Source organism: Phodopus roborovskii, unplaced genomic scaffold, assembly GCF_943737965.1.
Source record: "Phodopus roborovskii unplaced genomic scaffold, PHOROB, whole genome shotgun sequence".
Lineage (NCBI taxonomy): Eukaryota > Metazoa > Chordata > Mammalia > Rodentia > Cricetidae > Phodopus > Phodopus roborovskii.
The window spans coordinates 4,399,436-4,973,042 of NW_026126413.1; the positions used below are offsets into that span (position 1 = coordinate 4,399,436).

Consider the following 573,607-nt stretch of genomic DNA (forward strand, 5'->3'; position numbering starts at 1 on the left):
AAAGTACCTTTTCCAGACAGTTCCAGCATGCTTGGGGTGGGTGAGGGCTCTTCCTGAGTAGTTTTCTGCATGTGACATCCCAAGGACCTAATGAGGTCTCGTGAGAAGGACGCCCCTTAATTAAGTGATCTCATTGGGGAAACAGGTGAGCAAAATCAGTGAGTTACTGCTGGGCAAGTCTAATAGACATGCACAGATTTTCTTCATCAGTACAGATAGTGATCTTGGAGAAGAAGAAATAGCAGTGAACATATGCCAAAACACCATGCTTTGGGTTTGCCCAGGGTCACCACCCACAATCTCCTATCTGATTCACTTTATTTCTAGATCCATGTCACATTTATGCACTGTTGACTTTTACTATCATTATGCATTTGTAATCATAATAAGACGGAACCACATCTTCCTAAATGAAACACAGAAGTATTTGCTTAGTGCATACTACATGTGCATTGTTTCTACTTGCATTGTCCCCATGAACCTTTCAACCCTGAGTCATTAAGTTGTCAGGTATTGGAGGGGCCACTCATACTCCAAATCTGGGTTCTCACATTCCAATGAAGTGCCTAGCCCCATCCCCTCTGTTCTGTATGGTCTAGAGAATGAGCTACAATACCCATGGTTTAGGTTTTGAATTTATTAAATATACAAGTCAAAGTAGAATAAATAGTAAGAGATTAGACAGACAGACAGATAGATAGATGATAAATACATATATAGATAGATACATAGATAGATAGATGATAAATACATAGATAGATAGATGATAAATACATAGATAGATGATAAATACATAGATAGATAGATAGATAGATAGATAGATAGATAGATAGATAGATGATAAATACATAGATAGATAGATAGATGATAAATACATATATAGATACATAGATAGATAGATGATAAATACATAGATAGATAGATAGATAGATAGATAGATAGATAGATGATAAATACATATATAGATAGATACATAGATAGATGATAAATACATAGATAGATACATAGATGGATAGATGATAAATAGATACATAGATAGATAGATAGACAGACAGACAGACAGACAGCACAAATTAGGCAGTCAAGACCTCCAGTGGAAACTAGGGAAACTGAGGCAGTCAGTCAGCTGGAGTTCCCGCCTGAGCTTTCTTCCAGGGATGAGGTTTCCATGGCTAAACATCCCTTGACTTCTCTTCCCCTGCAGACACTTTAATAGCAATCTCTGTTGGCAATGGCTCAGCTTCTAGCTATTGTAAAGGACACAGTGTTTTCACTTGACTTGTTTTGCATTCCCTGTCACAGAGATTTGTTTATTGTGGGGGTCACCCCTAGACGAAAGAGGTGCTTTGGACGATGCTTTAAGAAAACATGCTTGGGCCTGAAGTGGAGACAGATGTTTGAGTGGCACAGGGGGTGGGGATGAACACAACCCCACTTCCAGAATTAGTTCCACAGTGGATTCGAACAGTCCCTGATGGTTTGCCAGCACAGTGTATATTACACCCTCGTGTCAGCTTTGAATGTGCCCCTTATTTTGTCATGTTTTTGAATCTTTAGATTGTGGCTTTTGCCTACATGACCCTACTTTCGTTATGCCTCTACTTCCTTTCCTCCACCTACAATCCTTTCTTCTTAAACTTGCTTCTCTATCCTTCCCCTTCCAATTGCTTTCCCCTTCACAATGGGTCCTCTACATCCCCATGATAGATAACATCAGACTCTCCATACCATCTGCCATTCCTGATTCTACTTAGAGAGACCAAGTGTCAGTGGGTAAGGAGCATGGCTGGTGTAGAGCTTTAGGGCAGAAAGATTAGTCAAGACCAAGACTATGATAGATCCAGCACATTGGATTCCAGTGAAAGCAGCTAACAGTTAGACAAAACTTAAGTCTAGTTAACCAGAAACTGCTAACTTGGGGAACTTTTGACTTAAGTCACAGTTTTTTTTTTTTTTTTTGCTTCTGAAAACACCTTCTAAAAACTTTCTTCTGTTGTCCTCTCAGGAGAGACTCAAGTCCCTCACAGTTTTTGAATTGGTACCTGCTCAAGAAAATTCATTACAACTTTAATATGCCTAAGCTTAACTTTAACAGCTAGAAACTGAACCCTAATTTGTAACTTAGTGTCATTTCCTTCAGATATTTCCCTGTTGTGGCCCTTGGCCAAGATCACACAGCTCCCGCTCACTTTCCCTCTCTAATGAGTCTTCTCAGAACATCCCACACTGGTCTCCCTCAAGCTTTTCAACCTTGTATACCAAATGTAAGCTCTCTCCAGGCACAACCTTGGATCATGTTTCACACCCCACACTGCAAAAGGCCAGGGACTCCATCAGTGCCATTTGGCTACATGCACAAATGTATGTGTTCTAGGTTTCTTCGTAGGTCCTAGCACACATATTCTCCATCCCTACCTACATTATCTGGTAGTTCTCTCTACCTGAATGCTTCACCTTAACCCGCGCCCTTCCCCCCCCCATGTTCTCCCAGCTTATTCCATCTGCCTTTCAAAGATAAGCTCAAGCCCTTTGTGACAGAATATTCTCTAAGCAACAAACCTTCCATGGAGCTTTCTAATCCTCATCTTCTGCAGGAGCCGATATCTATATAACCTAGTTTAGGATTTGACTATGTGCCATCTTTGACTCGTTTTCTCATCATTGGAGCATTGTGAATCAGTGCCAATTCTTATATTAAGATGCTTCACATTTAACTGGAGGTCTGGATACCACAATGTTACACCCTCAAACTCTCTCAGTAGCCTGCAGAATGGGTGCTGCACACATCCACTCTAGTTCATTTATGCCTTTTTTGGCTTTTTCAAGCTTCAGAAGCCAGAATATTCCATTACCACACTTCCCTGCCATCTGGGAGCCAGAGCAAGCATGCATGCCACAACTGAGAAACTGACACAAGCTCACCAACAGTTCACATTTTCTCCTTAGCCATCTGTCTCTTAAGCACATACCTTATGACCTGTCTAATCTGAATTTTATGTTTCCCACATTTTGTATTTTTCACTCAATCTGATGAACCCCCCCCATTTCCCTTCTATTCCTGTCATCACAATCCAACTGTGTAATCAGAAGGCTGTGTTCCTTTGATTGGGTCACAAACATATTACAAAGTTAAAATGTAGGGAAATTAAGGCCATAGGATGCTTAATCTTCATTGTCAGCCTGACTCTAAAGTCACCTAGAAAGTGGGGCTCAGTGCATCTGTGAGGGCATTACCAAGGAGGCTGGATCAAGTGGGAAGATCTAGCTGGGGTAGTGTCGTGCCATGAACCGTATTAAGGGAGAAAGCGGGCCAAGCACCTGCAACCTATCTGTGTGCCTTCCTGACTGCACACTGTGAGCCATGCTCCTGCCCCATGCCTGCCCCACCACGTGCCCTGCATCCTCAAACTGTCGGCCAAAAGAAACCTTTCCTTCCTTAAGTTGCTTTTACCAGACATTTTAACAGAACAATGGGATAAATGACTAATGTGAGACGACTTCTGTTTGGATGCCCGAGGTTATGCTGATATTCCCTGGGTAAATGAAAGGCGTGCATGACTGACACACCACCAAGATAAAATGAGGTAAAATGGATTGGTTGGAATTCATTCCCAGACAAATGTAATTTCTAGTTTTTGAAAGAGTTTGGAGTACGGAAATTCAAAGGGGTGTTCTTTTAAGAGACTGTTAAACCCTACTATCAGACTCAACGTCTGAAGATGGGCCGTGTTGAGGAGTGCTCTACTCGTGCCAACTAAATACACACGAGCATCCTTACTCTGCCAGTGGGGTCATTGCTCAGGTTAATGCTTTAGGTTTCAATATTATTTTCCCAATAATCATATACTTGCAAAACATCCTGGTCCAATTAAATTCTGTGTGGTGGGTAATCTTGGTTGTTAATTTGGCTGGACCTAGAATCAATTAAGAGACATGCCCCTGGGCAGTATGTGGGGGTATTCCCAGGAATGATTAACTAAAAGAGAAAGCCCAATCTTAGAGATGGTGGCATCTTCTGCCAGCAGCCTAGAGATAAGAGGTCCTAGGAAAAAGCAAAGCTCTTTGCTGTCTGTCTCTGAGCTCTGCAGATAAGTTCATCAGTCCTGCTGCTGCTGATGATGATGATGATGATGATACCATCATTTATTGACACTGGAACCAGCTTATGCAGCCTACCAATGGGAAATATAGATCAGCTGCTCAGTAAAGATCCTCTAGGCCTTATGTGGCAGGTTGGAGTTGTATAAATCTCAGACATTAAACAGTCACTATCTCCTCAGCCTCTCCTACATGAAGCTAGCCCAGAACAACAAAAGTTATGAAAGAAAGGAGGTCTTTTAATGGAGATCTTAAAAACTGAAGCTACCCTCAGTTGTAGTCCTTGGTTAGCATGCATGAAGCACTAGGTTCAATTTTCAACACACACAACAACTAACTATTCTATGTGATACACTAAGAGCAGACATGTGTCACTATACCTGTTTCAAAATCCACAGGCTGTACAATATCAAAACTGAATGCTCATGCTATAACATAAACTACAGGCATTGAGAGAGCATGCTGTGTCATTGTTGAGTTCACCAGCATAGCAAATGTACCTATCTGGTGTGGGATGTTACAATGAAGTGTAACATGCATGAGTGGATACAGTAATATATTGGAAATCTCTGCATCATTCTTGCAACTTTGATATGAATTTACGCTGTTCCCAAAAGGTCTATAAAAGAACATCCATTCTAAAAGTTGAAATGTAATATACCCATTTGTGTACACACATATACACCTGTCCTATAAAAAAAATGTGTTCGTTGGATGGATGTCAGAAGTACTCATGCACCTTGATTGTGTATCATACTCGCTTTGACATCATAGCATTTAAATTTAAAAAAAAAAAAAAGGAAAGAAAAAGAAATAATAGAGTACCAGTAAAGAAGCCAAGAAAATCACTAGAAGACTCTCATGTCATTCCTGATAACTGTGGAAAAACTTGACCAGAAATTCAGCCAGAGAGCTGTCAGGTTTAAACTTAAATACATCCTGAAGATTTGCTAGCTAGAAAAGATGAGTTGTAAGAATTGAAGCCTATTCATCCTTTTCCAATCTTCAGCCATAACTGCGCCTTAGGAAAGAGTGCTTTCTTTCATTTTCTGCCTTTGATCCATATGGACCCAGACTCAAAGTCTGTCAACAACCTCCTCCACACAACTGGCAAGTGAAACCCTCTGTCGATAAACAGCTCACAGGCCTGTCTACGCATCAGAGCGCCTTCTTTCTTCTTTCTCAGATTTTCCACGTGCATGAAGGACATGGCTCCATCTTGGGCATTTCCAATACATTGCTTCAATGGCCTCAAAAAACAGCTGCACAAAAACCTAGCTAGAGATGCTTCTCTGTGTTGAATAAACTTTTTTTGTTTGTTTTTTTAATTCCATGCTGGCTCTCTGGAGTTCCCAGTGGTCTCATTTTTTTTTTACATCATCTATCCAATCTAAAGTGACCTTGCTTGGTGGTTACACTGATAAATATATAATGGCTGAGCTAAACCTTCCCTGGTTTATCATTCATGATGAATTAATTATTAATTTTCAAGACAATGCTCTTCCTGGGGGCCCATTACTTACTCTTTCAACTCCAGATTGTCAAGAGCTAACAGGTGCATTATCTTTGGAATTATAACCAATGAGAGGGAGAAAGGGGGTTAGCTAGTAAACCAAGAGCAAAGAAACCTGCTATTCATAGAAAAGAGTCAGAGGTCATCGCTTACAAAAGGCCACTAGAGACTCTGTAGGGAAAAACAAAGAGAAAGAAATGTAGATAGCCTATAACCCATTGCATAATACATCTATCCCAAGCTCATTTGCTTTCTAGTAAAATGTCTTTGCCCAGAAAATTAGAGTCATAATTTCTATCTTACTACAGTGAGGAGTCTTGGGATTGAGCAGCATTTATTTGTCATAGAAGTTATCTTATGTACAATTGACATGAAAATGGAATGGAGGCTCAGATGAGGGGGACTCAGGGAATGGGAGGGAAAAGGAAAAAGGAAAATTAGCAACAGTAATATTCATTGGAAATTCCATAATGAAACCTAATACTGTGTTTGTTAACTACACTATTTTCTTTCTAGTTATATACTTAACTCATTTATTTGGGACAGGAGCATGGGTGCCACAGCATGCATGTGATCAGGGGACAATGTTGGCAGTCAGTTTTCTCCTTCCACCATGTAAGTACCAGGGATTGAATCCAGAATGTCAGCCTTGACGGCAAGCACTTCTGCCTACTTATACATACTGGCCCTATTTTTGTTTTGGTTTTTAGAAATCATCTGTGTTTTTTTGTTTTGTTTTGTTTTTATTTTATTTTATATAACAAAGTCCAATTAAATGAAAACAAACATTTATACACAATATTTGGGAATTTGGGCGTCGTTCTTTCCAAACTACTTCCTGCTGGCAAGGGGCGCTGTCTTGGGGGATTCGAAGAAGATTCAGATATCCTGGCTGTAGTCTGTAGGGCTGTTTTGTCCAGCTGTTTTGAATGTAGGATCAGCTTGTACTCTGTTTCAGGTGGTCTGGTGTGATCAAACCACATTAGTCTGGAAGGAATCCACATCTTTAGAAATCATCTTTGTTTATGACCTTTTATGCCTGACAAAGCCCAAAGGAAAGGCCATGATGTGTCTTAAGTGTCTGTGAGTTAAGGAATACCTGTGAGTTAAGGAATCTGCCCCAAGATATCACTCTAGTGAGATGGTTACACCTTTGAAAAGCACCACATTTGGATGTGAAGAATTGGTTCCCAGCTAGTAGAACCATTATGGAGAGGTGATTGGATGATAAGCCAGAAGTTAATTATTTAATCTGAAGAGTGATTGCCTGGGGATGGGGGTTATACATGCATATTTGAAACTTTCCTTAATAAAATATTTAACCAAGAGCTGGGGATGTCGCTCTATGGTACAGTATTCATAGAAAATGTACAAAGTCCTGGGTTTGATCCCTAACACTGAAAACTACAAAGAGTTTGACCTACCCACCCACCCCCATTCCAGTCAAATACAGCATTTTAAATGATAGATTCTGAAACATGTCTTCCTAAGAGTATTGTAGCTCTGCATCTATTCTGAATGTTTTCTCTATATCATACTCAGGCTCCACCTTCCTCTCCCCATGTAGGTTATTCAATTCACAGACTCATTACTTACCAATGATTTTTTTTTGTTTGTTTTCTTTTGCTTGAAACCATAGTTGTTTTGACTAGTATGGTGTCAATTATTATATCTATATATTTCAAAATCATACATTTTGAACGAGGCTTAAGAAAAGCCAGCTCTACAAAGAATCATCAAGCTACAATTCATACTGCCAAGGAAGCTACGATACAAGGAGGACCCTAAATAGATTCATACAAGGTCCCCCACAGAAGGGGAAAGGGAAAAGATTTCCTGAGCTTATTGGGAGCTGGTGGGGGGAGTGAGTGGAGAGGGAGTTAGGAGAAAGAGAAGAGAAGAAGAGGAGAGAAGAGGAAAACATGAGGAACCAGAAAGAGTTCGGGAACGAATAGACGAAAGCAAGAAAAGAGATACATTAATAGAGGGAGCCATTATAGGTTTCAAGAGAAAACTGACTCTAGAGAAATATCCAGAGATCTACAAGGATGACCCCAACTAACAATCTAAACAATAGCAGAGAGGCTACCTTAAATGTCCTCCCCTGATAATGAGATTGATAACCACCTTATATGCCATCCTAGAGCCCTCATCTAGTAGCTGATGGAAACAGAAGCATACACCCACAAGTAAACACTGAGCCAAAATCCTGGAACCCAGTTGCAAACAGGGAGGAGTGATGAGCAAAAGGGTCAAGACCAGGCTCCAGAAACCCACAGAGACAGTTGACCTAAACAAGGAGGAGCTCATGAACCTCAGATAGATAGCCAGGAAACCAGCATAAGATTGACCCAGATCCTCTGAACATGAGTCTCAGTTAGAAGGCCTGGGTGGTCTATGGGACCTCTGACAGTGGAACCAGGATGTATCCCTGGTGCACAAAAGGACTTCGGGAACACATTCCCCATGGAGGGATACTCCCTTAACCTACAGACAGGAGAGAGGGCCTTGGCCCTACTCCAAATGACTTGACAGATTTTGATGATTTGATGATCCTTCAGAAGGCCTCACCCTCCCATGGAGTGGGTAGAGAATGGGATGGGAGAGAGCATCGGGGGAGGGGGATGGGGGGATGGGAGGGAGAAGGCACTGGGATGGATATGTAAAATAAGAAAAAATAATAATAGTAAAGTTTAAAAAACAAAAAAGGAAAGGAAAAGCCAGCTCTAAAGGAAACAGTTGTCAGCTGATGAGTTTTCTGAAAAGATAATTTAGGGGTTGGTCTTCTGTAACTCCTATGGAGTAGATGCAGGTGGTACCCTTCCAGTTCCCTTTCAGCAGCCAGAGCACCATTCCCTAGCTGCCGAGAGTTAACAGGGGTAGAGTGTGTTGGTAAGTGTTTAATAGCCAGATCCCTATGGGGTTGTAAGGTGTCAAATGTGTGTAGCTTTTGTTGACTTTCATGATGCAAACACCATCTTTCACAATGGCCAACTGCTCACAACCAGAATGAGGTTGCTGAATGGGGAGCTGGGAAGTCCTGTGAAGTTGTTGAGCACACCACTGACACCATAGAGCTCACAGCTGTTGCCTTCTCTGAACAGATTCCCCTCCTAGAGTGTCACCTCTGAGATTTCAGCCACAGGCAATTACCATCAATGATTAACTGATGCAGATGTACAAAATCCTGGCTCTCTTGTCTATGGGTTAGTTAGTCCTGTGGTGCCAATCAGAATCACATGAGGCACATCACACTCCCTGAGACACACTATTGCTCTTAAATCTAAAAGTCTGCATTTTAAAACTAAGTTCCACCATGTTTCTGTTAACCTAAGCCATTTGTCCAGAATCCTTGAGTACAGTTGATATCCCACGCTGCTAGATTACTTGGTCCTAACTGTAGGTGAGGGTGTATCTACTGAAACCCTGAATGCTGGGCTTCCACCATTCTTTGCTGAGGCAGACATCCAGAGGCTGTCTCTGCAGCATCAAAGTTCATAGCAAAGCTGCTCAAAACAGTGTATCACTAGGACCCAGGCCTTGCTCAAACCAGGAAAAGAGAGAGGGCGAAAGGGGTGGAGTCGAACAGAAAAGATGTGTGAGAGTGAGAGGGCAGGAAGGGAGTGAGGCTCCCATCCACTGGCGGACTTGGAGTGATCTTCAAGAGTTCGTTCTACATCGTTTTACAGGTATAACAAACAACTGGGCTTCGGGGCTCTTTGATGACTATTGGAAAAACAACCAACACTGAAACTAAGCTCTTTGTGTCTTACATTCCCAGGCCAGCTACTTCTCTGCATGGCAGCTGCCTGTTTAACTTCTTAAGACCACACTGGTACCAGTACAGGAGCAGAAAGTCTCTCGTCTGTGGCCACTCTTGAGGACTTTTCTGCCAGTGCCCCAGCACTGGGTGGTGGTGGTTTTGTTTAGCAGGGAACCTTCAGACTCTGTGTTCCCACGTGTGTACTGGAAACCGTCTCTTCATCTAAGAAGAGGCCAAAGACAAGAATAATTTTGTACTTTCCAGCTGTTGTCCTTTGATCACTGATGGTCCAAGAATGCCCTCTGGTGACTTCCTGCTGTGTGTTCAAGCAGACACACATCTTCTGGAGACAGAGAGTGGCTGTGGGAAAAGGAGGGATGGGCTCGACCCCTGGAAGTGGTTTTCTCTCCCAAGAAATGTACTGTGGGTGTTCTGTCAGCAAACTAGTGGGATGTCACCAGGAAGTCGGATAAAAGCTTAATACATTGTTAAGACCCAGTTGCATTTGTACATTTTGTTCTCTAATGATGTCTATAATTATTTTTAATTACACAATTATTTCAATACTAACTCAATTCATATTATATTAATACAAGGCAAAGAAACAATAACAAATTGGTAGGCATAAAAATCTCTAACACAATTTTAACTTGGGCATGTCCTTCTGTGGTTTTCTGCATAATCTGACCACCATTTCAAAGAACATTAACAAAAGCATATTCATGGGTGCTCAGAATGGATCTTTGCAAGACTGATGCGTTTTTAGTTTTGGAGGCATGAATTTAAGGCAGAAAGGAAAAAAAGTGCCATTTGTGTCCCTGAGAAACCTGGAAGGAATGTAGTTTAGAAAGAGAGCAAAGGAATTGAAGGTTTTCTGGGGCTATGGCGTAAAAATACTTATCCCTTCTAATCCTTACACTGATCAAAAATGTTAAATGTAAGATTTGAAATGGACAGCATCAGCCCTCATGCGTGTCAAGACTAGCAATACAACAACACTCATCTATTTTCTACCTAGGTGGCAGGGAATAGGAGAATTTCACTTGTGTTATTTAATGTGAATTGTCACAACTACTCCTGAGGAAAGAAGTTGTTATTTTCCACACATCTCAAATGAGAATCTTTAGGAGGTCCATTCATGAGTTCATCTAGCTCAGATACTTACTTTTGGAGTCCAACCTCAGTCAGACTGAAACAATAGGCTTTCCCAACCAGCTTCTCTGTTCCCTCCTTGGATTCATCAACTGAAATCTCATTCCGTTCCCTAATGCTTCCCTTGGTTAAGGAACTGTTATCCCATGATTTGTGTCCTTTGGCACAAATTTTGTCTGTGAGAGTGATACAGAAATTGTTTCATTGTTCCATTTAACATCTTTTAAATGTCTGGAACCAGGTATCTGAGAACAGTCTCCTCTCCTAGTCTCCTTTGCTGTCCAAACAGTCCTTTGTTCGTTGTATGATTTGTTTTTCAGGCTTTTATTTACCCAGGTTCAGGCCAGCTGTGTGAATGCCACATCTGGTGCTGTGTAGCCATCTAGATGCAGGCTGCCTGCAGCAGAGCACGGGGGGACCACTGCCTTCTTGCTGTACAAACTGACTGGGGTTCAAAGGCAGCTGAAGGCCTTGATCCTACCACAGCTGGACCCTATCACCCTGACCACCCTTTCAGAACTCACAATCCATGACAACCCTGTCATTTTCACTCACAAAGTGTGACCATTGGCCAGGCTACAAATGAAACCGTTTATGGCCTGATTTCTTAGATTTTTTTTTTTTTCTTTCCTGTGTTGAGATTGTCCAAACCTCAGGTCAAGCTATAAAAAAGTGAAGGCCACAAACAGAGCCCATGGCTTCTCTCTTTGGTGTCCTTTGCCTGTCTGTGTCCTGCCGTCCTCCCTCAATTCCCGTATCTTCATCTTCCCATGGGGACGTCATAAGACACAATCACATTTCTTCCTGAGATCCAGACATGGTTTGTCTGTGGCATTTCCCCTCCCTACCAAGCTTCCCACTCTATCAAGAAAGGAAATAAAGTTGGTTGTGCATATCTTGTTTTTAAGCAAACCCACATTTAGTGACTCTACAGTGATATGTCCCAAAAGGAACAATTGGGTGTTCATTTCAAAAAGAAAAAAGAAAAAGAAAGTTTCTTTAAAACCCAATTTTGAGCAGATGAGAGAAGTGACATTGTAGCTGTATTTATTACACTTTTACAAATCAGCTGAAAACATACATTTTCAGGATTGTGCCACACAGCTGGCAGTGCTGTGGTGCCTCTGCAATGAAAATTTAAGTTTTATGCTTAAAATTCAAGCAACAAAAACCATACAAATTTTCCATTCCCTCACTGGCCATCCTCTGAAAGCCCTAAATATTTCTACATTTCTCCTTGGGTCAGGCCAAAACAGATATTCATCTTCACAAATGACCAGAATAAAATAGTAAAAAAGAAGATAATCCAAGTGACATTGAGGACCACAAAACCAGGCTTAGTTAAACACTCATACCTTTGAGCTGCAGTTCATTCTTCCTTATAACAAGCCCGATAGCTACTGTCTCACCTAACCAATGGTAGGCCCTAAATAAAACCACTGAATTAATCAATATGATTGTGTGTGTTTGTGTGTGTGTGTGTGTGTGTGTGTGTGTGTGTGTGTGTTTGATGGGCATCTGTCCCATGCCAACTTAGTGACTACTGCATTTGGTGGACATGTGTACCCATGCTAGATGATTGCTTTGTTCTTAAGACATTTGCACACTCACCACATAAAGGTAGTGATGACAGCCCCAACAGTTCCCTTAAAACGCTTTTCAAGTCCTGTTAGTTTCCCTCATGCCTAGACATTAATTAAAGCAAATTTTTGGCAAGAATTTAGGAGAGTCAGCCTGAAGAACTGTTAATATATTATACTTTAAAAATTATAGGGACTGAAGAGATGGCTTAGAGGATAAAAGCACTGGCTGCTCTTCCAGAGGTCCTGAATTCAATTCCCAGCAACCACACCATGACTCACAATCATCTACAATAAGATCTAGTGCCCTCTTCTGGCAGGCATGCATATGTATATTCTTTGGTCGGGCAATTTGTGGTGGCACACACCTTTAGCACACCTTTAATCCCAGCACTTGGGAGGCAGAGGCAGGCAGATCGCTGTGAGTTCAAAGCCAGCCTGGTCTACAGAGTGAATTCAAGGACAGGCTCCAAAGCTATACAGAGAAAACTCATCTCAAAAAAAAAAAAAAAATTGTAGTGATTATTAGGCAAACCAATACTCTGATATGGTTCTATTTTGTGCAAGCTTGAAATATTGTGATAGAAACAATAACTTCTTTTCATGCTCAAAAGTTGACATAATATAAATGTATTAAGTTTATGTTATTTTCAAGGAACTGGTAGGCCAAGTGAATGGTAAGCTGGGTTTGGGCAAGCCTTGAATTATGTAGTACTTGGAACATGTCCTTTTCACAAGTGCCACCAACCTCATGTATTACTAAGAGACAACAGGAAGTTTACATCTAACTGGCTGAAGCGTTGGAAGCCAAATGGACTGTCTAAAGGGAAATTCCTGATACCAATAAGAATCTGAAAATTACACTAAGAAGTCCATGCCAAAATTGCATCCACATGCCCTAGCATTCTGGGTTGGTGACAGCCAAGACAAAACAGGCTCCTTTGAGCTCAGACAGTGAGTAACTCACCTCTATTTCCAAACTTTCTAGTCCCACGTCAGGGGTCCTTGAAGTTCATGTACAATCGGAAGCCACAGTGCTCACAGAAGCCATACCATTTAAGGATCAGCAATGCTAACAGATAACCAAATGACTGAAAAGTGACCAAGGCCTCTGTGCCCTGCAAGTGATGGCCGAAAGTGTTCACAGCCAGTTCTACCCAGACAGGGCCACAAGTGTTCATATTCAGAGACAGGAAGCGCGGCCGCACATTCTCCTCTCGTCATGAACATGAAGAAACTGTCTCTAAAGCAAAGATTGTTGGTAACAAAAGGGTAGCAGACCAAGAAGCCTTTTGCAAGTACCTACGAATCTGGAGTCACCCAACTGTTGCCTATTTTCTGGAGGTTCAAGCCTTCCAGTGGCCTTCCTAATAGCAAAAGCTTCAGCCAATCGCTTCCGTGCCTGGATCCACCTTGTAAGACACACTAAGTCCTCCCTGTAATGAGTACCTGCCAGCCCCTCTCACTCATCTGGAGTGATGTTTCCAATCAAGCCAGACAATCGCTTTGCTCTGGCTCCTGACTCTACCTCAGAGGCCAGGCCTTGAAGAATGAAACTTCAGCGGGTTGCTGACATTTCTTTTGTCACATAAGCATCTCTTGACAAACGATATTGTCTACAAATTTGTCAGGACGTTCTGTGGCCATCAGTCACTTGTGTCCCTTTGTCTTCCTGTGAATACACACCTGTGTTTCCTCTTACTCCCATCCTAAAACAAACCATAAAGCCGAAATTCTCAAAACAAGGTTCAGTGAGAGCCCTACAGCTCGTGGCATGTGAGTACTCACTTGTGGCCGTAGTCCATGCTTACTAGGGCAACTAAAATCTATAGAACAAAGTGCTGCCTCAGAGACACGAACATTGTGGTTGCCTAGAAGAACACATTGAAATTTGCTTTGCTATTGTCTGGCTGACTTCCGCCTACATTCTTACAAAGCCCTCAGAAGATGCAGATTTTAGCTAAAACAAAGCTATAATCCATGGGTCCCATGACTTCAGTGGTCAAATATTATGAATGAGAAGAGCCTTGATGCAAAAAAGTATGGAGTCATAGACAATTTTGCCTTTCAAATGCTATACTAAACAAACTAAGTACAAAGAAGACCAGATTCATGACATAGGCTTCCAGTTTTCATCAGGCTAGAATGAAGAAAGAGAAAGAAAGGAGAGGGTAGTGGGAAGGAAGAAAGGTCTTTTGGTTTATAGCAGGATTCAGGGACCTCAGCTTCAGATGAAGGAAGAAGACTTATTGCACCCTAGGCCTTGGTAATAAACCAAGAACCGTACAGAAGCAAATGTATGTTGTTACCGCTACCCTATATATACTCTGTGAGCCCTGAAGTCCTTCCAGCAACTGGGACTGCCACCTGCTTATAGGATCCCTAGACAGCCAGGGATATAATTACTCCAGTTCAACAAAGGTTGCAACCTTTCCCAGGAAGTCTAAGAGGACCTCTGATAAGACTGAAGTCTGGTCTCTAACAATTATCTGAATTGTTCCAGTAATAAAAACATGAGTCAGAAATTGAGATGAAGACCTGATAAATCCAAGGAACTTCAGAGAGTTGGTTGTTTGTATCTCACTCCACGCCACCCTGCCCCCTGCCCAGCCACCACCAGGCATCAGCCACTAGCCCTGGAAATCCCCTCTTCTCTGTTCCTGTCCTCTCTAGCAGACCTTTTAAGTCCTCCAAGAATCTATGGCTAATCCGGTCCCCCAGTGCCCAACTTCGTCCTTTGATTCTAGGACTACATTGGCAGAGTGGAATGGCTATAGGAACAATTCTCCAGAAACATGGGTCTAAATAGCCTGGGGGCTTCGGGTTGTGCTGGACCATCTTCTGACTAAATGAACAGCAGGAAACAGCCCCAGAGCCCACTGTTGCAGCTTCTTTCTTTTGACTCTTGAATGAGAAAGAACTGGAAGTTGTGAGAGAGCTCACAGATCTCTCCCCAAGATTTCTCAGTCACTACACTCATTACCTGACAGGAAGTAACTGGCAGAGACAGCAAGAAAGAGAACACAAGTGTCTCTTCCCTCCTGACCGTGCCTCTTCCATGCGTAGACATAATCATCTACGATGAAATCTCAGCCTCTTCCAAGTGCTCTGCCTGCAAGCTTGGTTTATAAGAAAAGTTTAAGCAACACCAATTCAATACAAAGCAGAATTTCACATCCCACTTGGTTGCCACAGGTCTAACTCACCTTTTCCATTTTTCCCAATGCATGAAATTAATGATGACAATTCAATGTTGACTCAAAGCAGAAGGGGGGGGGTGGGGAACTAGCCTCAGAAACAGGCCATCTTTATTGGTTGGGGTAACAGTGGCTGTCTAAGCCACAAGGAAAAGGGATCTGCCTACAAATGGAGATGGAATCATCTAATAGGAAAAACAACCAATCTGTTCAGTGAGGAAAGGCTTAGGCTGCCTACAGCAAACCACAGGCCTCACTTCTCAGACTTTCGATCATATCTAGAAAAATTGCTTAAGTCTTTTGCATTCTGTTCCAAACCTTACTGCTCCATGAGACTCAATCTCTGCCCAACTTGTACCACAAATATGGGCAATGGGTCCTAAACTTACACAAATATCAAAGTTACTAGGAAGGAGCATCTAGAATACTCCATTGTCTGATTCTTTTAATTTTACAAACCCTTGGGTCTCTCAGATCCTTCGTGAGGTATGCAGGTTATGTATTTGGAGCCTTTTTTTTTTTTATCTTAAGGAAGGAAGAGTTTATTTTGCTAACTGTACAGACATAAAGTCTTGAGACAACTGGTCACATTACGTATGTGGTCAGGAAGAGAGAAAGATGGATGCTAGCACTCAGTTCCCTGTCTCTTTTTGATTCAGTCTTGAGCCCCATCGCATGGAGCAGTGTCAACCACAGTGGGGAATCCCACCTCAATTAATCCAGTCTAGAAGCTCCCCCACAGACATGCTCTTAGGCAATTCTTGGTGATGGTAATAAGCATCACAAGTATTTGTCAAGTCTCTGTCTCACTGTATACTAGTTTAGACTTGGTCATCTGTTCTCTGAGGGAAACGGAAGGCAGGAAGGTCTTGCCTTGTTCCCCTCTTCATTTTCCAAGCATCTTACAGAGTCTGGCTGAGAGTGGACACTCTGAACTCTAACAGATACTCTGTGGCCGCCTATAGTGAGACCTAGCACCATTCTAAATCAGAAAATGCAGAGCACACAAAACACAGGGAAACCGTGGAACCAGGCAGGAAGAGAAGCACTTTTGTTACCGGATGTTCACAAGTCAGAAACCGGGAGAGGTGAAGACTATGGAACTCAGAACCTCTGTGGGGTCCACATGGCCACGCCTGTGCCACTCCTCTACTCAGGAGATAAGTGGCATTACCAGGCTGCTGACAGCAAATGTCCCTCTCTCCCAAACCTCGGAATCACGAAGATCTGTTCTTATTCTTTGGAACCTCGTAGAAATGGTCTCTCAAGGGCAGAAAGCTGCTGTGAGCAAAGAAGAAAGTCTATCTTCATTTGTCTCCTAGGCCAGTGTTCTGTCCTCTATGAAGCTGAAAATTCCAGATATTTGGGCTGAAAATTCTGGATACTGGGGAAGTGAATATAGACTGAGTCATGAGCAAACAGAAAAGAGAAGGCAAGGCCGATCCAAGAGGGAGAGTGACTTGGCCATGGCCACAATGCCTCAGAACTGAAAAATCAGACCTGAGTTCCTCCGAGTCAGGCTGTGGCTGGAGAGGTGAGCTGGAGACTCAGCATGGAGGAGGAACATACCTGCCTCTCCACGTACTACCCAGAGCCCCTTCCTTTCTTCCACAGTATCATCCTCAGCTACACTCACCTCTGCACAACCCACCCCCTTCCCATCCCTGTAACTTTCCTGCAAGCTGAAGGAAAGAGCCTGCTTACTCAGAACAGCTCCAGCCAACTGACTGAAGATAAGACAAGCACCTTGGCAGGGAGACTTGAGTATAAAATTGCAAACAGCTTTTGAAGTTGCAGATTCACAATACTCTAAGCCAAAGAAGAGGGGCTTGCCTCTTCGGCCCCTTGTCTAAGTCAACACTCCAAAGGGTTGAATTGGGTCCAGCCAGCCTTCGATGTGATGTCATAGGCCTTCCTGCCACACACATGCATTTACAGCCTGCCACCAGAGCAAAACCCCCATGAGGTTTGTCACCACCTGATGCAGGGGACATATTTCTGCTGAAATCAAAGCCAAGGGGTATGGTTTAATGTCCCTTCATGTGCTCAGATATGTCATGCCTGACCTGAATATGCTCTTACTTCCACAAAAAAATCAAGCACTCTTCAGATTATATGACATCTGGACACAGGGCTGGCCTGTGACCCTGACCAAGTAACTTAATCCCTCAATTTTTCCACCTGCAAAATGGGACTGAAACAATAGCACTGCAATGTGTCATTGTTTACAATGCCTAGGGCTTTGTAAAAAATATTCAAAACAGATTAAATATTAAAGTAAGCGAGCCATGGGAAGAATCCAGTACAATGACAGAAACAAAGTCAGCAATAGATGCTAATTGTCACTGTTTATTTTGAAAACATAAAATAGTCAAAATAAGTACTCAAGAACTCTTAAATTTGGATGGCATCTCAAAAGATTCCCCCACTGTATTTTAGATTCCATGTAAATAAGTGCAGACATCCCTGATGTTATGGTGTCATGTTTAATGACATAAATGTCAGGCATAGAAATGGATAGTTAGCAAGAATCAGTAACATTCATTTTTAATTGTCATCTTAAAGTAGCAGCAGGATTATACATATTTTAGCCTGCATTCAGTATGCACACATATCTGAGCCTGTTTGTGGTATGCATGTGTATCTTATCCTGTATATAATTTAGATGATAGATAGATAGATGCCTATATGTAATATGCATATGTATTTTAGCCTATATGTAGTGTGTGTGTGTGTGTGTGTGTGTGTGTGTGTGTGTGTGTGTGTGTGTGTGTTTGCATCTTAGCCTGCATGAGGTATATATTTCTATATTTTCCAAAATTCTACCAAAAACTTGATTAGTTTCATAGTTAGAAAAAGTTAAACAAAATACAAATAGACTGAAGTGCCAGCTGGCTTACAAAGCACAAGTGAAGCTATCTAAAGGAAAGGGGGATGGAAGCGTAGTAAGCATGGCAAGATTGCATCATGACTTCCTCTACTGGCACAATTAGACATTTCTTTTGGAAGCTTCCAGAGACCCAGGTTTCAAAATCTAAATGGAAATGGGCCACAGATATTTCTTAAAGATTACCAGCAGTACTTCCAGCCCAGAAAAAGGCAAAACCAAAGATTCTTTTACATGTAGAGGCCACCACCTGTGATTGCTGTTCTGTGTGTGCTCAAACTTCGCTACATAAGGCTGTTTGAGATTGGCCTGGTGAATATGCAAAGGCAGACAGACAGACTAAATCACACATACACACACACACACACACTACACACATGCACTGATGCACACACACACTACACATGCACACACATACACAACACACACACACACACACACACACACACTACTGTTTTATTTCCACTGCTTTGCTTCAAGTTCTCCTTGGAGGAATTTGGGATTTCAGCCTTTGTTTTCCCTCCATTAACATAGTCATGATCCCAACCAGGGTTTCCCTTCAAGAGGGTAAAATGTTAGAAAGTTGCTGATGGCCTATACACGTGAAAATTCTGAAAGCTGGTATTACAAGACTCATCTTTGAAGCAGTCATGTAAGGAAGATCCGGGATTACAGTGCAGCTAATCTGTTCTCAGGGTCTGTGAGCACAGGAACCAGCTGGGTCACTTGGCAGCAGACAAAAGCTTAAGGGACCTCAAAAGCTGACTATTACTTAGTGGTAAATTCAGGGCCTCTCAGAGGCTAAGTGAGTTTCTGAACCAATTACATGTTTGAAAACCTCTACCATATTAAAAATGGAATCCATTCCAGAATGCTGCTACACAAGTTACATGTTTACATTTAGCAAATGAATGCTTTTGACCCAGGAGTGATTTCTAAAACAACATGCATGCATTGTTTTGGAGATAGCATCAGACATCAGGCTTTAAAGCCCTTCAATAAAAAATCCAACACAAGCAGCCCTCTGTGGCCATGAACTGAATAAGGACATTAAGAAGAAGACTCCTGAGGGGCTGGTCTATGTCACAACATCATCTATGGCCTGTGGCTGTATGGGAAGATTGGGAGAGGCCAGGAAGAGTGACCTCAAATTGAAGCCTCCCCAAGATCCCATGTGGCTCTTGAGCCACTCTCTTTGGACAAGACCTTTGGAACTGAAAGAAGTCTAACAGAAATCGCATCTCAACTCTTAATTGAGCTGCCAATGGATGTAAATCACTCCTTTCTACGCCTGTTTATTTTCTTCACTTATAGCAAATGGACTGCCTCTACCCAAGTAGAGAAATGAAAGTTTGAAGATGCTAGTGGATATTCTAACGCCCATGTTTCCAAAGCCCCTTCAGAGTGGGCAGATGATAGAAATAGATTTCAAGAGAAAGTTATATTGTTGGTATCAGGTCCCCTGGAACACAGAAAAACAAAGAAAAGGCCACAAAGATTTCTAAATCATGCTAATAATGAAAGCGAGGCAGGACAATTATACAATGACCTGACTTGAGGACTCTCGTGGCAGCCAAAATTATGTTAATATGGCAGTGGTCAATCTCAGGCTTTTGCTCCTCCATAATCTGATCCTGCAATGCCTGATACACACCAAGAATTTGGTTAATGTCAACTAACTACATCTGTGAACTGAAAGTTGTCAGGGAAAAAAACCCAGCACCTGTGTGAGAAACCCTCTTTTGAATTGTTGGCCAGGGTTCTCCAAGAGACTCCCAAAGCATTATATAGGCTATTGCTGCTGTCCCTGGTTGCCCTCCCCAAGACCCAGAGATGGAAAGCAAGTCCCTATTGCTGAAGACACCATACACTTCGAACACAGGCTCCAGAGGACCTGAGTCAGATGTAACCTGGAAGCCTCCATCCTGACAACTTCTGGCACCATGAAAGCTTCCAAAAGAAGGGAACAACCATATATAATTCTATAAACCACAACAACAGTCAGCATGACATAATAAGCCTAAGGGTGAAATACCACACACACCTTGGTAGTAGCCAAGAATTCTCTAATTGGACTTAAGGTCCAGGCAAGAAGAGGAAAACCATACCTGGTTCTGAAAACCTAGCCAACTACCCAGGGTTAGTGAAGTCATTGGATCTTGGAGGAGAACCTATAGCCACCATTTTACTAAGCCGGCATAATGCCTAACCACATTCTAAACATCCATTCTACGGTCCACAGGTTAAGTGTAAGTCTCAGTCTTCACCAAAGAAATTTCTCTTTGCACAGATAGAAATTATTACATAAAACTACAACCAACCAAGATGCAGAACTGTAAAGCCCACTTCTGATGGGTACATCTACAACACAATGCCTACGCCTAAGGCCTTGGGATCATTGTAGAAGAGAGGGCAGTAAGAACCACAATTTGGTGGAGACTGTGTCACCTAGAAATGCCACAGAAGCTACATCTGTGACATCTCAACAACATGGCTACCTAAACATGACCTGAACAAGAATGACACCAATAGACATGCTACTATGGAAAGAAGAAAGGTCAAGAGGCCTCCGTCCTAGACAAAGAGCTACAGAAAGTTAAGGAATAATGAAAACAAGAGAAATAGTCTTCCCCAGGGAAGAGCACACCAACTAGTTATCCAACATCAGGTAGTCAGCCCTGAAAACATACACACACACTTAGACACCATTATACAAACTAAGGAAGTTGTACAAAGTTGGTTATAAATTTAGAAATAGATTTAGAAATAGAGACTAAACACACACACACACCAATTATAGTAAATGAGGTCATAAATTTGAAAGGGGATTACACAGGAGGGATTGGAGAGAGGATAACGTCTCAAAAAATTATGAAATTCTTATAAGAAAAGAAAATTGTTAGAGTTTGGGCTCAACACTCCTTTCAGCTCATTTTTAAGTCTTCCTGTGACTCCAACTCTCTCCTAATAGTTTATTTTCCCTCAAACTGTCTAAATAACATCAGCACACCTGCTAGGATTACTTCTCAATCTATGGCACATTGCTTCCTATTCTTTCACTTTGGGGCTCAGAGGTTCAAAACCGTTTTTCCCCCCATGAAGAATATCAGAGCAAAGAAAGTAGAGTTACAAATCCACTTAAGAGAGAACAAACAGACTTCTCCAAGGAAAACAGAGGATCTGGCATCAGGAGAAGAACATGCCCACTAAACAGTAAGAAGCCAAATGGATTAGTCATTATAAATACAGATGTGCTCTTGAGCAAAACACAATAAAAAGTTGAAGTTAACCCTTGAAACAAAAGAACTTACTGCAAATGCTGCTTGGGTCTGAATGAAAAGAAGTCCATAGTACACTGACACCAGTGTGCTAATGAACACTGTCATCAGCAGAAGAGTTGGTGACAACATTCTACCCACCTTTGTGCTTAGAAGGCCAAGTTAATTCTCCCTGCCCTGATAGACACCCACTCCATATCTTAGCAGTTCTCTTGATTGTCTCGTGAGTTGTCAGGAAATGAGGAAATGCTGAGAGAGAGCCACACTCCTCACGAGGCTGTAGACACCTAGTGTGTCCATACTTACCATGCACACCTGACCTCAGAAGTTCCAAGATGTCTTCTGTGAAAACATGCAGAGCAGCTTTGATGGCCTGCCTTGACAAGGATGAGTGTTCACTGCTGTAGACTGGGCTAAAAAGCAGACCGTGGCCACGTCGTTTCTTGTATGTTCTACCCTAGCGCCCCAGACCCATGGTTTTCAAATCATTAGGTACAATTTTTATAGCATATGAAGAACAGTAGGTGAGTGAGCAGGGAGCATTTCCCCTGACAGTAGTAGGCTGTTGTATTCAGACTAACAGAGAAAAAGCGCTTCAATTTTCCTTTGTTTGGTCATCTAGCATTCACACGCTACTTTAACGTGAGATCCGAGCCTATTTCCCATTCAGCTTTGGATCCATAGAGCCTTCAGGGAATGTACAAAGAGGGAGAATTATAATGAATGTTTGAATAATGGATAAGTTCAGGAAAAATAAATGCATGTCAGGAAATAACAGAGAATTATTGAGATAAAAATGAAATGTAATCAAGGCAAAATTTTCCCACAGCTAATCACCTGGACATTAAGGAGGGGTCTCCATTGTTTTCCAGACTTCATCGGTGACTCACTACAAATTAACTATGAATATTTGAAATAATGGATTGTTGAAATGTGCAAAATATCAACATTAAATAACACTATCAAAAATGTCAGTCCCACCCAAAATCCATGCACACTAAATACTCCAGAGGTGACAGTGCCTGTGTCCCAGCAAAGTCTGGAAGCTGTTGTCAGGAAACGGAGAGTTTAAGGACACTCAGGGCAGGGTTGTTTTTGCTGGGCTTCAAAGCTGGCTCAAATACCCATAGTACTTCCTAAGTGCAAGATGAGGGATACCTGGGTCAGACCTCCAAAATGAAGCAAAACAGATGTTTTTGTCTTCATGCCTCCTCCTGTTTCCTACTAACCCAAGGAAATGATTTATATTAGGGTAGAAGTGACTATGTAAGCCAAGCCTTCTGAGACAGGCCTGTAATTACAGCTACTCAGCAGACCGAGGCAGGAGGACTGAAAACTCACAAGGCCTACCTGGGCTAGAGTCAGCTCAAAGCCATCCTGAACAATGTATTGAGACCCTGGCTCAAAATAAAATATTTGAAAAGGGGCTGGGAATGTAGTTCAATGGTGGACTGCTTTCCCACCAGGTATGAGGTCCTAGATTTAACCACCTCTCTCTCTCTCTCTCTCTCTCTCTCTCTCTCTCTCTCTCTCTCTCTCTCTCACACACACACACACACACACACACACACACACACACTAAAAGAATGTCTTCCATAATTTTTTTTCTTTTTTAGTAGAAGCAATGTTAGTATTCTACAAAATAGTGAGATTCCTTCCTCTTCCTCCTCCCTGCTCCCCCCACTCCCCCCCCCTTCCCCTAGGTAAATGTGTCTGTGTGGAAGCATGCTCTCAAATGTGAATGATGTATATGTCTCAGGACAACCTTGGGTGTCAGCATCTGACTTCCACCTTGGTTGTGACGGGTCGCTTTGATGCTCACCACTGTGGATGCCAAGATAGCTGGAGCCAGCACCACTACCCTACCCCAAGTCTCCAGGCATTCTTTCGTCTACACCTCCCATGTTGCCATAGGAGTACTGGCTAACAGATGGGTGCATCTGTACCCAATTTTACATGGATTCTGGGAATCCTGACTTGGGTCCTCACGTTTACGCAGCAAGCTCTGAACCCACTGGAGCCAGTTCGTTAGCCCAACAACGGGGCATGCATCTTGGAAAAATTAGGAAGCCAGCTTCACAGTGAGTAGGTAACGGTCTGCTGAGATAGCTATACCCATGTTTTGATCTTCGAAACTTAAGGCTCGGGCCTTGACTCTGCCGTGACTATGGGGCTGGTCATATTTGAAAAATAAGCATTTCCTGCCTGCATGGTTGTCTAGCTGCCTCCAGACACTGATCAGCGGTTCTCTAGCGACCTCTAGTGGTCTAATGGGCAACATATTTTGTCAACAGAAAGGGAAATGAGGGGACAGAGAAGGTGAAACCCTAAGGAACAGTTAAAATTTTCACTGAGGGAAGGTGTAACTCACACCCTTCTCCATATAGTCCGTGTGCCCCCCTTTCTTGCCTTTATCCCTCTCTCTTGTTTGCCTTCAGCGCCCTCTCCCAGGACAGTATTTCTTAGAGGAATTAAGACAGGCTGTTTCCCGTGTTATATTTTAAGAGCTATGTTTTAGTTATTGTTAAAGTTTGGTTTTTTGTAGGTTTGGGTTTTTTTATTCTTCCAAGTTTTTGTTTGGGCTTGGGTTTGGTTTTTGTGGTGGCAGTGGGGGGGGGGGGTTGCTGTGAAGCCCCGGAAGCAGAAAGAGCCAGGCATTTAATAGATATTTAAAAGGACAGTCAACAAAGACAAAGAGTCTCAAACTTGGCATGAACTTCGGAGATGACCCTTCCCAGCAAATAAAACTCATCGCACAGCTCTGCACTGTGGACAATGGAAGACTGTTTGAACCTGGAACCTTACCTAGTATATTACTGAATTACAATTTTTATTTTCCTCTCCACCGTGCCTTTACACCGCTTCTGAATATATGTCATATATTTAAGTAGATGCTCACCAACGTGTACTAAAAAGACATTTTTCCAAAATAATAAATAACTCTGCTTGGTATTGAACACATCATTATCTCAGTAGAAGGTAGAACCCTTATATTCATCTTCATATGTGAAATGCATACATCAAAATGTCGCTGTCCCTAGGAAACAGAGCAACTGCTGTGTCCTCCCTCCCTCCTTTCCTCCTTCTCTCCTTCCCTCTTTCCCTCCTTTTCTCCCTCCCTCCCTTCTTTTCTTCCTCCCTCCTTCCTTCCCTCCCTCTCTCCCTCTTTTCCTTCCTTCCCTCCTTGGTTGGTTGCTTTGAGACAGCTCTGTGTAACAGCCCTGACTGTCCTGGAACTGTCTGTGTAGACCAGGCAGACCTTGAACTTACACAGATTCATTTGCTTCTGGCTCCTGAGTGCTGGGATTAAAGGTATGCACAACCATGCCTTGCCAGCAATGGCTGTGTTCATTAAAAATAGTAATGTACTTTTAAAATGTGAGAAAATCAGAATATACCAACAGAAACAGGGACGGAATTCAAGGACAACACCATAAATTTTACACACATTCCCATTTTGCCTCAAAGTCCCATTCCAAGACTAAGATAGTGTCTCTCTGACCCACCAAAATCATCCCTTACTGCAGCTCTGAGATGAAGCCCTTTCTTCCTTCTGGTGACTGACTGTAAGATTAGATCAGGCTAATGGCCGAAGTAAGTAAGCCCAGAAAGAAGGATCCACTTCATCTGTGTCCACACTTGAGTAGCTTCCTTTCATCTGTAGGAGCATAGGATTTCCCAGAAGCCCTGCCAAAGGAAGGTCTGGGCCACAAAACAAACAGGTACATACTGGTGCAAGGCTGATCACTGTCATGGTTTGTGGCATCAGAGAGCTTTTCAAACAAATGTTTAAGGGAATCGGGGAGGAGGAAGCTTTTCCTTTTATTCCTTTGGTTGCTTTCTCGGTTGTCCTAACCTGGAAGGTGCAGAAACTGGTGTGAAACAGTTGGTATTAGTCTACTGAATAGTCACCATCAAATACTCTGGCCTTAGCATGAGTTAGTTTTCTGTCTCACATCTTCAGTCCATTTCAGGATGAGATTTGTTATAAAAATCAGTCACTTGTTGCTCTCTGGAATACGGCATGAAAATTTTCATGCCAAGTTTATTAAAGTTTAGTTTTGTGTTTCTTCATTTTCCAAAATCAAAAGTGGATCTGTGTGAGCAAAAAAAAAAAAAAAAAAAAAAAAAAAAAAAGTGACATTATTTGAATAGCTGGTACCATACCATAATACCCTTAGGAAAGACCTCTCTCTCTCTCTCTCTCTCTCTCTCTCTCTCTCTCTCTCTCTCTCTCTCTTCCTCCCTCCTTCCCCTCCTCCTTCTCTTCTCTCTCCTCTCTCTGTACTATCTATTGTAGTAGATGGTAACACAGTGTTTATGTTAGGATGATTAGGAATAAAAGCTATAAAGCCATAATTCTCAACCTTCCTAATGCTTTCATACAGTTCCTCCTGTTGTGGTGACCCCCACACACACATACACCATAAAATTATTTTCATTACTACTTCATAACTGTAATTTTGCTTCTGTTATAAAATATAATGTAAATACTTTTAGAGGCAGACTTTGCTGAGGGGGTCATGAGCCACAGGTTGAGAACCACTGTAGGACAGTTAAGCTGCTCTGACGTGTTCTGTGGGTGGGATAGGGACGACTTTAGTGTCACTTCAGAGGGACAGGCAAGAACAAGATGAATAGCCAATGAATCCTGCAGTGTAAGGGATGGAAACCTGTAAACCACATAGCCAGAGAGGACGACTTCCCTTGCTGAGCTGAATTTTAAAAAGAGGATCAAAAAAAAAGAAAAAAAAGGAAAAAGAAAGGAACTAGTACACAAATGATAACTGAATATTCACAAATGTTGGTCTCTGTGGTGAGACTTTAACTTCCCACTATCTGTCCTGTGTGGGATTGTCTGACAAAGCCTCCTGCCTGAGCCCTCGGGGCTTTCACAGAAACTATTGTTCCTGGCCATTCAAAGCCTTGTCAGGCCCTTCCAACCCAGCCCAAGCCAATTGCTAAAGTCTTTATAAATGCATAAAAGAAATAAAGTACTTTGGTAACTTAGTAAATTCAACAAATTGGTTATTTAATAATTGTTTTTGGGAAACTGGACCAATTGTGCTAGAAGAGTGGAACCCTTCCAGGTTGGGGGAAGTCACCCTTTGTCTGCTTTCCTCCCCCCCCCCCGCCCCACCCCCACTCCCACCCCCGCAAGTAGAGCCCAGGCTGAAACTCAAGGAGTTTCCCTCTTTCCCCAGGAGAGGATGGTGGAGTAGACATAGTCTTGGGGACATAATTGCTGAGAGAAGCTCATATCCACAGGTCTCCTAAACAAAAATTCAGAGAAAGTGACTAACTAGAGTTACCAACAGGAAGAAACTTCCGTATATGGGAAAAGTTGCTCTCAGAGTTCAGAGCCAGGCACAGACCAGTGGTGATAACTCCTCAACCTGGAGGTTTGGCGGCGTTCAGACATCTTTTCAGCACAGAGGCTCTCTGCTCTTCAGGGAGACACCCTCTACTCAGCCACTGGTTGGAAGACCACACTGCTCCCCTGAAGGATGATCTTCAAACATAGTCCACCGCCAAGCTTATAAGCAGAACCTCCATGTATGGGGTTACCACGGTTGGACTACCCAGAGAGGGGATCAGCCAGGTAAAGTGATGCATGGGCAGCGTTGCTGATGAAGAAGAGGAGAGGCCCTTCAGGGCCCGTGTACAGTCATCTCCCTTCTTTACTAGGGAAGACGGAAGAAAGCTACATCAAAAATAGATTTTGTTGCACTGAACTCTATCTGGAAGGATAAATATCTCATGAAACCATGAGAAAGCACACAGTTCTCCTGGCACCTCCCCAGCCTGTGACCAGACAATACTCTGCATCCTGACAGACAGACACATAAATAAATGCATGGCAGCCAAGAACATTAGTGTTAATGCTGGGGAAGAGGCAGTCAGGTAGCCAGGAGCATTAGTGTTAATGCTCAGGAAAAGGTTAAGTAGGTGTATATCTCCTCATCAGTTCATCCTCAGGTCCCAAGATCCAACCTAGCACTAAGCTATGAGGGAGTCTCAACCGGTATCCTTCCAAATGGGAGGCAACAGGATGATCAGTGTCCCTAACATTAAGCCTGGCATCCATTGTACGGAAACTGAGCAGTGAACAATGACTTTGAGACTTGTCTCCTTCAGAGTGGTAGAGTGAATGACACTCTACCAGCTCTGTTCTCAGGTCTAAAACGGACCCACACAATCTCTTGGTCTTTTTAATCAAAGCTGTAGCAGAGGTGATACTGGACAATTGGACAAATAATGGAGCAAAGGACAGAAGATCAGTACATGGCTAGCTCTCCCAGCAGTACTTGGAGGAGCCCTACTTAAAACTAGTAATAGCTTTAATCTGTTTGATTCCGGCTGACACATGGAGTGCAGGACCACATGTTCATACTATGACGGATCTCAGGACACCATCCGCACCTGTGTGTGCACGTCTCAGAAACCACAAAATCAATACACCAAAGAGCCAAGCTGAATCTTCTGGGAGAGGTCGATTCAGCCCACAGTTTCTCTTGCTTGATGTATTGCTCTAAACGTAAGAAGAGTCCTGACATTCCTGACACTGAATGGGTTGGGGGCAGCCTAACAGAGGTCAGCAGAAAAGACCCTCAGCCCTGCAGTGAGCCCCACAGTCCTTTGAAACAGCTTGTTCAACTGTCTCTCCAGACCTTAGCTCATGCATGCCACTTCCTGGGCTTAGATGAGAACAAGGCGAGAAAACAGAAATAGTTCATATTTCATCCTCCAGTCACTAGGCTACAAAAGCCCTCAGTCTCCAGCTTCCTCCTGGAGTTCACAGAGCGTAGCAGCCCTGAGATGGGCATGAATTGCCACTCTGTGGTCCCTGGCGAGTCTACACTGTGGTGTGCCGTGACTGTTCACACTGTCCCCTTGTTGCATAGGCAGCCCCAGAATAGAGTGCTTCTGTCCTGATGGCACATTTAGTTTCAAATCAAAGTCACAGAAACTGAAAATGACCCCTTCTCTGGGAACTAAGAGGTTGTGTTTGGGGGGAAATCTGGCTCTCCACTGGCCTTGCCTCTCTACACTTGAGGAGACCCTTAAATATCTTCAGTCAACCATGACAGGGACCCCCTCTGCAAAGTCCCACGTGTCCTTATCACCAACCTCCAAATTCCCCAGTCCCTGCTCCCCTGTCACATCCAGGAGCGACACCCAGGAGCCATACCAAAATGTGTCATGGAAAGGAGTGTTTCTAGCATACTGGGTTCCAGAAGCCCCTTCTACTCTGCTTGAAACACCAAACACAGGGCCTGAGACGTCAAAACCAAGATGGTAACACAGAGGGAGCTGCCATGCAACCCAGATGTCCAACTCTGTATGAACGGCCAAGCAACAGGAAGAGCAGGAGTGTGGGAGGGAAAATGGATGACAACTGGACTCTAATCTAAGCACCCTTCTCTTGGCCAGATTGCATCAGGTGAAGCCAGAGCTAAGCAGCCAGGCTTCCTCGGTAGAAGGCCAGTTCCTGTGAGGCCGGCAAATCAACCAATGTGTCCACTGGTCATTGCTGATGCCCTCTGATGCCCTCTCTAAGTGACAAGATGGGAGCAAAGCACCAGGTTTACAGAGAGGAGCATCTGCTGGTGCAGGTGCAGCACGTTGAGACACAAGGTGCTAGGATACGGGGATCACTACTAAGCCAGCTGCCTCGGCTTAATTCCACACCCCACCACCACCTGGTGGATGGAGTGGATGGGGTCTGGGGCAGGTTCTTTACATCATCATTCTCTCAATTCCAAAATAAGACAACAGGACCAACTTTATAATAATTATGAGAATTAAATAAGCCAGAGTATGTAAAGAGCTAACATAAATGTCAACTACTAATGGAAAAATGGGGTGTGTGTGTGTGTGTGTGTGTGTTGTTTTGTTTTGGTATTTCATCTTATTTTCTTTCTTTTTAGAATATCCTCTTGTTTTGATTTTCTTTCTTTCTTTCTTTCTTTTTTTTTTTTTTTTTTTTTTTTTTTTTTCTTGTTTTGGGAAGATTTTTGAGAGAGAAAGAACATGACATCGGGTGGGTAGACAGGTAGGACCTGGGAAGAGTTGGGGGAGGAGAAAACAGTTTTAAAACTCAAATACAAAGCAAAAAATATTTACTATAACAGGCATAAATCTTTGTTCTCAAAGCTAGATGGGTAAGAGGATCCACATTTTTCATTTTCTTGAAACTAACTGGAGTGAACAGGAAACAGCCAAGGCATGCAATCTTGGGAGGAAGACCACACCAACTTGTTTGATTCTTACATGACCTGCAGGGAGGTCCTCCACAGTCACAGAGCTAATAAGGACAAAGACAAATTAAGGAGGTTGGTTAAGGTAGTCTTGACAATGAATAGATGAGGGTCTTGGGAAAAAATGGAGAATGTTTCTTCCTCAGTATTAGGTATACCATTAACTGAAAAGAAGACATTCAGATCCACACTGACAACAAATAGGTCTGCTTCAGTCACTTTTGTGCTGGTGTAACCAAAATACCCAGCAGAAATAACATGCAGAGATAACTTTTGACTCTCCTTCCTTCACAGTGGAGAATCCTGACAGCCAGAACCTGTTAGAAGTCTTGTTCCCATAGCATCATATGGAGAGGACAGGCTGACTAGGACCAGAGCAGTTGATATCTTCAAAGACTTGTTCCTAGTGTCTTAGTTCCACCAACCAGGACTTTCTCTCCTAATGGTTCCCACGCCTTCAAATAGCACCACAATCTGAGGATGAAGTATTTAAAAATGAGGGACATTTTGGATTTGAATGTAAGAGTTACCCTTAAATTGTAGATTTCTGAGACGTATCCAAGTAGCTGGGCAGTCGTAGTTCATGCCTTTAATCCCAGCATTTGGTAAGTAGAAGCAGGCAAATCTCTGAATTCATAGGCTGGCCTGGTCCATAAGGCAATTTCCAGAACAGCCAGAGCTACACAAAGAAACTTGGTCTTGAAAGAAAAAAAAAACCAACAATAACAACAAAAGAAATGTTTTATCTTGTTTCTGTGTATGCAATAACATATATACACACATGTGGTATTTTCATGCATACTAAATTAGCTACTGTAATCTTACACACACACACACACACTTGCATGCATGCATGTACACATGCCCATGCAACTTGTGCATGCAAGAACATCATAAAAATGAAATTATCAAAACAATTCCAAACTTCATAGTGAAGCTGAAGTGAGAAGGTACGAGAAGGATATTTGGCTCTATTTCTGTACTCTGTTATTTGTTTAGTCAACATTTCTTATGAAAATAAAAGAACCTATTTTTAGAGTAAAAGAATAGAAATTAACAAACAAATATATAAAGAACAACAGCAACAAAAAGATGGCCATTTGGCCCGTTAAACCAATGTACATCTCCCTTTTTTCTATGTAGCTTTTGCTCAATGAGGGGTGGTACACAGCTGGCAACTTACTACTGCACCCAAACATCCAACCCTGTGCTCACTGGAACTTCAGATGCACAGTAGACACTATTAGAAACTTGGAGGAGCACACACACACAAAAGAATAGTCTACCTTTGTATGTGACTGCCACATCCAAACATCTCTTTGAGGTGAAGATTTATGTGTCCCTGACAAAAGACAGACTCCAATGATACAAAACATGCTGAAGTCATGAATAAGTCATTTGAATTCCTTGGAAACAGGGCCAATGCTTTTGGCTCTATATCACAGAATTAGTTCTATGCCTAAAAATGCAATGTATGGTGACAGAATAAAACAACCTCCTACTATGGAAATGCAATTACTGAATTGCTAATAAATGTGAGCATCATGCTTGAGTGAGAGAGATGAACAGGCCCTTGCTATGACTAAAATGCACTTCCTTCTATAAACACGTGAATTCCCAAAGGTCACATTGTATAATTTTTAGCAATATCTAAATTGCTTATTTAAATATATCTCATTTTAATAATTTTTAAATGCCAATGCTCACTAGGTAGAGAATAATAGCTCATTATGTCAATAAATTACTTCATTTCCAAAAGTGACACTTTCATTTTTCATATAAAACAAGCACATTCCAAATGAAGATATGTGGTCTTTTGTAGATTTCTTACTGTTAAGTTAAAAGGATTATGTGAAACCTTCATTCAAAACTGTGTTTAGTTTGGTATTTTAGCCTTTTAAGGGTGTAAAAGAAAGAGCCTAGTCATATTTATCATTATTATTATAACTGTGTATTTGTGTACATGTCCATACACATGCATGTGCCAAGGCATGTACTCAAAGTCACAGGACAACTTTCACGGGTCATTATCTATTCCCTCCATATGGATCCTAAGGATTAAGCTTGGGTCATAAGCTTGGTGACAAGCACCTTTGCCTGATGAGCCAACTTTTGGCCCATAATCACTTTTTTTGTTGATAAAAATAAAGAGAACAAGTTTTCAATACCATGTTTTAATGTCTTTAACACAATCAGGAATATTTCTATATAAGAAGTACAACTTGGGTTCATCTTAACCTGAACTTCCAGTGGGTGATGTAAGGTGTAGGGTTTTTCTGCCCGCCGCCTGGTCTGGTCCCGCCGCCGCACCAGCCCCAATTAACATACCGAGACTCTGTATTAGATACAATTCTGTTGGCCAGTTACTTGTTTCTTATCAGCTAGCTCTGTCTTAAGTATTAACCCATTTCTGTTAATCTAATATTTCCACGTGGTCTTCTTACTGGGGAAAGGGGCCAGCGTCTCGTCTCCCCAGTCTCTCCATCTTCCCTCCTCCTTACTACTTCCTATTTCCTCCTTGTCCCCTAGTCCCTCCTCTCTTCTTTCCTATTGGCCAACAGTGCTTTATTCATTAACCAGTATGAGAACATATATACATAATGGCATCTCCCATCAGGGTGGTTAAATTACCATTTAATGAACCTAAGATTAACATTTAAATGAACCTAACCAGTAACCTCGAATCACTATATAATGTTTTCATTACTGTGACCAAAATACATGAAAGAAACAGTTTGAGAAGTCTACTGTAAGGGGCTTTAAAGACAGTGAGCCCCTTTATCCATACTTTTTATTAGACCAGGCACTGTTGTAGGCACTAGAGGCATGCCAAGAAACCTAAGAGACATATTCCACCTCTAGCCGTCAACAATGTTTAATAAACAGCACATGCTCAATAAGCACTCCATTGATGCAAATTTATTACCTGTTTCCTCACTAACAGGAAGATTTAGGATTCTTTGTGAGCAGAAAGGGAAAAGAGAAATGGAAAGGGAAAGGGATCATAAGAAGTACCAAACAAAAACAAGGAGGCAAAATGCTAAAAGAAGTTTGTTTAGGGGCTGGAGAGATAGCTCAGCCATTAAAGGCTAGGCTCACAACCAAAAATATAAGTTCGTTTAGAAGACAGGTACAGTATCCTGAGATCAGACCCAGCCCTAACTCAGGTAACAGAAGTTGTTATTGAAGTAAAAAGACAGGGATGGATGATTCTAGTGAGACAGAATACTACTACTGCAAGCAGCTGTGCAGTCTCTATTAACTAACAGACCACTGGACTATTAGACCATTTCAGATTGTTGAACTTAGGGACTATTGGTGAATCCTACAGCATAGTAACTCCCAGCCTGGGAAGAATACAGATGTAATTCTCCTTCTCTGGGTATTCATGCCCTTTAATATGTTTGCCCCAAATCCTTCCCATGAGACCATGTTCCTTCTTTTTGTTACCATAGGCCAGATGACTATAGAATATTCCTGGGTTTGCAGCACACAATGCCTTCAGTGAGTTGAGAGGTAAATGAAAAGGGAAAAAAAAAAAAAACATCCTGTGCCCCCGCCAAGTTAGAGAACAGGCCCAAAGGCCCTGATCAATTGGGGCCAGATGTGGAAATCACCCTGTATCATATTGTCCTCTTCCAAAGCTCTGTTGCCCGGAGGCATTTTGAAACAGAGACAGGTAAATATGAATTTGCTAAAGAACTTTTCCCAGAGAAGGAGGCAAAGGGGTTGAGAGTCAAGGAGAAAACCTGTATTTTCTACCGTTGAGGATTAGGGCTGCCCTTGGCAAGGAACGGAGAACTGCTTGGAAAAAGTCAAAAGACTTGTCAGACATCAAAAGCTCAGAACAATGCTTTAGTGATTTAAGTGTAAATGAATCTTTGACACATATGGATTAAATTTCCCTTTCAGGGCACACAGTAGAGCACTGAAGAAAATGTTTCTGACAAGTCCCATGCTCAGCTTACCAAATGACTACAGACTGTGTGATGGATGGTCTGTGAGGTCCAACTACGTGCCATCCCAGCGGACGTGTGCATCTCAAGCTCATCAAGCTCAGTCATCAGAGGACCTCAGAGTGGGCAAAACAGACACAAAAGCATTGACCACATGGAGTCCTTGTCTATGCCCTCTTTGTCCTCATCTTCTTCCAGGACTTGAAGCAGGGGAATTCTGACTAACATCACAAGTATTGCCTACACAAACTGAGAACTCAACATTTGCCAAATCTGAGATTTAAAAAAAAAAAAAAATGACTCGAATGTAATAAAATATTAAGTCATCTCTAAGGAGTCATAAATTATAAGCAACTGACAGGTATTGTCCCTAATCAGAGAGACTGGGTTCTATCTAGGTTTCTGCCTTTCTAAAGGTGTTGATGGTCAGTGAAGGTGGGAAGGAGTTGAAGCTTGTTATCATGCTTCCTTCATGTCATACAAAGCTTGTTGTGATGAGCACAAATACTGTACTCCCTGAAGCACACATAAAACAGTGATGATACCAGACAGCTCCCATGCCAGAGGAAGCTGGATAGACTTCATTGAAAGTACAAGCATGCTTGTCTTTGCCGCAGCTGGCTGTGCTAATGACATTTCTGCTCAAGAAAGTCCCAGGGACAATACCTTGGAAATCTGCAGAACACTGCCCGCATCTGTATCTGCTGGGGAAGGGCTGGCAGAATAATCTACTAACTTGGAATTGTTTTTGAAGATTTCACATATCCTCCCAGCTCCCAAATGGGGAACTTTGTCCGCAAGGTCATCTGAGGGTGTCATCACAGGTGTTTGTGTTTATCAGAAGTCGATTGGCAAACACATTCATGTTTTCATGAAATTTTTACTTAAATTCCACCTTCATAGTGACATGAATAAAAATGGGAAGAATTAATAGGAATAAAGCAAGTATGTAGAAACTATGAGAATTTTAAAGAAAACTCTTTTTATTATATTGGCAAGATTGCATGAGTTCTTGTCTATCTGAAATAAGTCAAATACTAAGAACCTAATGGGACAAAAAAGCAAGTATTGGACTTTGACTCATGAGACCTGTGAGTCCTCCTTTTGATTCAGTGAATCCTAACAGGGTCTACTTGGTGAAGGAAAGGTCACTATTGTGAAACCGATAAGGGTCACGCTGGAACAAATCTTAGACTATATTATTGAAAATGTTGATGTATATTAACTGCTTTCACATAAATTTCAAAGTCATAACTTTGGGTTAGGCATGTAGTTCAATGTATAGACCATATGTTTTACATGTGCAACAGCCTTGGTTCTACCACCAGCACCATCTAATAAAATCTACAGCTTTGGATATCATAAGTTATGAATTCGAAGAGGGTCTACAAGAAATACCTGGGTCCTGAAGACATCAAACAAAATCATTCTGGACAAAAATAATTAAGTTATATGTCTTGTGTGAATCTATAGTAATTTTCATTAGAAAAGATAGTCAAGAGAGTAAGAAACTAACATTTCCCTTAGAAAAATAGCAATAATACTGACATATTTGGGGCTAGAGAAATAGTTCAGTGGTTAAGAGCACTGGCTGCTCTTCCAGAGATCCTGAGTTCAATTCCCGGCAACCACATAGTGGCTCACAACCATCTTTAATGAGATCTGGCGTTTTCTTCTGGCCTTCAGGCATACATGCAGACAGAACATTATATACAAAATAAATGAAATTTTTAAGAGAGATAATATTTAAAAAAAAGAAAAAAGACTGATACACCAAACCTGGGTGTGGGTGTGTGACTAAACCCATTAGCCAGAACTTAATAAGGTCAAGGGTACAAATTAGCATTTGTAGACTATTGAGGAATGAGAACATGTACAGAACTGTTATTCTTTAGACTGAAAATCTGTGACAAATCTTCAACTACATGTAAAATTTTGCAAGTATGATTTTAAAAAGAAAAAGTCAGGAATCATTGTATAGTAGAGTGTGCTGTCTCGTCGTCAGATGAGGCAGGTTTTTCTTTTTTTCCATATCCCAGAAAAAAAGTTATTGTACTTATCGCTAATATTTAGCCATCCTACCCTTAAAAACATCTGTGATAATTTATTTGTCCAAAATAGGACAAAGAAAGGGGAAATAAAAGGAAGGATGAAGGAGGGAAAGGAGGAAGAGCGAGAAGAACTATTAGCAGCACCCTAGGCCTGGCACACTTGAGGAAGTCTAAGACTGGACTGGTTAGACGGCTTCACGACATGGCCTAGAAATTCAGAAAAATGAAAATGCTGAGTACAGATCCATAAACAGTGAATAAGAATGATTTATTTTAGGAAATAGTCATTCCTGTGAAATGAGCTGGAAGGGTTTTTGGTGGGAGAAAGGGAGGGGAGCGATCCCAAGTAATTAATTTTGAATTTATTTATTTTACAGTTTCCATACTAAATTTCAAACAAATTTTAAGCTGCCCACACCATTCCCAAACTATTTTATTTCAGGTTGCATCATTTGGTGAGTTTAATCAGTTCCATAAAGAAAGCAACAAATGATGGCCAGCAGATCACATGAACTTCAAAAACTTGGGAACCATTAGAGAGGAGCTTGCTTGCTCACAGTACACTGCAAGCTGAGGGACATGGAACCCTGTCTGGACTGTCATCACAGCCTTCCTTCCGGGAAGAAGGGAAATGGCTCATGCGGAAGCTGAATCAAAAGGGATGGGTACTCACTGATCAGCCACACTGCATAGGAAATAGCACCCACAGACTTTTCCCCAGAATAGGACTTACCAAATTCTAGTAAAGACACATGGAAAGATTTCTTTCTGGGCATTAACTTAAATCTCTTTTTCAATTTTTATTTTTAGACACCAAATCCTGTGGTTAGCATTGCAGAAGTGTTTCTGGAGGATGGCCATGTTGCCGAAGATTTTTAATGGATACCAAAGAAGGAAAAACATTCTAACTTGGAAAGAATAATTTAGGCCAGAGTAGACAGCACCAGGCAGTCTAAATGCAAACCATGTATGTTAAATGGTGGAACAATAGAGATATTGCTTCAGAAGAAAGAATAACACCATATTCTCCTTACTGTAGAGTCACGTGAGAACGATTATTGAAATGACCCTTCTAAGTCCTGAGGAAAGTTGGGATGTTCGTCTGAAGTACTGTACTGTAAATTGAGACCCCATCATAGCCTCAAAGACTTTTTTTTCTTTGCTAAATTAAAACGGAAGAACATCTGAGGAGACTGAGGCTTGAACACTTAGTCACGTGCACAAAGACACTGCGGAGCAATGGAAGCAAGGATAGTAGCTCCATCCAGAGCTGTCCTTTACCAACCCTGAACTGGAGTGGGCGCTCATCTGTGCCTCCGTCGTTAATGAAAATGGGATTACGATTCTGCTATGTCAAGGTCTTCAGGTGGAGAAAGCAAGCACAGTATAGCAACTTAGGGACAAATTTTATAAATTGGACCTCTTAAGAAAGCATGGATGAGGGCAAGGTTGGGGGAACATGCTTGAATAGTAGGACAAAGGGGGCTCAAAAGTATGAGGCTTGAGTGAGATAGGGGATGTAAAATAACTAAAACATACTTTGTTCAAAACCTGCCGATTATATCCATATACATACATACATACATACATACATACATACATACATACATACATACGAGGGGATTGTTGTGATCCTAGCCTTTAATGGTTGTGCCATCTCTCCAGCCCTACATCCTTACTTTCAAAATTAAGAAATAATTTTAAAATTAATTATATAATAAAATTAATTATGAATAATAATTAATTGTAATTAAAGAAAGCATATCAATTCTGGCTAAAGGAGAGAGACTGAACTTTACCCTTCCAAAATATTTTAGCAGAACAAGTAACAGAGATATCAGAGTCTATTAATTAGCATCTAACACGTGCAAGATGCTAGTGGGAATTTTCCATTTAGTCCCTGGGCACAATTTTTGTCAGTGTTTTAGGATTCCCCAAGCTTCTGACAGAAAGCCCTTCAGCAGCATATCAAAGGCACTTTCCAGTCTGCTCCAGCATCCGGCAAAGCTGAGTGCACTTAGATTCTCTCAGTCTGGGACTCTCTCAGGTTCCATCCTCTGTGGTCTCACTTGGACAAAGCCCTCAAAACAAGTTCTGCTTATCTGACTCCAGCGGGGTGTTGAGTTTCTCATGTGCAAGCTCTAGAAATAAGACACTATTCTTAGCAGGGTTTATTTGTGGAATACTTAGCGGTGGCTGCCTAGCTGTTCCAGGAATGACACCAATGTGGGAGGGAATCAGGTTGGCACATCCATTATACAAATGTCTGCTCTGGTTAGGTCAGGGGCATATAAATTGTAGCCTCAGTGCAAATGTTTTAATTACCTTGTGGGCAAATAGAGATCCATGCATGCCTATTCCTCGCTGTAATTCACCCCTGACTCTGCTTACCAGTAAACAATGAGGAATGTATCTGTTCATCCTGAGTGCAACCACCACACTATTTGGCTGAATGCATTCATTCCATCTTTCACTGATGAAACATGAAACATTAGATTCAAGAAACATCCCTGGACATCTCCCAAATTCTCCATACCAGCTCTCATCATTCTTGGCACCCAATGCAGGTATCAGTGCATGCCCTTATCCAGTGTCATGGAAGGCTCACGGAGCTAAAAGCTCTCAGAAAGTAAGTCAGAGTGAGAGACATTCAAAAGGAAAAATGAAGACTTCAGCTAGCATCTGAAGGCGGGTGATATACAGCCACCTGCTCACGGGGATGTATAGGGTGCACTCTGGGGCATGGCCACAATGATCACATGAAAACAATGATCACAGCCACTTCTCGACTTTCACTATCTTCACAGTCCAAGTCCACTCTCCAGTTTCCTCTGCCCTCTATAAAACTCCCTTATAAATAAATTTTCTACCATTGAGTCATTTCACCTAGATGAGATACAGGTTATACATACAAAAATCTTAGGGAAATGTCTGCTATATTGTAATCTCTATGTAATTGTTACATACAAAACTTAAGAATTTAGTTCATCAAATTTTAAACATTTACTCTGTCTGTGTGTGTGTGTGTGTGTATGTGTGTGTGTGTGTGTGTGCAGGCACGCATGCGTATGTGTGTGCACATGTGTGTGTAAACCACACAAATGTGAATACCCACAGGGTTCAGAAGAAGATGTTGGGTGCCTGGAACAGGTGCTACAATGGTTGTGAGTCAGCTGACATGGATGTTGAGAACTGAACTCCGGTCCTCTGGAAGAGCAGTACACACACTTTACTGCTGAGTCACTTCTCCAGACTTCATCGTGTCAAGTTTTAAAGTAAACTGACATGATTATGCACCATTTAGAGCAATCAAAATGCCCTCTAATTCTATCAGAGCTCCGAGAAGAAAGTAGTTGTGGTGGTTTACCTTGAGTGGCAACTTGATGGCATTTAGAGTAGTGTGGAAATAAATCTCTGGACATGTCTGTGAGGGAGTTTCTTTTTTTTTTTTTTTTTTTTTTTTTTTCCTTTATTTATTTATTTATTTATTTTTATTTAATTTTATATAACAAAGTCCAATTAAATGAAAACAAACATTTATACACAACATTTGGGAATTTGGGCGTCGCTCTTTCCAAACTACTTCCTGCTGGTAAGGGGCGCTGTCTTGGGGGATTCGAAGAAGATTCAGATATCCTAGCTGCAGTCTGCAGGGCCGCCTTGTCCAGCCGTTTGGAATGTAGGATCAGCCTGTACTCTGTTTCAGGCGGTCTGGCGTGATCAAACCACATTAGTCTGGAAGGAATCCACATCTTTTCATTTTCTGTGGAAACAAAAATAGAAATACTTTTCCCCAGTAACTTGTTCTTCAACTTAAATTTTGGAGTCAAAGCGTTTTGTTTTTTTTTTTTTTTTTTTTTTAATTTATTATTTTACATGGCGATTCCAGTTCCCTCTCCCTCCCTCCCTCCCTCCCCTCCAGCCCTCCCTCCCTTCTTCCCTCCCTTTTGCCCTCTCTGCCCTCTCCCATGCACTCTAAACACCCTCCCCTCCCAACCCCCCACCACAATACCATATGTAGGGGAATGCCATTCAGTTGGGGTCATGTAGATCTGACAGGTCCTATGAAGTAGGGACTAGGGCTTCTCTCCTATCTCTAGAATAAGGCAGTTATCCCTCCATGGGGGATATGTTTGCAAAGTCCTTTTGTGCATCAGGGATACATCCTGGCTCCTGTGAGGGAGTTTCTAAACGAAGTTAAATGAAAGGGGAAGAGCCACTCTAAATATGGGTACCTCCACTCCTGGGGTCAGGGTCCTGTACTGAGAGAATGGGCTGCACACCAGCGCTCTGCTTCCTGACTGCTGATGGATATAACAAGTAGCCTCATGCTCCGGTAGCCATGCCTTCTCAGACACGAGGGACAGCATCTTCAAGCTGTGAGACAAATCAGACTCCTTCTTCCTCAAATGGCTTTCATATGATATCTTGCGCAATGATGAGAAACACAACATGGTAATCATGTAACTGAACACTACTTTGTAACTGACTTATTCTATAAAATAGCTGGAGATATATTTAAAAGAATTGAATCTTTTAAGTGTTGTTGTTCAATATATGTACTGTAATATGTACCAGCATGAAAGAGACATGCATAAGCATTATGCACCCTTTGTGTAACCTGGAAGAGCTCAATGTTAAAGAGAACAGCCCAGACTTTTATAGTACGTGCCAACCATGGTGGAAAGGCAGCCTTGGTGTAATCCATCATAGCCTCAGATCTGACAGATTGGTGTGTCAGAGTCCAATGTTCTTTACTTACTCCTGCCAAAGATAGGAAGAGGACCACAGAACCTAAGTACAATCCAGACTCTATCCTAGATGCACTGAGCACTGGGAATGTTACCTGTTGCATGGTCCAAAGCAATTCACGTCTTTAAGGTCATTTCAATCCACATCTTGAACATCATTTCTCTTTCTCCTTGTCAGCATTCTTACCTAAAATATAATATCCATACACAGAAGAACATACACATATATGCACATGCAGCAGACACATAAACACACACACACACAAAAACAGAATAAAACATGTAAGTAGTAGAGCTTATGATCTTTTTTTTTTTATTACGTTTAATTTTTCTAGTTGTTTCTTTCAAACTTTTTTCATTTTCCCTACTTGAGTTGCTTGTCCATGAAAAAGAAAGGTCTAACACCATGGACCTCTTACCCAGGTTTCAGATGCACATTGTTGCCTTCTTTCAGGAAAAGTTTCCCTGAGCTTTAAAACCTCATCAATGCCTGAATAGTTAGCTGAATATCTCCCTGTGATGGGCAGAACCATTGATTCCAGAAGGTGGTTTCCACCTATGGGTGAGAAAAACTGTCTGGTCCAGCAGGCACATCGTTAATTAGATGTTTACATCACATATTCAACTGTAAAAAGAAAGCTGCACTGAGATCCACTCAAGCAGTCTATCATAACCCCTTTATTCCCTATAAACCTGCTGTACGTCTTCACATCCAAAGATGCCTGTGGTCATGATTTTCATCCATTCCACTGAGCCACACCCAAGAAGTTCTAAACTTGCAAAGAGCTAAGCACAGGCAGGCATTCACTCAGAAAAGACCTCCCTGTATTTGTTGACCTGAAAGCACAGATTTTTTTTCTCATTCCAGAAATAGGAGACACATTTTTTTAAATGACAAAAAAAAAAAAAAAAAAAAAATAGAAAGACTATACTACTCAGAGGTACTTTCCTGGGATGTTTCTTGTTTCCTTTCCAGGCTGGTATTGACTTTCTGCCAATAATTGAAAGCCAAGGCAATGAAAACTTTGATTTGCCTTGGCATAATACTCATCTCCACAAGATGCTCCCACATGCTTCCTCCTCCAACAGAGATAGGCTCCTTTCCCCAGTACATTGAGTTCTCTTCAGGAACAGCCCTACATGGCCCCTATCTTCCTCTCCATTTTCCAGGTTCAGAAACATGAGGAAGAAACAGGAAGTAGTCACTCTTATCACCCCACCCCACCAGAAACTTAGATCTGTAAATATCAGAATTCCGAAGTTCACTAAAGGTCTTCTGGAAGACTCTGAGCAAGGCCTGAAGTTCTCACTGATGTGTCTTGGATTGTGCCAGAATTACTGGGACATAGGAGACACTCCATGTCATGCTGTTGAAAAGCAAACAAATAAATGGGTAAAACACAGGGTGACTGAGTTAGATAATCCTTATTCCAAATTTTGATTTTTAAGGATGTTAAATGTTATATATGTGGCATTAACAATTGACATTTCATAACTGTTTTAGTCTTTCTGCAGTAAGCAATATAAACTTTATTTTAACCATTTTGATTGACAAGGTAAGATACTAATGGGATGAAATATAACACTTCAATGTAACATACAGTATATAATGTTTAGGAAAAGGTAACTATCATCATATCAAACATTTATCATTTCTTTGTTTGGGGAATACCCAAAGCCTTCTTTATTATCTATGTTGAAATATATAGTCATTGATAACAATTGTTTTTCTATTGAGCTAGAACATCAGCAGTCAATGCCAGCTGCACTCATTAACCACCCCTCTTGTCTCCTCTCTATCCCTTCTTGCCTCCTCTCTATCCCCTCTTGTCTCCTCTCTATCCCCTCTGTCTCCACTCTATTCCCTCTTGTCCCCTCTCCATCTTTGTTCTTTCTCCCCGACACAAACTTGAGTAATATTGATCCTATTATCTGCTTCTTTGGCAGTAACTTCTCAACATTGACATGTAAGTAAAACTGCGATAACTTTCCCAATTTCTCATAGTTCTGATATCACCATTTTAGTATTCCTATGCTCCAAAACATGCTGAGGTTAAATCATCTCTACCCGAAAGTTACCAAAAGGCTATAGAAATCTATATGAACACATGACACAAGCCTGGTATCAAGAGTAATTATTAACATTTAATTTTCAAATATATATGACTACTAATAAAATTTTGTAATTTAATGTAATTGTGTATTATAACTTGCAAGGTATTGTGGTACTCAGGTATTTGTTAACCCTTGACTACCTAATCAATATTAACTTGAAGTTAATATGAAAATGTCAAGCTATAGACAAAATACTATTTGGTCAATGTTCACACACCGGTAATTTATTGAGTTAGCTATAACAGTAAATTATCCTTCGGTTATGACAGAGGAAATTAAATTTTTTTATATATACCAGTGAGATACATATTTCTCTTTCAAATTTACATTTAATTTTCACTAATACTTAAAAAAAGTAGAGAACCTCTGTAATCATTTAGGTATTTCAAAAGAGAAAAATATATTTTGCTCATTACTCTAGATACTTCATATAAAACTAGGAATGAGAGCCCAGGAATGCTGCTGTACCCTGCAGCAGCCAGGAGGGAGATGCAGAAGGATTATTACAAGTGAGGCTAGCCTGGTCTACACAGTGAGTTCCAGGAAAACCACAAGTATATAGCAAGGGCCTGTGTCAAAGAGAGGGAGTGGGGGGGGGCTGGCTCATTTCACATGATCTGGAAAGTAACCCATTCTCTACTAACAAATCTGATCTTTATGTCAAACCATTCATCTTTATTCCATAAGAAAACCTGGTTTTAGTGTGACTCACTAGTCAACTACATATTGCAGTCTACATTTTACATTTATTATAAAATGGGTTGATTTTAGCATGTTATTAATTCAAAGCAAATGAGGAAATAAGATGAACATGTTGATGTAGAAAGAGGAAGGAAATTATGTCCCTTATTCATCTAAACATTAAACTATAAACCTACATCTTTAACCTGCTCATAACAAAAACTCTATTCCATTTCTCACTAACCTTCACATGTATCTTTTAGACTCAACATCTGCCTGGAAGGTAAGGCTTGCCTCATTCCATTCCCAACTAGGTACCAATTGCCAGAAACTCCTTAATTTATTTGAGATTTTTTTTTTATATTTGTTTTCCTGTTTTTTGTTTTTGAGTGAAAGAGAATCAGACATTGTATATTAATCTGCCTACTTAAAAATTAAAAGACTTTGAATATTTTTTAAAAAATCTTGGATTTTCAAAACAAATAAATACAATTTAGGAAAATCCTTTATGAGAAAAGATTGGGTGTGTCTGCATTCTCCCGACTGCTGGCTGCAATCAATTAAGAAGCTGAGTGGGTAAAACTTATTGGGGGATAGAACGAGAAGGAAAAGTATTTTTGCTGACAAATTTTCTATGAGAGAAGACAAGGGGTCGTGATATCTTCTGAAAAACTAAAGACAGCAGCCTTGCTGGCAATCGGCTCTCTGTTCTCCTTTGGTTTGCTTGTCCCTGGTTTGTCCCTGTGACAAACATAACTGCCAGAAGGTACCACTACTCCTATTCCTCCCTGTTCTCATGGGAACCAGGGTTTCCATTTGGTCATGAATCTGGCTTCCTGTGGGAAATGGGGGTGACACCCTGTGATCCTTGAGACAGTTGTCCCAAAGCAATGAGCATTCTGAACAGATGAAACACAGAGAGAGAAAGGGTCTTCGAGAACATGATGCCCTCAGTTCTGGGTTGTAGACCTTGTGTCTCAGGGCATCTATGTTGGAAAAACACATCATCTTTGCTTCAGTGGACAGCTCACGGAGCCTACACAGCAAGCTTCCCAAGAAGTTCTGAGGAGCAGGAAACAGAATCAGAGCTTTATTTGTTTTCCCTTTTGATGGGAAAACAATCTCCTGACTGTCTGGGATAACCCTCCTACTACAAAGGGAACCATCTGGGCCTAATTACAATATCCAGCCTCATTTAAAACCATCATTTCATTTGGTATTTTCAGTTTCCCTAATTTATGTTAAATATGATTCCCCCAACTCTACCATAATCCTACATAGGATGGGATGGATGGATGGATGGATGGGAACACATACATACATACATGCATATCACACAAACATATATGTAATCTCCAGAGGTTTTGCAGAACTGTATCAAGCTCACTGCTGTCAATGGCAAAAAGTTATAAAAATCCTCTAGAATTATTTTAAGCTAGACGTCTTCCTCTGAGTCTTGTTCAACAGAGAACAGTAATTCATCCAGAATAAATTAAGGACTTACATCATTGGAAGAACACATATGGACACCACAACTGAAATGTATACTGGCCTTGTATGTGAGCTGCTAGCATTTAGGCAACACTACAGATCCAGAATAAATGAGGCTCTGAGTCTTCACTCACTCTGTAACAAGTCCCTGTGGGAGTTATGAGGACATAGGGACCAGCTCATCCTTCCAAGGGCTTAGAAATTCACCCACACAAAATGTGTCCTCACTTTTGTAGGCTCGTGGCTAGAGGTAAGTAGATCAATGGTTGCTGTATCTGGAATCATCCCCTCCTAGAATAGATTAAATAGGCTACAGAATTCCTGAAGACCCTTCTACTGCTGTTACCATTCAGTAACTAGCAACTGAGCAGGGAAAGGAGCTAATGTGACTTTGGTGCTGACACTTAAATTGTGAAGAAAAGATGCCTACTTAAAAAAATAAGTAAGACTTACATCCTGTTTTAGTACAAAGTACTTTGCTCTGCTCACAAATAGTCAGCATGTTGAAAAAAAAAAATCTAAGGAACATGAGATTTTCAGGTAAGTCTTTTGAGTCTGTTTTTTTTTGGGGGGGGGGTTCTTTGTTTGTTTGTTTGTTTTTCTTCTGCCCACTTTCATATCCCAAAGTCTGCTGAGAAAGACAAGGGAGAAATAATTTAACTGCTTGTGGCAAAAGGTTTAGCAAAGGTCAAAGTTCAGCTTAATTTCTAAGTATAAAGCTTAAAGACTATCTGTACAGACTCCATCTGTTTTGCATTATCACAGATATCAGGAGTTAACTGTAACTTTGTTTCTGTTTGATTTCCCATAGAGACAAAACCACATCTTTAATGCCATCACATGTGCATTTTAGCATTTAAGTAAATATTTTTTCTGATGCATTTACAGGAGACACACACAGAGAGGGGGAGAGAGAGAGAGGGAGAGAGAGAGAGAGAGACAGAGACAGAGACAGAGACAGAGACAGAGAGAAGGAGGGAGCCTTGACTAAGGTTCAGTTACTTCTCTAAGAATCAATAATATCTCAAATGTGGTGCAATGTAAAAACTACTAAACCCATTCTGTAAAAACCCTTAGGTTAGAATTTGAATTACTAGAAAAAGAAAGAAATGCAAATTGTTTATTGTTTTCACATGTACAGTGAATTTAAAAAAAAAAAAATGTGCTGCTCTCCAAAGCCATATGAGGCAGACTTTCTTTTCATCAGGAGTGGTTTTCTTGTAGTGCCAAGAGCTAAAAAGATGTTTTTAATAACCAAAGTTGGCTTCTTATACAGTCTGTCTGGATCTAGCCTAAAAGAGGGATGCAGTTCCTTGTGTAGGAATTAGAAGGTAATGGAGATAATATTAAGATTACACACAAAAATACAAAGGTTGCTCAAAGATGATGCCAAAGGTATTACCTTTGATTTGTGGTTGACAGGACTCATTCACAGTGTCACAGGTTGTCTACAGGATCCTTGTAAAGGTGACCATGTACTTTGGCAAGGGGAGGGGAATGTATGTAGAAGTGAATGGGATGGTAGAATGGTAAAAACATGCCTCCTGATCCTAAGAAAGTCACCATGGACAATATAAGATCCTCAGAGGACACAGAGCAATGTTCTAAGTAACCAAGCTGGTCCTGAAAGGCTCTCCCGTGCACATTGCATTACAATGGCTTTTGGCTTGTTTGTTTTTTCAGTTTCTGTTTTGTTTGCTTTGTTTACTGGGTTGGCTGTGTGTGTGGTTAATGAGATATCAAATCAAGCATGCTGTTACAGGCCTGTAATCCCAGCTACTGAGGAAGCCAAGTTCAAGTCTTGGGCTAATTTACAAGATCTTATCTCCAAGTTAAAGAGAGAGATGGAAGGAGGAAGGAAGGAAGGAAGGAAGGACATATGAGGACATTGAGAAAATTAAAGAATGTAGCATTTTTCAGGAAGTTAAACACCTACAGAGAGCTGGTCCTTTATTATAAAATTACACTTTTCTTATTTCTCAAGTTGAAATACTCCTTAGCATATTTGGCTGAACCATCTGAAATTTCCAATATTCAACTACTTATGACTAACCAAAAAAAGCAATTTCTACCCAGATGATGGTATACACCTATATTGCCAGCACTTGGGAAATAGAGGCAAGAGAATCCAAAGAATCCAACCTCCTCAGCAACATTTAAAATTCAAGGCCAACCCAGGCTACTTGTCTCAAAAAACCCAGCCATGTCCTAGGGTTAAACTTAACTTTAGGTGATGATTATTAAATGATGATAGTTTTGTTTGGCTTTTATTTTTTTAATTACATTATATGGCAAAATAAAGAACTGGCTTGTATAAAACAGCAATTAAAATTTTTAGTTCATAAAACCCAGAAAAAAATAGATAAAACTAGAGATTACCACTAGAAAGAGTTTTTGGTCTTTGTTTTGTTTTGTTTCCCAGAGAGCTTCTTCACAACCAGCCTTCCAACTTGTAACTTCTCTGAATTTTTTTAAAGAAACAAATCATGCTGGTAGAAGAATGCTGTGGATCCTGGGAGCTTGGATACTTCTACCTAAGGAGAAGCTGGACTTCCTGAATTTCTGAGCTCTAGAGCAACATAAAGGCAAAACCAAGTCATGAACTGTCATGAAATCGTTTTTCCAGTTCCTTGCCCAGCCCTCCATCTGAAGGTGAAAGGAGCTACACCTAATTTTCTTGCAGTGCAAAGTATACAAGTCGACCCCTAACTGAACTGCTGCGGTCAGATCCCCTGGTTACTGTTAGAACACAGCTTCCAAATTCAGCAGGTGGGAAGCTCCTGCTAGCAGTAGACATTAAGGACAATTCAATTTCCTGGGCCAAGACCAAGGTTGGGAGGGGGACTGAAAGAATTGAAACCAGCACTGCACGCTGAGCAGACAGTTACCATTGTACTAGACCTCTCACCCCTACATGGATAATTTTACTGAATTTGCCATCCACATGAACACCTAACAAGACCACTGTGGACAGATCTGATTCTCCTTGTTAAGAATTCAGATCGGCAGCAATGTGAGCAACCATGGAAAGGCTACCATAAATGCCCTTCCCGGATAGTGAGATCAACAACTAACTTATCCATAGAACCCTCATCTAATACCTGTTGGAAACAGAAGCAAACACCCATAACTAAACACTGAGTCGAACTAGAATCCAGATGCAGAGAGAGAGGACAAGACCAGGTTGCAGAAACACATAGAGACAGCTGACCTGAACAAGGAGGAGCTAACGGGCCCCAGACTGATAGCTGGGAAGCCACATGGGAATGACTCAGATCCCCTGTACATGGGTCTCAGCTAAAAGGACTGAACAGTCTAAGGGACCTCAGACAGTGGAACCAGGATGTATTCCTGGTGCACAAAAGGACCATGCGGACATATCCCCCATGGAGGGATACTGCCCTAACCTAGAGATAGGAGAGAAGTCCTAGTCCCTACTTCAAATGACTTGACAGATCTACATGACCCCACCTGGATGGCATTGCCCTACATGTGGAATTGGGGTGGGGGGATGGGAGGGGAAGGTGGTCAGGGTGCATGTGAGAGGGCAGAGGAGGTAAAAGGGAGGGAGGGAGGGAGAAGAAACTGGGATTGACATGTAAAAAAAGAAAGAAAGAAAGGAAAGAAGAAAGAAAGAAAGAAAGAAAGAAAGAAAGAAAGAAAAAAGAATTCAGATCGGGAGAAAACTAGTTATAATGTCATGTGAAAGCTTTGGCTCACACTGCCATTTTGAAATGGGTGTAATAAATCTCTGTGTAAGCAGAGAGTTAAAGAGAAAAAAATTGAAGAAAACTACAAGAGATCCAATTGGCAGGGACAAAGCAAGAGATACATAATAGCTGCCTTGGCTGCAGCCTGTACTCCAGTCACACCAGCACTCACTTGGGAGCACCTAGCCTGGTCCGGGGACCTATGAGGTAGACTTGAGACTAATTTCCCTCTACTTATGTGAGTTTGAGGTCAGGGTCTAAGCTTGTTAAAGAAAAGACTCTTTCATCTGAATTATAAGTGACACAGATTGAAGAAGCAACTTGAGTACATACCCAGAGTTCACTAAAGTTGTGAACAGCCTCACTCTCCAGCTCTCCCCATATAGCTCTTGTCTTCCATATGGCTCATTCTCTGCACTGTCTTTCCTTATGTGGCAGATGTCATAATTCAAGCGTGGATGTAACTCCTCATGTACATGTACCTCTAATCTTTATGGGGAATCGATAAGCTTTTGTTGTATGAGCAATCATTCTAAGACACAGCAAATACAAACACCAATGGTTAAGCTTGATAGTCTACAGGTGGGAAATTAGATTGGCTTCTGCTGGGCAGTTCTTTGGGCTCTGCCAGGCTCATTTAGACATTCCTGGTCAGTTTCAAGGTCGGTTGGACTCTAGCTAACAAGGCTGCCTTCAATGGCTCTTCTTGTAGCAGGTTGACCTGTCCTTCGATATCCAGTCCATACCTGAGCAGGATTCCAGAAATCAAATGCATATATAGGAAAGAACTGGCCTGGCCAGTAGTTTCTACTGCTTCTATTAGGCAAAATGCATCATAAAATAATCCCAGAATTAAATGAAAATATGTATATTCTACTTCTTGAGGGGAAAACCAACATAGTTAATTCACAAGATGTATAGGTTCAAATAGAACAGTATTCTTGGCCATTGTTTCAAATATGGCCTCCCAGCTCTAGGAAGGGCTAAATTAACAACAGAGATACGGAAAGGGTGGCTTGGCTGTCTCAGATCCAAGAACCAGGGAGAGGTCTGCCATTTCGCTTATGGCTTCTCTCAATCCAGATTCATGAAACACAGAGGATCAAGTACTGGGCATGGGCCCACCAGCTGTAACTGTGGTCTGGAATGGAAAAGCCAGAAAAACAGAGGTAGCCAGTCCTAACAGGAGGAGGCCCCATCCATTCATATTAACACAACCGCTCAGAGAACATGTCAGAAGAGGGGCCAGAAAAATTGTAAGAGCCAGAAAATTAAGACATCTCCTGTGACATAGTCTCTTCTGAAATAAAAGACATGAAGTGGGGAGATGGAGATGGAGTGGATATTGGAGAAGTGGGGTATGAATATGATCAAGATACGTTAGATGAAATTCTCAATTAATAAAATATTATATTACTTTAAAAATAAAAACTAAAAGCATGTCTTTGTGTGTTACTTCAACCAGAAGTTCCTGGCTGCAGTGATTAGACTGTGGTGTGTAAGTTCTTCTCCAGTAGCACTTGCTCTTGCAATGTCTTCAGAAGCTCTCGCTCCAACTTCACACTTCCGGCCTCAGTTTCCCAGGACCTGAAACACAGTCAAAAGACACCACGGATGAAACAGGAGACCACTTCTGACTAGTGGTACACCACAAGCCCTTAGAAAAACAACATCAAACCAAACTCAAGAGGCAGAGGATGACAAGAAGTGATAACAGTCAGGGCAGAAATTAATGAGATAGGAAAAAGAGTAAAACAACATATAGAGTGGATTTAAGAAGTTGGGTCTTTGAAAATAGAGATTGGCAAACTCCTAAACAAATTAAATGAAATAAAGAGAGAAGACCCAAATTAATAAAATTAGACATGAAAAGAGGAGGATTACAACAGAGTCAAATGAAATCCAGAAAATCATTAGGGAATACTTTGAAAACTTAAACAAAGGAACAGCAAAAACCTATGAAATCTAGATGAAATGGATAAATTCCTCCTTGTCATATACAAACTACCAAAATTAAATCAAGGGAATTTAAATAGCTTAAATAGATCCATAAAAGTCAACAAGATTGAAGCAGTAAAGTTTTAAAATTCCCCAACAAAGAAACCTCTAGAACTGGACAAATTCAGTGTGGGATTCTAAAATTCCTATTCAGTAGGCTGCTGTTTGGTCCTATTGATGGTGTCCTTTGCCTTACCAAAGTTCTCAGTTTCATGAGGTCCCGTTTTTAATTGTTGATCTTAGTGCCTGCACTATTGGTGTTCTGTTCAGAATGGCTCCTCCTGTGCCAATGAGTTCAAGGCTATTCCCCACTTTCTCTTCTATCAGGTTCAGTGTATCTGGCTTTACACTGAGGTATTTGATCCATTTGGAGTTGAGGATCCATTTGGATTCTTTCCCACGACATTTTTGACCAGCACCATTTGTTGAAGACTCTGTCTTTTTACCCGGTGTATATTTTTTTGCTTCTTTATAAAAACTTGGGTGTGTGTAGGTATATAGATTTATGTCTCGGTTGTCCATTTGATTCCACTGGTCCACTTGCTTTTGTGTAAATACCATGCCTTTATTATTATTATTATTATTACTTTAGTTCTAGAGGACAACTTGAAATCAGGGATGGTGAGACCTCCAGCAGTTTTTTAATTATTTTTACTCATGATTGTTTCAGGTATCCTGATTTGTTTGTTTCCATATGAAGCTGAAAATTGTCCTTTCAAGGTCTGTGTAGAATTCTTTTGGAATTTTGATGAGGATTGCATTGAAATTATAGATTGCTTTTGGTAAGGATGGCCACTTTAATCCTATAGATACATATTAATCCTATGGATACATGAGCATGGGAGACCTTTCCATCCTCTGATATCTTCTTTAATTTCATTCTTCAGTGTCTTAAACTTTTCATCATACAAGTCTTTCACCTGCTTGGTTAGCATTACCACAAGGTATTTTATATTGTTTAAGCCTACTGTGAAAGGTGTTGTTCCCTGATTTCTTTCTTGGTCCGTTTGTCGTTTGTATGTGGGAAGGCTACTGATTTTGTGAGCTAATTTTGTAATCAGCTACTTACTGAAACTTTACCAGCTGTAGGAGTTTCACAATGGAATTTTTAGGGTCACTCATGTACACTATCATATCATCCACAAATAAGGATACTTAACTTATTCCTTTTCCTTTGATCTCTATCAGTTGTCTTACGGTTTTAGCAAAGACTTCAAATACTATACTGAATAAGTATAGAGAAAGTGGCTATCTTGTCTTGTTCCTGGTTTTAGTGGAATTTCTTTGAATTTATCTGCATTTAAATTGATGTTGGCTATGGGCTTGATATTAACTGCCTTTGTGATGTTGAGGTGACCCTTGGATCCCTAATCTCTCCAGGATCATATTTGCTGATTTACAAATGTTGAATCATCCCTGCATATCTAAGATGAAGCCTACTTGATTATGATTGATGATCTTTCTCATGTGTTCTTGGATTCGGTTTGCAAGTATTTTATTGAGAAATTTCCCATCAAGATTCATAGGGGAAATCGTTCTGTAATTCTGTTTCTTTATGGGGCTTAATGTGGTTTGAATATCAGGAAGACTGTAGTCTCATAAAATTAGTCAGTCAATGTTCTTTATGATTCTATATTGTGGAATAGTTTGAGAAGTATAATTAGCATTAACTCTTCTTTGAAAGTCTTGTAGAATTTCGCCCTGGGCTGTTTCTGTTTTGTTTATTTGTTTATTTTGTTTGTGGGTTAGAAGACTTTTAATTACTGGTTCTAATTTCATGAGCAGTTATAGGACTATTTAATTTGCTTATCTAATATTGATTTAATTTTGGTAAGTGCTGTGTATCAATGAAATCATCCATATCTTTTAGATTTTCCAATTTGATGAAGTACATGTTTTTAAAGTATGTTCTAATGTTTCTCTGAATTTCCTCCTCATCTATTGTTATTCACCATTTTCTTCTATAATTTTGTTAATTTGGATATGTCTCTCTGTGTCTTTTAGGTAATTTGGAAAAGGGTTATCAAGCTTATTGATTTTCTCAAAGAACCAAGTCTTTATTTCACTGATTCTTTTTGTTTGTTTGTTTCTAGTACATTGATTTCATCTCTGAGTTTATTTCTTGCCATCTGCTCCTTTTGGGTGTGGTTTCCTTGTTTTTGTTTTAGAGCTTCCAGGTGTGCTATTAAATTACTAAAAAATCTCCAATTTTTTTCTTTATGTGGGCACTTAGTACTCTAAGATTTTCTTAGAACTGTCTTCATTCTGTCTGCTAAGTTTGAGTATGTTATGTATTCATATTTCTTAAATTCTAGAAAATCTTTGGTATCTTACTTATTTATGTCTTGACCCATTTTTTCATTCAGTGGTTAACTGTTTAGTTTTCATGAGTTTATAAGATTTCTGTCTTTATTGATATCCAGCTATAATCTGCTGTGGTCTTATAGGATGCAGGGAGTTGTTACAATTTTCTTGTATCTGTTGAGACTTGCTTTGTGACTGAGTATGTGGTCAGTTTTGAAAAAAGTTCCATGAGGTGCTGAGAAAAAGGTTTGTTCTTTTGTGATTAGATGAAATGTTCTGTAAATAGCTGTTAGCACCAGTATTTCTCTGCATAGTTTTTGTTAATATTGGTGAGAATGATATATTAAAGTCAACCACTATCTGTAAGGGTCAATATGTGATTTAAGCTATAGTAATATTTCTTTTATAAATTTAGATACCCTTGTATTTGAAGCATAGAATTACATACATCAGAATTACAATGTCCTCTTGGAGTTTTCCTTTGATATAGTAACCTTCCTTATTTCTTCTGATTAGTTTTGGTTTGATTTTTTTTTTTTTTGTCAGATATTAAAAATAGGTATACCAGCTTGTTTCTTAGGTCTATTTGCTTGGACTATCTTTTTTCCAGCCTTTTAACCCTGAGGTTATGTTTATCCTTAATGTTAAAGTATGTTTCTTGGATGCAGCAGGAGGATGGATCCTGTGTTCCCATCCATTTTTTTACTCTGAATTATCAATGAACAGTGATTCCTACTATTTTGTTCCTATGGGGGAGTATCACTATTTATTTTGACTTAATGGTCTGGGATTATTTATTTCTTAGGTTTCCTTGGGTATGGTTACCCTGATCAGGCTGAAGTTTTTCTTCTAGAGCCTTCTGTAGGACTGTATTTATACACAGATACTGCTTAAATTTATCATGGAATGTCTTTTTTTCTCCATCTATTGTAATTAAAATAGTTTTGTCTGGAAAGTAGTCTAAGCTGGCATCTATGATAGCTTAGAGTCTGTAGCACATCTGCCCAGGACCTTCTGGCTTTCACAGTCTCCACTGAGAAATCACTGCTATTCTAATGTGTCTGTCTTTATATATTACTTGATCTGTTTCCCTTGCAGCTTTTATTATTTTTTTCCTTTGTTCTATATGTTTAGTGATTTGATTATTATGTGCTGTGCCTTTGACCTGAGTTTCTCCTATCTATTCCTGTTATTCTTAGATTAAGCCTTGTCATAGTGTCCTAGATTTCCTAGATGTTTTGTGTCTGGAGGTTTTTTAGATTTAACATTTTCTTTGACTGAAGTATCCATTTCTTCTGTTGTATCTTCAGTACCTAAGATTCTCTCCTTCATTTCTTGTAGTCTGCTGGTGAGGCTTGCCTCTGAGGTTCCTGTTCGAGTTCCTAAATTTTCATTTCTATAGTTCCTTCAGTTTGGGTTTTGTTTATTGATTCTGTTTTCACTTTTAGGTCTTGACCTGCTTTGTTCATTTCTTTCCACTGTCTGTTGTTTCATAGATTTCTTTAAAGGATTTATTCATTTTCTCTTTAAGGACTTCTATCATATTCATAAAGGCTATTTCAAGGTCCTAGCTTGTGCTACAACTATGTTGCATTTCTCAGGGCCTACTGTGGTTGAATTGCTGGGCTCTCCTGGTGATATATTACCCCGCCTATTATTGGTTGTGCTTTCATACTGATGTCTAGGCATCTGAGTTTGGAATGATTGTGATTCTAGGTACTGATATCTGGTTTTATCTTTTGGGGAGGGTATTTTGTTCTTTGATATCTATCTATCTATTTATTTATTTTTGCCTTTTCTGGTTATCTTAGGAGGATGTAGTGGCTGAGGTGACTAGGTAATTCTTTTGGGATGCTAATAGGTGTGATCCCTGGGGGGGGGGGGTTTGGGAGGGTTCCATTTTGTATGTGTGGTCTGAATGTAATTGGACCCCATAAGCTCATTAGGGGTAGCACTATTAGGAGGTATGGATTAGTTGGAGTGGGTGTAGCCTTGTTGGAGGAAAGGTGTCACTGTGGAGGCAGACTTTGAGACTCCTATGCTCAAGATATGCCTTCTGTCTCAGACCACTTCCTGTTGCCTGCTGGTCAGGATGTAGGACTCTCAGCTCCTTTTCCAGCACCATGTGTGCCTGCAACACCATCACAGTGCACCATGATGCCAATGGACTAACCCTCTGAAAATGTAAGCTATCCCAATGAAATGTTTTTCCTTTATAAGAGTTGGCGTGGTCATGATGTCTCTTTACAGCCATAGAAACACTAACTAAGACAAGGTGTTTTTAGGTATTGGGAGTGGACAGTTAGGAATTGGGAATGGACTGGGAGAGGGGGTGCTGAATACATCCATGGGACGAAGGAAAGCAGGTTGCTCCATCAGGATCTGCTTGGGAAATGGGGCAGAGAGTGAGGAGAGGTCACAATGGTTAGTCAGCTGCGGAGCTGCAGATGAGACTGGAGGACTAGATTTGGAGGCGAGAAGGGAGTGTGAAGATCTGAAGTGCATCTCCCTTCTTCCCTGGCTAGTTTGGCTGCTGAGTTCCCAGAGAATGTCTGCTGGAATATAGGGCTGGGGCAGGGGTGCGTTGGGGGAAGAAAAGTTAAAGTCGAAGAGTTGTATGATCTGCTAAAACTGTGGAGGATAAAGGTAAGTATGCATATGGTGGTCTCCTAAGAGCTGGGGGTAAGACTAGGGGGTGGGATTTGGGGTAGAGGAGGGAGAGATGAAGATCTGCAGTTAGCCTAGCTCTTCATTTAAATGTTCTAGCTCATTTTCCTGCATACATCTAAAGAGCAGCCTAACACACAAGAGATCTGCAATACCTAAGCTGATGATATACCTCAGTTTACCTAGCACCATCCATGTCTTCTGTCATGGAACTTCAATGGCATTCCTTTTCACTGTCCAAAGCATCCTGGTTTGAGCAATAAACTGTCTATTTTTCATGTACTTATAATCAATAAAAAGCTACCTGTATCACCAGTGAATACTCAAGGCAAAACATGAAAATCCAACTGTCATAGATTAACTGCATGGTCTGTGTGCCCCATTTTCAAATGTTAACAGGAAGTCGTCTGTTGGTTTCAAACAGACTAGAGCAGATAGAGCATCTCTTTTCTGCAGTTCCCTCTGTTTATCAGCGACATGAATAGGGAATCTCAGCTGCAGACTACCAAATCTACTCCAGATATCCAAACAAAGAGAACTTTATATCTTCCAGACTGTGACAGTCTTAGGACCCAACCTACGTTCAGCTAGTAATGATGCAGCCAAAAGAAATGCTTAGCAGACTGTCTTGTCAGGGATGCTCAGGGCTCATCATCCACCGCTCACCATTTAATGTGGAAGTGGAGAGCGGACCTATGACCACAGCTTCCCAAGTGCCACTCCTTTGTGTGCACTCTGAGTTTGGTATGGAGATAGTCTTAGTAAGCCTAGGTCATGGGCACAATCTGGGGAGGAAAATGCAATGTAGGCTCCGTCACAAGGAAAGCACATTACTGCTTTGGAGAGATGGGGAATGAAGCAATCTTCGGCGTTCATATATTCTAAGGGCTGGAAGGGATCACAGAAGAATCCATGACGAGGAAAGGGGAGTAAGAGCATGGTGGTGGCTCCAGACTTTCCACTGAGCAAGAGTTTAGGGAGCACTCACTCCCAGTGGGTGGGGATGAGGGACTGCAGCAGTATTTGCACAGCATGCTCACTGTGTGTCCTCTGTTGCTTGTTTCAGTGATGCACATGGCAGGCTACAGAAGTCTGCAGGACATGAATGAGGCCAGTCTGGGCTCACAGCCAGACAGAAAGGGCATGAATGTCACCCCTAACACACAGCTGAGGCCCTGCTGTTTGTGAATGACAAAGCCCTTGCCTGGGCAGCTTAAGAGTGCAAGGCCCTGCCACAGACTGACTGCAGCTTTCCAGAAGCAGCTCTAGAAAAGAGAGAAAAGGAAGACTGCTTTTTTTACAATGAAACTACAATGTAATCCCTGGGGGTGGGGGGAGGATGGATGTAAATTGTTACAAAACACTTAAAAATCTAAACGTCTCCTGCCGCCTCTCTCTCTCCCCTCCCCTAGCTGTTTTCTCGGGGTTTCTATTGCTGTGGTGAAACACCATGACCAGCCCAACATGGGGAGGGAGAAAAGGGGTTTATTTGGCTTAGGGTTCTACATCACTGTTCATCGCTAAAGGAAGTCAGGACAGAGCCTAGAGGCAGGAGCTGATGCAGAGGCCAGGGAAGGGTGTTGCTTACTGGCTTGCTCCTCATGGCTTACTCAGTCAGCTTTCTTACAGAACCCAGGACCACCAGTTTAGGAATGGCACCGCCCACTATGGGCTGGGCCCTCCCCCCCATCAATCATGAATTAAGGAAAGGTTTACCCACTTGCCTACAGCTCAGTCTTATGGAAGCATTTTCTCAGTTGAGATTCCGCCTCTCGTTGACTACAGCTTGTGTATAGTCGATATAAAACTAGCCAACAGGCTGCCGTTTTCTCTTTGCCATGCTCGGGTATCTGTCCTGCTTATCAGACCCTGTGGGGTCTGATAGTTTATCACTACCCCAGGTCTACCTAGCAAAACCAATAGATGCTAAAAACCAACTCATCACCAAGGTATCGCCTTTTTTTTTTTTTTTTTTTTTTTTTTCCTTTCTTTTCTTTTTCCTTTTTTTTAAATCAAACAATTCACAAGTCAGACAGCATGGAAGAAAACAATGTCTTACAGACCCAGCAGTGGCCCTGGTGAGGAAACAGAAACTTGTGCTGCTAAATATAGATTTTGCAGATCTGTTGGCTCCTCAGTTCGTAGCATTCAGCTCCTTGGCTCCCCAGCAGCTCCTTCTCCTCCCCTGTATCTAGCTCTCTCAGAGGTGGGAATCGGGCAGGAGAGTTGATGAACTCATAGTGGCGGTCCAGATAGCGCAGGTAGATGAGCATGTGCAGGGCATAGGCCAGAACCAGCAACAATATCAGAGACGTGGCCAGGCCAATGAGAACAGCAGCTGAGAAGGCAGAGCCACAGTCTCGGGCCTGGGCAAATTGTGCCCCCTTGATGGAGAAGCCTTGGATCTGTCCAGAGAAAGAGAAGAGCAGAAGTGACCTATGCCTTCTAAGAGTCTCTTCTCAGTGTGCTGATGGTTCTGGGCCCCAGTGAACCAAATTTCACATGTTGTGGTTAGTTTTAATTGTCAACCCCGGAATCTGGAACCACCTAAGAGTGTCAGTGAGGAAATGTGTATATCAGACTCCCAGTGGGCACGGCTGTGGGGGAGGGTAGTCTTAATTATGTAAATTGGTGTGTTAAGACCCAGTCCCTTTGGATGGCACCTTTCCCTAGGTTTCGGTCCCAGACTGTGTAAACGTGAAGTGAGCTGATCGGCACTCATGCAGTTATGCTCTGACTTCCTCATGTTTCTGCTACGGTGACTTCCTGCAGTGATGGGCTGGAAGCTGGAGCTGTGAGCCAAAAGAAGTATTTTCCCTCAAAGTGGCTTTTGTTGGGTACTTTGCCAAGCAATGGGAAGCGCTAGGGCACACACCACCAAATTGTAGAATAATGTAAGCACCTGATCTGATAATTATGATTCTGTGTCCTGGGACAGTGAAATTTTGCTGAGGGCTCACAGTGTAGCGCAGCTGGCCCCAAACTCATTGCATTCCTCCTGCTTCGGCCTCATGTGTTCTGGCATCACAGACAGGAAGGAGCTGCCATCCCTGGCTGAAACTTGATTTTCAAAGCAAAAGCAACCAAACATTCTGAGACGGGTAAGCTGTAGCGACTATGTCTCCTGCAACTCTAGTCTCTGAAATAAAACTTCTTGTAATCCAGTTCTTAGGACTATTTGAGTTCGTGTACAATCACACTCTGCTTTGTCTCTAGATCAAGCATGCTGTGGGTCTGAAAAGTTCAGCCTTTGATACCACAGACAGGAAGAAGCTAGACAGCATCTCTTGGGGAGAACATGAGTCCTAATACGGCAAAAACACAAACAGAAACACACATATACCAGATACTCCTTACCCAATTTAACATTCAGGACAGCCTCTGAGCAAGGGACTATACTATAACCTAAGAGACTGGGGCTCAGCAAAGTTCAGCGACTAACCTGGAGACACAGCAGAAAATGTGTGATGATAAAACTTACACCTGTGAAACCTGACTTCGTACATGGACTCAGTGTACAACTCCAGAGCTTCTGTGTCTTCTCTCTCTGCTCCTCATGTCCCCACCATAGAAGGCTTTGCATGGGCTATAGGCAAACGCCATGACATTTTACATAAGGGACTTGAGCATACATGGATTTGGTATCCATGGGAGAAATTAGGGTCAGCTGAGAGACAAATGTTTCTCCTGTAAGAAAGCCCAGCAAACCTGCAGTGTTAAAGTGGTCTTCTGTGGCCTGACCTTGCGTTCTTGCCTCTCTTTACATTCTAGGTGCTTCCACCAGGTGAGGACACACATTTCTGTGGGAGACTAATTCCATGTGTACACATCACATAGCCCAGGAGAAAACTGTGCTCCTCACAGCAAGCTCTCTGGAGTCTCTGGGACCTGTGAATGTATGCTGGAATGTCTCTGCCTTATGCTCCTGCTCCAAAGCTTGGAGTCAAAATGACCTTGCCTCATCCAGCCAGCAGAGAGGTTAATCCTGTGGGTTTGTAAGCCAATCTCACTGGTGGCTTCTGAGTCCTGTCTGGTTCTCCTCTCCCCCTTTCCTTCCACCCAAAATCCCCACCCCTGGTCTTTGTCCATGTGTTTTGTTGTGTTATTTTTGTCACAATATATACATGTGTTGTCTTAACCATTAACATATGCTGGCATAAGTGGCATTGTTATTCCATGCCTGGAATGGTCCTGTTCCACACACATGAGGCCACACATGTATCTTCTACGTTGTTGAAAATAGGTTAGAAATTGGCAAGGGTAAGTAACTTAACAGTGGATCACAGGAAAGGTTTTCCAATCAGGTTTGCCTCCCTCCAAAATGCATGTTCTTCCCTTTCCCTTGACCTTTTCCGACACTATACCTGCCCCCAGCAGAGAGGAATATACATGAATATTATACCCACGTGCAGATGGAAAAAGCAGGAATGCACCCTTCTAAGGGGCACACAATGCCATGCCTGCTACCTCAGTGAGTAAGCACTGGCCAAAGATAAACAGATGGAGGGACTTGATAAAAACATCCCTCAGCCTGAGGGGATCCTGGGATGTGGGGGTGAAAAAGTGCCTGTCACATTCCCATGCCTTTCTCCCAAGGTTTTCAAGATCTCCGGGCTATTTTTGACTGGTTGATGATTCCATTCCCATGCTAACTGTCAACGCTGTCTTTCACACTGCAGATGTACTTCTTATCTGCCCTGATAAGATCACTGCTTCACTCTCAGAAGGGAATAAAGTAATTACCCTGCAGTGCCTCTGCCCAGACAGCCTCTGGGCCCAGGAAGTGTCAGTCACCAGGCTTCAGCCACACCTGCACCACGGTTTAGATAAGTACCTGGTGAGTGGGTAAACAGGAAAGTAAAAATCTGAGTTCCTGGAGGACTCACGTGGAAGAACTTCACCATCCTGCTCCATCTCATACCTCAGAAGACCGAACAAACCAATGCTACCTTAAAGGCTCTTCCTTCAAACATCTCGTTTTGGGTGACTTCAACACTGAGTTTCTTTGGCATCGAATATGCAGGCGTGTCAAGTGTATGCTTTAGCTTATTACCTGGAAATCAATAAACGTGACCTCCCACAGACTCGACACATCATCAGAGCTGCTAAGCAACAGTAGGGCATCATTCCTCCGCAGGCTGCTGACTCGTTGGCAGCTGTAGGAGTAACTTGACAGAGCATATACACCAGTTGCATTAAAAGTTGCTTGCACTGAGTTGTTGCAGATGATCTCGACTCGGTGTAAACTAAACCAGCTCTGGCTGGACAGCTTGTTGTAATTGGTTAGGGTGAACCTGAAAAGGATTGTACATTACTGTTAGCCCCAGCTCTTACTAACGCCGGCAGAGCGTCATCTGTGAACAGTACAATGGCGCCCTCTTTTGTCAGGCTGTGGACTCGAACTGGGGAGAGGCTTCCCTTTGGCGCCAAACAAGAGCCTGTTGTTAGTAATTGCCAACAGGAAAAGAACAACATGAAAATCCTACAAAGGGGGGTGGGGGGGGGAGATGCGGTGTTTTTCCTTTTCTAAGAATCAAAGTGTATGTTTATCATTGCAACAAATTCGATAAAAACGTAGGTGTACATTAACATAGACTTAAATTGTCATAAAATAATAGTAATAGCTTTCTTCTGTGCCAGCCACACTTGTCACTCTTGTGTATTTACTTAAGCCGCACTATGAGACAGACAATATTGTTACCCTGGTGTCACCTATGAGGAACAAAATACCTCGCCTAATTTCTCTAGAATGTCCTGTTTAGTTGTCTTCAGATGTAACTGAGACCAGCACTGTCACTGCTAACAGCTCTGAGGTAGAACATTCTCCAATCAGTGAAAATATATATGGATACAGTTTATGATAATTGTCTTTTACTTTTAAAAAATGAGCTGTTACATAGAACAAAAGTCAAGAATGATGGGTTCAAAACATCAGTATAATTGCAAATATGGGATGGATTATCAGTTACTTTTATTTTCTTATCCTTTTTGTTGTTGTTGTTGGTTGGTTGGTTGGTTTTTTGAGATAGGGTTTCTCTATGTAGCCTTAGCTGTCCTGGAACTTGATCTGTAGACTAGGCTGGTCCCAAACTCATGATATCTACCTGCCTCTGCCTCCAAATGCTGGGATTAAAGGTATTTGCCACCGCTGCCTGACTTACTTTCATATTCTTATGGCTTAATGGTTCTGATTTTTCTATTTCATGGGTTTTCTTTATCTTATTTTGTGCCTCTGTAGCAGCAGACCCTGAGACAAAGAGATGGATGCAAGGATTTGGTCATTCAGGTATATAGAAACATATATATGGACAAAGGAACAATGGTAGAAGACGAGGCTGTTAATGGGGAGAACGTTAAGTGTATTTTCACAGTGGACAAAGACCACATGGGGAATCCTGGGTGTCAAGGCAAAAAAAAGACACTTCTGAGCAGCCTCACTTAGGGTAGAGGAGGCTGAAGTCCTTACACTCTTCCATGACAAGCATGGAAGACATTGTCCATGTTAGATGTCTGAGGTAACTCAGAAATTCACCATGACCATGGATACACTTAAAAGAAGAGCCTTTTTATTTACATACTGGCAGACAATGTGGGGCCAGGAATACCCCTGAGACCCACCTCAATATGCAGACCTAGCCATGTCAGCTCAAGGCTCATAAAGACAAAACCCACGAGATTGAATGCAGTCTGCCTCTGGGTCAACAGGGTCTACTTTTAACATATATATCTTTCAGTGTCTTAGGCATCTTTTTAAGCAGAGTGTAAGCACGTTTGATTACAAAAGCAGAAATAGCAGTTAGTTTTATGACCTACTATCTTGCTAGAAGAGAATATTTTACAAGATCAGTCAAATTTAATAGTCTCCAACATCTGGGAGAAAGGGGCAGTGGGCTGCTAGAGAACAGTCTGTACAAAGTAGGGCTTATGTGTTAGAGGCATTTTTTAAATTTTTGCTTCTCAAGCATAGTAAGTCTAAACTTTAAGCCATCACAACTAGAGTTTCTATTTCTGTGATAAAAAGCACCATGATCTATATCACCTTGAGGAGGTAACTTCCCAGGTAACCTCCATCACAGAGGTAAATCAAGGTAAGAACTCAACAAAGTGGGAACCTGGTGACAGGAGCTGATGCAGAGGTCATGGAGAAGTGGCGTCCACTGGCTCACCCTCCATGGTTGACAGCCTTTCTTAGTGAACCCAGGACCACCTGCTTAGAAGTGGCACCATCTACAATGGGCCGGGCCCTCCCACATCAATCACTAAGAAGTATGAAAATGCCTTATAGTCTTGCACACAGGCCAGTCTTGTGGAGAAAGTATTTTCTCTACTGTAACTCCCTCTGCTCAACAAAAAGTAGCCATCACAAACTTCTTTGGCCAAAAAGGCAATTACGGAGAGAGAATGGGTAGCTGAGCAAGCTGAGTTCTACTACTCTCAAAAGGTAAGAGCCAAGTAGATGTGGTGTATGGACATGCATATCACTTATCTCTGTCCTAAGTGATGATGGTGGTCATGATTTACAGAAATATTTTCCAGTTTTTCAGGTTTTGAATAAAAAAGTTATGTGTGGACTTCTGAGAGAAAGGTGGAGTGTGTAGTCATTCTCCAGCCTCAGAACCCTTCATTGAGGACTCATAAATATTTCCACATAACCAGAGAGTCCTACAGAGCACACAGTGCAGGAGACAAAAGTATTCATCTCCACTAAAAAGTTCATCCTATAGGAAGGAAAGCTCTGGTGTGTGTGTGTGTGTGTGTGTGTGTGTGTGTGTGTGTGTGTGTGTGTGTGTTCATGAATAGGCCTGAGGACAACCTCAGGTATTGTTCATCAGGCACTGCTGACCTTTTTGTTTGTTTGTTTTGTTTTGTTTTGTTTTGAGACAGGATCTCTCACTGGCTTATATAGTCACTTATCCCCACCTTTCCAGCAATAACCATACCCAGCTTTTTATAACATGGTTTGGGGGATCATACTTAGGTCCTTCTGCCTTCATTGACTGAGCCATCTCCCCAGCCCATGCACTGAATTTTTGAAGGAAAAAAAAAGTATGCCTTCAAATTTCTTTATCACCAACGATTGAGAAAATTATTGATATATTTTTATGGGAAGAAAAACAACTTGAAACCATCTTACAATGTAGCATTGGTTGGTCTGGAACTCACTGTGTTTACTCAAGCTGATAGAAATCTGCCTGTCCCTGCCTTCAGGGTGATGAGTTTAAAGGGATATGGTACCCAACACAAGAAGAAAACTGTTTATCTTCTCATTTGTTGAGTGTTGACTGCTAAGATAAATCAATATTAGTAGGTGCAGCCTTCTATCACAAGCAGAGAAAAATGGAGGCCTATATTGACTGTCTGCTGGGGAATTATGACAGCAAAGATTTCTTCACTGTGGTCAAATCCTGTGATTCTTATAAGAAGCTATAATGAAAGCCAGACCTGAAGTCTGTTGGGCTTTACTCAGTATTAGTGTGTGTTCTGGGTTCTCAGTTCATGTACTCTGAAACCCTCACTGAAGAGAAGTGAGGAGTAGAGGTGTTTGGATAGTGGTTATAATAATGACTGAAGGAGGAGGAGGAAGAGGGAGGGAAGGGAAGGGAAGGAAGGAAGGAAGGAAGGAAGGAAGGAAGGAAGGAAGGAAGGAAGGAAAAGAAAGCATCTGCACCAGATCCTCTTACCCATCACCACTAAATTCTCAGAGTACTAAGCTATGTATGAACTTTGATTTATAGAAAACACACCTACAGAATCCCAATAGACATGGCCACTGCCCTCTCAGTGTACTTAGATATAGACCTAATGTGTCACAGGAAGGATACATGCTTGACCCTTGGTGTTCACAGGGGGATTGAATAAATTAAGTAGAGCATATTATTTCTAACATGCTAAAACTATAACACTACCTACCTAATGGGAAATGTCATTTTGTAAATATGTTTCTCTTATTGGTTAATGAATAAAGCACTATTGGCAAATAAGAAGGCAAGATAGGTAGGAGTAGGAGACGAGGGGGATTCTGGGAGATGTAGGAGAGGAGAGTCAAAATGTAGGACCAAGAGGAGAAAAAGGTCTGGACCCTTTTTCTGGTAAGCCTAGACCACATGGAAACACTTAGATTAATAGAAATGGGTTAATATTTAAGACAGAGCTAGCCAATAAGAAATGCTAGTAACTGGCCAACAGCTTTATATCTAATACAGTGTATCTGTGTGTTATTTGGGGCTGACTCAGCTCTGGAACAAGGCTGGCAGGAAAACTGCTTGTAACACTTACCTTATGTCAATATCCTTGGGATTTTCAGCATCACCAAACCTTAAGGACAACCTAAGAAAATGGAAACAACACAGTTGATCAAAAGAGGAATAGAATAGCTCAGGCTACAAGATAGCTCAGCTGGTGTGGGCACCTGCCTCCAGGCCCGATGACAATAGTTCTGAGATCAATGTCTGGAGCCCATATAGTGGAAGGACAGAATCAATTCCTGCAAGTTGTCCTCTAACCTCCATACAGATACCATGGTTTGAGCACACTGGCACACCTGCACACAAGTGAACACACACACAGAGAGAGAGAGAGAACATACTATATGGCTACATTTACATAAAATTCTAAGAAACACAAATTAATCTTGAATGATAGGAACTAGACCAATTGTTACCTGGAGATGTGGTAGTGATCCAAGCAATGGATTACAAAGGGCAACAAGTATATTTTAGACATGATGAAAGTGGTTGTGATCTTTGTTGTGGTGACAGCATTATGTTTTCATATATATGAAAACTGACCACAAGATACACTTTGAATTTGTGCAGGTTATTATTCTTCATTCATATTTCCAAGTAGGTTTAGAAATATAAGACTGATGAGCTAAGTGTTTATAACGGGAAAGTAAAAGAAATTTGAGTGTACAAAGAATGCTGCTGTTATATCAATAAGATGTTTAGAAGTCAGAACACCTTAATATGCCTTAAGACACCAAAGAGAGAAAAAGCAAATAGTAGTGAGGATGAAAAACAGCATGCCATTGATTTCCTCAGCTTGACCTACTTCCAAGAAACAGAAAGACCAGTGGCTGCACTGAACTCTATAATACTGTTTATGAGGAAGGGATGTGATGATCACAAGATAAATAATATAACCAAGAGTGATAAAGGAAATATTTGTATTTCCTAACAGAATCAACTTGGACCTGCCTGTTTGCAAACACTTTCAAAAGGTGGTGTAGAAATTGTGGGAGTGACCAATCAATAACCGGTCCAGCTTGAGACCCATTCCATGAGAGGGAGCTCACGTCAAACACTGCCTGGAGAGCCAGGATCCAGAGACTGGATAGCCCAGAGACCTAGAATAGAACCAAATACAACTGGCAAAAAAAAAAAAAAAAAAAAAAAAAAAAGTCAACGAAATGATTACTGATATTCTTCTATACTTATAGATGGAGGAGGTGGCTAGTCTCACTGCAACTCAGATTAGCTAATATCCATTGGAGGCCCTTCCTTTTGTGAAGCGCAACGGAGGAGGAGGAGATGGAGTTGGGGGATGGGAGCTGGGAGGAGGGAGGAAGGAGGAGGATTTGCAGGCTGGATGTAAAAACAAAATAAACAAACAACACACTTTCAAAGCTTCTTTACTAAGTAAAGCTTCGGGAGATCCCTACCCTAATTGTATTTTGACTGTCTGCTACAAATGACTAAATAAACCACTTTAAGGAACAAAATATACCAGGTGTGGTGGTGCCCACTTTCAGTCTTAGCACTTGGGGGCCAGAGGCAGGGAGACCTCTGAGTTCAAAGACAGCCAGGGTTATAGAGTGAAAGAAACACTGTCTGGAAAAAAAACAAAAGGAAAGAAGAAAAAAAGAAAGAGGGATGCAGTGGGGAAGGGGCTGGAGGGGAGGGAGGAGAGGAGGGAAGAGAGAAGGGGAGGGAGGAGGGAAGAAAGATCCCTTGAGTTCCCCGGATGGACCACACTAGCTTCCTCACATAGACGCTTGCTCTGAAGGCCATCTTAAGCCTTCCGCCATCTCCTGGTGAGGTGACTGACCAGCTCCTAGAAGCGACCCATCAGGTCTTTTCCCCAGCAGACTCGGTTTGGCAGAAGCTTGAAACCACCCTATGCTCTGGAGCAAGGAACTTGAGGCCAGATTTCAGCAAAGCTAACTCACTGTTTGTTCAGCGAAGACCTTGTAAGTGTTGGGTGACATACAACAACAGGAACACAAAAATGGATACAACCGAGAGCAAGAGTGAGGAAAGGAACGCAGCGGGTGTCCGGTTCTTACACATTTAAAAACAGACCCTGAATTCTTTGGGCTGTAAATGCCCAACCTCAAAATGCTCACAGACCCGGGGACTGTGTTCTATTAGCAGGGCTTTCCCTGTTTAAAAAGACTTCCATAGCAAATCTGTCTGTCAAATATGTCTCTCCCTGAACGTTTTGTCTCCAAAAGCTGAAATATGGCCATCTTTTTTCAATCTGGGCTTTTGACCTTACATGGCTGTGTCTCCGCCTGGGTTTGCTCTTGGAGCAGCTCCGATTCGGTCAGACACAAGGGTTCCCTCACAAGCACCTCAAAATCACCTCATTGTCCTACGGAATTCAGAAGGGTCAGTATCAGGGGTTCTTAGCAGCTGGAACTAAACCCCTCACTTCCTGAGAAGAACATTTCCCCCACCCCGCCCAGGCCTGCTCTCTGGATGGGGGTTCTCCCAGGCTGCCTGCATCTCACCTGAGCAGGACTGCAGGAGTCAGGGGTTGCAGGAGTCAGCCTGTGCTCGCACCTGAGTATATTTCTAGGGAGATGAGTGGGAGAATAAAATATCGGTGCCTGCCCAATGTCTCATGTGTGCACTGTAAAAACCAGAAACTGGATGGGGAGAGCACTTGGTTCTCTCCCAGAGAACTGGGGTTCAGAAACCAGCAAGCACGTCAGGTGGCTAACAACAGCTTCAGGGCATCCAGCACCCTCCTGTTACCTCTGCAAGCACTAGAACACACATGTGCATATACACAGACATAATCACACAAACAAGAAGTAAGCTAATCTTAAAAATGACTTAAAAACAGAGAAAAAGCAGACAGCACCCCCTCCGGGCCTCTCCAGCAGCAGCGTTAGACAGCACTGTGTTCCATTGCACTTGTTGGAATTAAGAAGAAAAGGGTACCACTTTGAACAGCACTTGACAAGTCCTCTGGACCCTATACTTACATTTCCTCATCTGCTTTCATAATCCTGTGAGATAAGGCCAAGAGGAAGGTGCTAACATGTCCCCTTCAAAAACACTTTGGAACCCCAGTGGGACTCTTGTAGGTTTCCTAGCCTCACTCAGCCTGAGTGCCTTACGAAATATAGGGCCACCAGACGTGGAGCCCTCCCAGCCCTGGCCTGGGGTAAAGGCACAAAGGCTGTCAGCTACAATGGATAGCTGCCACCATTTCCATCTTATAGGTGACAACCCCCTGGGTCCTAAAGGTACACAGCTCTCTGGCAGAACTGGGGCCCGCAAGACAAGTTTTTGGTTTTCTCCACGCATAGTTTCCACTGATGACTAAATTCTCCACAGCCCTGTAAAAAGCTGCGCCGCCCCGGTTCTTCCCACAACCCCCTAATGTCAGGCTGAATGGAACCCGCAGCCAGCCCTGGCCAAGCAAGCTCACCCCAGGCAATCAGCATCTCTCCATGCAACTGACCACAAATCAAGAGCCCTGTGGGGAATTAATTAGAGCCTGGGAAAAGAAGTCCTCAGCAGTGTGGGCATCCCTCCCACAGTCCTTGATAGCTGCGCTGAAACAACAAAAACAAATGTGGATGGATTCTTAACAATTCCCTAAATCTTGTAATTATTACAATTCCTTAAGACCCTATTAGAAGACATTCTGCAGCACAAGTCATGGAGAATGCATAATATCCCTTTTACAGATAAATCAATGTATCCATTTTCACCCATCATCAAAAACTTTAAACAAGAAACAGAGTTCAAGAATAAACTGGCAGTTCCAGTTAAACCATTTATACTGGAAAAGGAATGCACACAGGAGTGCATGCATAATATGTTACCGTTCATACAAAATATCCTCACAGGCCAGAACAAAAGCAAAGGGTCTTCCAAAAGCACCCATTGTACCAACAAATATTGAACAGGGGGGTTGTAGAGCACAAAGGGAACACTTCCAGTTTCCTCTCCCTAGGCAAGTAACGGGGGGAAAAAAGTTTTCAAGTTTTCAGATGCCCGAAAAGCAAAGAAAGGCTTTCAAAGTGATCTGTTCTCACTGGGGACATTTACTTAATCTGCTCCTCCCAAACCAAAACTAATCATTCTGTTCACACTCAAATGCCCAAAAGATTGGCTGAAATTTGACCAAATGTCGTCTTAAACACAAACTGTAATAGATCAAGTTCTAGAATTGGAGAATCTCTCATCAAGACCAAACACACCACCTAGAGGCAAAGATTGGTCCTTAGTAACCCACAAAGGCATGTATGCCCTGCTGTGTGACCTAAGTTCTTTCATGGTAAGTTCAGGTACTTTGACTGTTAACATTTGAGACCAAGCCTGAAGAGAGCTTAACTTTTATCCCTTCTTTCTTCCTTTCTTCTACCTCCAAGCAATACAGGCCCCTGACAGGGTTCTTTGTGGCTTACCATCATCAGAGAATAAGAGCAAATTGCAGGACACATCACACACCTCCATTGCAAGATACAGAGAAAAGCAAGAACCTTCCTACTGTCGGGCCAGCTTACAAAGCATGAGAGAGTGTCCTCCTGGCTACTCAGGTGGTAGAGGTTTAATTGGTCTAATCCAGCTGTGAACCCTGCAACCAAAAGGCCAACCTACTAGGCAAGATGTGCCTACCTGTGTAATACTGACATGACTACTGCGACTGTAACTAGCCGCCCTTGGATGTGGGGTGGGGACATGGGAGGAGGTACCCCATGTCTGGTATTGTAAGCCTAGCCAACAATCCAGAACTAGGGATATCATTAAGTCCAATGTGAAATGTAGCACTATTGTTTAACTAAATCGATATAGTATCAAACTTCCTTCTAAATATCTATGCGTATATTTGTAGACAAAACTTTCCCTCCTTCTTCCCTCCCTCTCTTTTCTTGCTTCCTCCCTTTCTAGAAAGAATTGGAATTTCTCATTTTCAAAACCCACAGAAGAAAAAACTAATTAACCACTCTCCACTAAACCTCAGTGGCCAAAATTGGTCTTGCTGGTTAAAAAATAATAAAGAGCATGTCCTAAGGTTTTTATTGCAACTCTTATAAAGGACAAACATCTAATAGAGGGGGCTACATTTCCAGAGGATTAGTCCATTATCATCCCAGTGCAGCATGGCGGTATGCAGGCAGACCCATTGCTGGAGAAGAAGTTGAGAGTCCTATATCTTGACTTGCAGGCAACAGGCAGGAAGCAGTTTGAACACTAGGTGTTGCTTGAGCATATATAAGACCTCAAAGCCCACCCCACAATGGCACACTTCCTCTAACAAGGCCATACCTACTCCAACAAAGCCACACCTCCTAATAGTACCACTCCCTATGAACTTAATGGGGGCCGATTATGTTCAAACCACCACAGAAAGTGACTCAAAATTGGGTGGTTAGATGCAAGAGTGGGTAGAAGGAGTGGATCTGGGACGAGTTGGGGGTGAATACGATCAAAACAAGAACTAATAAAGTTTTCGAGTTAATTTGTGACTCGTTCTTTAATTTGGAAGACAAAGGCAAACATCCAGTGTGCCACAATGAATGTATGCAGTACCTCTAAGGCTTCTTCAGCCCGAAAGATTGACTTACGTGGCACTTTCCTCAGTACAGTTTGAGTTGCCAGTGTCCACTGTTGTGTTTTGTCCAGGTGCTTCATCTGTGAGGTCCAGCCAGGTCTGATTCTTGAATTTAACTGTGATTCTTTTAGTCCAGAAGAGGATGCAGGGGACTCCATCCCTGGAGAACTTAACAGGGTTGTGATGACTGAAATCACTCCAATGGGTTTTGCTCAGATTGTAGTTGAAAGTCTAATTAGTCAAATAAAAGAAATTTAAGAGATAAAAATGTGTGTCCTTAAAATAAGGACTCCCTATAGATAAGGTCAACTCGTATCCTGTAATAATGTATACATGTTATTAGATATTTACTTAAAGCACAACACAAAGAGTGGCTCAATTATTCCAGTGTAAATGCAAACGAAAGAAAAACTGGTCAGGAGAGAGCAGTGAGTAATAAACGATGCACTGCTGCAGTTTCCTGTGGGGAAACCATAAAATGGAATAATGTGACGAAAATATGAGAGTGCAAGTAAAATTAAGAACTGTATGTTTTTCTCGACTTCCGAGAGTTCAAGTGAGATTCTGTTAATAATTAATGTAACTATTGTGTATGTATTCATAGTAGCTCTGAAAGCATTGAAAAGTGAGTATGCAATTTAGGTTAAAGGTTAATGTCCCAACAGCCATACCTGTGTGACCGGTTTTGTGAAATTCTGGACTGGCTTCACCTCTCCACTATTCTCTTGACCTGTCAAGTGAATGATGATGTGAGTATCAAGGCTTGATGCTACCAGTTTGTTAACACAATTGAATGATGCTAAGGAGCCAATCTCTGATCTGTATCCTATTTGGACTTATCATTTACAATGTCCTAGTTTAAAGGATTTTTCCAGGAGGGACTCTGGTTCAAACTACACCAGTGAGGTTAATGCACCCCCAGAGAAGGCCTTTCTTTATCCCTGCCCCCAGGAAACACAAGGGCAAGTCCAAGCCTTACCACTCCGAATAATCACTTCTTTACTTGAAGATGCTTGAGAACTGCAATTAGAAATAGAGTTTGAAATATAGAGCGAACATCTATAGTGGTACTTCACACAAAGTTCTGAGAAGCCATCTCAGCTGTATCCATCTTACTCAGGGGCACACTTTGGCCACTCAGAATTCAGTATTTTTATGTGATGAACTTCTGATTTAAATATAACACATCCTCTCCAAACAAAACATAGAAAAATACAGAAATTACTGAAATCTATTTCTTTTTCTGAATCAGTTCCAATCCTTACTGGATATCAGAGAGACACAACTTGCATGGCTAGCAGTGAGCTATCCACCAAGCTATAACCAATAGCAAAAACATAATGATATGTAATAAATTATTTTACAATGAAATTTTATATCACACTTTGTTGTTACTATATTATAGCCAAAATATTCAATATTTGTTATTTTGAAAAAAGAAAAATTCAGGCAGGCAGTAGCTCACACCTTTATCCCAGCATTTGGGAAGCAGAAGCAGGTGATCTCTCTGAGGTCAAGACCAGCCTGGTCTACAGAGTGAGTTCCAGGACAGCCAGGACTCACAATCTTGAAAAACAAGCAAGCAAACAAACCAAAGACAAATTCAATTGCCAAAAAGGAATTTCTGAAAACTATGAAAATATAAATTACTAGCTATAGCCTTCTACTCTTTATATATACTCATATACATACATATACCACATAATTTACTTTTTATAAAGCTTAAAAATATATTTTGAGAGCACATTATTTTTCAGCCTGCAATTTTTAGATTTCAGCATCTATCACAAATTTACCTATTTTTTTTTTTTGACAAAATTTTGAGTTTCACGCACTATTACATCATAAAAATGTATCATGGTGTCTTCAGCCATGTTACTAGTCTCACATATTTATGTTGTGGTTTAAACATCCTCCAAAGGGCCAGGCAGTGCTGGCACATGGCTTTGATCCCAGTACTCAAGAGGCAGAGGCAGGAGGATCTCTGAATTTGAGGTCAACCTGGTCTACAGAGTGAGTTCCAGAACAGAAACCCTGTCTCAACAAGAGGAGGAAGGAAGAAAAAGGAGGGGGAAGAGGAGGAGGAGGAGGAAAGAAGGAAGAAAAGAAAAAAGAGAAGGGGAGATGCATAAGACTTCTAGCAGTGAGAGTGGGGATGTCTCTGTCTGACTCCTTGCTCCCAAGATGCACTCCATCTCACCATGCCATCAGCCATGGACCCTCACCAGAACTGAGCCAACTCAGGTTCCATGCCCTTGAATTTCCACAACTGTAAAATAAAGAAGCCTATTTTTGTTTTCAAGATAGCATATGTAATGAAAAGTTCACTAATTGCAATTGTTCCCAGGGTTCTGACATTCTAGGACAGCAGTTTTCAACCTATGGGTCATGACCCCTTTGGGCATCACATATCAGATGTTTACATTACAATTCATAACAGTAGCAAAATTACAGTTATAAAGTAACAATGAAAATAATTTTATGGTTGGGGGTCACTGCAACATGAGGAACTGTATTAAAGGGACACAGCATTAAGAAGGTTGAGAATTACTGTCCTCAGACATTACAGTGGATTGCTCTTTAACACAAACTCCTAAATTAAAATTGTTAAGTTGGGAAGTAGAGAAATATTTTGTCCTATATTCCAAGCATAAAAACATGCAAACCAGGGGATTGGAGAGTGTATTACTATTCCAGAGGACCTAAGTTCTCTTCCCATGTCAACTGACTCCAAATTGCCTGGAACTATAAATCCAGAGGAATCTGATGTCTCTGGCCTCCTCAGGTACTAACACATAGGTGGCTTGCACTCACAAACATACACACATAATTTAAAAATAAAATAAATCTTTTTATTTTTTCAAGACAGGGTTTCTCTGTGTAGCCCTGGCCATCCTGGAACTTACTTATGTAGACCAGGCTGACCTTAAAAAGCTTGCATGCCTCTGCCCCCAAGTGCTGGAATTAAAGGTATGCGCCTTTAATTAATTAATTAAAGGTATGTGCCTGGCAATACATCCTTTTTTAATGCAAGCCAAAACATAAAGTCCTCCCCAGGTACCCAACCCACCATTCAGCCTTAGTAATTAAGTTAAGCCAGTCTTACTTCACATATAATTAAATAGAACTGATTACATATTAAATACAATATTCTACATTATCTTGTGAAAATTTCTACAGATGAAAAATTTTGGAAATGCCTGCTAGTTGCTCCTCACACATATATGCAACAATTTGCTCATTTTTATCAACTATATTCAAGTGTAAATCCTGTACAGAAAACTGTGCCCATGTAATGTAGTCAATACTATATGTTTGGCATATGTTTGGACATAGCCATAGTATTATAGCTTCAGTAGACTTAAAGAATATTAATGCCACTCATCAAACATCTCCACAGTGTTCCCTTCACCTTTAACCCTTCACTCTTCATCCCAAGCAAGTACACTGACTTCCTTTCATTTTGTATGAGTTTGCATTTTATAGAATTGTAAATTAATAGTCATATAACATTTATCCTTTAGTACTTGGTTTTTTTAATCTTAACACAATGGCTTGAATTTATGTACACTACTGTATCAGTGCTTAATTCTAGTCCATTGCTAAGAAATACCTAACTGTATAGATATAACACATTTTGTCTATGCACATTTACAGGTGTGTGCTGTGTTTATAGCTTGGGAGTTTACAAGCCAAGATTTAAGAACTTTCATGTATACCAGCTAGTGTGGAGTATGTTTATCCCCCCAGTTCTGAGGCATGAACCTAGGGCTTCCTTTGTGTCAAGCATGTGTTCTACCACTTAGCCACACAACAGAAACATATCTGTTTGTAAGAAGTTCCTTATGAATAAAGTTGAAAAGATTCAGCCAATCTCATCTTGGCGCACTTGGGAGCACTACGAAATCTAATTTCCTGAACATACAAGTAATGTATGTCTTATGCAAAACATCTCTACCTACCTAAACTCCACATCCTCCCGTGTGAGGTAAAACATCACTGAGAACATAACAGAAGGACTAACAAGCAGAAAACATTCCCTGGAGACACAGAGCTTTCTAATACACATGAACAGAATTTTAAATCTTTCTTCAGCTCGAATGGTATTCAAAACTGTATATCGTCACAGCAACTTATATATCCAATTTTTTAACTCTCTTCATTAACAAAAACATAGAAAGTAGATTTTACCTAGGAAAGATAAATGTATCAAGTCAATTGGGAATATTTAGCTAATAGAAGGTATTAACTAGATGTTTTTTAAATAAAAGTATATTAATTAATAAATAAACTGCTTGGTTTGAGGCCTTGGTCTATTAATTACATATTTTCATGTGTTCATTAATGAAGGGCTTATAGTAAACAAAGAAGATTTCGGTTGTTTTAATGCATCTCTGGTCTAACAATACAATAACGTCATTTTTATTTTAAAAAAAAAACAAAAAAGCACTGCAATGCAGACAAGCCTTGCATACAACCCTAAGCCTGACCAAGTGAGATTTTGTGTCACTCCATAGTATCTGGATGACAGGGAAAACTAACACCTGCCCACATCTGTCTTGTGTGAATAGGTTGAAAAACACTGATGTGAGAAAATTAAGCCTTGCTTGTTCTCATAGCACAGGCCTGCAATGTCTATGGAGTCTGAGGCAGAAGAATCAAAAGCTCAGGGTCTTCTGACTCTGCAGAGAGTGTTCAAAACCAGCTTGGGCAACTTAGTGAGACCCTTTCATAAAATCATTATATTTTTAAGTAGCTAGACATCATAATGAAACCTGGAACGTACCATTACCATAATCTAACAAAAATAGTTTTAAGTGGCTAAGAACCTGGGGAGACAATTCATTCATAAGTATGCAGAGTTCAGTTCCTAGACCCCATGGAACATGGGGCCAGGAACTTGTAATCTTAGCACTTTGTAGCAGAAACAAAAGGCTCCCTGGGGCTGAGTGGCTAGCCAGCCCAACTGAATCAGCAAGTTCTAGATCTCCGAAGAGACCCTGCTGCAAAAATAAAGGTGGAAACAGAGGCAGACCTCTGTGAGTTCAAAGTCAGACTGACCATCAGCGGGAATTCCAAACTAGGCAGGGCTGTATAGTGAGGCCCTGTCTCAAACAAACAAAAGAATAAATCCAATTTAGGATTCAAAAGAGAAGAACTTTGTTTACAGGATTTTTTCCTTTGTGAGTGTGTTTACGTATGTGCACGAAGTGTATGCGCATGCGCATATATATATATATATATATATATATATATATATATATATATATATGTGTGTGTGTGTGTGTGTGCATAGAGGCCAGAGGAGATTGCTGGGTATCTTCCTTTCTGCCTTACTCCCTAGAGACCGGGGTCTCTCACTGAACCTGGAGCTCACTGCTTTCCTTCCTTTCCCTGCTCACAGCGGGGCTGGGGTGACAGGTGTTCATGGCCAAGTCTGGCTTTTCTACCTAGGTGCTGAGGTCCAAACTCAGGTCTTTGCTGCTGCAAACATGCTCTCAGCCACGGAGCCACTTGAAGCCCCAGCACTCCCGACTCTGCTCTTTAAACTTAGGAAATGTGCGACATTCTGAAACTGCTGTCATCTCTCTTAGGAATCGCCCTACAGTGTTCAAAGATATTTTTACATTCAGATCCATGACTTGAAAGAGCAATTACAAAATAGGAATCGTTGGTCCCTTTATAGTGAATTAGCACGCATTATTAGATTAGAGTGGTCATCTATGTGATTTAACTTATTTGATTTTTAAAAATTTTTAATTATCATACATAATTGTCTCTCATTGACCACCCTTTTCTTCTCTGTACCCTTCTCCTCTTCCTTCCCCAGTAGTCCCCTTCCATTGTAAAGACGCTTGTATGCAATGACTTCATTTTTTTATTCCTCCCCAGTCCTCCCTTAAGCCTCTTTTTGTCCCTTTCATGATCCCTTTCCTAGGTTCATGACCTACAGTTGTCCCCTCCCTCCGTGCATATATAAAAGCAAAATCTAGGAGCCACCTAAGAGAGAGAGCATGCTATGTTTCTGACTCTAAGGCAGGGGTGTTTCACTTCATATTTCAGTTCTACCCATTTTTCTTGCAAATGTCATAGCTTCTTTTTTCCATGGGGTTAAATAAAATTTTATTGTATCTATATAGCACATTTTCCTTGTTCACTCGCTTGTTGGTAGTGTCTAGTTCTGTAGCTATTGTGGAGGGTGCAGCTGTTTGCACAATTTCTAAGATCTAAGCTTCTAAAGCTAAAATTATGTTTATTTTGGCCTTAATAAAGGCAGCATCTGAATTTTTAAATTTTTGACACCATTTTTTTTTCCAATGTAATACAAAAGCCACTCATTTCCATATAAACTCCGTAGAGAAATATTAAGTCTTATAGGCTGGGATACAGCTCAGTGGTAGAGCACTTGCTCAGCATTCATGAGGCCCTAAATTTAATCGCTGCATAGCACAAAAGCACGGGATTCCATAGTATTACAAAGCCAGGTGTGGCAGTGAATGCCTATAACCCCAGAACTTGGAGGATCAGAAGTTCAAGATGCAAGGTCAGCCTGGGCTACAGGGGGCCTGTCCCAAACAAAACATGATTAACATTTAGCCACTTGAGACATTTAAGCCATGCACTATTTAAAAACAAACTTGAAAGGAAGCACTCATTGGTTTAGGGGGAGAAAAGAAGGAAACATTTTGAATGCCTATTCTTAAAGCTGTTATTAGCTGCTGACTTAGGAGTTCTCCAAGACGCTTTGCAGGCTCACCCTGCTTGCTGCTGTGCTCGCGTTCCCACCAATTTCCCTGATGCATTTGGTGAGATGGCACATCGTGAATAATTGGGAAACAATATATATTAGCTGTAGCTGAGATTCTAAATATACTTTCTAAGAGAGAAGTCTGTGTATTCCTTTGTAAGATATGGAAAGAAAACAGACAAGGAAACAAAAATGATGCTCGTTAATTGTTAATATGTGTCATGAACAATCACCACCTTTAGCCAACCAATGTGTCGTAACGTCTTTTCTTTGGGATCTCAGGTTATACATTCCTAAGGTCTCCATTCACATAATTATGACCGGAGAGACTGTGGACTTGGCCCCTATTTATAAACATAGAAGCAGCCGGAGCCAGGGCTGGTCTGAGAGTCAGTTAAGGAGTGGTATATTTTGTCCAAGTACAGTGTTGGTAGTGTTTTAAACAATAATCCTTGCCTCTTACAGTAAAAGTATAATATAATAAATATTGTAGTTAGCTGTATGATCTAACCTAGCTTTTACATTGTTGAGCCCTAAACAAATGCAGATACGTAACTGTATCAAGAAATGACAAAAACATCTAATTTCACACTTGCACTGAGGTTCACAAACACATTGCAGTAAAGGATGGGCTATTACTCACCCTACATTCTTCCAGGCAAGTATCTGGTCCAAAGTGGCTGAAAACAACATGCACAAAAACAGAAGTGAAAAACTAAATAAGAGTTTTCTTCCCATCAAGAAACGTACGTCTCTTCAAGCCAAGCACATCTGTTAATTCATAGAGCAAACAGAGCAGAGGCTGAACTGTTCATGCCAAGTGACTGACAGCACCTCCAACCAATAAAAAGACAGCTTTTTCCAGGATGTACTATGGGGGAGCAAGGAGGGTGAGACCTGGCAATGCTCAGTCTAGAGCACAGAGCTAACCCAGCATTTAGCCTTTCAGGTATTCATTGCATTTAAAAATTATTAGGCAGCGCTTTGTAGGGAAAATACATACCCAGTAAACCCTTTATTGCAAGTTGCACTGGTGTATTACTGTCATACACCTACCTCTGCATAAGCTTCTCACACCACTTCTCAGGAAATGATTACCTTCTCTCTCAAATCTATGAACTATACATTTTCCTGTACATTTTAAGTGAATTGGTCGGGAAAAAAAAAATCTCTAGAACTTACCTGTATTTGCAGATATGCTCTAGGTCACAGTTCTCTGTTAAAAGTAAACTTTCCATCAATGGAGAGGACTTGAGAGGGATGCTGATGACCCGCTGGCTCTGCATCAGGAGCTGCTGAAGGCATGCCCGGTGGGATGGCTCCCAGAGCGTCTGTTGTAACAGCCAGGCAAGCTCTCACATCTGTGCTGGTTTTCTGCATAACAGGGACAGAAGGGCATGAGTGCTTGAAGAATTGCTGCAGAGGGGAACGGAGCGGGGACCAGCACAGGACAATGATGCGTGCTGGAAGATGGCAGAATAAAATCCAGGATTTTCTGCATGAAAAGGAGTCTGGGGAACAGGAAATGAAATGAAATGATAGACAAAAGCCTCTTGCCTTGGATAAAGAGTGGCTGTATTACTCCCCCAAGGCCACAAAACAAAATCCAGAAAGATTTTGCATTTAAAACACAGGTAGTAAAATTTCATAACACTGAAAGTCTTCTGAAATGGAGCACGGCATTTTTGTCACTTCAGGGTCTTGATACTTTTAAAAATTATTGTTTTGTATGTATCCATGTTTTCCTGCATATATGTCTGTGCACTGCATGTGTGCAATGCCCCCCCCAGAGGCCAGAAGAGGGCCTCGTATTCCCTGAAACTGGAGTGATTTAGTTACAGATGCTCCTTAGCTGCCATGTGGGTGCTGGGAATCCAACATGGGGCCCCCGGAAGAGCAGCCAGCGCTATTAAACACGGAACCATCTCTCCAGCCTGAGAAGGGCTGGTTTAAGTGAAACTTCAGGGCAGTAATGGCCTCGAGGGAAGCTGAGAACTTGTTTGATGACATTCTTGTCTTCTTTGTGTGTTGTCCTCCTCCTCCTCACATGCCACCAGGCATCCCTTCAGAGAACAACAAAAGGACATGAAGCACACTGACCGGGTGGGCCAATACATTGGCAAATGTGATAATAATGTAATAATAAACTGGGGAGCTGGTGCACATCTGTTGGCCAGCACTTGGGAGCTGGAATCGAGCCGATCAAAAGTTGGACAGAGCGGTGGTGGTGCACACCTTTAATTCCAGCACTTGGGAGCAGAGGCAGGAGAATCTCTGTGAGTTCAAGGTCTGCCTGGTTTACAGAGTGAGTTCCAGGACAACAAGAGTTACACTGAGAAACTCCATTTAAAAAAAAAACAAAAGTTTCATTCTTGGCTATACAGTCAGTTCAAGGCCAAGCTGGCAAACATGAGTAATAGAATGATAAGTTGAGCACAGCTTTCTGTGTCCTGATTCATTTCTACTACTTCTCACACATGCTTTTCTGCCTTCTCCTTCACTTCCCTACTTCCAGGGCAGGAGCCTGGCGTGGTAGGTAGCACACGCCTTTAATTCCAGTACTGGGAAGGTAGAGGTGGGGGATCTCTTTAAGTTTGAGGCCAGCCTGGTCTACAAAGCTAGTTCCAGGACAACCAAGGCTACGTGGAGAAACCTTGTCTCTGGAGGGGGAGGGAGTGGGGAGAATCAAGTTGAGCTCGGCCCCTCCTCTTCCTTATAAGGGACCACTTCCACACACAGAAACTACACCTTAAGGCCATAACCTCAAGTGTATTGGAGGAAAGAGATGCCACCACAACTCTCCACCCTCCCCCCTTTTATCTACTTGATCTTTTTCCTGATTCTGTGGAATTTCAAGTATTAAAACGGGTTTGAGAGCAGGAATTTAGTCTTCTGACAGATAAGCTATATAATATCCAGTTAAATTTGAATCCCAGAAAAAAACAAGTAATTGTCATATGTGTGCCCCATGCAATATTAAAGACATAGTACACTGGGCTGGAGAAAGGGGCCAGTTGGGTACATGCTTGCTGTGCAAGCATGAGATCCAAGTTAGATTTGGAGAACCTGTGTCTAAAAGCTGGGCTCAGAGGCTCACATCTCTATCTTGGTTCTGGGGAGGCATGAGGAAGCTTGCTGCCCTTCCTAACCTACTCTTCAAGTCCCAAGCCAGTGAGAAACCCTATCTCCAAAATCCAGATAGACATCACCCTGAGGAATAGGAGTTGATCTTTGACCTGTGTGTGGGTGCCCCCCCCACACCACACATATGCACACAAAGATGCAGTATCTATAAAAGTCATGATTATTAGAAAACTACATTTTATCGAGTAGCCTACATATGTAACAGTTAAATCTGGCAAGCTTAGCCCCAGGGAGTTCTCTGCTACTTAACCTTTGTGACATGTTTGTACATGTCGCAAGGATTTTTCTGGAATTTGAGTTCTGTAGGTCTAGGTGGTGTGAGGAATCTTTGCTCCTATATTTGACACAGATGCTGCTGGCTCAAGAACTGTCCTTCAATTAGCAAGACTCTAGAACAGCCATTGTTAGGTAAGAGCAGCATGTAGCTTAAACTTTCTAGTAGCCACATTCAAGGAGTAAAAATAAATGTGAAATTAACTTTAATGATAATTAACTTGATATACCTAAAATACCAATGTTCTTAATTTTAAGAATTTTTAATGAAACTTCTGACATTCTTTACTGCCCAGACTCTGTAAGCTGGTGTGAAATGTACATATTTCCAACTCATCAGATTCCAGGTGTTCAGTAACTATGCTTCATATGTAGCCATCATATTGGTGACCGAGAACATCTCCAACAGCCAGAACAGTTCCCTGAAGTCTTCTACAGTATCAATGACACCGTCTGTTCCTCAGAACCCAAGTGGAGAGGAAGTGTAATCCCAAGACCATCTCCTGTTGTGATGAGACTAGTTGTATGAATGCAGAGAAGCTATTGTAAGAATCATTCATAGAACTATGCTTGGGCATCATGCAAGCCTATACACTCAAAATTGTTAGTTTCAAATCAAGTATTATAGGTCTTGATGATCCTAAAATTTTACCATATCACTCTTTTTGTTGTGAGCATGTCTTCCTACTTGGATAGGAATATTAAGAGCAGAATAATTAATACCTAGTGGGTTTCACACATTTTAAAATAGAAGTCACACTTAAGATGTGATTGTCTGAGAATAGCTTATCTTGTGACTTTGCAGGAGAAAAACAGTAGAAAAATGTTAACTGGATATTTTAACAGACTGAACACACTGGGGAATGAATGGCCTCTCAGACTGCTTGGGAGTCTTTGTCGAGATTGTGGAAAGCCTGAGATTTTACCCACTTGCAGCTGACAAATTAATCTTCCCATTTTAGGGACAGTGGCAGACAACACAGCTCCCAGGTAAGACAAAGACTTCATGACTCACCACCAGCAGCTCCATGAACGTCACTATTCCTGTGTCAGTGACCTAGCAGGATAGACCTGGGGCCTAGGACCTAGTGGAGGAGGTGGGCCACTGGAGATGTGTCATCAAAGTCCCCCTCCCCCCACCTCTCTCTCTCTCTCTTTCACGCATGGCACGCGCGCGCGCGCACACACGCACGCACACGCACACACCATACAGCTCTTTCACTCTCTCTCTTCCACACTGCCATTTGTCCCACTGCTATGGAGGTCTGCTCACCAGAGGCCTGTGACAGCACAGCCAGTCAGCCATGCCCAGAGCTTCTGAGCCCACAAGAAAGCTTTCCTGCTTCTTGTACTTGGGTGTTGTCAGGTGATGAGAGCCTGACTAACCAAGGAGATCCGATCATTCAGTGTCTAGGAAACCCCCTGCCTTTAATTCTAGGGGGAAAACTCCCCTATTTCCAAGGTTACCAAGTAACCTGCCATTGTCTTCAAGAGGAGATGCGTTTTCATGTTTCAAAGCTATTCACTATGAAAACAGAAGGGGAAAAAATCCTCAGAACAAAGAAAAGCACATGGCTCACAACACACGCAGAAAACTTGGAAGCATACAGAAAAATTCCCCTCAGCAGTGTCCAGGAGGAGTAGGAAGTTGAACAGCTTTGCTCAATTTTATATCTTGTTATATATTACTAAATTAATGTTACCTGGTGTAGTGAGATATCTACCCTGCCCACACCTGTTGCACTGATCACGCAAGTGTGACCTGGGGGGGACTAGGTCTGGGGTCCAGGACTCCAGCTCTCTATCTCACCTCTTACTTCCTGGTTGGAGACAGAGAAGATCCAGAGGCATCCTTGGGATGGGAACCTGCAGCAGTCATCTGCTTCTGGTGTAAATGACTTCTTCCCGAATAAACATCCATCAGCCTATCATTTCCCAGATCCTTATTTACCATGCTTTGACCTGGAATTCTGAATATCAAAAAATTCTTCTTTCATATGCATATATAACCATATAGAACTATGTTCGCACAAGAAAACACACACACACACCTACCTTAATCTAGGAAGCCTATATTGAGAGACATCTGTATTATCCAATGCTATCAGATTGTTTTAAAAAGTCCACCAGCCCAAATGGTAAGTTAATGATAACGGTCTTTGCACAGTGACTCAAAATCCAAATCTATCTACTGACTACAAAGCCTAGAATAGACCCCTGCTGCTCCATTTTCAGGGTCAGCTACTTCCCCTGACCATGGTGCAGGCACAGATTGTTCTCAGCTGCTTAACACCATAATGGGTCACATGAGCTTCCTCTGTGGGGGAACTCAGCTTTCCTTGTAACCAAACATCACAACTTTTTCTGAAATATTTACTTATTTATGTGGCTTCTTCCTCATGGTGATATTTTAGGATATAACAAATAAAGCCTGTCTGAAAACCAGAGTGCAAAGCTAGCCACACTAGCTAACCATAGAGGCCAGACAGTGGTGGCATACACCTTTAATCCCAGGACTCATGAGACAGAGTAGGCAGATCTCTGTGAGTTCAAGGCCACCCTGAGCTACACAAAACTGACTCAGTCTAAAAGAGAAACAGAGCTCACACAAAGGATGATCTCAGCACTTGGCATCCCATGCCTTTAATCCCTGTACTAGAAAGGAATATAAATAATGTGGGAGGAGACAGCAGTCTCATTGCAGTCTGAGGATTCGTGAAGACAATATTGCCCATTTTGGTCTGGAGTAAAGGTAAGAGCTTGTGACTGGCTGTTTTGCTTCTATAATCTTCAGCATTAACTCCAATATCTGTCTCTGGCTTTTTATTATTCATGCTACACCTCACTAGAAAGCTTGTCCAGCCAAAGCAGTGACTTTGAGTAATTAACAAATGCATACTTAGAATTCTAGTGGATACTCAAGAAAATTATTGAATGAATGAATGAACAAACCCATCAATAATCACACATAATGAATCCCCACTTCTTGCCATATGGTTATGACTTCTAGGGCCTGAATTTTAGATCACATTAACTAGAAAATGAATTACTTCAAACATTCCATAGAATTTACTTAACTAAAAATAGAATTGACAAAGGAAAACTACACATACCTATGAAAATATCATTATGAAATCTATTATTTTATATGCTAAAAAAAAATAAGTGAAGTAAGAAACAAACCCAAGTTGCTTTTGTTCCCCAGCAAACTGCTGTAATGTGTGTGTCTTGCTCCTGGTATGCAGGGGGTGTGTGCAGGATGTGTAATTCTACATCAAGTTCAGGACCTAACTGCAGCCAAGTTTCCTAGCAATTTCCATCAAATCAACTTGTGATTTGATTGGAATCAGAATAGTAAATGAGACAGTTACAAGTGCTTCTAATTTAAATGTTAATGCTTCTTACTGTAGGTTTCTTTCCACTTCATGAGACGTGGCTCCTGTCTAAGATTAGTGGCACATATCATTGCTCAAGTTCAACTGAGACGGGAGGCCTCTTCCCGCATACATTTGTCCATCCAGCACTGACACTGTACCGGTACATTTCTTTACCAGAAATGTAAGGGGAAGAAAATCAAATCAATCAATCAATCAAACAAACAATCTTGGCCAGGTACTACACAAAAATGTAAACATATGATGCCTGAGGCAAAGACCTCAGCCAGCAGCAGCCTTCTTGAATGTCCACTTCCACCCAGGTAAGGGTTGATGAAAGAGGGGAGGAAGCACGCCGGGTATTAATAGAGACCAGAGATGTTGATAAGGGTGTCTGCTGTTTGCAGCATGCAAAGAGCCTTTATTGAAAAGCTTCACTGAAGAGTTGGTGGAGACATGAGGTAGACAGGAAAGCTTGAGGCTGGGGGTAGATTATGACCTGGGGCCTAGAAAGTAAAAGGCCTTTAATAGTATTAGATAACAGTGTTTGATGTCATTTGATTGTTTGTTTGTTTGTTTTATAAATGCTTGCAGGGTCCCCAACTCAACAGAGACAGAAACCACACTGGAATCACCAAAATGAAGCTGACTATGAGGATTGGGCTGTGCAACGCTGCCATTTACTTATGGCTTGGCACCAGGAGCAAGAGTGTGGTGGCCTGTTTGGTCAGACCTTAACGAGCACATTTCATTCCAGAGAGAAGTTCGCACTTGCTTATCAAATCCAAGATATTATTTTATTTGTGTGTAGGGTGGGTCAAGAGTTGAGACAGGGTCTCCTCTCATATAGCAAAGGCTGCCCAGAAACCTACCATGTAGCTGGGGCTGGCTTTGAACTCCCCATCCTCATGCCCCCACCTCCCCAGTCCTGGATTGTCTGTACGTGTCTAAGATCTTATTTTCATAATACTTAGCATAAATTTGAAGAGTTTAGCATAAAGCCTTGGAGTAAATGGTAAAATTCATGTGCATATGTGTGTATTGCTCATTTCATATGACGTGACAGCCCACCTTACTAGGGACGGATAATCAGTGACTTCTGAGACCAATAGAAGCACAAAGCAATTTTTTTTTTCATGCATTGGTGTTTTACCTGCATGTATATCTGTGTGAGGGTGTCGGATCCCCTGGAACTAGAGTTACAGACAATTCTAAACTGCCATGTGGGAATTGAACCCCAGTCCTCTGGAAGAGCATCCAGTGCTCTTAACCACTGAGCTGTCTCTCCAGACTTGTAATCATTTTCAAATTTAACTTTATATTAATTTGTGGATTTTACATTAACATCATGATCTCACGTATCTCCCTGTCCCTTCCTATCTGCCCTCTACACTTGCAACTATAACCTTCCGCTCCCCCAGGATGATAAAATTTAAAATAAAAGGAAAGAAAAATCTCATTGTGAAAGCAGCGGCGTGACACAGGGAGTCACAGAGTCCTTTAGTCCACGTATTGTTACTTGCAAGTGTTCATTGCATTCACTCGTTGGTATGCTTTGAGGTCTCTAGTTCTTGCTACATCATCAATACTGTGCCCTCATACTGTTGTTGCCCTGTGTCATGGAGATCCTGTGACTTTGGGTCTGCAGGACCAGCCCCTTCACATGCTCCAGCAGATCATAGTTGGGGTGGATGATGATAGGGTGAACCACCCCATAGCTCTCTCTGGTTCTGGGTCTGAGCGGTTGCTGGGTTGGCCAGCCCAACAGTTCTCCATCTTCTACACCAGGGTGAGCTCTCCTGTACTATGCTGGCTAGCTCGTGCTATGCAGTAAGCAGCAAGGGGCAGGTCTGATTCTCCTGCTCTCATGTCCTCCGGGTCAGCTTGCTCACACCTACACGATCAGGACCAGCTCTACTGTGTTGCCTAGTGGAGGTGTAGGGGCCACATTGCCTAGTACTATAGCTAGTGAGAGGCAGGACCAGCTCTCTCATTCTAGTGACCTTAGGGACAGCTCTCCCCACCAACCACAGGCCTCGAGGGACATGGGAGGGGGGAGGCCTCTGTCCCTTACCCACACCACCATATGGTAGATAGGGCAGGGCTCTATCTCTCACACTCACTGTTTTCAAGGTCAGCACATTCACACCTCCAACAATGGGGTCATCTCTACTGTGGTGCCCAGGAAAGGTGCAGGGCTCACTCTCTCAAGTCCTGCATCAGATGAGAGGCAGGGTCAGTTCCCTCATCCACCCACCGAAGGTAGCAAGGGACAGGGACGTGGGGGGCAGGGAGAGTGCATCCTTTCCTTTCCCTCACATCAGGACCAGCACTCCGGAGTACTGTAGGCAGCAGGGGGCAAGGGGGGAGGGGCCAAGGGGTAAGGAGGTTAAGGGGAGGGGCATCTCTCCCCTGCCTGCCCACTCCTCGTGACAGATGGGAAGTGGGACTAGCTCTCCCACACTTAGCCCTCAGGGTCGGCTCACCTGCACCATCACCTGCAGGGGCATCGCTGCTGAGTCATCTGGGTGAGGTGCAGGGCCTGCTTTCCCCAGTGCTGCAGCCAGTGAGATGCTAGGTCAGTTCTCCAGTTCTCCTGACCCCAGGGTCCAGTCTCCCACCTGTCACAGGCGGCAGGGTTGAGGTGAGGACATCTCCCCCTTGTTCATACCACCACGTGGCAGATTGGGGCAGAGTCAGAGCTCCAGCGCTCACACAGCTTGCTTCATCCCTGTCAACAGGGTCGGCTCTACTCTGCTACCTAGGGTCAATGCAGGGCAGGAGCCAAGGACATCAACACAGACTCAGCTGCAGCAGGGCCACAGGTGCAGTCATGGCCTTCGAAACTCAGGCTTGAACAGCACCATGGCTTGCCACCCACCTCAGCCCATTCCTCACTGCCTTCACCTCTTCAGACCTGCCTCTTTCCACAGGACATGAACCATTCTCTCTCTCTCTCTTCCATACCCACCATATATTTGCACACCATAATCAGGCGCTAGGTGGGCCTGTGTTTTTCTTCCAGCCCAGGGCAGAGGGCCCCAGACCAGCACATGGATCTGTCTCCCGCTCCGTCTTGCCAGTGCTGTCTGTGCAGGTTCCGGTCTTCTCTTCGGGGCCACAGTACGCAGCTTCCAACATTTACCCAAATATGTGGCCTGGCCGGGTGATGCTGCTGAGAGAGCTTAACCACGCCTGCAGGCTCATGGGTGAATTCTTCCTGCCCCAAATCTAGGGATCTTGGGCTGAACTGTGCTGTTCCTCCACAGCCCAACAGACCTTTTAAATCGACCTGCAACTTTTTAATTAACAGAAAAAATTGTCATTTTGTGTGACCGTAAAAACCTAGAGCCATTCATTCATTCATTCATTCATTCATTCATCCGTTTCCGTTCTTTTCCCTCTTTTCTTTCTTTTAAGAAATTTGTTTTACATGAAATCTTTTAACCAATGAACTCTCACTAATATCAGATGACCAAATTTTTGCATATCTACTTTGATAGCTTTGTATTTCTATGTTGTGACCACATTTTATTTTTCACACAATTCTGAAATGTTCCTGTAAGTTTCCATCTCACTGTGGAATCCAAGGGCTAGAAGAATCTCTCTCAGCCCCTCCCACGCCTGGGAGTCAGGTGGTTCCCTGCTGAATTCACCGACAGCCCTGGACAGATCTGCTTCATCTGTCCCTGTTACAGCTTTACCTCTCCAGGGGAAAACATTCGAAAACTTAATATTCCACAGCGGGAAGGGAAATTACCTTGCCTATAAAGGTCCCTGCTGAAATTGAAGCCTAGTTTCCTTTGTTTGGTTCTTGGCCAAGCTAGAGAACACCTGGGGGTAAATTTTAATGTGCATATTAAAATGAGAGTTCCCTCCTGGGAATCTCACAAAGGGCATCAAAGAACAGCCTTGCCATCCCCCCCTGGGTCCTACAGAGGCTTAATTATAACAGGCTTTTTACAGATCGGGCCTGAATATTAGATTGCATGGCAATGCAGACTTATTTTCTTTAGCTTCTCCTTGGAATAGTCAGAATGATCGCTGCATCAAATGGCAGCTCGAACGAAAGGATAAGAAATTCTATTCATTTTGTATAAAGAGAAAAATTACGTTTAATAATTTAATCAGGTAAAATGAAGCACTCAGCATTCATCAGCCGCCTTTACATGGATCGTGTAATCAGGGGCCTGCCCTTGCTGCTTCTGTATTCTCACTTAGAGCTGTTATTTTAACTTGTCACATCTCCATAGCAACTGCTACATTGCTTTTTATAGTTAAAGCACTGGCCGTTATTAAATGCTCTGATATTAGTTGTCAACTCTGTTAAAACCTTTGGCTCTTTTCCCCCAAAGCTAAAACTTCTCCCTGGTGTAGGATAATGGGTCGGCATCACCCTTGACATAAATCTCAACCATCTGATCTAATTTCTGAAAGCCAAATCTTTCTTCCTAGTTGGGGAAAGACAAACATCTGACAGAACTGAGATAAAAACGTTGCTCCCACCACCCCCCATGCTAAACTAGCTGAGGAAGAGGGCAAAGGGTAGGAGCTTTGAAGGCTGCCCCCCCCCCATCACTAAAAGGCTCAGTATGGAAGATCCTAAGACCCAGGCATGGCAGTCTGTGATGCCAACACCGGACTCTCAGCACGAAGAGAGGCCTGCTGGGAAAGAACTGAGGAAATGCTCGGGCATGGACAAACTGGGCCAGAAAAGGGAAAAGCCAAATATGTTCAAAGTATTCTCCCTAAGTTTGTCATTGGCGTTGGCGCTGCTGACCTGGATGGAGAGGCGGAAAGACAGCAAAAACCACACGTTTCAATAACTGAACTCCTCTCGGCTGGAAAACATCCAGGAACAAGGGAAGACCATTCTTTCCTGTCTCCCACATTGCTGGAACTCACCAGTTAACTCCTTTGTTTCCAGGTATCTCTTGGTATTTCCTCGCATCTCTAATAACCCAGAGATACTGGGCTGCAACCCTAATAAAAACACAACAGCTACACCCACTTAGTTGTAATTGCCCATGTATTTCACAGCTTAGCAACCTATTTTCCATCTAGATTTAAATCATGTTTACTTAACGCTCAGTAAGTCTTTTTAAAACCTATAATCTGTAATTCGAAAACAAGCATATTTTGTTCAAGTAAGCTGCTTCCTTAAACTCAGTTCCATCTTTGTAAAAACAAAACTAACAACAGCACCTGTCACACAGGTATTATTAAGTTAAAAAGAAGTACACAGTGACATTCTTAGTAACTTACACTAACATGGAAAAGCACTTGGATGCTGGTGGAGAGCATAGCACCAATGTAGGTTTGCCTGCTCTTCTCTTCATCCTATAGCCTGAATCTCAAGATCTTGCTCCATGTCCAAGGCGGCTTCCTGTGGTTCTCAGTCGACATTGTAACAGCCCCCCTCTTTCACCCAAGTTCCCCCCACTTCGCTCCCATAGCCATTTTTTCAGAACAGGCACAGAGATCCTTTAAAAATGTAGCTCAGATCTCATCACATGCTTACCTGGAACCCTCCCATGAGCTTTCAGCATAGACTCAGATCCACACTTCCGTCCCGGCCTGGTGATCATGACTGGGACCACTTACATCTTTAATTCCACTTCCTCTACTCCTGAGAGCTCACTGTCCCAGCGAGGGAGCCCTGCTTTCACACCAGGGAACCCTTTGAAACCCTTCTCTTCCAATGTCCATTCTTCAGGCTGTTCTCCCACTTTGCTTTTTGAGACAAGGTCTCATGAAGCCCAGGCTAGCCCTCAACTTCATATGCTGATGAGGCTGCGCTGCTTGAACTCTTCTATTGCCTTGCTTAGCTACAGTAATGCTAAATCATTGCCTCAGAACTCACACTGAATGCTAAATTGTGTTTTATTTGTAGTCTAAAGAAAAATAAACATACAAACAAAAGAATGATGCAGTAATTAAGCCTACTACTGAAAATATAGTATAACTAAACAACCAATTAACTAATACTATATTTGCTAAAGAAATTTAATTTCATAACATCTTACCACAATACATGTACACACACATATAAACTTATATACGTATATAAAATGTAACAATGGACAGAATTATCCCATCTAAATCTATGCCTCTAAAATATAATTTTGAGAACTCAGATAAATTGGGGGATAAAATCCTAGAAAAATGACTCAAGGGAAAAAAAAATCCAAATCAAATCTGTGACTACTTTTATACCAATTAAAGATATTTACACTATAGTTAATCATCTTCCCACAAGGAAAACACTAGACTAGATGACATTACAGGTTGATTTCTTAAACTTTTAAGAAATAAATCAGGCTGAGTGTGGTGGTGCATGTCCTTAGTCCCAGCACTCAAGAGGCAGAGGCAGGTGGATCTCTGAGTTCAAGGCCAGCCTGGGCAGTTACACAGAGAAACCCTATCTTGAAAGAAATCAATCAAGAGAAAAAGAAAGGAAGAAAGAAAGAAATCAGGGCTACAGAGACGGCACAGTGGGTAAGAACACTTGATGCTCTTTCAGAGGGCTGGAGATTAGTTGCCAGTATCCTCATGGGGGTGGTGGGAGCATACAATTACCTATAAGTCCAGTTCTGGGGACTCTGGTATCCTTGACTGACTCAACAGGTACCTGCCCTCATGTGCACAAACACACAGAAACACGCACATAAATTCAAACAACACAGCTCTTAAAATATCAACCAAATCCAAATTTTACCTGGACCCTTAAAGATGAAATAAGGGAATGCTCTCCCAGTGAAGTTAAAGGCTAGCTTTGCACTTTAAGCACCAGTCAGAACTGATGCATGGCTTTTCGAGACATTATGGAATACACTGCTTCTGTTTCTGGGATATGCCATTTATTTCTCCTGCCTCTTTTCTTTGCAGTATTTATTTTCTTATTTTGCATAAACATGTCTAAGTGTCAGTCTATCAGCAGTTATGCAACTGAGCACCAAGCCCCAGTTTATAACTCATCTTTTTACTTTTCAGATTTTTCAGTTCTGGGGATTGAACCCAGAATGCTGTGCATGTTATGGAAGTGCTCTACCACCGAGCTACCCACCTTTTCCCGATGTTTTTGATGGAGGTTCTTAATTTTAATATGATCAAATTCTTTTTCTTTACAAAAATATTTTCCTTTCCCAAGTTCAAATAGATATATATCAATTTTTGTTTTCATGTGAATTTTGTTGAGGTATTTAAGCCCTTAAGATATTTGGGGGTTTACTCTTTGTGTGAGCTCTCATTTTAAAGGGAATAAGGGACAGTTTATTCTGGAGCCATTCTGAATGACTGTGGTCCAGGAACACAATTTTTTTTACCCCAAATTCCATCCATGTTTCCATTCAGAAGCAGAAGCAATTTCATTAAGTTTTTTTTTTTTTTTTTTTTTTTTTTTTTACAATTTTACAGAACAAAAAGGTCGTAAATCAAGGCAAGTTTAAAACAGACTGGTGGGTACAGCAGAGTGATTGATACATCAAGATGGGGAAGCTTTTTTTATAGGCACAAGATGCTATTTGATGACTTGGAAACAAGTTTTTATCTATTAGTCACAGATGTTGGTTCCAACACAGAGGTGGACAAGGAAAGGTTGTTCAGAGGGCTGAAATGAGCTCAAGATAAGGTAACTTGCCTTTTGGACCTGCAACATTCCATTCTCCCCACAGTACTGAAATTTTAACCAGCCATTCACACATTCTTTCCAGTTTTCCTTCTCACTCAGGATCCAGTCCTCAGAAAAACTCCTTGGCTTTACCACAAACTAGTAAAACAATCCAGGGACTTCATCACCTCCATTGGGCGTCCAAGTCATCTCCTTTTACAATTACACTTTCTTAAATGATTCTAGGATTCCTCTGGTTTGGTCCCTCTCAGAAAACTACAAATCTTATCTAAGAATCCCCAGTTTAAAACGTTAAAGCAGAACTTGGTCACCGCAGCTTTCGGGCGCTTTCCTGCAGTAAAGTTCTGGGTCCAGTGTAACACTCAGGCCTCCAGAGCCACTCATCTCCCTGCTCTATTGCCAGAACACCACCCTTTCTGGAAGACTGTCTCCTATGCTAAATATGGGCTCCCGGTTCATTTGTAACCTACAGCGATGGGTCCTTAAAATATCCAATAAAGCCACCTCCTGCACTACTAAGTTGCATTTTCCTATAGCATTTCTCAGTATGTAAAAGCATTTTTTATTTTTATATATCCTCTCCCTTCAACCTAAAACATGAACTTTACATGAGCAGAAACCTTCATTCTCTTAACTGCCAAATCCTCAGTGCAAAGCTATTAAAACTTTTGTTGTTAAGTGACTCAACATCCCAGAAAGACCTTCTATTTACGTCACTTTCCAGGAGAAACTAGGGTTGTAAAGGTACTATAATTAAAAGAATAAGCCAGGATGCACGGCAGGCAAACGTTAGCTCACTCTTTAAAGCTAAAGTCTGGCTGGGCCTTTTCACCGCTGCATCATTCCCTCCCTAAAATGTACAGTTTACTATGCAGCACGTTGGTTGAGAGCCTCGGAAGCCTCTCTTCCTGAAAACAGTTCAGGACACCTTCACTCAGTGACCTCCCGGAGGTCTCGCTCCGCCTCTTCCGAACTGGGGCAGCCCATCACTGTGACCCTTCCCCCGGGGATAGGGTTGCCCCGGACGCCTGCGCAGTGACCATTTAGTGCAAAGATTTCTGGGATTGGTAGTCCATATTCCCTTATCCTAGTTATTTGCCTAAAAGGAAAATAACAACGTGAACTAGATCTCTTTGAATTTAATAAGCATTAAATAAAATCACAACGTGTCTCAGAAAAGTGGAATAACTGAGTCGTTTCCTAAGGAAATTCCTATATCAGCACAGGCGCCGCTCGGACGACCGCCCGGGGTCCTCGGCTGGGCGGGGCTTCGCGCAGTGGCCTGTGGGTCCTTCCTGCACCGCCTCTCTCTTTCTCTCGGGCCCGTGGCGCCGGCAAGATGGGTGAGCTGTGCGGGGTCGGCTTGAAGGTCCGCGGGAGGGACCTGGGGCTCGGGGCACAGTCCGTGGTAGGGCGGCATGGCGGGGAGCCGGGCTGCAGTGGGGCGGAGGCCGGTTGAAGAAGCTCCGTCCCGCGGGCACGTGGCCGGAGCTCTCATGCGGCCTACGGGCCGCCATGCTCGGTAGCCGCAGCCGCTCCGCAGCCTAGACTGAAATTTACATAGGCTGAAGGGTCGCGCCTGGGTGTGTTTGAGAATGCGAGGGTAGCTGACAAGAGCTACCGCCCGGCGTAAAGGGCCCATCCAGCCAAGGCTCCGGGGCTAAAGCGGCCTGGGCGGGTGTGCAAAGGACTCAGTGATGTTTTCTTTGCAGGCAAGTGCCGTGGTCTCCGTACTGCCAGGAAGCTCCGCAGCCACCGACGGGACCAGAAGTGGCATGACAAACAATACAAGAAAGCCCACTTGGGCACAGCCCTGAAGGCCAACCCTTTCGGAGGTGCCTCTCATGCAAAAGGGATTGTGCTGGAAAAAGTGTAAGTGAAAGACTGCTCCCTTAAAAAAAAAAAAAAAAAAAAAAAGAGAGAGAACGTAATTGAGAGCGAACTGAAGCCACGAAGGATTGTGAGGTCGCGTTGGTTTGGGTTTTTACGGAGAATGGACGGTACAGCTGATAGCATTAGTGCTCAGAGTTGGATGACCAAAGCTTTTAATTTCAGCCTTGTTACGGAAGGAGTGGGAGAGGAAAGACTCGATAGTAAAGCCCATAGCGAACGGTGTGAGAACTGTTAAAAACGTACCTGAACCAGCTGGTACGTTCGTAAGACTTGGTGTGCCTTTCTTAAGATGCAGCTAATGCATTGACTCTAGGTTGATTTTGTATTTTAAGCAGGGTTTCTCTGTACTGCTACCATGGCTGCCCTGAAACTTGCTGCTTAGAGCTCTGACTGCCTCTGCTGGTATTAAGTAGCCCAACCTTGAATGAAGTGCATTGACTTTGAAATGGTGGTTTTTTTTTTTGTGTGTGTGTAGTTTTGGCAGGTCAGTTAAATTGTAATCCCTTGTTTTCTCATTTTTGGAAAGTTTTGGAAGTTCTACTGTTTGGGATAAACTAGAGCTAAAGGAAAAATAATAGAAATCATGGGATCTGAGGGTTTTGAGACTGGATTGAGAGGGTGGGGGTCTGGAACCTTGTACACTCACATGTGCCATTGATATTTCAGAGGGGTTGAAGCCAAACAGCCAAATTCTGCTATCCGGAAGTGTGTCAGGGTGCAGCTCATCAAGAATGGCAAGAAGATCACAGCTTTCGTGCCCAATGATGGCTGCTTGAACTTCATTGAGGTGAGTGTCCTGGTTTAGCTTTATTTTTAAACTGGAAAGAGGGCGTTTCCTTTAATTAATCTGTATTTAATTACTACTGGATACTAAGGTGAACTTTATTTTATTTCAGGAAAACGATGAAGTTCTGGTTGCTGGGTTTGGTCGAAAAGGCCATGCTGTAGGTGACATTCCTGGAGTCCGCTTTAAGGTTGTTAAAGTAGCCAATGTGTCCCTTTTGGCCCTGTACAAAGGCAAGAAAGAGAGACCAAGATCCTAAATTTTGACAGTTGAAACACAGTAATAAATTTTCATATTCTGAAAATAGTTTGTGTCTTAATTACTGTCCGGAATCTCCAAAATATCTGCCTTCTACCTGTTTTAGGAGATGGTTGCTAAAACGTTTTGTGGTGTACTTGTGGGTTGTACTAAGACAGCATAGCATCCCTTACATTATTCTGTAATAAATGAGCAGTGTCTTCATGTATAGTATTCTTTGCAATGAATTTCTGTTGCTACTTGGCAGTTTTCAAGTTTAATAGAGTATCGTGGATGTCTTATGAGCAGTATTTGTAAAGATCCTAATTTTATGTGTTTACTAAGGATGTGACTTACATTGTGGGGGATTTGCTTAGCATGCAGTCTTGAGGGTCAGTCACCATATGGCTGTAATTCCAACACTTGGGAGGCTGAGGCAGGAGTGAGTGTGTGGGAGGGGTTGCAACCTCGAAAGCTGCAGGCCCAGAGCTTAGATCACCTGCTTTTTATTCAGGAAGTGGATTGGTGAAGGGAAATAACCCATGATAGCTTTGGTCTTGCTACTTAATTGTATTTTTTGCACTTAATTGGCTCAAACCATTCCTGCAAAGACTCACTGATGAGTACGTTGGTGGCCACAGGGTGTTCCATTGTTTGAGGTGAAGATTATAATTCCAATGATTATGTCTGTACTACATTACAGTAGACCAGGTGGGTTTCATACAACACTTCCTAGCGGGTGGGGTTATCCTTTAGCTTGAGATGTCCATGACCAACCCTGCTAAGGGAGGCCTGCATGTGGTGGCATAAGGTATGCATGTGTAGCTGCTGGTATGGCACTGGGGTGAAATGACCAACAGACTCCTGGGGCCAGGGAGAACTTTGTTCCCTCCTGTCTTTGTAAGGATCAGCTGAACTGTTTAGGGGTCCAGACACCCTCTGTAGCATCTTGTATACTTAATACATACGTTTCCAGGATTACCTTTTTACCAGCTGCACAGCGCCACAGTACAGTGACTACCAAGTTAACCTACAAGGTACCTCACATCCAGTGTGTGGAACTGATTTTGGTCCCTTTTTTTATCTGTGTGTGTCTTTTAGAGACCAAAGCTCTGTCCTTCATACTCAACATAAAGTTTGTGTCTCACCATGCTTTTCCTCAATGAGCAAGAAGGCTGGGCACAGTGGCTCACAACTTTAATCCCATCTGGGAGGCAGATTATGAGGACATCATGAATCAAGTGAAATCCTGTCATCAGAAAGTCTTGAGAAAGGAGTGAACAACGTTAGCTGCTCAATTTTTTAGAACTAGGAAAATAATCTAAAATGTATGGAGGAACTAGACTACCTTAAACAATGTTGCAGGTCAATAAAGGTGGAATGGTAACTAAAAAACAGACTATAGCTATAGTATCAAGACTGAAGATGAGTGGCAGAATTAGGTCCCAGTTTATAAATGGGGACAAAGTGGAACTCTAAAACCAAAACATCATTAAGCTATGCTGAGTTAGGGTTCTTAGACATTATTCCCAAAGCATGCTTTATAAAATAAGAATGTTGGTCATCTAGTTTTTAAACTTCAGCCTTTTGAAGATCCTTAGAAGGTAACAAATTTAAGTATTTTCAAATCACATACTCAACAAAGGACTTAGATCCAGTCTTAAAGCTCAGCCTCATGGGTGAAACTACTAGGTCTTCCATCTGCTGTTGGTTGGGGGAGATTGGCAGTTTTGTTAGGAAGTTAAACAGTACTAAATATCACATGTGAAAATACATGCCCATATTTTAAAGCCTGTGCATAAATTTATTTGTGATAGTCAAGAACTAGAAATCCATAGGAGAGGCAGCTAAGTTGTGGTATATCAAAAAATGGCATACTACTTAACCATAAAAACTTGGGACTAGAGAAATATCTCACTTAAAAAACATGTACTGCTTGGACCTGAAATCACACCCATCTCCAGCAGAACATAATTGTCAACTCCAGGTCAAGGATAATCAAACTTTTCTGGCCTCTACAGGCATTACACCGTGTACAAATCCACACATACATATAAATAAGATAATTCAATTGGTGCTATGTGCAGCAACTTTCCATGAATTTCAACAGTGCAAAAAGGCAATTTCAAAAGGCTACATCCTATATGTTATTTATTTTACCCTTGAAGATTACAGTATGGAGACAATATTGGCAGTCAACAGAGAAGAGATGGAGTAGAGCCCCATAAAAAGTTAACTCTTTCCCCCCAACACCATTCTGCCTGCATCTGCCTCTTGAGTGAGCACTGGAATTAAAGATGTCCTCTGCCATGCCTGGCCAAAAGGTTCCTTTGTAGTTTTATGCTGGGGTTAACACAACTCACTATGGTGGAGTCTCATACCCACTCACAAAAAGGGGTAGTGTGCCAAACTGTTCTCCCTTTTTTTTTTTAAACTTCGCAAATACTGGGGTTACAAGCTTGTGTGAGTGACCTGGTACCCAATCCCATTCCTAAATCAGGTACTTTATACTGTCTTGCTCAGGAACCATTGATCATATCTGGCCATGTCATCTCATAAACTGGAAATATATGGAACATAGGCAAGTCCTATCCCTTTAAAAATAATTTGCTCACGTAGTTGAACTACTGAGCTCGGAACAGTAGTTGGTCCTCTAATGACTTTGTTGCTGTAGAAAGTTGAGCCACTGCTTAGCAGTGGGTACCACTTTACAGGTAGAATTGCTACTTAGCCACTTCAGGCCTAGCTTCATGCTGGGTAGTTAGTCAGAGTTTCTGTTCTGTGTCTGAGGGAAAGTAAGGCATATATATGATGAGTAAAAATTTTGTGTTTATATAAAAACATTGAAATGTTCTGAAAATTTCTGTTAACATAGCACTTTAGATACCACTTTTTTCATTTTTAATAGAATTGCATGGTTCTAATTTACAAAGTATATATGTATATCTTTTTATTACATTTTTATTGAAAATATTTTTTATACAGTATAATCTCATTATAGTTTTCCCTCCCTCATATTCTCCCAGATCCTTCCTACCACCTCACTCAATTCCATGCTTGCTTTCTCTCTTTAGGAAACAGTCCAATTAAAAAAAATAAAAACCAGAATATAATAAAGAGACCAACAAAGAGACAAACAAAAAAACTCTAGAAACACACATGTAGAGACATACACATATCCACAAAACATAAAATCATAATAATCAACAGACAAGGTAGAAAATGCCCAGAAAAAGTATTAAGGCATTATGAAACCAAATCTCCCAAAATGCCAGAGTTTGTTTTGTGTTGGCCATCTACTGCTGGGCACAGAGCCTTCCTGAAGTGTGGTTGGTATATTCTGTGAAACTCCATTGGACAAAACTAATTTTCTTTTGCAAGCATTTGTCAATTGGAAGTGGAGTCTGACATAGGAATGGGCTAATGTTTACTTTTCCCCTTGGCACCCCTGGCTTGGACGTGTGCATGCGGCCACAGTCTCTGTAAGTTCCTATGTGTCAGTCTTGTTCTATCTGGAAGACACCGTATCCTTGGTGTGTGCCATCCCTCTGGCTCTTACAATCTTTCTCTGTCCTCTTTAGCAGTTCACTGGACCCTGAGGGGAGGGGTTTGATGAAGACATTGCACTTAGGACTGAGTGTTCCAAGTCTCTGCATTCCAGTTGTGGGTCTCTGTATTTATTCCCATATACTGCAGGAGGAATCTTCTCGTAATGGCTGAAAAAGACACTGATCTATGGGTATAGCAGAATATCATTACAAGTCATTTTATTGGTTCCTTTAGTAGAATAGTAGTATTGGGTTTTCCCCTAGGCCCACAGCTTATCAAGTTGTAGGTTTTTGAACACCCAGGCAGTATCAGGCATGAGTTCTATCCTGTGAAGTGAACTTTAATTTGTAGCAGATTGGTTGGTTCCCATAGGTTTTGGGCCTATCTTGCAGGCATGTCACCACTATAGATTGCAAGATTTGCAAGGTTGGTCTTTACCTTTTTTCACTGGTAGTATGCCGAGTACCATTCAATACCACAAACACTAGTCAGCAGGGATGAAGGCTTTAAGTAGGCACAGCTCCACATATCAGTGATATATGTGGGTATCTCTTCAGCAATAGTACCTTACCATCAATTGATGGAGCAACAAATAGCCTCGGCAATAGCCTGAGTAGTTTGGGGGGAGGGTTCCCATGAGGCCTCTTTGCCAACAACACAATTAGATGTAACCCATTTCCAGCACTGGTAATTTTATTTGGTTGCAAGAGAGGTCTAGTTGGGGCTTTCTCTTTCTAGTTAATTGGTGAATCCATTTAGATTTCTTTCATATATTATGTATTTTTAAGTGACAGGTTTCCATATGATCTTGAAAATGACCCTTAATGTTAGCTGTCCCTTCAAGTGTTCCCTCCCCCACTCTATTTAATCTTCCTATTCTAATCACACCCCCAACCCCCACATCTCCATAACTATATGCTTTATTTACACTATCTTAGGAGTTCCTTCCCTCCACTCTAGTCCCCTACTCTATACCCAACCTTTGTGGTTATAAAGATTATAGTATGCCCATAGAAGGCTTAAAAGCTAACAACCACATATAAGAGAATAGATACTATTCTTTGTGTCTAGGTTACCTCACTCAGGATTTTTTCTAGCTCCTTTTACTTGTGAATTTCATGATATTTTTAACAGCTGTGTAATTAATACTACATTGTGTACCACATTTTCATTATCCATTCATCCACTGATGGACATCTACTCTGTTTCTATTTCTGGCTAATATGAACAGAAAGAACAGAATTGGACATTGATGAGCCAGTGTCTCTGTAGTAGGATGTAGAGTCTTTTGGGTATATGCCTAAGAATGGGATAGCTGGATCTTCAGATAAATTGATTCTTATCTTTCTGAGGAACCACCACATGATTTCCATAATGACTACAAGTTTATATTCATATCAGCAATGGATAAGTGTTTCCTTAACCCACATCCTTACCAAACTGAGCTGTCATAAACAACTCTCTACAGAATGGGAAAAGATCTTCACCAACCCTACATCTAATAGAGGGCTGATCTCCAAAATACACAAAAACTTAAGAAACTAGAAATCAAACTACCAAATAATCAAATTAAAAAATGGGGTACAGATCTAAACAGAGAATTCTCAACAGAACCATCTCAAATGATGGAAAGACCCCTAAGGAAATGCTCAGCATCCTTAGGAGATGTAAATCAAAACTACTCTGAGATTCCATCTTACACAAATCAGAATGGCTAAAATAAAAAACACCAATGACAGCTTATGCTAGAGAAGATGTGGAAAAAGGGGAACACTCCTCCATTGCTGGTGGGAGTGCAAACTCGTATAGCCACTGTGGAAATAAGTATGGCAATTTCTCAGAAAATTAGGGATCAACCTACCTCAAGACCCTGCAATACCACTGTTGGGAATATACCCAAAGGAGGCACATTCACACAAGGACATTTGCTCAACTATGTTCATACCAACATTATTCGTAATAGCCAGATCTTGGAAACAACCTAGATGCCCCTCAATTGACGAATGAATAAAGAAAATGTAGTATATTTGCACAGTGGAGTACTACTCATCAGTAAAAAACAATGACATTCTAAAATTCACAGGCAAATAGAACTAGAAAAAAACATCCTGAGTGAGGTAACCTAAAACCAGAAAGACAAATATAGTATGTACTCACTCATAAGTGGATACCAGACATAAAGCAAAAGATACCCAGCCTACATTCCACAACCCCAGAGAAGCGTGAACCCTCTGCATCACAGATGGAAGCAGATGCAGAAATCCATAATTAACTACTGGGAGAAGCTCCTGGATTACAATCAAAATGAGGGAGGAATGATATTATGAACAAAAGAGTTAAGACCATGATGGGGAAACCCACAGAATCGGCTGACCCGAGCTAGTGAGAGATCATTGACTCAGGTCTGACAAATGGGGAGCCTGCATAAGACACAACTAGACTTTCTTACTATAGGTGACTGGTACATTATATGAGGCCATTGGCAGTGGGTCCAAGATCTAACTCTAATGCACAAACTGATTTAGTGGAGCCCATTCTATATGGAGAGATACCTTGCCCAGCCTAGACACAGGGGTGTGGAGAGTGGAGAGGTCCTGCCTCAATGAAATAATGGGACAGACTTAGTAGACTTCCTAGGGGAGGCCTTACCCTATCTGAGGAACAGATGGGAGGTGGGGGCAGGGAGTGGGGGGAGGCGGGAGGAAAGAAGGGAGAGGGAACTGGGATTGGAATGTAAGAAAATAAATTAATAAAACACACACACACACAACCCTAAACAACAACAACAAAGAGTGAGCTGTCATTTGTTTTATTGATTTTGGCCATTATAATTGGTTTAAGATGGTATCTCAAAGTAGTTTTGATTTCCATTTCCCTTATGGCTAAGGATGTTTCTCAGCCATTTGTGTTTCATCTTTTCAGAACTCTGTTTAGTTCTGTATCCCATTTTAAAATTGGGTTATTAATTGTTTTATATCCAGTTTTTTATATATATATATAAATGATATATATAATATATATAATATATATATAATATCATATATATATTATATATATATATGATATTAGCCCTAGCACTTGGGATGTGGAGAGAGGAAGTTAGAAGGTGGAGCAGACAGGCTCTCAGCCCTTTTGGCCTGGGGATTTGAACAGGCAGGAAGCAACTGGCAGCTGCTCCCAGTTCTCTGATCTTTATGTTTTTTCCTCTGATAATTGACTCCCAATTTTTTATTGATTAAGATTTATTTGATTAACATTTCAATCAGGTGTCTATAGGCATGTGGATTTATGTCTGGAAATTCAATTCCATTGATCAATTATGTCTGTTTTTTAATGCCAATACCATGTTGCTTTTATTACTCTGGCTTTGTAGTATGATTTGAGATTGAAGATGATATATCTCCACTATTTCTTTTATGCTTCAGGATTGTTTTTGCTGTCCTAGATGTTTTGTTTTTCCATCTGAAGTTGAGAGTTGTCGTGTTGGTATGTTGATGGGGATTGTATTGAATCTATAGATTGCTTTTGATAAGATGACCATTTTTACTATGTTAATCCTACCAATACTTGAACATGGGAGATCTTTCCATCTTCTGATAACTTCTTCAATTTCTTACTTTCAATGTCTCAAAGTTTTTATTTCTTTGTTGTTTGGATCTTCAGTAATACTGTTTGTCCCCTACAGGCTTATTCAAGGGCTTGGAAGTTGGTGGTGATGTTGAGGTGGGACCTCTTCATAGTCAGTGTTCTATTGCTGTGAAGAGACACCGTGACCATGGCAACTCTACTAAAAGAAAGAATTTCATTGGAACTGGCTTACATACAGTTCAGAGGTTTAGTCCATTTTTATCTTGCTAGGGAGGATGGCAACACTCAGGCAGAACACAGTGCTGAGGAGTGTAGTTCAGAGCTCTACATTCTGATCCATAGGCAGCAGGACAAGAGCCATTGGACCTGGCTTGGGCTTTTGAAACCTCAAAGCCCACTCCCCAGGGACACACTTCTTCAAACAGGACCACACCTCCTAATCCCTCCCAAGTAGTGTCCCTCCCCAATAACTAAGCATCCAAACATCTGAGCGAATGGAGGTCATTCTTAGTCAAAGCACCACACACCTAGTGGGAAGTAATTATGTCAGATGGCTCCGCCCTCATGAATGGATCAATGCCATCTAACAGGATTGGGTCAGGCAGGACTTTAAGGACTAAGTAAGTTCTCTTGAAAATATGCTGTTATAATTGGGCCCTATACTCCCCTAGATAGGCTCTCTCACCTGTATGTACTCCTATGTTGAGATGCCATCCACTGGGATGTCCTCACCAAGGCTAAACACGTGTACTGTGATACACCTCAGTCTCCAGAACTGTGACTATCTGAGAAGAGGAAATGCAATAGAGAAAGTCCCCTCCATGTTATTGGCCCTTAGGCAAGCATGTGGAAATTTTCTTGATTGATGACTGATGTAGAATGCCCAGCCCATTGTGGGTGGTGCCAGACTGGGCAGGTGGTCTCGGGTTGTATAAAAAACCAGGATGACTGAAGTAGTAAGCAGAACCCTTTGCATGATTTATACGTTAGCTCCTGCCTCCAAGTTCCTACCATGAGTTCCTGCCTTGATCTCCCTCAGGGATGGACTGTTACATGAACAAGCATAATGAAATAAACCCTTTCCTCCCCGTTACTCTCATCACAACAATAGAAAAGTGACTAACACACTGCAGTTTTAGGGGACCCAGCACATTCTTCTGGTTTCTGTGAGCATTGCACACATGGTGTACACACCTACATTCAGACAAAACACTCATACACATAATAATCTTCAGAAAAATAAAATGGAAATGTACTAAATTGCAATTCTGCTCACAGTTGAACAGAACTATACAATAGTTAGCTTCTTAACTACTTTTTAAAACTCTAAAGATGAATTAGAACATACTTTCAGAAACTATATGTGCACTTGCATGCACACATGTGCACGTACATACATACATACACACACACACACACACACACACACACAAAACTAATGATATCTGGATGGCCCTACATCCCTTAAAACCCATGCATAGGATAAAACCTAGATCAAGACTCCTGTCTGAGAATTGCACACACTATGGGTAGGAGGAAAAGGAGTGCAGTGCTAGGGAAATACATACCCATTGTGCAAATACAGAATGAACACGTCATCTAATATTATAAGACATAAGAGTCTAGAGTGGCGCCCAGGGAAAGATCAGGACATAAAATGTCCACTGTGCAAGCATAAGGACCTCAGTTAAGTCCCCAGAAGTAAGTTGGCTGCAATGGCACACAGCTGTAACCCCAGTGCTGTAAAGGGCTCTCTGGTCAGTCTGCCTAGCCTAATCAATGAGCTCCAGGTTCAGCGAGAGACCTTGTCTCAAACAATAACGTGAAAACTGAGTGAGCAAGGATGATATCTCTTTTATAAAACATGCCTCAGCAAATTACAGTGCTGTATTCAGTTGTGACTGAAGTGAAACACTGCCCCAAGTGTGGCAGACACACTACTGTCAACTCAGGTGAGTGCTAAACAAGGTGAGGACGTGTCATAACATTCGACACCTGAAAATGTGAAGGTTTGTGTAAGTGCTGTGTATCCTGCCCTTTAATCCCAAGTGTGGCCTTGAACTCACGACAGTCCTTCCGCCTCAGCCTCTCAAGTGCTTGGATTGTAGGTATTGATAGCCTCACCTTCATAGGTGAAAACACATCGAGGATGCCCTATTGGATCCTATTTATGGCTACTTTTAAAATGTTCTTGGCCTTTCAGCCTCTGACCACATTTCTCTTTATTTTTAAACCTACACCCCTTGGCTTGGTGATTACTTACGTAATTAAAATATCTAACAGATACTTATTGAGTGCTATGAGGTACCCTGCATGATGCAAAGCCTGGCAAATGGTAGTTACCAGATGATGAGCTGTGGTTCCCTGTTAACATGTCAGGCTGCCTTTGTTATCAGCTTTCTTTGTAACTAGTAATGGCTTTAGAACACATGATAACTTTGAAAGGAATCCGAAAAAGCACCACAGAGCTATGGGTTTATTATTACATAGACTAATTTGAACATAGAATACATGTGGGTTTTGGTTCATTTTTAATACTTTACAAAAGAATACTTGCACTGAAGGGCACTGGCAACAAGACCACTAGATGTCGCCACTGGCAACATAAAAGGTAAAGCAAGGGCTTATGGTCTCTTTTTAAACTACCAAACTGAAAAATAAAAAAGTAATAAAAACACCAATACACCCCATAAAATACTGAAGCATAAATTTGTGTGTTATCTTAACACCTGTAATCCAAGCATTCTGGAGGTTGAGGCAGGAGAATTACTGTGAGTTTGAGGCTACACATTGATTTCTAGGCCTTCTAGAGCTATAGGGCAAAACCCTGTATTAAAAACAACAAAACTCAAACCCACAGTGACAGCTTCAATCTAGCGTCCATGACAGTATCCAGGGCTGTGGGCACAAGAACAGTTAAATACTGCCTAAGTCTTGGTGGCCATCAGCTCACTGGACAGCAGTGACATGGACTTTGAGTGGAAGGAACTAATCTCTGCCTGCTCACTTTCAGATCTACATTTCCTCGGAGTTAGAAATCTATCTGTAGCACAAACCAGTGCATACCCACCCTACATCACCTGACACATGTATTACCTGAATAGATTTTACACATGTGTACAGAGACCACACATATACAGCCACAGTGCTTGAAGATAGCTCAGCCAGTGACAAAGCCATACAAACATGATAGTATACACTACTTAAGCTAGTGTGCAGCAGGCTGAACCATCTCCTGATGACACTCACCCTCGGATGAAGCACCTCATGATGCCTGTTTTCCAGAACAAATTCCACCACTGAGGCCAAATGACTGAAAGCAAAGTTTACAAGATAACAATACTTTCACTATGTGAAATACATATTTTCTTTCTAATGTGGTCTTTATTTTAAAAAGTAATAGCCAACAAACTGGTTTTACTGGATTAAATATACTTTCAGACAATTGACATACCAGAAAACAGAGGCTGGAAGAGGCCTGATGCCCAGGCTCAGGTGGCTCAGGATTCTGGAGAAAGTAGCAGGTTTTATTTAGAAGGCCCCAGGTAAGAACATGTCCTTGGTACTTGGCCAGACACTTGTCATCCTCCACTTTGTCAATGCAATGATGGAAAGCCTCTGTGAGAGAGTTGCATGTAGCAGCATAATTTGAAAAGTACTTTCTCTCTAAAATACTAACGTGACTATGTTAACATCTCAAATCCCTTCAGTCACTCTTTGTGGTTCTCAGGCCAAGTAGAAATTCTCAGTGTGAGGGTAACAAATGGCTCTTCCAGGCTGGTGCAGAGTCGGTAGGCAGCTTCATTTCTCGTCACCTCCTGGCAGGACAGAAGACATGCCTTTCATCAGTTGGCTCACATTTCTTGCTTCAAAGCCTTCCTTGAGACCTGCTTCCCACCCCTCGGCTAAAGCATGCATCCTATGGCCCCGAGTCTCCTTCCGTCTGTCTCCACTGGACTACAGCATTCTCCAGGTCATGTATCCTCAGGCACCTCAGTCATCTGAAGATGTAAGAGGAACTTGATACATGTAAGAATGTCAGGCAAGAAGGCTGAGATGGCTCAGGGTGAAGTGTTTACTGCTGCCTGACAGTGGTGGTAAACACCTGTAATTCCAGCACTCTGGAGGCAGAGGCAGGCAGATCTTTCAAGGTCAGCCTGGTTTACAGAGTTTCAGGACAGCTAGAACTACAAAGAGAAACCCTGACTCAAGGAAATGATAAAACAAAAGAGCATTTATTGCTCTTACAGAGGACCTCAAGTTTCATTTCCAGAATTCATAACAGTCAGCTCACAACTGTCACAGGGGATCCAATACCCTTTGGCTCCTGCAGGTACCTGCATACCTGCATACACATGTGCACACACACATGCACACACGTGCACATGCACTGATACACGAATACACACACACAAACATATACATATATACATATATATATATGTATATATATATATATATTTTTTTTTTTTTTACAAAGTTCCAGATGAGAGCTGCAGCGGTCAATTGCTTTGCTAGAATGTGCAAGGCCATGGGTCCTATCCCTAGACTGAAGGGGCATGCGCAGTTCAGGGGCCATTCCTGTATGATACAAGGGTGATAAATACCTCTAAGAATATTTTCATATTCTTGATTTAACCTTGTTGGAATATCACTGTGGATTAAGCAAAGGGTGTTTTACAAAGCAGAGTCCACATCCTGCTATCTCAGGAGCATACAGACAATGGACACTATCTGGGGAGAAAGATGAGAAACCCCATTTTGGTCTGATCATTACCCACTCTGCTTTTCCCACCGGCTGGAGAACTCCGTCTCTACTGCAGACTACAGCCTTCCCCAAAGGGCTTTTTTTTTTTTTTTTTTCTTTCTCTTTCTTTTTTTCTCCAGACAGAATCTCACCATGTAGTCCAAAATCAGACTGGCCTCAAATTCAGAAATGTGCCAGCCTCTGCCTCCTGAGTGCTAGAAGACGCCTATGTTTTAACTGGAAAAAAAAAAAAAGTTTTCATACAGTATATGTTAGGAACTAGCAGCCAGCTGACCCCCGCCCCAACGATGGGCGGGATGCTCATGGCCATGTCGTCCCTACGTCAGCTTTACCTGGCGGCCAGAGGACTCAGTTACGCATGCGCAAGCCTCTTTTAAAGCAAGCGCACCAAGTGCTTCTCTCTCTCTCTCTCTCTCTCTCTGTCTCCCTCTGCCTCTCTGCTTCTTTGCTCTCTCTTTGCTCTCTCTCTGTTCTCTCTCTCTCTCCTGCTTTCGGTTGGCCACCAGCTACCCCCTCTTTCTCTCCCCTCTCTCAATAAACTCCATGTGGGCGCTGAGTTTCGTGTTTGTGTTTCTTAGGCATTAGCTGCGCAGCAAAAGAACAACAGTATATTCTGATTGCTATTTCCTCTCTCTCAACTCTATGCCCTTTTTCTCAATATATTTGCCAACTTTATTCTATGATTTCACATTTAGAATCTGTTTTTGTTGAGTAATTCCTGGAATTAATGGCATGTGCCACCATGCCAGGCCCCAAAATACTGTCCTCACCTTCAATGACTTATGATCCACCATGAACAAGGGGAGGGGTTAAAGTGAAGGAGCAACTACAAAGCTCATGGTAAGTCAGGTCTTGTGGCATAGGCCTGTAGTCCCAGCTACTAGGGAGGCTGAAGCAAAATCAAGGGTTCAAGACCAAACTGGGCAACCCTGTCTCAAAATAAAGAGTAAAAAGAGGCTGAGAAGAACTTGCTTACCATGTACAAGGTCATAGGTTCAATCCCCAGTCCTGAAAGAACAATAAAAACAAACAAACAAACAAACAAACAAACCTACATGAGGCCTGAGCTGGGAGGTTAACATCTCAGACCTTGCTAGCAAAGAATATCTAGTATTTCCAGATAAGGACATTATTCAGACACAGACACACACGGTTAGTTTCTACCAAGGCTGCAGCCTCCTGCCACCAAAGCAGTTATGTCATCGCCAGTCACCAAGTGCCTTTGAGCTGTCAGTTATGCACTGTCTAAAAGTGCCACCCCCCTCTTTTTCTCTCTTTAAGACACAGTTTCTTTGTGTAACAGGCCTGGCTATCCTGGAACTCACTTTGTAGACCAGGCTGGCCACGAACGCTGTCAGTGCCCATAAAATATGGCTGCACACCATCTTGGCACCAGGACAGAGAGTTCAAACCTGTCCTAAGCAAGTCATAAGACCTAAAGTTCAAAGGTGTGGCTACAGGAGGATGTTTGGCTATCTTTTTCTATTAACAACAGACCGGAATCTGAGGTGTGACTACTTTTGACTCTCAAGGCTTGTTAGAAGTTGGAGCTAAGGTGTGGAAGAAAAGTCTGTTCCACATACATGATACCATGCTCCCCTTTTGGGTTAAGGTATATAAGAGCAGTGACTGATCTACCCTCCTGATTTTTATTCTTTATCGTCTATAGTTAGCTTTTTCCTCATCCACTCTCTCCCACTCAGGTGTGAACTTCTTCCCCTCATCTACACTCCCCCACTCAGGTATGAACTTGGGGCAGCTCGGCTGGTTCTGATTGCAGTCCCACAAAGACAGCTCCTGACAGAATGCAGAGATCTGTCTGTCTCTGCCTCCTGAGTGCTGGGATTAAAGGCCTGTGCACCACTGCCGGGCTAGTGCCCATCTCTTGCCTCTTACTCCTCTTCCATTTATCTCTTGGGAACAGGCTTGGGAAATGATTTGCTGAGAAATCTATGCTCATATTAGGGAGGGTGAAGGGAAAATTCCCTTGCAGAAACTGTGAAGATGTTAAGTGTAAACAGCAAAGTGCCCAGCAAGCATAACAAAAGCTCTCATGTTAGCAGGAATACGTGCAGCTCAGCACTTTGAATTCACTTGTAGCTTTTCTAGCAGTTTAGACGAACCCTTTTCTACTTCTACTCCTTCTGAGAGTTCAATTTTTATTGGGTAGATATGGACTGGGGTGCTCTGCAGATATGGACTGGGGTGCTCTGCAGGTGTGGACTGGGCTGCTCTGCAGGTGTGGACTGGGGTGCTCTGCAGGTGAGGACTGGTGCTCTGCACATGTGTTCTAGGGTGCTCTGCACATGTGGTCTGGGGTGCTCTGCAGACTTCCATGATTCCTCAGTGCAGATCCCACTCTCAACAAATCTATCCTGGCCACACATGCCTTCATATATGCATACATACATACATTTTTTTTTTTCCTGTTAGAAAACATCTAAAGTTGATCATAATGGAACAAGTTTGTTTTGACTCCTGCTTCTGGAGGCTGGAAAGTTCAAGGCTGGTCAGCTGCACTGGCTAAAACCTTATGCTGCTTTAACTCATCGAAGAAAGCAGGTAGATGCGTGGAAGAATAGAGGGATAAAGGGACAGACTATTGTCTTAGCTATTGTTCTATTGTTGTGAAGAGAATGTCTTAGGCCACATCTACTCCAACAAGGTTACCTATCCTAATCCTTTCAAATAATGCCACTCTCTATGAGCTTACGGGGGCAATTTTCATTCAAGCCACCACATTCCACTCCTCAGTCCCCATGGGCTTATAGGCATAGCATAATGCAAAAGGCTTTCGGTGCAACTTCAAAAGTCCCCAGAGTCTATCACAGTTTCACCAATGTTTAAAATTCCAAAGTTCAAAGTCTCTTCTGAAACTCATGAGTTCATGACAATCTCTTAACTGTAATCCCCACACACAGGGTATACATTGTCATTTCAAAAGGGAGGGAAGGTGCATAATGAAGAAATACTGGACCAAAATAAGGCCAAAATACCAGCTGGACAAACTCCAAACTCTGCATCTCCGTGTCTGATGTCAAATCACTCTCCATATCTCCAACTCCTTTCAGCTGTGTTGATTGCAGCACACTTGTCTCTCTTGGGCTGGCTCCACTCCCTTGTTAGCATCCTCCTCAGCAAGTATTTCACAGCGCTGGCTCTTCAACATTTTGGGGTCTCTCAGGAAATCCAGGCTTCGGCTTCACAACTTCATGCAATGGCCTCTCTGGGCATCCATGCAGGGATGCCCCTGGCACTTGCTTAGCCTCAGTAGCTTTCCTTAGTCATAGAGGGAGGTTCCACAACCTCTTTCTTGTATCCTTGACTCTAAAACTAGAGTCACATGGCCAAAGATACCAAGTTCTGCTGCTTGTTTGGGCTGGAATATGGACCCCTCATTCAAATACATTTTCGCCAACTTCCTATTTTCCATGGTTTCCTTCATTCTCTAAGCTTCGCTGTCCTGGAACTCATGCAGACCAGGCTGGCCTTGAACTCCTAAGTGCTGGGATTAAAGGTTTGGGCCATCATACCATGCCCTAAGCTATTCTTCAATTCCCTTTTACAAGTTAGAAGCTTAGCTAGGTAGTGTCTTGAGGTCAAAATCCCCTTTAGCATCAGGTTTTTCTTTAATCTGTTTATCTCCTTGAGCACAAGACTTATGGGGGCTATGTTTTAACTTTTAATTACTGTGCTTAAGAGATCTAAAGAACAAAAAGCATCAATTCTACTTGTCCAAGGACAGATAAACTTGTAAGCCTCGCTTGCCAAAGGAAAGATAACTTTCTGGAATTTGGGGGCTGTTCATGTTTTCATGTTTCAAGACATGTTTTCACTTTTGTAAACAAACAGAATGTGTTTGATCACATGTAGGCAGGAAATACGTCAGAGTGTGTGCTTGCTTGTAATTGGATGAAGGCAGGAAGTACATAGCCTTGTGGGTTTTGTCTTTATAAGCACCCAAATGAACTTAATTTGCAGCCATTCTCTGGGAATCCTGGGTATAGGCCTGGCCAGTGTCCATCTTCTTGACCAGTATTTAGTAAAGTTTGATTCAAATTTGGCTTTAAATTGTGCTAGTGGTCTTATTCTTGCCTAGTGGGAATAATAGACTAAGTAAGCTCCATTACACTTCCTAGTGCCCCCTTTCTCTTCAAACTATACATTTTGAATTTTTCCTTGCTCAGTTTGCTCCTTTTCATCATAGATCTGCATAAGACTGGTTACTAATAACCACACAGCACAGTCAATACTAGGCTGTCTAAAAATCTCCTCTGCTAAAGCTGCTAATCCATAACTCTCTAGGAAGATTTTTGGGATAAAAGCAGAAAACAGTCATATTCTTCACCAAAATATCACAAGAATGATCTCTAGGCTACTTACTAATATTCTTCTCCTCTAAAACTGCTGAGTTGGGTTCCCACAGTTCAAATAACCCTCAGAACCACTCTCTTCAATGCTCCTCTTAGGATGTCCCATTAATTCCCCCCTTAAGTTGTCAAATCATTTTTCTGGTCACAGTAAGTCTGGTGCATATATGAATCACAGGCTGTAGCAACATGCACAGGGCTTGCACAGGTACAAGGCAGATAGGGTTCCAGCAATGTGAGGAGGAAATGGACCCAGGAACCCAACCTAACTATTAAGTTATCTACAACTGGTGCATACTGGCAAAGAGAAAACCATTTTTATCCAATGGAGTCAGTCTTATAAGCACATTAACCACATGTCATGGGTGGGCTCAATGCACAGTTGTAGTTGGCCAACACAAACAAACAAAAAAAGAACCCCAGTGGTATCTTTGTAGATTTTTTTTTTGGGGGGGGTCTCACTTTGCTTTGTTTGGGCATCTCTTTCTCTCTGCCTTAGTAGTCTTTTGCTTGTTTATTTTGGTTCTCATTTTTGTGGGTTTTGTGTGTGTGTTTCTTTTTCCCCCCCTATTTTATCTTGTTATAAAGAGGAAGAAAGAAGAACAAAGTTTGGTGGAAGGATCTGATCTGGGAGAAAATGAGGGAGGGTAAATTCATGATCAAAATATACTGTTTTGAAAAAAAATTTTTTCCCTTGTGTTTTTTGAGACAGGGCTTTGTTTTGTTTTTTGTTTTGTTTTTTTGTAGTCTTGACTATTCTGGGAACTCAGAGATCCACCTGCCTCTACCTCCTGAGTGCCAGGATTAAAGGCGTGTGCATTCTGAGAATATTTAGCTAATGCTCGTGAGGTAGCTCAGTGGGTAAAGGCACTGTGACCAAGCCCAATGACCTGAGTTTGATCCCTAGGAATCACATGGTGGAAGAAGAGAGCCCCTTCTTCTCACTTCCATGTGTGTTATGTGACAAGAACCCTGGCCTATGCTCACATGTAGACAAAACAAATAAAAGTTAAAAATACAAAGTGGATTAAGCTAAACTGTGATGCTCAGTAGGTTAGACTTATTAAACACATCTCCATCCTATGGTATTTTCAACTTAGAATGGGTTATGATGGAACCTAAACACCAGGAAGCAAGTCTGTATGCCTTGCAGGGTATTGACAAGGGCTTGCTGGCAAATAGTATATTAATCCAAAGCAGAGGTTTTCCAGGGAGTGTGGCTGCCAAAATCACCCCAGGCAAGCTCTTCCCTAAGGTGGCTCTACCATTTGGAGGGGTAAAGTGTTCTTAGGTGACTCTGCAGGACACACTTCACGGAAGAAACTATACCACATGTATTTTCCACTTAGTTTCATCTTCTAGAAAACAAAAAAGTAAAGTAAAGCAACCTGTAATTCCTCCAGAAAAGGCCCTTCTTAATGTCTTGCTGGCTATGAAACATATTATGAACTGAATTAATAGTGGATTATGTGGCAAGTGAACATTTAATACGTGTACATTAATGATTAAATGTAGTTCTCACAGCAGTGTTGTGAGGCAGCTTGTAATTCTCATATTGAAAAGAAAGAAAGTTGTAGGGCTAGGAAGGCTTCCACAAAAGCCTCCAGTAATGCAGCAGAGTGGTTGTGGCTCTCACAGGTAGAAAGAAAAATAATTGTGTTATTTTTATTTGCAATGCTTAAATGTTTCCTATAGCTATTTAAAAACTTTTAGTTATCATGCCATACTTTGCTTGTAAAACACATTAATATAATAAAACCATCAGCTATTCATTATTTTGTATCTATTTTTATGTATACACATGCATAAACACACACACACACACATTTTTGGGGAGTGCCAGAGAAATAATCCATTGCTTCTGAGTTTGACCGTGGGAGAATAATTTAAGATGGGTCATTTTCATAACATTAATTTTCAGAGACAAGTTTTTATGTGAGACCAAACACAAAACATATTTCTCCATCAATCTCCACAACAGAAAAGGGACCGTGCCTAGAGGAAAATGTGTGAGCCCAGTGTGAGCCCACTGCAACGTCACTGAATTAGACCCATTTTTGCTATGTATAGTGATCTGAATCTGTAACTTGTTTCTTCCATAAAACCACCATTCCATACAAGTTTGCAGAAATTTTCTTCCCAAGGAAAGAAATCTGCATCAAATCTTGGTGACATGAAATACTGCAGTCCCGTTTACAAAAACACCAAGGCTCCAGGTACAGTTTTGGTGTTCACCATGCTGCAGCTTCTGGGATCAGTGGGAGATCAGGAACAAGAACAAAACAAAGCAAAGAGAATAAAGGTAAGCAGTAAAGTCTTATTTCCAGAGTGTTCACCATAAAATAAAACCATCCACTCCTACAGTTGTGTGGGTACCCTTTATAGCAGGGTAATGCACCTCTAAAATAACTAGAACACTGATGAACTAGCCAGGGTCAATAAAGATGATGTAAACTGACTCCCAGATCCAAGGTGTAGCTAAGGGTAAGAGAGACACCATCATCTTTCTAATAATGAAGCATGGACCCAAGCTTTGCTCTTTACCTTGCTTGTCAACAAATCACTCATCCTGTGATGTTGCTTTAGCATAGCTCAGAGGTAGATTCAGACCAACAACTGGCCCCACGATGCTCAGCCATGATGTGATGTAGTTGACATTTCTAGGAAACAAGGGAAACACATGTAATATAAATTCTGTATCACAGTTTCTGATGGAGAACCAGAAAGTGGCCAAAAGGAAGAGAAATTAGGCCTTTCCCTAAGATATGGGCTTGCTTGGAATCCCAGAATCCCTATGCCAGCCACATGGTGTAAGTTTGGTTTGTGACCCTGAAGTATATTATGATCCTTCACTAACGTAGTTGAAGGGGAAGACAGAACTGGGGCCTCTGACTTCTCCTGATGGCCCAAGCTTTCATTTGAATTTAAGCAGTTATTGAGCTGGCTGAGTGCGGTAGGTAAAACAAGGGTGCTGAGGTAAAAATGTCTGTTTTCAAGTCCCAGTCCTACCTCAAACTAGCTGTGTGACTTCAACAGAGTCACCTGACTCCTCTGTGATTTAGCCTTCTTGTCTGAAAACTAAGAGAAACCGTGGTTGGTATTTAGTTCTGGGATGTAATAAAAGCCCAATGTGTTCACACATCTAAAACTCAGGATACTTAGCACACAGCCCAAATCAATGTGTTCACCATTACTATTAGAAAGAATATTTCTTATTATAGCCCAGCTTTTAGAGTTGTATGAAAAGATTTATACTTTTAAAGTCAGAGTAAAGTACACTGTGTCTTGAAGATGTTTCTTACCTATTGGTTTCCTGAGGATTCTTCAGCACAGCGGTCATGAATTCATTTGTCTTGCAGGGATGTAGAACAAAGAATGGTTGCCCAAGTATAGGATGCTCCTGTAACAATTCAAACTGTCACCGAACTACATTGAAAAGTTAAACAATTTGTTTTACTTCTTATTTTTAAAATGTGTATACCATTTCTCTTCCTCTCTCTGTGTGTGCACACATATGCACATGCGTGTTTGCACACAAGCATATGTGCACATGTACACATGTGATCTGAGGACAACTTGCAGGAATTGTTCCCTTCCTTTCACCATTGGGATCCTGGGCTTGACCTCTGGTCATCAGGCTTGGTTGCAAGTGCTTTCATCACTGTGGTGGTTTGAATGAGAATGGACCCCTTAGGCTTCTATATTGGAATGTTTATCCATAAGAGAGTGGCACTATTTGAGAAGGATTGTAAGGATTGGATTAGGAGGTATGGCCTTGTTGGAGGAGTGTGTTACAAAGAGTGGGATTTAAAGTTTCAAACCTGTGCAAGGCACAGGTTCTCTCTTGGCCCATGGGTCATGAAAGATTTTGTCTACTGCATGCATGCCACTATGCTCACCACCACGGTGATAATGAACTAAACCTCTGAAAATGTAAGCAATTAAACTGTTCTCAATTTAATGTTTTCCTCTGTAAGAGTTTCTGTGGTCATGGTGTATCTTCACAGCAATAGGACAATGACTAATACACCTACTAAACCATATCACCAGCTTCTGCTCTTTCAAGATAGACATCTATCTTAAATTCCATGTCACTGATTAACATTCAGGTCGACTTTCTACTTTGAAATACAGTTATAATCCAAACATGACAAAGGGTGTGGGAAGGAGCTATTCACTGATTTACTGTCAAACACAGTGGGGCCACACATGCCATTTACACACTATAAATTAGATAAATATCTGGTTCTTTCTTGGTTAGTGATGTTTCTCTTTGGCTTAATAATTACTCTTTATTTTTCTTCACTGATGTATAAGGATACCAGAAACTTGACAATCAGAACAAAGAATTTTTCTTACGTCTTTGTTAGTAGTTAAGGAAAAAAGTCATTTGCATATTTTAACTTAAATTTGGCTAATGTGCTTGTTGTTTTAGCATGCTATCTTCCTCCCAACATCAATGGGCATGTGCTGTGTGAGCACAGCAGGTGTGTGGCAGGGAATGGCCTGCATCCATTCTCTCTCCTCCTTTTACTGATCTTTATCTCTCAAATGTACAGGGCTGTTTCTATTACCCAACATCCCCTTTGATATAAGTCCACTTCCTCTATAGGGAAATGGCTGGTTATAAGTTGCAGATCATTCTGCTGTCAATTTATAGACGCAAACAATGGGGGAGTTCATAGAAGGGTTCTATACAGTTAGTAATTCATGCACAAGGTCCATCAACACAAAACAATTATGAATGATGAGTTATTTACATTCTTATTTGTCACTGTGATAGATATTATCAACCCAAGTAGCTATGGAGTCCATGCAGATGACTTTGAGGGATAATGCTGGCTAAATATATAAGGACCACAAGAGCTGGAGAGGGCTGCAATTCCAGGGTGTTTCCTACCCTGAGCCAGCTAAGTGGGTCATGTGAAAATGCAGGTCCCACCTGCCAGCTCTTCTATTTGTTAAAATGACCTACAAAATTAGATCATTTAAATGCTCTTAAATTTAAATGTTGACAGAATGTCTTTAAATATCAAGCAGGCTAAATGGAAGAGGCATGTAGCTGGAGCTAGGTTAGGGGCTGCCCATTAGTTCTTCTTGGCTGCTTCTCCTCTTCTCGGTCACCCTACATGGAAGCCAACCCAACAGCAGTTCCCGAGGAGTTTAATTTCTGCCTCTACCCTCAGCCTCAAGCACCTATGCATGACACTCCTCTTCCAGAGGACCCAAGTTTGATTCACAGTACCCATGTTAGGTGATTCACAACTGTCTGTAGCTCCAGCAGTAGGGGAGCTGATGCCTCTTCTGGCCTCTGAGGTACTCCCACATGTGTGTCAGATACACACAAATAAAGGAAAAAACAAAATGCATTGGTGCTGAAATTAGGGGATTTATGTGTGGTGGGGGTGTAACTATGATACGGACCTGGAATTTTTAGCACTATTTGGCCTCCCTAGCTGCCATTTTAGACATCTCTGTTCACTACATCATTTGTTTTCTAGTTTTCTTATTTTTTACCAGCTCCTTTCCCACCCACATTCCTGCCCATTACTGGGCCCGAGGGTCATAACTTAGGTGCACTGTGCCTCTGGCAAGTCTCCTGTGCAACTTGATTCATGATTCTTCATCTGTCTTAAGCTAATATTAATTAATTCAATATGTATTTATAAGAGAAATCACTTTTCATGTGTCTCCCAGGAATAGCTCTAGGTACACATTTGTAGACTAGCATATCTCTAGAGTAAGCAAAGTCTCTGGTGTCATAGAATTTGATTCAAAGGCAGGAGACAGCCAACAACACACAGAACACAGGCTCAATGATGCAGATAATAGCAGGTGTTCTGAAGGAAATCTAACAGGGCTATAGAGTCCTAGAGGGCTCTCATGGATGAAGCACCAGCCACCGTGCTGAGAACCTCTGGAAAGAGTCTGTACTCTTCACTCTGAGTTTCCTGAAGGACTTACTGACTCATGCAGAACAGTTCACTATACAGTCGAGGACTTGCCTCTTAGAGGAGTATGGTCTACATTTTACAAGACCTCAAAAGAACAATCCAGGATATTCATAGACACAGTTCAGCTGAGAGAACTGTTTTCCCAGAGAAGGCCAAGAAACAAGGGCACTACAGCTCTGTTGGCTGGCTGCTGTGTAGTAAAGACTTGGGCTCTTTGTTATCTTTGCTCACTCCATACAGAGAATGGGTAAGAGTGCATACAAGCTCTGTAGTGAAGAGTCCTGTTCTACCAAAGAGGAACTGTGAGTTTTAGGAGACCCTCAATCATTTTCTGTCTCCTTCCTTATTAGATAGAGTGATTGCAACTCTTCAATGACATAACATCAGAAATGTGCACAGAAGAATGCTTGACAGAAACTTCATGCTTAGTTATTGTTATGAGCAGTTTTTTTGCCAGCCTGGTCCCACAGCCGTGTCAGCCCCAAAATAACACAGAGAGACACTATTAATTATAAAGCTGTTGGCTAATGGCTAGAGCTTATTGGCTAGCTCTGTCTTAGCTATTAACTCATTTCTATCAATCTAAGTGTTTCCGCGTGGTGTTACCGGGGAGTGAGAGACCCCCGACCTCTTATTCCTCTCACAGACTACTCTTGACTTCTCTTTATTAACCTCCCCCAGAATCCTCCTTGTGTCCTAGTCCCACCTATCTTGCCTTCCTATTTGCCAACAGTGCTTTATTAATTAACCAATAAGACAGCATATTACAGAATGACATCTCCCATCAAGTTATTAATTAATTCATAGCTAAATAGACCAGAATATAACATTCAGACTGTGGTCTTACAGTGATGGCAAAGATTTAATACTAGTACTGGTTTTACTGAAGGTTTTTTTTCTGTATGAGACCCTGGATTCAATATTCTAATCACACACACACACACATGCATGAATGCACAAGAACACTCTTGTAGATTTGCAGCATTAAAGAAATCACTGATTAGTATCTTACGATTTAGGAATACTTGACAACTGATTACAACTACAAAAAAGAAATGTCTGAGTTAATGAAAGATTTAGATATATAGGATAACAAGGATTATCAATATATTGCTTTTCAAATTATATTTTCATTTATTTAGTATGTAAGTTGGTAAGTATGCATAGGTCAGAGGACAAGTTGTAGGAGTGCCTATATCCTCCTACCATGAGGGCCTTGGGGAGTGAACTCATGTTGTTAGGGATTTTTACCCACTGATAATCTTACCAGCCCTTGTTTTGTTTTTTTGAGACCAGATCTTAATATATAGTTATGTCTGGCCTAGAAATTACTATGCAGTCCAGGCTGGCCTCCAATTCGTGGAAATCAATTTGCCTTAGACCACTGAGTGATGGATTATAGACGTGAGCCACCACACTCAGTTAAACTGAAAACTTAGGCATTAAAAAAAGTTTTAGTAATTGCTCTGGTTTCCTTTGAAGGGCAATCCTGGGATGGAGGCAGTCGCAGGAGGGCAAGAAGGTTCTGCAGGCATCTCTGGCTGATGGAATGCCACAAACGCAGGGGAGAGACAAGGGCTGCCAGGAGATGAAAGCCAAGATTGGCTTGAACAGGATCTGAAGTCTGAGTGTGTTTCACCCACTTGCTAGCCAGTAGCAAGAGGGAAGCTCCATGGGCTCGATGCATTTGAACACAATCTCTATCAACCTATAAACTCTACAGACACAGCTGGGCCACAATGAAGAAGATAGGTGAATATTCTTTAAATGAAAATAAAAACCCAGACATAGGGGCAGACCCATGGGTATAATTTCACTCTTTTTAGAGACTGAGGCAGAAAGATCATGAGGCTGCCCACCAGCCTGAGGAGCACGATGAGACTTCATCTCAAACAAACAATAACCAAAATAGCAATAATGAAAACAACAGACAAATGAGAGGCTACACTTACAGGGAAGACACGTTCAGAAGATGAAGCCCAAGAAAGTTTCTAAGACAAATAGAAGCGACAGGAACAGAAGCAAAAAGAGCCCTCAGAGGAAGCCATTAGAATCCAGGGTTGCTGGAATATCCTGCCCAAAGTGTTCAGTTTTCAAAGAAATTTATGGCATACATAAAACACATAGGGCGATGTATTTAAAAGCAAAAATGGACTCTGAGTGGGCAAAAATGTTGAATTTACCAAGAACTCACACCAAAGATTTAAAATATGTTTACAGAACTAAAAGGCCAATGATGCCAATTCTTCAAATTGAGTGATGTCAGTACAGAAAAACAAACCTCAGGAAGAAGCTGATGGAATTCCCCACTCACAGAAAAATGCCTGACACAGATCTTCCAGGTACGTTCACCAATGGATGTAAGACAACAGGAGAAAGAATCAGTGGATTTAAAGACACGTTAAAGGAAATATTCACTTTGAAAACAGGAGGTGGAAAACTATGGAGGAAATGACCCCTGGAAGATATTTCCTGTACCAACTATAGAAAGTTGATAGAGGCCCTTAAAAAGGAAATGAATAAATCCCTTAAAGAAAAACAAGCCAGGCATTGGTGGTGCATGCCTTTAATCCCAGCACTAGGGAGGCAGAGGCAGGTGGATCCTTATGAGTTTGAGGCCAGCCTGGTGTACAGAGCTAGTTCCTGGACAGGCTCCAAAGATACACAGAGAAACCCTGCCTCAAAAAACAAACAGACAAACAACAACAACAACAGAAAGAAAAAAAATAAGATAACACAAACCAACAGCTGAAGGGAATAACTAAAACTGTTTAATATCTGAAAGTGGAAATATAAGCAAAAACCCAAAACAAACTGAGGAAATTCTGGAAATGGAAAATTTAGAAATTTGAACAGGAACTACAGAAGCAAACTTCACCAAAAGAATACAAAGGTTATAAGAAAGAAGATATGACAGAATAAAGGGATACATCAGTCAAAGAAAATGTTAAATATAAACAACAACAACAACAATCCCCCCCAACCAAAAACCCTGACACAAAATATCCAGAAGATTCGAGACACTATGAAGAGACCAAACCTAAGAATAATAGAAACAGAGAAAGGAGAATAATCCCAGTTCAAAGGCCCAGAAAATTTCTTCAACAAAATCACAGAAGAAATGTCTTAACCTAAAGAAGGAGATGTCTATAAAGGTACAAGAAGCATACAGAACACTAAATAGAGTGGACTAGAAAATAAAATCCCCTCACCACATAGTAAAGCCAGGCATGGTGGTACATGCTTGTAATTCCAGTACTTTGGAGGCTGAGGTGGAGAATGTGGAAGTTCAAGGCCAGCTGGGCTACACAGTGACACCCTGTTTCAAAACACAGACTATGATTTAATTTATTTAATTTTATTTTATTCAATCAATTTACGTGACATAAAATTATATAAGACACAGTTATGGCACTGTAGAGTTGGGTCATGGTGTATATGGGTATGACAGCTGACAGCAGCATTACAAAGGAGACAGGAAGGAACGGTAGATGACCAAAAGTAGGATCAATGTGGGACCCAGCTTTGAATCATTAGGAAACCAATAGCGCTCACTCTGTATAGAAAAATGTTGGTTTGGTGTGATTTGAGTTCATATACTTCCTCATTTATTCATTTATCAAGCAATATTTCTTATATAATTTTCAATTTTTATGAAAAAGGATCTGTAATTCAAAAACATGACTACTAGCTGGGCAGTGGTTGTGTACGCCTTTAATCCCAGCACTTGGGAGACAGTGGAAGGTGGATCTCTGTGAGTTTGAGGCCAGCCTGCTCTAGAAAGTGAATTCAAGGACAGCAGAGCTATACAGAGAAACCCTGTTTTAACCCCCTTGCCCCCACCAAATATGGTTGCTTTCATGGAAATTTTCATTTTTGAGACTGGGTCTCATGTAACCCAGGCTGACCTCAAAGTATACACGTAGCTGAGAACAACTCTGGACTTTTGATCCTCCTGAATCTACTTTCAAGTGCTCGTATTATAGGCAAGGGCTACAATAGCTCACTGTCATTTCCTTCCCCTCCCTTCTTTCCCTGACACAAAGCCTCTCATGCAGTCCAGGCTGTTCTTGAACTCATTATACAGTAGAAGATGACCCTGATTCTCCTGTCTCTACCTCTCAAGTGCTGGGATCGCAGACATGAACACAGCATGTTCTTGGAGACCTCTTTTTGTGTGTGTGTTTTAAGAATTTAATTGTTTTAAATTTTAAATTAGAAATTAACCTTGTGTCTTTGTATGTGGATACATGCATGTGAGTGCATGTGCCTGCAGAGGCCAAGGGAATTGGACCCCTTGGAACTGGAATTAGAGGGTTGTGAGCCACTATGTGACCAAACCTGGTCCTCTGGGAAAGCAGGCAGTGCTCATAACCCCTGAGACATCTCTACAGCACTCATGGAGAAGGTGATGCCACAGAAGTCACAGAATTCAGTTACAGTGATCTCAGCCAAATATTTTCAGGTAAACAGGTCATCTATTAATGGTAGCCACGGGCAGTGAGTGACCTGGGCTAGGAGTTGTAGCAGCCACCTGCAGAGCAAAGGAAATTCTTACTATTTGTAGACACTAAAGTAGAGGTCTCTGAGCTTGGAGGGTAGGGGTCTCTGAGCATGGAGGGTAGAGGTCTCTGGACTTGGAGGGGTAAGGTCCCTGAGATTAGCAGATTAGTGATGATATTAGATAGGATATAAGACTACAATTCAGGAAGTTAATCCTATACTCTTACTCTCTCTTGGGGCTGCTACATGCTAGGAGCTTAGCAGTTCTGTGATATACTAGATGGGATCTAATGCATGGCTGATCCCCTCTACAGGGGCAGCCTCTGTGATCTAACATTAGTTTTTTGTGCATATATAAAATAACAAGAAAGAAAATAATATCATGGAACACTATTTAGAAGGAGGTAGTATCCAAGGAGTTTAGGGATGCTGACTTTGATTCAGGATACCTCTGGCTGAAATTGGGATATAGTGGTGTTAATGTCAAGCTTCCCTCTGTCTTCATCCCATACAGAGGGCCAAGGTGGTATCCGAGTCAGGGGCTGGTATTCCAGCTGGACTAGAAAGGAGTGGTTGTTTCTTCATCAGGAGTTTGAAGTTCCCAGAAAGTTTTGGGAGTAAGTGGAGTCAACTGGGCTACAAGTTGTCTCTGAGAGCTGCATCCTCTCTAGGATGGGAGGAGAACTCAGCTCATACCTGGTTTAGTGTGGGCTGTGCTATCATAGAGGTCCTATTAATCACCAGTGTTCAGCATCATTTTTTAAAAAGTTGCTTTTGAAAGGCATCTTATGTACTGTCTTTATTTTCTGTGTGCATATATTTTGCCTGTATGTATGTATATGCACTGTGTCTATAGCTAGTGCTGGATGCTGGGGCGGGCCAGAAGAGGGCGTCAGGTACCATGGAGCCTGAGCCTAGGACAGCCCTACCCTGATCCTCTACAAGAACAAGCACTCTTAACTGCAGAGCAACAGCTTCCGCTACAGCCCCAGGTTTTTTAAATATGGAAGATTTTTTTTCCCGGTTGGGTACAGGAATGTGACTGGCTGGATTTCAGGGGGTCAGGTCCTTTACTAATGCTGGCTACTCTCAAAGAGGGAAGCTGGAAGAGGAGATCCAATGGCAACCCCTCAATACTTCTGAGTCCCATACAGTCAGTTGATCCTACAAACCTAGAAATTTCTGTTCAGACCAAGGAGGAATCTTAGTTAGAGTTGTCATTGCTTCGATGAAACACCGTGACCAAAGCAAGCTGGGGAAGAAAGGGTTTATTCCAGGTAACTTAACTCTTGGAGGTAACAGTCCTTCACTGAGGGAAGTCAGAACAGGAACTCAAACAGGGATGAAACCTGGAGTCAGGAACTGACATAGGCCACGGAGGAGTGCGGCTTACTGGCTTGCTCTGTATGGCTTGCTCAGTGCTTTCTTATAGAACCCGGAACCACCAGCCCAGGGATGGCACCACCCACAGAAGGCTGGGAACTCCCTCATCAGTCACTAAGTAAGAAAATGTCCCACAGGGTTGCCTATGGCCTGACCTTGTGGAGGCATCTTCTTAATTGAGGTTCCTCTTCTCAGATGACTTCAGCTTGTGTCAAGCTGACATAAAACTAGCCAGCACATCAGGGGAGAAAGTTTCAAATGCTCTGATGTATGAGACCAGGGAAGACAATTAGTCGGGACAATAATTTTCAAAAGCTACTTCTCTGCAATGGCCCTTTCTTTTAAAACTGATTCCATCAGGAGATAATATCTGAACTTTCCACTTTCTCTGCAGATAACCAGATGTGGAGATGAAAGCAGTCCTTAGTTTACTTAGGAATTAAGTGTTGGAATCAAAGAAAAAAAAAACTAACTAACTAACTAAACTCCTACACCTGATTTGCTTAATACACTTTTTAATTTTTTTCAGACATGAAATAACATCAAACCTGGCAGGATCTTTCTAGTGGTATTCATTTTGGATCAGTCTGAGAGGTAAATCCGTGTGTAAGTGCTACCATCTGCTGTTAGTACCAGTGAACTAAGCAAATGTGCACACAGAAAAGCATCCGTGAGGAAGTACACAGCCAATGCTATGTTAGGCTTCACAACTCAATGAACCCTGGAACACGGGTCTACTACACGGTTTTCTGTGGAAACAGAAATGATGGGTCTGATTTCTATCTCTATAACTCCAGAGGAGTTACATAGGCACATTCTCTTATGAAATTTAATTTTGCAATGGTTAAATGTATCATAAAGTAAGTCTGATATGATTCCTGGGAATTGCTTTTAGAACTATTAGATGTGACTATCATAGGAGAATGATAATACTACACCTTCATCTTACATGTAATAAACATGACAAATCACTTGGTTCATTTCTTAATTCTCTCAGCTCGCTGGGAGGGCACAGATACAATTTCACATACTGAGCTTTCGTCTGTTTTCATACCCCAGACCGATCATTGCTTCCACTCTGAGCACATTCCTTAGACATGGAGAAAGGTTAGGCCGGGTGATGGCAGCACACGCCTTTAATCCTAGCATGTGGGAAGCAGAGACAGGCTGATATCTGTGAGTTCAGGGCTACTCTGGTCTACACAGCAAGTCCTAGGACAACCAGAGCAAATTGCAAGACCCTGTCTCAACAACAAAACAAAACAACAAAAAATGGAGAGAGGCATCTTCCTCATCCTCCCCTTGTGTAGGGGGAGAGTGAGCACCAGCAGTGGTGTGTGTATCCTCTGCCACAGCATCCCTCTGAGGAGGGCTTTGCTCTGGCCATATTGAGGCTTATACTTAATGCCATTCATGTAACGATGGCAAAGGCCCTTCACACCCCCAGACTCAGCTCATCACACTGCAGCTCATCCTGCATCCAACCAGACTCGATGTCTAGGATGGTCCCTTTCTCCATCTCTCAACTCTAGTTCACCCCTTCACATCTATTTACATCAAGATCATGTACATTCATAAACTTCTATGAGAAGTATACAGAGTTGAGGAAATAAAGAGGAAAAGGAATGACACCAGATTTGATCACCTGTAAACTTCCTTTCAGACCCTTCACACACATATGCTCACAGCTTCTGTTGCTTTTTGTTTAATGAGCATGTGCTCATGAGGAGCCTGCCCTGTGCCAGTCCCTGTCATAGGGATTTCAGGGATCCTCTCTAAGTATTGTTACCTTCTGTTTTACTATTTGCTTTACACTTTGTTTGACCTGAATCTTTAAAAATGTGTGTCTCGGTGTGTGTGTGTGTTGTATGCACATGCTCCTGCACATATGTAGACACTGGAGAAAGATGTCACGGGTCCAGCTCCACCACTTCCCATCTTAGTCCTTTTAAGACAGCACCTGTCACTGCACCTGGAGCTTGGCTGTGGCCAGCAAACCCTAGTGATCCTCCTGTCCCTGCTTGTCACAGCACAGAAATTACAGGTGTGTGTGGCTATGCCTAGTTGTCCGTGCGGGTTCTGGGGATTAGAACTCATGTTTTTGTGCTTGTACAGCAATCACCACTATCTGATGAGCTACCTCTACAGCTCCTACTCTTAATCTCTTAAATGTTCTACAGGTGCTGAGGAAAACACGAACAGAGAATATATAATCTTCATTTTCTGGGTACACATCAAGGTAGTTCATTTGTAACATCATTGCACGAATGGCGTTCAACAGGAGGCTCAGAGTGGCCAAAGCCAAGCCCTCCTTAGAGGGGTGTGCGACAAAGAGTACAGCATCACCACCCAGGCACCGCTGATGCTCGCTCTCCTCCTACACAAGGGGTGGGCGAGGAAGACTCCTCCCTCCCTTGTGCCTTATTTTCACAGATACGCGTTCAGGTCTCTGTCCTTGTTGCCGGTGACTACCAGTTTCTAAGAGGAACGGAAACTCTCCTATAAGTGTGAATTTTTCCATTTCTTCTTATAGTTTATAAGTTTTTGTTTCATACACCCCAAATCTGTGTTATTAAATGCATAGAAGTATACCTTCCTAGAGCATTGGGTTTTAATATGTTGTGATTATATTTACTCTGATTATACTGACAAGAAAGACTTTTATCTCATGTCAGTATAACCATACCGGCTTTTTAGTCATGTTACTGGAAAATAATTTGACTCACAGTCATTGTATATCTTTACTTAAGGTAAAAAAGAATATAGGTTAAAAACAATACAATGTGCTGTTAGTCTGGAGGGTCTGTTCACTTATATTTCTGTAATCAGATATAATTTGATTTCTTCCCTTTTATTATGGACTTTAAAACTTTTCCTATTTAAAAATTTTATTTAATTGTATTTATTAGTTTTTAAAGTTAGCATAAAAAGTAACAGTTTCATTGTGACATTTTCATTCTCTTTATTCTTCTCCCTCCTCCTCCCCGCACCCGCCCCATCCTCCTGTCCACTTCTTACTGGACACTTTCCTGTTCCCCAGTGTTCCCTCTGTCTCACAGCACAACCAACCTATGTATTTTTAGTCTCTTTATTTTGGCTCCTCCATCCCTTCCTTTGTTGATTTCTTCTGGATCTAATATAGGAGTAAAAATTTATTTGAGTTTTATTTTTAATTATGTATGTCTATGTGTATGTGCTCATGAGTGCAAATGTTTGTAGAGTCCAGAAGAGGGCGCTGGATCTCCTGACATAGGCACTAGGTTAGAACTCAGGTTCTCTGCAGGAGTTGTATGCAGTCTTAATCACTGAGCCATCTCTCCAGCCCCGGGGGGAGGGGGGAGGCTTTTCACATTATCCCTTTTCTTTTATTCAGGTTGAACATTACATGTATTTTTAATTTTAAAGCTATCCCCAAAATATTTAATTAACTATTTTTCTTAATAAAAATCTATAATTACTCAGTATCTTTCTCTTTCCCCAAGCAATTGAAGTATTGGAGGATGATTAGCTCCATCTGTTCTGCCTTATGTCCCATTTCCCTGTATTTCAGTTATATTTGCTGCTGTTCAATTCTATTGAGATTATTAGTATTTTATAAGTCCATGTTCCTTGAGAGTTATTCAGATTTTATCCTTTACTTTTTTTTTTTTGTGTGTGTGTGTGTGTGTGTTAACCGAGACAGGCTTTCTCTGTATTGCTTTGGAATTTGTCCTGAAACTAGCTCTGTAGACCAGGCTGGCCTTGAACTTACAGAGATCCACCTGCCTCTGCCTCCGGGGTGCTGGGATTAAAGGAGTGAACCACCAATGCCCAGCTTTTTTGTGTAAATCTTAACCTTCACTTTTGAACTTTTTTTTTCTTGAGACAGCATCTCATGTGGCCTATGGTGGCCTCAAACTTGCTACATCTTGGAGACTGACCTTTTCCTGACACCCCTGACTCTACCTCAGGAGATAATTTTATCCCTGAACTACATCTTTCAGGAGTATCTTTTAGTGAGGATGTGTAGGCAATAAACAGCTGCATCCTAGGACGCTCCATCTTGCCCTCACTTCTGAGAAACAAGTTGTAGGTGAAATAATTCTAGAGTACTGGTGCATCTACCAGGACTCGAGCTGTGGCACCTCATTTCTTCCAGTTTTTATAACTAAGCTAACTGTTGCCCCTCTTAAGGTCTCCTCTTGCTTCGGGGCATTTCACCATGGTGTGCCTGTTTCTTCACTTACAGTGCTTGGATTCACTGATCTCCTGAATAAAAAACGCAGGTCCTTTCAACACTGCTGATGAGTTCTTGGCATCAGCTCTTTTCCTTTGTTCTCCTAAAAATTCTATTTTATATGTTAGTTTTCTTCTATCCTTTGTATCTCTTGTTAACACATTTACCAGCTCATTTTTACTATGACACAAGCAATTCCTCAGATTCTTCTTCTAGTACATTAATATTCCCTTTAGCTAGATTTTTCTGCTTTTTCATCTAGAATGATGCCTATTTTGTAAACGTCCTGTTTAGTTATTCCCCAATTTTGCCTTATTATTGTTAATTATTGTGACATGGTTTCTCAGTGTAGCCCGGCTGCCCTAGGACTTATTGTGCAGATCAGGCTGGTTTTGAACTCCTAGAGACCATCTGAATCTGCCTTCCAAGTGCTGGGATTAAAGACATGTGCCATCGCATCCAGGGTTTTGCTTTGACAGTTTTAACGTAAGATCTCTGGCAAACTAGGCTGCTCTTAAATGTATTATTCAGCCAAGATGACTTAGAAATCCTATTCTTCCTGCTTCCACCTTCTAAGTGACGGCATTATAGGTGTGTGCCATCACACTCTTCGAAATCTACCCATTTTTGGTTGTTTTATTTCAAAAATATGTTTAATGTACTTCTATTTTGTGATGAATAATTTCAATATCTGAATTTGCGGATTTTGATACTAAAGTCTGTTGTCTTGGCTGGTATTCCCTCTTAGATTCTTGTCATGAATTCTGTATTTGTAATTGTTAGCTTGCAGTATGACTATATAACAGTAATTCTTTGGGGCCTATGATTAAATCTGTACCCCCCTGAAGAAGTTTCTACCTGCTTCTTAATGGTACTTAGGAGGATTCTAATTCCATGCCAATGTGAAGACCTGCTTTTAGAAATTTTCTGGACATCTCTCCCTCTTCATCTTTTTAAAAACATAGTAAGGCAGACAGAATGAAAAGGAAGAGGTGTCTTTTAACTACAGAGAATATGATGCATGAGGGCTTACTTGACAGGAAGGAGAACCTCTGCAGAATTAACACCTTGGCAGACTTATAAGGAGCGAGCCATGTAATTCTGTGTGCAAAGAGCTTTATTTATGACTGCTTAGATGCGTGGGATGTGATTTTAGAAAACTAAATCAATACTTAACATTCAGTTTGAAACTAACTGCTGTTTCCCAAACAAACTATTGTGCACACTGCTCTTCCTGCTTGAATATCTCTCTCTCTCTCTCTCTCTCTCTCTCTCTCTCTCTCTCTCTCTCTCTCTCTCTCTCTTTCTCATCTGTCTTCATACATGGGCACCTGTTTTCCTCCTATAGATCATAGCTGAAGCAGGGGCCTTCTACCCACGCTCCACCGACACCCTAGGCTACTGCTAATTCCACAGGGCTCCATGCAGGTGACTGGCTGCTTATAGATAAGTACCCCAAGTATCCTGCCTTTCTTAAGGGCACAGTGAGTACTCTGATTATGACATTCAATTTCAGCATCTAAGACACTGCCTTTGATATACTAGGTACTCAGTGGATATTTGTAGAACCAATGCCTAGATGTAGATAGTCTGTTGTGCAAAGCAAATTGTTCATTACATGTGCAGCCTGCTCCTTAAAGAGGGATATTTGTGTGGAGACATCAGTACACTCTATGGCACTGGAAGGTACAAGAAAGATTCTTCTTCTAGTACATTAATATTTCCTTTGACATGGAACTAGAGACAGCACCTACTACACATTTGTAGGAGAACATAACCATCTGTTCTGTCAACTAATTCTTCGAAGAAAAGGGTTTGAGGGCACAGGTAGGAATAACTTACCACATGTCATTTACTTTAAGACATGTCAGTTTTTCAGTATATTCTAAAATCTACTCCCCCAACTTCCCTTTGGAGAGAAGATCTCACTATGTAGCCAAAGTTGGTCTTGAACTCACTATGTAGCCCAGGCTTCAAAATTCTGATCCTTCATTCTCAGCCTTCTGGGCGCTGGGATTAAAGGTGTGCACTGCCATGCCTAGCTATTTACTTGTTTTGATATAAACAATTATATCTATTTTAATCACCAATAAAAACTAATGTATCAAGGGGACCTACAGTACAAGGATACAGAAAACACCACAATCGAGTTGACTATGATGCTGCTGACTAAAGATCTAAATCCAGTATACAGGGACTGAAGGAAAGGATGACCTGCATCTGATGGGGTGAGTGGGAGCACTGGAGATTTCACACACAACACTAGGATTAAGGTAGAAGGAGAGAAGGGTATGGCTGGGGAATAAAAACCCCAAAGATTGACTCCAAATTTACTGAATTAGTTAAGCAAGAGACATGCCAACTTCCATCTTCACACAACACCCAAAAGATTAATAAATTTAGAAGAAAAAAAAGTTTATTGTGTGTTTTTTTTGTTAATGTTACTGTTAAACAACTGAGGTAATCTTTTTATGATCCACGAATTCATTGATAATACTCAATACCCTCACAAGATGAAAGCATGAGGTACAAAACACAGACAATTTTATTGTACAGTTGGAAAAAAACAAGGAAGACCATTGTAGGAGGAAAGAATAGTTATCTGAGTCCACATTTCTGTCCTGTATAGGGCCAAAGAAAGACAACGAGGTAGTACTAAAAGACAAAAACATGAGAAAGAAGTGAAAGTCTTTTCTAGAATTTTCAGCTGGTTTCTTATTACTTCTGGAGTGGGCTGGGGAGTCAAGAGAGACACACTTTGGTCTTCTTTCACATAGACATCTTGTGGCCAGAAAAGTCCAATGATATTTAGGATGGTGGTTTTTTAAAAAACACCATGAAACAGTTTTTCAGAGTCATGTGTTGCACACACATCACCAGGATTCCTAGAATTTTTATTAAAATTTACAGACATCACAGTAGTAATTCTCACATACCACCTTTTCAACTAACAAACCTTCCTTTCATGGCCCCAGAGAGAGTCCAGAACATAATTCTTCCCTTCCTGCATAAATCTATAAAGGGCTCCAGGCCTGGGCTTCTGACAGCCCAACTCCAACTCATGGGTTAGAGAGCAGTAGACTTTGAACATATTTACAAAGTCTATGGGTTGTTGCTTTAAGCAACATGATTAATATGTGAGAACTCTGAGTCTCCAAACTTATTTAGTTATCAATTTGCTGTATATAATTTTAATCTCTCTGTATTTTGATATGCAAAGTGGAAATAGCACTGCTGATACTTCACAGGGTGGAGAGATGATAACCACCGAGACTTCCAAAGCCTGCTGGGGACGAGGTGTGTATGCAAATGTCTACTAATTAAACAGTCACGGCTGCACAACTGGGTCAGGCAGAGGAGAAGACAGAGCAAGCACCCCAGCATCGAGAAAAAACAAACATTCAACCCAAACAGCACTTGTTGCAATATTCCATAACCTAACACAGCATAGCAGCTTCCAGGTGATCTTCAAAGAATTCTCTGATAGAACGTAAACTTATTAGAGACAACAGCTAAAGACAAAAACAAGAAAGCCAGCCAGTTACTAATGAAGAACTTGTAAAAAGCTAATCAAAGCTCTCATCCAGAGAAAATGAGAAAATCTGAGTCGCAGAATGGTTTTGTATATTGATGAGATTTTTATATAGCGTCACAGAAAGAAAACTACAACATTTAGACGAAGCAAAAAGAAGCCGCGTCTGTGTCTGCACGTCTTATTAAGTTCCATACCAACGTTTTCACTAAATCTTCTGTTCTGGGGAAACACTCATGTTTTAAGATGTCTCTGAGCAGGGGCCAGCAGAGGAGGATCCTGAGGATTTCAGAGTGTCTGTCAATATCCGATGTGGGGAGGGCAGGTCAGAGGATCCTCCAGTCAGCCCACATGCACTCAGCCACAGAATGGGAAAGTGCAAAATGGATGGCACCATTATTTTCTTTTCCATGTTAAAGAAAAACATTTTTGGTAGTGGGGAGGATGGGCTACTGAAGGCTGGCAAGGAGAAGGCAAGTGAGGAGGACTGGAACATGTCTGTCCCAAATACACCACTTAAACCACTTAGCAGAGGGTCACTCTGCACTAAGACAAAGCAGTCCTTCTCCCACTGTTTAAAAACAACCCAAGATCTCTTTATAAAGACATTTTCTTTACCTTTTATTAAAATAATTTATTTAATTTTATGTGCATTGGTGTTCTGTCTTTATCCATGTCTGTGTGAGGGTGCCAGATCCCCTGGAACTAGAATTATAGATAGTTCTGTTCTACAATGTGGACGCTGGGAATTGAACCTGGGTCCTCTGGAAGAGCAGCCAGTGCTCTTAACTGCTGAGCCAGCCCTCACAACCACTGAAGTGGATTTGTAGAAACAGCCCTGACTAAAAGACACTCTTCTACCAGTTTCTCCTCATAGTTACTTACAATTTATTGCCCTGGAAAGGCAGTTCTGTCTTTTTTTTTTTTCCTTGTCACTTCTACAAGTTTACTCACCCTCATTAAAATAGCATTAATATTTTTGTGACTGGGTTACCTCATTCAGGATGGTTTCTTCTAGTTCCATCCATTTGCCTGCGAATTTCCAGATTCCATTTGTTTTTTTTTCACTGAGTAGTATTCCACTGTGTAAATGTACCACATCTTCTTTATCAATCCTGAGTGAGGTAACTCAGTCACAAAAAGAGGAACATGGTATGTACTCATTTATATATGGATTTTAGATAAAAAGCAAAGGATCACCAGCCTACAATTTACACTGCCAGAGAAACTAGGATACAAAGAGGGACCTAAGAGATTCATACAATGTCCCTCACAGAAGGGGAAAGGAACAAGATATCCTGAGCATATTGGGAGTTGGGGGAGGCAGTGAGTGGAGAGGGCATTAGGAGAAAGAGAAGGGGAGGAGAGGAGAACGTGTGGGACCAGGAAGATTGAGTTGGGGGACGAATAGAAGAGAGAGGAAAAAAAGAGATACCATTATAGAGGGAGCCATTAGAGGTTTGAAGAGAAAACTGACTCTAGAGAAATGTCCAGAGACCTACAAGAATGACCCCAAGTGACAATCTGAGCAACAGTGGAAAGGCTACCTTAAATGTCTTTCCCTGATAATGAGATTGATAACTAACTTATATGCAATCCTAGAACCTTCATGTAGTAGCTGTTGGCAAGAGAAGCAGACACCCACAGCTAAACACTGAGCTGAACTCCTGGAATCCAGTTGCAGAGAGGGAAGAGTGATAAGAAAAGACCAGGCTACAGAAACCCACAGAGACAGCTGATCTGAACAAGGGGGAGCTCATGGACCCCCCCCCCCCAAGACTGATAGCTGGGAAACCAGCATTGGACAGACTCAGACTGCCTGGGCATGGGTCTCAGAAGGCCTCAACAATCTAAGGGACCTCGGACAGTGGAATCAGGATGTATCCTTGGTACACGAAAGGACTTTGGAAACACATTCCCCATGGAGAGATACTTCCTTAGCCTAGAGGCAGGAGGAAGGGCCTAGTTCCTACTCCAAATGACTTGACAGATTTTGATGATCCCTTCTGGAAGGCCTCACCCTCCCTGTGGAGTGGGTGGGGAATGGGATGGGAGTGGAATGTTGGGGGGGGATAGGAGGGAGGGAGAGGGAGCTGGGGTGGATATGCAAGAATATTAAAATATATTTAAAGAAAAAAGTAAAATAACATTCATAAGCTCTCAGCTCTCAAGGACTCTATAGGTCTTTTTACGAAGGCCTCTCTGTACATGTAGAGACTAAACAACCAATATCACATAAATTAAATTTTTCCTGTTAGTCTGCCTTCTTGTTAACCTGTAGGCATCAGCTATGAGGAGAAAAGGATTTACCCCCTCCCTTTCAAATGTAAGAAAGCGAGCTGGGGCAGAGGCCCGGGCTTTTCTGGAGTTGTTCCCTATAATTGAAGTCGATAAACACACCTGGACTTCAGCCACAGAACAAGGGTGATGGAGGCCACAAAGGGTGACCTGGACCAGGGCTTGCCACATTGAGTTTGTGCTCAAACTCATTCATGCAGTGACAGAGGAGAGTGTGAAAAGAAGTTAATGGGAACACCAAGTTATACTTTAAATTTTATATAAGGTATCTTTAAGACAAATAGGAAGAACTATCCTAAGAATAAGTGAAAGTTGGAAGCATTTTCATTTTAAATTGAGGATAACAGTCTGCTAAGTTATTTAAAGTAAGAATGTGTTGATGGAGACAAATCCTTCGAATTTACCCTCACATATCAGAACAAAACTCAAGTCAGGTGCATAATTTAACAGGAAAGAAATACTTTCTAGAATTTGTTTGCATTTGTGGGATTGTCTTACGTAGCCCATGCTGGCCCCCAACTCTCTATAGTTGAGGATGACCTTGAATTCCTGATGCTCTGCGTTCATCTGCCAAGTGCTGGAACCACTGGCATTTTTTTTTTAAACTCAAGACTTTTTTTTTTTTTAAATTCAAATAACCAAATCACCTGAAAGTGAGTATATAAAAACAAACAAACAAACAATAACATTTACCAAAGCAACCTGCAAGTTACTTGTTCGTTTCCCAATTAGTCTTACCTAAAGGCATTAGCATTATATATTTTGTGTATTTCTAAAAACTACCTTAAAAGCCACATTTTAAACCTAAAGAAAATATTTTCAGGAATGAGAGAGGAGCATATGGCATGTGTTCAGGGAGCAGAAACAGGCTATAGGAATGGCATATTTTGTGAGAGGGAAGACAGAACAATCTCCAACGTAAGGCAGGGCCCAACCACCTCCAGGCCCCAAGGCAGCATCCTGCTCTTAAGCATAACAGGAAGTGCCTGATGAATGGCATATGCTTTTTACTGGCTACTGGCTAAAAAAAAAAAAAAAAAAAAAAAAAAAAAAAGATTATGGGTGAGTCAGAAAGGAGAATCATGGAAGGTTAGGGATACCATAGTAAATACAGCATGGATGTGATGTAGGTCTGAGATATAACTGACTAGAAACAGCAGATGTTGCTATTTGATACAAAAAGGAGGAAACCAAACCTATCCATCCATATATATCATCTAATTTAAAATTTCAGAATATTATAAACCATGTCCAGGTTTAGAACAAGAACTAGGCCTGGAAATATAGCTCACAGGTAGAGTACTGGGCTAACAGCAAAAGGCCTGGCTTCAATCCACAGCCTGAGAAAATAGTGTGTGTGTGTACAATATATATGTGTCTGTGTAAACACAATAAATGTGTGTAGACAAAATATATACATATATGGTGTGTGTATATTTACAATATATATGCATACACAATATATGTATGTGTAATATATATATATCTTAAATAGAAAAAAGCAGAGTTTAGGACTTCCAATGTGAAGTTCGCTGATCCTAAACCCAGAACTTCAGCATGAAATAACAAATAGGGGTGCACTCTTTCTATTTTTATCTTGTAGTAAAACAACTCTGAACCTGCACTTTTCAAGCTTCAGTCTCTACCTCCCCTTGCACTGTTTCAGAATGGTGGTAACAGTTGGTACAGGGAGCCCGAGATACATGCTAAAACAGTGACACCACTTTTGAGCTATGTATATCAGAGAATTTAGCAATGGATAACCAAAACATTCTAGATCTTTAAGAACAAATTCACATAAACATACTAATTTATTGATAACCAGATATTAATAGTTTAGCAACAATCACAAGGAAGATATTTATTAACAAAGTAAAATAAAATAGCAGCCTATTAGTATTATTCTTCTTTAGAATGGTGCCAAGTGGAATTTGAAAGCAACAGAAAAAATACTGATGAATCTTCAAGATCAGTCTTTACAGTATCACAATGGTTCTCTTTAGATACACACAATCAGGGTAAATTTCTAATAAGAGCTCCCTCTCAGAGCCCAGGCTCCTGGCATTATGCAGTTTCTTTTGCTTCTCACCTCACTGATAATAAGACACTCCCCCTTCTTCCCTAGAGCACTTTCCTGGGGATTTTGTTGAACTAAAATTAGTTTTTCTCTTTAGAAGCACTCTCAAAGACACTCCAAAAAGAAAATTACTGGAGATGTGTTAAACTCATGGCAGAATCGGTGTTAGCCCTTCTAAAAATGAAAACTGTTAGGTAAATATCTAACCTATAAGCATTTAGCTCAGTGAGATTATCTTCCCCATTTTCCTGAACTCTAACAATTAGAAGCAAGGGAGCAGACACAATGCTACCAGCTGAGGTGTGAACCTCAGAGACCAGGTTACAGAAGTGTCGGCAGGGAGAGGGTCTCAGTGTAGTGCTTTTTACACAACTGCATACTAGTATTTCCTTTATGTATCCATAAAGGAATATGGATACATAAGGACAAGGATCACAGCTTCCTTCCTTCCTTCCTTCCATTTTTTTCTCCCATTCTCCTTCCCTCCCTCCCTTAGTCCCTCCCTTCCATCCTCCCTCCCTCCTATTCTCCCTCCCTCTCTCCCATCTCTCCTCCCCTTCTCCCTCCCTCCCTCCCATCCTCCTACCCTCTCTCCCATCTTCCCTCCCTCCCATCCTCCCTCCCCCCCCCCCTTTTGAGACAGGGTCTTACTATGTAGAGAGGCTGGCCTCAAACTTGCAGTGGTCCTCTTGCCTAAGTGGGATTAAGGTACATGCCGTGGAACAATCCTTTTCTACAATTTGAATGTGTATTACTCTCACTGGTTAATAAAAAGCTGACAGGCCAGGAGCTGGGTAGGAAGTTAGGTATGAAAACCAAACTGAGAATGATGGGAAGGAGGGTGGAGTTAAAAGAGTTAAAAGAGTTGGCCAGCCGCCAAGCAAGCAGGATGTGAAAAAAAAAAAAAAAATGAGTTAACAAGCGATGAGCCACGTGGTGAAGCACAAATAGAAACATGGGCTAATTTAAGTGTAAGAGTTAGCTAGTAACGGCCTGAGCTATCATAAGTAACCTCTGAGTTGGTTACTTGAGACTGGGCAGTTGGGACAGGAAACATCTATTTACAGGTATACATCATGAGGCAACCAGACCGCAAGTTCAAGGCTGGCCTGAGCTACAAAGCAAAACTCTGTGTCAAAAAAACAAAACAAAAAACCTACCAAACAAACAAAAAACCAAACCAAACAATAACCATAATAACAATAATATAAAGATAATATAAAGATAAAATAGAGCCTCAGCTCATTTCACACTCACTTTCATTTTTTTCAGAATAACTCTTGTTGAATTTTAAGAACTGATTTTTCTAATTTTGCTCTAGCTGGATTTTCTAGACAAGAAAGCCTAGAAACCTGAGAGAGTTTGGGATCCTCAATGAAGCCTGAGGCCAGGAAAGATACAGGCTCTGTGTGAACGCATAAGATGGAGCCTGATTTAGAGGCTGAGCACTAAGCTCGCCATTCTTGTCTCCTTCCCAACAGTCGAGTTCCAGAAGCTTCAGACTTGGGCATCCTTCAGCACCCTCCTCCTTCCCCCTGGACACTGAATCCTCCTGCTCACGTCTCACTGATAACGTATATGTGTCTTTACCTATCTAGTCTGTAATAGCTGTGTATATACCCAACAAATATGTTTACACCAAATATGTCTTCCTACTTCTTAACACTATTTCACATTTATTTTCTATATTTTGAATTGTGTCTTTCCCTACATAATATTCCATCTTGTTAATAAAACAGAGTGCAAACATTATTCCATAATTAAACATTTGGGTAATTTCCCAGTTTTTTACCATATACATTGTACATATATATTCTTACTTATGGGATGTCTCCTTATATTAGGATTTATAAATAAGTTAAGACAGATTTATATTGCTTTTCTTCCAAAAAGATTAATTAACTTATGTGGCCACAGTACTGACTGCTTTCCAATCCCTGCCTATTTTAATGTAACGCTGTTTTTTTCTCTCCCCCTCCCCCACTTCGGGTTTTTGAGACTGGGTTTCTCTGGGTAACAGTCTTGGTTAACTTGGAACTCACTAAGGTAGAGAAGGCAGCCCTTTAACTCACAGAGACCCACCTGCTTCTGCTTCCTGGGTGCTGGGATTACAGGCATGAGCCACCACTCCCCACATAACACTGTCTTAATATTATAACTGAAATATTTTACAATAACATCACATAGACTCTTTTATAGGGTCCTAGGCACGTAGCTTAGGCTGTAGGCCACTCTTGCCTTGACCTCAGGACACAACCCAGAGACAATCAACATGTTGCAAAATGACATGGGGAGATGGGGAGAAGGGTTGGCACAGGGCTTGAGTACTTGAAAATATATAAAGTATGGTAGCTTTCCTAACTGGGTAGGGCAAGAGTCAGGGACTTTTCAAAAACAGTATATTTCAAGACTTTAGTTTCTAAGAACAGGCGTGCATTTTCTGATGTGAGTCCCTGACAAGCTGCTGGTCCAGTCTCAAAGGGCTACAGGACAGACTATAGAAATCAAATTAACTGAAGCTCATTTCCACCTAAGTTTCTGCACTGGCTGGTATAAATATGCCAAGGGTGTTAGCATACCTCTCAGAAAAACTCTGTTTATCCCGGTAAGGGCCTGAAAACAATATTAAGTGTGTAATACATGACATGGGACAGTTGGTGAGATGGTGCTAAAGGGGCTTTCCGTCAAGCATGGCCGCCGGAGTTTGATCCATAGGAACCACATGGTAGACGGAGGGAACTGACTCCCATCAGTTGTCCTCTGACTGCTGTACCCGCACACAAACAATAATAAAAACTGAAATGTAACAAAAATTTGAAAAGGGACATTGTCTAGATATCAATATAGAGAATTGCATATTTGCTATGCTGATAGGAAATTCACCCACTAACAAGGTGGCACCCAAACTTTCAACATGAAGCATAGTATGAAATAAAGATGAAAGCAAATTTGTGCATGCAAAACTCACATAAATGTAATTAGCAGCAAGCATACTTTAAGGCACACGTATTTTCTCTTATTTCATTTTCTAAGTAGAAAATAAGTAATTCCTAGGATGTTCCCCATAAAGGCCAAATTTACTCTTTCTATTTCTAGATCGTATGCCTCTGGGAGTCATGAGATCGAACTGTGAGAGCAACATTCAAGCCCCCAAGTTCTCCATTTCAGCCACAGGGCAGGGACAGCCACTCGGCCAGCCTGTCCTGCAGACAAAGTCAGGACCCTAGAAGGCAGGGGCCTTGCCAAGTGTTACCGCTCTACTTGGGAGCAAGCTGTTTTCAGAGGGGCTTTAGAGAAGAAGTCTAGGCAAACACAGTTTTATATTTCTCTGTGATTTTTTTCAGATAATGTTGAATTTGGTATCTGATTTAATTGTCAGTGAAATGTTCATTAGTACTAGTTGATTAAAACAAGAAATGTATTTAAAATTTAATAAACAAGAAACCATACAAATGAAAGTAATTTTGGAAATTACGGGCAAACAGCATTACACAGTATATATATTAGTACATACTTTTCATTAGCACATAAATGTTTTCTATGCAGCACACAGGTTTTCATATGTGTCTAAGTCAATAATCATTTCAATATCCTATTATCATCTACATCTTATAGATGTAGAATAAGGAGAAGAAAAATGAAATGACTCCTAGGGGACTCTGTCTCTACATCTGAGCCACTTACCTACATCCTCCGCTCCCTTATAATTAGAAATATAATTTAGGACATGGGTGCCATACATGAAGTCACCAAGTTCACTCTATCTGTTTTGTGCCCTGGTAAGGGGCAGGTGCAAGGTGTCTTCTGTGTACTGAAGGCTAATGGGGGAGGTGGTACTGAGTGAAGGCTAATGAGGGAGGTGGTGCTGAGTGAAGGCTAATGGGAAAAATCTTTGACCACAAGCATTTTCTCAGGCAGGTCTTCTGTGAGGGTGCATGAAAGCAGGAGATGTAGAAATCATTTCCCTTAAAAGTTTCATTCTTATATATCCAGTGAGAAGACAGTGTGAACACCAAGGGAACATCCCATTTTAAATGCCAATGGTCTACTCAATTTGTAATACGGTAAAAATTAGAGGAAGTTTTGTGAATCATTTTTAATGCTTTAGAAACAAATTTTAATTAAAATTTAAATTATTTTAACCCCTGAATTTTATCTTAAAATGGCAGTCAATGTCAATCTTGAAGGACTCAAATGCTAAAATGTAACAGGATGGCAATAATCATAACTATAATCTACATGGTTGGTTTATAATGATGATATGCAATGCATGAAAAGACAGCAGGTCAATAATAGAGCCATGCATAAAACGTTCCTCTCGAAGTCTTTATTTGCATTTCTATTACTGAGATCACTTCCTAATAATGAAGTTGCCACGAGAGAAACTCCATTACTAAGGAATCACTGTTACAGAAACAGCGTTATTAAAACACCGCTGTGTACAGGAACTTTTATTAGGATGATACAAGGTATATATCATTGTAATAAAGTTCCTATTATAACTTTAATTGCATAAAGCTGTGTTTGAGTATAGCAATGTGAGAGCTGCAGGACTTTTAATAAAGTATCAAAATAATGCTTTGGTAATGGGATTGCTTAGAATACTAATACTCCAGGGAAGACCAAGCTCACTAATGGATGGTGTTTATTTCACTGATTATACATGGTCTATCAAGAATTAAAATGAAAAAAAAATGGAGAGAGATGAGAAATGAACTCTGATGCAGTCTGCTAATAAATGCATTGAAACACACATGTTAGCTCTCCTTAATATAACAAATATAACAAATCAATATCTCCAAATCATTTGCTCATGGAAGACTGTAAACTGGAAATATGGACATCGATGACTATAATAATTAAAAAAGTTAATGCTCATATTTATGGCTGGATGGCAATCTGAACATTAACACCACAATGACAAAACCCACAAACATTCAGATACATTCTGGGAACTGTCTGTTACAAAAACTAGGGAAATGTGAGCTTTGAGAGATTAAACACACAGGCCCACACACCATGAACTGACTTTAATTGATCAATTCATTCTCTTTGACCAAGGAACAGAGCTTTACACATCTCGTGCACATTCACTCTCAGATGCTAATGAACAATGTCTACAATATTGTGACACTTCTGAATTATAGCTAGAGATCAGAACTGCACTTAGGTTCACAACAGGGAACTTTAGTATCTATCTAGTACATATTTGTTATTTTTGTTAATATTCTTTCAATTTCTCTAATAGAGTCAGTCTCGGTCTGTTCCTTCTGGAAACATTATAGCATTCACCACCAGAGATCGCCAGAGAGCCATCCACTACTCTATAGGCATGGAGACATATCTTCTGCTGTGGAAACAGGCAGAGAAGACACCAGGCTGCAACAGCCTGGCATAAGCTGTTGTGGTGGAGACAGCCACCCCATCTCTCCGAACAATAGAGAGGCCAGGGCCACTGGCTCTGAGACTGTTTGTGGCAGGTCTTAAGAAGCAACGGCTGGCTAATGTGACATCTGCTTGAAAAGCAAAGTGCTTTTCCTATAAGAAACATCTCTTTTCCACATGCCTTCTTGGTGCTGCTTTCCAGATGTGATGGTATACAAACATCTGGGGGGGGCAACTTAAAACCCAGGGCATTTCTTTTCCCTACTGATTCATGTGATCATAGACAAATGAGAGTGGAAGGTCCTCTAATAGTATGGCTATCAAACTTTGCATTAACCGAGGGGGCACTATGACAGTCAGCTGCTACGTTAGTTTTCAAGATTACAACATTCTTCTTCAATATGATCTAGCCAAACTACTTTGTACTTGCAATGAGGAAACCTATTTCTTGAATTCACAAGAATCTTTCACTTGGGGACTTTTTCATATTGAAAATGTCCAAGGCTTAATTATTGTGTCTGCTAACTACACATCTGCATATCTGTCATATGACCACACCCAAAAATTGAAGAAAAAAATTGAAATCATGTAATTCTGAAAAAAGTCTAATTTTTTTAGCATTCCTTTAATGCACACGAGGGAGGTGAGCATCCCTTCTGCCTAATGGAGAGTCCCAGGAAACACTGACTCCCACTGTGACAGGACCAGCACCTCCTGGGAAGTCCTGAGAGACTTAGTAAGCTCATGTTCAATGATGGACTGTTTCGGAAACTACTTTTACCTTATTGCACCCACTTCCTCATTTCTCCAAAAGGCGTGTCAGCACATCCCCTGTTGTTTTATCTTCGGCACAGTAGCTGCTATTTCAGCCAGCAATTGTGACTCCGCAGTTACCTGCCTGGTTCTCCAGCCCTCTGGCCGCTCAGGCCACAGCCTGGTGAGAATTCTGTTCCCTCAGGCACCGGCTCTGTGACTGTCACTAAAGGTAGCTTTAACTAAATCTCTATTATTCTATTTATAAATAGGACTTGAGTATCAAAGGCTGGGGTGAAAACCTGTGAGCTCAGAAAGGCTGAGTATTAACTAGCTAACCTTCTCTCCTTGCTGTCATCTCCCAAAAACTCTGTCCTCCTGCTTGTCCAAAATGGAAAACGCTGCGTCACTCAAACCCCTTCCTACGACTTCTGGTGCATCTCTGTCTCTCCCTATGCTCTATGCCTTACGGTGCTCTATGATTACTCGCTCTCAACTAGTTGCTAACTCAGCCACTTGACCCAAGGTTAATTTAATTTAATTAACACAAATGCTAACTTGGGGTTCACAGTGTGATCAAAAATCCCCCAACACTCCCTTAAAGCATAGCTTCCATCAAACACCCCCATTGTTTTTCACCTACTAGAAGACAACCAGTCCCAAAAAGGACTCTGGCAAGCATCTCCCCTCCAGCCTTCTCTGCTCCGGTCCCTTCATTTTTCCCCTTCACAACTCAACACAGAAGCTCAAATACTAACACAATGTCACTTGCTTGCTCAAAAATCATTACTTATTATCACAGCCAATCAGAGCCATGGGTCACAGGATACTGTCCGATTAATGTATGTGGGTTCTATGTGGGAAATTTTACACATACATGATAAAGTTTAAACTGCATAGCCCTCTATTTTTCCTGAAACTTGGTTCAGACCATTTTTCCAGCCTGTCTTTTAGAAAGAATGGAATGAAAGTTCCATCGAGTAGCTACCAAATGCCAAAGCATAATCTAAGTCCCAAATACCTTTGAGCAAACACAACAAAGGTTCTAGTGTTGCTCACATTCTCTTGACCTACGGTTGTTCTCCATCTAGTAATATCTGACCTGCTGCTGCTCATCTTCACAGGTATGCTGTCCCAGTTATGGAAGGCTGGCTTTGCACACACTATACATCACGAACATGGTTTACTCTCTGCAACCAGTATGGCCAGCATTTCCTTACTGTAGTGCTGGCCTCTCCACATGAAAAAATTCTGTCCATTTCAACCTCAAAAAAAAAGTCTCTTTTAACTAAAGGCAACTAATATCTTCCTGGAGAAGGGGAATTAGCCTCTCCCAGGGCTGACCCCCCTTATTGGTTATCCAGTGCAATATGGTAAGCCTTGATGTCATATATACACAGACAACAAGAATGAACAGTAAATTGTACTATTTGTATAATAATAATAATAATAATAATAATAATAATAATAATCAAAGAAAAGGAGGCTATCAACTGGAGAATGGGGGACACAGGATGGGTTCAAAGGAGGGTAGCTGGGCAGGACTGGAGGGAGGAAAGGAAGGAAAGGGAAGAAAGGAAGTGATGCATTCTAGTCCAATTACAAACACATTTATGGGCTAGAGAAATAGCTAGTGGTTAAGAGCTCTTCCAGAAGATGTGGTTTTGCTCCTAGCACCCACAAAGTGGCTTAAACTCCAGTTCCAGGAGATCCCATGCCCTCTTCTGGCCTCTGCCGGTACTGCACACATGTGGTATACAGACATACATACTGGCAAGGCACCCATACACATAAAATAAAAATTAAATCTTTAAAAAACACATTTTAAAACTACCCCTTTTTATAACCTCTGTCAATGGCCTGCGACTTTAACATATACTCTTTGCACTACCTGTACAAGGTTTGTTGTGGCATTATGAAACATTTAAGAATATTTATCTTAATATTCTAAACTACATGCATAAGTTTGGGTCTGTGTGTGGGAATACGTGTCTGAGTGCAGGTGTTCTTAGGGGCTAGAGCTGGAGTTACAGAAAGTTGTAAGCTGTCTAGCATGGGTGCTGGGACTTGAATTAGGGTCCTCTGCAAGAGCAGTATGTGCTCTTAGCCACTGAACCATCTCTCCAGCCCCATTATGTGCTACCATTATTAATAGTAACTCATTGTTATTGAGCAGTTCTTCTATGTCATCCATGTATTATTACCCATCTTTGGAGAAAGGAGTTCAGTCTATAGATTTCTGTTTCCTGAACAGTGACATCTCTCGTGGAGCCTTTTACGCCAACTCCATAAATCTCTATTTGTTAGTTATTGATGATTGACTGCAAGAAGTGATGGTACTAAGATGATGAAACTTATCTCTAACACTCAGGGGTGATCCATAGAAATTTCAGAGAATCTCTCTCTGCCTAGGGATTGATAATATGACCAAAGTGAGGCACAACTTAGCAGCAGCCTAACCACTGCTATTCATCATTCTGACTCTAAGCCACAAGTGTGCAGACACTGGCATGCAGACAGTATGTAATAAGATTATTTATATTCCAGCTAATAATTTGCTTTGGCCATCTGCATACAGTAGATATTGGATACATTCTTATCTGACCTAACCTTCATGCTTATAATGGAATTTGAATCTTTGAAGGCAACAAAGGGCATCTTAAACAAACAAAAAAACCAGATAGCAAATGATAATGGTGTATGAATGCAGCCTTGTTTGGTGCTATTAGTCACTGTAAATGTGTTTGCTATCTCTTGTCTGCATCTATAACTCTCACCATCACTTCTTTACAGAGTAAACAAATGCTGCTTATAAACCTCCCCAGACAGCCTGTCTTTGCAGGATTTTCTAACCCTCCAACTTGCTTAACAGACTTAAATGCCTTGTTAAAACCAAGTATATGTCATACAAATTACAACACTATTCTTAGGACTGTATCAGGGATGGTATGACTAAATTTCTTAAGCATGACACTTATTTTCTTTGAAACCTGAAAGAACAACATGGCCTGACTATTGTCCTGGCATGTACAGGTCTGTGTACACCTGTGTAACTGCATGGTCAATATGCCTCTCAGATCTCAAGAAATGTCTTCCACCAAAGAGCCCACATGGGCTCTTTACCTCAGTGGTAGATTTCTATAAAACTATAAATACTGCCAGATGGCACACAAAATGATGACCGTTTCACAGGATAAAAGCCACAGATCTCTATATAAATACAACACTATTGTTATTTAAGCTCCTCCACAAACCATATAATAGAGTTAATTTTAAATTTGGCAAATGGTTTAATGAATACGAGGTTTATTATCAACTTGAAGATCAGTAATATCAGTAACACTAATATGTGTTGCATGACTTCATACTATGTGCTAAGTCTTATTCAAAATAGTTGTACTCTTGATGCATTTTAAAGGTAAAGAAACTGAGGCACAGCAAGGCTCAGTAGTTTGCTCTTGCTCCAGGTTTGACAATTCACTTGTGAAATCTCATATTAGAGCCAGGCAATTTTTGCTTTATTTACTCTTTATTTTATGCATATGAATATTTTGCCTACATTTGTGTTAAGTAGTGCATGCAGTGCCTACAGAATCCATAAGAGGGCATCCTACCCTCTGGAACTGGACTCATAGTTGTGACCGTCATTGTGGATGTTTGGAACTGAACCCAGGTCCTCTGTAAGGGCAAGCTAATGCTCTTCTGACCCATCTCTCCAGAACCCAGTTTTGGCTTTAAATCAAATGTCCTTAATTCTCTTTTCATCAGTTCTATTCCTGGGAGGTGAAGGATCATTAATTATACCCTATCTCTCTATACGCTGTCAGACAATAGCAGGGCTTCAAATGTGTGTTAAGAACAGGAGTCTCATAGGAGAATATGAGAGTACCTATCTACAGGTAGGTGTCTAGAATTAAGAATTTTAAGTTTTTCTAGGTGGTGGCCTGGACTCAGACAGCCAAGACCCTGCTTCAAACAAACAAAAAAGAATTCTAAGTTTTCTTTCATATATGCAAGGAACCTTTGCTTCTACAATGTGTTGTGCTCCACATAAATCTAATTCTGCAGTCCAGGCTGTACTGGAACCCATGAAATTCAGTTTGGCCTCAGACTTACAGTGATTCTCCTGACTCAGCCTCCTGCATGCTGGGATTTCATTTTAAGCATGAGACAGCACAGCTAGCAACATGCTACTGTTTTATATGCTACTGGCAGTTTATCCTAAGGAAAAAGCAGCCAATTCAAGCACAAAGTCACAACCATTCAGTTGATATTTCTAAGGCACGGCTGAGAAGTTATGTCTTCCCAGATGACTTCTGTGTAGACTGTTTATGTCCCGCCTGGTCCCACAGCCATTTAGCCCCAAATAAACACACGGAGGCTTATTATTAATTAATGTCTTAATGGCTTAGACTTCTATTGGCTAGCTCCCTCTTAGTTATTAACCCATATCTGTTAAACTGTGTATTGCCACGAGACTGTGGCTTACCTGAAATGCTCTGGCATGTTACTCCTTTGATAGCTACGTGGCGTCTCCCTGGCAACTCCCCCCCCCCCCCCCCCCCCGTCTTCCTCTTCCTAAGCTTTCTCATCTGGTAGCCCCACCTATATAGTTCCTGCCTGGCTACTGGCCAATTAGCATTTATTCACCAACCAATAAGAGAAGCATATATACAGAACAACATTCCCCATCATTTCTGTCCTATGACAGAAAAATTCGATAATCAACACTACAGTTTGGCCTACTTCAGTCATTACCTTTAGTGCACCTCTATCTGTGGTGACATCTTGCTTGTACAAATAAGGCCTGTCTGATGGTCAGAGAATGAAGCTTGTCGCTAGCTAACTACAGAGGTCTGTAGGTGTGTAAAGACAGTCAGGCCGTGAGATGGCTGGGCGGAGAGAGGATATAAGAGTTCACACAGAGGAACTTTGGTAGAAGACAAAGTATCCTATAGCAACTTTTACAGGAAATGCAGATGTAGCAGAAGGGTCCAGAGGACAGATATGCTGGGAGACTCTGGTAGGTAGAGAGAATGTTCTAGACAGAGCTACAGAAGCAATGACGTGACGTTGTGTATCAACAGCATGGTGTGCATAGGGACCAAAAGAGAAAAGAACTCAAGCGGAAGAAGTCATGTATGGGGGAGGGGTTTTCCTCAACCTGTCCCATCCCAGATGTCTTTGCAATAGTCATGCGGTCCTCCAACCTGTTCCTTTGCAACTGCTTGTTTCCAGAACTGTATCCCTATTACAAGTCCTTCAAGGACTAAGGCCGTGTGTTAACTGTGCCATATCCTGGGTGCTAACTAGAACAGCTTTCTCACAGGAGGTGCTTACTTAGTGTTTGTGAATGAGAAAGGAAGGGAGGGAGAGAGGGAGGAAGGAAAGAAGGGATGAAGGGAAGGAGGGAGGGAGGGAAAGAGGGAAGGAGGGGATGGGAGGAGGGAGGGAGGGAGGAAGAAAGGAAGGAGGAAACTCCAGAAGTAATAAAATCTACAGATCACGCAGTTTGGTTAAAATTATTTTGTCTCAAGGCAATGTTCCCATGAAAGGGCAGCCTCATGTCTGGTCAGGTGGGTACGGGTTAATGGACATGAAGATGTTACCAGTCACTTGTAGTCCTTACTAGGATCATGCTAGGGAACTGAACTAAGACTGCTTGCTAACCTGACTCCCCCAGGAACATTTGCCTTCCAAAAGCTGGTTTGTGAACATCTATTCACTTTCTGCAAAGCCACATAAAGAGAGGGGGCTATTCAGGCTGCAGTACCACTAGATGACAAGACTGTCTGTGTAGGGTCTAGTAAACAATCGAAGCCTATAAAATTTTTACTACCAATATAGCTTTTCACTAAAAGGAGGGAAAAATCAGTGTAACCACCATTCTAGCATGCCAATTAATTCTCCATGTGAAAAGAAGTGCTAATCTCCATTTTAAAGCATCAATCATGGAAAATAAACTGAAATGTGACCAGATTTTAAAATGCTACTTGTTCTAAAATCAGATGTAAATGAAAGCTTCCAGGATTCTGTGAGAGGAGATTATACAGTGCTAGGAAGCCCCATTTAAACTCAATCTTCTAGGAAACTTTAAAATAATTTTTCCAGTTTGAAACTGTTCCCTAATACCACCCTTCATATGCTTTCCTTGTCCAAGAAGATTTGCTCCATAAAAAAAAAAAAAATCTCTCCCAATTTCTAAGCAAAGTATTACAGAATTTCCCAGAAGCATTAGAGATGGTTCCTTAGCAACTGTTGATATGTCTCAAAACAACCTGAAACAATCTTCTCTGAGACATGTAGTCTCTCCCTTCCTCTGCTAGCAGAATCCCACAATATGGCACAAAAGATCCGTGAAGCTAAAAATAGCCTCCGACACACATTTTTAAAGTTGACAGAGTCTTAATGATTTAAGTCTTCCATATTGCAGCTTCAGTTAGGTGTGCCTCAACAACAGTATATCAACGGGCTCTGTGCAGAGAGATTGTGGAATCTTTTTCTTTTTTAATCACACCATTAACACTCTTGACATTTTAGAAATAATGTTTATCGATTTTGGTGTTAGAACTCCTATAAATTAAGTGATGTAATGGACGGAATTATTGTGGTATTATAAAAAAATGTGTCATTCAGATTGTTAACTACATATGAGAAAAAAAAACCCACAGAGATTCTGAATTCATGTTAAAATAAAAAATAGCCCAGAAAAGGAGAGTAAATAGCAGGAAGCTGCCATATCCAATGATGATGGGTTTATTCCCACCATTCACTCCTGGCTACTGTGGTAAGCTCAACCAAATGTGCTTAATAAAAGCAATTAGCAATACTCTTTCTGTCAAAAAATACCTAAAGATGAAAATTAGATCTAAGAGTTCCAGATACATCACCCCAAATAAACGAGGCTAGATGACAAAGCATTGAGAATGGGCGTGACCACATACACAGAGCCTGCAGTGGGAAGAACCATGGGTCCTGAAGCAAAACCGACCCCCCACATCTATGGGGCTCTCTAAACTTCCACAAGATTTTCACCTCTACACTACCAGAGCTGGGTTAGAATCTACCCAGGTCAGCAACGGATGCTCAGGGGAGCAGAGGTAAAGTGGAAACAGTAATGTTAGCATATGAAAGATTCCTCTGTCTCTCTCTGCAGGTATTTATTAAGAATTTTTATTGTAACCTTTATCATGGGGCTGTTTTGAGGATGAAATGAGATAAATGCATTTGGACCACATTGCCTAGCAATGACCAGTATGTCCTTTGTGGGCATGTATGTATATGTGTATATAAATAATATTCCATAACACATCACAAAAGGTTTCTATGACTAATAGTAGTTTCTGACACACACATATATTGGATAAGAATGTATTTATACCTCATAGGCTACTGAGTAATAAATGCAGTATGGAGTCACAACAGGTGAATGACCTGCCTGCCAGCTGAACTGCCTGGTCCAAAGCCTAGATTCTGTTCCTAAACACCCTTTCCACAGCCCACACTAGTCCAGCTCATCACCCACCCTGCTGCTGGGCGCTACCCCCAACCCAATGGACTTCTGTCACTCAGCATGGGCCACACCAGTCAGACTCCAGCTGCTCAAGTGTAGGACACAACACTCATAAGAACAGGTGCAGGCCACACCTATCAGAAGAACAGGGACACCCCTAACCCCCTGCTGTACCAAAGGCCAAGCTAAATGTCAGATGGCCAGCTCCCAACTTGGACAGAGACTCCACACTAGACAAGAGACCTAGAAAACAAGGACAAGGACTAGAAAACAAAAGAGGAAAAGAAACCAAGGAACAAAACATCCATGCAACAAAGACAATCTCAGAAATTAGGGCATAGACCTAATCATCCCAAACCCAGATGCCTAAACACCAGTGTAAAAATGCAATCAACAGCAGCCACGGCAATATGGCACCATACAGATGCAGGAAACTACTCAAGGCATAAAAATCAAACTGAAGCAATAAAGAAAATACAAACTGATAGAATTCTGGAACTGGAAAATCTGGGTAAGTGAACAGGAACTACAGATGCAAGCATAGCCAACAGAATATAAGAGATAAGAGAGAGAATATCAGACATTGAAGATATGATAGAAGACACAGATTCATCAAAGAAAATGTTAAATCTAAAAAACTCCTAACATAAAACATCCAGGAAATCTGGGACACCATGAAAAGACCAAACCTAGAATAATAGGAATAGATGAAAGAGAAGAATCCCAGTTCAAAACCAGAAAATACATTTAATAAAATCATAGAAGAAAATTTTCCTAACCTAAAGAAGGACATGCCTATAGAGGTACAAGAAGCTATGGAACACCAAACAGACTGGGTCAGAAAAGAAAGTCCTTGCATCACATATTAACCAAAATATTAAACATACAGGACAAAGAAAAATATTAAAAGCTGCAAAGGAAAAAGGCCAAGTAACATACAGAGACAGAGCTATTAGAATTCCACTCAGCTTCTCAATGGAGACGGTAAAAGCCAGAAATTGCTGGATAGATGTCTTGCAGATTCTAAAAGACCACAGATGTCAGCCCAGACTACTATACTTAGTAAAAGCTTTAGTCACTGTAGATGAAGAAAACAAGATATTTCATTATGAAGTCAAATTTAAATAGTATCTATCCACAAATCCAACCCTACAGAAGGTACTATAAGGAAAACTTCAATCCAAGGAAGTTAACTACACCCATGAAAACAAAGACAATTGATAATCTCATGCCAGGAAAATCCAAAGAAGAAAACCATACCCCCTCCACACCACCACCACCACCAATAACAACAAAATAACAGGACTTAATAATTAGTGGTCATTAATATTTCTCAATATCAACAAACTCCACTGGCAAAAAAAAAAAAAAAAAAAAAAAAAGACACAAGACACAATCTAACAGAATAGATGAGGAAACAGAATCTGCCCTTTTGCTGCACATAAGAAACAAGCTGGTGTAGCTGTCCTAATATCTAACAAACTAGACTTCAAACCAAAATTAATCAAAAGAAATAGGGAAGGACATGTCATATTCATTAAAGGGAAAGCCCACCAGGATGATGCCTGAATTATTAATATCTATGTCCCAAATGCAAGGACACTCACCCCCACCCCTAAAACATTATTAAAGCTTAAATCACAATATAACCCCATGCATAAGTAGTGGAATATTTTAACACTCCACTCTTATCAATGGACAGATTGTCCATATAGAAACTAAACACAGAAATAATGGAACTAAGAGATGTTTTGAGTCAAATGGACCTATAGAATATTATACCCAAATACAAAAGGAGATATGTTCTTCTCAGCATCTCATGGAATCTTCTCCAAAATTGACCATATACTATTTGGTCAGAAAGCAAGTCTTAACAGATTCAAGAAAACTGAAATAACCTCCTGTATCCTATTAGACCACCATGCATTAAGTCTGGATTTCAACAACAAGAGAAACAACAGAAAGCCTACAAATTCATGGAAACTGAAATTAGCAATGGGTCAAGGAAGAAATAAAGAAAGAAATTAAAAACTTCTAGAATTCAATGAAAGTGAATGTATAACAAACACAAACTTAGGGGACACATGAAAACAGGCTAAGAGGCAAGTTCAGATCACTAAATATCTGCATAAATAAGTTAGAGAGATCTCAAACCAGCAACTTAATAGCACACCTGAAAGAACAAAAAGAAGCAGATACACCTAAGAGGAGCAGGAAATAATCAACCTGAGGGCTGAAATCAACAAAATAGAAACAAAGACAACAATACAAAGAATCAATGAAACAAAGAGTCACTTCTTTGAGAAAATCAACAAGACAGAGGAACCCTTGCCCACATTAACAAAAAGGCAGAGAGAGAATATCCAAACTAAGAAAATCAGAAACAAAAAAGGCTACACAACAACAGACATCAAGGAAATCAAAAGAACCTTTATGTTGTACTTCAAAAACCTGTACTTCACAGAATCAGAAAATCTTAGAGAAATGGATAATTTCCTCAATAGGTATCAGTTACCAAAGTTAAATCAAGATCATAAAAACAATTTAAATAGATCTGTAACCCCTAAGGAAATAGATGCAGTCATTAAAAGTCTCCCCAGTTGCCCCAAAAGTCCAGGGTCAGATGATTTTAGCACAGAATTCTACCAGACTTTAAAAGAAAAGAGCTAATACCAACACTCCTCAAATTATTCTACAAAAATAGAAACAGAAGCAATGCACAGCAAACCAATAGCCAACACCAAATGAAATGGAGAAACTTAAAGCAATTCCACCAAAATAAGAAACAAGACAAGGATTTCCACAGTCTCCATCTCTATGCAATATTGTATTTTTAAGTTTTAGCTAGAACAATAAGAAAACTTAAGGAGATCAATGGGACACCAACTGGAAGGGAAGAAGTATTGTTATTTGCCAATGATATGATGGCATACATAAGTGGACTTCAAAATTCTACCAGGGAATTCCTACAGCTGATAAATATCTTCAACAACAACAACAACAACAACAACAAATCACTAGCCCTCCTATATATAGAAATGACAAATGGGCTGAGAAGAAAGAATTTCCTTCATAATAGCTGCAAATAATATATATCTTGGGGTAATTTTAACCAAGTAAGTGAAAGACCTGTACAAGAACTTCAAGTCTTTGAAGAAAGAAACCAGAGAAAATATCAGAAGATGGAAAGATAGCTGGGTGGTGGTGGTCTACGCCTTTAATCCCAGCACTCAGGAGGCAGAGGCAAGTGGATGGATCTCTGTGAGTTCAAGGTCAGCCTGGTCTACAAAGTTACACAGAGAAACCCTGTTTCAAAAGTCCCTCCACCCCAAAAAAGGAAGAAGATGAAAAGATCTCCCATGCTCATGGGATTAACATAGTAAAAATGGCTATCTCACCAAAAGCAATCTACAGATTCAATGCAATCCCCATTAAAATACCAATATAATTCTTTACATATCTTAAAGAACAATACTGAATTTCATATGAAAAACAAAAGAAAAACAAACAAAAAACAAGATAGCTAAAACAATCCCGTACAATAAAAGAATTTCCAGAGGCATCACCATCCCTGGTTTCAAGCTGTACTACAGAGCTATAGGAATAAATATTGCATGATATTATCATAAAAACAGACAGGTCAGTTAATGAAATTTAATCAAAGACTCAGATGTAAATATACACACCTAAGGACACCTGATTTTTAACAAAGAAGCCAAAATCATTCAATGGGGAAAAAAAAGCATTTTCAACAAATAGTGTTAGCTAAATGGATGTCTGCATGTAGAACAATGCAAATAGATCCAACTCTGTCACTCTGCACAAAACTCAAGTCCAAGTGGATCAAAGACCTTAACAAAGAACTAGATACACCCAGTGCGATAGAAGAGAAAGTGGGGAATAGCCTTGGATGCATTGGCACAGGAGACAATTTCCTGAACAGAACACTAATTGTGCAGGCACTAAGACCAACAACTAACTAATGGGACCTCATGAAACTGAAAAGCTTCTGTAAGAGAAAGGACACTATCTAAAGGACAAAAGAGGAAAAAGATCATTCCACATCTTACAGAGGGTTATTATCCAAAATATATAGAGAACTCAAGAAACTAGATGCAAAGAAACCCCCAAATAATCCAATTAAAAATGGGGTACAATCTAAATAGAGAATTCTCAAGAGAGGAATCTCAAATGGCCACAAATCACTTTTAAAAATGTTCAACATCCTTAGCCATCAGGGAAATGAAAACGAAAAAGACTTTGAGATTCCATCTTAAAACTGTCAGAGAATCCAAGGTCAAAAACACAAGTAACTGCTGGAGAGGATGCAGAGTATTGCTGGTGGGAGTGTAAACGTGTACAGCCACTTTGGAAATCAATCAGCAGTTTCTCAGAAAATTGGGAATCAATCTATCTCAAGCCCTAGGTATACCACGCTTGGGCATATACCCAAAGGAGGAACTATCCTATCACAAGGGCACTTGCTCACCTGTGTTCATATCAACTTTATTCAGAATAACCAGAAACTAGAAACAACCTAGCTGATCCTCAACTGAAGAATGGATAAAGAAAATGTAGCACATTTATACAATGGAGTATTACTCAGCTGTTAGAAACAATACCATTACTTAATTTGCCAGCAAATGCATGGATCTAGAAGAGATCACCCTGACCCAGAAAGACAAATATGGTATGTACTCACTCCCTCATAAGTGGATGTTAGCTGTAATGTCAAAGATAACCATGCAGCTAAGTAAAAAAGATGGTTCAAGGGGAGATGCATGAATTTCCCTGTGAAGGGGAAACAGAATAGACATTTCCAGTGGATGTGGGGAGGGGTCTGGATGAGGTAGGGGAGATGGGAACAGGAGGGATTCTGTGGGAGGAGGATGGAGGGAGAGAGTGCTGGGAGAGACAACTAGGATTGATGCCATCTTTGGGATGAGCTAGAAACCTAATACAGTGGGAACTCCCAGGAGTCTATGAGTGTGACCCTAGCTAAGACTCCTAGCAATGGGGGATATGGAGTATGATGTAATAAAAACAGAAGAGTGGAGGCTGGAGAGATGGCTCAGCAGTTAAGAGCACTAGCTGCTGTTCCAGAGGTCCTGAGTTCAATTCCTAGCAACCACATGGTGACTCACAACCATCTATAGTGGAATTTGATGCCCTCTTCTGGCTTAAAGTTTATGTGCAGAAGGAGCACTCAAACAAATAAATGTTAAAAAACCCAGAAGTCAATTAATACACAAATCACCCAGTATTTGCTTATTTAGTAAGTGCATCACAAAAGTCATCTGTGATATCACCAACACCATCACTGTTGTTATTTCTTCTCCTTTGTCCTGAAGAACACTGAATCTCCAAGGAAGCTAAATGTCACTAATGTCACATAACTAGTATAGGCTGGACAGATACGAACATCTATCTAATTCTGAAGCTCAGAACTTTCTCAGTTTCACCATAGGTTTTAGCATTCATCCCAAGTGGCTAGACATTCTGTTTCTAAGAAATGTGTTCTAAGCAAAAAAGACACGCTCAAGTTGTTATCATCTTCATTCTTAGCAGCATACCTCAAGTAAGTCCAATGAAAACACATAATACCACTTTTATTGGAAAGGCATATCATAATAATCAATTGCTAGGTTAAGACATTAGAGAGGTTTCTTAGAGAAACACTGCCAGTCTGTCATTGATTTCTAGCTCCATCCATGTCCAATTAACACTCCTGAAGTAATGTAGGTTGTTAAGGTGAGTAACTTGACCATGTTGCTTTAAAACAGTAGTTAATATTCCTGTGGCTATAATGCATCATTTTTACCATCTATATATAAACACTGAAATCTATTCATTAAAGAACTCATCAAACAAGCTTGGATAGAAATTAGTAATTCATGCCTGTATCCTGGTTTGTACATGAAGAATGAAACTTTCTTGAAGATAAAAGTGCAGAAGATTTATTTTTAGACCAGGATATACTTAGTTAATAGTCTCAAGCCAGTGTGGCCCAGGGCCAGAACAAAACTCACTAATTTGAGTCTCTTTTTGTTGCCCTTCCTTTTGACTCTCCAGCAGACAAGGTAATGAGCACTGGGGACATATCTAGGATCTACAGAATATTTTTGCACTTTCTATTTTCTAAATCATCAAGCTGCTCTCCAGTTTTATAGAGCTGTTTTTCAATTGTTGAGGATCTTTTTGCAGAAAGGCAATTTGATTTCTATCCTTAGTGCTTCGACTTTATATTCTACCAACACTAAACATTGATTAAGTCTGCTGCAATACAGTCCCTTGTATTTGGATCTTAGAGTTCTCAGAAGGTAATTATTTATGACAGTCTATCTGGAAATATTTTTTAAAATACCACCAATACAGGTGCTATATTATCTGTGTTAGCATTTGTTTTTGTTTGTTTATTTCAAGACAAAATGAACTGCTGTTTCTTTCTCTTTTTTGATTTATCTCTTCTCTCTTGGTGTGTGTGTGTGTGTGTATGTGTGTGTGTGTGTGTGTGTGTGTGTGTGTGTGTGTGTACGCATACAATTGCACCAGAGGAGGCAAGAAGGAAGCATTGGATCCTTTGATGTTGTAGTTATGGGCATACTGTGAGCTGTCTATTGTAGGTGCTGGGAACTGAACTCAGGTTCTCCTCAGGAGCAGCAAATACTCTTAACATTCTTCTACTTCTAGCCCAGAATAGTTATTTCTTACCAAACATGACATTTAATGAAAGTTATTTTGTTTTGAGATAGTCTTGCTATACATCCCAGGCTGTCTTTGAACTTATGATTCCTTTGCCTCAGCCTCCTGAGTTCTAAAATTATAGACATGTGCCACTATACCTGACCTTAAGTCTCTCTCTGTCTCTCTGTCTCTCTCTCTGTCTCTCTCTCTCTCTCTCTCTCACACACACACACATTCATACTCAAATACTTTTGAGGCTAGCATCATTAGCAAAGCCTGGTAGGCAACTTTCCAAGCTAACTCAACAATCATCATCTTATACGTACTTCTCTGTGTAATTTGGTCTTGTTGTGTGTAAGTCAGTCAGGCTTCATGATCTGCTTTTACCAAATTGAATATGGCCAAGTGAAGAGATGCCATTTGTGTGACTCGGTGCAAGGCTTTTACCTAATCTTCTTGCTAGCACACTTTCTCTTTTGCTGACATTCTCCCTTGCTCTCTCTTGGCCCTGACAGAGTTAGCTACCATGTTCTGGGATGTCACATAGACAAACCACATGGAAAAGAACAAACGGAATCTCCTCTTTGACAGAGTAGGAGGAACTGAATTCCACCAAGAACCAAACAATCACATGATTGAGCCAGAAAATGGCTCTTCCCAGGCAGTTCTTAAGACTTCAGCCCAGTGAAAGGCCTGTAAGCAGAGGACACAGCCAGGCTCTGCCTGATTTACTGGTACACGGGAATTTCAAAAATAAGTACAAACTGCAGTCATCATTTATGTTACTTAGTAAATATTGAAGAATAGCATCTTATATGTCATGAACTTGAGGAGGTACTGAGAATGTGGTGTAAATGAACACACATGGTCCCCACCCTCTAGGGCCAGAAGACCCTTTTCTGCAGCTGCCTGATTACTTATGCTTCCCCTCAAGAGCCCAGGCAATGGTTGGCTGCCACATGACCAGAAAGTCCTCCTCTTTAGAGATCTGCTCTCCTCCAGAAGGCTTTGGGTAAACCGTAGACGAGTCTGACCAATTGTCACGTGCCACATGTATCGAGAGTCTCCTTATGTGCAAGAGGGTCCCTGGCAGGTGTAGACAGTGATGCTCTCACCCCTCTCACACTGAAGGTGAGAATGAATACTCGGTAATTTTTATATTAAAAACCACATCCCATTTGCCTAATCATAATGGTAATTATAATTGGAAACCTATTACAATTGTTGCAGCAACAATGCAACTGCAAGTCTTTTGTAAATTACTAGTCTTCATCTGCTTCCACTAAATTATTCCTATTAAATTTACAAACCTCACACACGTGGTTCATTATAATGACACATTTTCTGGTTTTAGTGTTACTGATAAGAAAGGTTCTGAATCGACATGCTTTCATCTACTGTGGTAATTTTTTTTTTTAGGGACAATTTTGTATTGCTGAAGATCAATTGCATTTCTGGAAGCATCTTGCCATCCATATGTAAATATTTGTGGACTATATCCCTCATATATGCAGATGATGAAATGTTAAAAGATGACAGTGAGGAAGCCATGGATATGAGTAGAGAACTCATTCTTCTATCTTCAGTCAATGAATAGCTCATAAAGTTACCCTGAAGTGTCAGCGAGGAAGAGTATCATGATTGATTGGTGAACTTGACGCTAAACAAACATGATCAGATTCGTCCAAAAGTCAACTTAAATGACGCCATCTTAGGCCCAAAAGAAAGAAGGGTCAACTCCAGCTGGAATAATTCCAAATTCTTTGTGTACAGCAGACAGATAACCAGCAGTGACCAGGGGGAGACTGCAGTGAGAGAGCACATGCTGGGCAGGAAACTCTGGAGTTTTCACGCCAGTGTTAGAAACCAGATTTAATGGACTGCATCTAAGACATAGGCCCAACCCCAGAAACCCTGCATTCTCCACTCTAGATAGCAGAATGACTGTTAGCTATCACTGCCAAGAACATGCTTGGGGTTTCCACAGCAGTCTGAGATCATTCCATTCTTGCTGTGCTTCCTGGCTAGCTAGACTACATTTTGCCATAAAGTGTCAAACAGTAATGACCCTCAAGGCTAATCAGCTGACATAAGATAAGGCCTTCCATTCACTTTGCAGGTACGCTTCCTGATCCCAGGCATACACTCAGCATTCTCTGGGTTCTGTTCAAGGGGCTGATACAAGATGGTGGACAGAGGCAGAATGTCACCTGCTTAGTTAGGAGCAGCAAAGGCAAGGGGGTATGGTGCCAGGGTCACAACAAGAAGCAACACTACTCCCTGCCTGGAAGATGACAACCGGTTCCAGTGTAAGAGCAAAGGTTGAAATAGAAACTGGAGATTTTGGACAAGGGCAACATCTTTCAGAAGCAAGGCTAAAAGTAGTATAAAGTCAAGAAATAAATATAAGAATTCAGGGTATACACAGAACTGTTCACAGTTAAGAAAAAATCAGAGACTGTGGGGGAGGGGAGACTGAGAAGCTGGGAGAATGCATGACCTCAGTTGTTGAAATGAGAAGCCTTGGACATTTGTGGGACATTAGGGGAGCTGGAAAGTACCATCGAGTCAACAAATAGGCTGTGCAGATAAACTTGTCTGTATCCTAGGGGAGCTTCTGTACTTAGGGCCTAACTTGAGAGTCAGGAGTTTACAAAAGAGCATCTAAAGGCAAAGAACTGGATAGAACCACCTGGGAAGCGTCCAAGGCTAAGTCCTGAGCTCACTCTAAGATGCCCAGGCCTGATACAGGATGAGCCTGATGTAGAGCACTGAGGTCAAAGGCAAGCTGCCCCTGGCAGTTTTGCTACAGAGTATAAACTAACTTTCAGTAAAGTTGCACTTTTTTTTTTTTTAACCCCAAGCAGAACAATACAAAACTGACCCTTCCAGGAGGAAGGCTCAGGGTAGAACACTTACTGAGTATTACCAAGGCCCTGGGTTCAATCCTCCAGTGCCAGAGAAAGACGGCATTGAGGACAGAGTGCTCCTTTCTCATGTACAATGTCTATTCAAACATTTGCTTTTGCCAATACAGTAGATAAAAATGGCATTTCAGTATGGTTTTATTTTGTACTGTTACATAAATTAGCTGGAGTATCTTAAAATGTTTAGGATAGTTGCTTATATTTATGAACTATGTGCTCATAACCTCTGAAAGGGAAGCTTCTCGAGACAACAGGCAAATAATGAAAGACCCTGTGTCAGTGAGACATGCTGTCACAATAAAAATCCATATCTCAATAGTGTTTAGCATTTCAGAGAAAACGAACAGGTTGGAAAGCTCCTTCAGCAACAGAAGCAATGAGAGAATTTCAGTTCCTGAATGGATGCTGCACAGAGATGAGGCGGTTCTCTTCTTAGTCCATCTGCTCTTACTCTGAGATGTGAGTGAGGCCTGGGTCATGGAAGAAGATGCCACGCATTTCCCATGGAGTTAAAGAGGTGAGTTTAAGAGGAAGGGGACATTTTGACTCAGCAGTTTTGTGTATCTTTGGGCTTTATGGTCACCAAACTGAGGGGAGCCTCAACAGTGAGGCTTTATCCCTAGATTGATAACTGTGAGGATATTGGAGTAATGCAAAGATATTAAGAAATTTGAGCTCTCTTTCTATTGCTTTCTGAGCAGGCAGGTCCCTGTCTCCCTGTCTCTATCCCTGTCTCTTCCTCAAGTCTCTCTTTCTTTCCCTTACTCCCTTACTTCCCCCCGATACACTTTCTACATTAAAAAAAAAAATAAGGAAATTTGAAAGAGAATGATACTGATCTGGAGCACGGGGATTGATGGTGAGTAGGGGAGGCGTGAAATGTCGAGATGCAGAAACCACAATGCTAAGAGGCAGGGAGGCTAACAGACTGAAGGATCCACTGAAGCTGGGGACGGGGGTCTCCTGGCATGAGACTAGACAGCTTCAAGTGGAGTTAGCTTGAAATGTAGTTTGAGATGGAAGAGGAAAGTGAAGGCTACAGGGGAAGTAGAATCTCCTTGAGAGAATAAGGGTCAATTGAAGGCAATGGCTGAAGAACTGCACAATAAGAAGAGAAGGCAGAAGGGAACAGAGGGAACCCCCCTCCTGCTGCCATGCTATAGGGAGAAGATTCTACTGAGCACAGTGAAAGCTGTAACTTGGAGCAGAGAACCTGGAAATTTGGTTAATGGGGAGAGAGGACAGGAAATTAAATGTGTAAGAATACAAGAACATAAGGCTGGGCAAGTGGAGTCACTTATGCCATGAACAGTGAATGATCTGGAACCTGCAAAGTATAGGTGAGAAATAATAAAAATCACAATACAAGATAGGAAGAGATGAGGCTGCTTCACTGTATGACTGTACAGTGATCCACAGACAGTTAATATTGCAAGTAGTTCCTCTTGGACACAAGAGTTTCAGTTCCCCTGTGCACTATGGAAAGAAGTCGGTTTAGTGTTTTACAAGTGGGATCTATTGTGCTGAAATTAAAACCCAGAAGTTTCTTCATGATGATAAGCCTCCTTATCGCTACAGGAGAAACTTTAAGTTCTAATTAAACTTCTAAATTAACCTAAATGAAGCTCATCTTCATTTAATAGACTCCTAGAATTTCAAATTACATAGGAACTTAGACATCACCTAGTTTGACTTAGCCCATACAAAGCAAAGAAAGAAAAAGAAAAAAGTAAGAAAGTAAGGGAGGGAGGGAAGGAGAGAGGGAGAGAGGAACAGAGAGATGGAGGGATGGAGGGACGAAGGAAGGATGGATGGATACACTAACCCTTCCTGACTCCAAGCCCTTCTACTCCCTCAGAGTCTCCCTTTTCTCTTGTCCTAATTAAAAGCAGACTATCAGGGTCATGTAGCAACTATGTGGAAAGGAGGTAGATTTTCTTAAGTCCCTTGCCTCAGTCTCCAAATGACCCAGTTCAATAGAGCTTCACATCTAGCTAGGCCTCTTCTAAGAAATATGAAAACAGAGTCAACATCCATCGGAAGGCACCAGAGAGTTAGAAAACAAGGAGGAGTTGTAGGTCTGAGAGTCAGGATGTGGAAGGCACCAGAGCGTTAGAAAACAAGGAGGAGTTGTAGGTCTGAGAGTCAGGATGTGGATGGCTGCTGACTCTGCAAGCTCAGGTCTGTCAAGGAGAAGAACCCTGCCAGCAAAGAGGGATTTGGGGTGTGGTTTGAAAGACTTACCCTCTACCACCATTGGGGGCATTGGGAACAGACTGGTCTTCATAGGAACAAAAACCCAGCTTCAAAACACATCAATCTTGGTTGGACTGATGTGATTAGAATTGCTAGTGCCCTTAAGCCAGCTGCACACCTGAAGGAGAAGAAAATCTTCTCTGGGTAGAAATAAGATATCGACTATCCATATAAAATAGTATATTCTTGATATTCGGTGCTAAATAAAAAGCAGCTGTTGCACATATGAAAAGATGTAACCAAACCCCAAAGAAATAAAAAACAAGATAAACAACACATATGGTACATATATTATTATGAGGCATGGAGTTCAACTTCTAAAAATATGCCCAAGAAAGCTTGAGAGTGTTAGTAAAGTAACTAGGTTTTTCTTTTCTTTTTCTTTCCTTTTTTTTTTTTTTTTTTTTTTTTTTTTAATTTTGGAGACAGTTTGAAACTCTAGGTCAAGCTGTGTATTTTAATGAACTGGAACGCAAAAGCTCTTGGCTTAGCCTCCTAAGTACTTGAATTACATGTGTGAGTGACCACGCCTGGCTGAAGTATTTTTAATTACCTAAATAGAGAACTGTGGTATATACCTGTCACTCAAGGATTCAGGTTGCTAAAGCAGGTAGATATCGAGCTTGAGTCCATCCTGGGCTACTGCAAGAGCTATCAACAACCAGCCACTGATCAGGGAGGCCTCTCCCTGCAGAACTATTGACTAATGATGGGCTGGGGTGTGTGTAATTATTTTCACTTGTGTAGCCACTGAGGAGTCCACCAGGCTCCAGTTGTTAGTGCCATGGCCATGATCACGCAAGCATCTCAGTTAAATTCATTAGGACATATACAAACACAGGCAGGCAGACAGGCAGACAGGCAGACAAGGCAGACAGTCATAAATGCGGGAAGTGACGATGGAGGGACAAATGGGAAAATGGAAGGGACTCAAGTGCAGAGGGGGTGGTCAACACAGGAGGAGCAGGAAGGTGAAGGGATAAATAACACCAAGGATGCTTGAAAACACTATAAGGAATCACATTATTTTATATTTTCCTAAAATACGCACACACCGTGTGTGTGTGTAAGAATCTATATAGTTTAAATGATGTTATACCATTGTGATAAAATGTTTACCCCCAAAATAATAGATAAACAAAAACACCGTACCAGGCATGAGAAAATTCATTTCAAGTTGTTGGTCAAGGGAGTTCAAGACATACCAAACCAATTCAGCAGGTCACATTCATATACATGCAATAATAATAAAGAATAATATGTTATTAATCTGAAAGACAGTGGGGGCCATAGGAGAGATTTGAGGGAGGGGAAAATGATGTAATTATATTTTAATTAAGCTTTAAAAAGAGTGGGAGTTTATATTAATCAGGATGCACTTTATACAAATATAAAATCTTCAAAGAACAAATTCTAAAACTCACAAAAATTCATAGAAAATAATAACAAGAAAGAATAATTACATGAAGAAAGAATATCCAGAATGAAGCACAGAGAAAGAAAAAGGGGAAGAGCATTCATTAAGAGACAGCTGACATATGGCAAAAAGGTACACACATCTATAATTGGAGTTATAGAGAGAAGCAATGTAGCAGAAGCCATATATCTGAAGGGAAAAGGGTCAAGTATTTTAAAGGGGGAAATAATCAAGCCACAGGTTTAAAGGAAACCATGTGTCTTAAAGAGGAGATAGAGATATATAAGATGAATATATTATGGTACATAGTCTATTATACTCCAGTTACAACAACAGAAATTGCTGTTCATAGTTGAGGAGGGCAAGCAGTCTAGGAGCAGCTCCAGAGCCATGGTGTCTGGTGGAGGCCAGCTTCTGGCTTAGAGATGGCACCTCAGTGTGCGCTCACCTGAGAGAAGAAAGCTGCTTCTGAGACCTTTGCCATGACACAAAACCCCACCATCAGTGCCTTTCCTCAGAACTAAATCACTAAATAAGCTGCTCTGCTTTCAGTCCCGTCACACTGGAGAATTCACGGTCCAGTATATGAGTTTGGGAGGGAACAAACCTGATTCTATGGTATCATGAAAGTGGAAGAATCGAATCTTCAGAGCAGCCATGACCACTCCAGACCCTAAGGGGAAGGTGCCCTTCAAAGAAGTCCTAACTATATTGAGAGCTGTATAGTAGCTTTTCTCTCAAAGAAATCAGTTTATTTTTATTAAATTTCTTCCCATGAAGAAAACTCCAAACCCAGATGGCTTCCCTGATTAATTCTCCCAAACAGTTAAAGAAGGAATAACACCAGCAAAACATAAAGCTCCTCCAAAAAGGGAAAAAAAGCTCCCTTCCCAAATCATTTTATGAAGGTAACATATGCTTGATATCCAAAAGTGACAAAGCTATTATAAGAAAGGAAAATTACAGGCCTATTTCTTTATGAATATGGATGAAAATGTCCTAAGCAAAATATTAACAAATGAAATCCAGCAATATATTAAACAGCCGTACACATTCATTCCTATGGAAAGCTTGCATTTCTTGGCTATACTGCGTATGATCACTAAGTTTGGATTTCTTTCCCTGAGAATAAAAAGCTGATTTAAAAGCTGAAGCCTGAAACATCAAAGCAAGTTACCATATTAAAGAAGTAAAAACTGGAAGTCACTTGATTATCTTAAAATGACTATATGATATTTGACTAAAAAATAAGCAACTTAAAAACACTAAGTAAATTCAGGAAAGGGAGAGTCTTTTTCAACTGATATGAAGGGGTCAGAAGTACATAGTGGAGAAAAGGCAGCCTCTCTAACAGATGGTTCTAGACAACCTGGATGTTTACTCTGGATCCCTCTCACCTTGCACAAAAAGCAACTCCAAATGAATCAGAAACCTGAATGTGAGGCTTGAATTTCAGAAACTGTTAAAGATAAAAACTAGGAAAATCACATGAAGATTAGGCATGAGCTAACATTTCCTGAATATGATTCCAGCTGCTTAAAAAAGAATGCCAAGGATCTACAAATGGGGCTTCATGAACTCAAACAGCTTCCATACAGCAAAATGAAATTGTTAACTGAGTGAAGAAATAGCTTGCATAATGGGCAAAAATCTGGTAAGGTTAATACCTAACATACACACACAACTAAAGAAGTCAAACACCCCAATCAATACATAGGCCAATGAAATGAACAGCTCTCAAAAGATAAAATGCAAATGGACAATAAACATGAAAAAATGTTCAACCTCTGGGCTGGCTGCTTTAATGTTAACTTGACACAAGCTAGAATCATTTGGGAAGACAGAACCTCAATTGAAAAAACGACTCTACCAGGCCCATAGGCATGCCTGTGGTGTATTTCCTTAATTGATAATTAATCATGGAGGGCCCAGCCCATTGGGGATGCTGCCACCCCTGGGCTGGTGGCCCTTGCTGCTCTAAGAAAGCAGGCTGAACAAGCCACGAAGGGCAGATCAGTAAGTGGCATTCCCTCTGCATCAGGTCCTGCCCAGGTTCCTTCCTTATTTGAATTCCTACCCTGACTTCAGTGATGTGCAACTATAAGCTGAGATAAACCTGTTTCTCTTCAAGTTGCATGTGGTCATGGTGTTTCATCACATCAATAGAAACCCTAACTATGACAACCTCACTAGCCATAGGGGAAATGCAAATCAAAACTACACTGAGATTACCTCTCACCTCACTGAGAATGTCAGTCATTAGGGAAACAGTAACAACTGCCCGTGAGGAAATGGACAGAAGATGCTGGTGAGGAAATGGATGGAAGACAAAACTTATTATACACCACTGGTGGGAAGGAAATTAATTCAGCCACAGTGGAAGTCAGTGTGGAGGGTCTTCAAAAGGGCAAAACGCGACCTACCATTTGGCCTGCCCGTACCTCTGTAGGATATTTACCAGGAGACTCAAAGTCAACATAAACAGAGATACTTGAATATCAATGTATATTGAAACAATATTTATTACAGTAAGTTATATAAGCACAGTAGGTGGCAACAACAGGGGAATGGATAAAGAAAATGTATGCAATGGACATTTTCGACTATAAAACAAAGTTAATGTCATTTGCAGGAAAACAGCTGCAATTGGAGATGGTCATATTAAGTGAATTAATCCAGTGTCAGAAAGACAAATATCACATATATTTTTATCTTTTGTGGTTCTTGGATTTTCTATAGATACATACAATCCTGTATGTGTACCAGACATTCAAGTACAAGTGAAACTACTTGGGGGAAGAAAGGAGACTAATGCAATGGGGGAGGGGAAAAGGGATGGGAGGAAGGGATGGAAGAGTATGCTCACTGAATGGCATCTACTTGTATGAAAAGCTATAAAAATATCCTTGAAAAAATTAATGTGAACACTACCCTTAAAATAATGAAAGTTCCCCTTCTGAAACTGAGGATGAGGCAAGAATGCCTGATATCACTTTCTTCAAACATGTGTTGTGTTCCTAAATAAAACAAGAAGCTAAGAAAATGCAATAAAATATATGGCAATAGATATGCAAAATACTATATAGTATGCAAAATACTATAATGTTAAGAGAAATAATTTAAAACATCACCAGAGGGGTATACCATATGCATAATTGGGAGATTCAATAAAGCAAAATTGCTTATTCACTGCAAGAACACAAATGACTCTGGTGTTGCTAACTGGATGGGCACAATTTAGTTTTGTTCTTACCTGCATCCTCTGAAGGTGAAGCTCACCCATCCCTGAGGTCCTTAACACAAGAATTTTCTGACATTTCCCCCACACTGCTTATGCTAGCCTTCCTTAGCGCTTCTCAGAGGCAAATAGTCTTCTGCATGATGCCGATGTGTGCTTTAGAGCAGCCTTTTTGGCTGTCTTCACTTTCCATTTTCCATATGCCTGAGTGACATCATCTATTCCTGTGGCTTCATTATGATTTATTGCTGATATGTAAAATGCCACATTTCTACTCCTGAACTGTCTCACTGGGTTTCAATGTATGGCTCTTACCCAAGGTATCCTGCATGTTCTCTAAGCTTAGCATCCTCATCCAAGCTCTTGCCTGTTGATAACATTATACATCAGCCAGTTTCCCCAACACTGTCGGCTCCATTACAGTGCCTTACAGTAAGTACCACCATGACTTGTCCCCACAAGCTGCTACCCCATCTGCACCATTTTCATACTCTGTTTGGGTTACTTGTCTCCCGGCTCCAGTTCTCCTTCATCCAATCTTGTACACACCATAGTAAGACTAAGCTGCAGTTATTCGTTTAAACAATTGCTTTTCATTAAATTTAGGACTCAAAAGCCTAATCCTGTCTGTGTTGCTAACATAGCAATTACTATAGTACCTGGTGGTAATCAATAAGGCTATAATGAAGTATTTATAAGAGGGATGGACAAATTGACATTCTTAACCTTATTTAATTTGGAAGTGATATGGAAATAGTCCTAAGGACATCATGCAGGCACCAAAATGTTTATGTTTAACTTGGTACTCCAGAGTTTAGTATAGCACTGGTCCATATCTGCTGAGCCAACAAGAAACAAAACTCAAACCTGAGATAGTGGCACTCCACACTCCCCAGTGTGACACCAGGGAAGCATCCTTGGGAGGAAGCAGTGTGGCTTCTCACACACAGAAGACACCTCATCTGCCAGTACACAGCTGTCACATCATTTGACCAGGGTACCCACTCTCTCCTCACAGTTCATTTTGTCTTCCATCATACTAGATTATTTCTGTCACTGCAATATCGGTCCTCTAAGAGCAGTCATTTACTGCTATTTTGTTCTATTCTGTTGTTGAACCTCCCAGGGATGTTCAATGAACATTGTCGAATTAAATTGTACCCAGGGCTGTTAAATGTTTATCTTGTATAATATTGTTAGATAATTTCCTCTCCACTTTAGAATTTAAAAAAGAGGGCATGAAAGTTTTATCATTTCCTTAACACATAACTGAAGTTATAGAAGGAATCCAGAGAGTATAGTACCAAAACCCCACAAATGACATGTAAGACAATTTGAAATGCATCAATATTACAATAAAAATAAACAGATTAATTAAACACTGTACACACAAAAACAAGAGGCTGAAATTAATACAGCAACATGAACATCTATAGAGGAAGGTGCATTTGTGCACATGCATGAGAGATAAGCAAGTAAGATTAAGTAAGCCTGTTGCAGCCTTCCTCTCCTTTTATTTAAAACAAAACAAGAAGAAAAAAAAACCCATATGATCATCTCATTAGACGCCGAAAAAGCCTTGACAAAACCTAACCGTGCTTCATGATGAAACTCCTGGAGACACTAGAGATACAAGTGACATACCTAAACATAATAAAGGCAATCTATAGCAAACCAATAGCCAACATCAAATGGGGAGATACTCAGAGAAATTCCACTAACATCAAGAACAAGACAAGGCTGTCCATTCTCTCTATACCTATTCAATATAGTAGATGAAGTCTTAGGTAGAGCAGTATGACAAGTGAAGGAGAACAACGAGATATATACTGGAAGGGGAAAGTCAAAGTATTGTTATTTGCAGATAATAGGATAGTATATACAAGTGACTCTAAAAATCCCACTGTGAAACTCCTATAGCAGAGAGACACTCTCAGTGAAGTGGCTGGATATGTTAACTCAAAAAAGAAAGAAAGAAAGGAAGGAAGGAAGAAAGAAAGAAAGAGAGAGACAGACAGACAGAGAGAGAGAGAGAGAGAGAGAGAGAGAGAGAGAAAGGGAGAGAGAAAGGAAGGAAGAAATCAGTAGCCCTTCTATATAGAAATGAAAAACGGTCTGAAAAAGATATCAAGGAAACCTTTAATAATTGCCTCAAATAATATAATCTAAAATATCCTGGGGTAACTAACTCTGGCCAAGCAAGTGAAAGACCTGTATGATAAAAACCTTTCTTTGAAGAAAGAAACTGAAGAAGCTATGAGGAGATAGACGGATCTCCTATGCTCATGGATTGGTAGGATTAATATAGTAAAATCAGCTACCCTAGCAAAAAGCAATCTACAGATTCCAGGAAGTTTCCATCAATTACAACACAGTCCTGAATGACAAAAGAATTGCTGTATCACCTTCCTTGATTTCGCATTGTACTGCAGAGCTGTAGCAATAAAAGCTGCATGGCATTGGTATAAAAAAGGCTTGTTGATCAATGGAGTCAAGGTTTATCATCCTGCACAAAACTCACGTATAAGTGTATCAAAGGCCTCAACACAAAACTAGATACACTGAACCTGATAGAAGAAAAAGAGGGACTAGCCTTGACTGCATTAGTGCAGGAGACAACTTCCTGAACTGAACAAACACAGTGCAGACACTAAGATCTATAATTAATAAAGGGGACCTCATGAAAATGAAAAGTTTCTGTAAGGCAAAAGACACTGTCAAAAGGACAAAGCAGCAGCCTACAGAATGGGAAAAAATTATTACCAACTCCACATCTGATAGAGGACTAATGTCCAAAATATACAAAGAACTCAAGAAACTAGATAGCAAAAACTCAAATAATTGAATTTAAAAAGGGATCTAAAGCTGAGCAGTGGCGGCATATGCCTTTAATCCCAGCATTCAGGATAGCCAGGGCTACCCAGAGAAACATTGTTGAGGTGGGGTGGCGGGTAGAATCTAAACAGAGAATTCTCAATAGAGGACTCTCAAATGGCTCAGAAAACTAAAATAAATGTTCAACACCCCTAGCCATCATAGAAATGCATATCAAAACCTTATACTTGACTTAAGGCCAATTCCAGAAGAACGGTCCCAAATAGAACACTGCTTAGGTAACAAAGAAGCAGACTAGATGGCCCAAAGGCTTAGGGTAAGACCAAACATGACTGGTATAAAAAAAGAAAAATCAGTAAAATGATTCCTAATGGAAACAACAACAACAACAACAACAACAACAATCAAAATAGGTAGCTAAGGGAGGCCTCTGAAAGTTGATCGCAGTAACAGATTGGGGCAAGTGTTTCCCTTGTTTTTCCTCCATTACCTTGGGCTTTGACCCAATGCCAGAACCATGGAACAACACAAGCAGCACAGACAACAAAAACATGGGCAAACCCTACTTCCAACCATTAAATTGGGAAGTGGTCTCCAAATTGAAGCAGGTGGAAAAGAAATGTAGATTGCACAGGATATGTTTGTCTCCTGATGTATTTACTTTAATATGTGCCCAACAGTTGGATGTCTAGACCATGTCACAGTTCTATTATATATATATAATATATATGTTATATATATATAATATATATAATATATATTCTTTCTCATTTTACATACCGATACCAGTTCCCTCTCCCTCCCTCCCATTCCCTCTGACCCCCCTTCCTGTTCCATTCTCTCCCCCCACTCCACAGGGAGGGTGATGCCTTCCAGGAGGGATCATAAAAATCTGTCAAGTCATTTGGAATAAGGTCTAGGCCCTCCCTCCTGCCTCTAGGCTAAGGAAGTATCCCTCCATGGGTAATGTGCTCCCAAAGTCCTTTCGTGAACCAGGGATACATCCTGGTTCCACTGTTAGAGTTCCCTTAGACTGCCCAGACCTTCCAACTGAGACCTATGTTCAGGGAGTCTGAGTCAGTACAATGCTGGTTTCCCAGCTATCAGTCTGGGGGTCCATGAGCGCCCTTATTCAGGTCAGCAGTTTCTGTGGGTTTCTCCAGCCTGGTCTTGACCCCCTTTCTTATCATTCCTCCTTCTCTGCAACTGGATTCCAGGAGTTTGGCTCAGTGTTTAGATATGGATGTCTGCTTCTGTTTTCAATAGCTACTACATGAAAGCCCTAGGATGGCTTATAAGGTAGTCATCAATCTCATTATCAGGGAAGGGCACTTAAGGTAGTCTCTCCACTGTTGGTCAGATTGTTAGTTGGGGTCATCCTTGTAGGTCTATTCGTTCCCTGACTCAACCTTCCTGATCCCTTATTTCTCCTCTCCTCCCCTTCTCTTTCTCCTAACTCCCTCTCAACTTACTGCCCCCCTCCACTCCCAATATGCTCAGGAGATCTTTTTCCTTTCCCCTTCTATAAAGGACCTTGTTATGAATCTCTTAGGTTCCTCCTTGTATCCTAGTTTCTTTGGCGGTGTGAATTATAGGCTGGTGATCCTTTGCTCTAGGTCTAAAATCCATATATGAGTGAGTACATACCATGTTCCTCTTTTTGTGACTGGATTACCTCACTCAGGATGGTTTCCTCAGGTTCCATCCATTTCCTGAGTGAGGTAACACAGTTCTATTTTTAACTTTTTTTAAAAAAAAAATCATGCATTTTTTTCCATAATGATATCACTAATTAAAAGCCCCAGACAGTAGATAAGTTTTCTTTTTCTTCACATCCTCACCATAAAGTATAATCTTTACTCATATTTCCTTTTTTAACTTTCGTTGATTTATTTAATGTCCACTGAACCTGTTTAATGCAGCTTGGGTAGCCATTCTCACCAGAGGTTACAGCATTGGTGGCAAAAGTGTCGATCTCACCCACACTGGAGTCTAAACTCAATGCTCCCATAGAAGCCGAGAGTGGAGTAGTGGTCACTAGAGAGATGGACAGATGAAGGGAGGTTTATCAATGGGTATTAATACAGTGAGATAGGTATGAGAATTTCTGACATCCTATTATGCAGAAAAAATGACTGCAGGGAATGATAATACATTGTACACCTGAAAAAGCTAAAAGATTGACTTTTCACCACAAAGTTATGATAAATGTAATTGAGTAAATAAAATGTTTAACCTGAATTATATATTACCTAACATGTACATGTATCAGACTATTACACTGCACTCTGCTATTATCTACACTCCGTAGTTCATATGTTGAACTAAATTTAAATTAAACAGCCTTATCGGGATTACTACACTGTCTGAAAGGGAGACACAAAGCTGGACAACATTAGTATGATAGTGAATTTAACACACAGCCAAATGATGGAGACATTTAGTCAGTCTAGTCTTAGTTAAAGGCTTAACAGAATACATCAATTCAACAGAACAGAGAATTTCAAAATAGGCCTAAATATAATCAATTGAGTGTTACCAAAGTTTTGAAGGAACTCAGAAAAGCAAGCAAAGTCTTCGCCATGAATGATGCTGGGCCACTGAACATTCACATGCAAAAACAAAGTGAAATAATGGAAAAAATTTCCATAAATTCAACTCCCAAGTAAATTAATTTTTGGCTTGTAGAAAGCACTGTTTAGAGAATAAAAATAAGCCACATACCGGAAGAAAGCAATCAGGCTATCAGACTATCATATATGTGAAAAGAACTTTCATAGAGAATGTATAAAGACTTGCACAGAAGAGGGAAAGATATTTGGAAAGCTGTTTTACCAATGAAAATAACGACAGCCAACCATCATATGAAAAGGCATTTCCTATCATCAGTCATTAAAGAAAAAGCACACAGTCTTAACTGCTGCACACCTACCAGTATGCACAAGGTTACTACACAAGTTCACAATACAAGGGCTCACCTAGCAGTGAGCAGAAGAGTTCAGATATTTGGGAAATATTCTCATATTTTCTCATAAACACCCTCTCACTCCTATGTATTTACTCAAGAAAAATGAAAGCTAACATAAGCAAAAACGCTGTCACACAATGTTCATGCTCGTTCTCGTCTGTGTTAGTTTTCGTTTGAGTCAGGGTCTCACTGTGTAGCCCTGGCAAATCTGTGGAACTCCTTATGTAGACCAGGCTGACCTTCAATTCACAGGGACTCATCTACCTCTAACTCCCAAGTGCTGGGATTAAAGGCATGTGACACCACACCAAGTCTCAGCCTAGGCTGAAACTTCAAATCTTCATGCCCCTTTCCCTCCCAGGTACTGTGACTATGGGTGTGTGTCACTATCTGGTTTAATCATTTTATTATTAATCAACACAGTCTGGGATTGGCTCTAAAGACCAATAGCTAACTATTGGGTAAACAAAACATTGTTCTACTTTATAAAATGGTATACAACAAATTATGAGCCACTGATGAACACAGCACAGTGAATTTCAAATGCAGTGCACTCACTGGAAAAAGACAAGACTCAAAAGCCTGCACGTTATATAAATTCATAGATGACATTCTGGAAAAGGAAAAATAAAAAGATAGAGAACAGAGGTTGAGCTGGAAAAAAGGTTAGTGAAGGCCAACTGTAACCTTGGGCAGAGGAGTGACAGCATTCTGTACCTTGGTTTTCCTGAGGTATAAAGTTTTATGTCTTTTTTTTTTGTTTGTTTGTTTGTTTTTTTGTTTTTTTTTGTTTTTTTGAAAACATACAAAAATATATACCATAAGGTAAAAATTGCCATGTAAAAATTTATCAGACAAATATAATTGAGAGCAAGACAGTCTAATTATATTAATAACCAGGTCAAACAATTTTTAGGTGATTTCTCCCAAGACATGGGCTCATTGGCAGAAACTAGTCCTTCATTCTGCCTCTTTATCGAGTCAATAAATGTGTCTTTCCATATACCTAAACACTCATATCCTAGTTACCAAGTCTTGAACTTTTTTTCTTAAAGAAAAAACTGAGAAATCTATCACAAACACATAAATTTTACTATAAAATGAACCAAGAATTAGTAAAGATTAATCTAGGAAAATGTTTACTTAACACTGGAAACTGTTTTGTGTAACTTGAATATTTTTGCCTTCGATCCTTTATTTTCTTTAACAATAAGGAAAGTCATTTCCCAGGATAATAAAAAATTCTAAAGATAAGAGAACCGCTGGAAGTCTCATCATCCCAGATTTCAAGATGTTCTACAGACCTATATTAATAAAAACTGTGTGGTATTGCTGTAAAAACATATACTCATCAATGGAATTGAATTGGAGCCCCAGATATAATTCTACGCACCTACAGACACCTGTTGAGGAGAAGGTCTCCCGAGGAAGGAGAAATAGAATGTATTGTTATTGAGAGTCAATAGGAAATTAGAATAGGAGGGCTAAAAAGGGAATGAAGAAAAAGTTAAAAATAGACATAGAGATGGATAACTAGTGACACTAAAGACCACTGGAAACCTGACATTATAGAAGCTCCTTAAAATAATACACATATGAAAGGAGTCACCAAATAATTGGAGACTCAATGCTAAATTAGACATCTTATGGCACCAAATAAACTTCAGTGCCAGGAATGGGTTGCATCTTGTTGAGTCACTGGCCAAAAAGTCCCCATGGAAACTCCTGAACATCAGAGGCTATTACTAAGGCTATTGGTTGATCTCCATAACCTGACAGCAAGACCCTGATGATAAACACAACACTTATTCATGCCATCAAAGATGGGGAGGTCCTGCTGGTGCCTAAGAGGAACCTTTGCCCTTACTGCAGGAGTCCATGGTACAGGAAGATACTCTTCCCACTAGCAGAGGAGAAAGGTAATCATCAGTATCACCTAGATAGAGATCTTGTGACGAATAACAGAACCCTCTTGCAAGATATACTGCTACCACAGTAGCACAAATATTATGGGAGTGACTGATTGATGGGAGATGTCATTCTGTATATGTTTCTTATACTGGTTAATGAATAAAGCACTGTTGGCCAATAGGAAAGCTAGATAGGCGGGACTAGGAGACAAGGAGGAAAGAGAAAGTAGTAAGGAGGAGCCAAGATGGAGAGCCTGGAGAGAACAGAACCGCCATTCCTCCGCTCTCGGTAAGACCACATGGAAATACATAGAAATGGGTTAATAATTAAGACAGAGCTAGCCGATAAAAATCTAGCACCTGGCCAATAACATTGTATCAAATACAGAGTCTGTGCATTATTTGGGGCTGGCATGAAGGGACAAACCAGGCGGCGGGAGGAAAAACCATACTCGTTACAACTGATCACTTTTTGGCAGGAATTAAGACCCACTCCATGAGATGGAATTCATATATGACACTACTAAAATGGCCAAGAACCTGAGAGTAGGTAGGTCAAGGAACTTGGGGAAAATCTAAAACTATTATTCTGCTAAATGAAGAAAGCAATAAAGTATCTCCTAATGACACACTGTTATGACCACAGATCAGTGCTTCAAAGAAGCTTCTTGTAGTACATGGAAATTACTTTAGAGACTCTCAATGGGACAATGGGAAGTTGGGACACTCAGCTCTAAACACTGTGTCTTCATCAAATCCTCCCCTCAAAGCTCAGGGATCTATACAGAATGGGACTTGTAAAGACCGTAAGAGCCAGGGATGACAGATGGATCCAAGGCAACAGTGTCTTTCAGATACAACTGGACTGATTCACAGATGAACTCATATAGGCTCTGACAGCATAAGATCAGCACAATTCAAGTCAGACTTGGTCCCAACGCTGAGAGGGAGAGATGGACAAGGGGGTCCACCCCTAACCAACTGATACCTTCTGGGAAAGGGGAAAAATCTGTTTTCTCCAATGGAGTGTCACTGGGTATACCACCCACTTGACAGAGTGGGCCTCATGTCCTGTCTAGGTACAGTTGTTCAACACAAAATGACCTCCATGTTTTGTTTTGCTTATTTAATGGATTAATTTGTGTGCCTGGGGAAAAACTAATACTAGCTAGAAGGAGCTAATTTTTCAGATTCTCTACTCTTACATATATTTTCCGAGACATCAAAAATAAGGCATGTTCAGTGGTACAGTTTTATATAGAGAAAACCAGGTAAAATCGATATAAATTCTATTATAGCTAATAAGTTCAACAAAATTTGTGGAATGCAAGAACAATTCACACATCAGCTATATTTATATGTACAACAATCTGAAAATGTGCTTAAGAAAGAAATTAAAAGAACTAAATATAAAAGACTTTCCATGTTCTTGAATCAGAAGATTCAATACTGGTAGGATGGCAATATTTCCAAACTGATCAGTGAAACCCCAATCTTAATTCCAACTACTTTTCTGGGCAGGAATTGAGAAGCTGGCCCCAAGGTTAGTACTGAAATGAAAGGAATATAAATGGCCTCCAGGAAAAATAATTCCTATTCCAAAGCAAGACTATAAGGACTTGGTAGTCAAGACTGGAGCCAGATGTGACGGTGAATACCTGTCACCTCAGCACTGGGAAGGTTGAGGGAAGTGGATCAGTTAAAAGTCAGCCTTAGCTATAGAGCAAGTTTGAGGACAGCCTGAGTTATATAAGACCCTGTCTCAAAAAAACAAACAAAACCAAACCCCCAAACCCGCAACCCTGATGTTCTTGTAAGACTGTCTCCACACACCAGCGGGCAGGAATGAGAGTTCAGATATAAAAATACATGTATACATTCAACTGGACTTGAGCATACCATTTCATTGGGAAAAGAGTTTAATAAAGAACAGCTCTGAGGCTCGGAGACATCTATGTGCAGAAAATGAGTCTGACCGCTTTCTGAAACCATGTATAACAATATGTGGGAACAGAACACAGGCCTCAATTCAAAAGTTAAAACCATAAAATTGTTGAGGACTATATAGTTACATGTCTGTGTCTTTATAGTAACAGTTTTGTAGATGTGAAACCTAAGGCATGAGAAACCAAAGGAAACAAAGATAGAATGGGCTTTCTCAGAGTTAATATTTGGAGCCAACTTCACTGCCAAGAAAATGAAAAAATAGTATGAAGAAGACGGGAAAATCTGAACATCTTATGGTACACCCCCCCCCCCCCACACACACACAGAGAGAGAGAGAGAGAGAGAGAGAGAGAGAGAGAGAGAGAGGATAAGCACATGAAAACATACTCAATACTGTTAGACACTGGTAAATGTGAACCTAAATTACATTTTAGATAGAACTTCATGTCCAACAGAATGTTAACAAGTAATTAAAAAATAATGACAACTACTGGCAATAATGGGGAAAAATGGAATGCCTATACATTTCTGGTAGAAATAAATGGTAAATCTTATGTAAAAAAAATTGTCAGCTCACACTCAAAATTAGGTAGAGTTGCCATGTGACCTAGAGATTCTACTGTTGGGTATATTATGAAAATACACTTACACACACACACACACACACACAAATTGTGTTCATACTAGCATTTTTTTTCAAAACAACACAAAGAGAAAACATCCCAAATATTCATGAACTGATGAACAGACAAAAATGTGGCATAACAGAATGTTATCCAGTCATCAAATGGAATAAACTACTTATAAACCCACAACTCAGATAAGCCAGATAAGACAAGCTACATGCAATTTGTGGCTTCATTTATATAAGATTCCAGAACAGCAAGGGTAAACTGGGACAGCTTAACTTGTGCTCTTGAAAGGGTGAGGAAAAAGTGGGTGGGGAGTGACTGCTCCTACAGGTCCCTTTAAGATGGTGAAAGTGTCCTAAAATTATACAGGAGTTGGTAATACAGCATTGTGAATAGACAGAAATCCATTGAAATATGCATTTTCAAATGGTAGCTTTTGTGGTATGCCAATTATAGCTCAATGAAAAAGTTATAACATTCCACAGGTTTTCCTGCCTGGATTTGTTTTTAATACACCACATGAGATTACACCTTACCTGAAATATGGCAAGAAGTATTCAATTTATAATGAGTGTGATATGAAAGCAAACTAGGATGTGTAAAAAGTTACAACTCAACTTTGCTAAGTCAGAGTTCAAAGGGAAACATTCAAATACTTAAAATGTTGGGGCTGTTGATCATTAGCCTTTGTTGGTAGTGTAAAAAAGGCACATGTGATAAACTGAATAAAATGTTTATAATGTACAAAACAATAGCATTGTGATTATTTTTTTATAAGATGGTCTTTGGAAAACCAAAAAAATATCATTCTACAGGACTCATTCTAATTGATTTTCTTTCTTAGCAGTTGTAATCATTTGACTATGAAAAGACAGAAATGAGAGATGATGGGAGGAAGGAGCTTTAGGTGAGATTTCATAAGCAACTCTCTGAGCAGAAACTCAGCTGTTGTGACTACCCTCTTGTGGAGGTTCCACATTAGCTGTATGAACAAATCTAAATTTGAAAAACCTCACATTGTGCTAGGGTGTGAGGAATGGGCCACCTCAAATTTTGATTAATAAAGACCATTTGAATAAGGTTATGGTGGAATAGGGGGTAAAGCCTGATAGAAAATGAGTACATTGAATAGAGGAAGTCACTGAGACATGCATTAATCTAACTGCTTTCATCAACAAATGATCTAAAAAGTAGATCTAGTATGCACCCCCATACTAGATGCACTTAGGGTATGTCACAACACGTCTCAATGGGAAGATACAGAGTTAGCGACAGACTTAATTGCAACTGCTAAAATCATGGCTGAAGGAGAAACTTGATGGCGACAGATTCTCACTGAGGTCTAGACGGATTCCCTCCACCTGCTGAAGCTTTAGGGCACTCCTGCTGTGATTTGTCATCCCAATCCTATAATAACTGTCAAATTGTTTAAAAGTGCAGATCTTTCTCGTCAGGTGGTGGGGGCGCACACCTTTAATCCAGAACTTGTGAAGCAGAGGCAGGCAGATCTCTGATTTCGAAGCCTGCCTGGTCTACAAAGTGAGTTTCAGGACACACAGAACTTAAGAAATTTTGATGTAAAAAGGTACAGGTTTTTGTTTATTTTTGTGTTTTTTTTAAGATCTTTTTTTGAATGAGATTGTAAAGCCCTTTACATTCACTCAGTAATACTACTCACATGGTAGGCTTTACTTCATACACTGTTAGTACTCTTGTGAATATTCTGTTGAAGGAAATTCCAAGTTCACAACTTTATTAGCCATTGCAGTGTTACATGTGTATAGAATGTAAATTACCATGTGCAGTGCATTTCATACTTATGGTTTTTGAGAATGGGCCAACCATGAGACTGAACATATGATAGGCATTGTGACACAAATATATGAGAGGAATCTTGTGGGGTAGTTTTTATAGTCTTTGCATGGAATTCTTTCCTAGTCTGCAGATGAGGAATAAAAGATGAAATAATGTGTCCTTAGGTACAGTGCTAGCATGTGGATGAATGCAAGTATTTCTGACTTTAAGGTTAACTTCCCAACACACTGGGCAAAGCTATGTATTATTAAAGTTTAGTTGAAAAATTAGAATATAGTTCATGCAGTTGAAGTTCTTACTGGGAGAGTTGAGAAACCAAGGTTAGTTCATTTTATAGGAACACTTTCCAGAGGCACACTATAGAAATAGACACCATGGCACCCATCACTTCTTCTCAAGTACAGAACTTGTAGCTCCTGCAGCCTTTGGTGTTATTTGCTATTTATCAACTTATATCACCATAGATGGAGGATGACTTACTTTCACTATGAACCAAAGATGGCTTTTTATCATTATGAATGGATGATGACTTACTATCACTATGGATCTAAGATGACTTACTATTACTATGGATGGAAGATGACTTAATATCACCATGGATAGAGAATTACTTATTATGGTTAGAGGATGATTTATTACCACCATGGATTGAGGATGACTTACTATCATCATGGATGGAGAATGATTTATTATCACTATGGTCACAGAAAATTCCAAGGATTTGAGGTTTAGAGAACTACTGATTTAGGGTTGCAAATTTTTGTATGTCAAAGATCCCAAAGTTTTCATCAGATTCTCAAGGCAATGTATGACTCCTCACTAGATTAGACCCACTTTAGTATACTATCTTTAATATGATGCCAGCTTCAGAGCAAGATGGATACTGTGTGAGGTAGTAAAATAGTAGTTGAGTACATAGTGTATGTACTAAACACAGGTGTCTGAGATCCAATTCTGGTTCCTCTCTTAGATACTTGACTCAGCACATTACTTTTGGGGTCTCAGTATTTTTTTATTTAAAAGTGTGGAGCCTATAAACAAAGAACTTAGAAAGTACTTCCTGAGTGGCAGTTGCTATTATTAGAATACTTTTACACAGGCAAATTCTACTTTTAGGAAGTTACATAATAGACAATGCTTTCACATTTATTTCCAATTCCATGGAGCTTTTTAGAAAAAGGAAGTACTTGGTTTCCTGTGAAAGAACCTGTCTTTAGGGTGATGGCCTGGTTCTGCTTACAGAATAAATTATATGGTGCCAATTACAGCCAGCATAAATGGCTCAAATATAGCTATACGAAAGCCATGCTGGGAACATGTTCTAAAGGAGCCAAAAAAAAAAAAATCTAAAGTATTCAAAATAATCTTTGTTTGGGAAGGAATACATTCGGATGTAGTCTTACTTGATCAAACAAGTAATAGGGCAGCAACCCTATTATCTAGAGGAGGTAGCTGGCAAACTAAAAACTCACAAAACCCTCATACTTCAAGGCCCTACTTATCCTATCCTGCTTAGGGAAGAACTTAAGCACATCTTTGCAGTTCTGCTCATACATTCACACAAATCCAATGAAGTGTAAAATGCTGGCAGTTACTCCTGCAGGCTACCCCTGGACAGAGGAAGAACATTTGGTTTTGGTAAGAATGAAAATCAGAGCTTTAAATGAGGCAGCATGTTAACTTCTCTAGTATCGAAAACGTTTGTGTCTACCACCTGAAAGAAAACTACATTTCATTCTTTGATGAGCAACATCATGGTTAGTTTGATTTTTAACTGTGTCCCAAATTCTTCTCGACATAAGACTGTAGTTCATTAACAAGAATAGTTATGACCAGTGTCAGTGAGCAGTTGCTCACATCGGTCCTGTAACATGTGGCTGGAGGCAGAATTTCTGAAATTGACTTTAAAAGTTAATCTGCATTGACTTGGCAATTCCATTCTACAATTATATTCAAAGAAATAATTGGACATTATGTAAGTTATACATATAAGAATATGCGTTCAAAAGCTTGGTAATAAAAACTGAAAAACACTCAATTTTCACACTACAAAATCTGTTAAAATAATTGAGAGCAGCTTAGAATTCTGCACAGTCATTAAAAGATATTTAAACATTGTGATGAAAAGTCAGTGATATAATTTTTTTAACAAGGGGAATAATATGACTAATTTGTGTGTATACTTATTGCTAATATGCCTGGGATTCCATGGTAGGTGAGGATGACCAAGGCAGGGGACAAACATGCCAGGCAGACAGAGTCTAAGTGAGAAGTTTTATTAGAAAGGGGAGGGAAGGAAAGAAAAAGAGGTAAACACACACACACACACACACACACACACACACACACACACACACACACAGAGAGAGAGAGAGGCAGAGAACAGAAGAGGGAGACAGGAAAAGTCCTGTCTGCCCCAGAGGAACAGCAGGGAAGCGAGCAAAAGTGGCTGGGGGGGTCTTTCCTTTAAAGGGTCCTTTGAGCCTGTGTGCAGACTAAGAACCCATGGAACCCTGGGTTGACCAGGGTACTGTCTGAGTGCATTCTGCCAGGTGACAGGGGCAGGCCAGCATAATGCCTGAATCCTTACATTTAAAACAGACAACACACCTTCCAGAAAGTTAACACTGTTAACTCAGAAAGCTTTGGAGTTGTAAATAATTTAATTTTCTCCCTTATAGTATCTTGTGCTTTATAGAAAATTATGTACATATGTATATTCACATATACATTCATACATTCATGCATATTCCTTTTTAAATCAGCAATAGCTCTTTGCTTTTCATCAATAAAACTATAGGAAAATTAAAATGCTTTTTGAAATAGTCAGACAAAGCAATGAAGTAAAATACACAGAGTGAGGGAGCAGAGGCAACCATGATTAACTATAAAACATGTACCTATTCTATAAGCATTCAAATTCCAAACATTTCCAAACCCTCAATGTACATTGGCAGGCTGGATCCAGACAGCGAGCTACTAATAAGGTCCTTCCTAGCAAAACTTACACTCTAGCACACACGACTCCAGGTTGGCTAGACTAGACAAAGGCTGAACAACATCCCCTCCCCATCTCCTCTAACAGGTTTAAGTGATGCTTGTAAAGGAGAATCCTGTTGAAATGATGCTCTACATAGGATTTAGTACAAGAAAAAATTAGTCTCTTCAGACACATATGTCTCGTTCCTTCCATTACAGAATAAAGCCACATACTGAACTGGCTTTCCTCCATATTTCTTGTTCTAGAAAGCACAGACACATCCCTAAGCCTGGGTTTTCTAATAAATCTGTTGTTTCTCCCATGAAGTTAGTCCTCATTCACTTGCTACATTGGTTATATGTATGCACTGTATATTAGAGGGAGTAGACATGCACATATGTATATTACTTGACAAGTTTTTAAAAATCAGATTGGACAGAAAGAAATACACCTGGACAAAGGCAACGAAAACACTAACACTAGCATACTATAAGACACTGGCAATAGCTTTCATAAACTTGATATACTTTGGTATTATCTTTCTTTATTCGCTAATTTTTAAAATAAGACATAGACTATATATATTAATATGGGAGAACGTAGCAACGGACAAGAACCAGAGAAGATGACAAGGAGAAAAAGCTGAAGAGAGTGAAAGTGGAATGAAAACTAAAGTTAAAGAAATGCATGACAGAGCGTGTGCGTATAGCAACTAGTCTATGCCAAGCACAATCAAATATGGGGTACAGCGTTGTAAACCAGCATGTGGGGGTTGCGACTAGAGGGTCAAATTCAAGGCCAGTACATAGTGAGTTTGAAGTCAGCTATAGAAGACACTGTTTCAAAAAAAAATGTGTCTTTGTTAGGTGGCTTCTAGTCCTAGCATCCAGCCTCAAGCACTGGCAGAGCCTGCATCTCTCTTTCCCTCTCCCTCCCAGGTCCTCCTTCCCCCTTGGGCACCTCTAGACATTACTTACCACCTATCCACCACTAACTCCTTCCTCAAATATTGGAAAGGAGAATATAAATATTCCTCAAACTTGAAGTTTTGGAACTAAGGTGTTTATTAAAAATTAAAAATTGATGGTAGGTAATTACCAAAATGAAATGTGCTAGGATGAGTAATATTAAAATGAATTATTAAATATTTTAAATGGTATTTTTATATTTATAAGCTGCTCCTTTTTTGGGAGTTAGAAATTCTAATGACATACTATTAAACTCCTTAAATAAGGCCTTTGGATAAATTCAAGGTATGTACTGGATCATAAGTTTATGATTAAAAAGCTAAGAGTTACTCTGCTCAACTAGACACATGTGAAACAGAATATTAATCAGCATCTTGTTTTTATTGTCCAGCATATCCGGGTTAATTATAAGAAATACAATCTTAAGCTACGAATTTTCAACTCATTAGAAGGACCTAAGCAAAACATCTGAGAAGTTGTGTCAGTAGGACTAAATTAAAAAGGAAATCTCTTCATTTAGAGCAATTTGAACGCTAGTGGTGAGTGGTCAAAGAATTCAGACAGTTCAAGCCGGATGGGAAAATAGTGTCACTCCAGCACCAGGGCAGCACTAACTTATGTGACAACTGAAGATATTTATAAAAGACAAATTAGCCAAAGACAATGAGGAATAAGTTCCACGTGTGCGAGTGCGTGCGTGCATGTGTGTGTACGTGCGTGTGTGCATGTGTGCATGTGTGCATGTGTACACCAGTGGAGCCCATAAGACAGAATTTGATCCCCTGAAGCTGGAACTACAGGTGGTTGTGAGAAGCCAGTGATGCTGGTTTGGGGAGCTGAACTTGGGTCCTCTGCAAAAGCAGCAGTGCTCTTCATCAACAAGCCATTACTCCATCTTCATATGCTTCTTTATGCAAGGAAAGTGAAGGGCACAAACCATATTCATAAAGACTTTACTAAAATGTGGTGGTTTTGGGCAAACAAGAAAATAATAGAATAATAAAATAATAGACTGAATAATAGTGGAGTTTTCTGGGTTGATAAAAAGATGAACGTGGAAAGTGATGGATTTTGATGATATAGAGTATTCATGGCCATCAACATTCAGTAACTATTAAAAGTTATAATGCACACACAGATTGACAATCTAAACACAATTACTAGTGGAGTCAGAGAGAAAAACAGCGCTGTCATAATTAAGATGTCAAAGTAAGTGAGCAGACAATGATCAGAGCATATTTCACCCCCTTATGACAAGAAAGTGACAGAATTACTGGGAACTGTTAAAATATTATGTCTACGGAAAAACCTCCTGAAAGATAGATGCAGAACTGCACCTTCATAAACGTGCTTACTGAATGACTTATTAGTGCCCAGAATACCTACAAACTCAGATACAACAAATTAGCAGCAAATTACAGACAAAACAACCACACCATAGCAGCAGTCCTTTAAATCAAACTCCACAGTGAAAGAAGCCAGCCATGGAGCTGGCAGCGGTTTGGAAGAAGCAGCAGCAACCCATAAAGCAACTTAATTTTTTTGTCATTTAAGAATTAAGCCACTTTCAGTTCAAGCAGATCCTACCAGGTGCACTAAATTGATGTCATTATGAGCCATCAGGAAACACCCATGGAGACCTAGAGAAGCACTGAGAGGTTTTGGTAAGCAGCTGTGTGTTTTAATTGATCTGTATTATTTAAAATAGGAAGAGTTAAAAGTCAGTTATCCGATGTTGTGTAAAAGAGATGTCTAGAGACTCTCTGGAGACTGAGTTCAGAAGAAAGCTGATCACGTAAGGCAGCTTTACTTGAGCACTTACAATTCTTACTAGAGGAAGCACAATTAAATCATCAGTTTATCAGCTATCATAAACCACCAGGCAACACATAAAGCTTCATTATTTAAGGCTCCTTAGCCAATGACTTCCTGCAGCTCTGAGACTCAAAAGGAATCTGTCCACTAAAGACACCCGAAGTATTTTTTGTTGTTGTTGGGTTTTATATATATGCCTTTTTAATATTTGAGAAACTTTATATGCTAAGAAAATGAAACTAACTGAAATTATCATAGTTTTGAATGTTTTAGGCAGGTTTAAGCTGTCAAAATGAAGTCATGGTATATTAGGTAAAAAACACTTGTTTTACAAGGCTTCTTGTATTTTGGACTGCCACAACCATTAAGTATTTACAGGGGATCTGGAGATCTGAACTCTGGTCCTCATGTTAGTGCAGCAAACACTTTAAGCAGAGCTATTTCCCTGGTTCCTTAACCTGGATCTGGCAAAGGACATGCAATGCAAGGATGAAAAACAATCAAATGTGTCTTTGTAATTCTAGGACAAGTTTTGTCTGGACTTGAACTCATCCCCTGCAGGCACATAGAACCAGGAAACAAAGTGCTTCAAAATTTAAACCATACAGTTTGGGTGCTAGAAATAATGTATTTAGAAGGAGATAAGATATAGGTTGAGGTTCATACACAATGCTCCTGTTCACTGCTAAGAAGCAAAGCAGAGAGTTGGAGAGAAGGAAATTTTGAAAAAGCCATTACACAGAAAAGATTTGTATGCATGCGTGTTCATCACTCAGGAGTCTGGATACACATGTGTATATAAAATGTGGCTTGGGAATTTGAAAACAGAAACAATATGTCTGTAGCACATTAGTTGCAGGGTTGGCAATCATAAAGAAACATACCTTCCATCCTATATTTATGTGTTAACAGCTATAGGTAGAACTGATAACAAGACTAAGACTAGACATGATAGGACCAACCAGCTACTGGACATATCTACAGCCCTATCGTGTATTCCTTAGCTAAGGCACAGGACCTAGGGGCCATCTACCCTTTAAAGGCCCATGAAAATGTTTATATTACTTGTAAAAATAAAAGAAAAACAACTTTTAGGTGAAGTTAAGTATTTTGTTACATTAGATGAATATAGGTCATCTCTATTACAACAGTTATAAAATTGTAAATTTAGTACTTTTGTGTGGAAAAAGGTGCTGCTATAAGTTTGAATATGACTTTAGTGTACACCCCGAACTTTATATACTGGAAATTTGGCCCTCTATGTAGTAGTTTTGAGGTAGCTGGGCCTACTAGAAAGATGGTTATGTTGTCAGAGGTTTTATCAGTTACTTTCTTTGTGGCTGTGAGGTGATAAAATCCCTAACAGAAACAATTCAAGTGGGGACTCTCCATAATGGTGACACAGGTATGGTTCATGGTATTGGGAGTAGTTAGTGTAGTGACCACAGGACACTGGTTAGCTCACTTGTGGTTAGCATAAGAAGAATAAGCGAAGATGGCTTTGAACCCTCAGACTTTACTTTTTGGCATGTGATCTCTAGCCAATGTATGAGGCCATCTCCTTTTCTGCTTTTTTTGCCTTGCTGTGAAGCAGCCAAAGACATCCTCATCAGAGGCCAACAGGTGGGGTTGCTCTATGGTGAACTGTCTGCATCCAAAATGGAAACCTAAATAAGCTTCCTTTGTATTTTTCAAAGGGAAGCGCCCACGTTCAGACATTTTACTTTGGTAGAAAAATGGACTCATGCCGACCCCATACATGCAAAGCTTTGATGAAAGGGAACAAGGGGAATGTGGGAAAAGAGTGAAGTAACCTACAGCAGACAGATCTTAAGGTCCATGCTGTTGACTAAGGCACAAGGGTTTACTATCAACTAAATGGGGAAAGAGAAGGGTGGGTCAAACCTAAACTTAATCTAGTTTACCCATGTTATTCAGTAAAAATTACTGAAATAACTTTTCCCAGAAGTAATCGACTATTTTTTATGTAATTTATTTTCTTATGTGTCCTAGACAATGTTCAAAGTGTGTGTGTGTGTGTATTGAGTTTTCACAAACTCTATAGATGCTAGTTTCATCTCTGTAGGAAAATTAAACTAAGACATAAGGTGCTTCATAATTTGCTGAAGGTTCTGCAACTGTAAGTACTGATATTCAGAGTCTAGCTCAACACACACACACACACACACACACACACACACACACACGGCTCTACCATTGGGCAAAGCAATCAGTCTTCCTTGGGAATAACTAATTTCAAATTTGGACAGGACATGTATAACATGAATGTGCAATCTCTCCTACCATTAAGCAAAACGACATTAAAAGTACATGAGTTGTATCAAAATTATTCAGAAGTTAAAGGGATGTTCACTAGTAATATAAGACAAAGTAAACATCAATAACAATAACCACTACCATGAATTAATACAAAACACTAATATTCATTAGTAGAAATTCAATAAAAAATTCTTCTCCCATTCCTGTGCTTCACCTGGCTCCATCTCTCTCTCTCTCCTTCTTCACATGAGGCCATTCTGTGCTTCCTTTCTCTCTCCTCTTGCTCCCTTCCCTTCCCCCAACTTTGCACATTAAAAAAAAATCTTGGTGTCTTCTAAGAGTTTTTCTTAGGTAACTAAGCTGGTGGGAGAAACTTTGTCATTACTGAAATAATCTGTTAAATAAAGAATGACAGAATTAAAACCATAATCTTTGCAACCCTTAGTGAGTTAATGATGTAGTCATCAGTAGATGCTAACATCACAAAAACAGCCACAGTCAGACATTATGGACTTTCTTATTGAGCATAATAAAAGGCACTTATATGGAGTATTCCTGTCCTGCCCAAATTAAGTGCAAATTAGATCACACCTTAATATCTAATTACCAGCTCACAAACATATAGGGGAGAACACCTATATGTGGTGTTAAACACCACAATGATGTAATCAGAAAAAATAATCCTGATTGCAAAAATTTTGCAGAACAAACCTGTTTCTTCAACAATAAAATTACCATGAAAAAAAGATGGAGTATGAAAATCTACACATATTTTACATCGATTCATAAAGTTGTAAGTGATGTTGACCATTATAATTCATAAATTTTATTTGGATCTTGATTAAAACCAACTCAAAAATTTATATACTGTTTGCTTGATTAATGATACTATACATTTTCCCCAATTTTAGTTATGATAGAATCACACATTTTTGAGAGCTTTTATTTTCTTTTAAAAAATTTCTATTATGAGAGAATTGTAGCATTGCATATAGCTGAAAGAGATGATATAAAGAAATCTTTTATAAGCTATGCTCAGTTCTCCCAATAGCAATATCCTGTATACTTGTAGTACCTCATTACAACTAAGGCGCTCATTAAGTGAAGATGGAAAAGCACAGTTCTTCATGCTACCTTTATCACCATAACACAGCCCACCCCAGGACCTGACAACCACAAACCTGTTGTCAGTTTATGATTCTGTGATTTCAACAGTATTGTATAACACGTAGAAGAATGGAAGGAGATTCTTATCTCTTGCCTTGAACAAAAATAAGCTCTAGATGGATAAAAGACTTTAACACAAAAACCAAAACTCTGATACAACTAGAAGATGGAGTATCCTACAAGACACAGACATAAATAAGAACTTTCTAAACAGAGCCTTGGTCACTTGGGAAAAACAGCTAACAATTGACAAATGGTACTTCATGAAATTAAAAAGCCAAGGCAACAGTCATTAAGTTAAGAATCAGGCCTCACCATGGGAGAAAATCTTTACCAGCTTCCAACAAAGGGAGGCATCCATAGGCATGGAGAATATATGAATTAAAAAAAAACATAAAAAATAACTTAATCAAAAAATAGGTTATAGATCTGAACAGTTTTCAGAGGAAATACAAATATTTCATAAACATTTTAAAAGAGTCAGTATCATTAGCCATCAGGGAAATGCAAATTGCAACTCCTGTGTCACCCTAGTCAGAACGAGTATCATCAAAGATTAAATGACAACAAATGCGGACAAAGACGTGGGGAAAGTGGAGCCTTCATTCATTGCTGGTTGGAATGTTATCTGGTACAGCCCATGAAGAAATAAATACCATAGTTCCTCAAGACTTTAGAAATACAATATTATCCAGATATACCACACTTGGGCATACACCTAGAGGACTCTGCATCCTACTATAGAGATACTTGCCATTAACAGTCATTGGTGAGCTCTTCACTTTCACTAGGAAAGAGTGTCAGCCTAGATATCCATTAACTGGCTTGTGGATAATGATGGTGTGGTATGTAAACAAAATGGAATTTTAGTTAGATGTGCCGAAAGATAAAATTTGCAAGTAAATGTATAGAACTAGAAAAAAGTTAAATTGAGTGGGATAACGCAGGCACAAATGCTACACGTTCTCCTCCTATATGGAACCTAACTTTGAATCTAATTTTGTATTCAACTTAGAGTATTGTGGAAGCCAGGAAACTAGAAAGAAGCCATGGGATGGGGGAGTGCCCGAGGGAAGTAGGATAGAACACAGTAATGAAGTAGACATGGGGAATACTGGGAATGGAAAGGTGTAAGGAGGGGAGGAGAATGGGGGGGAAGATGAGCGGGCAAAAGGGACAGTTAACCAAAATGCAAGGTGTTAAAAGTGTCATTTGGAAACCTACTATTTTATAACCCAATTAAAAATATAAAGGAAGGACACAGAGGCATCCTGCATGGCTCGATGATGCTGTTCCTAGAAGTTTTGAGCTATTACAACTCTATGCCAGGTGTGGGGGACTTCTGTGTACTTTTGGGCAGGCCCTATAGGGCCCCGAAACAATATAGCTCGGCTCTTCTTGTTGGCTGAGCTCCAGAACTAGATAAGAAGACTTACTGCTGAGGAAATCACAGCTTTGCTTGCAACGCTAGAGAGCAATCAGGCTGAAACTGAGCTGGAAATTTCCTCACTGCTGGCTGGCATTTGTACTGCCATGCAGACTGCTATGGGAAACAACTCATCCGTGGTCACATCCTGCTGTGACTCCAGTGCGTGACAGTACCAACTTTTAGGCAAGATACACCTACTGGTGTGATAGTGGCACGGCACTTATAAGGGTAACCAGCTGTTGTCTGTTTGAGCTTTAGGTATGCCCACTCCCATAAATGAACTCATCCATGGTACTATAAACCTGGGCAAAGACTGTGGATGAGGGCATAGTCCCTAGAGGGTAAGCTACTACTGTTGTATTGATAAATGGACATGATATCCAACTGCCTTCAAAAATATTATGTTTACTAATCTATAAATTAGTCTGTGGTCAGCCTTGGCCAAAGAAGCTTCTGTATGAAGTAGGCAACAGCTAGTGCGGAGACTCATAACTGACCAACGTGTGGAAAATGACTGAACAACTATATCAACCTCCAGGGTGCCAAGCGAATCTCACAGAGGAGGAGCAGAAAGAATCCAAGACCAAGAAAATGGGAAATGGTGGTGTGAAGGCTGACTTCTGCATACATTATGACTGTTGCATAAATTAACTCAGCCGCTGTGGTTACCTGCACAGGACCTGTACAATATTGCCATGGTCAAAATCCCACCATGGGTAGCAGAGTCTCCAAATGAGCTCTAGGCATATAATGGTTTGGAGGTGGGGTCATATTTCTCAATAGATTGCCCTTTTCTTAAGCAATCCTCCCCCCAAGACCCATCTCCAGGCAAGAAACCCTAATTAAATGCAGCGAGTTATATGTATGTATGTATGTATGTATGTATGTATGTAATGTATGTATGTACACACACACACAAACACACCATAGAATGAAGGGATTTGGTGGGAAGATGAAGGGGATAAAAGGATAATGGGGAGTGACTAATTTAAAAAAATGTGGTGTGTGTCTGTGTGTGTGTGTATAATTGTAAAATAATAAATAAACTTTGGAAAAAAATAAATGTAAAAGAGAAAAAGGTGTTATGAAAATAGAATCGTGCACTATGCAAACTTTGCAGGCTGTCCTTTTGCACTGGGATTGATTGTGTAGTGGTTCACTCGGGTTGGTGAGTGTGCCATTAGTTGAACCCCGTTGATTACTGACTAGCCTTGGAGGGCAAGAGCATCCCACAATCTGTTTAAACATTTACCACGGAAGGACACCGATTTTGTTTCCATTTGTGACTATTATAAATAAACACCACTGCTATAAATCCTTATGCAAAGGCTTCACTTTCAAAAATGTATACTCAAATATTTATGGATGAAAAAAATGATACCTAAGGCTTGTGTCTAGAAAATTCCAAAGTGGATGAGATACCAAAAAACTATGAACAAATAAAGCAGTCTGAGACCAGGGTATAGCCATGTGGTTAGAACATCTGATTATCACATGGAGAAACCTAGGTTTAGCCACTTGTGGCTAAATAAATAAATGAATATCTGTACTTTTAGATATGTTTGAAATGTCTTAAAATATAGGGTTTAAGGAAATAAGAAAGAACCTAACCTACTTATTTGACTATATTCATCTTTACACACAAACTCCTTTTAAGTAAAAATTGAAGATCTGCTTTTTTCCTTAAAATCTTGTGACGTTAGTCGATGCTGAGATCACAAGGCTTCTTTGTCCTAAAACACAGCCCTCACACCTTTAGTGATGGTCACTGTAACATTCACTTTAGCAATTTAGCCAGACCCTAGCTAGGTACCAGTTAACTTTCTTTAGGAAGTTTTTATTAGGCTGCGGAGTTGAAATAATAGCTAGTCTGTAAGGTTGGACAAAGGCAGGTGAGCAATCACCATAATCAGATGTATGAGATGCATGAGTGGCTTGTCTTCAAAAGAGAGGGTTCATGTCTGACATGAGCAAGCCCTTATCATCAAGACAAATGCTGAGAGAACAGAAGTGTGATTACTGAAGATGAAGAGGAACAAACTATATGAGCACAATCAGTCCTGAAAATGAAGTGAAATGCATTTCATATTATGCAAAGGCTGCTTTTGTTTTTAAGGCACTCTGGGGGACAGGATATTATTACAGTGTTCAGTCTGCAAGCTAATGATTCGTTAGTACAATTCTGCAAAACGGTGTCTACTACTTGGTGGCACCAATATTCTGTCAGCTTATCTCCTCTAGGGTTGTAACACACCCTTCCACTGTGTCCCATTGTGGTCACCTTGGTATTTGCCCCCACGCAGGAACTCTTATAAAAATGCAGATCTACTCTCCCAAAGATCTCAAGCAGAGGAAAAGGTAAATACTAACCTGTTAGCCGATCTGGGATTAAGAACCAAGATCTTCAAAGGAAATACATATAATGACTTTCAAAAGCCCAGTGGTGCCCATGGCTACAAATGAGTTTTTCTTGCTCAGTCTTGACTGCTTGGGCAGATACTTTGTTAAGTGGCTCCAAAGCTTAAATGAAGATTTTACAAGGAAGCTTATCAGGAGCAGTTATTTAAACTACCACAATCAAAATTTCAGTAAACGAAATCCCCTAAGTCCACCTAAATTTTATAGTTGGGCACACAAAATATCTACCATGTAAGCCCCATGTCAGAAACAATAATGTTTACGGATGTGTGACATGACAGAACTATGACAAATGGGGTAAGGGGTTCAAATGCCTGAACACTAAAATACATCAGACAATTCTTAAAAAGAATCTACAGACTGCTTCATTTGATTGTGTAAACATCCTAGATATTCCATTAATGGAAGAACTCTACTGGTGACACTGTGTTAGGAAACAAAAGAAAGTTCAGTTGAATTAAAAATTCTATTCCTATGCCATGAGCTCTAACAGAGATGTGTGCAATTAAAACACGAAAGTATACAGCATACCAGGAACTATGAATAGGTTGGTACTGAGATTAATAACAGAATCATCAATGAGGAAAAGGAAGAGGACAGGAAAAGAATCAGGAGCACAATTAAGGAGGACCAAAGCACAAAGGGGCTCAGAGAGACAACCAGAGAGCCTGCAGGGACTGATCCAGGCCCTCTGTGTGCATGTGACAGTTGTGCAGCTTGGTCTTCTTGTGGGACTCCTAACAGTGGGAACAGGGACTGTCTCTGACTCTTTTACTGGTTTTCGGGATCCCACTCCTCGTATTGGGTCGCCTCGCCCAGCCTTAATACATGCGGAGGTGCTTAGTCTTACTGCAACTTGACAGGCCATGTTCTGTTGCTGTTCACAGGAGGCCTGCCATTTTTTGAACAGAAATGGAGATGGGTGAGAGGATGTGGGGGACAGAACAGCGTGGGGGGGGGAGATCTGGGAAGGGGAGCAACTGCAGTCAGGATATAAAATAAATAGATAGATTTTCTAAAAAAAAAAAAAAAAAAGGAAGGAGCCAAGTACTTAAAGCTGGGGCAGCGGCACACACCTTTAACCCCAGCACTCACAGGCAGAAGATCTCTGTGAGTTTGAGGCCAGCCTGGTCAACACAGTGAGTTCCAGGCCTGCCAGGGCTACACAGTTTACTGAAATTTTGATGCTAAAATTAAAGCCATACACATTTTGCTTATGATGTTCCTACATCCTTGCCACCTTCCCTGGCTCTTCAAAACAAATATTTTCTGTCTGTCCTGTGCTTCACTCAATGTTTAACATTTCTGGCAGTGTGTGGTCACTGACAATATATTGAAAGTTCAAACAGCATTCACTTTGGCATACTCATAAATTAATACAAATCAGTTTCCATTAAACAAGATGGTCTTGCTCAAAGCCTATGTGGTTATTTTTAAGTTATTATTTGTGTGTGGGCACAGGTGCCCACACCATGGTATGCATGTGGTGACCAGCAGACAACTTTGTGGGGCTGGTTCTCTCCTTCCACCTTTCAGACTCAGATTGCCAGGCTTGTGCTGTACGCCCTTTACACACTGAGCCATCTCGACAGACTCTACACAACCATCTCTCTTATTTATGAAATTACTGTATTCATGGGAACCATACATCTACCCAGTCTACAGAACCTGGATTGCAGAGGGAACTGATATTGTTTGAGAGAAAGGAAATGTCCAAGCAGAAGGAAGAAGACATCAAAACCTACAAAGCGTTTCAAAGCAAGTGACATAAGATGGGCACAGAGAAATCAGTAGTCCACAGAGTGGAATAAAATAAGTTGGAAAGTAAGTGGGCATCAGGGCGTGGCAGCCGCTGAAGGCAGTAAGGCATTTAGATGGTCCCTGTGAGCACTTGGAGGGCACTTGCAAGGCTGATGGGAGTGAGATGAGTCAGCAGTTCTGAAAAAGGCATGACTAATGGAAAGGGGCGAAGAGGAAAAGAGCAGAGAGCTATGGATGCTTGACTTCATTCATGACAGAGGGAGGGGGCAGCACTTAGTCTGGGGGAAGAAACTGAAAAGGAAAGGGGTAATCTGAGGGTAGTGTGAAGGGAGCCTAGTGATAGTTTTGTCCATAGTTAAAAACCTAGAAAACAGTCACTTGCAGCCACTCAAAAGAACTACTTACATTGACAGGTACATAAACCGCCATAATTATGATCAAAGCCACGGGGGAGGGCGTCATAGTCTAATGACTGATAAAGCCATTTTTAAAGGAAGCTTTAATGCAGCTAAACAGAGACTTAGAGAAAATTTTCTACATACATAAAACTTATTTTAAAGATTATGATGTCTGCAAAGTAGGACTTTTGAATTTCTAAAATAATTAACTACTATTTTTAATAAGACAGAAATAATGACACGACTGGCAGACCTGTTTTCTATACTTTTGCAGATTTGCTTTTTATATCTCCTTTGTAAGTCTATTTTCATATTTTCCATATTGCAAACCTGTTGCTAACCAAGAGTTCACATTTTCTCTTCCAAATGCACCTACAAGTGAAACGGAGACGTAATTACAGGCAACAAAAGCAAAAGCACCTACTTCTCTGGGTCAGCCAGGCTATACAGTGAGATCTTGTAGCAAAAACGGTAAAATTACAGACATTGTTTGCATCTCCCTACACCCTCTGTCATCTTCTTTGACACTTAAAAGCAAACATTTTCCTCATCAAAGGTATACATTTCTGGGTATTCTGTCTCTCTGTGTGTAAAATGAGTGCGTGTATAGTTCATTGATTCAGAGACCTAGGATCTGCCTATCTCCATTGCAAATCTGGGGGTACACAATGCTGGGGGTCCAAATTCAAGTTTTCATGCTTGCTCAGCAGGTGCTTTACAAACCAAGCCATCTCTACAGAGCTTTCTTTCAAGCTAGACTGCTCTCTCCTCCTCATTTCTTCCTTCCCTCCCTCCCTCCCTCCCTCCCTCTTCCCTCCTTTCCTCCCTCCCTTTATTTTTGAGAGAAGTTCTCCCTAGGTAGTCATGGCTGTTCTCAAACTTACTGAGATCCCCTTGTCTCTGCCTCCTGGCTGCTGGAAGCCCCTATTTCTGAATATGTGTGCCAACCTAGATTTTATGTTCACATATAAAGCAAACTTTTGTTGAGCAACTAGTATACACTAAGTACTATGCTGGTTCCGGGCATACGATGAAGAGTAAAACATAAAAAACAAACACTGTCTGCTCAAAAGGGAGCTCACAACATTGTTTTAAAAAGGGAATCACCCAAATATATAATTCAAAATTATAATAAGCCCAATGGAAGAAAAGGACAGGATGTTATGAAAGCTTACAATAAGGAAAATAAACCAAGCCTGGGTCTGGGATGATGTTTTTAAAGAAACTGACTTTGAATTGACCTCTCTAAGGACATGAAGGATTGAAACAGGGAAAGAAGGGGGTAAGGAAACTAGATGAAGGCTGACCTGCTGGGTAATGGTGTCCCATGGTCCCTGCAGCAGGCGTGTCTTATAGCATTCGTGGACTCCTTCCCATATATCCTTCAGGGCTAAAGGTCTCCCATCTGTGGAAGTACATCATGAAAGGCTAGATTAGTGACCCATGAGACACGATGGTGCTTGCTGTTGCTCTAAAGTACCCTGAAAAATCTCTACAGGTGTACACACTCTTAGGCATGCGATTTCCATGTGAATTACTGTTTTCTTACTGAGGGAGGACTAAACATCAAAGCTTCTCTCCTTTGTATTCACACAACTACTAAGATATGTCTATTACCTTTAGGAATTTTACAAAATAAATAAAAGGTGAGCATGTTTCAGAGAGAAATGACAGATACAAACATAAGGGAAAGCTCAGGAGACATACTTTTTGATTCCCCGAATTCTGCTATGGATGCTGCTGGAGCCTTGATGATTCCTCTGGTCCTTGAAGAAACCACACCCCTACCTCTTTACTCTCGCGTTGATTAACAATAATGTTCCAATCATTCTCCTGGGTATCAAGAAGTAAAAGGAGGAAGGAAACATACTTTCCTGCAGTAGGTAGCTTACCATTTACTGGGAAAACCATGAAAAGTATATGCATATCTTAAAATACTAAACAGAAAGAGGCTACTGCCAAGGGAAACCTAGTTAGTGCTGGAGAGTGCAGAAGACAGAGGCACTTGCATATGGTGTCAGTGTCAGGAGCAGAAGGGATGACTGGAGTGGAGAACCCTGACAGGCTAGCATGAAGAGATTAGCAAGAAACTGCAGTGAGCAAAAATTCTCCTTTTAGTCACTTAGGAACTTTTAATCATCTCTCTATACTTGATGCCCATTCAGAGTACGCTATGGAGACCACCATGGTACTTACAATGCACACAGATGAGAGGGAAAGTAGGTGGCTAAGTTCAAACTTAGAAGAAGAAAGAGTTAGCCAAGGTTTTCGAGATGCACTGGTGGAAGGGTGTCAAGATGCTAGAATCTGTGTCACTCTGACCATTCACAGAATTAAGGTCCCAAACAGCAGGTGGGCCTTTTGCTTAGACAAATATCCTATTTTACCTGTCGAGGACACACCGTTTATTGAATTACTGGCCTCAAAGGAGTGCAACACAACTCTGGGAAATACTGTACTCAAAAAACTAAGTATCACTGTAGCAAGCAGACTCAGAGTCCAAGAAGAAATGTGGGGAAGGCAGCAGGCGTAGCACCTGGGCCATGTTTAACAGTGGGGTCGTGGGGTCAGCAGCTGCCTTCTGTGTGTATCTCAGTTACTTTACTTCGTAATTCCTTGTTGTCTGAGTCTCAGTTACTTTTCCTATACATGGTGTACCACAATCCTTTCAGGGTTTTGTGGACATGAGTGGCCCTTCGTGGGACTGTGTCAGGAACAGAGAAAATGCTCAGGAAGTACTTGGCACCTCCCAGCCCCTACTCTGCATTCAGTATTTCTCAAAGCTAACAGATCCATTTCTGAACTGCTATTTCTTAGACGGTCCCTGTGTTTCCGGACCATGCACACTGCCTTTGATGCAGTAATGTACTAAAGGCAAAAGCAGGGCATTTCTCATGTCTGACCTGAAAAGCTGAACTTTCCCTCAACCTTTATTTTCAATAAACAGCACTGGAATATTTTGATACATTTTCAATAACTATCTTCATCTTGGCATTTATCTGGCAGCAGGAGACCATTATCTTGTGATAAATAGTTTTATTTCATTGACATTTCCATGTCTGTAAAATGAACAAGATTTATTCATCCAATTAACATTTGAATGTCATGTTTAGCTACAAGTTGAAAACAAGCTGCCTTCAGTATCTGTGTTATATTGTTTTCTGAACACATTTACAGAGTAGGCCAAACTCCATTCTGAAGATAAGCACTACACATCTTCAAAACACGTGTGTGTGTTGAACCTGAAGAGGTAAATGAGACCCCAGGTACTGCAGTGTCAGAGAGCAGGTTCACCGATCAAATTACAAAAGATGACATGCTTTCAAATAATGGTTACATATCAAAACTAGAAGGGATTAGTAGTAGGATAGCAAAATGAGCTCTAGTAGCTTACTAATTTCAGAAATGAGGTGATAAACACCTTGATACAAATTTCCAGGATTATGTTGCCAGTTCACACTGTGATGGGATCAAAAGCCAGGATTGAAGACTCATAGTCCAGTGTTCTTGTTGAGCCATGCTTTCTCTGGGGACGGAGACACTGAAAATGCTTTATGTATATGTATTACAATTCTGAGTAAATAATACCTTCCTTATCACTAAACTTTTCAGCTCCATGGAGGAAGGCTGGATTTAATATCTGCTAGTAAATAATAATTTTAATTTTATCCCTTAAAATAGCTGGTAACCTAAGCATGATTTGCTTATTTCCTTGGTCAAGAGTCTCCTATTTGGCCGGAAGTGTTCATACAAGAACAGTAACGAGCAGCCTGCAACAGTATCAGGAAATATTACAGGATTTCCATCAACTTTTATACTAGAATTGAGGGCCAGTGCTTACATTTCGTACCCCATCAAATCTAGAGACTAGAAAAGAAAACGTCTTAAAACACAGGGTTAAAAAGGCTACAGTCAACTACGAAAGCAATCAGAAAGGTTAACGATAAGCTCAAAACAACAAAAAAGGTGCCCCTTTTATTTATATCAAAAATGCATGCTACCAAACAAGTAAGAATTTCTGTGGTTCTAGAGGCAGGAAGACTAAGAGGCAGGGGTATGGCTGACACCAGGGAAACAGTGTCCTCCACACAGCAGGGCTGGTGCACATATGAACTCACACAGCCTGGGGCACAATGCAGAGGTTGCACAGGCTCAAGCCAGACGGGTTCCCAGTGTGGGAGGGGGAAAAGGACATGCTTTCCCATCCAAACCAAGACTCTATCTCTAACTGATAACTGCTCACAAAGGGAAAATCAGTTTTCTCCCAATGTGTCACTGGATATATAAATCATACTTAAGGCCCCATCCCAGCAGTGACGACCACAAAATGGTGTTTCTGTGTTTTTGTTTGTTGTTTGGTCTCATGTTGCTTTTTGTGTTTTTAATGTTTTTTGCGTGTGTTTCTTATGATCGTTGGTGTTTTTATTTTTAAGTTTCCCTATTTGTTTTCTAAAGACACAGAGAGAAGGTGTGGAGCTGGATGAGTGGGGAGGTGGGGAGGATCCAGGAGGAGATGGGGGAGGAGAAACCATGACCAGAATATATTGTATAAATTGTCAATAAAAGCAAAGAAAGAAAATTCTATGGTTTTAACTTTTGCAGCTTTCTAGAAAAGGAAGCCTAAGTACTTGGTTGGTTGTGTCCAGACTCTTTCTGTGACATTCAATAGAAACAGTTATTAGTACCAGTATAATTCTCTACACACTTGACATCAATTTCATTCACAAACTACAGAATGGATGCAGCATTGGTACAGCATGTGGTTAGCATGTACAAGGTGCTGGGTTCTAATTGCCCACACTGATACATCACCATGTGTTTTCTTTATGATCACATAGTGAGGAAAAACTGGAAGCCCAACATCCTACATCTATCTATCTCATTATCAGCCATCAGTCTCATACTAAAAGTTATGGTCTGTCCCAACATTCAAATTTCTCTACCGTGTGTGCTTGCTTTGCCTTTGTACACCTCTTAGGGTTTAAGTTCAAACTTCCAACAATGGCTTTAGGTCCTCCTCCAAGCTCTAACGTGGGGTGTCAACTCCTATAAACTTCAAATCACATCTAATGCATTTCGTGTTGAGCCACACTCCAGTTTTCCTCTCCACACAGTGTGAAATCCAAATACACAGGCATTGCAGCCCCTTCCAACTGGTCGATCTGTACCACTGTCCTTCTTCCCTAGGAACCGGCTCCTAAGGAAGCCAGTGAATCCACTCACTACACCCGCAGGAACCAGTCAGCCCTTTGTCCTACTGGGCTCTTCCTGTAGAAACAGCACTCTCTGAAGTTAGCTCGCTTATACACTCCTCATCCCCTGCCTTTCCTTACTATGGATCTCTATGGATATGGATCTTTATCATGCTTACTCCTGCATGGACCTTGTCATCTGGACCAAGTTATCAATAAAGATTTCTTAGCTTTATAGTAGAGCTCAAAGTTTCTATATTTTTCATACTCAGAATAATCATTTCCCACACTAGTTAAATGCCATCTCTGTGACTTTATTGGTTATAGCATTTTGTACTCACAGTACCCTGTAATTTTCTTATTTACTTAAGTATCTGACTGCTGTTGGTCATTTAAAATATCACTAGCTTTGAAATGGTACCTGGTACAAAGTAGACACAAGAAAGCCATACCAATTTTTCTTCTTTTCAATTATTTTCTTTTGACAAATTTCCTAGAATGGAATTACCAAGTCAAAGTGAAAAATAACTTTTAATTCAACACAGAAGAACTAGTATCTCACCCTTCAATTTTCTCCTTAGGGTAATGAGGAAAGAAGTTAATTTTAGAAATAGATATTTATATTATTTGGCACCTACTATATGCCAAACCTTTGTGATATAGCAGCTAGAAAAATGATATTTTTTCGTGAGAGAGAGAGAGCAAGAGTGTGACAATAAATACTGAACATCATATAGGAAGCAATGTATACTGCAGCAGAAAGAAAGTGGATGCTGCAGAGGGCCAGCCGAGGGACCAGGGTCAGATTTAGACCTTTCTAGGAGGGTGACTTGTAGAGCAATGCTGCCTGCCTGTGAGCTACTGTGATGCCTGGCTGAAAGGAAGAGTGTTCTTGGGAGAAGGGAGGGTGATGCCATGGCAAAATTGAAGACAAGCAGTGTGAGGAAATTTCTTAGATCTTGTGCATCACAAAAAAACATAAACGACAGCTTTATCAAGACACAATTCACATACTCCAACTCTCCTGTTTAAAATGTATAATTCAATGGTAGTCTCAGAGTCTTGTAAGCATTACCTCAAATTTAGAATATATTTAGCACCTGAAAAAGAAACCATAAACTTATTAGCAGCAATTTCTCATGATCCCTCCATCTGTCTGATTCTAGAAAACCACTAATTCACTTTCTGTTGTTAAAATTTGCTTATTATGTACATGTACTTATATAATATGACCAGATGGGTCTTTCGTGAAATGTTTAAATTTTCCATGCTGTAATACACACTGACCCTTTCTTCTCTTTTATAGCTGAGTTATATTTCATTGATTATATGACATATTGTGCTCATCCATTTGTCATACGATGGACATTGGTATTTTTCTCACTTTCCAGCTGCTATGAATAATGATCCATATACGAGTTTTTATGTGACCATGTCTCCTTTTATCTGGAGCAAACTGGCCAGTGAGACTATAATTGATGAGTTCTGGGTTCAGCAAGAGACCCTACATCAGTATAGAAGGTGGAAAGTGATGAAGACAAGTCAAATCGACCTGTGGCATCTACACATGTGCACACATAAACATGCACACACACAGGCATGTGTATCCACACACATGAACATACATACCCACACACATGAACATTCACACACACAGGGAAGAAACAAACAAAAATTTTCTCTCTTGTGCTTTCTCTCTAAGTCTATGTGTCACTCTGTATGCATCTCTGTCTCTGCCTCTATCTCTCTCTGTGTGCATCTGCATGTATATCCTGGCTAGTTCTTAAGGGCCATGGCAAAGTCTCTTAGCTCCTCTGTGTTTGGCATCCTCTGCTAGATCACGACAGGCTTGATAGGACCAGAAAGATTAGAATTTAAGCATTTTAAACAAACATGCCAGGTATTAAATATTTAAAAGACCACTTCTCTTCAAAATAGCCACTCAGGGAGGCTAACTGAGTCAAGTAATGCTACAAGAGCTGTAGGAGTATTGTTCTTTGGAGCCAAATTCAGAGCCAGATAAAGAAAACAAATACTTTGTAGTCATAATTGTATTTTTTTATAATAATTTTCCACTTCAAAGCTGGACTCTGTGATTCTATTATTAACACCATTATTATCTTACTGTGTACTTGTTTATTTATTTTGTAAATGTGTTAATGTGTATAGTATCATGTGTATGTGAAGGTCAGAGGGCAACTTACTGAGTCAGCGCTCTCCCTTAATCATGTAGGTCCCAAGGATAAAACTCAGGTCCTCAGGTTCAACAGCAAGCACCTTAATCTGCTAAGGTATCTTAATAATTAGCAATTAGATCTTAAAATAGTGATGTTAAAGGTATTCCTATCTTATTTTCCATAGTGGGCTACAACTGATTTTGTTGATACAAACTAAATTCCCCTTCAATGGGTAGTCATCTGTGAATGTCTAAGCATGAGGAGCAAGGAAAAATCAAGTCTATACTTTGATTTTCCTCTGAAGTGCTACGAATCTCTCCAGTTTCTGCTCATCACTCGACTCCAAAAAGTACAGGTAGACATAATTTTATTTTTTGACAATTTGACCTAAGTACAACGTATGTTCTCTCCCCTAAGCCTTCAGGGTTATTCTTCCTAGCCATAGCTTATCTATTCATGATCAAAGGCATGTAAGTATTAGATTTGCTACCTTTTATTAAAAAAAAAAGACACAATCAGCAATCCTTCCAACCCTAGCATACACTATGGGTACTTGACATGTACTCAAATATGATAATGATCCTAATTATTTAAGAAATCTTATTGAACCACTGAACTAAGACAGCCAACTATGTAAGAATCTCATCATACAAACAAAACATGAGCATAAATAAGTCCTGAGCATTAAACATATTATTTTGTACCAATATGATCAGGTCAAGGCAGACCAGGCTGTCCAGAGTCTACCAGTATCCTGGTCCCATCTCCACCAATGAAAGGAGCCTGCCTTCTGGTGCCCTGCTCAGAACCTTCTGGGGATTGGGGATTGCAACCAGGGTAACCTGTCCAACTGGAGTAGCCCATTTGGAGTATGCCAGTGTCCTGGTCTCACCTCCAACCACGGGAGAAGTCCAGCCACCACCCACTGAAAGAGCAAAGCCATCTGAGTCCTGGACCTGCTTGTACCCACTGGAAGAGAACTTTGGTCCCATATCCACCAGGAGAGGAAGAGACCCCATCGGTATGCACTGGAAGAATGGATGGGTAGACAGTATAAGAACAAAGTCAACAGAAAGATCAATATGACATCACCAGAGTTGAGGGACTCCACACCAGCAAGACCTGAACTTCCCAACACAGATGAAGCAGAAGAGAATGACCTTAAAAACAACTTCATAAAGATGATAGACACCCTAAAAGAGAAATGAGAAAATCTTTTAAAGAAATGGAAGAAAAGACAAACCAAAAATTGCAAGAAACAATTCAAAGAGTGCAAGGTTTGAAAGCTGAAATAGAGACAAAACAAAATAAAACAAACAGACAAAAAACCCACAGTCTGAGAGAATGATGGAAATAGAAAAGCTGGGTAAACGTTTGGGAACTATAGACACAAGCTTAATTAACTGAATACAAGAGATGAAAGAGAATCTCAGGCATTGAAGATACACTAGGAGAAATAGATTCATTGACCAAAGAGAAGCTTAAGCCCAACAAACACCTAATACAAAATATCCAGGAAATATGGGAAAAGGTCAAACCTAAGAAAAATAGGTATAGAAGAAGGTAAAGAAACCCAACTCAAAGGTGCAGAAAATATATTCAAGAAAAATCATAGGAGAAAACCTTCCAAACTTAAAGAAAGACATGTCAATGAAAGGACAAGAAGCTTACAGAACAGCAAATAGAGTGGACCACAAAAGAAAGTCCCCTCACCACTTAATAATCAAAACAACAAACATACAGAATAAAGAAAGAATATTAAGAGCAGCAAAGGAAAAAGGCCAAGTAACATATAAAGGCAAACCTATCAGAATTATACCTGACTTTTCCATGGAAACTCTGAAGACCAGAAGGTCCTGGATAGATGTTCTACAAATACTAAGAGACCACAGATGCCACCCCAGACTCCAATACCCAGCAGAGCTTTCAATCACTATAGATGGAGAAACCAAGATGTTCCATGACAAAACCAGATTTAAACAATACATATCAACTAATACAACCCTGAAGAAAGTTCTGGAAGGAAAAATACAACCCAAGGAAGCTAAATACACCCACAAAAACATAGGCAATAATCCCACTTTACCAACAGCCAAAAGAAAAATGGGGGGAAATCCAAACACAATAGCACCACCACCAACAAATCGAAGCAAACAAGAATTAACAATCAATGGTCAGCCAGGCAGCCTTTGATCCCAGCACTCAGGAGGCAGAGGCAGGCAGATCTCTGTGAGTTCCAGGCCAGCTTAGTCTACAAAGCAAGTTCCAGGACAGGCTCCAAAACAATACAGAGAAACCCTGCTTCAAAAGACCAAAACAAAACAAAACAAAACAAAACAAAACAAAAGAAAAATACCAAAAAACAAAAAACAAACAAACAACAACAACAAAACAAAAACAAAAACAACCAATCAATGCTCTTTAATATCCCTCAATAGTAATGGTCTTAACTCACCTATAAAATGACACAGACTAACAAAATGGATACAAAGACAGAATCCATACTTCTACTCCATACAAGAAACACACCTCAACTTCAAAGACAGATGCTAACTCAGAGTAAAGGGTTGGGAAAAGATTTTCCAATCAAATGGATCCAAGAAACAAGCAGGTATAGCTATCCTGATATCTAATAAATTAAATTTCAAACTAAAATCAATCAAAAGAGATGAAGAAGGTCATTTCATATTCATCACAGGAAAATTCATCAGGACAAAGTCTCAATTCTGAATATCTATGCCCCAAATACTAAAGCACACACTTCATAAAAGAAACATTACTAAAACTCAAATCTCACATAAAACCTCACACACCTATAGTGGGAGACTTTAACACTCTATACTCTCACCATGAGACAGGACCACCAGGCAGAAACTTAACAAAGAAACAAGGGAAATAACAGAAGTTAAGACCCAATTGGGTTTAACAGAAATTTATAGAACATTCCATCCAAACACAAAAGAATATACATTCTTCTCAGCACCACATGAAACCTTCTCTAAAATTGACCACATACTTGGCAATATAGGAAACCTCAATAGATATAAAAGAATTGAAATAATCCACTTTATCTTATCAGACCACCATGTTTTAAAGTTAGAATTCAACAATTCAACAACACAAATTGCAGAAAACCTACAAACTTATGGGAATTGAACAATGTGCAACTGCAGCATTCCTGGGTCAAGGAAGAAATAAAGAAAGAAATTAAAGACTTCCCAGAACTCAATGAGAATGAAGACACAACATACCCAAACTTATAGGACACTTTGAAAGCAGTACTAAGAGGAAATTTCACAGCACTAAGTGCCCACATGAAGAAACTGGAGACACTAGAGAATTAACAGCACAACTGAAAGCTCTAGAACAAAAAGAAGCAAACTCACCCCAGAGGAGTAGATGCCAGGAAATATTTAAATTGAAGCTGAAACCAGGATAACAGTACAAAGAATTGGTGTAACAAAGAGTTGGTTTTTCAAGAAAATCAACAAAGTAGACACACCTTTATCCAAACTAACCAAAAGGCAAAGAGAGAACATGCAAATTAACAAAACCAGAAATGAAAAGGGGGACATAACAAAGGACACTGAGGAAATCCAGAGAATCTTCAGGTCATACTTTGAAAACCTGTACTCCACAAAATTTGAAAAATTTAAAGGAAATGGACAATTTTTCTGGATAGATATCACTTACCAAAATTAAATCAAGAACAGATAAGCAGTCTAAATAGATTTATAACCCCTAATGAAATAGATGCAGTCATCAAGTCTCCCAACCAAAAAAGCCCAGGGCCAGATGGTTTTAGTGTAGAATTCTACCAGAATTCAAAGAAGAGCTAATACCAACACTCCGCAAATTGTTCTACATAATAGAAGCAGAAGGGTTATTGCCAAACTTTTTTTTTTTTTTTTTTACAAGGCTACAATTACCTTGGTACCCAAGCCACACAAACATACAACTAGGAAAGGGAACTACAGACCAATATCCCTCATCAACATTGATGCAAAAACACTCAATAAAATACTGGCAAATCAAATCCAAGAACACATCAGAGAAATCATCCATCATGACCAAGTAGGCTTCATCCTGGAGATGAAGGCACGGTTCAACAAACAAAATTCCATCAGTGTAATTCACCATATAAGGAAACTGAAAAATAAAAACCCCATGATCATTTCATTAAATGCTGAAAAAGCCTTTGACAAAATCCTAGACACATAGGGGAGGGCCTAGGCCCTGCTCCAAATGATATGATGGCCTTTGACAATTCCCCATGGAGGGCTTCATCCTCCCTGGGGAGCAGAAAAGGGATGGGTTGGGGGTTGGCAGGGGGACAGGGGAGGAGGGGAGGGCGAGGGAACTGGGAATTACATGTAAAATAAGCTTGCTTCAAATTTAAATTAAAAATATTATCAAAAAAGAAGATATATTATAGCCTCATGGTGTGTCATTTGTTACCAAATATGAAATAGTAGCATCAGTTTTTATATTAGTAATCACACCAGTCATATCAAGGAAGAAGCTGAGGAAAATATCCCAAAACCTCAAATATTGAAATAAGAGCCAAACTAACTTCAGAAGGAATCTACAAACTAAACACAATAACAGAAGTCATTTATTTATTGAGTATCTACTAGTTGCTGTTGTTAGGTGGAGTGATGATACATATTTATCCTAAAGTAGTAGAAAAAGGACAGAAAGTGAAGTAAAATCTTTAGCAATCTCCAGTATCATCTAACATTTTTCACATAAAATCTCTCAATTGAATAATAACCCACATGCCAAGTAATCGATACATAACTCAAAATGTACAGCTTTCTAAAGTAAATTTCTCACTGCTATTAGTTTTTGTAAATCTAGTAATACCACGAGATGTTTCCCTAGCATTAACCAGCTCTAGTATAAGCCACACACTAAAGATTAAAAAAAGTAACTTCTAAAGTGATTAGAAAGAAAATAAATTAGGTACAGTATGTTTAAGAGAAATATCCTAGATGTGGTCATTAGAAATTAAAAGGAAACTAGAATGCATTTCTCATAATGAAATATGCAATTGTTCAATAGACGGGCCTTGCACAGAACTCTGATGGATATAAAAATTCATGTAATACTCCACAGGGAGGCAGGCCTGATGCTCCACCAAAGGAGAAAATTCATTTTCGCTTCAGTGAGAAAATTGCATTGTGCTATGAAATGAGTGTGACTGTTCATGTACATTCACATCAGCTATTTTGCTAGACGATTCTGTAATTTTCATTTCTTTCTATAAACATTTAATAGTTTGCATCTTCATTAATCTCATGAAATCTATGTAAAAATTCTGAAAACACAGGTCATGGCAATTTCATCTACGCATATCACCAATTAATTCACTTACTTCATATGTTTATTTGAGGGATCACAGTGTAAAATGAAAACAGGTACAGAGTTTGAGTTCACATACTTAGTAAGTCATCGAATCCCTGAAAGAAGCCAGTTTTACTACTGTGCATGAAGACTAGAAAAGTTTCTATCTTCCCATGGTGCTGTGAGGAGGGCACACAGCACAGCTGCCAGAACATAAACATACTCAGTGCCAAACCCAGTTTCATGAATTAACTAGAATCCTCAAAAATCTATGCAATAGGAATTGTTGTCTAAATTTCCTTTCATGTGACAAAATAAAGTACACAGACCCAGCACCTGCCCCAAGATCACAGTCAGTAAGCAATGGGAAGCAAGGCTCTTGACCTTGCATTTTGTGCTGCCATACTGTGTGCTTGTGCACAGGACTTCTCTGTAAGCTGTAACTGTGCTGCTGTCACACTGTGTGCTTGTGCACAGGGCTTCTCTTAAGCTGTAACTGTGCTGCCGCCACACTGTGTGTCTGTGTGCAGGACTTCGCTGTAAGCTGTAACTCTGCTGCTGTTGCTACTATTAGTGGTCTCCACTAATACTGACTAAACCCTGGGTAGCTAGAACTTTCCTGTTTCTCTTAGCAGACCTGCCTGGCCTCTCCCATCATAGCATCTACAAACCCCATGCCCTGCTAAGGCTTTCTTGATTACCCACGTCAAAGTCATCTGTCTTATCTTCCCCAGTACCTCCCCCATGCATATTTGGGTGTTAGCTTTTAACCCTTCTTGAGGTGCTGAACATAAGTTATTTCTTACAGTGGATTTCAGGCCTGACTTATTCTCTTTAGGCTTGTATTTCTCCTGAGGGTATCATCATTTCTGATTTCCCTTATTTATCTCTACATCCTAAAAACATCTTCATACTGCAATATGTTTAGTATTTCAAAGATAAGGATAGATGAAAACAAAGTTCTGCATTACTTCTAGAGAAATGGGCACGATTCTTACTAAAAACAAAGACAATAATCATAATCTAAAAATTAACAGAGTGTTTTGCATTTATATAAAACAACTTATGGGAATCCATACAACCAGATATAGTAGATGTTTGAATTCTCAGTATCCAAACATACTTCAAGTTTGGGAGAGAAATTATGGACCAAGTAGAAGGCCAATCTCTCCCCATCACTAAAGCCAAGGGCTTCACTGCAATCACTACTGAACTCCACTGTCTTTGCTTGGCTCTGTGAGTCATTTCCACATCTTAGTCTGATTTTCATGATCATGTTCCGTTATTTTCATCTCACTATTAAGGCATGCTTAAAATTCTTTAGTGACTGTCTATTCATAATTATCAAACCCAACTGTTAACAGATTTTTTATTTTTATATGTGTGTTTGCTCGCATACATATATATGCATATGTATATATATATATGCATATGTGTATGTATATACATTTGTATGCATGAATGTGTTCCTATCACAAGTGGGCCTGGTATCCACAGAGGCTAGGAGAGGGTGCTGGATTCCCTGGAACTGTGAGTCACCATGTAGGTGCTAGGAAAGCAAATTCAGGTTCTTTACTGGTATGCCATCTCTCCAGCCTAGCACACCCAATTTTTTAGATGTTAATTCGAATAGAAAAGTTCATGTAATATACTTTCTACATATGAGAAATTGTATGTATGTGACTGTCTATTTTCATGAGGCATATTCCCAACAGAACATTAAAAATAATTCTTGGTCTCAAACTATCTACATATGGTATTAAGAACTCACAGGCCAAGTGGTGCCTAATCTCTAATTTAAATACAATAAGGTATTGACCTTATGTGAAGACAACACAAGAACTTTTTGAGGAACTGCTGAGTAGAAAACTGTCTTAAGGGAAGCAACTGTGGCTCCATAGATAAATGACATACCGCTATCAACCAAGTGCTCTGGAGAACCATGACCTGGTAGGTACCTAAAATCACAGACCTACTGCTTCTGAAACAGAAGTCATCCACTTTCAATCCTGCCTAAAGGGCTCCAAGATTCTGACTCCGACTCCTACTCTGGTAGGACCACGTTTATCTAAAGCAGACACTCCTAAACCACATTGCTTTACACTGATATCCAAGCATGTCTTGCTCACTCTGTCCTCCGGGCTGGACATGCTCTCCTCAAAAGTCCTTGGACAAAGCAATGAATCCTTCCCTCTTTCAATTCCCTCCACTCACGTCTTTCTTGTTCCTCTAAGTCTCCTCTTGCATCTCCCCATGCTCTGAATTCTGAACAAAGCTCTTCTATCTTCACCTTGACAACATATGCACTTGAATTCCAAGTTTCATTATTTCTTATCTTAACCTTTTTCTTGCTTTGTTTTATCCTACCTTTGAGAGGGAATTGTTGCTTGGCTATTTCTTTCATTTCACTTCTCTAGGAGCATCTTTTAAGCCCATAACAACTGAACAAATCTTCCACATGAAGTATCTGGGGTGCATTTTAAATTCTATATCCTTTCTTTCAGGGCCAGTAATACAGACTTCAGTTGCTGGATGGGAGAAATGTTTCCTTCCCTATTCTACCTAATTAAGGAAATATGTCAAAACAGCTCCCAAAAAGAATGCATGTGTTAAACAAAGAATTAAATATTTGAAAATCAGAAGAACCACTTGGTCCTATTCACAATAAAGATTAAGAACAAAGGGAAAGAAAAAAGAGAAATGGAATAAATAAGTCAGAATTCGATCTAGAATAAATATAAAAATCTCTAGTTAAGACTTCAGGATGAACGCTTAAACCATGATTCTGGTGAAATCAAGGCCATCTGGCATAAATAGATTCTTTAAGTCACATTTCCAGGATTTGCCATTTTGCTACCAGACAAGTCCATCAAGGAAAAAAAAAATGAGACATAAAAAGTCCATGCCAAAACAAACAAACAAACAAACAAACAAACAACACACACACACACACACACACACACACAAAAACCAAAAGCCAAAACCCAAAACAAAAAAAGAGGAGGGGAGGAGGCTTTGCCATGGTGCAAATAACTCGGATACAGAGTGCTTAGTGCTCAAAAACACTGGGTAGGGCTAAGTAGGAGAGCAAACCATAGCACATACAAGGCCTTCAGCCAATGTCAGCAGCACAAAAGTGGGAAAGATAGAAAAAGGAAAATGCTCCACATATGCAGGCTAACGCTGGGGCTCTTTGGGGATGGACTCGTAAACACAAGGCATTACTCAAAACCAGACCGTTTATGTCTTAAATTTGCAGTCTCTCAAAGGAAAGGCCAGCAACCTCTTAAATAGTGGAGGGCAAATAATACTAACTTTGCCCTGCCATGTCAACAACAGTCAGAGAAACAGAACACAAAGAAGAACTCACTTCTCTTCAGTCCATGGTATCTCTTTGAGAACCAAGCTCCTGGGTTGGCATGGTGCTACTCACCCATATGCAAACTTTTGGGAAGCTGAGGCAGGAGGATTGTGAGTTTGAGGACAGCCTAGATACAGAGACCCCCCCCCCCGTCTCAATAGTAGTGTAGTAGCAGTAATAGTAGTAGTCATTGTAGTAGTAGAAGAGAAAGTAAAAAGGAGGAGGAACCATATTCCTATGGGCCTGATTAATATGAGAGGCATCTAGAAGTAAAATGTTATCTGAACTTGGCTATCTGCCTTCAAGAATCAAATAAAGAAACATGTTTACAGAGAAAGCACAGCTGCTCAGCTAGGCTGGATACCTGCTTTGGGTCCTTGGGATGTTGCACTTCTCTCAGTGGATTATTTCTATAGTCTATAAAGAACAAAGATGAAACTGTAAAAAGATGGATAAACGATTTGGACCCTAGGCCTCCTGAAGAGGACAGCATCACTTCCCCCCTATGGCCTGTCACAGCAGTAGAACAGTACTACAACCACAGTATTTTAGTCTTTTGGCTCTATTTAGAAATGCTTAGAGATTCTTGACTATTGATTCATCCAATGAGCATTTGTTGGTGCTTCCCTACAGTTGACATTGTGAGTAATTAAATTAGCAAGATAAGTGGTTTATGTGTGTGTCAAAATGTCATGTAAGTACCAGGCACAGATCCTAAGACAATGTTTCTCACTTGGTAAGTAATCAACATTAATGTCCTTTACTGCTCTTTACATGTTGAGGATCATCTAGTAGGGGCAAACAAACAGACACTTCATTATACTGCCGTTTGTGCGGTGATGAGATGATACAATGGGGTGTATGATACAGAACATGGGGGTAACGAGGAGTCTCAGGCAGCAGTTGACCTGACAGACACTGTATCACACAGAGAAATAAAAGGAACTCAGAGTACAGTGGATTTGCATTTCAAGAAACAAAAAAGATCTGGAAAAAAATCTCACCCTGTTGATAAAAGGGGCAACATTAGTTTCAATGGGAACTACCTTCTCCTCGCTTTGCTTTCGGGAAGAAAATTCAAAGTTAAGCAGAGAAATTGATTTTTACTAACAGACACAAAAGAAACTCTAACTTCTGTCACAAACAAGACAAATGAACTATTATTGCAACATCCAAAAAAAGAAAAAAAAAAAAAAAAAAAAAAAAAAAAGGAAAGAGAGAAAAGACAAGACCCTTGGGTAAGAAGTTTTACAATCATCCTGTTTCTAGGTCGAATTTTCTCAGAAGAGACAAAGAAAAACCCGGGAACACATTTCACACCATTAGAGTTTGTTAACACACAAACAGCCAGGCTAACATGATAGGAAAAGGATTGGACTGGGGGGAATAAATGGAAAATTATGACTCATGAGTAAAAAAAAAAAATGATACATTTTTGAATGCCCTGAGTTTAAGTAAGGTAAAAGCAAAAAATTAAAATTACAAGAATGATAAAGGAAAGAATCATTTTTCATTTTTTCTCCACAAGAAAACATTCCTACATGCTTCAGAAAAACAATTCATATTTTCATGTGTCTAAACAAATGCTAAATGAATTCCAGAATAAAAAGAACTATATAACTAATTCTATACAAGACAGAGTGAGAGGTAAGGGAAACTTTCCCACATAAAATAAACGACCTCTTTGGTTTTCTTCATAAGCCACGGATGGAGGGCATCTTAAAATTCTATAAATAGAATCAAGAATGCTACTTGTGTATGTATGTTTTAAGAACTGAAATCATCATGCAGAAAGGCATGCAGGCGGCACACTAATGTCATTACAATATAATTGGACTTGCAGGAACGATCATTGTGCTGTGCTGTGCTGTAAGGGGAGCTGTTGGCACGCTAGAGCACAGTGCTCATCCGCCAGCCTCAGCAAGACCCACTTCCAACGAGAAGCAGCCATGTTTCAACACCTCTCATCCCTGATGCTGACAAGTTAAAGGACTTGTTTTGGTGATTATCTGCTTACAATGAATACTGACTGCATCTGAGAAAGGTACTGTGGAACCAGAACAGCATCCTGTGGCCTCTGCCTGCAGCCACCACTTGGCCTTTGAATTCCGAAGGTGCTAGAAAGAGGGAGGACTGCAAACTAGAATCAAGAGGAAGGTATTCCCCACCACCTCCACCCCATGTAACAAATACAGGAGAAAACAGCAACAGACAAGAGGTCCTTTTTAACCTCTGGTCTCCATTCAAATATAATTACAAGAAGACGAGTGTTTTAAAGGTCAGTAATAATCATATAGACAAATCTGTCCCAAGGGTGTGAGTGAGACTTAGGGAACCATTAGTGTCCTCAAGTCCCAGGTTGAAAATTTATCCCAAATTGTCAGTTCTCAGGAACTGCACCTCAGATTAAAATCACCTCACCAGGGAGTCTCTAAGAATGTGTCCTTGTTCTAAATCCTAAGTGCTTGTTGAACTGCCAGCACTTCAAAACTAGAGACCATTGAACAATATAAGACAGCGAGCGATTAAAACCACCAAATTCACAGTCAAAGCAGCTTAAGCTACATTTTAATTAAAAATAAAATATTTTGGCTAAATTCAGATGTCTTAGCTACCCCAAAGTCTCCTCCAAATGCAAAGTGTGGCTGAAAAAGTCAAAGAAGGCACGGGGTAAGAGGTGGGCTGGGCAGGAGCTCTGAGTAGTCTCCAGGCCAGGAGCATCCTGAAGCCAACCTAGTTTAGCCAGTGCACATTCAGAAGTCCCCCTGAGCTGCAAGGCAAGGACACCATGCAGCTGCCACTGAATAAGCTTTATTAGCAGGGGCCTCTAAGGAGACAGGGCGTATTCACCTTCTTGGCAGGAGTGAAGTAACAGCACAGCAAGACAGCAAGGCTTCTGAGGTGTAGAGATGGCTAAAGGAAGTGCTGGCACTTTTAAACACACCTTAAGCTAACAAAAACATTTCTTGAGTGATCATAAGCTCTTGGCAAAGGAGCCTGGGTGCTTCTCAGTTAACAGCATGATTTGAGATGGAAAGAAAGTTTTACTGCAAAGTTAGAAGTAAATAAACATTGCAGCTTTTAGTTGTTCCTACTTGTTTAAAGTCAAGGAGGGCCGGGGGCTTAGTCAACTTCAGGCAAGAGGCCAAAAACCATGAAGATCAGATTTAAGGTGGGGATGATGTCATTCACAATGAAGTCTTGATTTTTCTTTCTGAAGCATGAGAAATGTTACTGGTAAAACTTTACCTCACCTACAGCTTTGTTTTTTTTTTTTTTTTTTTTTTAACTCTATTTTTTTTTTCTTTCAAGAATGATTTTCTAAGTATGTTTCCTGTCTTATATGCAAATTTTATGAATTTGCTTTCAGCTTTAGCCATGGTCTCACCTAAAAAGCTTGCCCTAAAGTAAAGAACGGGCACTTGGTAGCTGCAGGAGTATAAGACATGATACTCATATTTAATCACTTCAGATGGTGATGCAGACTCCATCGCTTCAGAATCATCCACAGGTAGCTCTAAATTCTCCTGAAAAAAAAAATGCAGAGATAAAGCCAAACTGTGTTTGTCAGTTTTAAAAAACAAGTACAATTGTGGGCAGGGAAAGATTTTTCTTCTTGCAAAATAACAGTTAAGTAAATACAAGGCTATGAGGAAAGAAAAAGGAGTCACCCACACTAAAACTTAACATTTGATTCCTAGGTAAACAGTACAACCAGAAAACATTAGCATTTAGTAAATCCAGATTGTTCTAGGGAAGCAAAGCAGCTCTGGGTAGAGATGGGGGTGGGGAGTGGGGAGCCGAGGTGGGGGGTAGGAGCTGGGGAAGAGACAGGGGCAGGGACAGGGGCAGGGGCAGTACAAGAACTACTACAGCAGCAACTCTGAAGTCTTCACTGTGATTTCAGCAACAAGATGGTGTCTATGCCAGCTTACCTTATTCTTTACCTGTGAGAGCTAATACCATCCTAACAATCGAGCCAAGGCTAGGAAATGCCCCTGAAGGTTCTATTGTACTTGCCCAAAGATGATTCATTGTGTGCTGAATGAACAATCCCCAGTTCCATTCTAAATAAGAAAGTTATTTTGCAAGGGTCTGAGTTTGTTAGGTGCATTTCAAGTCCCGAGTGATTCTGTTGTCTTCATTATTGTGAGTATTTTTGATAATGTTCAATAATACATGCTGATTTAGAGTAGAGCTGCTGGCACATATTGATAGGAAGTTAAACAAGGCTTTGTAAGCAGCTTTGTGAGAGTCATTCCACTTCTCAACTAATTGTTCTGTACTGGCTGCTCTCTCTCTCTCTCTCTCTCTCTCTCTCTCTCTCTCTCTCTCTCTCTCTCTCTCTCTCTCCCTCTTTCCCTCCTCCCCCTTCTCATGCACAGACATTTCTTAAGAACAGATCTTGACATGTAGAAGCAACTGATTGGATGGACATGTCGAATCAGGGTTTCTGGGTGCATCCATGTGCACGTATTTACTTGGGCTGAAGAATTTCTCTTTGAAATTAAACTAGTAGGAGGAATGAAGCAAGTGGGTTTGGCTCATTTCAGCTTCTCATTAAAACAGGAGTAACAAGGAACAGTCAGAAAGAACCAAAGAAGATATGGCAAACTTTGTCAATAGGAAATAAGGTTGCCTGTGGAAATAAGGAAGCGGGCACTGTTCTCCAGATCTCTGTCTCCCTTACTAATTCCCCACCCACAGTTAGCTGGCTGGAGAGACACCATAGTGGGCAAGTCACAATGGGAGTATTTATACAATAGTTTTAACTAAACACCTGTAAACATTGTCAGCTAAACACACTGAATTAAATAACCAGGGAGAAATCATTGAACTAAACATTCCAGATAACAATGAACACAATAACAAGAAAGATGGGTTTTTTTCTTGTTTATTTAATTTTAGCCATGAGCATCGAGATCTGTTACAATAAATTTTTAATCAATTTTTTTCTCGTTGGTCCATAACTGGGTTGAACAAATTTCTTTTGTTCAACATAATAAAAGCATTATAACTTATTTAGGGTTGTATCTTAAATGTCCCCATAAGGCCATGTATTAAAGGCTTGGTTGTCACCCATGGCCTACTTGGAGGTAGAAGCTTTAAAAGAGGTATACTTTCAGCCATGTTTGCTGGTGATGCAACTTGATACAGCTTTTTGCTGAGGACCTTTTGCCAGTATATCTTAAGTTTGCAAACATACCAACTCGTTGATACACTGGTTTCACTACTGGAAGTCTGCACCACAGAAAATCCAGAGTATTAAGGTCATAGGAGCAGGATATTCATTGCAGCTTAATTTAGTAGAAGAATATTACGTAATCAATCTAAAATATTTAGTAATAAAGAAATGTTGTTTTGTTTTGTTTTTTTACAATGCTGGCTATGACATAGTTCTGCAATGGCATAAAGCAGAGGCCTTAAGTTTGCAATGACATAGCAGAAGATGGCAAAAATCTGTATATGACCATAGTATATATAACATGGTTTAATGGAGAAGAGGTAGAGGGTGAAGAAGAGGTACATATGTGTGTACTAAAACATCTGGAAAAGCAAACCTTGCTTGTTTAAAATGCTTACAAATCTGAAGTGGTGAAGGGCTAAATGTGAGGACTCTCACTGTTTATGTATTTGTACAGTATAATGCTTTTTAAATTTTTAAATGACTACATGTATTAGTCAGCTTTCCAACAAGACAAAATAGCTGAGGAAAATAAACCTACAAAGAGGAAGAAGTTATTTGACTCCTACTTTCAGTCCACAGTTGTGTGGCTCTGCTGCCTTTGGGCTTGTGACAAGACAGAATGCTACGGCTGAGTCTTCCATGAGGCCCCCTCATCCACATATAATACTGAGTATTGGTTTCGTTTTGTCTACTTGATGAGTTTTTACATTTCAGTGTTGTTTTAATTTCTGTTTCTTGTGTCTTTCTAAAGGCAAATGTCTACTTGTATGTGATTGGTAATGTGTATTCTTCTGTGGAGTGTTTGCTATTTAGTTTGCATTTTCTTGTGAGATTAATAACTCTTTACATATTAGAAATAATAACTTATCAGAGATGAATATGTTTGTCTGCACCCTAGAAAAATTAACTTGCAAAAGAGTATGTGTGACACCTACATAGATGTATATTTTTACTCAGTTTTTTTGCAATTTATTGAACTTTTATTACAAAGTTTTTTTAATATTTATACAGTCAAACTTGCACATTTTCTGTTTGCAGCTTCTGAGTCCCATGCATTCAGTAGAAAGTCTCTCGCATAACCCAATTTTTCTCCAATAATCATAAATATAAATATATTAATCTTTTAGAAAGACAAAAGTTTTAAAATTAATATTTAGATCATTAATCTATCTAAATGTTCATTTTGCCTATATTCCCAGATGCTTTTGAGACAGGGACTGGCAATACAGCCCAGGCTAGACTCAAACTCATGATCTCATTGTCTCAGCTTCCTAAGAGGGAAGATGACAAGCTTGTGGCACTGTGACCAGCTTCTCAAATGTTCTTTAGTGCATCCTTTTCTCTTGGATTTGAAGTGCTTCTATGACTATAATTTAAAGGTGTGGAGGGTATATATATGTTTATAATCTTGAGTTACTTTTCATCTTAGACCACCACTGATGTGTGTGTGTGTGTGTGTGTTGCATGTACCCACAGGCACATGTGAACAAGTGAAGGACAAGTCTCCTCCTCTACTGCTCTCTTTCCTATTGCCTTGAGACAGAGTCTCTCACTAAACATGAGTTATCAGAGAATTCTGGTAAGTGCCTATATCTATCTCCCCCAAATGCTAAGATTATAGGGATCCACATGCCTGGCATTTCCTGTGTATTATAGGGTTTTTATTCATACACTTACACTTATAGAGTAAGCATTTGTGCCCACTTAGCCATGTCCCTGGCTCCATCGTTTTGGAATTCTTCAGACACATATTAAACCTAAGGAAATGGGTCTTTTTGTTTTCGAGACAGGGTTTCTCTGTAGTTTTAGAGCCTGTCCTGGAACTCACTCTGTAGACCAGGCTGTCCTGGAACTCACAGAGACCCGCCTGCCTCTGCCTCCTGAGTGCTTGGATTTAAAGGAATGTGGAACTTCTGTATAAAATTGTAGAAGCAGATTATCTGAGAAATAGCCTTACCAGAGAAGATAAGAGGAATGTGTTGGGGGGTAGACACAAGACATTTACAATTATGGTTCTCTGCAACAGTTATGAAGCTCAAGAAATAAGGGAAAAGGGACAAACAGGCTTAGTGGAGAGCCCACTAAAAGTCTCAAGCCAATCACTGTTCTCTCTGGCAGCTATAGCGTCTGTGACCACAAATACACATGAGAACATTTCAGAGCACACACACACACACACACACACACACACACACACACACACACACACGCGCGCGCGCGCGTTCAAGTAAAACAGGGCATTTGAGTAAGCTCAGTCTATTGTGTCAGTGTCAACATTCCAGTTGCCATAGTTCTTAGATTTACAAAAAACTGAGGAAATGCACATGGAGTCTTTGTGATGACTTCTTAACTACTGCTTGCAGGACGCAAAGGTGCTAGCCACACAGATGGCTGAGGAGTCATGCAAACAAATTAAGGATTTGTTTAAAATAATTAGAGTAATTAGTAGGTCGGAGTGCAGAGGAGCATGACAAGTCACAAAGCAGTGTGTTTAGGGCTTGCTTGATGGACCTAGTGTATTCATTTAACTGCTCTACCAACTCTTGTGAACACTTATATCCTCCAAATTAAAAGAGGGGGCAAGTTCTGACATCCTGTTACAGTAAACAGAATCATAATTAACAGTACAGGGAACTCTTACATCTTTCCATCTAGCCTAACACTCTCTGTTCATATGTACAAACAAGACTCAGAAATACAGCTGGCTTCCCGGGAGTCGGGGGCACAGGCTGGCACTGCAGTCACTACATTTTGTACTGTTGCAAAGCACTCATCCTCTGAATTGAAACTTGCCCTTCTGGAGGAAGGGGTTAAACTCCTAAGAATCAAAAGGCCCAGGAACCTCTCCAGAGTTACTGGATTCACAGAGCTCATCTCCAGGGTTATACAAGCAGCACCCTGGAGAAGAGGGGCCTCCTGGATGCATCCTCTGCATGCAGGGTAGGAAGCTCCAGGGATAAGGCATCTCTAAGAAGCCAGGGCAGAGCAGCTATTCAGTGACTCCATTGCCTTGTGTCACATAAGCTCCTGAAGGCAATCCCAAACACACGCTGGTTCACCACAATGGCTTGTGGGGAATCGTTGCTTGGCTCTCCTGTGTTGCTGAAGAGATGTCTGTTCCCTTCAGCTCAGAAGTCACTCAAGGGCCGTACTAAGCCACTTCTCAATTATTACTCCAATAAATTTTGGCTGATACTCAAAACATAATAACATTTTTAGTTTAATGTTTTGCTTCTTTTCACTATGGAGCATTTAAATATTTGGATTTACTCAATTTGATATTAAGAGTTATTAGGAAGAGAACTAACAATACATCTATTTTCCTTGAAATGTTACAAATTCATTAAACGAGAAGAAACCTATGTTCAGAAAATTACATTCACTCATGGAGCTAAAAGATTAAGTAGTTCACATTAATTATAGAAAACTTGATTTTATTGAATTCAATTAACAATAAGTTGACAGTGATCTCTCATTTAGTAAATCTGATATGAATTAAGCTTAACAACTAAATCCCATTAAGTAGGGATCATGCTGAAGCCACTTCATAGATATTTTACTGAAAGCAAATCCAAATAGAATGTTGAGCTTTGGAAATGAGATCTGTATCTGGGTGTATCCTCCAGGGAGAAGTAATTAAAGGGAGAAAAGGTAAACTCCTATCACAGTAATCTCCTCCTCCCAAGAGCAGGCGTAAGGATGAGCTCTGTGCACGGTGTCCCGAAAGGAAAAAAGGGTCAATTTGTTTATCTTCTGCCAGGTCATGGATTCAAACCTAATGTCAGTGGCTTAAAAAACACAGCCATGAGCCAAGAAGGGGCAGTGGCCCCATACTGGTTCCAAGGCCGTCATGTGCTGTGTTCATGCGTAGTCACATAGAGTATCTAATCACAACAGCAAGATACACTATGTAATAAACTATTTGCTAAGATTCCTGAACCAACAACCATGTGGTATTTTCAGAAGACTGATGAAGCCTTTTGACAGACCCAATGAAAAGGCAATTACTTAGTTAAAAAAAAAGTTATGATAATATTCGATCTTGTTTATAAAAATAGTCTGAGGGACTTGAAGTAACCAGCTCTTATTTTCTCCGTGGCTCATCATTTTACTGCAGGTGGTCTTTTAGCCATCCTAATTACCAGAGTGACTTTTTTTCATGACCTCTGAGGCTTCTGAGCTAGTGACTGTCACAAGAAATTTTGCAAATGATGTCATCTTCTTAGAAATGCACGTGTTGTGTCTGGCACATGGAGGGGCAGTGTTCCTTGCAAGGCAGGCAGCACTAAGCTGCAGTGGTCACAGATGGTCCACAGGGGGCGCCTTAGCCAGGGTTATCATCACAACTACCCATGTAAGAAGGGAAAGGGAGCTGTGATGCTTTGCTGGCCTTTTATATTAGCATCATCATGACCAATGTGGGTTCCTACTGAGAGGAAGATTCTCTCTCCAGTGCAAGATTAAATCCTTCTCTGAACTGTGTGCTGAAGCGGGAGACGGGAGGGAGGGGCCCAGAAACCTGGCAGAGCACATCTGGCAGTTTTCTGGATGTTTACAGCTATCCCAATGGTGTGGTTCTTGGTTCTTGTTTCCTTAAAGACCACACAGGAGACAGCAACCTTGTTAATGCCTGGAGCTGGGAAGCAAGCAAAAAGGCTGAGCACAGGGTACAACTGTGGAAGGAAGAGGCTGATATAAGAATCCACTCCAGAGAGTTCAGCTGGAGCAAGAAAAAATACTGCTTCACAGAACCGTGGATGTTAAAGGCAATTACCCCTTCCATCACAACAACAGTTACCTCTCCGAGAAACAAAAACAAAACAAAAGGAGCACTCATACAGCCCTTTAAGAGTGGATTTTTTTTTTTCCTTTTAGGATGTCTACATAGCTAAGTAAGAATTAGCAGGATGAGGAATTTGAAAATCAAAATCCTCATATAAATAATGACAAACGAAAGGAAGATGTAAGATTTTCAGGTATTTTACATTTCAAAAATCAGGTAGATGAGTTTCTTTGCAGTTGCCTTTTATATGCTACATAAGAAAGCAGCAATGGTAGGATTTAAATGACATAATAATGTGCATTATGTCATTTGCTCCTTTGCTCTAGGAAGACTGTCCACAGTCATCCAGCAACTAAGAACCCAAGCCAAGACAAAAACCTAAGGCTTTAGGCTCCAAGCCCAGGCCTCCTCCACTCTGCAAAAAACCATCATATGCCTGGGGAGGCTGGATGCTAACCAGATGTATTTCCGGGTTTTGTTTTCAAACTTTCAATTCAGTAGTTCTAGTCTGAGATTGAAGAAGTCACCTATTAGTGATGTTCCTGATGATGCTCATGGAGGGCTCCAGAAAGCCTTGCCTTGCACATGCAGAGGACCTTCTCTGGGATTCTATCTCTCTGAGCTACAGGGCTAGAAAGCTGGCAAAATCCAGTCACCAAGACTCAAAAGCATGCTTTCACGAACAGCTGGTGGCACTACTGCCTCATCTGCTCTCCTCTGAGAGGAAGCCTAATAGACCTCAAATGACTCAAATCCTCAGCTATTGCTCTCCCAGTTCACTGTCCCTATCCTTTATCTGATCCTATTCAAAGTCACCATAACTTCCCCCTTTCCTCACTTAGTTATTCTTTCATAATGGCCATTAGTGGCTTACCGTATTAGCTTTCGGTCAATTATTACATCAGATCTGTGACCGATAACCCTATACAACATGAATCGCCAATAGTGGAACTAGGAATGGCAAAGAGAAATAAATTTTATACCAGGCATAAACCCGCTAGCATGAGAGATTTGCCTCACGAGGCCATCTGTTTTAACTTAAGAACCAGAAAATGCTTTATTGTTATCTTGTGACATAGTCAATCCATTTCCATTACACTTATCTCTAAGGAAAAGTAAGAACTAAGAGTTATTGTTTATTATACAATGTCCTATCAACATATGAAGTTTATTGTCTTCAAATTTCCCTTCCTTATATTATGCAATCCTTTTACTTTTTTCTTAGCTCTAGTTTCATAGACCTGCAACCTTTTCCTTAAAGGGTCAGATAATAAGTAGTGCAGGCTTTTAGGCCATAGTAACTGTAACTGTATCATCAATCCATAAATAATGAACAAAGGGGTTGGAGAAATGGCTCAGTCTTTAAGTGTGCATACTTCTATTATAGAGGACACAAATTCAGTTCCAGTAGCCACATAAGCTCACAATCATCTGCTACTCCAACTCCCAGAAACCTAATGCCCTCTTCTGGATTCCACAGGCACCGGCATTCACAGGTGCACATGCTTGCACATGCGTGAGCATACACATACATACATACACACACACACACACACACACACACACACACACACTAGTGAAAACAAATCTTTAAAAATGGACATGCCAGTAATACTCTACAAACAAAAATAAGTAGTGGTCCACAGACATTCACTTGCCTACCTCTAAAAATACACCCTAAGATCTTTACTTAATTTTATTGTGCTTTTATAAGCAGAAACTAATTAAAGGCCTGAGCATATACTTGATGAACTACTTCTGCCCTTCTATTTTGTCTATCTTAGGACATTACACTAAATTTCCCAAGGGGAAAGGAAATGGTAAACCTTAAAAGGGTGATGATAATTAAATCCAATAGGCTAAAGTTTGGCTGGGGCTATTTTCTAAAGAAATATACCATTCCTTTAACTTAAGCAAGTAGGATTCCTTAAGTCATGATGAATCAACTGCAACTTTTTTCATATACAAATAAAATTATATTTTATTATATATAAATTATATATAATTTAAAAATGAGTAAGAGTGAAGATTATCAGGCTGTGACAAACCAAAAGGCAGGCACTGTGGTATTTCCATGAATCTTGAAGCAGGAGCCCTCTAACTAGCCACACAAGTAACACCACTTGTATTACTAAGAACACCCCTAAAGAGCCTTCAGAAAAGCCATTCATTTCATTCCTGAACTCAAAACTCCCTGGGTTATAGCAAGTAACCAGGGGTCTGTTTGCTTGCTGTTTTTGGTTTGGTTTGGTTTTGGTTTTATTTTGAGACAGGGTTTCTCTGTGTAACCTTGGTTGTCCTGGAACTCTATAGACCTCCACAGTAATTTGCAAGAGTGTCTACCATTTATTAGACACAATGCTTATGCTGTGGCAAAAATGTGATTTTTTTTTTGCTCTTAAATATTATTATTTTGTTATAAATGAAAGCAAAATAAAATTCTCACTTTCCTACTGGATCACCAGAAGACATCTAAAACCTCAGATAAAAACATCAAAATTTCAGTGCAAGTAAAAGGAGAAACAGGACATGGGTTTGAATGTGAGTTGCACTCTGGCTCTGCGCTGGTGGAATGAGGAGGTCAAAGTTTCAGTTTCCCCACTTGTTAAAATAAAAAACCCTTTACTCTTACAGTCCCCGTGGTGGATTGCATAAGAATGGCCCATTAGCTGCCTATGTTTAAAGGCTTAGAGAGTGGCACTATTTGAAGGATTAGTAGGTGTGGCCTTGTGGGAGGAAGTGTGTCACTGGAGGTGGGCTTTAAGGTTTCAAAAGCTCTGCCAGGCCCTGTGGCTGTCTTTCTGTTGCCTGCAGATCTGGAGATCCAGATGCAGAACTCTCAGCTCCTCCAGCACCACATCTGCTTTTATGCTGCTAAGCTTCCTGCCATAATGATGATGGACTTCTTCTCTGAACTGTAAACCAGCCCCGATTACAGGCTTTCCTTTATAAGAGTCGTCTTGGTCGTGGGGTCTCTTCATATCAATAGAACACTAAGATAATCCCTTTATTCAATGTACATTAAGTAGGGTAGTATAGAAAACTGCCTGGCACATAGAAAGTTAACTATTGACCCATTCATTCACCAAGAAATGTTACAGAGTATCTCTGTGTTCCAAGTCAAGGTCACAAAACAAATCAAGGTCACAAACATTCCCTTAAAGGGCCAGTAATAAAGACCAGGCTTTGTGTACTCTATCAAAATGCCCAAAACGTGAAAGCAGCTAGAAATATGAAAATTAGCAAGTGTGGCTTTGTTCCAACAAAACATTATTTATGGACACTAAGATTTAAGTTTCACTTAAATTTTAATGTGTCAAGAAATACTGTTTTGATTTTTAAACCATGTTTTTACAGCTTGTGGGCTATATAGAAATAGGCAGCATGAGACTGTGTCTCCAAGAAATGGCAAGGAAGCTTCACCCATGATAACACAAGTCCCAATTGATCACAATATGGGCAGACATGCTAACTTGCCAGGGGGAAATCTCAGGGACCCACCTCTTATAGAAGCACAGGCAGCTAATGCCAGCTACAAAGGAAAGTTAGTCTTCTCTAGTGATGAGCCCCCTAACTAATTATCTAATACAAGCAAGTCAGCACTGACATCATATACTTTCAAGCTAAACTAAGTGAACTCAGGAGGTTCTATTTATGTATTTATGTACACACATATTTGTAACAATGATAAGAACAGAAAAAGAGGCCATGAATTTGAGATGGTGTGAGAGGGAGTAACAGGGGAAGGGTTGGAGGGAAAAGAAGAAGAGGGAAATGAAGTAATTATATTTTAACTACAAAAATTTTTTTTAAAAATAGGCAGCAGACCAATGTTTGTCAGCCCCTAGCATCTGGAAATCAGAAAGGACAGGAACTATATTTCAACCTGAAGTGAAGACATACAAATAATGATCAATCACACAAATACTGTAAAATGATAATTACAACAGATGTGGTTTAGATAAAATGTTCATCGTCTTTGGAGTATATGTGATTTAACCTCTTCTATAAATTTGGTTTGTAAGATTAGCATATTTTCCCCCCAGGTCTTCCATGTATAAACTGAGCTTTCTATAGCAGCAAGCCTCTGCATATTTTAACGGCTCTGCTCCAGAGACCATGTTTATTTCAGTGAACTCACGACCTGTCCAGGCAGAATTTTAGCAACTCTTCTTGTGAAAATGCACCAAACTGTCATCACCGAGACTCCCTCTCCATCATCTGGAAGCATACAAACTTCCTAACTCTTGCTGCGCCCACCACGGCCTGTGGCTACACTCTGCTTTGCTCCAGTGTCTAGGTGGCAGCCGCAACAATGGTGTCTTTCTCTTCGTTACACAAACCTATGTATACCCCGGTAGAGGTATGCAAACAGGCAAGCCCAGACCACCATATGGTGGCAGTGGGACATGGCACACATGCAAACAGGTGTACCTGGGCTGCCAAGGGGGGAAGGCCTGGGGCATGGCTATGAGAACAGGCACGCCCTGGCTACCAGTTGGATGCCCCGAGACATGAAAAGCATGCCAGTAAGCCTACATAGTGTGCCACGTGGTGGTACTAGGACATGACAAGAGTGTGAACAGGTGTGCCCTCCTCTGTTTGTGCAAGGCTGGTCCTCATGCTCTGGGTGCTAGCCCAGTGACTGGCTAGCCCGTGATTGGCTCACACCACCTCTAGTGCAATACTCACACAGGGAGAAGTAAGTCATCGTTAGCAGTAAACTTAAGTCCACGTTTGAAATAAGTGAATTTCAAACTTGGGCTCTGCTCAGACTTTATTTCTATATTGTATCTTGTGTTGCTTACTGGGGTTTCTTTGCAGGAATCCTTTGAAGCCCGGAGTCTGAGAAATAACAGCTGCACTAACTGAACAAGGTTGAACAAGGGACTGCCCTGTTAAGTCCAGTGGACAGGAACACTGTGCTCATCTACAAACAGATGATCAATATTTAAGTATCAGTAATGCAAACGTAAGAGTAGTGATTGTGCTATATTCCCCACATCTCAGCGAACTGCTCTGCAAGCATGCTGGTCCCTCGGCTACTGTTCAGCAAAGTTACAGACAAAATTAACCTTTGGCCTTCTCTCCTTGATTTTCATTGCCTTGCTCTCCTCTTTCAGTCTTCTCATCTGATCTCCACAGTGAAGAGCCACACAAGGTTGCCCCTGTAAATGGCACAGCCTGGACACATTAATCCTCTCATGAATCTTCAAGAAATCCTGAAGAGAAAGTTTCTTGACCAGAGACCTCTTCATGTATCACCAACCAAATAGTCTGTGTAGCATAGACTGGTCTGTGAGGAGGTACGGTTGCCTTTCCTGGATCCCCTTGGACTAGGCCCTGTGGGTATCTGCCCATTACCCTGAGAAGAGGCAAGTTCTGGCAGTGACCTCACAAGAGGGTACATGGACATCACACGTGCCTTGCAACCTCTCTAAGATGACAGAACTTGTAGACTGAGTTTCTGTTCTGCCCGGTCCCATACCCGGTTAGCCCCAAATAGACACACTGACACTTATATTTATTATAAACTGTTTGGCTGATGGCTCGGGTTTCTTACTGGCTAGCTCTTTCTTAATTATTAACCCATTTCCATTAGTCTAAGTATTTCCACATGGTCTCATCTTACGGGGGAATGTTCCAGCACCTTACTCTTTCAGCAGCTACATAGTGTCTCCTTGTAGCCTTTCTCTATTTCCTCTCCCAGAATTCTCCTAGTCTGGCAACCCTGCCTATACTTCCTACCTGGCTTCTGGCCAGTGTTTTATTCATCAACCAATAAGAGAAACATATATACAGAAGGACATCCCCCATCAAGCACTTACTCCAGGAAGGAACTGCTTGTCTTCCAAGTGCCAGACTCCACATGTCCCTGTTATCAGGACACTACCACTTCTCTACTCAAATTGCCAATGATAAATCAACATTCACCAGAAGTTTCCAAAGAAGAAAATAAAAGAAATTTAAGTTGGTAATACTGAGTCAGTGTCTTTTTTCTGGTCCCTTATAATAACAAATAATTATCTGCATAGTAAGAAAAATGCTAATTTTATTAAAACACTATCAGATGAGGCTTTTAGACTAACTTCCAGCACTCTAAAATATTATACAAGTGATTTCATTTATCAGTTCTAACATCTTTGGGATCATTTGTATACACAGTTGCCATATTTAGAGAAAAAACCCAAATCCAAAACTGACTTGTTTTCTAAATGAATTGGGAAGTTGTCATTAAGAAGCATCTGCCACTTTACTGCATTCATGTAAAAGCATTCTCGTGCCTCTATAATGGACTATTGAGCAGCTGTGTTAAAGCACTACACCCACAGCAATGCATGTCATAAAAGAGATAAGGAGCCACAACACAATTAATGATTTCAGTTCCTCTATAAATTAATTTCAGTTTTAATAGGTGCAACTCATCTTTACACTCAACGTGACACAAGTCTGAAAAAAAAAAAAAAAAAAAAAAAAAAAAGAAGCCTGCAGATTAAATGCCCACCTTCCCATGTACATCTGTAGGGAATTTGTAGATTGATTTCTTTGTGCAATAAAGGTCACACCAAGAGAAGTTTCTTTTAATTTGAATATGAAGCAGATATCTTAAATTATTATAAGCTTAAAAAAAAGAAGAAGAAAGAAAAGAAAAAGAAACCTTAGTCAAGATGTTAAACCTACAGTGGCCTTGAGCATGGGAAGTAGGAATAGTCCCCAGGCAGCAGCAACAGGAAGGCCTACTGTGTCTATGAATGTTCACAGGAACACTGGGAAACCAGGAATGGGCCCCTGTTACTCAATACAGGGTCCTATTTTAACAGGAGAGAGGTTAAAACATGAAAAAGGTAGTTAACAACCACACCAAAGTTTGAAAAAAGACCTGAAGTTCCACATTGTGTGTGTGTGGTAGGGTCAGTGTCTTAGCATGGGTTACTCCAAGAAGCAGACCTTGAGACAAGGATTCGAATGCCAGTTACCTATTTGAAACTGATTTCAGGAACACTGGTAAGAGAAACAGGAAGGAAATGAAGTCTGCACAAGGTGTATGAATTAGGTGTTGAGCAAATGAGACTCATTCCTATGGGACCCTGTGAGAGGCACAAGGCTTTCCTGCCTGAGCTGCTGCAAGTTGGGGGGTGTATTTATCCATTATATTTCACTACTTCTGGGTGGTGAGTTACTTTGAGATGTTATTTCCTAGAATCACAGGACTATCTCACCCTGGAGCAGAGTTTCCTCTAGCTACACTAGAGTATTGTTGGGTGAAGTCCCATGCATACGCCACTGACTGGTATACACAGGAATAAAAGATATGAATGGGTCTAGAAACCACCATCAACAACAAACAGTGTAATAGTCGGACAGTAGTTCCCAAGCTCTTATACCAAACTGATATCTAAAGTGCTCTGAAAATTGTAGGAAATAGCCAACAACTGAGTTTGACTAAGACTGACCGGTGGCAAATTCCTAACTGAGATTTCTAGATTCATCTATTCTACTTTATATGAATAGAATTTCAGTAAAGAAATATTAATGTGTGAGCATGGGGTACAGCTACACCACCAGGAATGTGATGTAACACAGAATTTACCTCTATTTTATAAAATTGTATAATTTTATAAACTAAAGTTTATTATATTGCCTATTGAAGATTCTCCCAATTCTGGATCCATAACAGTCTATGAAGATTAGACATGTATTTTTTGATGTCTTCTTTCTCTCTGCTAAATTTGTCTAGAAAATAAATATTCCAGGAAGAATTACACTACCTCCCTATGGCAGCTACCACTTTAAGAAATCTGGCTGAAAAGAAAATGAGCTGATAGGAGAAGGGATAAAAATCTAAAACTGAACTATAGGAATATTTCCTCTGGCTGAGATGACAAGAGCCCTCTCCTCATCCCAGCCTATAACAGTGAACGACATTAACACCCTTGCATAAAGTATTAGAAATCTACACTTTCAAACTCCTCCAGGAGAGCATGAGTATTAATAAATATCTTACACATTAAAACTTGATCTCATTTAATTTCCATGTTAGCTTTTCCCACTCAGAGGCTTCAGAAACTCAAATCAATCATCTAAATTATTAGTAATGAACATCTGCTCATTCAATAAATGCTTGAGTATATAGTATATGCCTAGATTTTAATAAAAAAGAAACCATTAATATCACAATATTAAACCAGTTAACATCACAACTGTTCATTTCAGTATGGTGCCAGAATTATGACTATAACCCATAGATTCTGTGATAACAGTTATATGAACTTTGTACATGTTCAGGGAATCACAGATAAAGACCTCAATCTTAACTGAAAAGGATACTTGATGTCTCAGTTTAAAAGACAGCACTAAGCCTAAATAATGAGGTAGGAATGAGGTATAGGCTAATCTGTGCAGAAAGAGAGAGATCTGATATGTAAGATTCTGAGGACTGTGGACAACTTAACACATTACCCCATTTTTCTGAAACGTAGTGTTATATAAAAAAAAATCTGAAATAGGACAAAATTACTACCTTGATAACAAAAACATAGAAAAAGGTACAAAAACTATAAATCAATATTCTCCAGAAATATAGACACAAAACCCTTAATAAAATTCCAGCAAACCAAATCTAAAAATATATTATAATATTGAAACATGACTAAATAAAAATCATCACAAGAACACAAAGTTAGTTTAAATACTCAAAAGTTGATTAATTCACCAGAGTAATCAAATAAAAGATAAAATCCACAGAGATTTCCTTTAGATGCAGAAGAAGCATTTGAATATTGAATTTGTGATTCAAACCTCCCATCAACCTGGGAACAAAGCAGGCTGTCCTGTCCTAAGTAAACTGCACATTAAAAGTTCCACTAGGGGTTTGGGAGGGATGGCTAAGGGGGCAGAACCCTTGCTATGTAAACATGGGGATTTGAGATTAGACTTCCAGTGCTAACATAAACGCTAGGCATGGCTGCATGTGCATGCAATCCCAGAATTTGGAGTCAGAGACAGGCAGATCCAGAGAGCTCATTAGCTAGCGAGCATCAATAAAATGGGGAGCTTTAACTCTTGTGAGAGACCCTGCCCCCAGGGAATAGTGTGGTGAGTGATAGAAGACACTTGGTATCTTTTTTCTGGCCTCTGTAAGCAAGTGCATGGTCACATGCACCTCTGTATACATGTATAACTATGCACTCAATACACATACACACGCTCGCTCTCTCACGCGTGTGCGTGCGTGCACACACACACACTACCCACATTTTTTTTTAAAGAGAGAGAAAGAAAATTCTAAATACCCCTTTCTAGACTATCCAACATTGTCTGGGGGTGCTGCAGTGAGACAGGAGGGGAAGGGGAAATAAGGGCATGAGAAGGGACGTGAGAAGAAGGGAATGAGAAAGAGGAAGGACAGAAGGATAAAGAAGGGAGGGACAATGGAGGCAGGGAAGGTGCAAAGGAGGGAAGGAGCCTGGAAATGAAAAGGCAAAGCTCTTTCTCTAGGAGATACACTGCTTATGCAGAAATTATGTGATCTCCAGAGCAACTACTTAAGCACAATCATGTTGCAAGGTTGCACAATTCAGCGTTAACATACAAAAGTCTATTGTAGTCTTATGTGTAGGAGCACCCAAACTGACAGTTAATATTGGGTTTAGCAACAGATCCATCTGCATGGCTCTATGGCGCCATGCACAAAGCATTGCAAAGAGAACTCTTCTAGGGCCTTCATAAGCTGAGCACCAAATCGTGACCTTCCACCAGGAGACTCAGCATTGTTAGGATATAAATTCTCTGGAAATTGATCTGGAAGATTCAGTGCACTTCCAAATGAAGCGGAACAGAGGAGTGGGAGGCAATGCCCTTCACTATACACAAAATTGACAACATGGGCATAAGCCCAAAAGCAAAGATGAAATCATAAGTTTCCTGTAACAGAACATGGAGATGGATGTGAGGGTGTGGTTCAGTAGTAGAACTGTACCTATCATGTGCAAAGTCCTAGGTGATGAGGGATGTCCTTTTGCATATATGTTTCCCTTGTTGGTGGATGAACAAAAGACTGATTGGCCAGGAGGCAGGCAAGAAGGGTTTTTCCTGCCAGCCTAGACCCACCGTGGCGCCAGCCCCAATTAACACACAGAGACTCTGTATTAGATATAACACTGTTGGCCAGTTACTTGTTTCTCTGTCTTAAGTATTAACCCATTTCTATTAATCTAAGTATTTTCACATGGTCTCATCTTACTGGAGAGTGGGGCCGGTGTCTGCTCTCTCCAGTCTCTACATGTTGACTCCTCCTTACTACTTCCTCTTTCCTCCTTGTCTCCTAGTCCCACCTGTCTTGCTTTCCTATTGGCCAACAGTGCTTTATTCATTAACCAGTATGAGAAACATATTTACAGAATGACATCTCCCATCATATAGGTGGGGCTACCAGATCAGGAGATTTCTGGAGAGAGGAGGCAGAGAGTGAGCCACTGTAAAGACAACATGTAGCGTCCAAAGCAATAACAGGTCTGGCATTCTCCAGTAAGCCAAGACCACATGGAGATGCATAGTTTAATAGAAATGGGTTAATAATTAAGCCTTAGCCATCAGCCAAACAGTTTATAACTACTGTAAGCGTCAGTGTGTTTACTGGGGACTAAGCGGCTGTGGGACCAAGCAGAACAGAAACTCCATCTACACCTAAGTTTGGTCCCCAGCACCTTTTCATCCCCAACACAGGAAAAACTAACAACATAGGAGAAAATCTTTATGGTATTTGTATGAGCAAGGGTTTCGTAGGACACAAACATCATTACACTTCAAAATTATAATGGACTTTGTCAGAAGTAAAACTACAGGCAAATCATAAAATGGGAAAGTTCATAACATAATCTAAGAATATGTAATAATTCTTACACTTAAAGAGACAAAATGTCTATTTTCAAATATGCTAAAAATTTTGACATATGCTTCCCAAAGAAAACAAAAATGGCTAACAAACATATGATATCACAATGGGGTACCAGTAGGAAAAGCTAATTATTTACATAATAAGTTTTGACAAAGATATGCTGATGTCAATATGAAATGCTGTAACCATTTTGAAAATTGGAAATTTACAAAATTTAAACATAAATCTGAATTTGGCACAGTGTCCACTGCTAGATATTGCTCCAACATAATGAAAATATTGCCTGAGTAAGCTGCACACCAATATCTATAGCTCCGTTACTCACAACAGTCCCATGTGGAAAGTGGCAAATATTTGTTAGTGAAGGGTAAAGTATACTCCACCGCAATAAAACAGAATTTGTGATATGCAATATAATGTAAATGAATCTTGGGTTATGTTAAGTGAAAGAAGCCAGGTACAGAGAATGTATATTTTATTATCTCTTTCATATAAAATGCAATGCAGAATGGGGGGGAGAACAAATAATGGTAACAATGCTTGAAAAAAGCCATTTACATATTAATATATACATATGTATTAAATGAAGTTATGTCACTTGGGCTGATAATACGTCCTACATGAGCCACAGACTGACAAAGCAAAATCTCAACACAGGCACAAGAAACCTGCTTTTGAGTTGTTGGTCAGGGTAGTTGAAGAGACTCATAAAACAATACAGACTGTTTATGTATGATGTCCTTGGTTGCCTCTTAGGGGTTGAAGGCTAAGTCCCTATTGCAAAAACACCTCACACTTTGGACAAAGAACTAAGAACATTCAAGCTGGATGTGACCTGGAAGGGAGGAAAGAGAATGGGGAGAAATAGTGTACTCCTATTTTAATTAAAAGCAAAGAAAATGTAAATGCAAATTAATACTGAAACAGTTACCAAAATCACATCAGTTTCGCCAGGGGTCAGGATAGACTACAGAGACTCAGAGACTCTTTAAGGAGTGAGGTGTAGTTGGTGAGACTATATCAGGACTATGATGGTGCTGCAGTGTGGCAGTGTATAGAGTACCATAACATGGTCAACTGCCCACTCTAAGTAACAAGTCTATAGTAAATTAGCTATTTTCCCAGGAAGCTTATAAGAAAAAAAAATAACTTTCAAAGTATTAGGCTAGGACAGAATGCAGGATGTTACCAACAGCTCTAGGAGTGAATGGTATCTCTAATGACAAAAGGTGATGGCATGCACGAAATCCCATGCCTCACCCCTAGCTAAGGAACTACTGGCAACTGATAGATATTGGGAGAAGAAAAGTCAGTTTTCTGTAAGGTTGTAGTACATTCATCTACCTTTACTTGTTGGTTACTGTGTGCTCCCTAGCTAATATATAATTCTATTCTTTTTCTTCCAAGCATTTACAGTGATCTCCATTCAGGGTGGAGACTTTCTCTTGTGTACATTACATAGAGCAAGATGGTCTTGCCCTCAGTCCAGACAGCCATATACCCTTTTTAACTGTCTAATCAGAACAGTACACAGGTGTCCACAGAAGGAAAGACCAATTCTTCCCTCCATTATAAAGTGCTTGGCTGCTTTGGTTTTGAAATATCATTTCCCCTGGCACAGTTTATGTCAAGTTGACACAAGTCTAGACATAGTTGGGAAGAGGGAATCTTAATTGATAAAATGTCTCTAAGATTAGCCTGTCGGCATGTCTGTGGAGTACTGTCTTGATCAATGATTGATGTTGAGAGGGGAGGGCACTCACTGTGTGTGGCACACCTGGGCAGGTAGTCCTGAGTTGTGTAAGAAAGCAGCCGAGCAAGTCAGTTAGCAGCATCCTCCACGGCTTCTGCTTCAGATACTGCCTCCAGGCTTCTGCCTTGAGTTCCTGCCCTGACTCCTCTGGATGATGGACTACAAGCTATAGGACAAAATAAGCCCTTTCTTCCCAAAGTTGCTTTTGATCATAGTATTCTATCACAGCAATAGAAAGCCTAGCTAAGACACCTGCCTTGTCCTTGTGCTGCCCCCCTGGCCCTCACAGGACTGTTCCACATGGAGGGTTCTACATAAAGAGCCTTGATTCTATTTACCCCTTAAATCCTCTTGAGGTGACCTCCTACTTTCCATGTACCCACTGTTCACCTCAGGGTGATTGTCATGTTTCCTTCTGATTTACTCCCTTGGCTGGGCACGGGACTCTGCCACTCTGGACAATGGGGCTTGCTCCCCCTCACTGCTAGGATCTCACTTATCTGCTGGCTCTGACTTTCCTGTGAGGATGCTTTCACTCACTCTCAAGGCTCCAGGGAGCACCTCAGTACAGACACTTTTACCTGCCCCTCTCGGGCCCTGTGCCAGCTGGATGAGCTCACTCACCCTCATGCCTCTGGCTCTCCCTCCACAACTGCTTGCCCCACGAACAGACAGCTCAGCACTGACCCCTTGCTCGGTCCCTTGCCTGATGACTACATCTCACCAAAGAAGCTGGCCACTGTCATCTCGGCTCAGATTCAAACCACACTGCCTACCCCATCAAGCAAAGCAAGCTGTTTGTGCTCCCGCATTCCCTGTTTTAGAAATGGCATGTGCAGATGTCTAAGCTTCTTCCCAGACTTAACCCTTTTCTACCCCCAACATATTGCCAAATGAAATGATTCTACCCTGAGTGCTGCCAGTAATCTCTTCTCCCTTCCATAATGACTGTCGCTCTTCTAGTTCTTCCTGGAGCATTACTGTCTCTGTCCTGATGTACCAACTCACATCCCAATGACTGCCTAACCCTCTACACATTCCCCTAACATCCGGTGATACAATGTCAAGTCATTTTTTTTTTTTTTTCATTTTCAAGCCCAGCATTTGAGAATCTTTGCTAGCAGGAAACACTATAACCCATCCACTTATCCCTTGTTTTTATCTTTTGCCCTGACTCTGCATACTTTACAGTTTCCTGCTCTCTTATCACACACACACACACACACACACACACACACACACACACAGACCAGTCTAATCAGAAAGAGCCTCCCTCATCTACACCCAGACTGGGAAATCGCGCAGGTGCTCTGACAAGCATATGGACAGCTGCTCCACGGTAGCACAAATCTTATTGGGAAACATTATTCCACCGCATTTTCAACGCTTGAACGGAATCTGTCCACTTGACGAGTTTGAGAAAAGTCAGATATCTGATGATGAAATAGCTGAAGTCATTCAGGGTTTGTTCCATCCCTGCCACTGCCTAGCTGCAGTTTCCAGTTCTAATATTTATATTCCGGAATGTGTACAGTACCACAACATTCGCTAGATAGAAGGAGGATTATTCTACACGAAAATAAAAATAACCCATGTTTTATAATTTTTAAGGGAAATTTAAGTTTTTGAAAAGTAGACCAGAGGCTGGAATAGGTAAAAGGTTTGCCATTCAAGCGTGAATGAATGTTCAGATTCCCCCAAACCCACGTAAATGTCAGGCAGGTTTGGCAGCTGGTCTGCAATTTAGTTTTCTAGAGACCAACAGAAGGATCTGGGAGCAAGCTAGTTGGAAGCAATGAGATTTGGGTTCAAATTAGAGTCCCTGCCTCAATAAGCTGGGAAGGAAGTCTTCAAGGAAGATCCAAGGTCAACCTTGGGGTTCCACATGCACACACATACATACACACCATGTGCCATATGTGAACACTTACACACAAATACATTCATATCACACATGCCCCCGCACCCCCATAAAAGACTATACAGGTATTGTGATTCATGTCTGAAATTTCAGCAATCATGAGGCTAAGGCTGGACTGTTGCCATTTAAAAGCCAGTTTGGATTACAGAGCGAGATTCTGTCTCAAAAACTGAATAAGAAAAACATAGAATTGGCTCCTCAGTGACACATATGACTTGTGATGCGATATGAGGCAATGAAAAGATTTGTTCTTTAATTATTTTTTTTAGCCTTACTATGTTTCTCTGTGTAACTGCATCTTTTTGTCTTAGAATTTTGTATTATAAAATATATGAGAATGATCCCCAAGAGCCAGGCAGTGGTGGTGCACACCTTTGATCCAAGCACTTGGGAGGCAGAGGCAAGTGGATCTCTGTGAGTTTGAGGACAGCCTAGTCTACAGAGTGGATTACAGGATAACCAAGGCAACACAGAGAAACTGTCTCAAAAAACAAAAACAAAAACCCTAAGACAAGATATTGGGGTTTGGAGAGATGGTCTAGTAGTTAATAGCAGAGGACCCAAGTTGGGTTCCCAGCACCCCAGTCAGGTAATTCATAATTACTTGTAGCTTCAGTTCCAAAGGATCTGATGCCCTCTTCTGGCCTAGGTGGGCACCTGCACTCACATGCACATACCCCAACATAGACATACACATAGACAAATGATTCCTTAAAACTTAAAAGGAGAAAAGAAACAAGAAGAGGCTTATCCTAAGCAAAGGAAGAGATTTCTTAATCCAATGTATGAATTTTATGTACTTATTAATATTTTTGTCTAATGCAAGCCATATTTGTTGGCAACTCTGGGCATTTTGCCCAGTTTAGTTTAAATCTTTTCATCTGTTCAGTCTTTTCTGGGTATTGTAATTGATACTGTTAAATGATAGCTTAGCATTTCTTGTTTACGTTTTTGCCTCCTCTAAGCAGGGACTGTGACTGAGGCTAAAAGAAGGTGTTAGGCATAAAACATTTTCTACATGGTCCAAAGGTGTTTTAAGTAAAAGATGCATCAAAGCTTAACCTCAACAAGTAATTTATTAACCAGCTTATAGTAACTATTAGTAATAACTGTAATCAGACCAAGCACATTAAATCAAGAAACCATTTAAAGATGACAGACTTCAACAATAAAAAAAATTATTAACTTATATGCCAATCCACTTCCAATCATCTTTAGATGTCTTTCCATTCTGTTTCCACTAAACCAAGTCCCCCAAATTAAATAGCTATGTTACTGTGTTGATACTACTTTCTACAAATGTGACAACAATGTTTTAACTATCAAATATACTAAGTAGAAGACATGGACTATAAGAAGAATGCATTAAGAAGTAGCTATCTCATTTTTAGCTCAACTATTTCCTTTGGTTTTAACAGTAGTGTAATGCTGGACTAGGCTCCCCAAACTTCACCTCCAACTTTTAACTGTAAAAAAAGTAAACTCAATAAATAAAACAAAATTCTTTTTGTCAAAAGAACCTTCATTCTGTAAGGGTCCACTCAAGTCATGTTTAACTGTGATCAGACAAACTAGAAAATGTGTGATCCATCTTGTGTATCACCATCTCTATGGCTCCTACAGGCAGAATACTGGATGGAAGTTCTCTGTGATGACCTCATGATTCCCCATGACTCCCAGGTTATGATGCCTGTTACACACAATAAGGAACTAATTATAAAAGAACTGGCTCCATTATCGGATTATTGGGTGCTATCTGCTAAATAAAATCCTATCATTTCACTCATTTAACAGATATTTTGATTTTCTGATATCCATTTGGCCTCAAAAACCTCTTATCATCTCTTGTCTCTGTCCTACCTTTTGGCTGAGCTACAGTTGTTCTTCCTCCTTAGTCCTCTGCTCAGCCAAGGGAGAGAGAAACATCTGGGATACATGTGTGTATAATATTAGAAATGGCAGTAATGTTTAGAATAAGTGGTTGTTTTAATAGGAACAAAAGAAAGCATAAAGCAAGGACTCTTTCTTATCTACTCTGTGTCTGCCATAAAACACATCGGTATGCTATTAGACATTCTGCTTCATGAAGTCAGTTCCATCCTATTGTGGGTTAAGATTTGCCTAAATCAAAAGCCTGCTCCAAGACTGGTGGCAAGGCCTGCTATCCTAGATACCCAGAAGGCTATGGTGGGAGGATAGCAAGTTCAAGACCTTTTTGGACTACATCATAAGTCAAAGTCAATCTAGGCAACTTGGTAAGACCATGTCTGAAAACAAAAAGTAAAAAATAGGGGTAGGCACACATGTCATTCATATAGCCCTTGGTTGGAGCTTGCAAGGCCATAGGTTCAATCCCCATGACCATACATACATACAACCAAGCAACACCATCCAAACAAAAACCACAGAAGTGTTCTTCCTAGAATTTTGCCTTTCCTGGTTAGTTCTATATTTATTTTGTGAACTTTTTATCAACATAATCCCATAATTTCTGAAACCTCCCATTTCATTAGTGGCACCTGAACTAATCATGGCCTTGTGGAAGGCTTTTCTGGTCCCTGGCCATCATTCACCAATGGCTCCAGTTTGTCCATCCATTGGTCAGGAAGTTTCTCCTACACAAAACAGCTGGTGAGTTACCAGAAAGATGGATATTTAACATACAATTGCAGTGAATCCAACGTCTTTGGAAAAATTAGGTGATGTCTAAATCTTGTTAATAATCAATTTTTTTTAACTCCAACTTACTGATAAGTTAGGGGAAGCAAAGGACAGAATTGATGGGTGTCTATCTCAACAATGTGTCATACTCATAAGCATTGTCCTCCTACCACAAAATAATTCAAATGTTTCTATTTACAAAATGTGACTTTTGTTCTTAACTCTCTTTGCCTAGATAAATATTAAGTCTATTGTTAAAATAATTTGATCTTTGAAAGAAAATCATAATAATAAATTCAATCCCATGATATTTATTCTTTGTTTTAAAAAATTCATAAATAAAATTATAGTCTTCCATTCCAATATACACAGAAATGTTATAATAATACTCATATGTGTAAGTCATCATTTATAATAACTAGAAATTAACTTACCCTTTACTTTTCCTTAAAATGTTACCACACTTGGAAGGCAACTTTCAGGGGAGAAGGAATCATGAAATTTTAAAGAGAAAAAGAGTTTAGGATACATACTTCATCTAAAGAGAAGACATATTTCTTTTTAAACTTAGAACTCCTATTACAGTTCATATGAAGCAGCAATTTCAATGTTTTGTAAAATGAATCACACTTAAAAAGAGAGAGAGAGAGAAATTTCATTCAGAGACTACAGGGTTAAAGTAGTAGGATATCCTCACAGGTTAAATTAATTTGCCCATCAATTAGAGTGTTCAAATAAGAACTGAGCCAGGCCTATCATCACACTCACCCAGGATGCTAACCAGTGAACACATGGAGAATGAACAGACTCCACATCAGTGTATTGCCCAATCCGTATTAGAGAAGCATCTTCTTGCAGTAAATGGCAGTTAACACAAATATGCAAAGAATAAGAGACTTTGGTGCTCATCCTTAAATGATGCATCTATATCATATCAATCTCCTTAAGGCTCATGGATTTTTGAGGAAGATGTGGCAGAAAAACTGTAAGATACAGGGTGTTGAATAACGTAAGGAAACAGTGTTCTCTAGACAGGACAGGGCAAACACACATATGGCCTCAATGACTGTGACAGCATGCACAAGATGTGCATAAGCTCAAGCCAGACAAAAGTCCCAGAATAAAGGAGGGGTGATGGGCATGAAGATCCACCCCTAGTTGAGAAGTTATTGGCATCTGACAGTTGTTGGGAGGAGGATTAGTTTTCTTTTTGGTGATAGTGTATCGTTATCATTCCAGGTCAGGCCCTACTTCTAAGACTACTTGGATAACAGATTGGACTCAACAGGTTTAACTTTTAAGCATGAGAGGAAGAGGGAAAGGGGAGATGCTAGAAGGGATGAGAGGGGAAAAGAAGGGAAGGGGAGGGAAGGGGAGGAGAGAGAACAGCATGTTGAGTAAATAGGGAGGTAGGGGAGGATCTAGGAGGAGCTGGGGAAAGGGATAAATATGATCAAAATTGTGCTGACTACTTTTATGTCAACTGGATGCAAGCTAAAGTCATCAGAGAGGAGAGAGAATGCTTGAGAAAATGCTTCTTTAAGATTGGCTATAGGCAAGCTTATAGGCTATTTTCTTAATTACTGGTTGATAAGGGAGGGTCCAGCCCATTGTGGATGTTGCCATCCTGGACTGGTGGTCCTGCGTGCTATATGAAATTAGGCTGAGGAAGTCATGGGGAGTAAACCAGTGAACAGCACTCTTCCATGGCTCTGCATCAGTCCCTGCCTCCAGGCTCCTGCTCTGTTATTGTTTTGACTTCCTTTGATGATGAACTATGATGTTGAAGCATAAATCCAATAAACTCTACCCTTCCCAAGTTGCTTTGGTCATGGTGATTCATCACAGCAATAATAATCCTGACTAAGACAAAAATACAACACAATTCTCAAAGAATAAATAAAATCAGTATTTAAAAAAAAAAAAAAAAGGAGGAGGAGGACAAGGAGAAGATGAGGAGGAGGAGAAGAAGAATTGAGCATCTGTGGCTTCCCTAGAAGTTTTCTAGGGATTCAAATTTTTCACCTAATCCATGTTAAGACCAATTCTTCCTTGAATTCTCTACTCCTTTCCTTTTGATAGAAATATTACCCTGTACATTTTCTCCTATAGCTCTTGACATCATTAATTCCTGTGGTTTCAGCACCCATTTACATAGCAAGTTTGAATCCCCCCCCCCAAAAGATCACACCTCTGAAGTCTAGATAGATTCATTTAGATGCTCCATGGCATTTCTTTCCCCAGTTCTTTCATAACTTTATACATATATGTGATACACTTTGATCACATGCCTTCTCTCGCTGCCCTCACCCATTCCTATGGAACTCCCAAAGACCTTCTCCCCACCCACCTTCATGCTTTTAAATGACTATGGCTGCTTGCATGAGCATGGAGGGGGAGTTATTTAGCCGAATGACTTGTAAGTGGCTACATCACTGAGGAATATGGCTCCTCTTTCCCAGCAACCATTAACTGCTGATAGCTCCACAGGGAGGGGTGAGCCCCATCACTAATTCCTTCCCAGTCCATGTTAGAAGGTTTATGGGACTTGCACATGTAACTACCACTGCTATGAGTTCAGGGGTGTAGTGATGTCATGTCCAGAAGACATCATTCCACAGCATTCCTCTGGATTTTACATTCTTCCCCTCCCGCCTTCTACAATGTTCCCTAAACCTTTCAGGGAACCTATATCGTACTCTTCACTTCAATATATTCAAAATATAATCATTCACCTTTTCACTAAACCTTCTTATCTTCATATATTTCTTGTCTTAAAGGTTTTAAAATTCATTTAAAATTCATTTATTGACTATCAGTAGTGCCTGATAGTCACTTTGAGATGGAATAATTTTATTCAAACTTCCAGACTATTCCTAAAACCCAAGTTAATTCAAAATATATCTGAAATTGTATTGAAAGAACAGCATGAAAAACAATTATTGTTATTTTTGACTAATCTAAAAGCTAAATAATTATGCACAGTTAATTGTTATATATATATATATATATATATATATATATATATATATATATATGTTCCTCCTAAGTCACTGGAAATATCTCATATCTCTTCTCCTTTCTTACAAAGATGGAGTACAAGAACCAACTAGGAAAACAGGAAGTCGACTGGCATGAGTATGTTCCAGCACAGTTTCCTAGTCTGGGCCAAAACAGCTGATCTTTTATCAAGATATCTAAAAATGAGTCACTACAAATTTCTTATAACTTCTTCAAGCTAAACAATGCAAAAAGTTTCCTAGATTATCTCCCTCCTGCATCACAGTATCAAAAGAAATATAAAATCATATAAAGCAGGGCTGTCAGATCTTAACAAAAAAAAAAAGAAAACCACAGAGTGGTTATTAGATTTAACTATCGCTAGCTATTTTTGAAAATTTTGTATGACAAAATTCTACAAACAAAATTAAACGAAAATTGATCAAAGTATTTGTAACCCACAAAGTACTAGACTTTTAATAATATCATAAATCAATAAAAAAGTACAAGAATAAGCAAGGAAGGTATCAAACAAAACCACAAATGGCTATATGAATAGTTTTGCTTCACTGATAACCTAAGAAATATAAGTCAAAGCAGAAAGGTAATTGCTATCGAATGATCACAAGAGTTGAAGTGATAACTTCTAGACTTGCTTTGACAGACATCTGCTAGAGAAAACATGGCTACTGGTGACTCTGAGGGGAAGCCAGTGCTTTTGAAAGAGTACAAGATGGTGGAAGAAAATGTTCACCCAATGCAAACGCAAGCCCCACATACGATGTGAAACATGCCCCCAGTAACTGTGGTGAAGGGTTTGATTGAGGTGATGGGCATGAAAAACTAAAAACGAATTGACGCTTTACATAGCATTGCATTAAATGTATTGTGGTTTGCATTAAGCTATTTGAAAGCCCTACAGCCTGCCTGTCTTCATCTTCCCTGCTTTACTTCTTAGCACCGACTCATTAAGTATTCTTTATCTGATTCAAGGCAAATATGCTTCTGATCAAATATGCACTCACATGCTCTTTGGCAAACTACAAACCAAATTAGAAAAATCATAAATCTGGTACTAAATGTTCTGGAGGAATGGTATATGCTATACCTTCCTCATCAGAAAAGCACACATATGGGTTGCAATATGTCAACAAACTGCGTCTGTGACTTTTCTCACTCCTAGTTTTAAAAATCATAGAAAGATCAATAAAATGGGCTATATTACTATATTTGGATTAATAAAAAATCTAGCACATTACTTCTCAAATGGAAATCATTCAAACACGTTTTGAAAGGCATTCAAAATGTTCTTGGAATGTACATTTTAATGAATATATCTGCATAAAAGTTAAAAATAAATACATTAGATATCCCAAGGTTGATACCAACTTTAATATCACTAACTATACAATATGCTTCTCTAAATAGAATATGCAGTTAAACAGCCTATAAAATCATACTGTCACTTTGAATATGTACCTTGATTTAATAAAATATTCAGTTTTCAGATTTAAATGAACAAAGCAAAAATGATCAGTTATCACTAATCTCTAACCGTGTACACAAAGCGCAATTTCCTGCCATAGTTTTGTCATTTTATATTACAGTATTTTGTCATTTGAGATATGGCCTCACTATAAACCCCAGGCTGGCCTCAAACTCATGCTACTTCTATGCATGTCTCCAAAATGCTGGGATTATGGGTGTTTGCCTATAATCATTTTTTAAAGCTCTTAATAATTCCAGAATTCATATCCAATAAATCATTCAGCAGTAAAAATAATTCCTTTCAATTTATTGGAATAACAAATAATTTTAATAGTTGACAAGAAATGCTATTTATTAAATATTTATTTCAGAATCATTACATATGGCTTTGGACAAGGCACCATGAAGGACAAAAAGACTTATAAGATGAACAGAAAGATGCACAAGACATCTTCCTGAGATTTATGAAGAAAGGACACCTTGTAATAGAAAGAATGAGACATAAACATCCCCAAACCAATATCATTGATGGTCTGAAGAATTTCATAACTTGGTGGGATGTTAAAAGCTCATTTAACCTAATAGCTAAAATTTCTCATGAGAAATACCATGTTTAAAACTTAAAACCTCATTTCTTGGAAGTTCACTTTTAAACTTAGATAAAATGGAATTTTCCTTCTATTGAATTTCTCCACTTGTGAAATAACTCTCTCTGCCCCATATCCACAAGTCTTTGGTTGTGTTCATTTTATAATGAACACAACATATACTCTTACATATACAAGTATTACCTGTCATATGTCATATTTAACTTGTTGCAATTTCCCCTCCATAGGCTGTTGTGCAATACTGTGAAGATATATTTCTGTGATTGGTTTAATAAAGAGCTGAACAGCCAATAGATAGGCAAAAGGATTAGGCAGGACTTCCAGGCAGAGAGGAGGAAGTAGGAGATGAATCACGGTGCACAGGAGATGCCAAGGAGACACAGAACAAGTCAGACACACAGAATGGGAAAGTGGTGAAAAGCCATGTGGTAGAACGCAGATTGATAAAAAAAAAACAAAACAAAAACATGGGTTTATTTAAGTTATAAGACCTAGTTGAGACAAGCCTAAGCTAAAGGCCAAGCTTTCATAATTAATAATGTCCCTGTGTCATTATTTGGGAGCTGGCAGTTCTCATGAAAAAATATTGTGTAATAGTCATATTTTCTTATTTTTTTCTACCTTTTCTTTCCTTTTGACTCAAAAGCACATCATTTCTTTATGGTTTCTATTTTGGGGCCATTTGTTGAAGATTACAGTGTTTCCACTTGTTGTATGGCGTCTTTAAAATTTTTAATTATTTAGCCAAGTTAGGGTTATTTAGGGATATACTATGAAATAGGTTCAGTTTAGGTTGTTTTTCACATGCTAGTAATATTAAAGTTAAATATAGGGCAAGAAAATAAAAGTAAAATGAGAATGAAGAAAAAGTGAAATAACACACAAAATAGAATAACCATGCCAGCCTCACAATTTTCCGCAGCAGCTTTGAAGACCGGAGGAAAAGGGACCAGTACCCACAGAGCTCTAGAAGGGCCAGCATCCACAGAGCTCTAGAAGGGCCAGCATCCACACAGCTCTAGAAGGACCAGCATCCTTAGAGCTCTAGAAGGGATAGTGTGCACAAAGCTCTAGAAGGGTCAGCATCCACAGAGCTCTAGAAGGGCCAGCATCCACAGAGCTCTAGAAGGGCCAGCATCCTTAGAGCTCTAGAAGGGATAGTGTGCACAAAGCTCTAGAAGGGTCAGCATCCACAGAGCTCTAGAAGGGTCAGCATCCACAGAGCTCTGGAAGGGTCAGCATCCACAAAGCTCTAGAAGAGTCAGCATCCACAGAGCTCTAGAAGGGCCAGAATCCACAGAGCTCTAGAAGGGCCAGCATCCACACAGCTCTAGTTAGAGCTCTTAGAAGGGATAGTGTGCACAAAGCTCTAGAAGGATCAGCACCCACAGAGCTCCGGAAGGGCCAGCATCCACAAAGCTCTAGAAGGTCCAGTGTCCACAGAGCTCTAGAAGGAATCAGCACTCAAGAGCAGACAACTGTGTATGTCTGTAGTAAAACAACACAGAGCATTCTCAAAATAGTCACCTGCAAGACTTTTCTGGAAATTCCTGCCCAGTGATGAGGATAATTAAATTATGAATCAAAATAATTCAGAGATGAAAAATTCAAACTAAAATGGAACTTAGCTATAAAACCAAATGTAAATATAATCAGGTTTGAGAAAGTAACAATACTATTGTGACAAACAAAAGCAGATAATGGTGAGGAAAGACAAATGTGTGGAAGCATCTTTCAAAGATAATACAGTATTTGGCAGAGACATGAGGTTTTAGGTTGTGTTTCTAAAGTAAGGTTGTACTTGGTTATCTAGGATAACTACTAGTCAGTGATCTTTCAGCCTCAGGCTCCTGCATAATGGATTTTCAGGCATGTGCTACCATGCCCAGCTGAGCATAAACTGTAAAGCCATCATCTTAGTGTAGTATATTACAACTTCCATTCTCAAAGTGTGTGTGTGTGTGTGTGTGTGTGTGTGTGTGTGTGCGCGTGCGCGCGTGTGTGCATGTGTGTGTGTGTGTGTGTTTTGGTACATGTGTGCCATGGTGTATGTGGAGATCACAGGGTAATTTGCTTTCCTCCCACAATGTGGGTTTCAATGGTCACATTCATGCTATTAGGCCTCACAGCTGTGCTATCTAGGGGCATATCACGTTGACACAAGCTAGTGTCATTCTGGAAGAGGGGACCTCAGTTGAGGAGTGTTCCCAACAGACTGGCCTGTGAGCAAATCTGTGGTGCCTTTTTCTTGATTGAAGACTGATATGGAAGGACAAAGCTCATAGCAGCTGTACCACCCCTGGGCTGGTGGTCCTGGATACTACAAAAAAGACAGGCTGGGCAAGCCATGGGGAGGGAGCCAGTAAGTAGCTCCCTTCATGGACTCTGCTTACTTCAGTCCCTGCCTCCAGATTTGGACCTTTTTCAGAGATGGACTCTTACTGGGGAATGTGAGATTAACCCTTCCCCTCCCACAGCTGCTGTTGGCCACAGTGCTTTGTCACAGTAATAGAACCCTTAACTAAGGCAGCAGGCTCACACAACCATCTCACAAAACCTCTCTCTCTCCACTCAACTTCAAACAAAAAACCTTTCTAACTAAGGGAAGAGGAAGGGCATTAGCAGAAATGAGTGGAAGATAAAAGGATGGTGGTGGAGTTGACGGAAATACATTATGTGCATGTATAAAAATGTCATAGGAAAACCCAGTTTTATATAATTAATATATGATGATAAAACATTGTACACACACCTCCTCTTGTAGTACCAACAAGCACATATTTGAACGTTCCAGATTTCTTTTAAGTAACATTAAGTTTTTTTCAACTTTAAGTTCTATTTAAAATAGCAGGCATAGTATAAACACCAGACCAATAAGAAGGGAAGACAGACAGGTTGTGGTTTAAACATGCAATGTCCTCTGCAGGTTCATGTTTGAACACCTGCTCCCCAGACTGGGGTGTGCCTTGAGGTTTCTTAGCCACGCTCCACTTCCTCTCTATCCTCTGCTTCCTGATGTAGGAGCAATGTGCCCAGTGCCCCAGCTTCTTGAACTGCAAAGCAAAATCAAGCCTTCCTCCATTAACTTGCTTCTTGTCAGGTATTAAATGGCAGCAACTAGAAAAATAAGTTCCAAGAGTGAGAAATCTGAAGGGAAGGAAATGTGTAGTTATTGGTATTCTGCAATTCATATTTGTATTTGAGGGTGCCTTTCTAATTTCTTCTTTGAAATTCTCAGTGACTTCACACAGTGTTTCCCCCCACCACCACCACCAACCAAGGAGAAACTCAAAATAGAAAAAAAATAAATATAAGTAATCAAAGTTACAGACTGCTGTACATATCTACTGACAGTCACCTGGGTTCCAAAGTTACAGATCCCGTCTATCAGGCCCGCAGGTGTTTGTCCTCTGAGATCTCTGTCTTCTTCTAGACAAAGCTGCAAGTCTGCTCTGCACTTAGCACAGTGCTAGAGTTCTGCCAAAACTTAAAAGAAGTCTGAGCTCTAAAGCAAACAAGCCTGGTGGCTTCCTTTTAGTGGTCCCCACAGACATCTGGGTGTGCTGTTCCCTTCATTCACACTCTGGGTAGAGGCTTCAGTGCCCTGCACTCAGCAGTGATGGATGTTCTCACTGCTCTTTTTGGTCAGTGTCCTCCCAGTGTCCCTCTGCCTCCTTTCCTCAGCCTCCTGCATATAGACATCCCCAAAGTCTGCTTCTCACTTCAGTCACCAGGCTATACTTGGTCCCTGAATTATCTCAGCCATCCCAAGGCTCTAGCTCTGGCTTCTCTTAGGAGTGCCAAGCCTAAAATGTAAGTATGTGCTAGACATCTGTAGAAGATATCCTCCAACATCTCAGATTTGACATGCCAAAATAGAATCATCTTCCTTCTCCTGGCTTGTCAGTTACTTGGTAACCTGACCTGCTTATGTTTTCCTTTGTATTTCCTGTGGGGGCAATGACATCGTTCTACTTCCTAGTTACATAGTCTGCAAACCTGGGGATTGCCTTCACTCCCTCCTCTGCCTTGTATTCACATACTTATATATTCCCATAATGTGTCCAGTGGACACCCAGTCCCTCCTACCCATACTGAGTCATCTAATGCAAAATCAGCAAGCGCACTGAGAAAAATCATTAGATTTGACTCAAAGCCTTAGGACCTGAGTTCCAACTCTGCTCCAAATTTGCCATTGAATGTTTTACATCTTACCATACCCATGATGGAAAGGACTGATCTCCACTCTCTGTTATAAAGCAACCTCTCCCTCCCAAAGGCACTGTTGATAAAGATGGAGACAGATGGGCAAGATCCCTATCTAAGCAGATGTTGGCAAGTGCTGGGTGCTGAGGGGGAGAGAGTCAATTCCTTCAGGGATATAGGCCCTCAGAGGCTATCTATGTTCCAATCACAGTAGAAGGTGGCACACATGCACATACAGGCGGGACTCAGCATGTATTAAAAAAAAAAAAGCAGAGAGAGAAGTGGAGAGAGAGAGAAAGAGTATGGTGTGTGTGTGTGTGTGTGAGAGAGAGAGAGAGAGAGAGACAGACAGACAGAGAGAGAGACAGACAGAGAGAGAGAAAGAGAGAGAGAGAGAGAGAGAGAGAGAGAGAGAGAGAGAGAGAGAGAGAGAACAAATCAAACAAAGTCAGGGTGATGGGAGAAATCCAAGGGGAGAGTATGAGGATAGACTGGTCCAAATACATTATAAGCGTGTATGAATATTAAAAATTTTTTTTATCAAATAAACAAATCCCCATGTGTGCCCTGCCAGAATAAATGAAGAAGTCCTTAGCACTGGTTTCCATAGCCCTCATCATCTAATGTCACCTTACTCCTCAAACCATCGGACATCCTCAGGGCAACCCCTTTACCACCCAAGTTCTGGGGAGCTTCTGAGCCTACCAAATATACTCTGCATTTATGATGTTGCATTCAGCCTAGAATTCCCAATTTGGGAAACTTTTCTTTCAACATCCATTTCCAATGAACTTTCTTTATAATGGCGCTGATAACTCCTAATCAAGAATTGGACTATATTTTACCTTTATCATTCTGTCTTGCAAAAGATCATTACCTTTCTTCCTCTTTAACTAAATTAAAAATATTTTGGAGGACAGAGGTTGTGCGGTGTTCACCTTTGACTTTGTATTACATTAGCTGTCTTAAATATATTAATTGCATAAGTAAGGCCCCTTCAAGTCTCTTGATTTTAAAAAGTAACATATTAATAGTTAAATCTACACAATGAAAGTGTATAATCAATAGATGATTAGTTGCATACGTCTTTTTTGAATGAAGGGGAAAATGCAGTGCATTATTAAACTTTAAGTGAAACAAAAATGTTGTTTGGGGCTCCATCTGCTGGCTTGCAGCAGTAATTTACAAACAGTGAACAATAACAGCACAAAGGAATAAACCCAGATGCAGCTTTGCTGTAGCCTGAACCTTCTCCAGCAGACAGCCAGACTAGGGATTCACCAGTGATCTCATTTGGAAACCATCCCACCTTGAAGAAAAGATTTGTCTTTGAAAAGCATTTATAAAGAGAAAATACTGACCTCATGGTTTTAATGATAATTTCTCTTTATGTCTGTTCTTATTTTTTTTTAAACTAAGCCGTCACTTTTATGTGTAAACATTTTTTCTATTTTAACATGACTAGTTTGAGAAACAGAATAGAACAGGGTCTTTTTGCTTTCTAATTCATCCTTTTGTTTTACAAGACTGAGCAGGAACATAGGGAGTTAAACTCTTCTGTTTCTAAACAGAGTTATTCTGAGTACCCTGAAGGCATTTAGTCCAAAACAGGAAGCCACAGAGAGGAACACTTGGTTCCACTAATGTTATGCAGATCTTTTGGAACATATTTTCCTAAACACTTGCTGAAAGAGCCTTTTCTACAGAGTGTGTTATCACATGAAGCTGGAGAAAGGTCCCTGGTTTCCAAAGCATGCTGCCACATGAAGCAGGAGAAGGGTCCCTTGGTTACCACAGCACCAACTCTCAAACTGTTCTTTGTTACTCCTTTATTTCCTCCATTTCCTTTACTTTAAAACAGCTTTCTGCTTGTTCATAGAAAAAGAAATGAAACCAACTAGGGGTCAGGGAACGATTCTTCACACACTGCAATTATTCTGCATAACTGTATACAGAAGCTATGAGTAGCCTATGATGAGTTTTTTTTTTCTAAAGGTAACAGTAAGATTAACCCAAAACCAGCATAAGCATCACTGCTCCAAATCAATGTCCTATTTTAAAACAAATATCTGCTTTATATGTTTTTAACTCAGTTATAAAACCTCCCTTGCCTAGCATGACAAAGGAGATCTCACCCTTGTACCTGAAACAATGGAAAACCACAGGTGAGTAGGGAAAGCAGTGCATTCCTGTAGTTAAGAGGCTAAGAGGTGTGCAGGAAGGAGCTACCTCTGCTACCCAGCAAATCTCTTAACACGGTGCTGTGGCTGCTCTAACACTGCGTGTGAGTAGCAAGCTGCCACCTACCAATCCCACAGCTAACCAGGTGAGTTAGGTAGGCACACTTTAAGTTGCTGAGCTATAAGGTGGACACAGAGCCCACAGAAAGAATAAGCTTTCAAAGCCACAGACTTCATACAGGATTTCAAGGCCATTTTAAAAAACAGCCCTCTTCCTCACTCTCCTGCCTTGTATTCAGTTGTGTTTTAGAGAAAGCCAATGATCACTGAGCAATTATCCTTCTGTGCTGGAAATTAAGGCTTCATGTGCATTCTTGATTATCCATAAAGATGAAGTGCAGTAATATTAAAAGCACTAGTGTAGTCAGAAGAAGCTGTATAGGAGAAACAGCTTGTACACTTGGCTCTGCTTACAATTACATTAATAAGTTTACAAAAATGTTTACTCCATTCTTCATTTTAGGCACTAAGAATTTTGTTGCAACTGGATTTTTAAAAGTTCAAGTAGTCTTCTTAACCCATTCTGCATATACTGAAAATCATTGTTTCTTGAAAAAAATTTTGGATGAACAAGAACAAAGGTATAGCTACTATACTGGGGTGCTTCTATCATTTTTATACAAAGATCCCTGACATTTAACCTCTGCAGATCCCCAGGACAGAGGCTGGTTGATGAGTGGATGCCTTACTCTCTTAGGTGAGTGCTGAGGACCAATGGCAGCCAGGCACAGGGTAGATGGCAGACTCAGGTCAGAGTAGACTACAAAGGGATATTTTCTGATTCACTCTATCATCAGCCTTGAATTGCTGAGCCTCTATCTATTCTGAGCAAGGTTGTCCAATCCTTAGATTTAAATTTGGACTTCCAGCTAATGTATAATATGACCTCTAGGCATCCTCACCAAAATGCACAGTTACATACATGACTACAGAAAAAAAAATATCCTTACATCTCAGAAGATTTAACAGCAATTCCTTATTATACAATGATTCATTTCACTTTAAATTACCCAGTGCTTTAATCCAAAGGAGACAACAAGGTTCTGGAACTGTAAATTAGCTGGCAGTTAGACAATGCCTAAAAAGACATTTTGAAGTATGGAAACATATTCAGAAAATGATTTATTTTAATTTAGTATCATATAAACCCAATGATGAATGAGCATAGAAAACATAAGATGTAGTTTTTTATAAAATTATGCCTTGTTCATTCCTATGGTAAGCTAGCTAGCTGCACAATTAGCCAGGAACACTATGGGAAACTACCAATGAAGTTCCTTAGAGACTTTTGAGGCTCCAACTTTGTTGATATCATTACATGGAAATGAGCAGTAGTGTCAAACACTGACAATAGTAGGTTTTCATTACAATAGCTAGTTCAACATAAATGACCACAATAATACCATGGCTATTTCAAAGCACCTACAAAACCAATCAACACCAGCCATTCTGAATAAAAATATATCTAACTGGATATAATATTGTATTCAGATATTTTCCTCTAAATAATAGTTATTCTCTATGATTATTCAATATAATCTCCTATAGCTTCAACAAGAAAGTGATTTCACCCTCCCCTTAAGATAGCAGGTTTCCTAAGGTACAGACCCTTAGACTCCCCCTCTGAGACGTTAACTGAATACAGCAATGTGTTTGAGCTTGGAGTTGTACCTTCCTCTCTGTTTTTTTTTTTTTTGTTTGTTTGTTTTGTTTTTTCAGTTAATCCCAACCTAACAGCCAGTGTCACACACGATTTTACCGACTGTTCTGTTAGTAGGAGATTCACAGTAATTCAAAATCAGCCTTAAATAAAACTGTTTAATAGCATATAGAAAAACAGTTATACATGCACACTTACTTGCATATTGCTATTTTATAACTCATACATTTTGGTAAAACATTTAAATTGAAGGTTAATTTAAAAAACAAAAAGAAAAACAGAATAAACTAACATTTATATAAAATGTGGATGAGTTTTACAGGCAAAAAAAAACACAAGAGAGTATTTAGCATATGACATATTCATATAGGAAAAAGAGACAAAATCAATCTATGCATTAGAAGTCAATCAGTAATGACTACTAGAAAATATAAAGAGAAGACCTTGTGATTCCAAGGATGTTCTGATTCTTGGTACCCAGATCAAGACACGAGTGTCATCACTTTGTGAAGACTGTGCAGCTTTAACAAAAAGTTAAAGATGAAGACCATGCTAGGCAAACATATTTAATTACAATTTAGCATAGATTTCTGAAACCGTCTTGGGGGGAGACCTGAAGGCCCAGTGATAAGCTAGAGGAAGGGGAAAAGCTGAAAATAGGACTATTAACATGCCACAGATATGCATTAGACATTTGTTAAAACTCAGTGTGGAGCAGCTAACCAAAGTGGTCCATGGTATAAGAACGAGGTTCAATGTGGTCCTCATCAACAACTGTTTGTGTCTCCATTCTAGATGATGTGTTACTGTGCTTAAAGCTTCACAAATTATTTTACATTTACCAAGAATATGGAAATAGTTCAAAATTTTCTAGAATATAACTTCTCATAATTCTTACATGCTAGCAATTAATTTTTAATTTACCATTACAGTCCATGTGTAGAGGTCAGAGGACAACTCTGTGGAGTCAGCTCTCTCCATTTACCTTTCTATGGTGATGGAACTCAGGTCACGAGGTTTGTGTGTAACTGCTGATCCACCATACCAGACCAATTATTATTCTATTTCCACATTGTAGTCTGTCATTAAAGGAAGCAAGTATAGTAACTACAAGGCAAGAACCAATCGGTAGGAACTGATACAGAAGCCATGGAGGGGTGCTTGCTTATTGCCTTGCCCCTCATGGCTTGCTCAGTCTGCTTTCTTACAACAATCCAGGACCACCAATCCAGGAGTGGGTCCTACTACATCAGTCACCAATGAAGAAAATGCTCCACAGGCTTGCTTACAGCCTGATCCTATCAGAGCACTTTCTTAATTGAGGTTCCCTCTTCAACTTATGTCAAGCTGACACAGAACTATCCAGCACATGGTGCAAGGTACAATGATGCCCTAGAATCACAAGTCTCTAATGTGTGGAAGATCTCACAACTATGAATATGAATCCAAAGTACACACCGTGTACCAACATCTGAGTACTTTCCTAAAAATTATATAACTCAAATACAACAACAGAACAAAAGCAGCAATTAATTTTGGGCAATATATCTCATGCCATTGTCTACAAAGGTATCAGTCTTGTAACTTGAGTGAAAGAAATTTCCAATCAATGAAATAAAGTTTCCCTGTGACTAATTTACTCAATAACCAGCACAAGACACAGGGTTTTGTGTCTAAATATGCATATAACAAGTGGTATTTATTGGTTTTTAAATTCTACCAACTGGAACCATCCTGCCTCTGAGTTAGACATGCTATATACAATGTTACTTGCCTCTCAACATCACTGTCCTTTGTTTCTACTTGTCAGCATGTATCTACAAAGCCCTAGTTCACTGGCACCATCCATTAAATGAATATGCTGAGTACAACAAAAAAGGAGTAGTGTATGCTGAGTATTTGTTCTCAGGAACACTCATCATTATTGATTGCAGTAACAGAAATCTTATTTTACTGGAATCTCTTGTAAAAAAAAAAAAAAACAAATTTAAAACTCAGCATGGCTTCTAAACATGTATACTGAACAGCCTTGGAACAGACCAATGTAAGGATCGTGCAGTCAGGATCACCCTACTTGATTCCTTAGTACCCAATTTTTAGTTGCTTCTGAAGGTTCAATATTAACAATATCAGAATCTCAAAAGAAGTAGGTTCAATATTGAGTTGATAGGGCTACTAGGAAATTCTTGGTAAATTACATTTATTTATTATATGCATGTGTGTGTTTACAATGTGTGTTTGCATATGTGTGTGTGTGTGTGTGAGTGTGTGTGTGTGTGTGTGAATATATATACCACAGTACATGTGTGGAAGTCAGGGGTGTTTGTCATATCAGTCCTGGCCTGCCACCCACCCTGTCTGTGACAAGGTCTCTGTGTGGTTCTTCTGCTGTGACACCAGCCTAGCTGGCCCATAAGCTTCAGGGGTTCTCCCACCTCTACCTGTCACCTTGGAACAGGAGCAATGGGTTTAAATACACTTAACTTTATGTATCTAGCTTTTATGTGGGTTCTCCGGTGCTTTAGTTACTTAGTTACTTTTCTATTGCTATGAAGAGACACCATGACCAAGGAAATGAATGTTTATAGTTTCAGAGGGTGAATTCTTGATCATCATGTGGGAAGCTTGTCAGTAGACAGGCAGGTATGATGCTGGGGCAGTAGCTAAGAGATTATATCTTATCCACAAGTAGAAAGCATGAGGTGTGGCACCTGGGGCATGGGCTTCTGACACCACAAAGCCCACCACCAGTGACACACTCCCTCCAAGAAGGCCACACCCTCGAATCCTTCCCAAAACAGTTCCACCAACAGGGAACCAAGCATACAAGCATAGAAGCCTATTCTCATTCACTCCCCATGCAGCTGCAGCAGGGAATTTTATGCACTGAACATCTCCCCATCTTCCTGTACATATTTGGTAACCCATCCCCCTCCCTAACCTTGTATAACTTGACTCCATTCCACCTTGTAAGTTCAGATATGTTGCATGAATCTAAACTACTTGCTTCTCAACATCCATTGCCACCTTTCTTCCTTAAAATCCTGGGCAAAGTTTCTTAGTTAAAAAAAAATGGTGGTGGTGGTGGTGGTGGTGGTGTGTGTGTGTGTGTGTGTGTGTGTGTTTACAGCCTCTGCAGTAGCTAAGTGTGACCACAGACAAAATCATGGCCAAAAAAGATGCTATATGTGAAAGCAGAAACTCAGGGACAACATTTTAAATGGGAAAAGTGTGTCACTCCTTCACACCACCCATCTCCATGCTCTCTGGAATACACATGTGACTGCAGGAGCTTTGGAAACTTACTATGAGGTGATCTTGGGGATGAAAATAGGCATACAGAGACTATCAGAGTCAGAATCCTCAGTGACATCATGAAGCTGCTTCAGCATCCCAGGATCTCCAGACTTTGTTTACCAAAGAAAAACTCTTAGATGTGTGTCTCATTACTTTGCATCACATTCTGCCTATATGCTCTACCTGAAGCAGAACTTTAGCTCCTTTACCAGGAGTCACTGCCTTTCTACAGGGTCAAGCATTTTAGAATAGAGCCCAGTGCAATTCATCAGATGCTGTCTGGCCATTAGAGAACAGGGTAACTATCAGCTCCCCATCTCTTTCACTGCAAGATAGCCCTAGAATAGCTTCTCCAGCAGTCTTTAAAATGATAGCTTCACGCTGAGGTTACAGACAACCAAAACACTAAATCTTCCTAATCTCAGTGAAAGTGATGGTAAACCAAACTTCCCCCACTTTGTATGTACTCAGTCTGGTGTAGAACTTAAGACTTATCCCATTACATTCCCTAGTTGTTGTAGATTATTTATTATGCCATACAATGGAAATAAACTTTAAATTATGATAATGCGAGTGGGGGACTTTGGTGGATTTCATGGTGGGCAAGGTTGACTGATGCCAGGGACAAACATGGCAGGCAGACAGAGCTTAAGTGAGAGGTTTTATTAGAAAAGGGAGGAAAGAGAAAAGAGGTAAAGAGACACACAGACAGAGAGAGAGAGAACAGAAAAAAAGAGGCAGACAGAAAAATCCTTTCTGCCACAGGGGAACAGCAGGAAAGAGAGTTTAAGTGGGCAGGGTTCTTTCTTTTAAAGGGGTCCTTTGCAGCTGGGCTGGCCAGGGTACTGAGTGAGTGCATTCTGCCAGGTGCCAGGGGCAGGTCATCATAATTTCTGAATCATTACATCCTCTAAATAATTATCCATCCTAGCATACATACATCCTAGCTTACTTGGTAAGCAGGTGTCCTGTGTCACATTCAGTTTTCAAGGATTATGGTCAAGGCAAAAAAACTCTTGGTGATCACTGAAGGCATCTTTCCCAGCAGGCTGGGAGTACATTATCACTGTTCTGTGGATAGCAGTTCAAGCAGCTCAAGTTCCCAAAGGTCTGCTCCTTCTCCCAAGAACTCACAGTCAACAACAGGAACACAGAGGAGCAGTGGTTGAGTTTCAGAATTCTTCCTCCCCAACTAGTATGACTGGTGATACAAGCTGACACATGGTGGAGATGAGCAAACAGGTAGGAAAGCCATTCACATAAAATATTTAGATTAAAAAAGGGAAATCGCTGTCCCTTTAAAAAGAAAAAAATTCTATTAGTACACTGAGTACAGAGTCGGGGCTCCAGTGGTGATTGATTGACAATGCAATGTAAATTCCAAAGCCACCCCATTTGCATAGATATTGATTGCAGTGGGCTTCAAAAGACTGAGCATGCTGCTTTACAGATTGGAAATGAGTGTCTTTTACCTTAGCCTGTCACAAAAAAAAAAAAAAACAAAACAAAACTAAGACTGTAAATGTTAAATGCTATAAATATGCACATGTGAAAATGTATTTATTTATTTCTAATGATAATGTATTAAGTGTAATACTGTGTTAAATTAATATATGCAGAGTAAGATTTGACTTATGCTGATTGGATTATCTTGTTTATGATTATTGTTATTGACTTTCAGAATGCTATATAACTATTTTCTGAACAAAGGTGCAGTATATCACACACAGTTCAAAGCATTTGAATATTGACAAATTGTTACATTAATTTTATATAGTTCAGTCACTATAAAATAAGCATTCTTTGTATTTATAAATATCATCCCATTATAATATTATACAGAAATATTTAAATATATGCCTATTACTATATAAGGCTCTAAGTGAAATATAAATATACACAACCAATTGCAATGATTTATTAATTATTATGTAAATATAACATAAATTGTTACATTTGTACTTAACTGATACAATACTTATTAATTGGTTTAAAATTAATTTAACTAAATAAGTCTATCAAACACATTTATGTCAAGCATATTCATGTCATACATATACACATCAAACTTTAAATCAATTTGTTAACTTTTAAGACAGGGAATAAATTTTATACTTTATTTTCTTTTTGGATATCAAGATTTTTCCAATTAATACACTTAGCTTTAGCTGACATTTAGATTTTAATTATTTTTTCAATGAGTAATCTGAAAAATGCAAATGCTAATGACATTACAGTTTGAACCACTCTAATAACCCCCACCCCTTTCTTTGGTAAGGGAAAGTTTTCCAAATTAGGGTCTAGATTTTTGGCCATGGCCAGTGTCTAGTCACTAGTTAAATTTAAATTTGAGAAGTAATACTGTCTTATTACTCTTACAAGGTTCACTTTTCACATTTACTTTAATGCTACTAACTAGACTGCATGTTAAGAAGGAGCTGGAAGTACACTCATGAAACTTAGGTAAGGATGACATGCTAGGGGCCGCTTATTGTTCCTTAGGTACCATCTACCTTAGTTATTGAGCAGGTGTTTCTCACTGGCCTAGACCTGACAGTTAAGACAGGTTAGGTGGCCATATAGTCCCAGACATCTGCCCACCTCCACTGGGATTATAAACCTATACTACCATGCTTAGCTTTTGTATGTGTTATTTTTATATTTATGTACTGCATGTATGTATGTGTTTGTGGTGTGTGTGTGTGTGTGTGTGTGTGTGTGTGTGCATGCAGAGACCAGAAGTTGACATCAGGTATCTTCCTTTATAGCTCTCCACCTTGTTTTAGAGACATGGGCTCTTGTTGAAACTGGAGTTGACACACTCAATCAGACTAGCTAGATAGCAAGCTCCAGTGATCATCTTGTTTTCATAACCCTGGTGTTGGGGTTGCAGTGTATGCTACCATGCCTGCCATTTGACATGGGTTCCCACGGTTAAACTCAAGCCTTCACGTATATAGGACAAACATTTTACTCACTGAATTTCCTTTTCAGACCAATAACTTGTTCTTGAAGATGACTTCACATTGTTACTGTAAAACTTAATCAATTCTGAATCATCTGGAAGGAATTTTATTAGTCCCATTAGCTAATACATTTGTCTTTAATTCATACTAAATATGGAAGTATAGAAATGACGATTCCTTCATTTACAGTGACAGTCAAAACTACCAGCAAACAAAAAGAAAATTCTAAGGTCATTTAAAAATAAATTAGGACAAAATTGGTGGCACACACCTGTAATCCCAGCAAGTAGGAAATTGGGAACCAGAGGCAGGAGAATGCAAAGAGCTTGAAGGCAGCTTGGACAACATATCAAGACCCTGTTTCAAGGCAAACTAACACAATTAAGTTCACTGTTACCAGACAGCATGTTAGTAAGGTTAGCATACTAACCTTAAGGACAAATGTTTCACTCAAACTTATGATTTAAAACAATGTAACACCTTCAATGGACTAGAAAAATGTCACCACCTGGAAAGAACAACCATGGCAGCATGAAAACCTGGGCCTGGATCACTGTCCCAGTGGAAAGGAACAGTTCTGCCTTCCCTATGATGTCTTCAATGCTTGTCCTCTCAGCTGTGCTGTTGTAGATCTGCTTCAAGATGTCCATTCTCACCGTTTTGATCCTCCAGCCCCACACTCCAATTCCCTCCACAGCCCATTCCATGATGAACTGTGCTTCAGACACATTACTTGAGGATATGGTGAGTAACAGTCCATTTTACAAGACTGTTTTGACTTTATGAGTAAAATGAAGATTTTTTAAAATGCTGCTATAGTAGAAATATTATATATATATATATATATATGATTCTAGTATATCTGATTATTAAAACAGTCCATTTAATGGAAATTATATAACAGCAATAAGATGAAGAAATGATTCATCACTTGTAATTGGAGTTTGCCTTTATATATGGCTTCCTTGCTGCTGAGATGGACTTCCTTATACTACAGGAAGGTAAGCTTGTCTGGAGTTTCTCTGAGCAAGTATTCTGTAGCAATTTAAGATGTTGTGGACCTACTGATAATTTACACATAAATTATGCAACTGTGAAGTTTTCTTTCATTCTTTTTTTCTTTTTTCTTTTTTTTTTTTTTTAGAGGCCTGAAGTGACTTTGCTTTTATTTCCTTCATGTTAAGCCAATCATGAAATTTCACAGTGATTTCTAGGGTGGGGTAGAAGGAAAGCATATTCAGAACGATTGAGGCCACAGTCTGGTTAGCCTGAGAAGGTGCAAGCCGGGAGGCCTCACTGGGGAAGCTGGAGGAGCATTGACTGCCCTGCTGGCAGGTAGATGATGTTGTGAGAGCATGAGAGCTGGTAAGCAATGTCCTCAGCAGCTTCCACCTTAGGCAGCTCAATCAGGCCATCCCCTGTGGTGGCCAGGGAGTTGGCAATCAGCTCAGCTGCCTTGGAGTCACCCTCAGCAGAGATGATGGCTGCCTTCTTCTGCTGCTCAGCCTTTTCTACCACAAATCTGGTCCTCTCTGCTTTCTGTTGAGCCACCAGTTTGGCTTCCACTGCTTCTCTGAACTCCTTTCCAAAGGTCAGATGTGTCAGAGACACATCATCCAGGATGAGCACAAATTTCGCTGCTCTCTCTGTGAGGTTGTCGCTCACCTGCCTGGAGACCAGCTCTCGCTGGATGATCAATTCTCCAGCATCAAATCGAGCCACCACTGACTTGAGGATCTCTGTGGTGATGGATGGCAGCACCCACTCATCATAGTCCTCACTGATGCTGGTGTAGATGCGAGGAAGCTGGCTGGCCATCAGCCAGAAGAGGATGCGTAGTGTGATGTTGAAGTTCTGCAGTTCTTTGCTACCAGTGATGACTGGTATATTCCGTGGTCATGAGCGGCAGTCAAAGATAATAGGTTTCTGTACCCAAGGGATGAGAAAGTGAGTTCCTTCCCCTACCACAATGTCCTGTACTCAACGGAATCGGTCATCCACATTATATAAGGCAGAGTTCACCACGCCTCCTGCAGCCGCTAAAGTTAGGCCGAACTTTCCGATGGACTCAAACACTTCGGCAGCCATGATTCCTTCTGTTGTACCCACTCACACCTGCTTTCACGCTGACCTCCACATGAATTCCCCCTCAACTGTGAAGTTTTCTAAACAGTCTTCATGTTATTTATGGTAAATTAGATCTACAATACACATGCACACACCACATATGAACATATATGTGGTGTGTGCCCTAACACACAAGTACATTAACACACATGAACACATACACACTCAAACAAGCATGCTCACACACACCTGAACAGACATACATACACATACAAGTATACTCAGACACACACACATGCTTACATACAATACACACAAATATTTTCACACACATACATACACACACAAATATACACATGCATACATACAACATATACGCATGTACATGTGTGCATGCACACACTCATACACAAATGTATATGCATATTGTGTACACATACACAAGTACACACACACATACACATACAAAGTGTACTCATCACATATGTAAGGACACTCACAGACACACACACCTATGTACACACACATGCAGACACACACTGACACACATATACAAACATCAAGGAAGCTCAAGTTCCTTATAGAAGAAAATGGTACAGTACATGCATATAGTCATATTTATGTATACAACACTTTGATACTTTATTCCTTAACCATTATAACTCTGTGACCTATAATAATTGTGAAGGTTTGGCAAAAAAAATGGTGATTTTAAATTTTAATGCTAATATTTACACTGCTATCCATAATCACAGTGATACTACAACTTCTTTACATGCCATTCTTCAAGAAAAAAGTTCCGAATTTAACCAAAAAATTAAGGCTCACTAAAAATTCTGTTCTATAAAATATGTAACAAAAGATATTTCACTGCTAGGGTGAAGCGCTTGTCTGCAAGTCTGAAGCCTCAAGTTGGATCCCAAACACTTCAAAAAAAAAAAAACAACCAAAAAACTAACACTGTATTATATAAAACTGGTTGTAATTTTTCAGAGGACTTAGTCTTCCTAAATTAAAAGTAATCTATATTAAATTACATAAGACACCACTGAGTAGACTAAACATGGATGCATACACCCTTAATCCCAGCACTAGAGAGGTTGTCTGTCTGAGATCTCTCTGTGTTTGTAACACTGTAACATAGTGAGTTACAAACCAAACAGATACATAGTGAAACACAGTGAAACCCTGTCTCAAGGCAAGCAAGCAAAAACAAAAAATCCCCACTAAGTACAGCCAATTTGTCTTAACCTTAAGGTAACTCCAAAGATGTTTTTGTAGGTAATTTGGAGGTATAACTTTCAATTTCTTTTTAGACATCTTAAGAAAACTGAACATACTAATATATCATACTATTATGAGCCATTATAACATGTATACAAAAGACAGTTCTTAAAAGACATGATATTATTTGATCATTTGATTTTACAAACAAAAGACTAAGGTGACCACACCTAGTCTGAAAATACAAAAAGTTGCTAATTAAAGGCATTAGTTTATATAACCTGCAGAAAGTGTCTTACCACGAAATGCTAAACTATAGGTCATTAGTCCTCAGCAGGACTGTGGCCCCAACAGCAAACACACTTGAACCATTTCAGACAGATGGGCCCATTATAAACCTTCAAGACTTCAATACCAAAGCTGCCCTACTTAGCCAAGACCCCTTACTCCAACATCCGGAGCCTGACACGAGTGCTCATCAAGGAAGAACAGCAATAGAAGGCGAAGCCACAGGGCAAGAAGGCAGCAAGAGATATTGGCAGGCAGCCTGGGAAAGACTGAGGCATTGGCACAGCAAAAGGGAGGGGGTCCACTTTGAGCTAACTGGGGGTTTAAGGACTTCCGCAGGAAGTATATCTTCGAGGCGTATGGGAGCTAACTTTTAAGCTGTTCTACTAATAGCAAAAATTGGCTTAAATTGACATCTGCAGAAATTTTCAACCCAAATCATCTGACAAAATAGTCAAATCTTAGAAATAGATGTGTGAGTGCACCTGCTTTTCTCACCGCCGTGCATAAAAATATTTCAAACCCAGACATGCCATCCATCTGATGGCTGGTGTGCCGGCGGGCGTCTTCACTTCGGAGGTTAGTAATGTCTCTGACAAAAAAACAAAACAAAAACAAAAACAACAACAAAAAAAACCAAAAAAACAAAACAAAACAAAAAACAATAAAACCCACTCATTTCTAATCTATAATATTGGTGACAAGAAGCTCTATTTGATGCCCTGGATGGAAGCTGATAGACATCTCACCTCTGTGAAGCCTCTGGAGCTAGGAGCAAAGCCATAAAGGAACACGTTCATTTAAAAGCCTCAATATCATTAATATCCTGTAGTATTTATATTAAGCACACCTTGCTATAAGACAAGCATAGTTCTTTTTTCATCGGATCTAGCTTGTTGTAGGCATGGAGTGGTTAGAACAAGGGAAAGCCTGAGCGGTCCTAAACTTATGAAAACCCACACTTAAATCCAGGACTCTGAGCCAAAGACACAAAATCCTCAGTGAGTTTGACTGTGGGGTGGGGGGTGGTAGTGGTGGTGGGGGGCGGGGTGGTTCAAACAACTGAAGAAATAAGAAAAGGATGCCAAGAAAGTCAGCTGCGAATGGGGATATTACTAATAGTAAAAATCAAATGAAACAAAATTCTCAGTGATTTTTTTTTCATTAAAAGTGATATTTGAGGCAAAAAGGGGGGGTTGCTCAATTGAAACTGAAGATGTCAGCCTTCACACAGAGATCTTAGTACTGCATAATTATGATGCAATATTCAAGTACATCTTATATTTGGTAGGAACTACTCTGATTCCTTTACTTAAATGGGACATACGTATCACATACCCCCCCCCCCAAGCTTCAGGGATCTCCAAGAAAGGGGTAAGAAAGACTATAAGAGCTAGAGGTGGTGGGTAACATCAGTGAAATTGTCTTCTTCAGACACAACAGGACAGATACACACATGAACTCATGGTGATAGTGACAGCATGCCCAAGACCTGCACAAGCTCAAGGCAGACAAAATCTCAGCACAGAGGGGAGAGGATGGGTGTGGATTCTACCCACTAGCTGAGGAGCCAGGAGAGGGAGAGTCAGTTTTCATTAATGGTGTGACCCCGGGTGGTCTGACCACATGCCAGGGGCAGCCCCCACTCCCAAGACTAGCTGGGCAACACAAACTAGACTGTGTGGTGAGAAGGGGGGGGCAAAGAAGATGAGATGGGAGAAGGAAGAGGACTCAGGATGGGTGGGAAGGGATGGTAGAGTGAGGTGGGAATATGTGCAAAATATATTGCATGAAGTTTTCAGTCATAAAATCTTGTTTAAGACAGATTATAAAATAATGTACTCCTCTGAGTATTTACATACCATGTACACATAATAATTAGCGCATATAATTTGAAAACAATTACTTTAAACTTCTAAAGTCAATGATGTTTATAATCTTCCCATGATAAGTCTGCCCTCAAGGAAAAGAGCCAAGGCTCATTTGTAGGTTTAGCTTTTTATACCACTCAAGGCACAAATGATAAATCACTAAACCTTAGTTTCTGCATGTCTTATGGGACTTTTGTGAAAAAGTCTCCTTCCTATTATCATCCTCTGCAAAACACAGTAAGAACTGGCTCAGGATTGTGGAAAACACACCTATAATCACAGAACTCAGGAGGTGGAGGCAGGAAAATTACAAGTTCAAGGCCAGATTGAACTAGAATGCCCCTGGAAATAGCTTTCTTTTTCCCTTTACTTCATCATGTCTTTCTTTCATCTATTTGCTAACATTAAAAAGCTATTGTTCTTGTCCTCGGTGCCCTCCACCCAGATGCAGAAGGTTAGTCCTTATTGCTGAAGACATCATAACCTAAAAGCAAGTTGGGGAGGAAAGGGTTTATTTGGCTTACAATTCCACATCACTGTTCATCACTGAAGGAAATCAGGATAGGAACTCAAACAGGGCAAGATCCTGGAGGCTAATGCAGAGGTCATGGATGGGAACTGCTTACTGACTTGCTCAGTGTGCTTTCTTATAGAACCCAGGACCAGCACAGAGATGGCACCACACACAGTGGGCTGAGCCCTCCTACATGGATCATTAATTGAGAAAAAGCCTTACAGATGGATTTCATGAAGGTATTTCTTCAACTGAGGCTCCTTCCTCTCTGATGACTCTAGCTTGTGTCAAGTTGACACACAAAACCAGCCAGCACAACAGGAAAGCAACCAACAGTCTACACATCTATAGTGTCTATGAAACACATTAATGACCAGAATGGCATAATAGCCCTAAGTAGGTGCAATAGAGGCATGCATACTTTTGCAGTAATCAACAGCTCTCTAATTGAATTTAAGATATACTCAACAAGAGGGAAATCATGCCTGGTACTGAAACCTAGCTAACTACTCAGTTCTAGTAAAGTCATAGATAATGGAGGACAATCAATAGCCACTAGTTTACTAAGCTAGCATAATTCCTTATAACAATCTAAACGTTTTTCCTTATACCCACAGGTAAGTGTAGTCCTTACCCCTCATCAAGGAAACTTCTCTTTGCAACAAATGGAGAACATTTAAAAAAGCCCACAACCAACCAAAATTAGAGCAAAGTTGTGGTGCCCAGGCCCAATGGATACAACTACAAAACACTCCCACACACACGGCTCAAGTATCATTGCAGAAAAGGGGATTGAAAGATTGAAAAACCCAGAGGATCAGGGACTTTACTGTGAGATTACGTCTCCCAGAAATGTCAGAAGCTACAACCATGAAGTCTCACCAACACAACTGCCCAATTGTAAGCTGAACAAGAACACCAATGAACAAGTCAAAGAAGACAGAGGAAAGCCATAGGCCTCAACCCTACACTAAGGATCAGGGTTCTATGTGGAAGAAGGGCCAGAAAGACTGTAAGAGCTAAAAGAGGTGAATGATTGTAAGGAAACAGCCTCTTCTAGACACAACAGGACTGATATGCATATGAACTGAGAGACTGTGACAGCATGCACAAGACCTGCATCAGGATTTACAGGCAATCAAGAAATGCAGAGAGCAGGAGAATAATCCTCCCTGGGGAAGGGTATCCAAAACCAAGTGGTCAGTCCTGAAAATTCAAGTAGCATTATACAGACTGAGCAGATTGTATCTAAGAAAAAAACAGAAAAATCATGTGTGTGTGTGTGTGTGTGTGTGTGTGTGTGTGTGTGTGTGTGTGTATACAATGGCAATTAATAAAAAAAGAAGCCATGAATTTGAAAGAGAGCCACCAGGAGTACAAAAGAGTTCAGAGAGAGAAAAGGGAAGGGAGAATTGTTGTAATTACATTATAATCTCAAAAAGAAAAAGAAAGAAAAGACTACACATTCATATTATTTTGATATACTAAAAATATAAGAACAGCAACTAAAAAATTAGAAATATTTGTAATCCTGTCAGGAGAATATTACATATGTATTTATCCATGTGTTTATGTACATTTTATGTACATTTTCCCACATATACATACTAAGATATATCGTGCTTTTCTCCCCTATTTCCTTTAAGGCATCTTTCATGTTCATAAAAATCCATCTCATTACTGGTACTAGGAGAACAGTGATATTCTGAGTGTGTTTATAGACATAAACTTTACAACTGAAGAAATAAATTGCAAAATATTTGCAACAATAATTATACATTTTTGTTGTTGTTGTTTTGTTTTGTTTTTCGAGACAGGATTTCTCTGTATTGCTTTGGAGCCTGTCCTCTGAAGACCAGGCTAACCTCAAACTCACAGAAATCTGCTGGCCTCTGCCTCTCGATTGCTGGGATTAAAGGCATGCACCACCAAGGGCTGGCTAATTGTAAAATTTTTAAGTTAAAATTATTTTTTTACATATAAAAATAACTTTGCTGGTAAAATTATTTCCATGTTTTAAAATAAATAATTCTGTAAGTCATTGAGATTATTTGTTAAGAATCAATTTCTGGGTTAGAAAAACTATAACAATTCATCCTCATTAATATGTATAAATACTCATTGTGTCACACACAATAAAAAATGATAAATGAAAAAATGGTATTTCTAGATGATTTCAATTTGTACATTTTCCTTAGAACTCATTTTGTACATTTACTGGTTATTTTTATTTTATTTTATTTTACTTTATTTTTGTCTGGTGTGAGTTAACAAAAGCAAACAAATGAAAATACTCTTCCTAGTTTCTATTTAGATGTCCATTTTTAGCTGGCTTCTAAGATTTGCTTTATAAATTAGAGTTTTGAATTCCCAGGCTGGCAATCTGTCTTTCAACCTTGTTCATGCTGTCTTTTATAGTAGTATCATTTACATTTAATATGATAAAGGCACAAATATCTCATGCCATCTAAAATTATTACACTTGTAGTTATTTTAAGATTCAGTCAAGCAGTGACAAGGACAAGGTTTATTTTTCCATCTGAAATAACTAACATCCTGGGCAAAACATATGCGAAAAAATTTTTTAATAAAAAAATCAAAAAATAAACTATAATGACTCCTTAGATACAAAAAATAAATAAACCAGTCAAGACCTGAGATTGGTCATCCTACTGCCTACAGAGAGGCAAGCATAACCAAAGTCTTCCTGAGTTGAGGTGATACAACAGGAATCTCAGGAGGTCAAGATACTTAAGAGTTGGCTAGGAGTAACCAATCACATTTTGGCTGGATTTAAGGCTCACTTTAGAAGGTAGAATCCATGTCTGTTACTGATTAAAGTGGCCAAGGACTAGATAGGTTATGGGCCCTAGGGGAAAACCCAGGTCTAGTATTATCTAGCTGAGGATAACCTACTAGTATTATTCTGCTAAAGATACACAGCAATAGATGACTCCTAATGACAACCTATAGATCAATCAATGCATCGCTCAACCCTCATCAGAGAAGCTTCTTCCAGTGAATGGTAATTAACCCACAGACTCACAACTGAACCATGGGCAGAGAGTGAGAGACTTTGGAGCGCTGACCCTAAGTGAGGTCATCAAAACCTCCTGAAAGCCTATGTGGAAGAGAGGGCTGAAAGATTCTAAGAGTGGTGGGCCACTGCAAGGAAACAGCCTCTTTCAGACACACAGCAGTGATGCATACATGAGTGAAGAGTGTGTGATGCCTGTACAGCATGCGCAAGGCCTGCACAGACTCAAGCCAGACAAAATCCCACACTAAGAGGAGGAAGTTGACACAAAGTCACACCCCTAAAGAGAAAATTAGTCTTCTCCAATGGAGTGTCACTGGGTATATCAACCACACTCCAGGGCAGGCTCCAGGTTCCAGGATTGGTTATCTAACACAAAATGGATTCCATGCATTTTTTTCCTTGAACTTTTTATCTTGTTTTGGTAATTTGGGTTTTTTTGTTTGTTTTTTATTGTGGTTTGTTTGGTGTATGTAGAGGGGTGAGTTTTGGGTAAGGAGGATCTGTGAGGAGGGAGGGAAGAGAGGAAAGACTATGATTAAAATATATTACATGAAAAATTAAATAAAGTGTTAAATGGTAAGAAAGGTAAGGGGTGAGGAGTATGAGAACAGATGTTAAAAAAGAAGCATGTGTATGTATATATGAAAAAATTACAGTAAAGTCCATTAACTTATTTAACTGTTCTGTGTCAATGAAAACAAAGCCAAGAACAGTGGCATAGTTCTTTAATCCCAGTACTTAGGACAGAGAGGTAGGTTCTCAGTGAATTCAAGGGTAGACTGGTCCACATAGTCAATTCCAGGCCAATCATGGCTATAAAATGAGACTCTGTCTCAAAACATAATAAAATAAAATGATTTTGAAGCCCACAAAATTAAATTTTTAATTAATAATTTTAAAAGTTAAGTGGTCAAGAATCAGAAAAGCCATCTACACAAAACTAATACTAAAAAAAAAAAAAAAAAAGTCACTTAAGAAAAGATTAACCAGGTCAAGAAAAGAACCATCCAAAAAAAATTAAAGCTAAATAAAGCTGACACTTACACAGAGCTGAAAATAGTTCAGGCTCCCAGCAGCAATGCTTCATGGGACACTGGGTAAAGTTCCCGGAGGAGCTTTGCCACAGTGGTGGGGCAAATGACCCTGAGACCAGTAGCTGCTCTGACCCTTTATGTTGGTGGCCAGACTTAACAATCAAATGTTTTCCAGCTAATCCACACACTGAAGAACAAGCTTCAGGGGTGTTTGCAATGAGAAAATATCAAGCATTACCAAAATAAAATTCACCAGCATCCAGTATGTTATCACCAGGCATATAATGAAGCAAAAAATATCACCACACAGAGAGAAATATTATCGGTTAAAGCCAACCTTGAAACACACAAACAAATAAACCTGACTGTTGATAAATTTTAGGTGTCTTTCAAGGGAACAAGTGTTAAAGACTTGGTTATCAGCCTGTAGTTCTACTGGGAGATGGTAGATCCCCTAAGAGGTGAGGCCTACTGAGAGGAAGTTAGTGACTGGAGGTTGGCCCTTGATTGTACCCTCCCAATGTACCCAATGGATTGCAAGAGTATCTCGACTTAAAAGACATTGTTCTGTTACTATAAAAATTCTTCTGCCCTCCCTCCCTGCTTCCCTTCCTCTCCCCTCCCTCCCTCCCTCTGTCTATCTCTTTCCCATCTCTCTCTCTCTATCACTCCCTTCCTCATGAGATAACTAGGTTCCTCAAAGAAACATTCTTATTGTACTGAACTTCTTTCCCACCAGCTACTAGGCCAAGAAGGATGGAGGGCAGAGAGAGGCCAGGAAATCAAAGAAGATAGGGAGCTGCTGGCAGATGCCACATATTTTATTGACTCTATTCTGGGCAAGAGCATGTGCCCCTGGTCTCAAGGACATTTTATATAGAATCACACTAAAGTGAATTCTTGCCAGAACTAGTTACATAAGAGTTAGATAACAGTCACATGTATTGCTTACTCATAGCTCCCCAGATATCAGGAAGTGGCCTTTTAAACAGTCATTTTGGATAAGCAGATCAGGTGCCATGTTTTCTAAACCTTCAATTTGCCCTTAGGCCTTTATTCCCTATACTAGGCCTAGGTAATGCAGTCAAAAGACCCTGGAATGGAGGCTCTGGGACTAAGAGCCAAAACAAATCTTTCCCCTCAATTTACAAAAGCAGATTGTAACCAGATGTGCTGGTACATGCCTGTAATCACTCGTACACAGTAGGTAAAGGCAGTATGGAGCTCAGGGTCATCCTTGAACTTAGTGGTAGATTTGGCTCATTTAGATAGAGGGCTAAAGAAAAGCTGAACATGTTAAGAGGAGTCATTGGAGATAGACAGACAAGCAGACAGACAACAGATGATGATGATAGATAGCTACAGATAGATAGATGATAGATAGATAGATAGATAGATAGATAGATAGATAGATAGATAGATAGAGACAGACAGTCAGATGACTGTTTCAAACATCTAAGCGAACCTTCAAGAGATAAAAATACTGAAAAGGATTAAGGAAAAAATCAAACACTGAAGAAAAACTTAATGAACATGATGATATAACAATAGACACTATTTAAAAATGTAAGATGAGAAATCAAGCAAAGATGATAGGCAGAAGTCAATAAGCTCTCAGGCAACCTCAAGTTGTCCAATATGCTTCCAGTTGAAGTATCCAAATGAGAAGAATGGAGAGGATAAATGCTTTTAACAGTATAGCCTCACATGTTTAAGAAGCAAGCTCAATAAACTACAAGAACAATAACATTAATAAAACTACACCAAGACACATCCCAATTTTATTTCCAAGGTCAATGCTAAAGCTGTAACACATAACTGAGTTAGAAACAGTACTATTATGATGGCATGAGTGGAAACGAGATGACCTGCAAGCTCAGTCTATAAATTTAGATGTTGGATTTTGGATAGCTAAACAGAGATGCTGACAGAGATAATGGTTTCCAGGAAGGATGTGTTACCACCTTCATATCATTTGCAATGCAATGCTGCTAATAACAGTGGAATCTACTTACTCATTCCTTTATATCTAGACCATCATGAAACTTATTCTGACCAACGAAAGTATAAGTTTTAGAGCCTAGTCCATCCCCTAATCCCATCAGTTTCTACCTTCCATATCTTAGGAATGAGGTCTCACATAAAGAAGCTGGGAGTAGATGGTTAATAAATAGGCCCCTGGGAGGGAGAGGTCACAGCCTCTTAGGCTTCTCAGCTCTGGACAATCTATCAGATATAGTGAATTCAAGGGAGAACCATAAAGGCCTGCTTGAACTCTTGAAAAATAATAAATCATTCTTGTTTTAAATCATTATGTTTGGGGAAGGTTTGCTATTAATAGCTAACAGCAACATACTTTTTGATTATCAATATCATGATTAGAAAGTCTTTATTGTGTCATATTAAAAAATATAAACCAAATTTCCATTTAGCCCCTTTATACTTTAGTTCTATATGTTCAAGAGTTTGATTTGCCCTGGCATATGATAGGAATAAGACATCTAATCTTATTTTTCTCAATAGTTATTCTATTTCATTTCATAAATGGCTTGCTTTTCCAATACTTATAGTATATTTTCTTTTCATTTCACTTAATATATTTTGGTCATAGTCCCTTCCCCTTGTGCAATTGCTGACAGACCTTCCCCAATAACTTAATGAATCCATACGAATATTCAAAGTCACTTTTTTGAATCTATGAAACTAAATCAGTAATTCCTATTTTTAATTTTTAAGTTTACTTTTTATTTTTTATAATTTTTGTTTAAATTAGAGACAATTTTATTTTATATATCAATTCCAGTTCCCTCTCTCTCCCATCCTCCCATGCCCTCCACTGACCTCCCCACCCCATCCCCTATCCATTCCCCAGAGAGGGTGAGGCCTTCTATGAGGGATCATCAAAATCTATCATTTGGGGTAGAGCCTAGGCCCTCCCCTGTGTACTTAGGCTAAGGGAATATCCCTCCCTGGGAAATGGGTTCCAGAAGTCTGTTCATACACTAGGGATGCATCCTGGTTCCATTGTCAGAGGCCCCATAGACTACCCAGTCCTCCTAGCTGATACCCAAATTTAGAGGGTCTGGTTTGGTCCTATGTTGGTTCCCCAGCTGTAACACTGGAGTCCATAAGTTCCCATTTGCTCAGGTCAGCTGTCTTGTTTGTCACAACTCCCTCTCTGAAACTGGGTTCCAGGAGTTTGGCTCAGTGCTTGGCTGTGGATGTCTGTTTCTGCTTCCATCAGCTACTGGATGAAGGCTCTAGGATGGCATTTAAGGTAGTCATCAATCTCATTATAGGGGAAGGGCATTTAAGATAGCGTCTCCATTATTGCTTAGATTCCTAGTTGGGGTCATCCTTGGGGATCTCTGTACAATTCCCTAGTACCAGATTTCACTTTAAACCTATAACAGGAGGAATAGCTCAGCCATTAATGGCTAGGCTCACAACCATACTTTAAAATCCATGTTTTCATTTAAGTATGCATATGCACATTTTATTTTTAAATATTATTTTTCTACATTTCAAGAAGAAAATCAGAAACATGTGTCTTCTAACAGTTGACATGAAAACAGTCTTATTCAGAACGTGTTTTCCTATGGCATTCACTGTAATATAATTTACTGGGTCTAATTAATCTTGGTCTTGTGATGTGGTTGCTCCAGCTCCACAACTGTTATTAACCAGTGACCCCAAGTCAGTACTTACATTACCAGAAATGCTTCTTGAGACATCTTCACCACAGTGTACAGTTTTGACATAAAACTCAGCCCAGTTTCCCCTTTTGCAAAAATATGGGGAAAACATATCTCATTATAATCCAGCTGGAATTTGCCAACTGCAGGCTTCCTGGGAGCTTCTTGGTCCCACACTCTATAGGAAGACCTTTGGTGGGAATTACCATAATAGCAATTGGTTTTAACTTTACCCAAATCCACGGGTGAAAGAGACTTAATTCTTAAGCCATTAAGAAGAGAATTATTAGGCTGAGAACAACTCAGAGGCAGAGCATTTGCTGAACGGGATAAATCACAAACACAGTCCCCAGAAACAAAATAGCATCAGTATTAGTCTTCTTTATCAAGTGATAACACTTCTCTAGTTTTCTTTTAGTTTGTATCATAAATTGGTATACTTTGTAAAACACTCTTTCCTTATGACAAGTATGATCATGAAGATGAAAGGTTCCTGTCCTGCCTGGTCCCTCAACCCAAATAATTATAAACTGTTTGGCCAATGGCTCAGGCTTCTTATTGGTTAGCTCTCTCTTAATTATTAACACACTTCTATTAAACTATGCATTGCCATGAGGCTGTGGCTTACCCATTATGCTTCAGTATATTACTCCTTTGACAGTACATGCTATCCCTTCCATGACTTTCTCTGTGTGTTGTTTTTCCCAGCATTCCTAGTATGGAAGCCCCATCTACACTTCCTGCCTGGCTACTGGGCAATCAGCATTTATTCACCAAACAATAAGAGAAACATATATTAAGAGTATACACAAGGACATGCCCCATCATGATCATGTGATTTTCCTCACCCTGCTAATATGGTGAGTGACTCTGATTCATGTTTTAAAGGTGAACAAACCTTCATCCCTGGAATATATATGTAAGTCCTTTAAAACATTATTTTATCTAATTTTTTTTACTTGTATGGGTGTTTTTTCTGCATGTACACATGTACACCACATGCACACTTGGTACCCTCAGAGGTAAGAAAAGGGTGTTGGGTCCCCTAGCACTAAAGTTATGGGTTGTGAGCCACCATGTAAGTGCTAGGAATGCAACCTAAGCCATCTGCAAGAGCAGCAAATGATCTTAAACCCTGCACCATTTCCAGGCCAAGCCCCTTTTCTTATTGCTAAACTCTATTTCCTAGTGTACACTCAGACATTCCGTGGCTCTAGTCACAAGGCTACACAAGTTTATGGTTCTCTTTTGTTTACTGGCTCCTTTTGATTTTGTAATCAGTACAGTACTAGCTGCATAAAATGAACTAGAAAATGTTCCCATTTCCTCTAGTTTCTGAAAGGCTAGAGAGAATTTGTTCTTGTTTTCTCTTACATGTTTGGTAGGATTTTCACTTTCAGATGCTTCCCCTGTGTACATCTTTCCTACTATCTAGGCCACCCAGGCTTTCATTTGAGAAAAAAAAAAACAAACAAAAAAAAAAAAAAAAAAAAAAAAAACAGACAATAAACTCCACAAGTACATCTGAAAAGTTAAAGGCATTGTACTCATGTTAATCGTGCACTATTTACAATAGACAACTTACAGGCTCCTAAGTGCCTACTGATGGATAAAGAAAATTTCTCTCACACATACACGGGGGAGGGGGGTGAGATGTTATTCAGCCATAAAAAAAGGAAAAGGCATGTCATTGCAGGAAAATATACTGAACTGGAAATCATCATGTTAAGCAAAATAAGTCAGACTCAGACAAAGACCCCATGTTTTCTCTCATGTGGAATTCAGGTAGTAAAAAGAGTTATTACTGTTGAAGAAAAGGGAGCAACAGGAATGAGAGGGGACAAAAGAAAGTAGTGGGATGTGGATACGATCCAACTGTACTATGTACACTCATGGAAGTGTCATAACGAAACCCATTATTTTGTAAAATTAATAAACTATAACAAAGATTAAGAAAAAAAAGGCACAATTCTCCCAATTCTCAAAAATGTTAACAATGACCACAGCAGATGGGAATTTATCAGTTGGTTCCTGATTCTAAGGAAATAAACTCCTCAATAAGAAACACTGAGCATCCAGAGCTAGTCACAACTCATGTCCCCTGGAGACTTCTCATAACCCAAATTACCTCTCAAAGCCGCTCGCCACTTTGATAATGATTCTATCAGTAAACCTATTCTCCTCATGGCTTTTGTTTGCTTTGCTCTTGATACTTCATTTCCAAAGAAAATTATATGACTGAACATTTGCAATCCTTTTTAAGTAGAGTTCAAGTCTAGGTATTTGGAGTAGTGAATGCACATTGTGACAAACGCTGCTCTGATCACTCCTACATCCAATCGTGACCAAGACATTCCTTTTTTTTTTTTTTTTTTTTTTTTTTTTTTTTTTGGTGAATTCCAAGGCAAAGTCACAAGAAGCCCATTAGCTGCATTTTGGTCTCTTGAAATATGGATGAGGATGAACGCTACCAGCTAAGACATCAACTATCCTGAACCGAGGATGTGGGGGAAGCCTTAGATAGCCATGTGAAGAAGAGAGGACGAGATGGGGAGAGAGAAGGACATCCACACACAGAGAAAGAGGGAATGAGAAATGGAGGGAGGGGGACAGGGGAAGAAACCCCCGAGGTCCAGCCCCACCTAGTTCGGTGATCTCAATGGAAGTATCAATCACTCAAGTGAAAACAGCCATGTGGAACATGTAGCTAAGTTGAGGCTTACACTGATCCTGGCCACAGATTGTTGGTTAAAAATATTATATTTTGTGGTACTTTTGTTGCTGTTATTATATGGAGCAATATGTAAATAAAATGTATACTTAAAATGCAATCATTCTGCCACATATAAAGTATGACTAGAAGAAACATGTGCTTTTTATTTCAGTCATATTCCTAAAGCTATTATTTATTTCGTCTACTGTTGCTGTTTTTCATAGTGTTTATTTTGTTGAGTTTATTGCCATTTTAATTTTATTCCATTATTTTGTTACAAGCTATAATCACATTATTAGTAACAATAGCCAGAAAACATTTTTTCTTTGTAGAATCCACTCATTGTTTACTGAAACATGTGGTTTAAAAAAATCTTTTGGAAATAAGGATAATATCTTGATTATTTTTCTCTGTACTAATTAGTACATAGAACATATTCAGTAAATGTTGAGAAATGAATTGGTAAGTGATGGGAAATGAACATTTGGTGAGAAATTCAATCAAACAATTTTATGGAATCCACCACTGACCCATTTAGGAATTTTAAAACACAAGAAGAGTTTTTGTTTGACATCTATTGTTTGTCTATTTAATATTTTAAGCTTTTATTCTAATTCAATAGTACCCATTCTAGTCCTTCATTTCTCCACAATACATATTATAATTAACTAACAATCAATTCAAAAATTAAAACAAAGTAACTTGACATTTTAAATGCATTTTGAAGACCTAATAGGAAATAATTAGAAATAAATGTAATAGTTTTTTAATATAGCTTTTGAAAATGATATAAAATCCTTTCTAAAAGGCTGTTTGTACTATTTACTATTTTTGCAAGTGTTCATAGTTCCTGTTAGCTTAAGAGAGCAGCATCATGTTAAATGCAGTAAGCACTCACTGTTTACTGTTGTATATATACCACAGATAATTTTTCCTTGGTACTTAGTTGTATGTGTTTAGGTTTCAAACCCAGCTTCTAGGCACAGTTTGATGTCATTGCCTGGGAAGTAATAAAGACATCTCCATCACTAAAGCCAGTACTCCATGCACTCCCAGTGTGCCTTCTAACTCATAAAAGGAAGTGTGTTTTTAACCTCTTCGTTAGTTTTAATAAATAACACTAAGTATATTTTGAGAAAAGCTATAGGGAGACACATTATTTTATGTTTACTTAAAAAATATACATATACACACATATATGAAGTACAAGTGGATACATATACAAATATATGATTTAGATGAAACTATATCACTTGGAGTAATAATGATTCCTCACAAAGCCATAGACTATTTAACAAAAATTCCAGTGCTAGGAATGGGAAACCTCCCTTCAAGTTGTTGGTCATGGAAGTCCGAGAGACCCTTCAAAGTAATACAGGCTATTACTGTTACTGTTGACTTCCTAGAAATGGAAAAGACACACACACACACACACACATACACACGCACGCACGCACGCACGCACACACACACACACGAATGAAGAAAGCATGCACATACACACACATGAATACACACACAAATGACGAATGGACGCACACATGCAAAATACACACACATGAATGCATGCACACACACACCTACACTAACATGCACACACACACATGCATACATACGCATGCATAAACACACACACACACACACACACACACACACACACACACAGGACAGAGAACATGGAGCAATGAAGCTGGAAGAGACCTGGAACCCTCCATCCTGAGGACTATGCAAGCTGCCAATGGATGACCATTTGTCCCCCCAGCTCTGAAGCCAAAGCCAGCAGGACAGGCAGCTAGCCTGCACTTCCAGCCACCAAAGGCAGAGACAGGATCCCACAGCATATTGTTCTGCAAAACTAGATCTATCAGCAAGCTTTGGTTTTATTGAGCAACCTTACCTCAGGGGATCAGGGGGAAGAACAATTATGGGATGATAACAATATAAATCCCACATGCGCACACACATCATGCGATCACGCATACATGTACACACACCCTACACACACATAAACAGAAAAAAGCAAAGCTGAAACATTACTAATAATTAATAAAACTTTACCTTAGCCTCAATGTATTTATAGTATACTTTTAAAAGACAGATAATATACAATAAATACATTTAAAATAAATTAAGTCTTTTCAAAGACCCTCAATAAGGACTCAAAATGAAACTGCCCATGAAACAGGATGTCATGAAAGAAAAGAACAAGAAAGCATGCCCAGCCTGCTTAGGTACCTATTTACTGAGCCATTTCTGGTTCAAATGAGAAGTTATAAGAAAGCAGGTGTTCTGGTGTTGCTGAACTCCACCCCTCACATTCTCCCTCCTTAGCTGAATTTCAGACAACCTTGATTGTCATAAAGCCGTGTGGTCAAGAGGCCTAGAGATAGTCTACATCTTAGACTCAGTGGCTCACACAGCGCCCTAGTAGAAAAGAAAATTTACATTCTACCCACAGTTTATCAATGGACAAATCCACTAACACAATGCCCGTGTTAACCTACCACACCTAACCCAAAGGGTCACGGTGAGGGTCTTAGACAACCCAGAGCCACAGTGTTGAAAAGGCTTTCCTGGGCTTCAGTGTTGAAAAGGCTTTCCTGGGGTTCAATGCAGCAGTGTTGGTGCTAACAGCTGTGTGTGCCTCAGCCTTGGGTACCTTCTTATGAAGGAAATCATCAACTAACACCAAAGAGGTAAAACAATCGCTTTATCTCCTAAGATTGTTTTGATATTAAGTATATCTAAGCTCTTTCTCTGAGTATTAGAGTTTAAAAAAAAAAAATCAAAAGGAGGATAACTGTCACTCTAAACCATGCAATGGATAGTGGAGAGGCAGAAATGTACATGCTTCATATAAAGTAAGTCATAGAAGCTCAGTATTAAAGAAATCTCAACCAGCTGTGATGCTTGATGATGGTGGACGAAAAACGACTGCATTACACTTGCTTTAGCAACAAAATACTCCAATGTCCTGTCCAAAAGCCAGCACTGCAGACATCTCTGCTGCACTGTCATGAGTGACCGTGAAGGGAGCCAGCACTCACGAGCCAGAATCCTCTCTGTGGCACTTCATTCTGATTTGATTGGTGCTTTAGAATAAGCTGTATGATTTTCTTCACTGTGATTTGGTAAGATGTTTCTTTTTTTTTGCAGCTATCTGGAGTATTTTGTTGCCAAGTTTTCACAGGTTCTGACCTTTCACTCACGCCAGGCATGTAAGCAAAGCAGCCGCTCAACCCTGACAGTTATTAGGCAGCGAGGTCTTAGTGCACCAGGATTGTGGTATTTAGCAACAGTAAAGCACTGATTTTCTAAAGCAAGAGTAATGCAGTCGTTTTTCGTCCACCATCATCAAGCATCTCAGCTGGTTGAGATGTCTTTAATACTGAGCTTCTATGACTTGCTTTATATGAAGCATGTACATTTCTGCCTCTCCACTATCCATTGCATGGTTTAGAGTGACAGTTCCCCTCCTTTTGATCCATACTGAATGGGTTCACTCTCTGAGCTTTACCTTAACAGAAGCAGTTGAGATCTGAAAACAGACTTACTCTCAGTTCAGTGAAGAGTTTTTCATAGCTGTAAAAACACACTTATTTTAAAGTAGTGGATACTGCATTGCAATGAGCATCATACCTGAAAGCTACTGACTATTTCAACAGCACCAGCTTCCCCCATTTATTCACCTACTCTAAGTCTATATGAAGTTGTCACCTTTTAGCTGCCCTTTTCCATTGCTTTTCCTCTCTCACTGGGCTACATCCCATTTGCTAACTCTCAAAGGCTCTCAAAGTCCTACACCACTGGACTATGAATCGAGATCAGAGCTTAGCAATCTTAAAATAGAGACTTAGAATACACACACACACACACACACACACACGTGTGTATTTATGTATACATATGTAATCACAGATACATGCATGCACTTTTACTATCAGAGTGTACTTACAAGACAGAATTGAAAAGGAAAGGACTATTGAGTCCCGTGTCTCTAAAATATTACTTCACTATTGACTCCAGCTTAATTCATTATTCTATGAATGGTTTTTAGTTAATAATCTTAAAAGACAGGGTTTTTCTGGCTGTCTTGGGACTCATTCTGTAGAGCAGGCTGGCCTTGAACTCACAGAGATCTGCCTGCATCTGCCTACTGAGTGCTGGGATTAAAGGCATGTACCACCACTAAAAATCTTGCCTGTTTTCCAGCATAATATGTATCATTGACAGGGCCTGTGAAATGCTCAGCAGGTAAAAGAGCTGCTATTAAGCCTGAAAGACTGAGTTTGATCCCTTACCCTATGTAGTGGAAGGAGAGAACTAAGGCCAGACCTCAGCATGTGTTCACACACCTACACATACAAAAACACAACAAAAAATTAATGAATTAACGAGTAAAATTATTTTTTAAGATTTCTCACTGATAGCTCACCCCACATTTACTGAACTCTCTGGAAAGACCCAACTAGCCACACTAGCCTAGCATTCTGGTTCTGGGAATATTATTATCATCAGAGGCCTACAAAAGCATCACCAAAAGTGTTTTTTTTTTTCTCTCCTGATAACACTTAAATTATCAAGCAAGAAAATGTGCCACATAACAGTGATACATTCAGCACAGAGCACCAATGTGGACTTGTATGTTTTACAGAACTCCAGGTTTTTAGGATGAGAGGAATGTCTGGTCCTCTCTTTAAGCATACACACACTCACACATGCACAAACAGAGAGGGGGGGGGAGATCAAGTTAACTTGTTGAAAAAAATTAACATTTAAAATGTCATAATATTCTAAGTCATATTACATTACTCAATAGACTGTATAACTCAATACAAAAATGAAAGACTAACACAAAAACAGAAAATGTTTTGTTTCTAGCTCTCCTGAAAAGTCACTATATCCAAGCATTTCGTTCCTGGGACATCATTGGGCACAGGAATTCATGTTCAATAGGCACTCAAAAGTAACAGTGCAGAGAAATAAACGAAGTTATGAAAACTACAGGCACTAACTTCAATACATTAATGGACCACTATTTAGTATGCAGAAGTAATAGTTTTTTTTTTTAATTAAAGCAAAACCTGAGATCCTCGAACATATAGCTAGTCCATATAAAAAGAAAGTTTAGCTTCAAAAATAATTTCAGTAAAGAATTGCTATTTGGTCATCTAGTCGCTGATGGAAACAGAAGCAGACACCAACAGCTAAACATTGAGCTGAACTAGAATCCAGATGCAGAGAAGGAAGACAAGACCGGGGTATAGAAACCCACAGAGACAGCTGACCTGAACAAGGGGGAACTAATGGGCTCCCAGACTGATAGCTGGGAAACCAGCATTGGACCTACTCAGACCCCCCTGAACATGGGTCTCAGAAGGCCTGGGTAGTCTAAGGGACCTCAGACAGTGGAACTAGGATGTATCCCTGGTGCACGAAAGGACTTCTGGAACACATTCCCCATGGAGGGATACTCCCTTAACCTAGAGGCAGAAAGGAGAGCCTAGTCCCTACTACAAATGACAGATTTTGTTGACCTCTCCTGGAAGGCACCACCCTCCCTGTGGAGTGTGTATGGGGGGAATGGGATGGGAGGGTGGTCGGGAGGCCTAGGAGGGAGGGGAGAGGGAAGAAGTGAGGGAGGGAGAGAAGGAGGGAGGAACGGGACGGACAGACGGACGGAGAGGGAACTGGGATCGATATGTAAAATAAGAAAAAAATAAGTAAATTTAAAAAAGAATTACTATTTGGTTACTTTTCTTACTAAGTGACAAAGTATACATAAATATAAAATGATACTAAAAGTCAGTAGTGCTTATTAAAACAATTACAGATAAAAATTCTAAATTTCCTAAATATATTAAGCAGTATAGTATAAAATTTCCAAAATATAGACAATATATGCTACATAACTTTCTTAATAAGCTCAACAAAATTGAAAATACTTAACGTCATGATTTTACATGGCTATTAGATACTGATTCAGAATTCCTTTCATCTCTTTTGCCTGAATGTATCCAGACACAAAAAAAGCCCTAGCCTAACCTCTTTATGTGCTCCCAGCGAGCTCTTTCTATCTTGCCCTCATGATATTTTCCAACTGTCTGCCTTAAACAAAGAGTCCTTGCAGGCACAGGCTTGTTGCTAGCCAGTATTTAGCTCCCTCTTTCTGTAGCTAAGACAGAGCAACCATCTGCTTCACACAGCTTTTCATTCCTATGATAGCTTTCTGCTCTTTCCTCTTCCAACTTAGACACAGAAAGCAAGAGAGAAAACAAAGCATTGTAGGTCCACAAGAAGATGCAGAACCCACAGGAGAGTTTCCTCCCAATCAGGATAATGCTTCCTTAGCAACCAAGTATCTAAGGCCAATTAACCTCCCCTCTTTGTCAATATTCAATTTACATGGAAGCTCTTTTTGGTTATACCCTTCAATTTTACAATGAGCTTTCTGGCAGAGAAAAGGATGCTTCTGCCTTAAAGGAGCCAGACACCTTCTCCTGGATGCTTCAAGTACAATACAAATTTAAAAAGTGTTTGGTACGTTTCTAACATGCTGCAAGAGACTGGAAACAGAAAAGGCACTGGAATTAGGGCCACCATCAACATACGCCTGAGCTGAGACTGGAGCATTATTTCAAGGCAGTCAGTACTTGGGTACCAGGGAGAGTGAGCCTTGCATTAAGGGTGCCCTGTAGCTGTCACTGTTTGACACTTTTCCAGGCTAATTTATGTCCTTTCCACACAACCAAGAAAGCGTAAGTTACACCAAGTAACCATGACCTCAGCAGAATTCAAGAAAACACGAATGGAAGAGATGAGCAAAGAGCTCACCAAACCCAACGAATTTCCTTCCAGTAAAGAAATTTCAGGAATAAAAGTAGTAAGGAACTGTCATTTCAAAGTCAAAAACGATTTCAAAGATAGTAAAAATTTCACCAACTTACAAAAAGATAGTTTTATACACAAGTATGATGAAGAGTCTCTCCTTTCCCACATTTTTAGCTTGAGAACCAGGGATTGTATTTTCTAATTGCATAATTAAATTATTATACTATATTTCATTTAAGATAAAGAAAATATTATACAAAAAAAATTATACAAAAGGCAATAGCCACAATGGCACCGGTCTTTAACCCTGGACAATGAGGAGGTTGTGTAGTAAGTTTCTTTAAATTATATACTTAATATAATGTAGGATTTCAAATGTATATTGAAATGTGTCATGTATACTAAAATTCTTCAACTTTCAAGCATCATTAATAAGCAAAGGAACTGTTATTTTCAGGCAGTTCTTGTTACAGTTGTGATGTGGAATTTCAGAACCAGTTTGTTACTTGAGAGTTGCTGAACTTGCCATCCTCCAAAGTTCTATTCTACAAGTTGCTCTAAGGCTGCATTATGAGAACTGAACAAATGTTAATCCTTGGCTCCCATAATCCAACCTATAAGGTCTCGTTAGTAATTACGTTCTCCTCCAGCTCAGGTGTCTCATGATGGAGACAGGCAAAGAAACCAAATGTGATGGATAACTTGCAACAGTATGTGCATGGTTTCCATGAAACAATGACCCAAAAACCGGTTTCCACCTGAGTCTTGTGGGTATTTGAGACCCTGTTTTACAGAGAAGGGACTTGTAGTTTAAAAAGGTTCAGTAACATCTTCAAAGTCACACTGTGAAAAATCAGTAAAAGTAGGGATTTAAAACCAAATTTACCCAACTCCAAAGACATAGCACTTTAAACCATGCCACACCAACCTGTCACACAAATCCCCCGCCAATCTCATCACTCTTTTCTGTGACTCTCTTCCACAGACATTAGCAATCATTAAGGGTCAAAGGTTATAGTCTTCCAACATGACACGTGAGCCATCAATAGGTTCTGAAATCAATTGGTTGGCCTTGCCTAAAATTAAAATAATAATTGAGTAGAAGAGATTAACAGAGTAGTTCAGGAGTAAGATCTATTTCACAAATCTTGATTGAAGAGAGGTTTGTGTGTAATCCTAGGTCCTGATGTAGAATAAATTTTGTTAATGGTGTGGTATTACAGAAAAGCTTAGAAGCCACTGGTCTTAGAAGATACACACCCAGGACATGGGGAAATGTATGCAGGGACAGGGCTCAACCCTCTTCTTCTGAAGTAACTGCAGGAGATACAAGGGAGGGAGCTGCTTCTCAGCCTAGGCTGGAAGAGGATTGCCTGGAATCAGCATAGGAGGAAGCCCTGATTGTATAATTACATGCCTCCTTCACAGCAGCCCCGTCCATCAAGCACATAGTACGGTTTATTTTTTACAGCGCCAATTATGTAATTATCCATAACATTAAATCAGCTCCACCTGATTTGGTCTATCACGGATTTCCTGAAACATTCATTTGTTTATTACTTTCTAAAAGAACACTAAACTACTAGTCACATGTAAAAGTTCCACCGTGGAAGCTGGATAAAGTTCTAAAAGGATATGGTTTGGGTCTTGAGACCTGGTGATTAAAATTTTGTTTTAATATGCCTTGTCATTTTTACAAACAACAAAAATTCTCAGTTGCATGCTTACTTTGTTATTTATTATTTCACGAAGTGCCTGGTACAGAGCAGTAATCCTACAGGGGATGTTGTCATAAAGACTTAAAACTTCACTGCTCTTTAAAACATTCTTTCCAGTATGAAATTCATTCAGTATTATTTCCTGAGAATGTACTATGTGAGCTATGTGTCCTGAACTTATGGAATGGGTTGTTGTTGATAGGAATTATAACCCTAAACATATAGCTTCCACTCAAATGATTTCAAGCACCTAGGAGGGAAGTCATACCCCTAGCTGCTGGCCAACACTGGCACCATCCAGAAGACCACCCGATCCCTCTGAAAAGCAAGCAGTTAAGAAGATGACAAGAACCAGATTCAGGAGAAAGCGTGTGGATTACAGAACCATCTGGTTCTCCAGTCCAGAAACGTGTCTTGACAGTCATGTCCCATCCACCCATCAACTGAAACCCAGCATGTTTCTAACCAGTCAGAGAAATCACTCCTGACCTGGCTAATTCTTTCCCCACCAATCTCATCTCTCTAATAGCAAACCACTTGCACCATCCCTTGTGTTTACATCTCACTTTTCCTCAATGGGCTGTTCCTCTGGATCTCACTCTGTCCTACTTTTACAGGAATCCAGATTCAGTTATCTAACAACAGAGTAGCCACTTGGCTAATACTCCGTTACAGCAACCTACTACCCCTCAGTAGAAGAAATTCACACTAATCCTCCTAAAACCTCGGACTGCTTCTTAAATCAACCAAGATCAAACTCAATATCCTCATGCACCCCCACCCCCCCACACAATTGTTTTCCTTAGTTCAGAGTCCCTCTTGCCACCCACGCTACCACCATCTGTATGCACACCTCCCATAGACATTCCAAGAATTCGGGAAGAAGGAATATGGTTTGGAGAAACATTTTTGGAAATTGGTTCTCTTCAAGAAAGCCCAGCGTGCACTGCAGCCTGTGACCGTAGGGTCACTAGAGAGACCCAGGGTTGGATAATGGCTATACAAGACAAAGCAGACAAAAAGACAGACAGATTCACCCACAGCCAGACCCTGTTGCTAGAATCCCAGCACATGTTTCTTGGTCACACTGATTTGTGAGGCTGCTAGCTGTCAAAGGGCACAGCTATGGGTACTTCCATTGCGTTTACATAATTGCCCAAGATCTGAATTACTACCTCTATCATATTGATGATTCGACTTTGATTCTCATTTTTAGTCACATGTCTTCCCCCTCTAGATTACCTTGGTTCGTCTTTAATACGCCATAAAGACTATGAATTAAAGAAAACATTACAACTATTACCATAGCATAATGGTGGAAAGATGAATGAGAATTCATTTCTCCCACTGTGTTACAGACAAGAAGAGTTAACTTCATGAAGATAGCCTTGGTCAATATGGCCAGAAGTTATAATAGAGCCAAAGAAGATGAACATAGTATTGTTAAGTGAAGGATTACCAGTAACAAGGGAGGGCACTTCCATCTCTTATTTTTAATGTGAGGTAAAAGAAAGAGTTAAAGTTGGGATAATGACTTTTTAAAAAGAGGAAGGGTGGTATAGAGCACTTACAAAATCTGATAGTGAAGGAGCAAGATAGGCTTGTAGAGGAGGACTAATAGTAGAAATACTGTTTCAGCATAAAAGCTCAGGGCCAAGATTTGGACTTGGCTTCTGTGGGTACTGCTTAAAGGGCCCAGGTCATGGCAAACATATTACTTTCCTCACCTCATGACAAGAAACTCTGAAAGAAAATGCTGAGGGAGGGAGATTGTCCTCTCGCTCACAGTTCCATAGTGTGGCCGTGGAGTACAATTGGGGAGGTGCAGTGCTCAGGGACATGGCGACACACAGCAGAAGATCCTCAACACTGTCACAGAGTAGGAGGCAGAGAGGGACGGAAGCAGGCAGTAACCATGCAAAGCCTATGTTTACTATCTGTAGGTACCCAAAACTTCTAAACAGTGCCTCAGCTGAGACACAAACGCTGAAAACCTGAGTCCATGGAGGACATTCTACACTCAGCAGAGCATGACAATAAAAGGTGACTGGTGCCCACAGGTCACTGAGATCGAATATATAAAACACAGTCTGGAGAGGCATCCATTTAGTTGAAAACGAGGACTTTGTGAGCAAAGAGGTTTTTGGAATTTGAGATCAGTCTATTTCAGTAGTTTAACTTAGCGGAGAGGTATATCAGAACACAATATAAACAAACGTAAAGCATGACAGACAGGAACATGTTCCATAAGCAGTTATTGTATTATGCCCAGTTTGCGGAACCCCAAAAAATCCACCAAAGAGATGACTCGCTGAATGCAAGGACAAAAGTTTCTTTTATTTGCACGCTGCAGCCTGGATTCTTCCCACTCAGGGGCAGGCAGAATATGGCCTGCTGCTGAGGAAGGTTTTTAAAGGGAGAGTTCAAAAGACTGAAAGTATTCAGATTACAAAGCTTCCATGGTTACATAGGATGAAACAATAACTGTATGTTTCAGGTAGGGTGCAATTAAGCAGGATACTGCAGGGGAATAAGTTTGTTTATTATCTCCTAGGCCAGGGGGTCTTACAACCATGAGTTGGTGGTCATCTGATCTTCTTTAGGAAGAGAAAGGTTTACACAGCTGGGCTGTGGTATCTACTCTCCGGTTTCTAGTCACATACCCAGTTCTTTGTTTAGCCTTATCTGTCAGGCTGCCTTTGGGGAACTTAGAGAGTCCTGAAATTTTTTCTATTTCCTATAGGGGCTTTTATTAATTTCTCTCATTTCACTCCTTTCAATTGGGGAAGGACCCTCAGAAGAGTCGGCAGCCATTTTAACTCTTGTCCAAAGCACAAACTTTGGTTGTACAAATAAAGCCTGTCTGGGGGTCAGAGAATGGAGCTTGCCACTAGCTAACCACAGAGGTCTGGAGGTCTGCACAGACAGACAGGAAGTGAGGTAGCTGGGCAGAAACAGGATATAAGCAGGGAGAAACAGAAAACCACTCTCTTGCCCACTGAGACACTAAGGAGGTAAGGTGTGCTGTGGCTTGCTCCTTCTCTCTGATCTCTCAGCATTTTCCTCTACATCTGACTTCAGCTTTTTAATTATCTAGACCAATTAAGAACTCCATTTACAACAGTCACTTTCAGATTACCACTACTGGCTCACCTTCAGAACAGACTGTCAAGCAACTAGAACACCTTCTGACCCACTGGTCGCAAACACATTTCCAGGCATCACCCAGGAGTTCTTCAATACCACTGCCAGCCTGAAAGCTTCCTTCTCTTCTCTCTGCAGTCTGCTGCATAGCTACACAAACAAAATCACTATCTAGAAGCTACGTTAAGATCAACAGAACTAAAGGCACAGCTCCTCAATGCTTATCTCAAATACCTAGTGCTTTATTTAGTAAACCCTGACTTTAAAGAAACATTGCAGGAGCTGAGAACATTGTTAAATACCCTCTATCCCATCTATGCAATCCAAAATAATACTCTAGAGAATATATTTTAAAACCAACTTTTTCAATTTAACTAAGGATGACAATTAATTTAAAAGACAATGAATAAATTTTTAAATTGAAGTATTTTAGGTTCATATATAATTTCTTGTAAGAGAAAATCCCATTGTAATACATGCTAAGCAACGTATTTGTCTCCACACCCGATATTTCTACTGCCTTATAAACAAAATCAAAAAGGAAGCGATACTAAGTCATGGTTTCATTTTTATTTATTTTAGTTTGATAATAAAATCAAGATATCCTACTCAGAAATTCTACATGAAAGGCTCAAAAAATTTGAACCTTCCAACCCATTAAATGTCCTTTTAAAGGGCAGTATGGGAAACATGTCAAACTCACTAAATGAATGGACTGTATAGCTAGAGTAACTAAATTAAAACAATGTCCTAATAGCCTCCCTTAGAAGCAATTGGCTCCTGCATTAGACTGACTATAAACTACATGGTTATTTGTTGCTGGGAACCAAGTCCACGGCCTGGTGCGTGGCCGAGTGCATGCCTGGTGCATGTTAATCACATGTTCCACACTCAGCTATATCCCTTGTCCCCTTGTCAACTTTTTGTGCACAAAAATGAGCTTAGTATTCTTTTTAAGTATACACTTACTGCCAGAAATAACCAGCCCTTTCAACACTGGAATTACACACAAAGGAAACTTTTCTGATATACTTCACTTTAGAGTTAAACTACAATGGCAGGTGTCTTCACAAAGTTTTTTTTTTTTTTTTTCCCTAGCTTGATAAATAGAAAGATAATTAGTTTGCGTCTATGGATTTATTCAACATTCAACTTGATTTCTCTCAAAATATAAATCCTCTCCAAGTTTTGCCAAAGGGAACAGAATGCACAGAATTCTCAAGGTAAAAGTAGCCCTCAGAAGCTATTTAGGTTACAGACTCACTAACTCAATATCTTATCTGAATTTTTCCAAGTGGTACAACGAGGTACCAAGGGCCTAGACATGAAAGGACACAGAACGCTGAAAATGACTCTGCCCCTCTAAACCTACCTGCTTCACAGTACAGCCCTAAATTGCATTAAGACCTCTAAGGCAGATTTCATTAAACCGTTCAAATAGTTTTCCTCCCACACCTGCATATGTGTTTGATGATGAACTCTAGGAAGCATATACAAACACTTCTGCCACACACTAGCTAAAGAAACGGTCTGTTACCATCTATCACATCTCCTGGAATAATTCTAAACTGTGCTGCAATTCAAAATCCTAATCAGACATGACTGGCTTTCAGAATGTTCTATGCTTACCTCCTTGCAAATATCACATTGTGCTATGGCATGTGTTACATCTTAAGTGAATTAGAGGGGCTGGAGAGATGGCTCGGTGTCTAGTGGAGAGCACTTGCTGTCTGGCAAAGGACCCAGTGTCCACAAGAGAGTTCACAACTGTCTGCAACTGCAGTTCCACATGGTCAGACGCCCTCTTCTGACTTCTGAAGATCCCAGATGCACATGTAGTGCAAAGAGATGCATGCAGACACAAAACCCATACACAGAAAGTAACATTTAAAGGACAAAGCTAGGATTTACTTTGTCTTTGCTGTTTCACAATATATTAAGGACAATCACAAAGATTTCAGCTTCATTGATAGCTATTTCCTTTAGAAACAATTCACCTTCACCAAGTCTGGTGGTACACACCTGTGATCTCAGTTCTTAGTAGGCAGGACAGGACTACATGTTAAAGGATAGCTTGGACTACACAGTGAGTTCGAGGCCAGACTGGACTACACAGTGAGTTCGAGGCCAGACTGGACTACACAGTGAGACCTTATCTCAAAACACATAAGTAAGTAAGTAGCGAAAGAAAGGACAAATTTTAAAATCCATTCATCCAGAAACACTAGGTTTGTCAAATAAGTCAATAAATAACACAACTGCAATGCATGTTCCCATTCACTCATATCTGCAGACACTAAACATAAACTTTTTGATATTTCAATGCTGCTTCAATAATTACATTTTCAATTACTAGGGCTAATCATGCTTATTACTCATCATTTACATTTATCATCATACCCATACTTCAGTCTAAAAATAGCAATTGTTAACATTTACTGAGAACTGTGGCTTGTCATTTGATCCATTATAAGAAATAATAGTATCCTAACATATGAGTCTATTTTGGACATAGAAAACAGAACTCATCTGAGAAGCCACTTAATAAGGCCCCGCAGGCAGGTGGGCATATGTGAAGCCCAGCATCCTCAGATGTTCATCAGCCTCCAAGCATGTTCTTGACCACTGAGACAATCTCCTGGTACCAATTCTTAGATGCATGCTTCAGGGGATTTATGATAGGCTGTTTTTCTCGAAGGCCTCACTCTCTATAATATTCTACCTGTGCTGGTTCATCTTAGTTGGTGAACTATAAGACCCTAGGATAAAAATCTATTTTATTATTTTTTTCTTTTTCCAATAACAAACTATTGCTACTTTTACGACTCTATCATTTTCATAGTTTTAAAAAATGTAATCTGAAGTTGCAACCTGAGGCTCTAAAGTAACGAAGGTAGTAAATGAATAAATAAAATATGTTCAGTGCCCATCACCAATACTTCTGCAAAAGGAATGGAATTTCAGTAATCAAACTTCAGGAAAACTCCAAATACAATTATATAAAACGTACTGGCCAGTATCAAGTAAAAACCATGAGTATAGTATAGTAAACAAAGGGCAAAACATAAGCTGTCTTTATTTCTTGAAAATTATTCAAAACTTACCTAAAGAAGGAATTAAGAGACAAAATAAGGACTACAGAAGTCCAAGCAAAGATTTTTGAGAGAATTCCCTTGTAAGTGTCCATTAATAATTTCTCTCCTGATTACTATCAATGTTAATGCTCTGTGTTCATCTCACTATTTCCTCTTACTGAGTGGACCAATACTAGATGTAATAGAAATCCTACACCTTGATTCTCCAACTTTGTATTTTTCAGCCTTATTGAGACCAGCAAATTGATTTAGAATATCACAGAATATTTTCAAAGTTTTGCAGCTACTTTTCCAACAGCACAAACACATGAATTATAAAGATTAGTAATTGGATTATTTTATGACTTAAAAGTTACAATGAACTACAAGTTAACAATGTCTTTCATCAACAGATAATTATTTAATTGGAGTATAGAGAGGGTGTGGACAAGTTAATCAGAAATAATGATGTTTCTTCACAGAATCCTACTACTTTGTCGACTAATTAAAAATGTAATTTTTTGGAATAAATTTAAACATGGGTGTTCTGCATGGGTGAACAATTCTTCCCCCAGAAGTCCTGGGTTATTAAATGAAAATCTCAGTACCAGGTGTGGGATGCCTTTGTATGAGTTATTGGCCAGGCCTCAGAAGACCCCCCAAACAACCCAGGTCATTGTCATTACTTTTGTAATGCAATTACATTGCCATTACCATAACAACATAATAAGGCCTTATTGCTGAAGATACAGCACATTTGGTGGCAGTACATAGAGAAGTAAAGCCAGAGCTGGCATGAAAACTTCCCTGCCAGCAGTTCTCATAGAGCCAGAGGTGCTCTGCAGGACACTGAGGAAAACAAGTTATCAATGGTCTTACACAGCATTGGACCCTGCATTGCTACAATACTGACCAACAAGGCAAAATGTACCCACTGGTATAATAGTGGTGTGGCTACTATGGTAGTAACCAATCACTTTCTGATCGGATGTGAGACCTGCTCCAAAAGAGGGAACTCATAGCTGGCACTTTAAACCTGGCCAGAATTCCACAGCCAAGGAGGTCGCAGGCCCTAGCAGGGAACCTAGTGTTGCTTTGTCAACTAGATTTGTTGTGAAAATTGCCTCCTAAACATTTATGTTTCTACACACGGGGGAATGATGCTCTCAGCCCAGAGAAGCTTCTTTCTATAGGAGGCAGTAATTAGTGTGGAGACCCATAACTGATCCAAGTGTTAAGAACAACTGAGTACTGGACACTCATCCAAATAGGATATCTACATCAGTATGCTCAGGGAACATCATGAAAGAGGGAGCGGAAAGAATGTGAGAGCCAGAAGATGGGAAGGAATGTCATGAAACGCTGTTTCCTGGGTATGACGTGGCTGTTTCACTCCTGCACTGACTGCAGCTAAGGTCACCTGAACATGAGCTGCCCAAGTCAAGAGGACCAGTTAGCAACCCAGCAGACAGCACTGACCGGACTCAGTTGAATGAAAGAAGAGGGACAAAGCGATGGTTGAGGGTCATCAGAGAGGGGAGGTGGATAGGTGTAAGATGTATCACACACATAAATGTATGACACTGTCAAATGATGGATAAAAGATATTCTAACAGATAAACAAGTAAAATGTTTAGGAAAGAAAACTTACCTAGTTGGAATATACAGTTTTGAGTTCCCACTTCTACTTCTATCACCTCATTTATCTAAATGATTTTGATAAGATTTTTCAGTGCAAGTCTATATTTAAGCAGACAGTTGTTAGTCATTTTGTTTTCTATTGCCAAAGGATTATACCCCATTTTTACCATGAAAAGTCTTCGGTCCAATATGAAAATTGCTAGTTGATAATGGGAAGCACAAGCACCAATATGTATTTATGAATACAGTGTCACACAAAACATGCTATCTCCAGGAGCAAGATCTGATTATGTTAGTCCCTTAGAAAATCCTCTTCTCTACTTGGTGGATCATAAGTCAGGGCATGGGTCTGGTGGAAGGGCTACTGGTAAAGACGAGGTATTCCTTGCTATTTCACAATGTCAGAAATTCAGCAAGTGAATCACAGCTACGATTCCATAAATGTCTCACGTACACTGACCAACTTCCAGGAACTCCTGCTTCCCAATGCTAGCACAAAAGATACTTTGATGCATTCAACACATTTTGGATTATCATCTATTCCAACTATCATTTTAAATTGCAGTCAGAAAATTACAGCCAAAAAGGTAGAGATCATGACTTTCACAAAAGCCTTCACTTTCCATTATATTTCACATCAAATTTTTCTATTTATCTGTGTATGAGGGTGAGGGAAGAGAAAGCAGACATGCTATAGTGCATAAATGAAAGACAGAGAACATATTCTGGAGTCAATTCTTTCCTCCATGTCTGTCCCCTTCATTCCCTGTGCATCTCTCTCCACCCTCCTGACTCCCTCGTACTCTCTATTTTGGTTTTCCTTTTTTAAAAATAATCTTACATTCACCCCTTATCAACTGGTTGTTTGCTCTACCTCTAGACCTGTGGTTGATTTTATTTGAACCCGTTTATAATATTCAAGCAGGAAGCTCTTGGATTAAAGATGTGTGCTAGGGCTGAGCCACATCACAGCTAGAAGCAGGTTTCTCCAGCAAATAATGCAATCCTGGGATTCACAGTGTGATCCAATATCCTGCAACAGTTATAAACTGATCATCTAAGGAACATTTGCAGATTAAATATATAGGTTATTTGAACTTCATGAAATGCTTCCTCAAACCATTCTCATAAAACCCCACATCTCTGCCATCCTTTGAAAGTACAGTGATGGGGTGCCATGAGAGTGGGGTGCCATGCCCCCTCCCTTTGGTAGCATTTCTCTTCACTAGCACACTTCCAATGAGCTTCAGTCACTCACCATCTGCCTGGGCAGTTCAGCATGGCACTCCTGTTCCAAAGGCGGTTGTCTTGATTGCAGCTTCTGGTCTCCACTAAAGGAGATGGAGCTCCTGGTTTTGCATATTCATCAGTTTCACTGGGAGCAATGCTAGTTCTAGACAGATCTGTCTAGAACAGCTGTCAGAGTCTGAAACTAGTCTCACCCTCAGAAACAAAGGGAATGTACTCTCCCTTCTGCAAGAAAGCCTTCAGTTATCTGAAAACAACTACACACTGTTGGCTTTCTGGTTTACTGCCAAATTCCAAGACCACCCAATATTCTTTTTTAATTTTCTTTTGTAAGTTTTTTTTTTAATCTTTTATTCATTTTATATACCAAATCCAGTTCCACCTCCCTCCCCCATCCACTCCTCAGGGTTTAAGACTTTCCTTAGAAAGTCAACAAAGTCTGGTATACCAAGTTGAGGCAGAACCAAGCCCCTACCCCCCCCCAGTATCAAGGCTGAGCAAGGTATCCCACCATAGGGAATGGGATCCAAAATGCCAGTTAGGTCCTGGTTCCAATGTCAGCCTGCCCTCACCCCCCAACAGATCAAGTCACATAAGTGTTACCCACATTTAGAGAGTCTAGTTCACTCCCATGTAGGTTCCCCTGTGAATTCCACTAGCTCTGGTCAGCTGTCTCTGTGGTTTTCTCCACCATGATCTTGACACCCCCCCCCTTGTTCCTATGATCCTCCTCCCTCTCTTCAACTGAACTGGAGCTGATTGGCTGTCAATGCGTCTACTTCTTTCTGTTATTGGATATGGTTTCTATGATGTCAATTAGGGTAGTCATTAATCAGACTAAAGGGGAAGGTCTGTTCAGAAACCCTCTCCATTATTGCTAGGAGTCTTAGCTGGGGCCTTCCATGTGGATTCCCTGGAATTTCTCTAGCACCAGGTTTCTCCCTAACCCCATAATGCCTCCCTCTATCTAGCTATCTCTTTCATTGCTCTCCTCCTCTGCTCCTCCCCCAACTCGGTCTTCTTGATCCCTAATGTCCTCAAACACACCCATTGCTGCAGCACACTCCCTGTCAGGTGAACTCGATAATTTACCTCCTAATCTATTATTGATGAATGAATGCATTGTTTATACTCATTACCAATGTTTTTCAAGTGTAATAATGTAATACTTTACTTGATCTAGAGCACTGGTTCTCAAACATTTTGATCTCCATTTACAGCTTGAAAATTCATTGAGATGCCAAAAAGGTTTTGTTCAAACATTTATGGACACTTGCTATATTAAAAATTAAATTCCAAATGAAAATATTTACTTAATTTAAATATAATTAACATATTTCTATGAAAACACTTTCCAAAACAAAGAAAAGAATTAGTAAGGAAGGTAGTCTTGTTTCACATCTTAATTTCTTTAAGTGTCTAAGGTAGAAAGACAACTGAATTCTTCAATCCACTTTAAATTTTTTATTAATTACATTTGTTCTTCAGCAAGTTCACACCCATACATAATGCAGACTGACCAACCTCAGCTCCCACATTCACCCACTTCTCTACTATTCCTGTCTTCTTGCCCCCACTTCCTTACAAATCTCTCACACTCAAGTCTGTTTGTTGTGTTTTGATCCATTGATTTTTAACAGGGCCATCTATGTGACCATGGGTTTGGCTCTTGTACCTACTTCTGCATATAATATGTTGCACTATCACAGCTCAGGCAACCTCTGGAAAGCTGGAGGAAGCATGAGAGCAAACATCACAAGCAACATGTTCATGATATTATAAAAACAGTTTTGACTACATAGATCTCCATAAGGTCTCTGGAACCTGAGCATTCCTAAGGATATATACATATACATGCATGTATACATACATACATACGAGCCACCTATGCATTGGTCAATGTATCCAAAGTTCTAATCAGTTTTCTAGCATCTTTAATGTTCTTTTAATTTTCTTGAGCTTGAAGATAACTAAAACTACAATTTTCAGAAAACCTCCCCTTTTCATGTAAACACAAGTCTTACACATAGATTAGTAGCTCTAGGTATCCATAAATGGATGACAAAATCTGCTGATACTCAAGTGCTTCATATCCTTGCATACTTTTAAAATCATCTCTATATTGTTTATAATATCTAATATAGCACAAATGTTATACATATTGTTAATATACTGGTTATTTAGGGAATGGCAACAAGAAAATAATCTGTAAATGTTCAAGAGATGCAGTTTTCTTTTTCCAATATTTATGTTTCTGCAATGTGGAATTCACAGGTGCGGCAGGCAAACCATTTCCCCCTATATTCTATTTGGTTAGCTTCATGTCATTTCTTAATAGTGATGTTTTTGATGCCCTGCCTAGGTCTTCTCTCAGCTTGGTTCACTCAGGCGCTGTGACTGTTGGCTGATACCTCATAGTGGACCCCTTCTCTGGGCAATTACTCAGTAAACTGAAGCTACCAACCTGAGGATTTGGCTAATGAATGATGTGCTAATGCTTAGTACAGTACAAAAGGCCATCCCAGTGACACATGGTAGAACTTCTCTGATATCAATTGAAATAAAGGGCTGAGATCAGATAAAGTTTGTCTCTCTTTGTCTTCCATGACCTTTTCCTTGCTCTGCCCTGCTTTTCCTGATCTTCTTAAGACAAGAGAAATCTTTATCTTAAGTAATGTTTCAGGCAAACCCATCCTAAGATACTGCAAATTCTCAGGACCCATATCAGACCTACTAAATCAAAAATTGTAGGAATGGGCTCAGCAATTAATTCAAACAAACTGTTAGACAATAATTTGTTTTTAACAAGCCCCTCAGTGCTCCTGGTGTCTACTAAAATAGTATCCACTACTTTTACAGTATTCAGAGCATGAGTTCTGAAGTCAAACCGTAATCACAACCTTGCCTTTGTCCTTGAGGAAGCTTCTTAACCACTGTGTACTGTCTCCTTATGTGTACAATGATGGGAATAAAAGTGTCTGGGTCATAAGATAAAATGAAGTCATGTAGGCAAATCACTCAGAGCAGGACCAGCAGTTTGAAGTTAATTCCTGTCCTCCTTACGTACATTACTGGGTTTTCATCCACTTGGCTGACATCATGTTTAAATCCATCATTACTATCTTTTGTTACAGAGGTTTTGTGAAGATTATAAGATAATAGAGAACTAATACAGGAAATTGGCACATAATAGAAAACCAATAAATGGACACTGCAAGTATTTCTTCATGAGAATTAAAATCTTTTTTTTGAGAATTAAAATCTTAACACACAGACATTAATACTGACACAAATGTTTGTTTAAATGGAATTTGTTAAATTCACTGATAGAAATATTGATTGGGGCTAAACAAATAAAAGTACCAACACCACAGAAACTCTTCCTTCTGGCTTGAAATCTACCCATCAATATAGCTACAGCCCTTTGGCATGGTTATTCAGCTATCTACAGGCACAGTTAGCTCCTAACAGCGAAAAGTACAATTATTTTAGCCATTTGAATGGCATAGTTTTAGTGTTAACAGAGTGTATTTTGCCTAGGTATGTTTTTTCTAATGCCTCTGATCATGCCTCTGGGCTCTCCCACTCTGCACATAGACTGTAGGCATCTTTTGATAGTTGATGGTTGAAATGTTTTATACAGTTGTTTAAAGATCATTAATCATCATAATTTTCATGACTGATAGATCTGAAAGTATAGTTATAGCTAAATTTGGTAATTTTCACGAACTAAGATTATGCTCTTCCTTGAGTTGTTCTATCATGAGAATAATCAATCCTCATCATGAAATTTGTTTAAATACTGAAACTCAAAAATTGCTAAATATGAACAGCCCACTGCATTTTAAGAGAAACAATATATTCTCCATCTAATTACAATCCATCCTAAGTATATATTTAAATTGTCATAATATTTTCTACTCCGTCACAAATGTAAGCATGTTAAGATAAAATATTAATTCTGAGATATCTAAAAATGAAAAATAGCAAATTGTACATCATCATACCCATAATAATACCACTGAATAAGTAGAAATTGTGCGTGAATCTTGATGAAGAAAGAAAAAATTATACAAAAGAAGAATACAATACAGTCCAGTACCTATCAAGGGACAAAGTGTGACAGCGAACGCAATGTTCTCATAGCCGTTGAGATGACCTAGACACTGCGACTTCCTGACTAGAGTCATGTTCAGTTGCTTCTCAACAACTCTGTGAGATACTGATGGATAACTGTGGCTGAGGAAATGGTGTCTTCCCACGGGGGGGGGGGGGCTCTTCCCAACCTTTGAAAGCATGACAGCATAGAAAGGAATTGTTCCATGCTCACCCTTTTATTTTCCCATTCATTCATTGCCCCTTATTGTATGGCCAGGGGATATTTGTCAGGTTAACTAATAGCACTTTGTATACTGTATCCAAAAAAGAACAAATAGTTGAGGTACGAAAACAGGTTTACACAAGGTCACATTGCTAGAACATAACTAAAAAAATTAGAAAATACAACTTCTAAAAACAAGTGCTTCTTTCTACTTATGATCCACATTAGGCAATTTAATTTACTATGAGTTACCAAACAATTAAAAGCAAATCACCAGCATTGATTAGCAAGCAACAGACTGAGCAGAAGACTCCACTCCAACTCTGACAGCATACACTCCTAAAACCTTATGGAAGTCTCTCTTTGCAGACATTTACAACTTTCCTAAGTAAACTGGTTATCAGAAAAAAAAAATAGCACTATTCTACCAAAAGTAAAAGGCTTTTAAAATTCAATCAATTCAAAGTAACCCATCTTATTGCCCACCTTTTATCAACATACAGAAGTAAGTTGAATCTGGTAGGACCCAAAGTCAAAAGTCTAGAGTATAGATATTTATCATGTAACTCTATATGAATGGATTTATAGTCTACAGAAGCAGTCTGGCTCCAAAAACAGTGAATACAAGTTCATGTTTTAAAATTCAAATGCTTCCTGAAGTAACAGTATATAATTATGGTGTAGCCATCATATGGAATGCCATGCAACCACCAAAGAGAATGATGGACCCTGAATTTACTGACATGGAAATGCCCTGATATTCTTCCTTGGTACCAACCCATGTATAGGAAAAACCTTTAAAAAAATAGGTAATATTTTCCAAAAATTTAATAGGGGTTATCTACCTAAAAGTATATGAGAGTTCTTTCACTTTTATATATTTCCCTAATGTTCATTTTTCAGAATGGATATCTACAACATTTCTTAAAAATGAGAAACATATTGACAGGTGGTAATGGCTCACACCTTTAATCCCATCACTCAGGAGGCAGAGGCAAGTGGATTTCTAGGAGTTCAAGACCAGCCTGGTGTACAGAGGGAGTTTTAGAACAGCCATGGTTGTTATACAGAGAAACCCTGTCAAAAAAGAAAAAAGAAAAGGAAAGAAACATACTAAAGCTATTTACATTTTGTTTAAAAAGGAAACTGAAAACATCCAGAAAGAACTCAGCACTTAAATAACATTTAATTTTGTAAATTTGTCATCAATAAAATATCCTAAAGAATGAGACCCAGGTTCTACAAAGTTCCAAATGGCAAAAAAAAAAAAAAAAAAAAAAAAAAAAAAAAAGAGTCAAAGGCAGTCTGGACGGACTCAGAGACAGGTCTGTACAGGCTGAGATATCATCAGATAAAATTCAAGAGAAAAGACCTGCATTTTCAGGTCAAGGAAAAGTGTGACGGGTCACGAGAACTGAAAGGATTCATGGTGGACACCACAATTCCTGTTTTCATTGCTATAAAGAAAATAAACCCTCAGAAATGAAGTTCATACATCTACCACCAATAGTCCCAGGATCCAAGGGCTATTCATTTTTTTTAAATATATAAACATACATAAAACAGACTGAAAGTGTCTAATTGATACTTTGTGAAGACTGAAAAGGAGAGCATGGCACACTAAACTACTCACCTCTGTTGGAAGACATGTGTGTACACTGGCAGGTGTTCCCAGATGTGATGTTGTTGTCCCATTTTTTATTTGAAACTGTGTTTTGCACATGTAGCCATCAGAACAGTCCTGTGTTCCAACAACAAAGAATACATTTAAAATGCCAATTAATTTATGAATTCATCACTCGGAGAGCTACCATTTTACTTAAGTTCTAAGCCATGCAAACAGTAAGTAGCCACATTAAATAAGGTGACATGGATAAAAAGCCTAACCCAGTGTACACTGTTTCTCTTGATAAATGCGCATCTCACTCCCCTAACTTCCTGCTCATTAATGCCCCTCTTCAACTCTTTCCTTCTGCGAGCTCACAACACCAAGGTCAGACAGCAAAACTTCAGGATGGTGAACTCTAAGAAAATCGCTTAACCTCAACACAAAGTTTTATAAGCAAGGAAGAATGTCCACTGGGAGTCTTTAGGGTCGGGCCACAAGGCTGGAAGTGAGCGGGGGTGGGGGGGGCTCTGTTGTCTCTTCAAGAGAAGAGATATCACAGAGAGATAACTGTATAGTACCCTCCTGAGCTCTCTGGGGAACCTGTACTTCCCACTTCCTTAATGGTGGCTCCCATATTCCGTGCATTATAACCTGATTTTATCTTACACTGCACTATTCCCGTTAGCTCAGCGGTTCTAGTTCTGTCTTCATGAGTCAAAGTCCTTTTGTACAGAACTGCTCTTCAGAGAGCTCAAAACAACCACATCATTTTGACATATGGATTACAAGAAAGACTTCTCAACCCCCTGATGGTTTGTTTCTTCTTTTGAAAGCATTTTATTTCTGTGTGTAAAAGACTGGGGATACGTGTTTCTGTGGTGTGTGTGTGTGTGTGTGTGTGTGTGTGTGTGTGTGTCCATGGAGGCCAGAAGAGCAAGCTATGCTCCTTGGAGCTGGAGTTACTCGTGTTTGTGAGCTGCCTGATGCAGGTTGGGATCCAATCCCCAGTCCCCAAGATTGAGCAGCAAGTACTCTTAACCACTGAGCCATCTCTCCAGACCCACTAATTGTCTTCTTTCCTACTTTCTTGTGCTTGCTCTTAAATACAGCCCATGTACAGTGTTCACCTAACTATAATCAGTTCCATTTTAAGGCAAAACTTGCTTGACTTCCATAAACTTATATGGAAGAATATAATATCTCTCCATGCACATATATGTTTGCATTCCAAGGAATATTAACCGTTCTATAGTGTCAGCAGCATTCACATGTTAACAGAATTTAAGTAATAATAATTAAGGAAGGAACGGTTGCTTCTTCTTTTTTATAAGAAGAGGGACATTACCAGGTGGTAGTGGTGGTGCAGGCCTTTAATCCAGCACTCAGGAGGCAGAAGCAGGAGGATCTCTGTGAGTTTGAAGCCAGCCTGGTCTACAGAGCCAGTTCCTGGACAGCCAGAGCTACACAGACAAACCTTGTCTCAAAAAAGAAAAGAAGAAGAGGGACATTTGGAGACAGAAACAGACATACGTAGTTCTGAGAAAGCCACATTAAAATGGAGAGTTGATCAGTGCAACTACAAGCCAAGGAATGTCAAGGTCTGCTGCTAACTTAGGAAGCCATAGAGGTGACAGGTTCCTCTTTATATCGCCAGTAGAGGCAGCATGACCCAGCACCTTGATTTCAGCTCTCTAACCTCCAGAACAGAGAGAGAGTACACGGTTCTCCTGTTTCGTCTGTTCATCTGCTGTGGAGTACTTTATTATGGTACCTCTATCGGAAAAATGCAATCACCACAATTTTAAAGAGACTTAAGAAGCAGGGATATAGTGCAGTTTTAAGCCATTTGTCTAGCACACCCAGGCCTATGTGTGATCCCTAGAGCCCCAAAATAAGTTTAAAGTTTTAAACACATTACAGAAAGATAGATTTAGTGGCACTTTAAACATATCTTACAGTATGCTGGGCTGAGAGCCTGCCAGTCCTCACTTGGAAGCCTGCTGCTTACAATTCAACTCTGAATGGCTGGACCCAATTTATTCTGGTTAGCTAATGTCATGTCATAGGTTATTAAGTATGCTGAATATCGTACCTGACTGGAAAATCAACTACCAAATATTTATAATTATCACTTTTAGTTATTTAATTAATATTAAACATTAGAATAACTGTGGGAATTGTTTTAAATTCCATCTATATGTCATCCAACCTATACCATCAAAATCACTCTATTTGGACAACATAAGTTAAGGTAAGCAACCAAATTTAATATTTGCTCAAGTAGCAGATACATGGAATGACTAGGCAGGTCATCTTTATTACTATGCTTTTGGAATAGTAGCCAATTTTCTTCTAACTCATTGGGTAAAGGAACTCTTCTTTGGGGGTGGGGGTACCAAATCCAAACAGTAGCCATTATGTGATTAAGTAGACCCTGAGAGTGATGCCAACAATGGTTGAAGGGCACCCTGAAAAGACAGGCCAATGTAAAAGCCTGACACTGTCTAGAGCAGGACACAAAGCCTGACTCAATCTCCTGTTTGCAGTGACATCTTCTGTTCCAGTCACCACTCTTCCCCGCCCACTCCACATATTTACTATGCTTTAAACTTAACTTGAAGTATTATATCAACTATTATCAAACATCTGCTGGTTTTATTTCTCCCAGGAAATTATAATGAACTCAGGACCAGTTTCTCGGGGAAGCCAGTGTTCTAACTGCAGACTCCAGATGACAGTTCCACAGAAAATCCCCATCCACGTAGCCTGAGAAAATCCTGGATTATGTGAGAGCATGAGAGAACAAGGAAACTAACACACCTCACCCAGTTGAGCCATCTCTTTAGAGACAAGAAGATGAAGGGATGAAGCGCTTTCAAGAAACCTGTTTTTCAATTAATTAAGGGCAGAGCTAGAATTGGAAATCCAGTCACTGGACTTGAGCCATTTTTTTTTTTCCGAGTTCACAAAGCGCAATCAACCAGAGAACAAGACTTACCAGGCATAGACTAATGTATACACTCATGACTGACAAGCTCAAACCACCCATGAATGTTCTGGGGAAAAGCAGCATTAATTGTCACCTGAGCACAGGACATGAGAATCTGCAGCATGGCATCAGGCCCCTGAAGCTGTATTATCAAGGTTCTCTAGATAAGTGGGTACATATCTAGAGGCACTAGGACAGGTACAGAAAAAGCCTTTACTCAAAAGGGTTGCAAACTGATTGAATTAATGCTCAACCCTAGCTGCATCAGACTCCACCGCAGACTGAGTTCTAAATGCTGCTGAGGCTGGGGTCTTATTTTAGACCAATCAAGCCAGAACCCACATCCCAACAGCTTCTGGTTCAGTACCAGGGTTAGGAACCACTTGAGCACCTGACAGACTCAGAATATCAAGGAAGTAATTGATAGCTCCCTAAAGCAGCAACTCAAAAACTTGATGACACCCATAGCTTAGCCAGACCTTTCCAAACGCTGAAATCCACTACTGCTGCTGGCTGTGATGGTTTCACCAAGCTGAGACAGTAAGTGATCTCTGCTACCTTAGATCCTGCTTCCCAGGAACATGCTCGACCCTGACCTAGTCTTCTGAAGTCACCATTAATTGTCTAACCTCTGGCATAGCTGAGGATGCCCTTGAATTACATGGCTAGTGTGAGATCAGTCTGGGCTACAAGAGACCGCATTTCAAAAGAAAAAATAGGAAGGAAGGAGGGAGGAAGGGAAGGAAGGAGGGAGGGAGGGTGGGAGGGAAGGAGGGAGGGAGGGGAGGGAGGGGGAAAGAAAAAGAGAAAGAGAAAGAGAAAGAGAAAGAGAAAGAAAGGAAGAGTCAAAATCCAGAGGATTGAAGCAATCTATGCCAGAGGTCTGGAGATGGCTCAGTGGTTCAGAACATTTACTGATCTATCAGAAAACTGGAATTTGGATCCCAACACCCATGTCTTACCAATAATCGAAAGGGATCCAATACCTCTCTCTTTCTGGCCTCCAAGTATATGTACATATACTACATGAATACATATGAAATAAATAATAAAATATATGTTTAAAATAAAAAAGTAAATGTATGCTGTGTAGAATAAAAAGTCAAAGAACAAATATAAAAATGAAAAAAATTAGCTCTTGTCATAGAAAAAAAGCGCTAATTTCCTCAATCTATAAACAGCTTTAAATTCTTCAAAATGCAAATAGTTAGAACAAATCAACAAAAAAGACTAACAGCCCAAGAAACATGAGCAAAGGATGGTTGGGAATGTAGACAGAGAGATAGCCCACCAAAAAGGAAATACATGTGGGTAAGATGTTCCGAGTTACCTATAAGGAAAAAGCAACTTTAAAATAAGGTGATAACTTTTTTAAACTATTTGATTGGCAAAGATCAAAAAACTATGATGTGTAACATGCAGACAAAAATGTGGATGAAACAGATAGGGACTCCCCCACACATTGCCCGGGGCAGAAAATTTTAAATCGGTATTATATCCCTGAAAAGCAAGTTGGCAAAACCCACCAAAACTTAAAATATACTTCAGGGTATGGTGGTGAACAACTTTAAATGCCACACAAGAGGAAGAGCCAGGCAGATCTATGAAAGTTCTTGACCAGTCTAGTCTACAAAGCAAGTTCCAGGGCAGTCGGGGCTACATGGGGAGACCATCTCAAAAGTTAAAAATGAAAGAAAACAACATGTACACACACTGCGGTCAGAAATGCCACCTTCAGGGGTGTATATTACAGATACAATCACGTCTGTAGAAAGTGAAATTCATGCAATGGCACTCACTTAAGTTTTGTTTTAATGGCTTAAGATCTAAAAATACTTGAATAATCATCAATGAGAGTTGATAAAATAATAAATAAAACTCTAATAAAATTCTACACAACTACAAAAAACTTGGTAATACTATATAAGCATTGTTCATTATACAAGTTAGAGTCTTAGATTTTCTTCAAGCATTAATTAGATATGTTTATATGCTAAATGTGCCTCAAATATGCAGGTGGAAAGATGCCTAAAACCCTAGTCTTTGGTAATCTCTGAAGGTGTAAGTGACAAAGAGAGTATACAAAGAATATTACATTTTTAAAAAGTGTACCGATCTTTGTGCCTTTGTGTAAGTGATGCTTACTTCAAAGAACTGGCTGTCTTTCACACATCTGCTTCCAGGCCATCATGTTCCCGCTGTACAGACAAATGTTAAAACTTTTGGAGAGAAAATATCCTGTGGGTTCTATAGAATCCCAGAGAGACCAGTAAGCTTTATGGTGTAGTGTTGATGCATTTTGGACAGAGATCTAAGAATTTCCCAACAGAACATGTTTGGACTTGCTTTCCTACAAGCTGTCATAGGGCTATGCCACCCACCCAGAGAGCTAGGTTATGTCTGCTATAATCCAGTCACACAAATAATTATGAGGCTTCTCTTGCTGAACTTTAATAAGTTTTTACAAACTCACTCTCTCTCTCTCTCTCTCTCTCTCTCTCTCTCTCACTCACTCTTTCTCTCTCCCTCATGCCTTTATTTTTTAAAAAAAAGTTATCTAAAAACTCTCAGCCTTCCTTTGGAATAGGCGTGGCACTGTAATTGAATACAACCATCCAGAATGACTGGCTGTAGAAACATCCCAGTAAGGCCAAGGCAGGAAGACAACTCAAGTGTCCAGATCACTACTTGAACTGATGAACAAGGCCTTCAAGGTAGGCAGAGGTCTGGGGGGGGGGGGGACAAGTCAGACCTGGGACAAGTACTTGAAGGTGAGACTAAAATCACCAATCTGCTCAATCTGATCAATGGAAAAAGGAACAAGAAGAAAAATTCCCATTGAAAAGCAAGGCTAATCAGAAGCCATCATGGTCTACAGAGTGAGTCCCAGGACAGCCAGGACTACACAGACAAACCCTGTCTCAAAATAAACAAACAAACAAAACAAAACAGCAATGTAAAGTTAGTTAGGTCAGACACTATGTTACATCAATAGCTGTTCATTTTTAAAGCCCAAGATAGATGCCTGGAAAGTGCCCATTACAGATATGGAGATCCTTGAATGCCCACCTAACAGCCCTGGCTTCAATTTCTGGCTGTATAACACTTTTCAAATGCATGTATGGGTCTTGCCTTACTCTGATATCTCTGGAAATATTGAATACAGAGGTTGAGTTATTATAGCATAACCAGATCCAGTCAAAGTTATTCAATGGCTCATTTTGATAAAAACTCAAGAAATCAAAACTTTAAAAATGGAAGAAAACAGAAATATAATATATTTCATTTTTGAAGAAGACTGTGTATGTCTAGTGAAGGTCTGACATGTAACCTGGTCACAGAGTATTTTGAGGTTCATTAAACATGATTTGGTTGTTCTATCAGCGCAGAGGGTTGAAGGCACCCCCTCAGGTATTCGGTTCCCTCTGAGGAAGCTAGCCCTGCCCTTCTGTGAGAAGAATCACATCTGATGTACTTGGTTCAGCTTGTCCTCTGGCTCATCATCTGAACAATGTAAGTCCCACCTGTCCCTTAATCTATATGGGTTATCTTTTAGAATCTTTATTCCACTAATGTATTCACTAGCTAGAAATTAAAGGACAGTAAAACATTGTGACCACTGACCCTTAATTAGAGGTTGTCCAACTCACCATCCAGTTTAAGAACCCTTTTTTACATAGTGTGGAACAAAAAAAAAAAAAAATCTGTAGATTTTTGACCTGACATAGTTACATCTGCCCCAAGTTAACAGAGTCATAGATACTGAATAGAACCCAAATATCATAAAGCTTTATGATTTAAGCATAAACACATGAATGACTAGGAGAGAATAATAGAAGAAAAAGGGTTCAAGTAAGGGGAAAATCACATCTGCCATAGGAGTAATCAATAGTCTACTGCTCTAAATGGCTATTGCTTTAACTTCTAAGGGCAACCATAAGAATACCTGTTGTGGTGACTAGAGAGTTGGCTCAGTGGCTGAGTGCTGGCTGCTCCTGCAGAGGACCCAGTTCAGTTTCCAGCACCCACACAGTGGCTCACAACTGCCTATAACTCCAGTTCGATGGGGATCTGTTGGGCTCTTGCTTGAAGATGGCACACACAAATACACATAAGATAAAAATTTAGGGATAGCTTTGTGGATCGAATGTGAAATGTCCTGCACAGGCACATATATGTTTGGACACTCCCTCCTCAGCTGGCAGCACTGTTTTTTGGAAGGTTGTAGAGTCTAGGAAGTAGAGCTTGGCTGGGAGAAGTAAATCACTGGAGGCGAGCTCTGAGGATCACAGCCCAGTCTCACTACTTGTTAATGCTCTGCGTTCTCAGGGCTGATGCAAGGTGCTCGGCTGCCTCCTTCCCCTGTTGGTATGCCTTCCCTATCAAGATGGACCATATCCTCTCAAGTTGGAAGCCAGAAGAAACCCTTTCTCCTTGAATTAGCTTATGGTCAGGTATCTGGTCACAGCAAAGAGAAAAATAACTAAAATAATACTAAGGAATTAGTTATCATTAGGAGTTCCATTAGGCAATTAAATCCCCTGCACAGTGGAATACTATATAGTTGTTAGTAGTAGATAATTATGTATATACTCACAAAGAAAGACATCAAAGACTGGAGTATGACTCAGTAAAAAAATTCTTGTCTAGCATTCCTGAGGACCTGGGTTTAATCTTCAGCACCTCATCGCTCCAAAACCCCAAACCATGAATCAGGCCTGTAAATTCGTCGTGTGGTAGGCAAGGAAGAAGGTCCATGATTTTGAAGGAAGCCAGAGCTATACATTGAAACATACTACCTCAAAAATACTCAAATAAATAAATAGTCAATTGTGTGATGTTACAAGGAAGAAGTAAGTTACAGAACATTAATGCCACTTATTGACATATATGTGTTGGGCCAGAATTGGGTCAGAGAGGGAAAAAAGAAGATATTTTCACCTTAAATTATATATATTGGAATTTTTACAATAATTATATATAATTTTCCTAGTAATGTTAAATAAAATAAAGACCCAATCCAAGAAAGAAAAAGTAATAGTGTTCCATTTATAAACCGAGGACTTCAGCACCAGATGTATAAACTGAGCACATGACCATCCCAAAGTAAAGTTGAGGGAAAGGCTTGTACTATACATAGGAGGGAGATTTCAGCCACAGGCATCTGGAAGAGTCCAGAGCAGAGAAGAGAAGGTGGTAGAATGAACATGGCCAGTAGACTGGACTGGGCCATTAGATGGGCAAGGGGAGAGAGAGATTGAGAGAGGAAGACAAGGAAACCAGCAAAGAAGATCAAGAGAGAGGGCAACAGAGAGGAGGCCGAGAGAGGAGGACAAAAAGGAGAGGGATCAAGGGAGCACACAGCATAAATGGCAGGTTGCAAGGGAATGAGAAGATGGGGGAGGAGCTGCAGAAGCTTAGGGTAGAGGCAGGGAGAGAAGAGCTAAGGAGAGTCACAGGTACTTGTGATACTGAGGACTTGTGTTTTGCTATGCACCCAATGTGCAGCCATAGGTACCACAGATATCCACTTGATACCCCAGGGGGCTGCCATCGAGGTTAGGAGCTGGCAAAGCCCAGGCTGACTCGCATGCGTTCTGGGACCAATATGGTTCTGAGACAATAAAATACGCTACAAACAAAACTCATTTCTGGTTTTTTGTTTTGTTTATTTTCTTCCCTTTTTGAACTAATCCCTATAGGTGCTAAACTGTAGGGGGATCAGTACTGCCTGATTATAGCATCCTTCACGGTACTTCAGGACTATCCAATACAGCCCTGCTGTGACCCCCAGCATTGTTCTCCTTTATGCAAGCCCGTTTCTTGCAACAGTGCTACCCCCTTTCCTGGCAAGACTTTGGAACTACCAAGCCCATCTCCTTGTCACCTCCAATCCATCCCTGACTTTCTGAACAGGCAGGAGAGTCACACCTTTCCCAAACCCTTCAGAGGGAACACTGGCCCCCAGAGAAAGGGTGTGGAGGAAAACTAGCTCTTTGTAGGTGAAGAGGAAAACAGGAAGTTGCCCATGTAATCTAGCACCATTGTCTACGGAAGGCATGGATATGCTCACAAGCTTTTAAAGGAGGGTTATATCTTCGGTGACGCTAAAGCTCTCCTTGGACACAGCACTGAAAGTGACTTTAAACACACAGGATCCTGTTCTCACCTGTACTTCCAACTCTACAATGCTGAGCTTCATTATTAAGCATTTTCTTTCCCTTCTTCTTCCTCTTCTTCTTCCTTCCTTTCTTTTTTTTAATAATGTTTTGTTTTCAGATTTTCCAACTTGCCCATTTTGAGTTTTCAATTTCCAGTTCATAGATGTGGGACCTCCATGTGTGCCCTCATACTTTTTATTATATTAAGCAATTTGGTTTGGGTTCCCAGAGCATTCCTGCTTATTTGTGCCAGAGGAATGGCCAAGGGTGTTATAACCAACTGAGGGCCTGCTGGAGAAAACTAATTTTTTCTCTTTGCTCCTGCTTCCAATTTAAGTTCGTAAAGATTTTACCATATTTTGTCTGTTTACTCTCATTGAAATGTTCTCAAAGGTTTGGCTTTGCTTTTCCAATATCAGAAACTTGAAAGAGGAAAAACAAGCTCTGACTGTTCCTTTTTCTCTACATTTAAAGTTCCTCAGAATCTTATCCCTTCCATACACAAGTTATTTACCTTTTAGCTGCTGGTTGTCATGAGGACTTAACATTAGTTAATTTTATACTTTATTAAGTTGAAAGAAATGATAGTTCCAATAGTAGGAAAAAAAATCAGGTTGCCAAGGTGCTGTTCTGGTTGCAAAGCACTATCCATATAAAGCACTATGAACAATTTGCTCAGCTGCCCGGCTTTTAAGGGAACAAAAGGTAACTGAGCTTTGTCAGCTTAATTCTTCAGAGAAGGGCCTTGCTGTAAACGGAGGATAGAGAAGAGGAGGAAAGACTGTCCTCCCTGGACCTGAGCCATCAGAGGCATCAGCTCAGACTTAAAACAACAGATACATCTCTGCACAGTTCTGGAGGCTAGAAACCCAAAAGGAAGGCTGAGAACTATGCCTTGCTTTGTTCTGGATAGGCAGTTATAACCTAATTCCCGTGTGTGTGTGCGTGCGTGCGTGCGTGCGTGCGTGCATGCGTGCATGTGCATTCACGTGGAAGTCTCCCCGGGTATCTTATCTCTGCCCAAACATCCTTCTTCTTACAAGGACATGGGTCACAAGAGATTCAGAACCTGTCCTAATCCAGTATGAGCTTGTTTTAATTTTGATCACATCTACGAAGACTCTATTTTCCAGTAAAGGCACATATATAAGTCCCTGAACTTGGGTGGTGGTGGGAAGAACACACAGGAACAGCATTACCCAACCATGTAATGTGAGAGGCAGGCAGAATGGGAGACCATCACCCCCATACCCCCTGCCCCTAACATGGACAGCTTGCTCATATTAACAGCCCAAATTGCAATTGCCCAGCCTGATATTCAGGCCACAGTCTCGGGGATGTTGCTGGAAACCCAAATGACATTAGCCAAAAAGAGAGCAGAGGGTACCAGCAGCCATTAAAGAAGACTACACTCCAGTACAAGACTGCTTTTTCAACTGTGGAGCCTGGATAATGTGAGACTAAAGACTTTCCTGAGGCCGTTCTGCCAAAAAGAGCACTTAAGGCTCACTAACCGAAAGAGCAGCAGATGTGTGGCAAATTCAAATGGTCGTCAGAGAGGAGGAACAGGAAGGAGAGGCTGCTAGGAGCCACTGTCTTTTTTTTTTTTTTTTTTTTTTTTTTAATGTAACAAAAGTTTCTTGACATCTTCCCAGAATGAGTCACAGTCTCTGCCCTCCAAGTCATCTCCACTCCAAGCCTGTGCATGTCGAAAGCTCTTGTACTGAATTTCTTCTCTTTCTTATTAATCAGAGCTCAGAATCAATGTCTCCAGGAGACAACCTGGGGCAAGGGAGAAGGCAAGGCCTGGCCAATGGCATCAGAGAGGCAGCTGCCAGCTCCTTGCCCACCATAGGCCGTAGGCTTCAGCATCCTCCTGTAATGCCCATGTCTTTCATTCACCTCCTGTGCTACTCATACCCTCCTACCACTGGGCTCCACATACATGGGCTGTACACAGGCCAAGTCAACCAATGACTGTATATTTAATGTCTTTCCCTAAAATTCATATAAATGGAGGAACATGCTGGGATCATGTAAAATGCTCTTCTAAGTGCTCCTCCAGTCTATGAACCATGTTGAAATGAGACGCTAGATTTATCCTCCCACACTAAGTAACTAAAACTCTAGCCAAAAAAAAAAAAAAAAGGAATGAAGAATGTATTTTCAGACCTTGAATACAGAGTCCAGGGCAGTGATCTCTGGGAGACAATAATAAACAAGGGCACCCAACAAACATGGTGGCTCACAGAAAGTTTTTATGCCACAGTACTGGGGCAGCAAACCCAGAGTGTTAGAGCCACTGAGTCTGAAGAGCCAGAGTTCAGGAAACAGAGTGTACAGTGTGGCGACACAGGGCAGGTACTGAGAGATATCTGCAGACTGCCAGAGCACTGCATGTCTGACTGAGTAGGGCTCTGCACGTGCACGCAAGTAAACTACTTACTGGGGCCTGAGAACCAGAGCGAGATGAGGTTAAGCAACATAATCCCCAGAGCCCACACAGGGTCAGGAGTCTTTCATATGCCCAGCTGCCAGAGCAGAAAGGCGTCCCAACACGCACAGCAGTGAGCAACACCCTCAGCATACCGCAGTGGTGGTCCAAGTGAGACCCAGTCTGCAGGCTGGTTGAGACCTGCCCCACTATATCTTAAATACGGTCCCTGAAAGAATCAAACTGATTGGCAGGGAAAGGCCGAAACCAGGAAAAGGGCGAAGTCAGTCAATAGGCAGCGAGTTTTAGTCAGCCAGGGACAATAGCTGCTGCCTTAAGCAACATGACTGTAACTCCAGCCACACTGCAGACTTCGGCATGGCTAAAGGGGGATTGTGGATGTTCTCGCCATGCCAACAAGAACTGATAAGGATCTGAAGTGATGGATATGTTCACCGTCCCAATCCAACCATTACGCAGTACAGACATGGACTGTACCTTCCAAATACATGCACAAAACAAAACAGAAAGTTTCTAAAGGAAAATAAATGAACCAAACTCCAGGGAGCCTCACTGCATTTTTTAGGAAAAGGGAAAAATGCAGCATAAACAATGTCTGAGATCCAAGAAAAATAAAAAAAGTGACCAGGCATGCCCAGAAGACAGAAAACCGGACTGAAACAATGAGGAAAAACAATAGTCAACAAAAAGGAACAGAAATATGCAGCTGATGGGACTGAGGGCAGCGACATGAACCAGCCGTGAGCAGTATACCCAGGGGTTCCACAAAGTAGGAGGAAGGATGAGAATAAAGAGCGGAAAGGAAAACTGTACAAAATGGCCCAAAGGATGGAGGAGCTACCTGAGTGGACAAGAGCACTCACTAAGTCAGCATGAGACCTGAGTTTGTATCCAAGCCAAGAGAGTGGCTGCAGGTCCCTGGCCCCAGCACGGACAGGAACTAGCCCAGGAGGATCATCAGTGCCTCCGGAGTCCAGTCAAACTCCAAGCTCCTGGTTCAGTCTGAGGCCCTGTCTCCATGACTAAGGCAGAGAGTAGCCATGCACAATCACCTGTGCGCACACACACACACACACACACACACACACACACACACACACACGCATGCATGAAAATACACGTGCATAAAAGGAAAGCTTTTTTAAACCCAAGTTAAATTTCTAAAGATTAAAAAAGCTAAGTATCTAAACTAAAAACTATACTAGGGAAGCTCTACAGCTTATTTAAAACCCCACAAGAAAATCTTACTAAGCCTCAAGATGCAGCAACAGGGTCTAACAAGTGAGACCCAGAGGGAAATGCCAAACAAGTAAGGACCTATGAGCCACAGGACAGAGAACACACCTGTGTGGAGTCCTGATTATCATTTTGTATTCTGTCCAATTTTGAGCCATCTAAGAGTTTGGTGAGCCAATTAACCTAAGAGCAACAGAATTTCATTTTTGTATTTCTAATCACTATTAATAAAAAGAAATGTGTTTAACGTACCATGACTGCACCTAGTTTTGTATTTTTAACTCTTTTTTGGGGTCTTCTAAATACCCAGTTACTCTAAAATCTTTCAAGTTTGATAGACTGCCCAATGTTTAACCAAGAGGTTGAGTATCTGGCAAATACCTACAAAGCACTATTCCCTTGCATGTGACCTGAAGCCTCCTGTGTGTCCAGAAGCACTTGTTGCCTGACTACTACGTCTTGTGACCCAGCAAAGCCACGATGGTCTGATGCAAGAGATCTCTCCTTACCAGATAACATCTTGATAGGAAAGAGAAAATGGATACACAAATATATCACTTTAGGCAGAAGTAACAGTGGAAGCAATATAAAACATGAAACAAATCAGAGGACAATACATACAGGAAGTCTTACACACTACTGTACCACACTGATAAGGGCACTAGACTGAGCTAGAGATAACAGTGGCTGGGAAGGTGTGGGGAGAGCCAGTCCCAGACAGAGAGAAGACAATGCCTCCTGGACGAACTGACATGTGAGTAGTGGAAAACAAAATAAGGCAACACACAAGCAAAGTGGAAGGAATTCCAGGCAGAAAAGAGCTGGTGCAAAGGTCCTGTGGCCAGAAGAAGCCACACATGCAGAGGAGACCATGTACACATTTATTGGTCTTGACAAAGAGATTAGGTTATTCCCAGTTTATGCCAAGTGCTAATGATGAAATTATTCTGAAATCAAATCAATGGGTCACAAAACACCATTTCTTCTTCAACAAATAAACCTTTAGTGGAAAAAGTATACTTTAATTACATACAGACAAAACTCATTAAAGTGTGATATACTTTCTTCCAGTATGTTTTTAATGAGACTTGTTTAAATTAGTTGTTAATCACACTGTAAATACAACTGTGTAACCTACTTCTTTCATATAAGAATATTATACCACACAAATGTGCCCTATGTCACAAATACTAAACCAAGGAAGCTTGGCATTCCAGTGCACAGCAGGGTGATGACCGTTAGTAACAATATATTATATACTTGATATCTAAAAGAATATTATACCACACAAATGTGCCCTATGTCACAAATACTAAACCAAGGAAGCTTGGCATTCCAGTGCACAGCAGGGTGATGACCATTAGTAACAATATATTATATACTTGATATCTAAAAGAGGATCTGAACATTTATGCCACAGAGGAAGGCTAACTGTTTGAGGTACCAGTCTGGCAGCTACTCTGACCATTCATTGAGGAGCATCTTCACATACTGAAATGTCATGGTATATCCTGTAAGCATGTTCAATATGTCTCAACAGAAAACAGTGAAATGTCATCATGGGATTTCCTACACTGGTGGCTTTGCAACTATTGCAACTAACAGCTGTTTATGATTTCACATAGGTGGCTCTGGAAGTTTCACAAAGTGTATCCTTGTAAGTAAAGTGTTTCCCCCTTTTAATTTGAGGGAAAAATAGATTGTTTTAATGTTTCTGACACACTGCTAAGATCTTTTCAAACCCTCCCAACGCCAGCATCCATGGATATGAAGGCCTGTTCTGCTGCCCTGTGCTCTGATGATTTCTTTCATTCTGTTTTAAATGTCTAGTGTCTTACTCCTTGGGTGAAAAGCTGCATTTCAATGATGCTGTTACTTCTCATTTCTTGCAGCACTTAGCAGCTGTGTAAGCTCTTAACCTGCTGGAAAACTATGTGAAAAGACCCAAGCTCCATGTAAGACTCTCACTCACACTTTAACCATGTCCAGCCTAGCATCAGGCACATTAGTCACGCCATCTTGGGCCTTACAAACTCACCTAACAGCAGGCAAATGCTACCAAGTGAATTTAGGTAATACCAGAATCAGAAGAAATGGAGGAATTACAAACCCTGCCCTGGCTGAAGGTCTGACTGCCAAAATTAGAAACAACAAATCACTTGCTTGCTCTTTTACAGGGCTCATGTCAAGATGACTTGTTATACAGAAAGACGAGAGAGAGAGAGAGAGAGAGAGAGAGAGAGAGAGAGAGATAGAGAGAGAGACTCTTTCTGTATCTGGGGATCCAACCCAAGCTCTATAAGTGTTAGGCAGCCATCTTTCTGCTGAGCTGTAACCCCAGCCCCAGCAAGACATTCCTGGAACACAGACTGTATATTCTTTTCTAGGAACTGTCTGCTTACATGACACACTTATAATCATTTATCTATCGGGGCACCAATGCTTTCATAATACATTCCCGTTTCTCTAGAGATGCTAATCTTTATCTGTCAATATTTCTAACACAGATTTGCATTTTTATTTTCATTATACATTGATCAAAAATTTTTAAATGCGTTTAGCATTTCACTTCAAAGTTTAAGGAAATCTCTCCAAATATAGTGACTCACACCTGTAATCTGCCATGTGTTAGGCTGAGACATGAAGACTGCCATGAGTTTATAAGTTTGTAAGGGTACATGGTGAGTTCCTGGCCAGCCTGTATTACAGAATGATATCCACTTTAAAATAGAGAAAGAACTTGATTTTAAAAAAAGAATCTTCTAAAATGATATTTATTACTATGTTATCTATTTCATTACCAGGTTTCTTAACAGGTCCTTACAACACAGCTCTTACACAGAGAAAGCGTAGCTGGCTCAGCAAGCTCAGCAGCATATCCTAGGCCAGCCAGCATCACACAGGCCTGCGGGTCCCCTGCACGCTGCTGCATCTCCACTCACTCTATACGATTGTGCACAATCCCGCTCGGTGGGTGGGAAACACTGTGGGGCCACCTTGAACTGGTGAGTGAAGGAAAACCATAGACAAGTGCTTCCCTTTCGGCTCTTGGACAGACTGCTTTATCCCACAATTGTCCACAGATTGGGGACAGCAGGGAGCCAGGCACCCGGAGAAATCACATAGGACTTGTCTATAGTGGCCCTCCTTCTCTGTATCACTAACTCACTGTTGTGCAATTGCGCGTGAGAAACAGTTTTGCTCCCTGATATTACTCTTGAAAATGAATGCCTGCACACAAACCTCTATCCCGACCTTAAAAGCAACACAGGCTAAAACATTTCATATCCTGGAAATAAACCTGTTCAGGCGAAGATTGGCCTGGTTATCGCTTTGGTAGCCAAAAGAAATGTTTACCATATACATAAACACTAAAAAGTAAAGTTGAAAATTGCATTTATGAATGACAGAATAAAATGAATGAATTAATAAAGGTAAATAAGAAAAGTGAGTTAATCCAGAAACATGTAAGTGAATTACGTATCATCTGCAAGTGAGATCTACACAAAACCATGACGATGATTCCTTGACAGAAACCTTTGGAGCTTGGAGCTGCACACTTGCTAGACTAGTACTCTACAATCAAGCTACACCAAAGGCTCTAGATAAACTACTGATAAAACAACAAAGATAACAAATTTAAGGGGGAAATCCGTCATAATTACCTTGGCATATGTTAGAGAACAGTCCACAGAAATCAATCACCACTTGGGCCCAATGATTTTTTTAATGCTCTTAAGAAAATTAAAATTACATATTTTTAATTTGATAAAGAAAAACTAATAAAAATTACAATATGACTCAGTGGGTAAAGGTGCTTGCTGCTAAGGCAGAGAGCCTGAATTTGATCCCCAGAACACACATGTTGGAAGGATAGAATGGACTCTAGCAAACTGTACTCTGACTTCCACACATGTCACACACATACACAATTAATTAATCAAGTATATAATGAAATTTTTAAAATTCTAAAATAAGATATCTGAAGTTAGTTACTAAGTTAAAGATCAGTAAAACTCGTTCCATTAAAACAAAGAAAAATAAAAATATGTTCACTCTCACAACCAGAAGTTAACTTTGAACTTGAATACAATTATATGTCAAAATTAAATGAGATCCAAACATAAGGGGAAATTGATGATGATTTGATAATTTATGTAACTGCTCTAATAAGTTGACAAATTAGCAAGATACTGCTTCAGAGACTGGCTGGGACTAAATCAATATACTCAAATAACTTTTACAACAATAGCCAATTAAAGGTAAATACCTCATTCCCAATATGAACACATAGTCACCAGGAAAAAATTCTGTCATTTTATCAAGAAAACTTTACAACTTTAATATAAAGACATGAAAAATACCAAAGATTTTAATGAACTTAAAATGTTACCACAAGCACATACAATTAATTAATTAATGTAACTTAATTACTAAAAGTCTAAAGTTACCTGAAATAAGTTACATACCAGACTTTTATCAAAAAGAATACATGAGTGGCAGAATAATCACAGATGAAAATCAACTACAGAACATAAGTAAAATAAACTTCCTGGCACAGACTGGTTCAGCTAACACAGTTTAGAAATGAGCCTCTTTATGTACAAGAATTAGCATCTGGTCACAGAGAATGTGGGATCACACACAGAAGAACAGATGAACAAAGCAACCCACCTGAAGCCAATCTGGTGGCCACAAAGTAAACAAATAAGCTACAATATCATAGCACATGCCTTTCCACACCAAGTTCCCAGTGGACCAGTGTCCTACCTACAGCAAATAAGAGAATGACTGTTGAGAGCTGAGTACAAGAGCATGCTTTCTTTCATGGTCTAGAAGTTAAGGAGGAGGTCCCAAGCAAAACACCAGCTCAGAACCATAAAGTAAAAGAGTATCAGATTCATTAAAAATTTAAAACTTGTCTATGAAAAGAATACTATTTTCAAAGTTAAGAGAGAATGAGAGATGGGAAAATATTTTCAATAACCAGAAATATGAAATATTATAGCAATAATACATGCTGCTTCTATAAATCAATATTTATAAGATTCCTGACCCACAATAAAATAAAGTGCATAAATAAAACATTCCTAAAAGAAATACCCATGACCAATTAGTGTATAAAGATGTGCTCAACACCAGCAGTGAAAACAATGAATAATGCTATCTAAAAAGAATTTTAAAAACCAGTGATATCTAATCTTTTTGTTTTGCTTTGTTTTGTAGACTGGGTTTCTCTCTGTAGTCCTGGCTGTCCTGGAACTCACTCTACAGACCGGCTGGCTTCAAACTCACAGAGATCCACCTGCCTCTGCCTCCTGAGTGCTGGGATTAAAGGCGTGCGCCATCATGCCCCGCTGTTTGATATACAATTTTATAAGTCACATGAGGAAATAAGTGTGGTTGTGTATTTTGATAGGAATGTAAAGGGATACATTATGTTAGATGGAAACTTTCCATTATTGAGCACCTGCTTTATGCCTTCCCTGTGTTCACCACATGCAAGGAACACAAAGGTTGACAAAACAGACAAGAACACTTACCCTGGCAGAGCTTGCACGCAGAAGTCAGGATGCTGGACACAGGTAAGAAATAGCTACACATGAGTGCAAGTGGTGTTAAAAATAATACAAGCAGTAAGCCAAGGAAGGGAAAACTGCAAACAATTAAGCTGCAGGGGGCCGGTAGCTGACATAGGTGTGCAGGTGAGACCTCAGAGAAAAAATGACATTCGAGCAACGGCCTAAAGGACAGAAGGGAGTATCGTAAGGCTACCTGAAGAATGCGGGACGCTAGACACGCTCCAAGTTCTCCTTCAACCAAGATACTCAAGAGAGCCTGTTACATATAAAGGTATTAGAAAACATGTGCAAATCAAACACTCCTTGATAGTACACCTTAAAAAAACTTATTTAAAATAATTCTTTGGTAGACATTTATTATTTATTAAAGATGAAAGCAATTTTGCACAAGATGTGTGTGCTTGTTATAAAGAACTAACTTGGCTGAACAGCTGGAGGGATATATGGGAGGATTCTGGGGAGGGAAAGAGGAGAAGGAATGCTGCAATTATATCATAATCTCAAAAATAAAGTAGGTAATAAAGTGAAAGGGAAGGGAGTATTAGTTACTTTTTAAGGGGGCTGGTTTTGTTTTGAGACAGGGACTCTCTACAAAGCCCTGGCTGTCCTGGAACTCACTATGTAGACCAGGATAGCCTCGAAATCACAGAAATCCACCTGCCTCTGGCTCTCAAGTATGGTAGGCTGTGCCCTCCCACAGCCAGCACTCTTTCATCTAATTTTTATTTATTAGGGTGTCGTAAGGTGGCACCTATGTCGCAGTACACATGGGGAGGCCAAAGGCATTTAGATGGAACCGGTTCCCTCCCTTCACCTTGACATGGGTTTTAGAGGTCAAACTCAGGCCCCGGGCTTGCACAGGAAGTACTTTACCCACTGAACTATCTCCCCAGCCCCCGGCTGATTTTCTACAGCCACATAAGGAAAGGCTTATTCTGAATCACAGTTTGAGGGTATAGTGTGTTATGGTGAGAAAGACATGACAATCATAGCAGCTCTAGCTATGGAAACAAAAACATAAGACAGCTAGTCACAGCATATCAACATCCAAGAAGCAAAGAGATGGATGTTGGTGCTCGGCTGGCTTCCTTTTGTCCCTTTTCACTCAACCTAGGACAGGAGCCCATGGGGTAGTGCCCCAACCACCCACATTCACAGTGGGCCTTCTCTCCTCCACTAAGCTGCTCTGAAAACACCTTCAGAGACACACACTCAGGAGTATGTCTCCTAAGTAATTCTAAATCTACTCAAGTTGACAATGAAGGTTAGCCATCACAATAAAGGCCCATGTAAGCCTTGGAAGCAAATGTCAAAGCTTTGGATTTCACTAAATGCAAAGCCACTGGAAGACCTTCCAAAAATGTTATCTTGGTGAGCTCTAGCTACTGATTAGAGACCACATATCTACAACACATTAATTAGGAAGCTATTGTAATAATCAGGCAAAAAATAATGATAGAAGTCTGAATTTAAATGGTATGATGGAGGTAAAGAGAAATGACTAAACACAGTTATATTTTTATGATAGTTATTGGGTTGTATGAATGTTGAACATGCAAAATTCTAGAAATAGAGAAATGAAGAATTACTCCAGGTCTTGTCCTAAGCAACTGGGAACTAATGTTGACTGATATAAGAGCACATATGAGAAGAGCAGGCTGTAGTTAGTGGTCAGAAGAATAATTCAAATTCAAAATGTCTAATGTTGATTAGATTAATGTATACAAAATCTGAAGATCAGGGCTCACACACACACACACACAAATCTCTGTGTGTGAGAGAGAGACAGAGAGACACAGAAAGAATGTGTGGTATGCTTATGTGTATGTATGTGTGAATGTGTATGTACTGTGTGTGTGTGTGTGTGTATGTATATGTGTGTGTGTGTGTGTGTGTGATTCTACTGTTTACACCCAAGAGCTGGATGGGATTCCCTGTAGAGTCTAAATGCAGAAAAGAAGACGAAAGATTGGCAGGGTGGTGGTGGTGCCCGCCTTTAATCCCAGCACTCAGGAGGCAGAGGCAGGCAGATCTCTGCGACTTTGAGGCCAGCCTGATCTACAGACTGAGTTCCAGAATAGGCTCCAAAGATACACAGAGAAACCCTGTTATCAAAACAAACAAACAAACAGACCGACCAAAGAGTGAGGCAGGAGGCATCCCAGTGCTGTAGGTGACAAATGGGAGGAACCAGTCAGGAAGTCATCAGGTGGAAGGAAACCAAGGAATGAAATGTCCATCCATAGAGAAATGCTTAAATTATGTTTAATGTGGCAAGGGCATCAAATGTGATGATTTTAAAAGCTGGCAAAGAAAAGATGCTAATATAGAATGTCTTAGAAAATATTAAGCTATAAAAACTGCTTGAATAACTTCATAGATTGAGTGACTTAAACTATGCTGAAAGACATGTATACATGTATTAGCACCAGAGCAGAGAGCATGGTGTGGGAGAAGCCACCTCTCTGAAGCAGACTTCAGAAATGCAAATGTGGAGAGCTGCTGTATACAAGCTTCTTAGCTACACTTGGCTTCATGTCCCCTTTTCTCAAAGACAGATTCTGAAGAATACACAAGTCACCAGCAAAAAAAAAGAGAACAGTATGAAAACTATCCGGGACATAGCAATCCATTCAATAAACATTAGGCATCCATGTCTTGAGTGTTTGTTTGCAACCGTAACAATACTTGTAACACTGTTTACCTCTGCAAAGATTGGCCTTGGGGCCTAGTGGGCAGACTGCAGAAAGACCTAAAGTGACTTGAAATGTTTTCTATGCTATGTGGGGCTGACAGTGGAGCCCAGTGGCAGAGTTTTGTTCAGCATGCGTAAGGCCAGCAGTCAATCCCCAGAACGATGACAACAGAAAGACATTTTACTATTTTTTTTTTTCGAGTGACAGAGGTTAAAACCAGGCCTCATCCTTGATAAACAAGTGTTCTATCACTGAATCATATCCCAACTTATCATATACTATATCACTCCATTTTTTAATAATATACTAATGCAATTTTTAGATAAAAGATATGTGCTTCATTGTGAACTTTTAAAATTAAGGCATGAAAAAGAATAGAAAAATGTATGGACCTCAATAGCAATCCCTGGTCACTTTTCCATAATTATCTGTGACTCCATTATCACCAAAAAGACCAGAGAACTGGGGTAGTATGAAACAGGAAATATGCTTTCTAGCCATTTCTACAAAACAAAAAATATACCGGCAGACATATGGCAATAAAAACAGAAGAGCTGAACAAATAAAATAGAGAGAAGAGAATTAAATTGAGCCCAGATTTGTAGTCACTGATTCTGACCAATGAGGCAAATCAAAACCTCTGAGTGCTGCTTGTGAGAGGCAGGGTTTTCCACACTCCCAGTACTGTGAAAGCATGCATTACTAGTCAACTACACCTTGTATCAAGCCAATAGTTTTCTTCATCAGCCCTACGTATCTAAACGAACACAACTGTCTTCTCTCTCTTCTCTTCACAGACTTTTGGCTACATCCTCTGCTCCCCCTGCCTTGTACAGGCAGGCCCAGCCCTGCCCGAAGTGGGCAGAGACAGAATTCCAAGCAGCAGCATGCTGCATGAGCCCCAAAGCTTAGCCCACAATACAGCTAAGATTTTTTCCATCCCCTGATACCAACAGGTACAACGGGTGAAGCAATGTGCACCTATAACCCCAAGCTTCTGACGGACTAAATTCTGCTGGGGAAAGGAGAGACATCTGTGGGTCACACATGCTAGAAGATGTGTGAGCAGCCTCCATTTAGCCCTGCTGAACTCAGAAGCCTTCTATGCCTTCTTGTTCTACCTCTTTGTCTCCAACACAAACCCTTTCCCAGCTCCTCCCAGACCTTCCCAAGGTGGGGCTCACCATTCCATGTATGGCTCTGTCTCTAATTACTATTTACTGCATTTGCATGTGTGGTTTTTTTTTTTTCTCTCATTATAATGTCATTAGCATTCGAAGAAGCCCGGTTGCCAGGGCAACCAGGAGTGGTGAATGCACAGCACAGCCTTTAATGAAAACTTAATCCTCCTTCGTTTAATTCCCAGTGTGTTTTGGCTCACTCACTTTTGTGGTCAAAAGAATGGAAATCCTCTACAGTCCACCCCCCCTTTATTGGCTATGTGGTGTTTGTAGCCTCTGTGTGTTCTCCTAAATACACTAACATGCACCATCTTCCTAACCAACCTTGATGATGTCCCTCCCCACAGTAAATTCTCCTCAACAACACTGCTCCCTCAACCTAGTGCTTTAAATACCTGCAATCCACTCCATTTTCTACACAGTAAACAGGGTGGGGACCTTCAACTTTGGTGATTTTCAGAGGGCTACTCAGTTTCTGAAAGCATTCAGAACCTGCCTGGTCTAGGAGTGCTCTCACTCTGGCAAAGCACTGTGCTCATCAGAAAGCAGTCTTCCAAAGGCGCTTTGGATATGACCTTTCTAGCCCCCAAAGGGTCTGCTTATCAAAACCTTGTTCAATAATAACAAAGGCTTGTCAAGTGAGCAGATCAAGGATTAATGAAAACAAGTCATAACAGGCGAAATGACATAATACTTAGCACACGTAAACTTAGGCCTGAGAATCCTATTAGACAGACACTGGAGCCCCTTTTCAGGAAAACAGTGTTAAGCCACAAGAGCTCTATGCCATCGAGAAGGACAAAGTGTGCCAAGCTGCCACGCAGGGGCGTTTTAGAACATCACTGGTAGTTACTACACTCACTGGACAAGATGAGAGCAGCGAGGAAAGCAGTAGCCCAAAACACCTTAATGGAAACAACAATTTAACATGAATGAGCAGCTAGTGATCACCCCCAATGTCATTATTGGCTTGTTAGCATTCTTTTCAGCAGGAGAGAAGAGGGTCCCTCAGCAAACAAGCAGAAGGCCAATGGGAATTGAGCTGTGGCTTATGATCCAGCTGACTGGGAAGAGGGAGGCAGAGCCCTGAGGATGCCTTTGTCCAGTGAACATGTTTGATGATGGAACTAACCTTTGCCCTAACTAAGAGGTAGGCAGTCACTCCATGAAACCATCTACTCCAACTAAGGAACCCAACTTCTTAATTTTATTTAACTTAATTTCAATTACCATACACAAGTATAGCTATCATATTCTAAAGTGTGGCAACATGGATAACAGGCAACTCCAGAGTTAATGTGACAATGCTAGAAGATTAAACTATATTCTCCGGCTTTCCTACAAACAATAGAGGGAGACACAGAGATACCTGTACCACAGCTGTAGAGGAGACCCCGACTGCAGTAGCCACTGGAAGCCACACTGTCCCCCCAAGTCCTGGAGCAGAGCAATCCCCTATCTTAAGACTAGAGGTGAAAGTTCAGGAGACTGGTGGCTGGTCATTGCAGTTTTGAGGAACAGATCAGCAGAGGGGTCAGTACTCTAAGGCCAAACTTCCGACTTCAGGCCCTAGTCCCACTATAAACATGAGAGCTCAGTTTCTTCAACAAAATAACACTAGTAATGACTCTTATTACCTACCATTGTTGTGACAATGCACATTCACATGTTCAAAATACTTAGAACAGAGCCTGGAATATGGCAAGCACCAGTGGATGGGGATTTTCCAAATGGAAACATTCAAGAGCTCATTTATTTTGTCCAGTCTACAACAGTAAGTAAGAAATAGCTAGAGGGCTGGAGAGATGGCCCAACCGTTAAAGGATAGGCTCACAACCAGAAATAGCTAGAACAAAATTTCTCTTCCAGGCCTTTTAGGTCATCTACATCTTCCAGAGGCCATCTGAACAGCTCCTGACAGCCCCCATTAGGCTGGGTCATCACCCTCCAGACCCCGACCCCATTCCCTCTGACTATCCTCTATACCACTAATACACAAGACGGAGCAGAGTTCAACCCTATCGCACCTGTCCAGTTTGTAGTTTTATTTCCTTAAGCCTTATTTTCTTCCCACTCTTGGCTGTTTTCAACTTGTTTTAATCAATTCTTCAGTAAACATACAAGTTAATGGGTTTCATACTACATTTTCACTGCCAGTCCTGACCCTCACTCCATTCCCTAAAATCTCTTAGCTGAGAATCTGGGACTGACCATAGCTGGCATTCTTGGCTCATCTATCTAGATTACCATATGAGTCAGTTCATTACTTAACCCGTTTCACACACATAAAAATTCACATTTCAACAGTACAGTAGGGGTTCCTGGGAGGCATTTGGTAATATTTGTGTGCAATGTTTTGAAAAGCCTTATTTGTCCTGCTTTATACTGTACGAGTGTTGGCAGTGGCCTTCATTTCTTCCCCAGCCCCATGCAAGGAATCTAGAGAGAGGAATATTTATCACTCTCTCCACATGATGAAAAAGTCTTTCTCATCATTAACCAGAACTGGATAATTCTAATCTGAAGCCTACTTTAGCAGTGCCATCATCCAGCAAACCAAGCAGATCCTCCTCTACTTTCACTGACGAATGGAAATATAGAAAATGTTGTGATGACAGTGATGAATTAGGAATAAGAAAGCTGGGTGCAGTGGTGTGTGCCTGCAATCTTGGCATGTTAGGAAGGTGAGGCAGGAGAATCTTGGGATGACAGCCAGCCCAAACTACTTGAGAAAGCTCAATTAAAAACAAATGGTGAGGGGCTGGAGAGAAATCCCAGGGGTTAAGATCACCTGTTGCTCTTCCAAATCACTTGAGTTCAGTTCCCAGCACCCCCATTTGTGTAGCTCACATCTGACATGACCTGGAACCCTCTTCTGGCCTCCATACCCTCACACATGGCATACACAGACATATACACACCCTAAAAAATACAAAACTAAACCTTTTTCAAAAGTGAACATAACTGAATTCATTTACTCCAATCAACAACGTAATGTCTCCTCACGTACAAGACGTTGCTCTACTTGTCTTGATATTTGTTCCCAGAATTTTGGAGGCTGAGATTGGAGGATTGAGACCAGCCTGGGCTACATCTTGAGTCACTGTCTCAAAAAAAAAAAAAAAAAAAAAAAAAAAAAAAAGAGAGAGAGAGAGAGAAACAAATGTTTCTTCATTATTAAAACTGTGACATGTAAAAAACTATTTAAACCTAACATTTCTTTTTATTCCTTTTGTGTGTGTGCTGACATTTTCTGCTATTCATTTAGCTAATTTAATTACTTTTATAAGCCAAAATGCTCGTTTTTGAGTCTCCTAGTTTGTAAACTTTTAAAATAAAATTATTTATTTATTTAATATCCCTGTCACAGTTTCCCCTCTCTCCTCCCCTCCCAACCCTCAATCCACTCCTCCGTTTCTGTTTAGGAAAGGGCAGCCCTCCCAAGAGCATCAACCAAACACGGCATATGAAGCTGCAGTAAGACTAAGCTCCTCGCCATGTATTAAGGCTGGGCAAGCTGACCCAGTATGAGGAGCAGGGGCCCAAAAGCCAGTAACAGAGTCAGAGACAGTCCCTGTTCCCACTGTTCTGAGTCCCACAAGAAGACCAAGCTACACAACTGTAACATATATGCAGAGTGCCTAGATCATTCCCATGAAGACTCCCTGGTTCAGTCTCTGGGAGCCCCCTATGAGCCCAGTTGATTCTGTGAGTTTTCTTGTGGTGTCCTTGACCCCTCTGACTCCTAAAATCCTTTCTCTTCCTCTTCTGAAGGATTGCCCAAACTCCACCTAATGTTTGGCTGTGGGTCTCATCAGTTGTTTAATGAAGCCTCTCTGAAGACAACTGGTTTAGGTACCAACTTGGTCACTAGAGATGGCCAAATCAGGCTACATATCCACTATTGCTAGAAGCCTTAGCTGGGGTCATCCTTGAGGGCTCCTGGGAGATTCCCTTATACCAAGTTTTTACATGACCTCAAAATGCACCCCATTTCCAGTACTATGTTTCAGTTCCTCCCCCGCCACCCACCCCCAACCTGATTGCTCATGTTCCCATCCCCACAGCCCTCAGTCAATTCACACAATCTCTGGTATTTTCCCTTCCCAGGGAGATCCATGTGCCCCCCCCCCATGAAGCCTCATGACCTAGTCTCTCTGGGTCTGTGGACTGTAGCATAATTACCCTTTATTTTATAGCTAAAATCTACTTACATACTATGTTTGTGTTTCTGGGTCTTTGTTACCTCACTCAGAATGATTTTGTTGTTGTTGTTCCAGTCGTTTGCCTTCAAATTTACTGGTGTCCTTGTTTTTAACAGCTTAGTAATACCACATTTTCTTTATTCATTCCTTTTTTGAGGGACATATAGGTTGTTTCCAGGTTCCGGCTATTACAAATAAAGTTGTTATGAACATAGTTGAGCAAGTACAGACCTTGAAAGAAAAATATTCAACTTCATATGGAAAAACAAAAAACCCAGAATACTTAAAATAATCATGTATAATAAAACAACCTCTGGAGGTATCACCATCCCTCATTTCAAGCTCTACTACAGAGTTATAGTAACAAAAACAGCAAGCCATTAAAAACAGACAGGTAGATCAATGGATCAATTGAAGACCCAGACATAAATCCATACACCTATATGGACACCTGAATGTCAACAAAGAAGCCAAAATTATATAATGGGGAAAAAAATGTATCTTCAACAAATAGTGCTGATCCAACTGGATGTTGGCATGTAGAAGAATGCAAATAGACCCATAGCTATCCCTGCACAAAACTCAAGTCCAAGTGGATCAAAGACTTCAACATAAATTCGGATACACTGCACCTGAGAGAAGAGAAGGGGAAATAATCTCAAACATATTATTAGCACAGGAGACAACTTCCTGAACAGAGCACCAATAGCATAGGCACTAAGACTGACAATAAATGGGACCTCGTGAAACTGAAAAGTTTCTGTAGGGCAAAGGACACTGTCAATACAACAAAATGGCAGCCTATAGAATGGGAAAAGCCCTTTATTATCCCTACATCTGATTTCTAAAATATGTAAAGAACTTGGGGCTGGAGAGATGTCTCAGAGGTTAAGAGCACCAGTGGCTCTTTCAGAGGACCTGAGTTCTATTCCCAGCACCCACATGGCAGCTCACACCTGTCTGTAAATCTAGTTCCAGGGCATCTGGAATCATTACACCAATGCACATAAAATAAAGTTAAACAAAGTATCTGGAAAAAAAAAACTCAAGAAACTAGATATCAACAAATCAAATAATCCAATTAAAAATGAGATATAGATCTAACAGGAAATTCTCAACAGAAGAACCTCAAATGGTCAAGAAATACTTAAGGAGATGTTCACCATCCATAGCCATCAGTGAAATGCAAATCAAAATAACTCTGGGATTCCATTTTACACCTGTCAGAATGGCTAAGATAAAAAACACATAAGTGACAGTTCATGTTACAGAAGATGCAGAGCAAGGGGAACACTCCTCCATTGTTGGTGGGAGTGCAAACTTATACAGCCACTTTGGAAGTCAGTGTGGTGGTTTCTCAGAAAACTAGGAATCTATCTCATGACCCAGCTTTACCACTCTGGGGCATATACCCAAGGGATGCTCAATCAAAACACAAGGACACTTGTCCATAAACTTTTGAGAACGTTCCCTAACTATAACAAAGAACTAGAAGGCCACATTCAGACCTGTTCCTCTACACATGTGTGTTTGCCAAAGCGTCTTTGGATGTTTCTGGCATCTCCACTTGGATAAACGAGACCCTGGAATTCATGAACTATTGGATAGCCGCTTCTCTGTGAATAAAACACATATAGTGGGCTCTCCCTCAGTGTCCTCATGACTGGTGTAAAGCCATCATCACACCTTCCTGCAACTTCAGTTTCCTCATCAGAACAGAACTTCACACAGGTTTCCATACCTTACTTATTCCACAGCATGAGCTGACCACGTCAATATCTCATACACTATGATTTTTTGTACTTCTTTACAGAGTATTGGTACTCTCCCCAGCATTCCCTTAAGGAATCCTAGCTTATGCTGTAATCTAGAAGTTTCTAAGGTATGTGTCTATCAGAAGTGAAAAGCTGCTCCATATAATAATGATCCAAATTATGTTGCCTTTATGTTACCTGACATATTATTATTGGGTTTATTAACATTATTTGAGAGTGCATCCTTCGCAGTTTCCTTTACCACACTGGCCACTAACAATATCCATACGATGAAATTAGGATTTCTTTTGCTGTTCTGCTGTTATGGTAGTGGTAGTGGTATAGCCTTGGCTGTCCTGGACCTCACTCTGTAGACCAGGCTGGCCTCTAATTCAAAGATCCACCTGCCTCTGCCTTACAAGTGCTGGGATTAATATATATGCCACAGAGTCCAGCAAAATTAGGATTTCTATATTTGTTTGATATAGTTTGGGTTCAGCCTTTGGTGGCACAGCTTCACAATGTGATTATTTAGCCCAACATAGCTAGAACCAACCTTAAAAAGAAGGCTGTCTTGTTGTTTTGTTGTGTTTTTAGTGTCTTTTAGACTGCTGAGATGTTTCAATCCTTTCCTGATGAGTTTTAGTGGTGATGTGGCAAAGCAGTCTGCATTACACAGTGTCCCAGGTAACTCTTTACTGCCTGTGGCTGAAGGACAAACTTGCCATGAGTATAGCACTTGGGCTGGAGGTGACATCATCTTTCTAACTAGAAATTCTAAGACTTTAGTACCACATTCACATTTGTGAACTGATGGCTTTCTAGCTTTAATGAAAATTATCTATTAATATTGAAAAGTACAGAATACATGACAATTAACATTTTATTTTTTTTATTTTCAGATATGGCCTCACTATGCAACTCAAGCTTGTCTTGAACTCAGGATCTTCCTGCCTCAGCCTTTCACATACAGGAGTGAACTACCATACTCTGCTCAGGAAGTAAATAGATTCAAAATACAGAAAACTAATGGGAACAGTAGAGATTCCTCCCCAACCCTGTACAGAGGCTTGAACAGAAGCCTGACACACAGGCAAGTGTCCTATCCCTGGCCAGCCTTTTGTATCTACTTAAAATGGATTTATAGGAATAGGGATTATTTTGCATTCATTTCAATGCATTGAAAACAAATTTCAGAAAGATTCAAACACACATACAATAATAAACAAATAAATACATATATTTTAATTGGCGTCATAACAGAATCACTCTGCCACACTTTCCAGGTGGGAAAGGAGATTCTAATCAGGAAAGTCTAATAACAGGACAATGTTTGTGAGCAAGTAATAGAGAGCTTTTACATATGCTAAAATTAAAATTAAATAGAAGTTCGTTTTTTATTTCATTTTATATTATTTTGAGTCAGCATCTCATTAGATAGCCTAGAATGGCCTCTAATTCATGAGCCCGCTGTCTCAGCATATAATAATGTGAGTAGTACAAAGCTTTTGCTGTTTTATTGCTGCTGTTGTTAATTCTTGTTTTTAAGTTCAGAGTTACAATGAACTTGAATATGTACATACAGAGCCTACTTAATGATTAATAGGTGATACTTACATGGTACTCAGAGAAAGCTACAACCACAAACTCCACAACATGTGGAGCTGATACCAAAAGAAGCAGGGAAGAGCTGAAGTGGAACTCAATGGCGGAGTGAACACTTGCCACCCAGAGATGGTGACTTTGCTCTCTAGCGCCACAGAAAGAAGCTTTCACAAGAAGCAAGGACCCTTGCAAGTAGCCACCTTTAGATCAGCTGATCAGGGCATGGGAAGAGGTGACAGAGCTGCTTGATACATTGTACATGTTGATGTATATTTTCAAATTAACTTCTACATAAGTTTAACTGAAATGAAAGTGATGCAAAATACACTATCACTGGCTACTACTGTCTGCCTGTGAGCTCCCATTTAATTTAAATCATCATATTATTCTAAGCTGGACATTATTATTGCTACCTTACTACATTCTCGTGTGTGTGTGTGTGTGTGTGTGTGTGTGTGTGTGTGTGTGTGTGTGTACGTGCACATGTTATCAGGGTATATTTATGTGCAAGTCAGAGACCAATATGAAAGATTCAGTTCATTCCTAAATGGCATATGGGTCTTGAGGATAAAACTCAGGTTATCAGTCTTGGAGGCAGGCATCTTTGCATGCTGAGCCATCTCATCAGTGAGGCCTAGATAACGAAAATGATTTGCTTAGAGTTTCAGGGTCTTTATGTTTAGGACAGGATCAATATTAGAACCAAGTAACATCTTGGGTAAGGGTGTTTGCCATGTAAGCCCAGTAACTGAATTTGATCCCCAGAACCATGTAAAGGTAGAAGGAGAGAACAGATGTTATGGAGTTACTCTCCACACGAATGCCATGAAATTCAGGCTGACACACACTCATCATGTACACTCACGTAATATATAAAAATTTAAAAAACAACTTTAAGACCATCTAACACCTACCTTATAATAATTGGATATTCATCAACTGAGTTAGAGCTCAAGTTTAGTCAACCACATACCACTGTAATATAACCAATAAATGAAATAGAAATCCATTCTTCCTCAGGCCAGCAACTTGAGTTGCTATTTATCAACATCTCACTTGAAATGGAAAAAGCAACAATTAGGAAAATTCTTTCAGTGAGAATAACAAATATCAAGCAGGAATAAATTCATCCTATGGGGAGAACATTTAATATTTAACATAGTAAATTTTCTATTAGATTGGGAAGATTGGATTATACTAGCACATATGTTTGGATTCTTTTTCAGGTATACTTGTAGTACATGTAATGAAAGATTTACAATTAGGAATTTGACCAAGAAGAAATTATTTACTTTCAGGAATTTTCCAAGTTACTAACTTCCAGCAGTACTATCTTACTTGAAGTGTTAAATCTGATAAAAAAAAAAAAAAAAAAAAAAAAAAAAACCTTCATATACTAATTGCCTTAGCAGATGCTGTAGATATTTGTTGCAAAATGTCACTGAAAAGAAAGATTAAATATATTAGTTTAGTACACATGGTGATTTAAAGATTAGAATACATTAAATAAACTGTGTCAGAAATTATAAATAGACTAAAATGGGTAAAATTATCCTTACATCGCTAGACAAGTCTTCCCATTACTGTTACGTTAATGAGTTCTGCACAGAGGCTGAGTAGAAGGAAACCCTTTCATCAGATGCTGCACATATGTTTTCGCTGTTTGTTTTTCTTCAAAGTAAAACTTAATGAAACAGCTAATAAAACTCAATTTTCCTCCTGATTCCTGAAAGAAACAAGCCCTTGAAGTGCACTCGCTGTTTATTCTTTTACACTGGTTTTTGCTACTTTCAGCATGTAAATTTTCGGGTAATGGAAAACAGTCAAAGCTGTAAACCTTTCCTTCCCAGTCTTGTAAACCGTGTTTACTTCTTCTTTGTCAAGGAACCGTACAATGGAGACACACTTTTGCACACCTACTGAGAGCTCTGGTCTTGGGTCATCAAGTTCACCTCCTGCTGGCTTCACAAGGATGTAATGTCTGTGTATTTAAATGAATCTTCAGTGTGTAAATAACCAAGGTAAGAATAACAGCCTTAACTGGCCTTAAATATGAGATGTTTCCAAGAGAGGCATGTATGAGACTCCTGTAGACCTAATTACTCCCAAAACAAAACAAAAACTGCAAGTATAATAGGCTGGGGAGTAGTATATGCAAAAGCATCAACTTTCATGGCTTAGATCTGTCCATGGCAGATGCATGTGAATCCCAACCGACTCCTTCAATGGCCAAAACACACGAGCTCTAAGCCTTCCAGCTTCTTCCTGGAAAAGTTTTGACTCTGGTAACAAGGTGGATATACATAAGCAGGCTGGAATGAAAGGTTCTTCTATTTGGGGTAGGGGTGTGTGCCGGGGGGTGAGGATCAAAATTAAAAATCAGTGGCTAGAAACTGTTAAGCAATATGACATAGTAATTTTATGTCTGTCAAATCTAATAAAAATTGGGGCTTATATTTTCTGTTTTGGACATTTGAAATTCATTTTTTCTAGTAATTCATTTTTAGCTTTTTTTTTTTTTTTAAACCAAAGTATGTCTATGACAGATTGGAAATAAAAATCTTGATCTTTCATCACAGATGGTTTGAAAAGCTTTCAGTTGAGGATAAGATTTGCAAATGCTGTTTACCTCCTTTTGCCCCAAAATATAACATTAGGTATCAAGCTTCGGATAAAGACCACCATTTAGAACCCTTCCACAGACACCCTAAGAAAACAGCCTGAGGACACAGTTTGGACAATGGCACCTGCGATACAGACATTCTGTGCTTCCCGCTAAGGACAAGTCCACATGTCCTCCTATGTCCTCCTGTCCACAGGACGGAAGCTGGAGCTGACAAAAATCTACAAAAATTGCAAAGTCTAAACAGCATCTGTGTGAATGGAAGTTGGCAATTGTCAAAACAAAATTTTAAGTGGGTAGGATTTTGGGGAAGAAAGGGAAAAATAGAGAAGAGTGCATTATTTACTCTGTGCTACTTTTATGGGTAATGAAAGGTGGAAACTGGGGGTCACTATGCAACATTTTGTAGGCTTTGACACAGATCTGAGGTAGAAGGGGGAGCAGCACATCAAGGTCAGGTTTCATCTACTCCTCAGTTTTGCAGAGGAAATCTTGGTCCTCCTAAAAACCATGAGGCATGCATCCTTGGTACGATGTATTTTATTCATCGCAGACACCCAGACAAGCAATCAGAATATAAAGCTGAGATTAATGTATTTTATAACCTTGGGTCATAAAAATGTTCATAAGCCACGGAAACGGAGGTTTGGAGTTAGAAGGTCATATAATTCACCTTGTTCCAGACACTGCTTCTATTAAGACTGCTTATGATGCATTTTGTAGCTACTCTCTGGGTTTTGCCAGGAAGGTGGCGTCTGATGTAAGCTGTCCTTGGGGGCAATGTTAAAGAAACAGGTCTGCCAAGCCCTGGTTGAGCTAGGATGAGATCTGCCCAGATGAGTGTTGAAGAATATACTGATCATGGAAGGGATGAGCAATTGGTGGGGGCGGGGTTAGGGGAACTGGGGGTTAGACACAGCTTCCTAATTGCTGTATTTTACAGGAACATACTATAAGTACATTCAGGATACTAATGGCCAGAACTAGAGATACTGCTCAGCAGTTAAGAGCACTAGCTGCTCTTCTAGAGGACCTCAGTTAAATTTCCAGCATCCACATCAAAGTTCACAATCATCTGTAACTCCAGTCCTAGGGGATCTGGTGCCTTCTTCTGGCGTTGGGGGGCACCAGGCACACATATGTGTACAAACATACAAGCAGACAAACGCTCATATACACAATAAATTATTTAATGGGTCTGGAGAGATTGGCTCAGTAGTTAAGAGCATAAACTGTTCTTGCAAAGAACCAGGGTTCTGTTCCTGGCACCCACATCAGGTGACTAACAACAGTTTCTCACTCCAGCTCCAAGGGAGATCTGATCTCTTCGGCACCTACCCTCAGGGCCATATACCATACACATACGCATGCTCAATTTCAAAAAGAAAATTTTTAAAGGAAGATATTCACGGTCAAAAATCATTAGCAGTGTTTTATACAATCTTGCAGAAATTTAGAGTTGAGACATTCAATCGCTACTTCTTGCATAAACCCTCCAAATCCATTAATTATTTTAGAGCAAAAAGCTTTATGTGACATTTGTGTCCAGCCTTTAAGTCATCCCAATATGTCTAACTATAAACTTCTGATAAACTTTTCACCGTGAATTATTCTCTTTATTCCTATGTTATTCCCTGGCTGGCCTAGAGCATAACACAGGCTAGCCTCAAAATACAGCAGTCTTCCTCTGCATCTATGCTTCTAGTGCTGGGATTTAAGAAATGAAAGATTACTACACTCGAGTTCACTGGAAATACTGTTTCATTTTTATTTTATTTTTACTTTTGAGACAAGGTCTATTACATGTAGTCCAGGCTGACCTGAAACTCTTAATATTCCTGTCTCAACTTCCTGAGTGTTGGGATTATAGGTGTGTATCACTAGGTACAACTGATACTTTTTATTTTTAAAAAAAAAAAAACTATAATAAACCTAACACTAACATTATTTCAAGTATTTAAAAAATTTAAATTATGACAGGAAAAATTATGACAAAATTGGATTAAGCATATACTGTTCAGTGTATTAAGTACATTCACACTGTCTTGTAAATACACTGCCATCTTTCTCCATAATATGTTAATCTTCCCCAAGGAAATGCCACCCATGAACCAGCTACTTCCATTCCCTTCCTCCAGTCCCCAGAAACCATGTTACTTTCTATCTGAAGGAACTGAACTATCTTCTTAATTCATAGTAGTAAAAGCCATAAAATATTTGTGTCTGGGTTACTTTACCTAGCATAACATCTTTAAAGGGCATTACTGTTGTAAAAGAACATACTTCAGTCTTGAAAAATATTGTATTTACTATTAGTGCATGTGTACGATGTATACGTGGGCATTCCATAGTATGTGTGTGTAATCAGAGGACAACTTTCAGGAGTCAGTTCTCTCTTTCCATCACACAGGAGGGGACTGTAACACAATGACATTTGTCTGTCCAAACATAGAAAGGACACAGTACAAACACTAGATGGTAGGAATTTCTTACCTTCAATATAATCTCATGGGGGTCACCGTTATATACGGTGTCTGTGTTTGACAGACCAAAATGGTATATGGCACGTGATTACATAGATATGGCATTTGATTTACAGTAGGGTTACACCCTGATAAACTTATAATGAATTCAACACACTAAGATGACTGCATTTAATACACCTAGCTCATTAACCATCACAACTCAGCCCACACGCTTCCCCTTGTGACCTGTGGCTAAGTAGGAACTGTGGCTCTGCCACTACCCAGCAAGAAAGTATCAAATCATAGACTCAGCCTGGGAAAAGATCAAAAATTTAAAGTCAGAGGGCATTTCTATCAAATATATGTAGCTTCTTAACCACTGCAAAGCTGAAAAATGGTAACAAACCACTGTAATTCAGGGACCATCTGTATCTGTTTCCATATATACATTTTGTGATAAAGTTGAATTTATAAATTAGGAACAGCAAGAAATCAACAGAGCTAACCAATGATGAAATAGAACTATAGTGGTATAGATTATAGGATTGCAGCCTTGTTTCGTATGCACTAAACTCACCTTTGGTGATGAGAGGTGATTCTAAGCCTACATGATGAAATAAAGTGAAGGTAATGACACAGTACAGTATGAACCATTACTAGAAAAGAGCGGCTTCTAGCTACCGATTAAAAGTGAGTAACACCTGCAGCCTTGATAAAGCCAGACATAACTGCTTTACCTGTCACATAATTGAATGCAGAAGGGGGGGGGGGGAAGTCCATGAAAACCTTCAACACAGAAAAAAGGTTTCTGAATGTGCAATGACAAAACTTAATTTAAAGCACACTACTTAATGAGCCTGCAGCTTTTCCAGCTGTGTTAACCTGGGCTGCATCAAGCCCCTTCTCTGCAGACACCCTTCTGGACACAGTGTGTACACCTTGCATTGAACAGGGGAGCAGAGTGCAGTGCCACACCACACTGCCCGACCCCAACTGATTCAAGACTACAAGTGTGAATTGCAATGTTTTCACTGGACATGTCAAGTTTTCTGCTCTTCTAGAAAGTGTATAACTGTTTAGCAAAGACTTTCAGTATTTTCCCATCATTCCCTCAGAATGTATCAATTTAGTATATTTTGGGATAATATTTAAAACTCCTGTTTTAGTTGCTAACTTGAGTTTTATTTTCAGAAACTATGAAATTAATTTTAGGATGAGATTAGGAAAGAAGTTCCAATATTTCTGAAATGGCACTAAACATATACCTACCATTTTGTATGATGTATTTATAGAAAGTAAGAGTTCTCAGCACTGATGGTTATAAAACCAAAACACTAATCAACAACAAATCACTAAGGATGCCCTATATCCTACAGTATCATATGTTAGGCCAAGATTTAATTATTCATGTCAAAATAAACAAGTACCTCCATCTCATTGATGTAAGATGTGATTTAGCCTTGACTGAAATTGCTGAGTATGGTGGTGCACATCTTTAATTCCAGCTTGTGAGAAGCAGAGGCAGGTAGATCACTGTGAGTTCCATGCCAATCTGGTCCACATAGCAAGTTCCAGTCTAGCCAGGGTTATATAGTGAAACCATGTCTCAAAATAAATTGACAGATGATGACAGATGGATTGATGATCATCATCATGATAGATAGATAGATAGTAGACAGATATAGATTAAATACATAAATGGCAAAATTAAATATACATAATTACATACACACAAAATTTATACATATATACACATATATCATTATGACTTATTATCAGGAATGTTTGATTTGTATACCTATTTTATATAGCTATGTACTGAGTATCACATGAAAAAGAAGTCTTGGGTAAAATGGGTCAGATCAGCCAGAAGCCCTGTGCCAGACCAAGCAATAACTGCACCTAACAAGGTGGGTGAGGGTCCATCACACTGCTCACAATGGCTATACCCAGGAAGTGCTTTGTTTTGTTTTAGGAATGTTCCCATTTTTTTATTTTCAGACTGTACTTGACTATGGGTAACTGAGAAAGAGCTCTGCCCAGGTCTGAGTTAGGCCTCTCTATGGTAACTGGCTTACCTGGTCTAGGAGTTCCCACCTCCTGCGAGGATTCCTTAACCCATTTGCTAGTCTTTCTGAGTAAGACAAGAAGAAAACAAAAGCGGGCGTAGATCCTCTCTGAAGTGGCCGCGTTAAACACCCCAAACCGTACCACTTCTTCCCAGCCTTAGTTCCCACCCCTGCACTCAGTTCAGTTCACCTGTGTGAAAGACAGAGCACAGCTCGAGAAATCCCTAAGAGCACAAACTGCAGCAAACAGCGATGAAATAAATGACCCTTCCTCCCACAGCTGCTGGCACCCTGGTCTCCACAGAGGCTCTCTGACAATGGAACCGATTATGGAGTAGAGGCAAAAGGTTTTCATTAAGAAGACTGCACATCCTTGGGCTGAGACCTATGCTCATCCAAAAGGCAGGTTTGGAGACCCTGATGCTTCAAATACTGTCCCTTGAGATGTTTCTACAAGCGGGCTTCTGGCTCTGTTGGCTAGTAGAGCATTCACAGCAATCCAAATATAGAAAATTAGTTACTTCAGAAACTTTTGTCTCAGCTTAGAGCCTTGATTCACTTCTGGAAGAAGATAAAAAGGTCTCACTCAGAACACTATTACATGGTTATTTTTAAATCAAAAGTATGTATCATGTCCTATCATGCTACACACTATTGCAGAAACAGTCCATGCCTACAGAAATAGCAGTTTTATTAAAAAGACTGTCTTAAAGAGATTATTTGAATGATACTCATTAACTTTTTATGCTAATGTTAGAGTGTTTTCATTGATGATAATCCACCAGTTAAAAGATGAAAAGGAACATTGGCATTCTCTTAATTTCTTTAAAAAGTTCAAATAACATCCTTACCCGATAAAATTCTTCTTTAAAAAATTGTGAAAGTTCTATGATGGCAACCTACAACACAGACTAATGTCTTCAAGTAAAAGATATAATCATTCAAAAAGCAGGCATTCAATCAGTTGTTTCAACTAACACTTATTTACATGCCTTCTTTCTACACTGTGATATTCAGCTTATTTAGGGCATATGAACAAAGAATGCAAAACTCCAGACTGAACAAGGAAGGGGAGAACACAGGCAATAAACATAGGTAAAGTTCAGAACAGACTAGAAAGTGAATAGACTAAGAAAAAAAGAAAAGGCAGAAGAAAAGAGAAATCAGGAATGCCTAGGCATGAGGCTGCTACACAGATGGCAGGTGTTCAAAATGATGAATACTGTAGTAAGACAGCTTTATTAAAGTCACATGTGCTAAACACAGTGGCACACATCTCCCAGCACTCTAAAATTTAACACAGAAGAATTATTAAAATGGATCAACTTAAGCTATATAGCAACTTCTGGGCCACCATGGATCACACAGTGAGACCTTTTCTTTAAAAAAAAAAAAAAAAAAAAAAAAAAAGAGTCGGGGAGACATTTGAGCAACTAAATGAAAGGCCTGGGCATAATGGTCATGAGTGAAAGAAGAGTATTCTCTGGAGAAGCCTGTCAATTCAGAGCCCCAAGACAGGTATGTTTGTCTGGCATATTTGAGAAGCAGCAAGGAAGCCAACATGCCTGGAGAGGTCGCATGAGAAGGCACGAAAAGTAACTTGGAGAAATAAGAAAGGTAGGGGAGGGAACAGATCACAGAATGTATAGATCATCAGAAGAGTCTGGCTTTTAGCTTGAGTTGCTGTATTACTGAAAAAATGAAACAACATGACTTTTTAAAGAATTATGCTGTAGGAACACAAGAGTAGAAGCAGGCTGATCATTTTGAAGAAAATCCTAGCAAGCATTACTGAAAAAATGATACAACATGACTTTTTAAAGAATTATGCTGTAGGAACACAAGAGTAGAAGCAGGCTGATCATTATGAAGAAAATCCTAGCAAGCACTGACAGCTTACCCTAAGAAGGTAGGTGGACAAGTGATCCAAAAAAGGTAGGGGAGAGAGGATCCAAACAAGGTATGGGAGAGATGATGGGAAATGTCAGATGCTGAATATAACAGGGATTTCCTAATGGATTAGACTTGAGGACTGAGAGACATGAAGATATTAAGTATAACTACAGTAGCTCAAACAACAAGAAAGATGGTGTTGGCTCCAACTGAATGAAGTCTGGCTTTGGGTGACGACAGATGGTTGAATTAGTGGGAAGAGGGTGAAAACAGTTCGATCTTGGACATGTACACTTTGGTATCTAAGTAGAAACATCAAAACAGAAACATAAAGTATCAGGACAAAGGAGACTGTCCTCTCCGTACACTGAAGATCGGCTAAAACGATCTAACAATATATAGCTTAACAGGAGAAAAAGATAAACTAAAGTGCATGAAATGGCAAATCATAGCATATGTGCCCCATGCATGAGAGACACCACCCACCAAGCCTTCTGCAGGAGGCAAGAGGAACACAGCTTGGACACAGCATGATTGGGTTTAGTAACTATAGGAGAGATGAGAAGAATGTATAGCTTGCCTTACTAAGTAATTGCATCTCCCAGATATTTTTCTGGAGCTGGTTAGGCATCTCTGGGCTTCTCTGTCGATTCTCTTTCCTCCGCTGATTGATAACTTCTGGATAATAAGACTTCATAGCAATTGCATGCCTTTGGGGGAAAGAGTTTTCAGCTGAGCCCCTTCCTGAACTTCAGTATGAAAGAGTGGACAGCTGGATGCAGGGGTTGGAGGTAGAAAGGGAAGCTCTTCTCCTTCTGTCCCATACGCTGGGCTTTGAGTGCCGTTCTCCTCAGGTTATGAGACTGATGCGCTGCCCGATGCCCTGAGATGGCCACTGGAGTACTGTTTGCCGAGTCCTACCACAAAGACAAAGTTGGCCTACAAATCTGCAATTCAAGAAAGAAGTCTGGGTGGTAGTTGCATGTTTTGAGGTGACAGAATTTAAGTGACAAGATCTCTGGGGTAACGAGAGTAAGTCGAGGCCTGAACCTAGGCACTAATGTCATGAGACTGTGGACAGAAGAGAGACACAGGGAAGGAGACTGAAATGGGAATGAAGCACAATAGAGGAGGTGGACCAAGAGACGGAGGGCACCAAGAGAGGGGAAAGATGACCCAGCTTAAGTGCTGCAAAACGATCCAAGATTTTACAAATGAATTTGGCAGCCTAGAGGTCATGGTAGTACACACTAATGTTAACCTGGTGGCTCATTACACCAAAAAGGAGTCTCATTGCTTAATAAATTCTTATACACACGAATAAGCTTTTAAACATCAGTCAATGAACCACTCAGTTCAAACAATATACAATGAAATGAGATATGTGGATGGAGCTACAGAGGGAGGGGCAGCTTGGCTGACATATTTCTAGTTTGTATGCTTTTACTTTAATTAAGCAGATGCACAGAGTGTGCTCACTGTCCTGAGGACCAAGGATGTGGAAAGAAGGACACAGAAACAATATCACTGCTATCATGGGGCTGTGTGAGGAATTGGGCAAGAATATAATCACTGCAGCCAGGGATGTGGCAATTTATGGAAGACAGAATCTAAGCCAAAGCCAAGTAGTCGGGATGGTGGCCTTAAATTTAATCTCAGAAAATCCTGTAGTGGTTATGTGTAAAAGACTTATCCATACAAATCACAAAATGTGTTGGTCAACATGTGAAAACGTGCTCAATTAAACAGGGTTTAGGAAGACATGCAAATAGCAATCACCCTCAGGAGGCAGAACTTCAAAGTGTCTTCTCTAAGAAACAGGAATGAAAATAACAAGACAGGTACAACGTCTCAGGACAGAGAGCCACCAAGGCAGCTACTGTGTTAAGAAGCACTCCTCTACATCATGGAAAACTGTTGAAATTCATCTCTGGGGCTTTCTGATCTTTCCCAGGTGCTCAGCATCCTCAGGCAATGAGGTAGGGCAGTCCCACAGAAACTAGTCCCGGTTAAGACAAGCTACTCCATAGCAACACAGAGAGGGAAAGCCCAGAAATGAGAAGGAGCCCCAACACTCTGCCCACCTATACATACAAAGGAAAAACCAAGGAGGCTCAAGTTCTCCAGATACCCTGGGTAATGGGTGAAAGGTACTGTAACATGAAAAATAAAACTCAGAGGTAGATATTGGGGTTCGAGCTGAGGGTCAAATAAGCAAAGCACCCAAGCCAGTAGCTCTGACCTCTACCTAGCCTGAAGCAATCCTGCCCTCAACATGGCTGGAGACTAACTGCCACATGAGACCCTTTTCTTCTTCCGTATATACGTCCCTAATGCTGGAATGAAAGGTGTGGGACCCCAAGTGCTGACATCACCTTTGTGGGAGCTGTTTCTCTTGTAGACTGGATCAGTTTTGTGTAGCTCAGTGTGGCCTTGATCTAACAGAGATCTGTCTACCTCTGTCTCCTGAGTCCCGGGATTCAGGGTGTGTACCACTACTGCCTAGCTTCTATAGCTAACTAGTGTGGCTGGCTTTGAATTCGGGTCCTTCAGGCAAGCTTCATTCAATCATAACTAATACATCAACACAGGGGACACCTGCACAGTGTGGAGGGGGGGTGTTCCTCCTGAACCCCACACCAGGCACAAGCCACACCCAAACCCCTGTTTTCACAGAGAGTTCCTTTATTAAGCGGTGAAGAAAAATTAAAGTGGCTGCTTTCTGACTCAGGCAGAAAACAGCAGTGAATGACCTTGCAGGTGTCATTGTTAAGAGGAGAAGATGTGTTAGAATGAGCAAGGATGTGGTGGTAAAGGAGACAGGAGACCAGGGAAAGGGGGCAAGGGGTTTTGTTCCAGAGGGACAAACGGCTGCCTCTAGATAGAGAGACAAGCGTGGCACATGGGCACATGGTGGTTTATTAAGGTAAAAGGGGGAAACCCCGTGTTAGGATGAGGTGTTTAATTTAATGGGGTGTGTTATTTAGGTGAACCAAAGGGGGGCTTCTGATTGCTGGACGTTGATAGTCAGCCTCAGGAGGAGGAAGTGGCCAAATAAGGGAAAAGACCTTGGTGGCTGGCTTTAGGAATGTAATCTAACAGTATTTAGCAAGGCAGAAGGAATGAGGAAGGACAAGTTCCATCAGAGCCTCACGTTCCAAGAGACTAGTGTCCCTTCAAAGGGGAAGGGACAGAGGAAAAACAAGGCAGGGCAGTCTTGGAAGCTGCCTGGGCTCTGCATGTGCTCTCCAATCCACAGCAGACCCATGGGAAAGGTAGAAACCTTGCTGGACACAGTAGGGCCTGCCTGGGAGCCCAGCACTCACGGGATTGAAGCAGAACGAAAGCAAGTGTGGGATCAGTCTGGAGTGTGTAACGGATCCAAAACAGTAGGAAAGAAGCCTTAGCCTTACACATTTAAACCACAGATCCTCACTGGTAAGGCAATCCATATTACAAAACAAGATATCATGTCATTAGATATTCATTCATCTAACTACGCATGAGAACTTGTACTCATTCCTGTTCACACAACTGAGATTCGGTCACCTACCAAATACTGCGAAGTCTACGAACTGAGCTATCTTGGCAGCTGTTGGGTATCGGTTTCCTCCTAAAGTATTTCTTCGTGCAAGAAGCTCCATAAGCAGGAAAGTATACAGTTCAAAATAGCTTCAAGAAGTCCCTGAAACTGAGCAGATTCACTGTGCCCTTACCTCCCAGAGTAAGCAATAAAAGCTGAATAATGCCTCCCCCCAACCAGACAGAAGGAAGCTAGGCAGCAAAGAAGACTCTCGACTTCAGACATCTGAACCTGTAGGATACAGAAACCAGCTGAGCTGTCAGGTAGGGAGTTAGAACAACCGAGGCACCTGGAAATGTCACTCTCTAACCCGTTGAGCTGCCTAGAGGCTAGGCAGTGAGCTCCAGGTTTCCCAGCTTGTGTGTGCTGTCACCCATGCTGGCTATGGAGCTGTCTTTGGGTCATTTCTGTTCCTGTAAGCCCATCACCCATACTCCTGTTAAGTAACCCCAGCAAAACCCACAGGTACACAAACTTGGACTCTGGCAGTATCCGCACTTTGGTCTGTCATGGGATTCCTGCCTAGGGTGAATAGGCATGTGTGTTCAATCTCCTGAGGAAAAGTTCTGTCACACAATACTAGCCTCATGTGACTACTTATAAAGCAAAAATGTACCATCATACTGAAAGGAATATTATAGCGAATAATCTTATTTTAAATTCGTAAATTGACTTATGAAACTGCACGTGTATAGTTTTATATATATACATATATGTTCATACACACACACACACAGAGAGAGAGAGAGAGAGAGAGTAGGATAATCCTTCTGTACACTGTGAATATTTATTACTCTCACTGGTTAATGATAAAGCTAACTGGCCTATAACAAGGCAGTTTAAAGTTAGGTGGGACAATCAAACTTGAGGACTGGGATGAAGAAGGGTAGAGTTGAGAGAGATGCTAGAGGACAGGTAAAGCCATGAGCTATGCAGTAATACATAGATTAATAGAAATGGGTTAATTTAATTGCAAGAGCTACTTAGTAATAAAGCTCAGCATTTTGTAATTAATATAAGCTTCTGTGTGTTTATTTGGGTATGGGCAGTCAGGACAGGAAAACTCCACTTCCGTTTACATATACGTAATATTAAATCTTTTGCCTCTGTTTAATATTCCAGCTTGCTAAGACCACTACAAGACAACCTTCCTTGAAAACTTTTGCAATGCAGACTACAACCTCCCCAGTTAGCAAGGTCATCACTACAACTCATGCTCTTATTTGTTAAATTGGCATAATTACTACATTATTTAAATTTAAACATATAAACTTGCAAAGTATTATAGCTTTCATTTCTCATACTCTTGGTACTACTTTATAAAATGTTCTTAGAACGTATCTAATTCACAAGTGGTACAACCAGTACTTTGTACAATGATCACTAAAGACTTGTCTATGCTTAAGACACAAATTATATCACAATATCCAGTAAGCTATGAATACAAAATCAAACCATAGTGCACACATCCAAGTACATTGTTCTCCTAATCACCAAAGATAATTGTTTTTTTTTTTAATTTAGTACCAAGAGATATGTGTGCAATATACTTCATTGTTACCAGTGAGATTTTGAGCCAGAAATATTTCATCAACTAATAGTAAACGATTAAACAAATACATCTATGATCACAACCCCAGGAAATGATTATTAGTAAGAGGATATATAAATCCATAAAACAAACTACAAGAACAAAAATTAAGTCTTGCAAACGAACACATGCTTTTTGGGGTTTGGTGGTAGTGATGATGGTTTAGTTTGGTTTAGTCTTTGGAACAAGAATCCCTTGATGTAGCCAAGACTGCCCTCAAAGTTGTAGTCCTGTCTCAGTCCTCCAAAGTGCTGGGCTTGTCTCACCACAGCCCACACATGAATTTATCTGTTACTCATATAAATCAACATTGTTCTTAAGAATCACTCGGAGGTATCTTTCAGTAAACCTTAAAACTGTCACTAAATTTTAGTTTATCTTTGGATGCAGTATACCAGCTTGGGGGAACATAGCAAAACTTCAAAAGAAAACAGTGAATGGTCAGTCAAATTATGTAATAACTTAGTTGTTTACTCTATAATTTGACTGTATTTCTGATAGGTTGATCTATCAGCAAACTGGGTATATACATGGAAAATGTTTTTAAAGACTACTTGACTTTTAGTTCTGTGTATGCATGCACATGTGTCTATGTGGGGGTACATGCAAGTAGCTGCAAGTGCCCACAGATGTCAGAAGAGGGCGTCAGAGGCCCTAAAGTTTGAGTTAGAGGCAGCTGTGAGCCACCTGACCTCGGTGCTGGGAATCAAACTCTGATCCCATTGAAGAATACCAAACACTCTTAACACCTGAGGCGTTTCTTCAATCACGGGTAAAATATTCTTAATCCTCTTTAATAATGTACTCCATAAACAAAAAAGTTTGTAATCCCTTTACAAACAAAAACCATATATATTCAAGATGCCAGTATGCAAAAGAAATCCATATCAAAAGCTCTTTCTAGCTCTCTTCTTCATTAAATTCTAGATCAAAATTTACAGAAATAGTAGATTAACCTTAAACACATTACACAAAATGACAGAAGCCAGTTATTAAAAGAAAAATACTGTTTGATTCCACCAGGGAACGATATGCCTCTAACTATCAGATCCAGAGGGGCAGAAGTGAGATAGGGTTGAAAGGTGAACCTTGGGAGTCTTCTTACACAGCAACGCAAATGAACTCAACGCCACCAAACGGCGAGTCCAGGATGGTTAAAATAGTAAGCTTCGTGTCATATGTATCTTAGCACAGTTTTTAAATTAAGTAAATAAAAATGCATAAAAATAACATTTTTTTCCTTTGGAACTCAAGTGCTTTCATTTGTTTTAGTATATGATAATAAATAAATTTGCAGAGTTTACTTGGAAAAACCTATCATTTGAAGGCACGAAAGAAAAACAAAGCAAGCCAAAGTTAATTAAGTTGAGATATATTACGTCATTTTATATATACACAATGCTTTGAAACACCATGTTTCTGGCTGTGAGTTGATAATTGTGGGAGCCAGGTGATAGGTACCTAGAAATTCATTACACATTTCTCTCTAGTGTTGTATGCTGGAATTTTTTCACAATAAGACATTAAAAATAAAGATAGCTGTGCAAACAAATGAGGTATGAAACTCAGCAGGACAGAAAGAGTGATGTGCAGACCATGATGGGCTTTGTACTCAGATAGTATTGAAAGATAAAGTATGCAAATACTTTACGACCTACTTTAAAAATATGAACTTGAATATAGATAGCAAAATGGGGAAGGATTTGAAGAAAATCAGTATATATTACCCAGAGACAAAGACTCCTAAGGAAAACAAACTGTAAGCCAGTTTAAATTTATACTGTTAAGGGGGACCTCATGGATATATCAGACTGATAGCTGGGAAACCAGCACTGTATCGACTCAGACCCCCTGAACATGGGTCCCTGGTGCACGAAAGGACTTTGGGAGCACATTCCCCGTGGAGGGATACTCCCTTAGCCTAGAGACAGGAGGGAGAGCTAGTCCCTACTCCAAATGACTTGACAGATTTTGATGATACCTCCTGGAAGGCATCATCCTCCCTGTGGAGTAGGGGGGGGAGGGAGAGGGAACTGGGATTGATATGTTAAATAAGAAAAAATGATAAATATATGTAAAAAATTTAAATCCAAAAGAATTTATACTGTTAATGTTTTTTTAAATTTCTTAGTTTTTTTTTTTTTTTTTTTTGAAGGAGGAATATTTTTCCTTTTCGTTTTTGTTTGTTTTGTCAATTCATTCTCAGCTACACAATAAGTTTAAGGTCATCCTTGTGTTACATAAAATTCTGCCTCAAAAATGAAATAAAGAGTAATAGAAAAGTTAGGTAATAGTAACTGTCATAAAAATCTAACCTCAAGAAAGTAGATTTTGTTTTCAGTGTATGAAATGTCCTGTTTCCACACTACAGTGAGAAAAAGAAACTTTCAAATGTATGAGAAATTATTTTATCAACACTCTGTGAAAAGCAAATTTACAGAACTAAGATATTAAACTAAAGAACAAAACTGGAACCAGACAGATGAATCAGCATTAAATGCTTCTCACACAAACACAGGACCTCAGTTCTGCTCCTCAGAATCACACACAATGTTGGGAGCAGCAGCTGATGCCTAGAATCCTAGAGGCTCCCTGGGGCTCCAGACAAACTGAAGCAGGCAAACATAGCCAATAAACAACCTAGCAACTATGAGGTACTGGGCTTAGGCTGTGTGCACATACCTCTTCTAACAATGCACTTACCAACTAGGACTCTACTGTGTGTAAACCACACACACACACACACACACACACACACACACACTCCTCCAAACAATGCACCCATCAATCTGCTAGCAACCTAGGACCCCCATCTGCACTGAGCTGCACACGTACCCCACTGCAAACAATGCAAGAAATTTCTGTTCCCCAATAGGACCCATCAAACATAAACAGTTTCTAGTCAGCTATACCTCAGATATGCCGGGTACAGAGGTAGGGGATTGAACTGGCCTAGAGTAGGACTGAGTGCATGATCCATGACGAAAACAGTGCCCCCCAGTGAACTTTTAGAGAGAATCCTTTAGTACCATCTTATGCTCCTGCATTACTGGGCATGCACTGATCAAAATCAGGTGCATTACAATCGAAAGAGAGAACCACCCAAACTATCCTTTAGCAACCACACTTCTGCTGGACTCCACTAAAGGAACACCAAGAGTAACTGGAGCTCTGAGGACCCTCACTCACATTTCTTTCTTATCTATACTACCATGTTGCTTTAAATTAAGGTTTCTTGCTATTCTAGAATCTGTGTGAGCCTTTATTACAACTCTTTGAATGATGGGTCAAGAATTGGGAAACACCCAGCCCAGAATCTCCCCACCACTAATAAAATCAACAAATTTGGTAAGCTCCATGGCTAAGAGACTGGATCTCAAAAATATGATAAAGAATGATTAAAGAACACACTGACATCAACTCCTGGCACATAAAACACACATACATAAATGAACAAATGTACATATATGACAGGCACAGTTAACAAATGGAGAACTCTAGAAGGAGAGTGATGGGAGATGTCATTCTGTAAATATGTTTCTCATACTGGTTTAACGAATAAAGTACTGTTGGCCAATAGGAAAGCAAGATAGGTGGGACTAGGAAACAAGGAAGAAAGAGGAAGTAGGAAGGAGGAGTCAAGATGGAAAGTCTGGAGAGAGCAGGATGCCAGCCGGCTCTCCGGTAAGACCACAAGGAAATACATAGATTAACAGAAATGGGTTAATAATTAAGACAGGGCTAGCTGATAAGAAACAAGTAACTGGCCAACAGAATTATATCAAATACAGAGTCTCGGTGTGTTAATTGGGGCTGGCGCGGTGGCGGGACAAGACCAGCGGTGGGCGGAAAAACCTTACTCCTTACAGGAGAGTTCAAATGAGATGTTTAGGTTTTGTTTTTACACTGTGGAGGCCTTGTTCATGGTAGGCAGGAATGGTTTCCCTGAGCTACATCTCCAGCCTACTATGATATTTAACTTTCAAATACATTCTTAAGCGTTCACAAATGCACAAAATAGGGCTGAGATTCTTGGCACCTCTGTCCAGAGGATGCTAGAGAGTTTCTCATATAATTCAGGGTTTTATGAACTCTAGTAAGAACCCAGTATCTCTGAGTGAAGATACTTGTAGACATGTTTTAGGAGTCACCATAATAAACATGATTAACCACATGGTATTAAGAAGAAGAGTAATGGCTCACTTAGTGGCTTCTCTTGCTTTTCTTAATACACAACAGGACCTAGGTCCGAAAGGCCCAGGGTGAACAGTAAACATTCCTGTGAAGATAGAAGTAAACTGATGGGCAAAAAATAAGTGGAGAGTGACTTTAATTAAAGTTTATTGTCTTAATATTGTTAGTTCAAAACAGTTTACAAAGCCAGAGATAAATTAATTCATAATTGATTTTAAGTGTACAATGTCTAAACTTGGAGTATTCCTTCTGTCCCCAATTCCCCCCTCTTGTGTGTGTACAAGCATACACACACTAATATCTGTCCTCTCTGTCCATATGCAGTATCTTCCTCTATTGCTCTCCACCTGTGTTTGTGTGTTTGTTTTTTGTTTTTTTTTTTTTTTGTTTGTTTGTTTTTGTTTTTGAGACAGGGTCTCTCACTGTATGTGGAAATTCATTGAGAACTAGAACCCTTTCATGACACTTTATTTTCTAGTACTGACAAAAATTATTAGGGCTGTGATTGTACATGCCATTAATCCCAGCACTTGGGAGGCAAAGATAGGTGAATCTCTGTGAGTTCAAGGCCAGCCTGGTCTACAGAGCTAGTTCTAGGACAGCCAAGCTGTTACACAAAGAATCCCTGTCTCTAAAAACAAAAAGCCTTTTTTTTTTTTTTTTTTTCATTTTTGAAAATAGTCTTTTCTGTGTTTTCTGGGAATTTAAAGGAAGAACAGAGGGTAGTGAATGTTAGAGTGAACAGTGAAATTAGAGATTTAGTGGAGGAAGCTACAGCGTGAATACTCTCTTAAGTAGTTCCTCGTTATCCTGTGATAAAATAGCGTTCCAACTGAATACAAAAAATAAAATAAAATAATAATGTAGGAAATGGGACCCAACCAATGATATTTTGTTAAGGGTTAACTATGCTGGAAATGTGTCAAATGAGTTAGAGAGAGCTCATAGACAATTAAATGGATCTGGTGAAAAGCTACAGACCCTGGACCAGTGCAGGGGCACTTGCTTTTCACTGTGTTATAATTTTAAAATGTAGTGTTGCTGCTAAATAAAAAGCTCAAAAACTTGAGCTTCCCTTCTAATACTAAGAGAGGGAGAAGAGGGGGGTGGATGGGAGGGGCTTAGACTCATTCAGTCTCAGAACCATTAACACAAAAACCGGAGCTAAAGATAAAGAGCTGCTAATTACTTAACATGTTCCTACTCAACCATGAAACAATAGAAGAATATCACAAAGGATGCAGTAAAGTTAGTGGTTATAGGACTAACATATAAAAACTAGTGAGTCTTCAATATAACTCATAGAAAAGATAGCATGGATAAAAATTCAAAACTATAGTAAAATAAAACTCTAGTAAACAAACTATTAAATACCGAAGAATGAAATTAATTAATAAAAGGTACAAATAAAGTCAACTGTTCTGTACAGAGAGCCAGCAAGTGCCCCTCAGAGTTTAAAGGTTCTGCATCATCACTGTGATTCATGTCTGTAATCCCATTCAGGGGAACCAGGCAGGACTGCTGTGAATTCATGGCTGTGTGACTGGAAGCCAGGCAGCACCACCAAGCCAGATCCTGTGCCAGCGAGAGCCAGGCTGCACCACCAATCCAGACCCTGTGTGACCGGAAGCCAGGCTGCACCACCAAGCGAGGCCCTGGCTCAGACTAACAGACTGTTGAATCACCAGGAAGAGATCTGAAAACCAGTCAGAGCCTGGTTCGGGCAAATGACCTCAGAGAACCCATGGTTTCTTCCAGCCAACATTCTGAGCCCCAGTAAGGACCTGCATCTCCCTACTCAGTTCTAAATCATGGCTATCTGGCATAAGGCGTTTAGGTTTCTTACATGCACACTGGAACCACGATACAGAGAAGCGAAAGCCTGAGCTGCTCATGAATCTACCGGAATGTCCAGCAGGGAGAAAGGCCTCTAAAAAAGGCTGCAGGTGATGCTCATAAAGCTTTTAACAGAAAGCCACACCAATTGTATGTATGGAAATAAAAGAGTAAATAAAAGTTTACATTATTTTAGAATAGAATCAAAAGGACAAATATTCTGTAATGCTTTTGTGTCATTAAGCAATTCCCAAACACACAGTCCTTAATATTTCAGACTTGGGGGCTGGAAAGACGGCTCAGAGGTTAAGACTGCTTGCTCTCCGAGAGGTCCTGAGTTCAATTCCCAGCAACCACATTGTGGCTTACAACCATCTGTAATGATATCTGGTGCCGTCTTCTAGCCTCAGGAATAGATTCAGGCAGCACACTGCATATATAATAAATAAATAAATAAATAAATAAATAAATAAATAATAAATAAATAAATAAATCTTGAGGATAAATTTTGAAAAAAAAAATCTTGATTTCAGGATTACTATTACTCTCTAGACAAAACCAGTGTGGTGGCACAAGTCTGTGGTCCCAGTACTTGGGAGGCAGAAGAGAGGATGTGTCTGTCATCTCTGACAACATAGGAAGTTTCTCAAAATCAGGAGGGAGAAAGAACCAACATTTATAATGTAAACATGTGGTTTGAAACACCAGAGAAACATATGTTTACATACCAGTAATTGATATTGTAAGGGTCCTTATCTATAAATTAATGAAGGTCACCTAAGGACTTTTCTAGATGACATTTCATTAGCCAAATAATTATGAGTACATATAGTTAGAATAATAAAATGAATATCTGCTTTTCAATAATGCTTTTAATTTTATGCCTTTGGTTAAATCAACCCCACGTTTATATCTTACTATCGACTACTTAGGTTTTAGATAACAAAAATAAGCAGTCCTCTGCTGAAAATGAAAATAAGAAACCCCACTGTAGCCAAGTATGGTGACAAATGCCTGTGACCCATCAGTTGGAAGGCAGAGTGGAAGGGAGTTTGAAGGCAGCATGGGACACATAGAAAATACCAGGCTAGCTAGGATACATACTAAGACTCCATATCAAAACACAAAAACAAAGAAATGTTTGTCCCTGTTCTCACCTTGGCTGTTTTCCATTCCCAACCATCGCCTATCTGTTGTGAATGTTTGATGAATTCTGCACAATAATATTGGAAGCTTTTTTCTCCAAAGAACTCATCTTCCATGTTAAATGAGAACTGCAATAAAAAAGAAAATACTTTAGTGAGGACAGGACAATGGAAACCGTCCTCCAGGTCAGTCATGAGAGTTTTCTCTTCCCATATTCTTGCTCTGTCTTCCTTCATGATTTAGATAAGAAAACCCAAAAGCCTATACTTATAACAGAGTCTCTATCTATGGAGCCTTCTTTGTTGGATTCTTGTTTGGTTTTCCTTTGGAATTGCTGGGCATTTAACCCAGGGCCTCGTACATGGTAAACATATAACCTACAAATTAATGGATCATTTGACCAAACATTTTGGGATGTCTGTTTGTTTTTATAATGACAAGGGTGATGTGAATGTAATAAAAATCCTCACTGTTAATTTTACCTGATAATCCTCTCAGATATGTTCCTCAGAACAGAATGTGTCTGCTCCCTATCTCAGCTGAAGTGTTGCAGTGATACATGGAGGCCAGTTGCCCTTCACACTTTATTAGAAGGGTCAACCCTCCAGCAAGTGCTGTTGCAAAGCTTGAAATTGCTTTCCAAGGTATAAAGTTAATTAATTACTACTAGATCAAACTCACAAATGTGACATACCAAGAAATACATATTTGCTGTAGAAAGCTGTTGAAAACATAAAATATTGTTTACAGAAAGAATTTTAGCACATATGAAAAATTCCAGTGTATGTGGTTAAGGCTTCTCAATGAGAGAAGTTAGATGCAACAAAAACTCATTGTTATTAGCTAGGAGCATCAAGACTAACTATTGCTTAGTTTATCAATTTCTGTGCTAGACATGTCACATATCCATTAAATCCTCTCACAACCCAAAGGTGAGTCATCTCCATTCCCTAGATGAAAAATCAAAAGGTATCTGCTCACAAATATAAACAAAAAGGGATTCAGGGTCATGACCTGTAAATGCATGCCAATTCCCATCCCACTATGCAGACTATTCAAATTTAGCATTACCTATATAAGAATGTGTCTATTCACCCAATAATAAAAGGTGAATGCATATTAAATAGGCACTATGCATAGAGAAAAGTTAGAAATGGAAAAAGCAGACAGTTTGCCTTGTAAGAGCTCATGATCTAAGAAAGGGAGATAAACAACAAAAACAATTTCAGTAGGAATTGCCTTAACCAGCCTCCACTGACCACCATATGGATTCTGACACTGCCTGCAGCCTTGCAGTGAGCAGCACACCGAATCTGCAGCCTGCAGCAGCACACGGATTCTGCAGCCTTGCAGGTTCACACAGATTCTGCAGCCTGCAGCGGCACTCCAATTCTGCAGCATGCTGACCATAAGGCACTCTGCTCCTGAGATTAGTGTCTGTTCACAAATCATTTTCTCCTCTCATGAATATGGAGCTTAATTAAACAAACCAGTAAAATAAAAGAAGACAACTATAATTTCTGCAACTGCATATACTGTAAATGCCTCACTAAGAGCCAGATAAAAAGTATGCCTCTATATGAAAAGCACACTGCTACTGAGCAAGGTTAAGGGCAGTGTAACTGAAAATGTGCAAACCCATGATTCTATATTCAATCAGCTATTCGAGTGGCTTGAGCTCTTCCTTTCAAATCAAAATTAGAAGTTTAGATGGTGAATCCTAGGTTCCATTTAATCAAGAACAAACTATGATGTGAGTGTGGTGGCATACCTGTAATTTTGGTACCTGAGAGATGGAGGCAGGAGCATCAGGAGTTCAAAGCCATCCTCTTCATTGTAGAGGTCAAAACCAGCCTGGGCTATGTGAGAGTCTATCTTTAAAAAGGTGGGGGAGGAGCGTGGACAATAAATTTCAATCAAGTACCTACACTTAAAGGAAAATGAATTCTTTGGCAGTAGATTTGATTTTAACATACATTTTATATACAATATTTTTTTTTTCTGAAACAATCTTCCTATGTAATCCAGGCTGGTCTGAAACTCACTGTATAGATGAGTCTAGCCTGGAGCTCATGGCTATCCTCCTGCCTCTGTTTCCCAAGTGCTGTGATTACAGGCATATGCTACCGTGCCTGGCTCTTAGGGATAAATACACTCAGGAGGTTTATTTGTTTTGTTTGTTTATTTGTCTGTCTGTCTGTTTTTGAAACAGGGTTTCACTTTGTAACCCTGGGTAGCCTGAAACTTGCTATGCAGCTCAAGCTAGACTCAAACTTGCCTAAATAGGAGTCTCCTGCCTCTGCCTTCTAAATGCTAGGATAACAGGCAAACACACACTGCCCCTCAATCTGTTCATATTCTTAATATGGCTTCTGGGAGCATATGACACTTCCCACCCTAAATTTTATGTGTATGTAGCTGTCCGTATTTCTCCTGGGAATCATTTGTAATTTCCCACAGCTGTTTCTTTTCTTTTTTTTTTAACATGTCGATCCCAGTTCCCTCTCCCTCTCTTCCTCCCTCCCTCCCTCTTACCCTCTCCCCCCTCACATGCACCCTGACCACCCTCCCCTCCCATCCCCCCACCCCAATTCCACATATAGGGCAATGCCATCCAGGTGGAGTCATGTAAATCTGTCAAGTCATTTGAAGTAGGGACTAGGGCTTCTCTCCTGTCTCTAGGTTAAGGGAATATCCCTCCATGGGGGATTTGCCTTCAAGACCTTTTGTAAACCAGGAATACATCCTGGCTCCACTGTCTGAGGTCCCTTAGACTGCTCAGTCCTTCTGGCTGAGACCCATATTCAGGGGGCCTGAGTCAGTCCCATGCTGGATTCCCAGCTATCAGTCTGGGGGCCTGTTAGCTCCTCCTTGTTCAGGTCAGCTGTCTATGTGTTTCTGCAACCTGGTCTTGTCCTCTCCCTCTGCATCTGGATTCTAGTTCGACTCAGTGTTTAGTTATGGGTGTTTGCTTCTGTTTCCAACAGGTACTAGATGAGGGCTCCATGATGGTGGATAAGTTAGTGGTTGATCTCACTACCCTGGAAGGACATTTATGGTAGCCTTTCCACTGTTGCTCAAATTGTTAGTTGGTGGCAGTCTTGTAGGTCTCTAGACCTTTCTTTAGGTTCAGTTTTCTCTTCAAACAAATAATGGCTCCCTCTTGACTTTAAGCTCTACTACATAGCTACAGTTCTGAAAACAGCCTAGTATTGACACAAAAATAGACAGGTAGGCCAACACAATCGAATCGAAAACCCACAGCTGTTTCTAAGGTCCTATCAAATGTACTAGGGGACAAGTGAGGCTGACATAAACCTCTAGAAGTCCAACACTTAAGGTACTTGCAGAAGGTGCCTCAGAGAACCAGCAAAGGCCTAGAGAGTAAGGGACCCACATCTGGAGATTCTGAGAATGCCCAAGTCATGGAGCTAGGGACAAGGCTTTCTAGGAAACAGCATAACCAATGTCAGCCAAATATTAGGTAAAGCTTAAGGAACACTGAGGAAAAGGGGAAGGAAGGATTGTAGGAGGCAGAGGGATCAAGGGCATCACAAGAAAACCTACAGAATCACCTAAGCAGGGTTCATAGGGGCTCAGATACTGAACCAATAGCCAGAAAGCCTGAGCTAGGTCCTCAGCATCCATGTTATGGTTGCCTGGGTTGGTGTTCTTATGGGACTCCTAACAGTGAGAGCGGGGACTGTCTCTGTTTCTTTTGCCTGCTTTGGGACCCTTTTCCTCCTAGTGGGTTGCCCTCTCCAGCCTTAATTTTAGGGTTTGTGCTAGTCTTATTAGAATCTGTTATGCTGTGTTTGGTTGACATTCCTAGGATACCTGCCCTTTTCTGAAGGGAACAGGGCAGAAGTGGACCTCAGGGAAAGGGGTGGTGGGAAGAAGATACTGGGAGGAGTGGAGGAAGGCGAAACTGTGGTCAGGATGTAATTAGTATGTGAGAGAAGAATAAATTTATAAAAAGGGGTGAGATAACAAAAAAGGCTTAAGAAGGGCAGCGAAGGGGGGAAATGGGACTCATATCTGATGTCTCAGTGTGAACAGGGATCAGTATACTCAGAAGACTGGAGAGTGTAGAGTCTGATGGTCTCAGTGTGAACATGGAAACCATTCACAGCAGATTGTAGACTGCAGTATCTGATGACTTAGTGTGAACAAGGGATCCGTAGACACAGCAGACTGCAGGCAAATATAATTGGTACTCAGGAATTTTCAAACAGAGACTTGGATTCCCTCTCATAATGATATTAAAGGCACCTACCCCCACTGGACGGGAACAGTTGGTGCCATGGCTTACAAACTGAATGACACAATCCTCAAAGGAACAGGGATTTTCATATAATGTTGAAGAGGCAGTGACCTAAAATTGGTGTCAGGCAAGTGAGGCCATCAACAATCTCTGTGAGTCAAAGACCATTTTAAATGTCAGCTTTCTTTTAAAACTTAGTGGATGCACTGATCTGTGAAGATGTTACTATCACCTAGGATTTGTATATCAAAACTGCTTCACACTGCATCAGCTCCCCAAACCCAGCCTGGAACCCCACTTCACACAGTGGTAGAAACAGTTAGCCCAAGGTTGGTTGTTAAGTCCTTGACCTCAAAATACCTTTTCTTGAGGATGCAGAATGTGGTAAAGCACCCAAAGAGTTGGGAGTTGGGGAATTGTCTTTATTGTGAAAGATCAATGCAAAGTTCAGAAGGCAAGGAAGTGGGAAACTGGCTGGGGGGGGGGGTCCAAGGGGACATGCAGGAGTCACCATGAGCTATAAGGACTCTATTGGCAGGGAGGTATGTGGCATTCCTAGACTACACACAAAAGTATGGCTCAATGGTGCTAAAATTCAGGAAAAAGCACCTAAAAGGAAAAATGAACCAAGCAAAGGGTGGGGGCTGGGGGAGGGACAGGATATGCAAATGAGGGCTTTGGGGGTTGGGGGGTTTTGTTTTGTTTTTTGAGGCTAGGTCTTGATATGTAGCCCTGGCTGGCTTGGTACTTACTATATAGCCCAACCTGGCCTCAGACTCATGACCCTCCTTCCTCCATGTTGTGAATGCTGGGATTGCAGCCAAACCCATCTAAAGAATCCTGTGTAGAGGTATGAGAGGAAGGTGAGAACTGGTACCCATGGCCGGCAAACCTCTCAGCCTGAGGGCTCAAAGGGAAGGAGGAGTGAACCTCTTTTGTTGTCAGTGGAGAAAGCGATCTTGTCATGACTGGATGAAATCAGCTAAAAGGCTCTTGGTAATCCAAGAGATTCAGAGATGCCTCATGGAGTGAAGATGGGGGGTGGAACACACCAGGAGGGCGAATTCTGAGGCAGCAAAGGGGAGGGCTGAATATGATTCCAAGCTCTGCCTTTAGGTGGCAGCGAATTTCAACAGAGATTCCCTGGAGGAAGAACTCCATTAGAAGAGTGGTAGGTTCTGTTTAGCACGGGTTTGACAGAAGTGTTTGTTGATCCACAAACAACAAGTCTAGCACATATTCTGAGATGAGTCCATCTCAGAAGGGAAGAACTCCTGGCTGGAGAGAAAGGGCCTACATCAGCATCATCCAGATGACAAGAGTCTAGCTCATCGCTTACAGGAAGGATACAGAACTAGAGGGCTGAAATGGAGCTGTCCTAAAGATGGGTTTTCCGATTGTATAACCCTAACATACACCAAGAGATAACACAAATAGAATTAATTCATTATGAATTTATACTTATGCCATGCCTGGTGGTGTACATCTTTAATTCCAGCACACAGGAGACAAAGGCAGGCTTATCTCTGCCAGTTGAGATCAGCATAGTGTACACAGTGAGTTAAAGACCAACCAGGGCTACATAGTGAGACACAGCTTCAAAAGAATAAATGAACAAAAATAAATTTAAAAAACAGGAAACACACAAAAACACAATATATACTTATGATTTTTACAATTCCAAGACAACTCTTATTAACAAAATAGAGAAACAATCAATCCCCTAAGCCCTCCAGGTACTTGAGATTTACTGAACTATTAAAAATGCTAGTTGAAACATAAAATTTCACTCAATAGCCATACTTTATCTAATTAACATCACTGTGCTACGAGCAAGATGACTGAACATCAAAACACTAATTAATATTGAGCTGTATACTTTTAAAATTATCTAAGAACTGAGCTTTGCTGAAGGATGTCATATATTGTAATGCAAACACAGCTTGATTACCAAATCGGAAGGTGCACCATATTAAAAGAGTATTAATCTCCACTCAGATCCTCATGATGTACCATCGTGAAATACCAGTGAATAACTTTTTCTTGGCTCAAGTCAGAATATCTCAACTCATTCAAAATAAAAACAATGCAATCAACATTTTTACTCACACTTTCAATCCTGGATTCTCCTCTTCCTCTGACACATTCATTGACTAGCAGAAACAGAAATCATTGTCTCAGAACTTCCTACATGGAATGTAGAAATGTGGCCAAAATGAAGTAATTATAAATGTGGCTCACTAGCCAGGAACAGCAACAATAATCCCATTTGCCTTAAAAGCCTAGTGCATGTGAACTGTGTTTCTAGACAAGTTGCCTTATTTTATGTGTCCAGACAGAACCTTACACTGCAGCCCATAAGGCCTGGACTACGAAGGCATGGCTCACCTTAAGCTTGAGGGAATCCCCCTCCCCCCCTTCAGCCTCTCCAATACTGAGATTGCAGATGTGGGGCACCATGCCCAGCCAGACTAGCTGGATGTAGAGATGCATAGCTGTAATCCCAGCATTTGGAGGTGGAGGCAGAAGGATCTATAGCTCAAGGCTATCCTCCCTCAGAAATATAGCAAGCTGGAGACCAGCCTGGTTTACCTGCCGCCCCCCCCCCAAAAAAAAATTAAAGGCAAATTTAGACTTTAGAGGTAACAACAGAACAATTGTGAAGTAAAAAAGATGACTTCTAGCTAGGAGTTGTGGCCCATGCCTTTAATCTTAACACTTAGCAAGATTCTGAGGCAGAGAAATCGCAATTCATCTCTCATCTTAAACAACGTGCCTGTCATGTTTAATTATACGTAAAAACTGAAAATGAGCTGCAGCTCCTTGTGTCATAATGTGTAAGGAGCTAATACATCTGCTTGGCTTGAGTCTTGATCTCAACTGAACAGGTTTGATGTTTTTGTTCTTTCGTTTTTGTTTTGTTTCGTCCTTTAACTCAATATAAATCTTCTCACAATCACTTTGGCAGAATTCAAAGGCTGAAAAGACAGAGTCATTTTTTCCTAATCTTGGGGTTAGCCCTCTGAAGAGAGTGGAGAAGTCACCCCTGCTGCTGTACAGGCCGCTGAACTGGAAACCGGCATATGACCATCCTTCAGGTGAGCTCATTTAACTAAAATCAGTTTCCTCACTACCACTACATATTTTTATGTGATCTTTACTCTAATATGTATGTAATTAAATCTGTATGTGTGTTTTTTTTTCTTGTAAAAGATATTTGTTTTGATGAATCTGTAAGTTAGCATATATTGAATAATGATTCTGCATATATGTGTGTGTATGTGTGTGTGTGTTTTCCCAGACTTAAGGTTACTTATAAATAAATAAATATATACACATATGTAATAGAATATGCTATGCATATACTTAAACATTAAAGATTATTTTTCACTAATGAAAGGAAGCAACTTCATCTATGTGTAGCACGAGTTCTAATAGGTCTTAATAATAAAAACCTGGAGTCATATATTGGAGTAAATGCTGAGAGGTTAAATAAGTAAATGAGCCAGCCACAAGCAACCTCTTACCTCTACTAAATCTTTAGACCAAAGGGGTAATCCTCTCCCTATGAGTCCTCAGACCAAATGCATCCCCAGACTGACTGCCTAAACTACCTGCTGCTCAGACTGCACTGCATCCTCAGACTACACTGCGCCTCAGACTGCATCCTCAGACTACACTGCTCCTCAGACTGCATCCTCAGACTACACTGCTCCTCAGACTGCATCCTCAGACTGCATCCTCAGACTACACTGCTCCTCAGACTGCATCCTCAGACTACACTGCTCCTCAGACTGCATCCTCAGACTACACTGCTCCTCAGACTGCATCCTCAGACTACACTGCTCCTCAGACTGCATCCTCAGACTACACTGCTCCTCAGACTGCATCCTCAGACTACACTGCTCCTCAGACTGCATCCTCAGACTACACTGCTCCTCAGACTGCATCCTCAGACTGCATCCTCAGACTACACTGCTCCTCAGACTGCCATGAGCTCCTAACTCCTCCTACCTCATATTCCTCTCTCTGTACAGCCATATCCCTTCCTGTCTCCACCTCCTTAGTGCTGGGATGAAAGGCATGTCACTCCAAGTGCTGGGATCACCTTTGTGTGAACTCTGTTTCTTTTTTAGACTGGATCAATTTCATGTAGCCCAGGGTGGCCTTGAACTAACAGAGATCCATCTGCCTCTGTCTCCTGAGTGCTGGGATTAAAGGTGTGTACCACCCCTGCCTGACCTCTATGGCTAACTAGTGTGGCTGGTGTTTGCACTCAGACCTTCAGGTAAGCTTTATTTGTTAGATCATAAACAAAATATCACATCTATGTTTGTAATGGGAAGAATTCTACATTACTAGCCATAAGAGGTAACCAAGTAATGTTGGGATAAAGATAATGGAATCGATGTGATATTAAAGCACATGGGAAGACTATTTGCAGCAGAAAGGGACCCACTAAGAGGATGGCACCAGGTTAAAGAAGGGCAGTGGAAGAGACAGATACATAAGAGCACAATACAATGACATACATGTATGAAAATATCACAAGAATATCAATGACGTTATATGCTAACTTATAAATTTAACTTAAAAACCATACTAAAAAAGAACTCCACACTGTTACAACTGTATACATAAATGATGTCTTCTTACAGCATGCCATTTCAAACCAGGTGTCTTGTTATGGTTTCTATTGCTATAAAGATACAGCATGACCATAACAACTCTTATAAGGAAAATATTTAATTGGGTGGCTCATTTACAGTTTCAGAGGTTTAGTCCATTATCATCATGGCAGGCAACATGCAGGCAGACATGGTGCTGGCTACCTCTTGATCAAAAGGCAAAATAGGAAGTGGACGGTCACACTGGGCACTTGAGCATATATGAGACCACCTGTCTCCACAGGGACACACTTCTTCCAACAAGTCCACACCTACTACACAGGCCACGCCTCCTAACAGCACCACCCCTATGAGATTATGGGACCAATTACATTCAAACTACCATACCAGGTACAGTGGCACAAGCTTGGGATAGGGTCTCAGACACTTAAACTGATGCAGAATTTTCACTTGAGCCTGTGAGTCTGTACAACACAAGACTGCAGTTGGTTAAGGAATGGTTAAGGAAGGATGAGGGAGGGACAAGGGAGACAATTCTAGCTATGAAAGGTAAACATTAACCTTTGCAACAACTTGGCTTGAACTCATGTAAACTGGTTAGTCACACACCTTGCAGGATCCCCTGGCAGAGGTCCCCTAGTTGAGAGATCAGGCTTGCAAGAGCATATTTCATATGACATCCTATGCCCTGACCAAAAGATGTACATGGTTCTGTACACCACCCCCCCCCAAGTAAATATTTCTAATTGTTACACCGAAATGACTGAGAAGCAATCGTACAGAAAACTGAAACCAAAAGTAGATCATTTGATAGGGGTGGTGGCTGGATTTCAGGACACACAGCCTGGGTTTCAGGACACACAGCAGCCTGGGTGGGGCAGACCAATTGCTAGTTTGAGCAGCATCAAGAGGAGGAAGGCAATTCAGACTGACAATAGCAGGTCAGTTCTCCCCCCTTCTCACCATACAAACCACCAACCAAAGCTTAAACGGGAAACATTGGCAGGGAAACTCACTGATTGGAGCTGACCTCTGCCACAGGAAGTCACAGGAGGAAACAAGAAGCATTTCACTTTCCTCCTTTCTATAGTCCTTAAAGGAAACATACTAAGTCACCATTCTCCTACTGGTTTCCAATCTCCGTGTTCTCTCTAACTATGTAATGTGCATGGCCAGAGGAGAATGTGAAGGACTGAGTACTATGATATAAAAATAAAGCCAGCAATGGGGAGCTAAGGGAACAGACTAGCCTTTAAAATAGTAGTAGTCTCACCATCATCTTCCCCAAACCTCTAAATTTCTAAGTTGTAGATGAAATGAAAACACTCCCCAGGTTACTGACACAGGACAGAGAGAGGGAAGAATTGGGAAGCCTCTCCAGAACACAGAAGACATGCATCCTATCTACCTGGAGCTGTACCCACCTGCTCTACAACTATAGTGAAAGGAAGAATGCTCAACATCTCCTTGTAGGGAGGGAGATGAGGAGCACCTGCTTGCTAAGTCAGCAACACCAACCCACACAAGTCCCTCTGCAGTCAGTCACTAATGTCAGTCAATGTCAATGTGGTGCCAATGAGAAACTCTCAAATAAGAAAAGAGACACATGTCCATAAAGTTGAAGGGGTCGACATGGCGATGCACATCTGTAATTTGGGCATTTCAGAAGCTGAGGCATGATGTTTGCTAGTTCCAAGCTACCCAAAGTAAGTAAGATCCTGTCTTTAAAAGAAAAGAGAGAGAGAGAGAGAGAGAGAGAGAGAGAGAGAGAGAGAGAGAGAGAGAGCCAGGTAATGGTAGCCATAGTAGCACTCGCCTTCAATCCCAGCACTTGAGAGACAGAGGCAGGCAGATCTCTGTGAGCTTAAGGCCAAAAAGAGTTCCAGGACAACCAAGGCTGTTATAGAGAGAAACCGTGTCTCAAAAACAACAGCAAAATTAGAAGGTTGAAGACGGAAACCCTTTTTTATATACTGACTGAAAAACCAATAATTTACTCTGCATCACCAATTTAAAAAGAAAGCAAACTATCTAAAAGCAAGATAAAATGAAAGAAAAAAATGGTTATAATTCAAAAGTAAACTGGGCACCAGGTATGGTGGCAAACACCTGTAATCCTAGCCCAGTGAAATTGAAATAGGAAGAAGACAGACAGACAGACTAAGGCCAGCCTGGGCTACATAACAAGTACCAAGCCAGGCTGGGTCATGAGACCCCACCTGAGAATCAGAAAAGAGAAGGAAAAGGAGGATGGGTAAGGAAGGAAATTATAATATAAAAGATCAGAAACTTAAATTCTACATATAGGTTAGAAAGAGTAGACGTTTGAAAGGGGATCAAATTAGTATTTTAGTATATACTCTTGAAATGTTTTCTCAAAACACAGAAGAGGCGGAGGAGGAGAAGAAAATGAAAATAAAACAATGCCAACTGATTAACATAGATCACAGAAACAACCTACATGCCTCCTGGAAAAGGTGTCAGTCAGTCACAGGTCAACAAAATGAAGAGAGCTTCTGCGTCCCCTCTGAACTATGACCACGACCTACATTCCCCATACTGACTACTCATGCCTAAGTGCCTGAAGGTCAGCTGTGGTACTGAACCTTTAACCAGCTGGAGGAGACAAGCGCTTCGACTGGGTAGTACCATGATGCAAGCAGTTGGGGCTCCACCATGGATGAGCAAGGCAAAGGCTTTTTGAGAACACAGAACACCGGCAAAGGGAGGCACCTGAAGTCTGTAAGGGAAGCAATGGCTTTCTTAGGTTCATTCCAGCAGAAATTCCTTAGCTAGAGGTCAGCACTTGAGAGAGCATGTTTGTTTTCCTTGAAGATGGTTTCCACTGAGTTGAGTTTGCTATTGTGGGAACCCGGAGTGATGGTGCCACCTCAGGCAATGATTTCCCAATTATCTGAACCCAGGAAGCTGTGTTTTTAGAGTTTGTGATTTATTTCCTTCTTTCCTTTGACCATCGTGAAGCTCAGAACTTCATCCAAGGCTACCTTTAGTCATTACATAGACATAGAAAAAAATGTGCAACTTTTCATAGACTGTATTTCAGTGTGACTCATCCTAATGTCATCTTTCTAGTTGAGCTTCGTATCTTCAGGACCATGATTTATCTTTGTCACTATATCATTTATGGGTTATAAGTCACCTCAGATACTTTTGGGACAAATGGGATTCGAATTTAAAATTACAAGCAACACAGATATAATGGCTAATAGAAACGAAACCAGATAACAAGATAGGAAAAAAAAAACTATATATACCAAACCCTGAGTAATCACCTTGAGAGATCTGAGACTTTGAAAAAGAAATATAAATCATAACTTTGCTTTCAACAGTCAGTAACCAACTTTATATGACAATTTTCAAGCTGAAAAGAACATTAATGCAATGCAATAAAATCAATGATAAACTGTACAGTGCTGTTTAAGGAATTAGTATGGGTTGATGTAATAATTAAAAATAGTATTAGTAAGCCTTTCTTATGCATCAAGAACCACAGTAACTAAAACCCTCATAGCGCTTCTATGAGGTATGTCAGTCTGACTTCCTCTATAGATGAGGAAAATGAGATACAAGATAAGTAGCTTGGTATAGCAGTTAAAGGTAGTAAGTCAACCAAAAACACTACAGCCTACACTCTAGAGGAAATGAGACTTCCACTAGTCCTGGGACTGAGTTGAAACATGAATTGAAACAAACTGGTAGCATTGAAAAAGTGATGGAGGGGATAATGACCCTTAGGGATAGGTTGAAATGACACAGAGTGGACAAGTAAATCACCTGGCTAGACAGTAGATTGAGGACTACAGGAAAATCTGGGGAACAGGAAGCAAGCAGTTTAGAAAGCCTGCCAACTCAAAAGATTCCATTTAAAGCAGCAAGCAATGGCAAACAATTGTAAGGTTGCAGAGAACAAAGGGGGTAGATGCAAAGCTTTTCTTGGAAAGATAATATATGATGATGTGAAAGAACCATAACTTCAAAGGCAAACTATTAGTAATTACTCTTCTTGGCCCCTATAGACCAGTGAGCATTTGATGTACCAAGCATAGCAGAGGGACCTCCACTTCTGCAGAGCTTGCCTTCATTCAAATGGAGCGTATTTTCAGTTGCCCTATTTTCTAAGTGTTTCATAGCCTGTTTGGCCCCTAAGGACATTAACTTCCGATGTACCACCACCAAATAATCTCTATAGCTCTTTCTTTTGGATGTTGATTATGTTTGTGATTCAAACATTACCTCTGAGAGGTCCAAAACACATCTTGAGGCTTCAAAGATATTAATATCCACATCAATCCCAGTCCAAAACTATCTACTTAGGTAAGCTTTACTGTTTTTCCTAAAGGGATATTTATGTTTCTCAAAAGTTTACTGAACATTAAGAAGTACTATCAAGATAAAACTTGTTCTGAGCAAGATAGCAGATGCCTATAATCTCAGCCCTCTAGAGGCTGCGGCAAGAGGATGGTAAAGTCCACACTAGACTAGACTCCATAAGACCTTAAGACCTGTCTCAAATATATGTATTATGTATGTATTATGTATATGGGTTGGCAGAGTGGTTGTCTAGGCTGCATAAAGGCCTGAGTTCAATTCCCAGCACCACATAAACTGGGCATTGTGATTGATGCACACCAGCCTTTGGGAAGGAGACAGGAAGATCAGCTCAAGGTCAGCCCCAGCTGCACAGGAAGCACAAGGCTAACGTGGTCTAGGAAACTGAGAAAGGGTAAGATGATGTATGTCTTACATACCCTACCAGGAATAGCACGATCTTTAATATTACCCTGGTTTTGTAATATCCCATATTCAAATGCATCAAGCTGAGAACTTCTTCTACTAGTTTCTTCCATTAAGATGTAAATAACAATCTCCTGCTCGTTTTTGCTCATTGAGAAAGGATTCGGCTGTGTGTAGTGCAGGCTGGCTTCAAACTGGAGATGGTTGGGCCTACAGCTATGATCCGCTAGGATGACAGTGATGGGCCAGCAAGCTCGGGTATGGCGCTTTCCAAAATTGCTCTGGGAGACTTTAACGTCCTCATTACTCAATTTATGTTTCGGCTAAGGTTTTCATTTTGTGCCATCGCCTCCTGTCACTATCTGATGCTTTGGAAGCACCGAGCAGGGAGCAGTGATACCTGGGATCCTAAGATGGATTTGAGCACTGCACAGGGTCTATGTTCTCTAACCCTAACAACCATAAATGTACTCCTTTGCCACCACAGAGGAGGCCACTACCAGATTATAACGACTCAAAGTAAGCTTTTGGCAAAGAATTCTTGAATTTAGAAAGAGCACTGCTATTGGCAGAGTTATGAGTAGATACTGACAAGGCTCCTGTACCCTGTGACTGCATGTGCAGTCTCAGCTGCTTTGGAGAGGCTGAGGCAGGCGGCCACCTTGAGCACAGACCAAACAATCCAGGCACTTGAGCACCCACCAACACTTGGGAGACAAGGCTCGGCTGTTTAGAGTTCTAGGGCTACATTGTAGCAGACCCTGGCTCAGAAGCAAACAGGGTTTGTTTTGTTTTGTTTCTTATGTTTGGAAACTATTTGCATCTTGTCAGAAAAATGTAACTGCAGAAATTTGGACTCCATTTTGACTGTGAAAGAACATGTAGCCACCCCGGGTTTTACTACCCAAATTTTCATAATTATCACTACAACTGAAAGTTCGTCTTCTATAAATCAGTTAATTATTCCTTTATCTCCGATCCCCCCCACTTCCCGGCATTATAGACTGGGGCGGTGAGGTGGTCAGGTGGGCCTGCCAGTCACTTCGCTTCCTTTGTTTCAAGGTCACGTGGGCACATTCCAAGCACAAGGTGGAAGGTCGCCGGGCGGCCCGCGCCCGCCTCCCCGGCCTTTTGTTCCGGGCTGGCCGCTCCGCCGCCCTTCTCCGGTCCCGGGAGGCGGGCGAGGGCTGCGGGCATCAGAGGAGGAGGCGCCGTGGCTGGGAGTACTCACCCCGCTCGCTCGCTCGCCCTGACCAGCAGCCGGCGGCGCGCAGCGGGGCGGGGCCGGGACCGCGGAGCCGGGGGAGGAGCCCCGCCCGCGCCGCAGTGAGCATGCGCACTGGGGGCGCCCGGCGCCCGAGTGACGTCCAGGCGAGACCTTCCTGCAACCTGTGTACGCGCGTCTCTTCCCAGAACAATCCACTAAGTGAAGAAGGCCCGGCAGGGGCGACCCCGAGCCAGGATACCTGCACTCTCCTCCAGCACGCTAATTTCCTGACTATAAACGGGCGGCCCGTGAGGAAGAAGAGTCCGAACAAAGAGCAAGAATTCAGGCCGCTCACGTCCCCAAGAGCTTAAGAGAGTCACGTCACCTCGGTCGCGGTCATCCATTTAAAACAACACTAGGGCAAGAAGTTAGGAATTCCGAGTGCTGACAACTTGTACCATTTGTGACACAAAAAGCAGAAAATACCAATCCAAAATGAAACAGGGACAAGGAGGAAAAGTCAGAGGATGTCAGAGTCAGAGGGGTCAAGGACCGATAGGATGCCTCAGGGAAAGCCAGTCTGCTTCTTTAAACAAGAGAACATGTCTTAGAAAAGAAAGTAAACAGGCAAAATGAAGCACAGTTGGTTTTCAGATCTCGAGATTTGGTCTTAGGCAAGTTGTGTAAGATTACAATGTTAAGTACCTAATAAATCCCTGGTAATGTTTTTGCAATTTCCTGAGAGTCCGTATTGTTTCGGACAGAACACAGGTCAGAGGTCTCCAATACCAAGAGATAGGGAAAGGGCTGGACTTAAAATTTGGAAGGATTCTAGAACTCTGTTTTTGATTGCTGGTTTTATTTATGATTAAACCACTATTTTGTTTGTCAGAAAACAGTTAAATTTTGCCATGAGCAAAATAGGGGTCTGAGAAGGGTGTTAGTTCTTGTGTTTGTTTAGACAAGTTTTCTCCGTATATCCCTAGCTAGCCTGGAATTTGTTCTGTAGATCAGGCTGCCCTCAAATTCAGAGTTCCTCCTTAGTGCTGGGATTAAAGTTGTTCTCTACTACTACCCAGCACAAAATAGTGTTTAAATTTTGGAAAAACAGTATTGCAAAAATGAACTTCAACTAACATTTTTGAGCAACTATTATTTGGTAGCCCCTAACTTAAATTACTCATTTGATTTTTTTTTTTTTAATAAGCAGGATCTTACTGTGTAGCCTAGGCTAGCCTGAAACTGTAGCTACTGCTACATCCATCTCTGAGTGTTAAGATTAAAAGCCTGGAACACATTAACCTGCTTCTACTTGATAAGTTCATTTGCTTTGAAGTATAAGAAGTTATACTGGTGCTTACAATCCCAGTGAAGTAACGGGTGGAGGCAGGAGGAGTTCAAAGCCAACCTGGGCTACATAACCCATTCTAAAATGAGTAAGTTACCAGAAGCTTTCCCATGCAAAAATAACAATAACTAATTTACCATACTACTAGACTCATAATTTTAGAATACTTTCTATGCATTATACCATGTCAATTCAAGCCTGGCTTCTGTCAGAGCCAGTTGTAAATTCCCCTACCAGAAACAAAGAAACATGATGTAAGTCGGGTCACCTCTTTGTAACCCCTTGTACTATTCATGGTGAAGAATGATCCCCCTGGCTTGTCTGTGTGTTTGCAAATAGCATGATGAAGATCCTGAGGGCCCTGGCTCTTCATTATAGTGTCCCTAGAGTCAAGTGAGACTTCTCATCAGTATTTACTGAATAAAACACTGAAATAATGACAAAACAAGAGGAAGACAGCTCAAACTTAGTCAACACTCATTACTACTATTCCTTATTCTTTTGTTTTGAAAATCTTTTTTACACTTTTGCCTCTCTCTCTCTCTCTCTCTCTCTCTCTCTCTCTCTCCCTCTCTGTGTGTGTGTGTGTGTGTGTGTGTGTGTGTGTGGTGACTTGAAACAATCTTCAAAGCCAAGGCTAGACTGAACTCATGACAGTCATTCTGCCTTAGCCTCCCAATAACTGATAGTATAGGCATGTGTCACCGCATCTGTCTGGATGTATATATCCCTTTTTTTTGGGGGGGGCAGTCTTTTTTTTCTGGTTTCTTGAGACATAGAACGAAAGAAAAATGGGTTACACACACATACTGCTACATTGGAAGTCATTTTCAGGGCTAGCCATGTTGCTTACACGTAAAATGCTTGCCTGGCCTGTGTGAGGCCCTGAATTCCATCTCCAGAAACAGGGAGGTGTGGAGAAGGAGGGGGAAGGAAGAAAAGAGGAAAACCGTCTTGGAAATGCAGTGTGTACAGCGCTTAGCTAATCATGTAACAGAATAAAGCCTAGGAAGATGGGAAAAAGATCACTGGTTTGCTGGTTTGCCGCTGCAGTCAAAAGAGGAAAAGTGAACATATGGAGGCCAGGAACTTATCAGAGCAGTGGGATTATAATGTGATACTCTACTCATGGCTGCATGACGTCATATGTTTAACAAAAGCCATAAACCTAAGCAACACAAAGAATAAACTCAAATGTATATTATGGACTACTGTTAATACTGATATAATCAAAATTGGCTCGTCAGTTTTGGTGAAATTCTGCCTGTGGTGTGTAGAAATTCTGTGCCAACTGTTTGATTTGCTATAAGCCATTCTTTTTTTCCCACGAAGAAATTAAGTCTTTAATTAAGAAAACGATACTGTAAACCAGGTATGGCAGCACATACCTAATAATCAGAGTACTGAGATATCAACAAGTGTTGTTGCTGCAAGTGTGAATCTAGTCCCGTCTAGTCTGAAAGAGAAAGTTCCAGGCTTTCCTCTGTAAGCAGCAGAACCAGCCATGAGTGCATGAGACAAGATCAATGTGTACATCACAGGGCACACTGTTACATTTAGAAGGACTTGTTGCTCCTGTTCAATAATTATCTGTTTCCTTTAATATTACAGAGGATGTTGCTCTGATTGGGAATTAATTGCAATTACAGGATTGAATTATGTATTGATACTAGTGTGCTGCAATGATGTGCATAAAGCCACCACTAGCACAGGCTCTGGGGGCAACTATTAATAATTAATAAACGGGACCTCCTGAAACGGAGAAGGTTCTGTAAAACAAAGAACGTGGTCAACAAGACAAAACAGCTCCCTACAGAATGGGAAAAGATCTTCACCAATCCTACATCTGACAGAGAGCTGATCTCTAAAATATACAAAGAACTCAAGAAACTAGAAATTAAACTACCAAATAATCCAATTAAGAAATGGGGTACAGGTCTAAATAGAGAATTCTCAACAGAATAATTTCAAATGGCAGAAAGACACTTAGGGAAAATGCTCAATATCCTTAGTCATCAGGGAAATGCAAATCAAAACCACTCTGAGATTCCATCTTACACTAATCAGAATGGCTAAAATAAAAAAACACCAATGACAGCTAGATGCCCCTCAAGTGAAGAATGGATAAAGAAAATGTGGTATATTTACTCAATGAAATACTACTCAGCAGTAAGAAACAATGGCATTCTAAAATTCACAGGCAAATGGGCAGAACTAGAAAAAAAATCCTAAGTGAGGTAACCTACCAGAAAGACAAATATAGTATGCACTCACTCATAACTGGATACTAGAAATAAAGCACACCCAGCCTACACTACATAACCCCAGAGAAGCTTGAAACTTCTTCTAGAAACAGATGGAAGCAGATGCAGAAATCCACAATTAACCAATGGGCCAACCTCCTGGAATACAATCAAAGTGAGGGAGGAACAAAAATATGAACAAAGGAGTTAAGGCTATGATGGAGAAACCCAAAGAATCATCTGACCCTAGCTAGTGAGAGATCACTGACTCAGGTCTGACAAATGGGGAATCTGCATAAGACCAAACTGGACTCCCTTACTATGGGTAACAATGGGGTGCCTGGGGCAGTCTATAAGGTCACTGGCAATGAATGGGTCCAAGACCTAACACTAATGTACAAACTGACTTAGTGGAGCCCATTCTATATGGAGAGATACCTTGCTCAGTCTAGACATAGGGATGTGAGGGTGGAGAGGTGAGGTGCCTTGGTCCTGCCTCAACTGTATGATGGGACAGACTTAGTAGACTTTCTAGGGGAGGCCTTACCCTCCATGGAGCAGATGGGAGGAGCAGGGAATGGAGGAGTGGGAGAAAAAGAAGAAAGGGGAACTGGGATTGTAAAAAAAAAATTAATAAAAAAGAGAAGAAAAATAAAAATAAGAGCCATTCAGCCTGCAGCCCCAGACACTTTTGTGTAGTTTTAATTTGGAGCAAATCAAGTGCTGCAGTGAATCAGAGCTTCCCTTTGAGCCATCTCAAAATAAGTAACAATAATAAGGTACTTGCCCCTTCATGTGCATTATTTCATAAGTCACCTGCCTGGAGTCAAAAAGTTGTGGGGAAGCTTCATTCCTGTTATATATTTGATGTGTAAGTTTGGGAAGTCACTGTATCTGAACCTTGGAATGTGTGACTGTCTTAATTAGGTTTATTATTGCTATGATGAAAACAATGGCCAAAAGCAAATTGGGTGGGGGAGGGCTTATTTGGCTTATACTTCTACACTGTAGTCCGTCATTGAAGGAAGTCAGAACAGGAACTCAAAACAGGGCAGGAACCTAGAGGCAGGAGCTGAATCTGAGGCCATGGAGGGGTGATGCTTACTGGCTTGGTCAACATGGCTTGCTCAACCTGCTCTCTTATAGAACCCAGGCCAGGAGTCCAGAGGTGGCACTATCCACAGTGGGTAGGATCCTCCTCCATCCATCTCTAATTAAGAAAATGCCCACAAACTTGCCTACAGTCAGATCTTGTGGGGGGATCTTCTCAATCAAGATTTCCTTCTCTCAAATGACTCTTAACTTGTGTCAAGTTGATGTAAAAAAAAAAAAAAAAAAAAAAAAAAAAACAGCTGGTACAGTGATACTTTCATCTTTGCAGGGTTGTAGAGATCAAAAAGAACACATTTTCAAATTTATGAATACAGGTGATAGAATAATAAATTCATTAATATAATGATTGTTTCCTCTCCTCCCCTTTTTATCTCCCTTCCTTTTTCTTCCTTTCCCTCCCCTCTCCTCCCTTCCCCTCTTCCATCCCTCCCCACCCACTCCCCCTTCCCCTCCCCCTTTTCTCTCCTCCCCTTCCCTTTCTTTCCTTTCCCACAGTGACTCACCTTGTAGCCCAGGCAGGTCTTGAACTTGAGATGAACACTGGCTGATTAGAAGAAGATGAATCACCTTCCTTCTGCTACATTTTTCCTATTTTAGTTAAGAAGACACAATGTATTACCATCTATATGGTACTTTTCATTGTAAAATGAAGAATGTTGTCTGTAAGGTTTTAAATGTTGCAATTGATTCTGATTTACATGGGCACAGATAATTTTAATCTTGTTTAATTTTTACTTTGGAAAAGAAGTTTATCTATTTTATTACACTACAAAGACCATAGTGGGCATGCCAGTAACAGAAAAGCCACCTGCCTATAATTTTAGACTTACTGAATATGTCTTCATTATGAAGGTGATTTTATCTGACTGCAAACTGTATCTTATTGGTTTTAAAGGGAAGAACAGTTCAGAGATGGAGGTCCACTTTACAGGAAGAAAAGACGGTAATTCAGTCTTGAAACTAATGAATGGTCAAGTTAGCTATCTATGGTGGCTCACACCTGTAATCACAACACATGGGAGGCTAAGGGCAGAAGATTATGATGTTTGAGGCTAGGCTAGTGTGTGTCAGGAATAGCTGACCAACCAGGGCTACACAGAAAGACCATGTCTACATAACAACCCCCAACCCAAATTTAAAAATTATGTAATAGCTGGTGGGATATAACAATGAGATATTCCAAATGCAAGGTATCCTACTTTCTGCAACCAGGAATTGGCCATGGAGAATATTCCAGTTTGGTTCAGACTTCACCAAATGAAGAAGCAGTCTAACCATGTAGACTGATGAATAATGACAGAGAAGAAAGGGGATACTGTGAAAGTTGTCCAGTCCCATTATAATCACATGGGCTGTTAGAAGGCTGAAAGTGGAGTAAGGCTGCCCACAGCTGAGCAGGGTTACTTTCTATGTAATGCCGGACTGTTCTCTGCCATGAAGCCTTTAATTATTTACACTGTTTACTGTATGTGATAAAGAGAAGGCAAAGTGCATTGCCATATAAACTTGCCTCTGATGTTTGCTCAATATCCAGAGCACACACCCAGCTTGTCAGAGTGAAATGTTCAGCCTGGTTGTTGAGGAAATGCTGGGGTTTAACTTGGCTGATTGCTCAGTGTATCCTAGTGCAAATGCTCTACAGAATGATGTAACAGCCAGTGGATGAAATTCAGCATTGAAAAGACCAATAAAGAACTCCAATGCTTTCCAAGATATTTATGAATTGCACTTGTCTCAACAAAGCTATTTAGCCTGAGGTTACTGGCAGATGTGAGGCTTGGCCTAAAGATTCTACCAATTTAAAGCATCCTTGGATCCAGCCCGGCCAACTGGGATGTGGTCAGCTGCAGAGTATTAGAGGACATTTTCCTGGAACAAGGACATCAGTCAGGATCATCTGAAAACACTGCGAACATAAGCTGTAACCATGTCACATTGCTATGTCATTTCAGTAAATGCTTTTGCTAAGTAGAATGTGGGTTATCTCACGTCTTCAGCTTTCAAAAAAAAAAAAATAGAATTAAAACAATTTGGACTGGAATATCCAAAAGAAGACATTCAATAGGCAGTTTGGGGGTTTAGAGCCCATGAAAGAAGTCAGGCTAAAAATATATACGGTGGACCAGTGTTATCTCTTATGCTTACTTATATTAACTATAGGATATGCATTTGGCAAGACGAAGAGCCCAATAACATATTTTTCTTGTAGCATGGTCCCCACGTGCAAGCCAACAACTTCATCTGGCGTTCAACTAAAGCAACAGCCTTCTGTTCCAATCGCAGAGGAAGACTGGCTGTGCAAGACCTCTTGATTGATGGTGTATATATCCAAGATGGCGTACAGTGCCTTGCAGGGAATGTTAAAGATTTCAAGGGATAATTTTAACTTGTTCTATTTTTCGCCTTCCATGCTGACTTTAAATCCTAACCCCCTCAGAACAAGTTGCAACTATATTTGAGTGTCATTGATATATAGGTGGCTGCAGTGATGGTCACAGAAGACACTATTTAAGGGAAAGTACATCTAATAAGAGAAAAGGAGATCTGGGAAGGAATCTTAAAGAACTGCAATAAATAAAAAGCAGGCAAGAAATCCCACAAGGGTTCTAAAATGATTAGGAGGGGCCAAAGAAAGATTATTACTATAACTCAAGAATAGAGTTTCCAAAGAGCAGTCATAATATATATATATTTTTTAAAAGCATAAAAGAATCAGGGAGACAAACACTGAAGAGTGACCACTGGCTTTGAAAATTAAAACAACAAAAATGGTAACCTTAGCAAAAGCAGTTTGAGCGTTAAGGCAGTGACCTGAGTCCATTTCACATGTGTACTTAAGTGGAGAGGTCTTTTAAAAATTAAAAATTTGAGGGTTAGGGATTTAGAGTGCTTGCATGAAGTCCTGGGCTCAATCTCAACTCCATGAACAAGATGTGGTGTGGCACATTCCCATCGTCCTATCAATCTCTAGCTCTGCAACAGATTGAAGTCCCTGTTTCTAAAAACTCTTCCATTCACTCACAAAGACACAAGCAGTCAGGAAGTATTCCAGTGACTTCAAGCTCACCTACAAAGGAAAAAGAAAGGGATTAAAAAGGCAGCCAGTGTAAAGTGAGAGCCAGAAGATAGCATTTTGGCATTTCACGTCTTACGTGGGTATTACTGAACCCAGTTATAGGCCAAGCACAAGAACCAAAAAGGAAGTAATTTAGACAACACAGCCCTGAAGAGACAGAAGTTGAGTCGTAAATACCAATTCACATGAACTTCAAGGAGCCCAAAGGAGAAATACATCAATGGGAGTGGAAACAGATACCTTATACTGCAGAGGGGAGGGCTGCTTGATCAAAGTCCCTTCCTGATAGACTTTAATTTCTCTCTCTAAAAAAAAAAAAAAAAAAAAAAAAAAAAAAGAACCATTTTCTAAAAGTGAGGGCAGAAGCTAAGGCTGGGTCCCCATATTTATAGAGATTCTAATTCCTGTGACTTTTGTGATTTCTTTTTTAAAACCAGTACAAGTCACTGTGGGGTTGAGTGAAAGAGTAGAAAGGGCAGGTGAATGGATAAATCCAGAATTGTAGCTCCAAGAGTGGGGAGGCACATGGAAAAGATGGGGTAGTAGAGGTCATTGGTGGGGGAGTAGCAGAAGTGAGACTCATGGGGAGCGGATGGTAAAGACACGTCTGAGAGAGAACAGGCATTCGTGAAAGAGAAGTCAAGGGACAGAGGGAGGCCACTGAAACAGTCTGTGGAGGCCAGTAGACGTAAGAAGGAGAGAGCAGGCTCACTGGCTAGATTCTAGTGGAGAAGATAGGCACATGAAGTTAGAGGAATGTCAGTTAGTTTTCTGTGGGCACCAAACCCTTGAGATCAAGCCACATGGAGTGCTACTACAGAGTAGAAACCAAGGCCATGAGATTGTATAGACACAGAACTGAGACTAAGGCAGTTGATGTGAAATTCCTTGAAATTCCTGCCAGAGGCAGGGTGGGAAGATACTAAGCTTACTGACTGTGGAGATTCACTGAGAAGGTGGCAATGAGGAGGACAGGAAATGGGTGGTGGGCTGGGGATGGCCTCCCTGCTCAATGAAAAATTTGCTTTGTAACCAAATAAAATGCTGTGGAGTTGGGTGTTGGAGCTAGGAGAATGCTAGGGGTATGCCTAGGCTATGAGAAGGTCAAAGTAAAAACTCAAGGGGCTGTGTTTCAAGTGTGTTATGTAGTTCTAGATCCCCTTAGGAAACAGCAGTTCCTTTGGCCTCCATACCCATGCCCTGACACAAACATGCCCCCTCCATCAAATAAGAAAATCTCACTTAAAAGTAAATTAATAGCTCACCCCATTCTTTTCCATATTGGGGGTTGAACCCAGGGTCACACTCAGTCTCTGCTTCAGCACACTTTGTTACGAGACTGGGCCTGATTGCATCTGCACAGCTGGTTTGAACTTTTGATTCTTCTACCTCAGCCTCCAAAGTGTTAGGATTCGATGTGTTGCTACTATGCCTATCCAAAAGGAAAAAAAAAAAAAAAAAAAAAAAAAAAAAGTTTGAGCCTACATGTTGTGAGCCCCTGTAGACCTGGTTGTTGGAGGAGTGTTAAAGGCTAAATCAACCAAAGGAAAATACAGATCCTCATCCTCATACAATCTAGCAGGTATTGACACTGATGATGTCGATAAGCTTTCTGTGCCTTTGAAAGTCACTGGTAGAGCTGTTTTTTAAGAGAGTAAACACCAGCTTATTGTATCTTTCGAAGTTGTTTACATTATAGCAAGGCACAGAATCCATTGATATGGAAATCAGTTAAGAATGCTTTAATGGCTAAACGACTACAGAGCTGTAGAGTGTTATTCTCCTGCATAATACCTGAGAACCAACAGAAAGGTAAATGTAAATGAATGTTCTATGTATGCAAGTTGGAAAATTTCCTAGATGCCAATCAGAAGCATTTATATAGTCATTCCTTGCTGCAGGTGCATGGCACGGGACGTGTGGGAATCGGGACAAACTGACTTGGTCCTTGCTTTACACCTTGTTTTGTGCGGGCTAGTCGGTGACCTTCCGGGAAATACTTTGCCTCCATTTCCCATCTCACTGAAAGAACCCCAGCTTACAGATATACACTAGCACCTCTAGTTTTATTATTCCTGTGCTGGAGACTTGAACTCATGTCCTCAGCGTGCATAGTGAGCACTTCACCCACATGACCACTCTAAAGACCAAATGATAAGGACAACGAAAAGAGCGACAGATGAATCATGAGTAAATAGTAATGTAACAGTCACATGTAATTCCACAGAACACCTTTATTCCTTTGACATTTTGAAAATTTTCATCCAATAACTATATTTTCAATTACAATCAATTAATTTCAGAAATAAATATTTGGACACGTAGGTCTACTTTGAGGATCTGTTTTTACATTTCCCTATCAGCAAATACAATTACATCTATCCATGTCTATTAAAAAGCCAATTATAGGCCGGGGGTTAGATAGTTCAGTGGCTTAAGGTGCTTGCTGCTAAGAGTGATCACCTGGTTCAGATTTCTTGAACACACATAGTGGAAGAAAGAACCAACTCCTGAAATCTGTGCTCTGTCATCCACACTCAAGCCATGGTATGAATGCGGCAACTCTGCCCCAAATACATACACACATGTAATTTTAAAAGTTGGCACATGCCTTTATTTCCACACTCAGAGAATAGAGGCAGGTGGACCTCTAGGAGCTTGAGGCCAGCCTGGTTTACATAGAGAGTTCCAGGACAGCCAGGGCTGTATAGTGAGACCTTGTTTCAAACAAACAGAACGCCAGCAACAACAAAAATGTATAAAATTTACCCCAGGGAGATCAATTTGAAAGAATAATGTTGTCAGAGACAAACATTTTGTAACTGAATATAATAAAATGATGGTGTGTAAAATGGGGGGGGCAATTTCACTGTCTATTTTCTCTTTTGAGAAAAGATCTTATGTAGTACAGGCTGTTCTAACACTTGCTATGTGGCTCAAGTTGGTCTTCAACTACTGTTCTTCCTGCCTCTACCTCCCAGGGCTGGGATTACAAGTGTGCACCATCACACCCAGAAAAACTTTTAAGTATACGATACTAATATGCTATAGAAGAGGAAGGAAAATAATAATAAAAAAAATCCCACAAGGAAAGAAAATGAAGGCAGTCAAAAGAACACAAAGTAATAGAAATTGTGCTCGATGTACCCTACTCTAGAGCACAGGCATGTTCGAGCCTCAAATCCTGTGCCAACAGTCTGTGTTAGCCTTCTTTAGCACAGCCTCACCAGAGGCTTGAGCGTAAGCCGTTGTGGGTCTGTAAAGCCCGTGGGAGGCTTGCCACCTGAGTCTCGCTGTGGATAAGGCTCAGTGAACAAACACCATGCTGAAGCAGAGTCTGACCTTCCCTTAGGAAGGATTTGGCTTAGGATATGGTGAGGGATTTCAGTCCTCTGTTTGCTTCCCCAAGAAGCATGTGATCATTCCCAAGCACCAGCCCCAGCCCACCCCCACTGGCTTCTTCATGCTTTGCAAAGTTTTGTTGTTGCCATTTTCTCCTATGATACAAATTCCAGAAAACTTTAATTAAAATTGCACAAAATGGAATTTCTTGCCTTATATGAGAAAAAAAATTGAAAATATGTTCCCACAGAAAAATATATTTGTGCAAAACACCAAACATGATTGGCATGGAGTCTTTCAACAACTTCCTTCCTAACTAAGTGCAAAGCAACACAAAGACATAGTTCTTGATCCGAAGAAATAGACTTATTTTAACACTAATTGGCACTTAGAATATATTGGTGGTATATCAAATAGCTCATGGAATCAACAAGAAAACTGAAGAAGCATGCAATAAAAGAATAAATAAATAAATAAAAAGAAAGAAAAGGCATTCAGAGCAACCAGTCAGCCATGCCCATATATGGTGAGGATGCTGCAGCTGACCCTTGGCCCAGGTGCATGCATCACAGACACTGTGCTCTCACCACAAGCTGCTAGGAGGATAGTTTATCACTCTCTCCCCTTTTGCATGGTTCAGTTAAGAATCAGGACCCAAATCGGAGTGACCAAGCCTAGATGGTATGCTCATGCCATAGGTGCTGAGGTTGGGGAAAGAGACTCCCTGACCAACTTGGCATCCAGAAAAGCATTAAGTTCCCTAAGCCCCACCAAGGCTCAAATGATGAAGAATTTTCCCTCAAAGTAAGAAAGCAGGTAAATTCTTAATGGACAAAGAAATGTCTAATGTCTTCTTCAACCCATAGTTTGGCTGCTTCCACTCACTTTCTGAGAGATGCTGTGCTCATCACTATTACCTGCTGTTGGTATATAATTGTTTGCTTGAGATAGGTGTTGCTGTGTCCTCCATACTGTCTTTGAACTGTACAGCCTCCTGCCTCAGTCTCTCAAATGCTGGGATTACAGACATGTGATACATCATTGAGCAGTCCTCATTTTCTAAACCCTAAGTATCAACACACACACACACACACACACACACACACACACACACACACAGATGGGGGGATTTATTTGAGCAGCTGACAGTGATCTGCTATTCCAACAATGGCTGACTCCTAGTGGAAAGTCCAAGAATCCAATAGTTGTTCAAACTACAAGGCTAGACAGCTCAGTTGGTCTCCAGTATACACCAGACTCCTGAAGAAGTAGACTCATACTCATGAAGGAGTATGTCAGAGAGAGTGAGGTCAAGCAGGCTAAAAGCAAGAACTTCCTTCTTCCATGTCCTTTATATAGGCTTCCACCAGAATATAGGATACAGATTTAAGGTGGGTTTTCTCACCTCAGAGGATCCAGTCAAGCATAATCCCTCACAGGTGTGCTCAGCATCTTGGGTTTGGGTTAATTCCAGATATCCTCAAGTTGACAGCCAAGAATGGCATCAGGCTTCTTCAGTTGCTGGTTGATCTGTAGAGATTTGCCTTGAGCTGCACGGAATCACTTTCTCAACCTTTCAAGGCCCGAGGCAGATGGTTTACAAGCCATTCCAAACAACAAACTAAAATGTATCCTGAATTGTCTGTCAAATGTGGAGCCTCACCAAGCATTATATCTCTTCTTCTCACAGACAGAAGGCAGAAACTATAATATTTTTTATTTTGTCTTAGAGGGGTGTGAAAGGTTGTATTCTCCCCAATAGCTATGATAAGATTTTCTACCTTGTACATGATTTTAAAAATATGAATAGATTCCTCTACCGTGATGATCCTTTTCCTCTTTGAATCTGGATTGAGGGAGAAATAAAACCATGTGACATCCATCTTGTGTTTATCAAACTCAGGCTACACAAAGATATCCAATATAGACATTCTGGACAAAAATCCAAGTATAAAACTCTAAAACAATGGACAGACAGGAGACAATCTTTGAGATTAACCCAGTTACACAGTGATTTTAAAAAATACAATACATACAAAAGTAGAAGCTGTCTCTCCAAAATTAAAAGAAAATAAACTGAACCATGTGAAAACTAGAGTACTTTCACAGAGAATGCTTGGGGAGAGGGGGCATTTTCTTCAGGAGTGGGGCCACTGGTGAGTTGCCAGCACTGGTTCACAAAGCAAACACAGATACAGACACAGATACACATGGAAATAGAGGGCCGGTTGGAAAGAGGAAGATAAGTAGGACTGTAGGAGAGCAAGAAAGGATAGAATTGCTGAATGCAGTCAAAACACACTCCATAAATGCACAAGTTTGTTGTTGTGTATCAGGAATATATGTTAATAAAAACTCAGAAAATATTCAAGACTGCCAATCATCTATGTGGAGGCTAGGGCCCAGGGTAGGCTGAACCTGTGCACTCTGATCTCCCCACTGGTTTTGTGCTGCTGATCACTAGCAGGAAACTATCACCAGACAAGCATCCGCCATCAGCCAGACCTGGCCATTCTCTCATCTTCCCTTCTCTGTGTACAGGGGGCCTCTGGGGACCAGTTAGCTTTGCAGTCTGTGAGCTGGGCAGGTTCTCTCATCCTCCCAAAGCATCTCATAAGCTGAAGTAACTCATGATGGGGTGGGGCGCCTTCCAAGTGTGTTGGGAGTGTTGAAACAACCGTAGCACAGAAAGATGAACGGAGGACCTGAAGACACGATAAGAATGAACCACCTTGCTGGAGGCACACAGGCAGCCACTGATGTCAAGTATTCACTGAAATATCAAAGCCCTTGGACTCTCCGGCACTGAGTGCTAGACAGGTAACTCCAGAGGTGTGACCTGCCTTCTGACCCCTGGTTCAAAGCTATCAAACTCGAGTTATTCTGTCAAGGAGATCTGCTCCCAGGCACCAAGGGGAAGCCACTCTCTCTAAACTGTGTCTACCCGAGCCAAACCTCCTGACACCCTCACCCTTTGGCTTATCAGCTTCAGGCCTTTTTCCTCCCAGGACTGTCTCTCACCCTGTGACAAGTTAGGTCTAAGCTCCCCGACTTTGAGTTGTTTCCTGCATTCAGGCCTCAGTGTAGCTCAGTTCTAAATATGAGGTTCACTCACAAGATGGCACTCAGCCATTGCACTCCCAATTACATGGAGCGGCATAGTGGGATTTCTCGCCACCCCTGACTCATCGGCAAAAAAAAAAAACAAAAACAAAAAAAAAAAAACAAACTGGACCACTTTACTAAAACCCGCAGGAGGACTGAGGCTTGTGAAGGCTGTGGGGTTTTTTGAGTGTAAGATCGCTGCTCTTTGTCTCTAGAGCTTCTTCAGGATCAGGGTTCTACTTCTGCTCTTACTTCAACGTCTTCATTGTGAGGTAGAGACATGAGCTCACCACAGACAAGCGAACAAGTGAGGCTTTCTTCCAGTCTTACTTAAAATCCAGAAAAGGAACCTGTTCTGGCCAGTTGACTCTAGTTCTCCAAGTCGTGTGTGTGTGTGTGTGTGTGTGTGTGTGTGTGTGTGTGTGTGTGTGTGTGTGTGTGCGTGAGTGTGTGTTGGGAGGGGGGTGTCCAATCCCTTCTAGTGCCGCACTGAATTCTGTTTTGTGTCAGTTGAGAGGTTTGGGCAGAAGCACACCTACCCAGATTCTCCTACTCCCGTCCTCCAAGACAACTCACTCACATCTGTCATCCTATTTCATGATCAGGCTTTCTTCTGAGATCCTGGATTTCAGTCCTGGCAAACATCTGGACATGTGCTGTAGAAATCCTCTCACATCTGGATTTGCCAGAGATTCAAGCCTCCAGTTTTAGAAGTTTGTTTTTGACAGATGTGGTGCTATAGGAGTGCAATGCCAGCTACCCAGGCAGAAGCACGAGGCTTGAGAATTCAAACCCAGCTTTTGCCATGTAACGAGTTCAGAGAGAGGTGGGAGTCACTAGGCAAGACCCTGTCTCAAAGTGAAGAAGCAGAAGCAAGAGCTGCGGATATGGCAGCTCACTCAGAGCTCTTGCCTGGCATATGCAAGACTGTTTCCTCATAACCCCTTTCATGGTCTGCCCACGCTTTCTCTCTCTCATGTTTCTGCCAGAGTTTACACAGTGTGTCTTCCATCTCTCAGAACCATTTATCACTTAATTAAATTTAACCCGTTGTCCAGGAACCTTGGCTTGCTAATGGCTTCAAACAAATATATAGGTCAGAAATGGTGGCGTGGTCCTATCATCCCAGAACTCAGGAGCTTTATGTTAATGGAATGAAAAATGAGCACATGACTATTCCTAGGTATGGTTGTAGAGAGTTGTATTGTGGATATAAAGGAGAGAATAGCCAGAGACAACTAGAAGGGTCCAGAGTGAACATGGCCAACAGACTAGGCCATGCGAGGAAGGAGGGAAGAGGGAAGAGAAGAGAGAGAGGGCAAAGAGAGAAACTATGGAAGTTTGAATGTAATTGACCCCAATAATAGTGTGGCACTATTAGGAGGTGTGGCTATGTTGGAGTAGGCATGGCCTTGTTGGAGGAAGTGTGTCACTGTGGGCTTTGAGTTTTCCTATGCTCAAGCTATCACCCATGGTCTCAGTCAACTTCCTGTTGCCTTCTGATTAAGATGTAGCTACCACCCTGTCTGCCTGCATGTTGCCATGCTTCCCGCCACCTGCTATGCTCTCCCACCATGATGATAATGGACCGAACCTCTGAACTGTGAACTGACACCTCAATGAAATGTTTTCATTTATAAGAATTTCCATGGCCATGGTGCCTCTTCACAGCAATACAAACCTAACCAAGACAGAAGTTGAGGGCCAAGAAACCATGAGCAGACCAGAAGACCAGGAACACATGACCAAAAGTGGCTAGATTATATAGGAGAGAGAGACTGGCAGAGGGGAAGCCTGGCTCCCAGGAGGGAGAGGTTTAGAGTAGGGGTGCAGTGAGAAGTATTGGGGGGAGCCCAGATTCAAAATGAGAATTGTCCCTGGTATCTTTGGGACATGCCATTAACAAAACAGAAAAATGGCTGTAATTTTGTAAATCATCTGGCCTTTTCATGTTGTTAGATTAGGAGTGGCATTCTGACAAGCCTAACCTTTCCCCACCATTTGTAACTGAATAGAAAAGGACAGACTAGAAATGTAAAGGGGTCTCACCCATGATGAGGGTTTAAAGAATAAATATTTTGGGGAAATGTGTATGTGTGTGTTCACGTGCACATGCATGGGTATAACTGTGTATGTGTGTGTGTGTGTGTGTGTGTGTGTGTGTAAAATGAACAGTTCTGTAATTGTTTTCTACTGTGTCAAATAAAAAGTCTTGCATTTCATGTATCCTTCTTATCAGCTGTTGGTCCCCTCTTCCCTACCTTGACATCTAAGAAAGCAGCCTGGCCTAGGCAGCCTGTTAGGTGGGGCAACAGCATTGTGTACTTCCCTTAACTTAGATTTAACCACATTTACACCCTAGGCTCTCTTTCCTGCCCTCCAAAGACAGGTTTTGGAGGAACAGGAGAGCAAGGCAGAGATATTAACCAGGTCAACAAATCACTAAGGGAGGTGGTGATGGTGTGCAGATGGCAGTCAAATAGAAATCATTTTCTCTTTTTTCAGCTAATCCTACCTGTGGAGTAATATTAAGGTGTGTGTTCCATAGAAGCATGACTATTCCTGTTCGGGAGAAGCACTTGTAATGAGCTCATGTTCTTAGCAGTGAAAAGATCAATAAAAAAAAAAAAAAAAAGCACATTTTTTTTTCCCAAGGTGATAATGCATATAACAGTGATCCATAGTGGAAAGGTAAGCTTAAATCATGCAGTAAGAGAGTATAAAAGACTATTGATGTTAGCTTTATGTTAAAATCACAAAGACAAATAGCATAGAGTCCTTGCCCTCCAAGAGGTGAGAGTATATCAACGCGGTAGACATGTGAACAGACCATTGGAATGCAGTGTGAGTCGTGCTGTACACAGCATGTAACTGGTGCCATGGACAGCACTCTGCTCTCAAGTGGGGGGGGGCAGGGTAGTGGGGTGGGGCGAGGACTCACGGGAGAGTGTGAGGACATGACAACTTGAGCTGCCTTCCAAAGGATGAGTGGGAGAGAGCTTCTATCTTGCAAGCATATTTTATAATCAAGAGCAATAAATCACTCAGACAGCAGTTACGTTGCCTTTTTATTGAGAACAGTTCCAGTGGTACCCTTTATTTCACCTATCATAACACTTATCACACTGTATTGTAATTACCTGTTCTCTTGTCTATCTCTCCACCAACCTCCAAGTTCTGTGTTGACAGGGCCTGCGTCAGTCTCGGTCTTAGCTGAATTCTCAGCATCTAGCACAGGGCCTGGCATAGGATGATCCATAAAGGTTTTTCAGGAAGAAAGAACATTGTGTAAAGGTTTACACATATTGACATTAGAAATAGCTGTTTAAGAAACAATAGAAACACTTGGTTAAAATATGGTTCACTGTAGACGCAACTTGCATGTTACCTTACTTTTTGCCAATACTTATGATCTTATGATAGTAAAGTCATAAACTTGGATTGTGTCTTTGATCTGCTGTAAAGCTCCATGCCTGATTCACTGTGTAGGGAAAAAAAAAAAAAAAAAAAAAAAAAAGATTAGAAGCAACAATTCTTTATCGTTTTTACACAAAAAAAGGAGGATTGTTTCCAATCTCTTTATTTCCCGCTAAATTTAATGACAAGGATTCCGAGTTTTATAAGTGGAGGGGGGACCTATATAAACATTTGAATTCTATGCTATAACCTGTAGAAACCTAAGTTGAAAGGGGGGCTAACTTCCCTGCTTTCACAGGGAAGCAATAAACATCAGCTTGCGGCTTAGTGGTTTATGATGCGTGGAGACTTACTGTGGTCCTGTGAAAGACATCCTACTCCATAAAGGACATTGGTATTTGCAATAAATTAAATCCTAAATAGATGCTGGCAATGGTTCTCAATTAGTAGGGTGCATCAGAATTACTCAAAAGGACACCCTAGCCTGGGGACTTCACCTCCAGGGTTTTTGATTAGTAGATCTGGGCTGAGGCCAAGCATTTTATCTCTAAGTCCCCGGGTCTGCTTGTATAGCCCTTTGGGGTCTTCCATGAGGACACCCCACTGATCATTCCCTTCTGCTCTTGATGCTAGAAGTTTCCACATTGGTTTTTATGAACTTCTGTATTTGAGCATCACTTAGAAAAGTGGAGGAGGGATTATGGAGGGTTGCAATAAACATACATTTTCATTGTGTTTCTTTTAAAAATTAGAAATATTTTTAGAATTATGTGTCTGTATGTGCATGTGAGTGCAGGTGTCTGTGGAGCTCAGAAGAGGACATAAGTTCCAGTGAAGAACCAAACTCTGGTCTTCTACAAGAGCAGCAAACACTATTAACCACTGAGTCATCTCTCCAGGCCTTTTATTGCATTTCTTTGAACAATAAATAGGATAAGGTGGGATGTCAGAAATATTATATTGTAATGGTGATACTATTCTAACTTGCTTTTCTTTTTTCTTGCAATATGAAAGGCGAATTATCCTGACAATTCCACTGTGGTGATGTAAGCAACAGTGGACCAGCAAGATGCCTCACTGGATAATGATGGTTGCTGCTAAGCCTGATGACTCAGGTTGAATCTCCAAAATCCATATGGCGAAAGAGAGAACCAACTTCTGCAAACTGTTCTCTGACTTCTGTACCTGAAGTGGCAATGCACATAACGGTCCACTTCCCCAAGCTGACAAATGAGTCTAAAATTTTTTAAGTTGGAAAATATTACTTTAAACCTATAGTTGACACATGATGGCACAAGACGGTAATCGCAGGACTCTGGGGCTGAGGCTGGAAAATTATCAATTTAAGGTCTGTCTGGGTTATATATGGATATCCTGTGTCAAACATTTAAGCAATGTATTTGAGAGGCAGAAGGCAAAGCTTCTCTTTCTTTCTTCTTCTCTTCCTTTCTTTCTGGGAATGTTATACCACTGTGTAACCTACAACTCCACATCCTACCTAAACCTCAAGCATTGGGATCACAGGCAGGTAGCAGCAAGCCTTGCTGGAGACAGTGTTATTGTTGTTTTATGGTTAAAGCATGGACCCTGAAGTCACAGTGCCTGCATTTGAGTCCCTAACCTGCCATTCACTGGCTCTGTGATTCTATGTGTGTCAATTAATTTTGGTGGTAGCTCAGTTTCCCTATCCGTAAACTGGCAACACAATTGTTACATATTGTGTTGGTGACTTTCCTGTTGCTGTGACAAAATACCATAACAAAAAGCAGCTTGTGGAATAAAGAGATTGTTTTGACTTGTAGTTCCAAACAGAGTAGAGAATGACAAGGACAGCATGGTAACAGGCAGGGCTGGCTGCAGAAGCGCAAAGCTGAGAGCTCCCATTTCTGGCCACAAGCAGAAAGCAGAGAAAGCCAACTGGAAGTGGGACCCGGCTGCACAGTCTGAAACCCTATCTGCGGTGACATACTTCCTCCAGCAAGGCTTCTCATTCCAAATGGTCCATAACCTCTTCAGACAGCACCACCAACATGGCATTCAAATACCTGAACCTTAGTAGGACATTTCTTATACAAAACACTATACATATTATGTAGGGAATTGCACAGTTACAAAGTGTAAAATGTTCAGAAATAGATGTAGCTCGTTGTGCATATTCTGTTTCAGCGTTAGCTGCTTATTATTACTGTGACTGTTGTTATTAGTAGTAGTAGCAGGAGGAGGAGAATACAGAGGAGGAGAAGGAGGTAAGGAGAAGGAGAAGTGTTGCAGTACTGAGCATCAAAGCCAGGTACATGAGCTTGCTAGAGAAGCATTCAATTATGAAGCTATATCCCAGCCCAGCTCTTATTATTTTGTTTTCAGTCTATCATCCTCATCTGTAGATTGCACACTGTGTACGTACTAGCCACTGCATGCATTACGATAATCTCATCTGTAGAGAGAATAGACACGATTCTTTTTTTCCTGTAATAATTACCTAATGAAAAGTATACCAACTATTTGCATAGTATTTATGTTGTATTAGGTATTACATCTAGAGATGTGGATTGTGTGTGTGTGTGTGTGTGTGTGTGTGTGTGTGTGTGTGTGTGTATGTTTATATGTGGTGAGGTTCAGAAATCAATCTCCCACAAATGCTGAGGGATGACCATATTGTAATATGTGAAAAGATGGGACATATTCAGGTTCTCAAACTAATGGAACAGGACACCAAACCAGGCACTGTGGTATACTAGGTGAGTAATCTAAGGACCTAAGATTTTATGGCCATGCAGAGGAGATCTTCCTAAAATCATATCTTAGTAAGACTCAACCAAGTTTCCACTCATCTGACAAAAACATGAGTTTACTTTAGGCTGAGTTGTGGTTAGAAAGTATCTTTCAGAAATATAAAACCATATGCCTTTGGCTCTCATGATGATAAAGTTCACATTTATTCTATTGAAGTCTTTCAAACTGAAAAATTAGCATACTAATTAATCTGTGCTAATGAAATTCCTATTACACATCAAAGACGAATATAAAAACCTTTTTAGAGTTACACCTAAACCAGGCTATCCAAGATCAAATCTCAAGATCAAATCTCTTTAGAAATGAGCACAAGAAATAGAAATGGAAATAACCTACCATGAGTTTCACTGAACAAACACAAGAAATAATATTTACAATAAAAACTTTACACAATAGAGCAGTTTCATAGAGTATCTCATAAAACATAGCCCTATTATAGCCTTAATTTTAAAAATTAAGAAAAAAAATGGAATTCTTGACTACAAGGTAGAATTTCAAAAGTACCCTCACTAAAATCATAAGTAATCATTGTTAATGGGGCAACTATTGTGGCAAGATGGATAACACCCACAATTTAAAAAGAGACAATCACTACGGAGAGGCGTACAGACAGGAAAGTGGCTGATCAATTGCATTTCTGTCTGGAACTTTCCAGTTTGGGCCGTGAAAGGGTCACATCCTAGGAGACTCCTTCGTTAGAGGGAAATGTGGATGGTGGGTCATGCTATTAAAAGACAGGAATGGGCAGATGAACTAGGAGGGAAAAGGTCCACCCAGTAATTCTACTACTTAGGAATATTGAGAACTGGGGGAAGGGACACCTGAAGAGATAAGACTGAACTTCCTGGAAATGGTGACTATGAATTCTAAAACTAATAGAATAATCTCTTCAGGAATCATAGTTGCCAAGAATGAGGCCTATGTCATAGGGCAGGTCTAAATCCAGGACTTGGTAGACTGAGATGGGAGATGAGTTCGAGGCCAGCTTGGGCTATATAATGAGAATTTCGTCTCTGAAATGAAGACACCAAGAATGAGAACTACAAGGAAATTTATTTCATCCCCTGGAGATGGGGAAAGGGACAAGATCTTCAAGCAAATTGGGAGCGTGGAGGTAGAGGAGAGGGAGTTAAGAGGAAGAGGAGAGGAGGGCATGAGGGAGTCCATTATAGGTTTTAAGAGAAATCTGGCACTAGGGAAATGTCCAGAGACCTACAAGGATGACCCCAACTAACAATCTAAGCAATAGTGGAGAGGCTGCCTTAAATGTCCTCCCCCGATAATGAAATTGATGACTACCTTATATGCCATACTAGAGCCTTCATCTAGTAGCTGCTGAAAGCAGAAGCAGACATCCACAACTAAAGACTGAGCCAAACTCCTGGAACCCAGTTGCAGAGAGGTAGGACTGATTAGCAAAGGGGTCAAGACCAGGCCAGAGAAACCCACAGAAACTGCTGACCTGACAAGGGGGAGCTCATGGACCCCAGACTGATACCTGGGATACCAGCATAAAACCAACCCAGACTACCTGAAAGTGGTTGTTAGTTAGGAGGACTGGACAGTCTATGGGGCCTCTGGTAGTGGATCAATATTTATTCCTAGTGTATGAATGGACATTGGGAGCCCATTCCACATAGAAGAATACTCCCTCAGCCTAGACTTATGGGGGAGGGCCTGGGCCCTGCTCCAAATGATGTAAGAGTCTTTGAATACTCCCCATGGAAGTCTGCTCCCTGGGGAGCAGAAAGGGGGTGGGATGGGGGGAACAGGAGAGGATGGGAGGGTGCGGGAACTGGGATTGACACGTAAAACAATCTTGTTTCAATTAATAAAAAATTATCAAAAACTATATTCTGAAAAAAAACATAAAGAAATTTATTCCTATCCATCTTAGTGAGAGATTGCAGACATCAAGGACCAAGGGTTCAAAGTTACCATGGCAAGGAAATTAACTATTAAGGAATAAAATGTGAGGTGGCCAAAGATTATGCAACTATTATGCAGAAGTTGATAAACTGATTAAGAAGCTGCATAGACACACAGCTGCATAGACACACAGCTGAAATGCACATAGTACTTGCATCGTGAAGCAATGCCCCTCCTAATTTCCCCCCTGAGCAGGCTTATTCTCTTGCTTGCTGCTTAACAGGGAGGAAACATCCTTGGCCGTGGTCCATCTGCAACCCAACTAAGCCTGATGCTGACTTACAGGAGGGCTTGTACCACTTGATGCCCACCTTCGCTGCTGTTGGCATCATCCCGAGATTCTGCATAAGAAAGAGAAGCCTAAGAAGGCCCGTTTCTCTAAAGAAACTTTGCTTTGCTTTTAATAGTAGCCAAAAGTAAAAGAAAGGAAAACATCACCATAGATTAAAGCTGAGGATCTGCCAAGAGTGAGAAATTAGAACTTTGTGACCAATGGCATGGGATCTAATGAATGAATGAATGAATGAATGAATGAAGAGTCAGAATTGAGACCTTTAAAAACATTAAACCAAATCCTAAAAGTGAAACAATAAGGGAAAAACATCTTGATAAAGAACCACCTAAGGAAAGACTGACTTGTACAGAACTTGACTTGCTGAAAATAGATGAATAAACAGATAGGTAAGCAAATGAATACATAAATATTACCGGGTGAATTCCTAAGTGAAAACCTGTCCACTTGGAGATTTGGTATTCACATTAGTTTGCATACTTTCAAAGATTTCTTGCCAAATGCTTCTGCTTCAATAGAGCCCTGGGATATCTACAGAAACAAAATAAAGAAAAATGGCCTTCTTAGGCTTTACCATACTCAGCTTTACCACAAAAATATAAATGCATGTGTGTGTGTGTTTGTGTATATGTATGTGTTTTATTGATATCCATTTATAGTTGTTCTTATGGAACTTTGTTATTCAAGCAGCTCAATATATCATTAGTAATAAAACTGAATTCCTTTCAGAATCAATAATTGTTAGCCTCCTTGTTCAGGTACACACGGCTAAAATTTCTGCTCTATGTTTTAAAAGGCATTATATGATGTTCAATGGACTCCTTTATCGTGGCAATCAATGTTTGACATTCTAAAGGTTTTAATCATTTATCCTAGAGTCAGATTTTAATGAAATTATAAGCTCCCTGGATCTTTAATTACATATTTACCAAGCCATGTCGAGTCAATGCTTCCAAAAGGCTTCTTTTATTCAGAAATAAAAAAAAAAAACTTCTTTTTAGTGTTTTTTCAACAACTACTGGCCTCTAATAAAAGTGGTCATAATTGTTGTTGTTTTTTCAAAAGAGAAAAATTCTGGTACTTTCCTTAATATTAGCACAGTGTGAAATGTGCAATGAATAAGTTAATGTATGCATGATCAGAGAAAGAGAAGAGGGTTAGAATTACAGTTACAGGTGGAAGTAGGAAGATGTTAGTGCTTTAGGGCTTCAGCGTTTGCTTAGACCCTAAAATATTCTGAACTGTAAATCGACAGTCCCCAGGCCTTTCCTACGTGGTCTGAGTGAGCGTGCCATCAGAGGCTTACATGGCCCAACCTTCTCTTCTTCTACCTCAAGTCCTGCTGGGCCATAGGTGGAGGGAGGGAGCTCTAATGTGGCAAACATGACTTTGGTAGGCCTTTCCCTTCCCCCATCCCCTCTTCCTTGGTAAACCATAGATTATATCCCTATAACAAGCCACCAAGGTCTATTCCCCTAAACCACCTCCTCCTGAGGCTGACCACCAAGGTCTAGCTATCAAAGCATTAAAGTCCAACAATCAGAAGCCCCTTTTTGGCTCCCCTAACTAACATCTCCAATCAAAAACAAACCAACTTATCCTAACACCGCCCCCCCTTTCCCTTTATAAACTGCCATTTGCCTATGGGCCATGTCTGTCTCCTCTATCCAGTCCTTTGTTCCTCTGGAGCAAATATTCCTTCCCCCTCTCCCTTGTTCCTTTTCCCTCTCCCTCATCCTCTGTCTCCTGTCTCTTTTATTCTTTGCTGCTTGTCCATCTGAGGCAAGTAGATCTCCTTGTGTTGAGAAGTTGGTCTTGGTGGGTCCTCGGGTCCTTTCAGGGTTTCCTACACATCAGGAGTCCTAGCAAGTTCTGTCACACTGAGTCTCAATGTAGCCGAGTCTGCAAACATCCAGGACCCCATAGCCTCTACTGTGGTGCTCTCATAGCTCTTCTGGAATAAGCTTCCATGTTCAGTGTTGTGGAATATTTGTACACTGTGTGAAGGTGTATTGCTGTGATTGGTGTAATTAAAATCTGAACAGCCAATACCTGGGCAGGAGATTTAGGCAGGTCATCCAGGGAAAGAAAGGAAGATGATTTTAGGTGTGCAGGAGACTCAAAGATACGCTGAGGAAACAGGAAGAGAGGAAATGCCACATGATAGAACCTGTATTAATGTAAATGGGTTAATTTAAGTTATAAAAGCTAGTTAGGTAGGAGCAAACCTAAGCTATAGGCCAAGCTTCATAATTAATAGTAAGTCTGTGTCATTATTTGTGAGCTGGTGGCCTATAAGTTCTGGAGAAGGAGCCTTGTAACGAGTACGGTTTTTCTGCCTGCCGCCTGGTCTTGTCCTGCCACCACGCCGCCAGCCCCAAATAACGCACAGAGACTCTGTATTTGATACAATGCTGTTGGCCCGGTTACTTGTTTCTTATCGGTTAGCTCTGCCTTAATTATTAACCCATTTCTGCTGATCTATGTATTTCTCTTACCAGGGAGCCGGCCGGCATAATGCTTCTCCCGACTCTCCATCTTGGCTCCTCCTTCCTACTTCCTCTTCCTCCTTGTCTCCTAGTCCCTCCTATCTTCCTTTCCTATTGGCCAACAGTGCTTTATTTATTAACCAGTATGAGAAACATATACAGAATGACATCTCCCATCAGGTATTGGACTTAAGTAGTTCATTTAAAAATGTAATATAAAGTTCCAGTCCTTGGAAGCTACTTTTATAAACTATTTAGGATAATTAAGAAATGCAAGTTAGTAGTAGTCATCTATAATAATAAAACTTGTAGTCATGTTAGTTATGTTTTCAAGGTCATTCAGAAGTACTTTAGATAAATAGATGGTTTTTAAACACTTCAGAGTCCTACAGAATATGGCATTTAAGAGGTTTTAATAGTATAAAGCTTTTCATGACAGTGAGACATGTGTGCTCCTGGCAGCACCACCTACTTAAAAAAGGATGATGGGCATCAAAGAGCCTCCATATGGAGTTTTCTTTTATTATGGCAAAATTAGCCATTGGGCAAGAAACTGACCTTGCTTTAACTGCTGGCACTGTGCTGCCCAAATTTGACCAGCAGGACACAAAAGAAAGCAACTACCAAACTTTGCCACGACAATTTGAATGGTCCTTCACAATTCCTTCTCCACAGAAAACTCCGCTAGGTATTCTAGGCATGTAGGCCAAAGATGGGCGACCCAGTGTTACAGAGAAACCTTGACTGTCCAGGAAGCCAGATGTCTCTGTCATATCCAGAGTTTTGGAAGTCACTTGCTCTGTACTTCCTGTTTACTCAGGTAACATTATTTCCTTCTTGGTCTCTGATGGTGATAGAAGACTAGATAGTATACAGTTCTCCTTTTTACCAAGTTCAGAAAAAGAAAACTTACATAAGAGCTAGAGTATATAAGGTTGAGAAATATAAAAACTTAAATTGGAGTTATGATAGAAAATTATTAAGGAATAAAATTTTGAAGTCACTAATATAGGATACATAATACACTACTTTCTCTGAATACATATGGACTAAATATTGTGAATATAATTTTTATTTAATAATTGTTCTTTTTTATTTATTTATTTTTATTTTACATATCGATCCCAGTTCCCTCTCCTTTCCTCCCTCCCTCCCTCTTTCCCTTTCTCCCACCCTTTCATGCCCCCTCAAACAACCTCCCCTCCCATCCCCCCACTCCACATATAGGGTGATGCCCTCCAAGAGGGATCATCTAAACCTGTCAAGTTTGGAGTAGAGACTAGGATGTCTCTCCTGTCTCTAGGTTAAAGGAGTATCCCTCCATGGGGGATATGCCCCCAAAGTCCTTTTGTGCACCAGGACTACATCCTGGTTCCACTGTCCAAGGTCCCTTAGACTGCTCAGGCCTTCTTGCTAAGACCCATGTTCAGGGGTTCTGAGTCAGTCCCATGCTGGATTGCCAGCTATCAGTCTGGGAGCCCATTAGCTCCTCCTTATTCAGGTCAGCTGTCTCTATGCGTTTCTGCAGCCTGGTCTTGTCCTCCTTCTCTGCATATGGATTCCAGTTCAGCTCAGTGTTTAGTTGTGGGTGTTTCTGTTTCCGTTGGCTACTAGATGAGGGCTCCATGATAGTGGATAAGTTAGTCGCTGATCTCATTATCAGGAAAGGGCATTTATGGTAGCCTTTCCACTGTTGCTCAAATTGTTAGTGGGGGTCAGTCTTGGAGATCTCTGGACATTTCTCTAGGTTCAGTTGTCTCTTCAAACCTATAATGACTCACTCTTTTATGGTATCTATCTATCTATCTATCTATCTATCTGTCTATCTATCTATCTATCTCTCCCTTTCTCCATCTCCCTCCCCCTCCCCCCTGTCATCTGTTCCTCCCCTGGCTCAATCTTCCTATTCCCACATGCTTTCCTCTCCTCCCCTTCTCTTTCTCCTAGTTCCCTCTCCACTCACTGCCAGCCCCCACTCCCCATATGCTCTGGAGATCTTGTCCCTTTCCCCCTTCTGTGAGGGACCTTATATTAATCTCTTAGAATCCTCCTTGTATCCTAGTTTCTCTGGTGGTGTGAATTAGAGGCTTGTGTTCCTTTGCTCTATGCCTAAAATCCATATATGAGCAAGTACATACCATGTCCCACTTTTTGTGACTGGGTTACCTCATTCAGGATGGTTTCATCAAGTTCCATCTTCTTGCCTGTGAATTTCAAGATTCCATTGTTTTTTTTTTTTACTGCAGAGTAGTATTCCATTGTGTAGATGTGCCACATCTTCTTTATCCATTCTTCAGTTGAGGGGCATCTAGGTTGCTTCCAGGTTCTTGCTATTACAAATAATGCTGCTAGGAAGTAGTTTGGAAAGAACAATGCCCAAATTCCCAAATATTGTCTATAAATGTTTTTTTTCATTTAAATGGACTTGGTTATATAAAATAAAAAAAATAATGCTGCTATGAACATAGTTGAGCACATGTCTTTGTTGAATGGATGTGGTATATGCCTAAGAGGGGGATTGCCGGGTCCTGTGGTAGCCTGATTCCCATTTTCCTGAGGAACTGCCATACTGATATCCAAAATGGCTGTATGAGTTTGCATCCCCACCAGCAGTGGAGGAGTGTTCCCCTTTCTCCACATCCTCTCCAGCATGAGTCATCATTGGTGTTTCTAATTTTAGCCATTCTGGCAAGAGTAAGATGGTATCTTCAAAGTTGTTTTGATTTGCATTTCCCTAATAGCTAAGAATGTTGAGCACTTTCTTAAGTGTCTTTCATCCTTTTTGATTTCCTCTATTGAGAGTTCTCTTTTCAATTCTGTACCCCATTTTTAATAGGGTTATTTAGTGTTTAATAGGTTTATTTAGTTTCTTGAGTTCTTTGTATATTTTGGAGATCAGCCCTCTGTCAGATGTAGGATTGGTGAAGATCTTTTCCTAGTCTGTGGGCAGAAGAAAGAAAACTACAGACCACTATCCCTCATGAACATTGATGCAAAAATACTCAATAAAATATTGACAAACCGAATTCAAGAATACATCAGAGAAATCACCCACCATGACCAAGTAGACTTCATCCCTGGGTTGCAGGGATGGTTTAACATATGAAAATCTATCAACGTGATCCATCATATAAAAAAACTGAAAAAGAAAAACTACATTATCATCTCCCTAGATGCTGAAAAAGCCTTCTACAAAATTCAACACCCTTTCATGATAAAGGTCTTGGAGAGATCAGGAATAACTGGAACATATCTAAACATAATAAAAGCAATATACAGTAAATCAACAGCCAACATCAAACTGAATGGAGAGAAACTTAAGGTGATCCCTCTAAAATCAGGAACAAGACAAGATGCCTCTCTCTCTCTCTCTCTCTCTCTCTCTCTCTCTCTATATATATATATATATATATATATATATATATATCTTTAATATTGTACTTGAAGTTCTAGCTAAAGCAATAAGACATCAAAAGTAGATCAAAGGGATACAAATTGGAAAGGAAGAAGTCAAACTTTCACTATTTGCAGATGATATGAGAGTTTACATAAGCGACCCAAAAAACTCTACCAGGGAAATCCTACAGCTGATAAACACCTTCAGCAACCTAGCAGGATATAAGATAAACTCATAAAAATCAGCATCCCTACTTTATTCAGACGACAAAGGGGCTGAGAAAGAAATCAGAGATAGCCACAAACAACATAAAGTATCTTGGGGTAACACTTACCAAACAAGTGAATGACCTATATAATAAAAACTTTGTGTCTTTAAAGAAAGACCAGAAAATGGAAAGATCTCCCATGCTCTTGGATAGGTAGGATAAACATAGTAAAAATGGCAATCTTGCCAAAAGCAATCTACAGAGTCAATGCAATCCCCATTAATAATTGTTCTTATTTTATATAGTTTTATTATGTTAGAGTTAAAACCTTTCCTTTTTGTTTAAACAAAAGGGAGATACGTTGTGGGATATTTATACACTGTGGGAAGGTATATTGTAGTGATCGGTGTAATAAAAAGCTGAAGGGCCAATAGCTTAGGAAGGAGGTATAGGCAGCATTTCCAGTGAGAGAAAGGAAGGGGAGGAGAAATCTAGGCACATGGGAAACTCCAGGAGACACAGGGAGGAAGCAGGAGGTGCAAGATGGAAGAGAGGTAACACCATGTGATAGAGAATAGATTAATATAAATAGGTTAATTTAAGTTGTAAGAAGGAGTTAGGAACAAGCCTATGCTATATGCCAAGTTTCATAATTAATAAGTCTCCATGTCATTATCTGTGAGCTGGTGGCCCAAAGGAAAGTCCAAAGGGTTCTTGTAGAAAAGGCTTCAAGGCCTCATGATGCTTGGAGCTAATCTTGTGTATACATGCATGTTACATGTTTGTGCTTGAAAGCATGTGCATACATCAGCCAGGGGATGTCGGATATCTTCCCCTATGACATTCTTTCTAATTTTTTTGAGACACGTTTTCTTACTGAACCTGAATCTCACCATTTCAGCTCAGTTAGGTGCTGAGTGCACTCAGCTCCCTGGGTCCACCTGTTTCTATTCCCTGACACTGGGATTGTAAGCCACACCCAGCGTTTTATCTGAAGCTGTGGATTTGAGCTCAGGTCCTCCTGCCTGCAGATCAAGAGCTCTCACCCATTGGGTCCTCTCCAAGCCTGAGCTCTTTAGATGTACACATGGGAACAATAGCGTCTCTAAGGGGTTAAGTCCTGGCATCTGAGTGGGCTTTGGTCTGTAGATGTCATCTTGCTCTCTGCATCTCCATGTCACCTCAGTCCCAGATCCTGAGTACAAAATCACTACTCTTTCCTCTACTGATGCCTTAATACAGTTTAGTCCAGAATAGGGTACCCAGCTACAAAATCTTTTTCTGATTCTTCTAGAAGGCATCACTGTAGTTGTCAAATGCGCTAGGAGCTGTGGCAAACACAGGAGGATTCAGAGCAGCATCTCATGAGATCTGACATATTCACACCTGAGACAGATGGCGGAGGAGTCCCCTTGTAACATCTCCTGCCAAAGAATCTCATTAACTCTGCTACATTTTGAAAACTGACATTTAAAACTATGGGATTTAGGACCAGGGAAGCTAAACCACATAAAGAAAAAAGACTAAACTGTTTCCCATAGTCAAGGAATGGGGGTGAAGGTATTTGTTTGTTTAATTCGGGAAGATGAATACGAATTTAAAACCACTCAAGTCAAGTCCACACTAGTCCATTTCTTGGGATCAAAACAACTACTAAGTTTTCAGATACTTTTGGAAGCTGCATTAAGTCTTTCAATAAGGTCCCGTCTGGGGTCAATAAATGGGTAGGGATGGAAGAGCATGGTTCCCTCAATGAGTGTACCTTGTCACCAGTCCTGTGATGGAAGGTGACAGGTAGACAGATCATAGACAAACAACTGACTTATCTCAACTGACACCTGACCAGCTGATTGACAGGAAGAACTTAGCCACTTTAAATAGCTGATACCTGAAAGAGAGACGCTTCCACCATAGGGAGAAAATCACACAGAAGTAGTTACCTACTGTGTAGACATTACACAGTGGACACACTTTTAAAAAAATGTAATCTTCTGCCCTCTTGGCTTGTCTTCCAGATCTCAAGCTGCGACATTTGTATGCAGAAGTGCTACTCTAAGCCTGTGCTATCCAATATGGTGACCAAGAGCCACCTCGTGTCATTTAGCAGGTGAAACATTCCTAGTGAGAATCAGAATGTGTTATAAGTATGAAAATACCATCATATTTCAGGGAGATTTTATAATATTGACCAAATGTTAAAATAATATTTTGAGCTAAATATATTTTAAGGTGACTTCAAACCACTGTATTCAGTGATCTATAAAGCAGACAGTAAATGTCAGTGCAGAAAAAGTCTGCATCTTTACATCATTACATTGAAACTCAAAAGAAGGCACAGTGTAAAGAAGCCCACAGAAAAGGCCGCCTGCCAACAGTTTTATGGCCGATGAACTACCACAGCATGCTTGTCATGGACTAAGTGTTGCACCTTGGTCAGCTCATGCATTGAAACCCCAACCCTTCAGTGTCACTGTATTTGAAAACAGGGACTTTCAAAAGAGGAATGAGGTCTAGAGACGTTACACAGTGGTTCAGTGCTTGTCTAGAATGTAAGCCCTGGCTTCAGTCCCCAACACTGCGGTAGGAGAGGAGGGAAGAAGGAAGGATGAAGGAAAGGAGGGAGGGAGGGGAGGAGAGAAGGAAGGAAGGAGGGAAGGAAGGAGGGAGACACAATAAAATGGAATCTCAGTCTGGTCAGACTGGTGCCCCTGGAAGGAAGGGTGGATGCAGACCTCTTTTTTCTCTCCACACAGATCAGAGGATGGACTATGTGAAGACACAGCCAGGAAGGTGCCCCACACTCCTGAAAACAGTCATTTAGCCTCCAAAATTGAGGGTGAATAAATGTGTTTTTAAAACAACTTTTATTAGTGTGAAAACCACTCTGCTTAAAGCACTCAAGTAGGCTATTTTATTATAGCAGCCCAGGACAGACTAACACAACTCTTCCCCTCCTCCTCCTCCTCTTCCTCTCCCTCTTCGTTCTTCTTCCTAGGGACAGGACTTAGCTGAGTTGACCAGGCTTGAATTATTGTGATGAAGCATCTTCCTGCCTCCCTGTTTCAAGTAGTCTCTGCTCTGGTTAATAACATTCCTAAAGGAGATTCTGTGGAAAGAGTTTTCAACTACTGTAGTGGGTCTATTACTGCCTTCCTTGCCTCCAAGTATTATTATATATACATTGAATAGAGAATGTGGTATGAATTCTTCTTATTTTTCCCCTTCCTTCCTTTCTTCCTTCCTTCTTTCCTTCCTACCATCCTGCATTCTTTTCTTTCTTTTGAAACATGGTCTTATTTACCCCAAGTTGGCCTTAAACTCTTTGAAAGCCAAAGTATATCCTTGAACTCCTGCTGCTGACTCCTAAGTACTGACATTACAGGAGCATACCACTATGCCTAAACTAGTGTGTGTGTGTGTGTGTGTGTGTGTGTGTGTGTGTGTTAAGTGTATGAGTGTTTGGGTGTGTTCAGCGGCTCATACACACACAAATGCCAAAGCAAAATGTTGGGTGTCTTCCTCCATCACATTCTCTCTTATTGACCCGAGTCAGGGTCTCTCACCAAATCAGAAGTTCACCATTTGTGTTAGAATGACTGGCCAGGAAGATTTCAGGGTCTCTAGTCTCTCCCTGAATTTACAGATCTCTGAAGCTGTGACCAGCATTTTACATGGGGATTGAGGATTCAAACTCAGCTCCTTCTGCTTGCAGACCAAGGGTTTTTTTTTTTTTTTTTTTTTTTTTTTTTTTTTTACTCACCCTGCCATCTGCCCAGCCGTCTGGCTGGTTGCCTTATCATTGATAAAGAACCACTAAAGAAGTAAGAAAGTCATCACAAGGATGGTAAATCCCTGCTCTGATAGAATCTATTTTGGAAATTTCCAACTGCTGTTTAAAGACTGTTGGGCTATAGGATCTTGATACTTTTCTTTTTCCTTGCTGAGAATGTACCTTAGGAATTTCAAGAGAAGTATAAAACCATAGTGAATGTCATTCTAATAAATACCGAAGAGATTTTTATCTTGTTCTTTTCCCTTATGTCCAAGAGAGTTCTTAATTTAACACATCTTCACCCAGCTACCTTACTAAGAAAAGAGTACTTGAAAATCAGACCCTTATCTATACCAAATTAATGCATTAAACTATTTGTTTTAATTCTAGACAGGTGACTAACTTCACCATCATTATGAATAATATGTAAAGGGGCTAGCAAGATGCCTTAGGGTGTGAAGGTGCTTCCATCAAGCTTGACAACGTGAGCTTGATTCCTGGGGACCACATAAGAGGAGAGAAGCAACTCCTTCAAGTTGTCCTCTGATCTCCATGTTCCAGCAGGGACAATGCATTCCCCTACCCCTTAAAATGAACACGTGATTAAAAAGACTTTCTTAAATCTATTTACACAAAAGAATCATGTGTAGAGTTTGTTAAAAATCCAGATTATAGGGCCCCACCTCTAGGCATTTCTACTGGAGAGATGTGTAGGATGAGATCTTATCCTGTTTCTCTATTTAAAATAGTCTCCAGGTATCTAACCATCACCCTCTAGAACAGTGGTTCACAACCTTCCAAAAGGTGTAACTCTTTAGTACTGTTCCTCATGTTGTGGTGACTCCTAACTATAAAATTATTTTTTGTTGCTACTTTATAACTGTAATTTTGCTACTGCTATGAATTGTAATGCAAATATGATGTGCAGGATAGTTTTAGGTGACCCCCCCCCCCCACTGAAAGGATCATTCAACCCAAAGTGGTCATGATCCACAGGTTGATAACCATGGCTCTAGACCATATTTTGAGAAACATCACTCTAAGTTGAAAGACAATTTGCTGAACTACTTGCTTTAAATTCAAAGAAAATATACTCAGTGTTGGCTATCTGCTTACTATGAGAATATCTATACTCTGAGTATTGTGGGTGCCCAATTTTGCACTCCCACGTCCATCTTCAAGGATGGCAATCCTAAGGAAAATGTATTTGTGTTGATTTCATTTACCGTTACAAAGCACACAGAGTGTGTGCTAAAAAGCATGCCAGCATGCTACCTGAAGGCACATTTGTTAAAGGTGTCAAGAACATTTGCATTCAACAACAAGGTTAAAACTAAAATGAACAATGAAAGGAAAAGAGAATTGTTGTGCCCAATCATCCAACAAGCAGGTAGCAGCAATAACAGTGGTACCATGTGTTCACTTAGGCAACAGATATGTACATGGGCTATGGGAGAGAATGACCAGAGGCAGGTCTGTCCTCAGGAGACTTCAGGATAGTAAGAGAAAATACCTGGCATGAATGACTGATAGAACAAAGGAAGTAATGTGACTGAAGTAGAAAGTGAAAGCTGAGGATCCCCAGGAGGGGATGTTCAGTATGACCACAGTGAAGGCTGGGAGAAGGGGAGAAGAGTGGCAAGTAAGCACTGGATCTTGAGCAGTGTCTGTACTAAGCTAAGGGATTCATGTGCCTCTGGAGAGCCATAAGGAGCCATTGACAGACTTAAAGTAGGGAAATGGCATACTTTAATTCCTTTGGGAATTTCTGAGCCACACTGTCCGACTGGCTCTGGGTAACCACTAGTATCATTTGGAGAGCAGAGGGCTCTGCACTACAGTCATTCATGCATGTATATTTTGGTCTATTTGTCTAGTGGATTTTATATAGGTATGAAAATGAATGAACCATATATATGACAGGATCTCATAAACACACATAACTAATGCTATATAATTGTATTTATATAAAATTCAAAAGGAGCCAAAACCAATTTGTGGTATTAGAATCAGGATTTGGACTATCTTTAGATAAGAAGGTGGGTATAAAGAGGGAACTTTGAGAAAGCTAAGTTACATCATTTTCTCTTTCTTCTCCTCTAATTCCTCTCATGTACCCCCCCCCAAATCCCTGGCCTCTAGTCTCTTTTACTTTAATCCCAAGTTCTGATGCACAGCCAAACTAGCAGGTAACTACCATTGAAGGGTAGATTTAAAATATACATGTATAAAAAAAAATCTCTTGGCTCCACATTCCTTCACAGGGAGAATAATGTGAACAAAAGGACATAGTTAGCACTGAAATCATTTATGCAATGAATACTGCTTAAAGACAGGCAGGCAGTTGCTGGAAGGGTAAGGTACTGCCAGTTCATTGTTTATCTTGTTTTTATCAGTTTCCTTGTGTGTGTGTGTGTGTTTGCGAATGCACGCAGGCATGGTATGATGCCTTTGTTGGAGACCAGAATGTTGCACATGGTAGGCAGGTCCTTTGCTACTGAGCTACATCTCCAGGCCTGATCCATTCTTGAACAAAAAAAAAAGATCATTTGCTCTAGGGGAATATATATATGTATGTGTACACACATGCACACGCATGCACGCACTCACTCACACACACACACACACACACACACACACACACACATGCATGCATACATACCTATTCTAATTGTTTTGTGTGTGATGTCCAGAACAGCCTAGAAGGAGCTGAACACATCAAGAAGGGCTGAGCACAGAATCCAGGCAAGGATGTTGGCAGATGGCTGCAGTGAGGATCAAGTGATGCAGAAGAGTGGGAAGACAGTATTCTGAAACTGCCACATGGCTTATGATGGGCATCACTAGGAGGGAGAAAAACACTAAAAGAGCAGGAGAAGACAAGTGGATACGAGTGCTGTGATGAAATTTGCACTTCAAAATGCAAGCTGCCACTTACTGACGGAGAAACTAGTCTATCGGGTACCTGAGTCTGCACTGAAAGTTGCCATGTCATAGATGGAAAACACAACAAGAAAAGCAGTAATGTTCCAAAATGTCAAGTCACACCAGCGGCTCAGACTTGGGGTTCTTTACTGGCATTACTTTAAAAATAATTGTGCTTCATTAAAACCTGTAAACTTCCTCTCTGTCCCCACACCCCTTCCTCTGTAGAAGTGGCTCTCCCTTGTGCCCAGGCATTGGCCACAAGTCAACTACCATAACAATAGTGAAAGGGAGCAAGAAGCCTCTCCTCTTGCCAGGGCCTCTTGCCAGGGACAGCAATGCTCTTTCTCTGGCACTTCTCATGCACAAAGGACTCTCCAGCTTTAAATGGGAAGTCTGGGAGAAGATGGAGCTGTGAACATGTGTGTGCAGGCTGTGCCCTGTCTGCACGCTCCGGGGTGTTGCTCCCCTCTGTGCCTGCTGTCTATTATATTTCTGATCAGTGAAAACTCGGTTTGATGACAAATTGTGCTCTTTCCTCCAACTCAACGCGAAATGGTTGTTTGAGCTACCAAGGGAACTCTTTTCTTTTTTTGTGTGTTTTTAAAATTAGCATACAGAGAAATGAGTTTCCTTATGGAATTTCCAAACCTTCTTTGTTTTTACCCTTCCCCATCCTCTTGCCCTTCTTCTGCCAACCCCCTCCTTCCCGCCTGGCTTTAGGCCTTCTCCCAGTGTTCCTCAAGCCTTGATTTGGGGGGTAGCTGTGGCTGCCTTTGTGTTCTTTGATTAACTTAAAGCTACAGACTTTCAGATCTCAACCCAGAGTACTGTCTGATCTTAGAGTCCTCCCTAAAGCCAGGCACACCTTCACTCCCAGCTCTCGGGAAGCAGAGGCAGGTGGATCTCTGTAAGTTCCAGGACAGCCAGGACTACATAGTGAGACCACGTCTTGAACCCCCACCTTCTCCAAAAATAAATAATAAATAAATAAATAAATAAATAAATAATCTGCATTTTTAAACTTCTAACTGGGCAATTCTCACATTCTACATAAACATAACTTTTCAATGACTTAGATGATGACCTCACTCCAGGATAAAGACTTAAAGGAAGTATTTAAATCTGGGGCTGAGTGTGGCAGTAAGCACCTATAGTACCAGCTGGTCCAGATGCTAGAGAAGACAATCATTTGAACACAGGGGTTTGTGACTGGCCTAGGTGGCACATGGGAACATCATCGGTAAACAAAACACAAAGCCAGAACAAGCCAAATAAAATTATAGAGGCGTATAAATTTTACAACATTTACTATAAAATAAAATAGACATCACACCAATTCCTAGATGACTTGTTTTAGAATAAAAATGCAAACATACAGCTACAGGTGTAGCCAGAGAGAAATACCAGAGATACAGACAGAAGCGATGATTCATCCTGTATATTCAGTGTTTGGGAGGTTGACGGAGGAGGACCGCCAAGGGCTTGAGGCCAGCCTGGGCTGACAAACACATAAATGGATGTTAGAGCTACGAGGAGGGGCCTCATAATAAAGTCACACATTTGTCCCGCCCAACCCATTGGGTCACATTTATCCTCATGAGTTTGTACTGTATGCTCTTTAGGGATCATGCGGGGCCAGTTTACAGACTCTTACCAAGAATGCCTGCTTTCAGTCTACTGTGTAAACTCTACACAGTTCTTAAAATAACATGGGGGCTCAAACGTAAACTGTTGCCACTTTTCTGTGTGCTAGAAGGAGCTCTGTGGATCTGTAAGTGGCACTCAGCAGTTTGCCATGGGACCTGATGAACAAAGTGGCTTTTCTGGGGCCTTTCTGTTGTTTCTCGATTTATACCTTTTTAGTTTGATCTTGTAATAAAAAGTGCCTAGTGTTTTGTTATCCTTGCATCTTTTAATCCATCTTCCTTTTAGGATTTCGTGCCTTGCAGTATACACGGTTATGTGCCTGTACACGCAGATGCCAGCATTTTCTCAGTCAGCTCTTGGATGTGCTAATGGTTATTCCTCATTGTAACATCTGTCTTGGCCTTTTGAGATCTCAAAAACAATCACAGGTTTTTGAAGTTTCAATTAATAAAATTTGATGAAGCTGAAAAACTATGTTTTTGTTTTCGCTTGGTCTTCAGTTTTCATTTTCTTCTGTTTCTTGTTTGTTTGCTTGGGGGTTTTGTTTGTTTGTTTGTTTGTTCCAGAGAAAGAAACCAAACTGAAAAACTGTAGCTAACTGTTTTCCTTGGAGCAACATTACCTTCCTTCTTACCTAGACTCCTCAGCTGCCAGCTACCCTCTAGACCTGCAGTCTGGTGGGACCTGTCCCAGGCAGGAAGCTGCACCTTAGGGATCTACAGAGAAGGGAGGAGCAGCAAGGCCTCCCTGGGCAACGACGCTGGATCTTCCATCCCCTCCACAGGAAAAGGATGTGGTACAAAGGGGACAGATCTGGAATAGTGGAATCGTCTTGATGTGATCACGTCTGGGGCAAGGCACCTCACTTGAGTGCCCTGTGATAAGCATTGAGTGCAATGACTACTCTATTCAACAGTAAGCTGATGGTACAACCCCAGTATTGTTCCTGTTTTTGCTACTAAGGAAACTGAAGCTTAGAGGCCTGACTGAGGGGCAGCCTCAGGTAACGGCCAGTGAGTGAGAACAGCAGAAGTTGCGCAGTGAGGGGGCTAGCTGGTGTGGGAGAGTCCTCTGACTTGGCCATTTTAATACATATGAGCGAGAAGGTTGCTAGTGACCTTCCAGATCTGCTCAAATAGAAAGTGAAAAAGAAAAAATCACCATGATGATAATGAAAGAAGGGAAGCTGGCAGTAAAAATGACAGAAAAAGGACCGTGAGCACTAAAAGCAACAGGACCTCCTAATGATTTCATCAAGAGCGATGAGACCTTTGCACAGTGTTGCTCGAGGGGAAGGAGCCAATGAGGACCAAGAGACTGAAGATGCTGGAGACAGGGGGAGATTAACTGCAAGGCTTTCCTGAGAAGACAGGCTGGACTGTTGGGAGAGAGCATGTCAGACGTCACACAGACAGACCCTGAGAATCAGGGAGGAAAGAAAGAAAATTCATGCCTGAAGTTTCCATCTTTAGGAAATAAGAATTTAAAAAGCAGTAAATTCCAAGCACACACAGACCCTACTGGAATTATTTTCATAGTTTATTACTGAGGTTATAGATTCACCATTGAAATTCTAGGAAAATTGCATGTACACACACACACACACACACACACACACACACACACACACACACGAAAGAAACCATCTGAATTCCTGGAACAAAGACAGTGTACTTCCTCCTGGAAAACTGGTGGGTACATTCCCTCCACTATTAACAATAGCAATTGTAGCAGTTTGGCCTTCACAGAGCTCATATCTAAAGAGCCTTTATTCTCAGCAACGAATGTGACATCATGTATGTGACCATGAGCTACATTGGAGCTACTTCCATTTTTAATTCATCTATAAATAAACTGCACAGAACATCTTTGCCCATAAAATTACTCCGTATTTTGAATCACTTCAATAGACAGCATCTAAAACTGTAGAACTTACTCTGTTCGAGAACAATTATGGAACACCACTTCTGTGTTTATTGCCACTGTCTTCAGATAGGGTCTCACTGTGTAGTATGGGCTGGCCTTGACTTTACAATCCTCTTGCCTTTGCCTCTTGAGTTCTAGGATTATTGGCAGGAGCCAAGGCACCTGATTGTCATTGAACATCTTTGATGCTTTTAAACTTCATTATTTTATATATACATTGTGTGTATATACATGTATATATGTATATATGACTTACAGCATCATTTGCCTATACCATTTCCAAGATAGCTGACTTATGGGCAAACAAAAGCCTTTAAACTAATAAATGAAAACACAGTGTCTTTGTGTAGTGTTTCTTTACTAATATCAAAGCTAAATAAGGTTTGGTATACTTGTTATTTCATTATTTACTTTACAGTGTTAAGTTTTTCCTTTGTGCATTTATCTTTTGACAGCATAATGCTTCACAATTTTTCCAATATTAGTTGATATTTATATAGTAAAGATGTTGATATTCTCATCTAAACTCTCCTAACTACTCTATTTTAATTTTTGTTATTAATCTTATGAAATTTATCAATGAAAACACATTCTGAACTTGTTTTCATAATGGTTCCTTAATCCAGAGGCTATAGTTTAAATATTAGGGATGGTAGTGTGTCTGTAATACCAGTCCATGAGAGGCAGGAGGCAAGCCATTCTTGGCTACATAGTGAGTTCAAGGCTAGCCTTGACTACATAAGACTTTGTTTTAAAAAGAAAAAACAACAGTTATAAAATAAACCAATCCATCTGAACTGCTGCACTTTGGATCCAATATGTTAAGCCCTTGGCACCCTGTGGCCTCTTGGGTGTTTTGGAACCTTTAGGAAGTGGGGCATTGTGGGAGGAAATTAGGTCATTTGTAGCATGGCCCAGTAGGAAATAACAGGAGCCTGTAATTTTTCCTGCTTCACTTTGCATCTTGGTTGTTACTGGTTAAAGAGGTCTCTTCCATAATATAATGTGTTAGCATAAGGCAAAAATGATGGCCTCACCACCAGGAGCCATCATCACCACTGAAGCCACGAACCACTTCCTCCTATAAGCTGATTAGCTTGGGTATTTTGTGCCTGCATGAGAAACTTAGCAAATCCACACACAAACACGCTCTGATTTGCAGTTCACTCTAGCATGTGTTCTTTGGGATTAGTGTATCTAAGTCACAACACAGAATTCTGTGATCAATTAAGGATGCGATTTTAAAAGAAGATGACATATGTTAGCACCAGTCCACAGAATAGTTAGGATTAAACTCATAAGCATGTGTGCCAGACTACAAGGAAGAAAAGATAATGTGTTGCTGAGACACGGGAAAAGAATCTGAACGGACGTGAATTCCTGTTTCCTTTGCTATGATGATGTCAGATGACTATGTAAGTTCAAGGGTAGTCGAATAAAGCTTTGTTCCTTATGATAATGGAGAGCTCGCTAAGGTGCCATACTTATGTTGAGATCATTATGGTAACTGTATGGAGAACCTAGAAAAGAGAGTTCTGTGCCAAAGGGCAAACATAAGCAAAGACTGCAAGGTTGCCAGTGCAACATTCCAACAACAGAACAAAGTCACTAGAGTGCAACATCCCCAGTTGAGGTCAGAGACTGCGAAGGACCCATTCATGAGAGACTTCATGACCACAGTGAAGAGTGGGTGTAAAGATGGGTGTGGTGTGCCTACCTTCCATCCAGCAGTAAAGAAGCTGAGTAAGGGCCCCACCTCAACAACAGCAACAGAAAGAGAGGCATCAGAAGGTACTAAGCACAAGAACGGTGATTCAAAGTTATCCTACAAGTTTCTGTTTGGCTCCTTGATGGACAATATAATGGGAAGGTGGGTTAGCCTAGGGAACCCCGATGGTTAGAGAGAATTGAACACATTTGAGACATATGTTGGAGAAAATAATATGGAGCATTTATTAAGCACACAACAGGCATCAATTACAGTTTTAATCTCTTAGCAGCTCATCAATCACCACTATTATTCTGTTTATTCATTTCTTTACAATTGCCATAACCAAATTCATAAATCTAGATACTTCAACACGAAAAAAAAAAAAAAAATAGCGTACAGCCCTAAATGGGATGTGTCTGTCAAATCCTTGCCTTCAGGGCTCAGGGAACCCTGTGGAAGAGGAGGCAAAAAGAGTTTAAGAGCAGAGGGGATGGAGGACACGAAGAAAACAAGGCCGTCTAAATCAACAGGACTGATGTTCATATGTGCTCGCAGAGACCGAGGCAACGAGCATGCACAGGGCCTACACCAGGCATCATCTTAGAGCTGAAAGGAGACGTGGACAGATGTTACCCCCCACACCCCAGAAATTCTCTCCAGTTGATAGCCATTACAAATGAAAATGTAATTTTCTCCAAGGAAGTCTCACTGGGAAAACAAACTACTCTTAAGGGTAGGCCCTGTGCCCAGCAGTACCTGGATAGCAGACAATGAACTCAATGGCTTTTTTCGAGGTTACTTGCTTTATTAAGTGTCAGGAATTTTTTTTAATTTATGTTTTTTTTTTAAGAATTATATTATTTATACATTTTCTCTCTTTTCATCCCACAGGGTTTATAGTATGATTTCCAGTTTAGCGTTATTTTCAATGAAGTTTTAGAGATTCCTGAGTATGTGAACAAGTGGGTGTCCGCATCTATCTTTTTCTTGTGCCTTTTCTTGGGCTCTTTTTCTTATGTTTGTTTTGTCCTAGTTTTAAGTTTTTTATTTTTTGCCCCTTAGAAGTCTGTTTGCTTTCTAATGAGAGACAAAAATGGGTGGATCTGGCTGGGAGGGGACTTGGGGATGAACTGGGAGGTGTTGAGAGGGGGGAACTATATTCAGGGTATATAATATGTGAGGAAAAAATCTATTTTCAGACGTAAAGGGTTGAGGAGATGCACCCTGTCACTGAGCTATGCACTCACTCAGCCTATTGAATTTTTTGTGGAATGTCTACTCTACGTGTTATTAAAACAGGGTCTAGTCTTATTATTTTCAGTCATACTTACTACTTTAAAAAGTGCTGAATGCCTGGCAGGTTTACTGGATGAATTTTAATCCAGTAATTGCACCACTGGATTAATTGAGGGGAAAAAAGCATTGAGTCTTTAACTTCTAACTAGAGAAAATGGACTTTGGTTGCTGTTGTTTTGAGACACAGTCTTGCTATGAAGCTCAGGCTGGCCCCACACTACTGGCAATCCCCTGGCTGTGGTGTCTCAAGGAAAGGTTTACAGACATCTACCATCACACCTGGCTCATAACTAATATTCTAAATACGAAAATTAAAATAAAACAATGAGAGTATCAAAAAACGTGGTCTTAGGGGAGGAATGAGCTTTCTCAGCAAGAAAAGAAAGCTGTGAAAGCACCAGTTGTTCGCATAAAAGCTGTTAAATCTTGTACAACTAAAGATACAGCGGGTGCATCTTTGGATAGACAGCAAAAGATCCTAAAAGATTAAAGACCTTATAATAAATTCAAAGCATTGGAAACCACCCAGGAAGATGCAGGAAGGCCCATAGAAGTTTACCCGGAGAGCAAAGGCAGACAACATACGAAAACCTTTCAACCCAATACATCATATAAGTAAGCAAACCCCCCACTATATACTCAACTCAAAAGACATAGGAAAATCCCGGGTACTGATGGTATGGATGATAGTCAGTGTCTGGATCAGGTGCTTTTGGGTTCTTGGCCTCTTCTTCAAGAAACTGAAATAAATAGAGGAGGCATACAAAAATTGCAGAGTAGCTGTGAAACTGTTCGAATCAAAGCAGTGGAATAGATAAGAAAGAAACAAATGAACCAGGGCCTGTGCCTTACTTCTGGCACCTTGGGGTAGCCTGTGCCTTTATTTCTGGGGCCTTGGGGTGGCCTGTGCCTTTACTTCTGGGGCCTTGGGGTGGCCTGTGCCTTTACTTCTGGCATTTGCGAGGCAAAGGCAGGTGGATCTCTGTGAGGTCAAGGCCAGCTTGGTTTACATTCTGGACTACACAGTGGAACTCAGTCTCAAAAACAAAAACAAACAAAGAAGAACCCAAACACAAAAATGAAACAAACACATTGTCAAGAGCAACAAGCTAGCTACATTTGAAGGTACTCAACAGCCCCAAACTATTGTTTGGGCTTTCTTTTATGAGACTGAAGAGGAGAAACTTGTTAGCAAAAGGTCATTTCACTGTTTTGTATTGACAGGCTTGGATTATGTAGGCTTTAGCTCACTGGATGTCCTTTCCCATAAGGTATCTGTTTTTTAATCATATGCACATCCAATTATAGATAGGCATGAAGTAATAAATAGGATATTCTCCTAGAAATTCACTTAGAGGACACAGTTCTTTTTGTTGCACACACACTCAATACTAGTTCTGGTCAGGTCACCAACCTCCTACCCCTGTACTTGAATAAAACTGAAATATGACTGAACAGAAACTCTCCAGGCTTCATTGCAATTGAGTGGGGGGGGTGTATAGACTCTATGCAGGTAAGGTTCAAAGACAACCATATCCATCATTGGAGAGAAGTGTATGTGTGCATGGTGCCCGAGGAAGGACTCCCAGCTTGCTAGCAGGGTGTACACATAGCCCATATTAAGTGGACTCTCGGGTTGCTAAACTATTCTGTTTGCCTGCATCAGTAGCACACTTCTGTAACCCTAACATTTAGGAAACTATTTACTGAAGGATGATTAGGAAGTTGAGGACAGCATGGGCTACATAGCGCGATCCTGTCTGGAAAACCAAACCAAGGAAATAAACAAAATCTACAAACAAAAAACAAATGAAAACTTAAATCTGAAGTAGGACATTCCCTTCATCTGAAGGATAGCTACAAAACTGATACAGAAAATATCAAAATGTATGGTAAAAGAATGAATGTTCCTCAGGGATAGGGATAAAGGTAAGGGTGTTGGCTCTTCAATCGTCACAGTGCTGGTGCTTCAAGGCATTCGGTATGTCAGTATTTACAGATGAAATGATCTTTTATGTGGAAAATTGTAAGCAGTGCACTAAAAGACTGATAAATAAGTTCAGCGGGGTTGTAGGATATGAGATCAATATACAGAAATCGATGGCATCCTTATACACTATCCATGAATAATCAAAAACTAAACTAGTCCTAGGAAGTCAATTATCTGCTTTCTGCCTTCACAGATTTGCCTATTCTACCATTTCATATACATGAAATGATTCTACTTTTTATATCATATTTGGTTTTTTGGAGTGTTGGAGTGTTGTCTCATTCTATAGCCCAGGCTGGCAACCCAATCACAGTCCTGGCCCCACTTTCTAAGAATGAGCATTACCGGTGTACCGACACATAAGGCAAATTGAATGTTGTCCTAATCCTTGGTAACTGCTTTAGTAACCATTTTCAATGTTCTTCTATGTTTTAGTATGAATCATTTCATTTGCCTTCCATATCAAATAATATTTTGCTTGTCAGTTCATCCCTTGATAGAAAGTTGAGTGGTTTCCACGTTGGAATGTTGTAGTGATGCTGTTGTGAATATTCCTGTACAAATGTTATAGATATATCTTTTTAGACTTTTTAATTTATACATAGGAATAGAACTTCTAGGCCATATGATAACCACATGTTTAATTTGTGAACAAGTGTCAAACTGTCTTATAAAGTGGGTGTATAATATTATGTTTTAACACGCTGTATGAGGAGCTCAACATCTCCATGTCCTGTTGTTATGGTCTGAATATAAACTGTGTTGCGGGCCTGAAGAGATGACATTGGGGCTAAGAGCATTGGCTGCTTTTCCAGAGGACCTAGGCTTGATTCCCAGCATCCTCATGGCTTGCACAACATCGCCTTTTTTTAAAACAGCGGCTGGGTATATGTCAGGGCCACAACTAATTCTTGTAGATGGTATGAGGTAAGGTCATGTTTGCCTATGGATTTCTACTACTCTAACCTTTGCTGAAAAGATTGCAGATTCCCCCATTGAAATGCTGACACACTGATTTTTTTTTCTTAAAGAAATCCTCTTTTTTGCCATTTGATGAGAAGGGGACTTACCGTCTAAAGGCTGGCCATATACATGCTATATAGCTAAACTGACCTTGAACTTCTGAGTGTTAGGATTACAAGAGTATACCTGTAATGTTGGGTTGACAATTAAACCCATGTGTATGCTAGGCAATATCTTTACCAACTGGACATATACCCAGCCACTGTTTTTCTAAAAGAAAAGGAAAGAAAAGGAAAGAAAAGAAAAGAAAAGAAAGGAAAAGAAAAGATGTTTTGCTCTAGGAAGGGTTCCCAGGGTGTCTTTTGGCCTCTTGGAAATTTTCTAAAATGCCATTGAAGAACTGTCACAGGAGTAAGGGCATCTGCAGAAGGTTTTCATATAGAAAAACAGCTCATCTTTCAATTTACCTAAGTGAAATGGGATTGTATTTTAAAATTGTGTTTGCATGTTTTGTGTTATATGTACTTGGTAATGTGAGTATATGTACATGTGTGAGGTTCATGTGTAAGTGTATGCACATGTATGTAGAAGGACAGAAGCCAATCTGTACTGTCTTTCCTTGAGAGTTTACCTCATTCTTTTTTTTAAAAAAAAAATAACATAATTAGTATTCTTTGGGAATTTCACATCATACACCCCAATCCTGCCTACTTCCCAGTTCCTCCATATATACCCCTCACCACTTCAGCATTCCCTCAAGAAGAAACCTCCCAAAATTAACTAAAAACAGAACAAAATTAACAACAACAGAATCTCACCTCATTCCTCCATCTTTCCTGCCTCTCCAACACTTCTTCATTCATCCTAGTGGTATTGGGAGTTGTGGTGTGACACGCAGTATACACTTTTGTTCACTGGTAAAATGTTCACGGCAATGGTTCAAGGCCTCTGGTACACCATCATCACTGGATCCTCACCGAAACTCCTCTTGGATACCCTGCTGTTGCCCTCCGAGAGCCTGTAGTTATTGTACCAAAGGGTCAGTCCCTTCAGCATCCCAGCAAGTCATAGATGGGGTAGATGTTAAGGTGGGCCAACACAAGGTCCAGGATAGAGGTCTGGTTGGTAGCTGAGTTGGTTGGTTCAGGCCACTAGGAACTCCCCCATCAAATGAGGGACAGAACCAGCTCTCCTAGTCCTAACTCTGCCACGTCCATGATGTGGGGCCATCTCTACTTATTGTGGATGCCAGAATTTCCATGCAGGGTGGAGCCAGCTCTCTTGCTGTAGTGTTCAGTGAGGGGCAGGACCAGCTAGCCCAGTGCCAGTGAGGGTTGGAGCTGGCTCAGTATGCCCCTTGGATTTCAACATACATGGTTACCCCTGTGGTAACACAGACCATGACCATCATCACAGACCCTGAATGCAGCTGGAACATGGACCTAGATGTGACTCCTAGCAACAGTTTGGGACTGGACATCGCCATGGCCTTGATGGCAGCACAGGCCACCCAGGTCAGTATGGCCTCTGTGGCAGCAAGGCTCTCAGACACCAGCATGGTCTCAGGTGGCCATCCAGACCCAAGGCATCCACACAGCCCTTGGTGGTACCATGGGTCACTGATATCGACACACAACCCAGCTGTGGTAGTGCCACAGACCCAGGCATGGCCCTTGACATCAGCTCTGGCCCAGAAGACAACACAGACCACTCAGATTGGTGTGGCCCCAGCGATGGCATGGCCCTCAGATGCCCACCTGGCCACAGGTTGCAGACTAGACCCCAGGCATCAGGGCAGCACCACCATCAGTGGTGGCACCAAAGTCCTGGACATCAACACAGACCTCGGCTATGGTAGGACCACGACACCACATTCTTTAAAAAGATTTTTTCTTCTTTTTATGAAACAAGCTCTCTCCTTAAACCTAAAGCTCATTAATTCAGCAAGGCTATATAGCCAATGGGCTTTAGGGACTGCTGATCTCTGACACCCCCCCCCCCGTAAGAAACAGTCCATACTTCCTAAAAGAGTACTGGAGATTCAGAGCAGGGGCAGTAAAGCAGCTTATTTTATGATCTTGCAAAGTCAGGTTGAAGGAAAGGTAAAAATAACTGGCATGTGCCATTAGGCTCAAAACGGCGGTTTTTGTATTCCTCTGATGTCCATATTGGCTGAGTTTTTCGGGGGAGATATCATCATCCTAGCCCAAGTTTCCCATCTTTCTGGGGCTTGAGACCCATGCCCCCCTCACCCTCTCCCACCCCCATTTCCTGATACGTGGGCCATGCACATTTGTAGCAGACTGTCTTTAACTGTTAACTCTAAGAAGAATTATTAAGTGCTCAGTCAGGTGACAGACAGCAAGTAGCCAGAGAATCCAGGGATCTAATGTCTCTTACTTGTCTGTGCTTCATTGCTGAGCTCAGAACATAGCACATACTGAAAATTGACCATAATAATTTGTTTCTTACATCTCCTACTCTCAGAGCTGGAGTTACAGGACACTTTATTATAATCAGATTTTTACATGGATACTAGGAGTCCGTACTCAGGTCTCCATGCTTAACCAACCCCCTAGCTGCTGAATAAAATTTTTTTATCTTTGACAGTTTCGCACATTTAAAATCATTTTCTACTTAAGTTTTTAGAAATAATTCTTTTGTTTGTATGCACACATGTCATGGCACCCATGTGAAAATCAGAAAAACAACTTGTGCTAGCCACCTCTCTCCTTCTGCCTTCTTTCCACTATGTGAGTACAAGTGGTCAAATTCAGGTCATCAGGCATGGTGGAAATCCAAGTGCCTTTACTGAATAAGCCATCTCATCTACCTTCATTTTCTCCTTTAAGTGAGGCCATGTCTTGGAATTGACCCATGCCCCAAGACACTATAGACTAACATAACAAACAGCGCTCTTTCTGGGCAAATGGACTTATGTTTCCTAATGTCCTCTTCCTCTCTCACCTCCTGGGAGTGGTGACACTCATGTTCAACCCTGGAAGTTTGGAGGTAGAGACAGACTGAGCCAGCCTACTGTGCAAGGCATGTAGACTTGTAAAGTGAACAAAACCTACCTAACTGTCCATGAAATTAAAACAAGAGGGGCATCCTTGTAGAGAATTGTGCTGAAAACCTGGTAGCCTGAAGAGGTGAGACTCCTCTGTGACTCCGATGTGAGTCTCTTATGGAACTATCAGAAGCACCTTCTGCATTATCTATAATACTTTGCCTTTTCTTTTCTTTCTTTATGAATAATTTCTTCTCCTCCTTCTCCTTCTTTTTTGACACAGGGTCTCACTGTGCAACCCTGGCTGCTTGGAACCTGCTATGCTATGTAGATCAGCAAACTCTCAGAGCTCAGTCTGCCTCTGCTTCCTAAGTGCTGGAATTAAGGATGAGAGAGGTGTCCCACTCCCAAGAGGTGAGAAAGGGAAGGAGATAAGGAAAAAAAATATGTTTTGCTTAACTGTCAGGCACATGCCTAAACTGCTTACACTCCCCAGGTGTCTTGAAGTTGAAGACCAACTTGTTCCTCTCTTTGGCATTTGGGGTGTGTGTGTGTGGTGGGGGAGAGTTCATGTGTGCATGTGTGTGTGTCTGAATAATCAAGGATCTCTGACATAAGATTTCCCATTCCCTTGTTGGTCTATTCTAATTCACTTCTCAGCCTCTATAGAGAGGAGAAATCTTAAGCCTCATACTAATCTCTCCTCATCATTCTAATCTTAGACAATCCCTGTCTGATTTACTAGTCCCTGGCTCAGTGTGGTCCACAAAACATTGAGATGGTGGCGTTGGTGGCATGGGTTATTCCCCTCTTGAGTCAGACTACACACACACAGAGTACACAGAGTGGGTTTCAAGCAGCCAGGGCTGCCTAAAGGAAGAACAGGAGAAGGAAACCCTGTTGTCACTTCCATCTGAGATGGCTAGCCCTGATGCCTAGAACATCAGTGACCTCACTCAATGGGATAAAGAGTCAGTAGATCTGTAAATACTCTGTCAGAACCAATGGAGGGGTGGTGCTGCAAACTGTAGACCCAGGGATGCTGATGGACTTATTCAGTCCAAATCAGACATCGCAGAGCCAGAGAAACCAATGCCATAACTTTTAGTTTTGTAAAGCCAGAAGTCCACGAGCCTTAGGGGGAGGTCACTGGGGCAAGTCCAGGACTTGGAGCTGAGTGGGTTGGAGGACGTGAGTAGCTAATCTCTAACAAGGGACAAACAACCTGTTGACTTTTCGCCTGCCTTGTCCTGTCCAGGCCCTGAGTCAGTTAATCAAGCGACCCCAGTCTATTTCATTGACTCTTTAGATGTCCTTTAGTACAAGATAACACCAAAATTAAACACAACAGACTGGCTTCCTATGATCCTTTACTCAGTGGGTCACTGGCTTCCAACTCCAAATTTGAATAGGTCTTTGATCCAGCCCAGGCCATATGCATCCCACATTGAAAGGAAGCAAGTATAGAAAGACTTGTAGTTTCTGGTCTCCACAGTGGAGGCAGGCCTTAGCTGTGCAGGAGGAATCATGGGGTGGGAAATTTCCTCAAACTTGGGAAGGGAGTCTGGAGGCTGAGCAGCCAAACCCCATGTGATTTTTGCCACAATGAGCTCACACAGCTTTATTTAGCTCTGTACTCTGCTTTCCCCCTTATATTAAATCATGTCTGTCTTCCCAAAACACAAGCTACGTTTCAACATTTCACATTTCAATAACTGTGTCACAACAATTTGATTTTGATCAGGAAAAAGCAAATGCTACATTAATTGCCCCTAGTAAGGCTTGAAAATCACTGGAGCTGAAAGCAGAAGCTTCCTTCATCTTGCTGCATAGACAGAGTCTTTAACCAGATTGAGCTGGCATGCAGCAGGGAGAAGGCAGCCTCTGCTAAGCCCTCATGGCTTGAGGTACTGCCAGAGATGGCCTGTTTAACTGGCTTAGGCAAAATGACACAGAAAATATGCAGGGCGGTCACAGCCCTGACTGCAGGAGCTAGAAGGGTGTTCTATCCAACAGCAGAGGAACCCACCACTGATCTGGTCATGTCTAGTCAGGTTTCAGCTTTATGGCACAGTTCGTTAAGAAAGTCCCAGGTTCTGCTGACATTCTAGGGCTGAAAGTCGAGTGTTTGACCTCAGGTTCAGGGCAGCATGGGCCTGAAAAAGAATAAGGTAAGCTTCTGTCTCAAAAGAACACATAAATAGTAAGTGACAAATACGAAAGAAGCCAGATATAGTGGTGTATGCCTTTAATTCTAGCACTCAGGAGGTTGAGGCTGGAGGGTCATGAGTTTTAGTCTAGGACCCTGTCCAAAGAAGAAGAAGAGGAAGAAGAAGAAGAGGAGGAGGAGGAAGAGGAGGAGGAGGAGGAGGAAGAAGAAGAAGAAAAAGAAGAAGAAGAAGAGAAAGAAGAAGACGCCAAAGAGGGCAGAGGAGATAGCTCAGTGGTAGCATACTTGAACTCAACCCCAGAACCCACATGAAAACACACACACACACACACACACACACACACACACACACACACACACACACACACACACACACGAGGGCATGAGTTTGTAACTCCAGTGCCTTAGAGGCAGAATCAAGTAGATTTTTGGAGCTTTCCCATGAGCTAGTCTAACTTACTTGATGAGCTCTAGGCCTATGAGAAAATCTGCCCACCCCAAAAAACAAGTTAGATGGGGCCTGAGGTGCAACACATGAGACTGTCCTGTGCCCTCTACATAGATCACCCCCCCCAACACATGTACTTGTACACACACACTCACTCAGTCACCCAAAAAAAAAAAATAGAAAGAAAGGAAGGAAGGAAGGTCCAAAAACAGGTCACAAAACAACAGGGCTGCCAGTGAGAGGTCAGCAAAAAGAGCAGAGGCTCAAGCATCAGATTTGTCACAACACTGGGTAGCTGGCCTACAGAGTACGATTAGATTCCAGACTCTATTTTCTTAAGTTGTTCCTGACTAAGGTGAAACCTGGGACCTCGTAGGAGTGCAAGGATTGGCAGAATAGCTTCAGACGGAGTCCCCATTCAGACGGAGTCCCCATTCAGACGGAGTCCCCAGCAAAGACTGCATCATAGAAGTATGACAAGGCATGCCAGCTAAGACTGTGACTCTTGTGTGAGGAATCACGGGGATGGACAGACAGCCCAGGGGCCAGGTACACTGTGCAGGAGGGCTCGGAACTTGTGGAACAAGTTTCCTAGTCAAGCTGTGGGTTCTCTGCTTCTGCCGGCAATGCCCTTGTCAGTGGAGCTTCCCTTCGGGTTTAGCTTGTATGTGGTGTTCTAAGCATCAAGGATTTCCTCAACCTAAGGGATTCAGTTAGCCTAGCCACACTTTTTAAATAAGAAGGGCTCACCTCCTCCTCCCTGGAGAACTGTCTGTTAGAGCCTGCAACTTGTCGACATTGAAGGAGCCAGTGAACATATGCAGAGCCCCAAATCACAGAGGGCAGAAGAATCGTGCAGCTCCAAAGGGGACAATGGGCAGAAAGTGCCGTTCTAATGCATGACTCTGGGTTCCATGGAATTTTAGTGGTAAGAACAGCATCCACAGAGCATGTTGCTGGCCTGTTTTGTCTTGATTGACTAACACGAGAAAAAGCCACACAGACCACAATATAATCACACTTGCTCTTCCTTCTGCATAAACATGGCCACGCCTGAGCTGCTGAATCTGCAGAGGGCTGCTTCTGAAGCCAGCAGAAATGCCTTATAAGAAACCTCCTCCTCATCCCTAAGGAACATGCTACATCTGCCCACAACCACTGGATAGGCCTGCCTTTTAAAAATAGATATTTTTGCACTCTTGAAACTACTGATTTTCTTACTGTCACAGTCAGTCTAGTTTGAGCTGATGGCAAAAGGAGGTTTCAGAGGTTTTTCCACCACAAGGTTATTTAAAGTTCTTTGAGCAGCCGCCAGACCTTCATTTAGCATTTTAATAAACTTCCTGGGCCAAGGAGTAATTTTCCTGTATCCTCTTTGTCCTCAGCGTGAAGTAATAGCACAGAAGATGGTCATCATTTTTAGGCCAGTCATCTGCATCAATTATAAAATTATCCTTATGAATAACCAGATATAAGGCCTGGTGTATAGCAAAAGGAAGCAGGTTTTTTTTTTTTCACTGATTAACATTAAGCAGGGAGGTCATAGACATATCGGGGATTTAAGGTGCCAAGAGAAACATCTTTTATAAAGATAGTTAGAAAGGACATTTTAAAAACTGCACACACCATCAAGCTATAGCAAGATAACTGGAATTGCATGCCTAAACATTTGCACACTTTGTGGTACCCTTATCAGGGCCTCTCTAAAGGCAGAAGTACCAATAGCTGGGCCGCACGGTGATATGGAAATTGGTCTCCAAGATAGTTGTAAGGATCCCCAGAGAATTTTTTGGAATCTGCATTTCTGGGTGCGGTGTGATGTCACTTCTCAGTGTTTCTAGGCACTGGGCCAAAACTCAGTTTCAGGAAAATAATTGCAAAAATGTTTAAATAATTTGCATGAGGTTTGTGAAAGCAAAGAAAGGCAGCCTGCTCCATTCCCCAGGGAGATTCAAGACACAATCAATGTTAGGCCGCAAAACACTGTTTAGACAGAATAATTATCAGTCTTTTTCCTTCTCTTTCATTATTAAACTGAGGCCTATTCCCTCTGCGGGTTTCACCTGGCATATGGGAAGGCTGTTGTTGCTAAGTCGGCTTTCTGGATGTTCAAGTAAGCTAAGCAAATTCACAGTTTACTGAATTGGCTCATTCATGGAAGTTATTTGACATGAAATGCCTTCTATGTCATGATTGGCCTTTTTGTTGTTGTTGTTCCTCTTTGTGTTATAACCAAGAACGGTGGATTATATAAAATGGCTTAAACTACACGAAGAATTCTTTGAAAAGCTATTTCAGTGCTGGGATGTCATAAGTTATTGATGCTAACACTGAGCTCAAAGGGCTCAAAGTGACAGGACCATCAGAACCACACAGAAGGATACACAGGCTGGGAATAAGATTAAGACAAAAAAAAAGCCACTTAAATCATATTAGTGCTATCAATGCCTGAATTACAGTGCAACTGTTTCTTTAGGGGACTACTCAAAGTATCGTTGGAACTGAACCAGAGTAATTCTTACAAAGATTCTTGGAATGGCTTTATCTGATTTTAGGAGACATGGCTAGCTATCTATCATCTGGTGTTTCATTGATTCTGATACTCCAGGAATGGATACATTGCACACATGGCACTAAGAGACTTCAAACAGCATAGCTTCCCTTCTCCCTACCTCCATCACCAGGCAGAACATGCACCACAGACTGAATGCAGCACATTACTGCCTTTTGGTCCAGGTTATATCATGTAAACACACTCACATTTGCATAGTGTATAGGATTAGCTATCAAAATACCGTTGGCCACTTAATCATAAGATGTTCAGATTTGTAATGGAAATGTCTGGTTTTCAGCTTAGTTATAATTTGATTTCTCTGACCAAAGTCTTCAGTAATAGGGTCTTGTCATCAAGCTCTACAGACAACCAAGAGTCATGACAATAGCTTACATTGGGGGGCGGGGTGGGGGGAGTGGCTCTGGGAACCTCCCTGGCTAGTAACTCACAGAGTCTTATCCCTCACCTGGTACAGAGATTTTTCTATTAACAACCTCAGCTTCTGGGAGGAGCATTATCTATCCCTTGAGGAGAGTGCCATTCAATTTTTATACATATATAGATTTTTAGTGAGCTCTCACACATTCTTAGTTTGGGATACCCCCCCCCGTCCCCATCCCTTCCCTATGGTCTCATTCCCTTTCCATTCTTAGAGTTTTCCACCCTCAGCATTCCTCTCTGCCTCCATTTTCATGTCCAATCATGTTCTGCTATACCCCTTCCTTTAAGGACTCTTACTATCTCTCCTTTAATGGCCTCTTTCTGGCTTTTGCCAATATTAAAAGTTAAGCACGCCACACTCTACACTTGTATTTAGGATCCTCATATAGAGAAGAATATGCAATGTTTGTCTTTCTGAGCCTGGGTTAACCTTGCTTGGTATAATGTTTCCAGTTCCATCCATTCTTTTACCTGCAAATTCCATTCTTCTTTACAACTAAATAAAAATTTATTGTGTATCTGTATCACATTTTTTTTTATCCATTCATCCACTGATGGCTATCTAGGTTGATCCCACATCTTGGCTATTGTAAACAGAGCTGCAATACCATAACTCTTTTGTAGTGTACAGAGTCTATTGTCCAAGAGTACAATAGCCGTACCATATGGAATTTCTTTTTTTTTTTTTTTTTTTTGAGGAACCATTGTGATTTCCATAGCGGCTGCAGTAATGCCAGAAGGTTCTATGAAAGCTGCTATGGGAGAAGAGCTACCTAGAGAGACCAGAGGTCCTAGATGGGAATCTACTACCATTGTCTTGCTAAATGATGAGGTGGTCAAACTGCGTTCTAAATACTCATATTTACACCCACAGATTAGTGCTGTACTCAGTCCTCACCAGAGAAGCTTCTTTCTGCTGTGGATGGTCACTGATGGAGTGCTTGATATAAATGAAAGTGTTACATCATTCTCCCCAAGACTTAGGAAATGTCATGAACAAGGGCATAGAAAGAATATAAAAGGCAGACTGGAGAAAAAGTTCATCAAAATAATGTCTTCTGGGAATGAGACAGGTAGTGCACTCATGGACTCACTGTAGCTTTAGTTAACTGCACCAGATGTAGACCCATCAACATCACTCATTATGCATGTGGGAAAGACCATCCCCGAGGGACTGTTGGCAGTTAATGGTTGTTGGGGGAGGGGTTGCCCCTGTCATTAGTAGTATAGCCTCTGATAGGCTGCCCTTGGTTCATTGATTAACCTCCTATCCACATACAGTCAAGAGACTAGCTAGTGGATCACAAACAGAAAGAAGACATCAGATTCTGAGAGGGACTTGATGGGAAGAAGGGATCCAGTGGGAGGGGGAAGATTATCGGAGGTTGATAAAATTCACTATATAAATAAATGAAACTATCAATCTTGAAAAATGTCAAGTAGTAGCTGAGCCCACCCCAGGAACTCGGGAATCTGAGTCAGGACAATGACACATCCTAGGGTAGCCTGGCATACATAGGAAGACGCCATCCCATAAAGACAAAAAGGAGAGAAAAGAGAAAAAAAATTCTAGTCCTGTGTAACAGTTTAAATCCAACATACTGACTTGAAATGGGAATGTCTGTCCTATTTTGAACCTTCCATGGGAAATCATGGGAAGTTGGCTAGCTGACTCCCTTTTCTCTCTGCCTTCCCTGTCATTCTACCTGTGACATCTAACCTCTGAAGAGCTGGGAGGTGAGTATGTAAAGTGTATAAAGCACATAAAGGCCATTTTGGTTTGTTTTGGAGTTTAAGGTGATTTATTCACATTATGCATCTAGGATGCAAACTTTAAACATTTATTTATTCCTTCTACTGGTTACATTTATCTTCGGACAATTTCATACAGGTATATAATGCATTCTGTTTACCCTCACAGACCCCCATCCTCCCACTTCTGTTATCCTCCCCCCACCACCACAATAATTTCGTTTCCCATATTCATGTCTTTTTGTTTTATTGTATGACCCTCTGGTTTTAACCAGAAGAGTGTGACCGGGGTGGAACTATCCACTGGGGTCTTCTGGGCTCAGCCTCGGGCACACAATTGAAGACAAGGGCAGTTCCTCACCCAGAATCCATAATAGTTCAGCAGGAAGGGGTAGATCTCCAGGGGTGCCTACTTGCTCTATGGTTGGCTGTTGACTGTTGATAGTTGATAGGTGCAGACCTGTGCAGGCCCAGTGCAGGTTGAGTTTACAGTGGCTGTGTCATTTCTTGCATTTTTGCAACCCTTCTAGCTTACATTCTTTCCACGTTTTGCTTGATGCTTCATGAGCCTTACAGGGGGTGGCACAAATGCCCCACTTAGGGTTGAACACTCCACTGCCTCTTGCTCTAAGCCCCTGGAGCCGCCTTAGGTCTCTGCATTCACTGCTTTTCACTGCCTGGTCCAGGTGCTGCTGGGCCATTTTTAGATTTCTTTATTGGCTGTACTTAACTTAGCATGCCAATGTTTTGTAAGTACCAAGAATGTGGTGCCAGCTATCAAAAGTATTTGTCATCCATGAAGTTGGCCTGAGTCGTCATATATAATGGCATTATGCAGATCAGAGGGAAATAGACAATGAAATTCTTCTTTCTAGCAAAAGTCCAACTGCCACAAAGAAGCAAAGCAAACCAACGGTTTTTTAATGTATCTAGAAAAGCACCCAGAGCTTGGGAGTATCCTTCTCCAAACTATGAGCCAGTTTCCTTAGTGAATGACAGTCTTCTGCTACTCCACCAACACTGTGGAGATTGTTTAGTGAATCCATGGCTTAAAAGAAGGCAAGAGGACTCTGACTATGAAGCTATGGGTTCACTGGGCTCTGCTGTCCTCAGGGTGCAAAGACCACATGGATCATGCCATGAAATAAACAAGGCCTGGTGGAGTGGAAGGAAAATAGAATTGGATGTTAGATTCTAGGTTAAGCGGGTTGCCTACATTACTTGGCCTCTCTCAGCCCTAGGTCACCACCCGTTGAATGTAAATGGAAGATGAATTTGATAGTATTGAAGAATGCAATGCATACAATGCTCCTGGTAGCGTCTCTAATTTGTCATGGGTATTCAGTAAATAGAAAGTCTTTTCCAACCATGGCTATTTCCTTCCTTGTTTTCCTGGGAAAATCTTCTTAGACAATGACAAACTTCAACTGCAGCTTTTATAATTTGTTTTATGTTATAATATGTCATATCTGGCAAAATACCACTGTTACTATCTAATTATCCCCAGGAATGAGATGCCTTCATAAAAAATATCAATAAATGGTAACATTCTCAATTGGAAAAGCAAATGGTTTATGGTAACATATCATATGACAAATGCATCATCAGGTGGCAATTAGTGTTAAAAATTCAGTTCAAAGAGTTGACTAGCACAACAACAACAAAAGATTGACACGTGACTGGTGAGCATGCCAAATTCAAAAGATAATCAACACCTTCTTCCATTTAGGAAACATTCTGCATTGAATGAAATGCCTTAGTAAATTGTTTGGGTGTGGGTGATTAGCATGAGTAGAGATATGACTTCCTATATCCTTCCAATAGCATTTTTTCTTACCAATGCATAAATGAAAACTGAGTCTCTGAGAAGGTATCACTAAATAGACTAGCAGAAAATAAAGAAAATCAAGCTAAGAGGAAGCTCTATCAAAAAAAAATCAATAATTTTGTTGTTGAGAAATTGCTACCATCCTAATCCACAAAGGGGCAGAAAGGTCAGCCCATACTAACGTGTGTGATAAATGAGTTTATAAAGTAGCCTGTATCAGGAGACTAATTTAATTGGCTGCTTTAAGTGTGATAATGTACTGCACTTCCTACATATTTTTTTCTTTTATTAAAATCTTAAAATTAAGCTGAATGTAATGTGTATCATGTCTACCTTAATGACACAAACAGCACCAATGGCTGCCAGGACATACAAACATTCATTATTATTATTACCAACATCTACCAAAAATATTAAAAACCAAATGAGATATTTTTTCTTTTTGACATTTTTGGACTATTTCAAGTCATACAAGGATAAAAAAAAATGATTTTTGTTCTACTACCCTTTGCCCCAGGGTATTTGTCCCCCTCCTACACACTAAATCCCCCTGCTGTTGCTCCTAAATTGCAACTTGAATCATCACAATGATGTTTAAATTAAAGACTTTACGTTGCTCATATTTATAATTCTTTAGATATGCATTCTTGAGTTTAAACTCAGTTCCCTCATCTCTGTGAGCTGTATGTTATGAATGCCCCAGGTCTATCATTTTCATAGGAGGGAAGAAATGGAGGGAAGGAAGGAGGGAGGGAGGAAGAGAAAAGTTATTCTATGCTATTTTGTTTTCTTAATCTTCAACAATTCTCAAAAGGTCTAAATCAGGTGCCTAGAAATGTTCTGAAGGATAGTACAATGGTGGCACTCTGTCTACTCAAAGACAAGCTGGGTCTGCATATGATTATATGAGTAACCTGTTTTCACAGAATTTCATCAAGAGAAACAAAAAGCCTCCTGGGCAGTGGTGGCTCACACCTTTAATCACAGCACAGGCAGGTGGATCTCTTTCTCTCTGATTTCAATGTTAGACTGGTCTACAGAGTGAGTTCTAGGACAGCTAGGGATACACAAAGAAATACTGTCTTTAAAAACCAAGAGGAGGGGAGAGGAAGGGGTAAGAAAGCAAGGGAAGGGATCAAGGAAGGGAGGGAGAGAGGGAGGGAGGAGAAATAGAAGAATAAAGGAGGGGGTGGAGAAAGAGAAGGAGAAGAAGGAGTAGAAGAAGGAGGAGGAGAAGGAGGAGGAGAAGGAGGAGGAGAAGGAGGAGAAGGCCCTTCTTCCTGCTCTCAGGCTTCCATACAGTCATGTCAGGTGTGCCCAACCTTTTGACATTGTGGTAACTTTGTCACCTACAAAGTCCACACTCAAATCTCACAACCAAGTTACCAAAAAAAAAAAAGAAAAGGCTGGAAAAATTATCTCATACCTTTTATAGTTTTTTATGATTTTATGTTAGGTCACCTGCATCACTATCTACTGTATCTGACTCACAGGCCACAGATTGGACACCTGCATGTGTTCTCTACCTCCAAAGGCATCCTGAATCTAACTCTTTCTTGGTAGATACACACATGACAACCACCCCTCATCCAGGCACCATCTTCACTCTCCCAGGTTGATGTCACATCCTGAAAGAGTCACAAGTCTGTCACCATTCTTGCTTCTCCAGGATAGCTGAAAATTCCAGTCACTTGCAGGAATGTTTCTGAAGCATGGTCATATTCCACACTTTCTCTGAAAACCATCTGAAAGTCTCTCCTGGTCCAACAGATTCCTACCCACATTGCAGCTCTACCCAAGGTCCTATCACCTGCTTTTTGCTTATCAACACAGCCCACCTCCCTCCATGTGCTTTGGCCCTGATGGTTTCTTGGGATTCTACTCAAACCAAGTCCATTCCACTCTCAAGGCCTTCACTCTCACAATGGCTTCTGCTGAGAGGAATCTTGTTTAGAACCCTTACTCAGTCCTCATCATGCCTTGAATGTGTATTAAAGCAGCTCCTAGTGGGAGATGGCATTCTGTAAATATGTTTCTATTATTGGTTAATGAATAAAGCAATGAATAAAGTTGGCCAATAGGAAAGCAAGATAGGCAGGACTAGGAGACTAGGAGAAGAGAGGAAGTAGGGAGGAGATCCAAGATGTTGGATTGAGAGAAGAACGCCAGCCCCTCTCTCCAGTAAGATAAGACCACATGGAAATACTTAGATTAATAGAAATGTGTTAATAGTTAAGACAGAGCTAGCCGATAAGAAACTAGTAACTGGCCAACAACATTATATCAAATACAGAGTCTTTGTGTGTTATTTGGGGCTGGCGTGGTGGTGGGACCAGATCAGCCATCAGGAAAAACCTTACTCATATCAAGCTCCCCTCTATTTTACACTCTTCATCAAGGGTCAGTTCTATCATGAATGATCACGGGCATCTTTCAACCTGCTTCACATCCCTTTCATTGTGAGAGTATCATCTTGATAAGCACTGTTATTCAACTGTGCCCATGCTGCTTGTAACAAAGCACAATAGATAGCAGGTCCATCGAAGCACATAATAGGTGCAGCATACCACATAGTAGGTCCAGCACAACACATAGTAGGTCCTTGTGGCTATGTATTGAACACCAGGAGTGATGTTATGAGTTATAAATACAATGCAGAATAACAAAACCAAGCTGCTTAACACATCATTCATCTCAAATACTTACTTTGGGAAGGATATTGGAAATCTATCCTCCTAGCAATGTTGAAACATATGAGATAAAAAAAAAAAAAAAGAAACATATGAGCTACTAATATGCCCTATACTCACCATTCTGTCCAATATATCTCCAAAAAAGAACAATTCATAGTGGAGATTGACGGGAGATGTCATTCTGTAAATACGTTTCTCTTATTGGTTAATGAATAAAGCACTGCTGGCAAAGATGAAGGCAAGATAGGCAGGACTAGGAGATAAGAAGGATTCTAGGAGAGAGGAGTCAAGATGTACGACATAAGAGAAGGGGTCCAGACCCTCTCTCTGGTAAAATAAGACCATGTGGAAACACTTATATTGATAGAAATGAGAGCTAGCAAATAAGAAATGCTAGTAACAGGCCAACAGCTTTATATCTAATAGAGCGTCTCTGTGTGTTATTTGGGGCTGACACAGCAGTGAAACCAGACTGGTGGGAAACTGCTCCTAACAAAATGGTGCCTACAACTTGGGCACTAAGAACTTCCACTTAAAACCTGACAAAAGCTTAAAAGGGGATTTTAGAAACAAAAGAACAGAGACAAGTAAGGCTTCTTGGGAGCAGTATTTTTCTTGGGTGGGCTCTGTTTTGCTAGATACGAGCAGACTTACACAGCTCCTTTAAGGGAGTCTTCCTGACTTGGCATAAGCAGCAAAAAAAAAAAAAAAAAAAAAAAAATCAAAATGCAGGGTTCTTTTAAGAGGCCAATAACGCAGTAGGAGAAGTTGGCAGTGGCAGTGACCACATCTCCAAGCCAGCAGCAACATAGACCAAGGCAGTGAGCACAGCTCTCAATGCTGGTGGTAAACATACTCCTGCCATATTGGAAAGCAATGTTGTTGTTTAGTAGATAAAAGATTCATGGCCAGAAAAAGATAAAGATTTATAATAATGACAAATTAACAGGAAGAAAGACCTCTAAAGGTTTACAGTGTGTTTTAAAATAGACGTAGGCTTGGGAGAGAAAAAAGAAACAAGAAAAAGTGGTTTAAAAGAGAATAAAAATTAAAAAAAGAAAATAGTAGCTGGGTATGATGCTGCAATCCTAGTACTCAGGAGGTAGAGGCAAGCAGAACTCTGTGATTTCAAGACCAGCCTGGTATACAGAGTGAATTCTAGGACAGGCAAAAGTTACACAGAGAAACCCTGCCTTCAAAAGTAAAAATTAGAAGAAAAAAAAAAAAAAAAAAAAAAAAAGAAAGAAAGAAAAGAAAGAAAAGAAAGAAAAGAAATAGAGTAATAACATCACATGAAGATGGAAAACATACAGACATACAGAGAGTTGGGATACTGTATGCTATTATGTTGTTTTTAAATTGCTCAGTGTCCTTCCCTGATAATGAGATTGATAACTAACTTATATGCCATCCTAGAGCCTTCATCTAGGAGCTGACAGAAACAGAAGCAGACACCCACAACTAAACACTGAGCCAAAATCCTGGAATCCAGTTGCAGAGCAGGAGGAATGATAAGCAAAGGGGTCAAGACAAGACTACAGAAACCCACAAAGGCACCTGACCTGAACAAGGGGGAGCTCATGGTTCCCAGACTGAAATCTGGGAAACCAGCATTGGACCAACCCAGACCCCCTGAATATGGGGTCTCAATTAGAAGGCCTGGGCAGCATACAGAACTTCTGACAGTGGAATCAGAATGTATCCCTGGTGCACAAAAATACTTTGGTAGCATATTCCCCATGGAGGGATAGTCCCTCAACCTAGAGACAGGAGGGACCTAGGCCCTACCCCAAATGACTTGACAGATTTTGATGATCCCCTCCTGGAAGGCATTACTTTCCCTGTACAGTGGGGAGGGACAGGGTAAGAGGGGGATCAGGGGGCATAGGAGGACAGGAGGGAGAGGAAACCGGGATTGATATGTAAAATAAGAAGTAATAATATAATTAAAAATGAAAAAAAAATGCTCAGTTGCTAAGGAAGGAATAACAACTGCTAAAACACACTTGATTATCACTGCTGCTAAATTAATCCAATTTATATATTTTAAAAATGCTTTGTGTTCCAAATTAAAGTCTAAGGACAGTTTACTAAGGAAAAGGATTTCTATCTTTGTTTCCACAGAAAATAAAAAGCTGTGGATTCCTTCAAGACTAATAAGGTTTGATTAAGCAAGACCCCCTGAAACAGTGTCTCAGGTGATCCAACCTTCAAAATAGCTGCGACAAGGCAGCCTTGTAGACTACAGCCAGAATTTCTGCATCTTCTTAGGATTCCCATGATATTACACCATCCCCAACCAGCAGGAAGCAGTTTGGGGAGAACAACACTCAAATTCCCAAATATTGTTTATAGATGTTTGTTTTCATCTAAATGGGATTGGTTATAAATGGTTAATGTTCACAACCAATCTCTTTTTAAAGGTAAAAAGGGGATTGTGGTATAGAAATGAATGCTTTGTTTTGGAATGGATTTTCATTTATTGATACAAACTTAAGGTCAATTTTGTGATATGTATATTTTGCCTCTTCTTTAAGTGTTTATATATTTTAAAATGTAATGTATAATTAAGAACAAATTATAGATAGTTACCTGTAATAGTCAAAACTTATAGTTAGGTTTGTTAGTTTTTTATAGATATATAGAGATATATATACTTCAAATGGATAGGCATTCTTCAAACCTTTCAAAGACCTACAAATTATGGCATTTAAAATGGTTTAGGTTTAGGTTTAGGGTTTTTCTTAACAGTGAGGTACAACTGCTCCTGGCAACACCACCTGCATCACAAAGGAAGATGAACATCGAAGAAACACATTATGGAGATTACTTCCAATATGGCAAGAACAGCCATTTGGGAAAGATACTGGGACTGTTTAACTTTATGCTTTATAAAGTAGACATGCAGGACCCACAGGAAAGAGACTGCTGAAACAAGATTGACAGTGCTACAGGGTTTCTGCTTCATGGAAGAGTCTGCCAGACATTCTGCAAGACACAGAGAAAAATGACTGACAAACTGCCAATACAGGTGGACAGTTTAAAGTTTCCTGTTTTGCTGAGGAGTCTGCCAGACACATTATGGTCTTTGGGCCGAAGATGGATGCTCCGATTTACAGACGAACTTTGATGACTGTCCAGGTAGTGAGATGTCTCTGTCATTTCTAGAGTTTATATATTATCCTTCTGTGGTCTTTGATGGAGTTGAAAACAGATAGTTATGGTTATAGTTTTCCTTAGTTAGGATTAAGGATAAGTTACATGTAAGACCTTAGACTCACAAAGATAGGATAGATGATAGAACGTTTTCTTTGATTCCTGATAATTTTAATGGACAAAATATTAACTATAGATCTTATTGATAACTCTATTGTAATATGTAATTTTTCTATGTTAAAGTTACAAAGCCTTTCTTTTTATTTTAGGCAGAAAAGAGGAGATGATGGGAGGTGACATTCTGTAAATATGTTTCTCTTATTGGTTAATGAGTAAAGAGAGCACTGTTGGCAAACAGGAAGGCAAGATAGGCAGGACTAGGAGACAAAGAAGATTCGGGGAGATGTAGGAGATCAGAGTCAAGATGTAGAAAGTGAGAGAAGAGGTCCAGACCCTCTCTCTCTGGTAAGATAAGACCACGTGGAAACAATTAGCTTGATAGAAATTGGTATATTTAAGACACAGCTAACCAAGAAGAAATGCTAGTAACAGGCTAATAGCTTTATATCTAATACAGCATCTCTGTGTGTTATTTGGGGCTGACGAGTCAGAAAGTACTCGTAACAGGAAACATTGCACTCTTTGTCATTCGCTGTCTCCATTTCATCAGCCTCCATGACCGCTCTTCTCTGCTTCTGTAAATTCAGTTGTTTTAGATTGCATAAATTAGCAAGTATATGTGGCATTTATTTTTCAATGACTGACTTGTTTCACTTAATGTAATGACTTTCTGATTCATCAATGATGTTACAAATAACAGAATTGCCTTCACTTTAGAGGCTGAACAAGATTCTATTGTGTATATAAGCTGTATTTTCCTTCCCCTTTTATGTGTCGATAGATACTTGAGGTTGGTTCCATTTCATGGACATTGCAAATAGTACTGAGCTGAACATGCAGATTCAGACATATCTTTACAAACTAATTTCAAGCCTTTTGTGTAAATACTCACAAATAGTAATGTATTTTTAGTTTTGTGGGCACTCCCATATAGTTTTATTTTAATGGCTCTATTAATTTATATCACCAAGAACGGGGTATTTACTGAGTACCTCATATGACATGTGCTGAAAATCTGTCTTCCTAGAGTTGTCAGCTATGCATCAGCCTTTACATAAAGAGAACTAAGACTAGCACAAGCTAAATAATCTGTCCAGTGTCTCCCACCTAGTTGCTTTCTGTATATTATGCTAAACAGTTAGCTGGAGAAGAGTTGTCTCCATTAAAATTTGAATTTGTAATTTCCCCAAGCCTTAGCAATGAAACTCCCCAATTCCTGGTAACAACTTATCCTCACAGCTTGTCCTTTCTCTCTGTGATAACCCAAAAACACATTGACATTTCTTTTATCAGGTGCTTGACTGTTCAAAATAAGTGGTGGTCCCCACCACCACCAGATAACTAAAGCTTACAAGTTAAATGTCATTTTTTCATTTGTTTATATCTTGTTTGCTAAGATATTTCTAAGATGTATTCAGATTTCTCCATTTTTGAATAACATGCTAAATTTTAGGAACTTCAGTTATTATTCTCAATGAAAAGAAGTTTCCATCTTTCATAACAGGCTATGTCCAGCCCTGGCAGAATGAAAATGCAGGGCCTCCTCTCTAACACCTACTAAGTCACAAGAGGGTGACAGTAGAGCATGACACCCGCCAGAGCTCTGTGTGATCAGTGTGCAGCTGACCCACATGGTGCCTTATGTAGTGTCTCCTAAATAACAGACATCAACATATATTTGCCGAACTATACCTAAAGGCCTATTAAAAGGTATAGAATGTATTTCTTTAAATTCATTCAAATTCAAACAACAGCGGCATTAATTGAATTGTGCATAAGTGCTACATGCCTTGTCTTAACTGATCCTCAGAAAAGACTGTGAGTTTCATCTAGCATTTGAAGCCTGCATGTAACAAATGAATCTGTAGAGGCTTAACCATGTGTGGGTTTTGTTTCCACATAATTAGTAGAAGCCTGGTATTTGGAATACATAAACATATGAAGAATGCTTATATCTTGAATCAGCCATGTTTCTCTAGATGTTATAAAGCTGCTATCTGTTAATTCAAATGTTTCCTTGTATTTCACAAGGCTCAGGTCACTCACAGGGTTCACACAGCCCCTCCTTGAGGCTACATAAGTAATAATGATTCAGGTGGAAGGGGGCTTTTCAGTGGTATCGCTTCCTGCAAGCCACACAGGGGACCCAGAGATGCAGGCCTCTGGATTGTCATTCATGCTGCAGCAGGCATTTTGGTGATTCAGCTGCCTGAGTCATCATACTCTTGTGAATAACCCCAATAAACTCACTGGATGGAGTCATATCTTCGTTCTCTCATTGTTTACCCTCTCTGGTATGACTAGAAATAGATCAGCCAGGAAAAGAACTAAAACAGCAGAGGGAAAAAGAACTCACATAAGGATGTGTGGCCAGCTCACAAGCTGAACACTCTAGCAGGATGTCTATGTAGGAGCCTTGGGCAGGATCCTGTTCTCTTCAGCCTTTTGCTCTTTATCTTCAGCTATGAAGTGACCCACACTATCAAGCACAACCTCCTTAACTTAAAGTAAAGGTAATTACACTCTCAAAACACTGTCACAGCAAGACAGACAGATAGTTGACCAGACAGCTGGACATCACTACTTAGCCAAATTGACACACAAAAGTTCGCCATATGCAATTCAGTAATGAAAGATAAACAACACTGGGTGGTGGTGCATGCCTTTAATCCCAGCACTCAGAAGGCAGAGACTGGAAGATCTCTATGAGTTCAGAGCCAGCCTGGTCTACAGAGTGAGTTCCAGGTCAGCCAGAGCTACACAGAGAACCCCTGTCTCAAAAAAAAAAAAAAAAAAAAAAAAAAAAACAAAAAACACCAGAGAGAGAGAGAGAGAGAGAGAGAGAGAGAGAGAATAAAAAAGAAAAGAAGCAAAATAATTACAAATGTACAAACAATTAAAATAGACTTTTCTCTAATGAAGATACACAAACAGCCAAGACACACACCAAAATGTTCAACATTGTAATTCACCTGTGAATTACCAAAGTCGTGTTGAAGGGATGAGAATGTAGCACAGTGCCACGGCATTTGTTTAGTATGTTTAAGAGGCCCTGATTTTAACCCCAAGCTCTATAAAAGAAGCACACACACACACACACACACACACACACACACACACACACACACACACACACACAATCACTCAGTAGGATTGGTCATGACAATGATAGTGTTTCTCACACATGTATGTGAAGGCCAGAGGCCAGTCTCTTTTTTGAGAGAGTATTTCGACTGGACCTGAGACTTACATATTAGGCTTGGCTGGCAGGCCAGTGAGACCCAGGGATACATAAGTCTCTGCTTCCCCATAGATGTAGTTTTGCATGAGTACTGGGAATCAAACTCAGGTCTTTGTGCTTACGTAAGAAACACTTTACCAAATAAATTATGTTCCTAGTCCCACCAACAATATTTAAAGAAAAATAACAAATATCAGAAAGGATGCTTGGAAATTTGAGCCTTGTTATACAAGGCACTTTGGCTGTTACAACTTACTATTACACATAGAGTGCTTTAAACAACAGAATCTATTTCTTGCAGTTCTAATGACTGGAATTCTGAGATCCAGTGACAGCATAAGATTCCAGAGGACCTCCTCCTGATGTCCCTGACTCCTGCTGTGTTCTCAAATGGTGGAAAGAGGAATTTCTGACATCTTGTATGCTTTTTATAAGGGTATTAGTCATGCTGTCTCCACCCTCCTGACTTCATCTAAATCTAATTACCACCCAAAGATATCTCTTAATATCATCATCACAGAAGTTAGGGATTCAACATATGAACTTTTGGGTGATAAAAAAATTTCAGTCCATAACACTGATGCAATGCTAAGGGGTATAGAAAACGCCACAAACCCTGGAGAGAGAAGCTTGGCAAACTCTCAGCAAGGTATATGAAGAATGCCATATGGTTAAATAATCCCATTTCTAAGTTTATACTTAAAAGAATGGGAAACAAGTTAAAAAATTTAAATATGCAAGTGTGTATAACAGAGCTGTTCACAATAGCTAAACATTGGAAACAGCCAAATGTCCATTAACAGATGAATAGCTAAATGAAAAGGGATGTATCGATGCTCCAAAATAGCATGCAGTTATAATAACACACAACATGCTCAGGGCAGGTCAACTTTGAAAGCACACTAAGTGAACTTCACCAAGTGATAGGGCACATATGTGCATTCCTATTTATGGGAACTGCCCAGAATACACAAATCAACAAAGACACAAAGATTTGTGGTTGCCTAAAACTGAGAGGAGGGGATTATGGGAGCAGCTGTGAGTGACTTTGGAGCATCTTTTTGGGGTGATGAAATGTTCTAGAATTATATGACAGTGATGACAACACAGTGATGTAGGATATTCACTAAAAGACCAACACCAATTTTTTTTTTCTATGTGAATTGTGTTTCAGTTACATTGTCATAAAATAAAGAGAAAGTCCTAAAAGTCTTTTTGACTTTGACAAGTTTGGGAGTTGTAGAAGCCTTTTCTCCCCTGCAAATTCTTCATACTGCAAATAGGCAGGTGGGTTTTTACAACTGTGTAAAGGGACTCCAGGTAAACAAACGGTTCCTAAACATAAGAAAAGGATTCAGAGAGAAGGGACCAGAAGGAAGAGAAAAGTTCCTTAGGCTCTGGCCTTTATGGTTTCTTCGGACTTCCCTGTCGATCTTCCTAAGTCCCAGAATTCAACGTGAGAAACACTGGCGGAGGACATCTGATAGAGACATAATACTGAGGTCATCTGAAGCATTACAGAGTCTAGTGTCAGCCACCTAGTGATAAAGATGGTTATAGAAGATACTGATTAGAGATGTGTCTAGAGATGTCAGGAGCTTTTGAGAATAAATGCCTTGATTCTGTCCTTTAAAGAATACAAAATCTGTACATTTACTCACATGATCCACACGGAGGGACACGGACAAGCCAAAACCTAGTGATGCTGCTAGGGACCAGTACTGTGTGAAGAAGTACAGCTCAAAGAACTCAGAATGACCACAGTGAGGAATAAGCACAGCTTCTACCCAACCCCTAGCCTGAATGAGTAAGAAGACACAAGCTGTGCAGAGCAGAGGAAAAGGCCCCAATATGGAGAATCATGGAGCCTGCACTTTAAAGCAAAAGACTTGAAATTATGTGGTATAAAATAACTAATTAGTAGTCTTTGTGTGCAAAGGGGAAAGCATGAAAACTCTGAGATTTCTCTTTCATTGTCCAGGAAGGCAATTCCAAAACGGGTACTTTAGGAGCTTGAAAACCGGGTTTATGCTTTTGCCAGAAAGATGCCACTTACAGCTAAGCAGAAAAACCTGTCCTTTTCTCTTGCAGTCATGGATAGCCTGCAATGAATTGAGCTCCGGATTACATAATGTCTTTTGAAGTTTTTCCTTCTTGACATGCTACAAACCTGTACTACCAGGAAGGAACTGGTAATTTTTAATTCTGTGGATCCCAACAGAAGAATCATAAGGCTGGGGGGGGGGAGGGTTCCCACAGAGACCTTCTTACCCAATGGAGCCGGACATGTAGTTATATGGTTATAGGAGATACTGATTAGAGATGTATGTGCAAGGATCACAGCTATATGCATTAAATTACTACATTAAATTAAATAGCTGCTCATTCTGTTGCCAAGCTTTTGATACAAGGCCCATGCTTATTATTTGAAAGCTGGTGAGCTGATTGAAGACTATGTGCGTCTTTCTTGGATCAAACACGCCCTTTATATAGCCTATGTACTTTCCAATTATAATTTCTTTGAAGGGCAGCAAAACTGTGGGATACCTGTTAGACAAACTGAGCACAGAACCTTCGTAGTTTTGTAGGGTTGACTTTCCATGTTTAACCACTACCCAGGAGCTTACAGTCACTGGAGCTTTTCGAAGCCAAGTTTTCATAGAACTAACTTTTGCTTTCTGTGTTTACATTTTGCACATCTACAGCATTTAATCTAGTTGGCTGATAATAGTGAAGATGGAGAACAGATAGCCCAATCTTGGTAAGAATGGGGCTCAACCGGAGAGCATGGAGGTGCCAAGGAGTGGCCTGCTAGTTTTCAGGGCTCTATGCACTGTGGGTATGAGTCAGTGCATTTTCCAGAAATGTCAGATACACCCTTCGAATGCATCTCAGGGTCAACGATTGCTGCTCAGAGGTACTGACCTTTGGGGGTTCCAGAGAAGGGCTTGCATGCCTATGCATTGAAGCCTGAAAACTACATCATCTAAGACTTAACTGACACCTTCATCATTTAAGATCAACAGCTGAAAGTTAGTCATCACATTATCTACCAGAGTGCATAGCCTCAACCACCCTGAAGTATGAGTATTGTGTTCACAGCTCTAGATGACTTCCTTTTGTTTTCGCAACCCTGCAGTTAGCTACCCAACGTCTGGAGAGAAGCATGGGGGTGGATGTACACTTTATTAAGGGTTTAATGTGTTAAGTAAGAGAAATGAGAACCCAAAACCATGTTGGGCTGGAAGAAAATCTCAAGGATCATCAGTATTAACAATGAGACATAAATAGAAGACGTGTGTAACAGAAAAGAATTTTGAAAATCTGTGGAAGTTACGTATTTCAGGATTTAAGAGGAGAAATAATGGGCTTTCAGAAAACAGTGGCTGGGGAAACCAATGTATATAAGTAACCTGGAAATCCAGGGTCTGATGGGCAGACTGGTAACAAATACAGCCTGTGCTCCCAGGGACCCTAACCTACACGGGACAGGAAGCGAACCACTTCCAGACACCGGTTATTTCGGAGTCCCCAATCCCCTTCCCATCTTTTCCCTTTTTTAAATGAGAATATGATTTCCATGTTGTCCCAAAAGGCATAAATAACTCTTTGTACTGGCCACACACACACACACACACACACACACACACACACACACACACACACACACACCCTGTTGTGTAACCAAAACAATGCATCTCATAACAGCTTAAATATCTCCCCTTCTTTATTTTTATATCAACATATTTTCTCCTCCTAGAGTCTTTCTATGTAGCTCAAGCTGTCCTCCAACTCAAAATTCTCCTGTCTCCTGATTTTGGGGACTACAAGTGTATGTCACCATGTACAGTGTCTTACACCATTTTGATAGTAAGAAACTATAAAGTCTCTAGTTCCATTGCTTTAGGCAGTAACACAGACTCCACAATTCCCCCTGACTAAGATCTTTCCAACAATGTTCCCACACACACTCCTCTCCTAGCCTTGTACCAGCTCCCTTTGGGTCTCATTTGGTGTCCTTCAGAGACTACCATAAACCTACATTGACCTACACACCTCTTTGACTGTGACTGAAAAAAATATTCAGATCTCTAACCAGGCCCATGAACTTACAAACCTTCCATCAACAGTTAAACTCACCTGGCAGATGCTGCTCTTTACATGCATCAGATGCCACAAGGATGCAGCACTCAATACATCACCAACCAAGAGTCTGGTCTCCTGTATCCTTCCAGATCTATGTGATTTCAGAGGGGATGACCACATAATAAGACCAGCATCTTGCCAACCATATCCAGGCACACACTTCTGCTTAAGCTCCAAGTAACTCTTCCTAGGGTACCACCTCAGACCTTCCTCCTACTCTGAGTCTGCCCCTGGCCTTAAGCCATCTCCAGCTCTGTCAGCTCCTCAGGCAGTGGTACCTTCTCCTTTTCCTAAGGCTTCTTTTCATCCAGGGTTCTCATCCATCTTCCCATAAAACTTCACCTCTGTCTATTTTGAAATGTTCTCCTAGCAGAAACTAAAATGGAAAACTCTTCACTAATTTCTTCATCTCTCTAATTTGCCCTGGTTTAGCAAATAATAAAAATAATTTTTTATTATTGAATTATTATTTTAATGTGTTTACTAGAAAGTATAAAATTATACGTGTTTTACCTTTTAAATTTTTACATCTCTAAGAAGTAGTACTGTTTAAGAACTCAGACCTCTGATTAGGTTGACAGACATCAGAAGCAGACACAGAGACATTCTCTAGAGTGACATAGAGCAGAATAGAATCTTGATAGCCTTTATTACAATTCTATGCTCTTATTTATTAATTAGCAGGCTCCTCCCATTAGGTTTTATTGCTGCTACCACTAAACTTCTGAGTTCTGGTAGCTTTGTGTGTCTCTACCTGTAGAGACCTATCTTCATTTCAACCCTGCTCTCACACTACTGTACATTCTCTGACGATATTTTCTGCAATATAAGCAGTCATTCTGACAAAACAGCAGTGCAGTTCTCTTGGGGAGTCATTCTGGATACAGTGGAATCTAGGAAAAGCCTTTGTTTTCCAATAGTTAACTTACCCATGTGCCATCATCCTCCAGGTTACCTCTGAGGCTCCCCACAGCCTCCTTCTGGGGTGGTCTGGTACAGTCCCAAAGTCCTTCCCAATTATCTTGCTAAGTTATATAATTATATCAGATTCAATTTGGAATTTTAGACCATTATACATCCTCTTAGGGAATCTGTAATGTGATTATTCTTAAACTTTAGGCTGCTTGAGTCTCTCCTAGAGAATCTGTTTCAAAGGCAGTCCCTTCCCTATGCTTCTGATCTGTAGACCAGGAGTGGGGCCCAGGGATATGGCTCTTCACTGCTCCATCCAGGTGATTCTAATGTACAACGGGAGACTCTCTTCCATCCCAAAGCGGGCCATTCATACAGCACTGACCAAAGAGATGTTAATAGCTCTAAATGTGTTTACGTCAGTTTATACCACTAAAAGCCCATAGAATAGCAAAATCCTTTCATAGATATTATTTAGGAGATTAAGTAAAAGTAGTTAATTTAAGTAATTTTCAATCAATGATGGCTTTGGTGGGATGGCATGCCCCAAATTGTGAAGATGGAAACTCATGGTGATGTTCGAGGAACACATAGACTAGGATAGCTGCTGTAAAGATTTAACAGGTTTATTTTTTTAAGCTCCCAGAATATTTATGTTATAACACACATGTCTTTTTAATAGAACTGCTGCACGTTGGGAATTGTCCCCAGGGTCTTTGCATGCCAGGACTGAACTCCACCACTCACCTAGATGTCTAGGTGGAATTACTATTAATATTACTTTAGTAAAAGCTAATTTTGATTATTAGCACATTTGAAAATTTCATGAAAGAGAGGAAACCAAGTTTAAAAATTCTGCTATACCTTTATCAGAAGGTTTCCATTGTTGGCTTCTTACATATTTCTGCATGCCTTCTATTCTCCCTCTCTTGGATTTGCTCATACTTAATCTCCTCTCATTTCCCTTCTCCTCCTTCCCTCCCGCCCCCTCCCTCCCCTTTCAAGTGTGCACATTCTCCTTTTTTTTAAAAAAATACCTTTAAATTGGAAACATATTTCCCATATGGATTTGCCACTGTTTTAAATTTTAAAATACCTCACCATGCCATTAAGTAGCTTCCAAAAATTCTGTGCTAAAAACTTAACAGCATTCCAGTGTAAAGGAATAGTTAAGATCACGTACAAGCCAGGCTTTGAGTCCTGGTTCTGCCTTGCATAAATTATTCAACTGCTCTGTGCCTCTGTTTCCCTATGAGTGTTAAGAATACAGGAGTGCCTGATTCATAGAATGGGAGAGCAAATGAGATAATATGGATAAAACAATGGACAGCCCAGAATACTCACTAGAAAACCTCAGACATGATTCCTCTTTCTGGTGTTTTATATTCTTGATTTCTGAGGAACCTGATTCTAGAAACAATAAATGTATGTATAACAAGACAAGTGAACTTAGATGCTCACTAACACCTGTGGCCCATATATGTTGGCTTTTTGGTGATTTGCTTTTCTAAACACTTACAAAATGTCTTCTCATTCTCGGTAAATAGAAATCAGACTTAAACAAATACAACCCTCTCCTCAATAGCTCTATGACCATCACATCCAGCTCCCATTGGTTTGATCTGAGGACTACAGGACACAACCCATGTAGATGGGAGTTATTCTTTTCAGTGTGATGATGGGGGATATCCTTCTGTATATATGTTTCTCTTATTGGTTGATGAATAAAAACTGTTTGGCCAATAGAGGCAGGAAGATAGGTGGCACTAGGAGACGAGGATAATTCTGGGAAAGGTAGGCAGAGAAGCACCTCAAAGAGATGCCATGTAGCCACCAAAAGAGTAACAGGTCCGGGCATTCTCTGGTAAGCCAAGACCATGTGGAAATACATAGATTTATAGAAATGGGTTAATAATTAAGACAGAGCTAGCAAATAAGAAGTTCTAGTCATCGGCCAATACAATAGTTATATAATTAATATAGTGTCTGTGTGCTTATTTGGGGCTGAAATGGCTACAGGATTAGGCTGGAAAGAAAATCAAGCAACAGTGTGACTCTCTTGTGCCTTTTCTCTTTTATCTACCACTAAAGGAAGCATATGCCTTAAGCTTGGAAAAGAGGACACTAAGCAGGACCTTCCCAAGGTGCTGGACATGTCTTAACCATCTGCACAAGCAGAAAGCCAGTTTTCACAGTTCTAGTAGCTCTGGCCTATGAAGATTTGCCCATTTCATGATTTGAACTTTACCCCTGAAACTCAAAATTTTAGGACTGCCTCCCTCTGTCCCTCCCGCTGTCCCTTCCTCTCTCCCTTCTTTCTGCCATTTATTTTAACTTTAAAGTCATTTTTATTTTTTTAAGTTTTGTGAGAATTTCATACAATGTTTTTGATCATATTCACTCCCCATCCCCTCCCATATCCAACACACTTCCTAATCCACACCTTTGTTTCCTCATGTAGACACCATATTGTAATTTGCATGGCCCACATAGTTTTGGGTATATAGCTATCCACTGGTGTGTGGTCCACCCAGCAGGGACCACATTCTTTAAAAAGATGACTCCCAGCAGCTATCTTCTGTCCACAGCTCCTCAGCTAGGAGTCAGACTTCATGCTCAACAGACCTGACTGTGCTGGTATTCCTCTGGCTAGAGCTATTACAGGTGCTGTGTATGGTGGATTCATTCCTGTCTTTACACTTGGGTCTTCCTGGTCTCTCTCTTCCACAGTGTGGACATCTTGGTACTCACAACATTTATACATTTTTACTTTGTTGCTACAGTAACCTTCCTCATCTTCATCACCAGAGCCTCCATCAGAAACCTTGGGGTGAGCAAGGTCTTTCTCCATTTGCCCTGCTAACCTCATATCTTATAAATTTGTAAGACAGTAGCCTTGTAATAGCATGTATCATCTTGATTGCCATTTACCTTTATTCTGCTTTTCTATATATGCTTTTTTTTTCTTAATCTCAACAATGTATATCTCAGGTTGCAGTGCTGTATAGGGAACGCTCATGACTGGCTTAAAATTCCAGGCAGTTGGCAGGATTCTGGCAAGCACCACAAGGCCCCACCAGAAGGACAGCTTCTCACTGTACTTTCTGCCATTAGCACATTTCCTTAAAATTTGCATATAGTCTACTTAAAGATGTTAGAGCTGCTCCTGCTTTACCCTGCAAAGGAAAATCCTTGATTTGGCATGATCTGCTGTGATTAATGGCTGTAGCCAAGAATGCACCTTCTAATGTAAACCTTTTCTGGATAATAGACAGAGCCTAATTTTTCAGATTCTGTGTTCCATAGTCCAGCATTGCCACAAACTGTGTAATCAAAAACTAGGAAAGCAGTACTTAAAACTACAGATACAGTTCTTATTCTAGAAAATTAACCTTTCTCCAAATTCCTCAGCTCTGCACACAATATCTCATCTGTTTTCCTCTCTCTCTCTGAGAAGATAAATGTGTACTTGTATATGCACATACACATATATATGTACCATATCCATATGTGAACATTTAATGATACCTTACCCTAAGAATAAAGACATTTTCTGACATATCTGTAAGACTAAAAATTTAACAATGATATGATATTATAAATTATGCTGACTACAATCAATATTCCATAATTGTCTCTTTAATCTCTTTTGCTTATTTTTTTCTCTCTTTTGCCACTGAGATACGTATTTTGTTATTATCTGTCCTGCTTTATTCCATGGAATATTTCTCAGTTTTAATTGGGAGGTTGCTTTATAACAACTAAATTCAGGTTGTCCTGGGATTGGGAGGAGACCTTAATTAATTAAGTGACTTTTTATACAGTGGCAGGTTGTATCTCTGTGGTGATGTTAAGTGTTGCCTGTTGATGAGGGGGTAGTTGCCTTGTGAAAGGTAGTATCTCCTTGTGACAGGCACATTTCCCTCTCTATTAAATAGAGATCTATGGAGGGAAATTCAACAACTGACTCCTAAATGTCCTTTCTTTCTTATTAATGTTTTCTTAGCATACAAATAAACTTTGACATCTTCCACCCCCCAGTGCCTTCCACATTTTTCATCTTACATTGCTCTCTTCTGATGGGGGATGTCCTTCTGTATATATGTTTCTCTTATTGGATGATGAATAAAACATTGATTGGTCAATAGCCAGGCAGGAAGTGGGGGGGGGGCTATGAGAGGAAAGAGGAAGGAGAGAGAGGGAAGCCACGAGGGAGACGCCATGTAGAAACCAGGAAGATGGGACATGTCAGGCATTCTTTGGTACGATAAGGCCATGTAGAAATACATAGATTAATAGTTATGGGTTAATAATGAAGAGAGAGGTAGCCATCAGCCAACAGTTTTATAATTAATATAGCATCTGTTTGTTTATTTGGGGCTGAAGGGTAGCAGGACCTGGCGGACAGAAATTTCCATCTTCACTCTTCTTGATATTTGTCTTCTGATATAAACCTATGTGCATAATGTGAATAAAGAACACATATGTGTATATACGCACATATGTCTGTATATACATGCATACATATATACATACATACAGTCCCCCCTCATATATATTCAATTTCCCTTGTTCATGTTCTGGTGTACCACTTGCCTATGTACATTTTTCTGATCATGCAATTCAAATTACCACAAATCCCAAATATTAAGATTCTCTCTCTCAAACTAAGGTTTTATTTATTAATTTTTTCATCATCTAAAAACTTATACAATTTATTTTGACCATATCCACCCCTTCTTCTCTATCTCCCCTGTTGTGTGTTGGTTTAGGGGTTAGTTTCTGGTTTGTTTTTTGAGATGGTCTCATTTAGTTCAGACTGGCCCTTCACTCACAATGTAGTTGAGGATAACCTTGAACTAGGAATTATTTGCTTGTTTCCTAAGTGTTGCAATTACAGACATATGCTAAGATACCCTGGCCCAGGGTTTTCTGTGAGTTTCAATGATATGTTTTTAATGATGAATATATTCAATATCTGAACCTTGTATACTTGTCTTCAAAAGCAAAATGAATAAAGACCAAAGTTCCTCAGCTTTGTGCTAAACATTCCACATGCCTTACTTCACTAACTCTTACCAAATCCTGTAAAGCAAATACTATTTATATTTTTATTGAAATATCTTTAAAGATCTGTAATGAACATAAAAGTCCTGATATGTAGATATTATCTCACAAAATGAACATTTGGGGCAAAGCACATAAGAGTGTTCACAAAGAGATGGAAGAACCAAAATTTCCTTCATGTCCAGCAGATAAAACATTTGTGCTTCTGTGGAACGTATGGCTGAGTGTGCTTAGTTAGTGCTTTAATGTCAACTTACAATTTCACAGCACATCATGGGGAGCTAAACACACATAACTGCATAACTAACTGCACAGCAGATGATCTAGTGACTCACACTTAACTACCTCACCAGATTCATAGGTCCACCCCATTCTTCTTATGAAGTCACATTCCATGGTGCCAGCCAGCATCACAGCATCACAGAGCCCAAAGGCTCTGTAAATCCACCCTTGTGTTATCTGTTGTTCACTGACTGAGAGTCAGTTATATTTGTTCCTCAACATGCTTAGGATAATTAGACTTGCAATATTTTAATTGATTAAATTAAGCATATTTTAATTAAAATATGAAGATTATCAAATTAGGAGAGGAAAAGGTGTAGTTGTTCTGAAACTAAGGGTTGAATGTTGTGGAAAGTCTCATCTTAAAATTGTTATCATGTATATTCTTGGCAGCATTATTTGTAATAGCCAGAACCTGGAAGCAACCTAGATGTCCCTCAACCAAAGAATAGATAAAGAAAATGTGGTATTTACATACTGAAATACTACTCAGCAGAAAAAAATACATTGAAATCTTGAAATTTTCAGGTAAATGGATGGATCTAGAAGAAACCATCCAGAGTGAGGTTACCCAGACACAGAAAGACAAACATGGTATGTACTCCCTCATAAGTGGATGGATATTAGACATAGAGCAAAGAAAAACAAGCCTACAATCTATAACTCCTGAGAAGCTAGGAAACAAGGGGGCCCTAAGAAAGACATACATGGAAGTTCCCTTCCCCTATAATGAGATTTATAACTACTGTAAATGCCATCCTATGCCTTCACCCTGATGGAAGCAGAAGCAAAGAATCACAGTTAAGCGTTGAGCCTAACTCCTGGAATCCAGGAGAAGGAGGAGTGATGAGCAAAGGGGTCAAGACCAGGCTGGAGAAACACACAGAAACAGATGACCTGAACAAGAGGGAGCTCACAGACCCCAAACTGACAGCTGGGAAACCAGCATAAGACTGAACCAGGACCCCTGAACATGGGTGTCAGTTGGGGGACTTGGGCAGTCTATGGGACCACTGGCAGTGGAACTAGTATTTATCCCTAGTGCATGAATGGGTTTGGGAGCCCATTCCCTATGGAGGGATACTCTTTCAGCCTAGATACATGGGGAGGACTTAGGTCCTGCCCCCAAAAGATGGATAGAGCTTGATGATTCCCCACAGGAGGCCTCACCCTCCCTGGGGAGTGGATGAGGGAGTATGATGGGGAGATGGTGTGGGGAATGGGAGGATGGGAGGGAGAGGGAACTGGGATTGGTATGTAAAATAAGATTGTTTTAAGTTTAAATTTAAATTTAAATTAATTTAAAATTGTTATCATAATAGTATGAGCAAGAAAAGTTTAAGAGACTGAACTTGGAGTTGTAAAAGGTCCATTGGGCTCTATATTCAGATTGCCCCCCAAATATCTCCTTCACTTGAGAGAATTTGACACTGGAATTGTATGCATCATGGATATGATATGTGCAAAAGGAGTCATATACAAATCTACACTGAAGAGGGAAGGAAACATCAAAAATATTGTCAAGTGAGTATGCATGAGTTACTGAATTTTGGTTTTTGGTATTTTTGTTTTTAACAAATGTTTGATTACTTTTCTCTGCTCACTTGTTGGGTTGATTTCATAAAATGAAAGTTGTACTACAAAGTTTTAATTTGGTAAGAGTTTCAATTATTTTTTATCTTTAAAATATTTTTATTAATTCTTTGAGAATTTCATAGAACTCCTCCCTTTAACTCTCTTCTGATCCAAACCTAGCTCTCTACTACCTTCAACCCTTCAACTTCCTGTCATATATATATATATATATATATATATATATATATGTATATATATATGAATATATACATATATATAATTACATTTTATATAAGTTTTTTATATATTCTTAGGGTATTTATTATTTGGAGAGACACCATGACCATGACAACTGTTACAAATGAAATGTTATATAACATTTAATTGGGGTAGCTCTCTTATATTTCAGAGGTTCAGTCTATTATCATCATGATGAAAAGGAGCTTGGTGGCATGCAGGCAAACATGGTAGTGGCTGAGAGTCTTACATCTTGTAGGCAATAGGAAGTCAACTGGCACACTGGGCAATATCCCGAGCATAGGAAACCACAAAGTCCACCCTCACAGTGACACACTTTCTCTAACAAGACCATACCCACTCCAACAAAACCACATTTCCTAACAGTGCCACTCCCTATGAGATTATGGGGACCAATTATATTCAAACTACCACGTATATATTATATACAATATACTATATATATATATACATATATATATTATTTATATTCTATCAATTCCAATTTGTGTTGTCTGTACACGTCTAGGTATACAGCCATCCACTGGAACATGGTTGATCTACCAGAACCCATACCCTTAAAGAAAACTGACTCTTCCCTCTCCAGAAGCCATCAACTGTCCATAGCTCCCCAGTTAAGGGTTGAGGCTCAGGAACCTCTCCCTGCTTCATGCTAGAATGCAGACCGGCTTGATCTTGTTCAGACAAACCTCAGAACCTCGAGTTCATGAGTGCAATAAACCCATCGTGTCCAGAAGACACTGCTTTGCTCCAGTCCTTCCTAACCTCTGCCTTTTACAGTCTCTTTGTTCAACCTCCCCTTTTGTTATGGTTCATGAGACTTAAGAAGTATATCACATTGGTGGCCAAGCTCTCCTCCATCACTTCCTCTTGTATTTTGACCAGCTGTGCTTTTCTGTGTTAATCACTATCTGTAGCACAAGGAAACTTCTTTGATATTGGTCTGAGAATTTTCTTTAAACTGTGTGTAGAGAAATAGAACTTAAAGAGTAGTTTAATGCTGTGTCTATTAAGCAAAATAATTGCAGTAGGTTCACCCTGGGATCAGAGCTCCTCAACCAAAGACTCTTGGCTAGATTTTCAGTATTGTCATGTTTCCTCTTGTAGACTGGGCCTCAAATTCAATCAGAAAGTAGTTGGTTACCTTATAACATTCATGCCACAATTGCAGCCATGGACCTATCTTGCCACGCTGGTCACAGGTTATTGTGGTGTATAAGGTTCATACCTGGGTGAGACTATGAATGACTTTCATCCCAGGACTGAAGAACGCCCTTGCTACGAGAGATAGCCAACAGGAAGGAACATCTGGCAGCACCTACTCAACTTCCCTGTCTCCTCTGGCTCATGTGTATGGTTCTTTAGCAATAAACTTCTTCCTGCCAAGTTCTGTTGAACTAAAGAGCAGTGAAGACACCATATATCATTATGGGGGAACTCAGGGACACCCGTGACCAACAACTCAAGGAGAAATAGCCTACATACACCACTGGGTTTTTTATATGGCAACCTATGGCTTCTGGAATCAGCAGAATCCCCTATATAGGGTAATTTCAATTAAACTCTTTCACGTGAACACACATTTATTTAGGAAGTTTATAAAATAGTAGGTCTCTCTATAGCATCTTCAACCATCCTGAGTTGTACCTCCCCAAACCATCTCCTCTGCCATACCCTCCTATCCCTCTTCCCATTTAAACCTCCCTCCCCATTGCTTATATTCTTCTATTAAATGTTCCTTTTCTTCTTCACCTTTCTAGTTTCCTCCATTCTACAAGTCCTCCAAACTAAGCACATGAGTCTAAAATTAAATGTTCAGATCCACATTAGTTATTCTTAGGTAAAGTTTCTGGCTCTTTATACAGTCTCAAAGAGCAATCTGTGGAACTTTTGGAATCTGTGTTGAAATAACCAGGACTCAAATAACCATGAGTTTCTGGTGTCCTCACCTGAAACATGGACATTCCTTGCAAAATGGTGCTCAGGTGAGGCCTGTGCATGTTGGACACAACTGAACAACAGCAGGAAACACAATCACTTTGTAGCTACTTCTGTTAAGTGTTGTACATCATTTGTACTGAACATGTGTTTCAGAAATCTCTGGCACTTTTTCATTCTCTCCCCCCACCCCTTATCTATCACCGTCCCTGCTCTTCCTATATTGGACCTTTAAGAAATTAGCCTGATACACCAAATCATGGGACAATTTTTCAAAGGCCAACCTTCCACAGACTGTCTTCAGGCTGTGGCATATCTACCCAGCCCTGTCCTCTCAGACAGGGGTTCCAGCTTTATTAGACTTCTGAACATGATTGCTACTGGATGACCCACCACAGTAGGACTTTGCAGTTCATCAGGTAGGCACTTAAATATCTGTGGGTTATGTCTCTTTTCACATCTAGAAGTTAGTCAGTAGCTCAAATAGTGCCTAAGAGACTGGGACACTGAGGCCATACTCAGAAGTTAGAAGGTCCCCTGTATGTGATTGGGAACAAGAAGAGCTATATCCACACGACAGTCCCGCCCCCCCCCAACACTGTGGTCTGTCCTTAAAGTAAACCTGGGTGCAGAACCCTCTCTCCCCGGGCATGCTAGAGAGCTACCCTCCCTTTCTAGGGAGGCAAAGGCAGCTGCGCACACAAGCTTGAGCATCAGAGCATAAACAGAGTTATGTCATGTCGCATCATGTCACCCTGACTTCGGTGCAGCTCCACTGCTGACTGAATTTGATTCCGACTCCTCAGGCAGACATCTGAGCCCAGAGAGCCCTTCACTTCACCCCACTGTCCCGGCTCTCTTCTACAATTCCCATGGGACATGCCGTCCCGTCAAATAAACCCCAATTGTCACCCGAATCATTGTCCTCATCCAACTCTGTCCCCATTTCTGTTCATTGACATCTTCTATCCCCATCAATTCCCAGGCCAACTGTTGCTCTTCCTCAGAGCCTGTCAGGGCTTCTCTAACTAATATTGGTCATGTCTTCCTCCAGACTCCTGGCATCGTCTGACTCCACTTTCATTTTGTATTCACACCTTATGCTCCTGGGGGCAGCTTTGCCCACCTCGTGTATCCTATAATCCTATGCTCAGTTAGTACCTTGTACACAGAAAGTATTAACTTTTAAGTGTTTGATAATTGCCAGTTGAATTGTCTAAGTTCTTGACTAGAACCAATGAGTGAATGCTGCAAGGGTTTAGGAATCATTTTTAGGACTTAAGAAGGTATATAGATTTGGGATGAAAATATACTGCTCTAAACCATGACATACTCTGAGCTGGAACCCAATATTTAGAATTTAGATAGACTATTTGATTTACAGAGCTTTTCCTTTATGCACTCTAAAAATAGATTGTTTATTCCAAGGCAAGTTTTATCCATTGAATAATAGGAAAAACATTATTTCTCTTCTAATTTGGATGCTTTAAAAGGTAATGTCTCCAATACTTTTACTCATATTGCTAGTTGTCTTTAAAGTATTAATAATCTTTTAAAAAGCAAATACTTTACAATTATATTTACTTTTTTGTTTTTCTATTCTTTTGGGCATTGAGTGGTCAGATGTGTAATCATAAATATTGATACTTCCCATAAATTCAGGGCACTATTCCATATAGATAAGGTACTTCTATAATTTATTATTGATATAGCCCATAATGATATGGCTATTTGCTCCTTGTCCGTTTGTCACAGAGTTGGGTGGCAGGCAGCTGAATCAGCACTTCAGAACTTTCTCTATTACCCTTCTGATCAGCACAGAGTGTGACATTGACAGCATTATGGATCACTTGGCATCTTCCCCCTCCTGATTTTTCCTTCTACTTTGTTCTCTTGGGGCTAAGGGGCATTTCAAGGTGGGCTCAGTGCATTAAATATGCGTGTTGTCTGACTACAGTACCAGGATGGTGCACACTAATGATCTCGTTGAATATTCTGGCTTCAGTTTATCCCAAGTGTGATGCACTCAGCTAGATCGTGATGAGCCAACACCTTCCCAGTTCTACTCATTTCTTTGACCTGCTTGAAGGATTTCCATAGAAGCCATTGTAGTCCATGCATCTTTTTAAATTTTGAGGAAATTTCCCTTAAATGTGGTCATTAGGTGCAAATTTGGAGCATCTAAAAATGAAATGAATGGCTTAAAGCTGCATAAGAGACCAAGAACAAATGAACAAAACAAAACAAAGCAAATAAAACCCTTTAGTTGGTTTCAGAATAATAACTAGGCTTCTTAAATGCAAAATTGCTGGATCCAACTCCTTTTTGCCAAAATATCTTGAAAGATAGTGAAAAATAATTTAGTTACCTGTCTTTAAAATGTTGTCCTGAGTTGGGTGTTGGTAGCACATGCCTTTGATACCAACACTGGGAAGGCAAAGGCGGGCAGATCAAGGCCAGCCTGGTCTACAAAGTGAGTTCCAGGACAGGATCCAAAACAATACAGAAAAACTGTGTCTCAAAAAACAAAACAAAACAAAAATTGTTTTCCTGTCCTGATAGCAACTTACCCTGTTCTAGCCTGTCAAACATGAATACTTTCAAGCAACTGACTCCTGACTCCATGTTCTGGATGCTATTCAAAAGGTGAACAGCATCCCTTTAGCCCCGTACCTTTTTTAGAAATACAGGAATTTAAATTTAATCTCTCTCTTGTCATCTTTGGTTTGCAGACCAATTATAATACACCAGGGGCTTTACTTATGCAATTCCTTCTGCCTAAATTCTTTTGCACAGCTATGTACTTGGCTTGCGCTGCTATGGCTGTGGGTTTTTTACTCACATGTACCTTTGCTGCTCATTGGGAGGTGCTATTCTGTATGCTGACCTGGTCACCCGATTACAAAGATTTCCCTGCTGTATTTTCTCCAAAGCCCTAGTTACTACTTAAATGATGATGTGCATTTTTATGTATAATCTGTTTCCCTCTGCCACTGGAAGCTTCTTGAGGAAGAGAAGTCAACAATTTCATGTGATACTGTGTATCCAGCTGCTGGAAGATGCTGGAAATCATGATCAGTGTGTGCAACAGATATTTTCTATATAAAAACAAGTGAAGTTAGCACTGTTTTCTTAACTGCCCCGGTCTTCTTTCTAAAACACAAGTATGATTGTGCTATTGTGTTTATAAGCTTCCAAGAGGTCCCCAGTGCCTACAGAATTAAAGTCAAACACATGTCACCAATCTTCCCATCCCTCCCTCTCCACACGGACTCCATATGCCTTAAAAGTTGGCCGCACAGAACCACTGGGCATTGTCAAGCTCTCACGTCTCTCCACTTTTGATCACATTGTTCTTTTGACCGATGCTGATGCCTTCCTGGGCAACTCCTGATTACCCATCAGTACCTAGGTGAAATGTGAGTTCTGCTGGGATGCTATCATCCCCCTAACCCCTCATCCCCCAGCCCCCGCTCGCCACACAGAATCAGCCTGTACATTTCCAAGGCCCCTTGCTTTCATTCCAACACCCAAAGCACAGAGTTACAGTTATTTCTGTATCTGTTTTTCTTTGCCTTCTAGCCTTTTATTAGTTGTATTAGTTACTTTTGTTGCCATGATAAAAAGTGACTTATGGAAGTGTTTCTTTTGGCTTAGGGTTCTAAAGAGGGAGTCCTCTTAGGGTTCGAGAGAGGGAGTTCTCGCTGCTTAAGGAGGCATGCCAGCAGGCATCTGGAGCAGGAAGATGCAAGGTCGCAACTTTACCGGAGCACACAAAGCAGAGAGAGGGAATCGGACATGGGGCAATGTGATAAACTCTTAAGTTTTCCTCTATCTTCCTCTTCCTCCTAAAGTTTCCAAGCCTTTCCAAACAACACACCAACCAGGGACCAAGTAAGTGTTCAAATACGGGAACCGTCAGGGGACCCTTCTCGTTCAAACCACCACACTAGCCTTTGCTTTCTCAGTCCAAATAACGAAAGGAGAGTACGTTGCAGAGCTTTGCATAATGCTCCTTCCTTTCTCTATTCCTAGCCATGACTCAAATGAGTCTGTTCCGGTTTTGACACATGAGCTATCTTATCATAATCTTTCAATGCTAGCAAGTGTCATAGAAATTGTCATTTTGCAGTTTTTTTTAATGGAATGATTGATGGATGGTGACTAGGTATACACATAGAAACATGTATTACCAGAGGCCACAGGTCTAGGCCCTTTCCTATGCACCTCCCCCTTAAAAAAAAAATCTACATTTCTGCATAACTGCTTCATTACCATTCTTTCTGCCATGTACAATTACCTCCTCATGTGCCCAATTAGATGATCCCACATGATCTGGAGGGTATAAATGATGAATTGAAGATCCATGTGATGAACCTTGGGGACCTAAATTCATTGGTGTAGAAAAGGAACGAGAAGGTTCAGCTGAGTCCAGGTTGAAAATTGGACAGGAAAAAAAATGTTCTGGGTACAGAGCAGCATCTTGAAATCTTTGAACTTTGAGATGTATTAATTCAGTCTTTAGGAAATAAACAACGAATGACAACAAGTTAGAGATGCATGCAGAGGAAATGGTTTCGCACTTGATGACACAGAATGTAGCGATTTCATCAAGGCAGAAGACTCTGCAAAAAGAAGGTCAGAGAATGTAGCGGGATACAGAGGGGCTGCCACAAATCACCTTTACCATCAACACGTCATGTCGAGCCTGACAGCCTGTCAGAAGTGGCCTGTGTTCGAAGAAAGGTGCAAATCCCTCACCACACAGTAAGTTTTACAATCCTATTCTGGAAAAGCCATTTCTTTCTAAGTCCATTCAGGAATCAAAATATGACCCCGGTGAGTAGTGCTGTGCCAAGCTAGTGATTGCACACATAGAATGGAGAAAGGCAATGTACTTACAGTACAGAATCAGGAAACAACAGTCCTTTGAAAGTGTGGCTGGCTTCCATGTCTGAAACTTGTAGCCCATGGCCCTTGACACCCTCCAATCACATTTCTTGTCACTGAAACCATGAATGTGCATCTTTCTCCATTCCAGCCCCAGAGTTCTTATCTACCACTCTCCCCGAAGGCCCTATATCTTCACAGCCTCCAGATCTTTGTCTTCAGATGGTAATTTATTTATGGAAACCTTTTTCCTGGATTTCTTCATGGTGCCCTACTGTCCAGATGAGAGGATACATTTCTTTATGCCCCTCAAAGCATGGTCTAATTAACTTTTGGCCAGGAGCATGATATCCACAATGTTGCACACAACTTCTAGCCTATTTTCATAGTAGGCAAGAGTGTCATTACATTTACTAGAACGTGGACCTGGTGGCGAGTTGTTCTAACTGTGTGGATGAGGGCAAAGCAACCAGATAAAAGGAACTAAGGCTTTTATTAACTTCTCAGAGCAAAGGCACCAGCTAGCTCAGTCTGAAACCTAAATGAAGAATGATTTAATGTGTTGTTTTGGACTCTGTCACAGCAGCTGAGCTCAGAATCAAAGTTGTACAGCAGTTTCATGAAGTGGCCTGCCCACAGAACATGTTTTTCCATCTCTGTTTTGCAACTCCATTCCTTTACTTTCAGCTCTCCATGCATGGAACCTCCCGCCTTTCTTCCAGCTTGGCATTCCGTTTCCTGATCCTGTCTGTACATGTCATCCCCTCCAGCATCAGTATCACAGCCTGTCAGGATGCCAACATCATCTCAGATCCACACGCTCACTCTTCTATTGTGGTTGTCCATTTCCTTTGTCTATTCCACGCATCCTCCTTCTTGCTACCTAACCCTACTCTTTTTCCCTCTCTGTCCTGTTCTGTGACCCAGAAGCTAATACCACACACAGACTATATAAACCAGAGTGCTGTGTCTTTCAGCTTCTAGTTAGATTTGCCCCACATATGTTAGGAGGTTGGAAGATCTTAGAAAAAGATGTTTGAGTGTTTATTTTCCCACTTCCCCTCTGGTGGGTCACAAGTCTGACTTCTGTGTTACCCTATGCAAGTGCATCACGCATCTCATTGTGGGTCTAAATTCCACCAGGCTGCGATGGTGGTAACTGCTTGGTGACTCTCCTGTCCTGATGCCTTGCCATTTCTTATGCTTCCCTTAATTCTCCCTCACACTTACAAATGTTTTTGTCTTTAAGTTCTTTTCAACATACATTTTTGTAAAATTTTGCCTCCATTTATTTCTGGGTCCCTGGTTTATGACTTGCCTCATTTGACTGTCCCCAAACTCTGATAACATAAGTCAAGGATCAAGACAGGTGTTTTTCCATCCAAGACTGGGCTAAACACCCTATTATTACTTTTTCTCATTACTCCTCATAGAGTTTAAAAAAAAAAAACATACAGAGTGAATTCCAGGACAGTCAAAACTACACAGAGAAATCCTGTCTCAAAAAAGAAAAAAGTAAATGAAAGAGAGTAATAAAAAAAAATCCACAGAGTCTGGATACTGTATGTTATTGTGCTGTCTTTAAATTGTTTGCTGAAAACAGAGCAACAGCTACTAAAGCACATTTGATTATAAATCCTGCTGGATTAATCCAATCTACATATTTTGAAAATACCTTAACTTCAAAAGTTAAGTCTAAGGACATGTTACTTTGGAAAAGAGGTTCTACTCTTGTTTCCACAGAAGGTAAAAAGCTGTGGATTCTTTCCAGACTAATATGATTTGATCAAGCAAGACCCCCTGAAGCAGTGGCCCAGGTGATCCAGCATCCAAACCAGCTGAGATGATACAGCCTTGCAGACTACTTCAGCCAGAATTTGGCCAGGCTTATGGGTTTTCTCGGCATCCCTATGGTATTGACAGAGCCCCCAAACAGCAGGAAGCAGTTTGGGGAGAATGTTGTTTATATTGTTTATAATTGTATTTATAAATATTGTTTATAAATGTATTTTTTTTCATTTAAATGGGATTGATTATACATGATTAATGGTCACAGTCAATCTCCTTCTAAAGTAAAAAAAGGAGAATATGATATAGAAATGAATACTTTCTATTGGTATGGATTTTGATTTATTGATACAAATTTAAGGTAAAATTTATTATAGGTATATTTCTATTCTTGTTTAGATATTGTGTTTATACAGTTCATTTAAACATGAAATATATACAGATTATAGTCACCTATAATGTCAAAACTCAGTTATGTTAAGTTTTCTAGTTATATGGAGATATATTTCAAATGAATAGGTATTTATTCTTCAAAGCCTTTCAAAGACCTTCAGAATATGGCATTTAAAATGGTTTATTGGGGTTTTTCATGACAGTGAGACACAACTATTCCTGGCAACACCAATTATTTCAGAGAGGAAGATGGGCATCAAAGAAACTCACTATGGAGTTTACAATCAGAATTGCAGAAATAGCCATTTGGGCAAGAAACTGCTCTAGCCTAGACTGTTTGACTGCATGCTGTATAAACTGGACATGAAGGACCCACAGGAAAGTGACTGCTGAACTTGTAAAACAATATGGACATTCTCCAGGTTCCTGCTTCATGAAAGAGTCTGCCAGACATTCTGCAGGACACAGAGAAAATGACTGACAAACTGCCAATACAGGTGGACAGTTTCAAATTTCTTGCTTCACTGAGAAGTCTGCCAGACACTCTAAACCTATGGGCTGAAGGTGGATTCCTCCACATTACAGAAGAACTTTGGGTGACTGTTCAGGCAGCAAGATGTCTCTGTCAAGGGTAGAAGTGAATGGAATTGAAACAAACAAGCAAATATAAATCTGAAGAATCAAACAAAGAGTTGGATTTTTGAAGGATAAATAAACCCTTAGTCAAACTAACAAACAGAAAGAGACTGAAAAAAAAAAGACCTAAATTAATTGAAGATTATTACAAGTGGAGATGAAAACAGAGCTAGTACATCAGACACCACTGAAATCTATAAAATCATTATGTTTAACTTTGAAAGCATATGGTCCACTGAATTTGAGAACAAATGGATGAATTTCTAGATATGTTTAACCAATAAAAATTAAGTGGGAGAAGAGGAGGAAGGCAAAACTGTGTGGTTGAATGTAAAATAAATAAATTATTAAATAATTTTTAAAATTAAAACAAAATGAGATAAACAATTTTAACAGATTTATAGCAAGCACAGAGACTCAAGTTCTTATTAAAATTCTGCCCATTAAAAAGGTTCAGGCCCAGATGACTCACTAGTGAATGCCCGAGTCCTTAAGAGAAAAGGTCAACACCAGTGCTTCTAAACTATTCCCCAAAATAGAAAAGCATACTACAAAACTTTTTTATGAAGCTAGTATTACCCCAATATCAAAACCATATAAAGGCAAGCACTCACAAAAAAGGAAGGAGGAATGGAATTAATGAAGGAAGAAATGAAGGAAGGATAAAAACAACATACAGATCAATTTCCATGATGAACTAATTTGCAAAAACTATCAAAATATTTGCAAATTGTACTCAACCAAAAACATTGGAAAGATTGTTCACTGTCAATGAGTTAGGTTTGTTCTGGATATGCAAGAATGCTTCAATATATGTAAATCAATGCATTCTATAAATTAAATAAATGGGCTCAAGACAGAAATCACAGCCATCTTAATAAACACAAAAAGGGCTTTTGACAAAACCTAACAGCCCTTCATGTTAAAAGTCCTGAAGAAACCCAGAATAGATAGAATATATCTCAAGGTAATGTATATTATATGAAAAACCTATAACCAACATTATATTAAATTGGCAAAACTGAAAAAATATTTGCACTAAAATAATTAACAAAATGAGGATGTTTACCTTCTCCCATCTTATTCAATATAGAAGTAAGAGTTTTATCTAGAACAGAAAGTCAAGAGAAGCAAATAAAAAGGATATAAATAGGAAAGGAAAAAGTCAATGTTTCTCTATTTGCTTATGATAAGACTTTATACATAAGAGACCACAAAGACTCCACTAAAAACTCTTAGAAACGATAAACACGTTCAGCAAAGTGGCAGGATACAAAGATAACACGGAACAATTGTTTCTGTACTGATAACAAACAAACTGAAAAGGATATCAAGGGCATAATACCATTTACTATAGCCTAAAAAAGTACATCCTGAAATAAACATAAATGTGGGTGTGAAAGACTTCTGTAATGAAAACTTTAAATACGGAAGAAAGAAATTAAGGAAGACACTACGAGCTGGTAAGATCTCCCACACTCATCAATCGGATGAATCAATATTGTAAAAAGGCTCTCTTACCAAAAGCAATCCACAAATTCAATACAATCCAGAGACATTCTTCACATGTGATACAACCTCCCTGTGAGTTATTGGCCAGGGAGGCCTTAAAGGTTTCCCAAATACCGCAGGCTCTGGCCATTGCTCTTATTTGCCCATCATAACTACATGGTAAAAAACCCTGTGCTAAAGATAAAAATGACTTTATCTTGTTGGACAAAGAAACTAAACTGCTTTAATTTTAACATTTCCTTCCTGGTGGCTAGATTTTACAGTGACAGAAGGTACAATGCAGACTACTGGGGCAGAAAATTCTTCAGTGACATTATCTAGCAGTGAACCCTAATTCAACAATACTTGCTGACTTGTCAGTCAAAATATACCCATTAGTACAAAAGTTGCATAAATGATGCAGGAATAATGAACTTCTTTCTAACTTTATTTGAGACCTGCTACACAGGACCTGCCTAATACTGTAAACTTGATCAAAGCCCATGGCTTGGGGGCCCTTATTAGTTGGGGGCATCCACTACTGTTGTTTTGCTAAAAGGACATATTGTCAAACTACATATATATATATATATATATATATATATATATATATATATATCCAAGTCCATTTAAATGAAAACAAACATTTATAGACTATATTTGGGAATTTGGGCATCATTCTTTCCAAACTACTTCCTGCTGGTAAGGGGTGCTGTCATGGGGGATTCTAAGAAGATGCAGAAATCCTGGCTGTAGTCTGTAAGGTCAAACTACCTTTTAATACTCATATTTATACCCATAGATTAGTGCTAGTCTCAACCTTGTTGAGAAAAATTTCTTTTGCAGTGGGCAATAGTTAATGCAGGGACTCAAAACTGGCCAAAGTGCTGAGAATAAATGCCTGTTGAGTTCAAAGTCCAAACTGGGACATGTATGTTATACACCTCCATCAGAACTCAGGGAATATTGTGGAAGAGAGGGCAGAAAGGATGTAGGGCCTGGGGTATGGGGAGTTGTACTATGAATCTTCTGGACTTGGCATAGCTGACGAACTCACAAACTCACTTCATTTATGGCTATACCTGCATAAGAATTTCAAATGAGGTGAACAAGACTAAAACTGGAGAGTTTTAGTCTTATACCTAAAACTTCTATCTTCGAAGAGAGGACAATAATTGTGACAGTCTAATCTTCAACCTCATCAAAGACCTGAGAAGGAAGACAACAATTCTAGGGTAAGTGGAAAGTACAAGCGAGAGACTTCCAACAGGGGGGAGCAAAGACAGAAACAGCAGCCAACCAGCTTTTGCTAAGGCCTAGTATAACAGACTGACCAACACAGAGGCAGGAAGATTGAAAGACTGTCTTACCCTGCCTTGGCAGGGCTCAGCAGTCTCTAAGTATATCTCCTGCAAGCATAGTATGATAGCATGTCCAAAGTCATCTGTCAAGGTGGGGGCAATTCTTTGCCCAGGAGGCCATTAACTGAGGAGAGTATGAAGTCCAGATGAAGTGAAATTGGTGCCCAACATAGTCTCAGGAATAGCTCAGTGCTGTCAGAAGCAATTGTGTCTCATGTCAACAGAATACTAATATTAAAACATTTAAATGTCATGTTCTGTAGGTCTTTGAATATCTATGTCTGACTAACATCATAGGTATAAGAAACATGGATAACTAAAATCTGTAATTCTCAGAAACATAGTTGCCCAATGGCTGAAGCTTCCCAAAATAATTTAGCTAGGACAATGACTTCAAAAATGTAACTACATAAATATATATAATTCTCAATAACAGAGATAGAACCAAAATGTCTTGACTAGAGGTAGAACTGTAAAGCATAATATGATAAAATATCCTAACTTGTATCAATACGCAAAATGTAAATGCATTAAGATATTTTATATTTGTGTGCAAAACATTGTAAACAAAAAGAAGACTCTATACAGTCAACATACAAGAATCTAACAATTTAAGTTAACTATAGCTAATATTTGCTAAAATTAGTTCATAAGAAGATATGTTAATCTACCTATATCCCATCCTATTACAACCAATCTTTTTATAAAGGAAAACAAAGAATTATGGTATTAGAATGGATTTTCATTTATTGATACAAATTTAAGGTCAATTTTGTTTTATGTATATATCTTCTCTTATTTAGGTATTGTGTTTATGTAGCACATTTAAAATGTAATGTGTAATTAAGATCAGATTATAGATAGTTATCTATAATAGTCAAAACTTATAGTTAGGTTTTGTAGATATACAGAGATATTTGTGATGGGTAGATAGTCTTCAAACCTCAAACCTTTCAAAGACCTGCAGAATATGACATTTAAAATGGTTTAGGATTTTTCATGACAAAGAGACACAATTGCTCCTGGCAACACCAATTACTTCAGAGAGGAGAATGGGCATCAGAGAAACTTATTGTGGAATTTGCTTTCAATGTATGATGTATAGACTGAACATGGAGGACCCACAGGAAAGTGACTGCTGAATTTACAGAACAGTAAGAGTCTGCCAGACATTCTGCAGGAGACAAAAAAAAAAAAAAAAAAAAATGACTGACAAACTGCCAATACAGGCAGACAGTTTAAAGTTTCCTGCTTTGCTGAAAAGTCTGTCAGACACACTGTGGCCTATGGGCCAAAGACGGATGCTCCAATTTACAGAAAAACTTTGGATGGCTGTCCATTCAGTGAGATGTTTCTGTCAATTCTAGAGTTTATATATTATCCTTCTGTGGTCTTTGATGGAGTTAAAGACTGATCGTTATGGTTATAGTTTTCCTTGATTATGATAAAAGAAGTTACATTTAAGACTTCAGACTCACAAAGATAGGATAGATGATAAAATATTTTCTTTGAATCTTGCTAAATATTAATGGACTAAATATTGTAACTATAGTTCTTACTTAACTGTTTTGTTATACATAATTTGACTATGTTAAAGTTAAAACCTTTCTTTTTATTTAGACAGAAAAGAGGAGATAATGGGGAATGGTTTTCTATATATGTTTATCTTATTGGTTGATGACTAAAACACTGTGGCCAGTAGGGGAGCATGATAGGCGGGTCTAGGAGATGAGGAGGATTCTGGGAAATGCTGACAGAGTCAGTCACCATATAGGCTGCTAGAGGAGTAACACCATGCTGAACATTACCAGGTAAGCCACAGCCTCATGGCAATATATAGTTTGATTTAAAAAATTGGGTTAGTAATTAAGACAGAGAGAATCAATAAGAAACCCTAGCTAATGGCCAGCAGTTTCATAATTAACATAAGTCTCGTGTGTTTATGTGGTGACTCTGAGGCGGCTGCAGAACTGGGCAGAAATTCTGTAACACAGGTGGCTGGGTAACTTTTCTAAGTTCAGCATTCTCATCTTGCTTCTCTGCATTTGGTGGCAATTCTCTGACTCTGCCCTTCCTCTTCCCAGAATTCTCATCTGGCTCTCTCATTCAATCTCTTTTTACCTAGCTATCAGGCGATCATCATTTCATTAGCAAATGAGGGTAATACATATTCATAGGGTAGAAAAGGATTGTTTCACAGCACTAGGGACAGGGCTTTAAGGTGTGAAGGTGGGAAGAGGTGTCTGGGGGAACGGGTGGAGGAATTAGAGGGTTGATATTATATAAACATGTGCTAGCCAGTAGAAACCCTCATAGCAGTAATAAGTTGCTTCTTTGGGGGTTGATGGCCTATGTGGTTCCATAGACTGCTAAACATTACAAGCTGTTGCCATTGCTATTGGTTACTTTCTTAGTTGGGGTTTCTACTGCTGTGAAGAGACAACATGGCCATGGCAACTCTTACAAAGAAAAATATTTAATTGCCTTACTTACAGTTCAGAGGTTCAGTCCATTATCATCATGGTGCAACATGGGGGCATGCAGGCAGACAAGATTCTGGAGAGGTAGCTGAAAGTTTTATAACAGTATGTGAAGCTCTCATTGGGCATGGCTTGAGCATATTTGAGACCTCAAAGCCTCCCATTAGTGTCACTTTTTTGGGGACCATTTTCTTTCAAACCACCACAGTTACCTCTAGACCTTGATGATGATCCCCTATTGCTGAGGTCACCAGACACTTGCATCATAAACATGGATATAAACCAAGCTGGCACTGACCTGAAACTTCATCCTTACTAGCTAGCTTTCATAGTTCTGGAAGATGCTGTACATGCTATAAGAAAAATAATCATCAATCTTACTCAGCTTTACACACAAATACATCACTTTAAGCCAGTGGTTCAAACCTTCCTGATGCTGCCACCCCTAAATATAGTTCCTCGTGTTGTGGACCCCAACTATGAAATTGTTTTTGTTGCTACTTCATAACTGTAATTCTGCTACTGCTATGAATTATTATGTAATCACCTAATATTATGAGGGATATTTGACATGATGCCTGTAAAAGGATCCTTTGACCTCCAAATGGGTCATGACCCATAGGTTGAGAACCACTGCTCTAAACCATGCCCTTTCATTTCTAGTTCCTGAGATCACATGTTAACATCACAATATAAGAACATTTAAGTTTTAAAAGTCCAAGTCTTTAAATTTTTCAATACTTTAAAAATCCAAGGTCTCATTAAAAGATCCAACATCTCTTAACTGTGGTCTTTGGTAAAGTCAAAGACAAGTTAAATAATTCTTATTCCCAAAGGAAAGAACCAGAGCAAAGGATCCATCAGATCAAAGTAAAACCCCAAATCTAGCAAAGTAAATCAAACCTTGTAACTCAGTGTCCAACATCTGCAACTCACTCATGGTCTTTTGGCTACAGTGGTGCAGGCATGTGCATTTCGTCAGCTCTGTCATCCACATTTTGTCTGACAGGCCCAGGCTAGATTCACTCCATACCAGATACTGTCCTTGTAAGATGCCCCAGGGTCCTGATATCTCCAACAGCCTGGGATCTCAATGGCAACTGAGGCTGTACCTTAACCATTGTCCCTTGCTGGCTTCACTTCACAGTGTCAGGCCTGTGTAGCATTCCCTATGATCCCTCAATCTTGCATTTATTTTGCATCTTCAAAACCAGTATCGTGTGGGCGACTCTTACACATTGAAAAGTTCAGCTACCAGCTTGAGATGTAGCCTTTTCCCCATCCCAGTCCCAACCACAGCTTCTGTGTGCCAACCTCAAGGAAATACCTCTTACTAACCACAGCTGATTCTTCAACCTCAGCTTCCCAACATCTGTGGCCCTAGTAAAGCACAGTAGGTGACACCTCATTGGTGCTGTTATCATAGCTGATTCTTAAGCTTCAGTGGAGCAACAGCCATGGATTCTTAATGAAAATATCACATGAACAGCCTCATGGTTTTTGCTTCCCGATGAGACTTCATAAAATAGGTCTCCATTGCCTGCATTTCTCTCTGCATTCTTATGTTCCAGGATCCCACAGAATAGCCCACTAAGCTCTAAGGAATTAATGGCTTTTCTGGCACAAAGTTCCAAACACTTCCACAAGCCTCCTTCAAGACGATATGGTCAAGTCCGCCACAGCAACAACTCCACTCTTCTGGTACCAATTCTGTTCTGGTTTCTTTTCTGTTGCTATGATAAAACATTCCCGATACAAAGCAACTTAGGGAGGAAAGGGTTTACTTCTTCTTTTAAGTTACAGCCCATCATTAGAGAAGGGTAGGAACTCAAGAAGGAGCCTAGAATTAGGGACCAAGGAGGACCAGACACTGCTTGCTGACATTCACTGGCCCCTGTTGGGCCAGCTTTCTTACACAGCCCAGGCCTGTCTGCTGAGGGAGAGTGCTTTCTACAACGAGTTGGACCCTTCCACATCAATCATCAGTCAAGACAATCTCGTACAGACATGACCACAGGCCAATTTGACAGAGCAATTCTTCAATTGATGGGAATTTCTTTCCAGGTGGCTCTAGGTTGTGTCAACTTTACTAATAAAATTTAGGTAGAACAACATGCAAACAATTGTCAAAACTAAAGAGAAGAAAAATGGTCACTTGAACAGAAGCCCTGCAGCACTATCAAAATCGCTATGAAGTAACTAAGAATAAGGCAGTCAATACAGCATAAATATAGGTGACAGAGATGAGTCCTGTCCTAAGTGGGTGAAGCAGGATGGCACAAGAGTTCATTATAATACTTACAATGGTCCACAACATAAACTTATGAGAATCTTAGCATTTCTATTAATATGGTAATGATGATACACCATTGACCAAAACCAACTAGGAGAGAAGAGGGTTTCTTTCATTAAAATAGTGACATCACAGTCCATCACTGATGGTAGTCAAGGCAGGAACTCAAAGCAGAAACCTGGAGGCAGGAACTGATGCAGAAGTCATGGAGGGGTGCTGCTTATTGACTTGCTCAGCTTGCTCCGTTTATTTTCTTATAGAACCCAGAATAACCAGCCCATGGGTGGCACTATCCACAGTGAGCTGGGCCCTTCTCTATCAATCATCAATCATCAATCACTAAAATGCACCCCAGACTTTCATACAGGCAAATATTATGGAGGCATTGTCTCCATTGAGAGTCTCTCTTCCCAAATAACCCCAGTTTGTGCCAAGTCAACATAAAAATGACTAGCACAAATGACCCCTTGTCAAATTGGCATACCAATACATCACTTATTATCTATAACCTCTCCTTTCTTGTTAATCTCCAAGACCTCATATTAATATTAATACCAAAATATGAACTGTTTCAACTTTTGAAAGTCTCAAGTCTTTAAAGCAGAAACACTTTGGCCAAAGTCTCCTTAAAATTCCAAAGTATCTTAACCATGGGCTCCTATAAAATAAAAAAATAAGTTACATACTTTCTTATTCAAGAGGTAAGGCCCAGAGCACAGTCACAAACACATGAAAACAAAACAAACAGTGGGAAGCTCAGCCTCAGATCTCTGGGACTCCTGATCTGGGCTCTACAGTGCTCCCCATAGGCACACAGCATTCCCACAGCCATGCAGCTTGCCACGTAGGCTCAGGCTGGCTCCACTCCACAGCTGTTGCTGTCCTCAGTAGTTGTCCCATGGTACTGGCATCCCAAAAATGCTAGGGTCTCCAGCTGCAAATGGGCTGACCTTTAATAAATAGCTCCCAAGCCTCAACTTCTCTCCATGATCTTCAGTTTGGGGCTTCAGCTTAACTGAGGATAAATCTTCATGCATGGCCTCTGCCGACCTCTTTTCAGAAATGCCACCTTGATACATAGTGCCTAACCTCAGCTGCTCCTCTGACCCCTTCATGACTAAAACCCAGTGCCCCCTGGGAAACTTACACATTTGCAAGTTCATCAGCTAGCATGAAGTACAACTCTGGAACACAGCTTCTCCATGCTCCCCATAACTTTTCTTTTTTTATACCACTTAAGACCACCATCCCAGGGGTGTCACTACCAACAGTGAGCTGGACCCTTCCATATCCATCATTCTGCAGGCAAATCTTACAGAGGCATTTTCTCAATTATGAGTTGCTCTTCTCAAATGACACTAGCTTGTGCTAAGTTGCCTTAAAACTAGCTAGCAAGATGAGTTATTTCTGGAATTATCCATTTAATAGTGTTGAATAAGGGTTGACTATGGGTAACTAAAACTATACAAAGGGAAATTAGCTAAATGGGAATGCGTTATACAAAGTCTTGTCACCAACTAACACAGACAATGTTTGTTTATAATTTAAGTTCCTTGTTCTGCCTCTTTGAATTTGGCAAGTAACTTCTATCACTTCCAAAACAAACAAGCCCAGGATTCTTGTTGTGTCTGCCTCTCCAGTGCTGGAATCACAGGTATACACAACTACAGTTAGCTTCTTACATGAGTGGGAGAGATAAAATCAGGTCCTCACTTTACCAATGGAGCCAACTTCCCAACCACTTACTTACAATCTCACCCAGGAAGCAGGGGACATCTAAGCCAATCACTAAAACTTCTTTTTCTAGTTTATCCATTGAAAAAAAATTTGAAAGAGCATTTCACTGTGTAGCTTTGGAAACTGTCCTGGAAATAGCTCTTGTAGACCAGGCTGGTCTTGAATTCAAAGAGATCCACCTGTGAGTCTTTGCCTCCCAAGTGCTAGGATTAAAGGTATTAAGATTTGTTGTAAATCATTTTAAAACTGTGTGTGTGTGTGTGTGTGTGTGTGTGTGTGTGTGTGCACGCACCCACCCACATGCGAGCAGATGTTCACATAAGTCGTGAACTACCCAACTTGGATTGTCTGAGAGAGCAGTAGAGCTCCTAACTACTGAGGCATCTCTCCAGTCCCCAGGATTAATTTTTATAATTCTGTGAAAAACAACATTGGGATTTTGATGTGGATTTCCAGTATGTAGGTTTCTTTTGGTAACATAGCCATCTTCATAATCTGCGCTCCACCCATCTGAGCGCATGAGAGGTCTGCCCATCTTTTTGTGTCTTCTTTCATTTCTTTTTTCAGTATTTTAAAGTCTTCTCTTCCTCCTCCTTCTCCTCACTCCTCCCTAATCCTCATCCCTCCCCCCATTATCATCCTCGCTCCAACTTCTTGCTTCTCTTACTACAAAATCTCATGGGGTTCAGACTGGCCTTTGCAGCCAAGAGTGACCTTGAACTCCTGATCCTCTAGCGTTATGCTCCAGGTGTTATGATTACAGACATCCATCACCATGCCTGATGAGTCTGTCCGTTTTTATCCAGACTTTTCTCTTCACCATATCCATGGAGTCAGCATCTTCTCTCCCTTCTTAGCTGGACACAGTGATAGATTTTAATAACCTAGAGATTTCTCTGGCTTAATTGGCGTTTAGTTCTCCAACAGAACTATGCTATTTGGTATTATGTTGGTGCTGTAGTTAACTTTAGGTGTGAACTGGACTTGGAAAAAAGATGCCAAGGCATTTTGTCAAACGTTATTTTAGGTGTGTGGGGATGCTTTTGGATAATATTACCATTTGAATCAGTAGATTCAGCAAAGTGGATTGTTTCTGTTAACATTAGTGACTTTTGTCCAATCAGCTGAAGTCTGAATAGAATAAAAAGGTTGACCTTCATATAAGGAAGAGGAAATGCTTGCTTCTACGCAGATCAGTCCTTAATATAACCTGAGTTTCCTGGCTTTCAAACTGAGACTCATACCATCAGCCTCTTGGCTCTCCAGCTGGTCACAAATCTGTGACCTCCAAGCCTTCCTCATCATAGTGTCAGTTCTTCATAAGTGTGTGTGTTATGTATATGTTTAAGTGTCCCATTGTATAGAGAATAGATCAAATAACTGCTCCTCTTGTGATTTCTGGAAGCACTGTAACTGCTATAATTAATGATCATAGTCCCTTCATTCTGGTCCAACAGAAGTTCCTCAACATGTTAAAAGCAAAAGAGAGATGTCTCTGACCCTGGACAAATGGCTTCAAAAGCCAGATATTCTATGGCTTCTGATTAGTAAAGATTGAAAAAAAAATGTTGAAACTAGATCAATGCTTATCAATTATAATTGACATTGAAACCATCTGGGATATCTAAAGGACATCTTGGTGACCAGAGTTTACACACTGATAACCTGGTTTGGAGGAGAAACTCAAGCACTGTAAAGTGTTAGCTTTCCCTGGTGATTCCAATACACAACTGGTGTTTGACACCCTGGTGCTGTGAGACATGATAGAGTTCTCTTTTAACTGCAAGAAGGAAAATGGGCAGCAGAGGACAGCAAAGCAATGAGGACAACAGCCAATCCCTTGCTTTAGTACTAGTGTGAAGCTTTGACGCTGTTTATCATAGTAGCACAATTAAATATCCACCAAAATGTAGTCGATGAAGAGTTTCAATGACTTTAATTCACTAATATCAAATTGTCCTGAATTCTGACTTCTTTCATGGATGATATAGGGTTAAATCATATGATTAACACATTCCAGAATATCACATTGATTTTCTTCTTTTCAAATACCAAACACAGGTGACTGCATTTTTGAAAAGAGTCAGACTTCCGTCAGTAATGACTAAATTCTTGAGAGAACATGCATTCAATGTTTAAAACACAGAGACAACTTCTCAGTCCATAGGTTCCTGGCAGGCAACAGCATTAGAAATTTAGAGAGAGAGCAGGAATGCAAGGCAAGGTGGTTCATGCTTCTAATCTCAGCACCCAGGAGGCTGAGGCAGGAGGATTGCTGTGGGTTTGAGGCCAGCCTAAATGATGCTTATATAGTGAATCCAGGCCAGCCAGAGCTGAGACATTGCCCCAGAACAGAGGGAGAGGCGAGGGTGGGGGACTAACAGACAGATGGAGGGTTACTGCTCTTGAGTGGCCATTAAGGTTCAATTCCCTGCCACATGCCTCATCCTCCGTTCACTCAGCTCCTCTAAATGACTTTTTTGATTTGCAGGGCAGAGGAGGGGGTACTCATTTCCTGTGTATTATTCCATTACTTCCTAATATCTGAAATCAGACTGAAAGATGGCATATGCTGACTGAAAGGGCAGGGAGGAAGTTGTAACTGTGTGAATTTATTCTGTTGGATGCATGTGTTGTTTGTTTGTTCTGCCAGTGGGCTCAGTTCATCTGGTATCTTATGTGATAAATACTACCACAGTAATTTATTTAAATGGTGAGAGAGAAGAATCCTTCCATATTATTTTTTGTGTGTGTGCCAGTAGATGTAAGTCCTAGAACTAATCACTTTTAAAATATATTAGGAATCCAGAATCTGAATTAATATGCCTTGTCAGGTCTATCTTATGCTATCCCACAGCTAGCATTCCCATACTCAGGAAAAGCAGGACGTGCGTCCCTAGCTGAATCCAGCAGGGTTGAAGAGGTGGTGTTGATTAAAAAGCACACCACACAGGTTAGAGCTAGCTTTTAAAAAATTAGGAAATAATATAAACTCAGCTATCAATGAGGTATACCCTGAACAGAGGACAAATTACTACCACACCCCTCCCATGCTGGCAGGGAGGGATTGCCTCTTACTTGTCCCTGTTTGAATTAGTTCATGGCAGAAACAAAATTTTAAAATGGCTTAAGAAAAAAAGCTGATCATTGATAAGAGCTATGTGCCTTATAAGTAACCCTGGAACGTATATTGGAATGGATGAAAATTGTTGGTTAAAATTTTGAGACCTCCATTTCACAAGATGCCTATTTCACAAGACAAAAAAGCAACCACTGTGATCAATTAGCTATGCTTCGGGGGGGAGGGGGTGAAAGGAAATTGGCCTTTTGTCAGTTACATTTTACTATCTTGTGTGTTTTATTTGTTGTCCCATCTCAGAACCTTACATATACTGTTAAAAACTTCTATCCGTACAACAAAACAATGTTTCTTGTCTACGGAGTACAAGATTATTTTTGTATACATACAAACTATCTCAGACACCTATTAGTCAGATATGTAACAGGTTTTCTCTATTGAAATATGGTTTTCTTAATCATTATGTCCCAGAAAATGAATCCCCAGGAGTCCCAGGCCCTACAGTACAGACATGCCCCCTTTTACTAGATATTTCTTTTCCCACTTCACCTTGCAATTAGCTGTGCCTATTTGACCTGGCTTTGACCAATCATAACAAGAGGGAATTGCCCAGGTTGGTCTGGATAATATTTTGCTTTCTGACAAAGGGATAGATGTGCATCAGGTTTTCTGCAGGTGTGCCTTCTCTCTGCCTGTGGTACTGATGCTACTGTTTGAAGCTGAGGCGTGCACTTTGTGGTTGTTGTCCATGAGATGACAAGCATGATGGAAGATCAGAAGAGGAAGACAGCACCAAACATGCTGACCAAGTGCTGACATCACTGAGTCACCCAACCAGTCTCAAATTGCCCACTATACTGTTATCTAGTGGGAAATAAATATCTCCTTAACTCGCTGTTTTCAGGTCTTCTGAGGTTTGCCACATCTTTATCAATATAATTGCTTTCCTTTCAAGACATAGGTTTTTATTATCATCATTCCACAGTAGATACAATTGCCCTTCAGCCTGCCTTGCTAGTCCCTTTACTTAGTTTGATATGCATTTTAAATGGATATTGGCCTCCTTAGGAAGAGAAACAGAATTTTCTTTCCATAAATTCAAATAATTCTTATCCTAAAGAGTTAACTAGCTCTATGACAACATTAACCTTGAGCAGAGTACAACAGTCATTTGCAGTAAGTGAGTCTGTCAAGTACTTTGCATCTGAAATGTTGGTTCCACGCACACAATAATGTATTGTTTCTATGTTGATGAATGGACAATGCTGTGTATTTTTTCCAAAAGATAATTTTTTAGCCCACTTCAAATTTCCCAAAGTGCTTTCTCATGTATTAGTTGAATTGATTCTCACAGCATCACAAGGTGTATATTATTTTTAGCTCTGGCTTACAAATAAGGACATGGAGACAGGAAAACTAAAAGTCTTCTTCCTATAATTCAATTAATAGTTCCAAGATCTTGGATTTATATCAAAGCCTATGTTCTCTCCACAATAGCATGTCATGAAGAATAGTCACTTGGAGAGATCTGAGTCCCTTGCTTCTAATTTACAGCCCAAACATCCCACAATGTTTCTTTAATATGTTATAGTAAATGTCCTTAAATGTAAAACATATGTGATTTATTTGCCATGTTAATAACAAGTCACTAGCCTAAAGAGAAAAAATAATGTAAGTTCAAAAATAACTGTCCTGAAATAAAATTTTTAAAACTCTAAAAGAATACCAAGCTGGGACCTTCCAAAGGTAATTTCTCTTAATGTATAGTAGCCTATGTCACAGAAGAAAATTAATATAAAAGCTCACCCAGGTCAAATATTCTCTAACAAATCAGTTATTGATCTAATCATCCATAGACCTAGAGACCTAGAATTATTCTCATCTTTTCGTGTGTGTGTGTGTGTGTGTGTGTGTGTGTTCATTGTGTACACATGTGGAGAGAAAGCTAGTACTTACGTATGTACATGTGAAGACCAGAAATCAACGTCTAGTATCCTTCTCCATCTCTGTCTACCTTATTTATTTGAGAGAAGCTCTCTCACTGAATGCAGAGCTGACCACTTCAGTCAGGCTGGGTGCTCAGGAAGCCCCAGGATTCCTCCTGTCTTATTTCCCCAGTGATGGGATTCTAAGCATGAAGAGCAGCGACTGGCTGGGAATTAAATGTAGGGCCTTGGGTTTGCACAGCATGTATCTTACTACTAAGCCATCTCTCCAGCCCCTTGTCTTCTCAGAAGGTTGTTTTGGATGTCAAGGAAGAAACAAAGTAGGTGGAAGGACTTGAAGATTTTTCTCCTACTTGAACTGAGAGAGAGAAAAACAATTAGTTGTTTTTACCAATAACGGCAATTTCTAGAACAGCTTATCCATCTTCCACAGGGATAAGCAATTCTCTTTTCCAACCACTTTTCCCCTGGTGCTAGATTGGCTTAGAAATGCTATTGCTAGCTTACTGCATGCCTTAGGAGTCTAACATTTTACCCACATTATCACGGGCAGTAAAGGAAAACACATGCACCGAGGACAACTACACACCTATCAAGCTGCAGAAAGAATAAAATTATAGCTCAGAGAATCCTAATTTTCTATGTGAGTTTTTTAAAAATAATTTAAGATGGAAATTAATATTCCCTGCGTGGAGAGCATGGCCTACGGGCTGTAAGGCACTCAGCAATTAGGATATTCACACAAGATCTGTCTTTCAAATATGCTCAGTTTATTCACACAAACATTCCTCGTAATAGCTTGCTAATATAAAAGTTAAACAGACATCTCAGCAAGCAGGGAATGGTTTTTTGGGCAGAAATACTGAAACAGGGTTCCACTGGGGAATCTTCTCTGGTGAGGATGCTTAGGGAGCTTGCAGGCTCAACCCAAGCCTGCTGTGAAATCCTTCAGATGTGGCAGGTGGGAGGAGGATGGCGCTGATAGAGGTCCTGGAGGTCCTAAAGAGCATCAGCCAATGGCTAGCAGGACTGACTGCCAGGATTGTGTGGACCAGTGACAGCAGAGGAAGTTCAATGGTCACTGAAGCCAGGGCCACAGAATCTCAAGTCCCTTGCTAATAGGTATCAACACCGAGGGTAGAGAAGCTGAGTTCAGGGAGCACCATTCCTGAAGTTTCAATTTTTGAATCATTTCATTAAGTGGTAGCTTCGTGTCTTGGTGTTTTCATTGCCGTGAAGAGACACTATGACCATGGAAATTCCTATAAAGGATAAGGTTCCATTGGGGCTGACTTATAGTTCAGAGATTTACTTCATTATCATCTTGGCAGAAAGCATGGCATTGTGCAGGCAGACATGGTGCTGGAGGGGTAGCTGAGAGTCCTACATCTGGGTCCACAGGCAACAGGAAGTAACACTGACACACTTCCTCCAACAATGCCACACCTACTCCAACAAGGTCACACCTCCTAATAGTGCCACTCCCTATGGACCTATGGGCCATTTTTATTCAAACCATCACACTTTGCACTCTCAGGTTTCACAGCTCGGACCTGGCTCACTAACACATAAACTTCGCACTAGAGTTAGCTCATCAGCATATCAGGGTCTGTCCTGGACTGGGTACATCTGAGCTGCCCAGTGGCCTGCCAGAGGCTTGCTTCGGAGGCCTAGTGGCGAGCTCAGGCATTATTATTTCATGTCAAACAAAATAGCTTTTGAGTTATACAAAGTGGTTTTTAAGCCACACGAAATAGTTTTTAACTTACGTTTCTAACACCTGTGTTTTTAAATTAAATTAATTTTCATTTTAATGAATGTAATTACTCTAATAAAGGAAGTTCATAACTAAAACATCTGTGAATTGTGACTACGAAAACAGGTGTGTCCATGAGGACAACTCAAGTTGTTCATCCTCATTTCTTATTTTTGATAATCGACTCAAATGTATTTGGCTGATCAAGCCTCCTTTTAGAATTGAGAAGACAAATGATCAGAGGAAATTTCAAGCACTAAATAACCTGAGTGAACTTTACAAACACCATGTCACTAAAAAGCCACCAAAGCCCAGGGAATCAAAATACAGACTATCCAGTAAACTTAAACAAACAGCTGTCACCACAACGTTAAAAGAGGAACCCAGTCATGAACAGAAACATGCAAAAACGTGGGCAAACGTGTTTTATGGAGCTTATATCCACCAGTGTTTGTATTTCAGGAGGAGAAGCATTTGACAAGGAATGGAGCTGTGGAAAGTGGGTTCCTGCAAATGATACTATGGATCTGATGGGCTTCCAGTCATTCACACTCAACAGTACATCGTGTTGATGGGAGATGTCATTCTGTATATGTTTCTCATACTGGTTAATAAATAAAGCACTGTTGGCCAATAGGAAAGGAGGATAGGAGGGACTAGGAGACAAGGAGGAAGAGGAAATAGTAAGGGTCAGCATGGAGAGACCAGGGAGACCAGACGCCTGCCCCACTCCCTGGTAAGGAGACCACGTGGAAATACATAGAAATGGGTTAATACTTAAGACAGAGCTAGCCTATAAGAAACAAATAATGGGCCAACAACATTATATCAAATACAGAGTCTATGTGTGTTATTTGGGGCTGGCGTGACAGCATGACAAAACCAGCGGCGGCAGACGGAAAAACCTTACTCATTACATCGTGTTCCCACTATGTGAGTGCTGGGCAAGTCTACTGAAGCCTAAACTTGCTTGGATTCTTATTTCTTTGATTTCTCTTCATCTGAAACAGCTAAATAACATGCTGGCCAAGTCAAGGGGGGGGATGGGTCTTGTGAAATTAGTAACACTAATCCAAATTTCTCTGGGGCATCTTTATCTGTGGGACACATTTATGAAGCATTTAAATAAAAATATATGCAATGCAAATAATTTTGAACTTCATACTATTATTGACTAATTGCTACAGGGAAAAAAAATTCCCATCACTAAATGGATAAGACATGGTTACCAATATTTAAATATACATGTGCATTTTAATACTGGGATCCTTTAATCTATATCCTTAGGTGGAACCACAGTTTATGAAACACCCTGAAGATAGGGTGGTTCTGGCTGAAAGAAGAAAGAAGCCATCTTCCTAGGGAGGCCCTCCTGAACTCAAGATGCCTGATGACACAGCTTGAAAATCTTGGGATGTTACCTTAACGTTGAAACCAGTCATTCTGTCTGTCCCCATCATCAGAGAGGTGCATCCTTGGGGAAATGATTTTGCCCTTTTAGGCCTCATAGTATGAATAATTTTTAAAGGACCAATACTAATATTTCATTCTGATTTCTAAATATAGCTTCTCATATTGAAGCCTTGCAAAGAAATCTATTGGGATAAAACAGGAAGAAAAGGGTGTTTTGTGGTTGACATTAGCATTAAGTGTGTGTTGATTTGAAACACAATGTGCTTGTTTACTCTTGAAAATACACTGAAAATTATCCAGTCCCTCATGTCTCTTGATTGTTAAATTCTGCCTTCAACTTAAACCATGCATATTACCAACACACCAGAGTAAATATTTGTTATTTCATGTGTCTAGGAGTCATCAATCATTTCTGGTTAGGTAGGTGGCATTGTCAGTTTCATATTAACAACTTGGCAAAGTGTCTTGTTTTCATCTGAAAATGTGACTAGCCTTCTATATGGCTGACATATGGTTTGGTCAGTGTCATTTACTTGGTCAAGTTATGGCACAGTGAAATATTCATTTTTATTCCATCAACTATACCCTCACCTTAGGTAATCCTTTGTTTTTGTTTCCCTTCACAACTGTTCTATATTATGCAACTATTTCATATGGTATTTGGCATACAAATAGTTATCCTAATATACTTGGTATAATTAGAAGTGCTGAAGTGGCTGCCCAAGCTGAGCAAACAATAGATACACTCACAAGGAACTGATGACTACTAGATAGTGAGACAGGAAAGTGTCAAGGCGTTTTTTTCAGCATAGTACAGTTTAAGAGCAGTAAGAAGGTGGATGGTTAGAGGAGATCAGAACTATATATTCCAGGCATCAACAACATTCAGATGCACTGTTGAAGGAGGAGAGGTGAGACAGAGCACTTCATAGACTGTCATGGATAGCCTAAAACTAGTCAGGCAAAACTTCAAAAAAAATTACAACTTGATCATATTCTTCAGGGACATCCAGTTGTACCACCTAAGGTACTCAAGTCAGACAGGACAGCCACCAGTCAGATGAGACTCCACATCAGCTGGGAGGTGGATGGAATTTATCCAAGGTGCCTAATTACTATTCTATTATTTTCTGAAGTTAAAAAAAATACATAGTTAACTCCATTTTTGCACTTACAATGAGATCATAAGCACTTACAATGAGGAGTAAGGATGATTCAGAATAATATTTAGCAATTAACTATAGATGAAATTAACCTTTATAATGATGGGATTTGGGCCTTGGGAATGTAGCTCAGTGCTAGTGCATTTGCTTATCATGTCTAGATCCATTCCCTAGCACCAGCACCAGCACCACCAGCACCAGCACCACCATCACCATCAGCACCAGCATCACTACCACCACCATCAACACCACCATCAGCACCACCATCAGCACCACCATCAGCACCACCATCACCACCACTAATATAATAATAATAATAATAAGAATAAGAAGAAGAAGAAGAAGAAGAAGAAGAAGAAGAAGAAGAAGAAGAAGAAGAAGAAATAGAAGAAGAAGAAGAAGAAGAAGCTAACAATAAATTTAAAATCCAACCTAAAATGTGGGATTTTAAAGATTCCAAAATTCTGTCTCTATATTATGCATAAGAGACAGATCCAGGAAGGGCATATGATTTGCTAGAGGTCCTAGGACACATTTGAGGATTCTGGGCTCTGGATTAATCTCTCCTTACCATACACTGTACTGCTTCTAAAGCCACTGAACTTAAAGTGTTGCTCTACAAATCTGAGATATTAGACGTAAGTGAGCTTGTCAGATTTGTGTGAACAAAGATAATTGTGGATTTGAGACAATCTTACAAAAAAAATCTATTTCTTGGTATGTTAAAAATGTTTTGATGAAATTTAACAAATAATTTTGAATTTTTTAGAACATGTAATTGCATTATTTTCTATTTTATTTTAGTAAGTGTTTAGTACATGAAGATTGTGGTCTTACCATTGGGACATTACCACAATAAATACTTAGTTGATAAATATAACTAAGAAGAGAGAGAGCGATCCAAACAGTGTCACTAGTGGTAACTGTACTGGTTACTTTGTCAGTGTTGTGACCAAGCAATGATTGTCTTAGGGAGGGAAGGCTCACTGTGAGGTTGCAGTCCATCATGGCAGGGAAAGTTTGGCCATGGGAGTGGCTGTAGGCATGGCAGGCAGCAGGAATGTGAGGCAGATGTTCATACTGTTCCTGCTGTCGGAGAACAGACACTGATGCTCAGATTGCTTTTTCCTTTTTCCCTTCTTATTCAGCCTGCGACCCCGGTATCTGGGGTGGTGCCACCTTCAGTTAGGATGGATCTCCCCTCCTTAGCTCAGCTTCTCTGGCTGTGCCTATGAAGTATGTCTAATAACCAATCCTGAATTGGGTAGAGATAACAGATGGACCTTCACCATGTCTCCTCAACAATGTACTAAGAAGGAAGCTTCTTTGTTTGCTTTTTAGACAGTATCTCACTGTGTAAGCCTGCCTGACCTGGAACTCTATGTAAACTAGGCTGGCCTCCAGTTTAAAGAGATCGGCCTGCCTCTGCCCCCAAATTTTGGGATTAAAGGCATCAGTATGATGTCTGGAGAAACAGCATTCTCTTAAACATGGAATTCTTACCAAAAACACTTACCCTGAAGCCAGCAGTGAAATAAATAATGTAGAACATTCTACAGAATGAAGTTTTAATCCTTTACAAGTATTAATGTTGCTGTGACAGTTGTGGGGTCTGTTTTACACAAACGGAGATAAGACAAACAGCAGCTAAAGGGAATCCACAATTCTTGCCAACATGAAGTTGAGGCGGAAAAGTCAAAAAATCAGAATCAGGACAGCTATGTTTATGCAGAGCAGAAATCTGAGTATAGATTGCATGCTAGGCAAGCTGTTGCTGCATTGGTGTTATGTGTCTTGTTGACAATGACCGTGTGGAAAAGAAGCTGTGTTATTAGGAGACACATGCTAAGAGAGGAAGTGATGAAGGCATGGCATTTGCAATTCATTTTTAGACTACTCACCCAAAAATTAGTGTGTGTTTTTAAGAGAAAATATTAGTAATTAGCAATTCTGGGTGATGGGTATAAGTATTCTTTGTACTTGAAGAAATTTCAAAATAAAGGGGTAGCGGGATTGTTGAAAGCTCCGTGGATGCTCATTTTTCATATAAAATGTGGGAGACGAATAAAATGAGACCTTTAGACCTTTCCCTGTAAATTATTACTGGCCCTTGGTGAACATCAATAACAAGGCTGTTAGAAAGCATTTTATAAACATGGCACTTAAAGAAATGCTAAATTAGTGACAGATTTAGTTGTGTGTGACATAAGGGAATATCTCTCTGATTATTGTAGACTTCAGTAACCACACTTGTTAGAGATAGGGTGTAGGAACATATCCAACCTCTACAGTCACAGAACATGGAGGTTCCGGAACTGCAATCTAAGGCAACTAATGTGGCCTTGCATTTCTGTTGTAAAAATCCTGGTGTATTGAGTTTCCCTTAGCATCGGTGCCTCTCAGACATGGTGTCATACTCTGTCCTTCTCTTCTAATGGAGGTTTATGTTCAGCACATAGCATATTCTTCCCCCACGTTACCCCCTGACCCCTGCCAATAGGAAGCTCCTCCTCTAATTAGAATATTAGAGTCATCTGGCCTGGATGATCTGGCATGCAGTGTGTGTGTGTGGGGGGGGGGTACCTGGTAAGTTTTCCTACACTACCTGAAGTAGTAGAAGGTGGAGGAGACTGCAATAGACTTAACAAAAAGTGACAGAAGAACAAAGATCTGCTGGCTTATCAGTTTATCTGGAATATCAAACAAGATTTAGTCTACCCAGAATGCAGACAGGCCTGTTTGCTTCTCCCAGCTTCCTTTATAATACTGAGTGGTTTTTGCTCGTGTTCGTTGACAAAAATCTAACGGCTGTTTTCTTCATAGATTCATCAAATATTCTGTAAAGAACTAATTAAACATTTTTGAGTTGCTCTTTAACAGGAATTAGTATCAGGAAATCAAGACTTCTCCACAGAAGTTGGGGCTGAGACTAATGCCAGGTTTTCCTCAAGCTTATAGCTTTTAAGGATCTTGTTTATACCTGAACAAAATTGTGGGGTTTTCTTGTTTGTTTGTTTGTTTGTCTGTTTTGTTTTCCAGTCAAGGAAAAAAGAAAGTTTTGTGAGCAGGTAGTCATCACTGTCTGCTACGAAGAAGGAAATCAAGTACCTAAATACTTTATAGATGTCAACAGTATGGTTGGAGGGTTGGTCAAACGAAAATGATTCTCACTATGTTGTTTGCACGGCTAGATAACTATGTTACACAGTGATCCAGAAAAGAGATTTAAGAGTATGATAATCAGTTATGTTTTACTTGAGTTGGATTTGAAGCATCCTTGGAACATCAGGATATATTACTTAGCAAATAGCTGAAGTTTCAGGTGGAGCACTGTATTGGAGATAATAGATATCTGAGTATCATCAACATATGGTTAAAATTTGTGCATGGGGTAGCAGATCACCTCAGATTAATGGATGGTATAAGAAGAACAGTGGAGCAGGAGAAACAGTAGATTTGTGGGGCTGAAGTAGCAGTCTTCAAACCTTAGAACAGGTTAAGTAGCAGACACTGCCCAATGTAAAAGAGAGGCTCAGCTAGCTTCGGTACAACGATGTCATTGGACTTTCCAATGTGGCCCGGGGTAGTAAGAGTGAAAACTGTGAACAGAAAATGGAGTAGGAGTTGAGAAAATGAAATGAATGGTGTAAATGGACATCGTGAGTTGTTTTGGGCAAAGAGAAATAAATGTTCAGGCTTGGAGGTAAGGGATGAGTCAAAAGACAGCAGTCGAAGGTAAAGAAGAATCAATCTTGACAGGAAGTCTGCAAGACAGATGGCAAAGACGCAGAGAGGTGTGAATGACCATGAGAGGTGGGGGCACGAATGGACACAGGACGATGACAATGACAACTTCCAGGTAAGGTGCGATTTCCAGATGCAATGGTAAATTAGAAGCTACCGGTCAGTTGGTGGTTGACTACAGTTCAAGAGAACAGGGTTGCCCGTCATTGTGTGAAGCCTCCTGCCAGCTCTCCAACTCACAGACCAGTGTCTGCTATACAAGCCAGTTCTGCCCAAACCACACCTGAGAGGCCATTGCAGCTTCTGTGCAGCCACTGAAGCTGGGTCTGTCAAACCCAACCCCTAAGTGTCACTCACAGGAGTGACAAGGTCTGAATTACCGAAAAGCAAATTGTCGAGCAGACAAGAACAGTTAGCAGGAGCGTGAGAAGCAGAAGTGTGGTCAGGGAACTTGAGAAACGATCTGCTCCTCCCCACCCACTGCCAGGAGAGAAGTGCCTACAATTGTGGCAGGTGCTGGGAAGCCTGTACAGTGCTCTGCCAGCCCGTGAGGGCGATGGGCCTTCCAAACTTCTTCAGAGGCTGAGCTGCAGAAACCTCGACCTGATGAAACTTTGAAACCTAATTTACTAAAACCAGATTGTAACTTACTGGAGGGAGGAGCAGGGGATTCTGGCCATGGGATTCTGCCAGAAAGGAGGGTATCCTCACAGGAACCCGAGGCTAGAAGGGTGCGCTGGTTTAAGTTGTCAGAATTACTGAGACTAGTCATCGTCTGCACACCTATAAAGACTGGCAGGAATGAAAATGCAGCGGAAGGGGGAGCCATAGCAGCCCTCAAGAAGAAAAATACTGAGGACATAAGACCTGCTGATTCTTGTTATTACCAGAAGGGTAGAAGATTGTGGCCAAAGAACAGGTCGCTGGAATTTGAGACTATGGGAGAATTTCAGATTCATTTCTGCCTATCTGCACTATCCAAAAAGATATAACATCAGTGTTACCTAGACCCAAGGTCTCTGGTTGCATTCTAGGTGAGTAATCTTATATAAGACATGTAATTCATCCCAAGGTTCCTATCTTTAGCTATAAACTAAAGGTGATAAAATGCCGCTGGTGGTTTGTGAAAAACCAAGAGAACTGGTAGATGTGTGTCACAGACATTAAAGAAGACATAACATAGCCAGGCATGGTGGCACACACCTTTAATCCCAGCACTCATGAGGCAGAGGCAGTTGGATCTCTGTGAGTTCCAGGCCAGCCTGGTCTCCAGAGCAGGTTCCAGAACAGTCAGGCTCTTACACAGAGAAACCTTGACTCAAAAAATTGGGGTGGGGGTGATATATGTATTATATATATTATAACATATATACATAATATATAACATAGCTCAATCCATTACACACACACAATATTTCATTATTATTTTATGGATACAAGTTATCATCAGCTTGTACATAGTAAATAGTTTTAAGGACAACTGAGAGCATGTGTCAGGGTCTCATTCATAATGTATCCTTAAGACTGATCTGAGAGCCTGGCACAAAAGATATTCAGAGAATGGATGTGGGACCAAAATACCTGCCGCCTTCTATTTTATGGTTCTCCTACCTCAATACATTTGGGGAAGAAGTTTTTGTTTGCTTGTTTGTTTTGTTTAAACCTAATACATACTTCTGATTTAGTCCATATGCAAGCCTGCTTCCCTGCCTCATTTCACTCTAGGAAGACTCACTGTATCCAGCACCATGCTGGAAACTTGGGATACAATGCTGCAAAAATGGGCAAAGTCTTTGCTTTCATAGAGTTTACATAAATAGGAAAACAAAAATAGGATAATATAATTTACTAAGATAACTTTATAAATAAATTGCCAAGGAGAACCTGTGTGTGTGTGTGTGTGTGTGTGTGTGTGTGTGTGTGTGCCAGAGGTCAACCTTGGGTACTGTGGGTACTGTTTCTCAGAAACTGTCCACTTTATTTATTTATTTATTTACTTACTTATTTACTTATTAATTTGTTGAGACAAGGATTGTCAATGGAACCAGAGATTCGGCATCTAAGCTAGGCTGGCTGGACAATAAGACTGGACAATGGGCATCCTCCTGTCTCTGCTCCTTGGCACTGGGATTACAAGTGTGTAGCATTATACCTGGACTTCTACATGGGTTTGGGGACTCAAACTCAGCCCTTATGTGTATATGGCAAGAGCTCAGGTGATGGCAAAGTGCCTGGGGCTGAGTATATCCATGCATGCTTATAACCCCAGCCTTTGGGAGGCTGAGACAATGAGGTAGGAGATCACAAATTCAAGACTACCCTTAGCTACACTGTGAGATACCCAACTCAAAACAAAACAAAGAAGAGAGAGCAGAGAAACAAGAGGATGAGGGAGACGGAGTTGGGGCGAGAGGGCAGGAGAAAGGCAGAGAGAGGGAGAGAGACCAGAGCAGAGAAGTTAGGGGAATCACATACTACCTGAGGACTGAGGCTAGGCGACCTAACAAATAGGCAATGAGTGTCCTGGGTAAAGGGAGCAGTGTGTGAAAGAGTTCTTACCGGAGAAACAAACAAGGGGCCAGGCTGTGTGGTTAGAGTAGAGAGATACAGTGTGTGTTGTGCCGGGAAAAGCTGCAAAAAAGACCTGCTGCAAGCTTGCAGAACCCAGAACCCCCACTCATCCGAGCACAGGTCCAATAGAATCATGGGGTGGCATGGTTTTTTTTTTTTTTTTTTTGCCCTTTCTCCACCTCCCTGCATTATTAGTACAGGATGGCTATGAGGATCGGGGCTTTTCTAATGCTTTGGGATATGCAGAGGAAAGATAGCACAGTTTATAACCACAGATAAGCACAAAATGAATGGCAGGCACTATCATTCTTGAAGTCTTTGGTCCAAATCCAGCTTAGCTAGTGACCCGGTCTGAGTTCTACTCCTAACTATGCTGATTCAGAAATGGTTCATGTTTGTTGTCTGTCGCTTCTATCCTATCCCAAGGGGATGTTCTTGCTTAAAATTTCTGAATTTATTATTATTATTATTTGTGTGTGTGTGTGTGTGAGAGAGAGAGAGAGAGAGAGAGAGAGAGAGAGAGAGAGAACACATGATGGAGAAGTCGGGACAGCCTTGTGGGACTGGTTATTCCCATCCCTGTGGAGTCCAGGAATTAAACTTAGGACTTGAGGCTTGAAATGGATGTGCTGTTACCCACTGGGCCAGCTCACCGGATTATATTCTTTAGCGATGCTTGTACCATTGCAGATGAACGTAGGAAGTCTGTGAGCACAAAAGCAGGCTCATTTCTTCAAGATCATGTCTTTCATCACAAGGAATGACAAAAAAAAAAAAGTCTAGGTTGGCCGACTGAAAAGCGGTGAGATGACCTTGTACCACCCAACTCACTTTAATAAAAAAATAACCTCACCACTTAAACCTTTTCATTCATTTAACAAGTGTTATATAGCACTTAAAATATGCTGTAGACCTTGCTGGCTTGTGACATACATAAAGGTAAGTAAATCACAGTGTTTGGCCTGGAAGAGCTCATAAGACAAATCATTTCAACCTCCTGCCTTGTGAGGGAGCTGCAACCCAGAGGAGCTGCGTTTTGTGGGGACCCAGAGGAGAGTTAGTAGCCCTGAGGAAGTGAGTAGAGGGGACTTCACACAGAAGGCACCTTCTGAGATGTGGCCTTGAGGATTGCAATGCAGCACTCCCAGCAGAATGGTGTATCCTTGGCTTGGGAAGAAGAGGAGCAAATCCATGCTGGAGAGGGTTGGAAACCCTGTCTAGGGAGATGAGCCAGGAAGAGCAGACAGGTTTTATGGGTTTCATAAAGCAATGATGGAAGCAAATCAATTTCTTAAACCCGACTCCAAAGCTCTAGAGAGGTCAGGTAGCATCACAGCTGCTTTTTTTTTTTTTTTTTTTTTTTGTCCTTGGATTTCCATGTACAATCATTTAGAAAAATCCTATCAGTTGTTTTGAGAGTCTAGAAATGATTTGCAAATATCATCCAGACCAGCACAAGACAAACCCAGCAATAGAGTTTAGCTCCCTGGTCTGTTTACCCCTACTCACTGAAGTCTCAATGAGAACATTTCGTAGAAACCACAGAATGATTTCTGAGTACAATCAATGAATTAACTAGATGATTCCACCCAATTATACTCGTAGACATGAAGAAACTCTACTAGAATGGGCTGATTTGGGGTACCAAGGCACACAACTGAACTTTTCCACTTGCACTGACCTTGGCTCATTTGCCTGCTCACCCTGACCCTGGCACAGTTGGTTGCCTGTTTGCCAACTTCTCAATCTGTAAAATGGAGTGATCACATTTAAGCACCAAGAAAGCTAGATTTTGTAACGTTTTGTTATTCTAGCTGTTCATGGACAGACTAAGACATTTCAGTACTACAAACTATTACCAACATAAAATCTATCCCATCTAAAGGTATGGAAAGACAGGCATCTACAAAGTGATTGTAAAACTTCAAAAAATGGCAGAAAAAGGGAAGTCTTTATTTTCCTCATGAGTTAAGGGACAAAAAGAATATCCCCCCCCACACACACACATACACACAGTTTCTATATGTAGTTTTAGATGTTCTGGAACTCACTTTGGAGACCAGGTTGGCCTCAAACTCAGAAATCTGCCTGCCTCTGCCTCGAAAGTGCTGGGATTAAAGGCATGCACTACCACCGACCAGCAATATTTTTCTTAAACTGTGCTGTAACTCTCAAGATTTAGCATATATAAAAAGCACATAAATCTCTTGAAACATACCTGAACAGAGCCCACCCCCACAGCACAGTCAGGATGTGAGCTTTGATCTGAGTCTGCTGACTTGGTTTTGTTGAGTTTAGCTTGACACAGGGTCTCACCATGAACCCATTCTGGTCCTCACTCCTGTCTCAGCCTCCTAATTACTAAGTTTACAGGCATGTACTACCACAACTGCCCGGTAGATACTGACTGAGACAGGAAAAGATCTTTCTCTTAGTGAGCCACCAGCTGAAGTCTTCTATTAATCTCCCAACCCATTGCCTATATTCCCCCAGGTCCAGAAATTTCTGAAATCTGTTTTATCTTCCTTTAGGAGTGAGGAAGAATGACTTTCCATCTTTGCATCCTTACAGAAAAGTTGCAATGGCTCATATCCATAGCAGGGATGTGTTATAGTACAGGAGAGGGTTCTCTCTCTCTCCCTCTCTCCCTCTCTCTCTCTCTCTCTCTCTCTCTCTCTCTCTCTCTCTCTCTCTCTCTCTCTTCCCCCGTGTGTGTGTGTGTGTGTGTGTGTGTGTGTGTGTGTGTGTTCCCTTATAAAATTAGGGTAAGAATCATTCCTCTTTCTCAAACTGTCTCAGTTTGGAGGTTAGGATGTCCTAGCATTTTACAGACATTATAAAGCAGAGAGGCAATGGGGGAAATCCTGACTTTGGACCCACTCACTCTCATAGGGAAACAAAGCTTATATGATACTAAGCTAGTCTGAGATATCCTATGACATTGAAGGACTAAGGTTTTCCCCCCAACAGGATTATACCCTATCTCCCCTCCTGCCTCCCTTAAGTGGGCCACTTAGTGTTTTCCATTCCCTGAACTCAGCCCACCTTCCAGCACCCACCTCCCACACCCCTACCTCCAGGCAAGAGCAAGGCTGAGGCTCCATCAGCATCACCACTAAGCTGCTCTTGCCCAGTGAGACAGCATCCTGGGCCGCCTGGTTTTGTTCTTTCCCAATATTCTCAATGCACTTTCCTGTTGCCAAGACTGCTCTTTTCTGCCGGCTCTGAACCAGTGAGTGCCCTGGGCTGGGGCCCAGCCTCTGGAGCCATGCCCAGAGCTTGGCCCACTGCTTGGCCCACTGCCCAGGAGTTGTCAAGAGTCTGGCCTGGATAAGAGCCCTTTCAGCTGCTTGTCCTGTAGCCCTCTCCTTGGAACGGTAGGATGGGAGACATCCATCCTTGTCATTTTGTCCTAGCCCACCCCAGAGCTTTCTCCTGCCCTTGCTATAGGAATGGTCCTGATGCGGTTACAAGCACTAGCTAATTGGAGTTCTGGGACTTTCAAAGGCACTGGGGGATTCATTGTGAGCCCTCTAGTGTTCAAAAAATGTTTTAGAGGGCTTTGGGGCCATGAGTGGTGGATTCTCCAAGAACCACAGCCTGAAAGTAGCCTCAGTTTATAGGCCTATTCTAGAACTTCTCCACCCTTAAGATCCTTTGGTAAAATTAGCCTTTCTGAGATGGGTATATTAGGGAAATAATGGCTAATGTGGGCCTTAAATAGCATATGAGTAACCACTGAACTTATCAACCTATGTCCCTAGGGTGGTATCCACTATTCCACAGCCACCTTCAGAGGATGCCTGATGGGACAAACTCTGACTGGGGTGGGGAGGGGGATTGTTGTAGTAAAGGCAGAGAGAAGAGTCAAATACATGGCCATGAAAAGGAGCCAGGGACCAGATAAAGATTGACAAAGCTCGCTAGCACAGGGATTTGCACTATATGTGTATTTCCAGAGCTGAAAGAACACAGGAAATTATAGGAAATAAACATACTATGCAGCCACGAGGTGGGTGGCCACAGCACATGGCTGCAGATCTCAGAAGCTGAACTCAGAACAGCCTAAGCGTCCAAATCTAATTCCCAGGGCATGTTGAACTGAGTGAGTATTGTCTATTAGCAAAACCAAAGCTTCATTTGTTTTTCTTTCCTACAAGAGGCAGTTAGCTTTCAGACATAAATCTATATGGAAAAAAGTTATTACTTTTCCCCAAAATCATAAGCAAGAGAACTAGATCATTCCACCACCATTTTGAGACTCTTTGTTTCCATCTGCAAACAGGAGCAAAATGTCCACCCAGCCTGGGGTTTTCAGAGACCAACCAGCTTGCAAAAAAGACAGGGGAAAAGAAATCTCATTTTACCTTATATTCAGCAAATTTGGAAAGAAAAGCACTATAGGACCCCAAAATACATCGAGAACTCAAAAATACTTGCCAAGATGAGTCTGATGATGGCCACAAAGGAAAGACACAGTGAAGTCTGAGAGCCACCATGTCCCTGGCTTCTTCAAGGCGAACACCAGTAACAAGTATTACAATTGTCAGTGACAGGTCCTGAGCAAAGCATCATTTGGAATGTTATTTATCTAATCTCTTCCTTTGCAAGGAGCTGGAGATACTTCCACGTCTCACTTTTCAAAAGTCACTAAAACTTCTCTAGGTCACAGGAGTGAAATTAACCTTCCTGCCATGTGTAATGGGAAGTGAAATTATGACCCATAGTCCCAGGTGCAAAGATTAGCTTCATCCCAGACCAGTTCCAGATGAAGGACAGCCAAGTGGTAAGCTTTTCTTAACTATTCTTTATGGACAAAGATAGTTCACGACAATTGGTACTAAAATGTGGTACTAAAATGTCAAACTATAATTATTATCAAGGGTTGGTTAGTCTATTTAGGGTTTTAGAATCTCTCCTGTCTAATCTTACCACATAACACATTTGGCTGAAGACATAAACTAATTATTCATCAGCACAGGTTTGCTTTTTTTTTTTTTTTTTGAACAGCAGCAGCGATCGCTGGACATGTAAACACATGTTATGGACTATAAGACAGCACTGGATTTCAAGGGCAGCCAGAATAATCTCAGATTAAAATCGGCATCAAGTCCCTAATAAACACCGTCACCTAGCAGGAAGCTCCGGACTGTTTGTGAGCCCAAACGTGGGGAAGTCACTACAGTAGAGTCCTGCGCGCCCATTGCAGTGTGCCTGGTATCTAAAGCACAGAGAGGTGGACCCAATAAAAAGTCCCAGGCATAAGCAGGGCTCCTTCTTCCTTCCTCCCACCCCTCCCTCACTCACATCCCTCTGCCCACAGCTTCCCATTTGACCCAAATTTGCTAGTCTATTGAGCACGATTCTACCTTTCTCATTACAAACTCATCGGAAGTAAAGCTGGAGAATTTCGAATTTAGAGTATCAAAAAGAATGGAATTGAGATCATTTAAATTCACATGTTATTTCTCTTCCTTTGTCTATTAGACATTAAATGTTAGAAACCTAGCCTAATGCCAATCAGTGCTCTGCCTGGGAAACTTGTCTTAGCAGCTAGGCAGATTTAAAAAAAAAAAAAAAAAAAAAAAAATCCACCTCCTCCCCCCAAAAAACCCCCAACTTGCCTCTGTTATGGAAGATATATACACAAGCATTAATTTCACACAAAGCAAGGTTGAAATGGGCGGGGTCCTTTGATTGGCATCCATTTATCACTTTCATTGGAAAATTTTATGGGCAGCTTCCAATATGCTTAGACAAACTTAGATGAATGAAAGTACTGACTAACGATGCTATTATCTGTGTACCAAATATAAATGAAGGCCTGGAAACCCTGAGTGCTTCACTTGGACTCCTAAAACAAGGGGGGGGAGGGGAACGCAGGAAACTGAGACAGAGATGTGTTGAGAAGGCAAACTAATGAACAGAAATGGCATTCAGATATGTCAAAAGATAAAACAGATTTAGTTTTTGGAAAGGGATCTAACTCTAGTAAACAGGGCCAAGTCTCATGAATTGCAAAATTTACATCATGTACAATCATTTTAGCAATAAATTTATTTTAACCATCAATAGCTAAGGGTGATTATTTTAGGATAATGAAGTCAATACATTTGTTTTCCTGAGGCAGGCAGGGGCAGTATTGTGCTACCCCTGAACTTCATTAATATTCATTAATTTTTAAAGCACTTTGGTTAGCTTTGGCTATTATCTATATAGATACTTTGCCCTTAAATAAAAATTATTGCAATAATTTCATTATTTAAAATGTAATTAGCATGAAAGCAAAAAAAAAAAAAAAACCCTACGTTTTCATTAGTGGACTTTTTTATTGAAGAGTACTTTTTTTCCAAAGAATTCTGTTCTAATTGAATTCCTGGGGTAAAATTCTAATAACCATACTGACTAAAATAACCTAAATGTAACCAAAATTAAACTGAAAATACTTTTCAAGTTTTTTTTTTTTTTCAAATTAATCTCCATTTTCAAGAATGCCATAGTTGACCCAGTTAGCTCTGCGAAGGGACCCAATTGTTTGACATTCTTGTGCATTGCATCCTCCAGTGTTTCACAGAGACCTTCTTTACCAGTCCAGTGCCTTCCATCCCTGAAGAGCCCAATGCACATTTAGTGATATTTACCTTACAGAGTAACCAAATCCAGATGTGCACAGAGCTCACATTGCTGTAAAGAGAAATTGTTTCCTTCTGCTCACTGCTTCCACTCTCGAAGGAGAAACTGAAAACTATGAAAATTATCCTTGTGCAGCTAGGAAATTGCAGACAGAGATGCAACATAGTTTTATTTGTAAATAAACCCAATGGAACCATTTAATACCTTAATTCTGCTAAAGCCCTTCAGCCTTTATAAATCAGGCTTTTTACACTATGACAGATTAACAACCAGGACAGAATACTCACGCATGTGGAGTTATAGATGGAATCCTCCACATCTCCTTGATTCACAACATCCATTGTGGTACATGCTCAGCCACATTTGTAGATTATGAGGAAATAGATAAATAAGATTAAAATATAACCTTAAGAAAGGAAGTCTGGATAATTGAAATTTTTTGAAGCATGGCCAAGGAGACAATTCACTATAGTAAGCAACTATATTTTTAAGAAAACACTTTTTTTTCCCCTCAGTATTTTGAGTGTGGTATGTATGAGTGGGACCACACATGTGTAAGGGCATGCTGCCATATGATTGGAGTTAAATTCATTTATTTGCTTGTCAAAGGTAAATTCCAGTCCTGAGAAATACCCCAGTTACCCTGAGTCTTTAGTTTGGGCATTCTGCTGTCTCTGGTTGGCTACTCAGTTTTGGGATGTGTCTGGGATAAGCTGGCCCCTTGGGGCTAGTAAATTTCCCAGTTTAGGTTAGTTTGAAAAACAGGGAAAGTGTCCCCTTGTTGTTGAAGATACAGGCCTACAGGCTCATTTTTCTAAACATCGTAATTAAGACTACCCAGCAAGAAGAGGAACCTAGCTCCTGCGCCTCTACATGGATTCAATTTCCTCCCCATTCCAGCAATGCAGCAGTTGGATAATTCTCTTCAGAGACGTTTTTTGAGGTTCCCCCCCACACACACTCAGATTTACTTTTGAAGCCAGGGAACAATAATTGGTGTACTCAAGGAACCAGGCAGGCATTGGGTGCCCACTGTTGAGTTGCTGGGCCATTTTGGTTGCCCTGACACTGCAAGCCGGGGAAGGGGGTGGAGTAGGAGAAGGGGGTAGGGTGCACCCCATTTCCCAAGTCCTGGGTTCGAATGTAGTAGGTCCTAGCCCTTGGAAATTAGATCCAAAGTTAGTATCATCAACAGCTCGCTAGAAGAACTGTGGTCCGCCCGCAAGCAGCCCTACTTCAAGAAGGTCCGTTCCTCTCAAGGGTTTCAGGCCCACCTGCCTAGCCTCTGAGCAGGATGGAATGTCTTAACATGTGGAAAGGAAAGGGTTAATCCTAATTGTCCTGTCCACTCCTCACCCCATCTTTTGGGGAGCATCTTGGCAGGGAATCCCCAAAACCAGGTGCCTGGCAAGTTGAACTGAAGAGGGGAGCTGCCTGGGGAAGGAGTCTGAATAGAGCCACTCTTGGTATCTGAACAGAACCACTAAGGACAGTAATGGTCATATCCCAGGGTTCCCCTTGTGTGGCAGTGTAAGTCTCAAAATGTATTTTATGACCTCAATGCCCTTTATTCCGAAAGAGGTTCCCAACGTCCTCTAAGGTGTTAAATGCCCAGTGGGCAACGGGTGGGAGGGGGGCTCCCTTGTTTTGCCTTGGCCACTGCCTCCAAATAACCTTTGTGGCGGGCCCCGGGATGCAAAGCCTCCTTCCCCCAGTTGGTGCAACCTCAAAACAAACGGAAGCCAACAGGCTGCAGGACCAACCTGCCTCTTGGCCCCAGCTCCCCGGGCAAGCCCTCCGGCCTCCAGCCGTAATGGCTCGCACGGCCCTCCGCAGCCCCTTTCTCGCCGTCCACCCAGGCTGGTCCCTGTCCCTGTCCCCACCCCACCCAGCCCAGAACCCCACAGGCGCTCTCAGCCCACCAGCAAATTCCTAACATCCCCTGCGTTTCCAGGAAAGGGGGGGGGGGGAAAGACCATGACATCACGGGCAGGTTTATTTGGGTTTGTTTGTTTGCTTGTTGGCTCGATTAAATACTCGTGGAAGGTGAACGTACCCCACACAGGAGAAGTTTGATGTTGACAAACTTCTGGTGGCAGCGAGACTGTGTCAGCACAACTTCCGGGATAATGAGAGCTGCTTTGCAGGGAGCGCGGCAGCGGCGGCGGGAGGCTGCCGCAGGACGGAACAGCAAATGCTATTCAGCCCGAGCAGTTTCAAGCCGCCCGAGCTGGGGAATTACTGTAGTCGAGCTTCGGCTCTTACCACCGGCGCTGGATCTGGGCGCGCGTTAGGGGGGGAAACTGCAGGCACAGGGCGCCGAGAGGGGAGCTTTCAAGTTACTTTGCTCCTTGCCTGCACCCGGCAGAGGCTTGCAGGCTGCGTGGTAACTGCAAACATCTTGTTCCCTGCTTCTTTGGGCGGCTGCCCTGGAACCAACCAACTTTTCTCTCCCCCAAAACTCCCTCTTTGTTTCAAATAGGACTCTCCAAAATTTATTCTTGGGAAGACTGACAGCCGGGGTCAAGAAACAGCTGTTGAAGTTAATGTTTCTTCCTCCCACTTCGTCTGATGGTTGTGCCCTGCCAAGACAAAGTGAGAGGCACTGCCTGGTGGCTTCTTTAAAGTTATGCATTTAACCAACCCCCCAAAACCCCCAAAAAAAGAGGCGGGGAGGGGGACGGGGGGGCGCAGTATATTTTCCTGCTTAACATACAAGCTGATCAGAAATGCAACAGCATGTGTCTTTCAACTTGTGTTGATTACTTGCTGAAAAGATACAGCAGCTTTTAGTTTTTGAACACTTTGACTATTGGGGGTGGGAATGGAGGTAGGGGTGATTGACACTTTACATTTTAGTAAAGGGGCAAATTTTCCAAACCTTTTCTCTCCAACCCGACCCGCTTGGCCCTCTAAGAGAGATAGAATGGCCTGGGAGGAGAGGGAGCAAAGAGTTCGACTTTGGCGAGGTAAAGGCACATTTCAAAATTCAATGCGCAGAACTTGACCTACCATTGCTGTTTGGAGAGGACCATAATAGCTTAGGGTGTCACCCTGTCTTTGTAGCTTTTGCTTCATCTTAGACCTGGTGCCCTTCCCTTCTGGGTAAAGCTGGTCTCTGCCCAGAAGGTGTCCTAGAGCAGGGGTTTCCCCCCTTTGTGCTGCTCTCTCCAGGGTGAAACTGGGACTAGGTAACCCTTCTCTTGGCATTCAGAACCCTGAGGGTTGTGCACTGACTGTTTAGGACCGGCCTCCTTCCTTGCCATGTCCTGTCTGAGCAATGGAGAGGATGGCTGAATGGCAGTCAAGTCTTCTCAGAGAACTTAACCGCTCTCCCATCAGGCCTGTCCTCCACTGGGAATGCTGGGCACACTGGATCAGCTCCTGGGAAGACACGAAAGGCCCCCATCAGCGCATGGCAATGCTATGCCATCACAAACGGCTATTGCATCAGCCCCAGGGATATTTTAGGAAGCTCTCAGGCTGGGTCCAGCAATGAAGGCATGGGACCACGCTGCCAAAACCAGAGCTGCAGAGCTGCTGGACAGGTGGCCACAGTGACCTCTCTATTCTCCCGTATCCATGAGCGCCCCAAAGCAGGCAGGTCTGCTTGGTGGATCCCTTCCCCTCTCTCTGCCTGGCTCCCAGATACCACCGCCTTTGTTTTTTCTCCAGCCCTTTTGCTGTGTTTCAGCTCTTCTTCTGATGTTTCCCGCTTTTCTTCTGCCTATCGTGGCCACTCATTAAGATCTTCAGCGGTATTTGTTCATATTATCTGTAAGTCAACTGCTTACACTTAAGTCCCAGCACCACACACACACAGCCTCCAGTTTGGGTGTCTGCACCTCACAGGCTGCTTTGACTTGGGTGAACTTTCTTCATTCCCCCCAAGTGTGCATCTCCCAGCTCGTCTAGTACCAGGCTAGTGGCCAAGAATCAGTACACCCTCAGTTGAGTTCCTTATCCTGGGCCCTGCTAATGCAATCCAGCAACCAACTGACTTAAATTCCTTTTTTTTCCCCCTTGTTCTTAGTCCTCAGAGAGGTCAAGGCTTAGCATTTAGCAGGGCTGAGGCAGCCCTGGCTGATTCTGGAGTTGTAATTCCTTACCGCTGGCTCCTGTAGTTTTATTACAGTCTCCTTTTTTCTAAGATCTACAGACACAAACCTCCAGTGTGGAGGACTGCAGAACTGCTGTTAAAGACTTCTTTGTGTAGAGATGTAACCTTAGGGCAAAGTAGGCCCAGCTCCAGGAAAGGCACCTTATCCTGCCACAGGGGAGCACTGTGCTTGGGTCTAACCTCGGGATAATCCTAAGAGTTGGAACACGAACCTCTATGAGACAGTGACTTGTGTCTGAAGACGGAATTGTCGTATTTTGAGGGGTCAGGGAAGCGGGAGAGGGGAACAATGAAAGAGAGGCCCTTCCTTGGGCTGCCCATGGAACTCTACCTGCACTCAGAAGAACGAGATGTGTTTTAATGAGTGCCTCTCCAAACAAAACCATTCCCGAAACACTGATGTCTTTGTACCCAAGTCAGGACATCCCATGGTGGGACAGCACTGTTTGTCTCTCTTGGAACAGACTCACTATCCCATCCCAAGTGGACTGTCCTTCCTTGGACCACTCTGAGGATCTCATCTGGTTTTGATGGTTTGGGGTCAGAACAATTTTTCCAAAAGTGATAATGAGAAAATACAGACTCCTAATTTACCACAGTAGGATTTAAATCAGGTAATGTCATTACGAGATATATTGACTGAGCCTTTTTCCAAACAGAAGGAGATGAAGAATCTGCTGTGAATGAAGTATAGTGAGGTCGACAATACTGCAACTTAAGTCTAGAGTTGTTTTCCTTCCTGTATCTATTAAATGCTCACTTATATTTTCAAAAGGAATGGTAATAGAAGCTTGGTTTATCAGAGGGACAATTTTTAGCATGAATGATTTCAAGTAAACGGGTGCAAAGCTAGAGAGAAGACTGCCCTCACTGGGAACTTGGACTGTGCCTGGACTAATGGAGAGTGAGCTACACCTTGTTAGAGAGGATGAACCGGAATCAGAAGCAGTAAGAAAGACCTGGGTGCAGTTCCTAGGGAATGTGGGTGTTCACCCTTGTAGCCCCAAGTGCTGGAAAACTGTCAGTGGGGAGAACTCAGCACCAGGCTTCTAGACCAGGCTTTTGAAAATGTTTTCTCACAGAGGGAAGATCATGGACAGTGAAGAAAGTAGGAATGAGGACGGCTCTTCAGATGGCATTGAGATTACAGATGGCAGACAGAAATAAAAATGCGCCTGGAATTATTTGCCCTTTTTTTTTTTTTTTTTTTTTTTTTTTTTTTCTCGTAAGTCTAGGCAGGAGTTTAACTTTGAGTTCAAAGGCTCCCTGATATTTGTCTATTGGTTTCTCCTCTAGCTGCCCCATCCACACTCCAGTTCTGGTTTTGGACAGAGCTGTAATTGTCCTTTGTATGGGATCACATGAAATCCTGTGCTGGTTTGCTAATGTGGGAAAATGTCTACTACAGAGGCGAAGACCACCAAACTAGTTTCATTACTACCCAAGGTGCACTTAAATCCAGCCCTTCAGTGGTGGGCGACTGGCCCAGCTCACCCTTCCATAGTGCTCATTAAAATCTTATTTACATTTTACAATATGGTCTCAAGCCATGAGTTGGGATTTTTCTCTTGGCAAATAGAAAGGAATACTTTTGTGACATGGGGGCTGCAAAGTTTTAACTTCTGCTATGGTCCTGCTGGTGATCAAGGTCCTAGTATTCCAGAGGGACCTTCCTCCTACTTCAGCTGGGTGGAGTTCTGGGGACGAGAAGAGCAAACAAAAACTCTGTGCTCACAGAAGTATGCTTATCAGCCAAAAAGATTTGGACTTTTGCTTTCCTCTTAGGTGTGTACTTGGTGTCTATGAAAAGAACAAGAATCAACAAAACTAAAGAAAAGGGCATCCTTTCCCTACACCCTGAATGTATGGTCAAGGTGGAGAATCTCCTCACTTCTAGTGAATTATGGTGCCAGTCAGTTTGGGGTAAACCATGTTGTTCTGATTCTTACCTCGAGAGGTCAGATGAAATTAACAATTTGAGGATGTGTTTCTGGCATTGTCCATGAGAAGGATAAATCATTTAGCATCAGGCAATGAAGCTAAACATTTTTAAAGAAATGAATCTTTGCTGGCTCTGGAAATTAAGTTTCCTTGAGTTCCAGGACAACAAAGATTTTGCAGAATCTATAAAACAACCAAAGGATGCTCTGCCTTTCCAAGACAAGCATTAAGAATTACAGCTGGAGCAAGTTTGGGAAGTTTTTCCCTGATACCCTCATGAAGGATGAAAATCAGAAGCCATTTCTCAAATGGCAATAGGCCAAACATCTAAGACCTCTGGAGATGCTTGACATCTTTCCGTGTGTCATCACAATCAAGTCCTGGATACGGTATTCTCGACTGAGTTTCACTCACTGCCGGTAAGGGGCGTGTGTGGGATAATAAATGGCATAACTCAGCGTTCCATTAGAATCCAGGGTGAGTAACCACCACACTCTCAGGAAGACAATATGGGGGAAATGCATCAGAGATGGCATCACCTTTCCTTTGTCAGCTGCCTGGTGACACCTGGAAGAAGGGCCACCTCCCTTCTGTGCCTTGTGATTTCTGAGATGGTGTTTCATTGCTATATGAAGCTCTCAGTTGAAAACAATAAGCCCTTTCTCAGCGGCACAATGGTGGGACACAAGGTCAACTACAGAGAGTTTTTTAAAAAAGAATTATTTAGGAGAAGGCAACCAACTCACTGACCCAAGGGAGCTTTTATTACAAAATAATAATTTCAGACCCTGGCAGTTACACAACTCAGTCAACTTACCAAGGTGCTAGCTCTTCTAAAAGACCTTGGTAATGTAATACTTTTTTTAAAAATGTCTCTCTAACTAACATATTAAGGTGCCTTGACATTTCTGCTCAAAGAAGGTCTAACAGATTGCAGATAAATATTTGTAGGTGAAGAATTGTCAAATTCACAAATATATTCAGAGGCCATTGACTTCATATATCTAATTGTAATCTAAATATGAATATAATCACACAATTATCTAAAAACAATCATACAAATTAATAAATACCACCACCTTTTGGTACTAGGGCTAGTATAGCAGTATCGTAATGAACCTTTTTTTTTTAAGACCATTTTTCCAAAGGAAACAAACACATCATCTGTTCAAAAAATTTACTGAATAGATGACAAATAGAGACAACCATATGATTTTTCTTGAGATGTGACCACCAGATAGATGGCTAGGCCCACCCATTGATCAAGTAATTTACCCTCAGACAATAATGCTTAGGATCCTGATGTTGGTTCTAACCTACAAGTTATCATCTCACACAAAGCTTTGGTTTGTCCATAAAACATTACAGTGTTTAATGCTACGTCCTCACATTCTCAGATATAAAAAGAAACAAAAGAATAAAAGAATTTGCATTCAGTATACACAAATTATTTTCACAAATGCTGAGGATATTTAAAAAAAAAAAAACTTTCAAGACAGTGACATTTTCTTTAAAGGGGAGTATTTTTTATTATCCCGTGTACCAAAAGACCCAGAACTGGTCATCATCATTCAGAGAAGAGACTGTGGAGTACTCAGTTCTAAATGGGACCTTTTTATCACACTCACTCTCCCAAACACTTAGGGATCACCTCCGAAGAAAGGGTGGAAAGCTCCTAAGAGCCAAAGGTAGGAGATATCTGCAGTGAAACTGTTTTCCTGAACATGACAGCACAGTGGCACAAAGTGTGACTACAGGTATTGCATCAAACCACCCAAATTCCAGGCTTGGATGGGTGTGGTCTTTGAGTAGAAATGGCACCCATAGGCTCTTAGGGACTGCCACCTAATCCTTGAATGGATTAGGTTGTGTGGTCTTGTTGGAGTATGTGTGGTCTTGTTGGAGTATGTGTGGTCTTGTTGGAGTATGTGTGGTCTTGTTGAAGGAAGTATGTACTGGTGGTGGGTTTTAAGGTTTCAGAAGCTCAAGCCAGGCCCAGTGTTGCTCTCTCTTCCTTCCTGCTGCCTGCTGGTCCAGACATAGAACTCTCAACTCCTTCTCCAGCACCGAGCCTTCTGTCTGCCTCCATTCTTCCTGCCATGATGATAATGGACTGAACCTCTTAACTGTAAGTCAGTCCCAACTAAATGTTTTCCTTTATAAGAGTTGCCATGGTCATGGTGTATCTTCACAGAAATAGAAACCCTAAGTAAGACAATGAGGGAGGGACTCACGCAGTTCCAGCCCTAACTGAAGAGCTTCAGGTGACTAATGGCTGCCAAGGAAGGGGCGCCTTTGGTGACGAGGCCCCTGAGCGGCTGCCCATGCTGTGACAGAAGACACATGCATTGAGGGGACTGTGTGCATGTTTAAAAAGAGCATGTGAAGTTGGAAGGGAAATGTGATAGAAAGAACAGGGGATGGACTGGAAGGGAGGGAATGGTGGATGGATCTGATCAAAACACCTAATATGCAGGTATGAAATTCTCAAGCATACACACAAAAATTGCATCTAAGAAGCAGTTTGTTTTCATCTATAAGAAGTAAAGTGACAAAGTATTTTGTTCTTCATGACAGTGGTGGCGGACTCAAACCACTTTTTAAACTGAAGTGGGTCCCAGATAAACTAATCTATGTAACAAACTCTGCCTGATGAAAATTAATTCAAGTGAGCATTTTGTTTTGTTTTGTTGTTTTGTTTTTAACTAAGGTTTCACTTTTGGAAGAGATCACAGCTCTAAGTTACAGTACAAGAGTGGGTAAGTGTCACTTCCTCCTGTATTTCTAAAATCTTGAAGAATAACTTGGCACACGGGAATGCTAAAGGTTAGGCATATACCATGGCCACAGTTGGTGTTCTGAACAGCATACAGAAAACACTTCCTCCTGGATATGAACGTGCTATATACAGTGAGCCTACCATTGACGTTTCTACAGTGGTGACTTCTTAAAGCCATTTGTTACAGCTGAGTGCAGAACCCAGCTACATCTCTGAGTATGTGTTGGCTAACAGAGAACGTGTTACCCAGTTAATGTTCTTCAACTCTGCCCTGCAGGGATCATTTCCAGGAGTGGCAGGAAGAACCGTGTGCACAGCTGTCTTGGCAACCTCTCATCCCGGAAGTTCATGGGTGGCGCTGTTGTTTGCTGGTATTACCTTTCTCCAAATTCCATTCCCACCGTGAGTTTCCTTTTTTCTCCTGGACTAACCTGCCTTGCAGGAGAACCATGTAATGATCATCTCTAATCTGACGTGTGCTCTGGAGGCAGAGATCCTAGGTTCAAATCCTGTTCCGAGCTTAGCAACAGACTACACCAGTTGACTTTCTGGTTCCTCATTCCTAAGATAGGGCAGACATAAAAGTGCTGACATGCCAGCATCCCAGTTCAAAGCTCTCACCGGCACAGGCCTCCAGAAACTCTTGTAGGTGGACACTCTGAATGGCCTTTGGGCCAGTCCCTGGATTTCTCTTCCTGTGGAAGATAAAGGATCTCATTTTCACTCATGCAGTAGAGTCCCAGACTGGCAAGTCAGGAAGTCGGTTCCTTCACCTTTGCAGATGAACCAGTGCAGCGTTCTTGGAGTGCAGATGTTACCTCGGGGTATTAGGTATCCGACTACGGAAACCTTAGGGACCCTTGTGTTCTTCTGAGCAGTACTATGTAACATAGTGCCTTGGAAATGACAGTCTTGCCAAGCGCCTGTGGCTTGACCATGCTGGAAAGGAGCTTTTGCCAAGTTTATAAGGAAGCATGTGGCACCTGGAAAGGGGCTACAAAGACGGGAGGGATCTCTTGTTTAAACGCTGACCTGCTTGCAGCCTACTTTTCTTTTCACGGTGTTTATCCTTTTGCTTTTTCCGTCTTCTTTTCTGTCTCGGCTCTTTCTCAGATAAACTACTGAGAAATGTAAATGCTCCTTTAAATGAGGCCACTCCAGTGGGCTCTTCTCTGTTGCCACGCCCATCAGAGCGGCTTCCTCTCCTTTGCTGTGTCATTCAGGCTTTACTACTGTCCATAAAAACATGGTTATACTGTTCATTTGGAGTCGGCTGTTTCTCTATAACAATGCATTGTAAATGGCTTTCCATGTTCATACATGCTATATTTCCTTGTTAGCGAGGCAAGGATAGAAATTCCTTGTTATCCAGCTCTTCATTATCATTACCTGCATCCCCAGTAGTTGCTAAGTTGTGTAGGAAAGCAGAAATTAGTCATAACAGGAAACATCCAGTAATGAACTGACCACTTACTAAATTAGTCCCCACTTAAATGCCCCTCCCGACTTAATTCCAGCATCTATCCCCACTCCACCAGCCAATTTTGCTGATTGCAGATGTTATAAACTTCCCACAATTCAATGTAAATAAAATGCATTTCAGTTGCAGAGCAAAGTTGCTAATCTTGCAGAAGATGCAGGATGTTATGAAGCCATTGGAAGTGATTCTGGACAAGTGTTTCATAAGCAAATGAGCGTCTGGTAGGGCTGGGCCACTCACAATGAGAAAAACAACGTGATGCTAACAGAGTACATGCTTCAAAAGGAGGCTTGCTTGAATCTCAAAGGACTGAAAGAGGCTCTTAGGAAAATGTATGAACCTCTACATCTTCTTATAAATGACCCCAGCCTTCTTCTGTAAAAGTCAGTATGAAGTGAAGTGTCAAGTTTTGCTGCAAAATACTTCTGTTAGGTAAATCTCCGCCACTAGGTCAACCCTTGATTCATTGCTTATTCTAACACACTAGAGCACTGTTTAGGTAGAGTGTATGTTCAATCCTGCTGTATACATTTTTCAAAGATACATCATGTCCAAAGATAAATAAGATAATCTCTACTTTTATTTTTCACAAAACCAGTCAGCTCTTTTGTTCCCAACCTTATTTTGGGATGAGAGTCCCTGCTTATTAAATTTGCAGCTTTCAACAGCTGTATTATGGCAAGCAGGAGCAACAGACGTGAAAACAGGACTCCTCTACACTAATCAGATTCTCGTCTGTCTCCATGAGGCATTTGGAGGCAGGATGGGCCACTGTGCAGGAGGAAAGCCTCAGGCTGGTTGAACAATTCAGGGGATGGATGGGCCTGTGTGGTGGGGGTGGGGGAAGGACGCCGACAGGCAGTGGACTTCTCTGGCTCTAATCTGGCACATGGATATTCGGAGCCAATGCCATTGAAACCACTTTAAAAAGATGTGACTTCATTTGTGTCCAAGCTGGTAAAGTGAGTTAAACCAGTTAAGTGTAATCTCTCAGGATCAATTTTTAACAATACCTTCTGCCTTGTGTTCTGCCATCTATGTAGCCATGAGCAACCCCTCACATACACATCCTGTGCAGTTCTAACAATGTGTCTATAAGAGAAATTTCTAGATATGAAACTCTCAAATCAGGGATAAGCTGCATTAAACATGTAATAGAAATAGCAATGGTTTTACTTTGTTTTCCCCCTTGGATTTTTGAGACAGCGTTCCTCTGTGTAACCCTGGCTGTCCTGAAACTCTCTCTGTAGACCAGGCTAGCCTGAAACTCAGAGATCCTTCCTATCTTTGTCTCGGAGTACTGGGATTAAAGGTGTTTGCCACCAGGTCTGCAGGCTTCTATTTAATACTATCTGCAGAATCTGTTTGTTGTTTGTTTGTTTGTTTGTTTTTCTCCACATCCTTTCCTATGAATGCTAGAAATACCGCTCAAGGTGGGGCACTTGGTGTGCACTGGTTGTTTTTGTTTGTTTGATTTTATGTCAATGGTAAACCCTTGATCCATAAGATAAACTTTGCCCGCTGCCAGTTAAAAATCTTTAGGCTCGGAGAGTCTGCCTGTTGGGTGTAGGGAGAGATCATTTCTTCCTGAAAATGAGTTGATAATTGAGTTCCCATTCTTCTTCTTAAGTCTCTCTTTGAAAGTGGTGTGGTAGCTACTTCCTCAAGATAATATGTTCATAGTCAGTACCAGAAGAGGGGAAGTTAGTTTGGAAACTTCCAGATGGGATTGTGAGAACCATTAAAGACCTCAAAATCTATGCCGGTAGGAGAGGAGTGGGTTCTATCTCTGGATGCCCTGACATCATCTAAGTGTACACTTTCTCCATCAGAAGTATGGTCACAGATATCACCGGTTTTCTGACTGAAAGATTAGCTTATACACTGAGGACCTGAAAAAGAAAAATGGAAAAATATCTAGTATATGTATTTCACAAGCCATCAAATGGTACTCTTTAGTAATGTGCATTTTCATATATATATATATATATATATGTATGTATGTATGTATGTATGTATGTATATATATATATATGCACCATAGTTTTTCAAAACAATAAATAAATACATAGATAAATAAATAAATGCAAGCATGGTGCATGATTCTCCACTTCTCCACTTCTACTCCGGGGCATGCACCCCACTGTGGTGAAAGAGACTCTCAAATAGAGGCCTGTGCACCACCGCGGTGTCATACATAACAGTCAAAAGGGAAGGAACCTATATCGGTTCTAAAAAGTTAAAGTCTACAGGGAAAAAAAGGGGATGCAACCAAGAATCTGATGAATGATGAATGGGTAAATAAAACTGCAGTATATACAACCAATGAAATAATATTCCATCATAAAGGACAGCAATCCTGGCCCAGAACAGAGGGGTCTTAAAAACCTCACACTAGCCAGACAGTGGTGTCGTCCACCTTTAATCCCAGCTCTCAGGAGGCAGAGGCAGGCGGATCTCTGAGTTTGAGGACAGCCTGGTCTACAGGGTCAATTCCAGGACAGCCAAGGAAACAGTGAAACTTTATCTCAAAAAACCCACACAAATATAAAATTTAGAACTCCACAACAACACAAAAAAACATACACTAAGGGAAATGAGCCACTTACAAGGGCAAAAACCCTGTGTGGGTCTATACATATGATGTACTGAGAATAATCAACTTCACATAGCATGGGAATATCCTCAGGCTAATTACTATCCAACAGGTGAATTTTGTCTTATATGTATGTATTACAATAATGTTTTCTTTATTTTTATTATTATTTGTATTATTTGGTGGCTCGGGGGTCATACCCAGGGTACATGCTAATACCAGGAGTGTGCTGTACCATTAGATCTTCTTCCCAATAAATTGAATAAAGGCGTAAGTGATGAATACGGAGCTGTAATGATGTAATGTGCTGTTAAGTATATCAGAAATTTGGATGAATTGATAGACTGAGGCATGATGAATGTGTGCTATAGAAATTGAGAAGAATGTTCACTGTTGACCATGGGTCCCTGTGTTTGGTGTGGTATCTTCTCACTTGTGTATTTAAAGGTTTCCTCCCCATCCCTGCCCAGAGTGCTGGGAATAAAATCCAGGGCCTTGCCTTTGTCAGGCAAGTGTTCTGCTGCTGAGCAACACTTCCAGTCAGTCCTGAAATCTTTCTTAGTAAACAGTCACTTGGGAAGAAATTATTTAGACTAAAAACATTGGCTAATGAAAGATTCCTTTTATGACAAATTCAAATTTTGCCCTTGTTAATTATGGAAAATAATTTTGTCATGGCCAGATCTTCCAGCTGAGTTAAGGAAATAGGACCTATTTTTGTTTGTTTTTAATAACCTTCAGATAAGGACATTTATTAGACAAGAATTGGACAGCTTTTGATTCACAACTGACTCCATGATATTAAAACTGAAGTCAATATCACCAAAGTTGATAAGCATCTCTCTGTATACATCCAAGGCAAGGGTCATGGTTCAGGTTTTTCTCCATTTGTAGGACCCAAGCATGTGCAAAGGGAAAGAATCTCTGACTCCTCCAAATGGGAAAGATGGAGTCGAGAGATTGCTGTGATGACCTGCAACTTAGGGCATTTGAGAAATGATGGTCTCCTGGTGGATATTAGCTCATGGCAGGAAGAAGGTAGATTATAAATAGCAGCCTTTTGCTTCTTTGTAGAAACATTTCAGAGAGCTCCACGTTCCTTTTCTTCATTAAAAAGTAAACAGAGGGAAGCAGCCTCCATTTTGGGGATCTCTACACTACAGACAGTGCGTAGGCAGATATAATTATAGAGACATGCAATCCTCCTATCCCAGCCACATTCCTATGGCCTCAGAGAGGAGAAAACATACAAAGTTTCATAGGTACAAACTCAATACCTGAGGGACAAGGGGGTAACACTATTGAGTGATATAAGCAGTCCAAGTGAGGCTTGTGGCTTCTTCGAGAGCCCTTGTCCTGACTATAGAGCAAATCAACAACTCAGTTCTTCCCAGCTGGCCTACAGAAAGTCACATATGTCAGATTTTTTTTTCTTGTTTTATCCTTTTACTTGCTTGTCATAAAATAATTAAAAAAGATGTGATGCTTCTACACATGTGCACATTGTATTAAGAAGCAGATCAAGATAATTAGTATAACCATTGCTTTAAATGTTATCATTTCATAGTGATGAGAACATTAGATATCATTTCTTCTAGTTCCTGTAAAAGATATAAAACAACTTAAATTTTTACATCAATGAACATTTTAAATGTGGAATAAGTTCCACCAGTGTTGAAAAATGTTGTATGGGTTGAACAAAACACTTTTTTTTTTTTTTTTTTGGCATGCTGAAGTCTTTGGGGCCCTGTATAATTTCTAACATACATAATCAAGATGAGATAGAAAACTCTTGTAGTTATAATATCTAATAGGATTCAACTTTGAATTTGTGTTCACCTCCATGGTCCTGTTTCTCTATTGTAGCTGAGGAAGACAAATTGCCCATACTTTTATCAGTTAATTATTTATATAGTTTTCATTTTTTGAGACCAGTTCTCATTGTATAGCCCTGGCTGGCATGGAATTCTCTATGTAGACCAAACAGGCTTCAAACTCATAGAGCTCTGCCTGTCTCTACCTCCCTAGTGCTGGGATTAAAGGTGAGTGCTACCACACCCTCTGATCACTTTAAAAAGAAAACAAATTATCTGACCACTGGAACCTTCACAAAATTCATACAGTTCATGTCTTGAAAGTTTGCTTTGAGCTGGGAATACAGCTAAGTGGTAGTTGCATGCTTGAACATGGCCATGGGCTTCTCCTGAAGCACCCGCGGAAGTCTGCCTCATGTCATGAACATTTCCACACCCTTCCTAAAGATTAATTGACAGAATTATGTAATCCATAGAGCCCTTAGTTTATTTGTACTTAATGATTCCAAAGTGTGTGTGTGTGTTTTGAACCAGGAACAGATTTTCCTACAGGACAATAGCGACCATTTATAGATGCCACCTCTTCATTGTTTTCCTTCCAGAAAGACTCACACATTTAGCTTCTTTAATTCTTGAATGCTGTTCTGTATGGGTGAGAAAACAGGCTCAGAACTGTGGCATGTCTTGCCAAAGTAGTGGATGTTAGAGCCAAGAATCAAACACGTGTGGGGATCGGGCTCCAAGGCCTACTGCTCTTTAATTCTTCCACTCTGCAATCTCTATAACTCAGTGTCTATATGCTGTTGAGGCCCCAAGGGCAGACTACAAACATTACTGTCTCCATAATGAACTTGCAAGACTATATTCCTAGTAGTGGGCTTCTGAAAAATGCCCTTCCGGTATGGTAATATGTCATAAAAAACAAACAAACAAAAACCTTCTTCAATTTTTGTAGCAAAAATACTCTTAATGATGCATAGGCACATTCTTAGTGTGACATATCCAAGCATCACAGTAGGCTATAGAGCAGAGGGCAAAATTCTTTTGGCTTCTTTCCTTTCCCCTAACCCTGCTCCTTTTTCTGTCTCCCTCTCTATACTATTTGGCTTGTTTCTCCTAGGTTTTTTTGTTGTTGTTTGTTTTGGTTTTGGTTTTGGTTTGGTTTCTGTGTGTAGCTTTGGAGCCTGTCCTAAAGCTAACTCTTGTAGAGCAGGCTGATCTCGAACTCACAGAGATAGATTTTATATACATTTACACAACATATACCAATGCAAAATTCATGCAGCTATGTTCTACAGTAAATGCATTCACAATTCCATCCTGAGATGTCAACAGGCTTCAGCTACAGACCTACAACTTCCCACAATTTGTGGACCTATTTGAAACCCACCACAAGAGTGGTTTTTGTGTGGGAAGAAAACCAGGAATGGGGCAGAGTTGAAGACCGGGATAGGACAGTGATGGGGATACACTGGAGGGTGCAGAGATCATAAGATAACACAGTAGGGAGAGACAGAAGAATATGATTGGCAAACCTGGCTACACATTAACATCACCTAGGGAAATTTAAAAGCCCTGATAATCCTCCATAGCAGCATTTCTAGGACTGAGCCCAAGTATCAATATCGTTTAACAGCTCTCCAAGTAGTTTTAATGTGAGCTATATAACCATAGAGGTGCTGGATTCCAGCTGGGTCTGGGCTCAGGTCCCTGCTCTTTCAGATAAGTATCTTGCTGCCCTTTGGAAAGTCAGCTAGTGTTCTTGTGCCTCATCTGTGAAATGGGGATAGGACTCTTAGATCCTCATAGGATTGTCATGAGGTTGACCTGAGCTAATGCCCCCCAGGAAAATGTGTGGAACTTCATGGGCACAGTAAGTTCTGTTTAAATCCTTTCTCTCCTGCTTTCTGCTCACTGGAACCTGGCAAAGAATGTGCTTTCTTAGCTGCTGGCTCTTAGCTTTTCTTTTGATCAGAAGCTAGAGAAGTCTTCTGCAAAGGGTTTAGTCTCTCCAAGCTCTGTCTGTCCTCAGAAAGCTTCCTTCCCTGTGAATACAGATACTGGGCTGCTGGTCCAGTTGCAGAAGGATCTGCATCCTGGCATATGGGAGAGCAAACAGCCTCCTCTCTAGGTGGCAGGCACACAGCGGAAGGAAGGAAGGTTGTATACAAGTGATGATCCTTCGAAGAACTTTCCCTGACCTCTTAGGATCTCTGCATTTCCTGCTGATTTCTATATTTGTCCATTTACCTTTTATGCTCCCTCCCCTTTAAACAGTAAGTCCTTCTAGAGGCAGAGCTATGTTTTCTGGGAGGAAAGGGGTGTTAAAGTCACACTTTCATAAGCAAGTGGAAGGTAGTGCTCCCCCTCTTCCTCCCAGTATCACTTAACCCTGCCCTGCAACAGCCTCCCCGCCCATCGTTTCATGGACAACTCGAATGGGTGCACTCTTCTTCCTGCTTTTCCAACAGAAGTCAGCACCAGCACCAGCACAGGGCGCTGAAGAGGCAGGGGCAGAGATCAGTCCTGTAAGGAAATAGGCTTCTCGAGTATAATAGCACTATTTTATAGGAAGGGAGATTTAATGTTTTTTCCCCCCAAGTCTACAAGGGCAGATGGATGGGAAATTTTTAAATAAACAATTAAACTATAAACCAGTCAATAGCAAGTTGGGCACTGGTACATGGTTTTAATCCTAGCACTTGGGAGGCAGGGGCAGGTGGATGGATCTCTGTGAGTTCCAGGCCAGCCTGGTCTACACAGAAAAACTCTGCCTCAAAAAACCAAAACCAACCAGCTAAACAAACAAATCAGTAGCAAGACTTTATAAAAATGTTCTGTTATTAAATAAATAATAATTTAAATAGGTTTACATTAATATTATTCTTGGGTTTTTGTTTATTTGTTTGTTTTCTGTTTTGTTATTTTTGTTTTGCCTTGTTTGGTTTTTGCATTTGTTTTTTGTGGCCATTTTTTAAATCTAACACACTAAGCAAATCATATTTAAAGCTCTTGCTTCATTATTAAATGAAGGTAATGAAATATGACATGGTAGCAATAGCTACATCTTCAACAATAAAGCGTATCATTTCAATAACATTAAACTTAGTCCTAAAACATGAGAGGTGATCGCTATGACTAGGACACTGCAGCACAGGTCGACATAGGCCCAGTTCTTCAGAAGGCTTGAGACACGAAGATTCTGAATCTGAGGCTAGCCTGGGCTACATTACCAACCCCTGTCAAAAAATAAAAGATGAGAGAAAGGGAGGAGAGGAAGTAAGAAAAGATGGGGGAGGGGAGGGCTGGAAGAAAGGAAAGGAAGGAGAGACAGACAGACAGACAGACAGACAGACAGACAGACAGACAGACAGACAGACAGACAGACGGTACCTGATTCCAGATGTGTGAGGAGTAAAGAGCATCCAGATGCTGGAGGTCCTCTAATTCTGCTTTCTCCTGGCTTGGTCCATTCATCCTTGCTGACACAGGGACTTCAGGATCTGAAGCCTTACAGGCTTGAAATTAAAGTAACCCTAAAAATAAAAATTATTCTAGAGAAAGATGTCCATGGAGGGTGGAGTTATAATAACTGTTACTTACATAAATAGATCATTTTATTGCATTGGTTAATGATTCCCACGAGTCGGTCAGAACGCTCGGTAGTCTTCAATGAAGGCCACCCAAGCGATCAGAGAAGCGAAAGTGATGAACCCAAGGCTTCTTGGTCAATGAGCTCAGCCAAGAAGCCGATAGAAGTCCCAGTGGCCATTACTGACCCTCCCAGAAAAGCTTCCAGCATGAAGACTGAGGAAGCAATGGTACAGACACAGAGCAGTATAATTCAAGCGACTAAAATAAACCCAGGGAGCCTGCCTCGTCTCTAAACACTGCATACATTTAAGTGCTATTTTGACAAGAGGGCATGGTGGCTTTTTAAGAATTTAATTTTTCAAACTCCGGTACAATTCTGTTCTTCCAACAGCATCACCCAGTGTTTGTGTCGGCTCCTAGTGAGATCATTATGAAGTGAATTGAATTATTGTTCTGTTCAAATGACCTGTGCATTCAACAATGTGTGCTGGGCTCCAGAGAGAAGTGTTTTATGTATTATTGGGAGATGGCCATCTGTGGCACAAACCAGGCCTCCCAACATGCAGAAATGTTGCGAGATAGTTTATGTTCGGTTTTATCTGCGATCTGAATTCCATTTATAAGCTTTTTCTAGCCACTTGTCAACACTGTTCACTATAGCAACCCTGAAAATGGCCAGAAACGAACAGATTTATCAAAGCTCTGTGAGGTTGGACTGTATGTTTCAATGATTGTATATTGGATTTTTATCATACATTTTAAATTCTGTCCATAAAAATAGTAACAGTGTCATAAAAATGGAAGTGCCGTTCTTTGATCAACTTCCAATTATTATAAGTCACAAAATGAACAAGCTAGATTTCATGACTTTTATTAGATAATGGGTCTCACATTATATATGTATATTTTAAATATAACATTATCTGTCGATGCCAAGAAACATGGATTAATTTTTTTCAAGTCTGAAAAACATTCCTCTTCCCTTTCCTGCATATGTAATGGAACAGCATGGCAATGTGTAAAATTAAATTTTAAAATTGTAGAATATATTTAAACCATACCCTCCCAACCTTTCCCTATCTTTTTAAAAGTAAACTTTTGATAATACTAGGAGAATGTTGAACCAAATACATGAATATATATATATATGTATGTATGTATGTATTGTGTTATCTATACCCCAGAATTAAAAGAGTTTAGATATCTTTTGTTTAGATATCTTTTGTTTGGTAGTTTTATTGTTTCACTCATGCCTCAGTCAGTTAACATTAAGTATCTCCTCTATGATGAAGTATTACATTTTCAAGTGGAATATAACTCTTAAAGTACAAGTTCCTTCCTACCCTCCCTCCTCAACAGAAATCATGTTTCTGTTGAGCAAGTGGCTTTCTAACTGAATGAATGTAGATTTTTATTTCATTTGTGGAAGGGGACACTTGTTGGGAAAACCTGACTCATATCAACAGAGAGGTTAGTGTCCATCTTAGATGTCCCTGGAGTCATCTTGATCAAGGAAGGTTGGAATGGTGTTATGGCACCCGCTGAGGGTTGGGGACTTTCTTGGCATCTCCCCTAATTGCTCTGCAAGCATTTTGTTATTTGCATTTTGCAGCTGCCCAATGAAGGCAAGCAACTTCACCTCTATGTGGAGAAGCAAAGGCTTTGGAACCAGAAATTTGCCCAAGGTTGCATATTAGGACTTACTTTAGATCCATGTGAACTCCCGATACTGGGGAGGATGGAATAGGTGGGAGCTCTTCCAGAGAGTTTCCGGGTGGGTCAGAAGTCAGGGCAAGCAGAAGCCCCAGCCAAAGATGCCTGTGGCAAGCACCCATCTAGGTGGTACTGCATTTTCTAGACCTGGCTGTGGCTCAGAACAGCGCAAGTCCCTATATTTTCTCCTACCCACTGCTTTCTGGTGTATTTCACTTCTCAGGTGGGAATATTTTCATTTGGTTTGAGAATTCATACAATGCCATTGATCCTGTTGTTTTGAGACAGACATTTGCTACATACACAATGGAGTGTCTCCCACCTACATTCTGGACTGCTGCTGTTGTTCTTTGGGGGCCCCTAATAGGACTGAGCAGGGTGACTCACTTGGTTAGCTGGCAACCGGAAACAAAGAGTTCTGCACATCAGGAACAGCATTATGCTTAGCCTCTGGGGTTCAGACTGAAGAATTTGGAAAGCATTGGTTAGGTACAATGAGTGGAGAATGGAAGATATACTCCAAGATGCAGGGGTTCTTGATGGCACAGAGCCCATGAGAAGCATCCCGAGGGGCTCATCCCAAGGCAAGCTTAGGTTTTTTTCTTTTTCGCAGCTTCCATTTTAGTCATTATATGTAGCTCTGTACTTTACCTTAGAGTGACCTTCATGTGACCCTGATCTTTTGCAGCATGAAGGGCCAAACAGTACTTATGAGGTCCCTCAGTCAACACATCTTCCCATGGCTTCATGTTTCCTCTCTACTGTCCCCGGTGTGTTTGAGCATAATCGGGATAACGTTTAGGGATCCTTCCCTCGCTAGTGACCAAAATCCAACTGAAAAACTTGAGCGAAAGGAGAGTAGGTGGAGTAGAGCAGGGTGATGAGAGAGAGGGTAGAAAGATACTGACAGAGACCACAGAATGAAGAAAGCCCCCAGTAACCCAAATAGTTACTTCCCAGCTCATTGACAGGTAGCAGCGCTCCATTCCCATCCACCCCTCCCCTCTCTGTTAGCCTTTCCTTCTCACAGCCACTCTCCTGATGGAAGAAGGTGTGGCTAATAGCTATTAAACCTGACCACTATAACCAGACACAGGGGACAAAATCCCCCACTAATAACATTTAGAAATTTCCTGATGTAGAACTCTGATTGGCTAGCCTTTGGTCATGTGCCAAAGGGATATTTATCAGGGGGACAAGGTCACTACTTACTTACCCCTGAGGCCCAGGAACACAAACTAAGATGCTAGACTCCACTGGGTGGGACAATGATTCCTTAAAGTGAAAGCACCAATACTTCAAGCAGACAAACCGAAAAGCCGTGTGCATGACGAGAGGTCAAGTTGTACAACTCTACCATTTACAAAGATGTAACTCAGCAAATGTGGCTCTGTGTGTCTACTTTCCCAGGGTTATAGGAAGTTGGGCTCTCTTTCTCAACCCTTGCTTCCTCTAGGCCATTGGCTGATCACAGGACATCACAGTAAGAAAACTTTGCCTTAGGTCATTTAGTCACTTCCATCTGTCAGCCATCCTCACCATGGGTCCCAGAAGCTTAAAGTAACTTGATGACTTCACAAATGACATCAGAGGCTTTCTTGCCTTTATAGTGCGAACTCTTACTTTGGGATCCCCAGACCAGCAATATCAGCATCTGCAAATTTGTTAAAATTGTAAGTTGCATGCTGAAATCAGAAATTAGGGATGAAGCCTGCCAAACCTGTCAGGTGAAGCTAGGAAAGGCGGAGGGAACTGAGGGTGAGGAAGAGAAAGGGAAAGGAGAGGGAGGGGATGGGGGCAGGGTGGGGAGGGATTGAGGCAGGGAGTGTGTCTTCTGGTATATCTGATTTGGTTGAAAGTTGTGAGCCACTTTCCCATACTTTTTCAACAGCTCCTATTTGGATGGCTTCTCTGAAGCATACCTAAAAGGAGACTGTTTGAAAGTCATCACCACCCACTGTTCACCTGGCCTCTTGCAGGGTGCTATTATGCATTCTTCCATTGTTACCTGAACCACTCAAACAGACACTGGGTAGAACTGGACGGCAAAAGGTGGGTGAGTAAGACTAGCCTATAGGATTCTCTCATTGAATTAACTCACAGCACTATACCCTTACAGTGAGTGTGACAGTCAGGAACCCTAGGTTTCCTATGTTAAGTATCATTTCTCTGTGTGTCTTGGAGAGTATTTCACATGACAACACCAGATAGACTCAGGAGAGTAGGTTGTCCTCAGTGTCAATAGACACAGCTGATCTGTTGAGGAGCTGAATAGGTTCAAAGGTAAAACAAAGAGAATTCCCACCCTTGGCTTTCTTCTTGCCCGTGCAGTGTGGTCTCAGCATGGGTCTTCTCCAGGGCTACAAATTGAGCTGAGATTCACACCAGCAGATCTGGGTCTCCAGCCTGCCATCAGCCCTATGAACTGTCTCAACCTCCATATTTGTGGGAAACAATTCTTCCTAAGTCCCTTTTCACGTTTATATCCAGGCTATGTCTTTTGACCCACATACCATCTGTCTGTCTGTGTGTATCTCTTGATTCTGTTTGTCTAGTGGGTCCTTAGCCACCACGATGAGAATGTGTACTTCCATGTATAGGCACAAACGCACACAAGTGAAGTGTGTGTGTGTGTGTTTGGTAAGTGGGGTAGCTAATTCTCTTTGTCACCTGGGAGACACATCACTGACAAGTCTGTGAGGAAGTTTCCAGGGAGGTTTTACTTCAGAGGGAGGAAGCATCCCCCTGAATTTGGGCAGTACCAAATAAACCCCTCCTCCTCCCCCCTTCTTTTTCTTTCATGGAGTATTTTGTGACAGTGACAGGAAAAGTCATAGCTAACACAAGGTCACTTCTTTGTATCAGCTTCACTCCCTGTGGCCCCAGAGACTTCAGCAGTGACTCTTGGAGAAAGCATGTCTTCTCCGAATATGCCATGGGACCTAAGAAGCCTCAGGGGGTTTCGGAGGAAAATTGTGCCCCAAGCGCTTTCTTACCTTGTTTTCCTTTCTTCTTAGTTAGAAATCTGAGATCATGTTTTTCCACACAGAGTTTATCATGGAAGTATCTCCTGCCCAAGCTGTGCAGCACCAGGTGGGAGAGAACACCTAGAGCCCCATACCCCATGCTCCACACCATTAGTGCTGGTTTCTGACCCAGTCAATCAACAACTGTTATTTTCTCTCCATATCTAAAGTTTCTTACTATTAGAGTGAGCCTCTTACCACTCAACCAAAAACCAAATATGCTAAGGTTTCAAAAAGCTTTATATTTATAAGATGAAGTCATCCAATATGTATAATACAGATGCATGTTTCAGTAATGTAAAATTATTCAAAAGCCACAGTTCATAAATTTTATTGCACTTGTTGTGTGTGTGTGTGTGCGTGCGTGTGTGTGTGTGTGTGTGTGTGTGTGTGTGTGTGTGTGTGTGTGGCCATGCATGAGCGATGGCATATATATGGAGGACAAAGGACAGTGTGTGGGGTCAGTTCTCTCCTTCTACCTTGTGGGTTCCAGGAGGATTGAACTCAGTTTGTCAGAGTTGGTGGCAAGTGCCTTAGTCTGCTGTGTCATCGCCACAGCATTGATTTATTATTATTATTATTATTATTATTATTATTATTATTATTATTATTATATCCTACATCTGAAAACAAATTAGCTTTAATTTCTGCTTTTAGAATTTTCTGGAAGCAAAGGCCCTCATTTAGCCATCTAGACTAAAACTTCACCTTTACATGAGAACTGCTCTTGCCAGAAAGTTCTTATCCCAAAGTAAAAGGATTTGCAAGCAAGGACTCATGATAGAAGTGGCACCTCAGTCTTACTGGTGCGGTTGCGAAGTGCTAATTTAATTTAATTACACTATAATTTAATATCTCTCATGTTTCTCAGAGAGTACATGAGGACCGTGCTGAAGCAGCGGCTAGATCTCTGACAGACTGGTCACTGGTAGATGTGGCTTGTGTCTCTAAACACTGGCTAGGAGGTTTTTGTTTTGTTTCTCAATCTTAACCTCTGAAACATTTAGCTCATGCTAATTTTTTTTTTTTACATAAAATAGCAGCATTCTCTCCCAGTCTTTAATTTGCATTTTCATAAACAGAATAGGGCATTCCAGAGAACAATTTGGTACTTATTTGCAAGGCCAGCGATTCATGTTTTCTTCTTTATAATAGGAACGAAAAAAAAAAAAAATAGCAGCTTTCCCTTTCTTGGTTGTATCCCCAGTCCCCAGCCCAGGCCCTAAAAACTGCCTAGAAATCTGTTGTCTTGGCTTCTTTGGTAATTCAGGGAGTAAAAGACAGATAGGACTTCTGCCAGATTTCACTTTGTAGTGAATTATTTAAAATTGTTTAAAAGGATAAATATGCTGGAAATTAAATGTGACAGACTGTTAAAAATCGCCCAAGGCAATTTTTAGAACTCTTAAGACTTCTATCCTACTACCTTGGGTAAGGAAAAATTATGAAGCTGATAACAAAGGAGAGCGAGAAGGAAGTTTAACATGTTAAGGGAGGCTGAGTCTGAGGCTTAAGATGCTCAGTGGGGTCTGTAGTGAGCCACCCACACTTAGCCTTCTGCACCAAGGTACTTTGTCTCCAAGCTGGTAGGGCACCCTACCTTCAGCTCACAACTGAGACCCTTTCCAGAAACAGCTCTAGCCCATGAGGGGTATCAAGTCCTATCTGGCTCCCCCAGCATCACTTTGGAAAGGCTGTGAGAGGCTATGCACTTTCGGACACCCAGTGGGACTGGCTGAGATGTCACAACTCCACACCTCCTCCTACCCAGTCCTGCCTTCCCTGCAAACTAATAGGGCCTGGTTTTCAAAGCTCATGTCAATAAACTCCCCACATGTTGATTGTCAATATCTCGGTCTATTCTTGGGGTTGGGGATAAAGTCAAGCTTAAGATACCCAAACAGACAGGACCAAACAAAGAAGGTAAAGAAGTTGAAGTAAACACACACACACACACACACACACACACACACACACACACACACACACACACACGGTTTTTATGAGACAGGGTTTCTTTGTATAACCTTGGCTGTTCTAGAACTAACTCTGTAGATAGACCAAGTTAGCCTTGAATTCACAGAGATCCCTCCTGCTTCTGTCTCCCAAGTGCTGGGATTAAAGGCCTATGCCAACTCCCTTCCTTTCCCTTATGTAATTTTTAATTGAATATTTTTCATACAACTTATTCTGGTTTTGTTGTAGTAGGAATACAATATGACCTCAACATTCAACACATTTAAAGCATACACTAGACTATTTGTTGACTGTGGCGGAGGGTTGTACAGCAGGCTTCTAGGACATAATCACATAACCTAAATGAACCCTTTTATCTGTCGATTCATAGCACTTCTGCTCCCCAAGCCCCAGGTAATTATCATCCGAGCTTTGATTTTAGGACGTGATTACTTCAAGTACTTCATATGGCCAGACCCATGTGGTACATGTCTTTCTGTGCCCTGCTTATTTCAGCATAATGTCCCCAACGTTTAAGCAAAGGTCTAAAATCCCAGCTGCTCTGAAGGCTAACACAGGAAGATTGCAAGTTCAAGGCCAGACAGGGCAACTTAATGAGACACTGTATCAAAACAATACCTACAGAATAAAATAAAAGATAAATGGCTGGTGAGCTCAGTGTTAGAGGACTTGTCTGCAGTGTGAGAAGCTGAGACAATGCTCAGAATGGAAACTAAGTAAACAAAATAAAGGCTGAGCAGTATTCTGTCATGTGTATACACAAATTGAAACAGGCAATATTTTATTTATGTATCCACCTGTTGATGGGCATTGAGTAGCCCCCCTCCACCCACCGCATCTCTTAGCTATCTCAAATAGTGCTCCCATAAACATGAGGGTGAAGGTGCTCTCCCTGAGATGTTATTTCCAATCTCGTGGATACTCAGGCTGTCATCATGATGCTTTCCACAGCAACTGTAGTCTTCGCTTTCCCATCAACAGTCTGCAAGCACCTCCCTCTGAAGGAGCTGCCTCCTCACTAGCAGTCCATCTTAATAGAAAATTCTTGTAGGTTCTGATTCTTGGTCTGTGCTTCTTTGAAGGCTGATTCACTGTATCAAAGTGTATAACTCCAGTGCAAATTAGTCACATATCCATAACACTAGTTTCTGACAGAAATTCCCTGTGAATAGTGCAATTTGTTTATAATATAACCTGTTAGTACTATTCAGATCGCTTTCAGTTTTGATGATAATGAGCTCATTTTCCAAAACTTCGCAGATAATAAGATCATGTGATTTCAAGAGCTTAAAAGTGAGTTATTGACCCAGTGTGTACCTCATCTGATAGTTACCCATAAGCAACCAGAGTTATATACAATTAGCTTCTCATGAAATCTATTAAAACTGTACTTTTTTGTTTTTTTAATTGCCTAACAGGATAGGTCATAGTCCTCTCTGTAATGATTATATTCACTGTGATCAAGACCCACAGCTCGGTTTTCATAGATAACATTGTAGGAACTGTACGCGCTTCATTTAGAGCCAAGAGGCTGAATGCAGAGCCTCTCATCTCCACATTTCTTCCTCATTAACACTTGTCCCAGGGCAACTTGAGCTGCCCCAGTGTTCTACTGTTACCTCTGCTAGGAAGCACCCAGGATGGCTGCCCGGCAGGAATGCAGGGCTGGTAAGAACGATGCCCAAAGCACACCGTTGGCACACTCCTTTCTGTGACTCGTTTTATTTTCACAATCCCAGCTGGTCCAGGTTGCTCTTGATGTTGTTACTGATGTCCTGCCGGCATAGGCTTGTGGACACCCCCCCCAAACAGCTAATTACCCCGGTTTTTACAAATGATGAAGAACCACACGTTCCCCAGATCTCCTTGTTATTTCAAGTCTGGGGCCCACAAATTCTGTGGTGTTTCCTGTATAATACAGCACCTCTCAACCGTGACCGACCACACGCACTAGAATGTTACAGAGAAAATGCACTGCACGGAAAATGAATCCAAGCAACCTCTCTCTGTCTTTCTGTAATTTGATATTAAAATAATGATTTAACATTTTAATGTGGCAGAGTTGACAATGCAGGTTCGTGCAATGAAAAGATAATTGCTATAACGTTTTAAAATATTTCATTACAGCGCTTTTTAATAATAAAAACAGTAAAATGCTTCTGCATGTTCAACTCAGCCTAAACTTTAATGATCATTCTTATTCAAATGACAGGAGGCACGACACTTGAATGCCACATGTACACCCATGAATGATTTGGGGAACCCATGAAATTATATTAAATTTGAAGAATACAGTTTAGTGTATGATGGAGAGAAGAAGAAGAAAAAATTCTAATGACTTCACAGGAGAAATATTTATTAGAATATCATGTTACCTTTGTTTGTAGCATAATGGTCTCAGAGGGAACAAGTGAGATTGTTTTGATGGTGAATTTATTACATACTTTTTTAGGGGCCTGGGCCTGAGGGATCTTGTTGAAAAGGGTTTTGTGATCCCTGAAGCTATGAGGAACTTTGGCCTCTCCCAGACAGGGTCTCCAGAGTGAATCAATGTCCTTGGAGAATCAAAACAGATGCTGCCCAGGGGGTGCTGGGGGAACAAATGTTTCAAGACTATGTCAACTCACCAAAAGAAGGGAGCAGCCAGCACATAATTCTCTGCTGTCAAAATTGCAGCATCTCCTTTAAGAGCATACCCCAAAGCATTCTTTGTTTCCTCTCTCGAATGCATGAGTGCTGCTGTTGGATTGTCTCGGACTGGAATCCAGACTCTGCCATTTTCTGGTGCTGTAGTCTCAACCCTCATGAGTTAGCATCCTTATTTGCAAACAGGCGATGATCCACTGTAAGGACTCACCAGGTACCATGCACTGGCACAGGACTAGACTCCCGGATGCCAGACACCACCATTATCGTTGTAATGACCTTATACCAGCTGGGGTTTACCTTTGTGTCTTACTGAAGGGTCACAATGGCATGGTGTGTGACACTTAAACTCCAGGTTCCCTTGGGGGCCTAGGAAGAGAGTCAGTATGAAGTTAGAGGTGTACTCTTGTCTTGCAAGCTACAATGTATCCTGGATCTGAAAATGAAGGGAGTGGGTCTATAACATTGTCCCCAGGCTAGCAGAGAACATTCCAGAATCTTTTATCTCATTACATTTCTAGTACAGGCCTCAGGGAACGCATAGGGTCTGGACAGGCACAATGCCTGTCAGTTGCCTAAGAAGAAGATGCTGTTCTTCCAATTGCATTTGCAGGAATGTGCTGGCTCCTTGCCGCTAAGGTTCTCTTCCACCACTTTGCCCCCTTCTGTAAATCGGAGGGAACCAGGACCTCAGCCATGCTGGAGATTCTGCATTAAGACAAGACAAAGGTATCCACTGCTTTGATACATATGCCAGTTCTAATGATGAAATAATTCACACTAATAGCTAATGTTTAAAAGAAAATTTGAGAAAATTTGTAGCTAAGCACTTTCTATATTCCCACTCACTCATCTCTCATAAAAACCCTATTACCTAGCATTGTTATTAGTCCCATTTATAAACATGGAAACTGCCACACAGCAAAGCCCAGCAACCCAGCCGCATTCACATAGGTAGTGAGTGACAGGATGGAGGTTTGAGCCCTGGAAGGTGCTATACAGGTCACACTCTTCACCATGCTGCTAGAAAACATCTTGGTCCCTCATCTCAGCCCCTAGTCTATTCTTCTCTTTAAAGCTGAGTCCCCAGCTTGTTCAGCCTCTCCAGTGACTTCTGGCAATGAGCTGCCTGTGACCCTATGTCCTTGCCACGGATGTGCTAGGTCCCTAATCAGGAGAGTTAAGTTCTCAGCCCAGTCCCTTCCCCAGTTTGAAGTCTCTCTGCCTTGGACTCGCCCTTGGGTTTCTCCTAACACCTGTCTTGGAAGATCTCAGGAACCAGGTTTCTGGCTCCGTGGCCCACAGGGGACTTATCTCTCCAAGACAATTTCTTCATTGGATGTCCCAAATCTGGACTCCAATTCCTTCAGACATGACTCTGATAACAAGCAAATCCTTCTTACAGTGCCCTCATGGGACCTCTCTCTACAGGAGGTACCCTGGTGTGGGAGAGTGTGGCCTTGGGCTGCCAGGCATTGCCACAATACTTATTTGACATCACCATTTTCATCATTGTTATTTCTAATTCCTTCCACACCCGAGTCTGGTTAAAAGCCATGTTTAAGGAACTCCCATTTGGACTTTCTAGAAATGCATAGAGCAGACAGAGAACCCTCCAGAAAGATGCCCCTTAGAGTTAGTACCTGATAGGATGTATTTTATGTATATAGACAGACTTCTAGCCTATGGAAGAAGATTGAAGGTGGCTGAGACCCCAGATACCACCAGACAACATCCCACCTGCCTTCAAGGTTGTGCCGTATCTCTGAGATCAGGCTTATTGCACAAAAATGATCAACTAGACATTTTCCAATTTAATATGTAAGCTACTGAAATGTCAAGTTTCCCATGAAATTATTGGATAGGTAAATTAAAATTACCTGCATATTAAAGTGCACCTAAAAACAGTGAGAATTAAGGTCCTTCTTGGTCATGAAGACATGTATCTGATGAACAGGTAAAAAAAAAACAAACAAACAAACAAAAAAACCCAACACACTCCACTATCTAAAAGTAGAATGTTAGACATTTTGAGAGACAAGAGATTCCCATCTACCACATCTACCATACATGTCTCACTGTAAGGTTATTCCTTACTAGAGGTGGAAGCCCAGAACACTGTAGCCGTCTAAACATTCAGAGACATTCTGCAATGCCCTTATGCACTGCAAGGTAAGTTTAAAGAAATAGTAAGTCTAGTAGGTTCGATGGCAAGAGTGCAGGAAGGCATGAGAATGGGGCTGGTAGTAGAAATCATCAGAAAAAAAAGCATTTCAGCTTGCACTCACCAAAAAGAAGTAGATTTCCTATGAACCCACGAATAGAAGTATGATAAACAACACTAAATAATAGAGAATAACTGTTTACCAGACTGTCCTGTCTGTGTCTGCCTATGCAGTGTGCATTGTATTTGTGGCATCTTAAAGAGACACGAAAAGCCCAGAATGTGTAAATGAGTGCTGCAAATTCAACAAGAGAAGATACTCCTTTTCAATAGAAAATGGGTCAAATAACATGCACAGACAATAAACTGAGGAGAAAATATGCGTAGCCCATCAACTTAGGGAAGGACATTTGCCCTCGGAAAGGCTTGGAGTTTCCAAATATTGTTGAGACATCCTCTTTTCCATATTACATTGACTAAAGTTGTGAATACCGGCATTCATTAGTGGTGATCTTTTGGGGTGCACAATGATATACCCTTTCTTAGAGGTGGGGAGCTGACACTGTGTGTCAGAATTGTAAGTGTTCTTTTTGCTCAGTGATGTTGCTTATAGGAATTTACCCTAGAAGAAAACCAAGGCTCACAATGCTCTTCCCCAGATAGTGTCTTTAAACATATAGTTCATGGGTTGGAGAGATGGCTTAGCAGTTAAGAGCACTTGCTGCTCTTATAGAGGACCTAGGTTTGATTCCCAGAAGCCACACAGTGGCTTACAACTGTTTGAAACTCCATCCAAACTCTGACACCCTCTTCTGACCTCTGTGACCATTCGTGGTGCACGTGCACAAGCAGGCATACACCCAAACACATTTTTTTAAAGCAGTATGCAATTAATATAGCTTGAAGTAAATTCATAGTTCCAGGTAACTGCAAACTAGCTCCGTCAGACCTCGTCCACTTACCATTAGTGTCTCCGATCTGTAGTGTCATGTATTGCTTAACAAGGCAAGTTCTGGAACTTAGAAAAACCTGCTCTGTGTATGTAGTCTATTATACAGTTAGGCTGGCTGAGATGTACAGAAAGGCATGTGGTCCTTTATTGACTTAGCAGTGTTGGACTGTGTTTGTTTTGTGTTTTACTACTTTCTCTGAGTTCCAGCTCTTGTGAGTTGTAACTGTCTTTACACACTCTATATTTCAACATTCCTCCAGCCCAAGCCCTGTCAGTTCTTCCTTTCTCTCTTTAGCACACGAAGTATTTTCCTTAAGGATGGGGTGTGAGAGGCTAAAATTGCGGTTGGGGAGGAGCAGGATTGAACACTCACAAATTAAAAGTCCTGCGCTGAACTTCCCAGTAGATAAACACAGAAAGGTTCTCTTAGACATGCTTCAGTCCCTACTCACCCTCCCTTGCTCTGTTTTGGGTACCCAGCTGGTGTAGGTAAACGCACACAGCCCCATTCTTATCCCATTTCATTTGTATCCCATTGCTGGTTTGTAGCCGCCTCTGTGAAATCTCTGGTTTCTGACTATAATTGATCATCAGCGAACTCCCTAGTGCTCTCAATTCTCCTTCCTGCCTTTGCCTACAAATCACACATGCATTTTACTTGTCCCCTTGTTGTCTGTGTCTCTCTTTCCCGCTGGACTGTAAACTCTATCCAACACTGATAGAGTTATCCCTGCTCTATCCCCAGTTTCTAGAAAGGAAGCTGGCAAGACTATGTACTACAAAACCATTTGTTAATGTGTAAATACTTGTATTCATGTTCTTACCTTAATGTGTTGTGTCTGTAAACTTACTAAATGAATCACGACAATTTATACAACGGATTTGTTATCACACTGTAGATAGAACAATGGCCGCCTGAAGATATTTGGTCTTGTATGGGAAGGTCCTCTCATTTGGAAAGAGATTCTTTGCAGATATGTAAGCTAAGGAATATGAGGGAAGGGAGATTACTTCAGATAACTAAAGGGATGCTAAATGCCATCAAATGTAGCTTTGTGGGATACAGAGGCAGAATTCATAAATATAGATTCAGGGGAGAGGGTAGCAGAACAAAATCAGACTAATAGAGGGATGGGGCCACCACCACTCAAGAAAAGTAGCAGCCCTGAGAACCAGCTGGACAGCCTGATTTCGCTCCTCCAACTTCCCAAACTGCAGAAGAATACATTCCCGTTGGTTAATTGCCAAACAACCAGTAACTTGTGAGAGCTGTCGCTCCTAACTTGTAGATGATCAATCATATTTGGGTTTGCCAGGGAATATAATTTTCTCTTCCAATAGAAGTACTTGTCTTAATGTTCTATTTCTGTGAAGAGACACCATGACCACAGTAACTCTTACAAAGGAAAGCATTTAAGTGGGACTAGCTTACTGTTTCAGAAGTTTAGTCCATTATCATCTTGGCAGGAAGCATGATGCATACAGACAGACATGATGCTGGAGAAGGAGCTAAGAGTTTTACATCTGATTCATAGGCAGCAGGAAGGGGAGGAGACATTAGACCTGGCTTAAGCATTTAAAACCCCAAAGCCCATCCCCCAGTGTCATACTTTCTGCAGTAAGGTCACACCTATCCCAACGGGGCCACACCTCCTAATTCCTATGAAGTAGCTCCACTCTGTAGTGACCAAGCATTCAAATATATGAGCCTGGGGGGCAGAGTGCACTCCTGTTCTAACCACCCCAGTAACTTAACTGTCAAAAATTCAATTCTTTTACATTACAAAAAAAAAAAAAAAAAAAAAAAAAAAAGACCTTAAAAAAATAAGGTGTTGGGGAAGGACATGTAATGGTTGCACATGCCGTGTGTGTGTGTGTGTGTGTGTGTGTGTGTGTGTGTGTGTGTGTGTGTGTTTTGTTGTTTTGACTGTGTGAGGGTGTCAGGTCCCCTGGAACTATAGTTACAGACAGTTATGAGCTGTCTTGTGGATTCTGAGAATTGAACTTGGATCTTCTAGAAGAACCATCAATGCTCTTAACCACTGGGCTATCTCTCCATCCCTAAGATCATTTGTTTTTGGATCATTCTTAAGATCTTTGAGATCATACTCAGTGGTAAGAAATACAGACCCATCTGCCTTTCCCAGGGTAGACAAGGTTACATCTTGAGAAAGGACAAAGGGCTAATTCCCAGGTATGTACCAGCCAGGGGGCTCAGAGAACCGGCTTCGTACTTTGCCTTTTCTGATACCATTTGAGGAATTATCAGGTGCCTTGTGACAGCCCTGTTGGATGGAGAGTCAGGCCCCAGGTTGGCCTTTCCAGGTGGTTTATGGTAAGGCCACAGTTTTTCTTTGATGTTTGGCTAGAGTAGATCAGTAGATCAGTTCTTTCCAACACCATTTATTTATTTATTTATTTATTTATTTATTTATTTATTTATTTTGGCTCTTTCCTTGTCCTTTGGCTGGGAAGAGCAGATTCTTCCTTCAGTTGTTTTTTCTCTGTGCATCTTGGTGTTTCCGGCTTGCCAACTTCTTCAGTTCTGAGTGAACAAAAAGATAAGTCAAGGCTCTCACCATGCTATTGCTCTTCAAGTCCTGAGGTTTGTAATCATTTCATATCCCACCCCCAGCTTCCCAGCCCCCAGGGATTAGAGTTGCACTTAGTGAGAAGATCAAGAAAAAGGACTTATGACATCTTCCCAGAAGTGAGAAACCATATCCTTAAGTGTGAACACATCAGACAGAAGGAAAGGATGAAGGGATGTTTAAAAGGCCCCCACAACCAGAGAAAGCCTCTGCTTTCTAAGGTTCCCATGTCTGGGATGTGAGGGCAATCTGGCTGCGACATCTGTCACCCCATTGATCGCCAGGGTTGATTCGGCTGATCTGGCTGGCTAGGCGGGTGTCCCCTTCCTCCCTCACCGCTCCATGTGCATCCCTCCCGAAGCTGCACACTCGGTCGAAGAGGACGACCTTCCCCGAATAGAGGAGGACCAGTCTTCGGTCAAGGATATAGGAGTAGCTGCGCTCCCCTGCTAGAACTTCCAAACTAACTCTAAGGTTCCCATGTCTGATAGCCCTCCCTTCATGCGTAGGCACACAGTTTCCTCGAATAATGTGGTGCTTTGCATGTACTTTTCTCTACCTCCTGTAAGTTCAGCTTTTCCAGTTCTTTGGCAAAGACTGCATCTCATACTCTGCTCCCCTAAACCTGGTTAACCACACAGGAGGTGTCCAACAATCAATGACAGAACCCACATAAAGAATATGAACCACAGATCAAACACTATGGCAAGTCTTCCAGGATTGGAGAAGGGAAAATATGACCATGTCTTTCAATGGGTTGACTGTCTTGCCTGAATGAATTGCTCCGGTTTCCTTTTTATGTCAAGCCTACTGACTGGATTCTTGTATGACATGAATATTTGCTTCGCTCTGCACAAATGGAACCCAACCTGAACCACAGCTAGCAGATTCCATAGTTCCTTTTGCTCACATGAAGGCTATCACGAACAAGTGACCCTTTGGAAAGTAGGTGTTATTTTCCACACAGACGCTCAGACCTAATCACATACTTATGACAAGGGCCCAGGTGAACCTAAGCGCAAACCTCACCTGTCCATCTTTTCCCTGGCACTCAAATCCTCTGAACAATGACTAACGCCTTCAACAGGCTGTGACCAGTGGGCAAATGGTGAGTCCTCGTCATTCCCTTTCGTCCTGGAATAATGCCCCAGAGAGGAGCAGGCCTTCAAGAGTTCCTTCTGAATGCTGAAATTCCATGGTCCCAAGCAACATTCTCTGACTTAAGACTGAAAATTCCCATCTCCCACAGGTTTAACGTGAGCAGGGAGAGAGGTGAGGTTGTGTTTGTGTAGAGAATGTAGGTAGCAGTGAGAGCAATCACACGTTGTTCTAGTGTTACCCTGTCCTTGACTACCCTATAAACTGTTTGAACAATCCCTTTATAGCTTCCTACCGGGGTTCCAGAAGGATTGCCTCATCACTTGAATGTTGTAAATGAGACATACATCACTGTATCATTAAATAAGGAAAAGTACTGTCCTTGGGTTTCTAAGCTCAGAAGTTTAATCTTCAGTCCCCAGTGTCTGAACTCTTGGCTGATTAATTCACATCAAATCTTCACTTTCAATACTTTTCTCCTTTTCATTCCAAATCCATATCTCAAGGACAATATATAGAAATTAATTTTTGAGGTAGAATGGGAGAAATTATGTTGAATTCCTTCTGAGGAGTGGTGTGGAGCTAAATGTACCATTTCCCAGTTCCATTATACCTTTGCTGGGGTTTGTCCATGATGTTTTTTATTTTACGCTTTGATCTCTGCTTTTTGAGAAACTATTTTAATTTGAAGTTTTGAAAGATTTCACAACAATGTTTAATAAAGGGGAAAGTGCCTGTGAAATAGAGAAAGTTTACTAAAACTGAATAGCCATTGCTGAATGGGCTAGATGTTCATGTGGGCTATCAGATATGTCCTTTTTTTGCAATGAATAATTCACAGTTCTAGAAAAACAATATAGTTAATTTTTTGATGGTGAGTCTTTGATTTGTTCCACACTTAAGATCACATATAAAGTTTTGATGAATCTAAAATAATTTAAGGAAACTACTTGACACTCTAGGCCCTCAGATTGGCAGCTTTTGCAGGGAATTCAGTTCGTGAAGGCTGATGGTTTGCTTACCACCTCGAAGTACCCTCAGGGCATTACGGAAGGAATCAAGAGAAAGAATAAAAACAAATTACCTGGAGAAATAGCTACATTTTCTAATCTGTGCATTCTTCTTACTCACCACCGTCACCACCACACCCTGACCAATGTCTGGTCCCAGCTCAACAACTGCAAATTTTTGTTTCTCCTTCCTCGCTCTGCCTCAGTCACCCTCCCTGAGCCGTCTCTCCCTGCCATCACTCCAGTCTTCTTCCAGATTAAGCAGTTTCGCATTTTACCACAAGATTCATTTCCTCCTCTAAGGGCTTTTCCTTTGCCATCACAACAATCTCAGAAATGCCCAGTGTCAGTGATGACTGATGACAGAAACTAATCTTTCTCCCTGCTGCCTGTTGGCTCTGCCTCTCCTGTGTTCCATCCTTCTCAGTGTAAATGCCTTCTATTTGAATGCAGGGTTTCCTCCGAGGACAGGCTTTTCCGCTAATTCATTATCGATAGCATCTTTGCTACTTATGGGAGAGGTACAGTAGGCATTAACATGCCAGGTTCTTGCTTTGAGAAGATGCATTGAGGATTGACTTTCTTAGGCTGTCCACCAGGGTGGTTTGCTGAGTTAGAAGGGAATGGTGACAAGCCATCTCTCATGCAGAATGTACTCTTGCCCGCGGGAATACATTTGAGAACAGGTATGTGTCATCACAGGACAGTGCTTCTCTTTGGGGACTTTCTACACTCCTCCCTGGCTCTCCCAAATCCTGCAGTACAGGTCAGGAAGTGGCTGACTTTGTCTTCTGACATCTGAGTGATTTCAATCTATAGGTTTTTAAAGTAAGGCTATTTGTACATTGATGCTTATGCATCTTAATCCAGAGAATTTCTTTCAAGTTGTTTTAACTACACCTTTTTCTTCTCCAAATCCTAAGGTTTGGATTACACAGTCTCTGTGTGCCAACCCCTATGCCAAGTAGTTTGCACATGTGTCTTTACCAGAAACCCACAATTTATACCCACAATTTATTTTATGGTCGAGAAAAATTGTTGTGGGAGAAGCTAAGAAATTATCTCCAGGAAGCAAAAGGTAATTCCAAAGCCCAGATTCAAACCCAAGCCTGCCTTTGTTCTGCACCACACCTTTCCTCAACCCAAGTGTGGTATCCCATGCAACAGCAAAACATTTCCTTTCTCCATAAGTAATTTTCCTACCCTCTAAAGTCTAGTCATGACAAAGGAAGGCTGTTATGTAATTTAATTGTTTTATGTCATGGTGTCAATGACTTTTACCCAGGAAAGAAAAATTTATGAGGAAAATGTTTTAAAGAGGTGTCTATCTCTTCTTCCTTACTTATTTCAAGCCGCAGAAATCTCCTGTACCCCCAAACACACACACACACTCACACACACACACACTCACTCATACCACGCACACATACATTCACACTCCCCCACTCTCACACTATGCACACTCACACACACATATGCCACACACACTCAGACACATTCTCACACGACACACACACATTCCCATACATTAATATATACATTCACATACCACACACATTCACACCACACATAAACACTCCACTCACACACACATATGCCACACACACTCAGACACATTCTCACACTACACACACATATTCACATACATTAATATATACACACATTCACATACCACACACACACTGACAATACACTCACACCAAGCATTCACACAACACACTCATACCACACACAATCACACATACATTCATACACCCCTACACACTCTTTTTCTACACACACTCACACACACATACTCTTACACCACACACACATACACACACACAGAGAGAGAGAGAGAGAGAGAGAGAGTGCTGACTCTAGGTTTACCCAATAGAGCTAAGTGGCTCAAAAGTATTGACAAACTGAGACCTGGGCCTTGGCCTTCTGTATGGGGTTCAAGGTTCATTTTATTTTGTCTATTCAAAAAGCTCTGGCCTTTCCAATTAGCTAGAGAACATAGGATGCTTCATGTTCGATGCTTTAAGTTTAGACACTAGAGAAAACAAATTTATTTTTTTGAAAAGGGAATTGCAAAGAATACTCACAGAAGAGGCACTGCATCGATATTTCTCTCTCTCAACCCCTCCCCCACTTCTCGACAACCCCCTCTGAAGTCTGCTACTGAAAACCTTGAATCATATACACTAACCATACCTAGCTACATAGCTAGTCATATCCCTGTCTTTGAAAATGGTTCATATTAAATTATATGAGAAATGCATTATAGGCTTAGATTAGATAAATTGATACAGACATTTAGAAAGTTTTAAAAAAGTGCTTTTGACCTTCATTCCCATTTCATCTCTTTCTCCCAAATAAACCAGCATTCCCTATTTGATATATGTGTCCATACCACTTTCTCTCACTTATATGCAGACATACTTTAATTTTTGTATGACTGCGTTTACACTAGATTTAAGGCGAAGTGTGTCTGTTTGTTAAGGTTCCTTTAAGATGCTCTCCATCAGCACACACAGAAACATCCCCAGTTCTTTTGAATAGCTGCACAGCAGTCAGTTGCATGGGTGCACAGTTCATCATAAGACCATTTCTCAACTAACAGGTTTTGGGTGTTTCCAGTTCTTTCCACTGTCCCTGGCATTCCTTAATTATGCATCATATCATGTGGGATGGATTCCTAGGAGTGGTATTGCTAGTCAAATGCATCATACATTTTTTTAAATGATGATTTATTTTATAAAAGCCTGCCTCGTTGAGAAAGCCCTGCAGGAATAGTTAGATGAGTTAAGACACACAGCCAGAAGGACAAAATCTCCCCAACTTTAGAATATTGACATCAGATAATGGTTTTAGAAGCAGATGAAATATTCTGAAACCTCGCTATGTATGCTTCCGAATAAAGCCGTCCGTAGAGGAAGATCTTCTGTCCAGCATTACAGTTGAAAGGCGTCAGGTATCGTGGGGGCAAAGGCAACAACAACAATGATAATAAAGCCAGTATTTGTTGAGCGCTTGCCTTGCAGCAGGCCTCTCCTTTCTATGTGACTATGCCATTTAATGCTCACAAGCAGTTGTTATGCTGTGCTTTAGAAAGCCTACATTCTCAGGCAAGTTCGTTAGTCACTGTAAGCCTCGGGTTTTTCCGTGCTCTTTAAATAGGCTTGCACACACTGACATTGGTTCCTGAAAGCCACAACGTGCCTTTCTTCCTTACTTGTTCAGATGAAAACAGTCGTGGTGCAAGCATTCATTCATACCATGGAAACTGCCAAACGCTACATATCAAGGCTTCCCCGGGCCAGTAAGCCAACCCTAACCGGACTGCTAATCTTCCTCAGGTGCTTATGCTTAGCCACACCTCTTCCACTGTTAGCGTATTCTGTATCATTTCCACCCACCAATCTTCAAACTCAGGTCGGTCCGGTCCCTCCCCTTCTGGTGGATTATTTCCTCCCTCTTCCCATCTTTCCAGCTACAGCTCTTTCCTTCACCCCCGCCCTCATGCTAAAGTGAGGGTCTATGAAAGACGGAAGCAGGAAGTGGAGAGGCAGTACCCAATATGCTTTGCTGAGTATGTTTCCCTGGATACTTTAAGTCTGCAAATTCAGTAGAACGGTTTATGTGGGAAGTAGGTATTTATATTTGTATACCATGCCAATCGTGGAGAATAATCAGTGTGTATAGGTTTGTAAGGGTAGTTTTGAAGCTGCTGATTATTATTTCAAGGTTCCACGTCCTACCATGCAAAGGACGCTACATCCATGTGAACATTAACCAATTATTGGCTGGTTAATCACAGTCACAAAGCCAGGTAACAATGTTTTGTTCAGTGATTGAACACATACAGGAGAACGTAGAACGACACTGACTTACAACACTGGAGCAGTCAGTTGCGTAAGTTTACTCTATGAAGTTTGCTCAATGACAACATGTCTAACAATGCATTTCTCAGAGCATATTTCACTCTGAAGCCACTCATGACTATTTAACACCGAACAACTGATTGTTCTGAAGACTTGGGTGAGTGATCTATGCACTGTGCTGAAGACATGGTATGCGCTCCACAGGAATGATTCCTTTCCTCGGTTAAATGAGGGAGCTGCAGTGGTTTTATGACTAGCAAAAGGTTTCATAGATGATTATTGCCATCACAGAGAGTAGAAAAGGGGTGTGTAGCTCAGAGGCATTTCTGTGAAAATAGGAAAAGTGTGCTAGCAAGAAAGAATCTTCCATTCTCCAAAATAATGTGCACTGTGCTAGTCACTCTTCGGGTACTTTCTTTTTCCTTTTCCTTTTAAAATATCTTTTTCTTATTTTACATATTGTTCCAGTTCCCTCTCCCTCCCATCCTCCTATGCCTCCTACAAACCACCCCCCCCATCCCATCCCTATCCACTCCCCAGGGAGGGTATGGCCTTCCATGAGGGATGTCTGTCAAGTCATTTAGGGTGGGCTTAGTTCCTCTCCTGTGTCTCTAGGCTAAGGGAGTAAGCCTCCATGGGGAATGGGCTCCTGGGGTCCGTTCCTACACTAGGGATACATCCTGGTTCCATTGTCAGAAGTACCATAGACTTACCCAGCCTCCTAACTGAGACCCACTTTCAGGGGATCTGGGTCTGTCCTATGCTGGTTTCTCAGCTTTCAGTCTGGGGTCCATGAGCTCCCCCTTGTTCAGGCCAGCTGTTTCTGTGGCTTTCTCCAGCTGGTCTTGACCCCTTTGCTTATCACTTCTCTCTCTCTGCAACTGGATTCCAGGAGTTTGGCTCTGTGTTTAGCTGTGGGTGTCTGTTTCTGCTTACATCAGCTACTGGATGAGGGCTCTAGGATGGCATGTAAGGTAGTCATCAATCTCATTATCAGGGAAGGGCATTTAAGGTAGCCTCTCCACTATTGCTTAGATTGTTAGTTGGGGACATCCTTGTAGATCTCTGGACATTTCCCTAGGGCCAGATTTCTCTTTATAGCTATAACGGCTCCCTCTATTATGGTATCTCTTTTCTTGCTTTCCTCTATTCTTTCCCTGACTCAATTTTCATGCTCCCCAATGCTCTCCTCTTCTCCCCTTCTCTTTCTCCTAACTTGCTCCCAATTTGCTCAGGAAATCTTGTTCCTTTCCTCTTCTCCAGTGGACCATGTATGTCTCTCTCTTAGGGACCTCCTTGTTTCCTAGCTTTTCTGGAGGTGTGGATTGTAGGCTGGTGATCCTTTGCTCTATGTCTAAAATCCATATGAGTGAATACATATCGTGTTTGGCTGTTTGTGACTGGGTTACCTCAGTCAGAATGGTTTCTTCTAGTTCCATCCATTTGCCTGTGAATTTCAAAATTCCATTGTTTTTTCCGTGGAACAGTACTCCATTGTGTAAATGTACCACACTTTCTCCATCCATTCTTCAGGTGAGGGGCATTTAGGTTGCTTCCAGGTTCTGGCTATTACAAATAATGCTGCTATGAAGACAGTTGAACACATGTCTTTGTTGCATGAATGTGCATCTTTTGAGTATATGTCTAAGAGTGGACTTGCAGGATATTGTGGTAAACTGATTCCCATTTTCCTGAGGAACTGTCACACTGATTTCCAAAGTGGCTGTAGAGTTTGCACTCACACCAGCAGTGGAGGAGTGTTCCCCTTTCTGCTCATCCTCTCCAGCATAAACTATCTTTGGTTTTTTTGTTTGTTTGTTTGTTTGTTTTTCTGTTTTGTTTTGTTTTTGATTTTAGACATTCTTACAGGAATAAGATGGTATCTCAGAGTTGTTTTGATTTGCATTTCCCTGATGGCTAAGAATATTGAGCAATTTCTTAAGTGTCTTTCATCCATTTTAGATTCCTCTATTAAGAATTCTCTATTGGATTATTTGCTGTTTGGGTGACTAGCTTCTTGAGTTCTCTGTATATTTTGGAGATCAGCCCTCTGTCAGATGTATGGTTGGTAAATATATTTTCCTATTTTGTGGGCTGCCGTTTTGCCTTGTTGACTTTGTCCTTTGCCTTACAGAAGCTTTTCAATTTCAGGAGGTCCCATTTATTAATTGTTGATCTCAGGGTCTGTGCTACTGGTGCTTTGTTCAGGAAGCAGTCTCCTGTAGCAGTTCGTTCAAGGGTGCCTCCCACTTTCTCTCCTAAGAGATTTATGTTGATGTATTTGATCCATTTGGACTTAAGTTTTGTGCATGGCAATAGATACGGATTTATCTACCTACAGTCTTCTACAAGTCAGCATCCAGTTATGCCAGCACCATTTGTTGAAAATGCTTTCTTTTTTTCCGTTGTATAATTTTAGCTTCTTTGTCAAAACTCAGGTGTTCATAGGTATGTGAGTTAATGTCAAGGTTTTCAACTTGATTCCATTGGTCTACCTGTCTATTTTTGTGCCAATAACAAGCTGTTTTCAGGACTATGGCTCTATAATAGAGCTTGAAGTCAGGGATGGTGATGCCTCAAGAAGTTCCTTTATTGTACGGGGTTGTTTTGGCTATTCTGGGTCTTTTGTTTTTTTCATATAAACTTGAGGATTGTTCTTTCAAGGTCTGTGAAGAATTGTGCTAAGATTTTCATGGGGATTGCATTGACCCTGTAAATTGCTTTTGGCAAGATTGATACCTTTACTATGTTGATCCTACTTATCCAAGAACATTAGAGAGCTTTCCATTTTCTGGTATCTTTTTAATTTCTTTCTTTAAAGACTCAAAGTTCTTATTATATAGGTCTTGCACTTGTTTTTTTAGTGTTACCCCAAGATATTTTAAGTTGTTTGTGTCTATTGTAAAAGATGATGTTTCTCTGATTTCCTTCTCAGTCCCTTTATTGTCTATATATAGTAGAGCTACTGATTTTTTTTTTAATTTAATCTTGTACCCCTGCCACTTTTCTGAAGGTGTTTATCAGCTGTAGGAGTTCCCTGGTAGAGTTTTTTTTTTTTCAGATCACTTATGTAAACTATCATATTATCTGCAAATAGTGACAGTTTGACTTCTTCCTTTCCAATGTGTATCCCCTTGATCTCCTTTTGTTTTCTTATTGCTCTAGCTAGAAGTTCAAGTACAATATTGGAGAGATATGGAGAGAGTGGGCAACTGTGTCTTGTTCCTGATTTTAGAGGAATCACATTGAGTTTCTCTCCATTTAGTTTGATGTTGGCTGTTGGCTTGCTGTATATTGATATTACTATGTTTAGTTATGTTCCTGTTATCCCTGATCTCTCCAAGACTTTCTTGGCATCTAGTAGAATAATCATGTGGTTTTTCTTTTTCAGTTTGTTTATATGGTAAATTACATTGGTGAATTTTCATATGTCGAACCATCCCTGCATCCCAGGGATGAAGCCTACATGGTCAAGGTGGATGATTTCTCTGATGTGTTCTTGGATTTACTTTGCCAGTATTTTATTGAGTATATTTGCATCAATGTTCATGAGGGATATTGGTCTGTAGTTCTCTTTGTGTGGCCTGGGTATTAAGATAATCATAGCTTCGTTAAAAGAGTTTGGCAATGACTCTTCTGCTGTTCTTTAAATTTCTGGTAGAATTCTGCACTGAAACCATCTGGCCTTGGGCTTTTTTTTTTTTTTTTTTTTTTTTTTTTTTTTTTTTTTTTGGTTGGGAAACTTTTGTTTGATGACTGCTTCTGTTTCACTAGGGGTTATGTTTATCTGTTCTTGATTTAATTTTGTTAAGTGATATCTATGCAGAAAATTGTCCATTTCTGTTAAATTTTCAAGTTTTGTGGAATATAGGTTTTCAAAGATTCTCTGGATTTCCTCAGTGTCCATTGATATGTCCTCCTTTTCATTTCTGATTTTGTTAATTTGCATGTTCTCTCTGCCTTTTGGTTAGTTTGGATAAAGGTTCACATTTTTCTGGTGTGGAGTCCCTTGACTCTGGGGACATCATATTTATCTTTCTGTTATTGACCGTATTCTTATACTGTTGTCTACCCATCCCTTCTTCCAGTGTTTTTTTGGGTTCTCTGTGTAGACTTAGCTGTACTGGAAATCACTCTGTAGATCAGCCTAGCCTTGAACTCACAGAGACCAGCCTACTTCTGCCTCCCCAGTGCTGGGATTAAAGGGATGTGTCACCATTGCCCAACAAATCTGGGAATTTGAAAGAACACCCAAATTGAAAATTTGATTAATGTGTGTAAGTTAAGCCTGAATACAACTTCTTTTCAATTATCATAACTAATTTTATGTGTCAACTTGAACAGGCCATAGGATCCTATGCCAACACTCTTCAGGTTGTTCCTGAGTGGCTATCTTTTAATGAGAAGGGCATCTGAAATGGGGACCTTTGAGTGAAAGACACTCTGAATACAGTGGATAGGCTTCTAATCAATTGTTCTTCCCCAACTCGAGGAGACCTGCTTGAGGACAGACCACTGCAGGGCCTGGCTCTTTCTGGCTCTCCCACTGGCTAGTTAACTTCCTGCTTTGGGACTTGCTGGCCTCCAAAACTATTTGAGTCAATTCCTTAGCCCCCCACCTCCCCACACACAAACACGTTCCGTTGAATCCACTGTTCTGGAGGACCAGAGTACAGCAGGACAGTGAGAGACAAGTTGGTGAAGAGAACCTGGCAGGTTGGGTGGACAAGCTTTGGCTCACGGAGAGTGAAGCCATCTTTCTCCTCTTCAGATGGCCTCGCTGGCCAGCAGAGCCTCAGCTAAGGAGGACATTTCCTGTAGGAAAACCAGATCATGGGCCTCCTGCCTTTCCACACCTTTCCCACCCACTGTACCATGTGGAGGAGGCTAAATAACCTTTCCTCGGTTTATTAATTAATCTATTTGCCCTGAGTATGTTGTGGGGAACAAAAGGAAAATGAAGTTATCAAGTGCTTAGAGGACCTTGGAACTAGGGAGTGGGTAGGCAGGTGGGGCCTAAGGCAGACATTGCTGCTCTCACAGGCAGCCCTGCATGCAAATGCCCACAGACTTGTAATTAGGTGGGATAATTTTTCCCCTCTAAATTTATTGTGAAGATGTTGGAACTCATTTCCTGGGGGATTTGTCAGTTGAGGTATCTTAGACCTTTGGCCATGGGCCATAAAACTCACTTGACTGAGTATGATATAAATACCTTCCACTCCATTGATGTATTGATTTGTTTTCATTTCGCTCTCTCTGTGTTCTGTACACATCCATCTCCCAGCTAAGTTCCCAGAGAGCAAAGGCTGCCTTGGACAAATTCTTTCTGAGGAGTAGAAGAGCCGGAAGAGTAAAGCTGCATGCCTCATTCTGTACCTAAAAGGTCTCCGGCATGTAAATGTTATGCTTATCTGATATTAGTCACACATGACAGATTAAAAAAAAATAGCTGAGAAGGGGCTGGGGAAATGGCTTAGAGGTAGAGCCCTGGCTACTCTCCCAAAGGACCTGGGTTCAATTCCCAGCACCCACATGACAACTCACAACTGTCTGTAGCTCCAGCTCCAGGGAATCTAAAACCCTCACATGGACATACATGCAGATAAAACACCAGTGAACATAAATTTTTGAAAATAATTAAAAAATTAAAAAGTAAAGCTGAGCTTTGGATAGACTGACTGTCTTTGTAGTGTGAGTGGTATTTTAGGGAGTGGTTTCCCGCTGTCTGTCCTCCTCTTAGTAAGCTCAGGGCTGACTACTGGTCCGTGTGTCTCCTTGAAGCGTTAACAGCATTTTGATACACATTGAGACCAGCCAAGGACAAGACGAGAGACATCACTAAGAGAAGAAGGAAGTAACAGGGGAGGAAGAGAGCAGAGTTAAAAATTCCCAAAATAGACAATTTGAGTCTAAAAGATGCTGAGTAATGTTGAATGTAAATTTTTGGTCCCTTTCCCCTCTTTTGAGTAGAACTGGAAGCAAGAAACTAAATTGTAAGCATTTTTCAAATTTCTAAGATTACTAGTCACAATAAGGAAAAATTTGACCTGGTGCCTGTGAATGCACAGTGTACACACAGGCAGATGTTCATTTATAGACGTAAATGTATGGCTGCAATGATTCTCAAGAGCAGTATCAGACCACACACAGGACTACTTTATTTTCGATTCTATCGCTTTTTAAACATGTTTGTAGATCCTATAAATCAAATTCCCGGCCATTAGTGATCTCGACATGAGGAAAACCATGGAGCTGCGGAGGAGTTGGTTCCTCTGTGGCTCATCTTAGCTACTTGCTCAAGGTGGTGGTGGACCTGGGATTTACCCCAGTGATTGTGCTGCAAGGGGGCCTGCCTTTGTAGAGGTGCCTTTGTTTAGGTGACATGAGCCAAGCTCAAGAAGAACAGGAGGTAAAAACTGTCCCTTCCGTGCTGCTTGATCCCCAGCTGCCACTTAGTCCAGTCTCCATGCAGCTGAGGACAGTGAGCCCTCACTGAGCAGGCGCAGAAAGCAAGCAGCTTGTCGCTTCACTGACCTACTGCAGCCTCCTGCGCTCTGCACCTGCTTCTTTCCATTGTTCATTTCTTGCTGTTTTCTTCCTGGTAATTTTACTTTGGGTAGTCTTATAACAGTGAAAGAAAACTGAAAGCAAAATTCCTCTTCCCATGAGACTTAGTGGGCCTTTCTTCCAAGAAAAGTTCTTCGCCCACGGACCTGGTTTCCCAAGTATCATTCGACCAAATCAGAAGTTTTCCCCATTAACACAGGCTCCTTTCGCAAAGTGTGTCTAGGCTCTGCCTGACCCAATCGGGCAGGCGCACAATACAGGGTTTGGCATTTCCTTCCTCCTTCCAGCCTCTTTTCTAGTTGATTTATCCTCATTGGGTTTCTTTTATCCCTCCACCTGAAACAGGGAAAGGGGTTGGCAGGATGACCCGGCCACCTGAGATGCACCAGTCCATGGCAACCCAGTCTCAGTCTGTTACTTCTTGTCTCTGAACTCTAATCTCCACGCCCCCCCCCCCCCCCGTTTTCACATATGTAGCTTCTGTACATCATTTGGGGGCTCAGTTTGCACATCAGGTCCTCAAGGTTTTCCTGAATTACATCCTAGAAACCAGGTCTTCTTCTTTGTTCTCTATGTTGACCCTTGTTTTCATCCATGATGCCAACCACGCTTGGTTAATAGCTTATTTGTCTTTTTTCCTGCCCAAATTGCCCCCAAAGACATAATTCTACTCTGAGGCAAATGCATTGCTCCCTTTTACACATGGGATCTCACTGGCCTTGTGATAGACACACTCACTCTTAGTAGTTACTGGGATAAGCTTTCCTAGGCTCTTCCGTGGCCACTGACTGCTTCACTTAATTGTTCGGTCAGTGATACATTGTGAGCCCCTGCTTAGTTCTGTAACACCAGATGCTGCCACGACTTGTGCTACAGGTGGTGAACAGGAAAATGGCCACCCACACGTTCACTGTGCAGCCCGTCTACAATGAATTTATCTGCTGGAAGTCTTCATCAGTTTCAAATGCTTTGGGGGGAAATCTGGGCCTACAGTAAGGGGAGTGGCAACAGCCCCCTCTATCAGATCCCTCCCTCTCTTCTCCAAGTCTTCTCCTGTTCTTCCTCCATCTTAGGTTGTGCTTGCAAATCACAGGACTACCTCAGCCCGAGAGTGGCAACAGATACGGTTTTCAAGCGTTTTGTGTTCTCCCTGCTTCACTTTCTGTGATGATCGCTGATAACAGTGGCTGTGTTGCTCACTGTGGCAGGTGTGTTTCTAACTAGTTGCTCACATAGCCTTAGCTCAGACATTCTAGGAGCTGCTCAGAGCTTCTGGGTTCTCCCCTGCTGGGCTGGGTTTCCCTAATTTGTGATTTCAGCCCAGGTGCAGCAAAATCAGGGATCAGCCCAGCTCTATCACTCTAGGGAAGGGCTCCATAAAGAAACCTGCGTTTTGCAGGACATGTTGTGTCTGGTATTGGCAACAATGACATGAACTTTACCTGCTACAACGCCATTAAATATAGCTGGGTGGAACAGCTAAGGCCTGGAATCCCACCGCTTGGAAGGTGGAAGCAAAAGGAATCCAGAGTCAGTCTGAGCTCCATGAGACTTGGAAAACTGAAGAAGACGACATTGGCATGCAAATGCCTGGGTTGTACCAAGATCTCCCTCTGGATACAGCAGAGCTTGAGGTTCAGACCTATGTGAAAGGCCAGAGAGAAGGAGTTTGAAGTCCTGGCTGTGCTTAAATCCGATCTCTTGATTCTACATCTCATCTGGGCTGCCCTCTTTGTATGTAGTGCCTGTGTGCTTACTGTTAATGTTTTCTCTCGGAGGAATAACATCAAAAAAGAACCTAGCGAAATCATTTCCATTCCTTCTTTGGAATCTCGCCATTGCTTGTGTTCTAGATGCTTTGCGCTCCAATTTCTTCAACTATAAAATGGGGGATTAGCAAAATTAATGAACCTTTGTCTTTTATAAAATGTCTTATAAAATGTCTAGGTGCTGGGCAAGTAAAATGCTATGGAATAATAGCATTTTGCTAGTGTTTATAAACATCATTTGAAATTTCCATTAATTAGAATTAAGTAAATAAATAAAAAAATTTAAAGACCTTTCCAATTAAATCATTAGTGTGAAACTTTGGGTGGCTGCTCCCTTATTTTGTTTTACTTTTAGTAAAATGGGCTTCTACACTATTTTGGGTAAATTCCTAATTTTTGTCTTCCTTCGACCAGCTTCAAAGAAGAAGTCTTGCCTTTTATTTGGTATTTCTAATTATTCTTATTTGTGCTAGAAAATTTTCTTTGATATTATGCCTCATCTCATTATTGAAAATCGCTTCACAGTTGAAGGTTAATAGCAATATTTATTCTAGGTAATGTTACAATGTGCTTTTAAAATACAAACAAATAACCTTTCATTAAACTACTATTTCAGTGAGTCACATTTTATTTTTATTCTGGATGCACGATGCCATTCCCTTCCCTTATGAATAAAAATTATACTAAATGCCACTTGCTCAAAATGGTAACAAATTGCAAAGCTATGTACATTGTAGTTTTCTCACAAACAAATGGCCACCTGGTTCTAATATTGAGCTGTATATTAATACTATTTCTTCATTTGTGAGCCTTTTAACACTACTATAATTGATTCTCTACTTGAAATGTGGATTTTTGATATGCTTAGATGTGCTCTGAATCTGTACCTAGTTCTTTTCTAAACAATATTATTGGAACAATGGTTTGTCCCCTTCTAAGTAGTTTCAGTAACATAGTCAGTCAGAAGATTGGCTTGAATGCCCAGTTCTTGCTCACATGATGACGTCAATATGTTCAGAATTCAAATATATTTGGCTCTGAACTCCGGAATCCAGAAATTTATAGAAACACACTATTTTAGTCTGACTTCTTTTGACTCAAAGAGACCCATAGGCTAAAGGTGGGCAAATCTAGCTTATCCCCCTCCCAACCTAAAAGAAGTGTACCAGTGCTTGGTGAAGTTCTTCATGTTTCCCCTAGACTCTGCAAAGTAGACTACCATCCTGGAAGAATATTTCAAGGTAATATTTGTGATACAGAGCCAATAACTATCAATCTGGAAGGTCTTAATACATACCCCCTACCTTTACTTGAACCAAGTCCTGGATGTTAAATCCAAGATGGTCATTAAGATCCATTCAGAACAAGATCCTTCATCATGTAATACTGTCAAATAATCTTTATGTCTGTGGAGGCCACAGCATCAGTCAATGGTCTGGATGGTACATGGCCAAGTAAGGATCCACTGTTCATTTGTTAATAGCTGTGGGTAGATGTGAGCCTGAGATGAATTCATTTAAATGTTCAGCATCATCACATATCTCATTTCTTGAGAATATGTTGGGTGGCAAAATTAAAGACTGTTCAACTCCATTCTACTCTTCAGAACGAGGACCCCTGGGGGTACACATCTCTTATACTTAAAAGAGTACCATCCTCAAAACTCTAATGGCTTAACCTTGAGCTGTGATGGGGAAAGAAGGATAATATGGCTCAGGAAACAGTTCCCGTGGCCAGGTTTGAATGTGGGTGATCAGAGTACCCTTAGGGCATGTGTAAATGATGCACCGTTGACAGGTGTGAAAATGTGGTGGTAATTTTCTGCCATCTGTGAAGAAAATGGGAACCATTGGATGAATGGTCTCATGTCCCTTTACAAAGCTTTCTGCACTCTCTTTACAGTCACGCTCAAGTCACTCACAACAATGGATGGGGTGAGATGCAATCTACTCAATAAAAAACATCAGCCGATAATATACTACTTCCTCAGATATTAGGGGAAGGGACTGAGGAAACCTCACACTACATCCACTTGTGCCGTGTTCTCATGATTCCTCTATTCAACAGGACCCCCACCCCACTCCTCCTGCCTGCCATTGCACTCTTAGCATAGTGTCATAGATCTCACTTCCTCCCCCCCCCTACAGTGTAACGCTTAGCTGCCAAGATCCCAACCCTCCCTCCAACTCTCTGTAGTGATTTTTGAATATCCATGTCATTAAATTTCTTGAGCTTCTCCAGACTTCCATATCCACACGCAGGTTTTAGCATAAAACCCCTAGCAAAGAGAGGGAGATAGAATCAAGACTATCAAACACACTCCCAATTTTTGCACACATACTTCTTCCATCTATAGGGTCTGACTAGCTATTTCTCAATTGATTGCATGAAATAATGACAAAGGCAACAGAGACAAAGCTAAAATTAGAATTAAAGATCCTGTAAACTTGCACTTCCAGCTTGCTTGGGTAGACTGGGGTGATTTTATCTCCTGGAGATGTAGGCAAGGAGGGCTGACACTTGCTGAATTTTGTCTCCCAAGGAAGGCAGGTCTACATCATGACCCAAAGACTTTCTTTTGCACTGTAGGCTGTTGGGAGCCAAACTTGTTTGGAAATCCACAAAGAGGCACAGGTACATTCCCCCTTGTCCTCTTAGCATTTTGCAAATTATAAGACTTTTATTAAAAAAAACATCAATTGTCAAATTAGATCTGATAGGATGGATGGAAGGAAGAGGTTTCCTTATCATACCACCCAGAAAACTTAATCCAAGGTGCCATTGTGTTTTCCACACAGCCCCTTTCGACATGGGCCTTAAGGTAGAACCTTTCCATTGGTGGATCATCCAGGAACCCCTTGGGCTTGTCCCTGCTGTGTGCTGGGCAGAGTATTCTCTACTAGGCATGATATAAGCTACAAGAGTGACTTACCAGAGTCTGTTTATAGCAAAGGGAGCCTCTTCCTACAGGGATCTTCCTCCAGGGATTCTCATGCCATCTGCAAGAACATGGGATCTTTCCCATATGTGTATCTTCATTGTTGAAAGGTAATAATAGTGTGATCCTGTTGAATTTAAGCATATACTCAGATTCATCTATTTCTCAGATAATTACCAAGAGTTCGTTTATTTATTTAATGTCAGGCAGTGGGCTAGAAACAGAGGCTACAAAGAGTCTGATCCAGGAAGTTCCTGTCTTCAGTGAGTTTACGATACAGTAGGGAAGATTTAGAAAGCAAGCCTTGGAGGGAAGCCACAGTGTGGTTCTGAGGTATGTGGTGATTGCTAGGAGACCACTGAGAGGACTCAGGCCATGGCCTGCAGACAGGCAGATCCACAAAGTTCTCCAGAGACAAGGCCATTGCAGCATCGGCCAAATGGATGGTGTGGGGCCTTGGAGGGCAGTGGCAGCGTTCCTGAGAGCAAACGTCCAGTTTGAGCCCTGGGGTAGGAGACAGACAACGGCAACCACAGGCTACCTCAGTTCTCTAGGCTATGAGGGCACAGGTAGGAAGTGATGAGTTTGGGCAAAGAAGCAAGCAGAATTACAGATTTGTGAAGTGGGTGAAGGGGTTGAGGGCCAGTCTCTAGTGTATTTAGATTTTGATTCTTTAGAAGGAATGTCATTGGATACAATACAAACCCAAACCACACCAAGCCTCCTTTGGTGACTGCTGTGTTTGAGTTGTGTACAAAGTGCTAACAGCCGCACGTGACCAGACTTCCCTGTACCTGGAGATCCTGGGAAGCCTTGTACAGCAAAGGATGTGAGTGGTAAGGGGGGGGGGGGCGTCAGCAGTGCACATGCCCCGCCTCCCGGATCTGTTGGTTTCATTCCAAAGCACTTCCTTTCATTCTCGAAAACTTTGAAGACAGTATTAGCCGAGTACCTTCTGAAGCCACAGTCCCATTTATTATTTATCTGAAGTTTCCGATGGCTTTCTTTCTTCTCGGGCGTATGAATCTGAAGGAACAGACTAGATGATGACTTCTTTGAATAAATTATTATAAAATATTTAGCTTCAAGGAAAATACTCAACTACAATAATAATGTTAAGTGCCCCAAACTAATTTTGAATTGATTTCCTGTATAATCTACAATATTCCAAAATTCTATGTCAAATTTGAAGACTAAAGTTTGTATATTTGCTAATTTGGTTCTTTTTCCATGGGAAATAGGTAAAAATGTAATTTTTCAGAAAAAGGGAGTGGGTCGTAACAAAAATAATTTTGATAGAAATGAGTGTCAAATTTTAGTTTGTGTATAAAAACCGTTAAAAATAACAAGCCAAGTGCAGTGGTCCATATCTGTAATCCCAGCATAGGACATGGTGGCGGGGGTGGGTGGGGAGGCAGCAGAATCTCAATTTCAAGGCTAGCCTGGGCTACAGTGCAGGATTGAACCAGCTTGGACTACATAGTGAGACTCTGCCTCAAAAAAAAAAAAAAAAAAAAAAAAAAAACATCTACACAACACACACGCAGGCACATACACACGAGGGAGAGAGAGAGAGAGAGAGAGAGAGAGAGAGAGAGAGAGAAAGAGAGAGAGAGGGAGGGAGGGAGGGAGGGAGGGAGGGAGGGAGGGAGGGCAGGTAATCACCGAGTACCAAGCACAGTTTTGCTTTCACTCTGCCACTTACCTTCAAACAGACCTGGGTCCTGCACACCAGGCTACATCATTACCACTACTGACATGGCAGCGGGGAGGCGACCCTGACTTGCCTAACAAGCTCACTAAGCAGGAGCAGGAGGGCTGGGATTTGAACCTGAGACTCTCAACATTACAGAGACCTTTATTTCTTGTTGCAAGGATAGCTGTTTTTAAGTGACCTTGGAGGCATTTCAGTCCCTTCTTTTAGACTAGTTAATGGCTATTAGCTGTGGGAGTCAGCTAGAGTTAGACAAAACAAGACTAGAATAGAAATGATAGCTCACACTTGATAATCCTACCCATGTTAAGCTATTGGTTGTTGTTTCTTTCCTTCTTTCTTTCTTTTTTTTTTTTTTTTTAAATGTTTCTCTGTGTAACAGTACTGGCTATCCTGGAACTCATTTTGTAGACCAGGCTGGTCCCAAACACAACAGAGGTCTACCTGTTTCTGCCTCCCAAGTGCTAGGATTAATGGTGTGCACCACCACAGCCCAGCTGTTGTTGTTATTGCAGCAGGGCTGACTGCTTCTCCCAGCATGAATTGTTTTCTGCAGTGGGAAGTGTACATACAGTGCAATGACCTTTGAATTCCTGATCTGCTATTTACTAGTTGTACATATTTATACATTTCTCTCTCTCTCTCTCTCTCTCTCTCTCTCACACACACACACACACACACACACACACACACACACACACACACCGATCTTCAGTGTCCTCATCTCCAAAATAGAGATAACCATACCTACCTACCATCTAGTGATGAGGAGGCTTAAACTAGTAAATATCTTCAGGTACCTACCACACCTTAGGTGAATGACTTTAAAATCTGCTACCTCCAATGCCAACATATCAAAATGAAAGCCACCACAGGTTCAAAGTATTGCAATAGGTTTCTCAGCTCTGGCACAATGGTTTGTACACAAATATTTCCTCATCCTTACAGGTCATTATTCACTCAGCCTTTCTGAAAATGAATGTTTGGTTATGAGGTTGACACTTGGTTGTGGTGGTGATGACTAAGGGGAAGAGTTCACTGGTTCAGTGTGTCTTCCAGAAAGTGTGTCTCTTAGAGTCAGGTGTCCACTTGGCTCTGTTTGACACTCAGAGCCACATGGCTTTTTAGTCAAAGGTCATTTGCTACATTCCTGTCGTTCTCAAGTCAGTTCACTCCTGCTAGGAGGCCTGACTGCTGGGTTGAACTCATACCACAGGCTCCAAGATTCTATTTGCCTTTAGAGCCCAGGAAACAGCTTGGCTTTCAGGACAATGCCAAAGGTCTGAGTGCAACACTCACTTGAACTTACACAGACAAATAGTTTATCCCCTTCTTTATTGGTTTGTCAATTGATTTTTAGAATTCGGGGCTTCTCTGGGTCATCTAAGCTTCCCTCTCTGGAAATATCTGGGACCAGTGACTATTCCTGGCTAGGCATAGATTACAGTCTAGAGGGAAAAGGCCCGGTAATTCCTCCATCATCACAGTTTTTAGGATACAACAGATGCCACAGAATCCTTATTTGTGAAAAATAAATCATCCCAGCCACTTTTGGCATGAGGTGGGTTTATTGATCACCAGAGAACCACAGACAAGCAGGATGCACTAGGCCCTGGTCTTCTTGGCTGGCATCTGGTACCCACTTGCCTAGGTACTCTCAATTCATCCTAGGGTTGAAAGTTACAAGTGGATGCTACACAACTAAGCCCGCATAGTAGAACAGAGAATCACTAGGCAAGGCTTTGTGTCCTGAGCCAATAGGATGGGGAGTTTGGGGAGGAGGCAGTACTAGACACCAGGAAGATTATATCTCTCTAAAGAGCTCAGTCAGTGAGAACTAAAGGGAGCTGAGAAATTCAATTAGGAACATAAGATCCACCATTTTATTGGCACACTAGTTATTGTTGCCTTTCTTCTGGGCTAACCCCCAACTTCTATAGAACGCAAAATAAATGTGTCTAGTTTTTGATACTCTGAATCTCTAGTGCTCTTATTATAAAGTGAGAATCATTGTTTCTCACAGTTTTAAAGCATACAATGTATTGACAATTATTAATACGTTCTCAAAGTTGTGAAATAATCACTAGACCAAATAATTCTTTTCTCCAGTCTAATCATTTAAAAATGAGCAATCTCTACCAAATATTTATCTTTCTGGATCCAGTGAGCCTTCCTTTTCCAAACTCACACATAAAACAACAGAACATTTTTCCTTAGTATTAGCTTACCTTCATATAAGTTGCTGGTGCAAAAATTTCTGCACTTTGGTTGGGGTGATTAGCTCTTCAGGCCAATTGGCTTGCACATTAAAGTAGGATTGCTTATATGAATCAAAAGCATATTCCTTTTTACTTGGATGTTTTCTCTGCCACTTTCAAGAATGAAAGAAATGACTATGAAATGAAGATTTTTCCTAGACATATCCACTCTTTTCTCCTCATACATTCCTTCTCGGTGAGTATGTGGACCATGTACTTAGAGATGTCTCCTTCCAGGGGATAATCTTCAACCTTCTCAACCCCACTGCCTATTAATATTCTTATCAAGTAGCAGTAGAAATGTCAATATTCATATTGTTCTCATTTCAAAGATCTCATGCTTGGCAAGAATGAGAGGTTTTGGCAGGAGTTAGGGGAGGCTGAGAATGGAACCCACACTAAATAGATTTGGCTGTCTTATTTATGTCTTTAAATTTAAAATGTTTTAAATTTCTATAAAGCCACTATGATGCCTTTTTAAAATATATGGATTTCAACTATACTGAACATAATTAAGCAAGTAAATAATATTCTAGTTTCCATCAGACCTTTTCCTTCAGCGACTGTGGGTCCTGAACTGGGGAGCAATATAACAAACTGGAGTAGAGTCCCCAAAATCTCCCTCAGTTGCTTCAATTATAGCCCTTTAGGTGAAGGAAGAGTTCATTCTGTATCACACCCTCCCCACAAATCCCTAAAATAGGAGACAAATGTGCATCATAGTTTATGTATAAAGAGATCATCATGAACTATTGGTATCCATGTATAGAATTGTTTTCCACTTGTAAAATAGGATTTATATCTCTGTAATAATATGGATGTATGAAAACATTATAAGCCATGGTCCAAAAAGTAGCAGCCAGTGTAGACAGGATCACATTGCCATTAACAGCATTTCTGCTGTTGGATGATATTAAGAAAGTGGGTTTTTGGAAAACACACAGAAGAGCAAGAGTCTAGACTACTTCACATCAGGGTCCAATTTTTCTTTCCTTCATTCAAATGCCCATAAAAGATACTTGTAAAGAATGAAAGCCATTCTAATAGCTACTCAACAGTGTTAGTGATGCCATTATTGTAGGCAAGAGGGTCTAGCTTAAATTTCTCATTAAATTTTGTTGAAAATTGCTCAGTTGCTTTAGTGTTAAGCATCTATGGTATTTGACACTGCTAGGGACCATTTGATTGATTGAGTGTCTCCTGATCTAGGGAAAGGTCTGTTGTGCTCTTGTATGATGATGAATATAGCTACATGTTCAAATTCCCTTGTGACAGAATTGAAGGAGCATTGAATTATATATTGCTAGACTTCCACTCTACCAAAGACCAGGAATACATAAGTTATTGGCTTAAATTGGGATCTTTTAAATATATATATATATTGAGATTTTCATCATGATGGTATTTATTATAAGGGGATCTGAACTGTAATATAACACAGTTACAGCCATAAATATAATTATGAGTGTGTGAGTGCTGAGGGAATACGGCAGAGGAGATTAATTAGACACAGGTAGTTCCAGAACTTCTCCAAGGGCTGATGCAGGGGGAGGTCTTGCTTCTTACCAGCTTTCTCTCTTCCCCTGAGGGACTCTCCTGCACTGAGAGTTAAAGACAGAAGGGTGGGTCTTTTTTGGCTGCACCTGAGTCAGAAGGACCTTCTGATGCCTTCAGTAGGAATCTCACCACACACCTTTAAAACTGTTACTGTTTCCCATGAAGACTTTACCTTTTGAGACATTTGATGATGTCTCAGGATTTGGAAATTGTCTTTTAAAGTGAAGTGACACACAGAGGACTAGAGGTCAAGCCATCAAAACTCTATTAAGGGAAAGTGTGTTTAGCAATGGACTCCATAAGTTATGAAGCATTCATGGGTTGTGACACAGTTGTTGGGCCACTGTGGCCACAGTCATCTGTCTGGCCACATATGAGATCTTACATTAGAGTAGAGAAGTGACATACTGCCTCTTTTTGTCTCCCTGACACCTACACATTTCATGGCTTCACATATTTTAAAAGAGACTCCTAACGTTGACGACCATGTCCACTCCCAGGCATAGGATTTGGGTTACCGTAAGTTATTTGAATAGATCTAAATAGTAAGGTCACTGCTGGCAGTAAAAATAATTTAGGAAATAACCCAGAGAGATAGAGCCAGACTCTGATATTTGCTAGTACCTTGAAGGGAGGCTTATACACAGCTAGCAGATGACTTGACCTCAACCCCATGATCTTGAAGCTATTTTAATGCACCAAGAAACAGTTAATTACTACCAATAAGATACAGAGACAACAAGCAGAAGCACAAGTTAAGCCAGATATGAGAATTTTGTAGTGGGTGCTTGTAGCTCCCAAGGTGATATGATCAAGGACATTGTGTTGACCCTTAACTGTCCCCATCTTAGCATGGCGGTGACTCACTGCAATCCCAAGTGAGTCACTTAAACCCTGGGCTCCTCAGTTTCCCAACTCTCTTTCAACAAGCATGTCAATGCCTCACACAACTGTGTTTTTGAATGACCAGTTTCCAGGCACCTGAGTGGCTAACCCTGCCCATAGGAGTAAAGAGCAGAGCCTTCCTTTAAAGGCAAGTTGGTGTTACAATGGTACTAAACCACATTTTTCTGGCTATGGAGAGCTGGAATGCAGCAGTCAAGCAAAGGTGAAATTGCAGTCATCTACATGGCTAAAGTGCCAGCAAGCAGAAAGTACTTTTCATGTCTTTGCACAAATGGAAAGGTAGAAGCAGGCTGCAGCAAGCCGCCAGGAAGACCTTGGGCAGGACAGAACAGCCCCAAGGTTAAGACGAGGAGGTAAGGGTGAAGTGGGAACAGATTCACAATGTGGTTAATCACATGACTCAGATGCCTCTGTTTTAAATCTTCACTCCAGACTGAGGCGTCCTCATTTCAGCCACAGATGAGTATCAACAACAACAGGGAGAGGAGGAGAAATAAAGGGGAAAAAAGCAAAGGGCTGGGGTTGTTAGCATTGTGAAAAAATGATCAACAATCAGTTATTGGAAGGCATCAAGAGCAACATTGCCACAGTGTTTTCTCAGCCCCAGACGCTGGCAGAAACTCCCCCACAGGAGGCCCTAGCAGCAGTCACTGCACACACGACACAGGAAGCTGCTCTCAGTAACTGTCACCTTCAGGATGAACGACAGCCGGCCTACAGAGCATGCCACCCTCCAGGGTCGTACTCATCATTACATGGAACCAAGTGGACTTGGTCATTTTTTTTTTTGGTGTTTTAATAACACTGATGCAAAATATGAGTAAAATTACAGGTGCCAGTTCCCACTATGGAGTACTGATAAACAGCTCCCCACTTTGCAGTGGCTGGTCACATCTGGGGCCTTTAGGGAGGCGAAAGTACTGGAAGGATTATTGCAAAAACTTAAAGACACTTTTGCTGCCATTACTTTGTTTTTAACCTAAATTAGTGGGGTTTGGGTGGGGGGGGAGAGGGTGCTTTTTTTAGAGAGTTGCAATGCATATATCATACACACATTTAAACACTAATCAAATAGCAAGATTGGAAAAGGGGTTAGGTCTGGACTAGGTTTTGGAAACTTTTCCAAATTGACCTTAAATAATCAGAGAACAGCATAAAACTGTGGAACTGTGGATTATGATTTTTAATAATGAATACCATCAAATCCCCCCCCAGTTAAAATAACCTGATTGATCACGGCTGATAGCCTCGTTTATAATGTTGGGCTAACATGTAATGTGTGCTGTGTCAGAGTCCTCAGTGAGAGAACACAGTTCTTATTCACTGTGGAGCTGTGGATTTTGATAACCACAAACATGTGGACAGAATATATTGGGAGGTGGTAGATATTTAGGCTTACTTTGAATAAAGCTCTTCTTTTAATATAAATATTTCTTCATGCCTTATGCCTGGTTTAAGGTTATTTGTCCTAGAACCAGACCTAGGAATAGATGATGCTGTGCGTGGATCATACCCTTCGTGACTTGGGTATGTTTCTCATCAGATGTCTCGAGGAATGATCTTGTACATGTATAGTCTGTAGTGCACAGTCCCCTTATGCGCTCCTCCTTTTATTCTTTGTGATTGGGAAAACATAGTGCAAATCCTCTGGCAGAAACAGGACGCTGCCACTGAAGTCTGGCTTCCCCGGGGGATCCCTTCAATGAGTGCACATACTTTGCCATGACATTACATAGACTGACAGAAAAGCAGATGTTTGCAACAACATGGTTAAATCCATGCTGGTATATTTCTTACAGGGCTTATTTGCCAAAAAATATTCCTTTTGGACCAGTGAAATGGCTCAGCTGGTAAAGGTGTTTGCTGCCAAGACTGACAAATCTGAGTTCAATCCCCAAAACACACACTCACATGTTGGAAGGAGAGAACCAATATTCTCAAGTGACCTCAACATGTGTGCATGCACGCGCACGCACACACACACACACACACACACACACTCAATAAATAAATGCACAACTATGTCTCTTAAAAAGAATGTTGAAACTAGATAGCAATCGAGCAACTTAATAGATTTTGTTACTGGACATTGAGGCAGTTGTAGTGTGCTGAGTATGTGAAGACTTCTTTCTTTATGCAAATGAGCACAGAGACATAACAAATTAATCTTGAATCTCTTTGGTGAAGAAAGGCACCCGTAGGCTGTGTACTGCTAGTGCATGTAGACGCAAGCACACGCTGCCTCGGATGTGTATTAACATCAGATGTTACTTCACTGAGAAGTTAATCTGTCTGCCAAATATGCCAACAGGAATGAAGGAGGCCTTGTGGGGCTCTCTCCAGTTCTAGTGTTCTATGGTCTGAAAGTTTGTGACCCCCCCCTCCCCAAACTCACATGTTGGATTCCTATCCCTCGAGGTGGTAGGATTAAGACATGGAGCTTTTGAAAGACAGTTCTGGCATCTTAAGATTGGAGCACCTCCCAGTGAAAGTAATGACCTTACCTGGGAGGGGGGGAGAAGGAGAGAGAGGGAGAGAAAGAGATAAAGGAAGGGAATGGGGAGAGGGAGAGAAGGAAAAGGAGAGGAGGGAGGGAGGAAAGAAGGGAGAGAGAAAGAGAGAGGGAGGGAGAGAACCTAGAGAGCTTGTTTGCTCCATCACCTTGAGAGAAGACAGTGACAAAATTCCATCCACGAGGAAGGGGACCCTCACATCAAGTCAGCCATCACCCATTGTGTTAGAACTTTCAGCCTCAGAACTAAGGAATACATTCCTGGTGTTTATAGGCCTCCCTGCCTGAAGACCTTCAGGATACAAGGTACTAAGATGCCATCCTTTCTGTCTGAAGTCACCTGTAAAGCTTCATGTATGTTCCTCATTGGGGCAGTAACAGAGACTTTCTAGGTGACTAAATCAAGAAGTTAGAAACTGTTTTCTATTTTTCTTTCTGTTTCCTTTCTGATTCCACATTTGCGGAGTGCCTACTACATACCATGCTCTTGCTGTAAAAGGCCTCCCTTATTCCTTACCACAAACTGAAAAGAGAAACATCACTGTCCCTGATGTAGAGATGAGGACTTGAGACTTCCTGAGAGCTCATATATCAAAAGCCAGATTTCAAGCTGGATCCAACTCTGAAACACGTGTTTTCCCACTGCACTGTGCGCTCCTCTTTTTGGACTCTGAAACTATGTAAGAAGGACCAGAGGGAGAGAAAACAGCTAATAGCATGTGATGTGTTTAATATGTTTGCATATCTTGCTAGGAAATCTATGTGGTACAAAATGGACCTTGCTTTTTTATTTTTGTTTGTTTTGTTTTGTTGTTTTGTTTTCAAAAAAATCTCTTCTATATTCCAATTTATATTTTCTGTTTAAAACACTCATCTAGAAAGTCAAATCTTGATGGCTGCAAAGGACCAGTGAAAATTGCTGCTTTTGCTACAATAAAAACTACAATGCTCTTAGTGATGGCCTTTCCAACTGTGGTACTACTGTTATAACCAGTTTCCCTGGTTGCCAGGAAAAGCAAGACACTCAAAAAGAAGGATATTGTGAGGTTACAATGGGCTATCTCTGGCCATCCTGGGGATGGGGGTTAGGAATCAATGTATAGCTCATGCATTGGACTGAGGGCCAGACTGTGAACTGAGGGATTTCCTGTGTCTCCAACCACTGGCCATTTTCATTGCTGTTTTCTCTGTCCACCCACTTTTTCAAGGATTTCTGCCTTTGTATCAGAATGATTGTGATGCAAAGTAGTCCCCGGGTCTCCCAGGTTCTCATGATCACTAGGCTACCATCTGAAAAATACTCTTGTGTCTCTTTAATTTCTAGAGAATAATCTGACTTCTCAATGCTATTGGGTGTCTTTGGTCAGGTGCCCTCTACTGAGCAGCTGGTCTGCCCATCTCTCTCCACTAGGCTGCAGCTGCAGGCAGTTCCTGGAAGAAAGGACCTTGAGTAAAGCAGGACTTCAAAGACATCTCTACCCTTAAACAAAAAGTGTGTAGATGTGGTCATGTTATCAGAGTGTCTTCATATAGTCTTCTTTGAACTGGAGTCATTTACCTTCATTTTGCTCTTGAACTATGACGAGGGACATAAGTGGCTTTCCTGTTGTCATTTGACAAAATAAACTAGAGACAAAGCCTAGGTTTCTAGGGTATTCAGCTTTTTACCATATCAGGCTGCATCTTCTCCCATGGAAATGTACAAAACATTTGAAAGGATATTGTCTTGCTTTTAACCTACAGGAATGAATTTTCTGATTTGAAGCCACAGTGGGTATGGACTTCTCTTCACAAAACTACATCTTTGCATTTTGTCTAAGATTTTGTGTTGTACTCTATTAGAAGTTTGATGCAGTTTCCTATTCTGACATCATATGAACTTCCAGGAATGATGCACACCAAAATAACAATAAAAAAGTGTAAGTTGGGTAGACTGTTTGGGTCTGTAAAATGATCGTAGCTCCAGTTTGTACATTCCTAAAGGAGCATCTTTACCTGCAGCGAGAAAGCCAGCTGTGGTGGTCCATGCCTGTGATCCCAGCACTCGAGAGACTGAATCAACTGGAACATCACAGATCTGAGGTTAGCCTGGTCTACCCAGCAGTTTCCAGGCCTGCCAGGGCCACATAGAGAGACCTTGTCTCAGATAAATAACAAGGAAGTAAAATGTATAGAATGTTTATATCACTTTCAATGACTCCTAAACTTCAAACTTAAAATCAGGAAAAGAAAGAAAGAAAGCCTGGGAGTAAAGAAAGAAAGAAGGAAGAAAATGCTGGGAATTACCTTCTTTGCCTGGAGATAATATAATTTCTTTGTACTGAATTCTGTTAAATTTTTCCAATGTTTAAAGAAGTGGTAATATTTGAAAGATGAAAGGAATTTGTTCCTATCCTTAAAAAAAAAAAAGGTCTGATGTAATACACAATTAAAATGCATACATAAAGCATTTCTTTATTTCGTTCATAATGACCATATCTGCTGGCAGTGGTCACTGTAGCAAGAAAAAGATGGCAATTTTTCATGGAGGAACATTACAAATAAATTCCTGCAGGGCTTCAAATGCCTAGAAGAGTCTCTGGAAATAGACCTTAAATGGCTACACAGTTACCTTTAACATTCAGCTATGAAAGAATTTGGGGGAATAGCAACTGTTTAAATATTAAACATCAAAATTTTCTTCTTTCAAAGAACTAATAACTTAGCAATAAAAAAATTGTCTTTGATTCATGCCATCACAAGGTCTCAGGAAGGCAGAGGATTCTAAATAAAAATTTGCAGACAGTTCTTATTTAAGCAAAATGAACAGCTGAGCCACAAGGAAGGAATTAGTTGACTGCCCCAAACTCACCTTGACCAGACAACACCCTGCTTCCCTGGCAGCCTAAGTTTTTCCTCTGTGGAGCTGACTGCAAGGCAAGCCACCCAAGATGGATGCTGCCAGGGAGGCACTAATCAGCTCCTGCAGCTGCTGACCCAACCCTCGACGGCTAAAGAAGAAACACACGAAGCCATGAAAGTGGAGCAGATGGTGGCCACAGAATCACGGGGTGGGGGTGGGGTGGGAACAAAAAAGGAGGAGTCACTGGGCGTGCAAACAGTGGGCCACCCACACAAGAAAAGTCAGTCTCTTTGTCCCTGATAATCAGGAAAGGTTTTATTAACACATTAGTAGACTCACCCATATATAGAAGGGAAAAGAGAAGGTGACTTGCTAGGGCTCTTCCTGAGTAAGCAACTAGAGGCTGAGTTCTAGCTCCCAAGTAAGGACGCCCATATAATCCTGGAGAAGGGAGACAGCTGGGAAGATGGCTCCTGTCATCATCAAGCACAGGACCACCCAGAATCCATGTGAAAGCTAGATGGGTGTGGCAGCACACCTGTAACCTTAACATTCTAGAGGCAGAAGCAGAAAAGACTTCATACCACCCCCCACCTACCCCCCCATCCCACCTCACCCCAGAAAGCTAGCTAGCCAGATTAGCCTAAAAGGCAAGACTGAACTCAATGAGACTGCCTCAGTATAGAAGTTGGGAAGCTACAGGAGGATGCTCAACATTAACTTTAGGCACATTCACATGTACCCACACACATATAAATGTGTATATACACAAGGACGTACACCACACACACAGACACACTAAAAAAATTGAGACAAAAAAGTAACAGATGGAGCCGTAACCCAGTGCAAATCTGGAAAGCACCCTTCTACTGTTTCCTGTGTGTGTGTGTCTCCTGCTGAACATATTGTCAGTGGTTGTCAAGAAAATGCTCTATAGAATCTTGAAACTCGGAGCTTTCTGGTCAACCCATGTTATATACAAGGAAAGAGAAGGTCAGAAAGATGCCAGAGCTCCCAAGATCACATGCAAATTGGAGGCAGAAAGAACAAAAAACACCTTCCTATAGACATGAGGACAATGTCTTTAGATTTCCAGTACATTTCCTTGATTAATACAATCCCAACTGGACAAGGGAGGATCCAGGAGGGAAGCAGTTTGGCTAGAGTGGACTTGGCTGGAGTAGACTTAGATAAAAGCAACTCATCTTTGCATCTTAAGAAGCAAATCATGTAGAGGCAGCTACTTTTTGTTTTAAACACATGTGAAAGGTAGAACTTCATCTGCTAATTAATGGAAAAGAAGGACTAATGGGAGATGCCATTATGTATACATGTTTCTCATACTGGATAATGAATAAAGCACAGTTGGCCAATAGGAAAGGAAGATAGGAGGGACTAGCAGACAAGGAGGAAAGAGGAAGTAGTAAGGAGGAGTCAGCATGGAGAGACCTGGGGAGACAAGATGCCTGCCCCACTCCCGGGTAGGTGAAACCACGTGGAAATACATAGAAATGGGTTAATAATTAAGACAGAGCTAGCCGATAAGAAACTAGTAACTGGCCAACACAATTATCAAATACAGAGTCTCTGTGTGTTATTTGGGGCTGGCACGGCGGTGGGACAAGACTGGCAGCGGGAGGAAAAACCTAATCCTTACAAAGGACTTATTATCAGTTTCTATAAGTTACATAGAATTATAAAGACCTCAAAGACAGCAACAATGAGACCTCACCCAAGCAGACGACTTAGATGGATAGGTTAGATCTGTGTGTATTTTTACTAAAGACCCTTACATCTCTCAGTCCACTTAAATTTCTTTCAAAATTGTAATGTTTCATATTTACTCATTGAGAACAGGACGTAGAAAAACATTAACCTATCCTGGAGGCCACCATGTACAGCTTGAACAAAAATCAAAGTCTGCCCAGTTCCTGGGACACTTTTCTTGATATGTAGAGCAGCATTTCTTAGAAAGGGGAAGTCTGTGCCTTAGGAGATATGTGACAAATGAAGACATTTCGGATGGCCACAGCACGGGGCCTGATTCAGATCTCTAATAGGTAGAAGCCCCAAGTGGTGCTGAACAGAGCAAACACACAACCTACGACAAAAAAAGTTACCTCTTTCTTCAGATATATTTTGGTTAGAAACAACTGAACTTACTTGTCCAGACTACGATGAGAGGCATGGTCTCCTCCTCAGAGGCTCAGCTCCTTTAAAGCCTTCCCAGGTGATGTAAATCATCAAAACACTGCAAAGGCCAAGAAGAGCAGCTGGTAGGAGGTGATGAGACCTTGTGGCCACCGTCAAGGCAAAAATGCTGTCAGCACACAATTACATTTCTGTTTTATTTGCCTTTCTCTTTGCGCCCCAGCTTCATTCTGTGTCTTTTCAAGCTCCATCTTTCCAAAATCCGGTTTAAAAACATGTTTTCCCCCAGTTGCATCCCAAACACGTTTTTTTGGTTTGTTTGGAGGAGGGAAGGGAGATTGTTTTTTGTTTGTTTGTTTTCCATCTTTTCTTTCTTCCTGCTCTATACTCTTTAAGCCCAAAGTAAGGTTGCAATGTTAGCAATGACACACAATCCTTTCTGAGCGCACAGCAGGAATCTGGGAAGGCCCTCACATTAACAGCTTGCACCCACCCAACCTGCCTGAAGGGAAGTTCCAGAACTCAAATCTCTGGGACAACTCAGATGACTTTTCAAAGGCTGGGAAGAGAGAAAAGGTACCCCTATGAAGGCCTGGTTTATAGTTGGGAAGATACAGATGCATAGTTTTCACATTTCTTTGCTTTGAGTCTCCATTTCTAAACCACACAGGTTGGCTCCGCCATCAGGTGCTCCAGGGCTTGAGCTGGGAATTCCAGGGGAGCTCAGGGCCCAGGGGGAACCACTTTTACAGTCCAAAGCAGGGAAGCTGGCATGGTGACCTTCTGTTCCGTGTTGGTCCTTTGGTCTCATATTTGTTTTTAGTTTCACTTTCTTTTAATTATATTCACTCCATAACTGACCTGAATGACGCATTGGGGAGGGGTGGTGTTAGTTAATTTTAATGATAATAGCCCATTGTCATTAGAGTGGTTTCTCAGGTCACTGTGTATTGCAGAGAAGAGATTGCTAATTAAATTGTAATGTTTTCTGAATTTGGATGTGATTCCTAAAGTTAATAACTATTAGTTACCTTGATGTGGTAAAAAAGAAAAAGAAAAGAAAAATCAGTATGTAGGAACCACTAGATATTTTGCAAGCTGCCCTACAAGAAGCAGATCACATCACACTGTTCAAAAGCAGCAGCTTTGCTGACTAGGCACTGACATAGTTAAGAAAAACCATGTATCATGAGGGGCCAGGAAAATGGTACTGCCCGGCTCACATTCCGAGGCAGCATAATTTATAAAGCGCTAGGACAGCGGGAGGTAGGCTGTCAGAAATGCTAAGTTCTCTGTGGAATTATTACATTCTCTTTGAAAGATTCCGTGTCATTGAAAGGAGGTAATCTGGGAAAGCTTGGAGGTCCTGTGCAATTGGGAAAAGTGTAAAGATACTTAGAAACGAAGCCAAATTTCTTAGCACTTTTCCCACTGGAAATCAGGCCCAGGGTCTTGTGAAAACAGGCTTTCTTTTCAAGCACCACGAGGAAAGAAATACTGCAAGGATGCCTATGGCACTTTGAAACTCCCAGAGTCACCGATACCAGAAAGGTCAGAGCTATGCAGAAACCGCATCGACTGCGTTTCAGATCTATGATTGTTCCCATATTCTTTTCAATTATTTAAGATCAGATATTGCCTACAGGTGCAAGCAGAAGAGAATAGAAAAATTAGCAATACGTGTTGATGACTTCAGCAAACTTATTGTCAGTTGTTAACCTATTATTACTTTTGATGACTAATAACTTGTAATGTAATCTAGTCCTTACTTAGTGCTAAGTACTGTGTTGAGTACTAAGCGCTAGTACTTAGTGGTAAGGACTAAATGGAAATACCACCCTCAACTTGGAGACTTAGAGAGACCTAGCAGTGTGACCAATGTCATACAGTTTGTTAGTGGTGAAGCCCGTGTTCTACTTCCCGTAGCTTTTTGTAAATGTATCAGGTTTTAATCTAATAAAAAGATTAAAATGACTAAATCTACTTGACATTTTGGAATGGAATATGATTCACCTTGAATAAGAACACTTTGGATTTTGGCATAGCGAACTGGCTATTTTTTTTTTTTCCGAATCATTTTTATACAATTCTTGTCTGGTCCATTATGGTGCTGTACATGTACTCTCCAGATACAGATGACGTCACTCTGCTGTTAACACCTCCATGGAATGTTCCGTCAAAGAGAAAGTTTATCTAACTTTCAGAACTGCTATCAGCACACTATTCCCCAACCAGCTCATGGTCTCCTTACCTATTAACACCCTCAGCTGATCCATGGAATTAGAGACCGTTCTTCTAATGGATTGTTTAACGTCTGTCCAGTACCGTCTGTCTGTTTCCTTGGAAGTCTATTGTATCCACTAAACAGGTGGCCCTGTTTCTGAAGCATTTGTGAGCAGCTTTATAATGGTTTCAATGGCGATAGAATGAAAACATTACTTCAAGCCATTTAAAATGATAATTGACCGAAATAAGTGCATGTGTTTTTGTTTGTTGCCTGGCTATTGAAAGGTCTATGGTAACTTGGTTAGTGGTTTGCAGCAGCTTTTGCTCCTGACTTCTCAGTATTGGGCCACAACCTGTTCACAAACATTGATTTCATCATGAGTGGCCATAGAGCAATTTCAACAAAGGTTCAAGCTGAACATTTTGTGGCAAACATTGCCATTTTGGGGGTGCAGAGTGATAAGGACTTCAAAATGAACCATCAAGCCCATAGGCATGATAAGTACAGCAGACAGGCTTGTTTTCCAGGCTAGTAGTTAAGCAGATTCTCTTCTGAATCAAGTATCAGAAGTAAGCCTTTCCCATTTCTATATGATACCAGAATAAATAGAGCTTCCTCACAAGGGAAGCACTTTGATTCAGCCCTGTTCAACAGATGGTTGTGGGGACAAAGTGTGGTATTAGAGAGAGAGAGAAAGAGAGAGAGAGAGAGAGAGAGAGAGAGAGAGAGAGAGAGAGAGAGAGAGAGAATGAGTTTCTGGCTTGCCAGGGCTTGACTGAGGGCAAAAAAACCCTGAAAATGTTACTTATCTGCTTTAATGATCTTCCTCCCTCCCTCCCTCCCTTTCTCTCTCTCTCTTTCTTTCTTTCTTTTGAGACAGGGTTTCTCTGTATTGCTTTGGAGTCTATCCTGGATATAGCTCTGTGGGCCAGACTGGCCTTAAACTCACAGAGATCCTCCTGCCTCTGCCTCCCGAGTGCTGGGATTAAAGGAGTGTGCCATCAATGCCCAGCTGTAATGGTCTTTCTTGACCTGGAAAGAGTGTTATAATCTAATACCTATATGGTCCTGTGTTAGTTTTGTTATTCATTGCTGTGACCAGATACCTTATGAAACATGACTTAAGAGAGGAAGAATTCTTGGCTTATGGCTTGAGGTGAAGGGTGATCTCCTTGATGGGAAAGGCAAGCTTATATGGTAGCTCACTTACACCATCAGTCACAGCTTACTCTTATCTTAACTGACAGGAAAGCAGATTGAAAGAAGGTCTGGGCTAGTCCCAGGCTAGTCCATATGGAGCCACTTCGAAGTCCATCAAGGCCACACTCCAAAGGGTTCACATACTCCCCAAACAGTGCCACCAGCTGGGGACCAAATGTTCAAATACACAAGCCTTTCCTCATTCACACCATGACCAAACCTTTCTTGCAGGGTTCTCAGAAGCTGGAAACTGTTCCAAGCGCATCATATCCCTCACTTGGATTTTTTTCAGGACACAGCAAAGGAGTCATATCTAATAGACGGGTTCCTAGAGAACAAATAACCACACATTTGCTCATTCTTCTTCCTATCCCATTAGGTCTCCAATCTTATTATCCAGTTTGGTTGGCTACTTGTCTCTCAGTCTGTACTATGAGTGTCTAGGAGTCTGGAGAAGTCTTCCTCTCAGAGAGCATTGAAGCAAAGCTCCAGAGTGAATGTCAGAATTCTGTTTAGAAGCTTGTTTTTTTGTTGTTGTTGTTTTTGTTTTGTTTTGTGTTTTGGTCACATAGTGCCGAACTTAGTGCCTAGAACCTAGCAGACGCTCAATACAGAGTTAGTCAGCTCCTATAACACAGCAGATGCCCACCTGGTGGGCATGTATCTCAGAACACAGTGATAAATATAATAAGACCCTTTCTCCAGGGAGCCCTCAGTTTCAAAGTTATTACAAGTTTTGCTTGAATTTAAGTCTGTGTTAAACGCCTACATCATCATTAAAACAATAAGCACAAACTGTTATTTTGCTCAAACATCCTATAGTAGAACATTCACATGCCACAAATGACAAATTAATATATTGGTTATATTCCAGAGGACTAAGTACCAAACAAGCAGGGAATATTTCATTAAAAGGCAACAAAACAAATTCACCAAAATTAAATTATGTAAGGTACATATTGATTAGTATGACATATAGCAAAATGTGCTATTTGCAGACTCCATAATCGAGGTGTAATCAACATCTGTAAATTTCGTCATCACTTTTACCTGTTTTTTCACATATGCTTGGGTCAGAAGGATGCAAAAATTCATTTGGTTATTCCTTGATTCCTTTCTTTGTTGTAACTGCCATTCTATTCCAGCCTCAAGTAGGTTATATTGGGTCTGAAATTAGCTACTTATTAAGTGTAGGGTGTAACAGATTACTTAAACTCTCTGAGCTTCAGTTTTAAATGTACTAAATAAGATTAAATTTAATACTATCTACCCTATGGTCTTCAGTCTTGCCTCCCTGAGGGCACACAACCTTATGGAGTTCTTGTATGTATTAAACAAAACAATGCATATTCAGCACCCAACAGAGTCTGGTGCAAATATAAGTACTCAACAAACAGTTGTTACTATTATTGTTATTATTATAGTTGTCTGTTATTGCCTTCATATCAATTCATTATCGGAGCTGGATTTTATGAGCTGCAAACAGGAAACAGTTTCATTTATTTTGAAATTCCACTACCCTCAAAAAAACGTTCTTTCTGATTTCACTTTGCTCCGGTGTGGATTTTCTTGTTACTTTTGGATATTAAACAAGAGCCATATTTTCAGAATTTTCAAAGTCTAGGCTGATTTAAATTAAGGTTTCCCTTTGTCCCGGGTAATGCTCTTCCCCCATCCTTGGTGGGCGTGGCCAGCGAGTCTGCAGGATTGAGGAGAGAGCCTCACACACCCTGTTCCTTAACTATCCTCTAAGTCGGTGTCTGGCTTCTTTGGGGCTGCGGGTCTTGAGGACACATGGAACAAGTTTGGCCATGAGGTGGCTGCAGCTAGAGAAGTCAGCTCCTGTTCCGTGGGCCTCTCTCACGAGTATTTCTTCTGTCTCCCTGATAGCTCCACCCTGACAACTCTCCAGCCACTAGTCCTTCTTTCACAGAGCCGAGCTGTGGGTTCTAAGACCTTCCCTTGTCCTTGTTGGGCATGTCAAACACAGCAGGGTGCAGTGGCTCTCAACCTGTAATCCTAGTACTAACAGGGCAGAGGCAGGAGGATCATGAGTTCAAGGCCAGTCCTGCTGCATAGTGAGATTTAGGCTAGCCTGAGTTAGTATACAAACTGAAGTCGTATCTTTAAGTGTCAAACCACTTAATCTTCTCCCAGAAAAGGAATATCCTCTCTCATTCACGTTTGACTGTGAAACCCAAATAACTTCTAAGTGGTCTGACTTATGAGAGGGAAATTATCTCCTTTCCTTTTCACACTCTAAGGGAACCCGTGGATGTTCTTTCTGTCCTTGCCAACGCCCATGGCAGGGACAGCTTCTTGTTCCTCAGAGTCCAGGAGCATTTGATGTGCGAGGGGAACAAAGAACTAAAGTCCTCCCTCCTCATATCTTCTCTTTAGCGATGTTCTAACTTTTTTTTCCCTACAAAATGAGGGCAGTCAAAAAAAAAAAAAAAAAAAAAAAGCTACCAGGTCATGCATGAACATATGAACATGTTCAGCAACAAACTTCAGAATGTGTAGCTGTTATTGCTGTTATTGCCCATTGTCTTCAACCCTGGCACTGTAGAGGAAGCCTGCAGACAGCAGGAAAAGGAAAAGTCCTATACAGCATCCTGTTACATTTTTATTATGCCTGAATTTTTACAAGTGTTTTAATTGGCTTTCCTGCTTCTTTCCCCACTAAATCCTTCTCATGCATAACTGTTAGATTAATCTTTCTTAAAACACTGATTCTTGTCTTTTTTTTTTTTTTTTTCCAATTTTCACAGCTTGGGTCCCATTCCAACATCCCCTTTAAAAAATAAAAAAGCTTGGGTTATATAGTGAGTGAGACCCTATTCCTATTTTAAAAAGAGAGGGAAAGATAATATATACATGAGAGAGAGAGAGAGAGAGAAAGAGAGAGAGAGAGAGAGAGAGAGGAGTCCAGACCTTACAGCTGCAGTTTCTGTAGCCCTAAAGTCTCATGTGGTACTGGATGCTTCCAACTACTTTTGTCAACTAAAGTTCCTCAACTATACATAGCAATCTATTATAATATAATCAGAGAGGCCAAGGCACTAGACAGTATGTCTTTAATTGTATTCTCTTTAAGAACTGGTTTACCCAAAAGCCAGATTCTATATCAAGAAATCATAAAGTATAAAATATAGAAAACTAGAATTTTATAACTCAGAAAACACCTAATTCACCTTCCCTATTTTTCTCATAAAAGACTCAAAAGGAGGTGGTGACTCACCCAGATACAACACCAGGTCATTTGAGACCCAACTGGGATTGTGGATTCCTATGGACTCCTATGCTCAGGCTGGTTGCTGTCCCAGATGTAAACTGCTTTAGGTTAGGCCTGTACTAGCGTAAGTTATCCCTGCAGTAGAAAGGGACATGTTCTAAATCTGGGATTAAAGCCAGGTGTGGTAGCATATGCCTGTAGTTCTAACTCTCAAGGCTGAAAGAAGAGGATGGCTTGTTGAGGCCAGCCTGGTCTACATAGATAACCGTCTCAAAGGGATAATGAAACCGCTTTTAAAGTCTTTTCTAGTCGCATGTAAGGAGATTAACTATGAAAAAGAATTCATGTGGATTCTGAATATGTCTGAAAATGCTCATGGATCTTTTGAGTCATAGCATATTTCCTGGAGAGAAACAAGGCAAATTACATTGAATAATAATATATCAGGAAATTTTCATTCCAAGTAAGGATAAAGAAAGGAAGGATGTTGGCCAGCCCAAGGCTTGAAGAATGAAAAGGGGGGAAAAAGATTCAGGAAATGGAGTGAGCAGGGAGACTAGAGAAGAATATTAGCTAAAACAAAAGCCTCCTAGACTAAAGACTTTGGGACAAAGATGTATAGCACTTGAGTTTCAACACTTTCTCACCAGTCATAACTCACTAGTTCTCACTTGAAGTCTGTAATATATGCAGCACTGGTTACTAAGGGCATCTGAAGAATAAAGGACAAAACAATTTGTACCTGTTAGGAGACAAGGGGCATTAGGTAGTCAAGGAAGACACAAGGAAAATACTGACTGGTAGGTTGAAATAGTAGGCAGAATAATGCCCCCCCACACACAGATGTCCATCTTAGGAATCTGTGGATGTGTGATTTGCAAAGGAGAATTAAGAGAGTCCCCTTGGCTGTCCCTGTGAATGTAATTCAGGGGTCCTTAAAAATGAAGAGGGAATAAAAAAGAGACCAGAGTGATTGGTGTACGAGAATGACCCCACCTGCCATTGCTGCTTTAAAGCTGGGCTATGGAAACCATGAACTCAGGAATGCAGGTGGCCTCAAGAAGCCACCTATTCGAGGAAGATAAAGGACATCCTTCCTCAAGCCTCTGGAGAATCAGGTTCTGCTGGCATCTCAACTGAGGTGCCACTGAGATCAATGCTAGGCTTACAACCCAGAACTGCAGGATAACAGATTTGTGTTCTTTCAGGCACTAAATCTGAGGCTTAAAAGACCAGTAGAGAACTAATAGGCCTAATTTAGATTTGATAAGAATCTTAATGCTAATATTTAGCTCCAAAGTATTTAAGTTCCTTGATTTTCTGGGCTCAGTCATGTGACAAGGGCAGGTACAATTGCTATTCCTGTCTCTACATGGTTGGCCTTAGCTTACTTCTCCAACATTATCTCCCACGTTCTCCTTCATTAATGTTCCTTCTTGCTCAACTGAACCATGGGTGGTCCCATGCCTGCTTCCTGTACCTTTTCCCCTGTAGTTCCTTTGACCTGTGTGCCTCATGACAACCAGCTTGCTAATAATTAGTTTGGTCCTCAACGTCTATGTCCAACACTATCAGTGAAATCTTGGAGACCCTCCCCAACTTTCCCTCAGAGTTTTCCCAGTACTTTGTTCTTAGCTCTATTACAACCACTTGTGATTTACTTATAGCTCGGTCATTTGAGTGTATCTCTTACTTCATTATGTTGATTAGAAGCTCCTTTGGCACATAATGTGTATTGCTTGTCTTTGTAGCCATAGAGAAATAAACAATAGTTTTTATATTATGAATACCTAGTATATTATTAAATAAAGTCATAAAGTATTTGTCTATGCAACTTGCTTAAAGTGGAATAAGCTATAGTATATGCTGTCTTAGCGAGAGTTTTCATTGCTGTGAAGAGACACCATGACCACAGCAACTCTTATAAAGAAAACATTTAGTTGGGGCTGGCTTAAGGTTTCAGATGTTAAGTCTATTATCATCATGATGGGAAGCATGGTTGCATGCAGGCAGATGTGGTGCTGGACTAATAGCTGAGAGTTCTGCATCTTGCAGGCAACAGGAAATTGAGGCAGTATCCTGAGCATAAGAAACCTCAAATCCCACCCTACAGTGACACACTTCCTCCAACAAGGCCATACCTACTCCAACAAAGTCATGCCCCCTAATACTGCCATTCCCTATGAGATTAAAAGGGGGTCAATTCCATTAAAACTACCATACAAGCTATCAGTACCTATCTATATACATATCTTGTACATTTCCTAATTTCCGTGAATCATAGTTCACAAGGATTAAACACCATCCCCAAATAAGTCTCAATCTTCAAAGAAGTGAACACAAATCCTGATGTACCTATAGCATTCCCTTTATATCTACTGTTCTCCTATAGTTATTAGTGGCACCTTTTCATTTCAAGAGTGTCATCATATTAATGCCAAGTTGGGTGATTGTCAAACTTTTAGAGGGTACAGGTTACAAAGATCACCCTAGTTTCCATCTTTTCCTGGGAATGACAACTGGAGCCTAGTGAATCTTGCCAGATGTCCTCTTGGCTCCAATTGCATGGCATGCCTCTCCATTCTGTCCTTTACACACCAGTCATTAGAGTTTGAATCCACCCCTCCTTGTCTCTGTCTCCTGTCCCTGATTTTGTCTAGGTGAGAATCTGCTGTGTGAGTTCTAAGGAGGAAGAAAAATGAAGAAGGCAAGGTTGGCTTCTCCTTCATCATGTTTACCATTCATGTACCTCCTAGCTCCATGTTATTCTTGTCCCCTTTCCTTGGTACCTTATTAGCCATTGTTCTGTTCCTTCTCACCTAAGCTACGACACTACCTATGGCCAATTTTAATTCCTGATGTCATAGATATGATCCCTAGCATGTCTAGCTTCCATACCAATTCCCAGCTTCATATGAGAGAGTCTCCCAATGTCTCATACTGTAATTCAGCATATTTTCCTACAGCAGGTCTAGAAAAACTGATCTTGGGAGCTGTAGTTGGGATGTGAAGATCTTTTACTCAATAAAAAATTTTAAAAGTAAAAGAAGATTCACAAATTCTTGATGGTACAACTTTAAGCATTTTTCTTTCATGTGGAACTTCTTAAAGGCTTTAATATGCAAATGTACTCCATGAATCTCCAAGAGGGACATATGATATACTGTGTTTCATACACTTACTTGACCTTGGAACTTTTTTCCTTTGCAAGTTTCTTAGGGGTATATTGTTCCATGAACACACTCACACATAGCAGATCAGAAGTCAGTTCTTACAAACTGACAAAGGGGTCTGTACAGGTACAGCCATTCCAGGGGGACAGTGCTGTTAAATGCTATAGTTTCGATAAGAGCAGATTGTGAAATGGGGAACTGGGTAGAGGACCAATCCAACAAAAGCCTGTATGTGTGTAACAAAAGGAGAGATACATGATCAAGGAAGAGCACTGGGAAAGCTGACCAACATGCACGGTTACAATTGGGAAAGAGAAAGTTCTACCATGCTACTATAAGCAGGGTGAGCATAGGTAACAGTAACACACTGTGTATTTAAAAGAAGACAGACATGGTGGCCCACACCAGTACTTGGGAGGATGAGGAAGGATTATGTGATGAGGTTGTTCTGAGTTATTTAGCAGCAGGAATTCCATTTTTAAAAACTGCTTGAAGATACCATTTTAATTATTTTTAGACATAAAACATGATACATATTTGAGGTGATTTAAAGTGATTTAAAAAGTATACAATGTATAAATATGGAGAAACAGCATACATTAGTCTCATGTCAGTTTTTTGTTTGAGATAGGTCTCATTATATGGCTTAGGCTGGCCTTGAATTCATGATCTTCCTGTCTCGGCCTCCTGAGTGCAGGGGTTGTATGTATGTGCCACTATGACTCAGATAAAATATATAATTTTTATATTTCACATTTAAACTAAAAACAAATGTGGTTCTTTAAGAGTAAAAGAAAAGGCTAGTCTCTATCTTATTTCAGCATTGTGACTATTAGCTGGGAATTCTTGTATAGCATTCAATCACGTATGTCTTTTGTTTCTTCATACATAAAAATAGCATAGTTAACAGTGACTTTAAATAAAAATAAATAATGCCTGCTCAACATGTGTCCCATAAATTTTAAGAAGATAAAAATAAATAATTAGAAGAGAACTTTGGGAATACTCAGGCTCTTTTCAGTTGAACACCTATGAAATTACCATGCTATTTCTTAATTCATTTAGGTTTTCTAAATTTTTACTACATTTTAATTTACTGTTCAAACTATATGCATGTGCTCCAAGGTGTGTGTGTATGTGTGTGTGTGAGTCAGAGTATAAGTCATCATGTGTTCAAATTCAAGTCCCATTGAGCCATTCACTGGCCTCAGAGGCTCTATTTTTGAATACTTGGTCTCTTTGGTGAGATGTTTTGGGAAGGATTAAGAGGTGTGGCCTTGCAGGGGAGGTGTGTCACTGGGGCTGAGCTTTGAGGTTTCAAAAAGCCCAGGCTATTTCCAGTTTGTTTTCTCTGTCTCGTGCTTGAGGATCAGATGTGAGCTCCCAGCTACTGCCCCAGCACCATGCCTGCCTGCCTGCTGCCGCCATGCCCCTCACCATGATGGCCATGAGCTCACCTTCTCAAACTAGAAGCACTCCGAAAACTCTCCCATAAGTTGCCTCGGTCATGGTGTCTCATCACAGCAACAGAAAAGTGACCAAGACAAAGAACAAGGATGCAAGTTCACAGAAAACTTTAAACTTATTTTTATCTAAAGCAATTTCATCTGAGTTACTTTTCCTAATATATAGAATAATTCACACATTTCCACGGCAGCTTTCTTTTTCTTTCAGGCATGCTCGGCCCTGTTAGTTATAATGTGGCAGCCCCATATTAAATTCTAAACTCACCTAAAACATTAAGATTTTTCTCAATTATATTTATTTGTGTATGAATATGCACATGTGCTTGTGTGTATGTGTACATGCATGTGTATACATGTATGTATGTGTATATATGTGTGTGTATACATGAACCTGTGGACATGTATACCACAATGATTGTGGAGGTTAGAAGATAATTTAAAGAATCAATTCTGTCCTTCTACCAAGTGGGTCCTGGGCACTGAGCTCCAGTTAAAAGGATTGGCAGAAACTGCCTTTACCTGCTGAGCCAGCAGCTCCCTGACCTAAGACATTATGAAATTCTTTGTTGGTGTGTGTGTGTGTGTGTGTGTGTGTGTGTGCGTGTGTCTTGAAGACTTGGTTGATAAAAATGATGTCATAGATGACAATGTCATGCTGCAATGTCAGAAGGCTGGACAAGCACTTTACTTGAAGGAGAAGAGCACTGGCTAAAACAAAGATAGAAGCCTAAGAGGAAGCGAGAGCCTCAGTATTTAGCAGACTGGGTAATCAGCATGTGATAGGTCATCAACACAATGCAGCTTTGGCTATTGTCTAAATGGCTTTGAAGCAATGTAGTTGGGGAATGTCTCATTTCTGGAAACTTTGGCTCCATGGTGTAAAGGAAATCTAAAATACCTCCTATTGTCTCTGTGACACCACAGATGTCTCATGGATATCTTGGTCAGTTTTTCTATTGCTTTGAAGAGGCATCATGGCCATAGTTACTCTTATAAAAGAAATACTTATAAAAGAAATAATTTATTGGGACTTGCTTATAATTTCAGAGGTTCAGTCCAGTATCATCATTGTAGGAAGCATGACAGCTTACAGGCAGACATGATGCTGAAGAAGGAGCTGAGAGCTACATCTTGATCCACTGTTTGGGAGAGAGCTGGGCTTGCTATGGACTTTTGAAACCAGAAAGCCCACCCCCAGAGACACACTTGCTCCAACAAGGCCAAGCATCCTAATCTTTTCAAATGGTACCACTCTCTGTGACCAAGCATTCAAATCTATGACCCTATGGGGGCCATTCTTATTCAAGTCACCACGGTGAACACACAGACCAAGTAAAAGATCAGGAAGAGTGGGACGTGTAGTCAGCACACTTCTACATTCTCCATCTTTTTCTTGGCCCCTGCAGCTCCAGATTAATCCATTAAACCATCTTTTGGGGGTATTTTCAAACTCTAGTCAATCTCTTGATTTGGGATCTCATTTAGAGAAAGGGGACTCCAGGTCATCAATTAGCATATCATTTATCCAGAAGATTCTGAAATGTTAAACCTAGCAATTAAATTTAATTCCTCACTCTATTTACTTTAAAAATGGGACTTGTAACAAAGATGAGCAACTCTGCAACTATAGAGTGTTGAAAAGGAATATTGGCTGGTTATTTCGTGGCTGGAGTTGTGGGTGATGTTGAACAGGAAACTCACAGTCAGAATGGCTGAGGAGGGACTGTGTCCTCTACCATTAGCTTCAGGTGTGGCTTAGGGATGGTTAGATGCTTTCTTTCTGGTCGCTTTTTGTTATATAACTATGCTCTGGATATCTGTTTCTGTTTTACTACTTTTATTATTTGATATGAAGAGAATAGTAGCATTTTATGAACAATCATGGCTAACCTAAGACTCTTTCCAAACAGTTTTACTTATATATCACAATTTTTCTTTGTTATCTTTATTTTTAAACACAAAGGACCTCTGAGTGTATTCCAAGAGCAAATTCATAAACCTGAATACACGATGAACTATTTGTCATTTCCTGTGTGTCAATTCTTCTTGGGTTTTTATTTTATTTTTTTTTCTTCCCCTTTCCCATCAAGACTTTAAAATTGATACAGAACGTGGTATCCTTTATTCACCTGTTTTAGGTTCCACCTACCAAGTCTAGACATCGGGGTGAATTTCTCAGCAGTGAATTAATTAGGCCTTCTTTGCTGTGCTTAGGGAGGAGAATCAACAACAGAGAAACAAGATTGAGGAGTGTTGAGGGGAACAGGTCATTTCATCTTCCAAAGATAAAATTCTGTGGCAGGAAGGAAGCTTGGTGGGGCTCATTAGAAAGGAGCCTCCATAGGCTCATGGAAGAATGGCAGCAAGAAGGATTCCAATTGCTTTTTCATGAAATCTGACCCAGAGTTAACAAAGGGAATTGCAAAGCTTTTGCATATGCCATTTTACAGGAGCACGTCAATCTCTTTTCTCTTTCTCTGGTGTCGCTTAAATAAAAAGAATTATTGAAACTGAACTAGTTCAGGTTTTTATAAATCAAGATGTCAACAAATACAAGCACCAGTCTAGTTACAACAAGCTGCAGACGGCAGTTTCCAGAATAAAATTAACAGCCCCCGCCTTCTTTTCTTTCTTTCTTTTTTTTTTTAAAAGCTCTACAAAGAACACATTGTTTATTCTTGAGTAAAACATGCCACGTAAAGAAGCTCCCTGGCAGGTATTCTATTTTTATTTAGCTGTTTCGTAACTCAATTATAATGTTCCCTCCACCTAATAATTAGCATATACATAACAGGGAGGCCTGAAACCCTGGTCTTTCACCATCTTGTGTCAGTTGCACTCAGACTGCTCTGGAGAGCGGCTCATGCCTGTGTAGGTGAGCAACACTGTACAGAGCTGGCAGCTTGCCTTTGTGCAGGAGTTGAGGGTCAGCTCTTGGAGAATGGCCCAGTCAGAGGCCTGAGTGGGGGGTACTTCCTGCCATCTGGAACAATCTGGACACAAGGAAAGATGTCAGCAAGAAGCACTCAAGCCTCCTCTCTACCTACTCCACGGACACCAGAATGTCCCCTAGTTCCATGACTGCATGGGCTAGCCTGGAGCTCTGAGTTCAGTGTGGTTCAGTTTTACAGTGACAGGCTTCTGGTTTTCCTTCCTTCCTTCCTTCCTTCTTTCTTTCTTTCTTTCTTTCTTTCTTTCTTTCTTTCTTCCTTCCTTCCTTCCTTCCCCCCTTCCTTTCTTCTTTCTTCCCTTTCTTTCTTTCTTTCTTCCTCCATTTCTTTCTTTCTTTCTTGCTCACCAACATCCTTTGAAAACTCTGTGTGAGGATGAATTGGGCCTTCATGTGTATTCTCACTACCTCATATTGTAGCAAGGTCACCACTAAGTGACCCATAGTTACCCAAGCCACCTTGCTTTTAGGACAAATTGTTTCGGTAGAAGACAATTAGAGGAAGTGGTGTCTCACTGGACCTATTTTTCTGGCAAAGATGGCATTGGAGGTTTCAGACTGTGAGGGACAATAGTGGTGAGGATTCCAATGTCCAGCATGGGGTCCAGCATAACCAGCAATCTTGGTGACAGAGGGAGAGGCCCAAAGCATTCTCCTCTTGCAATTGTAAATTGTGCAGACACTCCAAGACTAAGATGTTTGTTACAATTAAAAACATGCAGACATTTAATGTCATTGTTCCTTGAACTGACTGAAAGTATGTTCAAATCAGAGCATTTGAATTAATTTGTTGGAACTTTTAAAAGTTCTTGAGATGTGACTTGTAAGTGTATTATTTCCCATAGACAAGTATAGCTTGTGATTGGTAAACTCAAAGACCAAAATGTTTGTGGGAAAATACCTAGCACAATTACTATCAAGATATTTTGGAGGTACATACAGATTTGTATTTAGTTTAGATATTAAAACGCCCATGTCCTCTCTTTTTATTCTCTTTCTTCCTATTCTCTCTTCTCATATACATATTATTGCACAAATCTGATTTTTTTCCAGACCTAGATGGACAACCCAGACAGAATGGTGTATGATAGGGTATATAGGCATCGAGGCAGAACTCCTAATAGGGCTGGGAAAAGATAGTGGGATCAGTGATGAACCTCCCAGTGTGGAGAAAAAAAAAAAAGGAAAGAAACCATCCTGACTGGTGAATAATGGGCCAGGGAGATGGCTCAGTCCATAAAGCACTTGCCATGCAAAGATGATGACTTGGGCTGAGACCCCTTGCTCTCAGGTAATAAGTCAGGTTTTGTTGAGTGCATCAGGAAGGTTGGGGTGTCCCTTAGATCCCTAAGTTCACTGTGCAGCTTGTCTAACCAAATCAGTGAGCTCCTGATTCAGGGAGAGTCCTTGTCTCTAAAAACATAGTAGAGAAACCATAGATGAACGCATGCACTGTCAACCCATGACTTTCGCACATCAGACCATGTATAAACACAAGCAGTGACAAATAAGTCTTTTTTTAAATGAATCCCTTTTTTACTATTTTCTGTATAATTTGAAATGAATCAAGTACTTTAAATATGTCATTGGAAAAAATATGTCATTATTAACCCACAGTGATGGATTGTGGCCACCCTTGCTCGGTGCTCTAAAAATAATTTCTGGACCTGGAATTTGAAGATATGATCATAGATTAGAAAGCCCTTTCTTTGTTAAAAAAAAAAAAAAAAAAAAACTAGACTATCGTTTTGGAAGAGAAATCTCTATCAAACAGTTTCTTCAGCTGAAGGCTACACTACAACTCTATTATTGCTACATTACAAATTTATGGAGTCTAAATCAATGAGTTTGAATTTACAGATAGTTGGAGGGATGAGGAACCCATGAGGTCAATTCACAGTACCCAGTTACAGGAATAACATGTAGAGGTTTCCATTGCCTCTGCTTAGCTCAGCCATGATGCTAGGCTGAAATTTTTGCTTGGAATGGAGCATTCTTTCTTTGTTCTGTCAGTTTTAAGAACTATTTCCCATTTCATCATGTTGTATCACAATTTAGACAAGATAGTATTTTGTTATGAATACAGTTCAATTATTAGTGATCAGAAGAAAGAATTTCAATGTCTTAGGCAAGGTCTCCTGGATGAGACTATTGGATGAAGAAGCCAATATTTTCCCCTACAGTTCAGAAATGCTCTAAATCCCATTATATTCCCTTCTAGTCACGGGACTGCTTTGTATTTAGTGTCAATTCTGCTGCTTCTATTGTACAGAAATGTAAGAGAACAATATTCTCACATCAACAACAATTTCTTTATTTTCTTCTTTTAATGTCCACCAGCATCTTATTAGTAGTAAATTATTTTAAACTTGATTTTGAATTCTTTTCTCAACATGATTTTTATGCTTCTATGGTTCTAAAATAGCATTTCTAAGTATAGGCGATAAAACCATCTGGCTAGAACAATCTAGAGATAGTTTTACCAAGGCCAGGAATACAGCTTCCTTCTATCTTTGAGATCCATCAAAGCAGGGGTGTTCGGATGTGGGAGACAGAGACCCCCTTTCAAGGTGCATGCTACGGTGTTGGGGAGTAACAGCTTCCTGGGGGCTGCCTCAGCTGCTGAGAACTACATCTACACAGATCACATTTGGCCCTGGACATCTCTTATGTGATAAGTGAGACTTGGGTACACAGGTCAGGCTATGGTGCTGAGGACCAGGATCCTCAGGAGACACTAGATACTGCAGAACTTTCTGTCAAATTGGTTTAGCCTTTGTCAGGCTTGTGTTCCTTCTTTGTCCAGTTTTGTCCCAAGATGGATCTGTCAGGGACACCTTGCATCCCACATTTGACACAATGCGTTCAGAGAACCTAACTTGAGGAGGTGGATGGTTTTCCAGTCAGGGTCTGATAGAGTTAAATCAGAACTTTGAAAGATTCCCTCTCATGCCTTGGATCTATTTTTTTTAAATAAAATTCTTTCTTGTTTGGTTCCTGTGTTGATTTTTGATTTGTTTTCCTTTCTTTGGTGTTTACAGATTCAAAGATTAAAGAGTAAAATGTTGATTGTCTTGTCTTCTGTTGTTACACGATGGAGTATATGTATTTTGTTCTTTCACATAAAATAATTAGCAGTTAAATAATGCATATATGCAACATAGCTAAACTCTCATTGCTTGTGAAAAATCTACTGGTAGTTAATCTTTAGAGAATGAAGCTGAGTGAATAGAGGCCAGTGAGATGATGCAGTGGGTGTAAGTGCTTGCCATCAAGCCTGACAGCTTTAACTCTGTCCCAGAGCCCCTCCCTCATGGCAGAAGAAAAGAGCTAAACCCGAAAGCTTGTCTTCTGACCTTCACATGTATGCTATGGGGCAATCACGCAGGCCTACACACGTGCGAGTGCGCGCACACACACACACACACAGGCACAGGCATGTGCACACAGGCTCACACACACACACACACACACACACACACACACACACACACACACTAAAAATTTTAAATGTAATTAAAGGAAAAGAAGTTGGTTGAATCCACTTTGCCTAGCCCGTTATCTTCCCTCTCCTGTAGAGTAGGATCTTTCCCTTTCATCCATCCTCACTTCTCTTTGTCAGGTTACCCCCTTACCAGTATGCATATGGACCCTTTAGTAGTTTTCCTTCTGCCTCCCATCAATTGCTTCTTCATGCAGCTTTTAGACTAATTTTTCTAACTGCAAACTAATCAGGATACTCTTGATTAAAATCTCCTGTTGCCTCCTTCAAAGCTCTTCAAGTACTGAAAACCCAGTATTTCTACCGGCCTTGTGAATAATTTTTCCTGAAGCCATTTTTCCTTACCCTCTGGTTTTATCTCCAGGACTATCTCTCAATCACCCCACTTCTGATGAAATTTGGAATGTGCATGTTCTTTCCTGCTTTTGCAAACACTACTCCTTTTCTTGAAGAGTCTTCCCTACTTTTATTGTTTTATTAAGATCAGATCAGCCTTATTTTTCTTTAAGGTCCCATTCAAAGCCTGAGTTCTAGTAGAAGCACCCCTTGCCTTTATGCCATAGAGGACACGTTGTCGCTAACATCTTCCATTGCACTTATAAGATGGTATCAAACTTACATTGCAGTTCCACAAAGACAGAGTTACTCAGAGATACAAGACTCATGTGTGTGCCTTCAGGATTTATTTTAGTATCTAGTCATGATGGGTACTCAGTACAGATTTGTACCTTTTTCCAAGTTCCTTTAAAACAGTGACTATTTCTCATAGACTTCTGTATCCTCTCTACTGTTTAGCAAACTACCATATAGCTCAATGCTGTACACTATAGGCACTAAATGAACATTTGTTGAGTGTTCTAGTTAGCAGAGTATCTTGAAAGAAAGAAAGAAAGAAAGAAAGAAAGAAAGAAAGGAAGAAAAAGAAAGAAAGAAAGAAAAAGAAAGAAAGAAAGAAAAAGAAAGAAAGAAAGGAAGGAAGGAAGGAAGGAAGGAAGGAAGGAAGGAAGGAAGGAAGAAAGAGCTCATGAAGCCAAGAACTAAAAAAAGACCTGATGAGGTCATAAGCCCATGCTGCTGCCTCCATGCAGCCCCAGAAAAAACAAAAAACAATAAAACAAATAAACAAAAAACTCAATAAACAAACAAACTCTGAGTAAGAGAGCGTGGGTGCCCCAGGAGTTGGCTTTGGGGCATCAGAAGGGAGTGTTATGTGTGGTGTGTAGCTGTGTACTTGGGCTAGCAGTGGATAATTCTGTTCCCACAGGGGAAAGCCCCCTTCATCTTGTTTCCTCCAAACTGTTTTCAGAGGGTAAACTCCCTCCAAGACAGATCCCTGCCTGGGACAGAGGCCCCACACCCAAATCCTCAAATGGAAAAGAAAGTGTATTTGTGCCTTTTGTGAGGGATGGGGGGGGGCAAGGGATCCCAGGTGCCCCCATTTCTCAGACCCTTGCCTTCCGCAGGCTCCCACAGCAATAAAAACTCCCCCTCCTCCCTTAAACTGTCCTCTCACCTGTAGTTTGGACAAATACATTTATATGATACGTGTAAAAAAGAAGAAGAAGAAGAAGAAATAAAGACAGAAAGGAAGGAAGGGAGGAAATAAAAGAAGGGAGGAAGGGAGGGAGGAAGGAAGAAAGGAATGAAGGAAGGAAGAAAAGCTGAGGTGTTTATTGACCAGAAGCCTCAAGATACGTACATTTTTATTCTACTCCAGCGCAGTCACCTAAGCCATGAACTACAAGCTAGTATTATTCACAAGCGTGCAACTTTGCCTGTCTGCCTATGCTGCTGTGATATTAGCTATGCAAATAAATATTTTGATTGTTCTTTTGGGAGAAGAGGATTACCTGATGACTGTCTCCAAGTATATGTCAGCTTATTATGAGGAGGACAATGAGCAACCCCCCACTGTCCCCCACACTGTTGTAGCTGATTCAGTGAGGGAAGCATGTCTAGCCAAAGGTAAGAAGGAGTTTCTTCCCTGGCATCCAGACCAGACATTTTGGCAACTCCCTTTTTGCAGATGTGAGTAGATGACATCAAAATTCCCACTCTCATCTATGAGCCTGTGAAATTCAAAACAATGTCATCACAGAGGAAAACTGCTAGCAATAAAGAATTAGGTGAATTTGATGTTGTGTTCATCATTGGTTGCATTAATAAAGAGTTAGCAAGAAGACAGGAGACTAGAAATTATGGGCACTGCTGAGAGATACCCCCCACCCCCACTCTTCTGTTTCACTGGCTGAGAAGACACATGAATACTTCAGTTAAGTAAAGGGCAACACCTATCACACACACTCACATACAAGAACGCACACACACACACACACACACACACACACACACACACACACACACCACCCTGTTACAGGTTGCAAGAGCAGGGAATGGAATGCTTCCAAAGGAACTGGAGTTTGGAAGGGAAATAACATGTTCATGGCAATGCAGTCCAGACAAATGTACCAATCTGGTTGTGTGTCGTTACAGACTCTGTAGGATGTGACCAGTTCCAGTGAGGAAGAAAACAGTTACTGTTATTTATTAAGTAGTCGGAATGTACCAAGCTCTGGGCTTAACCCAGTATTATAAAAACTTACCATATAATCCTCAGAGCAGACTTAATATACAGTGAGCAGGATCGTCTCTGTTTGCAGTTGATAAAACCGAGGCACAGAGAGGTTAAGAGGCTTGCATGAGAGCATACAGCTGATAACTGATGGAGTCGGGACCCAAACCCATGTTGATGTGTCTTGGCAAATGGAGCTATAATTTAATTCTGGAAACATTAGCAAAGCCCCTTCCCCCAAAGCAAAGAACAAATCGAAGCAGAAATTGTGCTTGGAGACGGGACTTGTGTCCTTCCCAGTACATCCAAGGGTTAGGTGCACAGTCAGTGTCTGGGAATGAATAGGTAACTGCTCAAGTACATACACTAGAGGGGGAGCTAGACATGCATCTGTAACTCTAATCTGACAGGGGTTGCAGGCACTGGGAGGTCTGACTGAATAAAATCTGAGGAAAGAAGACACTGCCCTATAAGCACTATGGAAGAGAAAGACCCGATGAAAGTGTATTACCAAAAAATCTGCTGACTGCGTGTGACTTGTTTCCTCGTTGTCAGTGACACTGGGTCACTTGGAACCCCAAGCAAGGTAAATCCGTGACTGAAAAACGGAGGGAATATTTTTTTCTCTCTTATATCCCACTCCCCTAAATTCTACTAAATCAGTTTGGATGTCGGAACAAAGAATTGGAGCCTATCAGGATACTTAACATCTAAATGGGTGCTGACATTTTCTGTCCATTTTTCTTGTTCCCAAGAATGTGAAAAGCTCTGGGCTGTAGTAGTAGGTAGAGGTCTGGAATAATTGTTGGAAACGTGTAAGAAAGCTAGGGTCTTTAGAAGCATTCATTCATTCATTTATTCATTCATTCAATGTGTGATTATTTATTTATTACCGTTACATACTACATGCTGTCCTAGATCTAGGGTGGAAGGACCTAGTCCAAGATTGAATCTGCTACCTCCATAGAATAATTCAGACCACACACATTTCTGAGAGTGACATGTGACTATGAAGAGAGGGAAACAGAACAAGGAATGGCCGGGAATGTGGAATTCGGCATCTCTTAGAGACCTTCAGAGAAGATGGCTCTGGAATTAACATTGCAGAGGGAAAAACATCCCAGACAGAGGAAACAGCTAGGGCAAGGTCCTGGGGTTGGAAAGTGGGAAAAGAGGAAGCAGGAACTATGAGCTTTTGTAGCTGGACACATTCAGAACTTTGTAAGCACATCTGAAGTAATTCCTATTCAAATATTATTTGTAGAAAACATCCCAACACTTAACTAACTGATGTCTTTTTTTCTTATTATTAATTTTGTTCTTTGTAAATTTCTTAAAATTTCCATCTTAGGAATAAATTTTAAAAATTGTTTAGGGTATAAGCTTCCAGATAACGAAATGCAATAACAAAGGTCATCGATAATAAGTAAAAGATACAGATGACAGGTTTCAGATCACCTTGGCGAGGGTGGCCGTAGAGAAGTTTGGAAATGAAAGGCTGAAAATCATGTACTACTTATTATTTTAATAAATCTGTCTTGATGTCAATGTAATCGAATGTTGCCACAAAATAATGGACTCTACTGCTACCTAAATGTTGAGGCCAATCACTGATGTTTCTTTTCAAGACAGGAGACATTGATCCTTCACTAATAGAGTATTACAAGTTTATTTCTATTATGCTAAGTAACCAAAGTTGATTTCACTGTTTGCTTTGATGGATGTTGGTACTGTCAGAGTTCAGAATGGTCTGGGTCTTGAAGGCCACTAGGATGGATATATTCCTCTCCTTAATTGGGCATACTTGGAATTCATTCTAGGACAAAATCAATAAGGGAAAAACTTTGGGATACTCAGTCTCCAGAATATGTCTTTGGGTTCCCTGGGGATAGGGATTATTTGGCACATGATTGCTCTCCCTTGAGACCAAAGTGAGACTGAAGCCAGACAGTGTGTGAGTTGGATGGGGCCCCACAGAACTGGAAAGGCAACAGGAAATGTGATGAGAGGAAAAGACAGCTATAACAATAGAAGGAGGAAGTGAAGCCAGAAAAACAAGAGAAGAAGGAAAAGTAACGGTGAACTACAAAAAAAGGCTAAGAGGAAAGGAAAAGCAGACAGAAGCCGAAAACTAAACAACAAAAGTCTAGCAGGGAATATGCAGCTTGCTGATGGAGGTCCTGGGGTCCTTTATTTTTGCCAGTTCCCAGAGGAAGGCCATGTATTGACAATGGCTCAATGAACAAATGGTCAGATCTGCCCAGCTTCCTCTTTTCCTAAGTGGAATGTGGATTGAAGACCTTCATTTTCAGGTTTTATGTACCATGGACCACACAGGCACACAGATGTTAAATAGGACTAACTGAAAGGGGAATGAACATTCAAGGTCAAGAGTGGAGAAGAGAGTGAACTGTTTCATTTAGTACGAGAAGAAATGCATCTCTTAAGTAGGGAAAGAGAAACAGACAGCCGCCAATCACCTCTCCTTTCGATATCTTTAACAAGCCATGGTGTGCACCCCAAGGCAGTGAAAATGAGAAGTTATGGACCTGTTGAAGAATGAGGTCCTAAGACAGCAGGGTGACTCAGGATTGTTGCCCCATCAGAGGGCTTAACTGCAAGAGCCCAGTCTACACCTGCTTACAATACTGAAGCAATAGCCTATGCATCCTATGCATTTCGCTTTTATATATTTAATTTAACCTGAATTTGGAGACGCTTGCCCTTCCAGAAGCGTATGATACACAATGGAGTAAATGTTACAGACAAGGGTGGTTGGCAGGGTCTATGTGACAGATTCCTGACAGATCATGATAAGACAGGCTGCCTGGGTAAAAATTACAATCTTGTCATTTACTAGTGTGTGTGTGAAAACTATTACAAAAATAATACCTACTGTCAGCTAGGCATGCAGCTCAGTTAGTAAAGTTCTTGCCTGGCATGCACGAAGCCCCACACTGATTTAGTAGTCACGTGTACACTTGGCAAGGGAGGTAGGTGTGTATGCCTATAATCTCAGCCCTTCGGTGGGTGTTGGAGCTTAGTTCTGGATCAGAAGGTCAAGGGTATCCTTTGCTACATACTGAGTCTGCTGAAATCTAAACTATATGAGACCCTGTCTCCAAACAAAACAACACATGAGCCAACAAACAAAAGTTACCTAAAATAGTTAGGAGAATTAAGTGAGCTACTCAATAGGAAGGTCCCTGGCATGCTGAAAATGTTTGTGAAATGTTTGAGTCTGAAATGACTCCTATCCATGAGTCCTAAGTATGGGAGACAAGAATGGAATTTCTTGTGTGGTTGAGCCATAGGGTGTTGTCAGCAATCAAACTTTTTTTTGGCTTATAAAAATAGAGGTTGCCAAGTATTATATTCCCACTAAAAGTTCTTTTTTATCTCACATTTTGTCCATTTTTCCCCCAAGGGTTAGAAAGAGCAAAGTAAGGAGAGGGGAAGGAAGAGAGAACAGATGGAGGCAGAGGGGGCTGTGAGGTGGAGGTCCAGTCACGTGTCGTCTGGAACCGTGTGCTGACCGGAAACTGAGCTGTGATCAGCTCTATCCCTGCCCTCCTCACATCCTGTGGTTCTTTCCAGCATTTCCCAAGTTTTCTGAGGTAAGGAATATGACATATATTTCCTTGTGCTAGAAGTGACAAATGGCTCTCTGGAGAAGAACCCAACTCTCAAACAGAGCTGGCATCTCCTAAAAAGGCACAGGTCCATAGCCGAACCACCGTGAATATGGACGATCTACTTGAAACAGACAGAGTCCAAGGCAAGGAGAAAGGGAGTGGTATGAGGAAGCTGAGATCCAGAGTGGATGCTTCCAGAATGGAGGGGCAAAAGCTCAGACCTGGGCTCTTCCTTCTCTGTGGAGAGGGACCACACTTCTCCCTAGATCAGCAACCTTATCACAGTGTACTTTTTCTGCCTCACCTCTGGAAACAGGACCAGATGCAGAAGTCAGGGGAAATGGATGCTAGGTTTGTCCTCAAAGCACCAACCATTCTAAGACTTTAGAGTAGGACAATGTAGGAGGTGAGCAAAGCCCTAAGATGGGAATGTTTCCTTTCTTAACTGTCTTAACTTTCTCAAGGTAGGAGGTGAGCAAAGCCCTAAGATGGGAATGTTCCTTTCTTAACTGTCTTAACTTTCTCAAGGTAGGCTCCCCAAACCATAGCCAATTGACTCCAAGAAGCTGGGAGTAGCTCACAGGGATGTGCCCTGCTATTGTCAGTGCTTGGGCACCAGATAGCAGGGACACCTCTCTACTTCCACCTTAAGAATTTACTTTTAAGAGAAAAAGTCCATGGAATCAGAAAAGTTGATGACAATGAAATGATGAAGATCATTTGTCTGATGAAGAAACCATACTTATACCGCCTAAAGTATACATGGTAATACTGAGGAGTGGCTATCAGTGCCACAGAGTAGGCTAAGTCCCAGGAGCTGTGATGTAGTGTTATGCATAGAATGCAACCCAAATGGTTTCAGAGAGGCTTTTTTTTTTTTTGAAACAGGATCTCACAAAGCCCAGTCTGACCTTGAGTTGACTATGTAGTTGAAGATAACCTTGAGCTACTGATTTTCCTGCCTCTACTTCCATAGTGTTGGGATTACAGACACAAGCCACCACACCTGATTTGTACAGTGCTGGGTATCAAAGTCATTTCACCAGCTCTCTATATGTCTGGCAAGTATATATGGCAAAAAGTGGAATTGTTTCTGAAAGGCAATGGTGAACAGAGTTTATTTAGTACAATATCTTTCTTAAACTATAAGTTAAGTATTCTTAAACTGTAGCTAAGTAAGTAAAATGTAAAGGTGAGGTAATTTGTCAATTCCCCTTCCCATATTTCTGTTCCAGAAAAAGGGAGCATACTGCCTGGAGGGTAGAACAGTCTTCCTACATATACTAGGGCTTTTGATAGCTCCGAGGATGCAAAGACATGCTGTGCCAATAACTGAACTAGGTGAAAAACCATTGTGAAGGCTTAAGGAACACACTAGAAAAATCGAGTCAAGACCACTTTTTGGCACATTTCCTATTATATAACTCTCAACATTTAATGACAAACTCCAGCTAGCGAACACTGTAACACTTGGAAATTGTTTTGCAAAATGTGCTAAAGTATGAAATTGCCATACATGGTAGTACAGGTTTTAATTAAAAAATTTTCCCTCATCTTCAGGCTATGTGTAATGTTTTGTATCAGGGTTACATTGTTCAGAATTACCGGACTTCAGGTTGCTGCTCATGTTAAGAAGGACTAGGCAAGGAGCGGAGAGATGGTGTGGTAGCTAGTGGCTACCTCTCTTAGAGGAAATCCTAAATTAGTTCACAGCGCCCTTGTCAGGTGGGTCAGACCTGCTATAACTCCAGTTCCAGTTCCGGGGGATCCAACACCTCTGGCATCCATGAACATCTGCACTTACATGCACATACCCACACACAGACACATGTATGTAAGTCATAATGGAATAAAACAAAACAAAACAAAACAAACAAACAAAAAACCAGCTAGGCTTAGAAGAATGGAACTGTTGGAGCTGGTAGATCTGAACCTCATCCTTCCAAACCCATTGTTAAGTGTTTGTGAATATGTAAATTGGAACTTAACCCAGAACAATAGGTTAAGTAAACAGCCATTGCCTGGGATTAGCAAACACTAAACCTCTATCAGTGTAAAATGTTAATTGGTATCTCTTGTCTAAAGGACTGAATAGCTCAGTATCAAAATTGCTGTCTCTCCCATTCTTACTGTGGTCCAAGGTATTTGAGCACTTTGTGAACCCCTCTCCCTGCTGGACTGTTGCCCCAGGGTAGTTTGAGTGACAAACATCTAGAGTCTGCTTACATTCCTCCCTGGAATAGTCACTTCTAAGAGAGAGAGGTGTGGTTTTTGTGGTTTGGGAATGCTCCGCCAGGAACATGGAGTTCTCTTAATGGAATTAGTTCTGTTTGTTTAGTATCTCAGACCACGCTAACAAATTGTCAGGACTCAGTTACTCAGTTACAAAGCAGGTTATAAATATCTGATTTACTGGGATATATTGAGTACTAATGAACAAATTCAATGAGCACAACTGAGTTATTTTTATAAACTAATTTTATGAAAAAAATAGAGCAGTTTTGTCTTTTGGAAAAATTACCTCATCTCCCAATTTCAACTTCATTGTTAAAATATTTTTATCTTTCTAAATATTTTCAATGTTAATTTTTTTAAATTAAGATGCCAAGTTTTCTATGTAATACAAATAAATTCATTATCAGTTTCATTTAAACATAAAGAAGTTGTTTCTTTGTTCTATGTGACACAAGAAAATCCTGGAATTTGTGGATTGTGAGAAAGAAGACATTATTAACATTAATATTTTAGAGAAAATATCAATATAAGAGAAATATAAAGTCAGCATGAAGTAAAAAACAGGGTTCCTAGAATAAGATTCAGTCTACAGAAAGAAAATAGTGCAAGTATGCCCAAACGAAATAGGATGTATATGTAGGGACTTACTGATTATCACTAATCAGAAAGGATATGGCTTAAACAATTACCCTCAAATGTAAAGGCTCCATTTTGGGTGGCTAAGCTGGACAGAATTCCACTATTCAAATTCAAGTCTCCTAAAAACTCACCAAGCATGTACAGGGTTTAAAAACCATCTTTCAAACTGTATCGTGATACTCTGTACATTATGAAGCTTTCAATTTCCAGTCTCATCCTTCTTTCCTAAAAAAATGAGAGAGAAAAAAAAAAAAAAAAACCCACTGGATCTTCAATCCTGTTTCTGGATCTCAAGTTTGGCTCTGAATTTGTGTTTCAAATCTCATTAATTACAATATTGGTCCCAAGAGGTAGAGCTGCAAAGAACACTCTTTGTACTCAAAATCATTTGAACAAGGGCAAAGAAGCATTTTATTTACATGTGTAAACATTAAGGGAGAAGTAGCACAGAGATGGTTCAGGTAGCTGCTGAGAGGTTTTAATGATAATTGATTTGATTACCTAAGCCCCAAGGTCACCATATAGAGGCGGGTATACATATAAAAGTCACTTACATTTCTTGGATGCTAACACTCCCTGTAGTGGTAACTAGCATTATTGTGGCAAGTTCTGCTCTATGACCTTCTAACATTTTATTCTTCCTAGATACTATGACCAAATTGTTCTGAATCCTATAGCTTAATGTGCAGCTCTGTAATTTAGTTTTTAAATATCAGAAAGCATGCCATTACCCACAGAACTTTTCTAATGTAACAAATGTGGGTAAAAACCATTCAGATGAATGAATTACAGCAACAGACAGTAGTGTCTCCAATTTTCCTTTTTCATTTTCTTTTCTCTTTAGGACACATCAAGGCAAGCTGCAACTCTTTGTGGTCCCGTGTTATCAGAGCACAAACACACAGGACCATACATTGTTATCCTATTAACGAATCTTAGCTTGGAGGTAGAGAGTCAAGTGTACTCTAAGGAAAACTGAGTACCTTATAGGAGAAGGGTCTTCTGCAATATACCACCACAACCTAAAAGTCTTGCTTTAAACTTGGATTGGATGTCTAAAGTAAGTAACCCTAGTTATATGTAAGAATCATTTGGAAGCTAAAATACGTAAGTTCTTGGTTTCCACTCAAGGTTGATTTTGTCATTCTGCAAGCAAATAAACATAGGTAAGAGGATCTTAACACCAGTTTGTTTCCACAGTCCAAAGCCCATCTTTGGTTTTCATGGGAGTCTTTCCTGTGATTTGATCTCTATGTCATTCAAAGAAACCCTTGAGCAAAGT

At 40.7% G+C, this 573,607-nt stretch overlaps 3 protein-coding genes and 1 pseudogene across 5 annotated transcripts; 1 reads left to right on the plus strand and 3 right to left on the minus strand.

The window, feature by feature from the left end:
• Nucleotides 1–57,534: 57,534 nt before the first annotated feature.
• LOC127221051 (V-type proton ATPase subunit S1-like protein) lies at nucleotides 57,535–77,826 on the minus strand. Its single transcript, XM_051182946.1, has 7 exons — nucleotides 77,638–77,826; nucleotides 71,226–71,266; nucleotides 70,918–70,976; nucleotides 70,260–70,477; nucleotides 64,730–64,780; nucleotides 60,507–60,747; nucleotides 57,535–57,858 (listed from the first exon to the last, which is right to left on the minus strand). Exons 1-7 carry the CDS (start codon nucleotides 77,730–77,732, stop codon nucleotides 57,556–57,558), a joined length of 1,008 nt encoding a protein of 335 aa, XP_051038903.1. The 5' UTR covers nucleotides 77,733–77,826; the 3' UTR covers nucleotides 57,535–57,555.
• A 14,828-nt stretch (nucleotides 77,827–92,654) lies between these two features.
• Nucleotides 92,655–94,398, plus strand: Rps23 (ribosomal protein S23). The gene is made up of 4 exons (XM_051182947.1): nucleotides 92,655–92,758; nucleotides 93,128–93,287; nucleotides 93,975–94,095; nucleotides 94,205–94,398. The coding sequence occupies exons 1-4, from the start codon at nucleotides 92,755–92,757 to the stop codon at nucleotides 94,349–94,351; spliced, it is 432 nt and encodes a 143-aa protein (XP_051038904.1). The 5' UTR covers nucleotides 92,655–92,754; the 3' UTR covers nucleotides 94,352–94,398.
• An 18,382-nt stretch (nucleotides 94,399–112,780) lies between these two features.
• Nucleotides 112,781–361,051, minus strand: Atg10 (autophagy related 10). Of its 3 annotated transcripts, none has more exons than XM_051182950.1 (8): nucleotides 357,602–357,623; nucleotides 346,115–346,231; nucleotides 294,864–294,971; nucleotides 211,528–211,666; nucleotides 193,371–193,468; nucleotides 113,907–114,004; nucleotides 113,149–113,264; nucleotides 112,784–112,852 (listed from the first exon to the last, which is right to left on the minus strand). In XM_051182950.1, exons 2-7 carry the CDS (start codon nucleotides 346,217–346,219, stop codon nucleotides 113,165–113,167), a joined length of 648 nt encoding a protein of 215 aa, XP_051038907.1. In that variant the 5' UTR covers nucleotides 346,220–346,231; nucleotides 357,602–357,623; the 3' UTR covers nucleotides 112,784–112,852; nucleotides 113,149–113,164. The 3 variants fall into 3 exon arrangements, with proteins under 3 accessions (XP_051038908.1, XP_051038907.1, XP_051038906.1); XM_051182949.1 differs by lacking the exon at nucleotides 357,602–357,623 and adding an exon at nucleotides 360,982–361,051 and having other exon boundaries at nucleotides 112,785–112,852; XM_051182951.1 differs by lacking the exons at nucleotides 294,864–294,971; nucleotides 357,602–357,623 and adding an exon at nucleotides 360,982–361,051 and having other exon boundaries at nucleotides 112,781–112,852.
• On the minus strand, nucleotides 256,081–256,950 carry LOC127221053 (prohibitin 1-like; annotated as a pseudogene).
• Nucleotides 361,052–573,607: the final 212,556 nt, after the last annotated feature.

Coding starts and splice junctions, on each gene's coding strand:
- LOC127221051 (XM_051182946.1), bottom strand. CDS start 77,732: ATGGGAAGAAAACTCTTATTTAGTTTTTCACTTCTGTTTTTGTGCATG. Junction 70,478..70,917: donor TCACAAAACCGGTCACACAG/GTATGGCTGTTG, acceptor TTGACTAATTAG/ACTTTCAACTACAATCTGAG. Junction 64,781..70,259: donor TGTACTGAGGAAAGTGCCAC/GTAAGTCAATCT, acceptor CCATTTTCTTAG/GTTGTCCTTAAGGTTTGGTG.
- Rps23 (XM_051182947.1), top strand. Junction 93,288..93,974: donor GGGATTGTGCTGGAAAAAGT/GTAAGTGAAAGA, acceptor TTGATATTTCAG/AGGGGTTGAAGCCAAACAGC. Junction 94,096..94,204: donor GCTGCTTGAACTTCATTGAG/GTGAGTGTCCTG, acceptor ATTTTATTTCAG/GAAAACGATGAAGTTCTGGT.
- Atg10 (XM_051182950.1), bottom strand. CDS start 346,219: ATGGAAGATGAGTTCTTTGGAGAAAAAAGCTTCCAATATTATTGTGCA. Junction 193,469..211,527: donor CTTTAGGGCAAGCTTTTTAG/GTGAGACCATGG, acceptor GTACTTCCACAG/ATGGGAGACCTTTAGCCCTG. Junction 114,005..193,370: donor GGGACACCATTACCCAGCAG/GTCAGCCTTCAT, acceptor GAATTGTTACAG/GAGCATCCTATACTTGGGCA.